This window comes from Salvelinus namaycush, chromosome 35 (genome assembly GCF_016432855.1).
Source record: "Salvelinus namaycush isolate Seneca chromosome 35, SaNama_1.0, whole genome shotgun sequence".
Taxonomy (NCBI): Eukaryota; Metazoa; Chordata; class Actinopteri; order Salmoniformes; family Salmonidae; genus Salvelinus; species Salvelinus namaycush.
The window spans coordinates 16,531,323-17,079,562 of NC_052341.1; the positions used below are offsets into that span (position 1 = coordinate 16,531,323).

Consider the following 548,240-nt stretch of genomic DNA (forward strand, 5'->3'; position numbering starts at 1 on the left):
ATATGGAAAATATACCACGGCTAAGAGCTGTGTCCAGGCACTCCCGTTGCGTCATGCGTAAGAGCAGCCCTTAGCCGTGGTATGTAGGCTATATACTGTACCACACCCCCTCGGGCCGTATTTCTTAAATTTAGGCTACACAGCTATAGAATGTTAGCTAGCAAGCTAGCTAGCTAATTACCAAAATAATTTCTGCATCCTCACATAAACGTGATGTCTGATAGCTGAATGCGTAAGTTTAGCTGAACCATAGCTATATATGAGTTATTGGGCTTACACTAGCATATTAAAGTTACATTAGAACAAACCAGGCTTAATTTGATCAATATCATGGAAGTCATTATATGAGGTAAAAGCAAATTGCGACTGAAATCGTTGATAATTCTTTGGGGAGTTGCCTCTTGCCTGGACCTCAGTGGGTTGAGATTTAAGGCTATGGCGACAAATTCAGAATGTAACAGGCTGTAACTTTACAATAAAAAACAAATCGCTTTTCAGTGCTGATTTTAACATGAAAATATTGGTGGGGCAAGTTCCATCAAAAAAGCTAATATGCATTGAAACCAATACACACACAAACGCTATAACATTTGGTTATGATCAGTTTCCTTCCCATTGTCAAATTCAGCACAGATCTACAATATTGGGACGCAGCCAAAACACCATTCTGAGTGTGTCTGCAGGCCTGTTACCAAGATGCTCCAGTTAAGAATAAAGCAACAACGTTTATAAAGTTACTCCATCGCTTCATCTTTTGCATAGTTACAGTTCCATGGGTATAACAATCTGACATCAAACATTAATAACAAGCCAAGTTGTATAGCTACCTCAAAACAGATGTTAGCCACTGCTTTTATTCACCACCAACCACAGTTGAATTTTATTTTACAGCTTGCTTTATTGTAACGGATGATCATATTTCGATGTTTAGTGGCTGGTGAGCACCGAGACGTTTTATGTCTACATTTCCTTCATAACGCTAAGTTAGAAATGTATTTGCTAGGAGATAGTCAACATATTTCCTGATAAGATCAATGACACCTACGCTCTGTGCTTTCTCTGGCTGCCCCTCCGCCACAGAAGGCACTGAGCGAGGCTGAAACAGCTGCATTCTGGAGTGGCCTTACTCAAAGAAAACTTACCAAAACAATAATATGACAGGGAGGATTCGAGTATGCTGCTTTATTAACTCAGGGTAGCGCTCGAGATATGACAAGTTCACAGTTTACATTTTAGTAATACGTGTAGCCGAGGGTATTTTTGCGAAAGTCTAGTAAGTGTGAAGACCCTCTGAGATAGGGGGTATGACAAGTGTTATCAGTTTAGAGTTTTGTACTTAGAGTTTTGAAAATATACCACTTACATCTGAAATGTTTTCCAAAGTGATTGAAAAAAAAACTGGAATCCAATAAAAGTGTCTACAGATACGTATGACAGACGTTGCAAGTGTGACACACAAAATGTATGGTCACATTTGTCTTTGTGTATTGTTTCTTTGTATTGGGGAAGAATGCTTTTACTTAAATGTCAGTCCTCCAAGGTTTCGCCACTGCGATGCATTTATACTACTGTTGGCCAGTAGGGCACAGTGAGACGTGTTCGTATCGCACTGGGACTATATGCGATCCTGCACCTGTGTGTTCTCATTATTGAGATAACCTTTGAAAGAGAAGTCACGTTCTACTGTTTCATCATTTATCCTGTGTTACAGGCCAGTAAAGTGCAAAAATACACTGAATACCACAATATAGTTTTGTAACTTGCCTGTTGAAGTGAATGTAATGGTTTGAACAACATCGTAATTGTATAACTTCGTACTCGACAGAAAACGCATGTCGAGTGTAAAATTAAATGATAGCGGTGCATTCCTTTGATCTAGAAAATAAAAATGTTAACTCCTGAACATTTTTATTTTTGAAAAAGACACTCCTGAAAATATCCTAAGGGTTTAGAGAATTTTATGTTGTAACTGTGATGTTTAAGAACTTTGTAACTGTTGTACTGTAAATGTTAGAAAAGCTGCGAGATTAGGGCTAGCTCCGGTTAGCTTTTGGCTAGCTCCGGTTATCGGTTTGCTAGCTTGTTCAGTCATTTTTCAATAATTAGCATTATTGTCACTTGCAATAGCCTCGTCTTTCTATTAGCCCTTCTTACACTGGGTGAATGTATTTTGAGCATGGGTATAAAGTAACTTCTAATGAGTTAAACCAGTCTTTAAAGGCTTTCATGTTTTAGAGTCTCCTATGGGGCTATAGTGGGCAACAGTCAACTACATAATTATAACCTAAATGTGTTTGGGGTATAAATGTAAAGAATTTTAGGATGTGAATTGGATTGGAATTTAATATTTTTGTTGTGTAAATTTATGTATTTTTGATTTGTTTATGAAATAATATGTCAGGGATTTATGAGACAAATTATTAAATACACTTAGCAAAACAAAACGTTATGTTTGGTACTTGAGAGAACCTTTAAAAGTAAAAATGTTCTGTTTCATAATTTATCCTTTTTTAAAGGCTCTATTATCTTCTGCACCAGACCTACAACTGGGACCTGTAAAACAAGGCACCCCAGCTTTGAAGATAGGGTAGCAGATGTGTTGTCATGTCATTTGGAGGGGTAAAGAAAACCCTCTATAGAGTGCACTAGTGTGCGTGTGTGCAGAGGCGTCATGCTCATAGGGGGCACAGGGGCACTTGTAATGGCCTTGACAAACTGCCATCTCTTTCAACCACCACCAACATAATTGGGTCGAGGCTTTTCAATTGTGTGAGACAGTATCCACTTGAAATCATGAAAGAAAGGCCTTAGCCTTGCCCTGTCCTACTTGAGTTCACTGTGATTGACAATTCCATGTAACAGACAATATGCCATATAACAATAATGTGTTTAGCACAACCACATTACCTGGATTGCAGTTGAGATTATATTAAAAAAATACATAGTGCACGTCATCAACGCTGTTCAAGATTCTGTGCAGATTATTATAGCCATTGTGAAGATCTCCAGACCTGCGACCTTTGCATCCATGATTACATAAGAATACATTTATAGTTACAGTAACCTCAAAATATGGCCATGGATGTTACCCATTTTAAGTTTCAATAAACACTGTTACATTTGTTTGTAAGATAGCCTTATCTTTAGGCTATTTACTGTATTACAAATGTCATATTGAATTGTGTTGGATAAATATCAACATTTAAAGGTGATGTATCTCATGCTTGGATAGTTTCGTCTGAGCCACTGGCTTAAAACCTCTTCAGGATCCGACCCTTGTTTTCAATTTTTGCCTAAAATGACATACCCAAATCTAACTGCCTGAGCTCAGGCATTGAAACAAGGATATGCATATTCTTGATACCATTTGAAAGGAAACCCTTAAGTTTGTGGAAATATGAAATGAAGGTAGGAGAACATAACACATTAGATCTGGTAAAAGAAAATACAAAAAAACCAACTGTTATGGATTTTTTTTGTACCATCATCTTTGAAATGCAAGAGAAAGGCCATAATGTATTATTCCAGCCCAGGCGCAATTTAGATTTTGGCCAAAATCAGAACTGTCTATGTCCTGGGAAATGTTATTGTTACTTACAACCTCATGCTAATCACATTAGCCTACATTAGCTCAACCGTCCTGTGGGGGAACCACCGATCCTGAAGAAGTTTTAATCCTATTCTATAACTTAAATGTTTTGTTTAGTTGGAGATGTGAATCTCCAACTTGTCAACTTGTCGACAAGGTAATAGGCTATTTACTGTATTGCAAAAGTGATATTGAATTGTGTTTGGTTGTCAGTGCAACCAAATATCAACACTTAAAAGGAGATGTATCTTTTGTGCCACTGACTTAGTCTGGATTCAAGTCTCCATCTCAACAAAAAATCTAAGTTACAGAATAAGACTAAATCAAATCAAACTTTAAATGCACTTTAACATAGATTTTTGGTTGAGATAGAGACATGAATCCAACATAAATATTATTAACTTGAAGATTACATTTGAAATAAACCAAAGCTTGAAACACTAGGCATATGGGGTGGCAGGGTAGCCTAGTGGTTAGAGCGTTGGACTAGTAACCGAAAGGATGCAAAATCAAATCCCAGAGCTGACAAGGCAGTTAACCCACTGTTCCTAGGCCGTCATTGAAAATACGAATTTGTTCTTAACTGACTTGCCTAGTTAAATAAATTATATATATATATATATAATGCATGTCATCACAAGATGCCAAGCCTCTTCCACCCTCTTGTTCACTCCACACCTGAAAAATGTAAATTGCATCTCACACCCTACACTTGTCTTTCCATCACCAAGGAAAACAACTCGCTGAGCTATAGCTTGCCCGTTCCGTAGCAAGCTGCTCTATCAGCACTGCATGATTGGAGAAGTAATTTAATGTTGAGCTAAATAAAATATATGGTTTCAGAGGTCTAAAAAGGAACGATATAAACCATTACTTCATTTTGCTGGTCGGAACAGTGGAACGGAACAAAAAATAATAATGGTTCTGTTCAGAATGTAATAATTGGAAAATAATTTCAGTTCCAACCCCTGCTAAATAGTATTATTGATAATATATGACTCTTAAATCTACCATTTGGAATGACTTCGATAACAACAGTGATTCTATTTAGTTATTAGTAGATATTTGTCACGTTGTCTAATGATTGGAGACAGGCACAGGAATAGGTAATAGGGGGTTTTATTTTCTCCAGCCAAACAAACGAGCGAGGTGTCAACCTCTAAATAATACACGGGACGAGACCCGTAAATTAAGTGCGCAATAACACGTAGCATGGAAGCCGAAAACAATAGCACAGATACTCACAGGACCAACGGACATGGTAACAATAACCGACAAGGACAATGGGGAACAGAGGGCACATATATAAACTCAGCAAAAAAAGAAATGTCCTCTCACTGTCAATTGCGTTCATTTTCAGCAAACTTAACATGTGTAAATATTTGTATGAACATTACAAGATTCAACAACTGAGACATAAACTGAACATGTTCTACAGACATGTGACCAACATAAATGGAATAATGTGTCCCTGAACAAAGGGGGGTCAAAATCAAAATTAACAGTCAGTATCTGGTGTGGCCACCAGCTGCATTAAGTACTGCAGTGCATCTCCTCCTCATGGAATGCACCAGATTTGCCAGTTCTTGCTGTGAGATGTTACCCCACTCTTCCACCAAGGCACCTGCAAGTTCCCGGGCATTTCTGGGGGGAATGGCCCTAGCCCTCACCCTCCGATCCAACAGGTCCCAGACGTGCTCAATGGGATTGAGGTCCGGGCTCTTCGCTGGCCATGGCAGAACACTGACATTCCTGTCTTGCAGGAAATCACGCACAGAACGAGCAGTATGGCTGGTGGCATTGTCATGCTGGAGGGTCATGTCAGGATGAGCCTGTAGGAAGGGTACCACATGAGGGAGGAGGATTTCTTCCCTGTAACGCACAGCGTTGAGATTGCCTGCAATGACAACAAGCTCAGTCCGATGATGCTGTGACACACCGCCCCAGACCATGACGGACCCTCCACCTCCAAATCGATCCTGCTCCAGAGTACAGGCCTCGGTGGAACGCTCATTCATTCGACGATAAACGCGAATCCGACCATCACCCCTGGTAAGACAAAACCGCGACTTGTCAGTGAAGAGCACTTTTTGGCAGTCCTGTCTGGTCCAGCGACGGTGGGTTTGTGCCCATAGGAGACGTTGTTGCCGGTGATGTCTGGTGAGGACCTGCCTTACAACAGGCCTACACGCCCTCAGTCCAGCCCCTCTCAGCCTATTGTGGAAGGTCTGAGCACTGATGGAGGGATTGTGCGTTCCTGGTGTAACTCGGGCAGTTGTTGTTGCCATCCTGTACCTGTCCCGCAGGTGTGATGTTCGGATGTACTGATCCTGTGCAGGTGTCGTTACACGTGGTCTGCCACTGCGAGGACGATCAGCTGTCCGTCCTGTCTCCCTGTAGCGCTGTCTTGGGCGTCTCACAGTACGGACATTGCAATTTATTGCCCTGGCCACATCTGCAGTCCTCATGCCTCCTTGCAGCATGCCTAAGGCACGTTCACGCCAATGAGCAGGGACCCTTGGCATCTTTCTTTTGGTGTTTTTCAGAGTGAGTAGAAAGGCCTCTTTAGTGTCCTAAGTTTTCATAACTGTGACCTTAATTGCCTACTGTCTGTAAGCTGTTAGTGTCTTCATGACCGTTCCACAGGTGCATGTTCATTAATTGTTTATGGTTCATTGAACAAGCATGGGAAATAGTGTTTAAACCCTTTACAATGAAGATCTGTGAAGTTATTTGGATTTTTACGAATTACCTTTGAAAGACAGAGTCCTGAAAAAGGGACGTTTCTTTTTTTGCTGAGTTTACAATTACTAATCAGGGGGAATGGCAACCAGGTGTGCGTAATGAGACAAGACAGTCCGGGGTTGGTGGTAATGAATCCATTTCAGTGACACCTAGAAGGCCGGTGATGTAGACCTCCGGTGCTGGTGAACGGAATGAGCAGCAGTACTGGGGGGATCCGTGACAATCTTATCATTCACGCGATAGTGCATTGTTTGTAGTCAGTTGTAAATATTAAAGCTAAGCAGGTCTGGGCATGGTTAAAATTCTGGATGGGAGACCAAATGGATGGCTGTCGATAGATCAGCTCTCTAGTAGGAGGTGCTGCCCAGCTTGTTTTTTTTCAGATAGTGGATATTGTTGAAGATCTGACGTTGTTTCAATAGGTGCAAATTCAACATATTTTATACAAGGTTTGTCTATGTTGAAAATTTGTTGCCATGATGACATAATCCTGTGGTTAAAATTTCACACTCAAAATACTTTTTCAAATCCAATCTATTTTCCATATAGATTCCATGTCACAATACGTTGGTAAATTACGTTGAAACAACGTTGATTCAACCAGTTTCTGCCCAGTGGGAAACCCCTGGTTACTGTATGATAATTAAGGCTCAGTTTAACGGACCATTGCCCCTTTTGAGATGTGACTGATCAGTCTGTAAAGGTCAGAGTGGGTTTTAAAAGTAAAATCATCTAGACATCAAAAAAAGAGAGGGAGAATGAGAGAGCGTTTATCAAATCAGCTGGTCTGCAGTCATTTGGGCTTTTGCCAATACATTTATTTTGTTGCCAAGAGCATGGTTTCTAAGAAAACGGTTATCAAATCTTCAAACGCCACTAATAATGGTGCACAGCTGTTTTGCAAAGAACATTTGATGATTAATTTATTAAGCATGAAATCTCTTTAAAAAATATATCTTTATCCCTTTTTCCCCCCCAAGCTCCCTCCCCTTTTCCTAATAAACTGTGGGGAACCTCAAATGTTGTTTGTCTTGGATGGGATGATTATATAGACTATAGGTTGTTTATTTCTAATGTGTGACGTGTGCATGTTTACTGTATAAAGGGAACAGTTGGATAGTGTCCTACACCCTTTTTAACAGCTTGCCCTAGCCTTTATGATGTCACTATGTCTACTTTATCTTAAACCTGTCCTTTGTCATGCTGTCTCAGCAGTCAGCCCAATAGAACTTCTGTAAGCTTGTTATAGTTTATCCTCCCTAGAGAAACGAGATGAGTATTCTAACATATTCACCTTTTTAAGTAGAAAAGTGTCTCAATGTGTATACACAAAGTGCTGCTGGGAAATGAAGACAAGAAAATGACATTGAGAAGAGAAAACAGACCCCCTCTGGGTTTCTTATTAAGTTGTGGCCTAGAAACCAGATGTAACCAGCCTGTCGACCCCCCCCCCCCCTTATATTCCCATTGCCCCAGTCAGAGTCAAGGCAGTGGGCCAGAACCTTTGTCTTGTTTTCCAACTTTGTGAGCCGACACAAATTGGAAAACAGGCAAGGCTGTTGAGGGAAAGGCAAATCACCTACTTTCTCCTCCTGTAACCTCATAGCTTATGGCTCTCACATCCTCAAAAAATAGGCTCTGCAACAAAACAAACAAGAGTTGAAAAAATCGGCGATCCTATTTGCATCCCATGAAAATAGTTTGCCCATGACATACATATTTTAAGATCACCATATAATGCCTCCGTAACTTGAGCAGGAATTATTTTCAATGAAAGATTATTGGAGAGAGTTGACAACGCTCACACACTGCTTGGAACTATTGTTGTAATGACCAAAAAATGCATTAAATAAGATGAATTACATTATAATACTGACTGAGACTGCTGTGTTTTGTCTTGAAAACTCTATCTGATCCTTTTACCCCATATGGCCAGCAAGTGGTTTACGATCGGTGGCCCCCATGTTCTTACTGGCTAATACTTTAAGCCACTGAGCCTCCATTAGACTGTCAGTGGGGAACTGATGACCCTGGTATTGAATGACTGATCTTGTGCTGATGAAAGGCAGGCAGGCAGGCATTGGAAAGGTTTTAATACATCATGGGACTATGTGAGTTGAATTTACAGTTTGAGCTGAATTTGACCGCAAGTGTGGGAGGAGTACATTACAACCTCCTGGAGATGCCTTGACATCAACATGTTCAGTTTGGTTTCTATATGGGTCAGTGATCAGACTTCAAGCTCAAAAGGAGCAAACCTGATACTGTGAGCCTTACCAATAGAAAATGAAGTATGAAAAACCATATTTTCGATTACTCAAGCACAGTAGTACCTTGGGTCAGTAAAACAAAATTGAAATGTCAATGCTTTCAATTAAGATATTTCCATGCAGATAAGTATGGTTGTATACGGATGCATACAGAAACAGACTACAAGCAATACCAGCTTAAAAATGTCCACATCACTGGCACATTTACTGGAAGTTGGACCTCTCAACCATGAATCTTTCCATTCTGTACCTTTGATCCCATTATTTGTCATAAGTATCATTATTTTCCATGGGCTGCACCCAGTTCCTCTCTTTTCGTGACTCTGCCCAGCACAGTGTGAGGGGAAGGGAGCTGCAGGCAGCTGTTATTTGCAATGATATTGCAATGACATAACCAGGAGAACTGCGATGGGGCCACGTTTGGGAGGCAGGGGAGAGCTGCTGGGCGCATTGGATGAAAAGATCCCTCAGGGGACACAGACATTGTCTGGAGGCTGCTGCACATGGCACTGCAGTCTTCACAGACGGATGTATTCCAACACTGCTCACAGGACCCAATCTGCTATCTGCAATGAGGTGGCTAATACAGTCATTCCACTGTTGTTTGCTATCTAATTGGGACATTTTTATCTGGTGGTGGTTTGTTGTTCATCAAAATAAAGAAAGGGGTTTTGTAGATGCCTGTTGAAACCTGAAGGAGAAATCAAACCAACATCCTGTATTTTTATGGTGTCTTGTCTTCTTTCAAGTGTCTACTGTGATGTGTCTAAATTTAATTTCACCCTCCTCTGGTTTTCTGAACATTGATCCACTATGACCTGTGGGGTGAGAAACCTGCTGGGGTGATAATTATACACAAGGATACCCTCTACTCTTTTTTTTTTTTTTTTTTTACAGATAAATGTTTGCTTTGTCACATAGCATGCGATTGACACAACAAAGGAAAGTTTACACTCCATCTTGTTGGAAAAGAGATATGCTTATCACAAGTGTGCATTAGACAGGTCTCTGTGCGAACAAACCCCTCTGTTTGTCTGCTATGTGGTGCCTTAGTAAAATGGGGTTAAACTTAGGAGAGGGAGGAAAAGTTGAAACCAAATTGTATGGTTTACTGAAACCATCAACATCTCAGTCAAAACCACTTCAGGGAATAATAAAGATGTCCATGATTATATTCTGGAATCAATTGTGCAACGGTCTGTCTGTTCGTTAAAGGGAGTTTGTAAGAACAAGGGAAACCTCACAAGTTGAATGTTCTTCATGCCACTGAATATTTGTTATTCACTGTGTATTTATTCCTATGTATTTATTGTCACTATTTCTATTTTTTATTCTATTTTTATCTTTAACTCTGCATTGTTGGAAAAGAACCCGTAAGTTAGCATTTCACTGTTAGTCTACACCTGTTGTTTTTTGAAGCATGTGACAAATAACATTTGATTTGAAAACTCTCTATGGCCCCAAGGTTGTCTCATGATCAGTCTTATCAAATTGCATTGCTAAGTCATGGTTACACTAACATCATAAAATTGAGAAATCACTAATGTTTTTGTATGAGAACAGATCAGGTCATAAAGTCACAATAGTTTCCAAAATAAAGTCACAAAATCATTTCCAAAGAAGAAAGCTTCCGTTTCATGTTAAAGAACTGAACGTTGTAAATTACAAGTCTGTTTCAGGGCATAATATCATAATTTCATAAATAGCCTACATCATCAATTTTTATATATTTTTTTATTTCACCTTCATTTAACCAGGTAGGCCAGTTGAGAACAAGTTCTCATTTACTGTCACGACTTCAACCGAAGTCGGTTCCTCTCCTTGTTCGGGCGGCGTTCGGAGGTCGGCGTCACCGGTCTTCTAGCCATCGTCGATCCACTTTTAATTTTCCATTTGTTTTGTCTTGTTTTCCTACACACCTGGTTTTCATTTCCCTCATTAATTGTTGTGTATTTAGCCCTCTGTTCCCCCCCATGTCTTTGTGTGGAATTGTTTGTTGTAGTGCTTGTGCACATGTTTACTGTTGTGTGTTGGGTTTTGTACCCATGTTTGTTATTTCTTTATGCCGTTGGTTTTGCAATTAAACTGCTCCGGCTATTACCTAGTTCTGCTCTCCTGCGTCTGACTTCCCTGCCACCAGTTACGCACCCCTTACATTTACAACTGCGACCTGGCCAAGATAAAGCAAAGCAGTGCGACAAAAACAACAACACAGAGTTACATATGGGATAAACAAATGTACAGTCAATAACACAATAGAAAAATCTATATAGTGTGTGCAAATGTAGTAAGATTAGGGAGGTAAGGCAATAAATAGGCCATAGTGGTGAAATAATTACAATTTACCATTAACACTGGAGTGATAGATGTGCAGATGATGATGTGAAAGTAGAGATACTGGGGTGAAAAAGAGCAACAACAAAAAAATAACAATATGGGGATGAGATAGTTGGGTGGGCTATTTACAGATGGGCTGTGTACAGGTGTAGTGATCAGTAAGCTACTCTGACAGCTGATACTTAACTAAGAAGCCGATTCTAGATTTTATTTTGGATTGGAGATGCTTAATGTGAATCTGGAAGGAGAGTTTACAGTCTAACCAGACACCTAGGTATTTGTAGTCCACATATTCTAAGTCAGAACCGGCCAGAGTAGTGATGCTAGTCGGGCGGGCGGGTGGGTGCGGGCAGCGATCGGTTGAAGAGCATGTATGTAGTTTTACATGCATGTGGTTTCATGTAGTTGGAGGCCACGGAAGAAGTGTTGTATGGCATTGAAGCTTGTTTGGAGGTTTGTTAACTTCTTACAGCTGAGATCGGCTGAGATCCCGTTAATGGGATCGACTTGACAACAGCCAGTGAAAGTGCAGGGCGCCAAATTCAAACAACGGAAATCTCATAATTAAAATGATTTTACACCATTTTAAAGATAAACTTGTTGTTAATCCCACCACAGTGTCCGATTTCAAAAGGGCTTTACGACGAAAGCACACCATCTGATTATGTTAGGTCAGTACCTAGTCACAGAAAAACACAGCCATTTCTTCAGCCAAAGAGAGGAGTCACAAAATGCAGAAATAGAGATAAAATTAATCACTAACCTTTGATGATCTTCATCAGATGACACTCATAGGACTTCATGTTACACAATACATGTATGTTTTGTTCGATAAAGTTCATATTTATATCCAAAAATCTTAGTTTACATTGGTGCGTTATGTTCAGTAACGTTTTGCCTCCAAAACATCCGGTGATTTTGCACTGGGAGCCACATCAATTTACAGAAATACTCATAATATACATTGAAAAAAGATACAAGTGTTATGCATGGAATTTTAGATCCACTTCCCCTTAATGCAAGCGCTGTGTCAGATTTCAAAAAAACTTTACGGAAAAAGCACACCATGCAATAATTTGAGTACGGCGCTCAGACACAAAAACAAGCCACACAGGTACCCGCCATGTTGTGGAGTCAACAGAAGTCAGAAATAGCATTATAAATATTCACTTACCTTTGATGATCTTCATCAGAATGCACTCCCAGGAATCCCAGTTCCACAATAATTGTTTGTTTTGTTCGATAAAGTCCATAATTTATGTCCAAATACCTCCTTTTTGTTTGCACGTTTAGTTCAAAAATCCAAGTTCATGCCGCGCAGGCCAGGCAAAAAGTCAAAAGATTCCATTACAGTTCGTAGAAACATGTCAAACGATGTATAGAATCAATCTTTAGGATGTTTTTAACATAAATCTTCAATAATGTTTCAACCGGAGAATTCCTTTGTCTTTAGAAACGAAAAGGAACGCAGCTACCTCTCACGGGGGAGCGCCTGAGTGAGCTCGTGGCACTCTGCCAGACCCCTGACTCAATCAGCTGTCATTCCGTCATCCTTCACAGTAGAAGCCTGAAACAAGGTTCTAAAGACTGTTGACATCTAGTGGAAGCCTTAGGAAGTGCAATATGACCCCATACACACTGTATATTAGATAGGCAAACCTACAAACCTCAGATTTCCCACTTCCGGGTTGGATTTTTTCTCAGGTTTTTGCCTGCCATATGAGTTATGTTATACTCACAGACATCATTCAAATAGTTTTAGAAACATCAGAGTGTTTTCTATCCAAATATACTAATAATATGCATATCTTAGCTTCTGGGCCTGAGTAGCAGGCAGTTTACTCTGGGCACCTTATTCATCCAAGCTACTCAATACTGCCCCCAGCCATAAGAAGTTAACACAGTGTCCAAAGAAGGGCCAGATGTATACAGAATGGTGTCGTCTGTGTAGAGGTGGATCAGAGAATCACCAGCAGCAAGAACGACATCATTGATATATACAGAGAAAAGAGTCGGCCCGAGAATTGAACCCTGTGGCACCCCCATAAAGAATGCCAGAGGTCCGGACAACAGGCCCTCCGATTTGACACACTGAACTCTATCTGAGAAGTAGTTGGTGAACCAGGCGAGTCAGTCATTTGAGAAACCAAGGCTATTGAGTCTGCCGATAAGAATGCGATGATTGACAGAGTCGAAAGCCTTGGCCAGGTCGATGAAGACGGCTGCACAGTACTGTGGCGGTTATGATATTGTTCAGGACCTTGAGTGTGGCTGAGGTGCACCCATGACCAGCTCAGAAACCAGATTGCATAGTGGAGAAGGTACGGTGGGATTCGAAATGGTCGGTGATCTGTTTGTTAATATGGATTTCAAAGGCTTTAGAAAGGCAGGGCAGGATGGATATAGGTCTGTAACAGTTTGGGTCTCAAAGAGGGATGACCGCAGCAGCTTTCCAATCTTTAGGGATCTCAGATAATTCAACAGAGAGGTTGAACAGGCTAGTAATATGGGTTGCAACAATTGCAGCAAGAGAGGGTCCAGATTGTCTAGCCCAGCTGATTTGTAGGGGTCCAGATTTTTGCAACTCTTTCAGAACATCAGCTATCTCGATTTGGGTGAAGGAGAAGCGGAGGGGGGGGGGGGCTTGGGCAAGATGCTGCTGGGGTGCAGAGCTGTTGGCCGGGGTAGGGGTAGCCAGGTGGAAAGCATGGTCAGCCGTAGAAAAATGCTTATTGAAATTCTCAATTATCTTCAATTTATCAGTGATGACAGTGTTTCCTAGCCTCAGTGCAGTGGGCAGCTAGGAGGAGGTCCTTTTATTTTCCATGGACTTTACAGTGTCCCAAAACTTTTTGGAATTAGTGCTACAGGATGCAAATTTCTGTTTGAAAAAGCTAGCCTTTGCTTTCCTAACTGACTGTATATTGGTCCCTGACGTCCCTGAAAAGGGGCTATTCGATGCTAATGCAGTTCGCCACAAGATGTTTTTGTTCTGGTCAAGGGCAGTCAGGTCTGGAGTGAACCAAGGGCTATATCTGTTCTTAGTTCTACATTTTTTGAATGGGGCATGCTTATTTAAGATGGTGAGGAAAGCACTTTTAAAGAACAACCAGGCATCCTCTACTGACGGGATGAGGTCAATATCCTTCCAGGATACCCAGGCCAGGTCGATTAGAAAGGCCTCCTCGCTGAAGTGTTTAGGGAGCGTTTGACAGTGATGAGGGGTGGTTGTTTGACCGCGGACCCAATACGGACGCAGGCAATGAGACAGTGATCGCTGAGATCCTGGTTGAAGACAGCAGAGATGTATTTAGAGGGCAAGTTGGTCAGGATGATATCTATGAGGGTGCCCATGTTTACAGATTTAGGGTTGTACCTGGTAGGTTCCTTTATAATTTGTGTGAGATTGAGGGCATCTAGGTTAGATTGTAGGACGGCCGGGGTGTCAATATGGTTTGACTATGTAATAATCTGTAGAAATGTATATTAGATGTGTTTTCATGTACCATCTGACCCCTTTTTGAACATGTTTATGTTTTAGACATTGTTTATTACATTATCATCAAGACAGTCTACACATCTTGCCCACTCTTGTGTTTGTGTGTTTTGGAGTGAGAGTCAGAGAGTGGAAAGCCTGGGACATTACATAATCTGCCAAGCACGTCCACAACAGATCTGTTAGATGTTTTTATTTCCACATACTGTATCTTATCTCCTGTATCCAACACACACACCCTGCCATGCCCTGTACTTCCACCCAACCCCTCATCCCCTCCCAGCCCAATACAGTCAGGCTGATAAGTGGGACGGACATTCCATCAACACGACTCAGGATTTGTTCTCCCAACGGATTGGAAGTTGAAAAAGCAACAGTGGTGCTCTTCAAAATATCAGCCACTCAGTCAACGCGCCATCTCTGCCTGAGGCTCTGCTCGCCAAGAAACCCAGCCTGGTCTCATAGACTAGACATAACATAGTAAATATAAATCGGGACACACAAATTGGTATGATAAGTCACGTTTTGTATGGTTACATAAAAGAGATTAAGATAAAAACAAACATAGGGGGGTTGGTAGGGGTGTATGGGTAGGCGTATAACGCGAAAGTCTAGCAACACAAAGGTTGTGAGTTCAAATCTCATCACAGATTATCTAGCATCTTAGTAACATTTCAATGACTTACTACTTTTTAGCTACTTTGCATGTTAGCTAACTCTTCCCCTTACCTTAACCCTATTTTTTTATTTATGATTTAACTAGGCAAGTCAGTTAAGAACAAATTCTTATTTACGATGACGGCCTACCCCGGCCAAACTGGGCCAATTGTGCACCACCCTTTGGGACTCCTAATCACGGCCAGATGTGATACAGCCTGGATTTGAACCAGGGACTGTAGTGACAGCACTTGTACTACAAGGCAGTGCGTTAGAATGCTGCACCACTCGGGAGCCCTAACCCCAGCCTGGTAAACATTATCCAGCTACCTAACGTTAGCCAACTAGCTAGCTAGAATTCGTAACATATCATATGTTTTGCAAAGTAGTAACATATATGATTTTGTAATTCGTAACATATGATATGAAATGGGTGATGGACATCCACAAATTAATACATACCATATCAAACGTAACATATCCTACTAAATTGAGTCTCGGATTTACATATAGAACAATACGAAATGCTCTGAGACCAGGTTGAGAAACCAGCTCCATTTGCTTGGTAAGACAAGAAACACTGGGGGGAAAGCAGAAGACAACTGAGCTTCATGAAAAAAAAGCAGCAGTTTATAAAGACAGCATTTCAACAAATGATGAGACACTTGTTCCAATGACTGATGAGTCTACTGCAAACGAGACACATATTTTATCCAATAAATGCAACAGGTGAGGCCAACAACAGACCTCCTAACAGAGGGCCATCCTCACACATTCTTGTAATTTTATTTAACTAGGCAAGTCAGTTAAGAACAAATTCTTATTTACAATGACAGCCTAGGTACAGCGGGTTAACTGCCTCGTTCATGGGCAGAACAACAGATGTTTACCTTGTCAGCTCAGGGATTCGATCTAGCAACCTTTCGGTTACTGGCATACCGCTCTAACCACTAGGCTACCTGCCACCCCATAATGGGAGGGTGGAGCCCGTAACATGTGCCACATTGGGGGCAGAGGGTGGTTAGCCATGAATGGAGGGAAATGAAGGCAGGCTGTGATGTTGTAAACCCTCTAATCTCATCATCTTCGTTGTCTACTGTTTCCATGTCATCTTTATGCTCCGTTGACTACACCAGGCTTTCCCCTAACGCTCCCTCAACGTTTCCCTCTTAAGATTCTAATTACAGCACAATGGTCCTGTTCCCCCAGCCTCACTCCCCCTAATGCTTAATGAAATCTGAAAGGTCAGTGCGTTCTGTAGTGTGACGCTCTTTAACGTGTTCGCATGGAAGTGGCGGCAAGGACTTTGTAGTTTCAACGGCAGAGCAGCACATCTGCTGTGCTTCAGGGGTAGCTTGAACACAATGGAAGCCTCTGAGCCTCTTTCCTACTCTTTACAGCAGTTATAGATTGATTTATTTGACCATTTAAAATACAATACAACCACACATGTGGATAACGCATTTACAATAATCGAGAACGACACAAAAAAGTTAGAAAACGTATTTCCATTGGGGTCCTCTTAAATAAATGATAAAAAAATGGACGAACATAGACCTAGTTGCCTAGGTCTAGGCTACACAGTAAACCTTGCCTACTAGGCATCATTTGGTTACACATAAAACACATAACAAAACAAATGACGACATTGTCATTGCCTAGAGCACTACATACAGACATAAAAATAAAACAAATCTATTGCTTGATCATTAGTCAGCTTTGACATTCTTTTTAAATTAAGTTATGGTTGGTATGGCTTTGAGTTACTGTGGTGGTTTGTTCTATTCAACAGCGCCGGTATGTAAAAAGGTGTTCTTACCAGATAGACTCTTAAATTTAAAACATGCAATATCAGAGTCTCTGGCTCTGGTGTTGTATTGGTGAACATCTCTAATATCAGTAAAATAATTAATAATTACTACTATTACTATACATTTCTGTACCTAATGAAATATTACCACTACCATGTCTATCTTTATTTCCGAAACACAATTCAACACAATTCAACACAATTGCTTTTTTGTAATTTAATCATTTTAAGCATCTTTTAACACAGGCTTAACACCTAACAAACACTTTGTACTTTTTAAAAACACTTTTAACATAGGCCAGGCCCTGTTGTTACCTCATATCCCAGCGATAATGCCTTTCATTATGCCTGGGAAGAAAACACTTTCATTTGCTCAATTTGACATTGGCTCAATTTACCCCATGGTCATTACCCCAAGGCAAACATTTTCACTATATTAGCCCACAAAGCTACTGTACAAGGATGCACTTTCATGCTAGGTTTAGGACCTCATAAAGACCGCAACTGATGTATAGAGCAATTTTAAAATGATCTACTTGGTTTAGATACAAGCATCATGAAACCTCGAGCACAAATTCATTTGACTTGGTGAAAATCCGTTTGTTGGACCCAACTTGCTTAACACTTTTACCATGTGGTTTCTTCCTTCACAGAATCCATGAAATTATGACCTCTTCCTAAATACACTGCTCAAAAAAATAAAGGGAACACTTAAACAACACAATGTAACTCCAAGTCAATCACACTTCTGTGAAATCAAACTGTCCACTTAGGAAGCAACACTGATTGACAATAAATTTCACATGCTGTTGTGCAAATGGAATAGACAAAAGGTGGACAGGCCAGTACATCAGGCAATTAGCAAGACACCCCCAATAAAGGAGTGGTTCTGCAGGTGGTGACCACAGACCACTTCTCAGTTCCTATGCTTCCTGGCTGATGTTTTGGTCACTTTTGAATGCTGGCGGTGCTTTCACTCTAGTGGTAGCATGAGACGGAGTCTACAACCCACACAAGTGGCTCAGGTAGTGCAGCTCATCCAGGATGGCACATCAATGCGAGCTGTGGCAAGAAGGTTTGCTGTGTCTGTCAGCGTAGTGTCCAGAGCATGGAGGCGCTACCAGGAGACAGGCCAGTACATCAGGAGACGTGGAGGAGGCCGTAGAAGGGCAACAACCCAGCAGCAGGACCGCTACCTCCGCCTTTGTGCAAGGAGGAGCACTGCCAGAGCCCTGCAAAATGACCTCCAGCAGGCCACAAATGTGCATGCATTGGAGCAGGTAGCGTTCTCCTGGCGGCATCCAAACCCAGATTCGGCCAGATGGTGAAGCGCGATTCATCACTCCAGAGAACGGGTTTCCACTGTTTCAGAGTCCAATGGCGGCGAGATTTACACCACTCTAGCCGACACTTGGCATTGCGCATGGTAATCTTAGGCTGCCTAGCCATAGAAACCCATTTCATAAAGCTCCCGGTGAACACATCTTGCGCTGACGTTGCTTCCAGAGGCAGTTTGGAACTCGGTAGTGTTGCAACCAAGGACCGCGCTTCAGCACTCTGCGGTTCCATTGTGTGAGCTTGTGTGGCCTACCACTTCGTGGCTGAGCCATTGTTGCTCCTAGACGTTTCCACTTCACAATAACAGCACTTACAGTTGACCGGGGCAGCTCTAGCACGGCAGGAATTTGACGAACTGACTTGTTGGAAAGGTGGCATCCATGGTATGACGGTGCCACGTTGAAAGTTACTGAGCTCTTCAGTAAGGCCATTTTACTGCCATTGTTTGTCTATGGAGATTGCATGGCTGTGTGCTCGATTTTATACACCTGTCAGCAACGGGTGTGGCTGAAACAGCCGAATCCACTAATTTGAAGGGGTGTCCACATACCTTTGTATATATAGTGTATATTACATTTGGTATGTATTGGTTTGGTATGTATTAATTCGTGGATGTCCATCACCCATTTTGCATGCTATGTTATGAATTTCAATTCGTATTTTATGTTACAAATTTGCAAAACCTATAATGTGTAACAAATTTGCCAAATCTAGGATATGTTACGAATTCTAGCTAGGTGGCTAACGTTAGCTAGGCTAGGGGTTAGGGTTTAAGGTTACATTTAGGAGTTAAGGTTATCTAAAAGGGTTAGGGGAAGGGTTAGCTGAAAGGGTTAAGGTTAGGGTAAGTAAGTTGCAAAGTAGCTAAAAAGTAGTAAGTCATTGAAAAGTTGCTAATTAGCTAAAGTTGTCCATGATAAGATTTGAACTCGCAACATTTGGGTTGATAGACGTTTGCGTTATACTCACACTTATTCACTCCGAAGTAACCATCTGATTTTTGTAACCGTACCAAACGTAACATATCATGCTAATTTAACCTCTAATTCCTCCCAAACCCGGATCCGGGAGCACCCCCATCAGTAAAAAAGCTGACTAGCATAGCCTAGCATAGCGTCACAAGTAAATACTAGCATCTAAATATCATTAAATCACAAGTCCAAGACACCAGATGAAAGATACACATCTTGTGAATCCAGCCATCATTTCTGATTTTTAAAATGTTTTACAGGGAAGACACAATATGTAAATCTATTAGCTAACCACGTTAGCAAAAGACACCACTTTTCTTACTCCACCATTTTTTTACTGCATCAGTAGCTATCACAAATTCGACCAAATAAAGATATAAATAGCCACTAACCAAGAAACAACTTCATCAGATGACAGTCTGATAATATATTTATTGTATAGCATATGTTTTGTTAGAAAAATTTGCATATTTCAGGTATAAATCATAGTTTACCATTGCAGCCACCATCACAACTCTCACCAAAGCAACTAGAATAACTACAGAGACCATCGTGTATTACCTAATTACTCATCATAAAACATTTCTTAAAAATACACAGCGTACAGCAAATGAAAGACACAGATCTTGTGAATCCAGCCAATATTTCAGATTTTCTAAGTGTTTTACAGCGAAAACACAATATAGCATTATATTAGCTTACCACAATAGCAAACCACACAACAGCATTGATTCAAGCCAAAAATAGCGATAACGTATAAACCACCAAAATATATTAATTTTTTCACTAACCTTCTCAGAATTCTTCAGATGACAGTCCTATAACATCATATTACACAATGCATATAGAGTTTGTTCGAAAATGTGCATATTTAGCGGCACAAATCGTGGTTATACAATGTGATTAGTGGCCAAAACTTCAAGCAATCTGTCCGGCGCCATCTTGGAGAGGCACCTATTCTAATCGAAAACTATTCATAAACTTGACTAATGAAAGACAAATTAGTTCTTAATGCAATCGCTGTGTTACATTTTTAAAATTAACGTTACTTCAGCATACAGCGTGCGCTAAAGCGAGACCGCACCGAAATTCATGGCGGAATTATTATTTGACATTTGTCAACATAAATACGAATTAACAACATAAAGATTGCTTACTATTTGCCGAGCTTCCATCAGAATCTTGGGCAAGGTGTCCTTTCTCCAGAACAATCGTCTTTTGGTTGAAAGATGTCCTCTTCTCATGTGGAAATAGCAGCTAACGATAGCCACCCACTGGAGAGGTGTCCAACTCGTGAAAGCACATCACAAAGAAATCCAGGAAAATCGCAATAAACTGATATAAACTGCTATAAGTTGGTTTAAATTAACTACCTTATGATGTCTTTAACAACTATAACGAATAAAAACATGACCGGAGATACAGAACTGCTAAAACGAAAGCTTTGCAGGAGGCCATTGTGATGTCCCTGCTGCGCCATGCGCCCCGTTGAAAAGAACGGTACTTCCGTTCCATGGTCTTATATAGGGCCCCAGATTGCGCAATCCACTCCATTCAAATTCTCCCCGCTTACTGACATCTAGAGGAAGGCGTATGCAGTGCATGTAGCCCGATGGCTTACATGGGGACTTATAAACTGACCTCAGAACAAGGACCTCGATTTCTGAAATCTCACTCCCTGACAGGAAATGTGCTGCAGAATGAGTTCTGTTTCACTCAGAGAAATAATTAAAACGGTTTTAGAAACTAGAGAGTGTTTTCTATCCAATAGTAATAATAATATGCATATTGTACGAGCAAGAATTGAGTACGAGGCAGTTTAATTTGGGAACAAATTTTTACAAAGTCGAAATGGCGCCCCCCTAGTGTCAAGAGGTTTTTAAGTGTCCCGGATTTACGTTTACTATGTTATGTCTAGTTTATGAGACCAGGCTGCCTCTACCTAAGTCAGGCCCTTTTCCCACTGCAGATCTCCCATTCAAAAAAGGGTCTCAATAGGGCCACCAGTGCATCAATTGACTTGTGGATCAGTAGGTTGACAGCTGCACCTGCACCATTTCGTATTCACATCTCAGATCAGGCGGCCCTTGCTTGGTCACCTTTCTTTGCGCAGTGACCAGTGTTCAACTTAATACACAGTGTCCATTGCAGGGGGCAATTTATCATGGTGTCCTTGGTCCTCAGTGCCCCAACCATCAAACATTTACCAGCCAGTGTCACCCAGCTCAAAGCCACGGCCCTCAGATGCTCAGGGTGGAAGAGAGGGTGGAAGGGGGGGGGGGGGGGGGGGTTGAGAGTTGAGGGGGTTGGTGTGGTAGACAGAGAGGGGAGGGGCCATTCCTGTTATTGTGGAACCCTCAGCTGGACTTTGTAACGGGCTCGGTCTTGCTGATAATGATGACACACAAACTAGATATTCCGTCCCCCTATCCATTCAAACACAGGGTGTGACATGACAGTGACAGGATGAAAATCTACCCAGGCTGGCGGTTTACAAAACAGCTCACATGACAACTTCCTGTCCGACCTCTTAGGATTAGCAGTGTCAGGGTTCCCATCAAGGCCCAGAATGCTCTCTGTGACCCACAGCAGACATGCCAAGTGATTCTTAGCTCTCTTTGTGTGTGTTTAGTGAACGCTGACGTGATCAAAAAGAGCTAAGTCCCACCTCCTTGCCCTCCTCCATGGGTTAGTCTCTCGCTGCTCTCTGTCCACTGCCTCCCAGGCTGTCCGTCCCCCAATATTGATGTGAGGGGGAACAATGGCAAACTCTGTGTACCATGAAGGACTGTGGAGGCATCGTCGCCTGAAAGAAGGCATTCAACTTGGGGCTTACAGAGCAGTAGGAGGGAATGTTTCTTTGTTTCTTCATTTTTTTTCTGGTAATGTAACTCTGTGCCAATTTAATAGACATACAGTAGGAATTTATTAAAATGGCCATGTACTGTACAGTACATGCATAAGTGCTAAAACGTACTGTACTCGCAGTTTGCCTGAATGAACCTCTAAGCTACAAATCTACTGGTCATCATAGCACATCTAATCCGAGTGCTTATATGTATTACATAATAAAATATATCATACATCTCATAAGGTCTATGAGGCAGATAGTGTATTATAATGGACTTTGTGACTGAGAGGTCCACAGATTACAGTGACTATGCACATCAAGTCTTATTTGCTTTTATATGTCTTGAGCATTTTCAGCAGACTCTTACCTTCTAGCTGAGTGACCTAGAGGAAAGCATTTCAGTCGTAATTCTCTCTAAATCTGGACTGGTCTGGGCTTGAGAGGGGATGTACTTCCTTGACAAGCTTGTTATCCAAATAGGTTTAAACAAAATGACACACTACTGGTTTAGAGTGATCTTGACACCAAACCATTTAAAGTCATTGTAAAATTACAATATTAATGTCCAGGCATTACAAACTGTGCTGGGCCTCAGCTCCACATCAGTTCCACAGGAGTCCTTCTTCTGTATGGTAAATACAGGTAAATACCATTAGAGTTGGCCAGTTTCCCTGTGGGAAACACAGTGGCCCAGTATATCCCAGCAGGGGTCAGCCATTTCTGCAGGCAGCTCAACTGAGAGCCATCATTGTTAATATACTGCCAGGAGTCTCAAGGTCTCCCCCAGTTTAAGTAACAAGTACTGTTTTGTTCAATGTGGTATTGAATTACCACGAGTCATCTATCTTGCATGGATGGTGTCTTTTGTCAAATCAGTCTCAACTCTTAAACATGGCCAAACAACGATCATTCTTTAGCTAGGATGTTTGGAATGTCTGTCACAATGCTGATACTGTATTGTTGACTGTCTGGTCCCTTGTGGCCATCTGTTGTTGAGAGCTGGTTGTTTTGGAGGGGCTATTTGTTTAAAGGGAGAACGTCCATTGGTGTGTTTATTTTCACACAATTATTTCAAAAAAAATTCTACAGTAACCCTAACTACAGATGGCTTACAGTATTATGGTACAGTACCCACGTCTGTGTGGTGAATGAGAGAAAATATCAAACATACTAACATATCATCTGAAGAAATTATATTATTTAGTTATATTTATACACACACACACACACACACACACACACACACACTTGCAACAATTTGAAAACATTTTACTGAGTTACAGTTCATGTAAGGAAATCAGTCATTACGTCCTAATCTATGGATTTCACATGACTTGGCGGGGGTGCAGCCATGGGGGAGCAAAGCCCAGCCAATCAGTATGAGTTTTTCCCCACAAAAGGGCTTTATTCCAGACAGAAATACTCCTCAGTTTCATCAGCTGTCTGGGTGGCTGGTCTCAGACGATCCCGCAGGTGAAGAAGCTGGATGTGGAGGTCCTGGGCTGGCGTGGTTACACATGGTCTGCAGTGGTGAGGACAGTTGGGCGCACTGCCAAATTCTCTAAAATGACATTGGAAGCGGCTTATGGTAGAGAAATGGACATTAAATTATCTGGCAACAGCTCTGGTGGACATTCCTATAGTCAGCATCCCAATTGCACACTCCCTCAACTTGAGACATCTGTTGTATTGTGTTGTGTGACAAAACTGCACATTTTAGAGTGGCCTTTTATTATCCCCAGCACAAGGTGGACCTGTGTAATGATCATGCTGTTTAATCAGCTTCTGGATATGCCACACCTGTCAGGTGGATGGATTATCTTGGCAAAGGAGAAATGCTCACTAACAGGGATGTAAACATTTTTGTGCACCAAATCTGAGAGAAATAATATTTTTGTGCATATGGAAAATGTCTTGGATCTTTGATATCAGCTCAGGAAACATGGGACCAACACTTTACATGTTGCTTTTATATTTTTTCTCAGTATATAGTTACATAAATTGGCCCACACAGGTAAAGGAACATCATTTACACCTCCATTCCCTTGCTCTGTTGCTCTTTCTCCATAGCTGGAATGTATTATCATATCCCAATTTAGATAATAGACCAAAAATAGATGTGACAAATAGGAGCATAGACATTGTCCACCGCCCAGTCATTACCATTGTCTACCATTGTCTGTGTGCTCTACCCCAAGGTCTGACCTGACATGCACACAGATGCTAGCCTCTCTAATCACTGATTCGCAGAATTTAAAAAATCCCACATTTTGGAACAACATCCTGGCTCTGAGTGTGTGATGACATTTTTAGATTCCAAGGACAGTTTATTTCCCCTCTTCCTGGTTTCTATTGTTTTCTAGTGATGCCATTGGCCCTCAGGGAGGAGCACGTTCCATGGTGTTAAGACCAGCTTACAAGTTGTAAAAGGGAAGGCCTCCGATTTGATTTTCTGAATCTACATTGGTCCATTGGTGTGTTTGGCTGGTTGAAATATGGCCGAACTGCAGCATGAAGTAGGAGTCAACATGATACATTTTCCACTAGAAATTGATAGCGTCAAACTATTTTCTGTTGCAATGAGAAAATATTTTTGTGAAAAAGAGGTCAGGAGGTAGAATGAGCAGGAGGGAAAATTATTGGTCATCAGGATGGAAAACTACTGGCTGACTGAGGTCCTGCCTGGTGGGGTCCTACGCTAAGTCCAGGGAATAAAGTCTGTTGATTGGATAATAAATAATGATTTGGCCTGGCGTTAACCAATGAGAAAACTAAAAGCCGTTGGGTCTTGTGAGCTGGCCGTTTTTACAGCCGCCCCCAAATGTGTTGAACGGATTTGCTTCAACTGTTAGGCCAGCTAATGGTCGGTAGCTTCTTGAGGAAGGGTGGGCAGCTGGATAAGCCGTGCGACGGACCTGATGTAGGTTCTGTCCTTGACTTGGATCTCCACTGTTGTCACTTTCCTGTCTGTTCCAGGGATAACTGACTTGACAGTTCCAATTTGCCAGAGCACCCTAGGAGACAATCCCGACTGCAAGGTCCTCCTTAGCCTTGTGCCACTTCTGACGGGTTTGAAGTACAGTAAGTAGATCCATGTGAAGCAGTGCTAGAAATGGTCGGCTAAACTCTGTCTGTGTCTCCATCTTTTGCGACTCAGCAGTTTGGACCCAATCGGGTTCTACCTGGAACCAAAATGTTTCTACCTGGAACCAAAAATGGTTCTTCAAAGGGTTCTCCTATGGGGACAGCCAAAGAAACCTTTAAGGTTCTAGATAGCACTTTTTTTCCTAAAACTGTAGTGAAGAGTCTTGCCGCCCCATGAGAGGAGAGTTAGAGGTGATTGGATCTGGATCCGCTATGTCGGGGGACAGATATCACCAGGGCTTGGAGTTCCAAGATTCATTCTATTTCAATTAGGACATTCCTCAGCATCTCTTTGGAGTCTTTCTGCGCGCCGAGGGGGTTTGCAGGGCAGTCTTGATGGACGTAATCTCCCTCCCCCAGCATCCTCCAAAGTGTGGCTCACTTAGTGGGTTGAAGGTGAAGCAAATCTTCTGACTGGCAAACTGTTCCTGGAGCTGTGGGTGGAGAGCTGTGAAAGCCTCCTGTAGCTCTCGCTCTCTTCCCTTGATATTTGTTCCTTTTTTTTATATATACATTGGATAAAAGTAGAAACTCAGAGCTACAAAATGGTATGTCATACACTATAGTTGAGGAACAATGGAAAAGTAATTTTGCTTTGAAAGTTGATCAACTTGTAAACTCACTTTTGAGAAAATTGCCTTTGAATATTTTGTTACTTCTATTGGAGAGCCCTTCTTTGTCTACACCCATTCAGCATCGTTCACACCCTCTTAAGCTTTAGCCCCACTCATCTCTTTACGGGTTGATCCGAATGTACTAACAACAGCAGTCTAACACCCAAGCTAACTTGCTAACTACTTCCAGACATCTAAGTGAGAAAGAGAACAGCTCACTGAACATTACTCGCCCTAGCAGAGCTGGGTAGGCGGTTATGTTATCCAGAGCGTTGGTGACTGCAACTGTGCTGTCAGATTGTCCGTTCGTAAATTCAGAGCGCACAGCGTTCAGACGGCACAGCGGACGCTCTGGCCAATGAGTTTACTGACACCCATATTCAACGGGTGTTGAGCGTTCAGAAATGCATCAGTTATTCTGCGCTCTCTAGCACACTCTGACGAGAGTGCTCTGAAATCGGAGTAGATGGTCAGACTGAATTTATGAATGCACCCGAAATGGTTACTTGCATAGTGGAGTCTTTCGCTAAGACATGTAGCTAGCTAGGTAAACAATGAACCATAATCACAACTCATGATGTTACTACCCTGCATGAATCTGCAGGTAGCTAACCAATCAGGTTCAACGTTTGCTAGCTAACATTAGGCTATAGCTAGCTAAGCAATTAGCTCTGAGATACGAATAATAAGGTGATACACGTAACGTTAGCCAATGAGCCATTCATAGCTAGGTAAACAATGAACCATAATCACAACTCATGACGTTACTACCCTGCATGAATCTGCAGGTAACTAGCCAACCAGGTCAACGTTAGCTAGCTAACATTAGGCTATAGCTAGCCAAGTAAATGGCTCTTTCTGTCAAAATTAGAAACATGTAATATCTGATAATGTAGCTAGCCAGACTATCTTACCCATATACACTATCGTTCAAAAGTTTGAGGTCACTTATAATTGTCCTTGTTTTTGAAAGAAAAGCTAATTTTTTGTCCAACATCAAAATTGATCAGAAATACAGTGTAGACATTGTTAATGTTGTAAATTACTATTATAGCTGGAAACGGCTGATTTTTAATGGAATGTCTACATATACGTACAGCAACCATCACTCCTGTGTTCCAATGGCACGTTGTGTTAGCTAATCCAAGTTTATAATTTTAAAAGGCTAATTGATCATTAGAAAACCCTTTTGCAATTATGTTAGCACATGATTGATTATAGAAGCAATAAAACTTGCTTTCTTTAGACTAGTTGAGTATCTGGAGTATCAGCATTTGTGGATTCGATTACAGGCTCAAAATGGCCAGAAACAAAGAACTTTCTTCTGAAACTCGTCAATCTATTCTTGTTCTGAGAAATTAAGGCTATTCCATGCAGGAAATTGCCAAGAAACTGAAGGACATCGGGATACAAAACTACTGTCTAACTGAGGCCCTGCCTGGTGGGGGTTCTACGCTATAAATCCCGGGAATAAAGTCTGCTGATTGGCTAATAAATCATGATTGACGTGGCCTTAACCAATCAGCAAACTAAAAGCAGTTGGTCTTGTGAATAGGAGATAATGAACTACACCAATGAAAGACCTACACCAATTTACTTGACCTCTACCTAGACTATAGAGCTAGACCAACGAGACTTGAAGTGGAACGTACTACTTTGCAGATATGAAACAAACAGACAATAATAATATCAGCCCAAAAATATAAAATTCACACTATATGCTTCAAAACCAACTTTATAAAAGGTTTTAAAAATAGTTTATATTTCACAAAAAATTCCAGACATTGATGGCAGAATAGATGGATGCAGTTCAATGCATGATTAATATAATTAATATAATTTTGGTAGTCCAAAAAAATATTCCTATCAGATTGTAAATCACAGCTGGCCTGGTACGTTGTTTGCTGCCTCCACCCATTTGGGATGCACTGTTTCAGTTTTAATGACTCAATAATTTGAACAAAAACGGACAACTGTAACTGAGGCTGGGAATGTCAATACAATCAAACTAGCAAGGGCAATGATCACAAGTCATTTATAACATGGCTAATAGCCTAGCGCACGTGTCAAGCACAAGGCCCGCGGGCCGAATAGGACACACAAGCAAGTATAAATGAGTCAACAGTTGAGTCATCTACTTTATGAAATTACAGCCTGATGCACTGGCATGGTGAATTCAACTTCAATTGCGCTGCTACTTTCATATGTCATGTTTACTGCAACTTCAATTGCTGGTTTCGTGTGCCCCGTTTACAGCGCACAGGGGAGGGAAAGTGTACAGACACATGTACAGACAATGCGACCCACAGCAACGCAGTCTTCTACGGACCAGTTTATGCAAAAGTTTATGTCTGTTGCAAAACAAGGCCAAATTGATATTGCATTGGCTAAAATGATTGCCACTGATTTCCAGCCATTTTCGATCGTTGAGGACGGAGGTTTTAGAAATTATAGCAATAGTCTAAATCCAATATACACATTTCCAAGCAGGAAAACCCTTTCAAAATCAATTATTCCACAACTGTACGAGAGCACACAGGCTTCAGTGCGGGAAGTCAGCGACAAACACACCTCAGAGAACTTGGCAGAGGAACTGTGAGAGTGGTCAGAGATTGGCAAGTAGATGGAAAAGTGGTCTGTTGTGTTAGCGACAATGCAGCTAACATAACCAAAGCCATGAAAATTTTTAAATGGACCCATCATCCATGTCTTGCCCACACAATCAACCTGATTGTAAGAGATGCTCTGAAGGTGATGAAGCCCACTGTGGACAAAGTGAAAGCAGCTGTGGAATACTTCCACAGGAGCACAGTAGGTGCTGAAAAACTAAAGTCTACACAACGCCAGATGTTGATGCCTGAGCTGAGGTCTAAACAAGACTGCACTACAAGGTGAAATTCAACATTTTATATGTTGAAGCGGTTTCTTGAGTCAAAGGATGCCATCTCTACCCTGGCCATTGTCAATGCACCTGTTGATGTTCTGATCCAAGAGGAATGGGAGGTGGTTGACGAGGTGTGCAGAGTCCTGGAACCCTTTGAGCAGGTCACTGTGGAGATCAGTGGAGAGAGGTACAGTAAGCAGTTATTACTACATCATTATTTAATCCAGTATTATATATGTATTTGAGCAGTAGATAAGAATGTAGTATCACTAGACAAAACATGAACTTGAACTTATAAGTTACTGTGACAGCCGCAAAAATGATACTCCTGTGTAAGGGTCTGCAGCGAATCACAGCCAGCCACCAGAGAGAAGCAAATGTAACCACAAGACATGTGACAGAGTTGATGGACACCCTTTGTTCATCAATGGACAGAAAGTTCCACAGAATGGAATATAATCACGTGCTATCAGAAACCGCTGCACTTGACCCCAGGTGTAAGAAGTTAGCCTTCAGTGATGCCAGAGCGATTGATGAGGCTCTTCAAAGAATAACCTCAGCAGCAGGGAGGGACAGTCCCAGCAGTCAAATGGCTCAGGCACCAGGGCAACAGGAAGAAGAGGGATCAGATGGAACAGAAGCAGCAGCAGTAGTGCCACAAACGTCTGCTGTTTTTGGATGCTGTTTGACGAGAGAGCAACTGGGGATGCAGCACGAAGGAATCCCTCAACAGATCCCATAATGGAGGTCCGGTCCTATTTGAAGGAGCCACTCCTCCAAAGATCTGCAGATCCTCTGAGCTGGTGGAAGAACAAGGCCTCTGTAAGGGCTGTCGCTCTCCTCATCCTCGGACGAGGAGAGGAGAGAAGGATCAGTGGACCAATACGCAGCATTAGGGAAATAAGCCATCTCTTTATTTATAACGACGATGGCTTATTTCCCTAATGCTGCGTATTGGTCCACTGATCCTTCTCTCCTCTCCTCGTCCGAGGATGAGGAGAGCGACAGCCCTTACAGAATCACCCACCACGCTAGGACCAAGCGGCAAGGGAAAACTCAACGGAGTAAGGGACAGGAAAAGAAGGAGCAATGGACATGGGACGATATATTGGACGGAAAGGGTTGCTACACATGGGAGGAGATCCTGGCTGGTAGGGATCGCCTCCCATGGGAACAGCTGGAGGCACTGAGGAGAGCAGAGGCTACCGGAGATTATGAGGGAACGCGTCTGGCACGGAAGCCCAAAAAGCCCGTGAGTAACACCCAAAAATTTCTTGGGGGGGGGCTAAGAGGTAGTGGGCCAAGGGCAGGTAGGAGACCTGTGCCCACTTCCCAGGCTTACCGTGGAGAGCGGGAGTACGGGCAGGCGCCGTGTTACGCAGTAGAGCGCACGGTGTCTCCTGTACGAGTGCATAGGTCAGTGCGGGTTATTCCACCTCCCCGCACTGGCAGGGCTAGATTGGGTATTGAGCCAGGTGTCATGAGGCCGGCTCAACGCGTCTGGTCTCCAGTGCGTCTCCTCGGGCCGGCATACATGGCACCTGCCTTACGCATGGTTTCCCCGGTTCGCCTACATAGGCCGGTGCGGGTTATTCCACCTCCTCGCACTGGTCGGGCGACCGGGAGCATTCAACCAGGTAAGGTTGGGCAGGCTCAATGCTCAAGAGTGCCAGTACGCCTCCATGGTCCGGTATTTCCGGCGCCACCTCCCCGCCCCAGCCTAGTACCTACAGTGTCTACACTACGCACTAGGCTACCAGTGCGTCTCCTGAGCCCTGTTCCTCCTCCACGCACTCTCTCTGTAGTGCGTGTATCCAGTTCGGTGCCTCCAGTTCCGGCACCACGCACTAAGCCTCCTGTGCGTCTCCAGAGCCCTGTACACACTGTATCTTCTCCCCCTACTAAGCCTGATGTGCTTGTCCTCAGCCCGGTGTCACCAGTGCCGGTACCTCGCATCAGTTATAGAGTGGGCTTTGAGAGTACAGTGTGCCCTGTCCCTGCTCCCCGCACTAGTAGGAAGGTGCTTATCCTTAGCCCGGTGCCTCCAGTTCCGGCACCACGCACCAGGTCTACAGTGCGCCTTATCCGGCCAGAGCCATCCGTCTCCTCAGCGCCATCTGAGCCATCCGTCTCCCCAGCGCCGTCTGAGCCATCCGTCTGCCATGAGCCTGCAAAGCCGCCCGTCTGCCATGAGCCTGCAAAGCCGCCCGTCTGCCATGAGCCTACAGAGCCGTCCGCCAGACAGGAGCCGCTAGAGCCGCCCGCCAGACAGGAGCCGCTAGAGCCGCCCGCCAGACAGGATCTGCCAGAGCCGCCAACCAGACAGGATCTGCCAGAGCCGCCAACCAGACAGGATCTGCCAGAGCCGCCAACCAGACAGGATCTGCCAGAGCCGCCAACCAGACAGGATCTGCCAGAGCCGCCAGCGAGCCATGAGCAGCCAGAGCCGCCAGCGAGCCATGAGCGTCGAGAGCCGCCAGCGAGCCATGAGCGTCGAGAGCCGTCAGCCTGCCATGAGCGTCGAGAGCCGTCAGCCTGCCATGAGCGTCGAGAGCCGTCAGCCTGCCATGAGCGTCGAGAGCCGTCAGCCTGCCATGAGCGTCGAGAGCCGTCAGCCTGCCATGAGCGTCGAGAGCCGTCAGCCTGCCATGAGCGTCGAGAGCCGTCAGCCTGCCATGAGCGTCGAGAGCCGTCAGCCTGCCATGAGCGTCGAGAGCCGTCAGCCTGCCATGAGCGTCGAGAGCCGTCAGCCAGCCATGAGCGTCGAGAGCCGTCAGCCAGCCATGAGCGTCGAGAGCCGTCAGCCAGCCATGAGCGTCAAGAGCCGTTCAGTCAGGATCTGCCTGAGTATATCAGCCGGGACCTGCCCCTTGTCCCGGTGCTGCCCCTTGTCCCGGTGCTGCCCCCTGTCCCGGTGCTGCCCCTTGTCCCGGTGCTGCCCCTTGTCCCGGTGCTGCCCCTTGTCCCGGTGCTGCCCCTTATCCCGGTGCTGGTCCTTATCCTGGTGCTGCCCCTTATCCTGGTGCTGCCCCTTATCCCGGTGCTGCCCCTTGTCCCGGTGCTGCCCCTTGTCCCGGTGCTGCCCCTTCTTCCGGTGCTGGCCGTTCTTTTAGGGGATGTTAGTTTTAGGGTGGTCATTGGGAGGGGAAGACAGAAGCGGGGAGTGACTATGGTGGTGTGGGGACAGCGTCCAGAGCCTGAGCCACCACCGTGGTCAACTGCCCACCCAGACCCTCCCCTGGACTTTGTGCTGGTGCGCCCGGCGTTCGCACCTTGAGGGGGGGGTTCTGTAACGGTCCTGACCTGTTTTATGTTGTTTTTGTATGTGTTTATGGTCAGGGCGTGTGTTTTGGGTGGGCAGTCTATGTTATCTGTTTCTATGTTGGTTTTGGTTGCCTGGTATGGCTCTTAATTAGAGGCAGGTGTTTTGCGTTCTCCTCTAATTAAGAGTCATATTTAGGTAGGGTGTTCTCACTGTTTGTTTGTGGGTGATTGTCTCCTGTGTCTGTGTTTGTTTTGCACCATACGGGACTGTGTCGTTCGTTCGTCTTTTTTTGTAGTAAGTACTTGTTCGTTCGTTCTGCGTGTGTATTGTAGTTCGTTGTTCTAAGTCTGTCTGCATCGTTTATTTGTTTTGTTAGTTTAATCAAGTATAGTTCGTTTTCGTCTTTGTCTCTTTTGGTTTTAAAATAAATACGTCATGTCATTCCAACACGCTGCACCTTGGTTTAATTCCTGCTCCTCCTCTTCGTATGAAGAGAGAGAGGAACGACGTTACAGCCTCTGTCTACCCACGGCTTATTAAAATCATGACAGGGAGACTCTGCATAGTGGCCACATCCGTTCCCTCTGAGAGGGACTTCTCGAAAACGGGACAAATAATTACTGAGAGAAGAATCCGCATCAGCCCCTCGAAAGTGAGGCAGCTTGCATTTCTGAATGCAAATCTCTCATAAAAGCAAAATATGTGTGCTGCTGGTTATAACATGGAAATAAAGAAGAGAGAGAAAAGAGGGACCAATTTAATGTTTTAAGTGGGATGCTGCAGTTTTGCACATTGTTATTTATTATGGTGCATAATTCTATTATTATGTTATTCAGATTGTATTCGTTTTGAATTGTTACATTTATATGCACTTTGTTTAAATACATTAAAACAAGTTATACTTTAAATGCACATATGTATTAGCATCCTTCTTTTTTACATTTATTTCAATTTGTGGGTTGCTGCAGTTTTGCAAATTGTTATTTATTTTTCTTTGATATGGTGCAATATTCAATTATTTATTTTACTCTTTTTATTTCACCTTTATTTAACCAGGTAGGCAAGTTGAGAACAAGTTCTCGTTTACAATTGCGACCTGACCAAGATAAAGCAAAGCAGTTCGACACATACAACAACACAGAGTTACACATGGAGTAAAACAAACATACAGTCAATAATACAGTATAAAAATAAGTATATATACAATGTGAGCAAATTAGGTGAGATAAGGGAGGTAAAGGCAAAAAAAGGCCATGGTGGCGAAGTAAATACAATATAGCAAGTAAAACACTGGAATGATAGATTTGCAGTGGAAGAATGTGCAAAGTAGAAATATAAATAATGGGGTACAAAGGAACAAAATAAATAAAGAAATACAGTAGGGGAAGAGATAGTTGTTTTGGCTAAATTATAGATGGGCTATGTACAGGTGTAGTAATCTGTGAGATGCTCTGACAGCTGGTGCTTAAAGCTAGTGAGGGAGATAAGTGTTTCCAGTTTCAGAGATTTTTAGAGTTCGTTCCAGTCATTGGCAGCAGAGAACTGGAAGGAGAGGCGGCCAAAAGAGGAATTGGCTTTGGGGGTGACCAGAGAGATATACCTGCTGGAGCGCGTGCTACTGGTGGGTGCTGCTATGGTGACCAGCGAGCTGAGATAAGGGGGGACTTTACCTAGCAGGGTCTTGTAGATGACCTGGAGCCAGTGGGTTTGGCGACGAGTATGAAGCGAGGGCCAGCCAACGAGAGCGTACAGGTCGCAGTGGTGGGTAGTATATGGGGCTTTGGTGACAAAACGGATGGCACTGTGATAGACTGCATCCAATTTATTGAGGAGGGTATTAGAGGCTATTTTGTAAAGGACATCACCGAAATCGAGGATCGGTAGGGTGGTCAGTTTACGAGGGTATGTTTGGCAGCATGAGTGAAGGATGCTTTGTTGCGAAATAGGAAGCCAATTCTAGATTTAACTTTGGATAGGAGATGTTTGATGTGAGTCTGGAAGGAGAGTTACAGTCTAACCAGACACCTATGTATTTGTAGTTGTCCACATATTCTAAGTCAGAACCGTCCAGAGTAGTGATGCTGGACGGGCGGGCAGGTGCGGGCAGCGATCGGTTAAAGAGCATGCATTTAGTTTTACTTGTTTTTAAGAGCAGTTGGAGGCCACGGAAGGAGAGTTGTATGGCATTGAAGCTCGTCTGGAGGGTTGTTAACACAGTGTCCAAAGAAGGGCCAGAAGTATACAGAATGGTGTCGTCTGCGTAGAGGTGGATCAGAGACTCACCAGCAGCAAGAGCGACATCATTGATGTATACAGAGAAGAGAGTCGGCCCAAGAATTGAACCCTGTGGCACCCCATAGAGACTGCCAGAGGCCCGGACAACAGGCCCTCCGATTTGACACACTGAACTCTATCAGAGAAGTAGTTGGTGAACCAGGCGAGGCAATCATTTGAGAAACCAAGGTAATCGAGTATGCCGATGAGGGGCCTCCCGGGTGGCGCAGTGGTCTAGGGCACTGCATCGCAGTGCTAACTGCGCCACCAGAGTCTCTGGGTTCGCGCCCAGGCTCTGTCGCAGCCGGCCGCGACCGGGAGGTCCGTGGGGCGACGCACAATTGGCATAGCGTCGTCCGGGTTAGGGAGGGTTTGGCCGGTAGGGATATCCTTGTCTCATCGCGCTCCAGCGACTCCTGTGGCGGGCCGGGCGCAGTGCGCGCTAACCAAGGGGGCCAGGTACACGGTGTTTCCTCCGACACATTGGTGCGGCTGGCTTCCGGGTTGGAGGCGCGCTGTGTTAAGAAGCAGTGCGGCTTGGTTGGGTTGTGCTTCGGAGGACGCATGGCTTTCGACCTTCGTCTCTCCCGAGCCCGTACGGGAGTTGTAGCGATGAGACAAGATAGTAATTACTAGCGATTGGATACCACGAAAATTGGGGAGAAAATGGGATAAATTTATTTAAAAAAAAGAAAAAAAAAAGAAAAGAGTATGCCGATGAGGATGTGGTGATTGACAGAGTCGAAAGCCTTGGCCAGGTCAATGAATACGGCTGCACAGTATTGTTTCTTATCGATGGCGGTTAAGATATCGTTTAGGACCTTGAGCGTGGCTGAGGTGCAACCATGACCAGCTCTGAAACCAGATTGCATAGCGGAGAAGGTGCGGTGGGTTTCGAAATGGTCGGTAATCTGTTTGTTTACTTGGCTTTCGAAGACCTTAGAAAGGCAGGGTAGGATAGATATAGGTATTTAGCAGTTTGAGTCAAGATTGTTTAGCCCGGCTGATTTGTAGGGGTCCAGATTTTGCAGCTCTTTCAGAACATCAGCTGACTGGATTTGGGAGAAGGAGAAATGGGGAAGGCTTGGGCGTGTTCCTCTGGGGGGTGCAGTGCTGTTGACCGGGGTAGGGGTAGCCAGGTGGAAAGCATGGCCAGCCGTAGAAAAATGCTTTTTGAAATTCTCAATTATAGTGGATTTATCGGTGGTGACAGAATTTCCTATCCTCAGTGCAGTGGGCAACTGGGAGGAGGTGTTCTTATTCTCCATGGACTTTACAGTGTCCCAGAACTTTTTTGAGTTTGTGTTGCAGGAAGCAAATTTCTGCTTGAAAAAGCTAGCCTTGGCTTTTCTAACTGCCTGTGTATATTGGTTTCTAACTTCCTTGAAAAGTTACAAATCACGGGGGCTGTTCGATGCTAATGCAGAACGCCGTAGGATGTTTTTGTGTTGGTTAAGGGCAGTCAGGTCTGGAGAGAACCAAAGGATATATCTGTTCCTTGTTCAAAATTTCTTGAATGTGGCATGCTTTTTTAAGATGGTGAGGAAGGCATTTAAAAAAAATAACCAGGCATCCTCTACTGATGGGATGAGGTCAATATCCTTCCAGGATACCCGGGCCAGGTCGATTAGAAAGGCCTGCTCACTGAAGTGTTTCAGGGAGCGTTTGACAGTGATGAGTGGAGGTCGTTTGACCGCTGACCCATTACGGATGCAGGCAATGAGGCAGTGATCGCTGAGATCTTGGTTGAAAACAGCAGAGGTGTATTTAGAGGGCAAGTTGGTTAGGATGATATCTATGAGGGTGGCCGTGTTTACGGCTTTGGGGTGGTACCTGGTAAATTCATTGATAATTTGTGTGAGATTGAGGGCATCAAGCTTAGATTGTAGGATGGCTGGGGTGTTAAGCATGTTCCAGTTTAGGTCACCTAGCAGCACGAGCTCTGAAGACAGATGGGGGGCAATCAGTTCACATATGGTGTCCAGAGCACATCTGGGGGCAGAGGGTGGTCTATAGCAGGCGGCAACGGTGAGAGACTTGTTTTTAGAGAGGTGGATTTTTAAAAGTAGAAGTTCAAATTGTTTGGGTACAAACCTGGATTGTAGGACAGAAATCTGCAGGCGATCTCTGCAGTAGATTGCAACACCGCCCCCTTTGGCCGTTCTATCTTGTTTGAAAATGTTGTAGTTAGGGATGGAGATTTCAGAGTTTTTGGTGGTCTTCCTAAGCCAGGATTCAGACACGGCTAGGACATCCGGGTTGGCAGAGTGTGCTAAAGCAGTGAATAAAACAAACTTAGGGAGGAGGCTTCTAATGTTAACATGCATGAAACCAAGGCTATTACGGTTACAGAAGTCATCAAAAGAGAGCGCCGTAGGAATAGGAGTGGAGCTAGGCACTGCAGGGCCTGGATTCACCTCTATATCTCCAGAGGAACAAAGGAGGAGTAGGATAAGGGTACGGCTAAAATATATGAGAATTGGTCATCTAGGACGTCCGGAACAGAGAGTAAAAGGAGCAGGTTTCTGGGGGCGATAAAATAACTTCAAGGAATAATGTACAGACAAAGGTATGGTAGGATGTGAATACAGTGGAGGTAAAACTAGGCATTGAGTGATGATGAGAGAGATATTGTCTCTAGAAACATCATTGAAACCAGGTGATGTCATCGCATGTGTGGGTGGTGAACTGAAAGGTTGGATAAGGTATAATGAGCAGGGCTAGAGGCTCTACAGTGAAATAAGCCAATAAACACTAACCAGAACAACAATGGACAAGGCATATTGACATTAAGGAGAGGCATGCTTAGCCGAGTGATCATAAGGGTCCAGTGAGTAGTGAGGTTGGTTGGGGTCACGGCGATTCAGACAGCTAGCCAGGCCATGGGTAGCAAGCTGGCAGAGGATGGATGTCTGTTTTTACCTCGTGCGTTTCCGTCGGTAGATTAGTGGGGTTCCGTGTGGTAGAGGGGACCAATCCAATTGGCAAAATAGATATAGTTATAGTGACCCAAGAAAATTGTCCGACCTATTCAGATAGCAGCCGATAAGACAGCTAACGATTAGCCGGCCGCCGATGGGTGTTCAGGTTACTTCGCGACGGAGGGGCCAGTTGGATAATTCCCTCGGGCAGATAACGTCGGTAGTCCAGTCGTGAAGGCCCGGTGGGGCTCCGCATCGGCAGTAAACGGGTCCGGATAGGTGATTGTAGCCCAGGAGTGGCTGATGGAACTCTTCAGCTGGCTAGCTCCGGAATAATTTATGTTTCCTCCGGGACCGACGTAAGCCAATAGTCACTCGGATAGCAACTAGCTAGCTGCAAGATCCAGGTGTAAATGTCCAGAGCTTGCGGTAGAAATCCGGGGATATGGAGAGAAAATAGGTCCGGTATGTTCTGGTCTGAGTCGCGTTGTACAAAACTGGCGATAGCTTTTCGAGCTAAAGGATAGCTGATGACCGCCAACCGTGGTTAGCTGAATACTAACGTTCGCCAGTGAACTGGCTAGCTTCTGGCTAGCTTCTGGATAGCTTCTGTTGTGGATTTCAGATTTGAGGTGAATAATTATTTTTTTATTTTATTGGTGAGGCGGGTTGCAGGAGAGTGTTTTGAAGTTAAAGAAAATATTAAGAAAATATGTTAATATATATACACGGCATATATTATGCTGTTCAGATTGTATTAGTTTTGAATGGTTAGATTTATATGCACTTTGTTTATATACATTAAAAAGTTATACTTGATAGGGCACTGCATCGCAGCGCTAGCTGCGCCACCAGAGTCTCTGGGTTCGCTCCCAGGCTCTGTCGCAGCCGGCCGCGACCGGGAGGTCCGTGGGGCGACGTACAATTGGGCTAGCGTCGTCCGGGTTAGGGAGGGTTTGTCCGGTAGGGATATCCTTGTCTCATAGCGCTCCAGCGACTCCTGTGGCGGGCCGGGCACAGTGCGCGCTAACCGAGGGGGCCAGGTGCACGGTGTTTCCTCCGACACATTGGTGCGGCTGGCTTCCGGGTTGGAGGCGCGCTGTGTTAAGAAGCAGTGCGGCTTGGTTGGGTTGTGCTTCGGAGGACGCATGGCTTTCGACCTTCGTCTCTCCCGAGCCCGTACGGGAGTTGTAGCGATGAGACAAGATAGTAATTACTAGCGATTGGATACCACGAAAATTGGGGAGAAAAGGGGGTAAAATTTATTTTTAAAAATAAAATAAAATAAAAAAATGTTATACTTGAAATGCAAATGTTTAATAGCATTCTTTTTCATAACAAACTAATGCATTTTTAAATACATTGTGGTTAAGGTAAGTATGATTTCATTTAATAATTTAATTAGAATTGTTTTAACACCAATCATTGTCAAACTATTGCAAACTGTTTGACTTGAAAAAATACAAAACATATTTTTTTCGAAGAGCCGTTTGGGAGCCAAAGAGCCGTCTCTTTTTTTAGTGCCAAAAATAAGGGGTTAAATACATAAGTATTCAGACCCTTTGTTATGAGACTCGAAATTGAGCTCAGGTGCATCCTGTTTCCATTGATCATCCTTGAGATGTTGCTACAACTTGATTAGAGTCCACCTGTGGTAAATTCAATTGATTGAACATGATTTGGAAAGGCACACACCTGCCTTAATTAAGTCCCTAAGAACACAGTGGCTTCCATCATTCTTAAATGGAAGAAGTCTGGAACCACCAATACTCTTCCTGGAGCTGGCCACCCGGCCAAACTGAGTAATTGGGGGAGAAGGGCCTTGGTCAGGAAGGTGACCAAAAATCAGAGGGTCACTCTGACAGAGCTCCAAAGTTCCTCTGTGGAGGTGGGAGGACCTTCTAGAAGGACAGCCTGGAGAACTTGCTTTTTGGAGTGTGGTGTCAAAAAAGCAGAGCATCTCTTTATTACGGACATACCTCTCCCCATCTTTACAATCATTGAATCTATATGTTTTGACCATGACAGTTTACAATGTAAGGTAACGCCAAGTAATTTAGTCTCCTCAACTTGTTCAAAAGCCACACCATTCATTACCAGATTCAGCTGAGGTCTAGAACTTAGGGAGTGATTTGTACCAAATACAATGCTCTTAGTTTTAGAGATGTTCAGGACCAGTTAATTACTGGCCATCCATTCCAAAACAGATTGCAACTCTTTGTTAAGGGTTTCGGTGACTTCATTAGCTGTGGTTGCTGATGTGTATATGGTTGAATCATCAGCATACATGAACACACATGCTTTGTTTAATGCCAGTGGCAGGTCATTGGTAAAAATAGAAAAGAGTAGAGGGCCTAGAGCGCTGCCCTGCGGTACACCACACTTTACATGTTTGACATTAGAGAAGTTTCCATTCAAGAAAATCCTTTGAGTTCTATTAGTCAGATAGCTCTGAATCCACAATATGTCAGAGGTTGAAAAGCCATAACACGTACGTTTTTTCAACAACAGGTTATGGTCAATAATATCAAAGGCTGCACTGAAAAGTACAGCTCCCACAATCTTTTTATGATCAATTTCTTTCAAACAATCATCAGTCATTTGTGTCAGTGCAGTACATGTTGAGTGCCCTTTTCTATAAGCATGCTGAACGTCTTGTTAATTTGTTTACAGAGAAATAGCATTGTATTTGGTCAAACACAATTTTTTCCAACAGTTTGCTAAGAGCTGGCAGCAAGCTTATTGGTCTGCTGTTAGAACCAGTAAAGGCCGCTTTACCACTCTTGGGTAACGGAATCACTTTGGCTTCCCTCCAGGCCTGAGAACAAAGATTTTCCTCTAGGCTCAGATTAAAGATATGACAGATAGGAGTGGCTATAGAGTCAGCTACCATCCTCAGTAGCTTTCCATCTAAGTTGTCAATGCCATGAGGTTTGTCATCATTGATCGATAACAATCATTTCCCCACCTCTCCCACACTAACTTCACAGAATTATTTATTTATTTAGATACTGACTGTTCACACTTGGTGGCCTGTAGCAACACCCCAAAAGAAACGGCTTTAGATGTGCCAATTGAACCTGCAACCACAACACTTCAACACTTCAATAACACTTGACATAAGATCTTCTCTAAGCATTACAGGGATACGGCTCTGAATATATACAGCAACACCTCTCCCGTAAGCATTGCTGTCTCTTCTATAGATGTTATATCCTTGTATTGCTACTGCTGTATCATCAAATTAATTATCTAAGTGAGTCTCAGAAATGGCTAATATATGAATGTTATCTGATGTTAGCGAGTTATTGATTTCATGACCTTATTTCTAAGGCTACATTTATTAATATGGGCTATTTTCATCCCTTTCCTGGGTAGCTTATCAGAGACAGACATAATACTGAATATAGTCGGAAGCCACTCCTCAGTAAAAGGCACATGACAGCCCACTTAAAGTTTGCCAAAAGGCACCTAAAGGACTCTCAAACCATGAGAAACAAGATTCTCTGGTCTGATGAAAGGGGGTAGAACTCTTTGGCCTGAATGCCAAGTGTCATGTCTGGAGGAAACCAGGCACCGCTCATCTCCTGGCCAATACCATCCCTACGGTGAAACATGGTGGTGTGGGGATTTTTTTCAGCGGCAGGGACTGGGAGACTAATCAGGATCGAGGGAAAGATGAACAGAGCAAAGTACAGTGAGATCCTTGACAAAACCTGCTCTAGAGTGCTCAGGATGTCAGACTGGGGTGAAGGTTCACATTCCAACAGGAAAACGACCTAAAGCACACAGCCAAGACAACGCAGGAGTGGCTTTGGGACAAGTCTCTGGAAGTCACCCAGCCAGAGCCCAGACTTGAACCCGATCGAACATCTCTGGAGAGATCTGAAAATAGCTGTGCTGCGACGCTCCCCATCCGACCTGACAGAGCTTGAGAGGATCTGCAGATTAAATACAGGTGTGCCAAGCTTGTAGCGTCATATCCAAGAAGACTCAAGGCTGTAATCGCTGCCAAAGGTGCTTCAACAAAGTACTGAGTAAAGGGTATGAATAATTATGTAAATGGGATAATGGGTGTCACGAATCCCGCCGAGGATGGTGCCTCTTCCTGTTCGGGCGGCGCTCGGCGGTCGTCGTCACCGGCCTACTAGCTGCCATCGATTATTTTCTTTTTGTTTCTGTTAGTTTGGGCTGATTGGGTGCACCTGTTTTGAGTTTAGTTTGGTGGGTAGGCTATTTAAGGGCAGGTAGCCCGCTGGCTTTTGTGCGGGCTTGTATTCTGTTATTTGGTGTTGGATTTGTGATGTGGATTTTATTATTTTCTCGGGACAGTTTAGTCCGGTGTTTTTGGACTCGTCTTTTCATGCGCCCGTGTGTTTAGGGCATGATCGTTTTCCCTGTCAATTGGAAAATAAATCCACTTTCTTGAAACCCTGCTCTCTGCGCTTGACTCCTCCACCCAGTACTCCTAGCAGCTCTGACAATGGGTGTAGATTGATGAGGGAAAAATCGATTTAATCAATTTTAGAATAAGGCTGTAACGTAACAAAATGTGGAAAAGTCAAGAGATCTGAATACTTTCCGAATGCACTGTATGTTCTCCTGGGTTAGTTTAGTAAGATTTGGAGTGAGGAGCTTATACCTACTGGTTGGAAACATGCAGTAATATTACCTTTTGTAAAGCCTGGTAAGGACCCTTCATCTGCTGATAGTTACAGACCAATAGCACTTTAATTAAAAAAAAATGATTTCACCTTTATTTAACCAGGTAGGCCAGTTGAGAACAAGTTCTCATTTACAACGCGGCCCACGCCTGGATTGCGTCCTACCTGACAGGTCGCTCCTACCAGGTGGCGTGGCGAGAATCTGTCTCCTCACCACGTGCTCTCACCACTGGTGTCCCCCAGGGCTCTGTTCTAGGCCCTCTCCTATTCTCGCTATACACCAAGTCACTTGGCTCTGTCATAACCTCACATGGTCTCTCCTATCATTGCTATGCAGACGACACACAATTAATCTTCTCCTTTCCCCCTTCTGATGACCAGGTGGCGAATCGCATCTCTGCATGTCTGGCAGACATATCAGTGTGGATGACGGATCACCACCTCAAGCTGAACCTCGGCAAGACGGAGCTGCTCTTCCTCCCGGGGAAGGACTGCCCGTTCCATGATCTCGCCATCACGGTTGACAACTCCATTGTGTCCTCCTCCCAGAGCGCTAAGAACCTTGGCGTGATCCTGGACAACACCCTGTCGTTCTCAAATAACATCAAGGCGGTGGCCCGTTCCTGTAGGTTCATGCTCTACAACATCCGCAGAGTACGACCCTGCCTCACACAGGAAGCGGCGCAGGTCCTAATCCAGGCACTTGTCATCTCCCGTCTGGATTACTGCAACTCGCTGTTGGCTGGGCTCCCTGCCTGTGCCATTAAACCCCTACAACTCATCCAGAACGCCGCAGCCCGTCTGGTGTTCAACCTTCCCAAGTTCTCTCACATCACCTCGCTCCTCCGCTCTCTCCACTGGCTTCCAATTGAAGCTCGCATCCGCTACAAGACCATGGTGCTTGCCTACGGAGCTGTGAGGGGAACGGCACCTCAGTACCTTCAGGCTCTGATCAGGCCCTACACCCAAACAAGGGCACTGCGTTCATCCACCTCTGGCCTGCTCGCCTCCTTACCACTGAGGAAGTACAGTTCCCGCTCAGCCAAGTCAAAACTGTTCGCCGCTCTGGCACCCCAATGGTGGAACAAACTCCCTCACGACGCCAGGACAGCGGAGTCAATCCCCACCTTCCGGAGACACCTGAAACCCCACCTCTTTAAGGAATACCTAGGATAGGATAAAGTAATCCTTCTGACCCCCCCCCCCCCCCCCCCCTTAAAAGATTTAGATGCACTATTGTAAAGTGGCTGTTCCACTGGATGTCATAAGGTGAATGCACCAATTTGTAAGTCGCTCTGGATAAGAGCGTCTGCTAAATGACTTAAATGTAAATGTAAATGTACAACTGCGACCTGGCCAAGATAAAGCAAAGCAGTGCAACAAAAACAACATAGAGTTACACATGAGACAAACAATCGTACAGTCAATAACACAATAGAAAAATCTGTATACAGTGTGTGCAAATTAAGTAAGGAGGTAAGGCAATAAATATGCCAATAGTGGGAAAGTCATTATAATTTAGCAATTTACACTGGAGTGATATATGTGCAGATGAGAATGTGCAGGTAGAAATACTGGTGTGCAAAAGAGCAGAAAAACAAAAACAAATATGGGGATGAGGTCCGTAGTTGGTTGGATGGGCTATTTACAGATGGGCTGTTTACAGCTGCAGTGATCGGTAAGCTGCTCTGACAGCTGACGCTTAAAGTTAGTGAGGGAGATTTAAGACTCCAACTTCAGTGATTTTTGGAATTCGTTCCAGTCATTGGCACCAGAGAACTGGAAGGAAAGGTGGCCAAAGGGGGTGTTGGCTTTGGGGATGACCAGTGAAATATACCTGCTGGAGCGTGTGCCACTGACCTCTAACTTGTGTAAACTGATAGAAAAGATGATAGTCAACAGATTGTCATATTTTCTGGAACAATGAGGTTTATTGAGTCAATGTCAAATTGGATTCCGTAAAGGTAGACCTTCTTTTAATTGAATTAGTAAAGGTGAGCGATGAAGTTGAAAAAACTATGTAAATGAAAGACATTGAAAAGGCATACAACATAATGTGAAGAGAAGGCCTACTGATTACGATGGAAAGACTTGGTATTGGTGGGAGATTATATAACTGAGTTTGGCCTTCTTATTTAATCGCTTTTTCGAGTAAAAATAGGATCCATTTTATCTGATCCCAATGGAGTTGTCAATGGTATTCCTTTAGGCAGTCCTATTTTGTTCAATATTATGGTTATACTGTCAGTATACTCAGTTGAGCTGTTGGCGATTGTAATTGCCCTCCAGTGGGTGGAGGACGTTCAACTTGTCAGAATTAGAATATGCTCAGATTTCCTGTCTGAATTTAATAGTTTATCATCTGGCAAATCTAAAAGGAGTGACCTACTATTGGAGGCATTAATGTTATTGTGGAGAATTGAGAGACTTGGTGTACTAGGGAGATTCTTCTGGGTCCCAGGCCGTTTGGGTGTGGAAGGGAATTAAATTGTACACCAGATAGCCAAAAAAATATAATGAATATTAATGTTCCACTGGGTTAGGTTAGGCCAAATGTAAGATCAGAGCCATTTTGATAGATGTGTGGCGGAAGAGATGGGACTCTGGGATGACAATGCAAATAGTCTTTGAGACATTTGATTAGCTGTTCAGGAGTCTTATGGCTTGGGGGTAGAAGCTGTTAAGAAGCCTTTTGGGCCTATACTTGGGGCTCCGGTACCGCTTGCCTTGCAGTAGCAGAGAAAAAAGTCTATGACTAGGGTGCCTGGAGTCTTTGGCAATTTTCAGGGCCTTCCTCTAACACCGCCTGGTATAGAGGTCCGGGATGGCAGAAAGTTTGGCCCCAGTGATGTACTGGGCCGTACGCACTACCCTCTGTAGTGCCTTGCGGTCGGAGGCCGAGCAGTTGCCATACCAGGCAATGATGCAACCAGCCAGGATGCTAACTGTTTGAGGATCCGAGGACCCATGCCAAATCTTTTCAGTCTCCTGAGGGGGATTAGGTGTTGTTGTGCCCTCTTCACCACTGTCTTGGTGTGTTTGGACCATGATAGTTTGTTGGTGATGTGGACACCAAGGAACTTGAAGCTCTCAACCTGCTCCACTACAGCCCTGTCGATGAGAATGGGACGTGCTTGATCCTCCTTTTCTTGTAGTCCACAATCATCTCCTTTGTCTTGATCACTTTGAGGGAGAGGTTTTTATCCTGGCACCTCACTGCCAGGTCTCTGACCTCCTCCCTATAGACTGTCTCATCGATGTCGGTGATCTCATCGTTGTCGGTGTTGTGTTGTCGGAAAACTTAATGATGGTGTTGGAGTCATGCTTGGCCATGCAGTCATGGGTGAACAGGGAGTACAGGAGGGGACTGAGCACGCCCTCTTGAGGGGCCCCTGTGTTGAGGATCAGCGTGGCAGATGTGTTGTTACCTCCCCTTACCTGCTGGGGGCGGCCTGTCAGGAAGTCCAGGATCCAGTTGCAGATAGAGGTGTTTATTCCCAGGGTCCTTAGCTTAGTGATGAACTTTGAGGGCACTATGGTATTGAATGCTGAGCTGTAGTCAATGAATTGCATTCTCACATAGGTGTTCCTTTTGTCCAGGTGGGAAAGGACAGTGTGGAGTCCAATAGAGATTGCATCATCCATGGATCTTTAGGGGCGGTATGCAAATTGGAGTTGGTCTAGGGTTTCTGGGATAATGGTGTTAATGTGAGCCATGACCAGCCTTTCAAAGCACTTCAGGCTACAGACGTGAGTGCTACGGGTTGGTAGTCATTTAGGCAGGTTACCTTGGTGTTCTTGGGCACAGGGACTATGGTGGTCTGATTAAAACATGTTGGTATTACAGACTCGGTCAGGGACAGTTTCAAAATATCAGTGAAGACACTTGCCAGTGGGTCAGCGCATGCTCGGAGTACACATCCTGGAAATCCACCTGGCCCTGCGGCCTTGTGAATGTTGACCTGTTTAAAGGTCTTACTCACATCGGCTACGGAGAGTGTGATCACGCAGTCGTCCGGAACAGCTGATGTTCTCGTGCATGCTTCAGTGTTGCTTGCCTCAAAGCGTTATTTAGCTCGTCTGGTAGGCTCGTGTCATTGGGCAGCTCGTGGCTGTGCTTCGTTTTGTAGTCTGTAATAGTTTGCAAGCCCTGCCACATCCGACGAGCGTCAGAGCCGGTGTAGTAGGATTCAATCTTAGTCCTGTATTGACGCTTTGCCTGTTTGATGGTTCGTCGGAGGGCATAGCGGGATTTCTTATAAGCTTCCGGGTTAGAGTCCCGCTCCTTGAAAGCGGCAGCTCTACCCTTTAGCTCACTGTGGATGTTGCCTGTAATCCATGGCTTCTGGTTGGGGTATGTACGTACAGTCACTGTGGGGACGACGTCATCGATGCACTTATTGATGAAGCCAGTGTCTGATGTGGTGTACTCCTCAATGCCATCAGAAGAATCTCTGAACCTATTCCAGTCTGTGCTAGCAAAACAGTCCTGTAGCTTAGCATCTGCTTCATCTGACCACTTCTGCATTGAGCGAGTCACTGGTACTTCCTGCTTTAGTTTTTGCTTGTAATCAAGAATCAGGAGGATAGAGTTATAGTCAGATTTTCCAAATGGAGGGCGAGGGAGAGCTTTGTTCACATCTCTGTGTGTGGTGTAAAGGTGGTCTAGAGTTTTTTTTCCTCTGGTTGCACATTTAACAAGCTGGTAGAAATTAGGTCAAACGGATTTAAATTTTCCTGCATTAAAGTCACTGGCCACTAGGAGCTTCTCCTCTGGATGAGCATTTTCTTGTTCGCTTATGGCCTTATACATCTCGTTGAGTGCCATCTTAGTGCCAGCACCAGTTCGTGGTGGTAAATAGACAGCTACGAAAAATAGCTGTTGGTAAATAATGTGGTCTACATTTTATCATGAGATACTCTACCTCAGGTGAGCAAAACCTTGAGACTTCCTTAATATTAGATTTCGTGCACCAGCTGTTATTTACAAATAGACACCCCTTGTCTTACCGGAGGCAGCTGTTCTATCTTGCCAATGGACTGAAAACCCAGCCAGCTACAGTTGAAGTCGGAAGTTCACATACACCTTAGACAAATACATTTAAATACATTAGACAAATACATTTAAATACATTAGACAAATACATTTTCACAATTCCTGATATTTAATCCGAGTAAAAAATCCCAGTCTTAGGTCAGTTAGGATCACCACTTTATTTTAAGAATGTGAAATGTCAGAATAATAGTAGAAAGAATGATTTATTTCAGCTTTTATTTCTTTCATCACATTCCCAGAAGGTCAGAAGTTTACATACACTCAATTAGTATTTGGTAGCACTGCCTTGAAATTGTTTAACTTGGGTCAAATGTTTCGGGTAGCCTTCCACAAGCTTCCCACAATAAGTTGAGTGAATTTTGGCCCATTCCTCCTGACAGAGCTGGTGTAACTGAGTCAGGTTGTAGGCCTCCTTGCTCGCACGCACTTTTCTCAGTTCTGCCGACAAATTTTCTATAGGATTGAGGTCAGGGCTTTGTGATGGCTCCAATATCTTGACTTTGTTGTCCTTAAGCCATTTTCCCCCAACTTTGGAAGTTGTCCATTTCGAAGACCCATTTGCGACCAAGCTTTAACTTCCTGACTGATGTCTTGAGATGTTGCTTCAATATATCCACATAATTTTCCTACCTCATAATGCCATCTATTTTGTGAAGCGCACCAGTCCCTCTTGCAGCAAAGCACCCCCACAACATGATGCTGCCACCCCCATGCTTCATGGTTGGGATGGTGTTCTTCGGCTTGCAAGCCTCCCCCTTTTTCCTCCAAACATAACGATGGTCATTATGGCCAAACAGTTCTATATTTGTTTCATCAGACCAGAGGACATTTCTCCAAAAAGTACGATCTTTGTCCCCATGTGCAGTTGCAAACCGTAGCTTTTTTATGGCGGTTTTGGAGCAGTGGCTTCTTCCTTGCTGAGCGGCCTTTCAGGTTATGTCGATATAGGACTCGTTTTTCTGACCCACTGGAAATATGATACAGTGAATTATAAGTGAAATAATCTGTCTGTAAACAATTGTTGCAAAAATTACTTGTGGCATGCACAAAGTGGATGTCCTAACTGACTTGCCAAAACTATAGTTTTGTGGTTGAAAAACGGTTGAAAAGTGGTTGAAAAATTCACTCCAACCTAAGTGTATGTAAACCTCCGACTTCAACTGTAGGTGGGAAAATTTGGAAATGTGGAGATAATGTAGACCAAGATTGACAACACACTCCAGCATAGTAGGTGGCGGCATGACCTTTAATGTTTGTTTGCGGACCGCCATTATGTCATAGAAGAAGAATAAGAACACTAGATCAGGACCAACTAGGTTGAAGAAAGCCTTAATTCCAGTCTGTTTCTGCTATAATGCCAAACGTTTACGGCTTGACAATGACAGCAATGGAGCACAAACAGATCTGAGACCAGGCTAGCTCTGTGTCAATATTAAAGATGATCTATTATATTGACAAGATAGTCCATTGACCGCTCTAACAATGGAAATACGTGTCCTCAAAATTGGATTGCAGGCGGGAGGCGAGTTCAGGTGGGAGGGACCATTCTAGCCAGTGAGAGGGCAGATACGCGTGTGAACAACAGGCACAACTCCAATTTGATTTTTATTTAACCTTTATTTAACTGACCGATACAATGTAGTTTTTTTACAAAGTTGCGGAAAGGCGACGTGCGTCCACGTATATCAGTGCAATTGTAACAACCTAACCATTACGAAACTTCTATTCGATCAAATAAGCAATTACATTTTTTGTTGACAAAATTCGACACTCATTGACCATACACAAAAAAACAAGCAGTAATAGCGGAAACAAGCGCACACATTTTCTTCAGAAAATTGAAGCAATGCAAAAGTACCCAGATTTGTCTATTTTATAAGTAAAAATTATATTTAAATATAACTAGACATGCAATAATAATGCAATAATATTTAACTATATTATTGATAATCGATTTTTTTTATGTTGATTGATGGAGCTTTTATTTTGAAAAAGCGTTCTACGGGAAGTGGGAGGGAAAATCCAATATTCACGGGTATTAGGGATTTTTCTTCAATTAATTTCGAAGCTACAGTGCCTCAAGAAAAACAATAGGATATTGCTAGCAAATAAAACACAACCATTGCCATGTCTGAGACATACGGTAAGAAATCTTGACTACTCAGGTCGCGTTACACAATAGATAGCCAGAGGCGATGGAGCAGGTGTATTGTAATGCCATCAAAACAAATAGCCTATGTGCTATGCTTTCATGTTTACTCGTTGTTGGGGGTATAGCTAGCTAACATTAGCTAGCTGGCTAACTTTAGTTTCGCTCGATAACTTGCATCTCCGTCAAATGTCATCATTAATTGGTTTCTTAGCTAGCTATCTAGAAAGCCATCTGAATGTCAGACAACTAGCAAAGTTAGCTATCTAAATGTCGACGCAAATGTAACGTTATGCATGAAGCAATAACATAGCTTCTGTTCTGCTAGTAGTGCGCCTGTTACTTAACGTTAGCCAGCTTTCTATCCAACTAGCCTAAGAATACGTATTCTCTAATGATTAAAATGAACTTTGTTTGTTTTTCCTCCGCTAGATTTCCTGTTCAAATTCCTAGTGATTGGGAATGCAGGAGCTGGAAAATCATGTCTTCTTCACCAGTTTATTGAGAAGAGATGTAAGTTATGTCCAATTGATTGTGCTATCATGTATTTTCTATCTAGCTATGACTTGTAGTTTATTTTAGGGACAGGCTACAATTTATGATTAACTTAACTTTGAATACATGAATAGGCATTGTTGTGATCTAGCTATGTGTTGTGGAATGATTTCATTTAAATCACAGTCAAAGACGATTCGAATCACACCATCGGAGTGGAGTTTGGCTCAAAGATAATCAACGTGGTAAACAAATATGTCAAACTCCAAATCTGGGACACTGCGGGACAAGAGAGATTCAGGTACTGTACAGTATGTGAGAGCATTTCACATACTTACTCCTACTGTGGCAGGGCATTAGACATTTTTCTCAAACCAGCTTGGACTGTTTCATGTGTGCCCATCACCAGCTGATCATTAGAGAACTTGTGCCAGATCCTTAGAACAGCAAGTAAAATGAATCATGGCCAGCCATTGTGGGGGAGTTAATAATGTGTAGCGCAGCTAAAATTCTGAAACACTACTACTGCTCCCAAGTGGTATGGCGGTCTGGGGCACTGCATCTCAGTGCTTGAGGCGTCACTACAGACACCCTGGTTCGGATCCAGGCTGTGTCACAACTGGCTGTGATTGGAAGTCCCATAGGGCGGTGCACAATTGGCCCAGCGTCATCCGGGTTTGGCGGGTGTAGGCCGTCATTGTAAATAATAATTTGTTCTTAACTGACTTGCCTAGTTAAATAAAGGTTACTGAGCACCTTGAGCATTTTGTTTTGCACTTTGACCAACTCCTTATCCAGCTTGGATGGCACTAAATGCTTTTATCTATAGCTAACTATAGATGTAGGAGATGGAGAATGTCAATTTAATAAATGTAATTAGGATGTGTAAAATGTTTATATTTATGCACTTATGTATTTTCAACTGATGTTACAATTGCTTTCCTCTCCCAGGTCTGTTACACGGAGTTACTACAGAGGCGCTGCTGGAGCCCTGCTTGTATATGACATCACCAGGTAGGCTAAATTACCTACTCATAGGTGATCAGGAGAGTTGAGGAGAAATAATCCTTGTCTTATTATGGGTGGACCTTCAAGGGGTATGTTGTTTTAATAAAACACATATGTTTCTAAAAAGACAAATGTTGAATGTAGTACGTTTCAAAGAGACCTAGATATGATATGACTCATTGGTTGCACAGTGGCTCCCGATTGACTGTTTTGGAAAACACAGCTCTAACTTTCCTAAAGCCTACTGTGATTTTAGTGAACAGAACCACCAAGTCTGATTTGTATGTCTCCACTGCTCTCCCTCTCGCTCCATTGACCTGATCATCCTCAGCCGGGAAACCTACAACGCCCTGACCAACTGGCTGACAGACGCCAGGATGCTGGCCAGCCAAAATATTGTCATCATCCTGTGTGGTAACAAGAAGGACTTGGACGCAGACCGGGAGGTCACCTTCCTGGAGGCTTCTCGCTTTGCTCAGGAAAATGGTGCGTTTAGTATGGATGATGATCCCTTTACAGCTGAATTCCAAACTGTTCCCTGTGTCAAGCGTCTCAGACTGGGAGTGCAGATCTAGGAGCAGATCCTCCAAAAACGGCGAAACTGATCATAGATCAGCACTCCCACTCTGAGAAGCTGATGTATACGGACTAGAGGTCGACCAATTAATCGGAATGGCTGATTAATTAGGGACGATTTCAAGTTTTCATAACAATCGGTAATCGGTATTTTTGGACACCGATTTGGCGATTTAAATTTTATTTATGAAAAAAAAAAAAAATACACCTTTATTTAACTAGGCAAGTCAGTTAAGAACACATTCTTATTTTCAATGACGGCCTAGGAACGGTGGGTTAACTGCCTTGTTCAGGGGCAGAACGACAGATTTTTACCTTGTCAGCTCGGGGATTCGTTTTTGCAACCTTCCAGTTACTAGTCCAACGCTCTAACCACCTGCCTTACATTGCACTCCACGAGGAGCCTGCGCGGCAGGCTGACTACCTGTTACACGAGGGCAGCAAGAAGCCAAGGTAAGTTGCTAGCTAGCATTAAATGTATCTTATAAAAAAAACAATCAATCTTAACATAATCACTAGTTAACTACACATGGTTGATGATATTACTAGTTTATCTAGCGTGTCCTGCGTTGCATATAATCGATGCGCCTACCTCGACAAACGGTGATGATTTAACAAGCGCATTTGCGAAAAAAGCACTGTCGATGCACCAATGTACCTAACCATAAACATCAACGCCTTTCTTTAAAATCAATACACAAGTATATATTTTCAAACCTGCATATTTAGTTAATATTGCCTGCTAACATGAATTTCTTATAATTAGGGAAATTGTGTCACTTCTCTTGCGTTCCGTGCAAGCAGTCAGGGTATATGCAGCAGTTTGGGCCGCCTGGCTCATTGCGAACGGTGTGAAGTCCATTTATTCCTAACAAAGGCCGTAATTAATTTGCCAGAATTGTACATAATTATGACATAACATTGAATGTTGTACAATGTAACAGCAATATTTAGACTTAGGGATGCCATCCGTTAGATAAAATACGGAACGGTTCCGTATTTCACTGAAAGAATAAACGTTTTGTTTTCGAAATGATAGTTTCCGGATTTGACCATTTTAATGACCAAAGACTCGTATTTCTGTGTTTATAATTAAGTCTATGATTTGATAGAGCAGTCTGACTGAGCGATGGTAGGCAGCAGCAGGCTCGTAAGCATTCATTCAAACAGCACTTTCGTGCCTTTGCCAGCAGCTATTGCGCTGTTTATGACTTCAAGCCTATCAACTCCCGAGATTAGGCTGGTGTAACCGATGTGAAATGGCTAGCTAGTTAGCGGGGTGCCCGCTAATAGCGTTTCAAACGTCACTCGCTCTGAGACTTGGAGTAGTTGTTCCCCTTGCTCTGCATGGGTAACGCTGCTTCGAGGGTGGCTGTTGGCAATGTGTTCCTGGTTCGAGCCCAGGTAGGAGTGAGGAGAGGGACGGAAGCTATACTGTTACACTGGCAATACTAAAGTGCCTATAAGAACATCCAATAGTCAAAGGTATATGAAATACAAATCGTATAGAGAGAAATAGTCCTATAATTCCTATAATAACTACAATCTAAAACTTCTTACCTGGGAATATTGAAGACTCATGTTAAAAGGAACCACCAGCTTTCATATGTTTTCATGTTCTGAGCAAGGAACTTAAACGTTAGCTTTTTTTACATGGCACATATTGCACTTTTACTTTCTTCTCCAACACTTTGTTTTTGCATTATTTAAACCAAATTGAACATGTTGCATTATTTATTTGAGGCTAAATTGATTTTATTGATATAATAAGTTAAAATAAGTGTTTATTCAGTATTGTTGTAATTGTCATTATTACAAATAAATAAATAAAAATTGGCTGATTAATCGGTATCGGCTTTTTTTGGTCCTCCAATAATCGGTATCGGCATTGAAAAATCATGATCGGTCGACCTCTGATACGGACCCAGACTCTACCCCCTACCCTCTGATGCAGACCTGAAATCCTAATTTCTGATTGCTGCACTACTCCACTAGAGGTCACTGTAGGACAACTCACTGGTGTGAACTATTGCCCACAAAACCGTTGCAATTCATGTCCTCCACAGCTAAATGCTGACTAATTCTATTGTGTTCAAATGTTATCAACATTGATAATAATCATTGTTATTATTGTGACCTGCTGTCTTGTCTGTTTCAGAGCTTATGTTTCTGGAGACAAGTGCTCTGACAGGGGAGAATGTAGAGGAGGCCTTTGTGCAGTGTGCCAGGAAAATCCTCAACAAGATAGAGTCAGGTATCTCTGCATTCAGTATCTTCTCACCTTAACCAACAGCAATGAAATCGTGGTTTACCAGCTGAACTCTACTGTTTCAGCTCAGGGGCTTCTCTCTCTCTCCATCTCACTCTTTTTTCTCTCTCTATTTCTCTCTCTCTGTGTTCTCTTCCAGGAGAGTTGGACCCGGAGAGGATGGGATCAGGAATCCAGTACGGAGACGCCGCGCTGCGCCAGCTGCGCTCCCCTCGTAGGGGACAGGCCGAGAGCGCCCAGGAATGTGGCTGTTAGTGAACACGCTCAGTATGCCCAGGACCAAGGTGAGACTCCTCCCCTCAGTGCTGCCTACTGCATAGGATTCTGCTCTGTGACTTACCCTTCTGTTATCACACTAGTAACTCAATTAATAGCTCTGTTTAGTGACACCCAAAATGCTCCCTCTCAAAATAGCAGGCAGAAATACAGTTGTAGATGGTGCTTTTCACATTGACATGTTATGTAAGAGGCCATTCAAAAGTCCTCTCTATTTTACAGTTGACTGTGTTGCATTGCACGGAGCAGGTAAAGCATTCATTTGTCATTTTGAGAAGCACCTCCATGAGCTTTAAAGATTCGGCCTTAATGCACCAAATGCTGAAACGTGGCTAGTTTTATCAGCAATATTGGTGTCAGGATCATCACATGCCCCCTCGGCGATGGGGGGTTCGAGCCCTGGCTGGGCCGACTATCTGTGCCCTTAACTACTTTCTTTACCCCTCTCAAATGTTGGTACTTACATATGTCCTGTCAAAACAAACAATCAGAACTAAAATAAAAGATTATCACAATGCTGATCCATGTTCTTCTCAAATGGTTTCCCTGAAGTGGTTTGTAATGATTACTTTTCTATTGCTGCAAGGTGATCACGGATGCTACTTTCACCAGTATCATCATACTGAATTAAGGGTAAAGTTAATGCCTGTGTCCCAAATGTAACTCCCTAAGTCCAGAGCTTTATTCTGTCGTACTGTATCTCCCCCTTGGGTCGGTGGGTGTGTGTGGTTGGATAGGGTCCAGGGGGCTATTTTTAGGGATCTCACAGAGAGGAAGGAGCCACCTTTGGCTATTTCTGTCCTCCAGCTCCCAACTGCCTGATGTGTCGATGATACAGAAAACCAAAGCCACCCAAAATGACTCCGCCTCTTTTGTGAGAGGGGAAGCTAAAGGGGCTCAACAGTTTGAGAATGATCGAATGACCCTGCTTAGAAGCTGTGTGGATGTGGCTCCACACAACTGTTGTCAATACAGTTTTCTATCTGGGCAGATACATTTACCTGAGATTCTGCTGACTCCTGTTGGTGCAAGGCATTAAGGGTCTCTGAAGTGCCTTATTTGGGTATTGTAGTGTTTCACAAAAAAATGCTAGGCATAAATAGAGGGGTACTATGTCTACAAAAATAAATGATCAATTAATTTGTAAATTACAGTGTTGAGTACATGCCAAATATTGCCAGCACGCAATTGTTAACAAAATGTAACTATTAACCTCACGTTCACACAGGTTTCTTAGCTAAAGGGGCTAATTTACAAGATCCCCACACATTTCTGTGTGTGTATGGTTTCAAACCTCTCTCTGTCCTTATTTTCAGGCAGGTTGGTGAAGACTTCGAGGAAAGATGAGATGTAGGGAACATGATACAGGGCTCATAATGGTGGAGCGACTCTTCTCTGACCTTTATCTTCCCAACTTCTGGATGTTCCGTCAGAGACCCACAGAGAGTCCTGGATTCCTGGCCCTACTCTGGACTGCTGAGCTTGTTCCCAGGCCCCTCAGACAAGCCCTTTAATCATCTGGGCTGTATTCATAAAGCGTCTGAGTAGGATTGCTGATATGATTTGTTTTTCCCTTTAGATAATAATGAACAAGATAACAGGGAACCCAAATCCTAGATCAGCTATAGTTTGAGATGCTATATGATAATGGGACCTGACATCTTACTTTCACCCCTGTACTTCTGCACTACGCTACCCATAGCATATTGCATTATGTACAGTGTTATCTGTATAAAGAACACTTCATATAGTCCCTCAAAGCAGTGGTTCCCAAACTGTGGGGCACGCCCCTGTCGGAAGGGGAGTTGCAGTGATGGGACAAGACTGTGACTACCAATTGGATATCACGAAAATTGGGGTGAAAAAATGTCCAGATCAACTAGCCCAAGTTTTTTTTTTAGCCAGGTTTTTTTAGCCCATTGATTTTGTTGTAATGTTTGAGTCACTCATATCACATGAACACACAAGACATGACGGAATGTGTAGAATTTCAGGAAATTAGCTTTAAAACTGTCAACAAGGGATGTGAACAGTTTCTGTCATGGACTGTGCCCATAGAAATAGACGTGGCGTGCCAGGGGGCACGTCAGTGATGGAAGGGGGGGTGGGGGGGGGGGGGCTGAATGAGTTTGGGAACCACTGCCTCAAAGCATATTTTATGGACTAAATTCTCTGAAGAATAATCTATCAATTATGACATGTCATGTTCTAGTGAGAATGATCAATCAGCACTGTCTCACGCCTGCTCGTTTCATTGACCTGTTCTTTGTGTTGTTCTTTGTTGATATTATTAGTTGTTTTTTCCCCCCTAATTGTTATGAGTCATGCTTTTTTAATTTATTCTCAATAATATAGAAGCTCTTTTTAAAATAAAGTATTCAAAATGTATGTTTGTATATTGTTCTAAGGTGATTCCTCTTTCTTGTCATCTTTATTACTTAAGTGTGTAATATCCATTTAGAATACTTGGTAACACTTCATGTTAAATTGTTGTTATACCTGTAGTAACCTTCTAATAATTATTCATAGGTGTGTAATAGTTTATTTATGGAGTTGTGTAGGTTTTGTTATTACACAGGTGGATAAGCTGGCTCACAAGCTGGCTGCACGGTGACCTACTTCCCTTTTGACACCTTGCACCAAAGTTAATATGATTGACGACAGTCATTTTTTCATAGCCACCGTGCTTCTACACCTGCATTGTTTGGGGTTTTAGGCTGGGTTTCTGTACAGCACTTTGATATATCAGCTCATGTAAGAAGGGCTATATAAATATATTTGATTTAATTCAATGACCGTTTTCCTAATGCAGATCAGTGCACTCTGGTTGTGTTTAGAAAGGCAGACCAATTCTGATATTTTTTTATTATTGGTCTTTTGACCAATCATATAGATCAGCTCTGAAAAAGATCTGATGTGATTGGTCAAAATACCAATTTGTGGGAAGAATATCAGAATTGGGCGGCCTGTGTGAAATGGCAGGCTCCAGAATGTCATTGTGTCTTTCTGCTTAGATTGACCGTTTGCTAGAGCAAGATTGCTGTGTCATATTAATATAGTTCCTGAGACCTAAAACTAATCCAGGTTCGATGCGACTGCAGAAAATACCTACAATGCCACCATTGTGTTGAGATGACTGACGGCAAACCCACTGATCCCCTCTCCTCAGGGTAGGACCCAGTTCTACAGTATTTTGAAGATTGACGTTATCCATGGGGAGAAAAGGCAATGTCAGCTACAGTTCTGAAAATGCCCATCAGTCCTCCATTATGGTACTGTATGTCCTCTTCCCTCTTGTCCCGTTTGTTACATTTGAGCGTAGTACAGTATGGCATTTATCTATTTGTGGCATTTATCTATTAATGACACGCTACAACAGATTTTATTTTTAAGAATATTTGTCGTGCTGAAGAATTGATTTGTGTATCCAGGTGAAATATGCCTTTCAATCTCATTACTATAGTAGATATTTACTGGCGTGTGTTACGACAGGTAAATCAATCAAATAAGTCAAACGATTTAGTAAAAAGTAGTTTATGAATTTTGTTAAGCCTACCACACAATGTCAAAATACTTGTACATCAAATTCCGTTTGAATGTGTAAAAGCGTAAACATTTAATCATACAAAATAGTGATATTTTTTATCAGTTGGAGCTGGATATTTGCTCCCTCCACACAAGTGTGCAATTCATGTTGACTGTGATCCACAACTCAACTCCTACAGACTTTTTTTCTAAATAATTTATACTGAACAAAAATATAAATGCAACATGTAAAGTGTTGGTCCCATGTTTCATGACCTGAAATAAATATCCCAGAAAATGTCCTTATGCTCAAAAATCTTATTTCTCAAATTTTGTGAACAAATTTAACATTTTTACATCCCTGTTCATGAGCATTTCTCATTTGCCAGATAATCCATCCACCTGACAGGTGTGGCATATCAGAAGCTGATTAAACATGATTATTACACAGGTGCACATTGTGCAGGGGATTTTAAAAAAGCCCACTCTAAAATGTGCAGTTTTGTCACGCAACACAATGCCACAGATGTCTCAAGTTTTGAGGGAGCATGCAGTTGGCTTGCTGACTGCACGAATATCCACCAGAGCTGTTGCCAGAGAATTTAATGTTAATTTTTCTACCATAAGTCTCCTCCAACGTTGTTTTAGAGAATTTGGCAGTACGTCCAACCGGCCTCACAACCGTAGACCATGTGTAACGACGCCAGCCCAGCCCAAGACCTCCACATCCGGCTTCTTCACCTGTGGGATTGTCTGACACCAGCCCCCTGGTCAGCTGATGAAACTAAGGAGTATTTCTGTATGTAATAAAGCCCTTTTGTGGGGAGAAACTCATTCTGATTGGCTTGGCCTGCCTCCCCAGTGGGTGGGCCTATGCCCTCCCAGGCCAACCCATATGTGAACTCCATAGATTAGGCATAATGAATGTACTTCACGTGACTGCTTTCCTTATATGAACTGTATCTCAGTTAAATTGTTGCATGTTGCTTTTCTATTTTTGTTCATTATAGTTTTACAATAACATACTTCACTATAGCACTGACAAGCCATTACACTGACAGGAAGATGTTCCAAAGCTTTTAATGAATAAAGGCCTTAATGTTATGACTGAAGTAAAATTCTTATTGTGCCATACTTCACAATAACAATTTGTGTACTGCAGCTTTCACATGTCAGTGAATAAATTGTTATCAGAAGCAGGTAGATTATTACAATTAATGCACACATCCCATGGCTATGATCACTGTAAGCATTGGCCCGGTTGCAGCTATTTGAAACAGAATATTGCATAAACTGTCAACAATGGTTTAAGAAGAAGTACAAGTCATCTACTACTTATTGCATCTATTTATTGCTACTTATTTAACCCTTGTGTGGTGTTTGGGTCTGTGGGACCCATTTTTAATGTTTACTGAAAGAAAAATGATACAATGATTTATTTTTTCAACCTGAGATTCATTGGCCTTGGCTCATTTTCTGTGAAGAACATGCAAAAGAACACATTTTCATTGAGTGCACACTGTGCACCCCCTACATGTTTAAATCACATATGTAGGCTCCCGAGTAGTGCAGCGGTCTAAGGCACTGCATCTCAGTGCTAGAGGTGTCACTACAGTCCCCGGTTCGAATCCAGGCTGTATCACATCTGGCCGTGATTGTGAGTCCGATAGGGCGGGGCACAATTGGCCCAGCGTCGTCCGGGTTTGGCCGGAGTAGGCCGTCATTGTAAATAAGAATTTGTTCTTAACTGACTTGCCTAGTTAAATAAATAAATGTGGTGTTCGGCTCCACTGGACCAGAGGGTAATAAAAGTGTGTGTGTGTGTGTAGGTGAAAACAAGTAAAAATTGAAAAAAAGGGTTTGCTGTGTGCTTTCACTCTGTCTTCCTCCTCCCTGGGCCTGCTGTTTCAACATAGGCAGGGAGACAGACAGGTTATTGGTGCTATCTGTCTTCCGCTTTTCTCGCACGTTTTAGTGTGTGAAACAACACCATGTCTTGCGGGAACCTGCGCAATGTTATTACAAAACATATTGATACACTGTAAAAAAATAAAAATAAATAAAATCCCACACTACGCCAGCCAGATGCAAATTTGGAGAGGGACACAACAAATAAATAGCTTTGCATGTGTAGCTCCTTACCACAATCAATCAGTATGGAAAAATAATCTCTGCTCAAAGGGCCTTAATTTTGCAGAGAGAGAAGCTAGTGTGGAAGGAGTGTCTTCCACTTTGGAGATTAATACTTTTCTTAATATGAGGATGATGTCTGTCAATTGGATGAGTCTGACAGTGAGTTGGAAGAAGAGGATGTGATTGACCCTCAGCCAGCTTGTCAGCAGCCTGCAGGTGACCTGGTCTTCTTGCCCAAGGAATGAGCCACCCCGCATGGCTGACAATATAATAAGGATGCAACCAGGGCTGATGCGGATGGTGGTTACTCATGTGCAGGACATAAAGTCTTCTTTTGAACTGTTCATCCCAGACACCATCCAGAAAATCATTCTGGACTGTACTAATTTGGAGGGAAGGTGTGTTTTTGGAGAGAGATGGAAGGAGATAGATCAAACTAATTTACACGCATACTTTGGGATTATTACAACTATTTCCTTGCTGGTGTTTTCAGATCCAATGGGGAATCCACAGAATCCCTATGGGATGCAGAAACTGGCAGAGAACTTTTCCATACAACTTTTCCGTTCCACACTATTTCCAGGAATATCCGCTTCGATAACCGAGACAACAGACCAGCTCTGCGGCAGAGAGACAAGCTAGCTACAATCAGGTCATTGTGGGACAAGTGGGTGGATCGCCTTCTCCTGTTTTACAAACCTGGGTCCAACGTTACTGTTGTAGAGCAGCTTATGCCATTTAGTGGCCACTGCCCCTTCAGGCAGTACATACTGCCTTGGAGATCAACTGGTCGATCTCCAAGGCATTCCTAGTCGATTGCCAAACATTTCTGTAAATTTGTATTCGTCTCGTGCTGTTGACGGTAGTTACACCCAATTCAGCTGTGCTCTGGGTACGCAACTGTTGCCATATTGAACCATTTCATGTGTCTGAAGATACAAACTCTACCTTCCTGGCAAATCAAGTGCACTATAAGCCTACTACTGCTGGCCAATCGCATGGCTTGGATTACCTTGTCTGCAGTCATGTAGCAGGCTTAAAAGAAAGCTACAGCAAAGTTGTTACTGTGAGATTTCAAGTAGCGGTGCATGGGTAAATCACTGGGGAAGCCTCTCCATATCACAACCTATGTGTTGTGATAATTGTGTTGTTTACTCTATAACCTGTTAATTCATATGTCTTGCGACCGTGAAATATAGACCTAAAGGCCTAGACAATAAGAAGACACAGTGGTAGAAATTTAACCACACCTTTGTTTTATCACATAACCAGATAGCAACCCCTGTCCAGTGAAGTCCACAAAGCATATTGCATCTACAGTAACACAGTTACATGATCTACAGCATGGTCAAGCAAGTTAATGTTTCCGACATTTTTGGACCACTTAACAACTATTGATTTAGAACCACAGAGAGTTAACCACAGAGAGTTAAGTCACAAAGAAAACAGGTGCTGCCTCCACTATTCCAGTATCATTTCAACTTCAACATTTCAACATCATCAAATCACCTCTGCTTAGTCTAATACAGTGACAACTAAAAGATACCAAAAACAATTTAGTCCAATCAACATAAGCTAAAAATGATCTGGCTGTCCATGATACTGATTTCTGTGTGCGTTTGTGCAAGTAGAAAAACCCTTCACTGTTGAGATCGCTCAGTTTAGCTCAACACTGATTGGCTAATTTTTATACTTTTTTTTGTCAAGGGAAGCCAGATGCTTGCTGGCTTCCCTTGCCTTCAATGCAACAGGCAGCAACAAACAATGTCATACTCGTTTGGACCAGACAGTATCAGATAGATGACCTACACGTAGAGATACAGAGGGGCGCTGTTTTGCTCGCTCGGATGCTTTCTCCTGTGAGATACGTTCAGCCTCTTGAAGGAACATTATGAAACACTGAGAGACAAAATATATATTCTTTAAAGTCATTTTTGGTCTGTTTTTGGGGAATCCTGGCTTCCCGTGGCATCCATGAATACACGCCACTGGAGATTTCAAAATGTTTAAAACCTTGAGTAGAGAGAGACTGTCAATGAATACAGCAAAGGGCTGCTGTTTTTATGACAGAGTTCATGTTGAAGTTCTTACTCAGCACTTTGTATTCAACACTTTTATAAGCCATAAAATGCGCGTTCTTCCTATTTCAACTCAGCGCTACAACAAGCACTGCAGCAGTAATGAATGAGTAGGAAAGTGTATCTATAGACTTGCGTTGTTATTATTTAGCGGCTTGGGTCTTTTTTAATATCGAGGAATATTTAACTTTAACGTGAAATCCTTACTTACAAGCCCTTAATCAACAATGCTGAGCTTTTTTTGTATGTACGTAACAAAATATTTGCTACATTTTTACATTTAATATAAAAAGTAACACAATAAAATAAAAATAACGAGGCTATATACAGGGGGTACCGGTATTAAGTCAACGTCCGCAGGTACAGGTTTAATCGAGGTAATTGAGGTAATACTGTATGTACTGTACATGTAGGTCGGGGTAAAGTGACTATGCATAGATAATTAACAGTGAGTAGCAGCAGTGTAAAAAAGGGGGTAAATGCAAATTGCCAACCCTGGAAGCCTGTGTTTCAGACATAAGGAAGTGGATGGCGGCAAATGTTTTACTTTTAAACTAGGACAAAACAAAGATGCTAGTTCTAGAAACAGAGGCCTACTGTTTGATTTCACAATTAATCTTGATGGTTGTACAGTCATCTCAAATAAATCTGTGAAGGACCTCGGCATTAGTCTGGACCCTGATCTCTCTTTTGACAAAAGTATCAAGAATATTTCAAGGTGAGCTTTTTTTCATCTTCGTAACATTGCAAAAATCTGAAACTTTTTGTCCAAAAATTGAGAAAAACTAATCCATGCTTTTTTCACTTCTAGATTAGACTACGACAATGCTCTACTCTCCGGCTACCTGGATAAAGCACCAAATAAACTTTAGTTAGTGCTAAATACGATTTCTAGAAACTTGACTAGAACCAAAAAATGTGATCATATTACTCCAGTGCTAGCCTATACTCTGGCTTCCTGTTAAGGCTCCCCTCTCTCCACTGGGAGTCTCTGCCTCTGACCCTATTTACTCACTGGGCTGAGTCACTGGCTTACTAGTGCTCTTCCATGCCGCCCCTAAGAGGGGTGCGTCACGTCGTGCCAGGCTTTTTTGCACTATACTCGACTTGAGTTGGTTGAGTCACTGACATGATCACCCTGTCCGGTCTTGCGCCCCCTCAGGCTTGTGAGGTAGAGGAGATCTTCGTTGGCTTTACTCAGCCTTGTCTCAGGGTAGTAAGTTGGTGGTCTGTTGATAACCCTCTAGTGGTGTGGGGGCTGTGCTTTGGCAAAGTGGGTGGGGTTATATCCTGCCTGGTTGGCCCTGTCCGGGGGTATCGTCAGACGGGGCCACAATGTCCCCAGCCTCCAGTATCTATGATGCAATAATCTATGTGCCGGGGGACTAGGTTCAGTCTGTCCTATGTAGTGAAATTCTCCTGTCTTATCTGGTGTCCTGTGTGAACTTAAGTGTGCTCCCACTAATTATTTCTCTCTCCCTCTCTCCCGCCTCAGGACTACCTGACCTGATGACTTCTGGCCGTCCCCAGTCCACCTGGTCGTACTGCTGCTCGTTTCAACTGTTCACCGGACATGCTACCTTGTCCTGGAACTGCTGTTTACAACTCTCCCTCTCTCGCTCTCTCTCTACCGCACCTGCTGTCTCGACCTCTGAATGCTCGGCGTTGAAAAGCCAACTGACTTTTACTCCTGAGTTGCTGACCTGTTGCACCCTCTACAACCACTGTGATTATTATTTGACCCTGCTGGTCATCTATGAACGTTTGAACATCTTGAAGAACGATCTGGCCTTAATGGCCATGTACTCTTGAAATGCTTCTACATCTGCATTGCTTGCTGTTCGGGGTTTAAAGCTGGGTTTCTTAATAAGCACTTTGTGACATCTGCTGATTTAAAAAGGGCTTTATAAATACATTTGATTGATTGAATGATTGATTGATTGATGGACCCACATTGTGGATATTCTTGCTAGCCATCTCAGCCTGCCTTTCACCCCATCCATGCATGGCAAATGGGTGCCTGTTTTCCTTGTCGGTTTCTTTGGGCTTCTGTATCTGGCTCCTCGCCCTGGGGGGCTTTCTGGACTGTTTGGCTTTAGTTTGAGCCTCTGGCTTCCTCCCTGGCTCAGAAGCAGTTAATCCTTTTCCCAGCTTCTCTTCCTCTGACTCTCCGCAGCCTCCGTCCACAGCACCCTGTACATCTAGGAAGGGATGAGGAGTACTTATGAGTTCTATAATTTTATTAGTATACCTTGTGATTTTTATATCTGCAAGTGTTGTAGAAACTGTCAACAGACAGTGAGGCCTGATCACAGACAACGACGAGACAGCCTATAGGGAGGAGGTCAGAGACCTGGCTGTGTGGTGCCAGAATAACAACCTATCCCCCAACGTAGCCAAGACTAAGGAGATGATTGTGGACTACAGGAAAAGGAGGAGCACGCCCCCATTCTCATCGACGGGGCTGTAGTGGAGCAGGTTGAGAGCTTCAAGTTCCTCGGTGTCCACATCAACAACAAACTAGAATGGTCCAAACACACCAAGACAGTTGTGAAGAGGGCACGACAAAGCCTAGTTTCCCCTCAGGAAACTAAAAAGATTTGGCATGGGTGCTGAGATCCTCAAAAGGTTCTACAGCTGCAACATCGAGAGCATCCTGACTGGTTGCATCACTGCCTGGTACGGCAATTGCTCGGCCTCTGACCGCAAGGCACTACAGAGGGTAGTGCGTACTGCCCAGTACATCACTGGGGCTAAGCTGCCTGCCATCCAGGACCTCTACACCAGGCGGTGTCAGAGGAAGGCCCTAAAAATTGTCAAAGACCCCAGCCACCCCAGTCATAGACTGTTCTCTCTACTACCGCATGGCAAGCGGTACCAGAGTTCCAAGTCTAGGACAAGAAGGCTTCTCAACAGTTTTTACCCCCAAGCCATAAGACTCCTGAACAGGTAATCAAATGGCTACTCAGACTATTTGCATTGTGTGCCCCCCCCCAACCCCTCTTTTTATGCTGCTGCTACTCTCTGTTTATCATAAATGTTGTTTGTTAACATGACAGCTCATTTTTGGGGGGATTGAGTACCCTTTAGGTTAGGCTATTTGATCAAGAAACCTGCATGATAAAGGAGTGTCCGTCTCATTACATTGTCATTATCTACGGCCTGTAGGCTACAGAAAAGGCCAGATACTCTTTCTACCATATCTTCTTATGGCTGCAATCCCATCACCGGCTGGCTTCCCGGTCAACAACTTACATCGCGACATCAAACATGTCTAACAAAACAAAAACACAGGTATTAACAAGAAAATACTAAAACATACAAAAAATATATCTAGGATTTTTTTTTTTCAACTGGCTTCCCGGTTGGATGCGCGCTGTGTTAAGAAGCAGTGCGGCTTGGTTGGGTTGTGTTTCGGAGGACGCATTGCTCTCGACCTTCATCTCTCCCGAGCCCGTACGGGAGTTGTAGCGATGAGACAATTGGATACCACGAAATTGGGGAGAAAAAGGGGGTCATTTTTGTATTTTTATTAAATAAAACATTTAAAAATTGCTTTAGGTGGAGAGGTCTCTGGAGATGCAACTTTATGTAGTTTTTCTGAAATGAGGATCTTCTGTTTCAATGGTTCTTTAGGTGGAATCTTTCTCTCACGTTCTAGTTGTTTTAAGACCAATGGCTCAACTTTATTACTTTGTACTTTGAGGATTGGACCTGCTGGATTTCGAGTCACTGTCAGTTCCAAAACCACAGACGATGTGTTTGTTCTAAAGCCTTCTTGTCAGTCTGTACTTTACCATCTCCTCATAACACTTGGCGTATGTTTCCCATTTTGGGTCCTTGTTGGACCCTAGGAAGAGTAGCTGCTGCCAGGGGAGCCGTGATAAATACAACATTTAATAGTGAATACAATGCAATAACTATAACAATTCAATTACAACGAGTGTTATGGCTAATTGGCTATAGCTTCAAATAAGGATTAATGACAAAACCAACAATTTCTCCTACACTGAAAATATAAGGGCAGAGAAGAGTTTTTTTATTCTTTATTTTTCTTTTTTTATAAACTCACATTTATTTTTAAAAAATGTGCCACTCCAACGAAAAAAATAGTAAATAGTAATGTACAGTGAGCTTTTAATAATACATTTTTATTTTAAATTCATAATACAAAAATCAACAACTTACATCGCGACATCAAACATGCCTAACAAAACAAAAACACAGGTATTAACAAGAAAATACTAAAACATACAAAAAATATATCTAGGATTTTTGCCCATTCTTCAAGGCAAAACTGCTCCAGTTCCTTCAAGATGGATGGGTTCCACTGGTGTACAGCAATCTTTAAGTCATACCACAGATTCTCAGTTGGATTGAGGTCTGGGCTTTGACTAGGCCATTCCAAGACATTTAAATGTTTCCCTTTAAACCACTCGAGTGTTGCTTTAGCAGTATGCTTAGGGTCATTGTCTTGAGGGAAGGTGAACCTCCATCCCAGTCTCAAATCTCTGGAAGACTGAAACAGGTTTCCCTCAAGAATTTCCCTGTATTTAGCGCCATCCATAATTCCTTCAATTCTGACCAGTTTCCCAGTCCCTGCCGATGAAAAACATCTCCACAGCATGATGCTGCCACCACAATGCTTCACTGTGGGGATAGGGTTTTCAGGGTGATGAGAGGTTTTGGGTTTGTGCCAGACATAGCGTTTTCCTTGATGGTCAAAAAGCTCAATTTTAGACTCATCTGACCAGAGTACCTTCTTCCATATGTTTGTGGAGTCTCCCACATGCCTTTTAGCGAACACCAAACGTGTTTGCTTATTTTTTTCTTTTAGCAATGGCTTTTTTCTGGCCACTCTTCCGTAAAGCCCAGCTCTGTGGAGTGTACGGCTTAAAGTGGTCCTATGGACAGATACTCCAATCTCCACTGTGGAGCTTTGCAGCTCCTTCAGGGTTATCTTTGGTCTCTTTGTTGCCTCTCTGATTAATGACCTCCTTGCCTGGTCTGTGAGTTTTGGTGGGCGGCCCTCTTTTGGCAGGTTTGTTGTGGTGCCATATTCTTTCAATTTTTTAATAATGGATTTAATGGTGCTCAGTGGGATGTTCAAAGTTTCTGATATTTTTTTATAACCCAACCCTGATCTGTACTTCTCCACAACTTTGTCCCTGACCTTTTGGAGAGCTCCTTGGTCTTCACGATGGCACTTGCTTGGTGGTGCCCCTTGCTTAGTGGTGTTGCAGATTCTGGGGCCTTTCAGAACAGGTATATCTATACTGAGATCAAGTGACAGATCATGTGACACTTAGATTCCACACAGGTGGACTTTATTTAACAAATTATGTGACTTCTGAAGGTAATTGGTTGCACCAGATCTTATTTATGGGCTTCATAGCAAAGGGGGTGAATACATATTCACGCACCACTTTTCCATTACATTTTTTTTTTCTTTTTAAACAAGTAATTTTTTTCACTTCCCCAATTTGGACTATTTTGTGTATGTCCATTACATGAAATCCAAATAAAAATCAATTTAAATTACAGGTTGTAAATGCAACAAAATAGGGTAAACGCCTAGGGCGATGAATACTTTTGCAAGGCACTGTACTACTGTGCGCCTCCCATAGTCTGTTCTGGACTTGTGAAGGATTGTGAAGAGACCTCTGGTCTTGTGGTGCATGGGTGTCCGTGCTGTGTGCTAGTAGTTTAAACAGACACCTCGGTGCTTTTAGCATGTCAACATGATGAAGTCAATCTCTCCCCCTCTTTGAGCCATGAGAGATTTACATGCATATTATGAATGTTAGCTCTCCATGTATATCTAAGGGCCAGCCGTTCTGCCCTGTTCTGAGCCAATTGCAATTTTCCGAGGTCTTTCTTTGTGTTACCTGACCACACGACTGAACAGTAGTCCAGGTGCGACAAAACCAGAGCCTGTAGGACCTTCCTTGTTTATAGTGTTGTTAAAAAGGCAGAGTAGTGCTTTATTATGGACAGACTTTTCCCCATCTTAGCTACTGTTGTATCATCATGTTTTGACTATGAAAGTATACAATCCAGGGTTACTCCAAGCAATGTAGTCACCTTAACTTGGTGCTCAATTTCCACATAATTTAATACAATATTTAGTTGAGGTTTAGGGTTTAGTGGATGATTTGTCCCAAATACAATGCTTTTAGTTTTTGAAATATTTAGTACGAACTTATTCATTGCCACCCATTCTGAAACTAACTGCTGCTCTTTGTTAAGTGTTGCAGTGATTTCACTCGCTGTAGTAGCTGCCTTGTATAGTGTTGAGTCATCCGCATACATAGACATACTGGCTTTACTCAAGGCCAGTGGCATCTCATTAGTAAAGTTTGAAAAAAGTAAGGGGCCTAGACAGTTGTCCTGGGGTATTCCTGATTCTACCTGGATTATGTTGGAGAGGATTCCATTAAAGAACACCCTCTGTGTTCTGTTAGACAGGTAACTCTTTATCTACATTATTGCAGGGGGTGTAAAGCCAAAACAAATATGTTTTTCCAGCAGCAGACTATGATGACAATGTCAAAGCCACATTGAAGTCTAACAAAATAGCTCCCACAATCTTTTTAGCATCAATTTCTCTCAGCCAATCATCAGTAATTTGTGTAAGTGCTGTGCTTGTTGAGTGTCCTTCTCTATAAGCGTGCTGAAAGTCTGTTGTTAATTTGTTTACAGAAAAATAGCATTGTATCTGGTCAAACACAATTTTTTCCAAAAGTTTACTAAGAGTTGGTAACAGGCTGATTGGTAGGCTCTTTGAGCCAGTAAAGGGGGCTTTACTATTCTTTTGCTTCCCTCCAAGCCTACACACTTTCTAGTTGGCTTAGATTGAAGATATGGAAAATAGGAGTGGAAATATTGTCCGCTATTATCCTCAGTAATTTTCCACTCAAGTTATCAGACCCCGGTGACTTGTCATTGTTGATAGACAACAATCTTTTTTTTACTTCTTCCACACTTCTTCCACTTCTTACGAAATTCTATATTTACAATGCTTGTCTTTCATAATTTTATCAGATATACTTGGATGTGTAATGTTGATTGATTATTAATTGATTATTAAACTGTTATGACATGAGTAATATTGTAACATGATGCTGCCATAGGCCTACTATTTAAGTGATAGCATATCATTCTCCATATTCTATTGTCAGAATACACTATCTAAGAATATTAAACGAATATGTAGCCTAATGTCTACACTGCAATGAATGCAAAATGTGCAAGAGAACCAGATTATGCATAGTGTAGCCTATATCCGATTTTATTCTGCACAGAACTAGAGAATGTGTGTCTCAAAATGTATTGCAAATTGCAGGTTTGAACATTCTAATGTCTTATACTTACAGCATATAGATTTACTGGCTCGGTTTTCACAAGCAAAACACAACAGATGGTGTTTCGTGTCTAGTAATCATAGGCTGGCTACGTTTTAGCCCCGCCCATAGTTGAGATGCACTTAAAAGTCAATTTCCTTCTAGCAGGTGTTTGAAAGGCACTTAAATATGTTGTCTTGCCCATTAACCTTCTGAATTTCACACATACACAATCCATGTCTCAATTGTCTCAAGGCTGAAAAATCCTTATTTAACCTGTCTCCCCCCCTCTTCATCTACACTGATTGAAGTTGATTTAACAGAAGACATCAATAAGGGATTATAGCTTTCACCTAGATTCACTTGGTCAGTCTATGTCATGGAAAGAGCAAGTATTCCTAATGTTTTGTACATTCAGATGGTAAATGTAAATGTTGGTTAGAATACATTAATCTGTTTGTTAAAATGTATGTCAGAAGAATGCTCCAACCCTGCTCTAACAAGGTCCTGGTGAGCAGCTACTATTACCCTAGACTCAGTGTGCAAGGTGTTTTTGCCCCTGCAATATATTCTATACAAGGCTTCTTCAGGCTGTCCTTGGAATATGAGATTGGTATCAAATGTCAAATCTGTGTTGTTGCGAAGTTTAAAGTAGACGTGAAGGAGCAAGCATGGCACATTCCAGCGAAGTCATGCCCGACAGTCACCTTTCACTCTCGCCATGCCAAATCAAGAGTCAAATCTCTTGTAGTAGACTCGACGCAAATCAGGATGCACTATAGCAATAGCATATTATAATCCTGCATTTGTGTAATTTGATGACAATCTTTGAATGCTTTGATAATTCCTTTGCATTTACTATAGCGTATTATCTCTAACATTATCCTACAGTACCATACCATATTCAGCATGGAAATCCTCAACATACCATGCATTCTAATGACCACGACTATTGGACTGAAGGCCTATTGGTTTATTGTGTGATGATCATGTTATGTGCTTTACAACATAGGCCTACATATTGCGGCATTATGATTATAAAACAGACATATATGAAAATACCAAATAATGGACTTTAATAACTTAGTATTTATGTACATTTACATTCACATGTTGAATAATAACATGTCATGTCTCGTTCTTGTTTATGCTGGTTCACATTTGCAGATTTTCTTTCCAGATAACGCATGGTTACAAAAAAAATTGTTACAAAAACAGTCCAGTGACAACATTGTGTTGTTCCTCTTGTGGATCCAGAGCAAACAGACGCAGGAGATGATACATTTAGAAGCACTTGCGGTGGACAATGCTGGGGCCTGCCTCATCGTATTCCTGCTTGGTGATCCACATAGCCTGGAAAGTGGACAGGGAAGCCAGGATGGAGCCACCGATCCAGACGGAGTATTTACGCTCAGGTGGGGCAATGATCTATAGAGAAAGAAGTTGAGTATGAGTAAGAACCATTACATATTTTTATTAAGATTTTATTGTTGACAAATAAATGTTTATTGGAAGGTATAAATACGAATAGTGTTATTGGGTTGTCATATAATTACCTTGATCTTCATGGTGCTGGGAGCCAGGGCGGTGATCTCCTTTTGCATACGGTCAGCAATACCAGGGTACATGGTGGTACCACCGGACAGGACATTGTTGGCATACAGGTCCTTACGGATGTCAATGTCGCACTTCATGATGCTGTTGTAGGCGGTCTCGTGAATACCGGCAGACTCCATACCTGTTCGGATTATAACGTATTAGAAACAGCATGTCTCTATTTTGACCAATATAATAGGCATATAAATTATCATTACTCGTTATATGATTATTACATACCAATGAATGAAGGCTGGAAGAGGGTCTCTGGGCAACGGAAACGCTCGTTACCGATGGTGATGACCTGACCATCGGGAAGCTCATAGCTCTTCTCAAGGGAGGAGGAGGAGGCGGCGGTGGCCATCTCGTTCTCGAAGTCCAGAGCCACATAGCACAGCTTCTCCTTGATGTCACGCACGATCTCACGCTCGGCTGTAATGAATAAATATTTTGCTCAGAACATGGAACAAATCATTGCAATTACGCACGTCTTGTGCGTTTTAGCGCATTTTACAGATTATGCATGGTATTTTCATGGTGAGTAAAACAAGGCAAACGAAATCTCACCGGTTGTGACGAAAGAGTAGCCACGCTCGGTGAGGATTTTCATGAGGTAGTCAGTCAGATCGCGACCAGCCAAATCCAGACGCATGATGGCGTGGGGAAGAGCATAACCCTCATAGATGGGTACGTTGTGGGTCACACCATCACCAGAGTCCAGCACAATACCTTTAACACAAACAAAAACGTAAATATTCAGTTGACATAACTCATAGTATAGACACATGGTAGGCCACACGTAGCCGACACGTTGTTTTAGGTTAATTGTTTATGAGTAAACGCTGCATTCCTTACCAGTGGTACGACCGGAGGCGTACAGAGACAGCACAGCCTGGATCGCAACATACATGGCTGGGACGTTGAATGTCTCAAACATGATCTGGGTCATCTTTTCACGGTTAGCCTTGGGGTTCAGGGGGGCCTCAGTGAGCAGAGTGGGATGCTCCTCGGGGGCCACACGCAGCTCGTTGTAGAAGGTGTGGTGCCAGATCTTCTCCATATCGTCCCAGTTAGTGATGATACCGTGCTCGATGGGGTACTTAAGAGTAAGGATACCTCTCTTGCTCTGAGCTTCATCTCCTACGTAGGAGTCCTTCTGACCCATACCGACCATGACACCCTGGAGGAAAGACGAGACTCATTGGCCTATATGGTGGCATAGCCTAATCCCAGTCAAAACATGACGTGGGAACGCATAGATAGATAATGGATAATAAAGGATTTACGGGGCAAATTGCGTAATATGGGCCTGTTGCAGGCGTCTTCGGAGTGCAGATCATACCTGGTGACGAGGGCGACCAACGATGGAGGGGAAGACAGCCCTGGGGGCGTCATCACCGGCGAACCCAGCCTTCACAAGGCCGGAGCCGTTGTCGCACACAAGAGCTGTAGTCTCGTCGTCGTCACACATCTTGAGTTCTTAATAATACACATACACAAATAACTGTCATATTTCTGCAGGGTGCACGCACACATGCCGGAGCTGTGAAACATCAGAACAACATAACGCACGATGCACACCTAAACGTTACAAAGACAAGTAGGGTGAGACACAGACATACACTATGGAGCGATTGACATTAAATATTGTGCAAACCACGGATGACAGCTTAACACACAAGCCTGGTTGAGTGAGAAAATCATTGCATTTACTCAAAAAGTTGTTGGAAGTTAATAGGCTACTATGTCGATATTATATTGAATTGAGTTTAGGCACAAGTCATTTGAGTTGAGTCTACATTTGGTTAGATTTACGCATTGATATTGTCACCTGTTGAATACCCTACTGGAAATGTTATCTTATGCATGTTACACACTCATTTGTTGTATGAGTGAAATGATCTATCCAATTATAATGCATTGTTTCTGAACTCCATGAAACCACTCTAATTTCTTTCAATAACACAATGTCAAGGGGCTGTTAAATCGTTAGGTAGACAAGCCCAGGCAATTTGGCCAGTTGTTTGTTTCAATTAAGTCTACAAACAAGGCCAAGGGTTTATCAAGTAATCTGACAGAAAGGAAAATGTGTATTTTATCTCTCTTCTACTCTTCCGCAATTTGTTTAATTTCTGTAGCCTATACAATAAATCCATGCGTAATTGGCATGCGCAATTCCTTCAGGTGAAGAGACTGTAACATCACTATCGGTGTATTTTATAATATTAATTGGCTCCGCAGATGTCAAATAAAAATAAGGGTACATCCTTTGATATCAGTCCATGAATAGTAGATCCAGTCTTTGAGGTGTGGGTTGATTCCATTTTTCTTACCTTTGGTGGTGTCTGTCTCAGATTAAGCTCAGAAGGCGAAAAGCAACTGCTGCTGGATCGAGCTATAGTGGCACTTCAAACCTTATATACTCACCGCGTTCGGCCTATTTCCCTTACCCACCATTGAGAATGTCTACGTGTTCCATTGGACATTTTCCCAGCCGTCATCCATATTAGGTTCTTCGGTGTGACGGGGAAACTTCGCAGGCAGGCTAAAGGGCTCCCCGGTTTAAAAGTGAGCAGGGCTCTCCATGTATGGGACTGTGGTCCTGATTCGAAGCCACGGTTCCAGGGCCGTATATGGAGAGCCTGTGATTTGTAAGACACCCTCGTGGCACAGCAAACTACAACTGCATACAGGATCCCCGTTGGAAAGCCCTTATCGAGGAGCGCAACTGTATAGCCATATAGGAACGACAACACGAAGGAAAGAAGGTAGTTTAAATTATTGTTCTGTCATACTACTGCAGGTTGATTACAAACATAGTAATGTTCCTTTGAGCTTGTATTTGCAATTGCACAGCCGTGTTAACAATGGATTGGTCTGTAATTTTTTGCCATTGTGCTCTGTAATCGTTGCTGCTTGGGGTCTTAGGGTTTTACTCAGTTTAGAGCCCTAGAACCCCGTGCATACCTACTGTGGGGTAGCCGTAGGTTATCCAAACAATAACAGATGCCGCATTGATTCAGGCATAGCATAGGCTACGTTTAATACAACTATTTGCATGGTGCTAATTGCATGCAAAGTTAAACATTTAGACATTTTTATTTTGTGGCGAGACCCAATAAAGATTGCATTATTATTATTAGCCTACATCATTGTGCATCCATAGACTGATCTCTTTTCTATCATCGTATGGCCAGCATCCGACAGATTCTCTGAAACAGCTGATAACAGCTAGCCTTATAGGCTATTTATTGTTGGTATTGTCACAGGCAATATTTAAAATTAGGGTTGTTTAAAAAAACATACAAGTTCCAGTTGGTCAAATACATAGAGAATGTGACTTTTTACTTCTCATATACTTTAGAGTTTTCAACACATAGTGGCCAGGTCATATGCTCACAGCAACACCCAAGTCAAATAATTTGTTGACAGAGACAACCGGAGCCCAGGGTTAACTCAGTGTTGGCATGAGGACCATGCCTCAAACGTTCAGCTGTGTATCCTGAACATATGACATAATAAGCTATCCAAGAACCTCATATACAACCTTTTAATGCTGTGTTCAAAGAAAATGAAAAGCTGCAAAGCAATTTTTTCCATTGAAATTCGCTGTAAAACACAGTTCTTCCATGAACTTGATCTTATGTATTGTACAAAATACAGTACATAAAGCATTTATTTTAGTAGGTCTACATTTGAGGCTTGTTTGGTTTGACAGGGTCTGTTGCCCAGCTGCTGCCACTCCACTGTCTGTCCCAGCAGGTGATGTCTGTGGGGTACGTGTCAGTTTGGTAGGAGGGGAGGAAGCAAGAGGGGCAACTGCTACTACTCCTCCCCCTGTCACCAAGGGAAAATAAGCAGCTTAGTCTTTCAGAAGACCACTTCAGCCTGGGCTGGAGAACCCTACACTCTTAGAACCCTTTTTGGTTCTATATATATGTTTTTTCTATACTTTGTTTCATATATTATGACACGCTTAAAGGTTATATCTATATAGAACCCAAATTAACCCTTTTCTTGAATAGCCTAGAACCTTTAGGGGTGGCATATATGAAGCAAGTAATAGAAACCTTTTAGAACCTTTTTTTCTAAGAGTGTAATAGGACAAGAATAGACTAAGGCCGGGATTCAATCCGATCGCCTCATGAGATTAGTTCAACTGTCGTACCCCATCAGAACCCAAAATATAAGCTTGTTTTACTCCAATGGTTGTAAACAATGTAACTGTAAACAAACAGCCTCAAAACATGGTTAAAACTATACTTTTGATATCATGGATGGTCAGTCCTTGCATCCATAGCTCTTTCTATGAATTTGAGTGATTACATTTCTCCAAGCCCATCCATCAGCGTTTTACCAAAACAGAGGCGGTTTGCCCACTTTGTTATTGTTTCAATTAAGGATTACAGCTTTAATGAGGTTCAGAGGCCTCTTCTAGTCACATGCATTTGACTCCTCTGTTTTCATGACAGATAGGCTACACGCCATCACTGGCGTAATGCAGTTTCTCTGGACCCCCACAAGGTCAGAGTTCGCTCTCCTCTCCCACCACCTTCCCTAAAATAAAACAAAATCTGTCAGCCAGACAGCCACTCACCAAGTTTAGACTACTGATTTGTGTCCATGGTGCTGAAATTGTGGTATGTCTATACAGCTGCCTATCAACTCGATGATAGACTTTCTGTGGTGCCAGGGAATGTAGCCTATGGCTTTGCTTTAGCTAATAGATAAATGTTGTTTATTAACAAAAAATACAACTGTCCTGTATAGCCTACCTGAACCTGCATGACATGAGCCTGTGCCCAGGTTAATGAGGTCATATTGTTGACAAACAATACCTAAAGAAAAGTAAATGAATCCTTACAACCGAATAATAATTAATAATAGATCAAAATGTATTTCTCTACATATACATACATTTCATATCAATATTCATATAATCCATGTTTTTCTCATAATAGTAGAAACAAGTGTCATTAATCACCCACGGACTGGTTCATATTTACAGTGCATTCGGAAAGTACTCAGACTCCTTCCCTTTTTCCACATTTTGTTATGTTACAGCCTTATTCTAAAATTGATAAAACAATACAAATATGCCTCAATCTACACACAATACCCCATAATGACAAAGTGAAAACAGGTTTTAGAAATTTTAGCACATAAAAATAAATAAAATATTTACATGAATATTCAGACCCTTTGCTATGAGACTCGAATTTGAGCTCAGGTGCATTCTGTTTACATTGATCATCCTTGAGATGTTTCTAAAACTTGATTGGAGTCCACCTGTGGTAAATTCAATTGATTCGGCCATGGTTTATATAAGGTCCCACAGTTGACAGTGCAAGTCAGAGCAAAAACCAAGCCATGAGGTCGAAGTAATTGTCCAGCACTCCGAGACAGGTGTCGAGGCACAGATCTGTGGAAGGATACCAAAAAATACCTGCAGCATTGAAGGTCCCCAAGAACACAGTGGCCTCCATCATTCTTAAATGGAAGAAGTTTGGAACCACCAAGACTCTTCCTAAAGCTGGCCGCCCGTCCAAACTGAGCAATCAAGGGAGAAGAGCCTTGGTCAGGGAAGTGACCAAGAACTGATGGTCACTCTGACAGAGCTCCAGAGTCCCTCTGTGGAGATGGGAGAACCTTCCAGAAGAACAACCATCTCTGCAGCACTCCACCAATCAGGCCTTTATGGTAGAGTGGCTAGATGGAAGCCACTCCTCAGTAAAAGGCACAATAAGATTGAACTCTTTGGCCTGAATGCCAAGCGTCACGTCTGGATGAAACCTGGCACCATCCTTAAGGTGAAGCATGGTAGTTGCTGCATCATGCTGTGGGGATGTTTTTCAGTGGCAGGGACTGGGAAACTAGTCATGCTCGAGGGAAAGATGAACGGAGCAAAGTACAGAGAGGTCCTTGATGAAAACCTACTCCAGAGCGCTCAGGACCTCAGACTGGGGTGAAGGTTTACCTTCCAACGGACAACGACCCTAAGCACACAGCCAAGACAACGCAGGAGTGGCTTCGGGACAAGTCTCTGAATGTCCTTGAGTTGCCCGGACTTGAACCCGATCGAACATCTCTGGAGAGACCTGAAAATGGCTGTGCAGCGGCACTCCCCATCCAACCTGACAGAGCTTGAGAGAATCTGCAGAGAAGAATGTGAGAAACTCCACAAATACAGGTGTGCCAAGCTTGTATAGTCATACCGAAGAAGACTCAAGGCTGTAATCGCTGCCAAAGGTGCTTCGACAAAGTACTGAGTAAAGGGTCTGAATAGTTATGTAAATGTATGTCATTTGCAAAAATGTCGAAAAACCAGTTTTTGCTTTGTCATTAGGGGAAAATTGATGAGGGAAAACATTTTTTTAAATACATTTTTGAATAAGGCTGTAACATAACAAAATGTGGAAAAAGTCAAGGGGTCTGAATACTTTCCGAATGCACTTTATGCATCGTATGCACGTGACCAATAAGGCCTGACCTATAGCATATCATAATCACATCAATAAGTTGGTTATAGCAAACTCCGAACACCATAACACATTTTAAAGTATAATGGATGCAGAGGATGTGACAAATTAACTCCAAATGGGGAATGTTTACTGGTTGCTCAGGGGGCAAAGGGGAAGTCCAATGTGTGGAAGACATTTGACTTAGTTGTGGAAGATTACAATATCAATTTTTTTCTGACCTTTTGGAACTGTGTAAACAACACTTAATAAATTATAACTGTACCAGAGAGTCTATTCTAACAAAAAAAAATTGAAAGCCTTTATTACCGCAAAGACTAAAAACAGCCATGGATTTGTGAATGCAATTGCTGACATGTTGCAGTAGATGTATTGTTTAGGCTAATTATTCGAGGCTCCCTTTCTTATTTCATTTTAAAACAAAAAAAGCTTAATGGCATTTCAAAACATGAATGACTTGTATGCTGTGTGATGACATGCACAAATATTAATGATTGATTTATTGACACTGTAGCCTATAGGCTATATTGAAATATAGGCCTAAATTACGGTATTAAGACAGCTAAACAGGATGCACTCTCAGGCCTACAGCTCGATGGTGGTAAAACAAGGCTACTATGCTAAGCCTACGAATGATAATGACATGACTTAGTATTATACTGATGATCATAATCATAATTGTAATAATAACAATAAGAAGGAGATCAAGAAAAAAAATTGTGTATAGGAGCAAGAGCTGAGTGGGCAGCTTATTAGGTGTGATAAACAGGTGCTTTTAGATTGCAGTATTATTATATTTCTGACTGTTTGGAACAGTGTAAATAACAATAAATAAATTAGAAGTAATACCAGAGAGCCTTTATTACAGCATAGCAAAGATTCAAAACAGCCGAAATTGTGAAATTGCATTATCCAACATGTTGCAGTTGCGAGAGGCGTAAAGCCAGTGGCGGCCCCTCATTCATGTTTTGAGCCCCACATTTTAACAAAAAATAATAATAACATATGTATTTTTTGGGGGGGGGGCTTGCCTGTTTTGCATGTTATTTTGGCATTAATACGTGTCACATATCAGTTTGCAAACAATGTAAAAAAAATATATATATCATTCAGTTAATAAAGCTGCATACACACATGGTCTCTTTTTTGTTTTCTTGAGTAAAGCAGCTCCGAAATGCAGGTGTTTCAGCCTAGCTTAGTGCTTTCTGTGGCGGTGGGGCGAGCGAGCAGAAAATAGGATCACTGCGCCTTGATTGGCTCAGTGTTCTGTCACTCATGGGGACAGTACGCTTTTGTACAGCTTTGACAGTGCCACTGATAGTAGTGGGGGCGCTTGGCTTGCACGTGCAAATTCAGCACACACAACATTCTATAATAGAATTGTGTTATTTGACGTGTCAAATTAAAAGCTTATTTAACGTGTCAAATAGTGTTATATGACGTGTATGTTTTTTGACACGCGAAGACCCAACGGCGTTCAATGTGCCTCACCCTAACAATTTGGTATATTTTCACCTCTTCATTTTGCCTACTGTTCTAACTTGGGAGTGCACATGTAGCCTATAACCTGTTTTAGAGAAATGTAATCATCGAATATTGGAAGAGCTTTCATTGTCTATATGCCCCCTTTATTTATCCTATGGTTCTGACTTGTTGTACAGGGAGTACACTGTAAGAACGGCCCATGTTCTGAATTCTGTCGCTGTACATTTTAAAAGTGCTGAACAAATAGTTATATTGACTACGTCCGTCGTCGCTCGCTCAGTAATGTCTTAATCGAAATTACGGATAGCCTCTTATCCGCTTGTCATCCCCTTATGCCATAGCTTGTACATCTCAGTTGTCAGTAGAAACCACATTTGTTTAAGCAAGTCAGCAATATCAGCTACACTACCGGTCAAATTTTTTAGAACACCTACTCATCCAAGGGTTTTTCTGTCTTTTTACTATTTTCTACATTGTAGAATAATAGTGAAGACATCAACACTATGAAATAACACATATGGAATCATGTAGTAACCCAAAAAGTGTTAAACAAATCAAAATATATTTTATATTTGAGATTCTTCTTTGTCTTGATGACAGCTTTGCACAATCTTGGCATTCTCTCAACCAGCTTCATGATCAGCCAAGACCTCAGAAAAACAATTGTAGACCTCCACAAGTCTGGTTCATCCTTGGGAGCAATTTCCAAATGCCTGAAGGTACCATGGTCATCTGTACAAACAATAGTACGCAAGTATAAACACCATGGGACCACGCAGCCGTCATACCGCTCAGAAAGGAGACACGTTCTGTCTCCTAGAGATTAACGTACTTTGGTGCGAAAAGTGCAAATCAATCCCAGAACAGCAGCAAAGGACCTTGTGAAGATGCTGGAGGAAACAGGTACAAAAGTATCTATATCCAAAGTAAAACGGGTCCTATATTGACATAACCTGAAAGGCCGCTCAGCAAGGAAGAAGCCACTGCTCCAAAACCTCCATAAAAAAAGCCAGACTACGGTTAGCAACTGCACATGGGGACAAAGATCATACTTTTTGGAGAAATGTCCTCTGGTCTGATGAAATAGAACTGTTTGGCCATAATGACTATCGTTTTGTTTGGGAAAAAGGGGGAGGCTTGCAAGCCGAAGAACACCATGCTTTGCTGCAGGAGGGACTGGTGCACTTTACAAAATAGATGGTATCATGAGGCAGGAAAATTATGTGGATATATTGAAGCAACATCTCAAGACATTAGTCAGGAAGTTAAAGCTTGGTCGCAAATGGGTCTTCCAAATGGAAAATGACCCCAAGCGTACTTCCAAAGTTGTGGCAAAATGGCTTAAGGACAACAAAGTCAAGGTATTGGAGTGGCCATCACAAAGCCCTGACCTCAATCCTGTAGAAAATTTGTGGGCAGAACTGAAAAAGCGCGTGCGAGCAAGGAGGCCTACAAACCTAACTCAGTTACACCAGCTCTGTCAGGAGGAATGGTACAAAATTCAACCAACTTATTGTGGGAAGCTTGTGGAAGGCTACCCGAAACGTTTGACCCAAGTTAAACAATTTCAAGGCAATGCTACCAAATACTAATTGAGTGTATGTAAACTTCTGACCCACTGGGAATGTGATGAAAGAAATAAAAGCTGAAATAAATCATTTTCTCTACTATTATTCTGACATTTCACATTCTTAAAATAAAGTGGTGATCCTAACTGACTTAAAACAGGGAATTTTTACTAGGATTAAATGTCAGGAATTGTGAAAAACTGAGTTTAAATGTATTTAGCTAAGGTGTATGTAAACTTCCGACTTCAACTCTCTCTATATATATATATATATATATATATATATGGATGATGTATAAAGCCAGGCACATTTAATAGTTAGGCTGTTGATTACAGACCTAACAAATTGGGGTTTCCTCTCTCAATTTTCTTCTTGGAGAATTAATGTAAGGGCTGTTCTCTCTTCTCATTCTGCTGCTGCCTCTGCCGAATTGTTCTCAACAGCAATATGCTGGTTAACTTTGCTATTATGCACATAGTAACATTTGCTAGGAAAAGGCGCCAATTCAATGACACTGAAGATTAGGCTATGTTCCAGAACCTCAAACAGCGACCGCTATAAAATATCATATAAAATAATATATTTTTTATTATTGTTGCACACCATTGTTCTTACATTATACCCATATACAATTTCAGTAGCACGTGTCCTAGAGTGATGGACTGTGCCCTCCCCACAGCCTCTGAAATGGATTAGTCCACTGAGACAGGCGCGAGTCATACTGGCGTCTTGTGCACTATGAATATGTATATTTATTTGTGACTGCTCAACTAAAGAAATCTCAGTCGATCAAAATGGGCCAGCCCTAGTAGGGAGGGATGTATTTTCAGTTTGTCTAGATTGAAATAGTCTATTATTGTGGTGTTGAGCACGTAAACCATCCCCGAAGTCAGAATGCTTTGTTAGTTGGTTGTGTGGTGCATTGGCACAGAAACCTGTTGGTGGAAAATGTGTTGCATATATTTTATACAACTATAAATATGGGATCAAAATGTAGAAAATCTGATATCCCCCAAGCTGATCATTGATCGTAGTGTAATGAAACAGGCAGGAAAAGTGAGCTCACCTGTGGTGGTCGGCAAACCCTCAACCTTCTGGCCCGTAGCCCTGTGTGGCATCAACTGTGCCACAAAGCAAAGTCAATATCAACATTTATAAACACAGGGCCACTACAGTTATTGTTATTTGTGCTAAAAAACATCATTTTTTGTTAATTATATGAGGGGGGAGGGTGTTCAATTTATTTTACAATACAAGGGGAGGGTCATGTGAAAATATTTTTAACATTGGGGTTGGGGGGTGCATTTTATTTATGACACCTTGAGTTGGACACCTTCAATTTTGATCTGTCCCGAAGCTGTAGCAAAATCTCTGTGGTGAGACGCATTCAGAAGAGTGGGGCAGAGAAATACAAATAAATAAGATTGCATTTTAACAGAAAAATGACCTAAATGAACATATTTCTTTAGTAAAAAGACAAGTCTGGCTGATAATAATTGCCATCATGGTTGAGGCAGAGGACATGATGACGACAAGCCCAAAGACAGGCCCTAGCTAGTGGTGGAAAAAGTACCCAATTGTCATACTTGAGTAAAAGTAAAGATACCTTAATAGAAAATGACTCAAGTAAAAGTGAGTCAGTAAAATACTACTTGAGTAAAAGTCTAAAAGTAATACTAAGATATCATTTACAAATGAAGCACTTGTGTTTAGTGAGTCTGCCAGATCAGAGGCAGTAGGGATAGCCAGGGATGTTCTCTTGATAACTGCGTGAATTGGACCATTTTCCTGTCCTGCTAAGCATTCAAAATGTAATGAGTACTTTTGGGTGTCAGGGAAAATGAATTTTCTTTAGAAATGTAGTGCAGTAAAAGTAAAAGTATAAATATAAATAATAAAGCAAAGTACAGATATCCCCCCCAAAATTACTTAAGTACTACTTTCAAGTATGTTTACCACTGGACCTAGCTAGCACTTCAACAACCACTAGCATTAGCCTAGCTAGCACTTCAACCAGTAGCATTACTGCCTCTGCTGCTGTCAGTGGCTCATCATCATCAGTACTACCGGCCATCACTAGCAGCAGCGCAGCATTTGCTGATGTCGAACCAGATCGAGAGCTCGGAGAGGAAGATGCAAATTCAGATTCAGAGTCTGATTCACCCCCAGCCCTTGCTGTTCCAGAGTCACAAAAAGACCAGTTTGTGGACCTACTACAGAACGTGTTTGTCAGAGGCCCCGTCTGACAAACATCTTGTCAAAAAGGGTCAAAACAGATCAGAGATATTGTATTCCCTCAAAGTAGGGACCCAGTCCCTCTGAGATTTAGTGACAACTATGAAAAATGTATGAAAAATTACACGGACATAGCTTGTGTATTCAACTTTATCTGATGCTGTTTTTTGTTTTTGTTGTCGCATTTTTGGAAAAAGAGACTCATTTGAGCAGTGACGGTTTTCGTTAGTGGAAGAATACGGGACCATTTTGAAAGCACATGAGCGTTGTACTGAGCATTTACAAAACATGGAGAGTTGGCACTATCTTGCGGAAGATTGAAAACCGGCACAACCATTAATGCAATCAACCAGACTGGCTGCAAGGTGGATTGTATCCGGACAAAGCCCGTGTGAAGAAGTGCTGCCTTGGTTGCTCTGGGTGTTGTCTACTTCAAAGGTACTAGAGGGCTGGGGTTCAAGTCCTTATTTCATCTCCTGAGTTGTTGTCACCTTTAACCTATCGGCTCTTATTTGCGTGTGTGTGTAGATAGATGGATAACTCAGTTCAGTCAAATTAGAGGGATGGAGGACTTCCAGCCAGATGGGGAGGCACTCACCCACATTGTCATGATGACCCAGAACCATTCACCAGTGAAACTGGGCTGCACAGTAAATATACAGCCTGGTATAAAAAGTTATTCTTGTTGTTCAGAAACATATTTTTCAATTGATCTGATCTCTCCCCTTCTCCATTTTCTCCCTGCCTCTTTCTCTTTCCCTCACTCTCTCCCTGCAGATTGTTTGGATGCAGGATGATGTCAGTATGTTTGTTCCTTCCAGATGAGGTCACTGCCAACATGACCCTGGTGGAGGAGAGCCTGACGGCCGAGTTTGTCCAGGGCCTCTCCATGACCCTTCAGCCTGTGAAGGTGGCCCACACACTGCCTTCCTAGAGTTCAGCTATTTCACAGACCTGCTGCCTCTGCTCGTTGACCAGCGTGAGTACTCCTTCATCCTACCTTATCCTGTATTTAAATGATTGTCTCCCTCCTCCACTCCTCCTCTACCTCTCTCTTCTCAACACTTAGGACCAATAAAACTCAAAACTATTATAAAAATAAATGTGTAAGGATGTGGACTATCTGGTCCTTCTACAGTCTTTGATGGCAGGAGTGCATCTATCTCTTATCTCTCTATTTGAGTAATTTAACAGACACTTACAGGAGCAATTAGGGTTAAGTGCCTTGCTCAAGGGCACACCGTTATATATTTTTTCACCTAGTCAGTTCAGGGATTCAACCCAAGGACCTTTCGGTTACTGGTCCAACACTTAACCGCTAGGCTACCTGCCACACTGTATCTCTCTCTATCTGTATCTCTCTCTTTATCTATCTCTCTTTATCTCTCTCTGTATCTCTCTGTATCTCTCCCTCTTTATCTCTCTCTGTATCTCTCTCTCGCTGTATCTCTCTGAATCTCTCTGTGTATATCTTGCTCTGTATCTCACAACTTTAGAGTAAAGTAAAGTAACTATAATTTGTTTTATAACGATGGAAGATAAGTGTAAGGTGTATGTAAGGGTTAAATATCAAAAGTGGAGGGAATAATCTGTTTCTAAGCTGTCAAGTACCTTCTGCTCTCTCTCTCTCTCCCTCCCTCTCTCTCTCTCTCTCTCTCCAGGTCTCTTGATTGGTTGCAGGACACACACCTGATAAAGATCACCACTCAGGCAGCAAAGCACAGCAGCCTCAATCACAAGGTGGCACACACACAGCACTTAAGAAGATCCTAAGAGGGGAGCAGCCAATAAATATCATACTATTATTACTCATATTTAATGAATTTAAAAGAGTAACAGTCTCTCTTATCCATTTTCCTGACTCCTTGTCTTCTATGTGGGGATCCAAGACCTTTACTAGTCGGGGTGGGGGAGGGTCTGTTTGCATCTGCCAAACTGTTTGCATCTGCCAGGTGTGCCTGTCCCAAAACATCCTATAGGCTACAGTTAATCTCTTTCCATAACATTTTGGAGAATTAAGGTGAATTAAGGAGTATGAGAGGCTCAATTAAAGATGTTACAGAACTGCTGTATTTGAAGCACTCCTCCCTTCTGCCCTGTTTCCCTGATGTTGCTAAGGTAACCAAGCTGTTTTTAGCATCCCTGTAACTCACTTCTACGGAGAGATGGTTTTCTAAACTAAAACTCATCAAGAACTACCTAAGAACAAAGCTTTAGGCTCTCGGTCTGATATGTGCTTTTGAACACCTGAGTATGCTCCACTCTGCACTGGCACCATCGTAGCCTTAACCACGGCATTTCTTCACCGAAATCCACTTACTTTCCATCAGTTCAATTAGGCCATTTCTTTTTCAAGGCCTGAGCAGTGGCGATTTTAGCATGAAGATTTTGGTGTGGCAAACTCCCCCCAAATGTTTTGATGCATGCTAGCAAAGCCACTACACAACACAGCACAACACTAAACAATACATTAATTGCACTATAACGGTGACAAATGGTGCCCACAAACTGTTCCCACAAACTACATAAATCTGTCCCAACAGCAGAGCTTTCTTTTCAGCACCATGGAGTGGATCCTTACACCTGGCTATGAATGGAGCCTTTTCTGGCAGCAAAACAGTTAATTCAACCTCATTTACTGCCTTTTAAAAAAACATAGCAGATATGGCTGACTTGTTTAAACAAATGTGGATTCAACTGACAATTGAGATATTTGTCAGTTGATAAGAGGCAATCCGTAATTTCGATTAAGACATTAATGAGCGAGCTAGGATGGATGTAATCAATATAACTATTTGTTCAGCACTTTTGAAATGTACAGGTACAGAAATCAGAACATGGACCATTCTTACAGTAATCTCCCTGTACACAAATCAGAACCGTAGGATAAATACTTTACTTGGCTTCTCGCGCTCTAGTGACTCCTAGTGGCAGGCCGGGTGCCGGCAGGCTGAATTCGGTTGTCAGCTGAATGGTGTTTCTTCTGACACTTTGGTGCAACTGGCTTCTGGGTTAAGCAGGCGAGTGATAAAGTGTGCGGTTTGACGGGTCAAGTTTCGGAGGATGCATGACTCAACCTTTGCTTCTCCCAAGCCCGTTGGGGAGTTGCAGCGATGAGACAAGGTCGTAATTGAAATTGGGAGAAAAAAGGGGAAAAGGGGGTCAAATACAAAAAAGACACCTGGGAATTCTGAAGAAAAAAAACAAGGTCGAATCATGACGTCAGTGATCTTCAGGTCGGAGCTCTAGAAAGAGGCATGCGTTCCCGACTTGGAATTCCGACTTGAATGACTGTTCAAAATGTATTTTCCCAGTCGGGGCTAATTTTTTCCCTGAGTTCCCAGTTGTCTTGAACTCACTGACGTCTGAGATTTCCCAGTTCCGAGTATCCAGTTGTTTTGAATGCGGCAGAAGTCATGCTGTCAATGTTTATGTCCAATGGCTGATGAGCACCGATACATTTTATCAATAATTTCTCTTCATATGACAAGGATTGAACAGGATTCGCCAGTAGATTGTTGACTTGATTCTTGAAGATGACTGCTTGTCTAGCTTGCTAGCTAAGATTTTGAAACTATGATGTTGACATGATCAGTCCAATCAAAGCTACGGTAGATATGTGATTTGATGCCAAGAAATAAGTACTTAGCTTCCTAGTACATATTGAAATGAAAAAGCTTTATGACAGACTTTTTGAAGGGTTACTGCCTTGCGGGGGCAGCGCAGGTGTCCAGTACGCAACGCCAGTGCATGTCATGGGCTCTGAACTGATCTATTTGATCACTGATAGAGGTGACAAAGGTGTATGAATAGAATGGATGAGGAAAAAATCCAAGGAATTGATTTGGATGGTCCAGATTTGTCTCGACTGAACATTTAGAATTTCATTCAGTTGATATATAACTTTTCTAAACACACAGATTGGAGAGAGAAAACAAACAATAGGTTAATAGTACCCTCTTTTGGTCATTTCGGTTACCCAGAAGTAAAATTCTCTTGCGAAAGTTAGTAATTTCCTCTTTTTTTTCTTGCTGTTTCATCTGTCCACGAGAGATTAGGTTAGAGGAAATATTTTCTGATTAGAAATATGACAGTCTGAGATAATATAAAAAACATTTTACAGTTAATGTAACTTTTCCTGCATCGTAAGGTTCTGTATTAATGAGTTTATATTTGAAAAGGAAATCACAGAATATTAATAAGATCTTTTATTTTTCACAAAGGCCTAATAATTTAGCACACAAAATCATTAAAATATCATATTTGAATACATTATTACAACATACTGATTTTACCCAGGAGCCTTCTGTAGAGGACATTTATATAGGACTTACATTGGTATGGAACATTGGTATGGCATTGGTTGAAGCTCAAAGTTAATTAAAATCTCCCTACCATTCTTGTTCTTGCTTTTCTATTGCACAAGGGTGACTACTGAATCCAAGATTAAAATGTGAGAAGTAAAATGGCACAAAACAGAGCAGTGAATGTTTCTTTGCAGTACAATCCAGGCACAGTACATCCAGTGTCACAGGTCAGTGAGAAAAATGTATTCATCAGTGTCAGATAAGAAAATAAATGTTATTTGATACTGTGAGCTTATAATGCCACATTTTAAAGATCTACATATCCCATTAGTATAAAGGATGGTGCTGAACTCTAAATCCAAATACTAAAAAGTCTGCAAGGTCTTTCAGTCATACTACCAAGATAACATGGATTTGGTCAAATTCTACCTATTGAATGTTAGATTGTTCAGAAATGTACAATTGGTACCAATGGAAGACCCAAAAGCATCTTTGAAGATTAATTTTGTGATAGTATTTTATGTAAATCAAATATCCAGCATACTATCCATCAATGAAATAATAGCCAGTGGTGAAATAGCAGAACATTTGCATGGATATGCACATCATTTTCATAACTGATCAGTGGTGGTTTGTTTGCTTTATCAACTACAATGTAAGATATTTGATTATCGTCCACATTTATGTCAATGTTGCTTGTATATCAGTGCTCTGTATGTTTGCCATTGTTTTTGAAATATGCCTACATAATTGACAATGCTAGCTTCACGTTTTGGATAACTTGGAACAAATAAATGGACACTGTGGCTAGTTAATTAGGTACACCCATCTGGTTCCGAGTCAGACACCCCTTTGCCTCCAGAACAGTCTGAATTCTTCAGGGCATGGAAACAGTGCTCAATTGTTATCAATGGACTTAACATTCCCCATCATCCTCTACTGTTGACACCAGGCAGGATGGGCCATGGACTCACGCTGCTTACGCCAAATCCTGACTCTGGCATGACACAACAGGAATCAAGATTCATCAGACCAGGCAATGTTTTTTTTTTACTTCTCAATTGTCCAGTGTTGGTGATTGCGTGCCCACTGGAGCTGCTTCTTGTTTTTAGCTGATAGGAGTGGAACCCCGTGTGCTCGTCTGCTGCAATAGCCCATTCGTGACAAGGACGGATGAGTTGTGCGTTCCAAAATGTCGTTGAGCGCCATTAGTTGCCTGTTTGTGGTCCGCCTGTAAGCTTGCACTATTCTTGCCATTCTCCATCGACCTCTCATCAACGAGCTGTTTTCGCCCACAGGACTGCTGCTGATTGGATGTTTTTTTTGTTTGTCTCACCCATCTCGGTAAACCCTAGACACGGTTGTACATGAAAAGCCCAGGAGGCTGACCGTTTCTAAGATACTGGAACCAGCATGCCTGGTAGCGACGATCAAACCATGCTCAAAGTCGCTTAGGTCAATCTTTTCACCCATTCTAACCTTCAATCGAACAATAACTGAATGCCTCGATGACCGTCCATCTGCTTTATATAGCCAGCCACGTGACTCACCATCTAAAGGCATGACCCAATTTTGTGAATGGGTTGGCGTACCTAAGAAACTTGCCACAGTGTATATTTTCTCAGTCTGGTAAGTAGTTATTTAATACAAAAGACAGCTTTTGCTTTCTTGAAAAGGCATAGTGACTCATTTATAATATTTACTTGATACAGGCCGTACTTCAAAGTTTGTGTCATTCATATTTTCTGCATATCCTAACCTCAAAGATGCAATATGCAGAACTCGCACCACCATTTCCTGGTAGCTGAAACTAATAGTTTGCCTAATTTCAGTTTGTGTGAAAAAACTAGGAAGCACAGTGTAGAGAATCATTATACCATCTAAACCACTGTGAAATATATTTTTCAGAATCGAAGATATATTTCCAGCTTTTTGAAGCTGGTGTACAAAACCGAAAGTAAAAGACGTAAAAACTAAACTTAACAGGAAGCATAGAAATAGCGCACATAACAGATTTACCCCTTCTTAGACTTGCTTTCAATGAGTGACTGATCTATAACATTTCTATGCAAATTTGGTCAGGTCACCCAAAAAGTTACATATTGCAGCTTGAATAATGATACTCAATAAATTGGGTGTCCTAAAGAAGAGAATCCAAACCTACTGGCTGTCTCAAAATGAATCCCCATCAGCGCTATGAGATGGCTCTGCAATATTAAAATCATCCATGTTCCAGTTGATATTCAAATGCTCCCTTGCAAATAGCTTAAACTGATTCACACACACCACTGACAGACTGAGGAGTGTAGCAGAGCGCAGCGTGATTAGCACGTCACCACACAGCTAAAGGCAGTTTCTCTACATTTAAGGCCCCCTCCCCCACCACAGCTCTTTTCAACGCAACGCTTGCTTTTGCCCCTCTTGAAGGAAGGCTTGTTTCTCCATCAGCTTCCTGAAGAGGCCTTGGCGGTTGCCCAGGAGCTGTGCATGCTGCCCACACTCTACCACACGCCGCTGGTCCAGTACAGCCACGGCGTCAGCGTTCTGGATGGTGGAGAGGCGGTGGGCGATGATCAGCACTGTGCGCCCATCCATGAGCCGCTCTAGAGCCTCCTGGACCAGGAACTCATTCTCTGCATCCAGGGCACTGATGAAGAGGGGGATGGAAAAGAGAGGGCAAAAGTGAATAGAGGTCCATGAGTTATAGCTCACATGTCATTGGGTTGTTTGACCCTGCTTCACCCAGCTGATTGACCTTGCTTAACTGTCCAAAATGGAGGTAGAGCGACTCATGTAAAATGTGATTAGACCATGCACAATGTCTTACCTTGTAGCCTCATCAAGTAGAAGTATCTTGGGGTTCTGAGGGAAGGGAGAGAATGCATACATTACAACATTTGCCCATTTGACTAAAACATAAAATTGTTGATGCATGTAATCGGGTGTAATTAAAATTACCTTAAGCAGAGCCCTTGCAATAGCAATTCTCTGTTTCTGACCACCTGTTGGTTAAAGCAAAACTAGTCATTACATTAAAGCTGTTAAAGAAGCGATGGTTTTAGTTATGAACAATAACTCTGTAGTCAGATCATTCCGGTTTGAGAATGCCCAGTGAAGTCCAACACCATAACAATTTCTTTTTTTTAGGAACACCTATCAACTATGTAATCACATCACAAAATCAAAGAAAATTCCTGATATGCATGCATTTGTCTCACCTGACAGTAGAACACCCTTCTCTCCCACCACAGTGTCAAAGCCTTTTGGGAAACCTCGGACAAACTCATAAGCGTTGGCGATCTGTGCAGCCTGGTGGATTTCCTGAACTGTGACCGTGCCAGAGTCGGGCGCTCCATAGGCAATGTTCTCAGCGATGGAACAGGAGAAGAGTACAGGCTCCTGCAGACCCACAGAGGGAGAATACCACAGGGTTAGACCACATGTCAAAGCACAGCTTAGCCACAACAATGGGAACATATTACCTACTAATAATAGTCATGTGACCAATTACCTGACTAACAGTTCCAATGTGACTCCTCAGCCAATAAGGATTCAAATCTCTCACATCATGCCCGTCGATAGTGATCACACCTATACAGCAAAAAAGGATCTCTAAATCAGAAGACTGTTGACGAAATGGAAGACATACAGTGACATGACGCTGCTGTAAGAGATGACCTCAGCTGTAGTCCTCACCTGCAACTGGGTCATAGAGCCTGAGCAGCAGGGAGACCAGAGTGGATTTGCCTGATCCGCTGGGCCCTACCACGGCCATGACTGAGCCAGCAGGCACAGATAGACTCAGGTCCTGGAAGATGGGGGCGTCTTTGCGGGTTGGGTAGGCAAAGGAGACATTCTGGAACTCCAGTTGACCCTTAAGCTGCTCCGGCCTCAGCACAATACCCTCTTCAGAGAAATGAGGAGGAACATGGACATGTACGTTTACATGCCAGTTTAGATGCAGAGGACTACTAGACAAGTGTGATGTAATTAAGTTTTTTTGCACAATGCTTTCTCAGTGTGGTCTAGAATGGCAGGGCTTGATGCTGACCATTGAGGGGGAACTCGGGCTTCCTGTCCAGTAGCTCCCAAAGCCGTGCCCCTGCGCCAAAGCCCTTCATCAGTTCAGAGTAGAACGAGCTCATACCTGTTCAATGAAACAGACATTTAAACAGCTGCTCAGACAGATTAGGGGATAGAGAGAATCAGTTTCTTATTAAAATGGAAATTCTAACAGTGTGATTTGTTCATTGATTAATGAGCGGGGGTTTTCCTCAGAATGCATAGGCAATGAGACAATTATATACGCCCTACCTGCAATGCTAATGCCCACCCAGAAGGCGTACATGAGGAAGGAAGAGAGCTCTCCCACAGTCATGTGTTCACTGGCCATCAATAGCCCTCCCTTATACAGCACTGACAGGATGATGATGTTGCCACTGAGTCCAGTCTAAAAGAGACTCATACAAAACCAGTTACAACCCAATGACCCCCAAAGAAACACACAGGTCATAAAAGCAGAAGCTTCCACCACAGATCGCACAACTCTGTGGTTCCAGTCTTTCAAAAGGCCAAAAGGGCTTGACTACATTTCAACTGACGTTGATTGAGAAAATGTTAACCACTCCATTTCTCTTTAGGGAACATTGGGCAACATTGAATTGTTGGATGCTCACCGCGCCAAAGAAGCCAGCCCTCAAAACGGCTTCCTGTTTGGCCAGGTGGAGAACATAGTTGGCCTTCTCCGTATACTTGGCCACCTCTGTCAGCTCCTTACCAAACGCCCGAACTGTCCTCATGTTGCTGATGCGTTCTTCTGCCAACTACAAGACAACACAGTATCAGTCTGATCAATTAGTTTCAATAAAAAAATGTATGATTAAAAGACCTGGTGTCTATGTACTCTGCTTGGAGAATAATCTACGGCGCAACACTGCTTCAGTAATGACTCATGCTGTGCAGTTAGAACGGGTCTCGTCTTACCTGTGTGGCATCAGCCAGAGAGTCCTGTGTACGTTTGGATATAGAGCGCAGGTATCTCCCATATATGACAGCTAGGCCAGCCATAGGAGGCACAATCAGCAGCACAAAAGCTGCTAAACTTGGTGACACGTAAAACTGTTGGCAGAGAGCGAGAGGGAGATGCCAGGAAATGTGAGGAGGCAATTCAGCCCAAGTCTTTTAAGCCTGCTCGGTTACCTTTTTATAAAGGGATTTTGAACCTGTAAAGCCACTAATGACCGGAGAGGATGTGTGAACATATTTATCATGAATGTATTCAACTGTACTATATTTACTATGATAAATGAGTTATGGATATTTTGCTACGGGTCATCCGTTTTAGAAATGACATCCTAGGAATATATAGTAACCAAGGAGGAAACTCAAGGAATTAACTTTATAAATTCTAAATATACTTGTTGTAACATGAAGAACTGGGGTCAAACCAGATCCTATGTAGAGGGACCAGAACAATGACAAAGAACAATGACAGTAACCGAACAATGGAACCGCTAAGGAAAGCTGTACATGAAAGGATGAAAAATCACATCTTCCTAATGTCAAACCAGTTTCACCTCTGAATACAACTTGCATTCCCATGTGACTCAAAATCTTAGAACTGATCCCAGTACAGAGTAGAATGGACTTTAACACCCTAACACACTCTTTACAAACAAATGTGTGGAGAGGGCCGTTTCTCACCATCATGCTGACCCCAGCTGTTGCCTGGGCGACAGCGCGGAGCCCGTCTGAAAGGTTGTCTGTGACGGAGCGGCCGATGAGTGCCGTGTCTGCAGATAGGCGGTTAATGAGTTCCCCGGTACGGGTCTTATCAAAGAAACCCACCTCCTGCCTCAGAATCGAGGAGAATAGGAATACACGTAGATTTCTCACAATCTGTTGCCCTGCAAGAGTGACATATTTTTGAAATGTTTGATTAGTTCCTCTGTATGGCATCAAAGTCACGGTAGTAATAACAAAAAAAATCCAGAGATGGACATCTGTTTAATATGTAAACCCACTCTGCATGCACTGAAAGCAAACGGTGACGCTCACCTGAGATTTGCATGAGGTAGACACGGGCAGCATTAGCGGCGCCCCCACAAAGGAATACCCCTGAAAGCATGATACACAGAGAGCGGAGGGAGGCACTGAAGTCCTCTGAAGAGCTGGTGTAGATGGTGTCAATTACTTGGCCCAGGAAGAAGGGCGCCGACATTGTGACAGCGCTGGAGACCATTAAGAAGCCCACAGCCGCTGAGGAGGATGGTATAGAAAACAAAATATAAGAATCAAAACAAGTGACGTTACTGTATTATTGTTTAAAAAGGGAAACTTTCATGACAACAAATAGGGCCCAAGTAAGGAATAAACTATGTAATTTGGTCAACCCTACACAGGCACAAGTTGGTGATAACATTATTTCAGTGGCACGTTGGTCATTTTTGAAGATATCCCTGTGGTGACCTTAAATGACATGGCCTACCTGACAGTCGCAAGCGCTCAGGGTGGGCAAGTTCTAAAATCCTTTTGACATCCTCAGTGGGTATCCGAGTTGGGGATTGTTTTGTTTCCGTTGACTGCAGATCTTTGCTGTCAACTTCTTGTTGTGTTGCTTGTTTTGAGTCTGTCGAAGAGCTGTAGTTGGCAAAGTTTACAGTTGTTGTCCATGAGCTCCTCAACAAATGGGGGGGTATGGTGAACTGTCTAAGTGGTACACAGGGCACAAGAGAGTTGCATCTCCTCGGGTGTAAAAGCGAAGAGCGTGCCACAGGTTCGAACCTTTTCCCACTCACCTCTCGCCCCTTTCGTTGTCCCCTGGACGTCTGGCGTTCTAACCAAAATAGTTTTTGTACACGGGAGTGAACCTCGCGCTTCAAAATATTCACGCCTGGACATTTTGACAATTGCAACAGCAACAGTCCCATTCTGCAAGACAGCTAGTGAGCGACTCAGACACATAAAAACAAGAAAAACCAACTCAAGTGCGTTGGCTTGCCAGCTACCTACCAAATGACCAAAACATAGCAAGAAAGTGCGAACGAGCATGTTACATTTCACATACGATGAGGCCAGCGAATTCCAACATAAAAACACAGTTAGGTCAACGTCCTCCTTCGTGTCCAGCCAACACTAACGACAAATGATAATGTATTTTACATTGTGGGTTCCTGGCGGTTATTCATCATTATCTGTTCGTGACAGCCACATTTAGGCGAAGTTATCTTTATCGCGCTGGGAGCGCCCTGTCACAACAATATGTCTGTCGATAGGAGTGACATGTCGACACAATCTGCAGGCGACAAGGCAGCCTAACGGTAACCGACTGTCATTAGTACACACAACTCTACGAAAATAAAAACTGCTCTGTTCAATAGAAAAGGTGACCCCCGGAAAATAACCTAGCTGTTTCTTGTTAAAGTCCCTGACGGAAATCAATGGCCGACAATATAAGAAAAACTTTGAAAGACATTGCTAAGCGAACTCGATTAATCGATGTCATCTTCCACGGAAACATATAAACTCAGCAAAAAAATAAACGTCCTCTCACTGTCAACTGCGTTTGTTTTCAGCAAACTTAACATGTGTAAATATTTGTATGAACATAACAATATTCAACAACTGAGACATAAACTGAACAAGTTCCAAATACATGTGACTAACAGAAATGAAATAATGTGTCCCTCAACAAAGAGGGAGGGGGGGTCAAAATTAACAGTCATTATCTGGTGTGGCCACCAGCTGCATTAGGTATTGCAGTGCATCTCCTCCTCATGGACTGCACCAGATTTGCCAGTTCTTGCTGTGAGATGTTACCCCACTCTTCCACCAAGGCACCGGCAAGTTCCCGGACATTTCTAGGGGTAATGGCCCTATCCCTCACCCTCCATTCCAACAGGTCCCAGACGTGCTCAATGGGATTGAGATCCGGGCTCTTCGCTGGCCATGGCAGAACACTGACATTCCTGTCTTGCAGGAAATCATGCACAGAACGAGCAGTATGGCTGGTGGCATTGTCATGCTGGAGGGTCATGTCAGGATGAGCCTGCAGGAAGGGTACCACATGAGGGAGGAGGATGTCTTCCCAATGACAACAAGCTCAGTCCGATGATGCTGTGACACACCGCCCCAGACCATGACGGACCCTCCACCTCCAAATCGATCCTGCTCCAGAGTACAAGCCTCGGTGTAACGCTCATTCCTTCAACGATAAACGCGAATCCGACCATCACCCCTGGTGAGACAAAACCGCGACTCGTCAGTGAAGAGCACTTTTTGGCAGTCCTGTCTGGTCCAGCGACGATGGGTTTGTTCCCATAGGCGACGTTGTTTCCGGTGATGTCTGGTGAGGACCTGCCTTACAACAGGCCTACAAGCCCCCAGTCCAGCTTCTCTCAGCCTATTGCAGACAGTCTGAGCACTGATGGAGGGATTGTGCGTTCCTAGTGTAACTCAGGCAGTTGTTGTTGCCATCCTGTACCTGTCCCGCAGGTGTGATGTCCGGATGTACCGATCCTGTGCAGGTGTTGTTACACGTGGTCTGCCACTGCGATCAGCTGTCCGTCCTGTCTTCCTGTAGCGCTGTCTTAGGCGTCTCACAGTACGGACATTGCAATTTATTGCCCTGGCCACATCTGCAGTCCTCATGCCTCCTTGCAGCATGCCTAAGACACATTCACGCAGGGACCCTGGGCATATTTCTTTTGGTGTTTTTCAGAGTGAGTAGAAAGGCCTCTTTAGTGTCCTAAGTTTTCATAACTGTGACATTAATTGCCTACCATCTGTAAGCTGTTAGTGTCTTAACGACTGTTCCACAGGTGCATGTTCATTCATTGTTTATGGTTCATTGAACAAGCATGGGAAACATTGTTTAAACCCTTTACAATGAAGATCTGTGAAGTTATTTGGATTTTTACGAATTATCTTTGAAAGTCCTGGAAACGGGACGCTTCTTTTTTTGCTGAGTTTATTATTAATAGTGGAAAAGTAACCAAATAATTTATATAAAATTATATAAAGTAACTTATCCATAATTTCCTGTAATATTTCTCAGTATGTTAAACTTTTAAGTGCTTTAAAAAGATGGTTAATATCTCAAATGTTTATGGACAAATGGCATAATTTGTTTTCCTGAATAACTATCAACTAAGAATAAGAATTTGTTCTTAACTGACTTGCCTAGTTAAATTAAGGTTACGTTTTAAAAAAAAAGTGAGCAATCACCAGCACTCGATTGTTTTTGTCTGGATACAGCGGAGTTCAAAGGGTAAAGGTTAAAGTTTGTCTGTGAAAACACCGGAACACGTGTTGGTGTTGAAATAGTAAGTAACATCTAACATAATTTGCTAACAAAATCGGTTTATAATTCATAATTTTATTAAAATGAGTAGTGTTTGAATTGTTCAGACATTGCCTCGTATTTTCTTAGTTAAAAGCACAGCTGAAAGACCCATGATTAGCTTAACTTGATTTAGCTTAGCCGTGCATGCTAGCCGTTGATCAAGTAGATTCACGCTTGTTCTTTCTAGCGTCTCCTTCGATTTTGTTACAACCTCATAACACACTAAATATGAATGACTTTCACTTGTATTATTTACTTCTTTCGACTTGACATGTCATTTTTGACAGATGTTAGCATTGCAGAAACAACCTTGGCGAGTTAGTAACTAAAGCTAGTACCAAATATGTGTATATCTGTAATAAAACAGTAATAGCTCATCATGTAGTCAATGCTACTTGCTATAAAACAAATCTGATTACACGTTTGTTTGACCAGTGCACTCCATGCATGGTGCATTTCACGGCAAGGTCTACCTACACCTGTTGTATATAGTGTATGTGACATACAAATGCATTTCATTTTTATTTCACAATCATGTGGATTCTTGCGGTTTCAAGTCCATTCACTAGCTTCCTCCATTATACTAAGCAGTCAGAATTTAACTTTAAGTAAACGTCTCCCTCTACTGGCCAAATAAGGTAAGTCCTTTAGTCTGAGAACTGTATTGACTCAATTTCTCCACAGGCCGGGCTTCAGATATGGCTGCCATGTACTCTGGTATTCACTTGAAGCTCAAAAACCCCAAGACACCCTGGGTGGACAAACTGAAGCTTGCCCGTTTTGCATGGATTTCATCACAGTGCTTACTTCCTAACAAAGAACAGGTAACACATCTGCCCATCATCAGATATTAGGTGAATTATACCAGCATGTTTATCCTATTGTCTCTGTAAACCTTATTTGTTTTATATTGAAGTGCTGTGTTTTATATCTCCTTACAGGTACTCTTTGATTGGATAAGTCATGCATTGACAGGCTTTTACAGTAAGAAAGTGGAGTTGCCACAGGTGGTGGTGGAAGGCTTGTGGATCTACCTGGATGATATTTTGCACAGCAAAAAGCTACACAGTGTGTTGAGCCAAGGAAAAACCATCAGCCTTCGTTTGGCAGTAGCGCAGGTAAGTTGGTCATAAGTGCCGATGATCAGTATGTAATCGCTACACTTTTAGCAGCTTAAGTTAGTTTGATGCTTTTCAAGATAAGGACATTGATGGTACAGCGTACCACCCTGCATCTCACTGCTGGCTTGCTTCTGAAGCTAAGCAGGGTTGGTCCCTGGATGGGAGACAAGATGCTGCTGGAAGTGGTGTTGGAGGGCCAGTAGGAGGCACCCTTTCCTCTGGTCTAAAATAAATATTCCAATGCCCCAGGGCAGTGATTGGGGACATTGCCCTGTGTAGGCTGCCATCTTTTGGATGGGATGTTAAATGGGTGTCCAGACTCTCTGTGGTCACTGAAGATCCCATGGCGCTTATTGAAGGAGTAGGGGTGTTAACCCCGGTGTCCTGGCTAAATTCCCAATCTGACCCTCATACCATCACGGTCACCTAATCATCCCCAACTTACAATTGGTTCATTCATCCCCCTCCTCTCCCCTGTAACTATTCCCCAGGTCATTGCTGTAAATGAATGTGTTCTCAGTCAACTTACCTGGTAAAATAATTGTAAAAAAAGTACACCTGTTTTATTGAATGTATCGATTTTTGACAGGTGATTTTTCTTTCCAGGTTATAATTGAAAGGATTCAGGAGTTTGCCTCAGGGACCTCCTCAGCGTCTGTCTCCACCGTGTTGAGCTGCTGTCAGGGCATCCTTTCCTCCTCAGTCCTCTCTGTCACATTCACCACTAAGTATGAGCTACTGGTGGAGCTGTTGGCCAAGCTGTGTGCCCTGGGCTGCTCCAAGCTCAGTCAGCAGCAAGCCACAGATCCCCTGACACCCCAGGTGTTTGAGGTCCTCCTCCTTACCCTGAGTAGCTACCTCGCGGTCCAAAAGCAGCAGCCCAACGCCAACCGCGTGTTTGCCCAAGTCACAACACACCTGCTCCAGCACCTCCTCCTACTCAGACACCTACTGACTTCCAGGGCCTGGATGGCCGAGGATGACCCTCGTGTCCGCCAGCACCTGAGTAGGGACATCCGTGGGAAAGTGGACACCATCCTGCAGTCTGCTCTCTTCCTGCCAGACCACCTCCAGGCCTATAAGGAGGAGCTCCTCTCAAAGGAGGAGCCAGGGATGAAGAAGCGAGCAGCGGGGAAAGGCCTACTCTCCCCAGTCAACTCGATACTCTCAAAGCTTTGTGCACAAGGGTACTGTGACACTGATCTCCATTTTGCGGTCAGGTCGAGTTCCCTCCCACTGCTCTTCAAGTTCTCTCTGGATGCCTACTGTAAAGGAGGAGATAATAAAGTACTCTGCTTTCACATGTTAACACAGTTAATCACTGCCTTGGATTTCACAAATGAGGTGACTCTCAAAGACCTGTTTGATGGGGAAAACTGGAGCTTAGCTCTGCTGACTTTGGAGAACCTCTTGAATTTATGCTTGACGGCAGACATTTACAATGTGGCGGCTGACAGGATAAAGTACAAGGAGGTTCAGTTGATTTTCTACAGGAAGGTGGTGAAGCTGTTGTTGAACAATGCCCAGCCCAGCATATCAGCATGGTACCGCTGTCTAAAAGCCCTGCTCAGTCTCAACCACCTGATCATAGAGCCGGACCTGGACGAGCTGCTGTCGGCAGGATGGATTGATTCCGACTGCACAGAGCCACGGGTTAGGAAGGCACGCGAGGCCCTCATCTCCTCTGTTCTCCAGATCTACGCCAAGCTGAGGCAGCTCCCCAAGCTCTTCGAGGAGCTCCTGGCTGTCATCTGCCGCCCAGCAATGGATGAGCGCCGACAGCCCGTTCTCCCAGAGGCAGTGCATAGGACGCTCAGCACATGCCTTCTGGACAACCCCACCAGCCAGAGTCTGGAAATATGCTGCCTCATTTTAGAGAACGTAACAAGCTATGTACTCCCGGATCTGGAAGGAAACGGAGACATGTCCCTGAAGTTGTTCTCCTTGAGTGTGCTCTTGTACTCTGTGTTGTTCAGCCTGAAAACTTTGGACAACAGCACACCAGTTCCTGTTGTGAGGCAAACCCAGGCTCTGATGGAGAAGATGCTCCAGGTGGTGAAGCCAGTGCTGCAGCTGGCTGAAGGCCAGGCCCCAGACGTCCCTGGGTGTCAGAAAGTCCAAGATGCAGGCCTTCTGCTAAAGTACACTTGGGTGGAGGTGGACACCCTCTTTCAGATTCACTGTACAAAATACACATCTCCAGCGGACCCAGCTAGCGTTAACATACTAGACGACATAGGTATTCTCTCTGGTGTGATGGCGACAGGTGAAGATCAGGCCTCTCCCATCGACCAGCACTGGAGCCCCATGACCCACCTCCTGCAAAAACTGCTCACTCTCCAACAAATGAAGAAAGTTATCCTAAGCAATGAGCTCTTGGCACAGACTAGAGCTTCAGATGTCCTCCGCAGAGCAGCCCAGTACATTGTGGGGAGAGGAGCCCCTCAACTCTGCCAGCAGAGTGACCAGCTATGGGACCGTCAGGTCAGTAGTGTGGATGCCAGCACGTACCCAGTGGCACATTGGTACCTCGTTACCACAAACCTACCAATGATCTTGCCATTCCTCACTGAGGACGAAGTGTGTCATATAGCTGATGTTCTCCTCAGCTCCCTACTTCAGAAGACACCAGATGACACCACTGAGAGGCTGTCTGTCTCTCTCATTTCCAAAGATCTGCTTGAGAGCCTTGTTCTTGTCGAGTTACCCACTATTTACTCTGCTGTTGTCAGATGTGTCACTCAAAGGATTGTGGGGATTCTCAGCGGCATCCCAGACATGGCCTCTGTCTGTCCTGCACTCATGAAGTTGAGTGAAGTAAGCTGTTCGACAGCTGGAGACAAAGGAAGTGCAGTAACTCAGTCAGATGGTGATGTCAGTGAATCCCATTCTGCTTTGAAGAGACTGGAGTCCATAGCCCAACACATACTGAACTCTAGTACGACCGGAGCCTCTATAACCCTATCTCAAAGTCAAGCCGATAACCTTTTAAGCTTACTTCAAGTCACCAATGCTCTTAACCCAGATGGAATGTCCTCTGAAGACTTTTCAGGGCTCTTTTTACTTTTATTCCTCATGGTCACAGACACACAGCTACATAATGATGTGAAGCCTGCCGTAACAATACATCTGCTGAATCAGCTCTTCAGTCTCATGGGGTTGCTTCTGGCAGGGAATAATTCCCATCATGTTTTAAAGATTGTGCATGGGAGTAGCCTCTTGGAGGCAGCTTTGACAGCTCTCTTTTCACACAGCAATAAGGGCCACTTTCAAACCGTGGACACCTCTGCTTGGCTGACTTTCCTAAAAACCGTCCAGGATTTCATCCAGTCCCTGATCCTATTGATAATCCACAGAAAGAGCAGTGTCCGCCTTAACCTGGAGAAATTCACCACCTACTTGGTCAATAGCGAGGTGGCCGTTATGGCTTTGTCTTCTCTCCCAGGAAACATTGAAACAGGGGGCCTGTTCGCCGTACAGATCCTGCTTGCGTCTATGAACACACTGTGCCAGGCCATGACATCCAGCCTCAGGACAACCAAGCAGCTAGCTGAGACCCTGAGTCAATTACTGGGGAAGACCACTGCTGTCATGGGCCCTGCCATCCAGGCCAGCCTGAGGGCTCAGACAGGCAGTCTACTAGGCCAGGCCTTCTCCGTGGATGTGGTGACCGGGATGTTGAGGAGCGAGCTGGCCTGTGCTTGCCCCCAAAATGAGCCTAGCGAGGGCATCACACAGGAGAGTCTAAGCCACATGGGCATGTACAGGAGCTTCAGCCAGCAGATTCTCAGAGAGCTGTGCCCATCCCAGCGCCCTATGGACTTCCTCGTCTCATCGCTTCACTTCCTCTCAGCGTACTACGCTGCTGCAGAGATTACCAAAGCCCTAGGTCAGGAGGAGCTCTTTGTGGCAATTCTGCAGAATGTCCACAAACTGCTTGCAGGTACGAGCTCTTACATTTACATTTTACATTTAAGTCATTTAGCAGACGCTCTTATCCAGAGCGACTTAAAAATTGGAAAGTTCATACATATTCATCCTGGTCCCCCCGTGGGAATGACAGCTCTCTTTTCACACAGCAATAAGGGCCACTTTCAAACCGTGGACACCTCTGCTTGGCTGACTTTCCTAAAAACCGTCCAGGATTTCATCCAGTCCCTGATCCTATTGATAATCCACAGAAAGAGCAGTGTCCGCCTTAACCTCTCTCCCCCCTCTTATTCCACAACAATGAAAGTTTTTTTTTTAATCAGACTTGGTACAGTGTATTCTGAGATGCTCACCTGTGTGTGCGTTGTGTGATTTCCTCCTGCTCATAATATCTGTAAAATAGCGCTCAAGTAAATGTCAAAGTACATTTCCTGTGACATTGCTGACAGACATTGATAACTAAAACAGACATAATTAAGAATTTGCACAGAATTACTCTTGAACACAATAATACATATTGTTATAAAAAAATATTATTCAAAAGAATTCTACATTTAGAAACCATCTCAATTTCCCGGTAATGGATAAATATAATGATAGCTTTATGGATAGATACTTGATACTTCACGCCTATTATTTAATGTTAACCATAATGCTTCTTTGTTAGCCCCATGGCTGTCAGTATCAGAGGTGAGGTCCCTGGAGGAGCCAGTAAAGGAGCTTCTGGACCAGCTGCTGGTCAGGAGTACCCCAGAACAGTTCCACCTTCTCCTGCTGCTGCTCCGAGACGGACTGGATACCTCCAAGTTCAGGAGCGGCTGTCATAGGGTAAGTGTTATATTTACTGCAAGTGTTACTGTACAAGTTGTGATATTACTAGTTACTGTAGAATTATGCTATCTGGGTTACAAGCTACTGTATTTGGTGTCCTGAATACTTAAACACTGAAGTCTGGATAACATTTCCTATATGGGCTACTAAATTGTATTTGACGCCACCTTTAAAACCTAGCCATATATTTTTCCTAATAGATACTTAAGCACAGGAATCCCTCAATTTTCACTCTTCTCAGTTCTCCTCTACAGAGATTTTCCCTAAAATGGTTATGTGGGCTTTGTTGACACACTACAAAGAGCACACTGTATTTTGCAGGAAGTCCTTTCAACTGTGACGATAACGAAGTTGCTTGCCAGCGGCCTGCTTCCAGAAACCTGCTTAAAGGCGTTCTGGCTCATTGCACCTCAGATCATATCTGCCTTAGTAGTAAGTATTCACTGTGACATTTGATGTGCTGATTTGGATAAACAAGGATTGTTTATCCAAATCAATTGATGCCACTGAAAAATATTATTTGAGCTAGAATCACTCAAAATCCAATTAGGGTGAAGATACAATGTGTCCTTCTCACTTAAAAACCTGCGTCTTTCTCACTTAAAAACCTGCGTCCATGCTTCAAGAGGGACAAAACAAAACAAATCATTGGCTTTGGCATAGACTTATCATTGACTTAAAGGGTAAATGTGTTTCCTATCTAACGTAGAAACCCCCTTTGGGCATTGCAGAGAGCACTGTAATTAGAACCACAGTCTGGCTGTCCGTTACAAAGCATGTCACGCTTCTCCTCCGCTGCACTGTCTCCTGGGTCTTGGATCTGATACTGGAGAAGAATTTATTTAGCTGGGGAAAGCCAATTTTGGGCTGCAGCAGTAAGTGTCTCTCCCTCCCTGTTACTGTCCCGTTTAATCAAGCTGAATCTGTTTTCATTTATCAATATTGCCCCTTCTCACCTCATTGCAACTCTGCAGGAATAACTAACGTTAGGTGTTACAACACAACTACAATCCCTCACTGTGTTCACAACACTTACAAACAGGAATGTTGCCTCACACCTTAATTGGTCTACAGTATATCAGTTTTTCTCTGTTCTCTCTATGGGTTACTTCGCCCTATTGCCAAATCCAAATTTAAACTTTCATTGCTTAATTGCCACATTTATTTACTTATTGTTGTCAACAACCATAGTAAAACATTGAGACAGCACATTTTGAGAACCCATACAGGATGTAGTACTTCACTCCTTGCTAGTTTCTCTCTTTCTGTCCTCCATCTTAAATCCATATTCCTCGTTATATTCATCTCTGGTTCAACTCCCACGGTCCTCTCTGCTCTCTCTCAGTTTCTAGTGAAGGAGGCTGGCAAGGAGCCAACCCTGACTGCTGCTCTGACCGTGCCGGTGTTGGACACTCTGACAACCATGCTCCGTCAGGGGGAGAGGATGCTCTCCAACCCCCACCACGTGACCATGGTGCTGGGGGCCCTGCAGTTTGTCCCCCTTGAGCACCTGACGATGGAAGTCTACCACGCTACCTTTGAGGCCATTCACGAGGCTCTGTTTGCAGTCATCCGGTATCATCCGCAGGTTAGTGGCCTGGGTTCGATAAATGTCACTTCATGCATCTTTTATGTTTTTACTTCAACCTTGGGCACACGGATGGTCAGTGGTGGATAAAGCACCCAATTGTCTTGCTTGAGAAAATAAAGATACCTTTTAAAAGAATGACTCAAGTAAAGTGAGTGCTGTTGAGGCTACTGTAGACCTTTGTCTCTCAATATGGCCTTTGCCCACTGTGTTCTTTGATATATTTTGGAGGGTGGCTTGTGCTGAATAACACTACAGCAGAGCACATTTTGCCTGGGGTTTGCATCACATTTCCCCTCTGAAGTACAACACAAGAGTCCCTGTTTTGTGCTCTTCTAATCTCTCATTGTGGATTAGTTTCATATACACAAATATGGCCTTCTGATTTGTCCCTTTCACCCAGACACCCTCAGGGTGTGAGACTGAATCATTGTCAGTGCTGGGGATTGCTCCATTTCCCTCCTTCCCCTATGCTAAAAACTCAAACCTGGCTTCTCGGTAATCGAAAGCCTGAACACTTTAAAATGTCAATGCACCGAGTGCCTGATTTGTTTAATTTGCTGTTCATGTCGGACAAAACAGCATTTCCTTTATTGTCATAAACAATGGAATGCAAGGCTTAGACGAGTAGATAGATAACACGGTTGCATGCTAAGATGCTGGCGCAGACATGTGCACTGCAGCAAAGGGAATATTAGTTTCTCTCCTGGCAAGCGAAACAGTTGGCATGCCTAGTGTTTTTAGCAACGCACATGCACCGTCCACCTGAGGATCTGTCTTTTTCAGCCATCTATTTCCTGTGCTCAAGGAGTGCAAAAATCCACTTGTCACTTTAATCGCATTTCGATTGATTGCTTTCATTTTAATCCTGTGACTTTCATATTTTTTGCTTGTTCCTGTTGTTTTTTTCCTCCCGTTAATGTTACAACCGCGGAAAGGTTTGTAATGACCTATCAAACACACTCCGGTAATGACTGAAATGGTCTTAATAGAATACATTGTCTTTCTGTTGAATCTATAAGAACGCTGAAGCTTCTCAGGGATTTAACATACCGTCTCGACACTTACACGGTACCCAAACCGGCCTCGCACATGCCATCGTGCGCAAATTGATTTTGTCCCCCCACACCAAACGCGATCAAGACACGCAGGTTGAAATAGCAAAACAAACTCTGAACCAATTATGTTAATTTGGGGACAGGTCGAAAAGCATTAAACATTTATGGCAATTTAGCTAGCTAGCTTGCAGTTGCTAGCTAATTTGTCCTATTTAGCTAGCTTGCTGTTGCTAGCTAATTTGTCCTGGGATATAAACGTTGTTGTTATTTTACCTGAAATGCACAAGGTCCTCTACTCCGACAATTAATCCATAGATAAAACGGTCAACCGGGTTATTTCTAGTCATCTCTCCTCCTTCCAGGATTTTCTTCTTTGGACTTATATGGCGATTGGCAATTAACTTTCATAAAAGGTGTATTACCACCACCGACCTCCGATCGTCTTTCAGTCACCCACGTGGGTATAACCAATGAGGAGATGGCACGTGGGTATCTACTTCTATAAACCAATGAGGAGATGAGAGAGGCAGGACTTGCAGCGCGATCACCGTCACAAATAGAACTGACTTCTATTTTAGCCTTTGACAACGCAGACGCTCATTGGCGCATGCGAGCAGTGTGGGTGCAATAATTGAATAACATGTATGTCTACATTTATTTTGCAATGCATGCGAGGCAAGCGATGTAGTTAGCATGTTAGAGTGAAAGAGAAGAAAGATCACTTTATTTTGATGGCTGTTCATTTTTTGTGGAATTTTAAAAACATACAATTGAAATTTTTACAAATTTAGATGCGCTGAAATTAAAACAACTTCCGAAAATTAACACTCGAATTATAAGGATGATCTGTTTGATCTCGCAAACAATTTAAAGTATGTTTAGATAGGTGTGATTTTTATTAGGGAGAGATCTAATTTTACTGGGGCGAGGTGTGATCCAAAATAGGGGAGGGGCAAACTTTTTATTTTGTGTAAGTTTGTGTTTTTTGGGGGGCACAGGGGATGGTAGTGCGTTTATTTTCCCTGCTTTACATTTGCTTTTCTGCTTGTATTTTCCCTATAAACAATAGCTTGACTTAATTTTGATATTACCCTAATAAAGTTTAGAAATGTTTAAGGTTTGGTATGGTGTGGCTATTATTAAGCTTTAGCTACTGCAGGCCTATTTAAAAAAAATAAAAAATAATAATATTTAACTAGGCAAGTCAGTTAACAAATTATTATTTACAATGACAGCCTACACCGGGCAAACCCGGGCGACGCTGGGACAATTGTGCGCTGCCCTATGGAACTCCCAATCACGGCCGGTTGTGATAAAGCCTGGATTCGAACTAGGGTGTCTGTAGTGACGCCTCTAGCGCTGAGATGCAGTGCCTTAGACCGCTGCGCCACTCGGGCGCTCTAACTGACTCTGACAGTTGAACTTCAGGTGAGGAAGACTACAAGAGTTACACCTATAATCTAACAATATTATGCTTATCTTTGTACAAAATATTTGGATCGAAAATCTGTACGTCTATCTGTATAGCAAACGCAGTAGCCATCTGACAAAGTTAGTTTTGATGTCTTCGCTATTATTCTACAATACAGTAAAAATAAAAACCCTTGAATGAGTAGGTCTCCAAACTTTTTTTTATTTTTATTGATAAATAAAATGAATCAATTATCCAAACTGTATAGAGGCCAAATGATGAATGGAAAGAGACATCTGTTACGAAACACCCAAAATTTTATTACCCAAAACATTCAGAGATTGCCAAGCCTTCAATACTGGGTAAGCCTACAAGGTAGGGAGGGATGTATTGTCTGTTTGTCAAGATTAGAGGTCGACCGATTAATTGGCATGGCCGATTTTCAAGTTTTCATAACAATCGGTATTTTTGGATGCCAATTATGGCCGATTACATTGCATTCCATGAGGAAACTGCGTGGCAGGCTGACCACCAGGCTGACCACACGAGTGCAGCAAGGGGCCAAGGTAAGTTGCTAGGTAGCATTAAACTTATCTTATAAAAAACACATTAAATCTTAACATAACTAGTGATTAACTACACATGGTTGATGATATTACTAGGTTAACTAGCTTGTCCTGCGTTGCATATAATCAATGCTGTGCCTGTTAATTTATCATCGAATCACAGCCTACTTCGCCAAACGGGGGATGATTTAACAAAAGCTAATTCGCGAAAAAAGCACAATCGTTGCACAAATGTACCTTACCATAAACGTCAATGCCTTTAAAATCAATACACAGAGGTATATATTTTTAACCTGCATATTTAGTTAAAATAAATTCATGTTAGGAGGCAATATTACAGTTGAAGTCGGAAGTTTACATACACTTAGGTTGGAGTGTATGTAAACACTCATTTTTCAACCACTCCACAAATTTCTTGTTAACAAACTATAGTTTTGGTATGTTGGTTAGGATATCTACTTTGTGCATGACACCAGTAACTTTTCCAACAACTGTTTACAGACAGGTTATTTCACTTATAATTCACTGTATCACAATTCCAGGGGGTCAGAAGTTTACATACACTAAGTTGACTGTGCCTTTAAACAGCTTGGAAAATTCCAGAAAATGATGTCATGCTTTAGAAGCTTCTGATAGGCAAATTTACATCATTTGAGTCAATTGGAGGTGTACCTGTGGATGTATTTCAAGGCCAACTGTCAAACTCAGTGCCTCTTTGCTTGACATGATGGGAAAATCAAAAGAAATCAGCCAAGACCTCAGAAATAGATTGTAGACCTCCACAAGTCTGGTTCATCCTTGGGAGCAATTTCCAACGCCGAAGGTACCACGTTCATCTGTACAAACAATAGTACGCATGTATAAACACCATGGGACCACGCTGTCGTCATACCGCTCAGATATTTGGTGCGAAAAGTGCAAATCAATCCCAGAACAACAGCAAAGGACCATGTGAAGATGCTGGAGGAAACAGGTACAAAAGTATCTATATCCACAGTAAAACGAGTCCTATAGCGACATAACCTGAAAGGCCGCTCAGCAAAGAAGAAGCCACTGCTCCAAAACCGCCATTAAAAAAGCCAGACTACGGTTTGCAACTGCACATGGGGACAAAGATCGTACTTTTTGGAGTAATGTCCTCTGGTCTGATGAAACAAAAATAGAACAGTTTGGCCATAATGACCATCGTTATGTTTGGAGGAAAAAGGGGGAGCCTTTTAAGCTGAAGAACACCATCCCAACCGTGAAGCACGGGGGTGGCAGCATCATGTTGTGGGGGTGCTTTGCTGCAGGAAGGACTGGTGCGCTCCACAAAATAGATGGCATTATGAGGACGGAAAATTATGTGGATATATTGAAGCAACATCTCAAGACATCAGTCAGGAAGTTAAAGCTTGGTCGCAAATGGGTCTTCCAAATGGACAATGACCCCAAGCATACTTCCAAGGTTGTGGCAAAAATGGCTCAAGAACAACAAAGTCAAGGTATTGGAGTGGCCATCACAAATCCCTGACCTCAAACCTATAGAAATTTGTGGGCAGAACTGAAAATGCGTGTGTGAGCAAGGAGGCCTATAAACCTGACTCAGTTCCACCAGCTCTGTCAGGAGGAATGGGACAAAATTCACCCAACTTATTGTGGGAAGCTTGTGGACAGCTACCCAAAATGTTTGACCCAAGTTAAACAATTTTAATGGCAATGCTACATAATACTAATTGAGTGCATGTAAACTTCTGACCCACTGGGAATGTGATAACAGAAATACAAGCTGAAATATATCATTCTCTCTATTATTATTCTGACATTTCACATTCTTAAAATAAAGTGGTGATCCTAACTGACCTAAGACAGGGAATTTTTACTAGGATTAAATGTCAGGAATTGTGAAAAACTGAGTTGCAATGTATTTGGCTATGTAAACTTCCGACTTCAACTGTGCGCATGTGTTCACACACACACACACACACACACACACACAGAGTACCATTTTGGACACCTACTCATTCAAGGGTTTTTCTTTATTTGTACTATTTTCTACATCGTGAAATAATAGTGAGGACATCAAAACTATGAAATAACACATGGAATCATGTAGTAACCAAAAAAGTGTTTTTAAAAAATCACAATTTATTTTATATTTGATATTCTTCAAAGTAGCCACCCTTTGCCTTGATGACAGCTTTGCACACTCTTGGCATTCTCTCAACCAGATTCATGAGGTAGTCACCAGGAATGCATTTCAATTATCAGGTGTGCCTTGTTAAATACATTTGTGGAATTTATTAATGTGTTTGATCCAATCAGTTGTGTCGTAACAAGATAGGGCCACCTTCTGTATACCAACCCTATTTGGTAAAAGACCAAGTCCATATTATGGCATGAACAGCTCAAATAAGTAAAGAGAAACAAGTGTCCATCATTACTTTAAGACATGAAGGTCCGTCAATACAGACATTTAAGAACTTCTAAAGTTTCTTCAAGTGCAGTCGCAAAAACCATCAAGTGATATGATGAAACTGACTCTCATGAAGACCCAGAGTTACCTCTGCTGCAGAGGATAAGTTCATTAGTTACCAGCCTCTGATGTTGCAGCCGAATTAAATGCTTCACAGAGTTCAAGTAACAGACATCTCAACATCAGCTGTTCATTGGAGACTGTGTGAATCAGGTCTTCATGGTCGAGTTGCTGCAAAGAAACCACTACTAAAGGACACCAATAAGAATGAGAGACTCGCTTGAGCCAAGAAACACGAGCAATGGACATTAGACCGGTGGAAATTTGTCCTTTGGTCTGGAGTCCAAATTTGAGGTTTTTGGTTCCAACCGCCATGTCTTTGAGACGCAGAGTAGGTGAACGTATGATCTCTGCATGTGTGGTTCCCACCGTGAAGCATGGAGGAGGGGGTGTGGGGGTGCTTTGCTGGTGACACTGTCAGTGATTTATTTAGAATTCAAGGCACACTTAACCAGCATGGATAACGCAGCATTCTGCAGCGATACGCCATCCCATTTATATATAGTGGGGAGAACAAGTATTTGCTACACTGCCGATTTTGCAGGTTTTCCTACTTACAAAGCAAGTAGAGGTCTGTAATTTTTTATCATAGGTACATTTCAACTGTGAGAGACGGAATCTAAAACAAAAATCCAGAAAATCACATTGTATGATTTTTAAGTAATTTGCATTTTATTGCATGACGACATAAGTATTTGATCACCTACCAACCAGTAAGAATTCCGGCTCTCACAGACCTGTTTTTGTTTAAGAAGCCCTCCTGTTCTCCACTCATTACCTGTATTAACTGCACCTGTTTGAACTCGTTACCTGTATAAAAGACACCTGTCCACACACTCAATCAAACAGACTCCAACCTCTCCACAATGGCCAAGACCAGAGAGCTGTGTAAGGACATCAGGGATAAAATTGTAGACCTGCACAAGGCTGGGATGGGCTACAGGACAATAGGCAAGCAGCTTGGTGAGAAGGCAACAACTGTTGGCGCAATTATTAGAAAATGGAAGAAGTTCAAGATGACGGTCAATCACCCTCGGTCTGGGGCTCCATGCAAGATCTCACCTCCGTGGGGCATCAATGATCATGAGGAAGGTGAGGGATCAGCCCAGAACTACACGGCAGGACCTGGTCAATGACCTGAAGAGAGCTGGGACCACAGTCTCAAAGAAAACCATTAGTAACACTACGCCGTCATGGATTAAAATCCTGCAGCGCACGCAAGGTCCCCCTGCTCAAGCCAGCGCATGTCCAGGCCTGTCTGAAGTTTGCCAATGACCATCTGGATGATCCAGAGGAGGAATGGGAGAAGGTCATGTGGTCTGATGAGACAAAAATTGAGCTTTTTGGTCTAAACTCCACTCGCCGTGTTTGGAGGAAGAAGAAGGATGAGTACAACCCCAAGAACACCCCAAATACAACCCCAAGTACAACCCCAAGCATAACTCCATAATCACTAGTTAACTACACATGGTTGATGATATTACTAGTTTATCTAGCTTGTCCTGCGTTGCATATAATCGATGCGGTGCCTGTTAATTTATCATCGAATCACAGCCTACTTCGCCACACGGCTGATGATTTAACGAGCGCATTCGCGAAAAAAGCATTGTAGTTGCACCAATGTGTACCTAACCATAAACATCAATGTCTTTCTTTAAAATCAATACACAAGTATATATTTTTAAACCTGCATATTTAGTTAATATTGCCTGCTAACATGAATTTCTTTTAACTAGGGAAGTTGTATCACTTCTCTTGCATTCTGTGCAAGCAGAGTCAGGGTATATACAGCAGTTTGGGCTGCCTGGCTCGTTGCGAACTGTGTGAAGACCATTTATTCCTAACAAAGACCGCAATTAATTTGCCACAATTGTACATAATTATGACATAACATTGAAGGTTGTGCAACGTAACAGCAATATTTAGACTTAGGGATGCCACCCGTTAGATAAAATACGGAACGGTTGCATATTTCACTGAAAGAATAAACGTTTTGTTTTCGAAATGATAGTTTCCGGATTTGACCTTATTAATGACCAAAGGCTCGTATTTCTGTGTGTTATTATGTTATAATTAAGTCTATGATTTGATATTTGATAGAGCTGTCTGACTGAGCGGTGGTAGGGAGCAGCAGGCTCGTAAGCATTCATTCAAACAGTACTTTCCTGCATTTGCCAGCAGCACTTCGCTGTGCATTGAGCTGTTTATGACTTCAAGCCTATCAACTCCCGAGATTAGGCTGGTGTAATGTGAAATGGCTAGCTAGTTAGGGCGCGCCCCGCTAACTCAATTGGTGACGTCACTCGCTCTGAGACCTCGAAGTAGTTGTGCCCCATGCTCTGCAAGGGCCGCGATTTTTGTGGAGCGATGGGTAACGATGCTTCGAGGGTGGCTGTTGTCGATGTGTCCCTGGTTCGAGCCCAGGTAGGGGCGAGGAGAGGGACGGAAGCTATACTCTGTTACACTGGCAATACTAAAGTGCCTATAAGAACATCCAAAAGTCAAAGGTATATGAAATACAAATGGTATAGAGAGAAATAGTCCTATAATTCCTATAATAACTACAACCTAAAACTTCTTACCTGGGAATATTGAAGACTCATGTTAAAAGGAACCACCAGCTTTCATATGTTTTCATGTTCTGAGCAAGGAACTTAAACGTTAGCTTTCTTACATGGCACATATTGCACTTTTACTTTCTTCTCCAACACTTTGTTTTTGCATTATTTAAACCAAATTGAACATGTTTCATTATTTATTTGAGGCTAAATTGATTTTATTGATGTATTATATTAAGTTAAAATAACTGTTCATTCAGTATTGTTGTAGTTGTCATTATTACAAAGAAATAAATATAAATCGGCCGATTTAATTGGTATCGGCTTTTTTTGGTCCTCCAATCGGTATCGGCGTTGAAAAATCATGATCGGTCGACCTCTAATATATAGATACATATACACTACCATTCAAAAGTTTATGGTCACTTTGAAATGTCCTTGTTTTTGAAAGAAAAGCACATTTTATTGTCCATTAAAATATCAAAATACCTAATAATGAACCCTTTTGCCCTTAGAACAGCCTTAATTCGTCATAGACTCTACAAGGGGTCAAGTGTTCCACAGGGATGCTGGGCATATGGACTCTAATGCTACCCACAGTTGTGTCAAGTTGGCTGGATGTCCCTTGGGTGGTGGACCATTCTTGATACACACGGGCAACTTTTAAGTGTGAAAAACCCAACAGCTTTGCAGTTCTTGACACAATCATACCGGAGTGCCTGGCACCTGCTACCATACCCTGTACCCTGTGGCCATTCACCCTCTGAATGGAGACGTGGGGTTGGGGAATGGGATTGGACGTTGTTTTCTTTTCTTGTTTATACTAAATACATTATTCTTACTGTTTTTGTTTTGAGTGGCAGCCTACGGGTACGATGTATAAACTTAGAATTTGAAATGAATAATGTACCTGTAACCCCCCCCCCCCCCCCCCCCCCCCCAAAGGGATAGTTGTAATTTAGAACGAAGATTGAGGATTTGTAATCGTAGGGAATCCTGCTATTGAAACTTGTTGAATTATGCAAGAGGACGTGACAACAGTAATTAATGAGGCAGTCTAGACGGCGCAGGTAAGGTAGACGGACAAGTGTTTGGTGGTTGCAACCCTGTTCCACCCCTTTGTTAATTTAATCATATATGTAAATACACTTGGTGTATTTATGCAAATGTCGCACATACTGTATTGTTTTCTTTCTTTAGTTATTTATTTATTTTTACCCCTTTTTTCTCCCCGATTTCGTGGTATCCAATTGGTGGTAGTTACAATCTTGTCTCATCGCTGCAACTCCGGTACGGACTCGGGAGAGGCGAAGGTCGAGAGCCATGCGTCCTCCGAAACACAACCCAACCAAGCCGTGCTGCTTATTGACACAATGCACATCCAATCCGGAAGCCAGCCGCACCAATGTGTCGGAGGAAACACCGTACACCTGGCGACCTGGTCAACGTGCACTGCGCCCGGCCCGACACAGGAGTCGCTAGTGCGTGATGAGACAAGGATATCCCTGCCGGCCAAGCCCTCCCTAACCCGGACGACGCTGGGCCAATTGTGCGCCGCCCCATGGGCCTCCCGGTCGCGGCCGGCTGCGACAGAGCCCGAACCCAGTATCTCTGGTGGCACAGCTACCACACTGCGCCACCCGGGAGGCACCCATTTTCTTTATTTTAACACACACACAAAAAATACCTGATACAATAAGAAAATATACAAGTGCATTTTAAGGGGAAAAAAGTAATACCTGAATTCCCACAAAAATCCCTGAACTTTCTATATTTGTCCATACCAGCAAAAAAAAGTTTTTTGTATAATTCAGTCAATATCTGGGGATTAATAAATTTTTACAAATCTTCACCCGTTGTCCAATTGTTACATTCATTAGAATTGTTTTTAACAATTTCGTTGACCGTTGCTAGTGTTTTATCATTTACCCAGGAAATCATATTGTGCATTCAGTGTCCACTGATCTACGGATTGACCCTTAGAAAGATTGTCTGGCAACTCAGGTTAATAAGAACAATTCTCACTGTACCAGAATTTGAATCCAAATTCACAATAACATGATCCTATTTGCAGGACTTTGACAACAACTATGCTGCAGGTTTTTTAGTCTCAAACCCATTCGGGCACCAGGTTATTGTAACATGATGTTAGCTGATACAAAAATTACCTATCCAGACGTTGAAAGATCTGACATGCATCAGCAACGTCTGAGCAGAGGAACACAACCAGAATCTTTCCCTGGCTTGATTCAGCCTTTTACACAAGCGCCCAAGGGAGTGACTAGCTTCCCCATTCGCCTTGACTATTATTCTCCGTCAACCTTGGATCCAGGCCAGCACCTAAGTTAGCCTGTTTCAATCTGACATTGAACATATTTTGAGGGTGGTAACCAGGGAAAATATCCCACTGCCTCCCGCTGTAGGCAATGAAGCAGTTTCTTTTCTCAGAGACAAACTTCAGAATCAATTTCTGGAAAGGGCTGTTGGTCTGTGCCAGAGGGGTGCTTAAGTGGAGGCAGATGTGCTCTGGAGAGGGGCACGTCTTTGGCGTGAACACTGGAGGGTGCATGGAAACTATTACCTCGCTGACTGATGACTCATAGGAATATCGCAGCGTCTGAGAATTGTGGGCCAGTTTTCTTTTTCTCTCTCTCTTGTTTAGAGACTGATGGCACATGATAAAATCTAAATGTCTTCCAAATGCAATGTTGTCAAAGTTGAACTTTTTGTAATGTGGCCCTATTTTGGTATGTACCCAGGTGATGCTGAAAGCGGCACCGTCTTTCCTCAACTGTTTCTACCGCCTGGTGGTCTCCATCATGCATGAGGGGAGACAGAAGGGCGAGGCCGAGAGAGGTAAGGCCATCGGTTCATGCATTCAATCATTTATTCACTCACCCATCCACCACTTCATACAGTAATCTAAGTATTCACCCATTAACTCATAACCTCAAGTGACAGGAATGACATTGGTGTTTACAGGAATTGACTAAGTGTTCTTCCAATAAATTATTTAGCAGTTTCTATTTTCCTGTTGGTTCCCATTTTAAAGAAGAGCGACCACCCATCTTCATGTGTATTAAATGTATTTTTCAGCATTTAATCATCACACCCCTTGATAAATATGACACCTCCTGTTGTTTTAAAAGTTGACATATTTAGCCTGGGTTCCTCCCAAGGGAGTCCTCTGTAGATATGTGCTGTCAGTGTCAAACGACGCCAGAATACTGTCGCCAGGCTAACCAGTCCTGTTAATCGGGCAAGAGTATTTCATGGCACTGAAGTATGTTATAGGTGAGTCGTATCATGTTATACTATGTAAGAGGTGGTCGTGCCCGCTCCACATTCCCAAGCAGACTACACATGAAACTGGGCCTATTTTAATCCGCCGACCTTACCCAGTGGGAAGAGAGAAAGGAGAAGAATGGTTTCTCCTTCAGTAATGTTACATTTCTGTTGCTGGTTGTATGCCCTGCTGGTCCCCGTGGACTGGATCAAAAACAACGTGAGGGAAATACAAAAAAAAAAAATCCCACTGAGGGTGACAGAACTGTCAAAGGAGACATGAAAAGCACAGTGCACAGCTGGAGTCCCAGCCAAGCTCGTGGATGAACACCTTGTTAAAACCCTGTAATCCTGTACTGCTAAATGCATCCCTTATGAGTTGAATCAGTGTTGAGGCGCTGTATTCAGCTAAGTGATCAGCATATTCAGGATACATTGTTTTCCTGTTTCTGAAAGGAACAACATAAGACAGCAACATGATTTCAACATCAGAGCTTACCTGACATTATTGACGAAAAGGAAATGATGACATACTCAATTATTCAACAGTAATTGTCTTCAGGTGGAGTTTATTTTTTTGATATCATAGATAACACGTTCTTAATGAGAAGACTGTTTGTGTTCGTCTTCCATAGCCAAAGGAGGCCACCACTGCAGACTTCTGGGCATACCTCCCCTGTTCCAGACAGAGGAGGAAGGGTCAAGAAGGAAAAATGGAGTGGAGCAGCTCATTCGTTTTAACTAGCATGTCAGGCTCAGCACGTCATGTAATTAGTTCCTGGCTGGCTCTGTGAAATATAGTAACCCTCACAGGATAAATTTCATGGCGACTGGGTTGTTTGGCAATACCTGCCACCCAGACAATGCCCATATTTCTCCTCTGTGGGTATAGCTATACTGTACATCCAATGAGTCACGAGAGGAAAAAAGGGATGGATAAATTGTTCCAACCGGGCCTTTGTTGTCTAATGGGCTAAACTGTTTGTTTTATGCAGACTGTGAGCATAAACATTAGTCTATACACAATTAGAATGGTTAAATGGCTCTTGTTGCTCCATATTCTGCTCTTAGCTATCATGATTGAAGTCTCAGCTTATACAAAACCCTATTCTTATTGTACTGCTCTGTCACAATCCATTCACAAAATATTAATTCTCAGCCCGCACCCTTGGGATTTGATTCAAATGCTGTGCTTTCATCAGCAATACAGCCCAAGTCTGTTTTAGGACAACAGTGCACTCTGAACACACACTGCTGCATCACTCAGTCACCATTTTGTACAAGTTGTACCACTTCTGGAGTTCTGGCTGAAATAAATGTTTAGCCTTCAGCGTTTGGTGTGGTCTAGTTTTCAAAAAGCTTTGCTCTTCTATTCCCCAGCCCCTGAGATCAATGCGGAGGTGCTTTTGAAGTGTGCTCGTCTGGTGGAACGCATGTACTCCCACATCGCCACCACAGCCGAGGGCTTCACTATCCTCTCCTCCTTCATGGTAGCACAGTACGTCAGCGAGCTACAGAAGGTAAGATCTCTGGTTTTCTCTCAAGGAAGATGGCCGTGACGTTTCGCTCACAGTTTTAAAAGGCGATTAGGCTATTTTATTATACTTTTGCAGGTTGAAAACATGAATTTTCGGCCTTAAATGGCCTCCAGATCTTCCTTCTCTCCTTTATCATCCCTCACAAGCCCTTACATCTGAAGGAAATACACTATCTGCACATTGAATACCACGATTTTAATTTGATCCATTGCTGTTTGTTATTGTGGAGTTAAACCATGCTTCGTATTGCATTTAGAGCTGCTAAGGCAAGTCCTCTGGACTTCTCAGATTTGAAGGAAAGAGAAGTCAACATTTTCATTTCCGCCATAATCTTGTCCCAACCTGTGCCAACTTGTACTCTAAAGGACTGTACTTACTGTTGACTCTGGTAGACTATTTGTCTGTCTCATTGTGATGCCGTCTGAGCATATCTGGCACTGTCTCAATGTGGAGAAACCACATTTTTTCCTAGGGTCTACGAGACTGCATTCACGTTACATGACTGCGTGCCATAGTCAGCGTTTTCCATGGAACAGGCAGAGAGAGGGAAGAAAATGTATGCCCTCTCTACTGTAAGTCGCTCTGGGTAAGAGCGTCTGCTAAATGAAATGACTAACATGTCATTTAGCAAACTCAAAGATGCATGAGGATTGATTTGTAATAGCAAACTGTTTGAGTAAGAATTAAACAAAAGATTGGTTAAAGCAATAGTTCAACGCTACCATTGTTCTTTCAAGGTTAACTAAGCCAAGAAACACACCTCAGTATGTGCCTTGGCATCTCTAAGAGGTTTTGTTGAGGCACTGTCCAGTTTCCAGCTGTCAGTACATTATGTTCCTACCAGGCTTTCAGAACTGCCGCAGCTGCATTCACAAATAAAGGTGTAAGAAAGAGGCAAAACACTGATCAGCCGTCTCACTCATCACACCAACATTATGTTTCTGAGTCCATTTTAATACCCCTTCCCCAGCCTCACTCTGTCAAATTGAAACCCTCTCCTCCCTTCTTCTCCTTTCCACTCTCCTCCACGCCCTCAAGGTTACTCTGCAACCAGACATCAAGAGCCACCTGACAGAGGGAGTTTACAGGATCCTGGACCTCTGTGTTGAGCAGGACGTTAAGTTTTTGAACAGCACCCTCCAGATGGGTGTCAGAGAGGTGTTCAACGATCTCTATGGCAGTTATACTCATTACCATAAAACCCAGCGGCAAGGAGAGGAGAAATACACAGCCTGACACTCTCCTCTACCATCTCGCTTTCCAGAAATACTTTTTCTTTATAGCAGCCAAGTTTTTTTCTTAAACAACTGTTTAAACATGTTAAAAAAAATATATATGTTTGTGTGTTGGTTTAGTAGTGGGACAAAAAAAAGGTAATTGACAACAAATTATGTCTCAAGTGTGTTTATTTGAATACCTTGTTTGGTCTTTCTTGTATTGATGGCTAATTTACTGTAACTTTAGACTATCCAATTTTCAAGATTTGATTTACAGTGCCTTCAGAAAGTATTCATACACCTTGACTTATTAAAAATTGTTACAGACTGAATTCAAAATGGATTAAAATGTTTTTTCGCTCACCAATCTACACACAATACCCCATGATGACAAAGTGAAAACATGTTTTACAAAAATAAATCAAATATCGTAAAAATAAAGTATTCCCACCCCTGAGTCAATACATATTAGAATCACCTTTGGCAGTGATTACAATTGCGAGTCTTTCTGGGTAAGTCTCTTAAGAGCTTTGCACTCCTGGATTGTACAATATTTGCACATTTATTTTTAACATTCTTCAATGACGTTGGTTGTTGATCATTGCTAGGCAGCCATTTCCAAGTCCAGCCATAGATTTTCAAGTAGATTTAAGTCAAATCTAACTAGGCCACTCAAGAACATTCAATGTTGTCTTGGTAAGCAAGTCCAGTGTATATTTGGCCTTGTGTTTTAGTTTATTGTCCAGCTGAAAGGTGAATTTGTGTCTGTTAGAAAGCCGACTGAACCAGGTTTTCCTCTAGGATTTGGCCTGTGCTTAGCTCTATTCGGTTTCTTTTTATCCAAAACCTTTCAGATGCTCCAGAGTATTGTGTGAGAAGACCAATTTTCATGGTCTGACAAACACTGCTCTAGCTCTGTCACGTTTCACCGCAGAAGTGCGACATAGGCAGATGCGGTGGATTGAAACGCATCCAACGCTAATTAGATTTCCACTGGGGCGTGGACGTCAACTTAAAAAAAACTTTTTTCAACTCCTGAATTGTTTAAGCATGGTATAAAAGGGATCTAAAAATGTTATGTTTTTTTGTTTTCATTTGGAAACATTTCTAAAAAAGGAATTCCACTTTGACGTTATGGGGTATTGTATGGGTAGACCAGTGACACAATCTCAATTCTAATCAATTTTCAATTTGGGTTGTAACAACAAAATGTGGATAAAGTCCAGGGGTGTGAATACTCTGTAGGCACGGTATGCTTTATCTGGGAACTCTGTTTCAGATGTGACGAAAAAGGATACGAGTAAATGATTACTATACCATTACAAAAGCAAATTGTGGAAATTCTGGAAATGGTTTAACCCAGCATATACAGCGTGTACAAAACATTAGGAATACCTTCCTAATATTGCGTTGCACTCCCTTCTGCCCTCAGAACAGCATCAATTTGTTGGTGTCGAAAGCATTCCACAGGGATGCTGGCCCATGTTGACGCCGATGCTTCCCACGGCTGTCAGGTTGTCTGGATGTTCTTTGGGTGGTGGACCATTCGTGACACACACAGGAAACTGTTGAGTGTGAAAAACCTTAACCCTAATTGCTCCTATAAGTTGCTCTGGATAAGTGCCTTGCTCAAGGGCACAACGACAGACTTTCACCTTGTTGGCTCGTGGATTCAAACCAGTGACCTTTCGGTTACTGGCCCAATGCTCTTAAACACTAGGCTACTTACCGCCCATACACATACACAGTTTCAATTGTCTCAGGGCTTAAAATCCTTCCTTAACCTGTCTCTTCCCTTTAATCTACACTGCTTTTGAAGTGGATTTAACAAGTGACATAAGGGATCATAGACTGACCAGGTGAAAGCTATGTCATGGAAAGAGCAGGTGTTCCTAATGTTTTCTACACTCAGTGTATAGTGGAGGGGAATGTCATTGACTTTATCACACGCATTCCTCATGAAACATTGTGACTGAAACTTTCCCTTGTGATTTGCCATACATTTGTTATTAACTACCAGATGAGAAAATCTTAGGAGAAATGTGTATTGTATTTGGGGTTGGCATTCACAGATGAATAACGAACATCTTATAATTTTATAAATAATGAGTAGTATGACAGATCTGTTTTACAGGCGAAGGTCATTATGGAACTACAGTTTTTGAACGCTATCATTTTCCAAAAGGGCTCCTCATGCGAGTGTAAATCCTTCAGTAAGACTTAATATATTCATTTTGCAAGCGTTGTTTTCCTTTTCTCTTGTCTCAATAAGTATTTGTTCCCTCACACGTGTAATATATGGGACATTTCTCGTGCGTGTGTGTTGGTGTGTTATCCACTACCAACCTTGAGTTTGAGCAGCCAGTCTTAAATGTTTCATTTTACATTTGAGTTATTAGGCAGATGCTCATATCCAGAGCGATTTACAGTTAGTGCATTCATCTTAAGATGGCTAGGTGGGACAACCGCATATCACAAGCATAGAAAGTAGACCTCCGTAGTCAGAGCTAGAAAGGGGGGGTTGAGGTGAGGAGGATTATTTAAGATACTGTTTGAAGGGGTAGGTTTTCGGAAGATTGGCAGGGAGGGACTCCGCTGTCCTAGCTTCAGGGGGAAGCTGGTTCCAGCATTGGGGTGCCAGGACAGAGAAGAGCTTGGACTGGGCTGAGCGGGTAGGTGTGGGAGGGCTAAGAGACCTGAGGTGGCAGAACGGAGTGTTCAGGTTTGGGTGTCGGGTTGGAGCATAGCCTGAAGGTAGGGAGGGGCAGTTCCTCTTGCTGTTCTGTAGCGCCATGGTCATGTAGTTTCCATTTTAATTACTCTTAAATCTCATAAACACATTGTGAAGTAATTACATGAACACGGATTGTTTTAGTCTTAGACTGTTTGTTTATTTAGCCAAAGCTTTTACTTAGCCAGGTCAGATATCTGTCAGGACTGCCATTTCTCCCTGTGGTTTTCTGCAACTGTCATGATTTACAATGCCTGAATCTACCAACTCGCCTGGCAAGGTTTCCTATAAGATTCACTGAAGCTCATTTATTTAATTAAACTGGTTATTTAATTAGAGTGAAGGGCCACTGCAATCACCCAACAGTTGGCCAAAAGTTTATATAAAACTTGCAGGCCAGTGACATCCAGGCAAAGTGGAAAGACTTCTGCTTTAAATAATGAAGTAGGGCATTTCTGGCTCCCTTACACATTCCCTCCTTACTTTGCTAAAATGAGCGTTCTGCTGGTATCTTTCCCATTCTCAGTTCTCCCAAAGTCATAACCTTGACATTGCCTCACAACACAAAGAATTTTGAACAATTACTGTCTGCCTATTCTCATAGGGTTGCTGTGTGTCATCCGGGTGCCATTTATGGGCCTAATTGTGTTAGTGAATATCCCTTATGGCCTTCAAATGACCAGAGAGGGTAAACAGACAACTTGTACCCATGGTATGGCTATATAAAATTGATGGTCATTATGTAATTCTATCATACTTCCTGTCTGGGTAGTAGACCTGGGATGGGGAGAAGGGGCACAGGGGCATGTGCCCCATCAGATTTGTCTCTGTAATGCTACTAGCCACTTAGCAATTTTATGAAGTTAGCTTTAGCTAGCCCAGATCGGTTCCCAACCTTATAACTAGCTACCAAGAAGCCATTTTAGGCTATCAATCAAGTTAGAGTAAAAAGCTATCTTAGCTGGCATGCCTGGTGGCAAGGTTGGTAGACTTTAGAAAAGCAAGCAATAACTAAATATACTGAATAGACTCACATACCTTTCAATCCTTTACCCAGATTCTAGCAGAGATGCAGAGAAACACATTTAGTTTCTTTAAAAAAAAGAACCACCAGTCAGGATAAAGACAGCTCAAGAGGTAAACTTAGATTAGCATAATGATTATGGCTCTAGATTGCAGGAGAATGTTTCAGGTGTTTAAAAAATGCGAAATTCTCCAACTTTAACAGCCCCCCAGTCATCCTCACATACGTTGTGCACCCTCAGATTTTGGGGGTGTATGACACCCCTGAGAAAGGGAGCAGTGTGTGCTGGTCCAGTGAGGGCTCAGAGCCCCTTTTCTATATTTTCTGCAGCTGCACAAACTCTGGGGGCTCTGATCTCACTGGTAGATCCCTCGAAGCAGCATGGGTGATGTGTGATTGGGTATGAGTGTGTTAGCCATAACATTTCAGATGTCAGGGGATTGGTGGGTGGAGAACAAGGGAGAAGCTTCAGGCTTATACAGCCAGGCTGGGGGAATGACATGCATCCTTATCACTGTACAGTAAAAAAGGGTTGGTACTACCACCCAACCATAGGTACTACAAATAAAGACGAGGCCTTTCTGAACAGCACACTGTCTGTGCAAGGAATGAAGTGCAGTGGTTGTTGGGGTATAGATAGTGTATTGGTGTGGTGTACAGGTACTAGTAAGGGATTGGTGGAATGTGTTTTCCTTTTAACACAAGGCATTTTGTTGTAATTATTTTTGGGCAACGGATGAGATGGAAAAATGTCAGGAAAGATTTCACAATGTGCAACTATGGCCTTTACTAAAGGTGACTCAGGTGCTTTGTATTCTAAGGAGAGGTAAGTCTTACAGAACTATGTTTAACAAAAAGCATGGTATTCAGTGAAGGCACTAACCTTCCAAGATCTTATTGCATCACTGAAAACCTGTAATTCATGTTAAACATTGAAAAGTTAAGCAGAATAGAATGGCTGCTTGTAGGATGTGAATAACTGTGAACTAACAAGTTAAATGAATTCCACTCCATAAGGTAAAGCTAAGTAAACTAATCTATCAACTAATATATAATGAGTTGATTTGATTCTGTCCAACTAACAATGTATATCAAGATTGTGTAGGGAGGTCCCAGAAGAAGCTACAATGGCTTCCATTTATGCCATGCATTTGTTATAATGATGTTTGCTCAGGGTGGGAAAGTAATGTAGAATTATGGGGCGGATTTCTGTAGAGTTATTGTATGGGGGTAACAATGTTATATAGTTATGTTAATACACCAGCCTGCCGTTGTACAGTATGTATAGCTCTGTTAAGGTCAATAAAGATCTGCATTATTGTGTTTGTCACACGTATGCTGTTGTAGGAATAGGTAATTACTTCAAAATACAGTATTCACACCCCTTGACTTTTTCCACATTTTGTTGTATTACAGCCTGAATTTAAAATGGATTCAATTGCGATTAAATTTTTTTTAAATTATCACTGACCTACACACAAAACCCCATAATATCAAAGTGGAATTATGTCATACAAATGAAAACCTGAAGTGTCTTGAGTCAATAAGTATTAAACCCCTTTATGGCGACCCTAAATAAGTAAAGATTTGCTTAAACTAGTCACATAATGGGCCTCCCGAGTGGTGCAGTGGTCTAGCTGTGCCGCTAGAGATTCTGGGTTCGAGTCCAGGCTCTGTCTCCGCGACCGGGAGACCCATGGGGCGGCGCACAATTGGCCCAGCGTCGTCCGGGTTAGGGGAGGGTTTGGCCGGCCGGGATGTCCTTGTCCCATCGCGCACTAGCGACTCCTGTGGGCTGGGCGCAGTGCACGCTGACACGTTCGCCAGATGTACTGTGTTTCCTCCGGGCAAATTGGTGCGGCTGGCTTCCGGGTTAAGTGTGCATTGTGTCAAGAAGCAGTGCGGTTGGGTTGTGTTTCGGAGGACGCACGGCTCTCGACCTTCGCCTCTCCCGAGTCCGTACGGGAGTTGCACCGATGAGACCAGACTGTAACTACCAATTAGATAGATACCACGAAATTGGGGAGGAAAAAGGGCAATTTTCTTTTTTCAACTGGTCACATAATAAGTTGCCAGTACTCTGTGTGCAATAATACTGTTTAACATGACTTTTGAATGACTACCTCTTCTCTGCTGTACCCCACAAAACAATTATCTGTAAGATCCCTCAGTTGAGAAGTGAATTTCAACCACAAAGACCAGGTAGGTTTTCCAATGCCTTGTAAAGAAGCAGACATTGAATATCCCTTTGAACATGGTGGTTATATTGTTACACTTTGGATGGTGTATCAATACACCCAGTCACTGCAAAGATACAGGCGTCCTTCCTAACTCAGTTGCCGTAGAGGGGGTACACCAAATAAAAATGTGATAAACATTTATAAAAAATGAAACAATTAAAAAAATATATTATTCACATTTTCAAACACTCCATTTATATTTTCCAACGGGGCTATACATTTGGGTGAGGTATTTTTCTTGCCTGAGTAGCCTCGTTCCACTGCCAAAAATAAAATGTGTTAAATAAAATGTAACAACACAATGTCAAATACAGGTAGCCTAGTCAAATAATTAACATCCACTCACATTAACCGTTACTCTCTCGCGGGAATTCCACTAACGGTCCGTATGTAGCCAAACGTAGCTACTGCTCATGTTGGTATCTGTACTGATGGCGCAAAAGCCATGATGGGGAGATATAGTGGAGTGGTAACGCGCGTGCAAGCAGTTGCTCCCGACGCCACTTGGGTACACTGCAGCATCCACCGAGAGGCTCTTGCTGCCAAGGGAATGCCTGACAGCTTGAAAGACGTTTTGGACACTACAGTGTAAATGGTTGACTTTGTTAAAGCAAGGCCCCTGAACTCTCGTGTATTTTCTGCACTATGCAATGATATGGGCAGCGACCATGTAACGATTTTACAACATACAGAAGTGCGCTGGTTATCAAAGGGAAAAGTATTGACACGTTTCTTTGAATTGAGAGACGAGCTTAAAGTTTTCTTTACTGACCATAATTTTCACTTGTCTGACCGCTTGCATGATGACGAGTTTCTCACACGACTGGCCTATCTGGGTGATATTATTTCTCGCCTGAATGATCTGAGTCTAGGATTACAGGGACTCTTCGCAACTATATTCAATGTGCAGGACAAAATTGAGGCTATGATTAAGAAGTTGGAGCTTTTCTCTGTCGGCATTAACAAGGACAACACACAGGTCTTTCCATCATTTGTATGATTTTTGTGTGCAAATGAACTCAAGCTTACGGACAATGTCAAATGTGCTATAGCGAAGCACCTGAGTGAGTTGGGTGCGCAATTACGCAGGTACTTTCCCGATACGGATGACACAAACAACTGGATTCGTTATCCCTTTCATGTCCTGCCTCCAGTCCACTTACCGATATCTGAATAAGAGAGCCTCATCGAAATTGCAACAAGCGGTTCTGTGAAAATTTAATTTAATCAGAAGCCACTGCCAGATATATGGATTGGGCTGCGCTCAGAGTATCCTGCCTTGGCAAATCGCGCTGTTAAGACACTGATGCCCTTTGCAACCACGTACATAATGTGAGAGGGGATTCTCGGCCCTCACTAGCATGAAAACTAAATACAGGCACAGACTGTGTGTGGAAAATGATTTAAGACTGAGACTCTCTCCAATACAACTCAACATTGCAGAGTTATGTGCATCCTTTCAAGCACACCCTTCTCATTAACCTGTGGTGAGTTATTCACAATTTTAGATGAACAAATAAGGTTTTATATGTAAGATGGTTAAATAAAGAGCAACATTTTTGATTATTATTATTATTTGTGCCCTGGTCCTATAAGAGCTCTTTGTCACTTCCCACGAGCCGGGTTGTGACAAAAACTCACACTCATTCTTGTTTAATAAATGTATCGTATAGTGTGTGTGTGGCAGACTTATTATGATGGCAAAAACCAACATTTGAGAGTGCTCTGACCCTGGTGTTAGAGGGGATACACAGCTGGAGGTTGAATGTTTGAAGGGGTACGGGACTATAAAAAGTTTGGGAACCACTGCCGTAGAGGAAGTAAACCGCTCAGGGATTTCACCATGAGGCCAATGGTGACTTTAAAAAATAATTTACCCCCATTTTCTCCCCCATTTCGTGATAGTCAATTGCGATCAAATTACGATATCTTCTCATCGCTGCAACTCCCCAACTGGCTTGGGAGAAGCGAAGGTTGAGTCATGCGTCCTCCGAAACATGACCCGCCAAACCGCGCTTTTTAACACCCGCCCGCTTAACCCGGAAGCCAGTAGCACCAACGTGTGGAGGAAACACCTTTCAACTGACAACCGAATTTAGCCTCTTGTGATTTTAGTTAAACTCATATGATTATTTGGGATAGCTGAAGTACCATTGTCTGCATTCTGGATCACCACTCGTTAATTAATCATCTCCCCTGTTCACACCATCTTGTTCCCCCCTTGAAGTAACAGCTCGACAAGCCCTCTGATGTCTGAGGAGGTACTGTAATTGAAGGGGTTCATACTGATGCTCAGAAGTCACTCTCGTCTGGACATCCCTTCAATATTTATTAACCTGTGTCTTTCCAATAGTCCTTGAAGTCTACTTGACAACTCTTGTTAAGCCCCTCTTACTTTAATGAGGGGAACCTACATTTTTCTGGCAGAACTACCATGCGGCCTCTTGTCAATGGCAATTACAGCTCTGGAACCCTGCTTGTCCTACTTGCTCTGTCTTTGGGAGTGGCTTGGGAATCCTGTGATCAGAGACTCCATCTTCTGTGTTTTAATTGGGAGTTTGGAAGTCCCGCCTAGAGATGCAGGCCTCTGTGAGTCAGTAACTCTAGTAACAGATGCCACCTCACCATAGGTGTTGATTAATTGCATGGAAAAGCTCTCTGACCCTGCATACAGCTTTGTGGTTTTACAACAAGGAACCAAAGTAGGCCTACAAAGTAACTTGCAGTATACAGTTTGCTGTCTCCATTTAATCTATCGACAAAAAAAGCCCAATTTAATAATGGAATCTATTTTGACGTGGGCTTACCTCTCACTGGTGCTCTAATGTTGATTTGTATGGAGCCTAATTGATTCATTAAGCTGTTTGTATGCGACGCTAAATTCACTGAGATCAATCAGAGGCGTGTTAAACCTTCTATTCTTCCTTTTCATAATAAGAGATGGAGAGAGATACTAATTACTAAGTTGTGTGCCCTGAGCACAAGGGAAAGGTTATTTAGAGAGATGCTTTCTCTGATGTCTGATAAATGTCATGCAAAAATAGATTTTCCTTGATACTGCTAGAATGTATTATGTATATATTTGGGCAAAAGCCTCCTATTAGAGGACAACAGGGTTGTCACGTTTGTCGTATGGAGGAAGAGAGAAGGACCAAGGCGCAGCGTGATATAAATACATTCTTCTTATTTATTTACTGAAACGAAGAACACTAAACACACTATCAAAATAACAAACGAACGCAACGCTATACAATGAATAAGTGCAGACACAGGCAACTTACACATAGACAATAACCCACGAAATACCCAACGGAATATGGCTGCCTAAATATGGTTCCCAATCAGAGACAACAATAAACAGCTGCCTCTAATTGAGAACCAATCTAGGCAACCATAGACATACAAACACCTAGACAAGTAACACCCCATAAACATACAAAACCCCTAGACAAGACAAAACACATACATCCCCCATGTCACACCCTGACCTAACCAAAATAATAAAGAAAACAAAGATAACTAAGGTCAGGGCGTGACAAGGGTGCTATAATCATTTGTATTATTTTTTATGTTAACGGAATAGCTGAATACATGTTGTAAAGCATTTAATTGGGAAAGACTCTGGCTATTAGGCAGTGTTGGGCCAAGTATTAGAGAGGAGTACAAAGAGATGTGGTGGCTGCAAAGCCTTGGTGATGAGAATATTAATTATAATTGTGTGAACTTCTATGATCAGTAGCCTAGGCTAGGATGTGATACTTTGAGAGTGAGACCACATGAATTAGGCCATTATAATTAATTATATTAGTGCCAGAGAAGGATTAATGCACAGCATTTAAGGTTTAAGACATGAAGTAGATATTACTGCAGCCTTCTCAATCATTATCATGAAATTGTGGGGAAACAAATAGATTACATACTATTCGCTAGTTACATTAGCCAAAATGCTCAATGAGCCTCTTCACTGTGGGTCAACAGTTTGTTGATATGAGAAAACTTGTGAATAAATGTTGGAAATAATACAAATAGAATCTCCAGTTACTGAACAATGCTTTGTTAATGGATTTAGTACCATCTGGCTGTGCTCAACTTACGAGAAGGACCACAGTGGAAATAAGCCTGCAGGCTTTATTATGTATCCCACATCATTTGATGTAGGCCTATTCACTGTTGGGCTGGAACAGACTTCTATGTACATTTAACGATCAAATAAAAATATAAAAACATGGGGTAACCAACAGTGGTCCAATTGGAAAGCCAGTAGGATGCTAGTTGTATTTAAAACAACAATCTGTAAGAAAGAATGACAAAATATAACTATTTTAAAATAGATTGTGTTCGTAAAATGTATACAGTATGTAAAAGCTGGAAGTCAAAGTCTAAGTGTTGTTGTTCATTAGTTTACTTCAATTATGGGAGGGGTGGTAGGGTTAGTGGAAAATAATATAGGAAAAACATATATATATATATATACACTACCGTTAAAAAGTTTGGGGTCACTAACAAATGTCCATGTTTTTGAAAGAAAAGCTATTTTTTTGTCCATTAAAATAACATCAAATTGATCAGAAATACAGTGTAGACATTGTTAATGCTGTAAATGACTATTGTAGCTGGAAACAACAGCTGATTTTTTAAATGGAATATCTACATAGGCGTACAGAGGTCCATTATCAGCAACCATCACTCCTGTGTTCCAATGGCACATTGTGTTAGCTAATCCAAGTTTATCATTTTGAAAGGCTAATTGATCATTAGAAAACCCTTTTGCAATTATGTTAGCACAGCTGAAAACTGTTGTTCTGATTAAAGAAGCAATAAAACTGGCCTTCTTTAGACTAGTTGAATATCTGCATTTGTGGGTTTGATTACAGGCTCAAAATGTCCAGAAACAAAGAACTTTCTTCTGAAACTCGTCAGTATATTCTTGCTCTGAGAAATTAAGGCTATTCCATGCGAGAAATTGCCAAGAAACTGAAGATCTCGTACAATGCTGTGTACTACTCCCTTCACAGAACAGCGCAAACTGGCTCTAACCAGAATAGAAAGAGTGGGAGGCCCCGGTGCAAAACTGAGCAAGAGGACAAGTACATTAGAGTGTCTAGTTTGAGAAACAGACGCCACACAAGTCATCAACTGGCAGCTTCATTAAATAATACCCGCAAAACACCAGTCTCAACGTCAACAGTGAAGAGGCGACTCCGGGATGATGGCCTCCTAGGCAGAGTTGCAAAGAAAAAGCCATATCTCAGACTGGCCAATAAAAAGAAAAGATTAAGATGGGTAAAAGAACACAGACACTGGACAGAGGAAGATTGGAAAAAAGTGTTATGGACAGACAAATCTAAGTTTGAGGTGTTTGGATCACAAAGAAGAACATTCGTGAGATGCAGAAAAAATGAAAAGATGCTGGAGGAGTGCTTGACGCCATCTGTCAAGCATGGTGGAGGCAATGTGATGATCTGGGGGTGCTTTGATGCTGGTAAAGTGGGAGATTTGTAAAGGGTAAAAGGGATCTTGAAGAAGGAAGACTACCACTCCATTTTGCAATGCCATGCCATACCCTGTGGACGGCACTTAATTGGAGCCAATTTCATCCTACAACAGGGCAATGACCCAAAGCACAGCTCCAAACTATGCAAGAACCATTTAGGGAAGAAGCAGTCAGCTGGTATTCTGTCTATATTGGAGTGCCCAGCACAGTCACCGGATCTCAACCCTATTGAGCTGTTCTGGGAGCAGCTTGACCGTATGGTACGTAACAAGTGCCCATCAAGCCAATCCAAATTGTGGGAGGTGCTTCAGGAAGCATGGGGTGAAATCTCTTCAGATTACCTCAACAAATTGACAACTAGAATACCAAAGGTCTGCAAGGCTGTACTTGCTGCAAATGGAGGATTCTTTGACGAAAGCAAAGTTTGAAGGACACTATTTTTTTCAATTAAAAATCATTATTTATAACCTTGTCAACGTCTTGACTATATTTGCTATTCATTTGGCAACTCATTTCATGTATGTTTTCATGGAAAACAAGGACATTTCTAAGTGACCCCAAACTTTTGAACGGTAGTATATATACATACACACATACATACATACAGTTGAAGTCGGAAGTTTACATACACTTAGGTTGGAGTCATTAAAACTAGTTTTTCAACCACTCCACAAATTTCTTGTTAACAAACTGTAGTTTTGGCAAGTCGGTTAGGACATCTACTTAAACAGGTTGGAAAATTCCAGAAAATTATGTAATGGCTTTAGAAGCTTGCTAATTGACATTATTTGAGTCAATTGGAGGTGTAACTGTGGATGTATTTCAAGGCCTACCTTCAAACTCAGTGCCTCTTTGCTTGACATCATGGGAAAATCTAAAGAAATCAGCCAAGACCTCAGAAAAAACATTGTAGACCTCCACAAGTCTGGTTCATCCTTGGGAGCAATTTACAAATGCCTGAAGGTACCACATTCATCTGTACAAACAATAGTACGCAAGTATAAACACCATGGGACCACGCAGCCGTCATACCGCTCAGGAAGGAGGCGCGTTCTGTCTCCTAGAGATGAACGTACCTTGGTGCGAAAAGTGCAAATCAATCGCAGAACAACAGCAAAGGACCATGTGAAGATGCTGGAGGAAACAGGTACAAAAGTATCTATATCCACAGTAAAACGAGTCCTATATCGACATAACCTGAAAGGCCGCTCAGCAAGGAAGAAGCCACTGCTCCAAAACTGCCATAAAAAAAGCCAGACTACGGTTTGCAACTGCACATGGGGACAAAGATCGTACTTTTTGGAGAAATGTCCTCTGGTCTGATGAAACAAAAATAGAACTGTTTAGCCATAATGACCATCGTTATGTTTGGAGGAAAAATGGGGATGCTTGCAAGCCGAAGAACACCATCCCAACCGTGAAGCACGGGGGTGGCAGCATCATGTTGTGGGGGTGCTTTGCTGCAGGAGGGACTGGTGCACTTCACAAAGTAGATGGCATCATGAGGCAGGAAAATTATGTGGATATATTGAAGCAACATCTCAAGACATCAGTCAGGAAGTTAAAGCTTGGTTGTAAATGGGTCTTCCAATTGGACAATGACCCCAAGACACTTTCAAAGTTGTGGCAAAATGGCTTAAGGACAACAAAGTCAAGGTATTGGAGTGGCCATCACAAATCCCTGACCGCAATCCTATAGAAAATTTGTGTGCATAACTGAAAAAGCGTGTGCGAGCAAGGAGGCCTACAAACCTGACTCAGTAACACCAGCTCTGTCAGGAGGAATGGGCCAAAATTCACCCAACTTATTGTGGGAAGCTTGTGGAAGGCTACCCAAAATGTTTGAGCCAAGTTAAACAATTTAAAGGCAATGCTACCAAATACTAATGTATGTAAACTTCTGACCCATTGGGAATGTGATGAAAGAAATAAAATCTGAAATAAATCCTTCTCTCTACTATTATTCTGACATTTCACATTCCTAAAATAAGTGGTGATCCTAACTGACCTAAAACAGGGAATTTTTACTAGGATTAAATGTCAGGGATTGTGAAAAACTGAATTTAAATGTATTTGGCTAAAGTGTATGTAAACTTCCGATTTCAACTGTACATACATACATACATATTTTTAAGTTGTTTGTGTGTGTATGTATGTATGTATATAAATATGTATGTGTGCTTATATACAAAGTACCAGTCAAGAATTTGGATACACCTACTCATTCCAGGGTTTTTCTTTATTTTTACTATATTCTACATTGTAGAATAATAGGGAAGACATCAAAACTATGAAATAACACATATGGAATCATGTCGTAACCAAAAAAATCACAACATATTTTATATTTGAGATTCTTCAAATAGTCACCCTTTGCCTTGATGACAGCTTTGCACACTCTTGACATTCTCTTCATGAAGCCGTCTTCATGAGGTCGTCACCTGGAATGCATTTCAATTAACAGCTGTGCCTTAAAAGTGAATTTGTGGAATTTCTTTCTTAATGCGTTGAGCCTATCAGTTCTGTTGTGACAAGGTAGGGGGGTAGAAGATAGCCCTATTTGGTAAAATACCAAGTCCATATTATGGAAAGAACAGCTCAAATAAGCAAAGAGAAACAACAGTCCATCATTACTTTAAGACATGAAGGTCAGTCAATCCAGAAAGTCGCAAAAACCATCAAGGGATATGATGAAACTGGCTCTCATGAGGACCACCACAGGAATGGAAGACCCAGAGTTACCTCTGCTGCAGAGGATAAGTTCATTGGAGTTACCAGCCTCAGACATTGCAGCCCAATTAAGTGCTTCACAGAGTTCAAGTAACAGGCACATCTCAACATCAACTGTTCAGAGGAGACTGTGTGAATCAGGCATTCATGGTCAAATTGCTGCAAAGAAACCACTACTAATGGACACCAATAAGAAGAGACTTGCTTGGGCCAAGAAACACGATCAATGGACATTAGACTGGTGGAAATTTGTCCTTTGGTCTGGAGTCCAAATTGGAGATGTTTGGTTCCAAACGCCATGTCTTTCTGAGACGCGGTGTGCGTGAACGGACGATCTCCGTATTTGTATTTCCCACCGTGAAGCATGGAGCAGGAGGTGTTATGGTGTGGGGGTGCTTTGTTGGTGACACTGTCTGTGATTTATTTATAATTCAAGGCACACGTAACCAGCATGGCAACCACAGCATTCTGCAGCGATACGCCATCCCATCTGGTTTGGGCTTAGTGGGACTATAACTTGTTTTTCAACAGGACAATGACGCAACCCCTGTCTTTGCTTTGTCACTATGGGGTATTGTGTGTAGATTAATGAGGATAAAAAAACGAATGTAATTAATTTTTGAATAAGGCTGTAACATAACAAAATGTGGAAAAAGTAAAGGGTTCTGAATACTTTCCGAAGGTACTGTATTTACCAAAAAATATATGGGGGATTGGAAATGATCTATCTGCAATCTACAATCTATCTGCAATATAAAAGCTGATCTACCCCCTAAATATATATATACAGCTCTGGAAAAAATTAAGAAATCACTGCAAAATGATCAGTTTCCCTGGTTTTACTATTTATAGGTATGTGTTTGGGTAAAATTAACATTTTTGTTTTATTCTATAAACTACTGACAACATTTTTCCCAAATAAAAATATTGTCATTTAGAGCATTTATTTGCAGAAAATGACAATTGGCAAATAAGTTCATATTCATTTTTAAACAACACAATACTAATGTTTTAACTTGGGAAGAGTTCAGAAATCAATATTTGGTGGAATAACCCTGATTTTCAATCACAGCTTTCATGCGTCTTGGCATGGCGCTCAGTGGTGAAGCTGAGGCAGGCTGTAATGTATGCAGGAGGAAGCAGTGGAGATCGAGAGGGAGGTTAGTACAGTGGTTCCTAAATGTGGGGTCCTCTGAGAAAATCTGTACTAATTTTATCAAACAAGTTAGGGACTTTAAATAAATAAATAAATATATATATATACAGCTCCACATGTCCCATCTTCCATATAGGCCTTGGCTACATCAAATGCAATTAGGCTACAGTTAAAAACAATTAATATGTTTGGTTGTCGCTGATGCTATTTGTCAGTGTGAATAATTTCTCATATTTCCCCCCTTTCAGGGGTATGACATTACAATTGTATGCCACTATAGCTAATAGGCTATGTGTTTGTAGATGACTGAGGTGCATGAACCAATAGCAGCCAAGGTGATAATGGCTGGGATAATTTTTCCATAATGGCTGCTGTTGCTGGTAGCAAGCATGACGACGAAAATGGCAGTTTATTTAAACTAGCAGTCATTCAATCTTCCCGGTGTAACAGTTGGGATAATGAGCAATTCGGAGTACAACACATTTCTCATCCCCGGATTAAGGTACATTTTCTGAGCAATATTTCGTACCGTTCCGTGGTCTCTTAATATACACAGGAATGCTGTCCGACCCTATTGCAGCTGTAAGAAAGCTGGTCAGATCTGCTGGCTACCACCTCATCGACACTGACCATGAAGGTAGGCTCCGCCTAATCTGTTACACAAACTGCTGGATCGTTTTATAATCCACTGCGACAATGTTGCAAACGCTCAAATGATACATTCTCTGATAAATCGCTACAATATTGTAAACAATGTTTATTCTGTCAAATTCGAGAATGCATGGACAAGCGTCTCAAACCCCCATCACTCCTCCTTCGATGGTGTCTCCACGGAGTGTGATTGGATTAGAGACGGTTACCCTTTCCCCTCTAACCCGGTGATGTTGGCTGTTTCCTGCTCTCACTACTCGACTGCCGAAGCTGCACTGAACACAGCTCAGATACCGGACGCTTTAATCAAAGCAAAAGCCTATCAGACAATTATTTCACATTCAAACAGACAGCAATGCGAAGGAAATCGAGGATATTACTATGCTTTGCTGTCCTCTGGGTGCTTGGCATAGCATATTATTTCTATTCAGGAACAACGTTGAGTCGAAAGGTATGTTTCCCCGACTCTTTTCTGAGCTTATTGAAAATTCATTAGAGCTCGCTAACACGAGAATTCAGTACATGTAATGGCTTCAAGATAAAAGCGAAGCATGTTGTGTAGATTTTTATCATGGCTATTTTGATAGTCTGCTAATATTATGGAACGCAAATTCCGAGTGTATACCGTTAAGAAATATATTGTTTCCATGATCAACTAGATTATTTTTATTTGCTTAATAGGAATACAGCTATTGCATGCTTTGAAGGTTGTGCTGTCTGGTAGCTAATCGTAGCGTAGTCTGATTAATCAGGCTGTAATACACAATTCATTTGTATATACAGCCTGAAACTAATGCCTACAAAATCGTGTAAATTGGACAATATACCACGTCTAGGGTCTTTTCTTAGGCAACACACAACGCAGTGTCTGGATACAGCCCTTAGCCATGGTATATTGGCCATATACTACAACCCCCTGAGGTGCATTATTGCTATTATAGACTGGTTACCAAAGTAGGTAGAGCAGTAAAAAATTTACATTTACATAATGTTCCTTACAAGCCAGAATGGCATTAGCTTCAGGCCGTATATACCAATTAATCGGACTAATCGTAGCCTATCATTTTGATGTGTGATTGAATAGCTAGGCCATTGTAACCACTTTATCAAGAGCTGTGTTTAATGCACACACCACTTCCTTAATTCAACTATGACTGCTGCAATAGTTGAAGGAAGTAGCCTATATCGGCTACATTGTAACAAAATTTGCAAACCAAGGTTTGCCATTGTTTAAAACCCCTGCTTATCTATGGTCATATGATTACAAGTGAGGAATAGGCTATTGCCTGTTGTTTATAACCTAAGTACTGTATAGCTCTCTCCCAAGCCTTTCACTCTTCTTTCTCTGTTACCGTTAATAAACAAAAATGACGAGGTCAAACATTTCACTTATTATTAAGCTGTGCATTCAGCAAATATATTAAAGTGGGTTATCATGTAACCAACCCCTGTGATAACACCTGTCCCCTTTATTGGGCCACTATTTGCTCTCCTCTTGTCAGTGTGTGCTCTGTCATTTGGCACCTTTCATTTGACATTATGATGATAGGTGGTGCAGCTAGATAAGGAACCTATTGACATTCTGATTTGATTAACAAAGACCCAGTCTCCACTAAAGGCAGTTATCAGTGAGTAGTTTCCAATTTCCCTGGCGAGTGCAAGGCAGAGGGATGCCTCAAGGCCAAATCACATCACAAGGAACTGCTCAGGAACGCCACCACTGTGCTAAGCTCCCACGTTGGACTCAAATAGGGGTGATGACAATGCTGCTGGTTTCCTGTCTGTGGGAAGGGGGCATCTGATGTCTGACTTTTGTTGTGGAGGGAGATGAGCCTGCAACAGAATTAGGGCTGGGAATTGCCAGGGACCTCACGATATTATCGCAATATTTAGGTGCCGATATACGATATGTTTTACGATTCTATATGTTTAGCGATTTTGTGATTCAATGTTCCCAACATATTGCTCACCATATGTCTGCTGCAGAGAGACTATAGAGCCATGAGAAAATTAGTTTTGATCAGTCATAGAAAAAAAATGCTGAAAACAAATTTGCTCCCGATTTTTAAAAAGAAGATGGAGGACAAGCTATGATGGAAAATTACTGCAATTTTGTTGCAGGTACAGCAAACTAGCACTATTGTCAAAACGGTACAATATATTGTCAAATAATATCCCGGTATGTACAGTGCCTTCAGAAAGTAGTCATACCTCTTGACTTATACCACATGTTGTGTTTGCCAATCTTGGTGTTCTCTGGCAAATGCCAAACGTCCTGCATGGTGTTGGGCTGTAAGCACAACCCCCACCTGTGGATGTCGGGCCCTCATACCACCCTCGTGGAGTCTGTTTCTGACCGTTTGAGCAGACACCTGCACATTTGTGGCCTGCTGGAGGTCATTTTGCAGGGCTCTGGCAGTGCTCCTCCTGCTCCTCCTTGCACAAAGGCGGAGGTAGCGGTCCTGCTGCTGGGTTGTTGCCCTCCTACGGCCTCCTCCACATCTCCTGATGTACTGGCCTGTCTCCTGGTAGCGCCTCCATGCTCTGGACACTACGCTGACAGACACAGCAAACCTTCTTGCCACAGCTCGCATTGATGTGCCATCCTGGATGAGCTGCACTACCTGAGACACTTGTGTGGGTTGTAGACTCCGTCTCATGCTACCACTAGAGTGAAAGCACCGCCAGCATTCAAAAGTGACCAAAACATCAGCCAGGAAGCATAGGAACTGAGAAGTGGTCTGTGGTCACCACCTGCAGAACCACTCCTTTATTGGGGGTGTCTTGCTAATTGCCTATAATTTCCACCTTTTGTCTATTCCATTTGCACAACAGCATGTGAAATGTATTGTCAATCAGTGTTGCTTCCTAAGTGGACAGTTTGATTGACTTGGAGTTACATTGTGTTGTTTAAGTGTTCCCTTTATTTTTTTGAGCAGTGTATATGTGTATATATATAATCTCACAAAAGTGAGTACACCCCTCACATTTTTGTAAATATTTGAGTATCTTTTCATGTGACAACACTGAAGAAATGACACTTTGCTACAATTTAAAGTAGTGAGTGTACAGCTTGTATAACAGTGTAAATTTGCTGTCCCCTCAAAATAACTCAACATACAGCCATTAATGTCTAAACCGCTGGCAACAAAAGTGAGTACACCCCTAAGTGAAAATGTCCAAATTGGGCCCAAAGTGTCAATATTTTGTGTGGCCACCATCATTTTCCAGCACTGCCTTAACCCTCTTGGGCATGGAGTTCACCAGAGCCTCACATGTTGCCACTGGAGTCCTCTTCCACTCCTCCGTGACGACATCACGGAGCTGGTGGATGTTAGAGACCTTGCACTCCTCCACCTTCCGTTTGAGGATGCCCCACAGATGCTCAATAGGGTTTAGGTCTGGAGACATGCTTGGCCAGTCCATCACCTTTACCCTCAGCTTCTTTAGCAAGGCAGTGGTCGTCTTGGAGGTGTGTTTGGGGTCGTTATCATGTTGGAATACTGCCCTGCGGCCCAGTCTCCGAAGGGAGGGGATCATGCTCTGCTTCAGTATGTCACTGTACATGTTGGCATTCATGGTTCCCTCAATGAACTGTAGCTCCCCAGTGCCGGCAGCACTCATGCAGCCCCAGACCATGACACTCCCACCACCATGCTTGACTGTAGGCAAGACACACTTGTCTTTGTACTCCTCACCTGGTTACCGCCACACACGCTTGACACCATCTGAACCAAATAAGTTTATCTTGGTCTCATCAGACCACAGGACATGGTTCCAGTAATCCATGTCCTTAGTCTGCTTGTCTTCAGCAAACTGTTTGCGGGCTTTCTTGTGCATCACCTTTAGAAGAGGCTTCCTTCTGGGACGACAGCCATGCAGACCAATTTGATGTAGTGTACGGCGTATGGTCTGAGCACTGACAGGCTGACCCCCCAACCCTTCAACCTCTGCAGCAATGCTGGCAGCACTCATATGTCTATTTCCCAAAGACAACCTCTGGATATGACGCTGAGCACGTGCACTCAACTTCTTTGGTCGACCATGGCGAGGCCTGTTCTGAGTGGAACCTGTCCAGTTAAACCGCTGTATGGCCTTGGCCACCGTGCTGCAGCTCAGTTTCAGGGTCTTGGCAATCTTCTTATAGCCCAGGCCATCTTTATGTAGAGCAACAATTCTTTTTTTCAGATCCTCAGAGAGTTCTTTGCCATGTTGAACTTCCAGTGACCAGTCAGTATGAGGGAGTGTGAGAGCGATGACACCAAATTTAACACACCTGCTCCCCATTCACACCTGAGACCTTGTAACACTAACGAGTCACATGACACCGGGGAGGGAAAATGGATAATTGGGCCCAATTTGGACATTTTCACTTAGGGGTGTACTCACTTTTGTTGCCAGCGGTTTAGACATTAATGGCTGTGTTGAGTTATTTTGAGGGGACAGCAAATGTACACTGTTATACAAGCTGTACACTCACTACTTTACATTGTAGCAAAGTGTCATTTCTTCAGTGTTGTCACATGAAAAGATATACTCAAATATTTACAAAAATGTGAGGGGTGTACTCACGTTTGTGATATATATATATATATACTTTTCACCTTTATTTAACCAGGTAGGCTAGTGGAGAAGTTCTCATTTATAACTGCAACCTGGCCAAGATAAAGCAAAGCAGTAGAACACATACAACAACGCAAAGTTACACATGGAATAAACACAATATACAGTCAATACTACAGTAGAAAAAGTCTATATACAGTGTCTGCAAATGAGGTAGGATAAGAGGTAAAGGCAATAAATAGGCCATGGTGGTGAAGTAATTACAATATACCAATTAAACACTGGAGTGATAGATGTGCAGAAGATGAATGTGCAAGTAGAGATACTGGGATGCAAAGGAGCAAGATAAATACAGTATTGGGATGAGGTAGTTGGATGGGCTATGTACAGGTGCAGTGATCTGTGAGCTGCTCTGACAGCTGGTGGTTAAAGCTAGTGAGGGAGATATGAGTCTCCAGCTTCAGTGATTTTTGCAGTTTGTTCCAGTCATTGGCAGCAGAGAACTGGAAGGAAAGGCAGCCAAAGGAGGAATTGGCTTTGGGGGTGACCAGTGAGATATACCTGCTGGAGCACGTGCTACGGGTGGGTGCTGCTATGGTGACCAGTGAGCTGAGATAAGTCGGGGCTTTACCTAGCAAAAACTTGTAGATGACCTGGAGCCAGTGGGTTTGGCGACGAGTATGAAGCGAGGGCCAGCCAACGAGAGCGTACAGGTCGCAGTGGTGGGTAGTATATAGGGCTTTGGTGACAAAACGGATGGCACTGTGATAGACTGCATCTAATTTGTTGAGTAGAGTGTTGGAGGCTATTTTGTAGATGACATCGTCGAGGATCGGTAGGATGGTCAGTTTTACGAGGGTGTGTTTGGCAGCATGAGTGAAGTATGCTTTGTTGTGAAATAGGATGCCGATTCTAGATTTAATTTTGGATTGGAGATGCTTAATGTGAGTCTGGAAGGAGAATTTACAGTCTAGCCAGACACCTAGAGTTGAAGTCGGAAGTTTACATACACCTTAGCCAACTAAATTTAAACTCAGTTTTTCATAATTCCTGACATTTAATCCTCGTAAACATTCCCTGTCTTAGGTTAGTTAGGATCACCACTTTATTTTAAGAATGTGAAATGTCAGAATAATAGTAGAGAAGGATTTATTTAAGCTTTTATTTCTTTCATCACATTCCCAGTGGGTCATATACTCAATTAGTATTTGGTAGCATTGCCTTTAAATTGTTTAACTTGGGTCAAATGTTTTGGGCAGCCTTCCACAAGCTTCCCACAATAAGTTGGGTGAATTGTGGCCCATTCCTCCTGACAGAGCTGATGTAACTGAGTCAGGTTTGTAGGCCTCCTCAATCGCACACGCTTTTTCAGTTCTTCCCACAAAGTTTCTATAGGATTGAGGTCAGGGCTTTGTGTTAGCCACTCCAATACCATGCCTTTGTTGTCCTTAAGCCATTTTGTTTAACTTTGGAATTATGCTTGGGGTCATTGTCCATTTGGAAGACCCATTTGCGACCAAACTTTAATTTGTTGCTTCAATATATCCACATAATTTTCCTGCCTCATGATGCCATCTATTTTGTGAAGTGCACCAGTCCCTCCTGCAGCAAAGCACCCCCACAACATGATGCTGCCACCCCCGTGCTTCACGGTTGGGATGGTGTTCTTCGGCTTGCAAGCCTCCCCATTTTTCCTCCAAACATAACGATGGTCATTATGGCCAAACAGTTCTATTTTTGTTTCATCAGACCAGAGGACATTTCTCCAAAAAGTACGATCTTTGTCCCCATGTGCAGTTGCAAACCGTAGTCTGGCTTTTTTAATGGCGGTTTTGGAGTGGTGGCTTCTTCCTTGCTGAACGGCCTTTCAGGTTATGTCGACATAGGACTCGTTTCACTGTGGATATAGATACTTTTGTACTGTTTCCTCCAGCATCTTCACAAGGTCCTTTGCTGTTGTTCTGGGATTGATTTGCACTTTTCACACCAAAGTACGTTCATCTCTATGAGAAAGAATGCGTCAATTTCCTGAGCAGTATGATGGCTGCGTGGTCCCATGGTGTTTATACTTGCGTACCATTGTTTGTACAGATGAACGTGGTACCTTCAGGAGTTTGGAAATTGCTCCCAAGGATGAACCAGACTTGTGGAGGTCTACAATTTTTTTTCTGAGGTCTTGGCTGATTTCTTTTGATTTTCCCATGATGTCAGTTTGACAGTTGGCCTTGAAATACATCCACAGATACACCTCCAAATGATGTAAATTTGCCTATCAGAAGCTTCTAAAGCCATGACAACATTTTCTGAAATTTTCCAAGCTGTTTAAAGGCACAGCCAACTTAGCGTATGTTAACTTCTGACCCACTAAAATTGTGATACAGTGAATTATAAGTGAAAAAATCTGTCTGTAAACAATTGTTGGAAAAGTGACTTGTGTCATGCACAAAGTAGATGTCCTAACCGACTTGCCATAACTGTAGTTTGTTAACAATACATTTGTGGAGTGGTTGAAAAATTAGTTTTAATGACTGCAACCTAAGTGTATGTCAACGTCAGACTTCAACTGTAGGTAGTTGTCTACATATTCTAAGTCAGAACCCTCCAGAGTAGTGATGCTGGACGGGCGGGCAGGTGCGGGCAGTGATCGGTTGAAGAGCATGCATTTAGTTTTACTTGCATTTAAGAGCAGTTGGAGGGCACGGAAGGAGAGTTGTATGCCATTGAAGCTCGTCTGGAGGTTAGTTAACACAGTGTCCAACGAAGGGCCAGAAGTATACAGAATTGTGTCGTCTGCGTAGAGGTAAATCAGAGAATCACCAACAGCAAGAGCGACATCATTGATGTATACAGAGAAAAGAGTCGGCCCGAGAATTGAACCCTGTTGCACCCCCATAGAGACTGCCAGAGGTCCGGACAACAGGCCCTCCGTTTTGATCTACTGAACTCTATCAGAGAAGTAGTTGGTGAACCAAGCGAGGCAATCATTTGAGAAACCAAGGCTGTTGAGTCTGCCAATAAGAATGTTGTGATTCTCAGAGTCGAAAGCCTTGGCCAGGTTGATGAATACAGCTGCACAGTATTGGCTCTTATCGATGGCGGTTATGATATCGTTTAGGACCTTGAGCATGACTGAGGTGCACCCATGACCAGCTCGGAAACCAGATTGCATAGTGGAGAAGGTACGGTGGGATTCGAAATGGTCGGTGATCTGTTTGTTAACTTGGCTTTCGAAGGCCTTAGAAAGGCAGGGTAGGATAGATATAGGTCTGTAGCAGTTTTGGTCTAGAGTGTCTCCCCCTTTTGAAGAGGGCGATGACCGCGGCAGCTTTCCAATCTTTGGGGATCTCGGACGATACGAAAGAGGTTGAAAAGGCTAGTAATAGGGGCTGCAACAATTTCGGCGGATAGTTATAGAGAGGGTTCAGATTGTCTAGCCCGGCTGATTTGTAGGGGTCCAAAATTTGCAGCTCTTTCAGAACATCAGCTGTCTGGATTTGGGTGAAGGAGAAATGGGGGAGGCTTTGGTGAGTTGCAGGGCAGTTGACCAGGGTAGGGGTAGCCAGGTGGCCAGCCGTAGAAAAATGCTTATTGAAATTCTCAATTATAGTGGATTTATCGGTGGTGACAATGTTTCTTAGCCTCAGGGCAGTGGGCAGCTGGGAGGAGGTGCTCTTATTCTCCATGGACTTTACAGTGTCCCAGAACTTTTTAAAGTTTTGCTAAAGCTGCCTTAGCTTTCCTAACTGCCTTTGTATATTGGTTCCTAACTTCCCTGAAAAGTTGCATATCACGGGGGCTATTCAATGCTAATGCAGTATGCCACATGATGTTTTTGTGCTGGTCAAGGGCAGTCAGGTCTGGAGTGAACCAAGGGCTATATCTGTTCCTTGTTCTATATTTTTTGAATGGGGCATGCTTATTTAAAATGGTGAGGAAGGCACTTTTTAAAGAATAACCAGGCATCCTCTACTGACGGTATGAGGTCAATATCCTTCCAGGATACTTTGGCCAGGTCGTATAGAAACGCCTGCTCGCTGAAGTGTTAGGGAACGTTTGACTGTGATGAGGGGTGGTCGTTTGACCGCAGACCCATTACTGATGCAGGCAATGAGGCAGTGATCGCTGAGATGTTGGTTGAAAACAGTGGAGGTGTATTTGTAGTAGAGGTCGACCGATTATGATTTTTCAACACCGATTCCGATTTATTGGAGGACCAAAAATAGCCGATACCGATTAATCGGCCGATTTTAAAAATAAAATAAATAAAAATTATTTATGTATTTGTAATAATGACAATTACAACAATACTGAATGAACACTTATTTTAACTTAATATAATACATCAATCAAATCAATTTAGCCTCAAATAAATAATGAAACATGTTCAATTTGGTTTAAATAATGCAAAAACAAAGTGTTGGAGAAGAAAGTAAAAGTGCAATATGTGCCCTGTAAAAAAAAGCTAACGTTTAAGTTCCTTGCTCAGAACATGAGAACAACTGAAAGCTGGTGGTTCCTTTTAACATGAGTCTTCAATATTCCCAGGTAAGAAGTTTTAGGTTGTTGTTATTATAGGACTATTTCTCTCTCTACCATTTGTATTTCATATACCTTTGACTATTGGATGTTCCAGTTTAGGTCACCTAACAGCACGAGCTCTGAAGATAGATGGGGGGCAATCGATTCACATATGGTGTCCAGGGCACAGCTGGGGGTAGAGGGTGGTCTATAGCAAGCGGCAACGATGAGAGACTTGTTTCTGGAAAGGTGGATTTTTAAAAGTAGAAGCTCAAACTGTATATTGTTTTTCTCACCCATCTACACACAATAACCCATAATGACAAAGTGAAACATGTTTTTAGAGATGTTTTCATATGTATTGAAATATAATGCAGACATTTCTAATTTACTTAAGTATTCAACCCCCTGAGTCAATACATGTTAGAATACATGTTAAAATCACCTTTGGCAGGGATTACAGCTGTGAGTCTTTCTGGGTAAAAGGTGCTGGATGGTCAATCCGGCATCTGTGTTGCCGTGCAGCATTTACGGTGATACAGCCTCTGCAGAAGTCTGGGACAAAATCTGGGAGGCACACAGTGATGCGGTACGGAGCTCAATTTGGCCTCTGCATGCCTCCGGAGGCTCCGCAATTGCGTCACACCCTCCATATGGAGACTCCGACCACATGTCCAGATGAAGCATAAATTGGCTTTTAGTCACACCTTGATTGTGCAATATTTGCCCATTTATTCTTTTAGAAATTCTACAAGCTTTGTCAAATTGGTTGTTGAGCATTACTAGACAATCATTTTCAGTTCTTGCCATAGATTTTAAAGTAGACTTAAGTCAACTGTAACTCGGCCACTCAGGAACATTCACTGTTTTCTTGGTAACCAACTAGTAGATTTGGCCTTGTGTTTTAGGTTATTGTCCTGCTGAAAGGTGAATTCATCTCCCAGTGTCTGGTGGAATGTGGTCTGAACCAGGTTTTCCTCTAGGATATTGCCTGTGCTTAGCTCCATTAGTTTCTTTTTTTTATCGTGTAACTCCCCAGTCCTTAATGATTACAAGTATACCCATAACATAATGCAGCCACCACTATGCTTGAAAATATGGAGAGTGGTAGTAATGTGTTGTATTGGATTTGCCCCAAACATAACACAAAAAAATGAATTGCTTTGCCACATTTCTTGCAGTATTACTGTCTTGCATCCTGTTTGGAACATGTTTTGGATATGTTTTATTTTGTACAGGCTTCCTTCTTTTCTCTTTGTCAATTAATTTAGTATTTTGGAGTAACTACAATGTTGTTTAGGAGAAAACTATCACAGCCATTAAACACTGTAACTGTTTTAAGTCACTGTTTTAAGTCACAATTTACTCATGGTGAAATCCCTAAGCAGTTTCCTTCCTCTCCAGCAACTCAAATCAAATCAAATTTTATTTGTCACATACACATGGTTAGCAGATGTTAATGCGAGTGTAGCGAAATGCTTGTGCTTCTAGTTTCGACAATGCAGTAATAACCATAAGTAATCTAACCTAACAATTCCACAACTACTACCTTATACACACAAGTGTAAAGGGATAAAGAATATGTACATAAAGATATATGAATGAGTGATGGTACAGAACGGCATAGGCAAGATGCAGTAGATGGTATAGAGTACAGTCTATACATATGAGATGAGTAATGTAGGGTATATAAACATTATATTATATTAAGTGGCATTGTTTAAAGTGGCTGGTGATACATTTTTACATAATTTCCATCAATTCCCATTATTAAAGTGGCTGGAGTTGAGTCAGTATGTTGGCAGCGGCCACTAAATGTTAGTGGTGGCTGTTTAACAGTCTGATGGCCTTGAGATAGAAGCTATTTTTCAGTCTCTCGGTCCCAGCTTTGATGCACCTGTACTGACCTCGCCTTCTGGATGATAGCGGGGTGAACAGGCAGTGGCTTGGGTGGTTGTTGTCCTTGATGATCTTTATGGCCTTCCTGTGACATCGGGTGGTGTAGATGTCCTGGAGGGCAGGTAGTTTGCCCCCGGTGATGCGTTGTGCAGACCTCACTACCCTCTGGAGAGCCTTACGGTTGTGGGCGGAGCAGTTGCCGTACCAGGCGATGATACAGCCCGACAGGATGCTCTCGATTGTGCATCTGTAGAAGTTTGTGAGTGCTTTTGGTGACAAGCCGAATTTCTTCAGCCTCCTGAGGTTGAAGAGGCGCTGCTGCGCCTTCTTCACAACGCTGTCTGTGTGGGTGGACCAATTCAGTTTGTCCGTGATAAGTACACCGAGGAACTTTCCACCTTCTCCACTACTGTCCCGTCGATGTGGATAGGGGGGTGCTCCCTCTGCTGTTTCCTGAAGTCCACGTTCATCTCCTTTGTTTTGTTGACGTTGAGTGTGAGGTTATTTTCCTGACACCACACTCCGAGGGCCCTCACCTCCTCCCTGTAGGCCGTCTCGTCGTTGTTGGTAATCAAGCCTACCACTGAAGTGTCGTCCGCAAACTTGAAGATTGAGTTGGAGGCGTGCATGGCCACGCAGTCGTGGGTGAACAGGGAGTACAGGAGAGGGCTCAGAACGCACCCTTGTGGGGCCCCAGTGTTGAGGATCAGCGGGGTGGAGTTAGGAAGGACGCCTATATCTTTGTAGTGACTGGGTGTATTGCTACACCATCCAAAGTGTAATAATGACTTCACAATGCTCAAAGGGATATTCATTGTCTGCTATTTTTATTTTTACCCGTCTACCAACAAGTGCCGTTCTTTGCGAGGCATTGGAAAACCTTCCTGGTTTTTGTGGTTGAATCTGTGTTTGTAATTTACTGCTTGACTGAGGGACCTTACAGAAAATTGTATGCGTGGGGTACAGAGATGAGGTAGTCATTTAAAAATCATGTTAAACACTATTATTGCACACAGAGTAAGTCCGTGCAACTTATTATGCGACTTGTTTAGCAAATATTTACTCCTAAACGTATTATTATTTTTTTTCTAAATATTTGGAAAAACATTATTCCACATTGTCGTTATGGGGTTTTGTGTCTAGGCCAGTGACAATATTATTTTATTTTTATAGAATCAATTTGAAATTCAGGCTGTAACACAAATGTAGACAAAGTCAACGGGTGTGAATACTTTCTGAAGGCACTGTAACTATCAGTTTTTTCCCCCTCATCACTAAACATAATACACTTTTATTGTAGTTCTATCCATATGTTAGCAATAGCCTGTCTATCTCTACAACTAGTCCATCAGCTGTAGGTCTATCTGAGGTGTCTGTCTGTGATTTGGGAAGGTGAAGATTTTGCTTTGCAGGAGAGCAGCAGTAAAAGGTGCCCACAGTAGCAGAGAGCCAAACACCCATTATGCTCCCTCCTGTCCTGTGACTCCTGCTACTGCAGACTGGATCCCTCTGCTGTTTCGGGCTGTCGACAGGCTCCTGCAGACTGGATCCCTCTGCTGTTTCGGGCTATCGACATGCTCCTGCAGACTGGATCCCTCTGCTGTTTCGGGCTATCGACATGCTCCTGCAGACTGGATCCCTCTGCTGTTTCGGGCTATCGACATGCTCCTGCAGACTGGATCCCTCTGCTGTTTCGGGCTATCGACAGGCTCCTGCAGACTGGATCCCTCTGCTGTTTCGGGCTATCGACAGGCTCCTGCAGACTGGATCCCTCTGCTGTTTCGGGCTATCGACAGGCTCCTGCAGACTGGATCCTTCTGCTGTTTCGGGCTATCGACAGGCTCCTGCAGACTGGATCCCTCTGCTGTTTCGGGCTATCGACAGGCTCCTGCAGACTGGATCCCTCTGCTGTTTCGGGCTATCGACAGGCTCCTGCAGACTGGATCCCTCTGCTGTTTCGGGCTATCGACAGGCTCCTGCAGACTGGATCCCTCTGCTGTTTCGGGCTGTCGACAGGCTCCTGCAGACTGGATCCCTCTGCTGTTTCGGGCTGTCGACAGGCTCCTGCAGACTGGATCCCTCTGCTGTTTCGGGCTATCGACAGGCTCCTGCAGACTGGATCCCTCTGCTGTTTCGGGCTATCGACAGGCTCCTGCAGACTGGATCCCTCTGCTGTTTCGGGCTATCGACATGCTCCTGCAGACTGGATCCCTCTGCTGTTTCGGGCTATCGACATGCTCCTGCAGACTGGATCCCTCTGCTGTTTTGGACTATTGAAAGTTCCCTTTACTGCTGCTCCTGTAGTACTCCAATTTTAGCTAGAATGTATTTATATCCTTATTGCACTTAAACATGTTTTCAATTGAATGAATCACATGAAGAATGCTTTTTTTCTGAGAAAGTCTGCATCTTAGTTTGAATCGTGTGATATGGAATATACAGAAGATGTTTAGGCTTCTATCTGTATGACAGCTCAAGAGGCCTCTTTAACCATTGAAATTGAATTTTATTTATTGCTCTCCACCTAGGAAATTCTAGTTTACAGACCTACATTTTACACAAACCAACAAACGTCACCCAGACATTTAAAGTTCCAAACCTACAGTTTCACTGTGAAGACGCCAGAGAGTGGCTGCCTTGAACTGAGGAAACTATACTCTGAGAGGCCTAAAATTAGGCGTATGTAGTCATGGCAGGTTTGAGATCCTCAATGTAAGCAGCCAGCTCAGATGATTAATGCTTTCCCCAACCTCCCACTTGATTGTATTGGGAGCTGCTGCGGCTTGGTGAGAATGCACTCACTGGACGTGTATGGTAACCAGATTGTCCGCTTTTATCTATTGCTCCAAAGGGTTTGATCCGATTTCCGCTCTGCAAAACAATTATTGACAAACTGATTGTTCTGCTTTTGCTCAGCGGCCAACAGTGTAGTTGCGCCCACTAGTGTAAAGAAGGGCCATGCTGTGCTTCCTCAGCTTTTTAAGTCAAAGGTCTTTTTGGAATTGATTAATTTGCAAGTATTAAGAAATGTAAATGAAGAAGTGCGTTTGAAGAAAGGGTAGAGAATTTCTCAATGTGTACGCGTACACACAGCAGCATTCTAGAATATTGGACCGTAGGCTTTCATACTTTTCTCAGCGCAGCTCATGCAATTTCTCCATCTGTCAATACATTGAAATGAAAAGAGGACTCATACCGGAGTCACGTTGGTTTGGTATGGTGGGGAGGTGCGCGTTCGAGTTGTGCATCCCTGTCCCCAGCGGATGGTGGTCTCAGAACCGCGTAGCTATGTCACAAAGTGACACTGGACTATCATATCTCAGGACTATGATTTACGCTTGACAGAGAGCATCATAACTGACCATCTTCAGGTTACATTTTTGAACAGGCTACTGGATGTTTGATTTGCTAGAGTAATTGTTGTGATGACAATGATTTTCACATTTGATTCTAATATTTCAGTGTTCCTTGTCACTTTGGCATTGAATACAGTGCATTCGGGAAAGTACTCAGACCCCTTGATTTTCCCCCACATTTTGCCACGTTACAGCCTTATTCTAAAATGGATTAAATTGTTTTTTCCCCCTCATCAATCTACACACAATACCCCATAATGCCAAAGGAAAAAAACAGGTTTTTCAATTTTTTTGCAAAAAAAATACAAAATAAAATGGAAATATAGGTCAGGCCCTATTGGTCACGTGCATACGATGCATAAAGTGCATTTGGGAAGTATTCAGACCCCTTGACTTTTTCCCACATTTTATGTTACAGCCTTATTAAAAAATGTATAATTTTTTTTTTTTCCCTCATCAATTTTCCCCTAATGACAAAGCAAAAACAGGTTTTTAGACATTTTTGCAAATGACATACATTTGCATAAGTATTCAGACCCTTTACTCAGTACTTTGTTGAAGCACCTTTGGCATCAAATACAGCCTCAAGTCTTCGTGGGTATGACGCTACAAGCTTGGCACACCTGTATTTGGGGAGGTTCTCCCATTCTTCTCTGCTCATCCTCTCAAGCTCTGTCAGGTTGGACAGGGAGCGTCGCTGCACAGCTATTTTCAGGTCTCTCCAGAGGTGTTCGATCGGGTTAAAGCCTGGGCTCTGGCTGGGACACTCAAGGACATTGAGACTTGTCCCGCAGCCACTCCTGTGTTGTCTTGGCTGTATGTTTAGGGTTTTGTCCTGTTGGAAGGTGAACCTTCGTCCCCCAGTCTGAGGTTCTAGAGCAGGTTTTCACCAAGGATCTCTCTGTACTTTGCCCCATTCATCTTTCCCTCGATCCTGACTGGTCTCCCAGTCCCTGCCGCTGAAAAACATCCCCACAGCATGATGCTGCCACTATGCTTCACCTTAGGGATGGTGCCAGAATCTTTCCAGACATGACACTTGGCATTCAGGCTCAAAGAGTTCAATCTTGGTTTCATCAAACCAGAGAATCTTGTTTCTCATGATCTGAGACATGCTTTTTGGTAAACTCCAAGTGGGCTGTCGTGCCTTTAAAAAAAAAATAAAGGCCTGATTTGTGGAGAGTTGCAGAGATGGTTGGGATTCTGGAAGGTTCTCCCATCTCCACAGAGGAACTCTGGATCTCCTTCAGAGTGACCATCAGATTCTTGGTCACCTCCCTTACCAAGGCCGTTCTCCCCCAATTGCTCAGTTTGGCCGGGCGGACAGCTCTAGGAAGAGTCTTAATGGTTCCAAACTTCTTCCATTTAAGAATGATGGATGCCACTGACTTCTTGGCGACCTTCAATGCTGCAGAAATGTTTTGGTACCCTTCCACAGATCTGTGCGTCGACATAATGCTGTCTCTTAGCTCTACGGACAATTCCTTTTGATTGATAAGGGAAAACAGTTATTTCATCAGTTTTAGAATAAGGCTGTAACCTAACAAAATGTGGAAAAAGTGAAATACAATATGACGTCCATATAACCTGGAGGAGGAAATGATTTTCCAAAAACAAACAAAAGTGGCACTGATCCAAAGATAAAGACAGTGAATATGCTCACTTACCTTACCGGGGATATGGCTGATGTTCTCTGCTGGTGCTAATGTGCTACTTTTTGCTCAATTAAGTTAAGAATTTTGATAACTAGAAGATTGATTGGAGTCTTCTTATTGTCTTCTCTTTACAGCAATAGTCATTTGTTTTCTGAATAGTTTTTCAGCGATTTGTAGTTTTAAATATTGCGATATGCCTTGCTGGGTCTTTTTTGCTGAGTTGCGACTGTCAGTGATTTACAATCATCGATTTGGTATTTGCGTTGTGCTCTGCGCAAATTGTAGGCTATGCAATTTAAAACAATCTATTTTTTTTTTTTATGAACAAATCATGCTTTCTGGTGTAGTAGCCTATTTTGAATGATTTTATTTATTTCTGTATAGACAGGAGTAAGCTAATTAGGCTATATCATTTTGGCAATTTAATTCAATTCACTTTAGGAAAAGCCTTGATGCCTATTTATTCTAACATCTTCAAATTGCTCATCAGAGTTCGGTAAGGCATCCGGTTGCATCAGAGTTGCTTGTTAAAATGAATTTCCCTAAACTAAATGTGATTGTCTTTCTGAGATCTGTGGGTGGATGCCCTAATCAGGTTACGCAACCAATGCATATGGGTCCAGTAAATTAAAATACTGCCGGTCAAATGTCTGACGCCACATTTTCCTAACGGAAACCCTGGGCAGGATATTTTTTTATTTCACCTTTATTTAACCAGGTAGGGAAGTTGAGAACAAGTTCTCATTTACAATTGCGACCTGGCCAAGATAAAGCAAAGCAGTTCGACACATACAGGCGATAGTCCCTGAGAACTCCCTCTGAAGGTAAAAAGGGCAACATTTGATGACCAAGTATTCCAACTCAGGAGAGCAGAAGCTCACAAGTTCCTGTACGTTGCCCCCATTGCACCGCTAGTTATTGTTCATGAATCAGAAACCTCCGCCTTTGTTCTTGCCAGAGAGAGCCTGCTTCCTATCCAGTTGATGAACTGTAAAACCTACTGGTTTTATATAATCCATTTGGATGTCGGAGGAAAGCAAAGTTTCAGAAAAACTGCTAACTACTTTGTTGCAGTATGAGTATGATGCGTAATCTGATGTCCCTCTGGAAGGAGATCCTCGTGCTGAGTTTATTCACTAATGATTGAACATTGGCGAGGTAGTATGCTCTGTAATGGAGGATGGGTCATCCGGCTTCTCAATCTCACAAAGACCCCTACACGTCTGCCTCTCCATCGGCATCTTCGTTTCCTTCTCTCCGGTAGGACTCCCAGGCTACCCGGCGCCATTGTTCCGCCATCTCCGGGAATTCGGGAAGGTCGGGTGGATGGTGAGTAACCAGCGATTCATATTCCAATAGTTCTACCCGGGTCTAAGAAAATTTGAGTAGAACACAAGAAAAAGTAGAAACCTGCAAAGTTTTGTAGGAGCTCGAGGCGAGGCTACCGTGTTCGTCGGCGCCATCTTGCCAGAAGATCATCTAGGACCTCAGCCAGCCGAGCCACTGCCTGTTCTCACCCTTCCATCATTCAGACGCGGGCAGTATAGGAGCATCATGGCAAAAACCATGTCTTCACCCTCCAATAGACATTTACAGTGTCACTTTTACAGTTGTAAATACATGTATATTGTTTCATTCACTTCTCTTTTTGACCTTTGGAGCTTAAGAATTTCACTGTACCCTGCAATTACATGTGCTGACTAATTTCCTGTTCTGAGAAATATACAACTTCGTAGAAATATATAACTGACCTTTTTCTATGACGTGTGACGTCCATGAATGACAAATTATGCATGTCTTTTGTGATTATGGGTATTGGGGACAGATGATTAGGCATAGTATTTTGACAAGTATCACTATGTCTCAATGGCAGTGTAAAGTACTTTGGTAAAAATACTTGAAAGTACTACTTAAGTATTTTTTTGGGATATCTGTACTTTACTATTTATATTTTCTGGCAACTTTTACTTCACTACATTCCTAAAGATTTTTTTTCTCCCCCTGATACCCAAAAGTACATTTTGAATGCTTAGCAGGACAGGAAAAGGGTCCAATTCACGCACTTATCAAGAGAATATCCGTGGTCATCCCTTCTGCCTCTGATCTGGCGGACTCACTAAACACACATTTGTAAATTATGTCTGAGTGTTGGAGTGTGCCCCTGGCTTTCCTAAAATAAAAAATTAAATGGTGCCATCTGGTTTGCTTAATTTAAATAATTTGTACTTTTACTTTGACTTTGGATACATAAGTATATTTTAGCAATTACATTTACTTTTGATACTTAAGTATATTTAAAACCAAATACTTTTAGACTTTTACTCAAGTACTATTTTACTGGGTGACTTTTACTTGAATCATTTTCTATTAAGGTATCTTTACTTTTACTCAAGTATGACAATTGGGTACCTTTTCCACCACTGCTCAATGGAGATATTTGACAAAGACAAAAGCAAGGGAGGAATACTGCTTTGAGTGGAGAAATGATTTTGGAGCTCATAGCCGTAGTCATTAGATTCATCGTCACAAATGCTTCACCACCACACGTTTCTGTCAAGTGAGCCAGAGGCTCTTTGGGCATAACCCCACTCGTCTGCGCTGCCCCTATACACAATGGCTCCATGTTCCATAGGGCCTGTCGATCTAAAGATGTACCACGGCCATGAGAAGGATTGCATTGACTCTCATAATAAAGCATTCGTAGGACATATTCATCACTGCTGATTACGTAACAGGTAATATGATAATAATAACAATATATGCCATTTAGTAGGCACTTTTATCCAAAGCAACTTAGTCATGCGTGCATACATTTTATGTGTGGGTGGTCCCGGGAATCAAACCCACTACTCTGGTGTTTACAAGTGCAAGTGCTGGTTGATTTTGTATTTGATTTATATTTTTTGTTTATATCATGTGAATGTAAAGCAAGTCCAATGTATTATGACTGTAAAGATTAGGCATGCAAGTTTAAAATATGTTCATAGTAATTTGTAAGAAATACATATCCTCAGTGCTTACTATGAGGTATTAACAAAGTATTGCAATGTTCAGTCTCTGTATAATAGAGGGCAGTAAAACAGCTTGACTTAGACTCTGGTGACCCACACATGGTTGTGATACTTGGATAAATGAGGAGATTGTCTCCCTGACAGTATTACAGTATTATCTAACAAGTGGCTCAAGCCGCTATAAGACAGTAATAGGACTCTGAAGGGACTGGCCAGGGAAGGCACCAGCAGGAATGTGTACTTTGACATGAGGATTTAACACACAGGCCACCCTCACTACTCTACTGATAAAACTGTTTTTTCCTCCTGGGCTTTCACTGCTTGTGTAGAGCTGTGTGGGGAGGGAGAGAGCGAGCCACAGCCCTAAAAAATGTCTCTCACTTTTTGTTTGTTCACACTTGACAGTGTGTGAAATACATTGAACAGTGTGCATTTTTGTTTTGTCATAACTGAGAATGAGTTTGTTACAATCTCATGTGTTTGAGGGATTGCACTTCACAGTAGAGTTTGGGATTGTGTGAAGGCCACAGGCCAGTAGTGATGAGCGGAGGACTAGCAGCTTTAACTGTAATAGAGCCTCTTTGTGCTTTTAATGACAGTGCTGCTGCCTCAGATTTGCCCTAAGACCGTGTTGCAATGTATTTGCCTTAGGCTAATCATGCATATTGAAGTTGTATAGAACATGGAAAAGGTTTGATCCTATTCCTAGCCTTCTTCAACAATGACGTGCTTTGTTTTAGTGGAAGGATGAACAATGCACTTGCCAGCCAAATTTCAGCATTAAAGTTTACATATACTCCCCAGCCCTAGTGCTGTCGCATACTTGATATTCAGATTTCAATTTGCCGTGTGTGGATGTTTCCCCTCACTGTGAATTGAAAAGAATGCACCCATTACATTCTAGCACTCGTGGGTTGCTGCTCTCACCCCTTTCCCCTGGCCATATACGCCTCTTACATTTAACATTGACATTTTAGTCATATAGCAGACTCTCTTATCCAGAGCGACTTACATTAGTACATTCATCTTAAGATAACGAGGTGAGACGACAACATATTACAATCAGAGCAAGTACATTTTCACTCAACAAAGTAGTTATCAGCAAAGTCGCTGCTTGTAGAGGTTTGGGAGGTGGTGGTGTATCAAATCAAATCAAATTTATTTATATAGCCCTTCTTACATCAGCTGATATTTCAAAGTGCTGTACAGAAACCCAGCCTAAAACCCCAAACAGCAAGCAATGCAGGTGTAGAAGCACGATGGCTAGGAAAAACTCCCTAGAAAGGCCCAAACCTAGGAAGAAACCTAGAGAGGAACCAGGCTATGAGGGGTGGCCAGTCCTCTTCTGGCTGTGCCGGGTGGAGATTATAACAGAACATGGCCAAGATGTTCATAAATGACTAGCATGGTCAAATAATAATAATCACAGTAGTTGTCGAGGGTGCAGCAAGTCAGCACCTCAGGAGTAAATGTCAGTTGGCTTTTCATAGCCGATCATTAAGAGTATCTCTACCGCTCCTGCTGTCTTTAGAGAGTTGAAAATAGCAGGTCTAGGACAGGTAGCACGTCCGGTGAACAGGTCAGGGTTCCATAGCCGCAGGCAGAACAGTTAAAACTGGAGCAGCAGCACGGCCAGGTGGACTGGGGACAGCAAGGAGTCATCATGCCAGGTAGTCCTGAGGCATGGTCCTAGGGCTCAGGTCCTCCGAGAGAGAGAAAGAAAGAGAGAATTAGAGAGAGCATACTTAAATTCACACAGGACACTGGATAAGACAGGAGAAGTACTCCAGGTATAACCAACTGACCCTAGCCCCCCGACACATAAACTACTGCAGCATAAATACTGGAGGCTGAGACAGGAGGGGTCAGGAGACACTGTGGCCCCATCCGATGATACCCCCGGACAGGGCCAAACAGGAAGGATATAACCCCACCCACTTTGCCAAAGCACAGCCCCCACACCACTAGAGGGATATCTTCAACCACCAACTTACCATCCTGAGACAAGGCCGAGTATAGCCCACAAAGATCTCCGCCACGGCACAACCCAAGGGGGGGCGCAAACCCAGACAGGATCTTTGGATGTGTGTATCTCTGGATCTACAGTACGTAGCTTACCAGATACTGAAGATCTGAGGACCAAAGTCTATTTTTATATAGCTTGAATTACTTATTACTGTCAATCTTTACGGTATCTAAGATTTTTGTTATGTATTCAGTTATTGTATGAATGGGGTTTGGAGACAATGTTGGGTTTTCTTTCCTTCCTTTACCACCCCCCCCCCCCCCCCCCCACACACACACACTCAGAAATATGCTGGTTGCCTTAGACACAACGAAGGCACTGTTTGAAGAAGATGGCCCGTTCTATGTCTTATTGAACATGTACAGGCTTGCAGACAGCCTGAGTGAAGACATGATTCTAACAGTGTTGGCTTGTTCTAGTTTTCCACAGTGGTTATCTAAGGCCATGCAAAAAAGGAACATGTGAGAACAAATCAACCGTAACAGTGTGTGGTGTGTTTTATATTGTCATCTGTGGGAATTTAGTATTAAATGATTGTTAAGGCTACTGTTTGGTAGTTCGAGTTGTTCAAATGACTCAACTATACTGAACAAAATATAAACTCATCATGCAACAATTTAAGAGTTCATAATTGGGAAATCAGTCAATTTAAATAAATTCATTAGGCCCTAATCTATGGCTGTCACATGACTGGGAATACAGATATGCATCTGTTGGTAACAGATGCTTAAAAAAAAATGGGCCTCACAATGGGCTTCAGGATCTCATCACGGTATTTCTAGGCATTCAAATTGCCATCGATTTTAAATGTGATTGTGTTCATTTGTAGCTTATGCCTGCCCATACCATAACCCCACCGCCAACATGGGGCACTCTGTTCACAACATTGACATCAATGAACCGCTCTCCCACACAACGCCATACACATGGTCTGTGGTTGTAAGGCTGGTTGCATGTACTGCCAAATTCTCTAAAACAACGTTATGGTATTATGTTATGTATTCCATGAACGTTAAATTATTTGGCAACAGCTCTGGTGGACATTATTGCAGTCAGCATGCCAATTGCACGCTCACTCAAAACTTGAGACATCTGTGGCATTGTATTGTGTGACAAAACTGCCCATTTTAGAATTACTTTTTGTTGTCCCCCAGCACAAGGTGCACCTGTGTAGTGATCATGCTGTTAAATCAGCTTCTTGATATGCCACACCTGTCAGGTGGATGGATTATCTTGGCAAAGAAGAAATGCTCACTAACAGGGATCTAAACAAATTTTTGCACAATTTGAGAGAAATAACCTTTTTGTGCGTCTGGAATATTTCTGTGATCTTTTATTTCAGCTCATGAATCATGGGACCAACACTTTACATGTTGCATTTTATATTTTTGTTCAGTGTAATTTCAAGAGCTGTAGTATCTGTTGCCTCATGTTTTTTTTCATTTGGCTTGAGTCATACCATGGCTAGATAACTTCTTTTTATGCTGATGGCGTCCTCCTTTTAATTAATATGCATACTTTACTTTTTTTTTTTTGGTGTTCGACCTAGCCAAAACACCAGATTTTACTCTCCTAACTTTTAAATATTGGAAGATTTTAGAATGAATTAGGGAAATGTTTGGTCAGAAAGTTGACTTTTTATGTAAATTATCTGTGCATGCTAGTACTTTATCCATAAAGTGGTCAACCAATGAGAGTAGGGCGCATTCGGAAACTATTCAGGCCCCTTGACTTTTTCCACATTGTGTTACATTACAGCCTTATTCTAAAATCGATTAAATACATTTTTTTCCCTCATTCTACACACAATGGCCCATAATGACAAAGCAAACCTGGTATTCAGACCCTTTGCTATGAGACTCGAAATTGAGCTCCGGTGCATCAGGTTTCCATTGATCATCCTTGATGTTTCTACAACTTGATTGGAGTCCATCTGGTAAATTCAATTGAACATGATTTGGAAAGGCATACACCTGTCTATATAAGGTCCCACAGTTGACAGTGCATGGCAGAGCAATCACCAAGCCATGAGGTCAAAGGAATTGTCCGTAGAGCTCTGAGAAAGGACCCAAGACCCTTCCTAGAGCTGGCTGCCCAGCCAAACTGAGCAATTGGGAAAAGGGGCTTGGTCAGGGAGGTGACCAAGAACCCGATGGTTACTCTGACAGATCTCCAGAGTTCCTCGGTGGAGATGGGAGAACCTTCCTGAAGGACAACCATCTCTGCAGCACTCCACCAGTCAGGCCTTTATGGTAGAGTGGCCAGACAGAAGCCACTCCTCAATAAAAGGCACAACAGTCCACTTGGAGTTTGCCAAAAGGTACCTGAAGGACTATGAGAAACAAGATTCTCTGGTCTGAGGAAACCAAGATTGAACTATTTGGCTTGAAAGCCAAACATCACGTCTGGAGGAAACCTGGCATCATGCTGTAGGGATGTTTTTCAGCGGCATGGACTGGGAGACTAGTCAGGATCGAGGGAAAGATGAATGGAGCAAAGTACAGAGAGATCATTGATGAAAACCTGCTCCAGAGCGCTCAGGACCTCAGACTGGACCATGGTTCACCTTCCAACAGGAAACTGACCCTAAGCACACAGCCAAGACAACACAGGAGTGGCTTCAGGACAAGTCTCTGAATGTCTTTGAGTGGCCCAGCCAGAGCCCGGACTTGAACCCGATGGAACATCTCTGGAGGATCTGCAGAGAAGAATGGGAGAAACTCCCCAAATACAGGTGTGCCAAGCTTGTATCGTCATACCCAAGAAGACTCGATGCTGTAATCGCTGCCAAAGATGCTTCAACAAAGTACTGAGTAAAGGGTCTGAATACTTATGTAAATGTAGTATTGAATGTATTTATTATACTTTTGCAAGCATTTCTAAAAAACATTTTTTGCATTGTCATTATGGGGTATTGTGTAATTGAGGGGAATATTTTTTTTTTTTTTAAATAAAGTAGAATAAGGCTTTGGAAAAAGTTCAGGGGTCTGAATACTTTACTAATGCACTGTAGATTCATATGGGAAGTTGAGCCAGTGGCTTGCCCACCTGGAGGCATACATTTTAGACGTCAAAGGACCTTGACAAACACAGCAGAGGATACCCTCCTCTTATTTTCTCTTGTTCTGTGTACGTTTAAACAAAATCGAATCCTTAACTTTAAGAACCCCCCCCCCAAAAAAACAATATTCAATCAGTTATCACAAAATCACCACTAACAGGTCCCGATCATCAGGGAAAACATTTAACATATAGGCCTACCTAATTCAACAATGCTGTAATGTTAGTAAGAGGGACTATACATCTTTAAAATTATTTGCCACTGATATAAAGCTCTCTGCACATCATCGTTGTTAACAGATGGATTAAAAAGCGCTGATTACAGAAATGATTGCTGTCTATGTGCAGCCATTGTCAATGGCCTAGGCCTACCTGAGTTAGGAGGTAATTTGCTAAATGAACGACTGCAAGCACCTTTTTGAGACGTGACTTGCGCCCTTGCAAAAAAAAGATTGCCGTTTTGAAACTGCAGTAAAAGTGCAGTGATTTCACCTGCCCGAAGCTGATTGTGTGGCTGTGGTAGAACTTCATTGCCCCCACGCAATAGGATTTGATGTGGATTTTTTTTTAATGGCAGTTTAAACGTTAAGAAAAATGGTCAAATTTTCACATCCATCGGTCATTAGATATTACCCTGAAAAACAGTGTCATTTAGCTAAACTTTACCATTTTTTATTTTACTCACTACGGGATGGATGAAAATTTAATTGATCATTTCAATATTTCTCAGTGTTTTAGAATTAGTTGCTTATTAGGCTATGTATCGATGTGTGCCCGATGCCGCCCCTCATCTCTAATTCTCCACTGGGCGCGCAATATCAAGTGCGCCTATAGGCTATTTAGTGTAGTCTCAATTAAATGAGCCATAGGCTACAAAGTGCATGATCGGAGAAGCAGAGAGCAAAGATATTTCTAAGATAGCTGCTGGGATGGATCTAAATAACACTGCAATGGATATTCCAACCCTGAGCCCCGGTCTGCTCTTGCTAATCATAAACTTTTTTGTGTACTGCTTAACCAATGGCTGTGCCGTGTAGGTCTACGGTGGCAGTTCAGGAGGAGAGTCGAAGGTTTTTTCCCGAAATAATTGTTGATTATGCCTAGTCCAAAAAATGCATCTTGCGTGCGAACTATAGCCTTTGTTCTGTTCAGTTTGAGAAGGAGGACCAGAGGTCAACTTTGATAGCTTGCTACTACTATAATTAATTTGATTAAAAACAATGTTTCTCGCCCATTATGTATTTATCAGAGTTATTGACCTGCCAATAAGCCCGATTTCGAGTAACTTACATTGTGTTGCTGAAACTTGAAGCAGCAGCCACGGCACAATCAATTGGAAATGGTAAGCTCATGGTGCTGCAAGTAGGCAAAATTCATTTAAACAGTCTTTATTTGAATTAGACTTTACTAGCAACAAGCGGGCTTTCTGTTGGAGCCTATTTATTCCTATTTAAGAAATAAGAGTTAGGCCTACCTGTTTCACAGACGATATTAGGCTATAGGCTGCTATATCCTTAGATTTGTCGGTCAATTCCTCCACCCACCATGCACACTCTAAATAGCCTACCTCTGTCAGTGAAGGTCTGTTATGTTAAAACCAAGACCTGAATTGAGGGGGTATGAAACAATATGCCATAGGCCTACCTTTTTTATTAAAGAAAATGTCAAAGCACAGGCCTACCCTTGTTAACTTAAGATTTGGAAGAAAATGAAAATTATCCAATTATATAAAGTGATAACAGCGCTTTGGTCTGATCCTTTATGCTAGAAACAAGCTGTAAAATACCTGGGAAAGATGTGACTCCGATGCATATGGGGATATCATTGTTTCGTTTCTTTGACATTGAGGCTGACTTTGCTTGGGAAGTAATCTAATTCTGTCACTATCAATTGATTAAGCTATTCACTTTCTTTACAATCAATGTTTAAACCCAGACAGCTTTTAGGGAAACACTGGTTGGGTTAAGCCACGGAAGAAGAGTAGCCAGCAGTTAAAGCTTACATTTTTCTGTGTTGGGAGGCCTACTCTCTCTGGGATGGAAAGGTAGGCCTAACTTTGAAAGTACCATGCTCAGATTCCTAATGACTTCTCAGATTCAATGATTTGCAAACAGGGACAGTTCTGTTGCAAACAAGACACTGATTTGCAAACAAGACACTGATTTGGCATTGGAGAAATATGATAAGATGCACACACGGCTATCTCTGTCCATTCTTAGCCTGTAACTTGTGTGGTATTAAAAAAAGATTCTGCTAATATGTACAATTACGTATAATTGCATGAACTTCTATATAAGGCTTTTTTCTCAGACCTGTAAATAAGATGATGGATTCATGCCATGCTTTACTATAAAGGAGATCTTTCCACCCCTACTCTTGTCCATGTGAACCCACAACCTTCTGGCCCGTAGCCCTGTGCGGTACAACAATTTATGCGTTGCCATGTAATGCTTATAGGACAAAGAACATATCTAAGGCTCTGGTCTGTCCAAGAAGTGAGGGTAAAGAAGTCCTATAAGAAGAAGTCCTTATATTAGGTGCTGGGATGTAAATTCCATGGGTGACATGTTGCTATTGGTTAACCAGACTAACCTGCAACTAGATCAGGAAATGCTGTAAGGCCATGCCATTCAAACACCATGATGATTAATATACATCCGACTCGTTGCTCGTAGCTCTAAGTTTTTAACAAACCCAGCTCTCAGAGACATCCATGTTTTGATATCACTGCTATATTTAGATATTACATTTAGATTTTGAGCATATGGGAAGCAAGACGGATATTAATTCAAATTAATGGGATCTTAAATTCAGTTTACAACTAACCTGATTGTGTTAGAGTAACAACTTTGGTGTTGACTGTACCTGAGTAGTACTTAAACACCTGGATTATGTACAGTTGTTATGTACTAGCAGAGATCTCTAGGAAAAACATTCTGTGACATTAGCAGTTGTTGATATACTGTAAATGATGTCACATTTGAGATTTCTCATGAAAACTTGGCTTAGCAATGAAACATGGGGGCAACTTTGAGACATCCAGAGAGAGACGACTGTCTGTAACAAGAGGAAATTACTGAGGCAAACAAATGTAAATCAGTGGATTGTTGTTACAATGTTGACATAAGTTAATTTAACAGCAAATGAAGCTGCTGTCACAGTTAATTAATGAAGATGGATGTTTAGGCTAACCAGTGTTCTAGAGGCCATGATTTGCCTGAGCAATGAAGATCACAAGCGGAAGTCATACATTTCACCCCTCTTGCTCGGTGTCCACAAGACCACAAATGCATTAAGACACAACACAAAAATATTTTTAGAATATATCTCAGGCATGTTGTCAATTAATATCACATCACCTTCCTAAAAAATTAACCCCAATATAAAGCGATGTTGTTTGCATCTGGCTTGATGGAAAACATTTGTATTTTGTTTCCCTCCGTGGCTGCAACAACACAATGAGGCAAAAGCTCTTGCCCCGTTCTTCCAAAAATATTTCTGATTTGAAACCAAGTAATTCCATTGCAGAGAAAAGGTCGAACAGCCTGTCTCTGCTTTACTTGTGCATACAAAATGAGTATTACCATAATGAGTCCCTGATCCCCATCTTATTCTATCGATGACTTTAGGCCTGACTGAACTCACTCCTAAATCAATAGGCTGGGAATTGGCAGGGACCTCGATATGAAATTAGCACGATATTTACAGTAGGTGCCGATACGATATGTATTGCGATTCTCACGATTCAATACTGATTTTATTTGATATAGTGTGCGTTTACCAGAGACGGTAATGTGAAGGACTAGATAGTGTATTTTTACCTGGAGTTTTTCCTTATTGTTTGCTACTACATTGACAACTTTTAGTCTTTATCTTTAGTTGTTTACTACACTAGCTTACTTACTCTGTTTAGCACATGGTCTCATGTGAATCCTTAAAGAGATGGTTGCGGCCAAGGCTTTAGATGGTGTGAAAGATGCTGAATTGGTGTCGACAAAGAAGAGTTCTCCAGTAGATGTACCAAAACATTCAAGGGCCATTTTCTCAAAAGTGGGGTTACAAGTTTATCCATTTTCAAAGCAAAATTGCTTTCCGTTAGTTCCTCAACTGCAGTGTATGATAAAACATTTTGTAGCTCTGAGTCTGTACTTTTATCCAAATGTAAAAAAACAATTTCAAAGGTTCGAGATGGTCGGTCACATATGTCTGCTGTAGAGGGACAAGTGAGAGACATGAGAATGAGTTTTGATCAGTCATGGAAATAAAAGTGCTGAAAACAAATTGGCGTACTGGAATTTTGGTGCAGGTACAGCCAACTAGCGCAAAAACAATATGGCGATATTGTCAAAGCGATTAGGATATATTGTCAAAAATCACTATAAAGAACCATCACTATAAAGCAGTATGGAATGGATATATACAGGCCTCAGTCTTGGGATACAGTCGTGATTGCCCTATGCTAATTTCACTGGAATCTCTGTCTCCAAAGGGGGGAAAAATACATGTATTTTTATCTGTATGATTTGGTAGGAATTTTTACCACTATCTACTGAATCAAGTAAAGATAGAAATCTTATTGATCTGATCTAAAACACCATCTTTCTCCTAGGGATTTTTGAAATTTCTATCAGATTCATGTCAGCTTTAACTTTTTTTTTAACATGAAGCCTCTATTTCATTCCAGTTTTATGGAAATACTTAATGAACACTGTTTGAATTGTTTGTTGTGAAATGAGCTTGCAGCATGAATTGGTATAGGCACCGTTTCCAGAATGACTTAAAAATGGCAACGTGAGTGTGAATGATGGCATGCAAAGAATATCAGTCGCAGCTGGCAGCAAGGGTGGTCCAGCACAGTGGACCAAGGACAATGTTCTTGGAGTAAAGGGGAGGTATTGGCAAATGAAGAGAAGGAAAATAGTGGGTTTGTTCCCATGGATCCTGATGGATTGACAGATGAGGGAGCCATCCGCCTGTCTGTGAGACCCAGGCTCTAATAAGAAAATGTTTCCTGCTCCCTGTATCTGTCACGCTTCTGAGCACTCCTACTTTTCTACTCACTCAGGCCAACCAAAATGTCTGCATTCCAATTCAAATAAGATCTTTTGAGAATGCCAAAATAAAAATGTAATCAGTACTACTGCTGGGGATATGTTAAATTCATTACACTCAGTGGTTTGCGTTGACAAGGAGGTAGGCTGAACCTCAAGCCATCAATGACTGTAGCTAAACCCTCATTGCTTTTTTCTAACTGTCAACAATTTTATAGAAGCCTCCAAATCAGATGAAACGGCGAAATTGGGCAAACCACATGACTTTGTCAAACTTTTTAACCCCCGCCCAGTAAAGGATGCACATCATGGCTACTTAGTGGAGACGTGAGCAACAGTTAATATGCTGATTCTCGTTGGCTGTACTGTGGGAAACCTTCCTGTCCCAGGCTGGAACCTCAGCCCCTCTGGAGACTGCAGCTTACGGGTTTCATTTGAGACTCTCAATACCATGGGAAAGCTCCAGGATTACAAAAAAAAAAAAATCTGAAATCAATTTTCATTGGCATCTATTTAGAGTGAAACTTAGTCTAACTTGGCTCTGTGTTTTATATATGGGGATGAATAAAAATCAAGATCTTAATTGTATCTCATGGAATTAGTACTAAATCAAGTCAATTGTATTTGTCACATGCTTCATAAACAACAGGTGTAGACTAACAGGGAAATGCTTACTTACGGGTCCTTTTCTGACAATGCAGAGTTAAAGATAATAAAAATAAGCAAATGATCAAAGCATCTGGTGTTTTCATTAAAATTCTATTGTTCATCCAAAATAGTTTTGTTTAGATTTCATTGAATCCTTTTTTGTAGTCATCCTGTGCTCGGAAGGTGTCTAATCACTGTCATGTTATGGATCTACTGTACATGCGTACAAACTTCTCAATGGAGTTTATAATCTCTGTTTAATGTTATCAACCGATCTGCCTCTTAAGTGGTGACCTTACCCATCCACAGTCCTCATCTTACTAAACTCAGTCACTCCAGTGATTTCCCCCCCCCCCTTCTACAGTCCTCACCCAACTATGCAGTCCCTCCAGTGATTTGGTCTTTGTATCCAAGATATTTTCCCTTCCACTGAAGTGCCTATTTGCATCCGCCACCACTCATTTGGATACAATCTGGTCTTTCCCAAGACTATCAGCTGGGGAGCGTCTGCTGTATTTTCAGGGCTTATCTGATGCTTGCAGCAGACGTTTCCCGGGAACGGGAGCTGGAGCCAAGCCTGCGACTTCCTCAGTGCTGCCCATGCATCATCACCTGACAACCCCTTGCCGCCCAAACGTTTCGCTATGTCATCCAGAGCGTGACCACCGCCTCCCCCGTTCCACAGACCCAACTCACCTTCACAGCCTTGGCTGCCAGCACAGAGTTCCTTGCTCCTCACATCTACACAAGCTGTTAAGAAATAATCAACAACATGCCGTTACCTTGAGAAGGTGAACAAACGTGCCTTGAGCTATGATTATGAAATACCGCCTTAAAGAAATTTTTTAAAACTGCCTACTTGATGGCTCATGACTCTGTCAGTCCCCTGTAGATTGATTGCACTGTGTCTGCTGGTTCTACCAAAATGATGTGGATATTTATTGGATTTTATCCCTAATCATCTCCTTTTGTGATCTTGGTAGAACATTGGAGGCTTTTATTCAGTGCCATTTTGGATAATGAGAGTTGGCCTTGGCCAATCTAGGCTCTTGCATTCCACAATTGAGCTCTGCTTCATGCCAATTGCCAATGGCTAGAGTTTAAAGGGGAAATTGGCCAATCTCAACCTATTACGTTGGATTGAATCCCAGAAGGTATTGAAACACCAAGGCGGGATGCTCTGCAGAGTTGAATTATGAAAACTTTACCCCTACCTTCATGTACAGATTACCTCGACTAACCTGTACACCTGCACATCGACTCGGTACCGCTGCCCCCTGTATATAGCCCCACTATTGTTATTTTATTGGGTTACTTTTTATTTTATTTTCACTTCGGTTTATTTAGTAAATATTTTATTAACCAACAATGCAGTTCAAGAAATAGAGTTAAGCAGGCCGTCATTGTAAATAAGAATTTGTTGTTAACTGACTTGCCTAGTTAAACAAATTTAAAAAGTAAGCATTTCACAGTAAGGTACCTGTTGTATTCGGCGCATGTGCCTAATATTTGATTTGTTGTTTGAAGTATCCCTTTGCTATCAACATCAGCTTGCTAGACATGTATGGATTTCTTTTCCTTTTAAGGCAATCAAGGAATGGAGTAGCCTACTAGTTACAACCTTGATTGAGGTTAGGCCTGTTCCAAAAATCCCATGCCTCTGAAAATGTCATCCTTGCTATTTGCAAGGACTTATTTATAGGAATCACTTGCACAGTTAAAGCCTTTGTACCCTGCCCTTGCTCTTCTCCATCTCCAGAATATTTTATATTTTTGAACGGTTTGGTTAGAAAGGCCTTGTGTATGAAGTAGGCTCATTGCAATTCAGGTCATCTTCCCCTCGGCACCACATTTCATATTCCCTGAGTAACCCACAGCTACACATCTGAGTGCAGAAGATTATTTGGGTTTCTGTTACATGGGTGAAGGACAACACCTTTTGGATCAGAGAGAGTGAGGAAAAGGCCAAGCCTGATTGACACACTGAGGTGGAAGGCCTCCAATTTGCCCATGTCTCTATTTAACAAAATGAACGCCCAATATAAATTCATCCTCCCGCCTGCTTCTCTTTCCTTTCAGAACCAATCCGCCCCTTCGTATCCGCGTTGGCGTGATCAGCTGACAAGGTGTCTGATTCAGTTTGGCGTAATACCGCAGTGTGTTTTAGCATGTTTTTAATTTCATGCTGATTTGCTAGTAGCTACTGACTAATAATAGCTCCAACTGTAGGATTGGAAGAATGTCTTTCATGCTCCACAGGCCCTGGCTTTAACTGCATTTAAATCATTCTGATTTAGAAGAGACAAGGAGCCCAGAAGCGGAGAAGTTGCTCCCAAGTGCAAGTCTGAAGTTAATACTGACTCTGTGCGGCTGGATGTGCAGTGACGAAGCATTTGGCTGTATCTGCAGCCATCAACAGCAAAATTAAAATGGCTTCATCAGCATTTAACCTTGCCCCGTTCCGTGTCAACCTTCACAGAGAAGGTAATTTACAATGATATCTATCATCTTTAATACTGCTGGGCATGAGCCAGGCTCTGATGGATGCTTCCTCTTATTACATCAACTGTGAGCCTGCCTGTCACTGTGAGTGGGGGAGACATGTAAAGTCATCTTAGCACATTGTTTGTGAATTATAACAGCAATGCACAGTAGTGATTTTGAACAGCCATGCAATGTGGTGGTTTAATAGGACATTGCCTAGATTTGGTTGAATATGGTTTAGGCTGCGGTCAGATAATGATATAGTTTGATAATAACAGAGAAAAAAGGAGCATATCCGACTGTCCTTTTACTAATGAAAAAAATCCTTACTGATGTGCAAAAAAGAAAATGCTTGAATATGTAGTGGGAAGTAAGATTTCATTTCTAAAGGTATCCTAGTTTGCACAAAAAACATAATAATGATTGATCAAACTAGGCTATGTCATACATAGCATTTTTGCCGAAGGCAGTTACCACAGAGAAATGGTTCTGAAATTTTGTCTGAACCATCCCCTTTTCCCCTTGCATTTCCACTTAAAGTATAGTAGTGAGTGATCCAAACCATGACATTACTCCTTTCCACCTCGTACTGTGTGAGGGCTATGAAAACAGTGTTCTTCTGAAGAAGCTGAATGCTTCCTGATGAGCAGCTACGGCTCCCAGAAAGTGTTTTATTTTCTCCAAGTATATAAAATATCTGACTCTCCCTGTCTTTAGTTTTCTATAATCAGTATTCCAAACCAATTGCTCTGTGTAGTGGACAGAAGCTCCCCCAAACGGCTCATTGTTTTAGTCCTTGGGGAAGAACACTGGCTAATGTAGATAAGAATATCCAGATTTAAAACCATCCTGTTACTAGTTGTCTTGTATTGCAAATGCTTTGATTGATTTCATAGCAGCATATTGTTATCAACAATGTGCTTACTCATTCAAATTCATAACACATTTTTGAACACAAACACATCCTTCAATGTTACCAGATGATCAGGAGCCTTTGGTTGGTTGGTTTGGTCTAGGGCTGACCCCAATTGGTCAACCGGTCGATTGTTTGGTCAATAGGCTGTTGGTCGACCAAGATTTTTTTTTAGTTGCGCTGTAGCAAATAAACATATTTTTTTATGGCACAAGAGACACCTGTCTTATTCGCGCCCATCTCAGTGAACTAATCCACTGTGGAAGCCACGGGGATGGCACAGTCCAAGAAGAATGGGAGTCTGGCTGAGATGCACATTTCTCCCCAGAATCCGCTCTCTCCCACCAATTTGTGCACATTCATTGTTTCATAACTTCATTGTGTAAATTGTTTGTGTTTGATTGTTAGTGTCTCTCAATTCCCCATTACATGTATCATCAGTAGTACATTTATTGGTAATTCTTATCATTTCTAATCTACAATGTTTGTTTGGTTACGGTCATTTCTGTTAATGCATTCAATATATTATTATTCCAGTGTTACCGTTCTCATTGTCAGAGGGGACACATTGTTTGCAGAGCGCACAACCTATGCTACATTTGTGAGAAAGATGTAGTTTATTTCATTCCGTTTATGAGTTTTGTAAATGTAGTCATTGTCTTTCGTTTGGAGCGCTCCTGTCAATGTTGTGTAAGGACATGCACCTGATTGCATTTAGAAGTACGCCTATAGGCTACCTGGCCTGTACGCAAATGTAGACATATAAATGTGCCCATTTGGGCATCTGATTGTAAGTAATGCTTCTCAAAGTAATGCTTTCGTCATCTCAAACAGCAAGCAAATAAAGTATGTTTTTACATCCAATGACAATAGTTACTGAGCTCTTTCCCTTTCGATAACCATTTGGCGTGGAAGGGAGAAATGTCATGCTCTCATCTAGTGGAAACGTCATAAAATAGGCCTACCTGATTACTTGTTATCCCTTGCGCAAACAGCCTACAACTGTGTCTGTCCTGAGCTTGCTGGAGCAGGAAACTGAGGGCCCAGAATATTTTATACAATGTTGCAAGTTTGCTAGCACAAGTTTCACTGGATCCAAGTAATAGTTGATACAATGTTTCGAGTTCGCTGCAAACAGGCCATGCATAGCCAATGTGATTTATAAGGATATTTATTTTCTACCTGCAGGCTGCAATGTTTTTATTTGTTGGCTTTAGGCTATTTCTACATAGTTGGCAATAGAAGTTACTTTTTAGGTTTGTATCATTTTCATTTGGATAGAATTTTAGATTTGGATAGAATTGATTAACCACATAATGATTTTGAGATATGAATACATTTATAAATTAAATAAATGTGCATATGAAAACAATAAACGCCAGTCTCAACGTCAACAGTGAAGAGGCGACTCTGGGATGCTGGCCTTCAAGGCAGAGTTGCAAAGAAAAAGCCATATCTCAGACTGGCCAAAAACACAGAGGAACTCTGCCTAGAAGGTCAGCATCCCGGAGTTGCCTCTTGACTGTTGCCGTTGAGACTGGTATATGAAGAATGAATGAATAGCCTTCATTTCTCAGAACAAGAATAGACTGACGAGTTTCAGAAGAAAGGTCTTTGTTTCTGGCCAATTTGAGCCTGTAATCGAACCCACGAATGCTGATGCTCCAGATACTCAACTAGTCTAAAGAAGACCAGTTATATTGCTTCTTTAATCAGAACAACAGTTTTCAGCTGTGCTAACATAATTACAAAAGGGTTTTCTAATGATCAATTAGCCTTTTTAAAATTATAAACTTGGATTAGCTAACACAATGTGCCATTGGAACACAGGAGTGATGGTTGCTGATAATGGGCCTCTGTAAGCCTATGTAGATATTCCAATAAAAATAAGCTGTTTCCAGCTACAATAGTCATTTATAGCATTAACAATGTCTACGCTGTATTTCTGATCAATGTGATGTTATTTTAATGGACAAAACATTTGCTTTTCTTTTCAAAAACAAGGACATTTCTAAGTGACCCCAACATTTTGAACGGTAGTGTATATAGTTGATTTTATGAAACACACACACAACTATGTGTTATGTATATACAGTTGAAGTCGAAGTTTACATACACTTAGCTTGTTTTTCAACCACTCCACAAATTTCTTGTTAACAAACTATAGTTTTGAAGTCGGTTAGGACATCTACTGTGTGATTGACACAAGTAATTTTTCCAACAATTGTTTACAGACAGATTATTTCACATAATTCACTGTATCACAATTCTAGTGGGTCAGAAGTTTACATACACTAAGCTGACTGTGCCTTTAAACAGCTTGGAAAATTCCAGAAAATTATGTAATGGCTTTAGAAGCTTGCTAATTGACATAATTTGAGTCAATTGGAGTTGTACCTGTGGATGTATTTCAAGGCCTACATTCACACTCAGTGCCTCTTTGCTTGACATCATAGGAAAATCAAAAGAAATCATCCAAGACCTCTGGGGGGAAAAAAATTGTAGACCTCCACAAGTTTTGTTCATCCTTGGGAGCAATTTCCAAAATCCTTAAGGTACCACGTTCATCTGTACAAACAATAGTACGTAAGTATAAACACCATGGGACCACGCAGCCGTCATACCGCTCAGGAAGGAGACACGTTCTGTCTCCTAGAGATGAACGTACTTTGGTGCGAAAAGTGCAAATAAATCCCAGAACAACAGCAAAGGACCTTGTGAAGATGCTGGAGGAAACGGGTACAAAAGTATCTATAGCCACAGTTAAACGAGTCCTATATTGACAACCTGAAAGGCCGCTCAGCAAGGAAGAAGCCACTGCTCCAAAACTGCCATTGAAAAAGCCCGACTATGGTGTGCAACTGCACATGGGGACAAAGATCATACTTTTTGGAAAAATGTCCTCTGGTCTGATGAAACAAAAATAGAACTGTTTAGCCACAATGACCATCGTTATGTTTGGAGGAAAAAGCAGGAGGCTTGCAAGCCGAAGAACATCCCAACCGTGAAGCACGGGGGTGACAGCATCATGTTGTGGGGGTGCTTTGCTGCAGGAGGGACTGGTGCACTTCACAAAATAGATGGTTTCATGAGGAAGGAGAATTATGTGGATATATTGAAGCTTGGTCGCAAATGGGTCTTCCAAATGGACAATGACCCCAAGCATACTTCCAAAGTTGTGTCAAAATGGCTTATGGACAACAAGGTCAAGGTATTGGAGTGGCCATCACAAATCCCTGACCTCAATCCTAAAGAAAATTTGTGGGCAGAACTGAAAAAGCGTGTGCGAGCAAGGAGGCCTACAAACCTGACTCAGTTACACCAGCTCTGTCAGGAGGAATGGCCCAAAATTCACCCAATTTATTGTGGGAAGCTTGTGGAAGGCTGCCCAAAACGGTTGACCCAAGTTAAACCATTTTAAAGGCAATGCTACCAAATACTAATGGAGAGTGTGTAATCTTCTGACCCACTGGGAATGTGATGAAAGAAATAAAAGCTGAAATAAATCATTCTCTCTACTATTATTCTGACATTTCACATTCTTAAAATAAAGTGGTGATCCTAACTGACCTAATAAAGGGAATTTTTACTCGGATTAATAGTTATGTGAATAACTATGTTTTAAATGTATTTGGCTGAGGTGTATGTAAATTTCCAACTTCAACTGTGTGTGTGTATGTATGTATGTATATATATGTGTATACAATGCTCAAAAAAATAAAGGGAACACTAAAATAACACATCCTAGATCTAAATGAATGAAATATTCTTATTAAATACTTTTTTCTTTACATAGTTGAATGTGCTGACAACAAAAAAATGATCAATGGAAATCAAATTTATCAACCCATGGAGGTCTGGATTTGGAGTCACACTCAAAATTAAAGTGGAAACCACACTACAGGCTGATCCAACTTTGATGTAATGTCCTTAAAACAAGTCAAAATGAGGCTCAGTAGTGTGTGTGGCCTCCACGTGCCTGTATGACCTCCCTACAACGCCTGGGCATGCTCCTGATGAGGTGGCGGATGGTCTCCTGAGGGATCTCCTCCCAGACCTGGACTAAAGCATCCGCCAACTCCTGGACAGTCGGTGGTGCAACGTGGCGTTGGTGGATGGAGCGAGACATGATGTGCTCAATTGGATTCAGGTCTGGGGAACGGGCGGGCCAGTCCATAGCATCAATGCCTTCCTCTTGCAGGAACTGCTGACACACTCCAGCCACATGAGGTCTAGCATTGTCTTGCATTAGGAGGAACCCAGGGCCAACCGCACCAGCATATGGTCTCACAAAGGGGTCTGAGGATCTCATCTCGGTACCTAATGGCAGTCAGGCTACCTCTGGCGAGCACATGGAGGGCTGTGCGGCCCCCCAAAGAAATGCCACCCCACACCATGACTGACCCACCGCCAAACCGGTCATGCTGGAGGATGTTGCAGGCAGCAGAACGTTCTCCACGCCGTCTCCAGACTCTGTCACATGTGCTCAGTGTGAACCTGCTTTCATCTGAAGAGCACAGGCCGCCAGTGGCGAATTTGCCAATCTTGGTGTTCTCTGGCAAATGCCAAACGTCCTGCACGGTGTTGGGCTGTAAGCACAACCCCCACCTGTGGATGTCGGGCCCTCATACCACCCTCATGGAGTCTGTTTCTGACCGTTTGAGCAGACACATGCACATTTGTGGCCTGCTGGAGGTCATTTTGCAGGGCTCTGGCAGTGCTCCACCTGCTCCTCCTTGCACAAAGGCGGAGGTAGCGGTCCTGCTGCTGGGTTGTTGCCCTCCTACGGCCTCCTCCACGTCTCCTGATGTACTGGCCTGTCTCCTGGTAGCGCCTCCATGCTCTGGACACTACGCTGACAGACATAGCAAACCTTCTTGCCACAGCTCGCATTGATGTGCCATCCTGGATGAGCTGCACTACCTGAGCCACTTGTGTGGGTTGTAGACTCCGTCTCATGCTACCACTAGAGTGAAAGCACCGCCAGCATTCAAAAGTGACCAAAACATCAGCCAGGAAGCATAGGAACTGAGAAGTGGTCTGTGGTCACCACCTGCAGAACCACTCCTTTATTGGGGGTGTCTTGCTAATTGCCTGATGTACTGGCCTGTCCACCTTTTGTCTATTCCATTTGCACAACAGCATGTGAAATTTATTGTCAATCAGTGTTGCTTCCTAAGTGGACAGTTTGATTTCACAGAAGTGTGATTGACTTGGAGTTACATTGTGTTGTTTAAGTGTTCCCTTTATTTTTTTGAGCAGTGTATATATGTGTGTGTCTATATGTATGGAAAAATACACGTTTTAAAATTTAGACCAATCGATTGGTCTAAATAACAGACGACTTTTGATCAACCAAGTTTTAGTTTAGTCGGGAACAGCCCTAGTTAGGTCACATGTTAACATGCTGATCAGTTCCACCATGTGATCATTCAACATAACCATGAAGCTAGTCCTCCAGAGTTGAGCTTTATACTTGGTGCCAGATGTAAGATCAGCAATTTGTTTATTTAACCTTTATTTAACTAGGCAATTAAGTCAGTTAAGAACAAATTCGTATTTACAATGACGGCCTACCCCGGCCAAACCTGGACGACGCTGGGCCAATTCTGCGCTGCCCTATGGGACTCCAATCGCGTCCGGATGTGATACAGCCTGGATTCGAACCATGGACTGTAGTGATGACTCTTGCGCTGAGATGCAGTGCCTTAGACCGCTATACCACTCGGGAGCCCAGCATGAGGGGAGGTAGACACTTAGTCTGACACAGTGTTTCTGTTGCAGTGCATTGATGGTCAATGGTTACAAATGCTTTGTCAGGCCATATTTCACTGTGAATTGATGTAATAAAATCTTTAGTTACCCTGTTGCCATATGGAAATGTGCTCTGTGTTAGCTGCTATACTTGGTGTGCCAAACTGCTGAATGTTATTTTAGTTGCTGCCAGTCTTGTGAAAAGAGGAGAATGGCGCCAGTTTGGATGGCAGTTATTTTGTGTTTTCTACCTTTAAATTTTTTTGGGGGTCATGTGTTACATCATCACTGGCAAGATTTTGCCTTTATGAACCAAAATGTCCATCTGTGCACTTTCAATTGCCCCAGCATTGAATACTCTCTCTGTAGGTTGCCTATTTTTGGTCACAAACAATTTTAAGGCTTCGTGGAGTCTTCATAAACCCTTTCATAGATTCTTCACAAATAATTTATAACAAATGTCATGCTAAAGGGTAGAAGAAATAGCGTTTGCCACATTTTGCAACAACAAGTCAGATGTAAGGACCGGTTCTAACTAACCCATTTTTTATTATGAATTTGTTAATGAAATACAGTACTCCAGCACATAGGCATTTCATCACAGTGTATAGTCGGTTAGCCATGTCACTTTACCCCCTTTTATCGAGGAGGTGCCTTGTTTGAAGCAGTATACTGAAGAGCTGGGTTTCGGGTAGCCATTAGCCTCCACAGCCATATGGCCCATGTGAGAACAGCCCAAAGGAAGTGCTCCCCAGCTGACAGAATGTAGGCTCATGTAGCAAAACCTGAAACTGGAGACCGTGCTGCACCCCACAAATGGGTTTTTGCTGCTATGGGAAGATTTTTTATAATTTTTTTTATCTATGTTTGTTTTCCAACCAAAGTTCTTTAGGAGAAGTGGTTCCACCACCACTTACATGGTATGTGGTAAACTATGATAACTGCTATTATTGTATTTTTCATTTAGATTGTGTTATGGCTATATGAAACAAAATAAGATAACAGTGAAATGCCACAAAAATAGCCGCTGTAGTCAGAGCTGATTGCTTTAAACAGATGACCTCAGAGCCTTTTAATTGCAAGAGACACTCTTTTACTTTTGACAGTGCTTTATTGTTTTATGTACTCCCTGCCTTTTTTTCACCATCTTTGTTACCTCAAGGACAGTTCAAATTATGAAAGCAGGGGGTGGAATCATGAACTAAATGGCCAAACTATTTGCTCCCTTAAAAGTTCTGCATCAGAGTTCTTGGCACAACTCTGCCTTGTCATAACATGGTTGGATTAGTCAAGATGGTGACTCCTGAGGATGGAACTGCAGGCTGTTGTCTGCTATCCACTGAATCAAGCAAGAACTTGGAATGCTTTATTATAACAGTCTGGCTGTGTGTGTGAGTTATTGATAACAACAGCTTGGGTTAGTCTAAACTGTTATCATTGAAAAGGAAAAGGTGCACCATTAAAAACCTATTGTATTTAAGCAAATATTAAATGCTGGGCTCATTCTACACTCCTGACAGGACATCTGGTGACAGGGTCATTCTTCAACCATACATCCAGTTTACCCTTTACCTAAAGTGAGCCTATGAAAAGTTTACTTGTACTTGGAGGAAGGTGGTCTGGTATACTCCATCTCCCTACCCTGCTACCCTGCCTGGGCCCAGCTGGAGCAGGTTTGCTCACTGACCTTCAGGGACTGCCTGCCTTGCCTTCCCTAGAGGAGGTGACCCTCGTGGGCTGAACTGTGAGTGTAATATTCACACTCCACTGCACATGTCTGAGTGACTCCCACACAGCCGGAGCCACTGACTGAGGCTGTCGGCTCTTTCTTCCTCCATTCCTCCTTCCATTCCTTCCTCTCTCCTTCTGTTCCCTCTGTGAGAGTCTCAGCAGAAGCTTCTAAAAGCTGTGGCGGGAGGCAGCTAAATGTCTGTCTCCTCACTTGTCACACTTCTTTTTTCTCTCCTCCCCGTGGGCAGAGCAAGAGATGGTGAGTGTGACATTGGATTAATGCACGGCTGAATTGGGCACCTGAATTACAACTGCGCGTAGTCTTTTTGAGGCTTATCTTGTGCCATCACTTCTTTCCACTGCGATCATGGCAGGAATATTAATTAGAGGGCCCTAAGGACACGGGTGTGATATTCAATTGGGCAATGATCTGTCAGCCTGCTGCATGTTCTGTCAGCCTGCGATATGGATGTTCACAATATACATGGTCAGATTTTAACACGATGTTGACCTCTCTTTGTGTACCCAAACCCATTTATGGGCCAATTTGGTTTTCCCATGTGGATGCAGTGGGTCACAGTCTGTAGGCTGAGCCTCCCAATGGGAGAAAATACTGATGATCACAATATGGATGATAAATATTTTTCAATGGATATTGAACAGCGCTACCAGTATGTCAACTTGTATCAGAAAACCATTGATTAAAGTCAATTCATGTATGTTTGTAGCTAGTTAAGTGGATGCTTTTTCAGGCTTCCAGAGCCGTTGACAATAGACACTAAATGGCAAATGTCACCACACTCTAATCTGGTCAGTCCAAATGGTTGAACATCAAAGAGCTAAGTGCCATTTCATCAGCACCATTGGCACTTATGACTCCAGCCACACATTATGTAAAGGAAGAGGAAGATTTGATCTGCTGCACAATTAGCAAGTGCCACTTTATACAGCATCGTACACAGCTGCCAGAAGGAATCGAAGATAATTAGAAGCAAAGTACAGTGGGGGGACCTACCCCTCTATCCCCCAACCTCACCATGACCTACTTTTTTTCAATGCTGACACATAAATGATTAATCTCTCTCTTTCTCTCTCGCTCTCTCTCAATCTCTCTCTGCCTCTTTCTTCAGTGTGATGTCATTGCACTATAAAACATTCATCCTACCATGTGTCTCCAGCCCTGTTGCCACCTGTCACATTGTGTCAGTGGTGAGGATTGTTCCCTTGGGGACCTTCTCTCTCTTCCGCAGGCTGGTGGTGGTAGTGATGGGGGTGATATGTTTGTACCATTCCCTGTGCGGGTTGATAAGGTAACAGAATGCCCTGGGAGAACTCTGACCTGCTGATTCAGTTCATTACTCACTGTGTGTGTTTTTGGTGGAAAATCTGCTTTTTTGCTGGATGGAAACATTGCTCAATATCAGATCATTTTGCCACCGAATCTAGTAGGGTATATTTGACATTGCTTTTTTTCAGGGCTTGGTGTTAATTTAATTGGAAGTCTTGTCAGTTCAGGAAATTAAGCAATCTCCATCCCCGAGTTTCAAAAGCATATTTTCTACAGCAAGTGAGTTTTGTGTTTTGATACTAATAAATAAGAAAATGTAACAACATTTTACCTGTAAAGGAAGGATTAGTCAGCCAGAACATGTTCTGTTGCATGTAGGCTTGTCCCAGGCTGGCTGTGTGTGTGGTTGTGGGGATGAGAGAGAAGCCAAGCTTTCCAATGACAGGCTGTCATTAAATTTCCTTGGGTTTCCTCTTGGCGGCTGTAATGACGAGGGGTCTGATTGTCCTTAGGACTCTTGTATTTCTGTCTGCAGAAAGGTTGTTTGAAATTCCAGCAGCCCAGATCCTCTGACTTGCTACGTCTCTCATTCAGGCAACTCATAGACAGGCATGGTGAAAGATCTGCTTTTACTTTTAACTTGTGCCTCGCTGAACATAACCACGTCTGTGTCGGTTGGGAAGAAGCGAGGGAACGGATGCATCGAACAATGGCCGTAATGTAAGCCTCTTGTAAATCAGCTCAGTTTTTCAGTTGGCTCTTTGTTTGCTGGAAGATTTAGATGAAATATTTGGTAATTTAGTAAGTGCCTGGCTGTGCTTCTATGGTGTTCCTAGTCAATTGTGTCTGGTAAACCTAGACATTACGTGAGCCTCCAAAGGACAGTACTCATTCTATCCTCCAAAAGGCGAGGCTCCGGCGAACGCACGGCTATTCTTGTTTCACACACATCTTCCCCCAAGTCTTGCTGCATGCAAAGCAGGGTGGTATTGATGGCTAGTTTGGGTTGCCATGTGTTTTGCCTCAGTCTTGGTTCCACTTGTACTCCCTTGACTCTGCAGTCTGGTTTCCTCACGCAGATGGGGGTCCAGGCGGCGGGCCAGCACACACAATTGCCCCATTGAGTTTCCTCCCTCCTAGTTTTGCACGCCTGCATGACATCTCACAGTTTGCTCTGCGGAGTCTTGAGTTTCAGCAGGGTGTTATGAAGTGCTACACTATGCTGTGGGCTCCCAGCTCTGCTACACCTTGATAGGGGAAGGCCAGTTACTGCACTGTCAGGGCTCCCCTATTTTATGACCCTCCATGGTGTATTTGAAACGCAGAGAAGCAATTTGAAACGCAGAGAAAAAAAAGCTACTCCTTCAAATCATTTGTAATCCCTGCCTGGCTGGGTCTGGGTGTTGTCCAGGCAGTGTGTGTCGGTGCCCTGCCGTGAGGGTAGAGCTGTAATGGTCTTCCACTGCAGGAATTCTCCTAAGATAGCCCAGGCTGCTCTCATCATCTCGCTACTGAGTATCCAAATTGCTGTGCTGCTGAGATCTCTCTTGGTCAATTTCATGCCCAACTGAACAACATATTGGAGTATTTACAATTTTACTGAATGATTGTACAACAAGGTATTTGTTTGAATTCTTGAATTGCTCAGGGTGTAACAAAGGCGTATTAGTATAGGCCTGATTGGAAATGACTTGCAATGAGAGAATTTTGCACTTCAGTTGTGATGACATAAGACCAACATTTGGCATTCGTTTTGCAGTATCACTGCGAGTCAAGCGGGGAAAAAAACGATCACTTTTGTTATCTGAAAATACACTATATATACAAAGTATGTGGACACCCCTTCAAATTAGTGGATTGGGCTATTTCAGCTACACCCGTTGCTGACAGGTGTATAAAATGGACCACACAGCCATGCAATCTCCATAGACAAACATTGGCAGTAGAATGGCCTTACTGAAGAGCTCAGTGACTTTCAATGTGGTACCGTCATAGGATGTCACCTTTCCAACAAGTCAGTTCGTCAAATTTCTGCCCTGCTAGAGCTACCCCGGTCAACTGTAAGTGCTGTTATTGTGAACGGTCAAGTCTAGGAGCAACAACGGCTCAGCCGCAAAGTGGTAGGCCACACAAGCTCAGAACGTGACTCCTGAGTCCTGTAGCGTGAAGCGCGTAAAAATTGCCAGTCCTTGTTTGCAACGCTCACTACCAAGAACCAAACTGCCTCTGGAAGCAAGGTCAGCACAGGAAATGTGCGTCAGGAGCGTAATGAAATGGGTTTCTATGGCCGAGCAGCCACACACAAGCCTAAGATCACCATGCGCAATGCCAAGAGTTGGCTGGAGTGGTGTAAAGGTCGCCGCCATTGGACTCTGTAGCAGTGGAAACATGTTCTTTGGCCAGATGGATGGGACACAATGCAGATACCCCGGTTAGCCAATGTGCGGGAGCACTGGTTGGTCGGCCCAATTGATGTAGTATGTACATGAATGTATAGTTAAAGTGACTATGCATATATGATAAAAAGAGGGGTTGGGGGGGGGGGCACACAATGCAAATAGTCCGGGTAGCCATTTTATTACCTGTTCAGGAGGCTTGGGGGTAAAAACTGTTGAGAAGCCTTTTTGTCCTAGACTTGGCACTCCGGTGAACAGTCTATGTCTGGGGTCTTTGAACATTTTTAGGGCCTTTTTCTGACACCGCCTGCTGTAGAGGTCCTGGATGGCAGGCAGCTTAGCCACAGTGATGTACTGGGCCATACGCACTACCCTCTGTAGTGCCTTGCGGTCAGAGGCCGAGCAGTTGCCGTACCAGGCAGTGACGCAACCAGTCAGGATGCTCTCGACGTTGCAGCTGTAGAAACTTTTGAGGATCTCAGGACCCATGTTAAATCTTTTTAGTTTCCTGAGGGGGAATAGGCTTTGTCATGCCCTCTTCACGACTGTCTTGGTGTGTTTGGACCATTCTAGTTTGTTGTTGATGTGGACACCAAGGAACTTGAAGCTCTCAACCTGCTCCACTACAGCCCCGTCGATGAGAAAGGGGCGTGCTCTGTCCTCCTTTTTCTGTAGTCCACAATCTCCTTAATCTTGGTTACGTTGAGGGATAGGTTGTTATTCTGGCACCACCCGGCCAGGTCTCTGACTTCCTCCCTATAGGCTGTCTCCTCGTTGTCGGTGATCAGGCCTACCACTGTTGTGTTGTCTGCAAACTTAATGATGGCGTTGGAGTCGTGCCTGGCCATGCAGTCGTGGGTGAACAGGGAGTACAGGAGGGGACTGAGCACGCACCCCTGGGGAGCTCCAGTGTTGAGGATCAGCGTGGCAGATGTGTTGCTACCTACCCTCACCACCTGGGGGCGGCCCGTCAGGAAGTCCAGGATCCAGTTGCAGAGGGAGGTGTTTAGTCCCAGGATCCTTAGCTTAGTGATGAGCTTTGAGGGTACTATGGTGTTGAACGCTGAGCTGTAGTCAATGAATAGCATTCTCACATAAGTGTTCCTTTTGTCCAGGTGGGAAAGGGCAGTGTGGAGTTTAATAGAGATTGCATCATCTGTGGAACTGTTTGGGCGGTATGCAAATTGGAATGGGTCGAGGGTTTCTGGGATAATGGTGTTGTGAGCCATTACCAACCTTTCAAAGCACTTCATGGCTACAGACGTGAGTGCTACGGGTCTGTAGTCATTTAGGCAGGTTGCCTTTGTGTTCTTGGGCACAGGGACTGTGGTGGTCTGCTTGAAACATGTTGGTGTTACAGACTTAATCAGGAACATGTTGAAAATGTCAGTGAAGACACCTGCCAGTTGGTCAGCACATGCCCGGAGCACACGTCCTGGTTATCGGTCTGGCCCCGCAGCCTTGTGTATGTTGACCTGTTTAAAGGTCTTAATCACGTCGGCTATGGAGAGAGTGATCACACAGTCGCCTGGAACAGCTGATGCTCTCATGCATGCCTCAGTGTTGCTTGCCTCGAAGCGAGCATAGAAGTGATTTAGCTCGTCTGGTAGGCTCGTGTCACTGGGCAGCTCGCGGCTGTGCTTCCCTTTGCAGTCTGTAATAGTTTGCAAGCCCTGACGAGCGTCGGAGCCGGTGTAGTACGATTCAATCTTAGCCCTGTATTGCCGCTTTGCCTGTTTGATGGTTCGTCGCAGGGCATAGCAGGATTTCTTGTAAGCTTCCGGGTCCCGCACCTTGAAAGCGGCAGCTCTACCCTTTAGCTCAGTGCAATGTTACCTGTAATCCATGGCTTCTGGTTGGGGTATGTACGTACAGTCACTGTGGGCACGACGTCCTCGATGCACTTATTGATAAAGCCAGTGACTGATGTGGTGTACTCCTCAATGCCATCGGAAGAATCCCAGAACATGTTCCAGTCTGTGATAGAAAAACAGTCCTGTAGTTTTTCTTATAGACCGAGTCACTGGTGCTTCCTGCTTTAATTTTTGCTTGTAAGCAGGAATCAGGAGGATCGAGTTGTGGTCGGATTTACCAAATGGAGGGCGAGGGAGCGATTTGTACGCGCCTCTGTGTGTGGAGTACAGGTGATCTAGAATTTTTTTTTCCTCTGGTTGCACATTTAACATGCTGATGGAAATTTTGTAGAACTGATTTAAGTTTCCCTGCATTAAAGTCTCCGGCCACTAGGAGTATCGCCTCTGAGTGAGTGGTTTCCCGTTTGCTTATTTCCTTATACAGCTGACTGAGTGCGGTCTTAGTGCCAGCATCTGTCTGTGGTGGTAAATAAACAGCCACGAAAAGTATAGCTGAAAATGTCAAAGGGGGGACCAACTCCATATTAATGGTGCAGTGAACTGTGGTGGAATTTATCCTCCCCTTTTCTATAAATCAGGTTTGAATGGGCTGTTTTTACTCCTAAAGGGTGTGAAGGATGTACCTCACCCATTAATGCGGCCATTAAACTTAACAACATCATGTTGTGTGTTAAGTGAAGATGACAGCGGACAAGGGCTGGAAGCATCGTTATTTAATTGTTTGTTTTTTTGGCTGCCATTCCAGGTTGACATTAGATTGATGTCTGCGCTTTGGCTGACGGGTGACCGCTTGACATGCACCATCAGTCCAAAGCACTGTGATTCATTTGATGTCTTTTAAAATGTCACTCTTGAGGCACAAGAGTAGCAGCCTCCATTGAGCCTGTATATGATATGATAAAAGCAGTGATGAAGCCTTAGTGGAGCCCCTACGCGCTTGCAATGTTAAAAGCATTAGTTAAATACAAGCATCTGGTACGCTCTGTGTTTTTTTCTTCCCACTAATCCTTTGAAAAAACCTGACAAAGGCTTTAATTCAGAAAGTATTGGTCAAGCTAATCAAAGGCTATAAAGAGACTAGGCTGGAAAATGCACAAGTGAAACTTCTTGGTCCATTGATCATTTGTCAGTGAGGCAAGACCATTTAACTTCAAATGCCAGGCCTTTGGTTTTGAACTGCCACTCAGTGATCTGTAGCCTTCAGTAGCAGCCCATGCATCCTGCACATCTGAAATAACCATGAGGGCAGTGGCAGAATTGCTTTCATTAGACCTGCAGAAAATGACAGGCTTTTGAGATCCGCTCAGTGGATGTTTCAGTCAAATTGGACGGTCTGTCACACTCGACGTGTAGTTTACTTAACTCAACATAGACTAAAGTTAAAAAGACTGTCTTCACACCTGACATGTCCCATGTATTGACATGCCAATAATTCTTACTGTCCATCAGTACTACCTTCCCTTTCCCTGTAAACCAACATAACACATGCAGATCTGCTGTCTCTGAGCATTAGTGAGCAGCCACTCTGCTCTAATGGCTCCAATGGGAGGAGGTAAGGAGACTGGCAGGAAGAGGGACAGAGGACTTTGTACCCACTCTAAGAAAAAGAGTTGTCCGTTTATATGGCAGCCATACAAATTTCAACAAGGTATATGACCCCACTGTTATCACAAGAGTAAAGTTAGGGTTAGTGGGGGACTGGGGATTGAGCTCTCTCCTAAATCCTGTGAGGAAAAGGAAAGAGATTTCCCCGTCAAGCTGCTGTAATCAAGCACAAAAGCAGCATTACTGGGCAGAGCTTTGAACAGGTGGACACTGCAGTCCCAGCGTGTGTGTGTGAGAGGGTGGAGTGGACCACAGAGCTGGAGAGTGGAAAGGGGTTAATACAAAGCCAAAAATCCCCAGGCTTACAGTCCGGAGACAGTTAAACAGTAATTCCCTCAGGTGTAGGTTAACTGTAAGGCGGGGACATATCTCAATTGGTACCTCTATGAAAATGCTAGGTTACGTTATTTGTGACCTACCATTTACTATCGTCAAGGTGGTGCCTTGGAAATAATGTATAGGTATACAAGCCTACTCAAGCTCGGTCATTCAACCATTTCTCTGAAGTGTAAATGTTGACTTCAACTTAGGTATTATTAGCGTGATCTGTTCTTCCATTCACATGCATAATGGAATTTTGATGTGTTGAGGTCAAGGTAGGAGAAGGAAAAGTAGACTCCTCAAAAATAATATAAAATAAAAAATGAAGTCCCAGTAGGTTTGGTATTTATGAAGAGGTTATGGGGTACTTGGCACCCTGATGTGCCGCTGATGGTGGCAGCTCTTCCTGGTTCCTTAGGCCTCCCAGCTCCTGATTTGGTTGTTAAATTAAGTGAAGTCGACCTCTCAGGCAGCTCATTTGTTACTGCTCCCAGCTCCAACTGTGTTCAAAGGCCTAAAGGGTCCTACTGAAAACGCCTTTAGTGATAAATTAGAAACAGCAGGGGACTTGAAGGAATATCTGTGTTTATTCCAAAGCAGCGGTTGTCGAAACATTGGGTGGGGTGGTAACCATAGTTACAAGACTAATCAGTGAGCTTTGTGTGGACCCTGAGGTGCAGTGTATGCTTTGGAGATTTCCCCTGAAGCATGCACTACATCTGAGATTATAGCTTTACATGAAAAATATGAAACACCAATGACGAGGCTACTTTTTACATGTTCATTTCACACTCCCTCTCTCCATCTTTAACATCTGTTTATTTTTTGCACGTGTGCATAAATAGTTTATAGTAAAAAAATAAATATCAAACTGTTATTATTACTAAATGATTAATTGAATACCTATGTATTATGAACCTAAGCATGTCATGGGTAGGCTATATAAGTATCTTAGGCTGATGCCATAGCTATGATCATAATTTTGACTAGTGTTATTTTTCTGTAACATCCAGGGAAGAGTCCTCCGTTTGAACAGGTACTTGCAGGTTGTCATAGTTCAATCCATTCTTGGTTTCTGTGATATGTCATTACCGCTATTATTGTAGTGGGGTGACAGGTAATTTACTGCTGTGGTTTTAAACAGCAATTCACTGAGGAATTGCGCTTCAGTAATCTCACTGACATGGAAGGACATGAAAGAATTGGAGGACTGATAGCCGTATTACTTTTTAAAGTACTTTTTCATCACTATACTGTTTAGCTGTTGTTATCCTTTTAAAAATATTAACATTGAAATGAATTAATAACAGTTCTTATTATGGGAATTATTAAAATAGTTCTACAGGATTAGCATACTGTAGTTTGATATTTTACTATTTTAATCCTATTCATAAAGGTGTTTCTTTTCTGTCTCTCACATGGTAACACACTGTCAGCCACTTGCCCTTCAGCAGTAATATGTCATGTTGGTGACTGACTGATGGTCAATTCAGGCAACAATAATGCTTTGAGAGACTGTTTCCCCAATGCCCCTCCAATCCATGACTCAAATAAAACACACTTAATCATCTGCAAAACATAATGGGGAGGTTTTGTCTCATGGTTTAAGGTGTTGATGGCCAATATGACACGTCAGTCCTTTTTCTAGCTTCAAGCCATGAGAGTCCACTGCTAATGCTTCCCAGAAATTAGATTTAGTGCAGACCTTCATTTTGATCATTTTGGATATTATTTAGCTACTGCACTGGATCACTTACTGCACTGGATCACTTTCTTTCATCTTCTTATTACAAGGTTCTGATCACATTACTACATTATTGGTACTAAATTAACTAGCAAGTTTAACTCATTTAACATTGATTTGTAAATCAGGTATTTGTATCTTTCCATTAAAAATTTAACATTACCTTGGGATTTTGTTGGGCTCTATGATAACATCTTGGTTTAAGAGACTTAAAAGCCTTGTTTATCTCCTCACAATAGAAAAATCAATTGTGTTAAATTCATAATCTGAGTAACAATAAAGCTTGTTTTGTCCACAGCGTATTTGTTGCACTCACTTTTCTGCCACATGTAGGTTCATTTGAAGGTCAGTGTCCTAATTCGACATCAGCCTATGTGACTGTGCATACAGCCCAGACCGCTAAAAACTATGTTCATACACTCAACTGAGATTCAACTCTATGTTTTCAGTTCTCTATGTTTTCAGTTGCATTGCTGTGAAAATTGATTAAACATGTGCCAGTACTAAGCACAACGTTTAAAAAAACTCACCCTATACTTGGCCGTGTTGGCTCAAATCTAATTTCATGAGCATAGTCGACAGTCAATAAGCTAGCTAGACATTAAATGCAATTATGTCTGGTTACAACAAGCAATACAATCCCCACAAGCAATCTCACAGTCTTGTGTTTTATGACGTAATCAGTGTGTGCCAGGTCCTGTGGGACGTAAAGTCTCTGTTGCATTCCAGAGATGAGGCCACATCATGTTGGAGCTCAAGGCAGGGAGGCTTTTGTGATGACATACAGGAATCACTGTGATTCCAGAGTTCAAGGTGAACTGACTCAGTGGGCCGTCACATGAGAACGGATCCTTCTATTACTCAAGATTATAGGCTAGTGGCTTTAGAACCCTACAAAGTAAAATCTCTCAAGAAAGAACCGTGACTGATTTTATGACCTGTCCCCCGGTGATATACTGTAACTGTATGGCAGCTTCATATTGACACTCTTTCTGTACTGTATGGGTTTGACCATGAGTGGTGGATTGTTTGTGTATGTGTGTGTCATCTGGACAAAGTCTCTGAAGGATACGGATGGTGTTTGTATTCCAGGTTGGCTCTTAAACTGTAAATGGAACAGACTGGATGCCAGGTGTTCATTTCAGAGAAAGATTGACTGCAAGAAGATTGAGTTGCTTATTCATTTGGTTCTGTCTGCCCTGAGCGAAGACTAAATTGAGGGGAGACTCTTTGTGTTTTTTTTTTTTCCATGTCTGAATGTGGTCTTGATGTGGTGACACTACACTCCTCCTGAATCCTGCTGGCCCCAGAGGCTCCTCTGTTGTTTTTCTGGTTTTGGTGTTTAAAGGGGATGGTATCGATTTCTCTCAAGGGGAAAGTCACCCTCCTCCACTGGTGCATTAGTGATAGTCTGCTAATGGACAACTCCATTTTTAACTCATGAAAAGCGAGTCTGTGGCGATGCACCGAGCACAGATCCAAACTGACAGGGAAGCAGCCTCCTACCACAGACTGTTATCACCCAGGTTAATACGAACTCCGAGAAAGTCATTACACCAGCCAACACACCAATCTGCTCCGAACAGAGCCTTAACTTCGTATGGCTGCAGGGGCAGTATTGAGTAACTTGGATAAAGGTGCCCATTTCAAACGGCCTCGTACTCAATTCTTGCTCGTACAATATGCATATTGTTATTACTATTGGATAGAAAACACTCTCTAGTTTCTAAAACCGTTTGAATTATATCTGTGAGTAAAACAGAACTCATTTTGCAGCAAACTTCCTGACAGGAAGTGGAAAATCTGAAATCGATGCTCTGTTCTAGGGCCTGCCTATAAATGGCCTTCATATATATCAGTATACATGCACTTCATACACCTTCCACTAGATGTCAACAGGGAGTGAGAGAAGAAATGGAGTGTATAACTTGATCTGGGGTCGAATAAAAGCTCTTGGCATGACGTGACCCCAATTTCCTGTTTCCTGGAACGCGCGAGAAGGGACCTGGTATTGCCTTCTGTAAAGCTGTCGTTATAGACGACTAATATCTCCGGCTTTGATTTTATTTGATACATGTGACAATATCATCGTAAAGTATGTTTTTTCAATATAGTTTTATTAGATTATTGAAATTTTTTCGGGACGTTAGGTGTGTTGCTTGTGTGTCTGCGTATGTTCAGGAAGGAGAGCTTCGCGCCACTTTGCTAGCTTTCCGTGCTAATTGACTGGAGAAGAGGACATTCTAAATCCAAACAACGATTGTTCTGGACAAAGGACCCCTTGTACAACATTCTGATGGAAGATCATCAAAAGTAGGACCCATTTTATGATGCTATTTCATATATCTGTCGAACATGTTGTACTAGTAGTTTGCGCCCAGATTTTGGGCACTCTCTCGCTATAACTAAGCTGGATGTCGTAATGAAGTTATTTTTAGAATTCTAACACGGCGATTGCATTAAGAACTAGTGTATCTATCATTTCCTATACAACATGTATTTTTTAGTAATGTTTATGAATAGTTATTTGGTCAGAATATGTGAGTGTCAGAAAAATATCCGGACGTTGTGGGAAAAAGATGCTACGTTAGCACAATGTCTAACCACTGATTTCAGCTCTAAATATGCACATTTTCGAACAAAACATAAGTGTATGTATAACCTGATGTTATAGGACTGTCATCTGATGAAGCTTATCAAGGTTAGTCAAAAATTATATATCTTTTGCTGGTTTGTTACGATCGCTAACTTTTGCAACTGGGGAAGGGCTTGTGTTTCTGGCTATTGTGGTAAGCTAATATAATGCTATATTGTGTTTTCGCTGTAAAACACTTAAAAAAATCGGCAATATTGGCTGGAATCACAAGATGCCTGTCTTTCATTTGCTGTACACTATGTATTTTTCAGAAATGTTTTATGATGAGTATTTAGGTATTTGACGTTGGTGTCTGTAATTACTCTGGCTGCTTCGGTGCTATTTCTGACGGTAGCTGTGATGGTAGCTGCAATGTAAAACTGATTTATAGCTCAAATATGCACATTTTTCGAACAAAACATAGATTTATTGAATAACATGTTATAAGACTGTCATCTGATGAAGTTGTTTGTTGGTTAGTTTGGTTGGTTGGTTCTTGGTTAGTTAGGTTGGTTTTGTGCATGCTACCTGTGCTGTGAAAAATGTCTGTCCTTTTTTGTATTTGGTGGTGAGCTAACATAAATATACGTGGTGTTTTCGCTGTAAAACATTTTAAAAATCGGACATGTTGGCTGGATTCACAAGATGTTTATCTTTCATATGCTGTATTGGACTTGTTAATGTGTGAAAGTTAAATATTTCTAAAAAATATATTTTGAATTTCGCGCCCTGCACTTGAAGTGGCTGTTGTCATATTGTGCCCGGCTTCGGGCTTGCAGCCCAAAGAAGTTAAGGAACAGAATGGAGTATAGCAGCTTCAGATTGTTTCATTACAAAAGATCCAGATTCACAAAAGGGTCAACAAAATGTCTACTATTATCATGGGTGTTGCATTTGCAAACTTCATCAAGTGAGTCTTTACAATATGGAAATTAGTGTCTCTTTTGCTATTCTAGCTCTTAATTAGGATTCACATTTTTGCTATTTTATTTGCATCCATCAAGGGTAACAATCTCTCACTTGACAGGCCAGAGCATTCTGTTTTAATTAGTACTGTATCTTCGTGTCACAGCCGCCTCCATTGTCATCCCAGCTGACATTCCCAGGTCAGGCCGGACTCTGGCGGCTCAACACAGGGCTTAAGTGGCTTTCAGGAAGAGTGAGTTTGGAAGTGAGAACATTGAGGTGGCATGTCACCATGCGGAGGAGACAGAGGATGCCTTGGCCTGATCTACTGACTGTGGCCATTACAGTAAAGCAGTTGTTCTGGACCTAATTAGAGGCTCTGTCTCTGGGCAGGAGTAAGGCAGCCATGCCTGAGCTCTTCAGTGGCTCAGTGTTAAGTGCCTGAGCCAGGTGGTATTCATTAAGCCCTCTATTTTCTCAGCACCAGGGCCCTGGGCAGAAAACTGATGGTTGTTTCTTCTCTCTCGCTCATCCAATCCAGCACTTGAAAACATTTCTAGAAGATTCGACCCTACCGTTACGCTTGTTTACACTGAGCTGCACTGGGGTCGGAACGAAATCATGATTACATTAAGACACTGTGAAGCCGGCAAAAGATATGGGTTGGAAAATGTACCTCAATGCAGGGATGGGATATGCCACTGTACTCCAAATTGTACCATTATCCACATTGATACATCAAAAAGCTTGAAATGCTTCAATTTGTCATCCTCATGCTAGCTAGCAATAGCCACTGCAGCCATTTTGGAATGTCAGTGTCAGCCAATCAGCTCCTTGGTGGTTCAACACACAGTGCCGTTCCATAATGGCTGCTGTGGCTACTGCTAACTAGCATGAGGTCGAAAGGGCAGTTTTCCGGGAAAACAGGCAGTATTTCAATCAAATCAAATCCAACTATTTGTCACATGCACCGAATACAACAAATGTAGACCTTACCGTGAAATGCTTACTTACAAGCCCTTAACCAACAGTGCAGTTAAAGTAGAGTTAAGAAAATATTTACCAAATAAACTAAAGTAAAAAATATTTACAGGGGGTACCGGTAACGACTCAGTGTGTGGGGGTATAGGTTAGTTGAGGTAATTTGTAGATAGGGGTGAAGTGACTATGCATAAATAATAAACAGTGAGTAGCAGCAGTGTACAAAACAAATTGAGGGGTCAATGTATTAGTCCAGTGGCCATTTTACTAATTGTTCAGCAGTCTCATGGCTTGGGGGTAGAAGATGTTAAGGAGCCTTTTGGTCCTCGACTTGGCGCTCCGGTACCGCTTACTGTGCGGTAGCAGAGAACACAGTATGACTTGGGTGACTGGAGTCTCTGACAATTTTATGGGCTTTCCTCTGACACCGCCTATTATATAGGTCCTGGATTGCAGGAGGCTTGGCCCCAGTGATGTACTGGGCCGTACGCACTACCCTCTGTAGCGCCTTGCGGTCGGAGGCCGAGCAGTAGCCATACCAGGCGGTGATGCCACCCGTCAGGATGCTCGATGGTGCAGCTATATAACTTTTTGAGGATCTGGGGACCCATGCCAAATCTTTTCAGTCTCCTGAGGGGGAAAAGGTGTTGTTGTGACCTCTTCACGACTGTCTTGCTGTGTTTGGACCATGATAGTTCATTGGTGATGTGGACACCAAGGAACTTAACTCTTGACCCGCTCCACTACAGCCCCGTTGATGTTAATGGGGGCCTGTTCGGCTCGCCTTTTCCTGTAGTCCACGATCAGCTCCTTTTGTCTTGCTCACATTGAGGGAGAGGTTATGGTCCTGGCACCACACTGCCAGTTCTCTGACCTCCTCCCTATAGGCTTTCTCATCGTTGTCGGTGATCAGGCCTACCACTATTTTATTGTCAGAAAACTTAATGATGGTGTTGGAGTCGTGTTTGGCCACGCAGTCTTGGATGAACAGGGAGTACAGGAGGGGACTAAGTACACACCCCTGAGGGGCCCCAGTGTTGAGGATCAGCGTGGCAGATGTGTTGTTGCCTACCCTTACCACCTGGTGGCGGCCCGTCAGGATGTCCAGGATCCAGTTGCAGAGGGAGGTGTTTAGTCCCAGGGACCTTAGCTTAGTGATGAGCTTTGAGGGTACTATGGTGTTGAACTTTGAGCTGTAGTAAATGAACAGCATTCTCACATAGGTGTTCCTTTTGTCCAGGTGGGAAAGGGCAGTGTGGAGTGTGATTGAGGTTGCGTCATCTGTTGGAGCGGTATTTGAATTGGAGTGGGTCTGGGATATCCATGAGGATGCTGTTGATGTGAGCCATGACCAGCCTTTCAAAGCACTTCATGGCCACTGACGTGAGTGCTACGGGGCGGTAATCAGTTAGGCAGGTTACCTTCGCTTCCTTGGGCACAGGGACTATGGTGGTCTGCTTGAAACATGTAGGTATTACATACTCAGTCAGGGAGAGGTTGAAAATGTCAGTGAAGACGCTTGCCCGTTGGTCCGCGCATGCTTTGAGTACACATCCTGGTAATCCATCTGGCCCCGCGGCTTTGTGTATGCTGACCTGTTTAAAGGTATTGGTCACATCGGCTACCGAGAGCGTGATCACAGTCATCCAGAACAGCTGGTTCTCTCGTGCATGCTTCAGTGTTGCTTGCCTCGAAGCGAGCATAAAAGGCATTAAGCTTGTCTGGTAGGATTGCGTCACTTGGCAGCTCGCGTCTGGGTTTCCCTTTGTTGTCCATAATAGTTTTCAAGCTCTGCCACATCCAATGAGTAGAGCCGGTGTAGTAGGATTCAGTCTTAATCCTTTATTGACGCTTTGCTTGTTTGATGGTTCGTCTGAGGGCATAGCGGGATTTCTTATAAGCGTCCCGCTCCTTGAAAGCGGCAGCTCTAGCCTTTAGCTCGATGCGGATGTTGCCTGTAATCCGTGGTTGCTGGTTGGGATATGTACATATGGACACTGTGGGGATGACGTCGTCGATGCACTTAGCCATCGGCTTCATCAATAAGGTGGTATCCTCCTCAATGCCATTGGATGAATCCCGGAACATATTCCAGTCTGTGCTAGCAAAACAGTCCTGTAGCGTAGCATCTACGTCATCTGACCACTTCCGTATTGAGCGAGTCACTGGTACTTCCCGCTTTAGCTTTTGCTTTTAAGCAAGGAATCAGGATAGAATTATGGTCAGATTTGCCAAATGGAGGGCAGGGGAGAGCTTTGTATGCATCTCTCTGTGTGGAGTAAAGGTGGTCGAGTTTTTCTTTTCTCCCTCTGGTTGCACATGTGACATGCTGGTAAAAATTTGGTAAAACTGATTTAAGTTTGCCTGCGTTAAAGTCCCCGGCCACTAGGAGCGCCACTTCTGGATTAGCATTTTCTTGTTTGTTTATGGCCTTATAGAGGTGGTTGAGTGTGGTCTTAGTGCCAGCATCAGTCTGTGGTGGTAAATAGACGGCTACGAATAATGTAGATGAGTACTCTCTTACTCCCTTGGTAGATAGTGTGGTCTACAGCTTATCGTAATATACTCTACCTCAGGCGAGCAATACCTCGAGACTTTTTGAATATTAGACATCGTGCACCAGCTGTTATTGACAAAAAGACACACCCTCACTCCTTGTTTTACGAGTTTTTAATGTCCCGTTGGTAGGATAATTGTAATCGTAGGTCCTCAATTTTATTTTCCAATGTTTGCATGTTAGCAAGTAGAACGGAAGGCAGTGGGAGTTTACTCGCTCGCTTACGGATTCTCTGAAGGCAGCCCGATCTGTACAAACAATAGTACTCAAGTATAAACTCCATGGGACCATGCAGCCATCATACCGCTCAGGAAGGAGACGTGTTTTGTCTCCTAGAGATGAACGTACTTTGGTGCGAAAAGTGCAAATCAATCCCAGAATAACAGCAAAGGACCTTGTGAAGATGCTGGAGGAAACAGGTACAAAAGTATCTATATCCGCAGTAAAACAAGTCCTAAATTGACATAACCTGAAAGACCACTCACCAAGGAAGAAGCCACTGCTCCAAAACCGCCATAAAAAGCCAGACTACGGTTTGCAACTGCACATGGGGACAAAGATCGTACTTTTTGGAGAAATGTCCTCTGGTCTGATGAAACAAAAATAGAACTGTTTGGCCATGATGACTATCATTATGTTTGGAGGAAAACGGGGGAGGCTTGCAAGCCGAAGAACACCATCTCAACCGTGAAGCACGGGGGTGGAAGCATAATGTTGTGGGGGTGCTTTGCTGCAGGAGGGACTGGTGCACTTCACAAAATAGATGGCATCATGAGGTAGGAAAATTATGTGGATATATTGAAGCAACAGCTCAAGACATCAGTCAGGAAGTTAAAGCTTGGTCACAAATGGGTCTTCCAAATGGACAATGACCCCAAGCGTACTTCCAAAGTTTTGGCAAAATGGCTTATGGACAACAAGGTCAAGGTATTGGAGTGGCCATCACAAATCCCTGACCCAAATCCTATAGAAAATTTGTGGGCAGAACTGAAAAAGCGTGTGTGAGCAAGGAGGCCTATAAACCTGACTCAGTTACACCAGCTCTGTCAGGAGGAATGGGCCAAAATTCACTCAACTTATTGTGGGAAGCTTGTGGAAGGCTACCTGACACGTTTGACCCAAGTTAAACCATTTTAAAGGCAATGCTACCAAATACTAATTGAATGTATGTAAATGTCTGACCCACTGGGAATGTGATGAAAGAAATAAAAGCTGAAATAAATCATTCTCTCTACTATTATTCTGACATTTCACATTCTTAAAATAAAGTGGTGGTCCTAACTGACCTAAGACAGGGAATTTTTTACTAGGATTAAATGTCAGGGATTGTGAAAAACTGAGTTTAAATGTATTTGGCTAAGGTGTATATAAACTTCTGACTGTAAAACGTCAGCCATCCTCTCCCGCGCCATCTTATCTTGATATATCGGTGTGGATAAAGGTAAAATTTTGAATATTTTTCCCGATCTATATCTAGCGCCAGCTCCATGGTGTCTTAATGTTACCATGATTGCATTCCGTTCCCAGTGCAGCGCAGCGTAAACAAGCGTAATGGTAGGGTCTGAATCTTCTGGCAATTGAAAAGACAGGCAAAATATGACAATTTTATCTAGGCCCACCGTTGTGACATGTGGGCCCAAGATGACTGTAAAATACTATGATTATGAATATTTGTTGGGTGGATTGTTTCACCACCTGAAAAACAAACCGTTGTGTGCTGTCCACATTTTACAATGAAAAGAAAGTACATGTTCCTGGAGACCAGTACCAGACGGAACTGAGTATATCATTGAGTGAATGTGATGCTATGAAGTGCTTTTATAATCAAATCTGAAAACAGCCCAGTGTCTCATGATTGGATGTTTTGTAAGATTCTTTGGTTGAAGGAAAGAAGACTGCTGCTGTGCTCACTAGTGTTTTTAAGCTTGTTGTCTTACAGAAGGATGATAGGAATGTTTGTCAGAACCATTGCCATTGGTGGTTAATCTATTATTGATATCCTAGCTGTAATAACATTAGTGATATCATTCCTCATGTTCCTCCAACAAAGCCATCCAATTATACACCACTATACCATTGGACTGCAAAGTTTCCAGATAACAATCTTTGAGGCTCGTCGGTATGAATGAGCCAAAAGAGACAAATTTGTGGTGTACCCAATTGGTGGCCATAAGGATGTGTGATGTTAGATCCTAGTCAGCCCAAGGCGTCCTGCTGCAAGTGCTTTGGCTAATAATCTTCAAACTGTTGGGGATGATTCAAAGACTTGCTGAGCAATCAGTGAGGGAGATAGCCTGTTGGCTAACATATGCAAGAAACAACCCAATTTTGCTCAAATGACTTTGAGTGACGTCTGATTTCGGAGGAAGTTTGATTCATTTTTCGTTAGCCTGTCCAGCGTGCACTTCAGATTACTCCACCATCTGTTTGAAATCAGCCCCAGAACTTGTCAAACTTGTCAAAAAAAAGAGAACATTAGAGAAGTGAAAGATATTCTCTGTCCTGTGAATGTCAACATTTTAGCCATGGTTATTTGCACCAAATAATTTTGCCGCCTGAGGCAGTGTTTTGGCAGAAGACAGCCTTTCGTATATGTATTTTTCTAATTGATTCATTGATTAAGCTAAGCTTGTGCTGAGCATTTCACTTGCCCATGCCAGTTGAGTCATTACTGAGGGTTAAATAAAGCTCAATGTTTTTTTACACTGTGTTTTATGAAGTTTTTTTCTGGTTAGCTAAGGTGCTGTATATAGTGTTCTGGGCAAAGCAGAAAGGTCCACGTCTAATGCCGCATTCACTAGGACACATTCATGAACATTAAGATATAAATATATTGTGTACAACAGAACATGCGTCTTGGACATCGTGTCGGTTGTATTCATCGCATTTCTATCTGCAACTTTCAGTATGTTGAACGAACCCTCCTGAACCCTATTTCAGGTGACGTGTGAAGCAGGTTTTCTTGTTTGGTTTTCCATCCATGGTGAGCTGTGGTGGTTAGGTCTAGCTGTGGTGGTTTGTCACATTCATGGCATCAGTGTCTGTCTGTCTGAGCAGTCTGGCTGACTGTGTGGCTCATGAGAAGTACATAGAGAACTTTTTAAATTAGAAAATATTAACTTAGTCTGAGGTCTGCTATTGATCTGGTGCTGTCTGATCACTTTGTATGGCTGTTTTAAGTTTGAATAAGCCTAAATGGTTGACTTCTCTCCATCACCATCTTGTAGTTTGTCAGCATCTTGAAATTACCTTTGCAAATCACTCATTGCTGTCAGTGGGTGACATAAAGACCTTTTCAGTTGTCCATTGGTAAAAGCCTGCACTTTGTGAGATGAGCTATAAGAACATTTCAAGATTCCTAGTATGTTCACAGATTTGCAGACACTTCATCTTGTGTTTTTATGCCGAAAAGTATAAATAACATAATACTACATGCTTTACATCATAGTGTTGCCTGGCTCTGACATTTCAGCATGTGCAGCACCATAGACCAGTGTGTACAAGAATACCCTCAAGATGCATACTTTGTCATTAACCTAACCGAAGTTGGCAACCGAAGATGGTGTTGGCGGTCTCTTTCAATTTATCGCCGAATAACGGGACTTCTGTGTACTGTACATGCACATGCTGTTGTGCAGTTCTGCAGCCCTGTCTAGCCAGGCAAATATAATCCATCTGAGCACAGTTGGTGTGAGGCCAGCCTTGCTCTGCCTCCTCTCTGTGGGATGTTCAGGCTGATGTTATTAGGAGGAATGTTTCTCCTCCTCCCAGCTCTAAGAGATGTGCTCACTGTTCAGTGCAGGGCTTTCAGCCATGTATCTAGAACAGCTGAGACACCATCGAAACCCACTTAAACCTTGAGGTTCCACAGCTCCTATCCTCTTAACAGAGCTGGCTTCATCTGCAGAAGTGGACATTCAGTCTTCAGTCTCTCCCCTCCCCCTAAGAGTAGCTTGGCTATGATGGCATTGGCATGCATGCACTATGTTAACTCCCTGCATACTGTATAATTCAGTGCTTGTATGTACACTACCGGTCAAAAGTTTTATAACACCTACTCATTCAAGGGTTTTTCTTTATTTTTACTATTTTCTACATTGTAGAATAATAGTGAAGACATCAAACCTATGAAATAACACATGAAAAAAAAAGTGTTAAACAAATGAAAATATACTTTATATTTGAGATTCTTCAAATAGCCACTCTTTGTCTTGATGACAGCTTTGCACACTCTTGGCATTCTCTCAACCAGCTTCACCTGGAATGCTTTACCAACAGTCTTGAAGGAGTTCCCACATATGCTGAGCACTTGTTGGCTGCTTTTCCTTCACTCTGCTGTCCGACTCATCCCAAACCATCTCAATTGGTTTGAGGTCGGGGGATTGTGGAGGCCAGGTCATCTGATGCAGCACTCTCCTTCTTGGTCAAATAGCCCTTACACAGCCTGGAGGTGTATTGGGTCATAATCCTGATGAAAAACAAATGATAGTCCCACTAAGCCCAAACCAGATGGGATGGCGTATCGCTGCAGAATGCTGTGGTAGCCATGCTGGTTAAGTGTGCCTTGAATTGTAAATATATCACAGACGGTGTCATCAGCAAAGCACCCCCACTCCAAAACAACACCACTTCCATGCTTTACGGTGGGAAATACACATGCGGAGATCACCCGTTCACCCACACTGCGTCTCACAAAGACATGGCGTTTGGAATCAAAAATCTCCAATTTGGACTCCAGACCAAAGGACAAATTTCCACTGGTCTAATGTCCATTGCGCGTGTTTCTTGGCCCAAGCAAGTCTCTTCTTATTGGTGTCCACTAGTAGTGGTTTCTTTGCAGCAATTCGACCATGAAGGCCTGATTCACACGGTCTCCTCTGAACAGTTGATGTTGAGATGTGTCTGTTACTTGAACTCTGAAGTATTTATTTGGGCTGCAATTTCTGAGGCTGGTAACTCTAAGGAGCTTATCCTCTGCAGCAGAGGTAACTTTGGGTCTTCCTTTCCTGTGGTGATCGTCATGAGAGCCAGTTTCATTATAGTGCTTGATGGCCTTCATGTCTTAAAGTAATGATGGACTGTCGTTTCTTTTTGCTTATTTGAGCTGTTCTTGCCATAATATGGACTTGGTCTTTTACCAAATAGGGCTATCTTCTTTATACCACCTCTACCTTGTCACTACACAACTGATAGGCTCAAACGCATTAAGAATGAAATAAATTCCACAAATGAACTTTTTTTTTTTAATTAACACCTGTTAATTGAATTGCATTCCAGTTGACTACCTCATGAAGCTGGTTGAGAGAATGCCAAGAGTGTGCAAGCTGTCATTAAGGCAAAGGGTGGCTATTTGAACAATCTCAAATATATATTTTTATTTGTTTAACCATTTTTTGGTTACTACAGGATTCGAAATGTGTTATTTCATAGTTTTGATGTCTTCATTATTATTCTACAATGTAGAAAATAGTCAAAAGAAATAAAAACCCTTGAATGAGTAGGTGTTCTAAAACTTTTGATCGGTAGTGTATACTTACTCTGATATGCGTACACTTGTTTTTTTTAAACAAATATGTACTTTACTCTCCGAGACACAACCCCGGGATTGACATCTGGTTTTACTTTGCAAGTGTTTTTCTCCTGTCACTGGTTGACAATGTTCTGAGGAAACTTATTTGTTTTGCCCTGGTGAACCCGGTAATGAAGGGACCAAATCCTCACTACACTTTACGACACTCCAGATCTGACTGATAATGAAAGCAAACACAGTGCAGTATCTTAGTACAGTATAACAAGGATAGTTCAGTTAAGACAAGTGCTAGGTCTTCCTACCTGTTCTATCAGCAGGGATTGTAAATATTTAAATGGTTTTAGTGTTACAGTGGCAGACTCTTCTTGAGGAATCCATCAGTGTTCTCTTAACCAATGCATTCTCTGCTTGCTTCTACAGTAGTTCAAGCTTGTCATGACCCCACATATGCCTACATAACCCTAACAGCTGTGTCTTATACGTTTCCTGATCTCTGAAGAGCACTCTAAAGATACTCTGCTACTCTCTTCCCTACCCTCTTCTACTCTCTTCCCTACTCTCTTCTACTCTCTTCCCTACTCTCTTCTACTCTCTTCCCTACCCTCTTCTACTCTCTTCCCTACCCTCTTCTACCCTCTTCTACTCTCTTCTACTCTCTTCCCTACTCTCTTCTACCCTCTTCCCTACCCTCTTCTACTCTCTTCCCTACCCTCTTCTACCCTCTTCTACTCTCTTCTACTCTCTTCCCTACCCTCTTCTACTCAAGTTCTACAGTTCCCTGTACCAACTGAAGCTGCAGCATCCTCAGAGAAGAGGGGACATTTTTGGTTGAATTTGCTTCTACCCTCTGCTCCAGCCTGCCTTCCACAAACTAGCCTGAAAGAGCCTCCAGTCTGGCTGCTGCCTGCTAATGCCCCCTGGCAGTGCATGTATGGCTCAGCGAGGGGGAACAGTTGCTGTGCGGTTATACCATGCCAACTGAGATGGATGTTCCTCTGGGCTCTCTGCATTCACACCTGCTTTCTCCCCCAATTGGCTCCCAGACCTGAAATGGCCCTGAATCACAAAGATTACATAATGGGAGTCAGGCAGGCCAAAAACTAGAATATAATTTACTGTAGTAGTCTACTACTGTCCCAGATCAGATAAATGATGTAGCAGATAGATGGTAGCATTGCTGTTCATAACAGGGAGTACATACTACAGTGTCATATGTAAAAGCAGAGCAAAGCACAGCATGGAAATGTTTTTTTTTTTTTTGTCTCTGGCCCACACACAATTCCCCATAATGTGAAAGTAGAATTATGTTTTTCAAATTTTTTACAAATGACTTAAATATGAAAAGCAAAAATTTCTTGAGTCAATAAGTATTCAACCCCTTTGTCATTGCAAGCCTAAATAAGTAAATTTAAAAGTGATTAATTACACTACGAAGATACAGGCATCCTTCCTAACCAGAGCATGTGAGCGGAGTTGAGCGGTTGGAAATCCCGTACCGCTAATAACCGCTCTGTGCTCACAGGGAAAAAACTGCCACTCCAAATTCGCTCCATTCATTAACACCCATCTAGTTTTGTGACTGACTGGACCTACCAATAGTTTAAGTATTGAAACCCAACCATATGGCTTTGAATGAAAAGTATTTGAATAAACATGAAAAGGTAATGTAAGAACGGACTTAATTTCAAATAGGCTACATGTTATATTAAACAGCATATTAACACTCTAAATAGGTCTGGAGCCAGACAGGGAGCCTAAGGAACGAAAATGAATTAGGCTATATTATTTCAATTACTTCAAGGCTATAGCCTACAAAGAAATGCATTTGCGAGTGCGACATGACAGGCTAGTAGGAACATAAAGTGCTCAGCATTTTAACAGCATTTTGTCGTATTAAATGATTGTCTATAAATGACACATATAGGCTGTGACTTATTTAGAATTAAATACAAATTTAACACAATTACTTATTAATGCCTTTTGAATTCTGCTAAGAGAATTTTGTTCTCAATGTTCATAAACTGAACTTCAATTAAACTACTGTCTGCAACCCAGAATTTGTAAGATTCTAGTTGAATGAAACAGACGGAGTCCCAGCTTACAATAGTCAGAATGTTTATTTACGAGAGCTCTAAATATCATACCATGCACATAGCCTTTTATACCTCACATTTGGTCATATAAATGCCCCTCCTCCTCTCTAACACTGTCAATGCTGTTTACAAGTTTTCTCCAACACATACATTGCTTATCATATCCTGCAACATGTTATACAATCTACTGCAAGCCCAACAGTTTCTCCCCTCCCTGGGTGGGGAGACCTCCTTCCCTGTTCACAGTTGTCACAAGTTGTCTGCCACAGTTTCTTGTCTGGTAACAGTTCCTCTTTTTTATGCACATACAATCAAGAATTCTAGTCTTATGATTCAAACACATTTTACTCCATTATACAGTGACAGAGTAGAATTCTGTTAGTTATAGTCCTATCATTACTTTAAACGTATACATTTAGTCATTATACATAAAATTCATAAAATTAATTTTTAGAAACACGAGTTTGGCCAGTCTGTGGCTTCAGGCTCATGCGATTGTGCCTGGATAGCTGGCCAGCAGCGGAAAATATCCTCTCCACATTTGCAGAGCCCCTGGGGATGCTAAACACCCTTTTGACCGCTCTTGCCAGGCTGGGCAAACATGCAGAGTGGTTTTTATTTTTTTCTATAGATAAGGTTTTTACTCAAAATAAGCCAATCAAAATGGAAACCACCGTGAATGTGGAAATATGCCAGGCCTATTGGGCCAAAATCAATTATGGCCTATTGTATAGATAATAGAATGAAAATGAACAAAACATTTAGAAGATCTGATTTTTGGTTTATAAATACTTTGCCACAATGACGCACTTATCTACCCACCTCGTTCCTTTCTTTTAGCATGTGCACGTAGTAAGTACACAACAAGCAATAGAATAGAGCTAAGCACAGGCAAAATCCGAGAGGAAAACCTGGTTCAGTCTGTTTTCCAGCTTTCCAATTGACCTTTCAGCAGAACAATAACCTAAAACACAAGGCCAAATCTACACTGGAGTTGCTTACCATGAAGACCGTATATGTTCCTGAGTTAGTTTTAAATAAAATCTGCTTGAAAATGGTTGTCTAGCAATGATCAACAACCAATTTGTAGAGATTGAAGAATTGTTTCAATAATAATGGGCAAGTATTGTACAATCCAGATGTGCAAAGCTCTTAGACTTACCAGGAAAGACTCACAGCTGTAATTACTTCCAAAGGTGATTGTAATATGAATTGACTCTGGATATTAAACATTTAGGTACATATGTGTCTTATATCAGCTGAAAGCTTAAATTCCTGTTAATCTAACTACACTGTCCGATTTACAGTAGCTATTACAGCAAAAACATGCCATGCGATTGTTTGAGGATGACGCCCCACATCAAAATATTTTTCCACCGGCACAGCTTTCATACATTCACAAATAACGATTAAATATTCACTTACTTTTTAAAAATCTTCCTCTGATTTGACATCCAAAAGGGTCCCAGCTATAACATGTAGTGTCGTTTTGTTAGATAAAATCCTCCTTTATATCCCAAAAAGTCTGTTTAGTTGGCACCATCTATTTGAGTAATCCACTCGTTCAACATGCAGAGAAAGGAATCCGAAAATCTACCCCTGAACAAGTCAAAATACGTTTCTATTAACTCCTCAGATACCCTAAAATGTAGTCAAACTATAATATTTCTTACGGAAATAAGTATGTTCAATTGGAAACCGATTTTAGCAGGTGCGCCCTGTCTTAATGGCACACACAAACACGAGTTTCCAAGACTGTGTCCCTGTACTAAAACTGATTATTTCTTATTCGTTTTTGAAGTTACAAAACTTAACTGTGCATTTATTGACACATGGGGAGCACACCCTGTGGAAGCCATAGGAATTGCATCCAGGGAGCAAATTTTCAATATGACCAACAAAACATTTCCGTTTGGTTTTTCTTTGGATTTTCTCCTACCATATCTATTGTGTTATATTCTCCTAGATTATTTTAACATTTCCACAAACTTCAAAGTGTTTTCTTTCTAATTGTACCAATTATATGGATATCCTGGCTTCAGGGCCTGAGCAACAGGCAGTTTACTTTGGGCGCATCATTCAGGTGGAAATTGAGAAAAAAGGGGCCTAGCCCTAAGAAGTCAGAGCGCATAATTATGCTCTAAAAGAAATGCATCAAATTTTTCTTAATCGCTGGTGATTCACAGGACATGAAGTACTCATTCATCTTCATCTGTCTAAATATATAGATTTTTGATAAGATATGAGAATGACTTTGATAAGTTAATATGATCAAATGCTGAGCATCTAAATGCTTTTCTTTGCCACAGCCACCTGTACATTTTGGCCTGACTGAGGGGACCAGTCGACCAGACCAGATGCTAATCGCGTTTTGTAAAGCGAGGGCTTCTGGACAGGACTTCAGTAGCTTGCTCTCTGTCCATACCATACCATCCCGCCTGTTTGTTTATTTACTGCTAATCTTGGCAAGAGGCCTTCTTGAGTTATTACCAAGCCAGCCCATGTTGTGTTACAGGCTTGCAGCACTGCAGTGTGTCACCGTTTGGCTTGGCCCATGCTCTCATTGTCAGCCCGGCCATATTTCCCAACAGTTTGTTATGGAGGCAGGCGAGAATGATCAAATGGGCTATATGCTGAGGCCAAAGCCTCCCGCAGTGTGGGGAATCTTTACTGGCTTTGTGCAGGCACACAACTCCTGTGTGTTCTAACACTGATGTAAATCCTTTTTGGCTGTTTAGTCACTGACTGTCCTTCTGCTTTTGTTTCTGCCGTGAGATCAGAACGGCAGCCACTCCTCAATCGACATTTCCTCTCCGTCGCATTCCGTTCTGTGAATCCTCACATAACTTATTGTTGTGGATCCAATGATGCACCTGGCGATGATTGGAATGTTCAAGAGCACCTGCATCAGGTTTTGTAGTCTAGACAGTTTCTATCAGTTTATCCGGATGGTAATAGGCAAGGAGACCACAACGTATTTTGTCCATTAGATTGTATCAAACATGCTGTTTTTTTTGTATATGGGTGTAATTTATACTCTGTGTTTAACCCAAAATACCACACAGAAATTATTTTTGTCTGACTCTTGAGAAGGTCTAATGCATGACTCAACATACAAGTTGTGAAGTTATTTGAATCGCTGTGAGCCCTAAGCTGAATAAAACATGTCCTCTGTCCTTCCTCTGTCTATCTGGTTTGGATAAGTAGCCTACGTTCAAAGTACTTGAATGTAAATTGAATGATGGTGAACTGTCTGTCATAGGATCACTGTACCTTTTTCTTCATCAAGATGCTTTTGACAAACTCACTTACATTTTTAAAAGCTTCTCGAAGCAGCGCAATGCTAGGTCAGGGGCATCTCGTTGCCAGAGTAACATGACGATGCAAATCATGCATTTGTAATTCCACAGTTAACCTTGAACTAATAAATCAATAACACCAACTGGGAACTAGGAAGACTAAAGTATTATTAAAGCTTTTTCTAACCATTTGCATTCAGAATTAGTCTGGGAAATGTGCTTAACATTCTCGGTTTAAACTACTCAGACATGTCATTGAGGAACACTGCTATTTATGAAACATGGGGCTGAGCATTTTCTATCTTTAGATCATCCTTTTCTGAAGAGAGCAAGAATATATTTTCCACTGAATGTAAAAAGTTACCTTGTTTCTATATTCATGTGTCTTTGTGTTTCTTTGGCAGGATGACTGGAACGCTATTGACTCATCAAATCAGGCCCAGGCCCACAGCAACGCAGATGACAAAACCCACAGTCTGGAGACACTCCCCCCAGGTAAGAGCCAGATATCCCAGCCCAGCCAGGCATCCCACAGCGCCATCCATTCTGATTAGACCTTCCATTTACACACAGGCGCAGGAGAGTCCCATTGAGAAAATCAATCGACGTGTTGTTCAAGCTACTTTGCAATAGAGCAGGGTGTCAGCTGTGGCTCTGTTTAAAACTAGTAAACTACCTTTACTGTTCATAAGGTCAGGGCTAATTATTCAAGGTGTGTGTGTGTAGAGAAATGCTATGAAAAGCATCTGAATTCATCTTGGTGTTTTTACAAGTGTCTGATCTTTGTCCCCGGGCCAATCACCCAAGTAGAAAAGCCCCTGTCGTAACAATTTGCAAGCCCATGCGCTCAACCAAACCGGGATCCAATTTAGCAGGGCTGCTTAATGCATTAAGCCTCAGGTGTAAGCATATGCTGACTTTATAGGCTTTTTCTGCATTTAAAAAAGCAGCATGCCATGTACGAAGAGATATATATAAATTGTAGTGTTTTTACCATCATAACTGTGACTGTCACATTCTTTCCTTGGCAAGGTAGTTCTGCGGGAGAGCTGTTCTGTTTAATTTATGTCATAAACATTCCATATTTTCTATATAGGTAGGGCAGGGAGAAAAATCATTCCCATCTGCTTTTGTTTCCTATATTTTATGTAGAAAATAATACCCCTATCAATATTCAATTGTGTCTTGTTTGTGGCTTATGCTATTTAGGTCACTCGGCTTAACACTCAAGTTTGAGTTAAACAAAGAATTTGCAGAAGGGTGCCCATTTTAATTAAGCTCGTTTCCAGATGGCCTAATGTACAATTAATCCTTTTTTGACTCCAAAGTATAATGGAATGTCTGTGAAAATTGCCTTTTAATTAGCCTGTTCTATCTGCTATCAAATCAAAATCAAACCAAATTCTATTTGTCACATGCGCCAAATACAACTGGTGTAAACTTTACCATGAAATGCTTCCCAACAATGCAGAGTTTAAAATAAACTAGTAACACGAGGCATAAACTAAAATACACAAGAATGGAGCTATATACAGACAGCCAGTACCAGATCAATGTGGAGAGGTATGAGGTATTTTGAGGTATACTGAACAAGAATATAAATGCAACATGTAAAGTGTTTCATGAGCTGATTAAAGGATCCCAGAAATGTTCAATGCGCACAAAAACCTTATTACTCTCAAATTCTGTGCACAAGTTTGTTAATAAAAAAATTATAATAATTATATTTAACTAGGCAAGTCAGTTAAGAACAAATTCTAATTTACAATGACAGCCTACACCGGTCAAACCCGGACGACGCTGGGCCAATTGTGTGCCGCCCTATGGGACTCCCAATCACGGCCGGTTATGATACAGCCTGGATACGAACCAGGGTGTCTGTAGTGACGCCTCAATCACGGCTTTGCAGTGCCTTAGACCGCAGCGCCACTCGGGAGCCCATCCCTGTTAGGTGGATGGATTATCTAAATGCTCACTGATGGGTGTGGCATATCCAGAAGCTGATTTAAACAGCACTATCATTACACAGGTGCACCTTATGCTGGGGACAATTAAAGGCCACTCTAAAATGTGCTGTTTTGTCACACAACACAATGCCACAGATGTCTCAAGTTTTGAGGGAACGTGCATTTGGCGTGCTGACTGCAGGAATGTGCACCAGAGCTGTTGCCAGATAATTTAAGGTTAATTTCTCAACTATAAGCTGCCTCAAATGTTGTTTTAGAGAATTTGGCAGTACATACAAAGATTATTCTTTGCTTCCAACTTTGTGGCAACAGTTTGGGGAAGGCCCTTTCCTGCTTCAGCATGACAATGCCCCCGTGGACAAAGCGAGGTCCATACAGAAATGGTTTGTCGAGATCGGTGTGGAAGAACTTGACTGGCCTGCACAGATTCTTGACCTCAACCCCATCGAACACCTTTGGGATGACTGCGAGCCAGGCCTAATCGCCCAACATCAGTGCCCGACCTCACTAATGCTCTAGTGGCTGAATGGAAGCAAGTACCTGCAGCAATGTTCCAACATCTAGTAGAACGCCTTCCCAGAAGAGGAGTGGCTGTTATAGCAGCAAAGGAGTGACCAACTCCATATTAATGCCCATGATTTTGGAATGAGATGTTCGACAAGTAGGTGTCCACATACATTATTTTTTATTGTTTTACTGCTACGGTCGAGCTGAAGAGAAAACAAGTTGTTTTTTTTGCCTCAAGGTTGTATTAAATTAATTCCGTAACGCTCTGAACTTCATTAGGTCGATGTGAAGTCTCAGCGAACTTGCTTGTTTCTTAAAATTAATTCTACATAGAGGTTTGTGATTGGGTTGTGTAACACTTTCATTTTCTGAAGTCTGTTGCTTTGTTTGTGCGTGTGTGCGTGTGTGTGTGAGCATGTCTGGATGGAAGCGTTGTGGAGGTCACAGCCTAGCGGCTCCATTCTCTTCAGAGAAGCTAATTATACTGATGACGGCTGTATCCTACTCTGCTGCAGGTCCTGTTCTCTCCCTCTTAACTTCTGTACAGAACATGCCTCATTTGGCTTTGATTGAGAATGATGCTGTGTATTCTCAGTCCCTGTAGGAATGTCTTTCTCCACTAATGGTGGTTTTAATTATTATGATGCTGCTAGCTGTTTCTCTGGCCACCACTTTGTGCTTTTGATACAGTACTGTTGTGTACAGTGTATTATGTGCTGTGAGTGAGTTTCGTCTTGGATCAAGATGAGAAGACCACTCAGTTTTAGAGTAATCAATCTTACTTATTGACAATGCTATTATATGAACTGTTTTGATATGTGAGGAATCTGCTGCACAGCACACTAGCCCACAGACACAATTAGCCTCTGTCTGCCTCTACTATGACTGCTCTGCTCAAGAAGAGCGATGGAAGTTATAAGGCTTCATTGATGGCCTGTACAGTGTATACTGTGCATTCCACATTGTTACGTTACAGCCTTATTCTAAAATGTATTAAATATTAGATTTTCTCAATCTACACACAATACCCCATAATGACAAAGTGAAAACAGGTTTGTAGAAATGTTTGCAAATGTATTAAAAATAAAAACAGATGCCTTATTTACGTAAGTATTCAGACCCTTTGCTATGAGACTAGAAATTGAGCTCCGGTGCATCCTGTTTCCATTGATCATCCGTGAGATGTTTCTACAACTTGATTGGAGTCCACCTGTGGTAATTTCAATTGATTGGACATGATTTGGAAAGGCACACACCTGTCTTTATTAAGTCCCACATTTGACAGTGCATGTCAGAGCAAAAACCAAGCCATGAGGTCAAAGGAATTGTCTTTAGAGCTCCGAGACAGGATTGTGTTGAGGCACAGATATGGGGAAGGATACCAAACCATTTATGCAGTATTGAAGGTCACCAAGAACACAGTGGCCTCCATCATTCTTAAATGGAAGAAGTTTGGAACCACCAAGGCTCTTAGAGCTGGCCGCCTGGCCAAACTGAGCAATCTGAGGAGAAGGGCCTTGGTCAGGGAGGTGAACCCGATTGTCACTCTGACAGAGCTCTAGAGTTCCTCTGTGGAGATGGTTATCCTTCTGGAAGATTCTCTTATCTCTGCAGCACTCCACCAATCAGGCCTTTATGGTAGAGTGGCCAGACGGAAGCCACTCCTCAGTAAAAGGCACATGACAGCCCGCTTGGAGTTTGCCAAAAGGCACCTAAAGGACTCTGACCATGAGAAACAACATTCTCTGTTCTGATTAAACTGAGTTTGAACTCTTTGGCCTGAATGCCAAGCGTCACGTCTGGAGGAAACCTGGCACAATCCCTAAGGTGAATCATGATAGTTGCTGCATCATGCTGTGGGGATGTTTTTCAGTGGCAGGGACTGGGAGACTAGTCAGGATTGAGGCAAAGATGAACGGAGCAAAGTACAGAGAGATCCTTGATGAAAACCTGCTCCAAAGCGCTCAGGACCTCAGACTGGGGCAAAGGTTCACCTTCCAACAGGACAACGACCCTAAGCACACAGCCAAGACAACACAGGAGTGGCTTCAGGACAAGTCTCTGAATGTCCTTGAGTGGCCCAGCCAGAGCCCGGACTTGAACCCGATCGACCATCTCTGAAGAGACCTGAAAATAGCTGTGCAGCGACGCTCCCCATCCAACCCGACAAAGCTTGAGAGTATCTGCAGAGAAGAATGGGAGAAACTCCCCAAATACAGGTGTGCCAAGCTTGTAACGTCATACCCAAGAAGACTCGAGGCTGTAATCGCTGCCAAAGGTGCTTCAACAAAGTACTGAGTGAAGGGTCTGAATACTTATGTAAATGTCATATCGTTTTTAATAAATTTGCAAACATTTCTAAAACACACATTTTTGTGGGGGGAAAAAACAGTTTATTCAATTTTAGAACAATCCTCTGACTTAATCCACATTTTGTTGTGTTGCAGCCTGAAAATGTATTACATTTAAAAAAATATATCACCCATCCACACACAATACCCAATTTTGAAATGTTTGCAAATTTATCGAAAATGAAACAAAGAAATATGCAATTTGACATCGCATTCACACCCTTGAGTTAATACATGTTAGAATCACCTCTTGCAGTGATTTACATCTGTGAGTCTTTCTGGGTAATTCTCGAAGCGCTTTGCACACCTGGATTGTACAATATTTACGCATTTATTCTTTTAAAAATTCTTCAAGCTCTGTGAAGTTGGTTGTTGATCATTGCTAGGCAGCCATTTTCAAGTCTTGCCATAGAGTTAAGCCGATTTAAGTCAAAACATGGAATGTTGTCTTGGTAAGCAACTCCAGTGTATATTGTGTTTTAGGTTAGTGTCCTGCTGAAAAGTGAATATGTCTCCCAGTGTCTGTCTTTTTCTTTTCTTTTTATTTAACCTTTATTTAACTAGGCACGTCAGTTACATTCTTATTTACAATGACGGCCTACCAAAAGGCAAAAGGCCTCCTGCGAGGACGGGGGCCTGGGATAAAAAAAAACAAAAAACAATATATAGGACAAAACACACATCACAACAAGAGAGACACAACACTACATAAAGAGAGACCTAAGGCAACAACATAAGGCAGCAGAACATGACAACACAGCAATGGTAGCTACACAACATAACAACATGGTAGCAACACAACATGGTAGCAGCACAAAAACATGGTACCAACATTATTGGGCAAAATCAACAGCACAAAGGTCAAGAAGGTGGAGACAACAATACATCACACAAAGCAGCCACAACTGTCAGTAAGAGTGTCCATGAATGAGTCTTTGAATGAAGAGCTTGAGATGTTGGAATGTCGACTGAACACCAAGTTTTCCTGTAGGATTTTGCCTGTGCTTAGCTCTATTCCATTTATATTAATAGAAAAGAAAAACTCCCTTGCCGATAACAAGCATACCCATAACATGCTACAAACGTAACTTTTTGCATTCAGGACTGTCACGCCCTGACCATAGAGAGCCCTTGGTTCTCTATGGTGTGTAGGTCAGAGCGTGACTAGGGGGGTGTTCTAGTCATTTATTTTCTATGTGGCTGGTTTGTATGGTTCCCAATTAGAGGCAGCTGGTAATCGTTGCCTCTAATTGGGGATCATATTTAGGTAGCCATTTTTCCCACCTGTGTTTGTGGGATATTATTTGTGTTTGTGCTTGTAGCACAACTGAGGTTATGTTTCGTTGCTTGTTTATAGTTCTTTTGAGAAGTTTCACTGCAAATATAGATGTGGAACTCAACACACGCTGAACCTTGGTCCCATCCTTTTTAAGAACGTGACAGAATATCCCACCAACGCAGGACCAAGCAGCGTGTAAATGAGGTAAAGGAGTTTTGGACATGGGAGGAAATCATGGGAGGATGTGAGACCCTTCCTTGGAAGGTGGAAGGACAGTGACGACGCCGGGGACCGCGGCCACAGAAACCCCAATATTTTTTTTGGGGGGGGGGCACGAGGGGTGGTCGGCGGGGCAGCGGAGAGTGCACGAGCCCGAATGGCAAACTCTGGAGGAGTTCAACGAGGGATATCGGAGAGAGGTTTTGACGAGGAGTATGCTGCAGCGCAGGCGCGCTGAAGAGCGCCTTCTCAGCCCGGTACCGGCTGTGCCGGCTCCACACACCAGGCCTTCAGTGCGCCTCCCCAGTCCGGTACGTCCTGTGCCAGCTCCCCGCACTCTCCCTGAAGTGCGTGTCACCAGTCCGGTGCCACCTGTGCTGGCTCCACGCATCAGGCCTCCAGTGCGCGCCTCCCCAGTCCCACTCCAAGGCTGGAGCCTTCCTCTGCGCCGGTGCCCACTCCAGGCACGGTGTCCAGTCCCGCTCGTAGGCCGGAGCCTTCCTCTGCGCCGGTGCCCAGTCCAGGCACGGCGTCCAACCCAGCTCCATGGCCGGAGCCTTCCTCGGCGCCGGTGTCCAACCCAGCTCCATGGCCGGATCCGTGGGCACCCTCCCCATTTGGTTTCAGGATTTGCGGCCGGAGTCCGCACATTTCGGGGGGGGGTACCGTCACGCCCTGGCCATAGAGCCCTCGGTTCTCTATGGTGTTTAGGTCAGAGCGTGACTAGGGGGGTGTTCTAGTCAATGGTTTTCTATGTGGCTGGGTTGTATGGTTCCCAATTAGAGGCAGCTGGTAATCGTTGCCTCTAATTGGGGATCATATTTAGGAAGCCCTTTCTCCCACCTGCTTTGTGGGATATTGTTTTGTGTATGTGCATGTGGCACCACTACTTTCGCATTTCGTTGTTGGTTTATTGTTTTTTGTAGTTTCACGTTGGATTAAAAATATGTGGAACTCAAATCACGCTGCGCTTTGGTCCGTCTTTCCACACGTCCGTGACAAGGACATAAAGTTAATTTCTTTGCCACATTTTTTGCAGTTTTACTTTAGTGCCTTATTGCAAACAGGATTCATGTTTTAGAACAGTTTTATTCTGTACAGGCTTCCATCTTTTCACTCTCATTTAGGTTAGTATTATGGAGTAACTACAATGTTGATCCATCCTCAGTTTTCGCCCATTACATCCATTAAACTCTGCAACTGTTTAAAAGCCACCATTGTCCTCATGGTAAAATTCCTGAGCAGTTTCCTTCCTATCCGGCAACTGAGTTAGGAAGCGCTCCTGTATCTTTGTAGTGACTGGGTGTATTGATACACCATCCAAAGTGTTATTAATAACTTTTCCATGCTTAAAGGGACATTCAGTGTCTATTTATTTTTTTACGCATCTACCAATAGGTGCCCTTCTTTGCGAGGCATTGGAAAACCACCCTGGTCTTTGTAGTTGAATCTGTGTTTCAAATTCAAAGCTCTGCTGAGGGGTACAGAGATGTGTGGGGTACGGAGATGAGGTAGTCATAAAAACACTTATTGCGCACAGTCCATGCAACTTATTATATGACTTGTTAAGCAACATTTTTAGGCTTCCCATAACAAAGGGGTTGAATACTTATTGACTCAAGACATTTCAGCTTTTAATTTCTAAAAATATAATTCCACTTTTACATTATGTGGTATTGTGTGTAGGCCAGTTACCAGTAGACATGACTCTGAGATCCTGTTCAGATTGCTATTATATATGAATAGATTCCTATTACCCAAGAGCAACTTTTTAAACATCTTTCAACCTTAGTGACATGTTTAAAAGCTTTTTGTCAAGTAAACACAGCCAAAGGAGGAATGTTGCAGCCGAGGCGAGATGGATGGATGAACTGTTGAACTTTCACATCAAAGGAAATGCAATAAAGGAGAGACAACCTGTTCTTAACTGGTATCTGAGGGCAGGATCACAGATCTGGACAGGAACCAGTTCCTAGGTCTGATAAGGTAAAGCTACTTTATAAGGGATTGTTATATACCTTATGTTTTGGAATATACTGCAGCCTATAATGGGTCTTCAGGAATGGCAGTGGGCGTGGAGGATTTGATTTCCTCTTTACAAGTCTAGTACATTATTACCACCAGACCATACAGACTTAACTGCTGTTATTAGCAAAATTAACATATGCCCTAATAACGTAATGAGGGTTATGTACGTGAAGATATTTTATGTTAAAAAAACTGATGACAAAAGAGATGTCGTGCTCGTTCTACTGCCCATCTATTTAGATCAAGCTCCAGAACATGATGACCTGAGACTGAACCATTTAATAGATTGCAACATTAATTTCATAAATAGTCATCTGTTGCTCATGTTAATCATGGAAATGACAAGGTCATCTGCTTTCCCTTTTTAAGCTTAGCTAGTTATAATGCCCCCGGCATGCAATTCACCATTACATTTCTGTGGAACAATTAGCATCAGTGACAGATTATTCTCATACCCTCCTAATTATCATGCGGAAACAGGCTGCCAGAGCTCCATGAGATGAATTGCTCATGGTCTTTTTTGTCTCCGTGCCCCCACCCTGTCTGAGAGACAATGTAATCAAATGCTCACATGTTTTAGAGGCTTCATTCATTGGGCTCCCGAGTGGCGCAACGGTCTAAGGCACTGTATCTCAGTGCTAGAGGCATCACTACAGACCCTGGTTCGATTCCAGGCTGTATCACAACCGGCCGTGATTGTAAGTGCCATAGGGTGGCGAACAATTGGCCCAGCGTTGTTAGGGTTTAGCCGGGGTGGGCCATCATTTTGAATAAGAATTTGTTCTTAACCGACTTGCCTAGTTAAATAAAGGTTAAATTTAAAAAATCACATAACAGCTGCATTAGTATTTAGCCGCATTGATATCCAGTGTGTATGTGGGGACATTTTGTTTTCATACGTTGTTGTGACAAGCATTACAATTAAATATGGATGTTTTAAAATGTATATATTTTTTTATGTGTAATAATCTGACTAGGCTTGTGTGAGTGTGCACTCCTGCGAGAGGGAGCGAAAGAGACACGGAGTTTGTAATGCAGGCTCTTATTACAGTTTGGTAATGGCTCTCAAATCATCTTTAAGCTCTGGAATGTGAAAACTAAACACGATGGTCACTTGATGAAGTGCTAGCAGCTGTTTTTTGCCCAGTAAGGGGGAAAGAGGTTAGAATATCTTAATTTACTGTGCTGTTGTCCACTGTACCAGTGTTTCCCCCAGGAGTTTTTTCAGCAGGGGTGGCAAAGGTAGCGGGAGATTATTTTTTTTTTTTGTAAAATTATTTCTGGTGACTTTTTATAAAGAGACTCCAAAATGCAAAAATGGAATTATGTTGACACCATCTGAAATATAACTGATGTGCGCCACTGCACTGTAGGGAGATGATGAGCAAGCGGTGGCTGTGCGCTCGTGGCTTTCATTCGGGCCACTGCTCACTCTGTTTGCTACAAATATAAGTTGTAACTTGTCTCACTGATCTTAAAGGGATAGTGTGAGATTTTGGCAATTGAGCTCTTTTTCAATTTACTCAGATGAACTCATGGATACCATTTTTATGTCTCTGTCTGCAGTTTGAATGAAGTTTTAAGGTAGTTTCGCAAGCCATTGCTAACTAGCGTTGGCATAATGACTGTAAATGGATCATCTGATTATTGGTAACTAGAAAAAGTGCTTAATTGCCAAAATTGCACTATCCATTTAAAAGCAAAATTACATATTTTTTGGAGTGGTGGCAACTGCTGCTAAATGAATATAGGGGAAACACTGCTGTACTGTATATTTATTTAATCTCCTGTGTCTCTACTCTGGTTTGCAGGCAAGGTGAGGTGGCAAGACTTTGACCAGGACCTATATGTCGGTGCTACGGTGGTGCGGCCGGGGCAGGATCCCTACGCTCGCAACAAGTTCAATCAGGTGGAGAGTGACAAGCTCAGGATGGACCGCGGAGTCCCTGACACCAGACACGACCAGTAAGTCTCTATTCAACCTCTGTCATGGGTGGAATTAAGTAAGGAAGAAATGGGAACAGAATGAAATAATTTTCGCAAATTCATGGCGTTTTCACTGCAGTGAGTTGTAAAGTGATTAATCAGTGAACTTCCCCATTAGTAATGTCCTATGGAGGAAAAACTGGGAACTCCTGCTGTCATCTGATTATCAGGAGGGCAAAATTAATCAAAGACAGAAGTATATAGTGTACATCTTTCTTGTTCCTCCCCCTTAACACTTAACAGAGTTTCTTCTGCTGGTGCCTCAATATAACCTAACTAAGCCTCACAAGAACACTGGACAGTCTAGCAGAGACCTTTTGGTGCAATCATCTGAAGCTCCCAATTGGCTCGCTCACTCATCTTCTTTTCGAAGACAAACTGCTCAAAGATCAAAGTAAGTGCAGGTCCTCTGGGGAAAAATACAGGCGTATAGATGGCTTATTGTGGGGGGTCCTGATGGTAGATTGATAGCGAGTTACACTTCCATTTTCTTCCTAGTTGGAGCAGTTGATGATGAATCGATGGTGCCTGTAGTTCTTTATACAACAGGGGGGTCTAATCCTGGATGCTGATTGGTTAAAACTGCATTCCAGCCGGTGTCTATTCCACAAGTTACTCAAGTCGTACAGATACGGAACTTGGGAGTCCTTCCAAATGTCCACCTGCTAAAGCTATACCCGTTGAAATGCCTATTTACTCTGTTCCGTCTCACTGCATAATCCAAAGTCTCAACAGCCCAGCCAGGCAATTTATAAACTTGAAAATATCAATAGAAAACAGGTAAAATGAAACGATGTGCTGCTAGTTTGCCTTCTTTCCAGTTTCAGTTTGAAGTGATTGTGTAAGGTTTGTTGTTGGCTAGCTCCTCTGAACAACAGTGTCCTGACGAGAGAGCACATTTTCTATGCCAGGCGAAATCGTGCATCATTAGCTTATTGTAATGGATGTATCCAAATAAATGTCACTAGACAACAGCATACACTAACGCAAATAACAGAATAACAGCTACTTTGCTCTTATTCTGGCTGCACTGTTTGACATGACTGTAAGTAGCTAGCAAGCAAGGAATAAGAACATTTACAGCCAGTATGGCAACGAAACATTTAGAACAAACGGCTGGGTCGCGTCTCTGGCAACCGGACCGAAAGATATGGACGAGCAGCTGGCTTAGGTAGCAACCCTAGATTTGTGTCGGGACTATATCTTGTGGAAGGATGAAATGGTATGAATAAATTCATCAAAATAATATTTTTATGACAATATGTCAATCATTATTTTAATATGTTGGTAACCTGTTGTATAAAAGTGATAATTCCCTCAAAGCCGGTGTTTGGAGGATATATTTGCATGGTTTGCCGGCCCTCGATTTTGTCTTGGGCCTAACAACACCCGTGGCAATATATCTTCCAAACACCAGCTTCGAGGGCATTATCACTTAATTGTGGTCCAACGATGTCAATGTCCTGCTTGATTTGTGTCTCTGGATGGGCCAGGTCAATAGAGCTTAGATAGATACTCCAGAGAGAACCTTCAGATAACAGGAATCCTACTCTGGAAGAGCTTCATCCATTATCCCTGTCAGTTTAACATATTAATCTCACTCTCGTCATCCATTTAGAGAATCACTGCTTTTTTATTTGCCCCGGGAAACCTCTGTGGCCTCTCTCTTATACCCTCGGATTTCCATAACGTTTGAATTCCGGACTTTGCAAAGCGAATTAGCATGAGATTTGTCTTCATGTGTGCAATGGATTCTTTATTTCTTTGGGAGGGTGTACATGGCCAAGTGGGTTGTTTTTTGAGTAAAATGTCTGTGACTAAGGCAGGTGCCCAGGGACTTCCCCAATAATGCAATATCATATTGAACTGGAAGCGCTCCTTACCTTTTTATCTCTGATGCCCAGTCATCTGCCACTGCTTTGGGTATTCTGATGTCGAGGCCTTTTGGCCCCGTGGGACACAGTGTCTTACAAGAGAAACTATCGAAGAGAGTGAAGGGGTGGCAAGGGGCAGGATGATCCATCAAAGTGGATACAATTTGACAAAGGACGGGTGGCAGAGCATAGAAGCCAATGTGTTGGAATGCTAATGAGAGGGAGCGGTCGGTGGCTGTAACAAAGTGTCTTTCCCTCTCTGGCATTCTCGCTGGCATTCTCTCTGGCATTTTGATCAATGTTTTCTGGAGGCCCAGGAGTTGCCCCTGCTCCACATTGGTGCCCTCATGTCAGCCCAAGGAGTGGTGCTCAAAGGTACAATTGATTATCCTGTGGCCTTCCCCCCTGTGCTCCCTGGGACCTAGAGCACTATCCCTGCCCAGATATCAGGACAGGAGGGCCAAATCCTTATGTCATGAGTAAGTCGAAGAGTTGTTGTTTTGGGCTTCAGCGGTGGATTGAAATGTCTGCTACTCCTTGTAAATGGAAACATGGTGTCTGATATAGGACTTGTGTATGTTGACTCATAAGATTACACAGATTGATTCCTGGCAGGTTTTCGTGCTATTTTTCTGATACTTTACATAGCATGGACCAAATATGACATTGGCCAGATGTAGCAGGCATTGAAGCAATGTTTATTTAGCTACAACATTTTGATTTAGCTAAAATATAACATAACATCTGATAAATATTCTCCACCGTCGATGCTCGTGGGTCATGTTGACAGCAGTGTTCTTCAGTGGCCACAAATTAATATATTGAGGTAAGCATTTCTGCCACTCTGTGAAAACACTTTCTCCCTCTGTCCCATCTGGCTGATGCAAATATAATAGTGGGTGGGCACTGGGCGGTAAACAAAACAAAAATCTCTGGAAGTCGATACATATTTATAAGTCATTGCCGTCTGCAATTAAAGCCTGATTATTCAAAAATATGATTATGGGTGTGAGTAAAATATGTATTTGTGTGTCACTCAAAGCAGTTGCCTCTAGAATCTAGACAACTGCTCATACTGTACCTGCATATGTAATTGGAATTTTGGGCAATCGTTCAGTTGACAGTAACAAATGTAAAATGGCCATTTTTAACCATCCACAGGTTTAATCATCATTTTCTCTGCATAATGAATTATTTTCCTGCTAATTTCTCATGACATTTTTGCTGGACTTGGACAAACATTCTTGTCCCCGCATGCTCTAGATTAATCAGTAGCTTGATTATGGTTGTTCCTGGAGCTGCAGGACAAATACATTCCAGTCCAAAAAATAAGTAAATTGTGCTTCTTACATTAGATTAATGTAAAATATCCAATTTATATACAGATTTTGGAATCACTAGGGAAAGCACTATAGATGACTTAAGTCACCAGTAAGTAACGGTTTGGGGAGGCCTGTGGCGTTCTTAGCTAACACAGAGTTCACCATCTCTCGTTATCGTCTGTGGGTCCCACGAGCTAAAGAGCTGGAAGTTACTCAACTCTGTCTTTGCAAAGACCTTAAAGACCCTTTAAAGTACCTAAAATATGCTCTCGAAGTTGTAGGATGTGACTATCTCATTCATGTGTAATACACTAAGCATTTAGCCACTCCACCATACTGTACATAGGTCTGTGGTTTATGACTGGGGCAGGTATGCAGGAAGTCTTGTCAGGGATGTCTGTGTCCCAGCACAGGCTTCCTATTGATCCTTCTGACAAGTCTGCCCATACTTTGTCAGGAGTTGCAGTTCAGGAACTGACGCCTGCTTCTGGCTGTGGTCAGTGCGTCTGCAGGAAAGTTCTCCAAATGGAATGCAGGGTCACTTCTACTGGCAATATTGCAGTCATCGGAAACCAGACTGAATATTACAGTCATCAGAAACCAGACTGAAATATTACAGTCATCAGGAACAAGACTGAAATATTACAGTCATCAGGAACCAGACTGAAATATTACAGTCATCAGGAACCAGACTGAAATATTACAGTCATCAGGAACCAGACTGAAATATTACAGTCATCAGGAACCAGACTGAAATATTACAGTCATCAGGAACCAGACTGAAATATTACAGTCATCAGGAACCAGACTGAAATATTACAGTCATCAGGAACCAGACTGAATATTACAGTCATCGGGAACCAGACTGAAATATTAGTCATCAGGAACCAGACTGAAATATTACAGTCATCAGGAACCAGACTGAAATATTACAGTCATCAGGAACCAGACTGAAATATTACAGTCATCAGGAACCAGACTGAATATTACAGTCATCAGGAACCAGACTGATATATTACAGTCATCAGGAACCAGACTGAAATATTACAGTCATCAGGAACCAGACTGAAATATTACAGTCATCAGGAACCAGACTGAAATATTACAGTCATCAGGAACCAGACTGAAATATTACAGTCATCGGGAACCAGACTGAAATATTACAGTCATCGGGAACCAGACTGAAATATTACAGTCATCGGGAACCAGACTGAAATATTACAGTCATCGGGAACCAGACTGAAATATTACAGTCATCGGGAACCAGACTGAAATATTACAGTCATCAGGAACCAGACTGAAATATTACAGTCATCAGGAACCAGACTGAATGTGAACATCGATATTTCAGCATTTTGTCTTCTCTCCTCTGTTGTTATGTGGATGAGTATTGCAATGAGTGCTACAACGGCACACTCCTTTGCTTTCACCCAAATGCCCTCGTTCAGCTTTCACCCTGGCCTGTTAGTCTTAAAACGGAAATGGGGAAGAATTCACAGTGATTGATTTGTTTATTCCAGAGGTACCGCATGCTGATTTAATTTCCCATGTGTCTGTAGAGAGCTGTAACTTCTAGGAGGGGATTGAATTGTATCTCTCACCTGTCAATGTGCCAGGTTCACAGTATGTGCTCCAGTGAAAATTATTTAATGCTGAGGTCTCTGTATACACAGTTGCTGGATATCAGTGCCAGGGGGTGGCACATTGATTTGTTTGCTTCACCAGCTTGGATCCTCTCACTGTGTGTGTGGGTTGAAGTATGTGGGGGTTAAATCTACGCCGGTTCACCATATATGGCTGTAGTTGTCAGTGTATTTGAATCAGGGATAGGTTTCCTCTGTAATTGACATTAAAGTAGTTTATCAATTGATATGATTCAGTGAAAATGATCTTTATTGTGCATATTGGTTTCCATGACACTCTACAGGATTAGGCCAGTGTCTTTGAAAGTTTCATGTCTTCACTGAGAATTGAGTTGCGCTCTCCCAGTGTCTGGCTGAAACTGTTGGCATGCGAGTGAAAGAGGACCATTTGGAGGACCATTTCTCAACAGAGTGCATCACGGGTACTTCCTGTTTGAGCTTCTAGTTATAGAGTCATGATCTGATTTTTCAGATGAGGGAGGACCTTGTATGGTTGCTTGTGGTCTAGGACTTTATCACCCCTAGTGGCGAAGGAGACATGTTGATGGAAGTCGGGCATTACGTGTCTTAATGACGTAGAATTAAAATCACAGACAAAAAGGAAAGCAGATGCATGGTTTCGTGCTTGTTTATAGCCTTGTATAGTTCGTCAAGTGCCAGCTTGTTGATTTTCTCGCCCTGGTATGTATGTATGTATGTATGTATGTATGTATGTATGTGTATATATATATATATATATGTATACGTGTGTGTGTATATGTGTATGTATATATATATATATATATATATGTATATGTATGTGTGTGTATATGTATGTATGTATGTGTATACGCGTGTGTGTATATATGTATATATATATATATATATATATATGTATATATATGTATATATATGTATGTATATGTATATATGTATATATATGTATATATATGTATATATATGTATATATATGTATATATATGTATGTATATATATGTATATATATATGTATATATATATATGTATATATATATGTATATATATACATATATATATATATACATATATACATACACACGTATGTAAAAATGTATATGTGTGTGTGTATATAAACACAGTTGAAGTCGAAAGTTTACATACACCTTAGCCAAATACATTTAAACTCAGTTTTTTACAATTCCTGACATTTAATCCTAGTAAAAATTCCCTTTCTTAGGTCAGTTAGGATCACCACTTTATTTTAAGAATGTGAAATGTCAGAATACTAGTAGAGAGAATGATTTATTTCAGCTTTTATTTATTTCATCACATTCCCAGTGGGTCAGTAGTTTACATACACTCAATTAGTATTTGGTAGCATTGCCTTTAAATTTTTTAACCTGAGTCAAACGTTTCGGGTAGCCTTCCACAAGCTTCCCACAATAATTTGGGTGAATTTTGGCCCAGTTCTCCTGACAGAGCTGGTGTAACTGAGTCAGGTTTGTAGGCCTCCTTTTTCGCACACACCTTTTCAGTTCTGCCCACAAGTTTTCTATAGGATTGCGGTCAGGGATTTGTGATGGCCACTCCAATACCTTGACATTGTTGTCCTTAAGCCATTTTGCCACAACTTTGGAAGTATGCTTGGGGTCATTGTCCATTTGGAAGACCCATTTGCGACCAGGCTTTAACTTCCTGACTGATGTCTTGAGATGTTGCTTCAATATGTAGACATAATTTTAATTTCTCACAATGCCATCTATTTTGTGAAGTGCACCAGTCCCTCCTGCAGCAAATCACCCCCACAACATGATGCTGCCACCTTGTGCTTCATGATTGGGATGGTGTTCTTCGGTTTGCAAGCATCCCCCTTTTTCCTCCAAATTTGTTTCATCAGACCGGAGGACATTTCTCCCAAAAGTACGATCTTTGTCCCCATGTGCAGTTGGAAACGGTAGTCTGGCTTTTTTATGGCGGTTTTGGAGCAGTGGCTTCTTCCTTGCTGAGCGGCCATTCAGGTTATGTCGATATAGGACTCATTTGCTGTAGATGAAGAGGCATACCACTCCCCCTCTCAATTTCCCTGAATCCGATGTCCTGTCCGCTCGGGGGAATGGAGAATCCATTGAGTTGGATAGCCTTCACCTTGCCAGGGCTCACCCTCTCTTGCCTCTCTTTCGCCGGCGTTTCCTCTTTGATAGCCTAAAAATTTAGTCGGTATTACACAAAGAGACCAGTGCAGAGGAGATACATGTTGTGCAAAAAAAGTAATGATAAACGCCAGAAGTATCACAAAATAGCAAAGTTGGGTCCGAGCTCACAAGATGACAGCCATACAGTACGGCGCCATCTTTCCTGTCTCTGCACTGCCTGCGGCTGTCTGCCCAGCACCATCGAACACTTAAATGAGAGATTCCGCCTCCTCTGATTCTTGTCACAACAGATGCCTTTTATTTCGGTGTCCTTTTGTTGTTGTTGACCAGCTTAAATTGCTTGGCTTCTTGAATCTTCAGACAGACCATTAACTTGGATGGCAGGAGACATGCTGGAGGCCTGCTGGAGGCCGCAGGTCTTAATTGGAATGTTTTATGTATGGTCTGTTGTCGACCCAGCGTGGACTCGGTAACGGCTGTCTGCCGTTTTGGCCACTCTCTCCAATTCTAATGAAGCGTTCTCAGTGTACACTGACGGATACATATTTAATGAGGAAGGTGAGCCAGTTGCATTATGAAGCGCTGAACGGCGTGCAAGTGAGGCCACCAAAGGACCAGGCAGGAGACTATACAAAGCAACTCATCAGCTGTGCTTGTTTTTCATTTGTGCTTGTCTTTTATATCCCCTCCCTACAGTATCTTGTTACTGACACCTCATTTTAATTACAGAGCTCAGAGGGAGCTACATTACATGCCATACATGAAGTATGAATCCTAATTGTTGTCTATGCAATGAAAAGGGAGTGCCACAGTTTTTTTTGATGGAACAGCAAGCTGGTGTCAAGGGCTTGGTTAAGGCTGGGATGGTTTACTAGACTGGTTTACATCCATTTGAAGAACAGAGAAGCAGCCTTCAGCATGGACTTTCATGCGAATGCAGTCCTAACAGTAATGTGGGTTAGGAATTTAAGTATTTATATTTGAAATACTTATTTTCTGTGTATTTTAGTATTTTCAAATTACGTGTCCAATTCACCTTCTATTTTCAAATAGCTTACTTTTTTCCAAATAAATGTCTAAGACCAACCAGACCTGGGTTCAGATGCTTGGGGTATTTTTAAATATTTGTATTTGAAAATACACTGAGTATTTTCAGTATTTGAGTATTTTTCTTGGCCCGGATGATACAGTACTTGCTGTGCTCTGTACAATGTGGACTACTCCCATAGTTGACCTCTGCTCTGGGAACTATGAGCAGCTATTTTTTGCCTGGAGTGATTCCTGCAAAGGGAGAGTCGTGTCTTGTCTTGTAACTCCTTTAGGAAGCATTGATTGACGTCAAAGCCTTACTCTTGTCCCTCCATTTCTCCATCTTCTCTCCTCTCTCCAAGGAGGCTCGTCATGGGCAGTCTCTGTGTCGATGGGTTTGACGTGGGGAACCTCTATGCTCTCACCCATACTCAAAGCCGAAGCTGCTGGTGACTGGGCTCTAGCGGATTAGCCCATCTCTGTCATATTGAAATCTTAAGGGGCTTGTCTGAGCCTCCATCGCTTAAGCAAGCAAGACTTGCTGTCGATCACATCTTCACCAAACCGTCACAAGAGTGTGTGCAAAATAGAGCCTATTTTTATATAGGATACAGATCGAATACATTCACCCAGCGTGTTGGAGCACACAACACCAGCTAATTTTAAAAATCTTGTTTAAAGGTAGATAATTGGTCCTTTTTGGCCATTGAGTGTGTTTTCAGTGCCCTAATGAATTTGCGTGTTTTCCTGTCTCCTTCAGCTGCCGGCATAAACAGTGGAAGACTGAGCTGCCTGCTTCTAGTGTGGTCATTACCTTCCACAATGAGGCCCGCTCAGCTCTGCTCCGCACCGTGGTCAGGTGAGCACACACACACTAACAGGCTAGGCCTGGAGATACTAACCCATGTCTAACACTCCCTCCCTCCCTCCCCCTCCAGTGTTCTTAAGAAGAGTCCCCCACACCTTGTCAAGGAGATTATCCTGGTGGACGATTACAGCGACAACCGTGAGTTTCTGTTTGATGAGTGGTCTTAACTCTCTCTTTTGCCCTGTGCCTCTGTCACTCTGGATCAGTACTGGCACTGGTTTAGAGGTTCCAGGCCCTTCTCTCCCCCACCACCCAGTCTGTAAACTAAAGCCCCTGTCCTGAACCATTGTCGAGCCTCCCTCCCTCTCAACTCTGGGTGACCCCCAATCCTAAGGGCACATGCCTCTTGCTTGGGCTTTGATGGCTGCGCACTCCAGACACTTTAACAGACATCACACCTATCATATGTTTTTTTTATTTCCCTCCATAGTTTTCATCAAGGTCTCATGTTGTACATTAAAGTGTTTTGAGATAGATTGAAGCTACTTTGATATTTGAGTCGTTCTAGAGTTGTCCGTCAGTGTCTGGGCCACTGCGTAAACCTTTGGTCCCGCTTTATATGAAACAGAACTGAATAAAGTCTTCATAAACCCATTATAAGGCCTATATAGATGTTTATTTGACATGTGTATATATGTATATAGATGGTTTATTTTAATAACCGTTTGTTGTCTCATGGTTCAGCTGAGGATGGAGCTTTGTTGGGGAAAATTGAGAAGATCCGGGTTCTTCGAAATGATCGACGAGAAGGTGAGTGGACAAATGGGAAAAGGAATAAAACTGTTAGTTAGAAATGAGTGGTCAGGCTTCATTCATCATAGTATTTGATGCCCATTTTTATTGACCTTGTCCAACGCTGCATGTACCCTAATCAGTGATTTGCCAGTTGTAAAAGCAGAGAGAAATGATTTGGGCTAGGAAAGGATTGAGTTTAAAACAGAGTCCTGATTGTTAGGGCAATTCTCATGAAAAGCACTGAACAGGTTTATAGGGGCCAATGGGGAGAAAATATACACTCCAGAACAATGAAGAGTTTGTAACAAGCAGAGTATATTTTTGAAAAGTGCTTTGTGTGCTGCCCAATAGAAAGAACATTGGGCCAAAAATACCTGGCTGCAGTCCTCTGTTCATTATCGCTATCTCTTCAAAACTGATTACCTCATTTACAACTCCACAATCGCACACTGCGCACTGCCCCCTTCAACCAATTAAGCATGAATTTGATTATCGAACCCGGGATCAAAGAAAGTTAATATGAGCTAGCACTTCAGCAAAGATACTAGATGACTTCAGAAGTCCATTAAAACGTACTAATTAAATACACTGAGTGTACAAAACATTAAGAACACCTTCCTAATATTGAGTTCCACCCCCCTTTTTGCCCTCAGAACAGCCTCAATTCGTCAGAGCATGGACTCTACAAGGTGTCTGGAATGCTGGCTCATGTTGACTCCAATGCTTCCCACAGTTGTGTCAAGTTGTCTGGATGTCTTTTGGGTGGTGGACCATTCTTGATACACACAGGAAACTGTTGAGCGTGAAAAACCCAGCAGAGTTGCAGTTCTTGACACAAACTGGTGTTCCTGACATCTACTACCATACCCCGTTTTAAAAGCAATCTTTTGTCTTGTCCATTAACCCCTCTGAATGGCATACATACACAATCCATGTCTCAATTGTCTCTAGGTTTAAAAATCATTCTCCTCCCCTTCTACACTGTAGAAATCATTCTCCTCCCCCATCTACACTGTATTGATCAAGTGACATCAATAAGGGGTCATAGCTTTCACCTGAATTCACCTGGTCAGACTATGTCATGGAAAGAGCAGGTGTTCCTAATGTTTTGTACACTCATTGTAGCTATCACTTTAATAATCTAACCATATTTTGGTGATATGCACATCCCAAACTTCAGAGAACCGGTGCTGGGCAATAAGTATACTTAGATAAAGAAGTTAGAGCCTCGCACACACATGAATAGCCCATTGTGTATTTGTAGATTACATCATGTTGTTGACACCTCCACAGGTCTGATGAGATCTCGGGTGAGGGGGGCCGACGCAGCCACTGCCAGTGTTCTCACCTTCCTGGACAGCCATTGCGAGTGTAACGAACACTGGCTGGAACCGCTGCTGGAGAGAGTGGCTGAGGTCAGTGTGTCTGTCCCACAGTCACAGAACACGCACACACCTGACATTTAGTGCACACACACCGGAACACATAATGTTCAGCATTGTATTGAAGCTGCAGCCACCGCTGACTATGGCCTGAGCTCAGACGCTTACCGTTATCCTGTTATTAGCATTTTATCTGCTGCTCACTGCGCTGATCTGTTGAGTTGTTGTGTTGGCAGAGAGAGGAGAGCACACCTGGAGATTTCTCAGACAGGCAGGAAGACAGACACAAAGACATGCAGACACTGGCAGGGGGCAGGTGGACAGACAGACAGACAGACACACACAATGACACACTGACAGACGGACAGGCAGGGGGGCAGCCGGACAGACAGACTGACAGATAAACACACTGACAGACATTGGTGATTGAGGGGCTAAGACGAGCACAGGTAACGATAGACACATTCAAGGTTCTTAAATGGATACACAGACAGAGGGACAGTTTGGGGTTCAGCCAGGTAGGGTAAACATGACTAGAGTTGCTAAAGAATGCAATATCGACAAGCTTTAAGAGTATTACCTACTGTACGTGTACGTGTCACTCAGTTGTGGGGAGGAGCTGCCGCACCCTCCGCTAGCAAACAAGTGCATTGCACCAGGACGTGCATCCTGTTGGGCACATGCCCAGCAAGGACAGTTCAAAAGAGACACACACACGCGCTTGCAAACAAACAGAACAACACAGCTTTTCAACCCCTCTTGAGTTTTCCATTATTTTTTTACTGCGTACACTTGGCTTCAACACTTGTTTACTGCTGTCGGGTCTGAACACAGTTTAGGAAAAACTAAGTAATATGATTTAATGAGCTCTAACTCACCGTTGGTTTGACCAATCTTCCATGGAACACTGTCACTGCTGTAGTTCTGTTGTTCCAACAAAAGACTTGGAATAGTTCTGAAATGATTCAATCCATCTGATTATGTCACTCTCAGCAAATCATCCACTTCCCTCTTGGAAATCTATTTGTGTCTGGCTGCGTTAGGCTCATATATTTAAGTACAAATTTGGGCAAATGTTTGACTCGCCGTAGATCTGTTTTGGACTAACTTTGTTATAGCTTTTATCCAGTGCCTGGATTGAAATTATGCAGTGGTTTTACTGAATATTTCAGTCCTTCAGTAATGCTGAATTCAGATCCAGTGGACAGTCTCTCAATTGGTTTGAATTGAGAGACCACCTACCTCTGTTGCCCCCATGCCCACCCCATAAAATACTTTTTGGCTTCTTTTGGTTTAAATTAACAGTTTTGGTGGCAGAGGGGCCTGGATGTTGGGAGTCTTTGTGGCCCGCCTGGAAAATAATGTAGCAAAATCTAGCGGAACACTCTGGATCTTTGTGGTCTCATCTTAATCTCTCTTTACTTCTCCCACAGGACAAAACGCGAGTTGTTTCCCCCATCATCGACGTCATCAACATGGACAACTTCCAGTACGTAGGCGCCTCGGCCGATCTCAAAGGAGGTAAATCCCACTCATCTACGCCAGCAGCTTTCCTTTCCTCTCTAGGGCAGGCTGGCCTTTAGGAAAATCACACTGCAGCTTTCCTTTCCTCTCTAGGGCAGGCTGGCCTTTAGGAAAATCACACTGCAGCTTTCCTTTCCTCTCTAGGGCAGGCTGGCCTTTAGGAAAATCACACTGCAGTTTTCCTTTCCTCTCTAGGGCAGGCTGGCCTTTAGGAAAATCACACTGCAGTTTTCCTTTCCTCTCTAGGGCAGGCTGGCCTTTAGGAAAATCACACTGCAGCTTTCCTTTCCTCTCTAGGGCAGGCTGGCCTTTAGGAAAATCACACTGCAGCTTTCCTTTCCTCTCTAGGGCAGGCTGGCCTTTAGGAAAATCACACTGCAGTTTTCCTTTCCTCTCTAGGGCAGGCTGGCCTTTAGGAAAATCACACTGCAGTTTTCCTTTCCTCTCTAGGGCAGGCTGGCCTTTAGGAAAATCACACTGCAGTTTTCCTTTCCTCTCTAGGGCAGGCTGGCCTTTAGGAAAATCACACTGCAGTTTTCCTTTCCTCTCTAGGGCAGGCTGGCCTTTAGGAAAATCACACTGCAGTTTTCCTTTCCTCTCTAGGGCAGGCTGGCCTTTAGGAAAATCACACTGCAGTTTTCCTTTCCTCTCTAGGGCAGGCTGGCCTTTAGGAAAATCACACTGCAGTTTTCCTTTCCTCTCTAGGGCAGGCTGGCCTTTAGGAAAATCACACTGCAGTTTTCCTTTCCTCTCTAGGGCAGGCTGGCCTTTAGGAAAATCACACTGCAGTTTTCCTTTCCTCTCTAGGGCAGGCTGGCCTTTAGGAAAATCACACTGCAGTTTTCCTTTCCTCTCTAGGGCAGGCTGGCCTTTAGGAAAATCACACTGCAGTTTTCCTTTCCTCTCTAGGGCAGGCTGGCCTTTAGGAAAATCACACTGCAGTTTTCCTTTCCTCTCTAGGGCAGGCTGGCCTTTAGGAAAATCACACTGCAGTTTTCCACTCGGTGCCCAATGTCACCTTCTGGCTGGCTGGCTGGCTGGCTGGCTGGCTGGCTGGCTGGCTGGCTGGCTGGCTGTGCGTGCGCATGTGTGTGAAAGCAAAGAAGAGAATAAGTACATGATAAATCTTGAAAATGGGAATGCCCTTTGGAATGGAAACTATTTGATTGATTCGTCCAAGGATATAGGCAGATAACATTAGCACGGTGTCGTTGTGTATTCTATACGGCTTATGAGAAGTGTTATGTACAGCCATAAGAAAATAGAGGGAATGCCACAGATATGTGATCTATCAGATAGGCATTGTGTGTGATATAAGTTTTAGTAGGAATACAATCACATCTGACAACCAGCACGGCTTTTTCCTGTTGTCAAAATGACTCAACTCTTATTCACTTGATATCACTTGAAACCTAATCTGTACCTGGTGTATGTTTTTCCACCTCTAGGATTTGATTGGAACCTGGTCTTCAAGTGGGACTATATGACCCTGGAGCAGAGGAGGGCGCGTCAAGGAAACCCCACTGCTCCAATCAAGTAAGCCACCCTCTGCTCTGTCTGTTCTTTCTGCTGCCCTTTCCTGCCAGCCTCACCTCTACTAATAATTCATAGCTACGCATCTGGGCCTGCTGGAGGAGATGCTGAGGCAGGCAGCATTAGATGTCAGTATCAGTGTGCAGCGTCAGAACTGAGCACTCTGGGGAATACGGGCCAATGCTCCTCAAAAAGACCCGGAGCCTTTGAGCCTCTAAGTCTCTGTCCCGTTTTGTCCCTGACATTGGCGAGTGCAGTAAACAAAGGCAGAGGTGATTGAAGATGTTCGTATCATCTTATCCAGCTTTGTCTTAAACTGTGTATGGTGATAAGGGAGAAGAGATTTGATGGGGATATTGCTGTTAAAGGATAGATTTAGTACATTGACCTATTTTCCTGCAATTCTATCACTTGTAGATCAGAAAAGAGGGCAAAAACGTTGATTTGTTCAATCAATATGAGCTCACAGAAATGATTGTTTTACTAAGTAACCCAATGTCAGATGCATTCTCTCAGTAAACATGGTTTACCAACAGAGGGCAGCATTTAATCGATATCCAAAGGCTAGAATTTGAATTTGGCCCTTAATTTCCTAAAATGCATTTTGTTCCTCTTCACTAGGTGATGGTAATTAACCCAAAGGGTGACAAGTCATTTTTCATAATTTGTTTAGTCTGAAATCTTCCACTAGAGCCATGGATTTCCCAAAAGTTAATTTAAGAGAGAACAACAGCAGACTAGTTCAAGATGCTCATTATGTTTTTCTTCCTTTTGAAAACAAAATGGCCTCTGAGCAGAAGTGGTGTATTATTCCCTCCAGACAGCCAGAGGACAGGACACCACAGCCCCTGCTGCTGCCAGGTTACAGGGCCAGGCTCTGTGCATCACATGCTGATGACATGACTGTAGGAGAGCTGAACTTGGCTTGACTTTGCTAAGTCTGTCTCACTGTTTTGTCTCATGACCCTGACGAACTGTACTTTCGGTCATACCTCTTTCTCAGGACTCCCATGATTGCCGGCGGACTCTTTGTCATGGACAAGGACTACTTTGAGTTGCTGGGGAAGTACGACATGATGATGGATGTGTGGGGCGGAGAGAATCTAGGTAATAGGACACAGAACACTAGGAACGCTTGAGCTTGTTTGACATTGTGTGCCTGGGGAATGGGAGAGGAAGTGTGCCCCACTCTACCTTTTGTTGGATTGGTTTATGATGTCCATATGTCAACCAGGAGTTGAGGAGAGATGGACTGCATCACTTCTTCTTTTTATAAGAAACAATGTGTTGATCCCAAATTGTTTGCATAGTCAATTTACACACAGCTCTGACACACACTTAATCCACAAGACATGCCACCAGGGGTCTTTTCACAGTCCACAAATCCAGAACAAATTCAAAAAAGTGTACAGTATTATATAGAGCCTTTATTGCATGGAACTTGCATGATCCATGCATGATCCATCTCCTATGCTCAAATAATCAGTAAACCCAGTTTTCTTAAACTGATAAAGCATCCTCACAACACCTCTCCCCTATTTGACCTAGATAGTTTGTGTGTATGTATTGATATGTAGGCTACGTGTACCTTTAAAAAACAAATGTATGTAGTTCTGTTCTTGTCTATTTAATGTTCTGTATTATGTCATGTTTCATGTTTTGTGTGGACCCCAGGAAGAGTAGCTGCTGCTTTTGCAACAGCTAATGGGGATCCTAATGCCAAATATTGACATTGAAGGTACCAACCGTGGGAAGTTATATCACAATGAAATGTAACTCTAAAATTTTGCCATAAACCGTTATATTAATATGTGTGTTTTGTGTTTGGACATTGCAGAGATCTCTTTCCGCGTGTGGCAGTGTGGCGGCAGTCTAGAGATCATTCCCTGCAGTCGAGTGGGACACGTCTTCAGGAAGCAGCACCCATATACCTTTCCTGGGGGCAGTGGCACCGTGTTTGCTAGGTGACTATTGATTGTCCCTGTGATGTGATTTAGACTTGGCTAAAGTCTGCCCTCTTCAGTCCAATATGTGTAAAAACCTATTCTACATACTGTCATATAACAACCAACCAGAGTGACGGTACATTAGGCTTTTGAAATTTGAGTCATAAAGAATACCCACTGTACAGGCTAACAACTGGCAATTGAGTTATACCACTAACTTTACCCTTATTTTCCCCTTAACGTTACCGTTCTCAAAGATCCAATGAAATTCAAGCTGAGGCGGCGGGGTGAATACCTGCTAGCCAAATGACATAACTTGCGGTTGTAGCCCATAGAGGGCCTGTTTCATTCCTCTGAAATTCACATCATAATACCGCTGTTCAAGTCTAGCTGAGCTGCAGTCATTAAAATAGAGGCGCAGTCAGAGCAGAAGCCTCAGCTCTGCTCTCATCTTGGCTTCACCCCTGCAGTGTCAACACTGTTCAAGTATGCATCACATCAGAGTGATTCATCAATGCGATGAGAGTGAGTGAACGTTCCTTCACTGCCAGTCTGTCACGCAGCACTGGAAACCCCACAGATTGCCAAGTCTTAGGATGTGTGCTCTTATCTCAAAATAGTTGAGGACTGTCACTCTCCTCCTGTGTTTTCTGAAGCTTGAACCGCTTCATCACTTTCTCTTGCCCTGTTCAAATTATTTTGACAGGCATCCTTCATTGAAGAAATAATAGATATGATCAAATGAATAGGTCCAAGCAGAGGTTCTATAACATTGCCTATAGTTTTTAGGCTACTGTACCATGAAATGGTCAAATCAGTGACTATTTCAAGGACTGGAAGGACCAGGAAGGCCACATTTTTGTAAGTATTCTAACATGGTGTCTGTCCGTCCACAGGAACACGAGGCGAGCAGCAGAGGTGTGGATGGACGAGTTTAAGAACTTCTACTACGCCGCTGTGCCCTCGGCCCGAAACGTGCCCTATGGCAAGTAAGTGTCCTTTAAGACACCGTTCTTCCAATGATGGCATCGCAGACTGCCCTGCTGAGCTTGTTTAGAATATCAAAATGTCCCTTTTTCTGACACCTCCAGAAGGACAAGTAGTACACCGAGTTTTAGTAGTGATCTCAGTTGCCCCCAGATGGCTGTCTGTCTCTCTGAGATGGCTGGTAATTAGATGAGTCATGGGTTTCCTCTGTGTGTCTGGCAGCATTCAGAGCAGAATGGAAATGAAGAAGAGGCTGGGCTGCCAGCCATTCAAGTGGTACCTGGAGAACGTGTACCCTGAGCTGCGGTAAGTAGAGAGACCACACCACCACAGTGGACCAGCAATATGTTGCTTTGAAAACGGACAAAGTTGAATGGAAAGACATAACTGTTGACTGTTTCCCCTACCATTATATAGGCAGGACATAGTTTGGGGGCCTTTGCTGCTTGCCACTTAGAAATTAAACTAGGGGAAAGACTGCGGTGGGTGGCATATACCCACATCTTGTGATTTGACATCCCCTTGACTTGTGCTGTGTGTCTGGCCCTTCAGGGTCCCTGACCATCAGGACATTGCCTTTGGCGCTCTGCAGCAGGGAGGTAACTGCTTAGACACGCTGGGACACTTTGCAGATGGAGTGGTGGGGGTCTACGAATGCCACAACGCTGGGGGAAATCAGGTATCATTCAGGGCTCAGGTACTGCTCAGATCCATTACACATAACCAAGCTGTGCACTGGGCTGGGTAACACAATGAGGTGGGTTTACTTTATAAATAAAACACTGCCGCAGCTTTTCAGAGGGTCACAGTGCAAATGTCAAAGAGTTGGTCAGGTACTGGACTGGACAGTAAACTAATGCTTTGATTGGGTGTCTCCGATTCATACTGATGAAATCCATTTTGATCATATACTAAGCTGGAGGAGGGGATTCTGGGAGTCCAGCCACTGTTAGTGTAAATATGTGTGATTTTCAACATACATCACATATTCACACTTGACAAAGACAAACGCTTTAAAAATGGATCTGTATAATAATTCAGGAGTACCTAAACTGTGCCAATGTAGCAAATTCACTGTGTCCCACTCTTTGTCCGCAGGAATGGGCGCTGACCAAGGACAAGTCAGTAAAGCACATGGACCTTTGTCTGACGGTGGTAGACCGCACCGCAGGCTCACAAATCAAGCTGCAGGGCTGCAGGGAAAATGACAGCAGACAGGTGAGCGAGCTGAGCACCACGGATCAGATCGATCAAAAAGTACTAGTAGTAAATGAAAGTGACTAACCGCAGTCCGGCAGTTAGCATGGTAATAGAACATTAATTTTGTTTTGCCATGGAATGTGGATTATGATGGATTGGGATGATCCCTTTGGATATGCATTGTAGATAATTCACCATAAACTCACTGTCAATTGAAACCATTAGTGATTATGGTACTCACAGTACATACAAACCTGTGACTGATTTGTCACCCTTATTTCCCCCATTTCCCAACCTCCCCCCTTCCTGTCCCCACCTCGTGTGTCTCCAGAAATGGGAGCAGATTGAGAGCAACTCTAAGTTGCGGCACGTGGGTAGCAACCTGTGCCTGGACAGCCACAGTGCACGCACTGGGGGGCTGACAGTGGAGGTGTGCAGCCCCAACCTCAACCAGCAGTGGAAGTTCACTCTCAACCTCCAACTCTAGAGAGAGACAGTATCCCCACCACTACCTCCTGCTCTTCTCCCCGGAGCCACATAGACTAGAGCCACCCAGCAACAACTACGGACAGATGGACGGACAGACGGAGGCCCCCGGAGGGGCAACAACACACAGAGGGAAGGATATGAAACTACAGACCAAGTGGGATGATGATGCTTTCCATTCAACTATATACCTCAGTGTTTCATCTTTAGTCCTGCTCTTTGGAAAGTGAATGTTATTCTTCTTAATGCAGGTGAAATGGAATTAACTTTCTGGATGTTTTAATTTTTTTTTTTACGTGTTCCTTTAAAATTTCTCTTTCCACTGAAGTTCACTGCGTTTCTGGAATGGATGCGACTTATTTTGTTGTCCTTTTTCTCTCTCAAGTAATCTATCTTTGTTGAATGTAAAAGACGTATTCCATAGAGGTTCCCTGACTAGACCGAGACGGCCCAGGAAGAAAGCTGATGGTTTTAGTATGGTTGCAGTTGGGTTTGGCCCCTTAAAAGTCCTGCTGGTAGAAGGAAAGGACTCTACGCACTGTTCCTTTCATTCACTGAAACACTTCTCTACTGATTGGTGGGCTGTTCTGACAGAGTGAACAGTAAAGAGATGGAGAGAACAAAATCAGTCTTTTTCTTCTACAATTATACAGAATTTTCATCCTGCTCCTGTCACACGTGTTGTAAAAAGGTGCGTCGTCTGATCAGAAGGGTGCTCTTCGCGGGTCTCTCATGGATACTTTTGGGGCCAGGAGTTGTCGAGGGTGTGGATGTATCGCTGCTGGGTCATCAGATTGTAGCACTTGTTGCTACGACTCTTCATTCTTTTTCCCATCACAATTGAATGGAAAACATTTAAAAAATATATATATTTCATTCATGTATTTTTTCCTTTGCAAAAGCAGTACAGTGTCCATGTTTATTGATTTATTTGTAACAGACATTTAATAATTTTTTGTTCAATTATACTGTAGAATAATCAACTAAGTTACACAGTAAATTGAACTGATATTTCTTTATACTCGTTGCTTGACTGTGCTCTTGTGAGTAAAAACGTATCTATTTACTGTACCAATTTTCTTTTCCTTCTCCCTTTTCAGTGTGCGTGTTACCATGGTAACAACCTCATACAAATGAGTAAAGAGTTTATTACAGGGTAATGTTGGAACCATCATTTCCATTCTTAGAAGTTCTATAAGTGTTCTTGAAATGTTCTCACACACAGTGTATGTATACATTGGAGTCCTTATTGTCACTATTTGTGATTTGCCATTTTAGAAAAGTATACTTCATCTGAGGTAAGCGACAAAGACAGCATTTACATGGGAGGGCCTTGTGTTGCATGTTGTACCAATACTTGAGCGTCTTTTTTTCCCTGTCCTTTTGTTTGTCTCGACATTGCACGCATGCTTTGTGAATGATGTCTTTGCCTTTTTTGATATCCATCATACTGTAAAGGGGAATGTGTTTTTGTGCGCTAGTGAACAGGTTTCTTGAAGGAGGGCAGGTCATTCGGCTATAGTTAACTGGACTCAAGGGAGAAAAGCAATAAGATGTTCTTATTTCAGTATCATTGTTGTGCATTTAGCTCGCATCTGCTTCGGGTCTATTCTGATTGGGTTATTACATTAGCTTGTGATTTATGTGGTACATTACACGTTACTGTTAGTTTCTGAGGGGCAGCAGAAACCACCGCTAATGTGATGGCCAAAGGAGCCTATAACGACTTACGAAAGCAAAGATTCATCCATTGACATGGCATTGTTTGTCTCGGTTGGGATGCCCCCAATTTTAATAGATTAATTTATTCTAGAATAGCAAATTACTAATTATTCAGTCATATTTGCTGTCTGTATTTTGTGAGCCCTCATTATATATGCATATATCCCTTTGTTCTACACCATTCTGGTCAAACTTTCGTATACATAGGGAGACTCCAACCACCATCAGTATAGAAACAAGCATCACAACGACAAAACAGATGCAACAGCTCCCATCTCTAACTTGTGTGGAGGTATTGCATTTCAAAAATGCCAAAGAGATGAGGTATCCCACAGTAAGAGATGTGGAGCAGGGGATAGAGGTAACATCCCATATTTTACCTGCAGTATCTGCAGTTCAGAGTGAGCAGGACTATGGGATCATGAGAATTGGGTGTTGTAACCTCCCATGTGAGAGAGGTTAGTAGGATTATGACAAGTTGCACATGGTATGAGCTCTGTCTGCCATCACGGCACTGTTGAAATTGTAACAATTTCAGAGATCATGTCAATTGTAACAATTCAAATGTGAAAGTTCAGATGGTTAGAGGGAGGCCTACAGTACTAAATGGGATTGCTTGTGTGAACATTGTCTACATGGTGGCAACGGTTGTTCAAGTATTGAATAAAGCCTTTTTAGTAAGACTTGTGTGAAAATGAAGTTTGCTGTTCACTTTAGGAATTACGGAGAAAAATAATCTTAGAATTACAGCCACATTTTAATTGGATGAAATGTTTACATAGCACAATGTGCCAAAGTTATTTACTTATTTGATTTGCATTGTCAATACAATTTGTGATTCAAGTTTAGGTGAGGGACGTGCATTGACTAAATGACTAAAACCAAATTAATGATCACAAGAAATTGTAATTTGGGATATTGAATACGGTTTGTTTATTTTTTGCTGTAGGAAAATTGGGTTGATTGATTCAAATCAGTGGCAAGGGAGGCAGCATGGAGGTAACATTTAAGTGTATATCTTTGTATATACAGTACGTTTGTCTATGTACATACTGTAAGCAACAGCAGTTACTAGTGAGTTGGTCTACTGTACAGCGCTTGTAATTCATTGTTTTATAGTTATGGCAAATTCAACTAAATGAGGAAAAATGATTAACTTAAATAAATGCATTTATATAAGAGGTGTGGACTTTCTTTGCTAATTAAGAGTCTTCAAGGAATGCAATGAGGAATAAAGCTTGGATTTTAATGATGGCTGTTACCAAACAACTCAAATCAGTTTTCCTGACCTGCTTGCTGTCATTGCTATGCAGTCATTCTCAGGGGAAAAGAGGTCAGTTTTGTCATGGAACAGAAATAGCCTCTAACAAAGAGATCCAGTGTCTGATTTCCAATCTGCCCATTCTGGACAGCATACTTGTTAAGTCGTGTGTGTACAAGCGCACACTCCTCTGTAGCTCTCCCGCGTGCAAAAAATAATGCCACTTAATGGATCCGTTTCGATTTCCATGCAACGGGAGCAGTATAGATCAAATGGTTGTGTGTATGGAATTAAGGTCCAGCTCCTTGCATGTACATGGCCAGTGGGAACTAAAGGGGTTGTACTTAATGTGTAATGCTCATCACATCCCAGGGTAATGTAACAGACATTAGTTGATGACTCAGCAGCCTTAAACAGACCATCTGTCACCCACTACTACCTACAGTACAGCACATTAGACATGCACCATACTCCTAGCCCACAGGGGGTGCTAGTGTGATATGCCCATATTGGTCACTATTTAGAAGGTGTATAATGTTAAGGGAGCCTTTGTAAACCTTTAAGGCCTACATAAACTCTTGACACTGGTGGTGTATAAAATCGTGAACATTTATTAGATGTGCAACATGGTGTAAACACAGAGGTGGTAAACATACGATTCACGAAGTCCGTCATCAGGGTGGTGTACTGTTAACATGAAGATCACAGAGGGAAGGTTTACAATAGGCTACATACACACTTAATGAGGAGAAATAACAAACACGCACGATACAGCAATCACTTTTCCTCCACCGATGAAAAACACAGACAGGACAAGAAGCAGTTTCTACAACATTCCCAGAGCAGTCATACATTGCAGTTTGTGTGTTGTACATAGTTTGAATTAATCCGATACGTTAGGAAGTTTGGTCCAGCTTACATGAGCTATTTACATATTATTAGTACAATGTCAAATACACCATTCTGGAACTAGATTTAATTTTACCAACTACCCTTAATATTAGTCTTGGTAACTTTTCTACTGACCATTGATTGAGCACATTTTAAATATTTCTATTTCAATATTATCTATAATTTTTTACAGTATTTTGATAGCACCTTATTGTATTTTTTTTTATTAATAGCGAATAATGAAGCCCTGAGGTCAGCAAAGTTCATTTCCTTGACTGTCTCAATCATACATCTTCAGGTCCCAACTTTAGACTTTCAATTGTCAGAGTGCACGATAGGCCTACAGAAAGGCATTTGTTGTTATTTTCTTGCTACTGTCATTACACTTTAACATCTTGTAATCTTCCACTGCGTTTTAGTATGGAAATTACTAACAAATGGTGTCCAACATTTCTAGATTACATATTAAAATGTATTTCAGCAGTCTTGATCACTAATGCAGAGTGGAGGCTGAATTGAATGAAAAACATTCACAAAATGTGTTGGCTTTTTACTAACTATAAAAGGACCCAATGGGCATTGGGCTGCCTGACTAGCCAACTTACTTGCATGCAGTCTCAGTTTGTCCATTAACAGCTACGGGTGGAGGCGGGTGCACGAGTGGTACCGTGGTATTGGCGCTCTATATGCTTTATGGGTCTGAAAACAGCAGTAAATAGGGAAAGGGGGATATCTAGTCAGTTGTACAACAATGCATTCAACTGAAATGTGTCTTCCGCATTTAACCCAACCCCTCTGAATGAGAGAGGTGGGTGGGGGCTGCCATAATTGACATCCATGTCTTCGTCGCCCGGGGAACAGTGGGTTAACTGCCTTGCTCAGGCGCAGAACGACCAATTTTTTTTTACCTTGTCAGCTCGGGGATTCGATCCAGCAACCTTTCGGTTACTGGCCCAACACTAATGGCTACCTGCCACCGAATACCAGAAGATGGCATGTGGCAATAGACTGAGTGGGCTGTCAATCAACTGACCTCATTAATTTTACAGAGCAATGGTAAATTAACATTGCCTCTCAGAAGCTAGGGAATTACAGTGACATCAGATTGACACAAAGACATTTCAGGAAATGATAAATGGCCAAAGATGATAAAAATATCTGGCCTCAGGAATTGGATATGGCTTGGCCATTGATATAGTTTATGTCTGTTGTCTTTTCTAGTAGATTGCTTTAAAAAACCAAATATTGTAAGGGTTGAACAATAAACCTAGTAATCTAATCCTGGAGTGAGAAAATAATTTCATGAACACAGATGCACTATATAGATGGTAAACTGTCATTTTTTGTTTGTTTTATCCATCTTGAATAAATTATATATATTTTTTAGATATTCTCTGCAGAAGTTGCCACATGATACTGGCATGAAATGCCTGGTAAGAAAAGGAGATGTTCTATGTAAAAGGCACTGAGAATATATCTAATACATGGCTGGGCAATAAAATAAAACTGTCATATTTTATCTTATTGTAAATTTTAGATCATACAATTTCAACCTGAGAATTTAAACTAAAGCAGTTCTGATTAAAACTGAATACAGGGGGAGGGGGATTAACAGCCCTCCATCTCTCCTGATTATAATTGGTTCATGAAATCACTCAGAGTAGCAATAACGGATCACCACACATGAGTCATCTGCTCTCTACTTGGCCATAGTGATATTAATAACATGAAATATGGCCTAATAGACATCGCTTAGTAACACTACACATACAGAACATTTTAGAGCACATCCAAGGACTTGATGACTAATTAAGATATACCGCAAACAGACAATCATTTAAAGATATTATATTTGATTTTGAAGTGTTTACTTTGAAAAGGTTGTTGACTGTATCATGCATACTTCTTGGTGTCTATCAATATAACAATTTAGAACAAAAGAGCATTGTTATTAGCATCATTAACATACTTATGGCATGTCAGAGAATCTTTCAGACAGTGATCAGAACTAGTGATCTCAAACAAACATACACAAGAACGACAATGTTAAAGGTGAAAAATCACAATCATGTGTCTTACCTAAAAGTGAAGACCCTGATAGAACTATAATCACACAAAAACAAAACAAATGTACCTCAATAGCATATGGACATCATATATTTTGGTAAATATTCATGTTTTTAGAATATAATTCCTTTTCATTGGCTTGTAGTATTCATCATCTTTGTGTACTTTTGTTGATCAGCAAATGTCCCCTTTAAATCATTCCTGCATAAATATTGTAGCACTCAGTTGCAGAAGTCTGCACTCAGACAATAATTACCCTTTCTATTAAAAATGGATTTCCTGCTTCTTCATAGAATGGTCAAGCTCTCAATAATTAGAGGAAACATAGGCGATAGCAATGAAACAGAATTAAACCTTCAGTATACTGCGACAAAACAGATTTTCACAATAGAGTATTAAAGTGTGTCATTAACTCATCTATTTTCTGGGGAAGCATTTAGTACCACCATTAATTAAAGGAATTCATCAAAGCTAGGGATATTTAGTAAACACCGTTATTGAATTGCTTTAAAGTGCAGGACCATCGAAAGTGCATGAGTAGTGCCCTAGCTAGGACAACCCTGCCTCAGTTGTACAAATCTCCCAAACACTTCACACATCAATAACACAGTCACAGTGGCAAGGAGCGGATAAGCACGATTGTATGTCATCGGCCAAGGGACAAAATAGGCCTGTGTGCGTGGACTTTGGAATTGCACACAATTGAAAGCTTTGATTTCACTTTTACACTGACATTACATTCTCTATTGGCCAAAAATACATTAATCCACGGTGACATTCACTTCACTGACTTAAAACAGCTCAACATACAGCACAGTGGGGTGCTATACTGTCCCCACACAAGAGGCAAGACCACAGCCTCACAAAGTCATTATGGCAGATTAGGAGGATCCATTCCTCTAAGCCCATTTGAAAGGAATAACATTGACAAACTTCCATGGGTCTGGTGTTTTCTTCTCTTCATCTTTTAGTGACATCATTGGAGTGAGATAATTAATGGCTGACGGTATGTAATGTTTAATTTAAACTCAACTTACATACTGTATAGATCAATGTCAGGCTTGCTTCTGGCTTGCTTCCAGGGTTTGGACGGTGGACGTGACTACAGTGTGGCCCATATGATGATATGGGCCACACTGGCATGACTCATGTGGAGAAAAGCTCTTAGCTCCCCAGCTGAGCCAGAGGCTCATCATACATGAACTGAACTGAAAACAGTCTGTGTGGTCTGTCAGGGAGTGAGGGTTTGCTGTGGACAGTTCAGAGTGTTTATCTAGAGTTGAACTGAACTGACCCCTGCAGCTCTTGATTATCCAAGACTACGCCACATGGAGACGGTAGTCATGTTGTACAGCAACTGTAGGCTTCATCCAAATGAACGTTCATGTGGTCATCATTGGCAAGAACTGGAATAATTTATCATATCATCAACCCTTCCCTTTGCGGTCTGAAAACCTGAACACAAGTCACACCATCCAGAACTTTCAATGATGTTGCAAATATACAGTGATGGACCAATTGGCTGAGAATAGGGACTGCCAGTCATATGATCTGATGACCAGTTGCATAGTTCCTATTGACTGAGATATGAAGTTACTGAGTACAGTAAGCATTACCCTGGTAAGCAGGACATTTCCCATTTCAGGTATTAAGCATCAGCAGGATGACAAGCGCTCTAGAAGGGGGATGGTAATGAAATGTAGTGCAGACTCTACTCCTCCATATTTAATTTAAACATAATGGAAGGATCCTGGGCTTATACACACACACACGTGTATGTATATATAGATACACAGTACCAGTCAAAAGTTTGGACACACCTACACATTCAAGGGTTTTTCTTTATTTTTATTATTTTCAACATTGTAGATTTATAGGGAAGACATCAAAACTATGAAATAACACATTTTGAATCATGTAGTTACCAAAAAAGTGTTAAACAAAACTAAATATATTCTTCAAAGTAGCCACACTTTGCTTTGATGACAGCTTTGAACACTCTTGGCATTCTCTCAACCAGCTTCATGAGGTAGTCACCTGGAATGCATTTCAATTAACAGGTGTGTCATGTTAAAAGTTAATTTGTGAAATGTCTTTCCTTCTTAATGCGTTTGAGCCAATCAGTTGTGTTGTGACAAGGTAGGGTTGGTATACAGAAGATAGCCTTATTTGGTAAAATACCAAGTCCATATTATGTCAAGAACACCTCAAATAAGCAAAGAGAAATGACAGTCATTCATTACTTTAAGTCATGAAGGTCAGTCAATCCGGAAAATTTCAAGAACTCTGAAAGTTTCTTCAAGTGCAGTCGTAAAAACCATCAAGAGCTATGATGAAACTGGCTCTCATGAGGACCACCACAGGAAAGGAAGACCGAGAATTACCTCTGCTGCAGAGGTCATTCGAGTTACGAGCCCAGAAATTGCAGCCCAAATAAATTCAAGTAAGACACATCTCAACATCAACTGTTCAGAGGAGACTGTGTGAATCAGGCCTTCATGGTCGATTTGTTGCAAAGAAACCACTACTAAAGGACACCAATAAGAAGAAGAGACTTGTTTGGGTCAAGAAACACGAGCAATGGATTTAGTGTTTTTGGATCCAATCGCCGTGTCTTTGTGAAACACAGAGTAGGTGAACGGATGATCTCTGCATGTGTGGTTCCCACTGTGAAGCATGGAGGAGCTGGTCTGTGATTTATTTAGAATTCAAGGCACACTTAACCAGCATGGCTACCACAGCATTCTGCAGCAATACACCATCCCATCTGGTTTGCACTTAGTGGGACTATCATTTGTTTTTCAACAGGACAATGACCCAACACACCTCCAGGCTGTGTAAGGGCTATTTGACCAAGAAGGAGAGTGATGGAGTAATGCATCAGATGACCTGGCCTCCACAATCACCTGACCTCAACCCAATTGAGATGGTTTGGGATGAGTTGGACTGCAGAGTGAAGGAGCCAACAAGTGCTCAGCATATGTGGGAACGCCTTCAAGACTGTTGAAAAAGCATTCCAGGTGAAGCTGGTTGAGAGAATGCAATGAGTATACAAAGCTGTCATCAAGGCAAAGAGTGGCTACCTTGAAGAATCTAAAATATATTTTGATTTGTTTAACACTTTTTGGGGTTAATACATGATTCCATATGTGTTATTTCATAGTTTTGATGTCTTCACTATTATTCTACAATGTAGAAAATTGTACAAATAAAGAAAAACCCTTGAATGAGTAGGTGCGTCCAAACTTTTGACTGGTACTGTAATACATACATACCTACCGACATACACATACAGTATTTCTTCTTAGTGGTTCAGGTCTATCTTGGAGAGAACACACCAGATGTTGCTCCATAGGTGGTCGAATAGAATCATAGATTTACATTACAGAGTGACATTGCTCTACATGGAAACAATGTTTAACCAGATCAAAAAAAATAAATCTGCACACTGAACAACAGTACATTATCCAACTGCGTTTTTGTCATGCAGCCTGTGACAATAACAATAGAGACATGTGTACTGTACAATGGCTCTGCTTTGTGCCTCAGTAAAGAAACTTTATTCTATAGACCGTTCCGACTCAGATATAGAGACCTGCTCTCCAAACCTGGAGGTTTGGTCCCCCAACCCATTTAACCCAGACTTGGCACTGTTAAAATCTTGTTTCATTTAAGGAATTACCTATCCCAGTGTCTACAATTGTAAAGAACAAATCTATTAGTGTTTTGGTTAGTGTGTGTTAGTGTTTTGCATGTGATGAACAGTGTGTGTTTGTGGGTACGTGTGAGACGTGTGACAGTGTGTGTACACAGTATGTGTGTGCGTATATTACAAAGATTATGTGGTCGCCTCACTGGGTAGGAGAGCAGTCGTCTAAGTCCAGCAGCTCCCTCACCAGTCTCTCTCCAAACTGCGCTCGGCTGTAGCGCTTGATCTGGTAGGCATCGGACATCTTGTACATGATATAGGCGTTGTTTATGGCGATGCTGATGGTCAGCCAGAACACCTGCTGCCACGTTTTGTTTGGCTTGTGAAAGATGAAATACCTGAAAGGAAAAAATAAAGACAGACCAACCCTGATTGGCTATATGGGATCTTGGAAATTTGGTTATTTGTGTCAGATGTTGATGTCCATCACATACAGTTATCTGACTGGACATCTGAAATTAGACAGAGTTACGACGGACAGAAGCGCAGACAGTCATGGAGACAAGATATCCTCCTAAGTGTGAGGCATTGGTTAGTGGTGAGGAGGAGCGATATTCAGCTAACGTTCCCGTTTCTGGCTCTCCAGATGTAATCTGCAGTCCTCCACGCCCACAAGTGTTGTCCTCTGAGCTACAGAACACCATCTCATTACTGTCCAAACAAATTGGAGGCAGTGAGAGGTTAGAGAGGGTGAGAAGATAAGAGCCATTCACCCTGGTGTGTGTGTGTGATGAGCCATCCCATCTATCACTCTGCTTGTCTCCTTAATTGAAGTCTTCTGTCTTTGACCAGTGTTAACGTCGCTTGGCACTGTTCTCCATTTGTGACATAGAAATCTCTGGTTGGGCCCTTGACAGTAGCCAGTCTATTGCACTGCAATGAAGTGTCACTTCCAGGAAGTCCAGATTATTAAATGTGTGTTCCACTTGATGAACTCAGATGGAATCATAATGCAGGTAGATTTACTATGGATGTATTTACTGTCCCATGCTGAAAAGGGATTACGTTTTTCATGGTATCTTCTTATAAAATGCTAATGCAACAAGTATCGGTCACACTTTACTTGGATAGTCCGGATTTTCGATCTGTAGCTGCTCTACAAATGGGCATACTATCAACAAACTGAACTAAGCAAATGCTTGCTAAGGTTACGATTAGTGTTTAGAATAAGGGTAAGGGTTAAGGTTAGAGCTAGGGTTAGTAGATAGATGCTCTAGACTACAGATGGACTATCCAAATTGTTACCTAAGTATCATTGGCATTCCAATGGATGTACAGTATGCAGCTCAAGTTCTTATCTTACCATTGCATGACAAGCTTTGAACAGAAACTTGTGCGATAACTGTGCAATTAAGAGTTCAAATCTCATTCCTTTATAGTGTATGGTTTTAAACAGGGCATCTGAGTTCCTGGTGGTGTCCCAGGTCATCTTTTTTTGCCGTCACGTTGTGCATCTCAGAAGATTGCTATATCACATCAATGTAATTCCTTCTCCAGGTGTTGTACGGTCTAATCCGACTCCGCACTCCAAAAAGAAAACCCGGAACGCCATCTCTGGCTTGAGGCTGATAAGGAATGCTATAGAGCAGGGGTGTCAAACTCATTCCACGGAGGGCCTAGTGTCTGCAGGTTTTTGGTTTTTCCTTTCAATAAAGCCCTAGACAACCAGGTGTGGGGAGTTCCTAACTAATTAGTGATGTTAATTCATCAATCAAGTACAAGGGAGGAGCGAAAACCCGCAGACACTCGGCCCCCCGTGGAATGAGTTTGACACCTGTGCTATAGAGTGATCCTCCTCAATTAATGTCTGGCTGTGACTGAATTATTAATGAAGGATTCACTTGAGTCTGACTTGCATGGTGGGGAGTGTGTGAGCACCCAGCATGGGCCCACCACAGGGGGAGTCAGGCTGACTCTCTGTTTACCAGCACAGTAGGGGGAGAGCTTAGAGCTGAAACTGCTGTCGTGTCCCAATGCAGCCTGAAATACTTTGAAATAAGCCACACAAAGCTGTAGGAACAACAGAACAGTTTGCCATATGCAAATCTTACATTTCAATACACTTGACCTACAAAAATCCAGGGGTGGAATCCCCTCATGGAGAACTACTGGGTATGCTGGCTTTAGCTCCAACCTCATTGTAACACAGCTGATTCAGCTAATCAATGTCCTCGTTAGCAGCTAGTAGAATCAGGTGTGCTAGCTAGGGTTGGAGCAAAAGCCTGCAGGAGGGTAGCTTCTCAGGAGGAGGGTTGGCCAACCTTGTCCTATGATGAACATTCATATAGGCTAACACATTTCTCCCAGGATGACAACTGATTGCAATACATCCAGTATTCACTCACTTGCTGTACTTGTCGTCATACTTGCAGATGTAACTGAGGTGTGCAGCGAAGGCCTCCACAGCCAGCGGACAGGGAATCTCACCACTTTTCCTTTTGATGATCACCCCTAGAACCCAACACATGACTCAAACAGGACTAATGGGAGTTTTTTTTTAAGTATTATGTAATCATATTTTCAGATTGCAACTCCGTGACAAATTATAATACAAAAATTTGTGGCATATCATCTTGCACATAACGGTAAAGTAAACTGGATAAAGAGTGCAGTTGTGATGCTGTAAATAACTAGACTGAATGCCTCAAAGTCTAATAATTATGGTTTCTCACAATAGCGTCAAAATAACCAATATATTGGAATACCTTGAAAATACCTTGCTCTCTAACAAGCAAAATATGACTGCACGCTTACTAGTGTAGCTAGAATAAACGCCTTGTAAAAAGTATCAACCTAATACCTAAAACAGATCATGGGTGTACCACATGAAAAATAGATGAACATGAGGAGTTACAGTGTAACTATGGAGGGAGCTGCGAGGGAACGAGTCTAGTAGTCGCCTGGATCACATTGAGCCATTAGCAGGTCGTTGATATATTTTTCTTGACTGAAACTCCATCTGTCGCTGACTCGCTTCCATTAAAATTATCCTCAGCTATCTAATGCTAATTACGCTAGATTTCACTCAGGTCCTACAGTGTAATGTTGAATGGAAATTGGAAAGTTACAGGAGGGCAAATTGAAAAAGAAACGCAAGATCAAAGAGTAAGCGCATATTCAGAAAAGTCGATGGAAAATTTTTACAGAATTTAAAAATATAAATCGGGAAGCAGACTTGATAAAGTCTAAATCTGGAATTTGGAAATATGTCAGACTCCGTCACCATTCCCTAGGCTTCAGTCTTTCACATGATTACTTCATTTCATAGCCATTTCACCAATGATACAGTGGTTTATTTATTCAAAAGGTAAAATAGTTCTCTCTGTAGCTATAATGACATGTTATGACCACCACTTACCCATCCAAACAAAATAATTAGTCTAGTCTGTATAGGATAGGAGGGACATACCGAAGGTTGGGGTGGGAGGGGGTTGTGTTTTGCTGTATTTTGGGTTCTTATATTATCTGTAGTCAGATATAATTTGTACTGGACAATGAGAACTAACAGAAAATAACCTATATCCTCTATAGCAGTGGTCACTAACCTTTTCTGAGTCAAGATAACTGAGTAAAAATGCAAGCCGAGATCTACAGCTCAGATTATTATTATTATTTTTTTTTAAACATGACTTAAAAAACATAAGCCTATACAACATTAACCAATTAAAAACAGTTCTGTAGCAATGAGGTTTGTAGAGTAGGCTAAAGGCCTAATACATTATCACTGCATATCGGCTATGCTTGAATTGCTCTGCAATGTTGTTCTTCTCAGACCATTTTGAAATTATATATTTTTTTAATTGGTATATGATCACACTTGTAATAGCTCATTTGTTGTATTACTTGTGAGGCCCGGCTGAGTGAGCATAATCATTAGTTGTTGTTTTTTACTGGACTGATGGCTTGCATCTGATGGTCAGTCTGATGGGAGGGAGCAGCGGTGAGGCTGCCTCTCACCACAGTCACCATCCCCTTGCTCTCCCTCCGCTGAGAAAAGGGGGCACAGTCTTCCAACTGATGGTGAAACTCAAGTCACACTGCATTATTCCTGCCTCATGCAACAATTTATGAGAAAGTGAAATATTCCTTGATATAAAAAAAAGCTGCAAGCCGCTAATAATAACAACGCAAGCTTATCGGAACTCTATACTCATTCATTGCAGCTGCGGTGCTGGTTGTAGCGTGAGTGGAAGAAGGGAGACCGTGCATTTTAATGCTTATAAAAGTGTTGAACAAAGTGTTGATTAAGTTGTTATTCAGCACTGTCAAACATGAACTTACTCATAAAAACAGCAGTTCTTTGCTGTATTCGTTGAGTCTCTCTCTAGTCATGGTTTTAAAAGTATAGAATTCTCAACTTTGTGAATAAAAATTTCAAATATGTTTTAGTCTATGGATCGAGGAAACTGTGCAGACGTGGTGATCTGAGCTATCTGATTGGCCAGCCGTAGGCCTATAGGTGCACTTGATTTGCTCTCTGAGCCTGTCGTGTAGGCGGAGTTCTACCTTCAGACACATGAAATGGTTCAAAATGGGAATACTTTGCCTTCCTGGCATTAGGGCTGCTAAATCAAGTGCACCTACCACCAACAGCACGACCAGTTGATCGCCAGGTTGGTGACCACTGCTCTTCTATAGGATTAATTCAGATTGTATTCAACAAGAAAAATCCTCCCAAACACTTGAAACATTCAGCACTTCTTTTAACACAGCCATGAACAGAATCCAAACCCTCAATTCCACTCATCTACTCTGGATCCTTGCTGTTTATCTATCCAGATTTAATGCATTTTCCCACCTAATTTATTTTACAAATGGGATTAAATGTGTGGGGTGAGAGCCTTTCACATGCCACGCAACAGGGATTTTCTCCCATTTCCATTATCTCTGAACATCACTCATACAGGGAGAGACAGAGTGATGAGGTGCTACATCAGGGTTTCTCAGTCTACAGGGTAGATTAAGAGTGCATTAACAACTAGGAGTTACTGTGGTCTGTTAAATCCACATCATGTCAATGGTGGGTGGTGACTCATACTGTATCAGTCAGCCCTAAAGAGCTTAATAATGATGCTCCATTTCAGAGCATTATATTGACACAGTAGGCCGACATGATCAAAATAAAGAGAAACGTTTTGCTTTAAAATTGAAGGATGTTCACTCTAAAATCTATGCCCATGATTGAATACCATTTAAACATCCCCCTGAATGCATGTTCTGAATGAAAATGTATGAAAAAGAAAACATGGGTAATATCACATCAGTCCCAAAGCAGGTCTCCTTACCTTTCTTGGTGGGTGAGTAGGCGTTGGTAAGGAAGCGGAAGTGTCCCTTGTTGTACCAGCTGATGAGGGAGGTGTTACCTCTCATCATGCTGCAGGACTGGCCCCTCTGCTGGGGGCTCTCAGGGTTCACCAGCATGGACTGGGGCAGGCCGGTGCAGTCACTCTTTCTGGTGCTCAGCAGCCCACAGCAGTAGATCTCTGGCAGAGGACAAACACTCACCTTTAGACATCTGGGACACGTTCAGGATGGTGCAACATACAGAACGTTACAGATATAAATGTAATGAATGGAGATGACATAATTCCTTACTTTAAAATGTCGGAGGCACTTTATATTTGAACGAACCACCACACTGTATAATCTGTACATGTTAGCTGACTATTTCCCCTTCTTTCTTAAAGCCCATCCTCTCCCACCACCTGCAGTAATGATAGATGGCACAGATTGCAGGTGGCCAGTATGTGTTCAGATTGAGATCAGAGGATAAAGCCTAGAGGAGGACACCAAGAGGACAGACTCGCTCTCACACTACCTCTTACTCGGCATGGGGTAAAAGAAAGACAATGGCGTTTTTAATTGAGCTGGAGCTGAACATGATTAATATCTCTATGTCAGCTGCTGCAGGGCTACGGGGCTGGTTTACTGTGGCATCACTTCCCCTCTCACCAGGCTGTTCACTTTGTTAATTAAAACAGTAGGATGAACTGGTGGTCTAGGTTTATAAAATAAACCTTGGGAAATTTACTGTACGTCATCTTTACAGTTTACTCTATGTCTCGTTGTGCAGCCTAGTGGGTGCTAGGCATGGAAGCAGCAAAATAAACAATTCACATGTTGGTTCTCAGGGTTAACTTCAATTGACGGTCTTCTTTTTCATTACTACAGTAGCAGGAGGACATGTACGGTAATTAAAAACAGCAGGGGATGAGCAGGGAGTGATGAGAAAGGAGATTACAGTACAAACTTTGGAAAACCATCACCCTGCTAGCTAGCTGCCTTACAAGGGGGATTGAAAAACTAGCTAGGTAGAATACGCCATAGACCAAGCTATGGTAAGATAAGATAGCCAGATTTCAGCGAAGACAAACACTGCAGTTAGCTACACTACATTTCCTTGACGAAGAACAACCAAGACCACAACAAAAACCATAGCCGAGAAAACAAATTGCTTTATTAAGAAACAATATGCTAAACTGAACAAAAATATGACGGCAACATGTAAAGTGTTGATCCCATGTTTCATGAGCTGAAATAAAAGATCAACATTTTTCCATACGCACAAAAAGCTTTGTCTCTCAAATTTCATGCACAAGTTTGTTTACATCCCTGTTAGCAGCATTTCTCCGTTGCCAAGATAATCCATCCACCTGACAGGTGTGACATATCAAGAAGTTGATTAAACAACATGATCATTACACAGGTGCACCTTGTGCTGGGGACAATAAAAGGCGACTAAAAATGTGCAGTTTTGTCACACAACGCCACAATTGTCTCAAGTTTTGAGGGAGCGTGCAATTGGGATGCTGACTGCAGGAATGTCCACCAGAGCTGTTGCCAGATAATATTCATTTCTCTACCATAAGCCACCTCCAACATCATTTTCGAGAATTTGGCAGGAGGTCCTCACAACAACAGACCATGTGTAAACACGCCAGCCTAGGACCTCCACATCCGGTTTCTTTACCTGCAGGATCGTTTGAGACCAGCCATCCAGACAGCTGATGAAACTGTGGGTTTGCAGAACCGAAGAATTTCTGCACAATCTGTCAGGAAACATCTCAGGGAAGCTCATCTGTGTGCTCGTCGTCCTCACCAGGGTCTTGACCTACTGAAGTTTGGCGTTGTAACCCAATTCAGTGGGAAAATCCTCACCTTCGATGGCCACTGGGACGATGGAGAAGTGTGCTCTTCACAGAAGAATCCCAGTTTTAACTGTACCGGGCAGAAGGCAGACAGCGTCTACGGCGTCTTGTGGGTGAGCGGTTTGCTGATGTCAACGTTGTGAACAGAGTGCCCCATGGTGGCTGTGGGGTTATAGTATGGACAGGCATAAGTTACGGACAACGAACAAATTGCATTTTATCGATGTCAATTTGAATGCACAGAAATACCATGACAAGCTCCTGAGGCCCATTGTCGTGTCATTCATCCACCGCCATCACCTCATGTTTCAGCATGATAATGCACGACCCCATGTCGCAAGGATCTGTACACAATTCCTGGAAGCTCAAAATGTCCCAGTTCTTCCAGGGCCTGCATACTCACCAGACATGTCACCCATTGAGCATGTTTGGGATGCTCTGGATCAACGTGTTCAGTTCCTGTCATTATCCAGCAACTACAGCCACTGAAGAGGAGTGGGACAACATTCCACAATCAACAGCCTGATCAAATCTATGCGAAGGAGATGTGTTGCACTGCATGAGGCAAATGGTGGTCACACCAGATACTGACTACTTTTCTGATCCATGCTCCTACCTTAAGGTATCTGTGACCAACATATCTATGTTCCCAGTCATGTGAAATCCATAGATTCGGGCCTAATTTATTTATTTCAATTGACTGATTTCTTGAACTGTAACTCTGTAAAATCTAATAAATTGTTGCATGTTGCGTTTATATTTTTGTTCAGTGTAGTTATGAACCGCATATAGTCAATGGTTGAACCCCAAATGCACATGTCTCAGTTCAGTTGTGCACTACAAGTAAGCAAATGCACGCTAACATCAGACAATTTACCAGGTCCGGCATACGCTCCCTTTCCTGCTTTCTTGTCATTATTATAATCAACATTTGTACTGACTGATTAAAATGGTGTCGAGTTACTTTTCAGTGTGTTCCCAGAAAATCTGAAGTCGCCATCCACAAGTAAAGTAGTTAGGGTGCTGCACACGGTGCACCCAAGTAAAACAACTTTAGAATAATTGAGGGGGTTCAATTAATCTCGCCCGGGAGCCATTGTAGGCATGTTTTGCATAGGCTAAATGTTGATTGCATTCGATTTGGAACCGGGCTGCCTCCTGGGTGTGAGCCAGGTGCCCCGCTCTTTCCGACAGTCGGCTCAAATTAAGCACGTGTAGTAGGTAAGCACGTGTAGTAATGAGTAGGATTCTGTGTTCACGTGCAAAATTGATTACTTTTGATTAAAATGCTTTATCTTCCGTCCCTCCCCACTTTCATAGCCCGGTGTACCCTGGGCCAGATTAATCGAACACCCTCTCTGCTTGCTTAAATTGTGCGCCATTGTTGCGCATTCAAAATAAAATTACATGCTTGCTAACTTAGCTACATTATTACATGAGTCGGTTTTCAGAAAATCAACTGTTTTAGACTATTATTTTTAGTTTTAGACTTGTATTTTAACCAAGTGTGAGAAACAAACATTCAATCAGTATAGAGTGAATAAACCAAATCATTTTGGAACCGACGCTTCCAGACTCCATTTAAAATGGTCTGTCTAACTACATTTTTTAAGAACAGGATTTGTCGTGTAATATTTAATTATCTGTCTATAGATCTGAAGAGTGTGGGTTTGCCTCCCGGAGGATACATTTGGACCATTCATTTGTTTATAGTTTTGACAGCCCACTCCCGCCATACACACACACACTTTCATTTATTAAGTGGCTCTTAAAAGAGCCTTTGGGTTCGTGGAGTGGCAGGCAAGTGTCAGTGAGTGTGGTGGTGTGTACTACTGCGTGCGTTTTGCTAGAACGGAGGAGACCTACTCTCAGACTCTAAAGGAAGAGGTCGTTGCCCTCATCTCTGAAATGCACATTACACGCACATTACACATTACACTACGGTACTGCCCAAGGACACAGTGCTTTATGGCAGAGTGGTGGATTGTGGGCATGCGCCTGTCAAGGAGAAATGCAAGCTGGCCCATGTAAAGCTGACAAACGACTTCAAAAAATTCAAATGGACTCAGTACACATGGTACTTCGGACAATACTTAAAATCTATGTTCTGTTCCAAATTTGTGAGTATTCCCATCTGTTTTCATATTTATACTACCCTTTATAAATGTGGGAATGTATGGTATTTTACTGGAGTTGGACAGCTGTGTACAGAATTAATGAGAACATTTGTAGCTAAAGGATTTATAGCACCTATCCAATGTCAGATATGTAAATATGTATATAATTTTTCTTAAGAGTGTTTTGTACTTTTATTTTACAGGTGTTTCACAGCAGTAGTTGTATCAGGAGTTACCAAAATTGCTCTTGAAGATCCACAGGGTTATGCATGTTTTTATTTTTTCAAGCCTAGTACCACACCTGATTCTACTACTCAGCTGTTCATCAAGACCTTAGCTGTTCACGAAGACCAAAATCAGGTGTGGTAGAACTAGGCTTGAACAAAAAAACCTGCATAAACCTGTAGCTTGTCAAGAGCAATTGTGGCCATCCCTGAATTGTATTTACATAGTTGACTATATCTGATGAATGTACATTTGGTTGTACATTTTATATTTAGTGATAACTCACTTTTGTTTACAGGTAATGTTGTACTAGGCTTTCTTCAATAAACTTTTAAAAAGGTACATTTTCATGTAAATAGTTAATTGGTATATGTTGATTATTTGTGTATTTTCCAGGAGCTTGCTCAACTGTTTTAAGAGAGATAAGGGAATAAAATCCAGTTTACTACATATTTACTTAAATGGGTTTCTGGTTTTTCACTTCCCTCCAGAAAATCAACTGTTAATATTAAATAAATACTAACAACTACATTACTTATGTTGCCATTTGTCATTATTGTTTACTTTTACTGTTGTGTTATAAAGTTGTTGAATAATCACCTTCCGGTGTAAAAAACATGGAAATTAAAACCAAAAAATAAACTTTTAAGTGAGAGGTAAGCATTGGTCTGAAGCTGGAAATTCACATGAGCACAACAATGCCTAATCCACCCATGCCCTACCAAGGTTTACCAACACACAGCTTTGACCTACTACAGTAACTATGTTGGTATTGTACTTCAAACTACAGTATGTGTAGGCAGAGTACTTAGGATTCAAACAGCCTAATTCATACTCTCTTCAGATGGACAAAGGACTTTATGGTGTCCTGCTATTAAAATTATATATATAAAATTTGGCTGTATGTATTTTTAGATATAGGCGTATTGTAAATGTGTATTATTGTTGCATCACCATCTTTATTACAAAAATAAATACAAGTACAAACATAACTTTAAGCTACATATTATTTTGACAAAAGTAATGAACTGTCCATTGATCAGCAAAGCAATTGATTGAACAGGCCCATGTTTGAAACACAAGTTGTTCTGAGCTTATGTCAATATTGAACAGGTAAGCTAACAGTTACAGAAATAAGGAATGCAGACAGCCTCTATCTATCTGAGCTACTGTGTCCAACACACCACCACCTGTTGTTATGTTAGGCAGCATACTGACCAAAAAATTATGTTATTATATAATGCACCACATTACTCAATCAAGTCTGATGGTCTTGTAAGTATAAAAGGTAGTGATGCACCGATATGAAATTTTTTGCTGATACTGATATCTGATATTTTCCTTGCCAAAAAAAACGATACCGATATTTATTTTTTGGACGCAGCTGTCCAAGAGGCATCACTACAGTCCCTGGTTCGAATCCAGCCTCCATCACATCCGGCAGTGATTGGGAGTCCCATAGGGCGGTGCACAATTGGCCCAGCGTCGTCCGGGTTTGGCCGTCATTGTAAATAAGAATTTGTTCTTAACCGACTTGCCTAGATAAATAAAAGGGGCACACACACACAAAATATTTTGTTGGCATTTACGTATGTCCCCATTACCAGTAAAACATAATCAAAACCCATTTCTTTCACTTACTTGCTGTGCTGTTTCATTGTTCATTTCTTCAGTCGTTTCATTCTCAACCAGGATTTCTATGGAACGCCGTTTGGGTCTTTGCGTGCCAAAAAAGATGCACGTCAAATAACACTATTTGACGTGTCAAATAAGCTTGTTGACAAACCAGGATCTGAATTTGACAAAAAAATTATAAAATTAAGTAATTATTACACATTGATTACACTATCACTTGTATTTCATATGTCACAACGATTCATCGATACGTATGCCATGATGCTGGTAAGTTGTCTCGCGTACGTACAGTGCTGGTCATTAAAAAAAAGCTAGCTAGCCCATGGATGCAAACAATGTTCTTCCCAAAAAAATTGCAAAACGACAATCTGTTTCAGTAGCTATAGTTAGCTAGCTATGTAGCAATCTAAAATAACCCTAATTTATAAGGCAGTTCTTATTTAATGGTGGTCGGACCCATCTATGTGAAGCTAGCCAGAATAAGGATTAGCCACAATAGTGGACTTTAAGGTTAGCCTTCAAAATAAAAGTATGTCATAATTCTACTATTTGTATTCATTTGCATCACTGTCAATGACATACTTTTATTTTGAAGGCAAACCGCAAAATCCACTATTGTGCCGAATCCTTATTGTGGCTAGCTTCACCACACATAACCCGGTCCGGTCGAGCCTCACTAGCCAGATGAAGCTAGCTGGCTGCTTATAACGTTAGCTTTGGGCAACAGGGTTAAGTAGCTGGCTAGCTATTTATTTTCATGAAGTGAAGTTCAATTTCAATAGGTGAACAACAAGTGGCAAACTAGCTAATACTTACTCACAAGGATTCCTAAATCATTGCTAAGAATAATGAAAATGACTGCAGTTTCTACTGGTCATTGTTTTCAGGCTGGTTGTATTGGTGCTAGCTAGGTTTTAAGCTAAAGCTAGCTACCCCAGAAGTTGCGGCCGAACAAATTATGCTTTATTACCAACGCGGTATTGTAAACACATCGTTCGTGGCCGGTGTTTGCAGACTTGTTTTGTACAGCTTTGACAGTGCTACTGTATCTTTTTTGACACGCAAAGACCCAAACGGCGTTCCATAGTATGTATGTCGTGAAGCTAATAGCAGTGGCGCTATTACTATTACTAACTCAACATCTGAAAAAGAGCGCACTTGGAAGTGTGTACCGGTGCTCGATCAGTCGGCGAAAGCCAACATCACCCACGACAGAGAGCGTTTGATTGTCAAGGGCAATGAATACCATTATCTTGTCTTTAATAGATTTCGCCTTTGAGCGGTCTCGCTGAATTTTTTTTACTCTTTCAAATGACTGCTCGACTTGTTTGACTGCTCGATCCACACAGCATTGTGGGCTAGGTTAGGGATGCTGTGTTGCAAGTGTAGCGCAAAATTTTACCTGGTGTCATCACGTCATGTACATACGTTATATAGGTATGCACGGCAGCTTTGACATCGTTTTTTTACATCGGCATTAAACTAGACATTGGGCCGATACCGATATTGGCATTTTTAGCTAATATCGGCCAATTCCGATATGTTTACCGATATATCGTGCATCCCTAATAAAAGCAAAGCTTGATTTCATTTAATAATTATTATTTTTTTAATCACAAAAAAGGTAGTGTAATGGGATGTCTTACTGTGGTGTGTGAAAAATCCAATACTTTACCTTGTATGAGGTAAAAATCACATTGTTGTGAAAGCACCTCCTCTAAGAGTATGGATTAGGCTGTTTGAGAAGGTTTGAATACTAAGCAACCTGCCTACACATAGTTTGAAGTACAATACCAACATAGCAACTGTAGTAGATCACAGCTGTGTGCTGGAAAACCTTGGTAGAGCATGGGTGGAATAAGCATTGTGGCGCTCCTGAATATCCTTTCTTTTTAAGCTTCAGACAAATGCCTCCTCCCCATTTAAACAGTTTTTTGTTTTTAATAGAGAGAAAGGATAGAGAGAAAGAAAGTGATGGGGAGAGAAAGAGACAGAGAGAGGGAAAGAAAGACAGACAGACTGAGATTAACATATACCCTGTTTCTCAAACTCCTGGTACAGGTTGAGGCTGGTGATGCTGGGTCCGGTGAAGATGATGCTGTTGCGGCCTGAGAGGTTCTGACACAGCTGTTTGGCCACCATACTGTGGAGCTGAGGCTTGTTCTTCAGGGTGGCCAACCCATCAGGACCCCGGCCCTCCTTTAGATGCACATAGATCTGGAAGAGAGATAGACAGTCAAAGCCACGATAATGTCATACATTGACATATAGAAATCAATACATACATTACCTCAGGAATGATCTGTGTAGCAGCTATCGTACCAAGTGTTCCAATTAGCGACCTTGATGTGGCTCCTACAATCTGAATCACTGGCCTGGCTTAGCTCCATTGATTACAATTTACATGTAAATATTACTCTGATCAGACAAATTGATTGACAGGCTAGTTATCATCACACAATGTAATTTATCATTTACAATATGAACCCTGTTGTTTAGTAATAGATGAGACATTAACAGTCGTTGTCTTGCAAATTACGTAAGAAAATACATAATAGATTAATTCTTCTTCCCACCAACTGGGACGGGCGTGCATATCCATTAATTCTCATGCCTTCCTGGGTCTGTTTGAGGCTTGGGGCAGCAGTCATTTGGTTATACACCCACCAAGAGCAGAGAGCAATTATACTAAGTGGACTGGCACTTTATTTTCCAAGCAGTGACTGGGCATTGCACTAATGGAATCCCATTGATTCACTCTATAACTTTTCACTTTTTTTCTTCTCTTCTCCCTATGGCACATTTCTGCCATAAAAGAAGGCATTTCAGAGCCAAAAGAAACCGATCGGCTTGTAAAAGCAACAGAACATTGGGTCTGGAGACTGATTGAGGCACTGGATGGTCCCATATCAGTCATCCAATCACACAGTTTGCCTGGATCTCTCAGCTGTCTGAGTGAGTGGGAAGGGTTACACTAGTCTGATTACACTAGTCCTGTCGTATTCTAGAGTCTAGACGAATGGCAGGCAGTCTTGTGTAATTCCTGGTGAGGTTGCACAGGGGGTAATTGAAGGTGCACAGTCTTTGTCACAAAGTTGGCAAAGCACTAGCTCCCGGATATAAGAGTATAAATCCAAGAGGTTACAGTACAGTCCCTCCCCTCATTTTTTCTCCACTGCTCTCACCATCTCTTTGTCTCATTTACACAAACATAACATGATACATGTACACACACACACACACACTGTACCTGACAGATGAAGCCAGTGGATGTGCATTGGCGGACCCACAGACTGAACTTCCGCTTCCTCCTCTTCCTCAGCTCTCTCTCTGTACAGGTGGTGATGAACACCGGGTCCTCATCAATCAGAGGCTCATGGAGCACCTATGGAACAGTGGGAATACACAGTTCATATTCAAAGGCGTCCATTCAGCCAAGACCAGGTATATAACCAGGGATGGCACCATGGCAGCGGTTTCTGACTGATTGTACTGTATAAGATGCATGTGTGTGGACTACAGACTAAGGCTAGGTAGCATCTTATCACAATATGTAGGATATCAAAGTGGATGGAGGACCCAGGCATGCGTTGCCACAGTGATTTCCCAACGGGACCAAGGAGACACAACGAGGCACAGGTGGTGTTTGTTTAGCCCAGAGCAGAACAGGCAAACCAATACTGTATATGCACTGCCTGCTACCTCTCTGTTAATTAACTCACACCTCCTACCACTGGGGAGCCACACAGACACACCACCTGACTGAGAAGAAGTACCTAGAATATCTGCTCGGTCTGCAGGAGAGCCAGAACTCATTAGGGAGCAGGGATTTCAGACCTGCAACAGAAGTGAGTGTGTGTATCAGATTGAGCACTGTAGATAAGGTGTGATGAGGTTGTTCCAGGTTGATTTTCACCCCTATCGATTTGTTGTGATGATACAACAGAAACACCTGGCTTCTTTACAGGGAGTCAAAGAGGTAAAAAAGATAGAGACAATGTCGACAAGAGGAGTTTGAGACATTAATTATTCAGTTGGAAACAAACAGCAACTGTTCATAGCTATCCACAGGTCTCCTGAAAATCCAGAAAATAATTCACAAAAGGATTTTAAAAATTCACAGTTATTCCTGCATGGGTGAAGTCAGTGACAGGTGAACACATTCTGTTTAAATGTGTGTTGTCTGACTTTTCCCTGCTGCCTGGCTATAGACCTGTCCTTCATAACCTTCTACTAAGTGCTCTACTGGTAAATTACAATCATCTGTTATGCTCTATTGGTCTTTGGCCTGTGGGGGCTGAATGTCTATCAAACCCATTTATCAACCCCAATGACTTCATCTCAGTGGAGGCCATGATACAGATTCCTTCTATCAGTCTTCTCTCTGTCTCTTGCTGACAGCTACTGCATTAGCTAAGATCAGTGGCAGTTTGACAACCATTACCTGAGGGAAATACACAGTGTCTGACAAGATAGCGATGGAAGCAAAAAAAGGTACACCTATTTGCCAGACCTTCTTAATTTGCTGGATCTCTAAACAGAGTTGTTTGTGTTGTCTACATTAATGAGAGAATATTTTTTTTTTACAGCTAGCTAAGCAGAATTGTTAATGCCACAAAGCTCAGCAATTTTTATTTATTTTCCAAAGAACCCCTGCTATGCCAGAGATGCACTGGAAGGCACTATCTGCTTTGACATGCACCGTTCCTTTCATTTTAAAAACTTGATTTAACACATTTCTATAAAGGCTTTTGTTATGCTTATTATACAGATGTAGGACCTTCATTTGATCACCCTTTTGCAGGAGAACTTTCCTGCAATGCTGGAAATGTAAAACATGTAGTGAATGAGGTTTAAAAAGACTTCTGAAGTTTGTAGTTTCCACTGAAATTTCAGACTAGATTTTTACCTTACAAAAAATTGAACAACCCCTACAAAAATGTCCATTAATTATAATCCACATACTAAATAACATTTCCTGTTGCTGCATTATTCATTTTCTGCTGTAGCAAACTGGCTCAAATTAAGATCCTACTGTAAATCTGTAAAAGGCAGAAGCTGAAGAAGGTAGGCTTCACAGACAGCAAAAACAGTACATGGAACATTTTGGGTAGACAATTTTTCTTCACCACAGCCAGGGAAAATGCATTCATTATTCAGACAGGACATCCACCCCTAGTCTGTGCTGATCAGAGCCCCTGGCAGAGGCAGCCCAATCAGAGACATGTTAGCAGCACATCCCACTGTGGAGCTATGGAGGGTATGTTTTACATCATACCTTTACAGCTACTGGACTAGATGGTACTGGGCAGTAAGTGTAGATAATAAGAAAGAATGTCTGGGTGAAAGTATTTGCATTGGCGAATGATAAAAAGGTTTTGTACAGTGCCTGTTGGATTGTACACACACAGAGAGAGAGAGAAAACAAGAAAACCAGAGAGAGAGAGAGAGAGAAACACCCTTATCTGAGCTGAGATACTGAGGCTGTCATCAGTGCTGTGCTGTGTCCAGACTCCAGCCTTGGGGGCCCTGACCTCTAGGCCAGAGGCTGTGGTGTGAAGGTGCATTCCCTATCCCTCAGCTCTGACTGTGTGAGTCTGCCTCATTTCCATTTAAACTCCTGGGAGTGAAGTAGAGCAGAGGGGAAGGGAAATGCCCTCTCAGAACTCCTCTCCTGTCAGCTTCGGGAGATAGCAGTGCCCTGCTTTGATCCTTCATGTCTGACAGGGAATTTACATGCAACGCACAATGCCTGATCACCAGGGAGCACGCGGAGGAAATCTGTCAGCCTCCTGTACACTGTGTATATAGCTGAGAATACACTACTTCTTGGCTGACACATTGGGCTCATCCAAGAGTTATTCTCAGATACAAGTGTTGGGGCCGGGACGATACCAGTATCGCGATACTCGTTAGTATCGTGGCAAGAATACAAAACACGAAGCAGATTTGACTTCTTTAGGAAAACTGCCCTAATGTTGGAAACAAACATCATTATGCTGTCATCCAGAGTTACATTTATTTATTTTCCAAGCTATAGCATATTTTACATACAGCAGGTTTTTAAAGAGCGAATTAAAAACTAGATATCAGTCTTGGGGATGTGGTTCGATGTGGCAGTTATTGACGTTTGTCCCCCATGGGACACCATAGGAACAAAGCCAGTATTACTTCCACAAAATACTCAGTATGAATCTAAGATACACTCTATATACACAAAAGTATGGACACTGCTTCAAATTAGTGGATTGGGCTATTTCAGCCACACCTGTTGCGGACAGGTGTATACAATGGAGCACACAGCCATGCAATCGCCATAGACAAACATTGGCAGTAGAATGGCCTTACTAAAGAGCTTACTGACTTTCAACGTGTCACTGTCATAGGATGCCACCTCTCCAACAAGTCAGTTCGTCAAATTTCTGCCCTGCTAGAGCTGCCTCGGTCAACTGTAAGTGCTGTTATTGTGAAGTGGAAAGTCTAGGAGCAACAATGGCTCAGCCGCAAAGTGGAAGGCCACACAAGCTCACAGAACAGGACCGCAGAGTACTAAAGCGCGTGGAGAGTAAAAATCATCTGTCCTTGGGTTGCAACACTCACTACCGAGTTCCAAACTGCCCCTGGAAGCAACGTCAGCACAAGAACTGTTCGTCAGGAGCTTCATGAAATAGGTTTCCATGGCCGAGCAGCTGTACACAAGCCTAAGATCACCATGCGCAATGCCAAGCGTTGGCTGGAGTGGTGTAAAGCTCGCCACCATTGGACTCTGGAGTAGTGGGGAAAAAAATTCTGGAGTGAAGAATCACGCTTCACCATCTGCCAGTCCGACAGACAAATCTGGGTTTGGCAGATGCCAGAAGAATGCTACTTGCCCCAATGCATAGTGCCAACTGTAATTTTTGGTGGAGGAGAAATAATGGCCTGGGGCTATTTTTCATGGTTCAGGATAGGCCCTTTAGTTCCAGTGAAGGGAAATCTTAACGTTACAGCATACAACGACATTCTAGACCATTCTGTGCTTCCAACTTTGTGGTAACAGTCAGCATGACAATGCCCCATGCACAAAGCGAGGTCCATACAGAAATTGTTTGTCGAAATCGGTGTGGAAGAACTTGACTGGACAGAGCTCTGACCTAAATCCCGTCGAACACCTTCGGGATGAATTAGAACGCCGACTTCAACTTCTAATCGCCCAACATCAGTGCCCAACCTCACTAATGCTTGTGGCGGAATGGAAGCGTTTTCTATCAGAGAAGTTGTTTATTGCTCTTAGTTGAGCTTTAAAAGGACCACAGAGTTTGATCTGCTTCGTGTTTTAATTTTGGCATGGAAAAAAATATTGCGATACTGGTATCACAGCCCTAACAAGTGTTATACAATTTATTAAATTTGATTGGGCATTTTCATTCCTTCTTATTTCTTTTCTAAAATGTTATATTGGTTGTCATATTGGGAAAGTCAGTTGTACAACAATGCATTCAACTGAAATGTGTCTTCCGCATTTAAAAATTGAGCACACAGAAATGCAATCTCCATAGACAAAAATTGGCAGTAGAATGGCCCTACTGAAGAGCTCAGTGACTTTCAGTGTGGCACCGTCATAGGTTGCCATCTTTTCAATAAGTCAGTTCGTCCACCTACTTTTGACCATGTAGTGTAGATTTCCAGTTATAAACTGGGTGGTTCGAGCCCAGAATGCTAGTTGGCTGACAGCTGTGGTATATTAGACCAATAAGAAGTGCCTCATCTGCAGAGTGGACATCGAGGCGCAGTTTGTCTGCCGTTGAGAGTTGATGCTGTTTTTCTAACAACTCTTTGTTGGAATTTTCTCACACACCTTCAGCAGCTGATACTCAACCATCAGTAAAAATGATGATGTTCTTGTAGAGAAATGTCAACTATGTTGTAGCAAGTAATGAAAACAAACGTCCATGGAAAATGAGAGAAAATAGCACCAGGCTCAAATCCAGTAAAGGCGATTACTGGAGGTCTTTAAGTGTGTTTTATTCTTTTTTTTTTTTAGTTGTCCCTTGTTCTTACCAACATCTCCCTCTCACGTCGCTGCTCATATTAATACACATAATTGACATCCACGTCTTCGGCACACGGGGAACAGTGGGTTAATTGCCTTGCTCAGGGGCAGAACGACTGATTTTTTTACCTTGTCAGCTCGGGGATTCAATCCAGATCCCTTTCGGTTACTGGCCCAACGCTCTAACCACTAGGCTACCTGCCACCCCGTGATTTATATTGGTTGTTATATGGGTTGTTATATGGGTTGTTAATTTGATTGTCATATTGGTTGTTATATTGGGATGTCTGTGTCAAAAAAGTAACTTAAAACTGAAGTAGAACGGAGGACAGGTATGAGAAATCCCTGCCATGGCCTGACACAGTGGCAATCACATGTAATTATTTCTGTGAGGTCAACAACATTTCAACTTCGTATCCTCCCAGCCCACTTCTTCCTCCCAGCCCACTTCTTCCTGGCACAGAAACACTGACAGGTTGTCCTCCTTTCAGAAAAGTTCACATTGCCAAGGTTCTGAAAGAGATGGTGGAATCTTCATGGGAGTTTGCAAATTTTCTCATGTCAATCAATTCAAAATGCAGCAAGGATATTCAGTGTGCATTGGCTTGTTTTGAACTTAATCTGAACCAATCCCTCTTGATTAGACAACCCAAATACACATTATTCAGCTGCTGCCAGATGTGAGATTAACATTTGAATAGAGTTTAATTAGACAGAAAACAAGTTTACTCTTCACAGAACAATGCTTTGGTAGCTGAATATTTAAGTCTGTTCTAAACTAGGACAAACATGGACACAATGTACTATTGTTCCAGGAATGTTTGTCCAAAAGACAACCTACCTATCTGAAGAACACTGTGTTGTATTTTGAGTCTGTTCTAAATGTACCCAGAGCTGGGTACACCAAGCTGTAATATCCTGTATCTGTTTGTGTTGTAAATATTTACAGTGCAGGATACTGAACTGTAATATACAATAACTGATGTGTATCATCTAAAAGGTGATCTAAAAGGTGTTATGATCTAAAATGGTTAATTTAACTCTATATAATGTAACTGTCATCTGCAGGTGTTGCAACCGGTTCAGGGAACAGAACTGAAAACTGGAAAATAACAAACCTTTTTCAAGGAACAGAATCAGAACCGGGAACGAAAGTGATTCATACTGTTCTGGAACAGAACCATTATTTTGAAAGCATGAGAACTGCTTAACCTGTTTGGGCTGCAGGGGCAGTATTGAGTAGCCAGATAAAAGGTGCCCATTTCAAACGGCCTCGTACTCAATTCTTGCTCGTACAATATGCATATTATTATTACTATTGGATAGAAAACACTCTCTAGTTTCTAAAACCGTTTGAATTATATCTGTGAGTCAAACAGAACTCATTTGGCACAAACTTCCTGACCAGGAAGTGGAAAGTCTGAAATCGAGGCTCTGTTCTACTTCCTGCCTATAAATGGGCATGATACGTATTAGTATACATGCACTTCATAGACCTTCCCCTGGATGTCAAGAGGCGGTGAGAGAAGAAATTTAGTGTTTATCTTGGTCTGAAGTGGAATACAAGCTCTTTGTATGACGTGTCCCCCATTTCCGGTTTTCTGGAGAGCGCGAGGAGGTACCTGGATTTGCCTTCTGTTTAGCTGCCGTTATAGGCGACTACTATCTCCGGCTTTGATTTTATTTGATACATGTGATCATATCATCGTAAAGTATGTTTTTTCAATATAGTTTAATCAGATTATTGAAATTTTTTCGGGAGTTTTGCCGTGTTCCGTTCTCTGACTTTGTTGACGATGGAGAGATTCGTGCCACTTGGCTAGTGTGCTTGCTAATTCAAGAGGGAAAATGGACGTTCTAAATCCAAACAACGATTGTTCTTGACAAAGGACCCCTTGTCCAACATTCTGATGGAAGATCAGCAAAAGTAAGAAACATTTTATGATGCTATTTCATATATCTGTCGTAGATGTGAACTAGTCGTCGGCGCCCAAGTTTTGGGTACTCTAGCTATACCGAAGCTGGATGTCGTAATGAAGTTATTTTTTAGAATTCTAACACGGCGATTTCATTAAGAACTAATGGATCTATCATTTCCTATACAACATGTATTTTTTAGTTATGTTTATGAATAGCTATTTGGTCAGAATATGTGTGTCAGAAAAAGTGTCAGAAAAATATCCGGACGTTGTGGGAAATAGTAGCTACGTTAGCACATTGTATAACCACTGATTTCAGCTCTAAATATGCACATTTTCGAACAAAACATAAGTGTATGTATAACCTGATGTTATAGGACTGTCATCTGATGAAGAATATCAAGGTTAGTCAAAAATTATATATCTTTTACTGGTTTGTCACGATCGCTAACTTTTACTGCTGGGAAATGGCTTGTATTTTTGGCTATTGTGGTAAGCTAATATAACGCTATATTGTGTTTTCGCTGTAAAACACTTAATAAATCGGAAATATTGGCTGGAATCACAAGATGCCTGTCTTTCATTTGCTGTACACTATGTATTTTTCAGAAATGTTTTATGATGAGTAATTAGGTATTTGACGTTGGTGTCTGTAATTATTATGGCTGCTTTCGGTGCAATTTCTGATTGTAGCTGCAATGTAAACTATGATTTATACCTGAAATATGCACATTTTTCGAACAAAACATAGATTTATTGTATAACATGTTATAAGACTGTCATCTGATGAAGTTGTTTGTTGGTTAGTTTGGTTGGTTCTTGGTTAGTTAGGTTGGCTTTGTGCATGCTACCTGTGCTGTGAAAAATGTCTGTCCTTTTTTGTATTTGGTGGTGAGCTAACATAAATATACGTGCTGTTTTCGCTGTAAAACATTTTAAAAAATCGGACATGTTGGCTGGATTCACAAGATGTGTACCTTTCATTTGCTGTATTGGACTTGTTAATGTGTGAAAGTTAAATATTTAAAAAATATATATTTTGAATTTCGCGCCCTGCACTTGAAGTGGCTGTTGTCATAAGTGTACCGACGCCGGGCTGCAGCCATAAGAAGTTAATAACATTTTATGTTCCAGGCATTTTTTTCTAGTCCCACAAAAAAACACCAACAAAACACCTATGCAAAGCCCTCCCTCTGTCACTCGGAAAAATATTCCAGTGTCTGCCTGAATGCTGAAAATCTTTGCTAGTGTGTGTGCATATTTAGGCTACATGCCCCTCCCCTACTGTACTGACGTTACAAGTGTAATTCAGAAGATAGGGAGAGATTAATTAGCTTGAGAACAATGGATTAATTTTCAATGCTAGTTAAAGATACTATAGGCCTAGTTGTGACATTTCACGTTGAATTTTTTAACTACAAAAAGTAAGATGTGTTTTTAATTATTGTGCCCCTCTGCACACACAAGCTATATAGCTAGCTAGCTCCAGCTTGTTAGCTAGCTAGCTCAAAGGACATTCAAAGTTCCTCCCTAGAAGCCGCTCCTCCTAGGTATAATTCGGTGGTCCTAATTCAGATAATGCATGTCATAACAAGATGCCCAGCGCTTCAAGCCTCCTCCTCAACCCACTCTTGCGCTCTCCCCACCCGCAACATTTCAGTCACATCTTACGCTATAGGCTACACTTGTCTGCCCATCACACATGTAAACAACTAGCTTGCCTCCTCTATCCACACTGATTGGTGAAGTAAATCAATGAGCTAACTGTAAAAAATTGTGTATTTCACAGGTTAAAAAAGGAACTATATAAATCATACCTTTTTTTGGTTCGACCGGTTCAGAACATTATTCTGCTGGTCGTAACAGTGTAACAGATCAAAAGAAATTGGGGAAAATAAATATTTTTGGTTCCAACCCCTAGTCATCTGTACTAAACGTGTCCAAAGCTAAACAGTTCACACCGCAGCCCAGCGCCATACCTGAGTCTGAGAGGGGCGGAAGGTGCTGCAGCCGAACGACTGCTGCAGTGAGTCCAGGAAGGGCTGGATCTTGTAGAGGCCATGGCTGCCGTGGCTGGAGCGGAAGGCCACGATATGGAAGTACTTGAGGATCTTCTCGAAGCGTGCCTGGCTCATCTTGAGTGCAATGCTGCGATTGCTGAAGAAGCCGCTGCTCCAGATACTGAGCACTGACTCACAGCGGTGAACGCTGGTGGAAGTCACGAAGCCCAGGAAGGCCTTCATCTCAGCCGCCGTCACATTCCGCCAGCCCTCGTCGCTGCCGAAGCGCTCCTGGTACTTCTTGGCGTACATGTTGGTCTGCGTCACCATGTTCTGGATGGCGTTGTCGGGCACAAAGAGCTGGAAGAAGTCCATGCAAGTGGCTGTGGCTGGCATTCTCTGGATAGGGCCTGGTGACAGGGAGAGAGAGACAGACAGATGATGGAGCTGCAGTCAAAGCATCACTCGCCCATTTCAAAACCTGCCTCAGATTGTTATTTTCATTTGACAGCATCAATCACACATTACTTGTAAATTGAGTCTTACTTTTAAACGACTATGATTTTTTTTTAAGTTACAGTACTTTAACAGTATGGAGCTCTTTTGTGCATAGAGTTATTTTGTACTCTAAAAAAGCAAAACGCATAGGCCTGCATATGAACCAACATTTCTTTCCAGTCTTTGTGATTTGGATTGTAGGTCACTGTCAACCCTCGGGCTGCAATCAACTTCTATTCAACATGACAGTAACCATAATGTCATCGAAACAAGAATACAGCTTTTTGGGCTTGAAGAAATGGTTCATTAATATAATATGTTACAACACTATCGTGGATGAAAACAGCCATTGTCTTGTCTCGAACATGTCAGATGAAACACAATTAATTCCTGCTTATGCAAGCCGACAGCTATAACCTTGTTTAGGTCAAGCCCACTCATCGACATTGACATACTAGTTTCCATTCATGTTAATCAAGTCAAGGCCAACTTGGTGAATGAAAATCTTACCTTCTCATTTAATATAATATAATAATAATTTAATGAAATCACAAGTCCAATACAGCAAATGAAAGATAAACATCTTGTGAATCCAGCCAACATGTCCGATTTTTAAAATGTTTTACAGCGAAAACACAACATATATTTATGTTAGCTCACCACCATATCCAAAAAAAACACAGCCATTTTTTCACAGCAAAGATAGCTTTCACAAAACCCACAAAAAGAGATAAAATTAATCACTAACCTTTGAACAACTTCATCAGATGACAGTCATATGACATCATGTTATACAATACATTTATGTTTTGTTCGATTATGTGCATATTTATAGCCACAAATCGTGGTTTTACATTGGCGCCATGTTCAGAAATGGCTCCAAAATAGCGAAAGTAATTACAGATAGCCACATGAAATACAGAAATACTCATCATAAACTTTGATGAAAGATACATGTTTAACATATAATTAAAGATACACTGGTTCTTAATGCAACCGCTGTGTTAGATTGAAAAAAATAACTTTAGTAAAAAGCACAGCATGCAATAATCTGAGACAGCGCTCAGCCATTCTCCGCCATGTTGGAGTCAACAGAAATACGAAATTACATCATAAATATTCCCTTACCTTTGATGATCTTTCATCAGAATGCAGTGCCAAGAATCCTAGTTCCACAATAAATCGTTTTTTTGTTTTATAATGTCCATTACTTCTGTCGAATTAGCAACTTTGGCTAGCATGTGTAGTTCACGTGTCCATAGAACTTTACGCTAATGAACGAAAACTTCAAAAAGTGATATTACAAATCGAATAAACTGGTCAAACTCAGTTGAGAATCAATCTTCAGGATGTTTTTCTCATATATATCCAATAACGTCCCAGACGGAGCATTTCTTCATGTCTATATAACGCATTGCAGACAAGGACATGACATTCCCAGTGTGCATGGCCAAGAATATGCCTGACCTGTCACTCCAAAGGCTCTCATTCGGTCCCACATCAGGCTAGACGCTTCATTCCACGTTCTACTGCCTGTTGACATCTAGTGGAAGGCGTATGAAGTGCATACAGATCCATAAATATAAGGCATTTGAATAGGCGATGCCTTTCACAGCGACCCATTTCAGAATTTTCACTTCCTGTTTGGAAGTTTGCCTGCCATATGAGTTCTGTTTTACTCACAGATATAATTCAAACAGTTTTAGAAACTTCAGAGTGTTTTCTATACAATAGTAATAATAATATGCATATCATATGATCTAGGACAGAGTACGAGGCCGTTTAATTTGGGCACCAATTCATCCAAAAGTGAAAATGTTGCCCCCTATCCCTATTAACTAATTTGGCAATGTGTAAGATTAAGGTAAGGCGGTCCTCCCTTAAGACTGACTTAGTCTTCCAGACAGTGAACTCTAGCATTTAGAGCCAATTAATAGAGAATAGACAGGCGTGACTCTCTTTCAATTAAAAGCTGATGATCCATAAGGTGTAATAAAATGATCAGCTGTTATTCGTGTGAGAGAGTCAGACCTATTTTTCTTGGCACACTTGTAGCAAGCACATTTACTGGAGTGAGAAAATGTCTCTAAACAGCAGTCTAAATTCAGGCCCAATTAACCACATAAGGAAGACTGTTTGGGTTAGACCATTTTTAAAAGCTATTTAGCTAAAAGGAAGATTCTCATGTCCTCTCTAATGTCCCTAAGAGATAAGGAAAATGTTGGGTCTTAAAGGGACCAAAATTAACTAGTTTAGTTTGCTGAAGTAATACAGTAGATTTTTACATTACTGCTCTTGCACTGAATGTACAGGACAGGTTGACCGTGCTACAAGTTGTTACTTTTAGGCACTTGTAGTCCTGTATAGTTTGTAACTATTGTAGCTCACCAATTCCTCAAACCCAGCCTGAGAGATACATCTAAGTAGGCTTCAGGCCAAAGGGTGTCTCACACTGCAGAAATTGTTTCAAAAGCCACTAATTTAATCCAGTAGACTTTCAAACTTGACAGCAATCCAGCATGACTGCCTTAGATACAGGGATTTCCAAAGACAGATTCATACAGGTTTCCACAAAAGCAATACAGTAAACAAAAGTCATATCAAAAATACTATGCATAATAAATATTTATGGAATAGAATTGTTTTATTCCCTTGATTAAGAATTCCATTCTGAGAAGAGTTTTCCCACATTTTCAGCACATTATGATAAATTATTTCTATCCCACACCATTAACTGATAGCATAGGATTAAGGATTTTAAGAAGTCTTCTGCTACTGAAGACATCAGTAAGAGGAGCCTCAAAAGCATTCACTAACCACTGCATATACTACTCTCCCATAATCCTGCCTTTATAGCTCATATTTAAACTAGGGTGTAAGTTATTCTGTTAGGCAACAACCACATGGGAGAGTTCCACAAAAAACATATAATGGTACATATTCTGTAAGAGATACATTTTTATTAGGATTGATTAATCATTCAGATTGAAAAGATTACTGTGTTGGCTGCGTTTACCACAAAAGTAACCCACCGGCCACACACTGGTTGAATCAACATTGTTTCCACATCCTTTCAACCAAATTACGTTGAACCAATGGAATAGAAGTTGAATTGACATCTGTGCAAAGTGGGAAGACACTGATTCTACAGCTACAGTAATGTACACACTAAATGCAGGGGGTTGGTATTCAGATTATGTAGGTTTTGAAATCAAATGTCAGTCTTTCAGGCACGGAAACAGACTTGCACCTTTTTGACATTAATCGGTCTGAAATGACTGAAAATACTGCGGTACAGTGTTTATAATAGGAACATATTGTAGATAACGTATGTCACATTCAACAAAGTCAAATGGAGCTGGATTGAATCCAAAGCCTTTCTATCATAAACATTTTACATAATATATTGTTATACATTATACTGTAATAAAATATACTGTAATTCATGGGGGGGGGGGGGATTTTACTAGGATAATGATGTAAACCAATAGGATGACATTTCAGACCCATGGACATGCTTACTAAGTACTCCCTATCCCTGTAATAGCTGTGTGATTTTCACAATGGACTAAATATCAATCATACAGACTCCATCTCTCATTTTGCCTATGAAAACTGCATGTTGTGCAGACATTTTTCAAAGGTTATATTTATGTATGTAGGAGTAATGTTCCCATATTTACTCTGTCAGCAAAGTCAAACCCACATCTCAAGCTCCACATGAACATTTTGTTTCTCTAGTTGGACCTTGCACTGGATATCCTTGTCCTCAGTGAGCACCCGCTTGCTGCATCCAAACCTTCAGTTGAGTTAACCTTACCACAGAACCACCTCATGTTCATCTTTCCTGGCCACACCAGCCCTGTGTCCTGCCTATTTGCTCATCTACTAATGGGTTTGATGCAGTCAAGCTTTTACTGCTCATTCAATATACCTGCCAGCACTACCATTTGTGTCAAAAGTCTAAAATAACTTATAGGGAAATACCTAGTCCAATGCACAACTGAACGCAATCAACCGAAATGTGTCTTCCTTGATCATTTGATGATCCAAGATGGCGTAGCAGTGAAGACGTGTTTTTGTTCGTCCTCTTGTGTACTTTTGTATTTTTCTTCTTTTTTGTATATATTTAAATTTTATTTTCACTCTTTTCCATTTTAATTCGATTATACCTTCCGGTAACCTGCCTCACCCAATGTGATACGGAATCGCTATTATTTGTAATTTTAGAACACATTCAAGAACCACCAGAAGCTAATTAGCTACAAGCTATTTAGTCATTGTTAGCCACTGCTAGCGGCTTTTACCTTCTGCACAGATACCAGCCCTGTTTTTTAGCCTGGATAATACTCGCCAATCTACCAGTATTGGACTATCTCTCCACTACAACGCCGGATTCCTGCCGTAATCCCTGGACCACCACTTCTGATCTTCACAGCTAGCTAGTGGCTAACGCCCCTGCCACAAAGCTAGCACCAGTTAGCCGTGAGCCAGGCGCATCTCCCGGCTAGCAAACTAAATTCTACAATACCTCTTTCGCCATCTGGCTTAGATCCTCTGTCGACACGGCGCCCCGCCGCACCACCACGACTGGTCTGCCGACGAATACTCCATCTGCTGTGCCTTCAACCGGCCTCCGTCGGAGTAGACGCTCCTACTAGCCCCGGGCTACTAACTTTAAACGCCGTGTCGCCCGCGTGTTAGCGTAGTGGCGACTACTCCGCGGCTTCCCTGTTCCATCTACTGCTGCCCCCTGGACACTATGATCACTTGGCTACATAGCTGATGCCTGCTGGACTGTCCATTAATTCACGGTACTCCATTCTGTTTATTTTTTTTTATCTGTCGGGCCCAGCCACGAACTCAGGCTCTGGGTGTAGTTATTCCGACCCTCTCTGCCTAGTCATCGCCATTTTACCTGCTGCTGTTGTGTTAGCTGTTAGCTGATTAGCTGTTGCTGTCTCACCTGTTGTCTTAGCTAGCTCTCCCAATCAATACCTGCGATTACTTTATGCCTCGCTGTATGTCTCTCTCAAATGTCAATATGCCTTGTATACTGTTGTTCAGGTTAGTTATCATTGTTTTAGTTTATAATGGAGCCCCTAGTTCCACTCTTCATACGTCTGACACCTCCTTTGTCCCACCTCCCACACATGCGGTGACCTCACCCATTATAACCAGCATGTCCAGAGATACAATCTCTCTTATCATCACCCGGTGCCTGCTCCTTTTATTCTTTGTCTCCAACGCTCTAGGCGACCAGTTTTGATAGCCTTTAGCCGCACCCTCATCCTACTCCTCCTCTGTTCCTCGGGTGATGTGGAGGTAAACCCAGGCCCTGCATGTCCCCAGGCACCCTCATTTGTTGACTTCTGTGATCGAAAAAGCCTTGGTTTCATGCATGTCAACATCAGAAGCCTCCTCCCTAAGTTTGTTTTACTCCATGCTTTAGCACACTCTGCCAACCCTGATGTCCTTGCCGTGTCTGAATCCTGGCTTAGGAAGGCCACCAAAAATTCTGAGATTTCCATACCCAATTATAACATTTTCCGTCAAGATAGAACTGCCAAAGGGGGAGGAGTTGCAATCTACTGCAGAGATAGCCTGCAAAGTAATGTCATACTTTCCAGGTCCATACCCAAACAGTTCGAACTTCTAATTTTAAAAATGAATCTCTAAAGAAATAAGTCTTTCACTGTTGCCGCCTGCTACCGACCCCCCTCAGCTCCCAGCTGTGCCCTGGACACCATTTGTGAATTGATCGCCCCCCATTTAGCTTCAGAGTTTGTTCTGTTAGGTGACCTAAACTGGGATATGCTTAACACCCCGGCCGTCCTACAATCTAAGCTAGATGCCCTCAATCTCACACAAATCATCAAGGAACCCACCAGGTACAACCCTAAATCTGTAAACATGGGCACTCTCATAGACATTATCCTGACCAACTTGCCCTCCAAATACACCTCTGCTGTCTTCAATCAGGATCTCAGCGATCACTGCCTCATTGCCTGTATCCGCTACGGGTCCGTGGTCAAACAACCACCCCTCATCACTGTCAAACGCTCCCTAAAACACTTCTGCGAGCAGGCCTTTCTAATTGACCTGGTCCGGGTATCCTGGAAGGATAATAACCTCATCCCGTCAGTTGAGGATGCCTGGTCATTCTTTAAAAGTAACTTCTTCACCATCTTAGATAAGCATGCCCCGTTCAAAAAATGCAGAACTAAGAACAGATATAGCCCTTGGTTCACTCCAGACCTGACTGCCCTCGACCAGCACAAAAACATCCTGTGGTGGACTGCAATAGCATCGAATAGTCCCCGCGATATGCAACTGTTCAGGGAAGTCAGGAACCAATACACGCAGTCAGTCAGGAAAGCAAAGGCTAGCTTTTTCAAGCAGAAATTTGCATCCTGTAGCTCTAACTCCAAAAAGTTCTGGGACACTGTAAAGTCCATGGAGAACAAGAGCACCTCCTACCAGCTGCCCACTGCACTGAGGCTAGGTAACACGGTCACCACCGATAAATCCATGATAATCGAAAACTTCAACAAGCATATCTCAACGGCTGGCCATGCCTTCCACCTGGCTACTCCAACCTCGGCCATCAACTCCACCCCCCCCCCCCCCCCGCAGCTACTCGCCCAAGCGTCCCCAGCTTCTCCTTTACCCAAATCCAGATAGCAGATGTTCTGAAAGAGCTGAAAAACCTGGACCCATACAAATCAGCTGGGCTTGACAATCTAGACCCTCTATTTCTGAAACTATCCGCCGCCATTGTCGCAACCCCTATTACCAGCCTGTTCAACATCTCTTTCATATCGTCTGAGATCCCCAAGGATTGGAAAGCTGCCGCGGTCATCCCCATCTTTAAAGGGGGAGACACCCTGGACCCAAACTGTTACAGACCTATATCCATCCTGCCCTGCCTATCTAAGGTCTTCGAAAGCCAAGTTAATAAACAGATCACTGACCATCTCGAATCCCACCGTACCTTCTCCGCTGTGCAATCCGGTTTCCGAGCCGGTCACGGGTGCACCTCAGCCACGCTCAAGGTACTAAATGATATCATAACCGCCATCGATAAAAGACAGTACTGTGCAGCCGTCTTCATCGACCTGGCCAAGGCTTTCGACTCTGTCAATCATCATATTCTTATCGGCAGACTCAGTAGCCTCGGTTTTTCTGATGACTGCCTTGCCTGGTTCACCAACTACTTTGCAGACAGAGTTCAGTGTGTCAAATCGGAGGGCATGTTGTCCGGTCCTCTGGCAGTCTCTATGGGGGTACCACAGGGTTCAATTCTCGGGCCGACTCTTTTCTCTGTATATATCAATGATGTTGCTCTTGCTGCGGGCGATTCCCTGATCCACCTCTACGCAGACGACACCATTCTGTATACTGGCCCTTCCTTGGACACTGTGCTATCTAACATCCTAACGAGCTTCAATGCCATACAACACTCCTTCCGTGGCCTCCAACTGCTCTTAAACGCTAGTAAAACCAAATGCATGCTTTTCAACCGTTCGCTGCCTGCACCCGCCCGCCCGACTAGCATCACCACCCTGGACGGTTCCGACCTAGAATATGTGGACATCTATAAATACCTAGGTGTCTGGCTAGACTGTAAACTCTCCTTCCAGACTCATATTAAATATCTCCAATCCAAAATCAAATCAAGATTCGGCTTTCTATTTCGCAACAAAGCCTCCTTCACTCACGCCGCCAAACTTACCCTAGTAAAACTGACTATCCTACCGATCCTCGACTTCGGCGATGTCATCTAAAAAATAGCTTCCAATACTCTACTCAGCAAACTAGATGCAGTTTATCATAATGCCATCCGTTTTGTTACTAAAACACCTTATACCACCCACCACTGCGACCTGTATGCTCTAGTCGGCTGGCCCTCGCTACATATTCGTCGCCAGACCCACTGGCTCCAGGTCATCTATAAGTCCATGCTAGGTAAAGCTCCGCCTTATCTTAGTTCACGATAACACCCACCCGTAGCACGCGCTCCAGCAGGTATATCTCACTGATCATCCCAAAAGCCAACACCTCATTTGGCCGCCTTTCCTTACAGTTCTCTGCTGCCTGTGACTGGAACAAATTGCAAAAATCGCTGAAGTTGGAGACTTTTATTTCCCTCACCAACTTTAAACATCTGCTATCTGAGCAGCTAACCGATCGCTGCAGCTGTACATAGTCCATCTGTAAACAGCCCACCCAATTTACCTACCTCACCGCCTTACTGTTTTTATTTATGTCACACCCTGGCCTTAGTATTCTTTGTTTTCTTTATTATTTTAGTTAGGTCAGGGTGTGACATGGGGAATGTTTGTGTTTTGTCTCGTCTTGGGTGGTTATATGGTAAAGGGGGTGTTGGGTTTAGTGTATGGGGTTGTGTATAGTGAATGTGTCTAGGTATGTCTATGGTTGCCTGAGTGGTTCTCAATCAGAGACAGCTGTCTTTCATTTGTCTCTGATTGGGAGCCATATTTAAGGCAGCCATAGGCATTATGCGTTTGTGGGTAATTGTCTATGTCTAAACGTTAGTAGCTTGTGTGTGCACTTTCGTTTTGTAGCTTCACGGTCGTTTGTTGTTTTGTATAGTTTGTAAAAGTGTTTCGTTTCGTGTTCATCTTCGTTATAAATAAAAGGGAAGATGTATTCATATCACGCTGCGACTTGGTCCACTCTTTCACCAGAAGACTATCGTGACAATTTATTTACTTTTCTGCTCTTTTGCACACCAGTATCTCTACTTGCACATGATCATCTGATGATTTATCACTCCAGTGTTAATCTGCTAAATTGTAATTATTCGCTCCTATGGCCTATTTATTGCCTACCTCCTCATGCATTTTGCACACAATGTATATAGACTCATTTTCCCCCCCTACTGTGTTATTGACTTGTTTATTGTTTACTACATGTGTAACTCTGTATTGTTGTCTGTTCACACTGCTATGCTTTATCTTGGCCACGTCGTGACAGTGGCACAATGCACCCCCAGACCACCATTTAGCGAGAGGGGGCATTTATTTGCAAGTCACATCTGGTCTCAGTGACAGAGCTTTCAAACAGAGCAATGATGAAGACAGGACCCTCAACCTACACTTGTTGTGTGATACATTCATAATAGAGGTCGACCGATTAAATCGGAATGGCCGATTAATTAGGGCCGATTTCAAGTTTTCATAACAATCGGAAATCGGTATTTTTGGATGCCGTTTTTTTTTTTTTTACACCTTTATTTAACTGGGCAAGTCAGTTAAGAACACATTCTTATTTTCAATGACGGCCTAGGAACGGTGGGTTAACTGCCTTGTTCAGGGGCAGAACGACAGATTTTTACCTTATCAGCTCGGGGATTCAATATATATAATCTTGCAACCTTACGGTTAACTAGTCCAACGCTCTAACCACCTGCCTCACGAGGAGCCTGCCTGTTACGCGAATGCAGTAAGAAGCCAAGGTAAGTTGCTAGCTAGCATTAAACTTATCTTATAAAAAACAATCAATCAATCATAATCACTAGTTATAACTACACGTGGTTGATGATATTACTAGTTTATCTAGCGTGTCCTACGTTGCATATAATCGATACGGTGTAATGATAATGATATATAATGATACTTGATATAATGATATAATGATACTTTCCGGATTCGACCATATTAATGACCTAAGGCTCGTATTTCTGTGTGTTATTATGTTATAATTAAGTCTATGATTTGATAGAGCAGTCTGACTGAGCGGTGGTAGGCACCAGCAGGCTCGTAAGCATTCATTCAAACAGCACTTTCGTGCGTTTTGCCAGCAGCTCTTCGCAATGCTTCAAGCATTGCGCTGTTTATGACTTCAAGCCTATCAACTCCCGAGATTAGGGAGATTAGGCTGGTGTAACCGATGTGAAATGGCTAGCTAGTTAGCGGGGTGCGCGCTAATAGCGTTTCAAAAGTCAGTCGCTCTGAGACTTGGAGTAGTTGTTCCCCTTGCTCTGCATGGGTAACGCTGCTTCGAGGGTGGCTGTTGTCAATGTGTTCCTGGTTCGAGCCCAGGTAGGAGCGAGGAGAGGGATGGAAGCTATACTGTTACAATGGCAATACTAAAGTGCCTATAAGATCATCCAAAAGTCAAAGGTATATGAAATATAAATCGTATAGAGAGAAATAGTCCTATAATTCCTATAATAACTACAACCTAAAACTTCTTACCTAGGAATATTGAAGACTCATGTTAAAAGGAACCACCAGCTTTCATATGTTCACATGTTCTGAGCAAGGAACTTAAACGTTAGCTTTCTTACATGGCACATATTGCACTTTTACTTAATTCTCCAACACTTTGTTTTTGCATTCTTTAAACCAAATTGAACATGTTTCATTATTTATTTGAGGCTAAATTGATTTTATTGATGTATTATATTAAGTTAAAATAAGTGTTCATTCAGTATTGTTATAACTGTCATTATTACAAATCAAATTTAAAAAATTTAAAAATCGGCTTTTTTGGTCCTCCAATAATCAGTATCGGCGTTGAAAAATCATAATCGGTCGACCTCTAATCCATAATGCTATTTTTTACTTCTATATGACTGATAATCATCTGTAATACATTGACAATTTTACAGGACATTTGTAAGGATAAGAATATTACATATTTGGTTAGGTTGTTGCTGGTACTAGTATGCTTTACCCCTTTAAGCATGACATGCAACTGCTCAGTATTCCTTTACAATGGCAGCTGGTCCAAAATATGCATTGGCATACTACAATGCCTTAGTTGGCAAATACATGTGGCCGAACTGGCAAAGATGTTGCACAATGTTATTTGTGTCTGGAGAGACCGGAGAGAGAGGCAGAGAGTGCTCCAACATGTGTTCTGTGCCAATATTGTCTTTAATTCACTTAGGCTCCTCTGCAACTTGTCCTCTATGCCCATTTCCATTTCCTGGGCTACATAATTGGGAGGAGCAGCATGTCTGTCTGCTCACTGTTAACTAATTGTCCTGTTTCTCCACCACATTCCCAGACTGCCACTTCACTGTTTGTAAGATTCTGACCAATCATATAAGCCACAATTCTCTAAGCAATTCATCCACATTGTGTCATGATCCTTTATTAAAGGAAACTTGGGCTTTTTCTCTCTCACTCTCTGGGCCTGCTGTTCAACCAGGACCTACAATCATAGGCTACTCATTAGATGGACACGCATGCTCACGAGAAAGAGAAAACACACACACACACACACACACACACACACACACACACACACACACACACACAATGGAGATAATGACCTTAACCTATTAATTCAAGCTAGGCTTTATTCTTGAAATTACATACCATATGTGTCGTTGTAGGGGGCCACCGTGATATCTTGCAGTGTGTCGCTCCATCCATCCTTCTCTGCTTGGGTCTTTGAGATAGAGCCGGGTGGACCTCCGTTTTGACAATTCCCAGTCTCAACTGCCCTTTGATCATCCCCGGCCTCCAAGCAACAGTTATCCGAATTCGAGTCACCCGAAGTGCTGTAAAAGGGATTGTCGCTACTGTCATCTCCCGATTCCCCAAAAACATCATCTGAAATCTGCAAGCTTTCGTAGCGTGAGCGGGCCGCCTCCAGGACAGTCAGCGCCTTCATTCCACATTCCGCCATCGCTGGTCGATGCACTTGGTAGCTTACCACACCGCACAATATTCGGCATGCAACTATACTGGGGAAAAACCCGTGCCACACACACACCTACCCACCCACGGGAGATGACAGCCCACTCCCCACTGTGCGCGTTTGATAATTCTACTAGGCCTACTGCAGACTTGACTTGTGATGCGATAACTTCGACTCTCCCCTTTCTTCAAAGCATCGACCGGAGGGGAGCTGTCCTCATCAAGGCTACTGAAGTTCCCCTCCGCGCTGCGTACAGAGACCGAAATTATCAATATTTATCACTCTCTGCGCATCCTGGTTGGGCCAGCTATTTCGTTGGTGGCTCCTACTGTGTAGAGACCTCAATAAATACGCGGCATCTACATGTCAGCTGACCTGGTTGCTCTCCTGTACTGGCCAATAGCGTTGTTATCTCACTGCAACGTCAAATCTTATGGTATTAAAGCAGAATTGTGTTCTGATGCGGTTAGAACATGCATATACCCTATAAATAGATTTTTGCTTATGATACGAATATAAAATACATATATGATTAATGCATTCGTTTATTCAATGACATTGCAATTATAGGAACTATTTAAAGTAATTTTTGAAAATGTTTAATGATATCCTGTGAAAAGGAGAGCAACAGCAGGTCAGGATTTGTATGATAAAATCTGTTTCTAAGACCACCATGCTTAGAATAAAACAAACAACGTTCCCCTTGGCGCCCTGTGGGGGTGCAATAGATGGGGTCGCCCCAGTCATCTTACTTGTTGGTATGGTACCAAAGATTTTTATAACTAACCCAAGATAGAAAATGAATCATAGTGTGCAGAACACGCAAGGAGGTTGACAGAGCCAAGCACGAGCTAGCGACAACCTATTGGCGCGTACTACAATGTATTTGCATATTTCCGTTAGGGAACGCCTACTCTTTGAAGTGCGCGTGTGCAATAACTCAATTCGCCCTTGCACTCCTAAACTACTCATTTTTTTTAAACTTTGGCACAGGGTAAAGTCTACAAAACGTAGCCCACTCTGTAATAGATACTGGTTTTGGAAAAATAAAACTGCATTGAGATCAAATGTTTCATAGATGAGAAAAATCTTCTCCCACTGCTAGCCAATGGACTTCCTCTCATCACCATATTTGGTAGTGAGTGGAAACACCAACCGGATGCTTCACATTGTACATCCGGTGAAATATCTGTCTCATTGTTCTATCGTTGAGGTACACTGCCATGTTTGCGGAAGTATAATTTCAGTATTTTTCCCTCTTCTCGTTCTTCAGAAATTATTTAGCAACTTTTTTTAACTTTATATTATAACTACATGTCCCGCCTTTATCGATTTCAAGGATAGTACGAAAGAAAAATGAATCTGCCAAAGGGGCCGGATTCTCTCTGTTTCGACAAGGACGTGTTTATGAAGGTAGTTAGCTAACAGTAGCTAAGATCATGTCACTTTTCCAAGCTAACGTGACCTAGTATTGCCATAGGTTAGCTAGCAGTGATCAGCCAAACTGGCTTCATTCCATGTTATCACATCTTGAAAAGACACGAATTATATACGCCTAAATTTGTCTCCTCGTATTTAGCTATCTACCTTCTTCATCAAACTGTTAATGCCCGATTAGAAATGGCAAGCAGCTAGCAAGTTAGTTTCTGCTGGACAGATTTTGCATAAGCATTGGCTAGCTAACGTTAACTACATGATCAATCATGATACATGTTTTCTTCTTCATCTTCTGTTGCATTCAGGATGACTTCGACGTAGATCAGTTTGTTGCTGATTGCAGAAAGCATGTCCAGCTGGAGGAGATGCGCGAGGACCTTGAGATGTATTACAAACTGCTCAAAACAGCCATGGTGGAGCTCATCAATAAAGACTATGCAGACTTTGTCAACCTCTCCACCAATCTGGTAGGTTCCTACGGCTGTCACGTCCAAGATGCTGCAGTGTCCCCCACCCATATGTGGCATTAATGAACGTTACAACCATGCATTTGTAGCCAAATAACAAGATGGCAATCCTATTTTACAACAATGTCACTTGAAAGAAACTGGGAGCATCAGCGGAATCTGCTCAATATGGATGTAGCAATCTAAATGGGTGTGATGATGAGATGCCTGTTTGTTCTTCCAAACAGTTGCTCCAGCTAAGATCAGGACTTAAATGTCAATTAGGCCTAATAGCTACAGTAGTAGTTAGAGAATAATGGGCATACTTGATGTATCATCTATTTAGGTTGGAATGGACAAAGCCCTGAACCAGCTATCAGTGCCACTGGGTCAGTTGCAGGAAGAGGTACTGGTATGTGCTCTGTTTGACTCTTTTTTTCATATTATGATACATTGATTTCACCTTCATTGCTGTTGACTTGGTCACACGCTTTGTCCTATTTATGTATCTTTCTCCCTTTTATTTTTTTCAGAGCTTGAGAACATCAGTAAGTGAGGTGATCCAAGCCATTGACAACCAGCTATCAAAGCAAGATGACTTGCAAAACAAAAAGGTTTGTTAACCTGGATTTATACACTACATGACCAAAAGTACGCGTTTGACCTCTAGGTTTTATGGGTATTATGACTCATAACGTGGCACTCTCAAGGTTATACACTACAGGACACAAAGTATATGGACACCTGCTTGTCGAACATCTCATTCCAAAATCATGGGCATTCATATGTTTTTGGTCCCCCCTTTGCTGCTATAACAGCCTCCACTCTTCTGGGAAGGCGTTCCATTAGATGTTGGAACATTGCTGCAGGCACTTGCTTCCATTCAGCCACAAGCATTATTGAGTTCGGGCACTGATGTTGGGCGATTAGGCCTGGCTCGCAGTCGGCGTTCCAATTCATCTGAAAAGTGTTCAGTGGGTTTGAGGTCAAGGCACTGTGCAGGCCAGTCATGTTCTTCCACACCGATCTCGACAAACCATTATTATATTTTTGTTGTTGTATTTTACCCCCTTTTCCTCCCCAACTTTGATCTTGTCTCATCGCTGCAACTCCCCAACGGGCTCGGGAGGCAAAGGTCGAGTCATGTGTCCTCCGAAACATGACCCGCCAAACCGCGCGCCTTAACACCCGCCCATTTAACCCGGAAGCCAGTGTCGGAGGAAACACCGTTCACCAGACTACCGAGGTCAGCTTGCAAGCGCCGGGCCTGCCACAAGGAGTCGCTAGTGCGCGATGAGCCAAGTAAAGCCCCCCTGGCCAGACCATCCCCTAACCCAGACAACACTGGGACAATTGTGTACCGCCCTATGGAACTCCCGATCACGGCTAGTTGTGATACAGCCCGGGATCGAACTCAAGTCTGTAGTGACCCTTCTAGAACTGCGATATAGTGCCTTAAACTGCTGCGCCACTCGGGAGGCTTCAACAAACTATTTCTGTATGGACTTCGCTTTGTGTTTCCTGCTGAAACAGGAAAGGGCCTTCCCCAAACGGTTTCCACAAAGTTGGAAGCACAGAATCGTCTAGAATGTCATTGTATGCTGTAGAGTTAAGATTTCCCTTCACTGGAACTAAGGGGCCTAGCCCGAACCATACAAAATCAGACTGCCAGATGGTGAAGCGTGATTCATCACTCTAGAGAGCGCATTTCCAATGGTGGCGAGCTTTACACCACTTCAGCCGACGCTTGACATTGCACATGGTGATCTTAGGCATGTGTGCGGCTGCTCGGCCATAGAAACCCATTTCATGAAGCTCCCGACGAACAGTTATTGTGCTGACGTCGCTTCCAGAGGCAGTTTGAAACTCGTTAGTGAGTGTTGCAACCGAGGACAGACGATTTTTATGCTTCAGCACTTGGCGGTTCCGTTCTGTGAGCTTGTGTGGCCTACCACTTCGCGGCTGAGCCGTTGTTGCTCCTACATGTTTCAACTTCACAACAACAGCACTTACAGTTGACCGGGGCAGCTCTAGTAGGGCAGAAATTTGACGAACTGACTTGTTGGAAAGGTGGCATCCTATGACAGTGCCACTTTGAAAGTCACTGAGCTTTTCAGTAAGGCCATTCTACTGCCAATGATTGTCTATGGATATTGCATGGCTGTGTGCTCGATTTTATACCCCTGTCAGCAACGGGTGTGGTTGAAATAGCTGAATCCACTCATTTGAATGGGTGTCCACATACTTTTTATTAAATATAGTGTATGTCTACCATTTCAGACATTTGGGTTTCTGAAAAATACAGTACATTTGTATGTGTGTAGCTGGATGCTAGATATGAGTCTGTTTAAACTGTCATGTTTCTCATTTTTTGTTCCCCTATACAAGATGTGTGTCACAAGACTCATCCAAGTTGTTCGATCAGTAGAGAAGATTGAAAAAATCCTACATTCTCAGAACTCAAAAGACTCAACATCTCTTGAGATAAGCAGGTATGTAAAAAAATGATTGCATCAGCTTTTTGCTGATATGACATTATAGTCTCTCTACCATACGGATGCATCTAAGTTAATGATGAGGCAAGGTCACAGAAAGAAGCCATTACCCCATTTTTTAAAAGTGATTCTCCAGGGACGCATGGCTCTCGACCTTTGCCTCTCCCGAGTCTGTACAGGAGTTGACGCGATGGGACAAGACTGTAACTACCAATTGGATATCATGAAATTGGGGAGAAAAAGGCGTAAAAAGTACAAAAAAATGTGATGCTCCGGGAACTTTTGTGTAATTTAAACCAGTAGTCTTGAAAGTGGTGCTCACTAGCCAAAACGGGTCTCCATTTTTTGTGTGCTACTTCATTCAATTGTGTATAGATTATTTGGACGAATCAGGATTGGGCAAAGGCGGTGCGTAAACTGGTGCAGTGATTTTCAAGCCTGTGTACGGATGATAAACGTTTCCATTAGATTCCACAGCCACAAAGTCAAATTGGCTATATCGTAAAAATGAATGAATACCAAAATGTGCTTTTTGGCCATGAGAAACGCGGGCTAAATTAGTGTAAGGGAGGGGTTTGGCCGAAAGTTTTTCCATTGGCGAGGGAGGAGACTCACAATTATTAACTGCATTTCCTCCAGAAGTAAAAAAAAAAAAAAATTGCTAACTTTTCCCAGATAATTTTACCTTTGTGTAACCGATATTCAATTGTGTACTATGTCATCCACTTCGTGTGATATGTTTACATCCTTCTTTTTTGGGCAATTCTTATGATATGTTACGTATCCAATTCGTACAATATATGCTTAAGATCCCGGACTGAAACTTTAAATTTGACCTTGCTTTTAATATTTTCTGAGAATATGGCATCCAGCCAGCATTTCAGGGCCTACCCCTATCCCTGTAGCTATGTCAGCTATATTCTTCATGTTATGTACTCTATATATTGGTGTATGTTTCAGTTTCTAAGTTTGCTGTTTCTTTTGCTTTGTAGTCCTCTCTTAGCTGGTCAGATTCTGGAGCGGATTGCCACAGAGTTCAATCAGTTGCAGTTCCATGCTGTCCAAAGCAAGGGCATGCCCCTGCTGGACAAAGTCAGGCCTGTAAGTCAAGTCGTATTATTCAACACTGACAGCACCATTGCATTTCTGGGGTTGATTTTCAGTACACAAACTAGATTAAGGTTAATGGTTGAAAATGACCTTGCCTGCCCATTGTAAAGATTCCTTTACTTACACTGTGTCTGTGTACGATCTGTGTTGTAGCGTATTTCCGGCATCACGTCCATGCTACAGCAGTCTTTGGAGGGGCTCCTTATACAGGGCCTCCAGACCTCCAATGTGGATATTGTGCGTCACTGCCTACGCACTTACGCCACCATCGACAAGACTAGGGACGCAGAGGCTCTGGTGGGACAAGTCCTGGTCAAGCCCTACATGGATGAGGTGAGGTTGTGTGGGAGTGGAAGCGTCAGGATTAGGTCCTGTATGCTCAATTGGTAGTGCATGGTGCTTGCAACGCCAGGAATGTGAGTTCGATTCCCAGGACCACCCATATGTATGCACGCATGACTGTAAGTCGCTTTGATTAAAAGCGTCTGCTAAATAGCATATAAAGAAGAGTGTGTAGGGCTGGTGTCCCAGTCCTACTCCTGGACTAACAATCATGATTTTTAATTGCTTTTAAATCCAGGCGTAAACTTAATCTGGTTTCTGGGACACTCTCTTAGTGTCTAGCTCACCAATATATTTACGAAATGATGCGGAAATGGACAATTCAAGAACTTAATGTACTGTGTTCTTCTTCAGAGATGAAGTCTATGCTTCCTCTACATAAACAGTACTTCACTTGACTATTTTGTTGTCAACAGGTCATCGTTGAACAGCTGGTCAAGTCCACCCCCAATGGACTTCAAATAATGTACACCAAGCTCTTAGAGTTTGTGCCGCATCACTGTAGACTGCTGCGCGAGGTGACTGGAATGGCCATTTCAAGGTACCCGCCATAGCTGAGCTGGAAGTCAATGTTCTGAAGGCATTTCTCCCAACAGATATAAGAAAGTATATGGTAGAATGGCCATAAGGCGCTACAGAGGGTAGTGCGTACAGCCAAGTACATCACTGGGGCCAAGCTTCCTGCCATCCAGGACCTATATACTAGGCGGTGTCAGAGGAAGGCCCAAAAAATTCTCCTAGACTCCAGTCACCCAAGTCATTAACTGTTTTCTCTGCTACCGCACCGGCAAGCGGTACCGGAGCGCCAAGCCTAGGTCCAAAAGGCTCCTTAACAGCTTCTACCTCAAAGCCATAAGACTGCTGAACAATTAATCAAACGGCCACCCTGACTATTTGCATTTACTTTTGTTTATTTAGTAAATATTTTCTTAACTCTATTTTAGTAAGACTGTATTGTTGGTTAATAAGGGCTTGTAAGTAAGCATTTCAAGGCGCGTGTGACAAATACAATTTGATTTGAGTTACATTCATAACCTATGAATTTCTTATTTGTTCTTTCTCATGTCTTTGCTTTCTGCTGTCTGTCCAGTGAAAAGGCAGACATAGTGCCTGGATACGACTTCTTGGTGAACTCCGTTTGGCCTGAAATCATCAAAGGTATCGAGGAGAGAATCCCCTCTCTCTTCAACGCGGGCAACCCTGACACCTTTTATGAGGTACGTACTGTAACGACCCAATCTCATTCTTCTGGCATCAAAGTAGTCCTATGGCATCATTACTGTCATATAAAACCATTAGAAGCCAGTGTCTTTGGCAGTGTTCAACAGAGCTTGGAAATACAATGGAAATAGTAATGGAAACACTGACCCTGACAAGTCCTACTCTCTACTAGTAGGAGAGGGCGACCAGATTCTCATTCGGTTCATGTCTGTATCTATTTTGCAGAGGTACACAATCAGCATGGACTTTGTGAGGAAGTTTGATAGGCAGTGTGGCTCCCAAGCCAGTGTGAGGAGACTGAGAGCTCACGCCTCCTATCAGAGCTTCCACAACAAGTGGAACCTACCTGTCTACTTCCAGCTCCGGTGAGTAGCTGCATGCTCCATGACCTTTGACTTCTGTGCATCCTGTACTGACCTTCTGTGCTTGATTTTGCACCATTTAATTGTCACCTACCCTGCTGATGTCCAGTCATCCGTTTTACTTCCTGGATATTGTGCTGATATCATGTTACGCATAGAGATAAGAAGAGGACAGTTACGGGTCATAAGTAACTGTGTCCAACACAAGGCTCCCGATGAATACTCCCTCTAAGGAAATATTGATCCTCTATAGAGTCAATGTGAAGGTTGTTGAACTCTCTGTGCTTGCAGTGTTTGTCAACCAGCATCTGCACATTTTACAATGGAAAGTCTGTCATGCTGCACATGCTTAAAATTGTGTGCTTTCAATTCCATCACAGCTGCATGTTGTGTAATGGCTGTTGCTATCTGTTTTACAGTCAAGATTGTTTTGAGAATGTGCTATGCTATTTATCTTATTGTAAAGAATAATCATCATCTTCTTTTGCAATGCCATTTCTACAAAAATGGAGATTGGAAAAATCCTTTTAGAACTGTTTTGCTCAAAAACAGCAAGCTAGCTTATACGTGTTTAACAGCGATGCATTAACATTTACATTTACATTTAAGTCATTTAGCAGACGCTCTTATCCAGAGCGACTTACAAGTACATACATTCATACTTTTTTGTACTGGCCCCCCGTGGGAATCGAACCCACAACCCTGGCGTTGCAAGCGCCATGCTCTACCAACTGAGCCACACGGGACATTAACTTGTTGTTCCCGATCTCTGTCACAGGTACAAGGAAATTGCTGCATGTTTAGAGAATGCTATTGCTGATGGGTTAGAGGCAGCACCAGGTTAGTAGCTATACTCAACTTTAATGTATGAATGGATAAGTTATATTTCATGAATCATTACCACAAAAGGCAATATTACATGCTGGCTTGTATTACCTGCTCCCTACACACTCTCCCCCCCTTACATACTCTATTCCTCAGCGGGCAGCTGCTACCACCTGCTGGTGTCCCAGGTGCTGTGGAACAGCTTGGTCAGGTGCTGGGTGGAAAAGGTCTACCTGCCCCCGCTGTCTCACCGCTTCTGGAAGCTCACCCTGCAGCTCATCTCACGCTATTCCAAGTTCCTCACTGAGGTACAGCCTCCAACATGGCAACCCAACTTTCCTCCAACATGGCAACCCAACCTTTCCACTACAATATTAATGCTAGTGTACATAGTGTCTATAGATTCAGTGATACCTCTATTAATCTAGTGTTCAACGTAGCCTGCAGCATATGTCAGTATTCCAGTGTTTTAAAGTAGCAGGAATGAAAATGTGAATACTATGAAAGGAAATGCTGGTCCTATTAAGTTGTCATGATTGGTGTTTCTGGACCCTGTCTCCTAGATGCTGACTAAATCTCCCTCCACGGAGGTCAGTAAAGACCCTGTGAGGCCCCTTCCCAGCTCCGCCTCCTCCACATCCAGTCGCACCTCTCAGGATGATGGGGGCAGTGAGAGTGGCAGCCCAGCAACCCTATCTACCAAACAGCTGGTTTTTATAGCCTCCGATGTGGACAAACTACAGGACCAGGTAGTGATATGGATCAATCATGACCAAGATCCTGCAAAATAAGCCAATGAAGTTTTGTACTGTATTTAAAAAATAAAAAATAAATCACCATTTAACCAGGTAGGCTAGTTGAGAACAAGTTCTCATTTGCAACTGCGACCTGGCCAAGATAAAGCAAAGCAGTTCGACTTGTACAACAACACAGAGTTACACATGGAATAAACAAACATACAGTCAATAATACAGTATAAAAAGTCTATATACAGCATGTGCAAATGAGGTAGAATAAGGGAGGTAAGGCAATAAATAGGCCATGGTGGCGAAGTAATTACAATATAGCAATTAAACACTGGAATGGTAAAATGTGCAAGTAGAGATACTGTGGTGCAAAGGAGCAAGATAAATAAATAAATACAGTATGGGGAAGGAGTAGTTGGATGGGCTATTTACAGATGGGCTATGTACAGGTGCAGTGATCTGTGAGCTGCTCTGACAGCTGGTACTTAAAGCTAGTGAGGGAGATATGGGTTTCCAGCTTCAGTGATTTTTGCAGTTCGTTCCAGTCATTGGCAGCAGAGAACTGGAAGGAATGGCGGCCAAAGGAAGAATTGGCTTTGGGGGTGACCAGTGAGATATACCTGCTGGAGCGCGTGCTACGGGTGGGTGCTGCTATGGTGACCAGTGAGCTGAGATAAGGCGGGGCTTTACCTAGCAGAGACTTGTAGATGACCTGGAGCCAGTGGATTTGGCGACGAGTTTTAAGCGAGGGCCAGCCAACGAGAGCGTACAGGGCGCAGTGGTGGGTTGTATATGGGGCTTTGGTGACAAAACGGATGGCACTGTGATAGACTTCATCCAATTTGTTGAGTAGAGTGTTGGAGGCTATTTTGTAAATGACATCGTCGAGGATCGGTAGGATGGTCAGTTTTACGAGGTCAGTTTTACCTTCCAAGAAGACAAAAATAATTTACACATTTAATAGATGTGGTTTTTAATTTTAAGAATGACTTTTAGTGGTAGGCAACATTACATAGATATGCAATTGCATTAACCTTGTTATTTTTTCATCATTAGTTTTCTTTACCATTAAACATTTGCCTTTCTCACAGATTCCGGAACTTTCTAAGATGATTATGCAGAAACTGGAGGTCATTGGGTACAAAAACATTGTAATTGTTGGAGGTATGTCGTCATCATTATGCTTGAAAGATGAAATGCACAAACTGATACCTTGTTCCAGACAGTGTTCAATCATGATACTGATTCCATCAGCTGTTACTGTTCTCTTACTGCAAGTCAGTTGATATAGTGCCTTTTGATTGCCTTTTTGACAAGTGTCCTTCCATGCCCTGTGTTCTCTCCCCAGAGGCCCTAGAAGACTCCAAAGCCTCCCTGTCTGGCTGCATTCCCACCCTGAACAGCAAGATGACTCAGCATTTAACTGAGAGGTGCTTTCGCTTCCTGAAGAGTGCCTCTGAGGTCCCCCGACTATACCGCAGGACCAACAAAGTGAGAAGGCCTGCCCCTCAGGCGTCATCCTCCCAAGACAATGGAGCAGTGCTCCCATTAGGCTTCAACGTTACTGAGATGATTAGAGAACATCTGCTGTATAGTACCAAAATATTGAAAAGTGCACCACAGTCACAGCAGTCACAAGCTTGAAAATATGTGCCTGTTCTTCATCTCCTGTATAGGAAGTTCCCTTCAGAGCTTCTGCCTACATGGACAACGCCCTGCGGCCGCTGCACCAGCTCCTGAGCGACTCCAAAGAGATGGTGAAGGCCTCCATCGCCCAGGACTGGCTACGGGTCGTACTCAATGACTGCACTCACAGGTAGGGGGACTCTGCTGTCTGTTCGAATTCCTGTATAGGCAAGTACAGTATACTGTAAGAGATGGCTAGAGACCACTTCATGAATGGGAAAATTAGATCCTGTGAAGATAATTCTAGTCCACGTATACAGCTTTCAATTTGAATGCATGCCATAGTTTTTAGTCCTGGTAACGTGTTATAATAATATTTAATAAAATTAGGTTGACTCTCTAGGGCCAATGCAGTGAGTCACAATGTTTTGTCCTAAGAATGGCACCACACAAGGACACAAACTAACAATTGAATTGAATTCAAGGACAGTCAACCTCACAAACTTAAGTAGCTTTTTGGTCTGCTCCACCAAGCACAAAATACTAATTTTCCATCTTGACATTGGGCAGATATTTTGAAACCATATCAGATGTTTTGAGTTCCGTAAAAAAAATGGAGGAAAGTTTAAAGAGACTGAAGCAAGCGAGGAAAACGGCAACCACCAACACGATAGGTACCACTGGAGGCCCCACAGATGACAGCAAGATCCGCCTGCAGCTGGCCTTGGATGTGGAGTACCTGGGAGAGCAGGTAGGGTTCACCCTGTTAGATAACCCAAACTTATCTTGTAGTTGTCCTTTGACTATGTTATAGAAAGACAGTATGTTTAACTCAAACAATGGGAAGGAAGGAAGGCAGGTCAGGAAAATCCCCAGAATGATTGTTGTGATGGTAAGCCTCTAATACCACAAAGACTCCAGCCACCCTAGTCGTAGACTGTTCTCTCTCCTACCGCACGGCAAGGGGTACCGGAGCGCCAAGTCTAGGTCCAAGAGGCTTCTAAGCAGCTTCTACCCCCAAGCCATAAGACTCCTGAACATCTAATCAAATGGCTACCCAGACTATTTGAATTGCCTCCCCCTCTTTTACGCTGCTGCTACTCTGTTATCTATGCATAGTCACTTTAATAACTCTACCTACATGTACATATTCAATCAAATTGTATTTGTTACATGCGCCGAATACAACAGGTGTAGACTTTTTTTTTTTTTTTTTTTTAGAATAAGAAATTAAAGTAACAAATAATTAAAGAGCAGCAGTAAAATAACAATAGCGAGGCTATATACAGGGGGTACCGGTACAAAGTCAATGTGCAGGGGCACCGGTTAGTCAAGGTAATTGAGGTAATATGTACATGTAGGTAGAGTTATTAAAGTGACTATGCATAGATAACAGAGAGTAGCAGCAGTGTAAAAGAGGGGGGTATGCAAATAGTCTGGGTAGACATTTGATTAGATGTTCAGGAGTCTTATGGCTTGGGGATAATATTACCTCGGCTAAGCGGTGCCCCCGCACATTGACTCTGTACCGGTACCCCCTGTATATAGCCTCTCTATTGTTATTTTACTGCTGCTTTTTAATTATTTCTTACTTTTATTTCTTACTTTTCTTTGGGTATTTTTCTTAAAACTGTATTATTGGGTAAGGGCTTGTAAGTAAGCATTTCACTGTAAGGTTGTATTCAGCGTATGTGACGAATAAAATTTGATTTGATGTTTGTTTCCCATGACAGATTCAGAAGATGGGTCTGCAACCTGCCGACATCACCATGTTCTCAACACTAAATGACTTGGTACAAGGAGCACAGGACGTGACTCCATCAGAGCAGGCTGTACCATAATCCTGCACCGATATGAATGTATCTGTATGATCGTAGTTAGAAGGAAGAAAGCACAATGAGGGACTGGGTCTTATTTATTTTGAACGCTAATCATATGAAAGATGTTATTGAAATCAAGAGAACTTCAACATTTTAATTTTAAATAGTAATTCAGTATTTCTTACTGGCCCCCTGACTGTTCATAACAGCAAATGTGTAATGTAATGGGGTCAAAGGGGGTTAACCCTGACCCTCTATGCCTGCCTGAGAATTCACTGTACGTTCAATAATGCCATCATACAAAAGAGATACTGGCAAAAAGTAGACCAGGGCAGCTTCTTGGTCTACTTTTTTAGTGAAGGATAAAGGTATTGTACATTGTGAACAGAGTTGGTGAAGGATGAGATTGTACATTTTTAAATAGGGTGAATCAAAGTTGTAATAACCTTGGTAATAAAAGCTTTCGATCTTTGTATGTTGTTGTGTAAATGTGATTCAAGTTCAGCTGTTATGAGGGGTGACCTAATAAGGCATATCATAAAGCTCAGTGACATTCAGTTCATTTGCGAGACAGGGATCAGCCTTCATTATTTACGGTCTGGTTTTGCGAAGAGGTTTGTCATTATTAGCCCCATGTTATCTAAACCTTTTAAGTCTCAGGAGAAATACTCACTAGCTGTTCCCTTTTTTGTAAAGGATTTTTCAAGACAAATGGACATTTCAACAATGTAGAGAAACAATGTTTTATTCATGCAATCACAAATCGCAACAAAACAAACTCTTAGCATAATAGAATATACAAATTCAGACCTTTCAATAATCCTATCAACCATGTCTACCTTTATCATAGCAAACAGTAAGTACATTGCTGTAATTCTACAATGTATATTAGACACAAAGATCTGCATAATGTTAGATATAGGTGTCAGGAAGGCCCTAAAAATTGTCAAAAGACTCCAGCCATCCTAGTCATAGACTGTTCTCTCTGCTACCACACGGCAAGCGGTACCGGAGTGCCAAGTCTAGGTCCAAGAGGCTTCTAAACAGCTTCTGCCCCCAAGCCATAAGACTCCTGAACAGCTAATCAAATCTGGCTACCCAGACTATTTGCACCCCCCCTCCCCCATGCTGCTGCTACTCTCTGTTATTATCTGTGCATAGTCACTTTAATAACTCTACCTACATGTACATAATTACCTCAGTTACCTCGACACCGGTGTCCCCTGCAAATTGACTCTGTACCGGTACCCCCTGTATATAGCCTCGCTATTGTTATTTACTGCTGCTCTTTAATTACTTGTTATTCTTATCTCTTACTTTTTTAGGGATTTTCTTAAAACTGCATTGTTGGTTAAGGGCTGGTAAGTAAGCATTTCACTGTAAGGTCTACACCTTACACCTGTGGTATTCGGCGCATGTGACAAATACAATTTGATTTGATTTGAATGTGCTCTATGTGAATACATTACAGCGTAATATTGTGTTTTTTCACAAACATGATACATGATGTATACATAAATTCTTAACTCCTGGAATAAATTATCATACTAGTAAGGGAACATGCAATATTGCATTGATCTGTCAGTACAAACCCACAAGTTTGCTGATCCAGGAGGCTTTCATGTGCATTCTTCTGCAGTTGGTCACAGATTTGTTATGTTGATGTAGAAGCCCTAAAGAGTCGGGTTTCTTATTTTTCCCAGCATGAGAATGGCATTGGAGTTTCCCTCTACAATAGCGAAGAAGAAGGGCCTGTTGACAGTGAATTTGAGGGGAACCCCTTCATCTTGGGTCTTGTCTTGACTCTCAGCACCACCTTCAGACATCTCAAACATGACTTTGTTGAACACCTGGAAGAGATGCACTACTACAATGAGCTCCAAGTCACCATTAGATTCCAAAAAATTATTGCAAAAGACTATAGGAGTACTAGAGTACCAACAGTTTCTTCCCCCATTCTCTCTTTTGTCTATTTGCATTCACCACACATAGTAGGCTGCGATTTGTAAAGGTACTGTTTAGTTTAGTATCTGCTCCCTATCACAGGTTTATGTAAACATATTTTTGTTGTTCCTATACCACTAAGGGGAAATCTAGATCTTACCTTATCAACACTGAACGGCTTCTTACTGCTGAGTCTCCCAAACTCAGCATCTGAACCCAGCAGGCTTTTCTCAATCTCAGCTGCCATGTCAAAGAGCAATGACCTTAGGTCAGTCAAGGCTGTCATGGAGAACTTGGGCAGAGACAGTTCCAGGAACCTACAGGGAAAACAGACCAGTTTACACAGTGCTTATTTCTGTCCCTATTCCTGATAGCTGCTACAGTACATGTTCCATTAAAGCTGGAATCCTTATTTGCCTCATCCTTTTTTGGACTTATAAATTAATGATATCTTTATACCCATTGATTCTTGAAGAATATAACTTATAAATGCCTCATGAGCTTAGTTCAACTGTCATACCCCATCAGAATCCAAAATATAAGCTTGTTTTACTCCATTGTTTGCAAACAATGTAATTGTAAACAAACACTGTATGGCCTCAAAACTTGGTTAAAATTATAATGTTGATATAATGGATGGCCAGTCCTTGCATCCATAGGCTCTGTCTTTGAATTTGAGAGTGGTTACATTTTTCCAGGCCCATACTTCTGCTTTTTACCAAAACACAGGTGGGGTGACGGCTTTGTTATTGTTTCAATTAAGGATTCTACTTTTAAGATAGCTTACTATTGATTGATTGATTTGTCTTTCCACAAATCTTTGTGGCGCAAAGTGTGAAGTGGTGTCAGTTGTCTGTAACGGTTGTCCTCCTCCTCTTCGGACGAAGAGGAGGAGTAGGGATTGGACCAAAACGCAGCGTTGTTATACGACATGATATTTATTAAACAAGACGAAAACTAAACACACTTGAGAATTTACTAAATAATAAACGAAGTCAACAGACCTGAACAAACGAACTTACATATACACGAAGAACGCATGAACAGGTACAGACTAGACTACACAAATGAACGAACAAACGAAACAGTCCCGTGTGGTGCACAGACACAGACACGGAAGACAATCACCCACAAACAGTGTGAACAGCCTACCTTTATATGGTTCTCAATCAGAGGAAACGTCAAACACCTGTCCCTGATTGAGAACCATATAAGGCTAATTACCAATGACCTAAACATAGAAACACAAAACATAGAATGCCCACCCAAACTCACGCCCTGACCAACTAAACACATACAAAAATAACAGAAAACAGGTCAGGAACGTGACAGAACCCCCCCCTCAAGGTGCGAACTCCGGGCGCACCCCTAAAACTCAAGGGGAGGGTCTGGGTGGGCATCTGTCCGCGGTGGCGGCTCCGGCGCAGGACGAGGACACCACTCCACCATAGTCTTTGTCCCCCTCCTTAGCGTCCTCCGAGTGGCGATCCTCGCCCCCAACCCTGGTCTAGGAACCTTCACACCGGTCCCCCCTAGATAACTCAGGACATAGAGGTAGCTCCGGACAGAGTGGCAGCTCCGGACTGGCGGAAGGCAGCTCATGACTGGCGGAAGGCAGCTCATGACTGGCGGAAGGCAGCTCATGACTGGCGGAAGGCAGCTCATGACTGGCGGAAGGCTCTGGCAGCTCATGACTGGCGGAAGGCTCTGGCTGATCCTGTCTGGCGGAAGGCTCTGGCTGATCCTGTCTGGTGGAAGGCTCTGGCTGATCCTGTCTGGCGGAAGGCTCTGGCTGATCCTGTCTGGCGGAAGGCTCTGGCTGATCCTGTCTGGCGGAAGGCTCTGGCTGATCCTGTCTGGCGGAAGGCTCTGGCTGATCCTGTCTGGCGGAAGGCTCTGGCTGATCCTGTCTGGCGGAAGGCTCTGGCTGATCCTGTCTGGCGGAAGGCTCTGGCTGATCCTGTCTGGCGGAAGGCTCTGGCGGCTCCTGTCTGGCGGAAGGCTCTGGCGGCTCCTGTCTGGCGGAAGGCTCTGGCGGCTCCTGTCTGGCGGAAGGCTCTGGCGGCTCCTGTCTGGCGGAAGGCTCTGGCGGCTCCTGTCTGGCGGCTCCTGTCTGGCGGCTCCTGTCTGGCGGAAGGCTCTGGCTGATCCTGTCTGGCGGAAGGCTCTGGCGGCTCCTGTCTGGCGGAAGGCTCTGGCGGCTCCTGTCTGGCGGAAGGCTCTGGCGGCTCCTGTCTGGCGGAAGGCTCTGGCGGCTCCTGTCTGGCGGACGGCTCTGAAGGCTCATGGCAGACGGGCGGCTTTGAAGGCTCAGTACAGACGGGCAGTTCATGCGGCGCTGGGCAGACGGACAGGTCAGACGGCGTTGGGCAGACGGGCAGTTCAGGCGCCGTTGGGCAGACGGGCAGTTCAGGCGCCGCTGGGCAGACGGGCAGTTCAGGCGCCGCTGGGCAGACGGGCAGTTCAGGCGCCGCTGGGCAGACGGCAGACTCTGGCCGGCTGAGACGCACTGTAGGCCTGGTGCGTGGTGCCGGAACTGGAGGTACCGGGCTAAGGACACGCACCTTCAGGCTAGTGCGGGGAACAACAACAGGGCACACTGGACTCTCAAGGCGTACTATAGGCCTGGTGCGTGGTACCGGCACTGGTGGTACCGGGCTGAGGGCACGCACATCAGGGCGAGTACGGGGAGAAGGAACAGTGCGTACAGGGCTCTGGAGACGCACAGGAGGCTTGGTGCGTGGTGTAGGCACTGGTGGTACTGGGCTGGAGACACGCACCATAGGGCTAGTGCGTGGAGGAGGAACAGGGCTCTGGAGACGCACAGGAAACCTGGTGCGTGGTGTAGGCACTGGTGGTACTGGCCTGGAGCGGGGAGGTGGCGCCGGAAATACCGGACCGTGCAGGCGTACTGGCTCCCTTGAGCACTGAGCCTGCCCAACCTTACCTGGTTGTATGCTCCCCGTCGCCCGACCAGTGCGGGGAGGTGGAATAACCCGCACCGGGCTATGTAGGCGAACCGGGGACACCATGCGCAAGGCTGGTGCCATGTAAGCCGGCCCGAGGAGACGCACTGGTGGCCAGATGTGTAGAGCCGGCTTCATGGCACTTGGCTCAATGCTCAATCTGGCCCGGCCGATACGAGGAGCTGGTATGTACCGCACCGGGCTATGCACACGTACAGGAGACACCATGCGCTCTACTGCGTAACACGGTGTCTGCCCGTACTCTCGCTCTCCACGGTAAGTACAGGGAGTAGGCGCAGGTCTCCTACCTGACTTCGCCACTCTCCCTTTTAGCCCTGGGTCGATCGCCCACCTGTCGATCTCCTCCCACGTAGTGTAGCCCAGATCCTTCTCCTGCTTCCGAGCTAGCTCCTCAAAACGCCGCCTCTCTGCTTTCGCTGCCTCCAGCTCAGCTTTGGGGCGGCGATATTCTCCTGGTTGAGCCCAGGGTCCCTTTCCGTCCAATATTTCCTCCCAAGTCCACGAGTCCTGGTTTTTTGGCCACTGTTGCTGGTTCCTCTCACGCTGCTTGATCCTTGTTTGGTGGGTGATTCTGTAACGGTTGTCCTCCTCCTCTTCGTCCGAAGAGGAGGAGTAGGGATTGGACCAAAGCGCAGCGTTGTTATACGACATGATATTTATTAAACAAGACGAAAACTAAACACACTTGAGAATTTACTAAATAATAAACGAAGTCAACAGACCTGAACAAACGAACTTACATATACACGAAGAACGCATGAACAGGTACAGACTAGACTACACAAATGAACGAACAAACGAAACAGTCCCGTGTGGTGCACAGACACGGAAGACAATCACCCACAAACAAACAGTGTGAACAGCCTACCTTTATATGGTTCTCAATCAGAGGAAACGTCAAACACCTGTCCCTGATTGAGAACCATATAAGGCTAATTACCAATGACCTAAACATAGAAACACAAAACATAGAATGCCCACCCAAACTCACGCCCTGACCAACTAAACACATACAAAAATAACAGAAAACAGGTCAGGAACGTGACATTGTCAAAAAATAGATATTCTCCTCGGGACAGAAATATATTGAGCTCCAATATTTCAGTAATAGTTATCAATGTTTTATCAATGCACATAATACAGCACTTGTAGGTGTCATCATAGGTAACATAAATCTGTCAGAAACATTGCAAGATGTAGCTCAGATATTTTCTGACATACCCCTCCTTCAGATGCCTGTGCCAGCCAGAGATGATGTCTGACTGTAGTCGAGACTCCATGTCATGAAGGCTGCTCCCCTCGTGAGGCAGCACCACCAGCATGTAGGCCCGTTTGCTCAGAGATAGTTTCACCACGGTGCACTTCCTGTCCTTATCATTCAGGTACTTGTAGGTGCCTGTGTGGGTCATGAGAGGGACCATGACAGTTGTTGTCGCATCAACCTTGAACTCCTGCATGGTAGTTTTCTCTGTCTGGAACGCCTTCCTCCAGTTGCCTGAAAAAGGGAAAAATAGCTTGTTTGTTGTTTATGATGTGGATTTTGTAGAATTGTTTTTGTCTGCTGCTGCAATATTTTGACACTGCTATTGTACTGTATGTGTTTTTTGGCTTGTGTGAAAACTATGAGTGCTTACCTTTGAAATGGACAGAGCTGACAAACAGTAGATCTGTGGTTGAGCTAAGGTCCTTGAACAGGCTCATGATTTTCCTGTCTGATGTCTTCTGGATGAAGTTGTTGACCTGGGTCTCAGCTTCCTGGGGTTGGGAGAAATCCACTGCTCTGATGTACGAGGCATCAGAGAAGTCCTGGGTGCCTTGGACAAAGTCCTTCGAGAGGTCAGCGCCCTTGCGAGCAAAGGCCCACACACGAGTGTTGATCTCATCCTTGGGCCCATCCACCAGGGAATTGATGTCCTGCAGAGTGCGAAGAACATTGTGGCCGTCCACTAGGGAGACACAGTCGTCTCTGTCCGTGTCCCTGTTCAGGCCCAGCAGCTGCTGGTAAGGGATGGCTGTTTTTTTGGAGGCCCCCAGGTACAAGGTGACCAGAGAGCCAAAGGTGTTCATGGGCGAGAGCAAGGTGTTGGAGTCCTTTTGCTTGCTGCTCAGAGCCTTGTACATCCGGAGGCCCAGAGAGTTGAGCAGCTCTGCCAGTACAGCAGTGCGCTGAGTGACGTTCTGTTTCAGTCTGTCAGTGCTTGAGAAGTCTCGAGTGTCAGGCACCACACTGTCATTGTTAATGGGGGTCAAAGGGACAGTCTCCAGTGGTTTGGTCACTTCGGTTTTGATGGTCTCACAGCTGACGTTCTCAGAGGCAAAGAGGTTAAACGGGTGGACATATACACGGTTCGCTAGGCCTACTGAGAGGCAGGAGAGCAGAAGGAGAGGGCAAAATATATGACGCATGTTCCGCCTTTTTGGACAGAAATTTCCTTTGAATTTTTCTGTGAAGAGATAGAAAAGGGTCATAGGGTTAATTCTGTCAGTGCCTGTTACTATTTCAAGCCATGGCTTTGTTATCAATGTTTACCATCTCAAATCATGATTGGCTGCCTGGAACATTGAGCTGAGGTCACTTGTCTAGAACACCCCCCCCGCAGGTCAGAACACCAGATAGCATATGAACACGTCATAAGCCATTAAAAACATGTTTAGAAGGACAGGAAATTAGCTTTAAAATTGCACCATTTTCTCTCAGCCTCATGACAAAATGTTTAGAATAGCAGGAAATTAGCTCTAAACAGAAACATTTTCTATTAGCCTCATGGCAAAATGTTTAGAATAGCAGGAAATTAGCTCTAAACAGAAAAAAATTCTCTCAGCCTCATGGCAAATAGTTTAGAATAGCTGGAAATTAGCTCTAAACAGAAAAATGTTCTCTCAGCCTCATGGCAAAATGTTTAGAATAGCAGGAAATTAGCTCTAAACAGAAACATTTTCTCTTAGCCTCATGGCAAAATGCGGGCTTGCTTTGACCTTGCGGGGGTCTAAGCGTAGGGCAGCGAAACTGCACTACGCCACTGGCTGAGGTCTGTCTGTCAAGGATTGATTTATTTTTACTTTATCTGTCCTTTTCTTTTTGGATAGTGAATGGGATGCTGGCTCGCCTTCAGCTGCAGAGGTCAGTGGGTTAGAGGTTAGGCCATAGCAAGTACATAGGGAACTGACCATAAAGAAAAACAGCTTAGCCACTATCCAAACATACGTCCAACCCTAAATTCTGATTATATAGATCTGCTAAGTAATATCTAGGCATAGACAACTCTTACATCCCAGTAAGCAAAATTACATTGAAAATATATTTATTGTAGGTTCTGAATGAAAGGTGGAAATACATAAGAATATTTTCCGTGCGTTGAAAATATGTATTTTCCAGACATTGAAAGGAAATTTTCTGGACGTTGAAAATATGTATTTTCCGGCCGTTGAGTTCAGGTTCATTTTCGGTTCCGATCAAAGTTGAAAATACGTATTTTCCAGACGTTGAAATCAGGTTCATTTTCGGTTCTAAATGAAAGTTGAAAATAAATAATTTACAGACTGGATTCTATGGCCAAATTTTAACTACACATACATTCTCAATAAGTAAGCATTATATCACAATAATATTTGTTCTATCCATGTAACATTCAACTGAAGATTTGCTCCCATCTATCACATGCATTTACGTTACATTTTCTAAAGCTTTTAAAACTGGTGGCAATGATGTTCAACATAGTCCAACCTATAGAGTAAACCAACAGACCACTTCAACTACAATAACACTCTCAGTAACGGTTACAGAAATATATTTTTTATTTCTATGACTGTGATATGTTGTTGTTTATCTACCTGTTGTTTATCTAGAGCACAGTAGAGTACAGTACAGTACAGTACAGTTAAATTCAGTAGAGTACAGCACAGTTTAGTTCAGTAGAGTACATTAGAGTAAAATAGGGTACAATATAGTACATTATACTGCTCTATACTCTACTGTGCTGAACTATACTTTACTGTACTGTACTCTACTGTGCTCTACTGTATTGTACTGCACTCTACTGTACTGTAGTATGCTCTACTTTTATTTACTGTACTGTACTCTGCTGTGCTGTACTGTGCAGTTCTGTAATGTACTCTGCTGTGCTCTACTGTACTGTACTGTGCTGTCCAAACTTGTGAAACATAGACGTCTATGTTTGGTCCAAATATAGGCCGGTCCGGACCGGCCTTGATTTCAACATCCACCAACGTCTGGTCTGGACCGGCCTATATTTGGGCTAAACATAGATGTCTATAATCGGTCAAATTTGATCCGGTCCGGACGTGAACAAATCAGAACCAAACATAGACGTCTAAGTTTGGGCCAAATTAAGTCTGGTACGGACTGGACCAAACAAAAGACGTCGGCGTCAGTCCATGCTAAGTGGGATAGGCCTACTTATCCATAAATACCACTTTTTTCAAATGATCACACCACTCCATATTGTTACTTAAACATAGCCAATGAAATGTACTTTATTCTTTGTGTTGGATGACTACCAAATGATGAGAGTTCTGGAAGTACAGAACAAACACAAGAGCCTCCTCTTTCTGGGAATACATGGCCTGGATTAATGATTAGGTTTACAGTAAGCAAAGATATTGGGTCATTAAAAAAAAAAACTGCTGAAATTCTCTTTTTCGTACACTATGTTTGAATGCTTCCCTTCTCCGTCCCTTTTCTTTAACAAGGTACACAATACGTTTCCAACAAATACAGTATTGTATGGTAAAACCCAGAAGTGTTGCTAGAGTAAATATCCTTGTTTTAATTTAAAACTTGAAGACATTCCCTATCTTGATAAACAGGTCAATATTTTTTACATAGATTTTTAAGACAAATCCTATTCCCTCTCTCATGTCTCCTGAATCACAACTTTTTGACACACTATAAACTCAAATACTGTACTTCTGTACAAGTACATTGAAAGTAAATTGAGAAAGCTTTGCCTTACCTTGTGATGGCTTGCTATTGCTGTAGCCTAACTGAGGTCAGCAGTGGACTTGCTGTCTGTCTTAAAAAACGAATAGCTCTGAACCCCTGAGTTACTCATTAACCAGACCATTGCGTCACTGAGTATTCTGTGATGTTCCAGAGTGGCTTTTGTACTTGCTGATAAATAAATTGGTCAGAGCAGAAGACCACCCTGTTGTCCTTGTGCCCAATGTATTTACTCTGAACATGATGCAAGCAGTGGTTTGTGGGATTAACTGACTTTCACAAGAGGAAACCAGGAAATTGTGTCAGACAGGTTTTCCATCTCTTGGGTTGGAATCACAAAGTGTGTAAGAAAAATACAATGTGTTTGTGTATGTTTGTGGGAGGGTGAGTGTTATTGATAAATTCCACAAGTTTTTGGTGCATTGCAGCAAACCTTTATAGGAAAAGGTCAACATTATAGTTTGGCTGCACCCTCTGAACATCTGTTGTTCTTACATCACACAATATGATAACACTTTGTTGTCAGCGCCCTAAATAAGGTTTATATCACACATTTTATTTATAGATATAATAAATGATAATGTCAGTTTATGTCAACCACTACATGGTATGCATTACTTGTAAAGAATGTGTTACGTACAATGAGTATACCAAACATTAGTAACACTTTTGCCCTCAGAACAGCCTCAACTCATCAGGGCATGGACTCTACAAGGTGTCGAAAGCGTTCCACAGGGATGCTGGCCCATGTTGACTCCAATGCTTCCCACAGTTATGTCAAGTTGGCTGGATGTCCTTTCGGTGGTGGACCATTTTTGATACACACGGGAAACTGTTCAGCGTGAAAAACCCAGCACCCCGTTCAAAGGCACTTAAATGTTTTATCTTGCCCAATGGTGGATTATGCTAATCGTTTATGGTGGATTATGTTTTTGTCTTTATCATTCATCTAGATATTATTACTCTGAACATGCATTTACATAAATATTCACACCCCTGAGTCAATACTTTGTAGAATCACTTTTAGGGATTACAGCTTCATGGGTAAGTCTCTAAGAGCTTTCTACACCTGGATTGTGCAACATTTGCCCATTATTCTTTTCAAAATTCTTCAAGCTCTACCAAATTGGTTCTGATCATTGCTAGACAACCATTTTCAGGTTTTGCCATAGATTGTCAAGTAGATTAAGGTCAATAACCTAAAACACAAGGCCACTCAGGAACATTCACTGTCTTCTTGGTAAGCAACTCCAGTGTAGATTTGGCCTTGTGTTTTAGGTTATTGTCCTGCTGAAAGGTGAATTCATCTCCCAGTGTCTGGTGGAAGGCAGATTGAACCATGTTTCCCAAGATTTTTTCCCAGGATTTTGCCTGTTCTAAGCTCTATTCTGTTTCTTTTATCCCCCCCAAAAATTGCTGATGACAAGCATACCCTTAACGTGATACAGACACCACCATGCTTGAAGATATGAAGAGTGGAACTTAATGATGTTTTGTGTTGGACTTGCCCCAAACAAAACGTTTTGTATTCAGTACATAAAGTTAATTTCTTTACCACATTTTTTGTACTTTTACTTTATTGCCTTGTTGCAAACAGGATGCGTGTTTTGGAATATTTTTATTCTGTACAGGCTTCCTTCTTTTCACTCTGTCAATAAGGTTAGTATTGTGGAGAAACTACAATGTTGTTGATCCATCCTCAGTTTTCTCCTATCACAGCCATTAAACTCTGTAACTGTTTTAAAGTCACCATTGGCCTCATAGTGAAATCCCTGAGCGGTTTCCTTCCTCTTCGGCAACTGAGTTAGGAAGGACGCCTGTATCTTTGTACTGACTGGGTGTATTGATCAAATAAAATAACATTTTATTGGTCACATACACATGTTTAGCAGATGTTAATGCGAGTGTAGCGAAATTGTTGTGCTTCTAGTTCCGACAGTGCAGTAATATCTAACTGATAAGTAATCTAACAATTCCACAACAACTACCTAGTACACACAAATCTAAAGGGATGGAATAAGAATATGTACATATAAATATATGGATGAGCGATGACCGAGCAGCATAGGCAAGATGCAATAGATGGTATAAGATACAGTATATACATATGAGATGAGTAATGTAAGATATGTAAACATTATGAAAGTGGCATTATTTAAAGTGACTAGTTATCCATTTATTAAAGTGGCCATTGATTTGAGTCTGTATGTAGTCAGTCTGATGGCCTTGAGATAGAAGCTATTTTTCAGTCTCTCAGTCCCAGCTTTGATGCACCTGTACTGACCTCGCCTTCTGGATGGTAGCGGGGTGAACAGGCAGTGGCTTTGGTGGTTGTTGTCCGTGATGATCTGTTTGGCCTTCCTGTGACATCGGGTGCTGTAGGTGTCCTGGAGGGCAGGTAGTTTGACCCCGGTGATGCGTTGTGCTGACCGCACCACCCTCTGGAGAGCCTTGCAGTTGTATTTATATTTATTGCTTTTAAATCTTTTTAATGAATTTTATCTTATTAACACTTTGTTCTAGCTAGCTATTTGTGTAGGTAGCTATAAAGTAAACACAATGATAGCCCACCCATTTGGGAGCCAGGCTGACCCACTGAGGAGCCAGGCCCAGCCCATCATAAAGTGGTTTTCTACACAAAAGCACTTTATTACAGACAGAAATACTCCTCAGCACCCCCCCCCCCCCCCTCCCCCCCCCCCCCCCTACGTGGTCTGCAGTTGTGAGGCAGGAAAGGACGTACTGCCAAATTCTCTAAAATGACGTTGGAGGCGGCTTGTGGTAGAGAAATTAACATTCAATTCTCTGGACATTCCTGCAATCAGCATGGCAATTGCATGCTCCCTCAAAACTTGAGACATCTGTGGCATTGTGTTGATTGACAAAACTGCACATTTTAGAGTGGCCTTTTATTTTCCCCAGCACAAGGTTTAATCAGCTTCTTGATATGCCACACCTGTCAGGTGAATGGATTATGTTGACAAAGGACGAAATGCTCACTAACAGCGATGTTAAAAACAATCTGCACAAAATTTGAGATAAATAACATTTGTATCCGTATGGAATATTTATTTTATTTCAGCTCATGAAAAAAGGGACTAGCACTTTACATGTTGTCTTTATATTTTTGTTCAGTGTAGTTTTGCTTGCTGAAATTGAAGTAATTATTTATTTTAGTCAAATGAAAAAGATAGAGTTTAATGAACAACACTGAAATGGGTTACAAGGTTGTACCACAGATGAAAGGGGAGTTAGTTAAAAGTATCTTTGGAAGAAATTGAATGGCAGGTCTTGACCTGCAGAGAATTTATATTTATTCCTACAACAGTTTTTGAATATATTAGGCTACACATCTCCCTTATCAAATGAGGATATACAGTCATTTTTGATTGTGGGTTTATTATTATATTTCAAAAGAACATTTTAAAAGGCCTCTGATGCTCCCCATTATAATTTCAGTCACAAACTTAACTGTTCAACACACCTCCATTTGTATTTTTTTTCTAATATAGGCCTAGATGTAAAAAGTCCAACAATTTACCATTTGTTGTTTGCTGATTAACACTCTATCATGAATGAATTATAATTTACCTCATGTTTTTCAATGAATTGATGTAGTTGATGTCATGAACTGACAATGACAAAGACAGCATCATGAGATCATGTTGCCATGAGAGAAGTTGCTGAGGCCCCTTCCCTAGAAAGACCCTTACACTGAACTAAGTGGCCCAATGCTGCAGTGGTTTCCTGTTGTCATTTCTGCAGTGCACAGACCTTTAGTGACATAATACATCTAGTCTTTATGGAGCTGTGTTCCTCTGAGGCTCTGGTGAGAATGGGCTGTTAATCGTCAGAGTAACAGCCGTGTTACTTATTCCAGCACAGAGTATTATGTTTGTTTTCTATTATTTCTCTTTTTTTCTCTGCATTGTTGGGAAGGGCCCGTAAGCAAGCATTTCACTGTTAGTCGACTACACCTGTTGTTTACGAAGCATGTGACAATTTGATTTAATTTGAGATGGTTAGGGAAGACAGACTTTATTTGTGAGATATTCCATAACGTTCAGAAGAGCAGTATGAACACCATATCTGTTTTATTTCTTGATTTAACCCACACAGGTGTGACAATGTTTATATATTTCACAAGACCATTGATGTGGTCATAATGTTCTCACACAGTACGTGCGTACAATGTCAAGGCTTTTGCCAATATGGTAATAGGATCTACATCATTTTGTTTCAAGTTATTTTTATCAACAGGAGAAGGCAATATCACCCCCAATAGCAACCCCTACAAAAATGGCCATTAATTATAATCCACATAATAATTTATATTTCCTGTTTCTGCAGGATTATTTTCCTGCTGTAGCAGACTGGCTAACATTTTGATCCTATACCTGTAGAGTAACAGCAGGAAATGCTGGATGTTGTCTGGGAGATGTGGTAGTTTCTGAAAAAGCCACAAGAGGGGGAAAAGCTCCTTCTGTTTGAGTTAACTGCCTGTGTCTGTTGTATCTGAAATGTATCTCAAACAGTGGAGGCTGCTGAGGGGAGGATGGCTCATAATAATGGCCAGAATGGAGTGGATGGAATGGTATCAAACACGTCATGTGTTTGATACCATTCCATTCCAGACATTATTATGAGTCTTCCTCCCCTTAGCAGCCTCCACTGATCTCAAGCCAACATGTCGGCAGGCAGCCTAGCGGTTAAGAGCATTGGGCCAGTAACTGAAAGGTCACTGGTTAGAATCCCAGAGTTGACTAGGTGAAAATCTGCTGATGTACCCTTGAGTAAGGCACTTAACCCTAATTGCTCATGTTAGTCGCTCTGGATAAGAGTGTCTACTAAATGACAAAAATATATTTGTATAATTTATTCAATAAGAATGATTCATCTAACACTGTTGTGGTCTTCTTATACACATAATAGTACAAGGCCACACATCACCACAATACATGTCTACTTAGAAATAATAGACTGTTCCTCCTTACACTCAATTAGTCATGTAATTAGTCATGTAATTACACGGTCAGGAAGGCAGGAGGTGTAGCACGCTGTGCACATTGTGCCCTTTTTGTACAATACTCCCAAAATAGACATTTAGTTTAAATTTTACACCCCAAATGACTACGCATCAGACTTTCTGTGCCCTTTGCTACTGCCTATGTTTTACACAATACAGCTTTTTATGTTGTGGTAGTACTTGTGTTTTCAACATATCCAGCATTGCATTCAATCATAGCTAGGTCATTAACAATGTACATTATGTCATGTAAAAGATGCTCAGACTACATTCTGTGAGAATTTGTACTGTAGCAGGCACCTTGGTTTCTCAACAGGACTAACTGGTGTGGTAATATAGTATCAATGAACATCAAAACATGCTATGTTTGTGTGTTAATTACTACATGGTTACAGCTGGATTAGTTAGGGGGAAATTATTTTCTAGGAAAGTACAACCCTTTACTAGGACCTGTAATAACTGCAGGCGGTGCTGGATTGAAACCGCAGAGTGGAGCGAAGGGAAGTGAGCTTCGTTCTCTTAAAGCAATCAGTCCCTAACCTGGGATGACTTGGAAAGTGCCAGAAAGGAACTGAAAGTGAAAGAGGGTAATCTAAGCAGTTAGTCCCAAAAAATGGATTTAGAACATTATAAGCTATATACAGTATCTCTATGCAGGCAGCTGTGTGGGTACACAGATGGCTGCCTCTAACTAAGATAATTTCAGAGTGATTCGGGTGATGTGCTCAATTAATTGTCTCTAGCTGACTGGGACTATTTCAACACAGCTGAACACCATCCCAAAGTTCTCCTCCCCTGAAATGATCTTCCCTCAGCTGTTGATCATATCCGCTCATGGATTGGAGAACCTGGTTGATCCTGGTCTAATTTAATTTAATTTTTTAAAATAAATTTTACCCCCTTTTCTCCCCAATTTTCGTGGTATCCAATCGCTAGTAATTACTATCTTGTCTCATCGCTACAACTCCCGTACGGGCTCGGGAGAGACGAAGGTCGAACGCCATGCGTCCTCCGAAGCACAACCCAACCAAGCCGCACTGCTTCTTAACACAGCGCGCCTCCAACCCGGAAGCCAGCCGCACCAATGTGTCGGAGGAAACACCGCGCACCTGGCCCCCTCGGTTAGCGCGCACTGCGCCCGGCCCGCCACAGGAGTTGCTGGAGTGCGATGAGACAAGGATATCCCTACCGGCCAAACCCTCCCTAACCCGGACGACGCTAGGCCAATTGTGCGTCGCCCCACGGACCTCCCGGTCGCGGCCGGCTGCGACAGAGCCTGGGCGCGAACCCAGAGACTCTGGGTGGCGCAGTGGTCTAGGGCACTGCATCGCAGCGCTAGCTGCGCCACCCGGGAGGCCCTGGTCTAATTTGAGAGCAGATATTTATGTCCAGATCAAGTTTTTCCACTACATTCCTGTTTTATTGTCATTGTTTTCGAGTCATATCCTCATCTTGAGTTGTGACCGACACGCATAGAGTGAAGCTTCTGGGATAAAGTAGGACAAGTATTTTCACCCAACTCATTGAAGTTACAACTTCAATATCTCTTTGTGAAGTGGTTTACAGTTGTGCCAGAGAGTCACTGTTAGACAACTTATCGGAGTTCAATCTGTTTTCAAGGGCCTGCCATTGTGAAGTGTTCAGTCTGCTGGCATAACGTTACAGTAAATTAGTCTTCTTGAGCCTGTCCCTCAGGCAGCGACATGAACAGACATCTATTCCTGGCTTTACCCCCACTAGCCTGTGGGGGAGGCAGGGAAAATGTCTCGAACATCTTCCTTGCTCAAGTTTCCAAGTGTAAAGAGCTCTCTTGAATGCAAAATTGTGGCCCTGTGAGACGGCGATGCCATGTCACAGGGCCACAAAGTGTGCGTGGGTGTCATCATTAAACACACAAAGGGTAGATTTGTAAGCTGGGTCTTATTAACATGTTTTAGGATAAGACACAGATGCAGACACAGAAGGCAGACCGTTCGAATCTCAGTTGTTTATTACAAAACAGGGGGCAGGCAAATGGCAGGTCCAGGGCAGGCAGAGGTCGGTAATCCAAGACAATGTCAATAAGGGACAGAATGGCAGGCAGGCTCAGGGTCAGGGCAAGCAGAATGGTCAGAACCAGGAGGACTAGAAAACAGAAACTAGAGATACTGGAAAATGGGAGAACACGCTGGTAAGACTTGACAAGACGAACTGGCAACAGACCAACAGAAAACCGCAGGTATAAGTACACAGGGGATAATGGGGGAAACAGGAGACAAAGGGCTGTGAGACAGAGGTTTGATCCTAGACACATGAAAAGTGGGATGTATACGGAGGGTGCAGGGGCAACAGAAGACGAACAGCAGAGGGGCTAAGAATATTAGAGATGGGGAAAGGGCCGATAAAACTGGGGGAAAGTTCACAGGACTCAACCCGGAGGGGCAGATCCCGAGTGGACAGCCATACTCTCTGCCCGAGACGATAGCGGGGAGCGGGGGTCCGGTGGCGGACCGGGCTCTCTGACAGGTAAGACGACAGCGGCGGATGAACATCTGGGCCAAGGATATGCTGACCTCTTCCTCTTGCTCAGGGAAGAGCGGGGGCTGATATCCCATGGAACACTCGAAAAGTGAGAGACCAGTGGCCGAGCAGGGAAGAGTGTTGTGGGCGTATTCCACCCACACAAGTTGCTGGCTCCAGGTGGTGGGGTTGGCGGAGACGAGGCAACGAAGAGCCGTCTCCAGGTCCTGATTGGCTTGCTCCAACTGGCCGTTGGACTGGGGGTGAAAACCGGTGGACAGGCTCGCCATCGACCCAATAACGGTGTAGAACGCCTTCCAGAACCGGGACGAGAACTAAGGACCACGATCGGAGACCATGTCCACCAGAAGTCCATAGAAGACGTGCTGCACCATGAGCTGGGCTGTCTCCTTGGCTGGAGGGTAACTTGGGAAGGGGAATGAAATGGGCGGCTTTGAAAAACCTATCCACCACCATAAAGATAGTGGTGTTGCCATCTGATGGAGGGAGACCAGTGACAAAGTCCAGGGATATATGAGACCAGGCTCATTCTGAGCACACTTCCTAATGGAAGCCAGGATGGCAAGCAAGTCTAGAGGAATGAGCCCATTCCAGGACAGGGCAACGGGCAGAGTCCGGAACAAACATCCGGTTAGCCCCCCCCCCCCCCCCCCCCCCCCCTCCCTGGGAACGCTGCGCCTCACGGACCTGGTTCTCAATACCCCAGATGAATGCAGCTGCTAGAAAAGAGGTGGGGAGGATGGTGTAGCAGTGGGGCTATAGATGCATGAGAGCGCATGCCACTCCGACGTCCCATGCGTCGAGAATCCACCACGAACTGACGGGATGGATCTAGATGGATTAAGATGGGAGCTGTAGTGAACCGATGCTTGAGGTCTGAGAACACCCGGTCAGTGGAGACCACGTGAACTAGACCTTGGGAGAGGTGAGTGCTGAAAGGGGGGAAGCCAGGATGCTGTAACCCCAGATGAAACAGCGGTAGAAATTAGCAAACCTCAGGAAGGGAGGAGGACATGTTCTTGAGCTGAGCGGGTAAAGACATAGATGTCATCGAGGTAGACGAACACAAACCGGTTCAACATGTCACAGGGAACATCGTTTATCAGGACCTGGAACACTGCAGGAGCGTTCGTCAGTTCGAATGGCATCACAAGGTATTCGTAGTGCCCGCTAGCCGTGTTAAAGGTTGTCTTCCACTTGTCTCCTTCCCGTTTCCGCACCAGATGGTAGGCGTTCCTAAGGTCCAACTTAGAGAAGATAGTAGCCCCCTGGAGAGGCTCGAAAGCCGAGGCAATGAGTGGTAATGGGTAACAGTTCACTAACTATGATGTCATTAAGACCCCGGTAGTCGATACATGGGCGCAAGGTTCTGTCCTTCTTCTCCACAAAGAAGGACCCTGCGCCGGAAGGGGAGGCAGAAGGACGGATACACCTGCAGCCAGGGAGTCCTCAATTTACCTTTCCGTCGCCTTGGTCTCTGGATCCAACAGGGAATAAAGCTACCCCCGAGCTGGTGTAGTGCCCGGGAGAAGGTCAATAACGCAGTCATAGGGCTGATGCGGAGGGAGCGATGTGGAACGGGCCTTGTTGAAAACTTCCAGGAGGTCCTGGTACTCAGCGGGAACGGCAGAAAGGTTTGAGGCTTTTCCAAAGCCCACAGGAAGACGTCCCGGTGCAGACTGACTTCAGGCAATGAGCGTGGCAGAACGGGCTCCAACCCTTGATAGAACCAACAGTCCAGTCAATAAGGGGACTGTGCCTCTGGAGCCATGAAAACCCCAAAACCACAGGAACCTAAGGAGATTTGATGAGCAGAAATTTCATTGACTAACTGTGGTTACCTGACACTCGCAGTTTGATAGGAACCATATTGTAGGTGACTCTGCCAATAGAGCACCCATCTAGCGCTCTGATGTCCATGGGAATGGAGAGGGGTTGAGTGGGGGTTCCCAGCTCTGACACCAGGGTAATGTCCATAAAACTCTCGTCGGCCCCAGAGTCTATGAGTACCCAGAGAGATTTTGACCGGTCATCCCCGCAGGCATGGAGAGGGGTACGAGGGGTACGAGCACAGGGAGATTGGAAATTCGCTATATGGCCCACCAGTGTACTCGTACCTACTGATGAGCCTGGTCTTTTAATGAACAGGTAGAACCACAATACAGACAGCTCTTGGTGTTCAGTTTGCGTAAACGTTTGCAGGAGACAATCTAGCTCTGCCAAGTTGCATAGGCTCCAGAGGAGGCGAGTCGGCAGACCTCGTGATTCCCGGGTGAACTCGGATTCCCATGGTAATGTAGACACTGGGAACTTCCGGGATTCCTCAGAGGCGAGGTGGGATCCTTGGACGAGTGAGTGTGACTGGGAACAGACGTCCTCTCCCTCCTACATTCCCGTAACCGCCCATCGATTCATATGGTCAAGGCGATGAGAGAGTCAAGATCCATGGGCAGCTCCCAGGCTGCGAGCTCGTCTTTAACCTCCTCCGATAATACATGAAGGAATGTGTCGAACAGGGATTCCGGGTTCCAGGCACTCTCGGCGGCCAACATGCGAAAAATCAAATGCATAGTCTGCCACACTACGGGAGTCTTGACGTAGTAAGAGTAGCTTCCCAGCAGCCTCTGTCCCGGACAATGGAGAATATAACACCTTTTTTATCTCCGCCATGAACTCCCCCAGACTAAAGCACACGGTGCTCCCACACTGCTCCCACAGTGCCTTAGCCTAGGCGAGAGTCCTCCCGGGCATCAGTGTTATAAGTTACGCTATCTTCGAGCGGGCCTAGGGAACAGAAGAGGGCTGCAGCTCGAAGATGAGGGAGCACTCGGAGAGAAATGCCAGATAGGTTCCTGAATCTCCAGCGTAGCACTCTGGAGGAGGTAAGCAGTGTTCTCGGGAAGCCGGGGTGGGCTGGGGATAGTTACTGAGAGGCTGGGAGGTTACTGTTGTGGCTGGCTGCCTAATAGACAATCCGCGGAATTGCTCTAGCAATGTATTGAAAGTGCGGTCATGGCTTTCTGCCAGGGTCTGAAATCCTTCCATAAGATTTTGAAGTAACTCCTAGTGTCTTCCAATGTTGGCTCCTTGGGAGGAGACAGAGTTGTGGAACTGGTCCGAGTCTGCTGTGTCAGTCATAGCCCGTTTGTACTAACACGACTCAGGATGAGACCCAGATGCAGACACAGGAGGCAGACAGTTCGGATCTCAGATGTTTATTACAAAACAGGGGGCAGGCAAATGTCAGGTCTAGGGCAGGCAGAGGTCGGTATTCCAAGACAGCGTCAATAAGAGATAGAACGGCAGGCAGGCTCAGGTCCAGGGCAGTCAGAGGTCGGTAATCCAAGACAGCGTCAAACAGAGACAGAACGGCAGGCAGGCTCAGGGTCAGGGCAGGCAGAATGGTCAGAACCTGGGGGACTAGAAAACAGAAACTAGAGATGCTGGAAAACGGGAGAACACGCTGGTAAGACTTGACAAGATAAGACGAACTAGCAGCAGATCAACAGAAAACGCAGATATAGTAAGTACACAGGGGAAAATGGGGGGAGTTGGGAGACACCTGGTGGGGAGTGGAGAAAGCCTTATGTTTTTCAATTGCTTATAAAAGGTTTATTTAGTTTTGCTGTCTTTACAGATATAATAATGACTCATCCTCATGGGTCAAGTTACAAAATAGTTCTGAATATCTGCATCTATGCTGCTGCCACATATCATACTTTGTTCCATGACCATGGTTTATAAGTTCCGACAGTGTGACTTAAAGTTATACAACAACCTGACTGTGCCACGTCAGTGGCTCACTGTGTTAATCATTGCTTAAAGAGCCTCGAATACAAAGTTGTTTCCGCTGTCACTGTCAAAAATACGTACAGGACTGCCATACAATTTCCTCCCACATGAGCTGACCCAATTGTCAAACAGTAACTCAGCTCAGTTAATGTCATACTTTAGGTCATTTGTTTCTGGAAGACCAACAGGACATGGAGGATATTGCCACCATGTTGCAATGATGTAACTTGTAATAATGCTGTTCACACAATAATGATTAAATACATTCAATTACCTTTTGTTGAAACACTGCTGGAAATTTAACATGGACTTTGACATTGAGAATATGCAGCTATTTCAGTAATACGGTTCAGTTGTAGCACCATTAGGGATGGGAGTATTAGCAGGGCACAAGTTGGCACCTTGTTGGGGTTTATTTTCAGTGTGTATAATTTACACAATGTCCTAAATTAGGCATCAAGCTGGTCAGGGGCAATAAAGGGCATCAAGCTGATCAGGGGCAATAAAGGGCATCAAGCTGGTCAGGGGCAATAAAGGGCATCAAGCTGGTCAGGGGCAGTAAAGGGCATCAAGCTGGTCAGGGGCAATAAAGGGCATCAAGCTGGTCAGGGGCAATAAAGGGCCAAGGACTTGGAAACTCTTTGAAGCCTTTGAGGCCTCTTCTCATGTCAACCCTGGCTTTAATGTCTGGCTTTAATGAAGGTTGCAGAGTTCCCTGGGGCGTCAGGTAGCCTAGTGGTTAGAGCGTTAGACTTGTAACTTAAAGGTTGCAAAATCGAATCCCCGAGCTGACAAGGTAAAAATCTGTCGTTCTGCCCCTGAACAAGGCAGTTAACCCACCGTTCCTAGGCCGTCATTGAAAATAAGAATTTGTTCTTAACTGACTTGCCAAGTTAAATAAAGGTAAAATTTTAATAAAAAAAAAACATGGTTCTTCAGCTATTACATTACCAGGTGTTGGTTCCTGGGAGACAAGACAGGTTGTGAGTGGAATACATAAGTGGCAGTACTTGCAGTCGTTATCTTGTCAAGTATGACTCATTCCTTTTAGAACAATGTCCAATTTTAGCACTGAGCGTCAAAAAAAAATCTGAGATTTTTCACACAGTGGAGATTGGATCCCTCAAACCCACTTGTTCACCGACTTCAACCATCAAGCATCCTCACATAACTTTCCTATTTTTTCTCTGATGATTGTGATGGGTATTGACACATGGAGTCTGGGGTGCAGAGATCATCTAAAAATGTAGGTGAATAGCAGGAATGGAATTAGTCTGGCTTTAATGAAGGTTGCAGAGCTCCCTCCCATCCTCCCCCTTTCTCTCTCCTTCCCTCTATATTTCTCTCTTCCCGTGGCCTCAGGCTGCAGCTAAAAGCCCCAGTGGACAGGAAGGTTCCAGACTGGCTCAATCAGGCCCTACTAATGGAGGTAATGGTTGTTGTGTCATCCCCCTGTGCTCCCTGGGCTGCTTCATGGTCAGGTCCACTGCAGAGAGGCAGGCAGCGAGGAACGAATGTCAGAGAGCTATCTCCCTGCACAAGAGAGAGAGAGAGAGACATCTCCCTGCACGAGAGAGAGAGAGAGAGAGAGAGAGAGAGAGAGAGAGAGAGAGAGAGAGAGAGAGAGAGAGAGAGAGAGAGAGAGCCATCTCCCTGCACGAGAGAGAGAGAGAGAGAGAGAGAGAGAGAGAGAGAGAGAGAGAGAGAGAGAGAGAGAGAGAGAGAGAGAGAGCCATCTCCCTGCACGAGAAAGAGAGAGAGAGAGAAATCTCCCTGCACGAGAGAGAGCGAGAGAGACGAGGAAAAGAAAGGATCTGCTTACAAGGGTGATCGCTTTCTCCTCTTCCAGTCATGGAACATGCTCGTGAGTGCCCTTTACTCTGTCTCTGTGTGTGTGTCTATGTTATTGTGTCTATTTGAGTGTGTCTGTGGGTGTGAGAGAGTTTCTTGTCTTTGTGCTTGTTGTCAAAGTTACTGTGTGTGTGTACTGTACAGTAGTTGATAGTAGGAGCTCTCTAATGTTCTCTGTTGGCAAAATTGCCCCTGGACTGTGCATGTAGAGAGTCACCTAGAGCCAGCTGTGATTGCTAAGTACCCTACTGTGCAAGCCTATTGAAAAGGACCTTTATGAGTTTCCCTCTGTGTATTCAGATCAGCTGTTCAGGGAACACAGCCAGGCAAATAGACCCTTGCCTGTAATGTGATGGTTGTTGGTTGTTGGTTTACAGTTGTTTAAATTACTTCGTTTTTGCCTAAATTGTTTCAAAACCTGGTTTGTGTTGTAGTTATTTGATTAAATAACGACAAAACAGACAGCCTTATCACTTTGAGAGATTACATTTAATAATATTACATGTATCATCATCACATAACTTATCATATAGTCATATCTAGTGACAGGGTATGATGACTTAGTCTTTAGTAGTGCATTACGGTCAGTCTATATTTAGTTGATGTCATTTTATATGTTTAATTACGTTTGCCACACTGTGAATGTCATAACATTTAGCCGAGTCTATTAACTCATGCCATAACTCCTGTTCAAATACAACTTGTATTGGAGAAAGTGGACTGACAAGGAGGACTAAGTACATAGATTGCCCACACAGAAATATATCAACTGCCACTATGATAATACTACAGTAGTAACAAACAATGATGTAATGTATACAAAGATGCGATACAAAGCCATTCTGCATGACTTTGTGTGTGTCTGTTATAGCTTTGTATATTTCTTTACCCATGATTTCATATGGTCCAGGTGGATTCTTAACAGTAGATTGTGCTCTTCAATATTTGTCTTACAATGCAAAACATAATATGTATTCTGTATCATACGAGGCAGGTTGTCCACATTTGCATCGCCTCAGACCACAGTGAATCAGCAATGTCATCTTAATGTAGAAAACCCCAATGCTTGACAAGGCTAAAGTCATTTAAAGTGATTGATAGGATCTGCTTACTCCTTTGTTTATTTCACAAAACTCAACAAAGAGTGAAAACTGATTTCTCAACTTCCCTGTGCCATTACTAATGCTGAAAGTTAGTTTATTCTGTCACAATCAACCATACCCCAAAATAGATGTACTCCATGGTGGGAAATGTTGTACTATTTCCATTGGTTAATGATTGAATGCATTCTGACAAATGTTTGACTATTTTGTCTCGTTTCATGTTGTACTTTCAATTGAACTTTTAATTGAAAGAACTTTAGTATAGTGTGACAGCGTACGCCCTTGAAGCAACAGACCAGTCTTGGTCCAAACAACAGGACTCATTGTGGCAGTGTAACGGTTCAATCTTGGAAAGGGACCAAAGTAACTGTAATAATGGTAAAAATTAATGACACTAAGCATCAATAACCTTAGCAGCATGAAACGTCTGAACAAAGACAATTGGATTCTAATTGAGGAAGATCAGATTTCTCATTTGCTACAGGTAGTGGTGGTGATTTTTCAATAAACAAACAGTCCTACATTGTTTATTTTTTTTGTGAATGAGCAATGGGTGTGTAGACCTCTCTCTCTGGCTGAGACTGTTGTTGCTCTCCTCTCTCTCATAGTGAACCTGTACGTGATCATTAAGCCCCAATTTCTCTGCACTGTGAAATATAATGCTCTCAATTCTCTCTGCAATGAGCTATTATTAACCAGCCTAGATTTCAAAATAAGAGCCATCCAGACCAGGGGAAATAATCTACTTACTGACAGGATGCCATGTATTGATTTGTATATCTACAACATTTAGGTGTAGGAAGTGAAGTGGGCCCGTAATGATAGATTCATGCCATCCAAACAAAGTAACAAAGTAACTGGTATCAGTTTCAATAATAGTTTGCTTGTAGAGAAGATCAAATCTAATCATGCTGTGTATAAAGTAGATCATTCTGATATGTCAATGTTAGTTTTTATACCGGTATATACAGTATTTGTATGTAATCACTTTTGATTTGTGTATGTGCTGAAAGGTTGAGGTTGCAGCATACTTTGAATCAAACTATGGTGCAAATTGCACATGCAAAACATAGTTACCATCCTGTCTCTACCATTGGAAGTATGAGTACGTGCTTGCCATTTTCATTTTTGTCTTTTAACTGTTGCCAGCTATGGAATGGAATGCCGAAATGGTATAACTTAATTCCTTTCTTAAAAACATCTATAACAGCCAATATTAGCTGGGTCCATCACATAAATTCACTTCAATGTGTACTGTACTGCCGCCGGTAATCTGAATGCACTCACTGACACTTAGCTCTGTGTGATTAGACTATAAGCAATTTGACAAACTCAACGACCATCCAATTATTTCCCAGTGCTTGATAGCGAAACTAGGCCTTTGCTTTTTGGATCTAATAGCAATTACCTGTATGGGCAAACGGTCCTGTCTGCTCCACTCAATCCTTCATGCAGAACAGGTCATATAGTATGGGACCTAACTCGATTCAGAGCACTGAATGTATCAAATTTGTTATGACATAGTTAGAAATGTTCACCATGGTTTTGCTGTCATTTTAGACAGATAGAGCCTAGGTTATATAAAAGATAGTTTACAACACTTTGGAACACATTCCCTTTGGTACCACATTTGAGGTTAATAAATAAATAATCTAAAGGAGGAAGAACTAAAAAGCACCACTTAAACAATAATTACCTTGTATTTTTTCTGAGATTGCTGCTTAATAATGTATGACTCTTTCTCTTTTTCCTCCACATGTCGGTGAGCTGTGTGCCCATTGAGCTATTTTCTCAGACATCCTGTTACAGTGCAGTTCCTTTTTTATCCTTGAGTGAGTGAGGTAGACTGTAACAATACAAAGACATACAGTCAGTATCCATTATGCTATTTCACTTCCTACTGCTGGGCCTTCTTCATAATGAATAATTATGATAATGCTGAGCAGAAATTGGTACTAGAATAGCAAAGTAATTAGGCCATACATAATTACTTGTCAAGTATTGAAACAATATAAATGTTGTACTATTTTTAACTTAGTATTTACCCAGTGATTTGTAAAAGTAGGCTGTCCCAACATACCTATCAATACATTCAGGAACTGAATAAGTAGTGGGGCTGGCTGGGGAATAAGTGTATTAGCACTGATAGATTCATGGGGCTGTATTTGGGTTCTTGTGGAGAGGTTGATAAGTAAAGAATATACTCTTGGCCAATCAAAAATCAATTCCCTTTCATATGCACTTAGACTGCACATTGGTTATAGTCCTCAGGGATTTCCTTCCTATGCCACTGCAGGCTTTCATCTCTAGAGCAATGTTTGGTAACACTTTACTTAAAGCTGACTAGTATTGCTTTAGTACAAATGTTGGATCTTTATTTGACCAGTAGTGTCACAGCAAAATAATTCTGCAGCAACAGGATTTGAACGTTTAGTCCATAATGTTACTTGATCGGTGGTTTGGCTATTAGCTGGCCAAAATGACGCTACATGAAAATTGCAATACTGTTAATATAACTGTGTGTTAGTATCAGTGCGAGTTTTCAGAGAATATATGTAAATCACAAAGCTCATCTGAATTTCCTGCTGTGTAGAAAAATTCTCAGCAACAAGAGTGATCAAATGAAGATCCTACACCTGTAATTATTATAAGCATATATATATTTATTTGATTTGATTTATTTAACCTTTATTTAACGAGGCAAGCCAGTTAAGAACAAATTCTTATTTTACAATGACTGCATACCCCGGCCAAACCCTCCCCTAACCCAGACGACGCTGGGCCAATTGAGCGCCCCCTATGGGTTCGTAACAGTAAATTGTGTTCTTCAATCTGTGTTTTACAATGCAAAACACAATTTGTATGTTGTATCATACGAGGCAGGTTGTCCACATTTGCATAGCGTCAGACCACAATGAATCAGCAGTGTTATAGTGATGTAGAAATATATGAGGCGTGATTGTGTTCAATATTATAAGGCTAATGTTATTTTTCTCCATGTACTGTGGAACATTTTGGTAACACTTTTCTTAGGTCTGATTTTGATTTATGGTATAGTTTCAATAAATCCTTGTATACAGAACATTGTTTATTAAACAGTAGATGGCAGGCTTGCACCTAAACCAAACAGTCTCTGCAAAGGCCAATTAATTTTTACAGCCTCTTTTCAGTAGGCTACTCTGTATATCAACTCACCATAGACCCTATTGTGTACATACATTCTGGCCATTAATCATGATTCAAATTTTCCTACATGTCAACACTACCTGGTCCTTTAATTGAGCTTCTATATATAGTAGTTTGCACATTTCACTTTATCTACACTCACAGTTTCCCTATTTGTACAATGCCAATGCTCTTACTTAAGGTATAAGTTGTAGTCAGTGTGTGTGTCAGTGCTGGACTGTTTAGTATATCCATGTTTTGGTATGTGAAGGTATTTTATCTCCTGCTAACACACGTCATGCAGCCAAGGTGTCAGCTGAGCCCCTGCAGAGCACTCTATGACATAAGAATCGCATTGCCCACGGGCTGTCGAAAGCTGGAGTTCACTCCAACACACGGGTTGAGCCTCTTGCCTCGAAAGGAAATAGAGTCAGCCATCTTGGTGTATTTTTAAATGGTGTGAGTGCGATCAGGGCTGGTGATCTCATAGCATTTAGGGCCAAAGTAACAGCATATGCTTATTGTACAGCGCTGGCTTTGCCAATTCCAAATGATCGTGCTGTAACATTAGGAGATACACTATGGACTAGGAGGGAGGTGGGAGAACGAGGAGATAGATTATGATAAGTTCACCATGTAGCTGCCTATGAGACAATGCTCAGAGAGGGTCTGGAGGCAGGAGAGGGCTGGTTTCCGTCAGCTCTTGGCAGGAATTGGAGAGCCTTCCTGAGTGGTCCCCACCCACTGGCAATACAGCTCACTCAGGGCTTTTTTCTTCTTCTCAGGAAACCATAGCCTACAGCTAAAGAGGAACTGTTTGGATGGCTGTTACACTCTAAGAAAGTTGTGGGAAAAAGAAAAGAAAAATATATATAATAAAGTTGTGCAGGTAGTAGCCTAGGCAGCCGATAGTGGCCGCTAGATCTCTAAGATTGATGTTCATTCCCGGTAATACACTCCTGTCCCCTGTGAACCGGCTAGTACATAAAGCATCCTCCATTCAGGCTGAAAAGGCATAATTTTCCTGCTCAACTACCTTTAATGGCGGACCGTCTGAAAAAAAAACTGGGAAAATATGTGTACTGTCTTAATAAAACATAATTTTCCACCACAATTTTCAGATTTTCCGACAATTTAAGATGATTTATGTAGATCTAAGCTTTCCATTGGCCAAATACATTAATAAACAAACTTTCTATTCAGTTTTCAAAGACCTATTTTAAAATTTGTGCTGAGTTCATATTTATTTTAAACTAGCTAAGTAAAAAAAACAAAAAAAACACCATGATTATAGTGATTTTAAAGATAAAAAAAATAAAAGTTATATTGTCACATGCGACAAATACAACAGGTGTAGACTTTACTGAGGAATGCTTACTTACCTAAGAAAAGATTAGCAAAAAAAGGAAATCTTAACACAATAAAATAACAATAACGAGGCTACAGTATATACAAGGAGTAACGGTATCGAGTCAATGTGCAGGGGTACGAGGTAGTTGAGGTAATTGATGTAATGTGTACATGTAGGCAGGGGTAAAAGTCACTAGGCAATGAGGATAGATAATAAACAGAGTAGCAGCGTATGTGAAGAGTGTGAAAGTGTGTGAGTGGTGTCGATATGCATGTGTGTGTGTGTATTGTGTGTGTGAGTGTATGTAGTTTGTGAGTGTGTGTATGTGTGTGTGTGTTGAAGTGTCAGTGTAGTATATGTGAGTGTGTGGGTAGAGTCCAGTGAGTGTGCATAGAGCCAGTGCAAGAATATCAGTGCAAAACAAATCAAATATGAAATGGGGTCAATGCAAATAGTCCGGGTAGCCATTTGATTAACTGTTCAGCAGTCCTATGGCTTGGTGGTAGAAGCTGTTCAGGAGCCTTTTGGTCCCAGATGTGGTGCTCCGTTACCACTTGCCGTCTGGTAGCAGAGAGAACAGTCTATGACGGGTGGCTGGAGTCATTGAAATTTTTTAGGGCATTCCTCTGACACCGCCTGGTATAGAGGTCCTGGATGGCATGGAGCTCAGCCCCAGTGATGTACTGGGCTGTACGCACTACCCTCTGTAGCGCCTTGCGGTCGGACGCCAAGCAGTTGCCATACCAAGCGATGATGTAGCCAGTCAAGATGCTCTCAATGGTGCAGCTGTATAACTTTTTGAGGATCTGATGGCCCGTGCCAAACCTTTTCAGCCTCCTGAGAGGGAAGAGGCATTGTCGTCCTCTCTTCACGACTGTATTGGTGTGTTTGGAACATGATAAGTCTGTAGTAATGTGGACACTGAGGAACTTGACCCGCTCTCAACCCGCTCTACTACAGCGCTCCACTACAGCCCTGTCGATGTGAATGGGGGTGTGCTCGGCCCTCTGTTCCCTGTAGTCCACGATCAGCTCCTTTGTCTTGCTGGCGTTGAGGGAGAGGCTGTTGTCCTGGCACCAAACTGCCAGGTCTCTGACCTCCTCCCTGTAGACTGTCTCATCGTCGTCAGTATTTTTGGTTGAAGTTTAATTGAACAGTATAAAACAATCAGAATGGAGAAAGACCCATTGAAATCACTTAGACACAACTACCCAAAGAAAATGTAGAACGTGTATTATTCAAAAACATCAAATAACATCAAATACCACCTTACCTTAAAAAAAAAATTCAATTATGTGATATTATATTTTGCCCATATCGCCAGTCTGTGCTAGCTAAACAGTCCTGTATCTTAGATCGTTTGCTTGTTATGCAATCCTCAAACTGCCATCAGTTTGAAGATCTGAACACTGGAATTGTATTATGGTGTCACTGTGTGGTTGAAAAATATCTATACTGTGTTGATTAAATGACATCCAACTATTTACATCTGTTATAGGCACCGAGGTGGTTGTAGGCTATTGGAGCGGAATAGCAGAGATTGTGGCTATAATGACGAGATGCTCGTGTCTCCACCCTAACAACGGGAGTCGTTGTTCACAAAGGCGGAAGTAGGGCAGGAGGACGCCAGATCAGGTGTGAACATTATAGCCAATGAGAGGGCAGAGTCGCGTGTTAACAATGGACACAACTCTGATATCAAATATGTGTTCAAAGTTGCTGGAATGCCACGTGCGTCCACTTATATGAGTACACTTGTAACAACCTAAGCATTACGAAAGTTATATTCGATCAAATAAATCTCACGTAGCAAATTTGCAATGTATATATTGTTTAACCAAATTCGACACTCTCATTGGCCTCCATACACAAAGTCCTCACTTCGTGGAATTATTTTCGTGGACAGATTTTGGGCGGAGTAAACCCTCTCGCTTCGCCTCTTCCTCTCTGGCAGTAGAGAATTCCTCCCCTCGACCTCTGACGGGTAGTATCCTAATCTGCATAAAGAAATGACAGGCATGCTTGAGCTGAATCGGAGGGAGGTTAAACAGTGGTTTTCAGGCCCAGCGAAGTTTTTTTTCAAGAGTTTTAACCCAACAATTGCCCTGAAGTAGGTCAAATTAACTTTAGGATTTGGCGATGATTTTATTGTGAAAGTTCATCAGGGACCGCGTGATTGTTGGTTTGGCGGTCCATTGAAGACAGAATGGGCCAGACGTCTGTCTCCACCTTGTCTCAAAATGCGAGTGGTGAGTCTGCTTTCCTCATTCACGCGCATACAGATAAATCTTATTGTTCAGGAAGTCGATAATGTCTGACAATTTTAACTCGTCTTACTTTTCTAACTTTACCCTTTTGAAATGCACCTATTCAACAAGTTTGAGTTGGTTTGCTTGAAAATATCGGTCTTATTTTCCTTTTACTCCAATTTGATCGTGCATATGCATCTACATCATTGCAACTGATTTTGAATGCATAAAGAAAGTCGTAGAATAATTTACTTGCATTAGGCGATAGTAACATTTACTTTGACAAGAATCGGATACATTGTACCACTAACGGTTACGTTATGCTCATCAGTCATGGAACTAATGAGTCAACAACGACTCATCTTCGAAACCAGTTTTCAATACCCAAACTACATCACAATGCAGTTTGCAAGAAGAAAGACATGCAAAACAGATAATTTGTGCAATAGTGAACGGTTATTGCATAATAAAGAATCCAGGACCAAACTGCTCTGGCTCTCCTTTTGACCGGTTTGAGTACTATGAACTACATATTCAATGGGAGAGATACTGATCAGCACATCTGTTGTCTTTTCAAAAGAGAGCAGGGGAATGTAGGTTTGGTGAATTATCATACACACAATGAGTAACGAAACCTCGACTAAAACCAGTGGTGTAAAGTACTTAAGTAAAAATACTTTAAAGTAAGTTGTTTTTTGTACTTTACTATTTCTTTGCCTACTTTTACTTCACTACATTCCTAAGGAAAATAATGTACTTTTTACTCCATACATTTTCCCTGACACCCTAAAGTACTTGTTACATTTTGACAGAGAAATTGTCAAATTCACACACTTATCAAAAGGTCATCCCTACTGCCTCTGATCTGGCGGACTCACTAAACACAAATGCTTCGTTTGTAAATTATGTCTGAGTGTTGTGCCCCTGGCTATCCGTCAATAAAAAAGTATAACAAATAGTGCCATCTGGTTTGCTTAATATAAGGAATTTGAAATGGTTTATACTTTTACTTTTGATATTTAAATTCATTTTAGCAATTCCATTTACTTTTGATACTTAAGTATATTTAAAACAAAATACTTTTAGGCTTTTACTCAAGTAGTATTTTACTAGGTGACTGTCACTTGTACTTGAGTCATTTTCTATTAAGGTATCTTTACTTTTACTCAAGAATGACATTTTAGTACTTTTCCCACAACTGACTGAGACCAGTGGGATAACACAGTAAGTAGTCTTGCAGACGACATGGGTTCAATACCCGGTTGGTCACACATGCTCGAGCAAACTGACATTACTGTATTGATGTCAAAGTTACAGTAATATGTGGGTGGTTTAGAAAGTTGCGGTCCTCCTTTTATCCCTCAGTAGAATAGTAGCCTAGGCTATGCAGTGTCGCCCGACAATGCACTTTAATTCATGCCTATCCATGTGGTAGCCTCTGTTTATAAAACAGGCAGTTGTAATGGCTTTATAGTCCTGATACCTGACAAAGATTTAAGACATCATTTTGGTTATTCAAGCTCTAAATGTCAGCTACCATAGGCGGCGGTTCCTAAAGTAAATTGGAAAACATTTTCCAAATTTATATACAGTGGATTCGCAAAGTATTCAGACCCCTTTTCTTTTTCCTCATTTGTTTTACAGCCTTATTCTAAAATTGATTAAATCAAGATTTTTCCTCCTCAATCTACACACAATACCCCATAATGACAAAGCAAAAACAGGTTTTTAGATTTTTTTGTGCAAATTTATTAAACATAAACAGATACCTTATTTACACAAGTATTCAGACCCTTTGCTTTGAGACTTTCAAAATTGAGCTCAGGTACGTTCTGTTTCCATTGATCATCCTTGAGATGTTTTTTCAACTTGATTGGAGTCCACCTGTGGTAAATTCAATTGATTGGACATGATTTGGAAAGGCACACTCCTGTCTATAAGGTCCCACAGTTGACAGTGCATGTCAGAGCAAAAACCAAGCCATGAGGTCAACGGAATTGTCCGTAGAGAACGTATCGAGAAAGTATTGTGTCAAGGCACAGATCTGGGGAAGGGCACCAAAAAATGTCTGCAGCATTGAAGATCCCTAAGAACACAGTGGCCTCCATCCTTCTTAAATGAAAGAAGTTTGGAGTTTGCCACCCGACCAAACTGAGCAATCGGGGGAGAAGGGCCTCGGTCAGGGAGGTGACCAAGAACCCGATGGTCACTCTGAAGGAGCTCCAGAGTTCCTCTGTGGAGATGGGAGAATCTTCCAGAAGGACAACCATCTCTGCAGCACTCCACCAATCAGTCCTTTTTGGTAGAGTGGCCATACGGAAGCCACTCCTCAGTAAAAGGCACATGACTGCCTGCTTGGAGTTTGCCAAAAGGCACCTAAAGGACTCTCTGACCATGAGAAACAAGATTCTCTGGTCTGATGAAACCAAGATTGAACTCTTTGGCCTGAATGCCAAGTTTCACGTCTGGAGGAAACCTGGCACCATCCCTATGGTGAAGCGTGGTGGCAGCATAATGCTGTGGGGATGTTTTTCAGCGGCAGGGACTGGGAGACTAGTCAGAATCGAGGGAAAGATGAACGGAGCAAAGTACAGAGAGCTCCTTGATGAAAACCTGCTCCAGAGCGCTCAAGACCTCAGACCTGGGCCAAGGTTCACCTTCCAACAGGACAACACAGGAGTGGCTTCGGGACAAGTCTCTGAATGTCCTTGCGTGGCCCAGCCAGAGCCCGGAACTGAACCCAATAGAACATCTCTGGAGAGACCTGAAAATAGCTGTGCAGCAACGCTCCCCATCCAACCTGGCGGAGCTTGAGAGGATGTGCAGAGAAGAATAGGTGAAGCTCCCCAAATATAGGTGTGCCAAGCTCGTAGCATCATATCCAGGAGGACTTGCGGCTGTAATCACTGCCAATGGTGCTTCAACAAAGTACTGAGTAAAGGGTCTGAATGCTTATGTAAATGTGATATTTTTATTTTTAATACATTTGCAAAGATTATTAAAAACCTGTTTTGGTATTATGTGTAGATTGAGGAACACAAATTAATGTAATCCTTTTTAAGGCTGTAAAGTAACAAAATGTGGAAAAAGTGACGGGGTCTGAATACTTTCCAAATGCCTCAGAGGATCATTAACTTCTTAATTGTTTTGCTGTGGATTGTTTCAAATCACAGGCGAGTAGTCCTCAATTATGGCAGCACTCATGGCAATAGACTTAGCTGATTGTTGAGTTGTGCCTGTCAGTGAAAAGCATCAAAAATATGTGTGAAGATGATGTGTCTTGAGTATAATTTGAAATGTTGAGACAAGAAAGGGAGGTTTTGGTGGCGAAGATATAGGCTCATCGCTCTCCAGAATGCACTCAGCTCTCCAGAATGTGCTCAGCTGTCTCCTGCCAATTCATGCACATTAATTGTTTCATTGTGTGAATTGTTTGCCCTTTGTTTATTTGTATCAAGTCCTCATTACATATATCACCAGTAGTAGGCTGTATCACATCTGGCCATGATTGGGAGTCCCATAGGGCGGCGCACAATTGTCCCAGCGTCGTCCGGGTTTGGCCGGGGTAGGCCATCATTGAATAAGAATTTGTTCTTAACTGACTTGCCTAGTTAAATAAAGGTAAAATAAAATATATATATTTTTTAATATATATATATATATGTAATAAAAATAGTAAATTTACAGTTAGTCTCTGTCATTTGGTTACATTCATTTCTCTTAATGCATGGGTTAATTACAGTCATTCTCTGAATGGAAACATTGTTTGCATAGTTCAAAAGTTTGGTTTATTTCATACCATGATTTATGAGGTTTGTCCATTTTTTTATTGTCTTGTTTGGAGCGCTCCATGTGAGCAATGAGCATGTGTCTGGTTGTTTCTCTATCCTGTTAATGTTGATGTAGTGCGCGCGCCTGATCGCGCATAAAGTAGGCTACCTGGCCTGCAGCGCGCAAATGTAGGAAAGTACATTTGGGGATCTGATTTCTGACCACCACTAATAATACACTGAGCTTCTGTTCTTTTTGTTACCATGTGACAATGATTTTGAGAAATTAAATGTGAATATGAAAATCATAACTGCCACGTAGAAATGGTAGGATACATTCTTAGCTTACCCAAAAGTTAAACTCACGTGCTGCCTGTCAGCTACCCAAGTTTATCATGCATTGCATTATCTTGAAAAATGCTGTTTGTATTTTCTTCTTTGCCATGATCATATCAGAAATTGAAGAATAGGCCTACAAACTTGAAATCGCTAATTATCATGACAATTTAGTCCACTTTGTGAAACTCCCGGACAGCAGTAGTGAGTAGCCTAATTTCATTCCATAGGCTGTTGTCCATTTGACCTGTCCTGTTTTTAGAATATGGTGTGTTTGCTAACATGATAGTTCATATTCACATTTATTTGATAGGGCGCCATTTAGGCTATTTGATCGGAAACATACATGATGTAAAAAGTGTCTCTCTCATGACATTTTTATAAATGTGGTTGCCCTGTGGGCTACAGAAAAGGCCACAGAGGCTATATACTCTATCTACTGTATAGGCTACATGATTTGACATTGGTGAAGTATTGGTGAAGCGCCACAGCATTGCGTCTCCAACAGCACCATGGAGAGGCGTGCTGTGCATGGACAAGATACATATTTTGCACCCCTGCCTTTGGCAAAGTGCACTGCTTATCATGGGGAGGCATCGGCGTTCAAATTAATAGCCCAAATGCCACTGGGTGAGAAGTTTTCATTGTTTTGAGGCAGAGTTATGTGTTGGAGGTGCGTCTTGATCAGTTTAGCTCGGAAAATGCCGCCCTCGTCAATCTGCAGCTCTAGGCGTCTGCCTAATCCTGTCTGATGGGCGGGCCTGCCCTGCTGTCGGCACAGGGTGGAGCAGGGATGCATCTTCTGTAGCATACTAACCACAATGCTTACTTAATAATAACATTACTCACAAGTAAATGCATGCCTGACATTTCAAGGCCTAAAGAACCTAATAGTGCAGCCACATAACCCAAGGTGTTATGGTTGAGTTTACCTTGCAAGGTATGTATTCTCTTTAACAACATTGTTCTCTCCATGTTCTTTTTCCTCCTATAAGCAATCATAGCCCATCATTTTCACTGTTCATAATAAAACATTTCAGCTTTTTGCATGTTTGGTCGGTTACACTAAATTTGAAAAAAATCTTGAATGTCAAATAGCTTGGGATCTTAAAATACCTTGATGTTTAAGTGCATAAGCCCTCCCCAGTGACTGTATAAACCCTCCCCGGTGGCTTCAGCTGAGGAAACCTCTCCCTATTTCCCCTTGACCAAATATTTTTCTGGTTGCCGGTGGCACATAAAGCAAGACAATGGGAAAAACATCTGGTGAGCAAACAGCATGTCTGATTGAATTTAAAGCACACAGATGGATGTGAAGCATTTTAATGCTTTTTGATTTGGTGTGTAGTTCCATCGTATGTCATTTGGCTACTCAAAGTTCTATTTTAGGCACAAACGGTATTGATGTTTTTGGTTATGACATGTCTTTCCAATGATGTCATCATCCGTTCAGTACGAGTCACACAGCTTGAAATAAAGCTCCATGGCAGCCTGGAGTTTGCAAAAAGTGTTTACCAAACAATATGTAAGTCCCTCAATAATCACATAGGAGCAGACATGCAATGTGCTTTGGCCCTCCTACGCAGCATTGTGGAAGACCAGGTTGAGACTGAGCACTTTGAACCATTTTGCTGCTGTGTTGATAATGTCCTTTCATTACTTCAGGGGGAAAAAATCATTTTTTTTGCAAGGAGCTTCATTTGTTTGAGTAAATGTTTCTCTTGGATAGTGACGACTAGATGTCTGTATTCTTCCCTTTGTGTTCTCCATTTGTGATGTTTCTTTTGTCTGATTCAGTTCTACTTCCTGTCTCACTAGACACCTCGCAAACAATAATTATCAACCTGACTGAGACATGCTAGACCTTTTATAGGTCTTATAGGCCTTTTCTTTTCTCTGAAATGGCTTGAATGTTATGTCATTACAGCCGAAGCTGATATAAACCTACTGATTACATTTAAGTAATCTTAGATGGATTCTGTATAGTCCCAGTCATACATTTGTCTATGGCTGCGTTTAAACAGGCAGGCCAATTCCAATATTTTTTTGTGTAAATTCAGCGATAGCCCTATTTGGATGGGTATGTTTTACTGGGGGAGCTCAGGTAATGTAATTATGTGTACGACCACAAATCACCACATCTGTAATTTTAGTCCCGTCCAAATCTACCATGTCAGTAATTTTTACTTGGCAGAAAGGTTAATACCCCAACCCTAAAAACCTATTGTTTTTCGGCAAACTCCAAAGTCCTCTGATAATACGTATCCCTTGCGAATCGTCATCCCTGTGTTGGGCTCCCGAGTGGCGCAGCGGTTTAAGGCACTGTATCTCAGTGCTAAAGGCGTCACTACAGACACCCTGGTTCAAATCCAGGCTGTATCACAACCGGCCGTGATTGGGAGTCCCATAGGTCCAGCGTTGGCCGGTGTAGGCCGTCATTCTAAATAAGAATTTGTTCTTAACTGACTTGCCTAGTTAAATAAAAAATGAAACTTTTTTTTGACGGATATTAGAGTTTAATAGGTGCTTCAACCAGTTCGGGTAAGAACAAATTTATGCTTAAAACAAAGTGCTATGCACGTAGCCGACAGATTAATGATCTGTTTTGTCACATATCAATTTTCCTAGTGCCATACTTCTCTTGTAAAAGATGAAGTGGACGATATTGTGCCAATGAATTGATAAATTGCTAAATCCGTCAGGTAATTAAATGTCTGCATAGGTTACAGTTCATAGTTCTTATTGGTATGCATTATTATTTAGACTTCCTCCGAACTGAAGACCATCAGGCCAATATTAGGCTGTCCCTAGACATTTGAAATATTCACGTCTAGAAGAGCCTCCGGGTTTCCGTCATAGCGGAAAAAATATAATTACAGGGGCAGTTTGGTGAAACTAATCCCGTCCGGACATGACCTTCTATAGTAATACTAGTCCTGTGGGAATATGGCTTATATACCAATTTATGACTGGGACTGTACAGAAGTGGCATTTTCTGTCCTTCATTTTGTTATGGCTCCAAGTCATTCTCCTTGACTCTGAAGGGAGGCATTGTTGGAGCTGAGGACTAACTTTATTTGTGTCCCTAAACCATTTTCTCCCTTGTCAAGCAGCTGTTTGAATTATTATTGTCATGCAGTACTTTGTTTGATACTGTCTGTGAGTTATACCTCCACCCAAACATGAAAGCTGCTGCCTGGACTATACCAGAGATCAACACTAATTTAATTTTAGGCTTTGTATACTCTATGTGTTAGGAGATCCACATTGACAACAAATCCTGAATGTTTTTTTCCCCTAGCAGATTGTCATTCTGCTGTATGTGGCCTAGATTTTTCTGCTGTCAGTACAATCTCAATCATTGTCTGTTTTGTTTGGTTTGACACAGTCAATTAATTCACAAGATAATCAAATACATTTGAGAAGGACTACTGTTCCCTCTGTCAATGAAATTTGCTTGTCTAAGAACAGAAGAAAGTTGTCAGTAGCCCCATTTTAAAAGTTGGTGCTGTAAATTTCAATGTCTCTCAATTGATTTGAAATATAGAGCTATGTCCCAAATTAGTTCTCCAAAATAGTCAACCTCTCTAACTCTCTCCACTGAGCAGCAACAAGTGAAGCCATTGTCCATTCGCTCCCAGGCAGTTCTAGTCTTTTTATTGAAGTCTAATGGTGATAATTGTGAGCTTTACAGATTTCTGTCATTAACCACACAAAGGACCTACTGTAACAGTCCCATTGTTCTTATTTGATATCAATCTGGGAATGAAACCATGGGATCGGAAGTTTGGAGTGCACCCCACCTCTTTCATATTTGTTTGTAATCTTAGCTTGATTGAGACTAAATGTGATTATTGTAGAAAATAAATGTGTCCTTCAATAGGCTTACCCCAAAAAGTTTGTGGTTGTTTGTTTCAAACTTTCAGTTTTTCTTTGGTAGCTGTTTGGGATATAGATAACTATCTATCAATCACCCTACTAGGGAGCCAGGCCCAGCCAATCAGAATGAGCTTTTCCCCACAAAAGAGCTTTATTACAGACAGAAATACACTTCTGGTGTGGTTACACGTGGTCTGTGGTTGTGAGGCCAGTTGAACGTACTGCCAAATTCTCTAAAACGATGTTGGAAGCAGCTTATGGTAGAGAAATTAACATTCAATTATCTGGCAACAACTCTGGTGGAAATTCCTGCAGTCCACATGCCAATTGCACATTCCCTCAACTTGAGACATCTGTGGCATTGTGTTGTGTGACAAAACTGCACATTTTAAAGTGGCTTTTTATTGTCCCCAGCATAAGGTATCTTGATATTCCACACCTGTCAGGTGGATGGATTATCTTGGCAAATGAGAAATGCTCACTAAAAGGGATATAAACAAATTTGTGCACAACATTTGAGAGAAATAAGCTTTTTGTGCATAAGAAACATTTCTGTGAATATGACATTCACTGTAAATTCCTTGTCAGAATTGAAGAGCAAAGTCTGAAGGGAAGGTATTTACTGATCTGCTGTAGTTGTGTATGACATGTTCTAGCAGTATTCAATGCTCATCACCTCAGGCCTTTTCAAAATTCAATGTCAGGCAAGACATTATCCCTGCCGGTCTGGTCATTCATGTTAATAATCACGAGTCATCATGGTTGTAAACAAAATATATTATAATAATTGCGCCAATGTTTGGTAACTGCCATTTGCAATGAGAGAGTTATCAGTTTTATATGGGTAGAATGTTTGAACTTGGAACTGGCGCTCTGCTGAAAGGATGAATGGTAGTACATATTGGAAATGATATGTCGACCGTGTAAACACAATTCGGGCTATAAACCTGCCTGATGGCTTGAAAAAGTACTTTTCATTGTAATTGCATAAGATATGATTCCCCTTAGAATGATGGACAATTGTCATTCTCTAATCAAAACCCAACCCTCGAACAGTGTCACATAAGCTAGCTAGACAAAAACAAGATTAGCTGAAATGGAGGTGTTAGCTCAAGCTGCTGGAAATCACACTTGCCTCATACTGTGCTTCTCTTCACACTGAAGCACTTGCAATGTACACTGAATGTACAAAACATTAGGAACAGCCTCAATTCGTCAGGGCATGGACTCTACAAGGTGTCAAGCATTCCACAGGGATGCTGGCCCATGTGGACTCCAATGCTTCCCACAGTTGTTTCAAGTTGGCTGGATGTGGTGGACCATTCTTGATACACACGGGAAAGTTGAACGTGAGAAACCCAGCCGCGTTGCAGTTCTTGACACACTCGAACCGGTACGCCTGGCACCTAATACCATACCCCGTTCAAAGGCACTTAAATCTTTTGTCTTGCCCATTCACCCTCTGAGTGACAAATACACAATCAATGTCTAAAGGCTTAAAATCCTTCTTTAACCTGTCTCCTCCCCTTAATTTACACTGAAGTGGATTTAACAGGTGACATCAATAAGGGATCATGGCTTTGACCTCTTCACCTGATCAGTCTGTCATGGAAAGAGCAGGTGTTCCTAATGTTTTCTACACTCTGTGTATAAACACTGGCTGTGACACATTTGATTATTCTCTAGGACCGGTGCCTGGGGTAAAACTCTCACAGTTAAAGCGGCGCATTAGCTTATTACCTGTTGTTTGTTTACTCAATGTCGTGCAGACATGATACAATTCAGACCAATCAAAAACATCTGTCTTTGATTCTACTGGGTTCTACTCTATAGACGAGTGTGAATATAGGTTGTGTGTGACAGTGAATAGTGATTTGACATAGGCTAGGTAACTTTCTTTTGAATCAGAATGCAGTTGAGTGACGGAGAGAACAAGGATGGTCTGATTAATTCAAATGCCATTATCATTTTGCTTTTCTTTTCCTCGTGACAGTTCCTTACTTCCTTTCCTTTTTCAAATTAGGTCAAGCTAAAGTCATAAAGAAAGACACACGGTCACATTTTACAGCCTAGGAATCCTAAAACAACCAAGGACTCAAGATCACTGGATCTTGGGGGAGTGTCCTTGGCAGGGAATGTGGGTGTGCTCCTTTGACTGGTGTGGAGGAGTGCATACTGCGTAGTCTCCATGTCTGACTCCTCATATAACATAGAATTGCTAATGAAATCCATCATAAGGTGTATGACACACGGTTCCTGGTTGTTAGTGATACGATACCCCTTGTCTGTCGTAATCTTATGGTATTTGGAGAGCCACACCTAAGGTATTGAGGTAGGTAATGTTAACCTATATGGCCTTTTTGACACCTCCAGCAATTGACCTTTGAACTACCTTCCGGCTTCCGCTTTTGAATCCTTGAGAAAAATATACATATAGGCTCATCCTTGTGCCCTGCAGTGAACAGCAAATCTAAAAAGGAAGTGTTGAGTATACTGGAGATGTTGGTGTGCTTTTGTACTACAGTGCTATTACTCAAAGGGAAAATCTGTAGTTGCTACATATACTACCGTTCAAATGTTTGGGGTCACTTAGAAATGTCCTTGTTTTCCATGAAAACATACATGAAATTAGTTGCAAAATGAATAGGAAATATAGTCAAGATGTTGACAAGGTAATAAATAATGATTTTTTTATTGAAATAATAATTGTGTTCTTCAAACTTTGTTTTCGTCAAAGAATCCTCAATTTGCAGCAATTACAGCCTTGCAGACCTTTGGCATTGTAGTTGTCAATTTGTTGAGGTAATCTGAAGAGATTTCACCCCATGCTTTCTGAAGCCCCTCCCACAAGTTGGATTGGCTTGATGGGCACTTCTTACGTACCATATGGCCAAGCTGCTCCCATAACAGCTCAATAGGTTTGAGATCTGGTGACTGAGCTGGCCACTCCATTATAGACAGGATACCAGCTGACTGCTTCTTCCCTAAATAGTTATTACATAGTTTGGAGCTGTGCTTTGGGTCATTGTCCTGTTGTAGGAGGAAATTGGCTCCAATTAAGCACCGTCCACAGGGTATGGCATGGCGTTGCAAAATGGAGTGATAGCCTTCCTTCTTCAAGATCCCTTTTACCCTGTACAAATCTCCCACTTTTTACCACCACAGCACTCCCAGACCATCACATTTCCTCCACCATGCTTGACAGATGTTATCAAGCACTCCTCCAGCATCTTTACATTTTTCTGCGTCTCACGAATGTTCTTCTTTGTGATCCGAACACCTCAAACTTAGATTTGTCTGTCCATAACACTTTTTTCCTCTGTCCAGTGTCTGTGTTCTTTTGCCCATCTTAATCTTTTCTTCTTATTGGCCAGTCTGAGATGTCTTTTTCTTTGCAACTCTGTTTAGAAGGCCAGCATCCCGGAGTTGCCTCTTCACTGTTGACGTTGAGACTGGTGTTTTGCGGGTATTATTTAATGAAGCTGCCAGTTGAGGACTTGTGCGGCGTCTGTTTCTCAAACTAGACACTCTAATGTACTTGTCCACTTGCTCAGTTGTGCACCGGGGCCTCCCGGTGCTTTTATTTTAAAAAACAAGGACATTTCTAAGTGACCCCAAAGTTTTGAATGATAATGTACATTTTTGGAGTTAAGTTAATGATATGTACCCATTTGATTCTAGAAGAATATAACTTATAAATGTCTCATGAGCTTAGTTCAACTGTCATACCCCATCAGAACTCAACATATAACCTTGTTTTAATCCAATGTTTGGAAGCAAAGTACACTGAACAAAAATATAAACTCAACATGTCAAGTGTCATGAGTTGAAATTTAAAAAATCCCAGAAATGTTCCATATGCACAAAAAGCTTATTTAGATATGCCAACCCTGTCAGGTGGATGGATTATTAAGAATCCGATTAAACAACATTACCAGTGGTGTAAAGTACTTAAGTAAAAATACATTTTCCCTGACACAAAAAAGTACTCATAACATTTTGAATGCAATTCACGCACTTATCAAGAGAACATCCCTGGTCATCTCTATTGCTTCTGATCTGACGGACTCACTAAACACACATGCTTCGTATGTAAATTATAACTGAGTGTTGGAGTGTGCCCTAGCTATCAGTAAATGAAAAATAAATTGTGCTGTCTGGTTTGCTTAATGTGAAGATTTTTATACTTAAGTATATTTAAAATCAAATACTTTTAGACTTTTACTCAAGTAGTATTTTACTGGATGACTTCCACTTTTACTTAATTCCGTTTCTATTATTTTACTCAGGTATGACAATTGGGTACTTTTCCCACTACTGATCATTACACAGGTGCACCTTGTGCTGGGGACAATAAAAAGCTACTTTAAAATATGCCGTTATGTCACACAACACAATGCCACAGATGTCCCAAGTTGAGGGAGCGTGCAATTGGCATGCTGACTGCAGGAATGTCCACCAGAGCTCTTGCTAGAAAATTGAATGTTAATTTCTCTACCATATGGATAAATATGGTAGAGGATAAATAAGAGGATAAATAAGGCATCTTTGTGAATAACAGAGGCCATTATATGTCTCACTCCATGCCCTTTCAAATGAATAAAGCAGTCTCTCAATATCAGTCAGAATTACTAGTGGAACACAAAAAAAATTAAGTCAAACAAAAAGTAAAAAGTTTTGAAAGAAACAGCCTCCAACATCGTTTTAGAGAATTTGGCAGTTTGTCCAACCGGGCTCACAACTGCAGACCATGTGTAACCATGCCAGCCCAGGACCTCCATATCAGGCTTCTTCACCTGTGGAATCACGTGAGGTGGGGTGCTGAGGAGTATTTCTGTCTGTAATGAAGCCCTTTTGTGGGAAATACACATTTTGATTGGTTGGGCCTGGCTCCTCAGTCGGTGGGCTTGGCTGCCAAGTGGGTGGGCCTATGCCCTCCCATGGCTGCACCACAGCCCAGTCTTGTGAAATCCATAGATTAGGGCCCAATTTATTTATTTCAATTGACTGTTTTCCTTTTATGAACTGTAACTCAGTAATATCTTTGAAATTGTTGCATTTATATTTTTGTACAGTAGGAATGTAAACAAACACTATATAGCCTCAAAACATGGATAAAACTATGGTTTTGATATCATGGATGGTCAGTCCTTGCATCCATAGCTGTATGAATTTGAGTGGTTACATTTCTCCAGACCCATCTTTTTGCCTTTTACTGAAACGGGCGGGGAGTTGTTGTTTCAACTAAGGATTGCTGCTTTTAAGAGGGTCTTCACATTTACTAGACTTTTTGCAAAAATACCGTCGGCTACACATATCGGTCCAGTCAAAAGTTTGGACACACCTACACATTCCAGGGTTTTTCTTTATTTTTACTATTTTCTACATTGTAGAATAATAGTGAAGACATCAAAACTATGAAATAACACATATGGAATCATGTAGTAACCAAAAAAGTGTTAAACAAATCAAAATATAGGGCCTCCCGAGTGGCGCAGTGGTCTAAGGCCGGGCGCTGTGCCACTAGAGCTTCTTGGTTCGAGTCCAGGCTCGCGACAGGGAGACCCATGGGGCGGCGCACAATTTGCCCAGCATCGTCCGGGTTAGGGGAGGGTTTTGCCCGGCATGGATGTCCTTGCCCCATCGCGCACTAGCATCTACCGTGTCGGGCCGGGCGTAGTGCACGCTGACACAGTCGCCAGGTGTACGGTGTTATGGTCACATTGGTGTGGCTGGCTTCCGGGTTAAGTGGGCATTGTGTCAAGAAGCAGTGCGGCTTGGTTGTGTTGTGTTTCGGAGGACACACGGCACTCGACCTTCGCCTCTCCCAAGTCCGTACGGGAGTTGCAGCGATGAGACTAAAGTGCAACTACCAATTGGATACCACAAAAAAGAAAAAAATACAAATGTAAATATTATTTCAGATTCTTCAAAGTAGCCACCCTTTGCCTTGACAGCTTTGTACACTCTTGGCACTCTTTGTACACTCTTCACTCAACCAGCTTCATCAGGTAGTTACCTGCAATGCATTTCAATTAACAGGTGTGCCTTAAAAGTTAATTTGTGGAATTTCTTTCCTTCTTAATGGTTTGAGCCAATCAGTTGTGTCGTGACAAGGTAAGGGTGGTATACAGAAGATAGCCCTATTTGGTAAAAGACCAAGTCCATTTTATGGCAAGAAAAGCTCAAATAAGCAAAGAGAAACGACAGTCCATCGTTACTTTAAGACATAAAGGTCAGTCAATCTGGAAAATGTCAACAACTTTTAGTTTCTTCAAGTGCAGTCACAAAAACCATCAAGTTCTACTGGCTGTCATGAGGACCGCCACAGGAATAGATAGCCTTATTTGGTAAAAGAAGTCCATATTGTGGCAAGAACAGCCTTGCCAGCCCAATTTTGAATATAAACCAAATTTGATTACATTCACATTTTCTCCTGACACACAAATGGACTATAAATACATTACCAATTAGTTACCCTGACCAAATGGACAGCGCACATAGGCTGTATGCAGCTGCTCTTATTAGCAGCCTAGAGTTGATCAGACAAAGATTTTCCCATTTTTATCCCATACAGCATGTCAGATCTCTAATGTTAAGGTGTAGCCTAGGCTGCTGTAACATTTATGTAACATTTATGTAATGAGATTTTGCTTGTCTGTCCCGGAGTAATTTGAATTCAATAATATCAAAAAAATGCTCAACTATCACTTTTCAATCTCTATCCAATAATGTAAATCTCTATCCAATAAAACCAACTCAGCAAGCCTCTCAACACACAGAACCCCCCCATAATGGTCTGCGGCACAACCCCAATACAACACACTAGGTTAATTATCTGATCATAACCCTATGATTGGATGGACAACATGTCAGTTCCTACTGCAAAAGCTTTGATTGGTTAGAGGTCGTCCTCCAGAGGTGGTCAAAATTACCATGTAGGACTATGGAAGGGAGTGAGGACTACGAGCCTCCTAGGTTTTGTATTGAAGTCAATGTACCTAGAAGAGGACAGAAGCTAGCTGTCCTCTGGCTACACCAGAGAGTGCTGTTGAAGTTACTATGGACCTTCATTGCAAAACAGTGTGTTTTAATAAATTATTTGGTGACATATGAATATATTTAGTATAGTTTTATCTAAAAAGTATAACTGTAGTGTTTAACTATTTTTATGAAATTTCACTGAGGAGGATGGTCCACCCCTTCCTCCTCTGAGGAGCCTCCACTCCAAATATTTTCCTGTTTTATTGTTTGTTTTTTTACATTAAATTGTAGTAACAGCCTGTTACATTCTGAAGTTGTCGCCGTAGCTTTACATTTCAATAGTGTTTTTTGCTTGACAGCACTGGGCCTCCATCGAGAGAAGCAGCTCCCAAGGGAATTATCAATGTTTTCAGTCGCGATTTTGCTTTACCTCATATTATTACTTACATGATATTTATAAAATTAAGCCTGGCGTGTTCTAAGGTAACTTTAATACAGGAGCTTTTAGGCTTACACTAGCTACTATCTAGCTATGGTTCAGCTAAACGTCAGCATTCAGCTATAGCCAGCACGTTTATGTGAGGATGCAGAATTGTTTGTTTTTGTTTAGCTAGCTAGCGTTACATAGCTGTGTTGCCTATATTATAATATGAATGACATTGTATGATAACGGTACGGTACTTTTATTAGTTTGGGAGGGGTATACATTCATTGTTATATGCTAACATTACTTGATTATGATGAATGTTGTTAATGTTAGTTAGCTAGAGAGCAGGATTTGTTTTTTTTGTCAGCTAATTTAAAGTTGCAATAACTTTTTGGGCGACCCAACCAAATTCACATTGAAATGTGAGTTATAGATCTGTCATTCTCATTAAAAACATGTCTAAGAAGTGGTCGATTTGTTCTACAGTTGAAGTCGGAAGTTTAAATACACTTAGGTTGGAGTCATTAAATCTTGTTTTTCAACCACTCCACACATTTCTTGTTAACAAACTATAGTTTTGGCAAGTCGGTTAGGACATCTATATTGTGCATGACACAAGTAATTTTTCCAACAATTGTTTACAGACAGATTATTTCACTTATAATTCACTGTATCACAATTCCAGTGGGTCAGAAGTTTACATCCACTTAGTTGATTGTGCCTTTAAACAGCTTGGAAAATTCCAGAAAATTATGTCATGGCTTTAGAAGCTTCTGATAGGCTAATTGACATCATTTGAGTCAATTGGAGGTGTACCTGTGGATGTATTTCAAGGCCTACCTTCAAGCTCAGTGCCTCTTTGCTTGACATGATGGGAAAATCAAATGAAATCAGCCAAGACCTCAGAAAAAAAATTGTAGACCTCCACAAGTCTGGTTCATCCTTGGGAGCAATTCCCAAACGCCTGAAGGTACCACGTTCATCTCTACAAACAATAGCACGCAAGTATAAACACCATGGGACTACGCAGCTGTCATACCGCTCAGGAAGGAGACGCGTTCTGTCTCCTAGAGATGAACGTACTTTGGTGCGAAAAGTGCAAATCAATCCCAGAACAACAGCAAAGGACCTTGTGAAGATGCTGGAGGAAACGGGTACAAAAGTATCAATATCCACAGTGAAACGAGTCCTATATCGACATAACCTGAAAGGCCGCTCAGCATGGAAGAAGCCACTTCTCCAAAACCGCCATAAAAAAGCCAGACTACGGTTTGCAACTGCACATGGGTACAAATATCATACTTTTTGGAGAAATGTCCTCTGTTCTGCTGAAACATAAATAGAACTGTTTGGCCATAATGACCATCGTTATGTTTGGAGGAAAAAAGGGGAAGCTTGCAAGCCGAAGAACACCATCCCAACCGTGAAGCACGGGGGTGGCAGCATGATGTTGTGGGGTGTTACGCACGCCTCTAAGAAGAGGGAACGCAACACCCTCCCCGTGAGTTGAGTTGTAGCAGGGTGTTGCGTTCCCTCTTCATAGAGGCGTGCATAACATAATGGGGGCTCATCCGGGATCTTTATCACATAATTGGTGTCAATGAGTTTCTTTTCCACAAGATATGGTCCAGAAAAACATGTTAACAGATGAGCTAGGGATTGGCAACAAAACTAAAACTTGATCCCCTGGTGCAAAAGAACGGCCAACAGCCTTTTTGTCATAATGGAACTACATGCGTTTTTGAGAAGAGGAGAGAGACTTTTGGGCTAATGCACATGCGGCGTGCAGTCTCTCCCGCATCTTACTGACATCTAACACATTTTTAGTGGCGCTACTGGGTGTAGGAGATAAGATATGCTCCTTCAAAACTTTCAGCGGACCCCGTGGGGTGTGTCCAAACACAAGGTCAGCAGGGCTGAACCCTAAGGACTCTTGTATCATTTCCCTAGTAGCAAATAGGACAAAGGGCACCCCCTCATCCCAATCGGTACTGGTATCCATGCAATACTTGCGTAGCATTATCTTCAGTGTCTGATGCCAGCGTTCGAGAGCCCCTTGACTCTCTGGATGATACGGACTGGAGCCCTGATGGGAAATACACAGCGTCTTTAACACATTTGAAAACAGTTTGGACATAAAGTTGGATCCCTGATCAGTTTGGATTACTTTAGGGAGTCCAAACGTAGAGAAGAACTTCACTAGTGCCTTCACCACAGTCTTAGCCGTTATAGTACGGAGAGGAATAGCCTCTGGGTATCGAGTAGCACTGCACATTATTGTTAGTAGGAACTGGTTACCTGACCTGGTTTTCGGCAATAGACCTACACAATCGATTATCACTCTTTCAAACGGTTCCCCCACCACAGGAATCGGGCAGAGCGGCGCTCGAGGAACTGTTTGATTCGCTTTCCCAGTGAGTTGACATGCGTGACATGTTTTACAAAATTGGACCACCTCAGACTTCAAACCTGGCCAGAAATTTTTTTGAAGGACTCGGTTAAGTCTTTGTGATCCCCAAATGTCCAGACCACGCCTGGTCATGGGCAAGTGACAGCACCTGCTGTCGAAATGGTGTAGGAACAACCACTTGACACACTTCACCCCAGTCATTAACGGTGTCATGAGCTGCCCATTTCCGCATCAAAACTCCTGCTTCCATAAAGTAGGCGGTCGCTCTAGTTTTAGCTTCCTCAATGGAAATTATCGAAGCAGAACACTTGCGAAGACTGGTGTATCCTTTTTGACATTCAATCACCTTCTCCGGGGTGACAGACAAAAGCACGTCATGTAATTGGGGCGCAATTTCGCTTTCCCCTGCCTTAGTTTTTACAGGAATAAAAACTGTTGGCTGTGCAGAAGGAATACTCGGTGCATTGTCTTCTACCTCAACATTCTCAAAAATGGAACTAGCCAAATCCACCACATCTTCAAGCTTGCGATATTGTGCCCTCGTTAACACACAAGCTGGAAAAACATGTGGAAATGCTTGAACCAATTTATCATCTGTAGTTATGATTTCTGGGTTGTCTACTACCTCTAACACAGGAGTGACGTTACCACCAGCAATATCATTCCCTAGTAGCAATGTGACTCCTTTTACTGGCAGTGTAGACACCAACACGGAAACGTCCTGATACCAAGTCTGACACTAAGTGGACCCAGTGTAGTGGTACAGGTACGTTTTTTTGTCTCTATACCCTGTAATATGACATGCAAGCCACAATACGTTTCAAGAGACCAGGGTAAAGCATCAGTAACAATTACTGACTGCGCCGCCCCGGTGTCTCGTAAGATTTGAATAGGCTTTTGATCAGCTTCTTCTCCAGTTAAGGAAACACAACCGGCAGAGATAATTGGAGCGTAGACAGGATCCGGTTTCTCAAATGCTGAATCAATAACTCGGGCCAACGGACGAGACAAAGACTTGACTAAACCCACACTTTTAATTTTTGGGGACGGTGACAGGGACTGTTTCGGTTTATTTTTCAAAACCGGGCAGTCCGCAATCACGTGACCCTTTTGGTGACAGGAAAAACATTCACGGATTTCATGAAAAGGCTTAGGATTGTCAGAGGAAAAGCGACCTGAATGAGGCACTGATGACGTAAGCAGTCTACCTTCAAAACGAGGTGCACCAAAGACAGTCTTGTGTGTCAAAGCGTAGTCATCTGCCAACACTGCTGCCTGGGCCAAAGTCACCATTCTGTCCATTTTAAATGAACTACAATTCTATCAGGGAGGTTGCTTTTGAAATCATCCAACAGCATCAACTCTCGAATATCAGCAAAGGTATTAGCTTTACTGGCTGAACACCATCGATTAAACAGAGACTCTTTGTCCCTAGCAAACTCAACAAACATACGGTGAGATGTTTTTTTGTGGTTCCTGAAGCGCTGTCTATAAGCTTCAGCCACCAACTCATAAGCCCGTAACACGGTAGTTTTAACTGTATCGTAGTATAAACTGTCTTCCAGGGAGAGAGCAGCTACTACTTCCTGGGCTTTCCCAGACAATTTACATTGTAACAGGAGCGGCCAAACCTCGAGTGGCCAATGCAGCGCAGCGGCCACACGCTCAAACGCAGAGAAATAGGCATCAACTTCCGACTCTCGGAATGGAGGGACTGAAGCTATATTTTTACTTACATCAAAGTGGGCTTGATGATAAGCAGCTTGTGGAGTCGCACTGGAGCCAGCGTCTAGCTCCAGTTGTCGGATCCTCACCTCCTTGTCGGCTTCTATTTTCCTAATTTCAAGATCAAAATTCATCTCTCTTTATCTTTTTGCTTCATTTCTAAACGGGCCAGCCTCACCTTCAGCCTAGCAGTCCCGCCTGAACGACCTGAAGCAGAAGATAAAGGATTGAATCGAGGCAATGTAAAGGGGGAACCCCTTCCTCCGACTTGGCATCTCTCCTCGCAATGAGAGAATTCGTTCTTTCACTAAACCCTCCCTGACTAGCACCAAAAGCTCAGCCTTTAGGGCTTTCTCAGGGATAACAAATCCATAATGGTCAGCTATAGCTAAAAGGTCTACTTTCCAAAACCTCACCAAACTATCAACAGAGGGCGCTTCAAAAAACGTGGATGGCTGAGGCAGCCATCTTGTACAATGCAGTCCACTGAACACACAAACTAAACAAGTCATCCAAACTCACAACCTACCATCACACCTCAATCACTAATCACAGAGAGCTCAGTGCAGCAGGGTCCGGTGGGTTTAATGAAATCCTGGATGAGCCCCCATTATGTTACGCACGCCTCTATGAAGAGGGAACGCAACACCCTGCTACAACTCAACTCTCCGTAAAGTGAAAGAGGTATGGGACTGTAGGTGCGAGTAAGGATGACAAAAGGCAGAGAATTTACCATTTACTAGGAATTTATTCCTTCACACGGTAATATGGGGAAAAGGGGCTGGACGGAACCAAAGCAAAGAAAGTAAATATCAAAGCCCCCTCCTACCTTTCCTGCCTACCCACTACTTACCTAACTTAGCACCACCTGGTGCGCTAACCAAAATACAGGGGGTGGTCCGCCCAGGTCTTTCCTAGTGTTCCTAGACAGTGAATATACTACGGGTATATGTATGCCCGCGGGCCTCTTGCCTAAGCACTCCCTAGGTGCCTTCCCCTTCCCCCCTGGGAACAAATGAAACAGAATAACACAAACAATTTCAATAATCAAAACACTGCATCCTATTGACACACAACAGACATAACCAATCAGCTCTCTCACTCAACCAATACAGGACACACTAATCATCTCCCTCTGAGAACAACCAACACAGTATATCACCCTCAGCCTCCTCTCTCAGCCATCAGCCTCCTCTCTCAGCCATCAGCCTCCTCTCTCAGCCATCAGCCTCCTCTCTCAGCCATCATCTCTCAGCATATTACAATCAATCTCCCCTCTGAGCAACAGAACACTGGCTTATATAGCTTCAGAAGGAATCTAATTGAAGACAGCTGCGTCCTGACGAGGGGGCGGGGTCAGCTCTCCAATCATCAATTCGGGGCCTACCAATCAGCTGCTTGGGGAGAATTTCGGTAAGCCATTTCCTGAAACACACACTCAAATACACAAACAAATGGGTCTTCCAAATGGACGACGACCCCAAGCATACTTCCAAAGTTGTGGCAAAATGGCGTAAGGACAACAAAGTCAAGGTATTGGAGTGGCCATCACAAAGTCCTGACCTCAGTCCTATAGAAAATTTGTGGGCAGAACTGAAAAAGCGTGTGCGAGCAAGGAGGCCTACTAACCTGAATCAGTTACACCAGGAGGAATGGGCCAAAATTCACCCAACTTATTGTGGGAAGTTTGTGGAAGGCTACCCAAAACATTTGACCCAAGTTAAACAATTTAAAGGCAATGCTACCAAATACTAATTGAGTGTATGTAAACATCTGAACCACTGGGAATGTGATGAAAAATGAAAGCTGAAATAAATCATTCTCTCTACTATTATTCTGACATTTCACATTCTTAAAATAGATCCTAACTGACCTAAGACAGGGAATTTTACTAGGATTAAATGTCAGGAATTGTGAAAAACTGAGTTTAAATGTATTTGTCTAAGGTGTATATAAACTTCAGACTTCAACTGTATGTGCGTTATTTCTATGCTTCCCGTTAAGTTTTGCTTTTGCGTCTTTTAATTTCAGAGTTGTACACCAGTTGAAAATACAATATTTTTGGTTATAGAAAAGATATTTCACACCGGTTTAGATGGTACAATGATTCTCTATACTATATTTGCTTGTTTTGTCACAAACTGAAATTAGGTGAACTATTAGAATGTTAGCAACCAGGAAATGGCGTAGCGGATGTTAAAATAAACCCTTTAATTGTCTGCACATGCTTGTGGATTGTTGCTTTATTCAAGAGTGTAATATGGTTTGGTTGAATTATTAACTATTGTGATATGTTTTAGAAGAAAAGTTACTTGGATTGTTAAATAGTTTGCTTACTGGCTAGTGGCCACCATGATATGTACGGTCAAGTTGAGCTGCGTACCAAGAATGTCATGTTGCAAGCCACAACGAAAGGTAAGGCAATTATGTAATGTGAATTGAAAAGTGGAAATCTATTTGGCCCCTCCGCTCCTTAGACTCTCCTCCATCTCTCGTAGTTGAAATAGGGCCTAAATCTTTGACACTTCCTATGTTTCTCAAGCACATTATTTTTACACTGTCTTGGGAACCTCCCATGTGTTGCTCTTGTGTTCCCCTTTTGTTTGGACAGGCCTCACTTCACTTCCCCTCCATCAGACAGAGACCCGTGATTTCAAATACAGTTGTGCTGCTTATTTACAGCTACCTGGACATTAAATGAAACAGAGCTTGAATTGTTCTTGAGATGGTTAGGGATTCTATCCCACCATGTCTTTCTTTAATTCAATTTTAATAAATCATCCTTGGGTATTAAGTGTTTTTTTCCTGAACAAGGATGTGCTCCTTCAGCAATCAAAACAAACATCAAACATACTATAATAATAATAAATTGCATTTGTAGAGCGCTTTTCATCTACAGACATAAATCACAAAGCTCCTTAAATTGAGAGCTACCATTAAATGGAAAAAAATGTGAATTAAAGGGATAAAAAAACTTTAAGCAAGAAATGTAAAGATCGCAAGCAGCCTAGTATTATACAAGATACATACATTTAATAAAGGAGGCGACAAGGACAAAATAATAACTTGAAACAAATGTATAAGGCTGACAACAGATACCACAACAATCACATTAAGCGAAATCCAGTTTGAAGAAGTATTTCTTTAGCTAGGACATCAAGGCAGTGGTGGTCTGGGGCATGCGGAGGTGGGGGGGAGCTCATTCCAGAGCCGGGGGTCGAGACAGCAGAATGCTCAGTGACCCATTGTTTTTAGGTGTGTCTTTGGGACTGCAAGGAGTCATTGATAATTTGACCGGCGTGAACGTGAAGACTGTTTGGGGCTGAACAGTTCACTGAGGTATTGGGGACCAGAGGAATTGGGGGTTATGAAGAAGAGGGAGTCTGGGGTTATGTTTGTGTTCTAGTGGAATTGGATGTTGCGTTTCCTGATTAGGAAAGGAATGGGGCCTATGACAGAGCCTTGGGGGACGCCACAGTTAATCGTTGAGGCGATGATTCCACTTCTTAATCTTTTCAAATAAGTAGGTGGAGAATCTTCCACCGTCCTCTGTGGTAGCAATGTTTTATGTATGGATGGATGGATGGATGGATGGATGGATGGTGCGGAGAAAACATTCAGCAGCCATGGAAGTGAGGCATGAGGAAACACCACACCTCTTTTTTCCCCCCTCCAGCCTTAGCATTCCAGCCTGTTCCCATTCCCCTGGCTCCTTACTTTCAAACAGGAAAGGAAAGGATTAGGGAAGGACATGAATCTGGTTGCTAAGGCCAAGTACAGCAACAAATGAATCACTGTGAAACAGGGCTGCACATGGGTTATCAAAAGGTTTTATCTGCTATTTTGCTTTGCTATGGAGATTATGATTTGTTTTGCAAAGAAGAGATATTATTAAATGCAACAAAGTTGGGATAATTGTTGACAAAGTGATTGACCTAGAAAATCTAATTAAAGTCATGTGAAAGTACATGTTTATTTCTGACACATACTGAAGTGAATTCACCATTGTGCAATATCCACTATCTCATTTTGTGTTTAATAATTCTTAAAGCATAGTGTTGCAAATGGAGGGTCAATTACTGGTAACTTTCAAAGTTTACCAGTAAACTACCGGAATTTCGAAAACATTCAGGATTTTATGGAATTTTGATAACATATCAAGTATATTTATTTATTTTACTATGTCAATATGTTTTTGTAAATGTTTTGATGCCAAACTGGTGGCAGTTGTGAAAAAAGTGTATTAGTTGGAAGAGTTGCAGAGTTAATTGAAAATTATGCCATTGTTGATGAGATGTTTCTTCATTAATTAGGCTCTTTTCCCTTGAACCTTTGGTCTATTTACTAGAAACTCATGGACAATATGTACACGGATATAAGGATTAATAAATATGTATTTGTAATTCAAATATATTACCAAAGTTACCATAGATTACCTGTTAATTACCAAAATTATAGAAAGTTACGATAACTTAGTAAATTACCGGTAGTTTTGCAACCCTATGTTCCACATAAGAATGAAAGTAAGTTTTCTGATCAGGTGTGTCCTTGTGTGATTTCCCCACAGTTGATGGACTGGAAAAAGCATCTCTGTCCAACTGTGATGTTGTGGTGGGCAGCACCCAGACTCCTCCACTGAAGCAGAAGGGGAAGCTCTCCACTATAGGGAAGATCTTCAAACCCTGGAAATGGCGCAAGAAGAAAACCAGTGACAAGTTTCAGGACCTATCCAAAGGTACGTCTGAAGTAGCCTGGTCACATAATGTTTTATTATGCTGTTTTTTTATGTAGCCAACTATTCCTTTGTTGCCATGCCATATGTTTTCATGCTAACATGAAACTTGTTCTATTCGCTATCCCCTGAAATGACCCCCCCCCCCCCCCCCCCCACAAAGCCATTCGTTTGTATCTTGCATGACGCTGAAATGCCTGGCAAGCTACATAGTGTGAATACCCTAACTAATGTAAATCTTGTGATATTGACAATTTACATTTATGTAAAGATCTCAAGCGATAGAATATAGGCTGGCTAGGAGCAGGTTTGAAATGAATTTGGTGCTGCCAAATAATAGAAGTGTGATCATGGGTTTAATTTCTCAAGCATCCTCCACTGTCTGTACTATGTAACACAGAACTAAATTAAGTGATATCTGATCATCATATGCAGTCATGTTGAGCTCTTCATGTCATTCTAGACCTGGCTTCAAATAATTTTAGTTTTCTTTCAAATACTTTCACCATTTGATGGAGCCTGTCTGGGTGGGGTTTACATTGTTGGTTCTAACCCATTTGTTCCATTGTGCCAGGCAAGCTCAATCAAGTGCAGCTATTTGAAAGAAAACCAATACTATTTGAACCCAGGTCTGTTGGCTGGTAATGGAAAGGACTTCTCAGGTTCGACTCTTGGTGTGATAATTGTTTTTAGAACACAAATGCTCTCCATTAGCTGTGTTATAGTGGAAGTGTTTTTCTGGCAGCATCCCGTTTGAACAAAAGCAGCTTTTTGTGCTCTTGCATGGCTAAAGTGTTGGATGGCTGTATCTGGGCCGCCAATAGTCAGCAGTGTATCCCCAGTCTATGCCAGCCTATCGAAATATCTGTCACATGCAAGGTGGTATAAAATGTGTGAAACTTTATGCTTCCAAGTCAGTCACTTTTTCTATGGAAAACTAGAAGAACTAGGCCTAAATTTAAAGTTGTAAGCAGATTACATTATCTGAAGGCTTGAGAATACTCCTCTGGTGTGGACTGAAGAATGGTCATACCTAGGACTGTTGCGGTGACCGTATTACCGCCACACCGGCAGCCGTGAGTCATGACCGCAGTAAAATTCCACTTGACCGTTGAGTCACGGTAATCTCCTTTTATGCACTCTGGATATGCGTTGGTAGTACCCAACTCACTAATGACCGTCAGGTCGCTAATGGCCTGGTACTCAGCACTCTATTGTCCCTCAAACCACTCTGACATCAATGCAAATGGCATTAAAAATCACATCAAACACTTATCATCAAAACAGTATCATGCTTTTAAAACTCCACTGTGATCGATCAATTTGAAGAAAGAAGTTCAACAACAGGTTGAAACTGAGTGGAAAACATGGTCGTTGTGAATATCGTTTCAAAGCCTAATATAACTAAATCGACAGCACTTTCTAAGGGGATGATTAATTCAAAACACCCAAAATAGCCTAGTAATAGGGCATTTAAAAAATATTTTCATAATTAATAGACTGACATTACCCCTAGCTACAGAATATCTCACCACTGTGCGTTTCCCTCTCTCTCCTTTCTCGAGCGTGCAGAGAGGGGGGCTGTCAATAGTTTAATGAAATGTTTTCTTGCGAAAAAAAGTTACTATCAATATTCCCTAACAGATTTTACTTTGTTTCCCAAATGAAGCTGCAGGAACAGGGTTGGACAGCCCGTGGCATACAGAGTTTTGGCGGAATATAACCTGTCGCACAGCGAGATGCTGCATGCTCCTCAAACAGTGGAGTGAAATAGGTGTTACTATGAGCCCAATGTGAAAGCAGAGTTTTGATGGTTGCCACTAAAAAGAGGAGGATCCCAGCTGCTACTATATTTAGTTTTCAGCTGCTCATATTAAGCACATGCTCCACTATAATACCAGAGTAGCCTACCCTGCATGATTGAAAAACAAGCTACCGGATAGCGGCCTCCATTCTCCATTCGAGTGCATGTGGATGACATGTCTTTTTTCCCCTACACCTGTTCTTGCCCATTTTATAATGGGCCATTCTAAATCGAAACAACTTTGACATATTAGTAAAGACAAGATAACATTCAGAATAGTCTGATGGGTGAAATATGGTCACGTGATGAGAGAAGAGTGTGTGCAGCCTGAGGCAAGGAACAGAGAGCGCAAGTTTTTTTTGTGGCCTATAGTTGCACCATGCAGTCCCATATACATTCTAAGGTTTGTATCATTCACAACTAAAGTTGCCAAATAACTCTATATTTAGCATATAGGACCTGTTTCAAATGATCACTTTTACGCTCAACATAGCCACTCCATATGCTCACTCACTCCAAAATGGGAAAATATATATTTTCTATTTTATCCAGCTAAGTTCAATTATATTCTTCTTACTATAAAATCAAATAATATAAAATAATGGCACAGGATTTATAAGCAATATCTTGTCTGCTAAATGAACAAGCCTACAGCCTATGGTATGGCGCATAGCCAGATAACATACAGTATTCTTTTCATATTCTTTTCTTCTGAAATACATTTTCTTCATATCATGTTTCTTTAGACCTTCCTAAAATGGATTTATTCTACTCTTTAAAATGTAGATGTTCCAAAGACGCACATCAGTGGCTTGTAGGCCTATGCGTGGAGGCCTTGGAGATGCTAAACGTGTTTTTATGTTAATTAAAAGGTAAATTACTGCGAGACTGGCAGTCATTTGCATGACAATAACCATCTGATAAAATGTCAAGACCTCCACAGCCCTAGTCATACAAGGTATTGTATTAGTCCTATGCAGTTTACTCCTTTTATCTCACCTTGGACAGCCTCTAGTTAGTACCAATCCATTCTCTTGAACACAATCTCACCTAAAGGCTCATGTAACACTTCACTGTGAGATTGTCATGCAAGTACTATTAATGATGTGATCAGCGATCACTGCCTCATTGCCTGCGTCCGTAATGGGTCTGCGGTCAAACGAACTGGGACATGCTTAACACCCCGGCCATCCTACAATCTAGGCTTGATGCCCTCAATCTCACACAAATGATCAATGAACCTACCAGGTACCACCCCAAATCCGTGAACACGGGCACCCTCATTAGATATCATCCTAACCAACCTGCCCTCCAAATACACCTCTGCTGTCTTCAACCAGGATCTCAGCGATCACTGCCTCATTGCCTGCGTCCGTAATGGGTCTGCGGTCAAACGACCACCCCTCATCACTGTCAAACGCTCCCTAAAACACTTTAGCGAGCAGGCCTTTTTTTTTTTTTTACCCCCTTTTCTCCCCAATTTCGTGGTATCCAATTGTTAGTAATTACTATCTTGTCTCATCGCTACAGGCCTTTCTAATCGACCTGGCCTGGGTATCCTGGAAGGATATTGACCTCATTCCGACAGTAGAGGATGCCTGGTTATTCTTTAAAAGTGCTTTCCTCACCATCTTAAATAAGCATGCCCTATTCAAAAAATGTAGAACCAGGAAAAAGATATAGCCCTTGGTTCACTCCAGACCTGACTGCCCTTGACCAGCACAAAAACATCCTGTGGCGTACTGCATTGGCATCGAATAGCCCCCGCGATATGCAACTTTTCGGGGAAGTTAGGAACCAATATACACAGGCATTTAGGAAAGCAAAGGCTAGCTTTTTTCAAAAAGAAATTTGCATCCTGTAGCACAAACTCCAAAAAGTTCTGGGACACTGTAAAGTCCATGGAGAATAAGAGCACCTCCTCCCAGCTGCCTACTGCACTGAGGCTAGGAAACACTGTCACCACCGATAAATCCATGATAATTGAGAATTTCAAGATTTTTCTTTTTTACGGCTGGCCATGCTTTCCACCTGGCTACCCCTAACCCGGTCAACAGCCCTGCACCCCCCACAGCAACTTGACAAAGCCTCCCCCATTTCTCTTTCACTCAAATCCAGATAGCTGATGTTCTGAACGATCTGCAAAATCTGGACCCCTACAAATCAGCCGGGCTAGACAATCTGGACCCTCTCTTCCTAAAATTATCCGCCAAAATTGTTGCAACCTCTATTACTAGCCTGTTCAACCTCTTTCGTATCGTCCGAGATCCCCAAAGATTGGAAAGCTGCCGCGATCATCCCCCTCTTCAAAGGGGGAGACACTCTAGACCAAAACTGCTACAGACCTATATCTATCCTACCCTGCCTTTCTAAGGTCTTCGAAAGCCAAATTAACAAATAGATCACTGACAATTTCGAATCCCACCATACCTTCTCCGCTATGCAATCTGGTTTCCGAGCTGGTCATGGGTGCACCTCAGCCATGCTCAAGGTCCAAAACGAAATCATAACCGCCATCGACAAAAGCCAATACTGTGCAGCTGTATTCATCGACCTGGCCAAGGCTTTCGAGTCTGTCAATCACCACATTCATATCAGCAGACTCAACAGCCTTGGTTTCTCAAATGACTGCATCGCCTGGTTCACCAACGACTTCTCAGACAGAGTTCAGTGTGTCAAATCGGAGGGTCTGTTGTCCGGACCTCTGGCATTCTCTATGGGGGTGCCACAGGGTTCAATTCTCGCGCCGACTCTTTTCTCTGTATACATCAATGATGTCTCTCTTGCTGCTGGTGATTCTCTGATCCACCTCTACGCAGACGAAACCATTCTGTATACTTCTGGCCCCTCTTTGGACACTGTGTTAACTAACCTCCAGACTAGCTTCAATGCCATACAACTCTCCTTCCGTGGCCTCCAACTGCTCTTAAATACAAGTCAAACTAAATGCATGCTCTTCAACCGATCGCTGCCCACACCTGCCCGCCCGCCCAGCATCAATACTCTGGACGGTTCTGACTTAGAATATATGGACAACTACAAATACCTAGGTGTCTGGTAAGACTGTAAACTCTCCTTCCAGACTCAAATTAAGCATCTCCATTCCAAAATTAAATCTAGAATCGGCTTCCTATTTCGCAACAAAGCATCCTTCACTCATGCTGCCAAACATACCTTCGTAAAACTGACTATCCTACCGATCCTTGACTTCGGCGATGTCGTTTACAAAATAGCCTCCAACACTCAGCAAATTGGATGCAGTCTATCACAGTGCCATCCGTTTTGTTACCAAAGCCCCATATAATACCAACCACTGCAAACTGTATGCTCTCGTTGGCTGGCCCTCGCTTCATATTCGTCGCCAAACCCACTGGCTCCAGGTCATCTATAAGTCTTTGCAAGGTAAAGCCCCGCCTTATCTCAGCTCACTGGTCACCATAGCAGCACCCACCCGTAGCACGCGCTCCAGCAGGTATATCTCACTGTTCACCCCCAAAGCCAATTCCTTCTTTGGCCGCCTTTCCTTCCAGTTCTCTGCTGCCAATGACTAGAACGAACTGCAAAAATCACAGAAGCTGGAGACTCATATCTCCCTCAGTAGCTTTAAGCACCAGCTGTCAGAGCAGCTCACAGATCACTGCACCTGTACATATCCCATCTGTAAATAGCCCATTCAACTACCTCATCCCCCATACTGTTATTTATTTTGCTCCTTTGCAACCCAGTATCTCTACTTGCACACTCACCTTCTGCACATCTATCACTCCAGTGTTTAATTGCTATATTGTAATTATTTTGACACTATGGCCTATTTATTGCTTTACCTCCCTTATCCTACCTCATTTGCACACACTGTATATAGACTTTTTCTATTGTATTATTGACTGCATGTTTGTTTATTCCATGTGTAACTCTGTGTTGTTGCTTGTGTCGCACTGCTTTGATTTATCTTGGCTAGGTCGCGGTTGTAAATGAGAACTTGTTCTCAACTAGCCTACCTGGTTAGTAAAGGTGAAATAAAAAAATAAAAAAACATGATAGAGAATCGGAGTTCCATAAAGCCTTCGAGGGATCATAATTTACATATTTAATGGGCTTACTTTCCCGACTGCATCATGGAACCATTTCCCTACGCTGTTCGTCTTTCACATGGCCTGTTGTAATTGATTCCTCTGTGTAATTGTTTCTGTACTTTTATTTAATCCCTAACTTAATGTGTGTGGTGGGGGGGGTACAGTGGGTAATATCCTCCCATGTCATTGCAAAAGGCATAGAATTAATGACTGCATCTGGTCAATGATTAACAACTCTGCCATGCTCATCTCCATAGTTCTGGAGAGGAAAATCTCCACGAGGCAAAGTCGAGAGGAGCTGATAAGACGAGGCGTTCTCATTCCCGATCAAGGTGAGTTATGGTGGGAAAATGTATGAAATCTAACAGTGTGCTTGCTGAGCGTTCCATTTGTTTATTATAGTAGAAGTCCCGCCCCACACCGCCCCAAATATATTGAGTAGAAGTCCCGCCCCAAACCCCCGTTTTCCTCTACGTCATCAGGGAGTGGAATACTCCCTGATGTTAGCTGTTGCTACGATGGGGAAGAAACCCAAACTGCAGTTCCATCTAAGTTGTTTGTGTCCTCCTGGTACACTGTACGTAAGTCCCCTCCCACGCATTGTTAAACGCCAATGTAACATTACCTCAAATCTGCGTCAAGGAAGACAAATGTAATTTTGTTCTTAGGGGAGCTAATCTAATGGTAAATGTCTCGAGACGGAAGCCTCCTTTCTTCTTACATTCCTTGTGTGTACTGTATAATTAATGGATGTAGTAAAATAGCTGTCAGTTAAATGTCAGCTAAAATGTACCCCATTCGCACCCCCTGCTAACTCTTAAATGTTTCATTTGCACCAGAGGAGCCAGTGAACTCTGAGAATCTAAATGGCCATGCAACGCCTAGTGTGGGGTCTGATGAGGTCAAAGTTGACATGGAGTCTCTGCAAACACCTTTGGAGGAGAAGACAGAAGGGTCGGAGAATGCTGAGGACAAAGCAGGTATACTGGAATGCTTTTAACATGTTTGTCTGCAAGCAGGCCAAAGCTAAATGAAATGGCATGGTCTAAATCCATTCGGTGAGCTCCAATTGAATAATGTGTCCACTAGCGCTTCCTATTTTGGCTTTGACCTCCAAGCAGGAGTCTGCAATAAACCATCCACTAATGGTCAATATCACCCTTTTAGACCTGCAGGAGTATTGCCATCTGAAGCTTTTTAAGTGTTGTGGGGGTTCCTCAATTCAATTTTTCAAATCCCATATCCATTAACACGTCTCCATTGCTGTTGATCTTTTAGCAGTAGCCCCTGACCGATAGGCATAATGTTGCACACTCCAGCAGAATGTATCCAGATACACCTATGTTAAATCCCCTTGACAGTCAGATAGGGAAACGAAAGAGCAGAAATCCCCTATTCTTAAGCCCTGCAGACAAAAGGAGGCTGTCACTTCTGCAATGATCAAAGGCCCTCAGTACTCTACTGAGCATAACAATGTGGGCCTCTATTGAACCACTGGAGCCAGAGCTCTGGCCTCTTCAGATCAATAGTAAGCCAATCTACTGCTGGGGTGGCAGGTAGCCTAGTGGTTAGAGCGTTGGGACCGTAACCGAAAGGTTGCTAGATCGAATCCCCAAGCTGACAAGGTAAAAATCTTTCATTCTGCCCCTGAACAAGGCAGTTAACCCACTGTTCCTAGGCCGTCATAGTAAATAAGAATTTGTTTTTAACTGACTTGCCTAGTTAAATAAAATAAATAAATAATACTGCTGCCCACTTAATACTGCTGACCAAAGACAAATTGGGATGACTAGCTAGATCTCTCTCCAACAACATATTCAGAGTGGTTCAGCTGGTCAGGAAGACCCGCACTGGTCTCAGTTCATTATGGAGCCATTTTGCACCCTGTCAGGGCAGATACCCAGACAATGCCTCATCTAAAGTGCCCGGGCACTGAGGGCTCTGCCTGGCAATAATCTGTTGCTTTATTGAAGGAGCTTGGTCGTGATAGCTCAGATGAGAAGAATGTAAAGAGAAATGATCCTACTCTATAAGATACACTTTATTAGTCCATACTAGATGGACATTTGTCCTCTGCTTTTTTCCCCCAACCCTTCCGAGATAGATAGATGGATACTGTACTGTGTATATAGTACCAGTACCATTCAAAAGTTTGGACACACCCACTCATTAAAGGGTTTTTCTTTATTTGTACTATTTTCTACATTGTAGAATAATAGTGAAGACATCAAAACTATGAAATAACACATATGGAATCATGTAATAACCAAAAAAGGTTTAAACAAATCAAAAGATATTTGAGATTCTTCAAAGTAGCCACCCTTTGCCTTGATGACAGATTTGCACACTCTTGGCATTCTCTTAACCAGCTTAAACTGGAATTCTTTCCCAACAGTCTTGAAGGAGTTCCCACATATGCTGAGCACTTGTTGGTTGTTTTTCCTTCACTCTGCGGTCCAACTCATCCCAACCCATCTCAATTGGGTTGAGGTCGGGTGATTGTGGAGGCCAGGTCATCTGATTCAGCACTCCATCACTCTCCTTCATGGTCATATAGCCCTTACACAGCCTGTAAGTGTGTTGGGTCATTTTCCTGTTGAAAAACAAATGATAGTTCCACAAAGCTCAAACCAGATGGGATGGTGTATTGCTGCAGAATGCTGTGGTAGCCCTGCTGGTTAAGTGTGTCTTGAAATTCTAAATAAATCACTGACTGTTTCACCAGCAAAGCACCATCACAACACCTTCACGGTGGGAAACCACACATGCGGAGATCATCCGCTCACCTACTCTGCGTCTCACAAAGACACGGCGGTTGTTACCAAAAATCTCAAATTCGGACTCATCAGACCAAAGGACAGATTTACACCGGTCTAATGTCCATTGTTCATGTTTCTTGGCCCAAGCAAATCTCTTCTTCTTATTGGTGTCCTTTAGTAGTAGTTACTTTGCAGCAATTCGACCATGAAGGCCTGATTCACACAGTGTCCTCTGAACAGTTGATGTTGAGATGTGTCTGTAACTTGAACTCTGTGAAGCATTTATTTGGGCTGCAATTTCTGAGGCTGGTAACTCTAATGAACTTATCCTCTGCTGCAAAAGTAACTCTGGGTCTTCCTTTCCTGTGGCGGTCCTCATGAGAGCCAGTTTCATCATAGCACTTGATGGTTTTTGCGACTGCACTTGAAGAAACTTTAAAAGTTATTGACATTTTCCAGATTGACTGACCTTCATGTCTTAAAGTAACGATGGACTGTCATTTCTCTTTGCTTATTTGAGCTGTTCTTGCCATAATATGGACTTTGTCTTTTACCAAATAGGGCTGTCTTCTGTATACCGCCGTTACCTTGTCACAACACATCTGATTGGCTGAAACGCATTAAGGAAAGAAATTCCATAAAATAACTTTTAAGAAGGCACACCTGTTAATTTAAATGTATTCCAGGTAACTACCTCATGAAGCTGGTTGAGTGAATGCCAAGAGTGTGCAAAGCTGTCGTCAAGGCAAAGGGTGGCTACTTTGAAGAAAATATATTTTGATTTGTTTAACTTCTTTCTTTTTATTTATTAATTTTTTACTTAACTTTTTTGGTAACTACATGATTCCATACGTGTTATTTCATAGTTTTGATGTCTTCACTATTATTCTACAATGTAGAAAATATTAAGAATAAAGAAAAACCCTGGAATGAGTAGGGGTGTCCAAACTTTTGACTGGTACTGTATATATTTTATACAGTGGGGCAAAAAAGTATTTAGTCAGCCACCAATTGTGCAAGTTCTCCCACTTAAAAAGATGAGAGAGGCCTGTAATTTTCATCATAGGTACACTTCAACTATGACAGACAAAATGAGAAAAGAAAATCCAGAAAATCACATTGTAGGATTTTTAATGAATTTATTTGCAAATTATGGTGGAAAATAATAAATAAATCCCACTTTTTAAGTGGGAGAACTTGCACAATTGGTGGCTGACTAAATACTTTTTTGCCCCACTGTATATACAGTTGAAGTCGGAAGTTTACATACACTTAAATTGGAGTCATTAAATCCTGTTTTTCAACCACTCCACAAATTTCTTGTTAAACTATAGTTTTGGCAAGTCAGTTAGGACATCTACTTTGTGCATGACACAAGTAATTTTTCCAACAATTGTTTACAGACAGATTATTTCACTTATAATTCACTGTATCACAATTCCAGTGGGTCAGAAGTTTACGTCCACTAAGTTGACTGTGCCTTTAAACAGCTTAGAAAATTCCAGAAAATGATGTCATGGCTTTAGAAGCTTCTGATAGGCTAATTGACATAATTTGAGTCAATTGTAGGTGTATCTGTGGATGTATTTCAAGGCCTACCTTCAAACTCAGTGCCTCTTTGCTTGACATCATGGGAAAATCAAAAGAAATCAGCCAAGACCTCAGAAAAAAAACTGTAGACCTCCACAAGTCGGGTTCATCCTTGGGAGCAATTTGCCATGAAACTGAAATTGCTATGAAACTGAAGATCTCGTACAACCCTGTGTACTACTCCCTTCACAAAACAGCGCAAACTGTCTCTAACCAGAATAGAAAGAGGAGTGTAAGGCCCCGGTGCACAACTGAGCAAGAGGACAAGTACATTAGAGTGTCTAGTTTGAGAAACAGACACCTCACAAGTCCTCAACTGGCAGCTTCATTAAATAGTACCCACAAAACACCAGTCTCAACATCAACAGTGAAGAGGGGACTCTGGGATGCTCTGATCCACCTCTTTGATCCACCTCTATGCAGACAACACCATTCTGTATACTTCTGGCCCTTCTTTGGACACTGTGTTAATTAACTAACCTCCAGACGAACTTCAATGCCATACAACTTTCCTTCCGTGGCCTCCAATTGCTCTTAAATGCAGGTATAACTAAATGCATGCTCTTCAACCGATCACTGCCCACACCTGCCTGCCCGCCCAGCATCACTACTCTGGACGGTTCTGACTTAGAATATGTGGACAACTACAAATACCTAGGTGTCTGGTAAGACTGTAAACTCTCCTTCCAGACTCACATTAAGCATCTCCATTCCAAAATTAAATCTAGAATCAGCTTCCTATTTTGCAACAAAGCATCCTTCACTCATGCTTCCAAACACACCCTTGTAAAACTGACTATCCTACCGATCCTTGACTTCGGTGATGTCATTTACAAAATAGCCTCCAACACTACTCAGCAAATTGGATGCAGTCTATCACAGTGCCATCTGTTTTGTCACCAAAGCCCCATATACTACCAACCACTGCGAACTGTATGCTCTCGTTGGCTGGCCCTCGCTTCATATTTGTTTCCAAACCCACTGGCTCCAGGTCATCTATAAATCTTTGCTAGGTAAAGCCCCGCCTTATCTCAGCTCACTGGTTACCATAGCACCACCTACCCGTAGCGCGCGCTCCAGCATGTATATTTCACTGGTCACCCCCAAAGCCATTTCCTCTTTTGGCCGCCTTTCCTTCCAGTTCTCTGCTGCCAATGACTGGAACGAACTGCAAAAATCACTGAAGCTGGAGACTCATATCTCCCTCAGTAGCTTTAAGCACCAGCTGTCAGAGCAGCTCACAGATCACTGCACCTGTACATAGCCCATCTGTGAATAGCCCATCCAACTACCTCATCCCCATACTGTTATCTATTTCATTTATTTTTGCTCCTTTGCACCCCAGTATCTCTACTTGCACACTCACCTTCTGCACATCTATCACTCCAGTGTTTAATTGCTATATTGTAATTATTTTGCCACTATGGCCTATTTATTGCCTTACCTCCGGTATCCTACCTCATTTGCACACACTGTATATAGACTTTTTCTATTGTATTATTGACTGCATGTTTGTTTATTCCACGTGTAACTCTGTGTTGTTGCTTGTGTCGCACTGCTTTGATTTATCTTGGCTAGGTCGCGGTTGTAAATGAGAACTTGTTCTCAACTAGCCTACCTGGTTAAATAAAGGTGAAATAAAATAAATAAAAATACAAACATACATACCTTGTATCATACAGGGCGCAACGAGTTTTAATCAGTCATGGAAATAAAAGTGATGAAAAAAGAGTGCTAAAAAGAAGATGGAGAACAAGATACTGGAGTTTTGGTGCCGGTGCAGCCAACTAGTGCTATATTGTCAAAACAATACGATATATCATCTAAAATAATATCCCGATATGTAAATGTATTAACAAACAAACAAAAAGATTCTCCCATCACTATAATACACATTAGGTTGGAGGTCATGTCTGTTAGACTTCGCTTCCTACCTTAGATATGCACATGATGGAGCCACTTTCCGTTCCCGACTTTTACGAGTATTAGCTAGACAAATCTTTCTACATGGTCCCACCCTTGTGTTTGTCTCTCCCTGACTCCCTCCCTCTGGGTTTGGTAAATTACAGGAGAGATTGCTCTGCTCCCCCCTCTACCTCTCTTAGTAAGGAATGAAATCAAAGCTACTCCAAAAGGAAACCAGGCCAGAACGCGGGAGGCTAAAAAACATCCCACCACCGCCCCTCCCAAATCAGCTGGTGGGGCTACAGCAGGGCGCAGGGACGGGACCGCTGGTGTTAAAAAGCTGCCCAAAAGCACAGGCAAGCAAGCTTCCGCTCTGCCACCCAAACAAAACCCTCGAAACAATTACATTGGGAACGGTGAGTATCAGTGGCACTGGTTGGTTGGGAGAGAACCCTGTTGGCATGGATAATGTACCCGTCTTCGCATGTGGAAGGCCTCCCACCGTCCATCAGTCCATCCCTCCTTGTTCCCCTTCAGGATTGAATGGTAGGGTAAGTTAGTCTCGTGTGGCTCAGTTGGTAGAGCATGGCGCTTGCAACGCCAGGGTTGTGGGTTCGTTTCCCACGGGGGACCAGTACAAAAAAAAAAAAAGTATGAATGTATGTACTTGTAAGTCGCTCTGGATAAGAGCGTCTGCTAAATGACTTAAATGTAAATGTAGTGTCCATGCTAGAAGGCTAGGGATTTACAGTAGTTGAAAGTTTAATTGTTCTTGTTGTGAAACAGGAAGTGAGGAGAGTGTGTACAGAGAGTTGCTTGCAGAGACTTCTCCATTTTCAGACAGCATAGCACTACAATAAGATACGCTGTGTACTGTGTCCCATCTTTGTTCCCCTGCCTGCCTGCCTGCCTCCGAGGGTTTCTGAAAACCCTTGCTTTTTTTTGTCTTTGGTGCATGATTATCTGGTTCATGGATTGTTTGGTTTCCCAGGGCGATGTGGCCATGTCTGTGTGTGTGCCAGCGTCCGTGCATGTGACTTGTTTGACCCCACTGGAGTAAACTGCACTACCCAGGGACAATTGTGTTGATTGTAATGGGCATGCCTAACTTGGTATTTTATGAGTTTCTTAGAAGAAATGCCAGATTTTGGGCTCTTGATATTTCTGTTTCTGTTTAATATCCATTGTTATCCTCTGCCTATAATAATTTTGAGTGCACATTGTTCTCTTGTTGAGTGTCAGTAGTTTATTTGGTTTTGAATAGCTTTTGTATATCTGCCAAATGGCTTATCCACATTACGACCCCTTTCACAGCCACTAATAATATTTGACTCTTAGACCCTGGCCATGACCCCACTCTATGAAGGTGTCTCAGGGAGAGTTGGGATATGCAAAAAAATGAATGCTTATAATACACACTTGTACATGTGTGAAATAGGACAAATATAAGCACCAACCAAATAATAATAATTATTTTACTCTTCTTATTCTGTCACATGACCCCCAACATTCTATAGAAGTAATATGTGTTTTTTGTCAGGGACAATGCATCATTGATTGTTAATGTGTCAGACTTAGACAAAAGGCTCATGATCATCTGTAGTGCCTGGGCAGGCCATTTGACATGAAGGCACTAACAAAAGCGCATAAAACGCTACAGGACATCAGACAGTTTTTGCCGTTGTGTTTAACATAAATCTAATGAAGTTTCCTCTCCTCTCAGCCAAATCCTCTCATCCTAAGAAAACTGGAGGCACATCCAAGAGCACGGCCCAGTCCTCATCCTCCTCATCGTCCACACCGCATACCACAAAGACCTCCAAGGACAGGCCTGCCAACCCAACTGGGACAGAGAAGACAAACAAGCGCGTCCTCCAACTAGTAACTGACCCTTCCAGCTTCTCTGGAGCTCCCAAGGCCTCCCCAGAGACAGACAGCCTTTCTGGGGAGAGACGGGTCCCGGGCCCTGGGGATGGGCATGGGAACCAGGGGTGCAAGGAGGAGCCCTCTTCTGGCCCAGAGGGCAGGCCTGCTGCTCAGGATGACTCCTCTCTGACTGGAATGGATAAAGACAATGCCTTAGGAGCCAGTCCTCAGGACCCTGGAGAAAAGGCCCCTCTGGTCAACAACGCCACTGAGGACACTTTCTTCACCGAGTCTCATAGCGAGAGCTCCATGGAGGAAGCCCTGGGGACTGGGGAAGATGGAGGTGGTGACCGTGGGCAACAGTCGGGGGACGCAGACCATGAGTTAGAGAAACGTCAGTGGTATGTATCGATACTGCAACACAGATCTATAGGCTTCTAATGCAGAAAAACCCTATGGGAAGACCTGGGTCAAACACACTTTAAAGTATTTAAGATATGTGAGGTACACTTGATGTAGCTTGAATTCTGCACTTTTGGGACTGTTCCATTGAACCAGGCCAATTAAATCAAGTATTTGAAAATAGTTGAGTTATATATTTGACCCAGGTTGGAATTAAACGTCTCCTCCAAACTGAAGAAAATAAAATGTCGTCTTACATCATAATTGCTGTCATGAAACTTTAGAATGAAATCTGGTGGTATTGTTGGGAAAGCTCTTTAACGCAATCATGATTCCCAAAATAGTACAGTATGCTTTAGAAAACTCCATTGAATGCATGGTGTAATTCTTACTGCATGTGTAGTGTAAATCGATTTGAAAAGTTTCAACTGTATTACATGATGTGGCAATGTTGTTCGTCATCCTCAGTGTTTTGCAGCTTGAGATGGTTAGCATTGGGAGTCACACAGTACTGCAGAAAATGGCACAGCAGTGTGAAAAGCTATCCTGTGTGGGAACATAATTATGATAGGTTTTGCTTTACTGGATTATTTCCCACTGGTATTGCACTTGGTCATGTGTTCAACAGTAAGGTCATCACAAAGGTCAAAGTCTATAAATGTACAAAACTCTACCTTATAGTCACTACCACTCACAGTATGCATTCTAAAAGCTGTTGTTCTTAGTTTTCAACCTTCACATTTTACTATGTGCTGTATTCTTAGATGGCTCCTCATTGCCGAAGTACTGTTCTGATGATGAACGGCACCACAGCTTGAGTTCAAAGCCCAGAAAATGCTGTAAATATTTTAGCAGCATCAGCAGCCTTGTTTACCATTTACCGCTACCTGGATTCAGTATTGTCATAATTCATAATGGCTGCTGTGTAATAGGGAGTAACCTATTTCAGCCCTCTATTTAAACATTTGGTGGTGTGGCAAATGGTTGTCTCTCTCTCTCTCTCACACACACACACACGTCTGAGTCAGCATAGATGTCATAAATGGCTTTCATAGCCCTGAGCTGAACTGGTTTAACTTGAATTGGGACAGTAAGTCACAGAGCTCTGTCTGTGTTATAGGCCTTAAACCATTTGGAAAGATGATAGTTTACATGACTTGCATGATACCAGATTCATGAGGAAAAGACTGTTGGGAAAGTAAAGGCCTGTTTTCACCAACGTTTTTGGTCTATATACCCTTCATTAGAGTTTGTATATCGACATTTTCCATTATGCAACAAGGAAAACAATGGACATGATAAATAAATCAGAAGACAAGATAAATCAATCAGGTAAGAATGGTTTATCAGGGTTTTGATGATGTGACTCCAGGCCTACCAATGGGATTGGAGAGAAGAAGCTCCACAGTGTTAACCTGCAGAGCCCAGAGGTTACAGTCATCCCAGACAGCATTACGGAGTCTGACTACCAGTCCACAGTCAGCGACTCCGACTCAGATGGGCCCATCCTCTACCGAGACGAAGACGAGGATGAGGAGGACGAGTATACCACAAGTAAGGAATCCGTCACAGATATAGAAGCTTAAAGCTCATTGTAGTCAGCATGTGTTAAATGTCTGTCTGTCCAGCCTTTGCAACAAATTAGTCCGTAGCCACTCGTGCACTAGAAACAAGGACTAGAAACAAAAACAAAATAAAAGGACTACAAACAAGGACTAGAAACAAAAACAAAATAAAAGGACTACAAACAAGGACTAGAAACAAAAACAAAATAAAAGGACTACAAACAAGGACTAGAAACAATGAAAACAACCTTGATAACAATCTCACTTATTGTGTTTCCACACTCTTTATTGGTGGTTTTATATGTACTACTTGACTTATATTTTATATTTACTGCACAGCACACATTCCTATAAAGCCGTACTCTTGTCCTCTAACTCAGCCCATTTTAAGACTCTCTGGGGGCAGCTGCATGGCGTAGGCTGGAGGAAGGGACTAGCTAGATTTTCATGATTATTATTGGTTTTGTAGGCTCCCTAGCCAGTAAGATCCGCCGCAGGGACACCCTGGCCATCAAACTGGGCAACCGGCCCAGCAAGAGAGAGCTGGAGGAGAAGAACATCCTGCCTCGCACCTCTGAGACCGAGAGGCAGGAACTCCGGCAACAGATTCACTCCAAGCTAGTGAGGTACAGAGTACACCAATGGAGTCATGCGCACACACACACACACACACACACACACACACACGCATTGTGTGTATTTAAGATTGTATTTAATCTGAAATAACTGTTCTGGTGTGAAATTTCCGAAAACTTGGTAGCACTAAAATCCTCTTTCATCCAAGGGACTTAAGATGATCTTAGTGCTACAAAGCTTTTGGGGAACTCACCCCTGTTCCCAAATCACTGAGGCATTGTCTCGTTTCATTCTCCCTCTGTCCCTCACAGACGACTTAGTCAGAGGCCCAGCACTGAGGAACTGGAGCAGAGGAACATTCTGAAACGTGAGTGACGACAGACATATGCCACCACAAACAGACAGCACCACATTGGCCCCAGTCAGACAACCCCTTAGTACTGTACAAGACATTTCCCCCACACAAGGTCTGTTTGTCTTCTGGCTTTGGTCATGTGTGTTTTTCAGATTATATACTGAACAAAAATATAAACGTAACAGTCAAATCTCTGAAATTGTTACTTGAGTTACAGTTCATATAAGGAAATCAGTCAATTTAAATAAAAAAAATTAGGCCCTAATCTATGGATTTCACGACTTGGAATACAGATATACATCTGTTGGTCACCGATACCTTTAAAAAAACAGATAGGGGCGTGGATCAGAAAACTAGTCAGTATCTGGTGTGAGCATAATTTGCCTCATGCAGTGCGAAACATCTCCTTCGCATAGTTGATCAGGCTGTTGATTGTGGGCTGTGGAATGTTGTCCCACTCCTCTTCAATGGCTGTGCGAAGTTTCTGGATATTGGCGGGATCTGGAACACGCTGTCGTACACGTCGATCCAGAGCATCCCAAACGTGCTCAATGGATGACATGTCTGGTGAGTATGCAGGCCATGGAAGAACTGGGACATTTTCAGCTTCCAGGAATTGTGTACAGATCCTTGTGACATGGGGCCGTGGATTATAATGCTGAAACATGAGGTGATGGTGGCGGATGAATGGCACGACAATGGACCTCCAGGATCTCGTCACGGTATCTCTGTGCATTCAAATTTCCATCGATTTTAAAATGTAATTGTGTTTGTTGTCCATAGTTTATGCCTACCCATACCATAACCCCACCGCCACCACGGGCCACTTTTTTTACAACGTTGACATTAGCAAACCACTCGCCCACAAGAAGCCATACACGTGGTCTGCGGTTCTCTACAACAATGTTGGAGGCAGCTTATGGTAGAGAAATTAACATTCAATTATCTGGCAACAGCTCTGGTGGACATTCCTGCAGTCAGCATGCAAATTGCACACTCCCTCAAAACTTGAGACATCTGTGGCATTGTGTAGTGTGACAAATATGCATATTTTAGAGTGGCCTTTTATTGTCCCCAGCACAAGGTGCACCGGTGTCATGATCATGCTGTTTAATCAGATTCTTGATATGCCACACCTGTCAGGGGGATGGATTATCTTGGCAAAGACCAACACTTTATATGTTGCGTTTATTTTTGTTCAGTGTTGATAGTTCAGTTCCACATGACCTAAAGAGCTGATGACTTTATCCCATTCAGTCAAAGGTTGATGCTAGACCAGTTACGATTTCATAAGGATACGGTGTATGTGAATAAATTAGCCCTGCTGGAATCCAAGACAAAGGTGAAGTTGTTCTCCTGGCTTGGACAGCTGTGCATCAAGGTCTAATGGTGCATTGATGTGGGGGGAGGCCAGTTATCGACTGATGGCTCATCTACTTGCCCAGTTTATTGGTTAGTAAATCAATTTTGTGAAACACATTACGCCAGATTGAGCATGACCAGTGAAGAATTAACATTTCTAAGAGAATAACATCTTGAGCTCTTATCGTGCCAGACAATGTTTTACATTTTTGGGTCAGAGAAGGTCAGGATAAAAGTCAATAGGAATGTGTTATTTATGTTTACCTGGTCATTCTCTCTATCTCCTAGAAGTTAACTTTGTTCTAAGCAAATCAAACTTAATCTAAAGTGCATCGGAACACACTTTACAAAAAAAAAGGACTACCATTTGATCAACAGGCTTAAAACATGTTCCTGTAATACAGTCAATGCTCACGTGGAGACTTCCTGTCTATTAAACAGGAAGCAGTGAAAGAAGGGGCCATTTTGTTGTTGTAATCTTGCTGGGGTGTTACTGCATTATTTATGAGATCGTTGTGGTGGAATCATAATGCATGAGGCTAAGAGGGAGAGGGCAGTTAACTGACTGTTGCCTTATTGAAAGCAGATGGCAAAGGTTGCACGCCTCCCAGGGACTCTATGCACATCTGTCACACACTCAACAACTACCTGTTGAAGAATATAACACAGGTCTACATTGTGCTCTGGTTTAAAGAGTTGACTATATATGGTTAAGAAAATACGACTCCAAATCAAAGTTTGTCAGATGTTTTCAGACCTCAAAAGCAGACTGTTGAGATAAGTCCATGTTTCAGGCCATCTGTTTTTGTAGATGCAGCCATATGGCATGTTCCAAAATCAATGGGAAAGATGAGCACTGTATCATTTCCAGACTTTCTATTAACCACATTGCTTAATTAATAATCACTATAATGGGCAGTGAAGTACCACCTTAGCCTACTTACAACTTATTTTTAATTTCACTGCAGAGACGAATGAAGCTGATAAACATGAAGCCATACAAGAGATTAAAAGAAGACTCTCCCGAAAGGTACTGTCATTTATACTTTATTTAGGCACACCAATATTAGGCTTGCTGAATGTCTGCATCTCATTAGACATAAAATTAATGTAATGACTCGTGTTGATACAGTGCATTCGAAAAGTATTCAGGCCCCTTGATTTTTTCCACATTTTGTTACGTTACAGCCTTATTCTAAAATGTATTAAATAGGTTTTTTTTGCTCCTCATCAATCTACATACAATACCCCATAATAACAAAGACAACGTTTGACATTTTTGCACATGAATAAATAAATAAAATAATAATAATGAAATGTCACATTTACAAAAGTATTCAGACCCTTTACTCAGTACTTTTTTGAAGCACCTTTGGCAGCGATTACAGCCTCGAGTCTTCATGGGTATGACGCTACAAGCTTGGCGCAACCTGAATTTGGGGAGTTTCTCCCATTCTTCACTGCAGATCCTCTCAAGCTCTGTCAGGTTGGATGGGGAGTGTCGCTGCACAGCTATTTTCAGGTCTCTCCAGAGATGTTCGGGCTCTGGCTGAGCCACTCAAGGACATTCAGAGACTTGTCCTGAAGCTACTCCTGTGTTGTCTTGGCTGTGTGCTTAGGGTCGTTGTCCTGTTGGAAGGTGAACCTTGGCCCATGTCTGAGGTCCTGAGCGCTCTGGAGCAGGTTTTCATCAAGGGTCTCTCTGTACTTTGCTCGGTTAATCTTTCCATCTATCCTGACTAGTCTCCCAGTCCCTGACGCTGAAAAACATCCACACAGCATGATGCTGCCACCACCATGCTTCACCGTAGGGATGGTGCCAGGTTTCGTCCAGACATGACGCTTGGCATTCAGGCCAAAGAGTTAAATCTTGGTTTCATCAAACCAGAGAATCTTACATTTACATTACATTTAAGTCATTTAGCAGACGCTCTTATCCAGAGCGACTTACATTTAACCTTTTTTTATTTTTTATTTAACTAGGCAAGTCAGTTAAGAACAAACTCTTATTTTTTTTTTTCAATGACGGCCTAGGAACAGTGGGTTAACTGCCTTGTTCAGGGGCAGAACGACAGATTTGTACCTTGTCAGCTCGGGGATTTGAACTTGCAACCTTTCGGTTACTAGCCCAATGCTCTAACCACTAGGCTACCCTGCCGCCCCGTCTTGTTTCTCATGGTCTGAGAGTCTTTAGGTGACTTTTGGCAAACTCCAAGCGGGCAGTCATGCACTTTTTACTGAGGAGTGGCTTCCGTCTGGCCACACTACCATAAAGGCCTGATTGGTAGAGTGCTGCAGAGATGGTTGTCCTTCTAGAAGATTCTCTAATCTTCACAGAGGAACTCCGGAGCCATGTCAGAATGACCATTGGGTTCTTGGTCAACTCCCTTCTCCCCCGATTGTTCAGTTTGGCCGGGTGGCCAGCTCTAGGAAGAGTCTTGGTGGTGGCAAACTTCTTCCATTTAAGAATTATGGACGCCACTGTGTTCTTGGGGACCCAATTGTTTTGGTACCCTTCCCCAGATCTGTGCCTCGACACAATCCTGTCTCGGAGCTCTACGGACAATTCCTTCGACCTCATGGCTTGGTTTTTGCTCTGACATGAACTGTCAACTGTGGGACCTTTTATATACAGTTGAAGTCGGAAGTTTACATATACATTTAAACTCAGTTTTTCACAATTCCTGACATTTAATCCTAGTAAAAATTCCCTGTCTTAGGTCAGTTAGGATCACCACTTTATTTTAGGAATGTGAAAATGTCAGAATAATAGTAGAGAGAATGATTTATGTCAGCTTTTATTTCTTTCATCACATTCCCAGTGGGTCAAAAGTTTACATACACTCAATTAGTATTTGGTAGCATTGCCTTTTAACTTGTTTAACTTGGGTCAAACTTTTCGGGTAGCCTTCCACAAGCTTCCCACAATAAGTTGGGTGAATTTTGGCCCATTCCTCCTGACAGAGCTGGTGGAACTGAGTCAGGTTTGTAGGCCTCCTTGCTCGCACACGCTTTTTCAGTTTTGCCCACAAATTTTCTATAGGATTGAGGTCAGGGTTTTGTGATGGCCACTCCAATACCTTGACTTTGTTGTCCTTAAGCCATTTTGCCATAACTTTGGAAGTATGCTTGGGGTTGTCCATTCTCCATTTGGAAGACCCATTTGCGACCAAGCTTTAACTTCCTGACTGATGTCTTGAGATGTTGCTTCAATATATCCACATAATTTTCCTGCCTCATGATGCAATCTATTTTGTGAAATGCACCTGTCCCTCCTGCAGCAAAGCACCCCCACAACATGATGCTGCCACCCCTGTGCTTCAAGGTTGAGATGGTGTTCTCCAAACATAACAATGGTCATTATGGCCAAATAGTTATATTTTTGTTTCATCAGACCGGAGGACATTTCTCCAAAAAGTACAATCTTTGTCCCCATGTGCAGTTGCAAACCGTAGTCTGGCTTTTTTATGTCGGTTTTGGAGCAGTGGCTTCTTCCTTGCTGAGCGGCCTTTCAGGTTATGTCGATATAGGACTCTTTCACTGTGGATATAGATACTTTTGTACCTGTTTCCTCCAGCATCTTCACAGGGTCCTTTGCTGTTATTCTGGGATTGATTTGCACTTTTCACACCAAAGTACGTTCATCTCTAGGAGACAGAACGCGCCTCCTTCCTGAGCGGTATGATGGCTGCGTGTTCCCATGGTGTTTATACTTGCGTACTATTGTTTGTACAGATGAACGTGGTACCTTCAGGCGTTTGGAAATTGCTCCCAAGGATGAACCAGACTTGTGGAGGTCCACAGTTTTTTTTCTGAGGTTTTGGCTGATTTCTTTTGATTTTCCCATGATGTCAAGCAAAGAGGCACTGCGTTTGAAGGTAGGCCTTGAAATACATCCACAGGTACACCTCCATTTGACTCAAATGATGTCAATTAGCCTATCAGAAGCTTCTAAAGCCATGACATCATTTTCTGGAATTTTACAAGCTGTTTAAAGGCACAGTCAACTTAGTGTATGTAAACTTCTGACCCACTGGAATTGTGATACAGTGAATTATAAGTGAAATAATCTGTCTGTAAACAATTGTTGGAAAAATTACTTGTGTCATGTACAAAGTAGATGTTCTAACCGACTTGCCAAAACTATAGTTTGTTAGAGTGGTTGGAGTGGTTGAAGTGGAGTGGTTGAAAACGAGTTTTAATGACTCCAACCTAAGTGTATGTAAACTTCCAACTTCAACTGTTGACAGGTGTGTGCCTTTCCAAATCATGTCCAATCAATTGAATTTACCACATCTCAAGAATGATCAATGGAAACAGGATGCACCTGAGCTCAATTTCGAGTCGTAGGGCAAAGGGTCTGAATACTTTTGTATGTAAGGTATTTCTGTTTATTCGTTTTTATAAATGTGCAAACATTTCTAAAAACCTGTTTTCACTTTGTCATTATAAGGTATTGTGTGTAGATTGGGGGGGGGGGGGGGGATGATTTAATCAATTGTAGAACAAGGCTGTAATGTAACAAATTTTGGAAAAAGTCAATGAGTCTGAATACTTTCCGAATGCACTGTATATTTGGTACACAGATCCATCTGGTGGACACAGCTGGAACTGATATAACTGGAACCAAACACGTCAAACTCATGTAGACTGAATATATGGACTGAACTCAATATAATGAATTACCAAACAATGTCTTGATTTCTGAATTACCAAACACATTTCTAACTCATTTGTTCCTTGTTAATTAGTTGACTTTTTTTTGTTTTTTGACGATGTAAAATTCAGCAATCGTATGACTCAGTTGCCACAGTGCATACTGTAGGGCATTCCAACTCTGTGTGAGCAGCATGCCTCAAAGTGTAGCATCAGGCTGCTTTGAAATTCCTCAGATTGCTCGCCCCCAGTGGTGGTAGGGAGGGAAGAGGGGATTGGGAAGAGGGGATTGGCCAGGGTTAGGCCAACGAGGCTTGACCTCAGCTATATTGAGAACCGGAGTCTAGTTCCAAACTGTGCTCCCGTATGGCACCGTGGAAGCAGTTAAACTTTCCCCACAACTCTCTACCCATCTTCTCCCGGGCCCCAAATGTTTTATCTACAAGTCCCAATTTACAGTTGTCAATCACTGGTTACTTGTGTGTGTGTGTGTGTGTGTGTGTGTGTAGCTGAGTGTGAGGCCCACAGTAGCAGAGCTGGTGGCTCGGCGGATTCTGCGCTTCAATGAGTATGTGGAGTGCACAGATGCTAAGGACTATGACCGCCGTGCAGACAAACCCTGGACCAGGCTCACTCCAGCTGACAAAGTGGGTCCCAGACTCCTACTGTATAATGTTATTGCAAGAGAACCTAAAATACATGACATTCATAATGTGATTAAATACTTGGAATAAGACAGGTTATAAAAAGGTGTAATTAAAAAACGTTTTGTTAGAATTTCATTCCTCATGCATACCACATACTGGCCAGCAACTGAACCATACTCTAAATACATTATTCACAAATAATAATAATGATTTATCATTTAAAGCTGCAATATGTAACTTTTTGGGTAACCTGACCAAATTCACATAGAAATGTGAGTTATAGATATGTCATTCTCATTGAAAGTGATGTTGAATGTGTGCTATTTCTGTTTTTTTGATTTTGCACCTTTTACTTTCAGTTTTGTACACTAGCTTCAAACAGCTGAAAATACAATATTTTGGGTTATTGAAAATATATTTCACAGGGGTCTAGATTGTACAATGATTCTCTACACTATGCATTTCTTGTTTTGTCACAAACTGAAGTTAGGCAAATTATTCTAATTTTAGCAACCAGGAAATGGCGGAGCGATTTCTGCATATTGCATCTTTAATCTTCAGTTATATGAAACATGTTTACCTGTCTGAAAGTATTGATGTTCTGACTTTTTTTTTTTTTTTTTTTAGTTCTTCTTTGTAGATGAAGACTTTGATCTTGAATGTTTATATTCCCTCAGGCTGCTATCCGTAAAGAACTGAATGAGTTCAAAAGCAAAGAGATGGAAGTTCATGAAGAGAGCAAGCAATTCACCAGGTAATGGCAACTTTGACCTTATTGACCCCCAGCCATTATACTACATTATGTTATGAGTCATACAAGATAATAAACTGCTGTTTTGATTTAGTACTAGTATGCAGTTTACTATAATAGGTAGACTGCCGCTCTGAACCAACAGCATCTGTTTTCCCTGTGCCTTGGCAGGTTCCATCGGCCCTGAGGTGTCTATTTCTCCAGTGGGGGTCCTGGTCAGCTGCCGGCCCTGCCTGAGGGCTCTTTCTTCCCGCTGCCCTGTGTCCCGCTGTGGGCTTCCCCGAAGCCTGGAGCCTAGATGCCCCTAGGCACAGACACATGGACAATGTCCCCTGGGGCAAACCGGTCTCCAGCTATAGAGATCAATGACATTGGGCCACACCTGGTTACACAGACCAGACTGAGCTTTAGTGTTGTGTGGAAAGATACAGAGAGAGAGAGTGGCCAATATCCATCCAGAGAATGTGAATGGGCCGAGCCCATGCCCATTCACAGTCTTTACACACCATGAAGAAAAAAAACTGTTGCACTTTGTAACACAGCGCTGATTGAATTACCCACATACTGTACCTGTTGGCTTCCCCTAATGCCCCCTAACAAGCTTTGACCAAGTCCCTGTGGAAGGGAAATGGTTTTGCAACTATGGCGATGTTGTAGGTTAGGCAAGTCCAGCCAAGGGTAACGGTAATCAAATCAATACAGCATAAACGGTGCAATTAAATGCTTACTTGCGAGCTTCCTCAACAGTGCAATGAAAAATATAAACAAATCAAAAAGTTAAACACATAGTCATAAGCTTAACGTAATGTAAGTGCATGGAAAGTAGTGTTTAAGAAAGAATGGTCACTTTTACTGCCATGTGGTTTTGATGGTGGAAATGAAGGTGATTTAGGTTTTGTTTTAAGGGGTGATTGTTCATGCTGATCTTAAAGTGGCTGGGACTACATGAATTGTGCCTAGATACTAAGCATTATGTATCATTACTATATGTGTCATGCTTTTTGGAACTGTAAGTTACCATTATTGAGCATATCTTTATGGGGACAGAGCAGAGGGGACCCTTTTGATTGGTGTAGGCAATTCTTTGCAAATTCCCCTCTATCTGCAAGTCAACCAGTGAGTTTCCAAATTTAGAGCACGTTCAGACAAAATTGGTCTGCTTTTGATTGGTTGAGCTGTTCGTAATGGATGGTCTGTGTAGTTTGAAAGGATGTGGTAAATGTTAGCATTTTACAGACCCAGATAAATCCATCAGGAGCTTTTTTCCTGATCATAAAATGTCTTCTGTAAAGCATTTCTTTGACATATCTGTGATCAGGTGCACCAATCCATCAGAATTTATATTCATTTCAGACTGCTAAGGGCAGGTGTAGAATATGGGAGGAGAACCACCGTATTCATGTCCATTTCTTTCTCGTTCTATAGATTTTTTGTAAAAAAATGTATATCTGATGCATGATCACAACATTACTGCCAATTACCTGATAGATTTTTACATTGATGTGATGAACAGGACAATTTTCATAGTTTCTTTTTAAACCCACCCCAATCTCGATTGATGGCGCTATGTGCTGTTCATATGTGAGTACTGTATCTTTGAATTATGTCATGTACATAATAGTAATGTATATGCAGTTATTGTCACTCCCATATTTATCATGCATATAGGTCTATATGTGCATCATATGCCTCTAAATGTCTTTATTTTTCAGTTGTTGATCACATTACTGTAGATACCATTTATGCGAAACATCAACGGTGTATGCTCAGGAGGAAGATGCCATAACCCTTCAGTATTAGCTACATAGACTGAAAGTGACCCCATGGCCACTGAATTGGTGTCACATGTTGACTTAGACATCCATTAGGATGTCATGTATATTGATGAAAATACACACTGTATGTCTCACCGTCATTGTGTATTGGTTTGTATGAGATACCTTTTTTTCGTACTGCTTCTGTGATCATTGTGCACAATGGTTTTAAAGTGGCCAGGATCCAAATGTTGTAGAAGTGTGTTTGTGTTGAAAATCATCTGTGCAGTGGAAAGTAATGTGTCTGCCTGGCCTGAGCCCACCGTGCAGTCAACTGTGAAGCCATTGAGTGGGTCAATTAAAAGCTGAGCAGGAGGGGGTGCACTCGGTCTCAGTGGCATATTGTCTTTCTATCTGGTCCTTGGCCATTGATCCCAGTTGAGAAGGGATAGTCCAAAGCACCTCTGTGGATCTAGGCAGCATCAAGTGCCAAAAGTAAAATGTTCAGTCTCTTAGAAGGGTCAAACTTACAGGCAGGACTGCACACTTGACCAAAGACTACACATCTCAAGTAATATTCTTTGTCATATTTTGAAGCAGTGTATCTCTGTGCTGTAAATATATGTAGCTAATATGTGTGTGGAAGATACTTTATGTGAATGTCTATTGAAGTGGAATGGGTTACTTTAGAGCCGTTTGTTTGACACCTGCTAAACTCACATTTTATGCAAACACACAGATGGTTTAAAAGTTGCTTAAATGTCTTAACATTTTACTAGAAGTAAGACAGATGCAGCATGTCAATTTGTATCACTTTCCATTGGGTTACATCAACACAACTCACATGGATGGGGGTTTATTGGTTTCAGTTTGTAGGTTAATGCAGGAGTTGCAGTCAAACCGACATTGCTTGTCAGTGGAGGCTGCTGAGGGGAGAACGGCTCATAATAATGGCAGGAACGGAGGGAATGGAATGGCATCAAACACCTAGAAACCATGTTTTTGATGTACTTGATACCATTCCCGATTCCGCTCCCATCATTACCTTGTGGTGCCACCAACCTCCTACTTACATTTGTGCACATTTTTGTGATATTGGCCATTGGTTTCACAGGCTCAGCAATATGACATGATATCATACGGTACACAGCGAGGCGACTTCCTGTTTACAGCCATGAACAACAATGGAGTGTGTGAGCTTGTTTTGCACAGCCGGGGGAAGCCGAACCATGTAACCAAAGGTAGAGTTTGCTGTTGTAATCAATTGCTGTAGAGTCGGGGTTAGGGTTAGGGTCTCAGACAGCACCATGACACTGTTCCATTTGTCTCTGATTCAAATGGCTATTAACGTTTGTTAATCTGAAGTGCTAACTCCGCCCACCCGGGCAACAGCCAAGGGACCGGGCCTTGCAAAACAAGCTCGCTCGATTATAAATCTGCCAAAATTGCTTCTATTGGCTGTTTCCAAATTGTGCCCTCCTTTGCGGCATGCCTACACTGGGAAGAGCCAATAGTAGTAATAGTAATACATGGGATTTATATAGCGCTTTCCAATGGTAGAAACTAAAACAATGCCAGACTAACAACAGGAAGAAACATGAAACAAAGAGAAGGGGGTAGGGCTTGAAGGTAGGAAAATAATGGGGCGGCTAAGGTAGATTGATCAGTCACTAGCCCTGTTTATACCTGGTGCTAACATGTGTCCTTTGTCCTAATCTTGTCCACATTCTGATTGTGCCCGTATATTTAGACAGGTGTAGACAATTTAAAATACTTATTGTGTTCAGATCTTATAAGTGTAAACTGAAATGATCAGCACAATATCTGGATGAAGGACACATGTAAGAACTAGGTATAAACAGGGCTAGTGATGAGTATATTTTGGGGATCTCGTCCTTTGAAAAAGGAGTGGCAGACTTGGCAGATTCGTTATTGACATCTTTAAGCAGGAAGTTGCCTAGTTATTAAAGGTTAAATAAAAAAAATATAGAAAGTTGCCCCGCTGTGTGGGATGATGTCATACTGATGAGTACACTGTAATCAATGGAGCAGTCTAGCCAGTAAGGGACATAACATATTGTACACCCTCACCTTGAAATATTGAAACTCAAAACAGCGTAGCCTTCTATCATCAGAGGCGCCAGGCCTGTAATAGAAGATTTAAATAATATTTACAGTGTTTTTCTCAAGTCTTGTTTACTCCCCTTCTCCTGAAATGTCCACAGTTTGTTCAGGTGGCGATCAAGTGAAATGAAATATATCAAAAAATGGTGTCCTGGCTTGATAATTTGATGTATTGTAAGAATTATTTCACAACTATAGAAAGTTTTAATTTACCTCCTAGACCTAAACTATGCATTGACCTTGACGTTTCGTGGTCATTTAACGCTCTTCTAATCATATCTGGAACACAGTGTAGCTACTATTATAACTCATAATTATATATCACAGACCTAGGGTTGCAAAATTCTGGTAATTTTCCCAAAAATCTCAGGTTTTACAGAAATCCTGGTTGGAATATTCCAGATTTTCTGGTATACAGTCCACATACGTTGACTAATAGTTATACAAATGCAATGCGTCCCACTCTCATTGAAGTTGATAATGCCAGGCGTTACATCCATGTTTCAATTGTCTCCAAGGGTTAAGAATCCTTCTTAGGGGGTGCTATTTGCACTTTGTAATAATTTCGTTCCCAAATTAAACTGCCTCGTACTCAATTATTGCTCGTACAATATGCATATTATTACTATTGGATAGAAAACACTCTCTAGTTTCTAAAACCGTTTGAATTATTTCTCTGAGTGAAACAGAACTCATTCTGCAGCACATTTCCTGTCAGGAAGTGAGATTTCTGAAATCGAGGTCCCTGTTCTAGGGTCAGTTTATAAGTCCCCATGTAAGCTATGGGGCTACATGCACTGCATACGCCTTCCTCTAGATGTCAGTAAGCGGTGAGAATTTGAATGGAGTGGATTGCACCATCTGGGGCGCTATAAAAGCTCATGGAACGGAAGTACCGTTCTTTTCAACGGGGCGCCTGGCGCAAGAGGGACATCACAATGGTGTCCTGAAAAGCTTTCGTTTTAGCAGTTCTATATCTCCGGTCATGTTTTTATTCGTTATAGGTGTTAAAGACATCATAAGGTAGTTAATTTAAACCGACTTATAGCAGTTTATATCAGTTTATTGCGATTTTCTGGGATTTCTTTGTGACGCGCTATCAGGAGTTGGACACCTTTCCGGCACATAGCTAGCGTTAGCTGCTATTTCTACAGGAGAAGGGGACATCTTTCAACCAAAAGACGATTGTTCTGGAGAAAGGACACCTTGCCCAAGATTCTGATGGAAGCTCAGCAAATAGTAAGCAGTCTTTATGCTGTTAATTCGTATTTATGTTGACAAATGTCAAATAATAATTCCGCCATGAATTTCGGTGCGGTCTCGCTTTAGCGCACGCTGTATTGCGCAGTAACGTTAATTTTAAAAATCTAACACAGCGGTTGCATTAAGAACTAATGTATCTTTCATTTGCTGTCAAACCTGTATTTTTTTAGTCAAGTTTATGATTACTTATCGATTAGAATAGGTGCCTCTCCAAGATGGCGCCGGACAGATTGCTTGAAGTTTTGGCCACTAATCACATTGTATAACCACGATTTGTGCCGCTAAATATGCACATTTTCGAACAAACCCTATATGCATTGTGTAATATGATGTTATAGGACTGTCATCTGATGAAGAATATCAAGGTTAGTCAAAAATTATATATCTTTTGCCTGTTTGTTACGATCGCTAACCTTTGCTGCTGGTAAATGGTGTTGTGTTTCTGGCTATTGTGGTAAGCTAATATAATGCTATATTGTGTTTTCGCTGTAAAACACTTAGAAAATCTGAAATATTGGCTGGTTTCACAAGATCTGTGTCTTTCATTTGCTGTACGCTGTGTATTTTTAAGAAATGTTTTATGATGAGTAATTAGGTAATACACGATGGTCTCTGTAGTTATTCTAGTTGCTTTGGTGAGAGTTGTGATGGTGGCTGCAATGGTAAACTATGATTTATACCTGAAATATGCACATTTTTCTAACAAAACATATGCTATACAATAAATATGTTATCAGACTGTCATCTGATGAAGTTGTTTCTTGGTTAGTGGCTATTTATATCTTTATTTGGTCGAATTTGTGATAGCTACTGATGCAGTAAAAAAATGGTGGAGTAAAAAAAGTGGTGTCTTTTGCTAACGTGGTTAGCTAATAGATTTACATATTGTGTCTTCCCTGTAAAACATTTTAAAAATCAGAAATGATGGCTGGATTCACAAGATGTGTATCTTTCATCTGGTGTCTTGGACTTGTGATTTAATGATATTTAGATGCTAGTATTTACTTGTGACGCTATGCTAGGCTATGCTAGTCAGCTTTTTTACTGATGGGGGTGCTCCCGGATCCGGGTTTGGGAGGAACTAGAAGTTAACCTGTCTCCTCCCCTTCATCTACACTGATTGAATTGGATTTAACAAGTTACATCAATAAGGGATCATAGCTTTCACCTGGTCAGTCTATGTCATGGAAAGAGCAGGTGTTCCTAATGTTTTGGACAATCAGTGTACACACCAATGTATGACAAATCCCTCAGGACTGCCATGAAAATAATTTCTGTGCTTTCCCATTATCAAGTGACCTTTTAATTAAATGAACGACTGCAATGAAGTGAAATGAATCAAATGGAAAAATACATAATTTAAGGAGAAATTAAAATCAGTCGATACAAATCCAACTTGAATATTAATAGATGTTGTTGGTAGCAATGTAATTTCAGACCAGGATAGCTGAACCTATTGTAAGGGTTGTGATATACTGCTCTGAACAGGTTGCAAATGGCTTTCACGATAAATCAAGTATTGTTCCCCTAAATACCACTATACAAGTTTAAGTTACTGTATTGTGGCAGGTAAATGCTTTTTAAAGGTTGCTAAATGAACCACATGTCCTCTTTGTGCTCCTCGCAGACTGCATGTCACTTTAATTAGTCACAGACTGCTACCAAAGTACATTAAAGGATAAATTGATAACCCAATTTTTCACAGCTCATCTGCCATACCAGCCTGCCAGCTATCTGTAGAGGCTTCGGCGGCATGTGTGTAATGAAAGTGACTCTGTGAACGGGTTAAGGGAAGCGGCTCATCCTAGCTAAGGCTCTGTCTAAATGATGATACGTTCGCTCAATCTGCCCTCAGTCTGTCTTGTAGATGTCATGCACCTGGAAAATGTGATTTCACTAGTAGGATGACTTTCCCCATCTGGTACACTGCCTAGGTTTGTATTCCATCGTGATCTATAGATAATTCACAAAAGGCAGTGTTCAATCCGTTTTTCTCCCAGATGGATGTTCCTCTTTGTGAACCTGGGATTTACCCATTTGAATGTTTTCTATTACTTCCTAATGAGTTTAGAGAACAGAGAGCTACAGTGAGATTAAAGTGCTTCTTGTGTCGCTCTGAATCCACAATGTGGCAGAGGTTGAAAAGCCATAACACATAACGTTTTCTCAACAAGTTATTGTCAATAATATCAAAGGCTGCACTGAAATCAAACAGTACAGCTCCCTAAATCTTCTTATCAATTTCTTTCAAGCAATCATCGGTCATTTATGTCATTGAGGAACATAAGCATGCTGAAAGTCTGTTCATTTATTTACAGAGAAATAGCATTGTATTTGTTCAACAACAACAAAAAGTCAACAGTTTGCTAAGAGCTGGCAGCAAGCTGATAGGGTCTGCTGTTAGAACCAGTAAAGGCAGCTTCTTGGGTAGCGGAATGACTTTGGCTTCTCTCCAGCCCTGAGGACAAAGACTTTCCTCTTGGCTCAGATTAAAGATAATTATGACAGATAGGAGTGGCTATAGTGTCAGCTACCATCCACAGTAGCTTTCCATCTAAGTTGTCAATGCCAATAGGTTCGTCATTATTGATCGATAAATAATTTTTCCACCTCTCCCAAACTAACTTTACATAATTCTAACTTGCAATGCTTTTCCACAGTATTAGTAAAAATGTGATCAATACATGTGCAAGATCTTGTTCCTGTAATGTTTGTAAACACCCTGGTAGGTTGATTATTAACCTGAACCAGATTTCAGGCACTTGATTACAGGCAGGTTGATGAAGACGAGTCAATATTCAGGTCCCCAAAAAAGTAGACCTCTGGGTTTACATCACATACACTATCAAGCATTTCACACATATTATTTAGATACTGACTTATCACTTGGTGCCTATAGCAACACCCCAAAAGAAAAGGCTTTAGATGTGCCAAGTGAACCTGCAACCACAACACTTCAATAACACTTGACATAAGATCTTCTTTAAGCATTACAGGGATATGGTCTGAATATATACAGCAACACCTCCCCCATACAGATTCCCATTTATTCTATAGATTGTATAACCTTGTATTGCTACTGCTGTATCATCATATGAAAGAAATTGCTAATATATGAATGTTATCTGATGTTAGCAAATTACTGATTTCATTAATCTTATTTCTAAGGCTACATATATTAATATGGGCTATTTTCAGCCCTTTCCTGTGTAGTGTATCAGAGATAGACATATGGAAAAGATCAAACAAAGCAAGAAAAAAAGATATACATTCAGCAGTCCATAATCAGTTAGTGTGTGTAAGTGTGTGTGTGTGTGTGCGCGCTGCGGGGTTGAACCAACGAACCCATAGGCTTGGCTCTCATCCCTTCCAGGCTTTTGGGAGGGAGGGTGGAAAATGAGCCTGTCATAGCGGATGTAAGCAATGTCCCAACTCTTTCACCCAATATGGATGAAAATACCTTCACATTAAAGCTGACAGTCTACACTTTAACCTCATAGTCATTGTATCTTTTCAAATCCAAAGTGCTGGAGTACAGAGCCAAAACAACAAAAAATGTGTCACGGTCCCAATACTTTTTTAGCTCACTGTATCTAAAGAAATATATGAAAGTAAATATCTGAGCCAGCACAATACGGCTCAGATGTGGTTTGAATGGTTAAATGAATGAATACATTGCACAGAAGTTCATGACACAATGCATTCAATCCATTTAAACAGACAATTAATTGACAATGTCAACATAAGACCCAGCAGTATAATTACAGACACCATGATGTTACCTTTTGTGACCTGGAGACAAGACACAGGCAAATCACTCAGGGTTATATCTGAGTCATCACTGTGAATTAGTGTAAATGAATGCTTCCATTCTGTGGGCGTTAACTACAGATTAATATGTAGAAGAATACACACACATCTTTACTCAATTGAAAAGTATATTTCCTGTTACATCTATGAACATCCACTCTGTGCATCACTATGAGTCCAGGTCCAAGGGTCATAAATTAAATAAGATTGTATTAATATATTATTATTATTATTATACACTCCCCTCCATATGTATTTGGACAGTGAAGACATTTTTTTTTTTAAATAAAATAATATATATATATATATATATATATATATATGGCTCTATACAGTACTCCATTTTAGATTTGATAGATTTCATATTAGGCAACAGTATAGAATGTCAGCTGTTATTTGAGGGTATTTTCATGTTTTTTGTATTTGTATTTTATTCTGGATCCCCATTAGCTGCCACAAGGCACCAGCTACTTTTCCTTGGGTCTATAAACAATTACATACTCTAAAACAATACATAACACAACACATTATTACACTACTATATTACTACTCTACCATAACACATCTACAATACAAAATCAATAATACAGCAAAATAAAAAATAAAAATTGTGTGTGTAGATTGCAGGTGTTAGCATGTGTTTGCAAAGCTGTGTGTGTGTGCATGTCTCTTCACAGTCTGCGCTGTTCCATAACGTGTAGTTTTATCTTTTTTTAAATTCGATTTTACTGCTTGACTGAGTTACTTGATGTGGAATAGAGCTCCATCTAGTCATCATTTAGAAATGAAAGCACTTTATGTATCTAGTCCCACCCTTTAAAGAACTCATAAGTATTTGGACAAATTCACTTAGTGTAGTCCCACATTCCTTGCACACAATGACTACAGGCTTGTGACTATACAAACGAGTTGGTCACACAAGCTTAATGTAGTCATTGTGTATAAGGAATTATGACTTCTTCAACTGGGGGGGACAACTAGATACATAAAGTACTTTCATTTCTAAACGGTATTAAAATACCCTTAAAAAAGGTGACATCCTGTACTGTCACCTCATATGAAACATGGATCTCAAATCCAAAATACTGGAGTATAGAGCCACATTTTGAATTTTAGCATCACTGTTCAAATACATATGGGGGTGATGTATTTGCAATTCCATTACTTGATACAGTACATTCGGAAGGTATTCAGACCCATTGACTTTTTCTACATTTGGTTACATTACAGCCTTATTCTAAAATGTATTACATATGTTTTTGCCCCTCATTAATCTACACACAATAACCCATAATGACAAAGCAAAAACGGTTTAGAATTTTTGCAAAACAAATATTAAAAAATGTACTGAAATATGACATTAACATAAATGTTCAGACCCTTTACTCAGTACTTTGTTGAAGCACCTTTGGCTGTGATTACAGCCTTGAGTTTTCTTGGGTATGAAGCTACAAGCTTGGCACACCTGTATTTGGGGAGTTTCTCCCATTCCTTTCTGCAGATCCTCTCAAGCTCTGTCAGGTTGGAGGGGTGCATATCTGCACAGCTATTTTCAGGTCTCTCCAGAGATGTTTGATCAGGTTCAAGCCCAGGCTCTGGCTGGGCCACTCAAGCACATTCAGAGACTTGTTCCGAAGCCACTCCTGTGTTGTCTTGGCTGTGTAATTAGGGTTGTTGTCCTGTTGGAAGGTGTCTGAGGTCCTGAGCAGGTTTTAATCAAGGAACTCTGGGGGGGAAAAACGAGCTCTGACTGGGAAAATATGTTTTGAATGGTCATCCAACTCGGAAACTCTGCCTCTTTCTAGAGCTCCAACCTGAAGATAACTGACATTATGATCAACCTTGTTTTTTTGCCCAAGTTCCCAGTTGTCTTGAATGGACCATAAATCCAGAGAATACCAGACTTTTATGACAAAGTTTGCTGACAAAATGTGCCCACAAGGACTGCCGCGCCACCTTCCTGTTCAAGTGAGCACAGCACAACAAAGTGAGTCCAAAAATGTATTGTATATTGCTGTATAAATTACGTAATATGCCAGGGAGATATGTATACTGTAGCTAAGAAAGTAATACTAAGTTTATGTAGTTGTAGTAAGCTGTTAGTAGCCCATGTGCCTCACCCTAATAATTTGGTCCCTTTCCCCCTCATAATTTAGCCTACGGTTCTGACTTGGTGTAGAGGGAAAAAACTGTAGGAACGGCCCATGTTCTGAATTCTGTCGCAGTACATTTCAAAAGTGCTGAACAAATAGTTATATTGACTACGTCCGTCCTAGATCGCTCATTAATGTCTTAATCGAAATAACGGATTTTCTCATCCACTCGTCATCCACTTATGCCATAGTTTGTACATCTCAATTGTCAGTAGAAACCACATATGTTTAAGCAAATCAGCCATGTTTTTTTTAAAGGCAGTAAATAAGGTTGAATAAACTGTTTCGCTCCCAGACATGGCTCCGCTGATAGCCAGGTGTAGCAGTGGTAAGGATTTACTCCATGGTGCTGGAAAGAAAACGTTGCTGTTAGGACAGCTTTATGTAGGCCCTAACAGTTTGTCGGCACCGTTTGTCACCATTATAGTGCATTTAATGTATTGTTTAGTGTTGTGTGTCACGTTCTGACCTTAGTTTCTTTTTTATGTCTTTGTGTTAGGTTGGTCAGGGCGTGAGTTGGGGTGGGCAGTCTGTTCTTTTTTCTAGGTTGTTTGTTTTCTATGTGTTTGGCCTGGCGTGGTTCCCAATCAGAGGCAGCTGTTTATCGTTGTCCCTGATTGGGAGCCATATTTAGGTAGCCTGTTTTCCATTGTGTGTTGTGGGTGGTTGTTTCCGTTTCAGTGTTTTCACCATTCGTGACTGTTTTGGTTTTCATTTTGATTCTCTTGTTCTTTTTGTATTCATTCTATTAAAAGATATTATGGATACGTACCACGCTGCACATTGGTCCGATATTTCCTACTCCTCTTCAGAAGAAGAGGACGAAAGCCGTTACATTGTGGCTTTGGTGGCATGCATAAAAAAAATGTGGGGGAGTTTGCCTCACCAAGATTTACATGCTAAAATCACCACTGTTCTGGATATAATGACAAATGGCATTGCCTAGTGGCCTTCTTCGTAATATGATCTGGTAATGAAACATGACAAATACATTTCGGTTCCCATGTTACACTGCAAAGGGGTTTGTAGTAGCCAAATTTAATTTGAAGTTCAGAAATTCAAGTACTGGAATAGGCCTACCTTGAAATTCAGACATTTCCTCAATTTGGTGCTTGAAAAGTCCTTGTAATTATTCTAGCCAATGTCTAAGTTCTCCTGCTCCCTTATAATTATCCGTAATTTCATTTTTGATCCGTTTTTGTGAGATGTGGCCACTCGCTTGTTTCCCACCGCTTCAATTGACTGGTGTTGTTGCGCTAATCTGTTGTGGTCAAACCACGTGCGGTTATTACGCTGAACGACAGTCAGGTCAGACCCTGGTGAGGATGACGAGCACACAGAGGAGCTTCCCTTACATGGTTTCTGAAAGTTTGTATAGTCCTATGTTGTTGTAAGTGGAGTTACAGGCCAATTTGCATTTTCCTCTAAGTACATGTGAAACTGCATAAAAATCAATTTTATTTTTGTTTAAAAAACATCACATCCACAATGTCACACATTGGCCCCATTATTTATAGGAAGACCCATAGAGACCTAGATATTACAGGTAACAATGACTTTCAATACAGGACTAAGATTGAATCGTGCTACACCGACTCCGACGCTTGCAAACTATTACAGGCTACAAAGGGAAGCACAGCCGCGAGCTTCCCAGTGACACGAGATAAATAAATTCTATGCTTGCTTTGAGGCAAGCAACACTGAAGCATGCGTAAGAGCATCAGCTGTTCCGGACGACTGTGTGATCACGCTCTCCGTCGCAGATGTCAGTAAGACCTTTAAACAGGTCAACATGCACAAGGCTACAGGGCCAAAGGTCAACATACACAAGGCTACAGGGCCAAACGGATTACCAGGATGTGTACTCCGAGCATGTGCTGACCAACTGGCAAGGGTCTTTACTGACATTTTCAACCTGTCCCTGATTGAGTCTGTAATACCAACATGTTTCAATCAGACCACCAAGAACACTAAGGTAACCTGCCTAAATGACTACCGACCCATAGCACTCACGTCTGTAGCCATGAAGTGCTTTGAAAGGCTGGTCATGGCTCACATCAACACCATTATCCCAGAATCCCTAGACCCACTCCAATTTAAATACCGCCCCAAAAGATCCACAGATGATGCCATCTCTATTGCACTCCACACTGCCCTTTCCCACCTGGACAAAGGGAACACCTATGTAAGAATGCTATTAATTAAAGTGCCATCAAAGCTCATCACTAAGCTAAGAACCCTGCGACTAAACAACTCCCTCTGCAACTGGATCCTGGACTTCCTGGTGGTAAGGGTAGGTAACAACATCTGATCTTCAACACAGGGGCCCCATCAGGTGTGCGTGTTCAGTCCCCTCCTGTACTCCCTGTTCACTCATGACTGCATGGCCTGGCACAACTCCATCATTAAGTTTGCCTACCACAACAGTGGTAGGCATGATTACCGACAACAAAGAGACAGCCTATAGGGGAGGTCGTCAAAGACCTGGCCGTGTGGTGCCAGGTTAACAACCTCTACCTCAACATGATCAAGACAGAGATGATGATTGTGGACAACAAGAAAAGGAGGACTGAGCACGCCCCCATTCTCATCGATGGGGTTGTAGTGGAGCAGGTAGAGAGCTGCAAGTTCCTTGGTGTCCACATCACCAAACTTTCATGGTCCAAACACACCAAGACAGTTGTGAAGAGGGCACGACAAAGCCTATTCCCCCTCAGGAGACTGAAAAGATTTGGCATGGGTCCTCAGATCATCAAAAAGTTCTACAGCTGCACCATCGAGAGCATCCTGACTGGTTGCATCACTTCCTGGTATAACAACTGCTCGGCCTCCGACCGCAAGGCACTACAGAGGGTAGTGCGTACGGCCTAGTACATCACTAGGGCCAAGCTTCCTGCCATTCAGGACCTCTATACTAGGCGGTGTCAGAGGAAGGCCCTAAGCCACCCTAGTCATAGACTGTTCTCTCTGCTAACTCACGCCAACCTGTACCAGAGGCTACAAGTCTAGGTCCAAAATGCTTCTTAACAGCTTCTACCACCAAGCCATAAGACTCCTGAACAGCTAATCAAATGGCTACCCAGACTATTTGCATTGTCCACCCCACACCTTTACGCTGCTGCCACTATGTTTATTATCGATGCATTGCCACTTTAACTCTACCTAGAGTACATATTAACTCAATTACCTCGACTAACCAGTACCCACTGTATATAGCCTCGCTACTGTTATTTTACTGCTGCTCTTTAATTTTTTTACTTCTTAAAACTGCATTGTTGGTTAAGGGCTTGTAAGTAAGCATTTTGTTGTATTCGGCACATGTGACAAATACAACTTTATTTGATTTATTGAAGAATAGTTTATAGTGATATCGCATGATCTTGCTTCCACTATTTACTTTGCTTTATTGCATACATCTTTCCAAGCTTGGGAAAATGAAAACATGAACAATAATCAAATCTGGCCATGGGACAGTGGGAGAGAAAATTATGCAGCTTCCCAATTTCCTCAGCCCTGACACAGCAGAAATAGCATTGCCACATCCATGATTCAAACTGTGGGGACAGCCGGTGAGGATTTACCCCGGCTAGGTGATGTTCCTGCCAATTGACTGACTGACTCACGCACACGCGGACACGCACACACTTCACAGGAGACTTCCCCAGCAGTGTGGGCACAATGACGTAATCTCTCGCTCACTCTCTATTCAACGTTGAATCATCATGTCCTCTCTTCCGCTCACATAATGAAATGTTTTTCTACTTCTGTCATAGGCACAAGTAGTCAAAGTAATGGTTCTGTATGGGCGTTTGAATGATAAGGCTTATTGTGTGTGGGTGGACAAGATAATGGGGTGCATCTTTTCAATCAGAACCAAGGCCAACATAACCATTACAGGGCCAGTTCAATGGACAATAGCTGAAATGGAACACTCAAGAATAAACAGGGTGAATTTTCTACATTGTGACCACGGCTTACATAGAGAAACTAAGACAAATTGTCCCCCGTGTAGGCCTATACAATACTGAAGCCAAACCACTGGCATCTTGTGTGTAAGTAGGACTGTATAAATCTGGGCCATGTACCTCCATATGTTCCCCTCAAACTGAGAGCACAGTAAACAGGGTGTATTTTTTAAATAATGTATACATGTTTTGTTTTTGCTCAATCTGATTGCATGGGCTTGTGTCCACCCATGCCTATGTCCCTGGAGGAAATGGTTGTACAAATTCAACTGGGTCTGGTCCACAGAATTACTGACTCCACCCCCAGGTACCTACCTATCTAATTATTATATTAGAGATGTTCACCTGTCTAATACCAGTGCCAGAGACTCTGATATTGTTTCAAACTCCTTCCTGTATACCCGCTCAGTGGAGGGGAACACAACCACAACTCAAAGCAATAAAGCATTATTTTAAAAAGAATATCAAAAACTGGCTGATGACTGAACCATAGGCTCATGGCAGCTCAGTAACAAGTCTGACTTTCGTAGGACCACTTTTGTCTGTGATTATATAATTATTCAACCACGCACTTTAAGACACCTGCCTTAATCTTGCCAAAAGGAACACAGTGGAAGTAACTCATTGACTTTTTCTTATGCTTGACAGCATTTAAAAAAAAAAATGCATGTCCTGTCTGTATATGTACTTTTTCAAATTGCAAATAAACTCAAATAATCCCATCTCCTCATGCCAGGCAAGATAAATAATGCGCACCTCAAGTATTGACGTATTCCACCCAGGTCTGCACTCATCACTATCCAGTTCTGGGAATTCATTTAATCAATCATTAAGAGTAAATGTTTAGATAACTGTTGAAGTGATTGACAACAAGCTCTTATAGGGGTGCAATATACAGAACATTTTACAATTATCATTCTCAATGCTCACTGGCATTTGTAATGACAAGATGGCAGTCGGGCAAGTGGACAATTCTTTGAAAACATAACACCTGACCACAACCACTTCTTTTCAATGTTTATTTTCAAGGCAAATATCAAATGGGTGGGGGAAAAAGGAAAACTGATGCATTGTTTGTCAACATTGCTTCCATTTCATGCATCTCAAACATGACTTCTTATCAACACGATGGATAGCCAAACAGTAAAAACGACATTTTCTACATCCTGCCAGTTGAACTCCTTAGACTAAGCATCGTCAGGTTTGTCCGAAGGTGGGCCACAGGGCTGCAGCATCTTCTCCATGAGATTGAAGCGCACGCGGGCTTTGCTCTCGTTCTCAGCAACAGAGAAGTAATTCAGCAGGTCAAAGTGACCCATATATGAACAGTACGAGTCCCGATGTTGGTTCACCAACCATTCCCACTTGCTGGTGTCCGCATGGCCTGTTCCAATGTATTTAGATTGAAGATGCTCCAACTGGCTGTGAATGTTGTAGCGGTCTGTCATCTTCAGGCAAAAGTCTACACATGGAAGGAAAATAATTTCAGTGCATGTAGCTATTAGTTGGCCAATGTTACCTGGCAATTGCTGGTGTACTGACCTTTTAGCAATAGCTTGCTGATTAGGTCGGGAAATATTCATAAAGTGCATTGTATAGCCAGAATGTTGAATAAACTGTCATTTGAACATACTCCGCCGTTGTCCATCTGGCATTATGTCGTTGGAAATGTAACACAAAATATCCACAGGAAAGTATTATTAAACTTTTACTGCCATTGTGATTTATATCACCTGACATGCATGCAGAAAAAAAACATGTAAACCCCTGCATGGGCTCTACTAGTACGCATACATTACATGCATTTCGCCTACATTGTGGGGGTGTAATGGATGTCACGCTGCTTGCTTAGAGTACAGCTTCCTCCTTAGTTGGCTCACATCAAACTCGGACCCAGGAACTCTGCCTTGATAGCACACGTGACCACCCTCCAGAAGCTTCTTACAAGTCCCGCACCCGAAAAGCTAGCTATTCCGCAGAGCAAGTGGATACACTTCAAGCTGTGCTATCTGACGACACTTTATGGGGTTCACACATCCCCATGTGCTAAATGCACATGTGATCAACAAACCGTCAGAGCCACGCACAGACACACGTTTTGAAGTCGATGTAATAACTTTCCTGTGGATATTGTCTGAAATTTCCAACGGCATAATAAGGACAACTAAGCAAGATAGTTACGAACATTTCAATGGAAGAGGCAAACCTAATCACCAAGCTACTGCTATTAGCTAGGTCACGAAGCCGGCAAACCTGGCAATAGGTTTACAGACCAAAGCAGGATTAGTGAGGCTGAACAACTAGAAATAACTAACGTTAACTAATAATTTTCTGGGTCATTACGAAATATCAACTTATGTGTTTTTGGTTGTTTAGTCAAAGAGAATGCCCATTTCAAGATTAGTTAACGTTATATTACAAAAATATATAAGTTTTTTCTGAACATTTAGGGAAGTTAGTTAGCTTGTTAAGTCATTGAGACTGCTTTTGCATTAACATTAGGCTGGACAATAGAACGAGCCAAAATTTACCTAAGGCTGAAAAACGGCAAAAGAACGTTGGCTAAAATGGAACACTAGCGCGAGCCCATAGCAAATGCAAGGAATGGAACGTTCGCAGAGCCTGTTTTGAAGAGAGTGATGCTTATAATTTTATTTCGCCTAAATGGCACAAATGTAAAAACAGCTCGTGTAGAAAGTAAACATCCGCACTTCGATGGTGTCAACTGCTTGTGTCTGCCTAATGAGAAAGTAGGGAAAAAATGAAAACTGACTATTTCTGGTCTAGTGATCGATGACAACCGAGCTCGCTGCCCAGACTTACATAATTAGAAAGAGATTCGAGATTAAAATGGCGTCTGACTTGAAAACAATCCAAATATACACATTGCGAGATATTTGGCGAATTAGACAGACATGCCTATATTTCCCCTATAGGAAACAATGGGACGACCTCGAGAGTTGGTCATTTTTTGTTGTTTACATTTGAACTATAAACGTGAGCGGTCTCATTGCCAACAATAGCGAATCAGGCATTGTGACGTAGAACACTAAACTGGGAATAGAACGTTCGGAAGGCGAGTTGGTGCTCAATGTAACTAATAGGAGGGTGAAAATGCTCTAAAATAAGGACTGCTTTTTCGTGATTACTTCAAAACGACGGCAAGCAGCTGGGAAATAATGGTCATATTATGAAACTGGGCTCCACGGCGGATGCAATGAAATCGTTATCAGAAAAAAAAGTAACATACCCCTAGAAATCCTGGTTGCTAACTAGCCGCTAGTAGTGCTAGCAAGCTAGGCCTAGAACCGATAGGATCACATTGCCACATGATTTCACGTTGTGCCGTTTAAACACTGGTGACTTTTTATCACAACGATTAGTGAGTAACAAGTAGGTAACACTAACAAATGTTAAAGTATTAGCTGAAATTAAACTGAGGCCTATTGTTTAAGCTCCGGCGAGTGAAGCTAGCTAATGTTAGCTAGCTAAGCATTATTCCAAGTTAGCAAGCTTTTTTGAAAATAACACAATCTCTTTAGTTTCTGTATTCAGTATGATTATAATCTGCTATAACGTTTCTTACTCAAAATCAAGACCTTTGTTCAAATGTGTACGACGACGTTGATTATTTCAGGTCAGCGTCATTCGCCGAGGAAACGGAAAGGTATCGGAACGTCCGGTATGTGTAACATAGAATAATGTCTGGTGGGAAACAAAGCATATAATGTCTGGTGGGAAACAAACATTCATTACCACCATTTATTTGTACTAACGTGATCATTATTGTTTCGAAATCAATCCAATTGAGTGTATTGCATAACAATCATACATATTGTAATGGTGTAATAATGGTACAGTTGTAATATATAATATAATATCTAATCACATACAATTCTAGATATTACAAAAACGATTTTTACAACGTCCTTGTGAATGTGAACCAAGATCTTATCTAATTGAACAGGGGGTATCCATAAGTAGTATTGATTTGTGCTGGTCTGTATTTAATCCTAATTCATATTTCATCAAGTGCAAAGTTCTCCCATTTCTGGTCCATCTAATTGTCCACTGTCCGTAAAGTCTCTGAGTCCTAACTGTTACAAGCCAAGAGAGGAAGGTCAATTGGGCGCTAATCTACTGTAAACTGTGTGAACCTAATGCGAAAATGGTATGCCGCCATAGCCACCTATATGTAATTAATATTGATGCAAAAAGCTCCAACGTTGATATTTATGAGGATAACTCATCTGACAGAGGGAACTGTTTGTTCAATAGTTATCACAGTAACATAAGGTTTACCTTTCAGAAGGCTGGTGTGATTAAATTATATATATATTTTTTTATGTGGGGATAGATCAGCTTTAATATTGCAGATAGATTGCAGCTTCCATCAATGTAATTGTCTGCATCATTTCCAATCATCCATATATATTTAAAAATATATATTTTCCATTATTATTTTCCCCTAACCCTACCATCCTTCCCCTAATTGCAGTAAACTAATGGACTACAACACTTATGCTTCTACTTCCAGCTTATACATACTATATACTTTTTACGAACACAGTATATTTTACAATATTTATATTTTGTTTGTTTTTAGTCCCATCCTTCAGCTCCACTCAACCGCTCCCATCTATCTCTGAACACCTTCCAGTTTTGATTTATATTTCCCATATATTTTTTAAACTGTGCTGTGATGTTTCACAAAATTTTTTGAACCTTTATATTCTCATAGATTCTACATATTGTAAATAAAAAATAAACATGTTTGCTAAGAGAATTATTATATTATTGATCGATTGACTATGACGTTTTAAATCACCCAGCAGTGCTATTTGCAGAGTGGGACATAACTGGTCTGGGGGTCATCACATTTTTGTGGGCATCTAAAGCAGATTTCCTGCATTTCTACACAATCTAATATGACCAATGGCCCTTCTAGCCATCTCTATTTAGAACAACAAAAGTAAGCAAAAATGCCCAGTCATTAAGCTAGGTAAGAGATTATTAAATATGTTTAAGTGATTGGTAAGACTGAACTAGATCCATGATAATTCAATAATCAATAGTGTTGAACCTTTAACCAATAGCCTAATAAATGAACAACTCTTACAAATAAAATACAAAGACAACTTTTGATTGTCTCTAAGACATTCTCTATATCAAATTTCAGCCATACCGCCCAGCCAACCCGAGCCGCCTACACGCCTGAACCCCACCAGTCTAGTCAATAACTCAACTCTCCCCAAAACAACTTCCTTTTTTTTTGTTATGTCTCAAGGGAAAGGTTTGGAAAACAAAAGTTGAATGAAAACACACATACACCTACACATTAACACACAGAAACAGTACACCCTCCAAATAATTCATATCATAGGCAAAATAGTACTGTAGAGCTTTTTTTACTTGCACACAAAATAGCTGGGTCACCCTGTCCTGCCCCTAGGGGTCCACGGCCCTGTAGCACCCCACTCAGCTTTAGGATCTTAGTGAAACATTCATTATTGCTTTCAGGTGTGTCAGGCCAAGGCCAGAGTGACAACAGTACAGCAGACCCCCAGGGCTGAGCAGCCCAGCAGATAGGGATTGCCTAAATCTCCCCTGACGTGGGCATGTTTTCAATACAGACTCCTTTTGTCGTTCAGTATTCCATATAAGGCATCCAGACCTTATGAAAGTTGCACAGTATACCCTTAATCTTAAAACAAATCTAGTGATACTGTACATAACTTGACATTTCTTCCATAAATTGTGGGAGGATAACCAACCTTCCAATGAATGGCAATGCATTTATTAGCCACTAGAAATGCTAGGTTACACAGTTTCTTCTGATAACAGTCTCCAGTATCAACATTTCCAAGGAAACAAAAACAGGGAGGAAGAATCTGTAGATATGCTGAGATAAAAGAACATACACTGCCAGAATTCAGCCAACCTTCACAAGAGCACAACATATGCAAATATGTCCCCTTTTGTGCTTTAAACATGCAGCAGAATAATAACATTTAATAACACATCATCAATAGCATCTCCCAGGTCTTCCTCACATTTTTGTTTTACAATTTTTCATTGGGAAAAGCCTCTATCAACCCTTGATAACGTTTAGAAATCAACTTTGGAGGTTTGTCAGACTGCCTTAAAATAGCATTGTCCAGTGTTTGCTGGATAGAGAGAAAAAGTGTTGTCTCTGCAAAAATTCACCTCACCTCTGTCACGGACTGGTCTTCCCTGGCTGCCTGACTCTGCTGAGACCTCCTGTCACCCCTCTCACCTAAAATGAGGCATGACAAAGAATTTCCTTGGTGTACATTTATACATTATTTTATCCAAGAATATAATCAATGGTTCAATAATTGAAATGAACATTACTCCCAGATCCTAGACTGTAGCTTTAAGCTACTTTCCTGTAGCTACTATAGGTCTACCCATCAATTCAAGATGGAACTTTGGATCATTCACTGAATACACTGCAAAATTCCCTCTGTAGACTGGTCTTCCCTGGCTGTCTGACCCTACTGGAACCTCTGTCACCATCTGATCCTGCTAAGAAAAGGTGAGCATAGTGTTGTGTACTGACTGCACTAGAGGGCTGCATTCCTGCAGGATGCCTGCGGGACCGGCGGGTCTGACAGAGATCATTGCGACGCGGTCTGCATTTTTCATTCTGCAGGTGGGAGTGGGCGGTCAGAGAGACGACTTTGGGATGAAAATATTTTTGTTGTCCCACATGTTATTTTGAAAGGGTCCTCTTTCTGCGTTAACCTACATATTGTATTAAAAACACATATTTTTCTGCATTATTCACACACTCAGAATTTGCTACTTCAACTTCAGTAGCCTACCTCTCCTAGTTGGGCGTGAGAGTTCAAGTGTTGACTGATATAGCCTAGTAATACAATGTAAGGGCAATGTGAGAATCTCTGGTAATTTAACCTATTTCTTAAGTTATTTTTGCACATTTGATATTGCTTATAGGGCACAAAATTGCTAGGACCATGGCTGGCAAGTGAGCTGTGTCACATATGCCTAAAATAACATTGCGGGACTGCGGTTGAGTTTGGCACCAGTTCTTGCAGTGGCAGGTGGGAGTGAAGTAATCGGTCCCACAGACCTCTACTGTGCACCATGACAGGGAAGCTGTTTATTACTGTGTAAGTGGGGTGGCAGGTAGTCTAGTGGTTAGAGCGCTGGGCCAGTAACCAAAAGATTGGTGGATCAAATCCTCAAGCTGACAAGTTAAAAATCTGTTGTTCTGCCCCTGAACAAGGCAGTTAACCCACTGTTCCTAGGCCATCATTGTAAATAAGAATTTGTTCTTAACTGACTTGCCTAGTGAAATGTAGAGAATTAGCTAGGTAAGCTGACAGATCAATAACGCTACGTTGACTAATACAACTCACATTGCACTGATAAAATATCAATCTTGAATTGTTTGGCCAATGGTTTAATTGAGGCAAAAATAATAGCTAATGAAAGCCAACTTTTGGCCAGCTCTCTCTCCAACGGTACATCAACTGGCGAAAGCTTGCCAATTTCATTTACTTCTGAAACGTGACAGAACAAAGGTTACAAAACATTTCCATAGAAACAACTACTGTTAGATAGTAATATTAGCCACCTCATATCGCCATCTGACAGATAACTAGAGGCTAGAGCTAACCTGGCTGTGGTAGCTACTCACTAGCATAGCTTATTCACCTCAGTCGATAGGGGATGAAACATTAGCTAACGTTACATGTCAGTTACAATACTAGCTCAACACTGCGAATAAACATTAGTTTAGTTTTTTTCTATTAAGTTAAACAGAAGTTACTTTGCCAGCTACATCAGTCAACTAAAGAGTAGCCAGTTTTTGTTCTGCTTCCTTTTACAACTCGGTGAAAAAGTGTACACAAACACACTGAACTATGCTCATCTCTCCCATGCTGGTCCAGCCAGCCTTCCAGAAGCTTTGCCTTCACACAGCCTGTGAGCACGCTCTGTGGTGTCCGTGTGGTCCTAAATAAATAAACACTCCAAACAGCCTACCCGACCGCTCGGAGGTGTCCGCATGGTCCTAAAACACACCATTGCCTCGTTTTGTATCACATTCCAATGATAAAAATGCAATGTCCCCCCCATCCCCAGTGAAAGTTACGCCCCTGGTTTAGAGCACAGTTACATGATCAATTACTGTAGTCGTACAACCTTAGCACAATTATATAAACATCACATAAATGCATTGAATGCCATGAAAGTCCTTCATTTTCACTTTGCTTATCTGAAAATAGACTATCCAATTAAAATGAGAGAGAGGGGCCTGTGTTGCTCATTCAATGTGTTTCTTTTCTAAGTGCTTATGTTTTCTGCAGTGTCACAGTGTGCAGTTTTGAGATGGACTGTGTTGCCATAGTAATGAAATATAGGAGGCTTAGAGCAAGACAATGCTAGGTTGAAAATAACAAGGTTAGAAATACTAGAAATAATTACGGAACTGTTACCTACATTTTCTCAGATTGGTTGAGGTATGTTCCTCAAACAAGGTGGTTTCTTCAGCTTTAAAACTTTGTAACTATCAAATTGAGGTAATGGACTGTCAGTCAATGGATCCATAGGCTCCATCGAATTTGGAACTGGTTACATTTCTCCGTCCCCATCCCTCAGCATTATAACAAGCCAGGTGGCTATACTGATTGGCTTGAGGTTTACCATGAATGAAATCCAACAAAGAACAGAATAGGTTGATGCAAGCCAAATCCTGGGTGGTTACTTCCAGCCTCCAGACATCAATGGACAGACAAACAAACTGAAGCCTGTCATCTGACACATTCTTTGAGGAACCAAAAGGGATTATTACCCTTTTCACAGATCTTCAGAATAAACACTTAATTCATAAAGGCTGAGAAAATCCTATTTCAACCACATGCAACCATTTTTATTTTCTTCTCTTTTCTTTGAGCCACTACAACAGCTTGATAGTCAACTGAATTGATTACTCATATCACCTACCACACAGCTCCCAACTCCACAGAGTCTATCTTCTCCCCGTCACACAGGCATTGGCATCCTAATGAAATAAGAGGTTATCAATAGAGCCCACCTCTTTGATACTGTTAAAATCTGACAGAGTTCGTATTCTGGGATAAGGTCTGAAGCAGACCATGTCATATTAATGGAAGAGCAAGCGTAACAACCTTCATTATCATTCAACTCGACAAGGCTATTCAGACTGACAAGTGACAATCAATCCAATCCAAAATTTCCAACATTAGAAAAATCTATTTAGGCCTAATTCATCCTCTTCCTCTAGTCTGAGTTACACTCTGTGTGTGAATGTATTCTTCATGTAAACTGTCATCATGGTGTAAATTGTAAATAAATATACCTCTTATAAATAGTCATAGCCAGAGCCATACATAGCCCTGGTCATAACCATGCATTGATTTCCCTAACGATGGATCTGAATATTTTCTTAATCCAAACACAAAAGCTGACTCCTATTTAATTTCCCTTAGGTATACACTGCAGAACAGCATGTCTGAAACAATAGAGGGACTAAAAAAAGAGAGAGAGGGACTGGTGAACAGTATACACGGGGCATGAAATATTTGATTTCAAAGTATCAAATTATAGCCCATCTAAAGCCGGTGGAGGTCCCCTGTCTGGTAATAAAAAGCCTGGCAATAACTGAAAACAGCTGCTGCTTTCTGGGCATCATTTTGTTTCCAGGCTAGCTCTTCTGTAAGTAAGGGAAGAGGACAGACTGACATCAGACACTGTTCTAGGCTATCTAGGACCTAAAAGCTTTCTTCGGCTGTCCCCATAAGAGAACCCTTATTGGTTCCAGGTAGAACACCTTTGGTGTTCCATGTAGAACCCATTCCACAGAGGGTTCTACCTGGAACCAAAAAGCGTTCTCCAATGTGTTCTCCAGCTGTACTCTGTATTGTTCATTCTTACAAAACTGTCTCAAATTGTACACTTTACATTTTAGCAGATGCTCTTATCCAGAGCAACTTACAGTGGTGAGTGCATACATTTTCATACTAGTCCTCCATGGCAATCGAACCCACAACCCTGGTATTGCAAGCACCATGCTCTACCACTGAGCCACACAGGACCATTACACACTTGTATTCCAAGATGGCATAGCAGTCAGACGTCCTTTGTCCTCGTCTTGTCGTGTCCCGTGTATATATATATTTACATATTTTCTTCGCATATCTTTTTATATATTTTTTTCTAAAAACTCAACTTCAAAACACTCTCCTGCAACCCGCCTCACCAATTAGGGGGAAAAAAGTATTTTTCACCTCAAATCTGAAATCCACAACAGAAACTAGCCAGAAGTTAGCCAGTTGGCGGTCATCAGCTATCCTTTAGCTCGAAAAGCTATCGCCAGTTTTGTACAACTCGACTCAGTCCAGAGCATACCTACTTTCTTTCCATATCCCCGGATTTCTACCGCAAGCTCTGGACATTTACACCTGGATCTTGCAGCTAGCTAGCTGCTATCCGAGTGACTATTGGCTAATGTCGGTCCCGGAGAAAACATAAATTATTCCGGAGCTAGCCAGCTGAAGAGTTCCATCAGCCACTCCTGGGCTACAATCACCTATCCGGACCCGTTTTACTGCCGATGCGGAGCCCCACCGGGCCTTCACGACTGGACTACCGACGTTATCTGCCCGAGGGAGTTATCCAACTGGCCCCTCCGTCGCGACGTAACCTGAATGCCCATCTGCGGCCCGCTAATCGTTAGCTGTCTTATCGGCTGCTATCTGAATAGGTCTATCGGACAATTTTCTTGGGCCACTATAATATAACTATTTTGCCAATTGGATTGGTCCCCTCTACCACAAGGAACCCCACTAATCTACTGACGGAAAAGCACGAGGTGGCTAAAAACAGACCTCCATCTTCTGCCAGCTTGCTACCCATGGCCCGGCTAGCTGTCTGAATCGCCGTGACCCCAACCAACCTCACTACTCACTGGACCCTTATGATCACTCGGCTAAGCATGCCTCTCCTTAATGTCAATATGCATTGTCCATTGCTGTTCTGGTTAGTGTTTATTGGCTTATTTCACTGTAGAGCCTCTAGCCCTGCTCATTATACCTTATCCAACCTTTCAGTTCCACCACCCACACATGCGATGACATCACCTGGTTTCAATGATGTTTCTAGAGACAATATCTCTCTCATCATCACTCAATGCCTAGGTTTACTTCCACTGTACTCACATCCTACCATACATTTGTCTGTACATTATACCTTGAAGCTATTTTATCGCCCCCAGAAACCTGCTCCTTTTACTCTCTGTTCCAGATGTCCTAGACGACCAATTCTCATAGCTTTTAGCCGTACCCTTATCCTACTCCTCCTCTGTTCCACTGGTGATGTAGAGGTGAATCCAGGCCCTAAAGTGCCTAGCTCCACTCCTATTCCCCAGGCGCTCTCTTCTGATGACTTCTGTAACCATAATAACCTTGGTTTCATGCATGTTAACATTAGAAGCCTCCTACCAAAGTTTGTTTTATTCACTGCTTTAGCACACTCTGACAACCCGGATGTCCTAGCCGTGTCTGAATCCTGGCTTAGGAAGACCACCAAAAACTCTGAAATCTCCATCCCTAACTACAACATTTTCAGACAAGATAGAATGGCCAAAGGGGGCGGTGTTGCAATCTACTGCAGAGATAGCCTGCAGAGTTCTGTCCTACTATCCAGGTCTGTACCCAAACAATTTGAACTTCTACTTTTAAAAATCCACCTCTCAAAAAACAAGTCTCTCACCGTTGCCGCCTGCTATAGACCACCCTCTGCCCCCAGCTGTGTTCTGGACACCATATGTGAACTGATTGCCCCCCAACTATCTTCTGAGCTTGTGCTGCTAGGTGACCTAAACTGGGACATGCTTAACACCCCAGCCATCCTACAATCTAAGCTTGATACCCTCAAACTCACACAAATTATCAATGAACCTACCAGGCACCACCCCAAAGCCGTAAACACGGGCACCATCATAGATATCATCCTAACCAACTTGCCCTCTAAATACACCTCTGCTGTTTTCAACCAAGATCTCAGCGATCACTGCCTCGTTGCCTGCGTCCATAATGGGTCAGCGGTCAAATGACCTCCACTCATCACTGTCAAACGCTCCCTGAAACACTTCAGCGAGCAGGCCTTTCTAATCGACCTGGCCCGGGTATCCTGGAAGGATATTTACCTCATCCCATCAGTAGAGGATGCTGGTTATTTTTTTATATGCCTTCCTCACCATCTTAAATAAGCATGCCCCATTCAAGAAATTTAGAACAAGGAACAGATATAGCCCGTGGTTCTCTCCAGACCTGACTGCCCGTAACCAACACAAAAACATCCTACGGCGTTCTGCATTAGCATCGAACAGCCCCCGTGATTTGTAACTTTTCAGGGAAGTTAGAAACCAATATACACAGGCAGTTAGAAAAGCCAAGGCTAGCTTTTTCAAGCAGAAATTTGCTTCCTGCAACACAAACTCAAAAAAGTTCTGGGACACTGTAAAGCACCTCCTCCATGGAGAGCACCTCCAATAAGAGCACCTCCTCCCAGCTGCCTACTGCACTGAGGATAGGAAACTCTGTCACCACTGATAAATCCACTATAATTGAGAATTTCAATAAGCATTTTTCTACGGCTGGCCATGCTTTCCACCTGTCTACCCCTACCCCTACCCCTACAGCACTGCACCCCCCACAGCAACTCGCTCAAGCCTTCCCCATTTCTCCTTCTCCCAAATCTAGTCAGCTGATGTTCTGAAAGAGCTGCAAAATCTGGACGCCTACAAATCAGCCGGGCTAGACAATCTGGACCCTTTCTTTCTAAAATCATCTGCCGAAATTGTTGCAACCCCTATTACTAGCCTGTTCAACCTCTCTTTCGTGTCATCTGAGATTCCCAAAGATTGGAAAGCAGCTGCGGTCATCCCCCTCTTCAAAGGGGGAGACACTCTAGAACAAACTGCTACAGACCTATATCTATCCTACTCTGCCTTTCTAGGGTCTTCGAAAGCCAAGTCAACAAACAGATTACCGACCATTTCGAAATCCCACCGCACCTTCTCCGCTATGCAATCTGGTTTCAGATCTGGTCGTGGGTGCACCTCAGCCACGCTCAAGGTCCTAAACGATATCTTAACCGCCATCGATAAGAAACAATACTGTGCAGCCGTATTCATTGACCTGGCCAATGCTTTCGACTCTGTCAATCACCACATCCTCATCGACAGACTCAATATCCTTGGTTTCTCAAATGATAGCCTCGCCTGGTTCACCAACTACTTCTCTGATAGAGTTCAGTGTGTCAAATCTGAGGGCCTGTTGTCCGGGCCTCTGGCAGTCTCTATGGGGGTGCCACAGGGTTCAATTCTTGGGCCGACTCTCTTCTCTGTATACATCAATGATGTCACTCTTGCTGCTGGTGATTCTCTGATCCACCTCTACGCAGACGACACCATTCTGTATACTTCTGGCTCTTCTTTGGACACTGTGTTAACAACCCTCCAGACGAGCTTCAATGCCATACAACTCTCCTTCCGTGGCCTCCAACTGCTCTTAAATACAAGTAAAACTAAATGCATGCTCTTCAACCGATCGCTGCCTGCACCTGCCCGCCCGTCCAGCATCACTACTCTGGACGGTTCTGACTTAGAATATGTGGACAACTACAAATACCTAGGTGTCTGGTTAGACTGTAAACTCTCCTTCCAGACTCACATCAAACATCTTCAATCCAAAGTTAAATCTAGAATTGGCTTCCTATTTCGCAACACAGCATCCTTCACTCATGCTGCCAAACATACCCTCGTAAAACTGACCATCCTACCGATCCTCGATTTCGGCGATGTCCTTTACAAAATAGCCTCCAATACCCTACTCAATAAATTGGATGCAGTCTATCACAGTGCCATCCGCTTTGTCACCAAAGCCCCATATACTACCCACCGCTGCGACTTGTACGCTCTCGTTGGCTGGCCCTCACTTCATACTCGTCGCCAAACCCACTGGCTCCAGGTCATCTACAAGACCCTGCTAGGTAAAGTCCCCCCTTATCTCAGCTCGCTGGTCACCATAGCAGCACCCACCTGTAGCACGCTCTCCAGCAGGTATATCTCTCTGGTCACCCCCAAAGCCAATTCCTCCTTTGGCTTCCTCTCCTTCCAGGTATCTGCTGCCAATGACTGGAACGAACTACAAACATCTCTGAAACTGGAAACACTTATCTCCCTCACCAGCTTTAATAACCAGCTGTCAGAGCAGCTCACAGATTACTGCAGCTTTACATATCCCATCTATAATTTAGCCCAAACAACTACCTCTTCCCCATACTGTATTTATTTATTTTGCTCCTTTGCACCCCATTATTTCTATTTCTACTTTGCACATTCTTCCACTGCAAATCTACCATTCCAGTGTTTTACTTGCCATATTGTATTTACCTCGCCACCGTGGCCTTTTTTTGCCTTTACCTCCCTTATCTCACCTCATTTGCTCACATTGTATATAGACTTATTTTTCTACTGTATTATTGACTGTATGTTTGTTTTACTCCATGTGTAACTCTGTGTTGTTGTATGTGTCGAACTGCTTTGCTTTATCTTGGCCAGGTCGCAATTGTAAATGAGAACTTGTTCTCAACTTCCCTACCTGGTTAAATAATGGTGAACTAAATAAATAAATAAAGCATGCATGACACATTGGCTTGTTGGCTGTAACACACCTGTTGATACCAAATGTGATACCAAGTCACAATGTCAAATGCTTTGACAGCTTTGACATGATAAGTGGATTGGATGGGGAAAACGTATTGGTCATTCATGTGAGATCTAAAGTGTTTGATGCAGAACATCTCAACCAAAACCTTTTTTTGCTGCATTATAGTGAGGGAAGGTGTGCAGGCTACACGTGGATTAGATATTGTGATAAAGGTAAGATTAATAATTATTACAGTGCTTGATAGATAATGGTATATTTGAGTACTTATAAAAAACAATCATGATACATACAAATTCTGAATGTAATTATATATTTTTTAAACAACGGTTTGATGATTAACAAAAATGTCAAATTTAGTATCATGCATATTTTTAATTTTGTAATGAAAATGTGAGTACTTTGATATAATGTATACGTAGATATTTTGAGTAAAAATCATACTCAGTTTCCAATTTACAATAATCATTTAAAAAGTACACACCATACAATGTTCACCGTGGTAACATTAAAAGCATCCACTGTTTTAAGACAAATCTGTAATTTTGTCAAAACGCTTGTGATTACAGAATTGTTCATACAGAAAAATAATGCAACTTTTACAATACAAAGTTACATATTAGACCAGGGATCATCAACTAGATTCATCCATGGGCCGGTTTCTTGTTGAGCGGATGGTCAGGGGGCCGGAACATAATTACAAATAATTTGTAAACTGCAAATTGACCGCAAGAAACCCAAACAGATATCATATTTAACTAAATAAAATCATTTCAAACTTTGCTTACATTTGTGACTCACCACCGGGATTCGGTCTTATGTAACAACATTTGAAATGTTTTTTTTTACATTGGATAAAAGTAGAGACTCGGAGCTACAAAATGGTATATCATACACAGCATTTTTGAGGAACAATGGGAGAGTAATTCTGCTTTGAAATTGATACACTTGTAAACTCACTTTTGAGAAAAGGGCCTTTGAAAGTTTTGGTACCTACTGGAGAACTCTGCTTTGTCTACACCCATTAAGCGTTGGGTCTACACCCTCTTAAGCCAGCGTCACCCATCTCTTTAAGGATTCACATGTGAGGTCATGTGCTAAACAGTGAGTAGTGTAGTAAAGATAAAGACTAAAAGTGGTAGTAGCCTACAATAATGAACAATTCCAGGTAAACATAGTGTCCAGATAAAAAATGTATAAATATGAGACACTTACCCAGACACACTTGTCTAAATTGATGGGTCATGTGAAAGAAATGCTATAGCCCCCAGCCACATCCAGTGTACTAAATTGTCATATTTGAGTAAAGCATGAATCATTTCAAATTCCTTATATTAAACCAGACGGCACTATTTTTTTCATTGACGGATAGCCAGGGGCACACTCCAACACTCAGACTTTACAAACGAAGCATTTGTGTTTAATGAGTCTGCCAGATCAGATGCAGTAGGGATGTCCTCTTGATAAGTGTGTGAATTGGACAATTTTCCTGTCAAAATGTAACAAGTACTTTTGGGTGTCAGGGAAAATGTATGGAGTAAAAAGTACATTATTTTATTTTGAATGTAGTAAAGTAAAAGTAAAAGTTGGCAAAAATATAAATACTAAAGTAATGTACAGATAGCCCCAAAAAATAGTTAGGTCGTACTTTAAAGTATTTTTACATAAGTACTTTTGACCTCTGACCAAATGTCTTCACACCAGTACATTAGCATACTTTCTATACTGTTACACATGCACATATCACATAGTATTCCATACATAAGTTAAGGCCATGCAACCTGAGTTGAAACCTGAGTGAGGTGCACATGTACAGTACATAAACAGATGCATGCGCCATATATTCATGTGGATGCGCCATATATTTATGTGGTGGACACTTGATACGGTCACATGATATTGTTGTGGTATGTCACAAAATCATGTTACGACCACACATATCAATATAAATTTTATATATCAATATTTTGCTAAGTCTTACTAAGTGGATGGGTCTCTACAAAAGGTGTAAACGGAACAGCCAAATGGTCACCTGCATAGTAGCAATATCAGAAATAGATAGTGTCAAAATAAAATAATATACACTATGTACAAGAACAATATCAATAACAATATCAGTGATAGACGAGGTAGTTATATGCATACAATCAGGTGTAAAGTGGCTGAGCAGCAGGATAAAACATTTTTTTGTAGCAGCAACATATGGCATGTGTGTTAGGAGAGAGTCATGTGAATAGAGGGACTACAGATAGTGCTGATGACTGGTCCTTCCAAACCACGCATGAACAAGGGAATCTGTATTCGGAGAGCCTGTTTCTGTCCTGCCCTTGACTTTGGTGCAGGGCATGTGATGTCCATAGCCTCTTCGTCACAAAACTCCCAGATCTTCTCAAAAAGATGTTTGTCTAGCTGTGTCCAGTCCAGGTGGTGCTTGTACAGGCAGACCATCTATGGGAGGAAGGATGTCAGCGTTGCTCAGCAGCTGAAACCTGATCCCGACAGACCGACTGCTCCTTGGCGACAACAACACCAGGCTCCAGAGCATCGAAGCTGTAAAACAGGGAATAACAACAACAAAACATCAGAAGACATTACAACCCTGCACAACATCAATTCACCTCCCAAGTTTAGATAAGAAGAATAACCTTATGCAATACAATGAAAATGATTTTCACCTGAAGTGCTGGTACTGCTTGATCTGTGGCAGCGGCCTGAAGTACGGAGTCAGGTGTCGTTGCCAGCCATAGCTTTCCACCATCACCGCACCATCCTCCAGTCCAACCAGCTGTGGGATGTTGACCCCTGTCACAGTGGTGTCCTTCACAACACCAGCAATCTCAAACAAAGTGTTCACTCTGGTCTTCATGAAGCGCTGCTTGATGAGGCCAAAGCACCAGTCGGGGGTCAACTTGGTGTGGCCTGTGATCAGGAAGTGCGTCGGATGTGTGAGAAAAACTCAGAGGTGTCAGAGCTTGGACTGTCGTTCCTGCATCTACGCAATTTAAACCCATCTTAACTCTTAGGATAGTAAATAAAGTATTGTTATTGAACTTCATTCCCATGATAATGCCCAGAAATAAAGATTGCCATTTTCAACCGATAGAAAGGATTGTGTAATTGACTATATAAATATAAACTTCATTCTATGAGAACCCCATGCATAAACACTATGAAATGCAGTCCATTACCCTGAAATGTGTTGAATTTTCATTCCATAAGTCATTTGAGCTTGAGAATAGCAAATACAATCCCATTATGATCATCTACATCATTCAGATTGTTTTTCCATGAGAAAATGTTTCATTAATTTCAAGTGCCACATCAGCAGTCTTCACCTGGGATTTGAAATTGTCTCACTTCTTCTCATTTCCAACACTCTTTATTCTCTTCTAATTAGGTTTTCAGAATAGATAACAGCAAATTATATTTCAGTCAGGGTTGTTTGGAAAAATCAAGCTGATTACACTGTTTAGATTATTTACTAAACGGTGGCCCTGATTAGGAAAATGGACTGTGTCATATATTATGGAACACACATTATTCACAAATCCACATCATTATGCATATATATCAATGTATTAATTTCCTTAAATAGAATCGAATATAAAGAGGCGATAAGCAAGTTCATGTGAAATCTCAAGTGGGGGTCCAAAGGATGCAGGGTAAACTAGTTGTCACTTATAATTGATGGTTGTTCTGATATTTACTCTAAAGACACAAAATCAAATGTGTGCTCTTTGTGCATTGGGACATGTTTGATCCAATAATAAGATAAGTGTCAATTTTAACATATCAAGGCAGTGTTTAACAATTGCAACAGGCATTTAGCCAAGACTTGTTCAATGGGAACCACAAAGTCACAAAGTCAATAAAATGAGCCGTCAAATTAAGTTTAATGTAATTTCCATAAAAGCTGTACTTTTTAATTGGTGGAACTGCCACGTCCTTTTGGGATAATACAACAAGAAAGATCATTGCACGCACGACAGAAAATCTGAATATGTACTACAATTATTTTTACCACGCTGCAGGAAGCTCCTCTTATACGTACGTTTCACCTCCGTTTCAACACATCCCTTCATTTGTCTCAAAGTCAGCACAATGTAGACCAAACTCATTCGGGAAATGCATAATACACACATAAATGAAGAAGCAGTGGAGGAAGTCCAAAAATTTGTTCACCTATTGGCAACAAGGTCACACATTTGTGATGGCGCCGACAGAGATGGTCGCCTCGCTTCAAGTCCTTAGGAAACTATGCAGTATTTTGTTTTTTTATGTATTATTCCTTACATTGTTATCCCAGGAAATATTGACTCTTATTACAAACAGCCGGGAAGAACTATTGGATATAAGAGCGACGTCAACTTAACAACATTACGAGCAGGAATACAACTTTCCCGAAGCGGATTCTCTGTTTGGACCACTACCGAGGACAATGGATCTAATCCCAGAAGCTGACCCAAAACAACGGCGCCGCAGAAGGGGCAGACGGAGCGGCCAGTCAACAAGGTAGATGAAATTCGAGCAAGGGTTGCCTTCCAGAGAGACATCAGAGATTGTAACATTCTCTGTTTCACGGAAACATGGCTCTCTCGGGATATGTTGTCAGAATCGTTCAGCCACCGGGCTTCTCCATGCATCGCGCCGACAGAGATAACTTCACTAGGGTAGGGGGCAGCATTCGGAATTTTGGATGAAAAGCGTGCCCACATTAAACTGCCTGCTACTCAGGCCCAGAAGCTAGGATATGCATATAATTAGTAGATTTGGATAGAAAACACTCTGAAGTTTTCAAAACTGTTAAAATAATGTCTGTGAGTATAACAGAACTGATATGGCGAGGAAAAACCGAGGAAAATCCAACCAGGAAGTACTAATGTTTTTCCATTGAAAGCCTATCCACCATACAAAGACTTAGGACCCAGTTCACGATATCTATGGCTTCCTCTACATGTGGCCAGTGTTAGGCATTGTTTCAGGCGTTTACTCTGAAAAATGATGGAGATACAGCACTTTCAATGAGAGGCCAGTGGACATTTCCAGCCATGAGTCCTGCACGTGATCGGAACTTTCTTGTTTCTCCTTTTCTATTGACAAAGCTTTTGTCCGGTTGAAATATTATTGATTATTTATGACAAAAACAACCTGAGAATTGATTTTAAACATCGTTTGACATGTTTCTACTAACTTTTATAGTACTTTTTTGATTTTTCGTCTTGACGTTGAAAGCGCGCATTGTGCCTTTGGATTTCTGAACTAAACGCACCAACAAAACGGAGGTTTGAAGAGAAAGGGCAGGGGTGTATGCTTCATGATTAATGACTCATGGTGTAATCATAACAACATACAGGAACTTCCTTCTGACCTAAAATTCCTTACAATCAAATGCCGGCCATATTACCTCCCAAGAGAATTCTCGTCAGTTATCGTCAGAGCTGTGTACATTCCCCCTCGAGCAGACACCAAGACGGCCCTCAAGAAAGTTCACTGGACTCTATGTAAACTGGAAACCATACATCCTGAGGCTACATTTATTGTAGCTAGGTATTTTAACAAAGCAAATTTGAGAACAAGGTTACCTAAATTCTATCAGCATATTGATTGCACTATGCGTGGGGGTAATACACTCGATCACTGCTACTCTAACTTCCGCGATGCATACAAAGACCCCCGCCCTCCCTTCGGCAAATCCGACCACGAAGCCATCTTGCTCCTACCGTCTTATAGGCAGAAACTCAAACAGGATGTACCAGTGACTAGAACCATTCAACGCTGGTCTGACCAATTGGAATCCACGCTTCAAGAATGTTTTGATCACGCGGACTGGGATATGTTCCGGTCAGCCTCAGAGAACAACATCGATCTATACGCTGACTCGGTGAGTGAGTTCATAAAGAAGTGCATTGGAGATGTTGTACCCACTGTGACTATTAAAATCTGCCCTAACCAGAAACCTTGGATGTATGGCGGCATTCGCGCAAAACTGAAAGCGCGAACCACCACATTTATCCATGGAAAGAGGTCTGGGAATATGGCTGAATATAAAGAGTGTAGTTATTCCCTCCGCAAGGCAATCAAACAAGAGAAGTGCCAGTGCAGGGACAAAGTGGAGTCGCAATTCAATGGCTCAGACACGAGACGTATGTAGCAGGGTCTACAGGAAATCACGGACTACAAAAAGAAAACTAGCCACGTCATGGACACCGACGCTATGCTTCCAGACAAACTAAACACCTTCTTTGCCCGCTTTGAGGATAATACAGAGCCACTGTCGCGGCCCGCTAACAAAGACTGCGCCCCCCATCTCCTTCTCCGTGGCCGACGTGAGTAAAACATTTAAACGTGTTAACCCTCGCAAGGCTGCTGGCCCAGACGACATCCCTAGCCGCATCCTCAGAGCGTGCGCAGACCAGCTCGCTGGTGTGTTTACGGACATATTCAATCGCTCCGTATCCCAATCTGCTGTCCCCACATGCTTCAAGATGGCCACCATTGTTCCTGTACCCAAGAAGGCAAAGATAACTGAACTAAATGACTACCGCCCCATAGCACTCACTTCTGTCATCATGAAGTGCTTTGAGACTAGTCAAGGATCATATCACCTCCACCTTACCGGCCACCCTAGACCCACTTCAGTTTGCATACCGCCCTTACAGGTCCACAAACGATGCAATCGCCATCACACTGCACACTGCCCTATCCCATCTTGACAAGAGGAATACCTATGTAAGAAGGCTGTTCATTGACTACAGCTCAGCATTCAACACCATAGTACAATCCAAGCTCATTATCAAGCTGGAGGCCCTGGGTCTCAACCCTACCCTGTGCAATTGGGTCCTGGACTTTCTGAAGGGCCGCCCACAGGTGGTGAAGGTAGGAAACAACATCTCCACTTTGCTGACCCGCAACACTGGGTGCGTGCTCAGCCTCCTCCTGTACTCCCTGTTCACCCACGACTGCGTGGCCATGCACGCCTCCAACTCAATCAAGTTTGCAGACGGCACAACAGTAGTGGGCTTAATTACCAACAACGACGAGACAGCCTACAGGGAGAAGGTGAAGGCACTCGGAGTGTGGTGTCAGGAGAACAACCTCTCAATCAACATCAACAAAACAAAGGAGATGATCGTGGACTTAAGGAAACAGCAGAGAGAGCAGCCCCCTATCCACATCGAAGGGACAGTAGTGAAGGTGGAAAGTTTTAAGTTAAGTTCCTCGGCGTACACATCAAACTGATATGGTCCAACCACACAGACAGTGTGGTGAAGAAGGCGCAACAGTGCCTCTTCAACCTCAGAAGGCTGAAGAAATTTGGCTTGTCACCCAAACTTTACAGATGCACAATCGAGGGCATCCGGCCAGCCTGGTAAAGCAACTGCACTGCCCTCAACCGCAAGGCTCTCCAGAGGATGGTGCGGTCTGCACTATGCATCACAGGGGGAAAACTACCTGCCCTCCATGACCCCTACAGCACCTGATGTCACAGGAAGGCCAAAAAGATCATCAAGGACAACCACCCGAGCCACTGCCTGTTCACACAGCTACCATCCAGAAGGCGAGATCAGTACAGGTGCATCACAGCTGGGACCGAGAGACTGAAAAACCGCTTCTTGCTCAAGGCCATCAGACTGTTAAACAGCCATCACAAGCACAGAAAGGCCTCTGCCTACATAGACTCAAATCAATGGCCACTTTAATAAATGGATCACTAGTCACTTTAAATAATGTCACTTTAATGTTTACATATCTCACATTACTCATATCACATGTATATACTGTATTTTATTCCATCTATTGCACCTTATACTTATGTTCATATTCTCAAATATTTACTAGTTAGATATTACTGCGCTGTCGGAACTAGAAGCACAAGCATTTCACTACACTTGCATTAACATTTGCTAACCATGTTTATGTGACCAACAAAATTATATATTAAAGAGATCTTCTAAATGGCTCTGAATGTTGGAAAGTAACCAGACTGTCTACTAAACTAAACGGCATGACGAATGTTTGCTTAAGATAAAAGGCATTTTCTGGACACATACAATCTCAAATGAAGAACTACACCAAAAGAAAAAACAGCAGCACAGTAACCCAAACAATGAAAAGACAAAGGCTGGGATTCAATCAAAGGCACATTGTAAAAAATGCACTGCATTTTACTTTTAAAGGCAATTTACACTTGAGCCTACTATAAGGGCACAAGGCGAGACCAAGATGCAGACACAGGAGGCATATGGATAAAGTCTTTGTAGTTTATTTATAATCCAAAAAGAGTAGGCAAGAGAATGGTCGTGGACAGGCACAAGGTCAAACCCAGTTCTGAGTCCAAGAGGTAAAGAGTGGCAGACAGGCTCGATGTCAGGGCAGGCAGAAGGGTCTGGCAGGCAAAGTCCAGAAGAAAAACAGGCAAGGGTCAAAACCGGGAAGACTAGAAAAAGAGAATAGAAAACAGGAGCATGGAAAAACCCGCTGGTTGACTTGAAAACATACAAGTTGAACTGGCACAGAGAGACAGGAAACACTGGGATAAATACACTGGGGAAAATAAGCGACACGAGGAGGTGGAGACAATCACAAGAACAGGTGAAACAGATCAGGGCGTGACACCAACATCCCCAGCATTTACCGTGAATGCAATATCTGAGAATGTCAGTGTCACGCCCTGACCTTAGTGAGCCTTTTTATTTCTCTATTTGGTTAGGTCGGGGTGTGACTTGGGTGGGCATTCTAGTTTTTCTATTTCTTTGTTGGCCGGGTATGGTTCCCAATCAGAGGCAGCTGTCTATCGTTGTCTCTGATTGGGGATCATACTTAGACAGCCTTTTTTCCACCTTTAGTTTGTGGGATCTTTTTTTTGTGTAGTGCCTGTGAGCACTCCAGTCGTTACGTCTCGTTTGCTGTTTATTGTTTTGTTGGTGAGTTTCAAATAAATAAACAGGTGGAACTCTATGCACGCAGCGCCTTGGTCCGCTCATTTCAACGAACGTGACAGAAGATCCCACCTCAACTGGACCAAGCAGCGTGCCCGGGAGGAGATGGCATCCTGGTCTTTGGAGGAGGTTGAGGAGAGAATAGCCTGGACTTGGGAGGAAGTATTGGAGAGATATGAAAGCCTGCCGGGGAAGCAGGCGGGAAACAGCGAAGGAGCATCAACGACGACTCCGGGGGTCGCAACCACAACGCAAGCACAAGAGGCAGCCCCCCCCAATTTTGGGGGGAGGCACACGGGGTGGTTGGCGGAGCCAGGTTTCAGACCAGAGCCAACTCCCCGCACTCGCTTTAAGGAGCGTGTGACCATTCAGGCACCATAGTATGCGGTGATAGGCACTGTGTCTCCAGTGCGCCTTCACAGCCCAGTGCGTCATGTGCCAGCGCCCTGCACTTGCCGGGCTAAAGTGAGCATCCAGCCAGGACGGGTTGTGCCAGCTCTACGCTCCAGACCCCCAGTGCGCCTCCATGGCCCAGTATATCCTGTGCCAGCTCCACGCACCTGGCTTCCAGTGCGTCTCCCCAGCCCGGTAAGACCTGTGTCAGCTCCACGCACCCGGCTCCCAGTGCGTCTCCCCAGCCTGGTGCACCCTGTGCCAGCTCCATGCACCAGGCCTCCAGTGCGTCTCCCCAGCCCGGTACGACCTGTGCCTGCTCCACGCACCCAGCCTCCAGTGATGATCCATGGCACAAAGCCTCCAGTGATGATCCATGGCACGAAGCCTCCAGTGATCAAATCAAATCAAATGTATTTATATAGCCCTTCTTACATCAGCTTATATCTCAAAGTGCTGTACAGAAACCCAGCCTAAAACCCCAAACAGCAAGCAATGCAGGTGTAGAAGCAGTGATGATCCATGGCCCGAAGCCTCCAGTGATGATCCATGGCACGAAGCCTCCAGTGATGATCCATGGCCCGAAGCCTTCAGTGGTGATCCATGGCCCGAAGCCTCCAGTGATGATCCATGGCCCGAAGCTTCCAGTGATGATCCATGGCCCGAAGCCTCCAGCGACGATCCAAGGTCCGGAGTCTCCAGCGACGGTCTGCAGTCCAGAGTTTCCAGCGACGGTCTGCAGTCCAGAGTCTCCAGCGACGGTCTGCAGTCCAGAGCCTCCAGCGACGGTCTGCAGTCCAGAGCCTCCAACGACGGTCGGCGGTCCAGAGCCTCCAGCGGCGGTCGGAGGTCCAGAGCCTCCAGCGGCGGTCGGAGGTCCAGAGCCTCCAGCGACGGTCTGCGGTCCAGAGCCTCCAGCGACGGTTGGCGGTCCAGAGCCTCCAGCGACGGTCTGCGGTCTAGAGCCTTCAGCGACAGTCTGCGGTCTAGAGCCTCCAGCGGGGGTTCCCAGTTCAGAGCCTCCTGCGAGGGTTTCCAGTGCGGAGCCTCCAGTGACGATCTACGTTCCGGAGTCCTCGACGAAGATCTACGGTCCGGAGTCCCCGGCGACGATCTACGGTCCGGAGTCCCCGGCGACGATCTACGGTCCGGAGTCCCCGGCGACGATCTACGGTCCGGAGCCTCCGGCGACGATCCACGGTCCGGAGCCTCCGGCGACGATCCACGGTCCGGAGCCTCCGGCGACGATCCACGGTCCGGTTCCTCCGGCGACGATCTACGGTCCGGTTCCTCCGGCGACGATCTACGGTCCGGTTCCTCCGGTGACGATCTACGGCCCGGTTCCTCCGGCGACGATCTACGGTCCGGTTCCTCCGGCGACGATCCACGGTCCGGAGCCTCCGGCGATGATCCACGGTCCGGTTCCACGGAAGCGGAGGGATCAGCGAGCGGAGCGGGGTCTACGTCCCGAACCGGTGCCGCCACCGAGGCTAGATGCCCACCTGGACCCTCCCCCATGGAGTTACTGTCACGCCCTGACCTTAGTGAGACTTTTTATTTCTCTATTTGTTTAGGTCGGGGTGTGATTTGGGTGGGCAGTCTAGTTTTTCTATTTCTTTGTTGGCCGGGTATGGTTCCCAATCAGAGGCAGCTGTCTATCGTTGTCTCTGATTGGGGATCATACTTAGACAGCCTTTTTTCCACCTTTAGTTTGTGGGATCTTGTTTTTGTGTAGTGCCTGTGAGCACTCCAGTCTTTACGTCTCGTTTGCTGTTTATTGTTTTTGTTGGTGAGTTTCAAATAAATAAACATGTGGAACTCTATGCACGCTGCGCCTTGGTCCGCTCATTTCAACGAACGTGACAGTCAGGGAAATTGCCTTGTCGATAGTGCATTGCACTTGGATTGAATCCTGGCCGAATATTGAACTAGCTGGGGCATGCATGCCAAAATAAATTTTACTATTTGAAGATAATACATTTTTTGTCTGCTATGTTTGCAGTTTGAGCATGGAGTTATGCATTGTACATAAGCCATGGATGTAAACACAGAACTGGATGTCTTGCGCTTTAAGCATAACATTGTCTGCTAATGCACAGTCTGTGTCTGATGGATGTTTCTGAGGTGTTTAGGTTGATGTCATCAGTGAAAAAGCACAGGAAGAGCCAGGAGCAGGGTGTTTTGTATTGCACATTCTGGAACACAAAATCACTGTCTATAACAAGACCATAAAACACAGCTGGGGTGGATTGTTGATCATGTCTACCTCCGGTGTGAAGGGTAGGTCTCTCAGACAAAAAAGTATGATTACCTACTAGTTTGAAGGAGAGAAACTGAAAAGATAGCTCCTAATGTAATGAAAAATAATACAGAGGGCACCTATATGAATCTCCCAAATTATACAAAAAGCCATTCCAACATGCTCTCAACAGTTTTCATTACTCCCATATATCAACTTGAATGGAAACTGAAGGGAAGTTCAGAAGCACTATCAGTAATCACGAGTGGGTGACTGACAGCAATGGTTGGAGTTCACTTCTTCATACTGTATCTGTCACAGACAGGCCATTGACTGGACCATATTGAATGAAACTCAAGACCACGTATCACGTGAAAAGTAAAGGGAAATTTAATATGGTTTGTTACTTGGCACTTAGTCTGAAAATAAGAAACAAATTATGGTACGGGTGTGGCAATGGATCCTCACGGAGACACCCTCTCACATGTTCTCCCAGAACCCAGGCCCCACCCCATAGCACCCAAATGCCCTTCCCCTCTGCCACCTGTGATCAGAGATAGAGGGAGGAGAGAGAGGGAACAAAGAAAACAAAATTATAGTACAACAAAATGACATCACATACAACTACTTAAGAATAATGGATCAAGGTGTAATGATGAAAGTATGCATATAACTAAGTTGAGGAAGTATGGATTATGACACTGGCCAGTATAATAAAGGATAAACACATAAACATTCATGTATCCACTCAGGCACCCCGTGAAGGCCTCCCTTCACATTTCCCACCCCATCAGCCATCTCAGAGCCTGGGTGACAAGATAAATATTCGGACACTATGTCTGCTCATTCAAGGGGTAGGTCACATCTGAGAAGTCTGGAACAAAATGGTGGTACTAGCCAATGAGCCCCAGGAAGGACTTCACAGCAGCCCGTGTGCTAGAACTGTTTTTGCATAGCTGCTACTTGGCCACTTGAGGGCCCATTTCCTCTGGGCCAATGCGGAAGCCCAAATACAGGACATCTTCTCTGGTAACAGCATACTTGGTTCCATTCACATTGAGCCCCTCCTTCTTCTCCCCTGACAGATGGTTGATGTCTGGCTTAGTCTCCTCGCTGTCCTCACACGGAAAACACCCTTCAGCAGCCTCCACGTCCTCCACTTTCCTTACCAAAGCCATTGTCTTCTTCCTCTCCTTCCTCTTCTTTAGAAGGTTCACATGAAAGATCTTCCCTGCTCCGTCATACCTATCTCATATGTGACAGGCCCGGTCTTCCGGACCACATCAACCACTTGGCCAACAGTTTGTGCTCTGAGGAGGGCAGCAGCAGTAGCACCTTCTGGCCACGTATGTACTCCCTCTGTACTCCCTCTGCTGTGGTGGTCATACCAGCACTTTTGAGCCTTCTGAGCCTCAGTCATGTTCTTTTTCCCCAGCACAGTGTAGTGGGAGAGCCTGTCCCTCATCTGCAGCACATGAGAAACATTTCTGTCATACAAGAGTTCAAATGGGGAGAATCCTGGGGATGCATGTGGTACGCAAACAGCAGGTAGGGGAGCCACGTGTCCCAGTCCTTCCCAGACTCATTGACAAATCTTTGGAGCATCCGCTTGAGGGTCTGGTTAAAGCGTACCACTAACCCATCTGTTTCTGGATGATAAGGAGTACTGCGTATGGACTTTATGCCTAAAACCTTGTACAGCAAAGTAGCCACAAAATTGCTGCCCTGATATGTAATTATTTCTCTAGGTAGACCTACATGTGTGATGAAATGACCTAGAGCCTTCGCTACCTGCTTAGCTTTGATGTTCCTCAGAGAAAAAGCTTCAAGGTAAAGTGTGACATAATCACATATAACTAGTATGTACTTGTGCATTGAGCTGCTTGTTACTAAAGACCCCACAATATCCATGGCAATGAGTGAAAATGGCTCCTCATATACTGGCAGCGGACACAAAGGCCCTCTCTCTAAAACCCTGAGAAGAGCTGTAGCCTAAACTGGACATGACTGGCAGAAATCTGCAACATCCTGTGTTATCCGGGGCCAATAAAACTCTTCTCTCTACCTAGATGACCAGCCATAAGCATACTATGGCCCATAACACTGGCCCTGCATTGCACTGGCAACACCAACTGGTTGCCCTCCTCAACTACTCTGTACAACTTCTCATCAACAACTTTAAATGGAGGGCAACCAGTTGATGTTGCCAGTGCAATGCAGGGCTAGTGTTATGGAGTTGATTTCAATTTAAATCAATTTCCCTAATACCTATAGGACCCCATCTATAAAGTATAATGGTAGGGGAAACACTGTGCTGAGTTCCTTTGGTAGAGTTAGAGTTAGAAAGAGGTATTTAATTGTCAGTCCACAATAATACAATAATACAAAATAAAGATAAAAAAATAAAACTCAATTTGAATGGTCCACAATGGGTTTTGAGACCCTATAAACAATAAAACATGGTACAGGTGTCATCTATAATACATTACATAATCTATACACGTCTGCATCATTTAAATATTTTTTTTAAGGACAATAACCACTACCGTGTTAAACTTCTGAAGAATATTAAAATGGAAAGTGGGCAATTTAGACTGACATCTTTATTTTTCCAGCGTTTTAAAACTGAAGAGTTTTGTCAAAGGGACAATACGTTATTCAGTTGGAAATGTCAAACTGTCAAAGAAATGTTCTGACAAAAATCATCATCACAAAAGCCACTGTTAATGAGAAAGCAGTAATGAGTTTGATTAAAAACAGGGTTTTATTCTGTAGCGTGAATTTCTTTTGCCCCAAACAAAGCTAAGTACAGGTGTAGGATCTTAATTTGATCACCATGTTGTTGCAGGAAATGTCGTATACTTGTAGTATGTTAAAGGTTTAAAAAGGTTTCTAAAGTTTTAATTTCCACTTTTAAATGTCAGACTTCATTAACCCTAACTAAAAATGTATAACAAAATGATTATCCATTAATTAGAATTCACACAATAATTTACATTTTCCATTGCTGCTGTCACGTTCCTGACCTGTTTTCTGTTAGTTTTGTATGTGTTAGTTGGTCAGGACGTGAGTTTGGGTGGGCAGTCTATGTTTTCTGTTTCTATGTTGGTTTAAAGGGTGACCTAATATGGCTCTCAATTAGAGGCAGGTGTTTTTCATTTCCTCTGATTGAGAGTCATATTAAGGTAGGTGTTTTCACACTGTTTGTTTGTGGGTGGTTGTCTTCCGTGTCTGTGTTTGTTGCACCATACGGGACTGTTTCGTTCGTTCATCGTTTTATGTAGTCATTTTTCCTGTTGTGCGTTCTTAGTGTTTTTGTAAGTTCGTATGTTCAGGTTTGTCTACATTAGTTTTGTTATTTTGTTTATTATCAAGTAAGTTCGTGTTTTCGTCTTTTCTTTAAATAAATCATGTCAACTCAAGAAGCTGCATTTTGGTTCAATCCCTGCTCATCCTCTTCGGATGAAGAGGAGGAGGAACGCCGTTACAGAACCACCCACCAATCCAGAACCAAGCAGCGCAAGTTTGAGCAGCGGCCAAGAAATCAGGACTCATGGACTTGGGAGGAAGTATTGGAGGGAAAAGGACACTGGGCTCACATTGGGGAATATCGCCGCGCTCGTGAGGAGATGGAGGCAGCGAGAGCCCAAGAGCGGTGGTATGAGGAGGCAGCAAGGAGACGTGGCTGGAAGCCCGAGAAGAGACCCCAAAAATTTCTTGGGGGGGGGGGCTAAGAGGTAGTGGGCCGAGGGCAGGTAGGAGACCTGCGCCCACTTCCCAGGCTAACCGTGGAGAGCGGGAGTACGGGCAGACACCGTGTTACGCAGTAGAGCGCACGGTGTCTCCTGTACGTGTTCATAGCCCGGTGCGGGTTATTCCACCTCCCCGCACTGGTAGGGCTAGATTGGGCATTGAGCCAGGTGCCATGATGCCGGCTCAACGCGTCTGGTCTCCAGTGCGTCTCCTCGGGCCGGCTTACATGGCACCAGCCTTACGCATGGTGTCCCCGGTTCGCCTACATAGCCCGGTGCGGGTTATTCCACCTCCCCGCACTGGTCGGGCGACGGGGAGCATTCAACCAGGTAAGGTTGGGCAGGCTCAATGCTCAAGGGAGCCAGTACGCTTGCACGGTCCGGTATTACCGGCGCTACCTCCCCGCCCCAGCCCAGTACCACCAGTGCCTACATCACGCACCAGGCTTCCAGTGCGTTTTCAGAGCCCTGTTCCTCCTCCACGCACTCTTCCTATGGTGCGTGTCTCCAGCCCAGTGCCTCCAGTTCCGGCACCACGCACTAAGCCACCTGTGCGTCTCCAGAGCCCTGTACACACTGTTCCTTCTCCCCGTACTCGTCCTGATGTGCGTGCCCTCAGCCCGGTGCCACCAGTGCCGGTACCACGCACCAGGCAAATAGTACGCTTTGAGAGTCCAGTGTGCCCTGTCCCTGCTCCCTGCACTAGGCTTGAAGTGCGTGTCTCCAGTCCGGTGCCTCCAGTTCCGGCACCACGCACCAGGCCTACAGTGCGTCTCAGCCGGCCAGAGTCTGCCGTCTGCCCAACGGCGCCTGAACTGTCCGTCTGCCAAGCGCCGCATGAACTGCCCGTCTGTATTGAGCCTTCAAAGCCGCCCGTCTGCCATGAGCCTGCAAAGCCGCCCGTCTGCCATGAGCCTACAGAGCCTTCCGCCAGACTGGAGCCGCTAGAGCCTTCCGCCAGACTGGAGCCGCTAGAGCCTTCCGCCAGACAGGAGCCGCTAGAGCCTTCCGCCAGACAGGAGCAGCCAAAGCCTTCCGCCAGACAGGATCAGTCTGAGCCATCCGTCTCCGCAGCGCCATCTGAGCCATCCGTCTCCTCAGCGCCATCTGAGCCATCCGTCTCCCCAGCGCCGTCTGAGCCATCCGTCTGTCCCGAGCCATTAGAGCCGCCCGTCTGTCCCGAGCCGTCAGAGCCATTCGTCAGTCAGGATCTGCCAGAGCCGCCAACCAGACAGGATCTGCCAGAGCCGCCAACCAGACAGGATCTGCCAGAGCCGCCAACCAGACAGGATCTGCCAGAGCCGCCAACCAGACAGGATCTGCCAGAGCCGTCAGCGAGCCATGAGCGTCCAGAGCCGTCAGCCAGCCATGAGCTGTCCCTCAGTCCAGAGCTGCCATGTATCCAGAACTGCCCCTCAGTCCAGAGCTGTCTCTCTGTCCGGAGCTGCCCTTCAGTCCGGAGTTGCCCCTCTATCCTGAGCTACCTCTCTATCCTGAGCTACCTCTCTATCCTGAACTACCTATCTGTCCTGAGCTACCTTGTCCCGGAGCTGTCCCTTATTTTGATGTTACCCGGTATATTAGGTGGGTGGAGTAAGAGGGTGGTCATTCTGAGGGAGAGACGTAAGCTGGGATTGACTATGGTGGGGTGGGGACCTCGCCCAGAGCCTGAGCCACCACCGTGGTCAGATGCCCACCCTGACCCTCCCCTAGACTTTGTGCTGGTGCGCCCGGAGTTCGCACCTTAAGGGGGGGGGTTATGTCACGTTCCTGACCTGTTTTCTGTTAGTTTTGTATGTGTTAGTTGGTCAGGACGTGAGTTTGGGTGGGCAGTCTATGTTTTCTGTTTCTATGTTGGTTTAAAGGGTGACCTAATATGGCTCTCAATTAGAGGCAGGTGTTTTTCATTTCCTCTGATTGAGAGTCATATTAAGGTAGGTGTTTTCACACTGTTTGTTTGTGGGTGGTTGTCTTCCGTGTCTGTGTTTGTTGCACCATACGGGACTGTTTCGTTCGTTCATCGTTTTATGTAGTCATTTTTCCTGTTGTGCGTTCTTAGTGTTTTTGTAAGTTCGTATGTTCAGGTTTGTCTACATTAGTTTTGTTATTTTGTTTATTATCAAGTAAGTTCGTGTTTTCGTCTTTTCTTTAAATAAATCATGTCAACTCAAGAAGCTGCATTTTGGTTCAATCCCTGCTCCTCCTCTTCGGATGAAGAGGAGGAGGAACGCCGTTACAGCTGCAGGATTATTTACCTGCTGTGAGAAACAGGTTAAATAAGGACCCACATCTGTACATTTTTTTTGTACATATGTGAGTCATGAATTAATTGACAAAGCTACTTTCAATCAAACTGTGAATAAATATTACTCTTCAGGAGCAGGGTTATTCTTTTCTTCATTTTACAGTACCTCCAGGAAAGACGATCCTACGGGAAGAAGGCAATGGTGGAAATTAAATTGTTCATTGCTGATGACCTTTCAAGACCAATATTATTATCTCCCTTAATAATGAGAGTCTTGTCCTTGAGGCAGAACTTAGCGATTTCCTCTAGGTGGGCCAGCTGCAAAGTTAAAATTGGCTATATTTAAAAAATGTATGAAAACCAAAATGATATTTTTGGTCTTAATTTAATGTTAGGGTTAGGCATTAGGGTTAGCAGTGTGGTTAAGGTTAGGGTTAGGTTTAAAATCAGATTTTATGACTTTGTGGCTGAGCAAGCTAGTGACCACTCTGCAGAGCTGCCTCCAAAACAAAATTCATGACGAGAAACACTAATCTTCTAAGAAAGATCGAAGGTCATTGAGGGGCATTGCCCTGGAAACCAAATGTGTAAGGAATCACACAGCATGCTACATCCTGTCAATAGATCTCAGGAGTTAATCATAAGGAGAGCCAACATATTGAGCGTAACACAATGTGTCATAAACTGCCTGTTGGGGATCCATAGGAGGCTGAGTTACAGTGGACATCAATTCTGTGCATGTTATTTCCTGACTATTAACAATTTTTTTCTGCCCATTTAACTGATTCTGTTTGGCTTAGAGTACTGAGTACTAATCAAACACGTTTCTAAAACCGTAGTTATCCCCACAGGACCTCCAGCACATGGCGAGTAATCTTTGAAGTGGCTTATGAAACCTACTAACATCATGAAACAAGAAAGGAGAGATTTTATTACTAAAGGGTTGTTGAATGATGTTGAGTGATCGATCAGGGAACACTTAGAGAAAAAGAAAGCTAATGTTTTTATTTATTTATTATGTATCCCTTAGCTCAGAACCCTCCTTTATATAATAAATGAATTGGACCTGCTGTATTAGGCAACCTGTTGATAAAAGGACAATTTAAATTATACATCTTTATTAATCAATATCATTTTGTTTGGGCATAGAGGGAAATTGCAGCCTGAATTGATTTACCTATCTCGTCATGCATTTCACACTGTACAAAATTATGATAAATACTAGCATTAGCCTGACGACAATAGCCCACCTTCTTGTTAATCAATTAACATATGGCTATGAAGGGTATATGACCACCTTGAATGCATTGTTTGTGACCCAAAAATGTAAGTGTTAACAGCAATTAAGGGAATAGATCAGACGTGATGTTTTATTGTACTGTAAGATAGGAAACACGCTCTGCTCTTGCTGGTAGGCTGACTGGGGGAAGGGATGGTCGGAGAGAACGCCTGTCTCCATGACACGAGGTCTCCATGACAACAAAAAGCACTGCACTATTTTCTCTGTGGTTTCCTGCAGTTCTTCTGCCAACTATTTTCCACATGAGCGTGCAGATATCATTCTTTGGGTGACTCAACATGTCATTTGTTTTTGCTTGTGAGAGTTCCTTGTAAGCACTGATCTGGTGGAAGCTTGTGGGTGGGTCAGGTGTCGTTGCTAATGGCATGAACGTTATCCACCATGTAGGTGCTGACACCCAGCAAAGACAAAGAAAGGTTAAAAAGGTCTTTACGGTTACTAGAGTTATTATTTTAAGTTGGTCTGCATTTTAGGAAGGAATCCTAATTTGAGATAATTATTGTTAACTTGATTTCGCATATATCATGCATTCATGTCAATGCAAGATTTGCAGAAGTTATGCATGCCAATCTCAAGCTACTTGTCTTAAAAACATATATTTTAATCATAATTCCAATCAGTTAACAACCCAGTGCTCACTGGGGTAAATGGAGGACTTTGTGAGTGTATTCTGAATTTCCCAAGGGAGTTGACTCTCTTGAGGTTGTGCTTACAGTAGCTGACATGCCTCACGGTCATAGTGAAGCGTGGCAATGTGCTTTTCAGCATTGGTGGTATGATCCAAGTCTTCATAAACATGGCCGGATTACCGACTGGTTTGGGTTCCTCTACTCTTTTGTCTGCTTGAGGCTACAATAACATTGATTTTCCTGGGGAAGCTGTGAAGCCGCAGGGAAGCTGTGAAGCAAGCTGTAGCCTATTGCATGATTGTGTTTATGAGTCTGTTATTAAAGAATGAAACAATGTGTATGTTTACTGCTTTTCATTAAATCACGTATGGCTCTAATATAGTATGGCTCTAATAGAGTGCCTTCAGAATGTATTCATATCTCCTGACTTATTTCACATTTTGTTGTGTTATAGCCTGAATTCAAAATGGATTACATATTTATTTATTTATTTTATTTATTTAACCTTTATTTAACCAGGAAGGGCTCATTGAGATTTAAAATCTCTTTTTCAAGAGCGTCCTGGCCAAGATAGGCAGCACCAAGTCATTACAAAAAATTACAGACAGACAACATGAAAAACTACAAGTAATCTAGTAAAAACCATTCATGAATTCACAAGAGTATAACAATATCAAAAACAGCAAATTAAAAACATTGACAGGTCAGGGAATCAGCCTCAAAATCCTTCATCAGTGATTTAAAAACACCAATCGGGACAAGTTCTTCCAGTTTAAAATTATTTTGTAAGGTGTTCCAAGACGATGGCGCAGAGTACATAAAAGACCTTTTACCAAATTCAGTTCGGACATTTGGAACAGTTAGCAGGATAAAGTCCAGTGAACGAAGAGAGTACCCACCACATTTCTGAACAATAAAAATGCCCAAATAAAAAGGTAGTAAACCCAAAATGGCTTTGTAAATAAAAGTATACCAGTGACTGAGCCTACGAGTGACTAGAGAAGGCCAGCCAACCCTGGTATACAAAGTGCAGTGGTGCGTAAGGGTTTTGCAGTTTAAAATAAATCTCAAAGTGCCATGGTAAAGAGTGTCAATTGATCTCAAACACTGAGCGGAAGCATTCATATATAAAATATCCCCATAGTCTAGTAAAGGCATAAATGTAGCTGATACTAGCCTCCTTCTGGCTTCAAAAGAAAAACAGGCCTTATTCCTAAAATAAAATCCCAATTTCAGCTTCAATTTTTTTGTAAGTTGTTGAATATGCAATTTAAAAGAGAGGCCGTCATCAATTAGAATTCCAAGATATTTGTATGAGGTTACAACCTCAATCTCCTTGCCCTGACAGGTAGTAACAGGTGAAAGGTTCAGAGGTCTATTTCTTGCATTAGAAAACACCATTAGTTTAGTTTTGTCAGTATTGAGGATAAGCTTCAATTGACACAAGGTATGTTGAACAGTATAAAAAGCAGTTTGCAAGTTCTGGAAAGCTTTTGTAAGAGATGAGGCACAACAGTAAATAAAAGTATCATCAGCATAAAAATGAAGTTGTGCATTTTGGACATTTCTGTCTAAATCATTTATATAAATAGTGAATAAGAGAGGACCAAGTACAGAGCCCTGGGGCACACCATTCAGGACAGACAATTTAACAGACATAAGCCCATCAAATTGAGTGCACTGAGTTCTATCAGACAGATAGTTAGCAAACCATGCAACTGCATGCTCCGAAAGACCTACACTCAACAATCTCTGCCTCAGTATAGCATGATCAACTGTATCAAAAGCCTTAGAGAGATCAATAAAAAGTGAGACACAGTGCTGTTTTTTGTCAAGGGCTTCAGTGATATCATTTAAAACCTTCATGGCTGCTGTAATTGTGCTATGCTTCTTCCTGAAGCCCGATTGGTACATTGATAAAATAGAGTTAGTAAATAAAAACTCTTTTAGCTGTTCACTTACAAGGGTTTCAAGTATTTTCACCAGGGGTGACAGCTTTGAGATTGGCCTATAATTATTTAAAAGAGTTGGATCTCCCCCTTTTAAAAGTGGTAGGACAAATGCTGATTTCCAGATCTTTGGAATTTCATTACATTCCAGGGTTAGATTGAACAGATATGTAAGTGGTTCAGCTATGAAATCAGCTGCCAGATTTAAAAAGCAGGGATCCAAAACATCAGGACCTGCAGGCTTTCTTTGATCTAAGGATTTCAGGGCTTTATGTACCACCTGCACTGAGAATGGCAGAAAGCTAAAAGTTTGACCAGCTCTCACTGGTTCATCCACACAGGGTTGTACAGAGACAGAGGACACTGGTTCATCCACACAGGGTTGTACAGAGACAGAGGGCACTGAATCAAACAGCCTACCAGATGATACAAAGTGCTCATTGAAACAATTCAGCATTTCAGTTTTGTCATATATAGCAACAGAGTCCTTCAAAACACATGACGGTAATTCATTAACATTACTGTTACCAGACATAGACTTAATAGCATTCCAAAACTTTCTAGGGTCATTCAGGTTATCAGTGGTAACAGACATAAAATATTCAGACTTGGCCTTCCTGAGAAGAAAAGAACACTTGTTTCTTAACTGCCTAAAAATAAGCCAATCAGCATCAGAACAAGATTTCTTTGCTTTAGCCCAGGCTAGATTACGGTCGTGAATAATACAAGACAGCTCAGAAGAAAACCATGGATTATCCCGCCCTTTAACCCTGAACCTGCGGAATGGTGCATGTTTGTTTACTATTTGGAAAAACCCATCATGAAAGAATTTCCAGGCAGTTTCCACATCAGGGATAAGCTCAATCTTGCTCCAGTCAAAATAAAACAAATCATGAAAGAAAGCCTGCTCATTAAAACACTTCAAATTTCTCTTACGAATAAAACGTGGATTTGTCTTTGGAACCTTAGTATTTCTAACAGCAACAACAGCACAATGGTCACTTAAATCATTACAAAAAACACCAACCGCAGAATATTTATGTGGAACATTTGTCAATATCAAATCAATCAGGGTAGATTTATCTGGGCATTTAAGATTTGGGCGAGTGGGTGAATTAATCAACTGGGTAAGATTCATAGAATTACAAAACATTTTTAAATCATCAGACACCGGCTTTAACCAACACCAGTTGAGATCACCAATCAAGATCATTTCACTGTAAAGAAGTTTAGACATAAGGTGCGTCAAAGAAGAAAACGCATCACCAAGAGCAGAGGGGGGTCTATAACAGCCAATCACAGTTATAGAGAGGCCCTTTGAAACCTCAATATTCAAAGCAAGAAATTCCAACTGTTTACAAATAGTTTCAGACTTTGCCACACTTACATGGAATTTAGATTTTACATATATATATATTTTTCTATCACCAGTCTATGCACAATACCCCATAATAACAAAGAGAAAACATGTTTTTAGATTATTTCATAAATGTATTGAAAATGAAATACAGAAATATCTCATTTACATACACTACATGACCAAAAGTATGTGGATACCTGCTCGTCGAACATCTCATTCCAAAATCATGGGCATTAACATGGAGTTGTTCCCCACTTTGCTGCTATAACAGCCTCCACTCTTGTGGGAAGTCTTTCCATTAGCTGTTGGAACATTGCAGTGGGGACTTGCTTCCATTCAGCCACAAGACCATTAGTGAGGTTGGGCACAGAGGTTGGGTGATTAGGCCTGGTTTGCAATCGGCGTTCCAATTCATCCCAAAGGTGTTCGATTGGGTTGAGGTCAGGCCTCTGTGCAGTCCAGTCAAGTTCTTCTACACCGATCTCTACAACTATTTCTGTATGGACCTCGCTTTGTGCACAGGACATTGTCAGGCTGAAACAGAAAAGGGTCTTCTTCTACAAACTGTTTCCACAAAATTGGAAGCATAGAATCATCTAGAATGTTATTGCATGCTGTAGCGTTAAGATTTCCCTTCACTGGAACTAACGGGCTTAGCCCGAATCATGAAAAACACCCCCAGACCATTATTCCTCCTCCACCAAACTTTGCAGTTGGCACTATGCATTGAGGCAGGTACCATTCTCCTGGCACCGTCCAAACCCAGATTCCTCAGTTGGACTGCCAGATGGTGAAACATGATTCATCAATCCAGAGAACGTGTTTCCACTGCTCCAGAGTCCAATGGCGGCGAGCTTTAGATTCTCAAAACGATTTAAGTAAAAACTGTAACTACGCCACTCAGGATCATTCACTGGTAAGTAACTCCAATGTAGATTTCACCTTGTGTTTTAGGTTATTGTCCTGCTGATAGGTGACTTTGTCTCCCAGTGTCTGTTGGAAAGCAGGTTCTCCACTAGGATTTTGCGTTTCCTGTGCTTATAGCTGTACTCCGTTTCTTTTAATCCTAAAAAACTCCCTAGTTCTTGCCAATGACAAACATACCCATAACATGATGCAGCCACCACCATGCTTTAAAATATGAAAAGTGGTACTAAGTTATATGTTGTGTTGGAATTTCCCCAAATATAACCCTTTGTATAAAAAGTTAAGCAGTTTGTTATTACTTTAGTGCCTTTTTGCAAACAGGATTCATGTTTTGTAATATTTGTATTCTGTATAGGCTTCCTTCTTTTCACTCTGTCAGTTAGGTTAGTATTGTGGAGTAACAACAATGTTGTTAATCCATCCTCAGTTTTCTCCTATCACAGCCATTAATAAACTCTGTAACGGTTTTAAAGTCACCATTGGCCTCATGGTGTAATGCTTGAGCAGTTTCCTTCCTCTCCGGCAACTGAGTTAGGAAGGACACCTGTATCTTTATAGTGACTGGGTGTATTGTTACACCATCCAAAGTGTAATAATAACTTCACCATACTAACGGGGATATTCATTGTCTGCTATTTTTATTTTTACCCGTCTACCAATAAGTGTCCTTCTTTGCGGTGCATTGAAAACCTCCCTAGTCTTTGTGGTTGAATCTGTGTTTGAAATTCACTGCTCGACTGAGGGACCTTGCAGATAATTGTATGTGTGGGGTACAGAGATGAGGTAGTCATTCAAAAATCATATTAAACACAATTATTGCACACAGAGTGAGTCCATGCAACTTATGTGACTTGCTAAGCCCATTTTTACTTATTTAGGCTTGCCATAACAAAGGGGCTGAAAAGGGTTGAAAGGGGTTGAATGCTTTTTAACACATTTCAGCTTTTTTTTTTTTTTTTGTGTAAACATTTCTAAAAACATAATTCCACTTTGACATTATGGGGTATTGTGTGTAGGCCAGTGACACAAAATCTAAATGTAATAAATATTATATTCAGGCTGGAACACAACAAAATGTGAAAAAAGTAAAGGGGTGTGAATATTTTCTTAAGGCACTGTAAAATCGTTCATATGGTTATATAAAGGCTGAAGGCTAAAAACAGCCTATACTATATATAGGCACATATGTAGTTTCTAAAATGTATTTTTTCTCCAAATAGAGACAGGCAAGCCGTATGCACCATGGTCCACAACTTGGTCAGTTTATTCCTGGGTCTCCAGGCTTCTCTCCTTCAATCATTCATCATCACCTTTCGGATCCGAATCCGATCATTGTCCAAGATATGGTTGTGTTCTCCAGATAAATTGGATACCCTTACAAAAAAGTGTAAAGGAATTGTGCAGGTGTCCCTGATGCTCCTGCAGGACTCATGCAGGAGTATGACTTGTCCTGCAGAAATGTTGAAAATCCTGCACCAAACCCTGCAGGATTTTGATATTCATACAGGACATTGCAATTTCAAGTTAACTACAGGATTTGTAATATAGTATGTTGTGACAACAGAGAAAATAGACTTTTGAAATATGGTATCAGACATGTCAACTCAGCAGATGAGAAATGTAATAAATTACAATGTCCACATGCAATAAATATATTGTAGGCTATTTTTATTTGTTAGATACCAACACAATTGATAATGATTTCAGTAGGCTCACAGTCAATGTAATAATGCATTTATATGTCATGCTGCCAGTTTAAGAAACGCCTTCATTCATACATACTCTAAATATATACAAAATACAAATAAAACGTTGTATACAGTTAAGTTAAGTGGTTCAACCCTTTCTCAGTCTACTTCCCATTTGTTGGGCTGTAAACAGATGCAGTTCCCTTGTACACCTGAGATGTCTTTCAGGTAAACACAGGTGGTACAGATGTCTGTGCCTTTGATTAATTGAACCTCATTTGAAATGCTATTCTTTTTAAGAATCCCAGAAGCAATGCCTCCTGTCTCGAGGTCTCTTACTGTGCATCTTGCTGTCATCACTGGGTCTACTTCACTGCCAACGTCAACAAAAGACCTGACCATCCCTACTGACCCATGTTGGGTGACCAATACATAGTTTGCTTGTTTTGATAAGGTACTTGCTGTTTTGGAATGAATGTGATTCCCATTAACGATCACTCTATGGTGAAATGTACATGGTTCTTTGTAAGTAACGTCTGACTCTCCGAGGAGAAAGCCTCCCTTGATGTGGGGTTCCGTGCAACAGGATACCCTAGTAAAAATACTCTTCTTTTTTACACATTTGTTGGCGAGATTGTAGCCCCTTAACATTTCTTCTACAAACCTTTTGCTAGCTTGGTTTGATTCTGTGCTGTATCTAATAGTGAGTAGTCTCGGGATGTCTTGGTAGATGGTGAACATTTTCACTATTTATCCTGGTACCAGTTGTACCCATGTTCACCTTGAGCGCCATGGAAGAGTTTACCTAGTCTCCCATTACTACTTTCAAAGATGAATGCACTTTGATCCCACAAAGGTCCCCAGTTTTGGACAGATGTAGGTGCATGTAAAGGTATGTGGACATTGTAGCTGATATGACATTTCCCATACAATTGTTCAAACCTAATAACACATTCTCGAAAGAACATCTCAGCCATGGCAATGTTATGAGAGGTAACTGTGTCTTTCAGTAGACAATAGGTACCCTGCACCAGTAGCAGTAAATGGTGTAAGTACTGCCTGAGTAAAATCCCATTTAAACAGAGAGGCTATAGAGCAGCAAGAAGTGTCAGAACTCTGTGGCTTTCCTAATATTTGAGTAAATGAATTGAGCGTGGTGGTCTTGTCACATTTACAGGTGGTTTCAAGCAATATTTTGTTTTTGTGCTCTATTTCGCTTCCAATGTACCAGGACTCAGGGTGATATTTGGACTCAAACCACAGTGTAGTCATTTGCCGACATATGCGAAGCAAGATGCTGTGCATGTAATCAAAAGCAAACCCTGCAATCATGTTTAAAACAGTGAGGAACATTAAAGGAGATGGGCCCTTAACACCATGTATAATGTTCCCTGACTCTACCACCAAGGCAACCTCTCTGCGGTTTTAGTGTCTGTGCGTGGCTCTGGCTCACTCTCAAGCGGATACACTCTAGTGAACCCATTACCTTTTTCTGCCACTTCTCCTTTGTGATAGCACCAGTTGTACCCATGTTCACCATTGAATTGTTTGATATTCTGTACTTTGCGGCGAGCAGGGGAATCACAAATACATAGTCAACTGTACACACGCACATTTGTGGGTGTCCCTCTCAACTGGCATGTCAAGCTCTCACCCTCAAGTGAAACAAACTCATCCACAAAGGGCTGAAGGAAATAATTAATTTCTGGACTCTGGCCGAACCACAGCCCCACAAGAATGATGTGCTTCGCTCTTAGGTTCGGGAGAAGTTCGTTAACTGTGACTTGTAGGGGCCAGATGTGAAAGGGAGAGGACATGAATATTGTAACTCCATCCACATTCTATGAGTGAAAGGTTAATTAAATCAGTGTCCTTAAGGGCATCTATTGACTTGCATAGTGCACCATCATAGATGTCATCTATACTATCTGGGCTGCTCTTGGACCTACAATACTTATATTCTAATGCGTCACAGAATTTGGGGTCTGATAACTTTTCCTCTAGTTGCTTTTTGACTGACAATTTCATGAACACTGATCCACTCTTGACAAGAGATGGCACATCCCCAGGGAGGCAACCACATGATGAGCAATGATCTGGCACTTCACTGCCAAATATAAATACTGGCATGTTGGACAAATATACTGCATTTCAAAAGTGTCATTACAGTCAAAATACTTAATAAACCTGTAGAGACTGTTGGAAACGCTGTGTGTCCCCTCTGGACAATGGAGATTTATAATGTCCAATAAATCACTAAGAGCTATCTTGGTGGTTGTATGTCTTAGAGCAGAGTATTGAGAGCAGAGACTCATCTTCAGTTATTTTTGCATTTGGATAGATTTGGCCTTTTCTCCCCCCTCCTTGTCCTCCAACTTGATTTATGATGTCCCTGCCTTGTCCATCTGTGTTTTCCCCACCTGCGTTGTCTCCTTGTAAACACAACAGATACCCTGGTCAGAAGGAGGCTTACAGCCGTAGTGTTAAAATGAAGTAAGGCAGATCACTAAGAAACAGACAGTGGAACAGAAAGTAGACAAATGCAGGAGGAGAATAATGAAACAGAGGAGAAGACAGCCAACAAAAACTGTTGACTACTTGAACCTCTCAGTCATCAACCTGTACTTTGGTATTGTTCCCATGTATTGAGTCTACCCTGTAGTCTTGTGGTAAGAGTTTCTGTTTTGAAGTCAGAAGGTTGAGTGTTTGATCCTGGCCAAGACATACCAAGTTTTACAAAAATGTGACCGTATGAGTCTCTGTTAGGCACTCAGTATTAAATATATTGCACAGTGGATATTTTAAACACTATACCCAAATATCTGACCTGTTGAGGAACTACATTCCCATTTTACCTAATGGATACATTCCCATTTTACCCAAGTGATCATTGCAGTTACTTTTCACCACAAAGTTTGAGAGTTCAATTCCCTACTGTTTAATAGTGTCAGTCTACATTCTAAGTTCATGCAATTTCAATTGCTATGTTGTTTACCTGAATGGACGGATGCTGGCGGTCTGGGGTCCCGTGGCGATCGACGCCGTTCTTGGACGTGGTGTCCTATGGGGAGTAGCCATGTATGTCAGGTGACAGTTGCAACTGTCAGTAACATTTCAGAAAGAAGTGAGTGTGTAGCACTGCTATGCTGTTTTACCTGAGTGGAATACTCGTAGCCACGGCTTATAAGCCATTTTCCTCTTCCAATCTAAGGAGGGTAGATGAGGAAAAGGGAAGTTATGCCTTCAACATTTTTTTAAACATGTTTAATAGTATATCATTACATAGGCAAATCATTACCCATGTGACTGAGTTGACAGCCTATTAGTAATAATGCATATATGAACTTAATAATGATGTTTAACAACAATCAAGTATTTTTCTGTTCCTAGTACGACCCCTTTCATTGAGTTGTATTTATGATAGTAAGTACTGTCATGACGTTGGCCTGGGGGTAGGTTTATGACAGTCATAAATACCTCTTTCCCCCCTCCCCCGTTCCTCTTCCCTACTGATGTGACATTAGAAAGCCCCTTTGGTTAACATAGAGATTCTGGGAACATCAGAAGTTGGGGGGAAATGAACTATATTCTGGTAATCCGACCAACTGAACATATGCGGTGGTACTTAAGGTATATTATGTCAGTTCGGTTGCCCTCTGACACATTCTCATCAATGATAGAATGACATAAACTCTACTGTGGAAAGTCTAAACATCAGAGGTATCTGATTCACATGGAACTGTTGTTTAATTGAAATGTTTGAATATGAAATTATTTGTGAAGAGATGAAATGTAATTTTAGCTTCCAAATGAGAGATTTGGGTTTTCATAAGTTTGGGCCTCTGCTCAACCAGGGGCCCGCCCCTGTGAAGAGACATGGGTTACAAACTTTTCAGACACACCCCTCTCCCTCCACTATATAAAGCCATTGACAAAAATATAACCTTCTGTTCCGAGGATATGAGGATGACGATCCCATGTCAGAATGGTTCAGATAATAACTACACAACTAAGCCAACATCAGCATGAACTTTGGTTGTGAATGGTATGAACTTTGAACTCGTATTCACTACAGAAGTGATACCTCCTAGCCGTTGAGTTAGCAACAGCTGCAGCTGCTACAAACGCAGGTTAGGAAGGACAGTCAGAGTATCCCGTCTACTACCGGTTTGGCAACACGGTCTTCCATCTACCACCAACCTACTGAAGCGCAGCTCAGAGTAAATATTTATTGCATTTTCCTTTTCCAAATGGGCGGTAATTTAGAATGCATAAGATACTGTATTTACGATAGCACAGCTTCGCCTCTGTTCCAGTCTCCCGCTCTTTCACCAAAACCCAGCCCCCTTTCCTTTGTGTAACAAGCTGTCATATCTATTCCGCCCGCTAGGGACGTTTTCCTTTATGACGGCAATTTGTAATCAAGTTATGATTTAATTGTGTATGTGTGATTCTGTGTGATTAGTTAGGTATTTAGTAAATAAATAATTAAACCCAATTTTGTATTGCTGATTCAACTTGTTAGCCAGGATTCTTGCAGATAACCAAGGATTTACAACTTTCAGATGAGACTGAATAAGATGACGATTAATGTTGACTGCTATGGATGTAAAATATTACTAAATCTTTAAGAGTTTATTCGGAAGATAACAGCTCTATAAATAGTATTTAGTGGTGTCCCTCTCTAGTTAATTACATTTACATGATTAGTTCAATCAGGTAATATTAATTACGGAGAAATTATTTTATAGAATAGTATGTCATAGCAATTAATCTGGCATAGCCAAAGACACGACAGTACTATTCTGGTAAGTACGACCTAACTGTTAGTTGTTAAGTAACACACACACACACACACACACACACACACACACACACACACACACACACACACACACACACACACACACACACACACACACACACACACACACACACACACACACACACACACACACACACACACACACACACACAGTTTCTGCTGTTGCATCCTGTGAACTCTTCCCCTCTCATCTCTCTCCTGTTCTCCCCAGTTAAGATAGGGCCTATAAACAACAGTGAGACTGACTACCAAAGAAGGCAGCACTGGACAGCTATTTAGGCGAAGGTAACACCACACAGTTTCAGCCTCTTATTTCTCCCTTTAAAATGGAGCCTACAACACAAGCATACACAGATGTTTTTGGTGTACCAGCCATATTAAAACCAACTATCACCAAGTTTTGTCACGTCTGCTCCCGCTCCCCCTCTCTATCATTACGCACACCTGTCACCATCGTTACGCGCATCAGCGCTTCATTGGACTCACCTGGACTCATCACGTTATTAATTACCTCCCCTATATCTGTCACTTCCTCAGTTTCTTTGCCGAGTCAGCATTAATGTCGTTATGTGTTCCTTGTCCAGACGCTGTTCGTGTTTTGTTTCTTGTCTGTTTATTCCTTAAATATTCACTCCCTTTACTTGCTTCTTGTCTCCCAGCGTCTGTCATTACAAGTTTACCATTGCAGACATCCGTTTCCCTTCACACCAATACACATAAGCTGTTCATGTGATGTGACCATATTTATTCAATTTCATTTTTTTATCTCCTAGGAATCCTCTTTTATGCAGTGCTGGTGGAATGGGCAATCAAACATGTCAGCTGTTGCTTCATTGGATAATAACATTTCCATGCAATCTTATATCTTGTGCAATCTGTCCATATTTTTGAAAGAATGTGGATTGTTCTACATGAAATTCTCTGAAGGATGAGGAAGGAATCTAGCAGGTTGTGCTACAGGAAAATGGCCCTTGAATATGGGATATTATGCAGGATATATATTCTGCAGGATTCCTGCAGGATTGTTTTCCTGAAGGACTACCTGCATGGTTCCTACAGGACCCTGCAGGAATTGTCCTACAGGAAAGTTGCCCCAGAAATCTTGTGGGATATCCTGCAGTTCTTCCTATTTCCTATACGGACACAACAGACCGCAAATAAGGGAAAGAGAAAGGGGGGATACCTAGTCAGTTGTACAACTGCATGCCTTCAACTGAAATGGGTCTAAAGGAATCCTGCAGAATATATATCATGCAGGATTCCTTTAGAATTTTTTTGTGCAGGATTCCTGTAGGACTTTTTTTGTAAGGGGATAACCCCATCAGTGAGGGCTTTGCGACCTCTGCATTTGAAAGCATCATATTCGGTGCACTTCCAGAAGGACTTATTTGCGGTCTGTTGTTCCTGTCTGTAGGTGTGGTCTTCATGCGCCAGGATTTAAAAAAAACTTCTTATGGCTGCGATCCCGTTAACGGGATCGATATGACAACAGCCAGTGAAAGTGCAGGGCGCCAAATTCAAACAACAGAAATCTCATAATTAAAATTCCTCAAACATACAAGTATCTTATACCATTTTAAAGGTAATCTTGTTGTTAATCCCACCACAGTGTACGATTTCAAAAAGGCTTTACAGCGAAAGCACCACAAACGATTATGTTAGGTCACCGCCAAATCACAGAAAAACACAGCCATTTTTCCAGCCAAAGACAGGAGTCACAAAAAGCAGAAATAGAGATAAAATGAATCACTAACCTTTGATGATCTTCATCAGATGACACTCATAGGACTTCATGTTACACAATACATGTATGTTTTGTTCGGTAAAGTTCATATTTATATAAAAAAATCTCAGTATACATTGGCGCGTTATGTTCAGTAGTTCCAAAACATCCGGTGATTTTAGAGAGCCACATCAATTTCCAGAAATACTCATAATAAACGTTGATCAAAGATACAAGTGTTATACATGGAATTTTAGATCCACTTCTCCTTAATGCAACCGCTGTGTCAGATTTCAAAAAAGCTTTACGGAAAAAGCAAACCATGCAATAATCTGAAGTCGGCACTCAGAGCCCAATCAAGACAAAAAGATATCCGCCATATTGTGCAGTCAACAGAAGTCAGAAATAACATTATAAATATTGACTTACCTTTGATGATCTTCATCAGAATGCACTCCCAGGAATCCCAGTTCCACAATAAATGCTTGATTTGTTCGATAATGTCCATCATTTATGTCCAAATAGCTACTTTTGTTAGCCCGTTTGGGAAACAAATCAAAACTCACGAAGCGCATTCACTAGTTGCAGACGAAATGTCAAAAAGTTCCGTTACAGTCCGTAGAAACATGTCAAACGATGTATAGAATCAATCTTTTGGATGTTTTTAACATAAATCTTCAATAGAATTCCTTTGTCTTCAGAAAAAGCTAATGGAACGGGAGCTACCTCTCATGTGAATGCGCGTGACCAGCTCCTGGCACTCTGCCAGACCTCTGACTCAATCCCCTCTCATTCAGCCCCCCTTTACAGTAGAAGCCTCAAACAAGTTTCTAAAGACGGTTGACATCTAGTGGAAGCCTTAGGAAGTGCAACATGACCAATATCCCACTGTATCTTCAATAGGGGCTGAGTTGAAAATCGACCAACCTCAGATTTCCCACCTCCTGGTTGGATTTTTTCTCAGGTTTTTGCCTGCCATAGGAGTTCTGTTATACTCACAGACATCATTCAAACAGTTTTAGAAACTTCAGAGTGTTTTCTATCCAAATATACTAATAATATGCATATATTAGCAACTGGGACTGAGGCGCAGGCAGTTTACTCTGGGCCCCTCTGGGCACCTTATTCATCCAAGCTACTCAATACTGCCCCCAGCACAGAGAGGATAAATTAGGGTTCCATTGCAGCTTGTTCCGACCTTCTCTATGAATAATGAATGCTGAGGGTAGCAGTGCAAGATCTTTTTAAGCAGAATATTTAGATTATTACATATGAACGACTTGCAATTTGATTGCTGGACAATCAAAGCCACCCATCCAACCCATTTATTCAGATCCGGGAGTTCAAAGAGGATAGTTTCAAAAGTAATGAATTGGACCTAGTTATTGTCCATTAGCAGCATACATTTGCATTCATTCTCTTAAATACTGTATCTTAAAACAGCCTATAGTCTTCTTGTGCAATGTATAGCTTACTGTACTGTTTGTCTGTCTGGACTGTGTGCCTGTCTTGGTGACAATCTTAAGTTAATAAAATACTCAAATAGATTTCTTTAGTTTGTGTGCCTATTATTATTTTACATCTAAATATGTATTCCTAAAACTAGAACAGTCTTTTGGGCATCATGGAAATGTAACATTTTAATACATTATAATAACATTTTACATGTCCAAAATCATGTGACATAAAACACTTCCTTGTATTAATGGCAGTGTTGTTTGTCTTCCAATATAATAAGCATGTATCTGTGAAATTAGACATTGAACTTGAACCCTGTATCAACAATCATCAGCTGATTCAGATTTTTTTTTCTCTGAATGACAGTGAAGTGATCAGCAGTTGTGATATATAGCACGCAAAGTTTTTCTAAAATGTTTTAATGTTTCATATGTTACGAAAAGGATAGTCCAAACTATACAGGCAACAAACGTGGGCTTATAGCATTTTAAAAGCAGGTTCAAAAGCTAAAAATATTTATTTTCTTGTCATTTATTCTATTCTGTCCTTACCAGGCAGGGTAGGGTAGCACTTTACAACATTCCAATGTTATATTATTTTTATTGAAAATGGGAACAATGGGAAGAGATAGACAAATACGGGTTTCGAAACAAAATGGACTACATTCTCATTCATATTATCAAGACGATGTGAGTATCAAAATGGTTTAAAAAGATGCCCTTGCCTTAGAAACCGTTTACTGCAGTGGGCTAAATCAGGGTCACACAGAGTGATTCTTGGTCTTAAACAAATCAATTTTTAAACAAAAGTATACACCTCACACACATGATTATGGGCTTAAAAAAATGGAGACACCTGTACCATGTCAGATATTGTCACGGTCGTCGTAAAGAGGAGACCAAGGCGCAGCGTGATAAGAGTACATAACTCTTTTAATGAACGAAGAATACTTAACAAACTAAGAAAACAACAAAACGAACCGTGACGCAAATATGTCTAGTGCAAAACAGGCAACTAAACATAGAATAACAACCCACAACACCAAAATGGAAAATGGCAACCTAAATAGGATCCCCAATCAGAGACAACGATAAACAGCTGCCTCTGATTGGGAACCAATTCAGGCCACCATAGACCTACATATACCTAGACATACAAAAAAAACATAGATATACAAAAACCCTAGACAGGGCCAAAACACCTTGACAATACAAAAACTAAACTAACCACCCTTGTCACACCCTGACCTAACCAAAATAATAAAGAAAACAAAGATAACTAAGGTCAGGGCGTGACAGATATAGAGTTGAAATGTATTCAATATTGAGGTTGCATTCCAATATTACATGTTATATACATGACAGAAGACTGAAATATAACAAAACTGTTTGACATAGAAACACCTGATTTTCGTTGAGGTAATAAATGATCTTTATTAACTTCTACTTGCACAGCGGTTGTTATACAATGAGAATAGTAGCCAAGCTGCCAACAAAATGTCGGGAGAAATCTTGGGAGAGGCACCTAATCTAATCATTAACTAATCATAAACTTGACAAAAAAATACAGGTTGGACAGCAAATGAAAGATACATTAGTTCTTAATGCAACCGCTGTGTTAGATTTTTTAAATTAACGTTACTACGACATACAGCTGTAACGGTCGTCTTGTGGTGAATGAGCGGACCAAGGCGCAGCGGGTTGTGAAGACATAATGAATATTTATTAACAGAACGACGAAACACGAAAACTCTTAAACAAACTATAAAACAAATAAACGACGTAGACTGACCTAAAACATGAGAACTTACAAATACACGAAGAACGCACGAACAGGTACAGACTACAAACAAACGCTACAGTCCCGTGTGGTACGAACATACATACAGACACGGAAGACATTCACCCAACAAACAAACAGTGTGACACAGCCTACCTATATATGATTCTCAATCAGAGGAAATGAATAACACCTGTCCCTGATTGAGAACCATATAAGGCTAACAGACAATGAACCTAAACATAGAAACACATAACATAGAATGCCCACCCCAACTCACGCCCTGACCAACTAAACACATACAAAAACAAGAGAAAACAGGTCAGGAACGTGACAACAGCGTGCGTTAAAGTGAGACCGCACCGAAATTAATGGCGGAATAGGAGTTTTACATTTTTCAACAGAACAACGAATTAACATCATAAATAGTTCTTACTTTTTGATGAGCTTTCATCAGAATCTTGGGCAAGTTGTCCTTTGTCCAGAAGAATCGTTGCTCGGTTGTAGATTGTCGCCTTCAACTTTGGAATTAGCAGTAAACATTAGCCATGTGGCGAAGACGAGCCCAACTCACTATAACGCAGCACAAAGAAAATTCCGAAAATCGCAATATACTGATATAAAATGATATAACTCGGTTTAAAATAACTACATTATGACGTTCTTAACACCTATATCGAATAAAATCAGAGCCGGATATATCTAAGGCCTATAACGGGAGCTTTCCAGAACGCCATCCTGAGGTCTGTCTTGCGTCATGGCGAATGTTGAAAAGAGTGCACCCCCGGTTCCAAGAGCCCTTATATGGCCTCAGATCTGCCTAGCAACTCCATTCCAATTCTCACTATTTGCTGACATCTAGGGGAAGGCGTATGCAGTGCATGTCGACCAATAGAAGACATGCAAATTAATAAACTGACCCTAGAACAGCCTGCCTGATTTCAGATTTCTCACTTCCTCACAGGAAGTTTGCTCCAACTTGAGTTCTGTTTTACTCACAGATATAATTCAAACGGTTTTAGAAACTAGAGAGTGTTTTCTATCCAATAGTAATAATAATATGCATATTGTACGAGCAAGAATTGAGTACGAGGCAGTTTAATTTGGGAACGAAATTTTTACAAAGTGAAAACAGCACCCCCTATTGAGAAAAGGTTTTAATGAGGAAATTAAGAAAAATATTGATAACAGTCCCCCCTTGAGGCCAAAGGGGGTGCTTTTGGACATTGACTGCAGGAAAGGGCTACAGTTGAAGCTAGGCCTGTAGTATAATAGCTTATACAGTCAACTCAAATATGGTACTCTGTTCTTTTGAAATAGCCAACCATTTCTGGATCATAACGATTCTAAATGAAACAACATAGGCCAAATTGACATAGTCCTATTTTAAATTGACTTATTACACGTTTTATTTAAACATTGGATTCTGTGGTCCAAATGTCAAAATCCTTTTAGTTTTTCAGGTGTTTTCTGTTGGTAGGCCTAGCCATGTCTCTCCTCACTTGGAAAGCCTGCTCATTGATGTCAATATGAAGGCTGATAATTGTGACTTGATTGAATTGGAATGATTGGAATGATGTGAATAATGATAATGATGATGATGGTTACTTTGTGCCTCTAAAATCTCAAATCACAATGTTTCCATTTTATAGTCATGTGACAGAGTGTTTTTTAATTGAAACGTCCAAATGTCTGCCTTTTTCCGCATGATAATGATATTCTGCCCATACGAACACATGTACATATGAACACATTTATTTCAGGTCATATAAAGAACAGCTATGCATGATTTAATGAAAAGCAGCAAACAGACACAACATTGTTTCACATTCTTTAATAAAAGATTCAAGGAAATTCAACGTATCTCGACGACGTTGAGTGCGCGAGGGGGTCTGTGCACTGCATAGCACCTTCCACAAAAAGTTTCTCGACAAAAAGAGACATACGCCTGGGGCCCAGAACCCACTGTGGTAACTGTGTATGTGACTAATAAACTTTGATTTGAGGAAAACAGTTGGACTCTCAACTGATGGTTGGGAGTTTGAACTGAAGAATACCTAAGGTGCAATCTCGAAAATCTGTATTTTAATTTTTAATTTAGTTGTGCTAATTCTGTGGTCAGCAATAATAAAATAATAAAAAATTAGAAAGCTCAGCAGCTGACTGTTCACTGACAGTTTGTTTCATGAACAGTGCCTTGATATTATTTTGGCGGCAAGAGGGGAGGCCCCCAACAAATCTTGCTTAGGACCCGCAAAAGGCTAGACATGGCATAAACCATGGAAACATTTCTAGAATAGCAGGAAGTAAGCTTTTAGCTTCTCCACCACCATGAGGGTGCCCCAAAATGTTTTTGCCCAGGGCCCATGATGTGGTTAGTCCGGCCATGTTCATAAGTGAATTACAAACTCCACTGAAGTGTACTTGCCTTGGGGTCAATGCAACCTGGATCTCTCATGCTAAAGACGTTTCTGTGTGAAAAATGCAATTTCATTTTCCAGCGTTGTCTCTGTCGTTTACTGTAATGTAGTCCTTTCTTAAAAAACAGGGCTTGCAAACAAGTGAGAGAGAAGAATCTGATGGAGTGGTGTATGTGAAGGTTGTGTCTTAAGACAATGGAAAAGCATCATCATTGGCTGTCAGAGGATGGTTGGGGTCATGTCAGTGGGGAACACCTTACCAAAAGTTGTGCTGTGGATGACGAACATCTGTATTCTTACTGAACAAGTTCAGGTGGTAGTACGTCTGAATAAGACTGAACTCGACCCAGGACTCTTAGACTACTGTATGTCATCAGCAGAGATCAGTTGGTCATCATCTCCTCTTATTGATCAAAGAATAAATGAAGCAGGCGAATGCTTATGTACTACTAATCCTATTACAAACACCCCCGGCTGAGGAAGACATTTCTGAGTAACAGCATTGATTTACGGTTGACTTTGAGCATCTTTCAATCCCAGTGTGGGATTTTGGCTGGTGAATCGAGATGCTCCAATAATTCAAGGCTTTAGGCTCTCAACTGCTTCGGTATAATATCAAGGACATTAGTGAAGCTGTTTAATAAAAAATAAATATAAAAAGTAACATGTTACCATGTAAAGCTATCAGCAGTCTCATGGCCAATCCATCCTCTCAATGTCTATATGCAGGCCAGTCTGCTGCTCAGTCTCACAAGGGCAGATCAAGGGCTCCTCTTGCAATACATTTATCTTGAGCCATTACCCTAGTGAATTATTCTTCTGTGAAAGGGTATAGGCCAGGGTATGGCCTACACCAAGTCCTTCTTGAGTGGTGAGGTCTGACTGTACCTGTGACCCTAATACCTACAGTTGAAGTCGGAAGTTTACATACACCTTAGCCAAATACATTTAAACTCAGTTTTTCACAATTCTTGACATTATATCCTAGTAAAAATTCCCTGTCTTAGGTCAGTTAGGATCACCACTTTATTTTAAGAAATTGAAATGTCAGAATAATAGTAGAGAGAAGGATTTATTTCAGCTTTCATTTCTTTCATCACATTCCCAGTGGGTCAGAAGTTTACATACACTCAATTAGTATTTGGTAGCATTGCCTTTAAATTGTTTAACTTGGGTCAAACGTGTCGGGTAGCCTTCTACAAGCATCCCACAATAATTTGGGAGAATTTTGGCCGATTCCTCCTGACAGAGCTGGTGTAACTGAGTTAGGTTTTTTAGGCCTCCTTGCTCGCACACGCTTTTTCAGTGCTGCCCACACATTTTATATAGGACTGAGGTCAAGGCTTTGTGATGGACACTCCAATACCTTGACTTTGTCCCTAAGCCATTTCCCCACAACTTTGGAAGTATGCTTGGGGTCATTGTCCATTTGGAAGACCCATTTGTGACCAAGCTTTAACTTTCTGACTGATGTCTTGAGATGTTCAATATATCCATATAATTTTCACTCTCATGATGCCATCTATTTTGTGAAGTGCACCAGTCCCTCCTGCAGCAAAGCATCCCAACAACATGATGCTGCCAACCCCGTGCTTCACGGTTGGGATGGTGTTCTTCGGCTTGCAAGCCTTCTCCTTTTTCTTCCAAACATAATGATGGTCATTATGGCAAAACAGTTATATTATTGTTTCATCAGACCAGAGGACATTTCTCAAAAAGTACGATCTTTGTCCCCATGTGCAGTTGCAAACCGTAGTCTGGCTTTTTTATGGCGGTTTTGGAGCAGTGGCTTTTACCTTGCTGAGCGGCCTTTCAGGTTATGTTGATATAGGACTCGTTTAACTGTGGATATAGATACCTTTGTACCTGTTCCCTCCAGCATCTTCACAAGGTCCTTTGCTGTTGTTCTGGGATTGATTTGCACTTTTCGCATCAAAGTACGTTCATCTCTAGGAGACAGAATGCGTCTCCTTCCTGAGCGGTATGATGGCTGCGTGGTCCCATGGTGTTTATAGTACAGATGAACGTGGTACCTTCAGGCGTTTGGAAATTGCTCCCAAGGATGAACCAGACTTGTGGAGGTCTACAATTGGCTGATTTCTTTAGATTTTCCCATGATGTCAAGCAAAGAGGCACTGAGTTTGAAGGTAGGCCTTGAAATACATCCACAGGTACACCTCCAATTGACTCAAATAGTGTCAATTAGCCTATCAGAAGCTTCTAAAGCCATGACATAATTTTCTGGAATTTTCCAAGCTGTTTAAAGTCAGTCAACTTAGTGTATGTAAACTTCTGACCCACTGGAATTGTGATACAGTGAATTATAAGTGAAGAAATCTGTCCGTAAACAATTGTTGGAAAATGTATTGTGCCATGCTCAAAGTAGATGTCCTAACCGACTTGCCAAATCTATAGTTTGTTTACAAGAAATTTGTGGAGTTTTAATGACTCCAACCTAAGTGTATGTAAACTTCTGACTTCAACTGTATTTACTAACATACAGCCAGGTTCAGTGTAATAACAATGTAAGTATACTGTAGTAGCAGGCTACAGTTGTTGCGAAATAACAGTACTTTTTGACATACATTTTGGGGGTGGGGCATATGCTCCTTAAAATATCTCTCTATGTTCTCAAAGTAAAGTGTTTATGAGAGTTAAATACCAATACTGACAAATGATGTCAAACTTCTATGTAGCCAATTGCTTCCTACTGTGCCACATCAATGGTTTATTTGACAGCTAATGTTATGATGGTGACTCCACATGGGTCTGGAAATCCGTTGCATTATAGCCGAATCCAAATCCGTTAGTTTCGGATCGCCCATCTCACGTTTTTCTTGGAATTTTGATGGCATGTAATTGTTTGACTGACATGTGATTGCAATAAAATGCTCTCTTTTGCAGCAGTCCGTTGTGACTAGGCTAAATGAAATTACACACGGTACACACGGAAATTACACACTGATAGCCTATTAAAAAAATTTGCAATATGATATTGTAATTTTTAAGAATGGCCTTCAGCATATAGTTGTAATATATTCCCTAATGAATTACACAGGCTGAATAATGTAGCCATTTACAGATCAATATCATGACTTACGTGCTCCTAACTCACGGTGCCATTCCTTCACATGCTCTCTTTAGAATAATTATTGAAAGTGTTGCCATATTAGTCTATCAACAACCTGTTTCTTTACATTTACAGCATAATGTTCTACATTATCTAAAAGGCAACAGGTTCCTCTTGGTATCCCCTTTTATGGCGGGTTACTGTCAGTTGATTTTCCTATTAGCCTATCATGGAATTTACAAAGACTAACCTAACGGTAGGCTAGGCCACTAACCATCAGGACCATCAGGACACTTGTCTGGGAGCTGTAGGTTATAACAACCTGGGACTTGTTCTCAACTGGCCTACCTGGTTAAATAAAGGTGAAATATATACACTGCTCAAAAAAATTAAGGGAACAGTAAAATAACACATCCTAGATCTGAATGAATGATATATTCTTATTAAATACTTGTTTCTTTACATAGTTGAATGTGCTGACAACAAAATCACACAAAAATTATCAATGGAAATCAAATTTATCAACCCATGGAGGTCTGGATTTGAAGTCACACTCAAAATTAAAGTGGAAAACCACACTACAGGCTGATCCAACTTTGATGTAATGTCCTTAAAACAAGTCAAAATGAGGCTCAGTAGTGTGTGTGGCCTCCACGTGCCTGTATGACTGGGCATGCTCCTGATGAAGTGGCGGATGGTCTCCTGAGGGATCTCCTCCCAGACCTGGACTAAAGCATCCGCCAACTCCTGGACAGTCTGTGGTGCAACGTGGCGTTGGTGGATGGAGCGAGACATGATGTCCCAGATGTGCTCAATTGGATTCAGGTCTGGGGAACGGGCGGGCCAGTCCATAGCATCAATGCCTTCCTCTTGCAGGAACTGCTGACACACTCCAGCCACATGAGGTCTGGCATTGTCTTGCATTAGGAGGAACCCAGGGCCAACCGCACCAGCATATGGTCTCACAAGGGGTCTGAGGATCTCATCTCGGTACCTAATGGCAGTCAGGCTACCTCTGGCGAGCACATGGAGGCCCCCCAAAGAAATGCCACCCCACACCATGACTGACCCACCGCCAAACCGGTCATGCTGGAGTATGTTGCAGGCTGCAGAACGTTCTCCACGGCGTCTCCAGACTCTGTCACATGTGCTCAGTGTGAACCTGCTTTCATCTGTGAAGAGCACAGGGCGCCAGTGGCGAATTTGCCAATCTTGGTGTTCTCTGGCAAATGCCAAACGTCCTGCACGGTGTTGGGCTGTGAGCACAACCCCCACCTGTGGACGTCGGGCCCTCATACCACCCTCATGGAGTCTGTTTCTGACCGTTTGAGCAGACACATGCACATTTGTGGCTTGCTGGAGGTCATTTTGCAGGGCTCTGGCAGTGCTCCTCCTGCTCCGCCTTGCACAAAGGCGGAGGTAGCGGTCCTGCTGCTGGGTTGTTGCCCTCCTACGGCCTCCTCCACATCTCCTGATGTACTGGCCTGTCTCCTGGTAGCGCCTCCATGCTCTGGACACTACGCTGACAGACACAGCAAACCTTCTTGCCACAGCTCGCATTGATGTGCCATCCTGGATGAGCTGCACTACCTGAGCCACTTGTGTGGGTTGTAGACTCCGTCTCATGCTACCACTAGAGTGAAAGCACCGCCAGCATTCAAAAGTGAACAAAATATCAGCCAGGAAGCATAGGAACTGAGAAGTGGTCTGTGGTCACCATCTGCAGAACCACTCCTTTATTGGGGGTGTCTTGCTAATTGCCTATAATTTCCACCTGTTGTCTATTCCATTTGCACAACAGCATGTGAAATTTATTGTCAATCAGTGTTGCTTCCTAAGTGGACAGTTTGATTTCACAGAAGTGTGATTGACTTGGAGTTACATTGTGTTGTTTAAGTGTTCCCTTTATTTTTTTGAGCAGTATATATATTTTTAACATCCCTTGCAAACTTAACATGGCTTAGTGATTCTGTCTTTCATAATTTACAGAACTGTTGTCTGTATGCCTCTGGGACCAACTCGTATAACCGGAGGATAACAGTTTTAACAGTGTCATAATCTGAACTCTGGTCAAGATATAAAAGCAGGATACACTTTCGGAGCTTTTCCCACAAGAACACAGTGACCAAATGTCTCGCGGACATTTTAGGGATGTGGCAATCTGCTCAAACAGAGTGAAATATACAGTACATCCACCACCTTTTCATTTAAAGGCGGTATAAGCCGGCTGTTCCAAGATCAAACTCTTTTGAGGGTGCAGGATGGTCTGACTTGATTCGGAGTACTTCCGGATCTATCTCCCTTTGTCGCGCTTCCAGCTCCGTCTCTTTTAATCGAATGGCATGTGCACATTCTTCTTGTTCTTGTTCTAGTCTAGCTGTTATCTTTCTTATTATTGTTGCTGGGCTGCACGCTCATCTTGTCTTTCCCTGTGCTCCAACTCTAATTTCTGTTGCTCCCATTTTGCCTTTAGTTCTACCCTTCGCAGTTGCACCTCTATGGGGTGTACTCAACCACCCATAGGACCCTTTTCATCATCCTCCTTCTCCGGAAGGATTTCCTCCGCCACCTAAGCAGTATAGGCTAACTCTTTGACTACTGCTTTTGAATCAGCATGTGCATCTTTGATGTCATAATGCTTTGCAATGACGAGCAGAATTGCCTTCGTACATTTATCTAGAATCTGCCATGTAGGCTTTTCCACAAATGCTTTCAACTTAAAGTCCATGGCTTTTTTTTATTAGCCTGTGTTTTTATGCAACTTTCTAAATTACTTAACAATCTTATCACCTCTGAGGGTGGATGTCAGTGACAGAAACTATACCACAAAAGTGTATTTTGAACACTCAAATATCTGGGCACAGCAGCTTCAGAGTAGGTGACTAGAGCGACTACCATACTCATGGGAAACAAGATTCCGGACGAGCCCCCCATTTTGTTACATTCCCCAGCAAGAGAACCAGAAATTGTCACTCAAACCAGAAGGGGTTTTAGGAGGTGTTCTGAAAGACACTCATGGGGTGTCCACTGAAAGTTGGCCAGCCCAGGTGAAACACCTTCTCACTAACGAGATGACAAACCAACACATACTGATTAATGAGGTGACACCAATCCGTGTGCCCCACATGCTAACGTGCTAACGTCCAACCTCGAAATATAAATGGAAAACCCTGTAACATTATCTTACCTGATAATGACACACATGGCAAGCACATTCCCCACCAGACCAAGCACACACACGATAGAGTGAAGAGTCATGAGTATAATCGTGATGATCACTGGTGTCGAGTCTTTGGCTGGGTTATCGCTAAGATTCCGACAAAATACACTATTGTTCATCATGGGTACATTTGAGAAATCACCTGTTGCATGAAGCTGTCCGGCTGAGGCGCTCAAGACAGGAATGATTTTCTCACCTTGCAGGCTGCGCGGTGTGAGTTTGAAGGTGTTTTTGTCTCGCACTAAGTACCCTTATGCACGAGTTATGGGACCTGGATGAAACCAGCCTTGTCTCATAGACTAGACATAACATAGTAAGCGTAAATCCGGGACACTCAAATTAGTATGTTATGTTACCTTTGGTATGGTTACATAAGACAGGTTACTTAAATGACACCGGAGGGGTGGCTGTCATTTTACGGGCTCCAAACCAATTGTGCTATTTAGTTTTTTTTTCTCGCATTCGTAACTTATTTTGTACATAGTGTTGATGCTACTGTCTCTTATGACCAAAAAGAGCTTCTGGATATCAGAACAGTGATTACTCATCTCGAACTGGACAAAGATTTGTTTTAATGAGTCTGATGCGAAGGACATAATGCTGCTCCCAGACAAGGTCCAAATCTTTGTCATTCACATGAAGAAAAGAAGGAAATACAGCGGGCGCAGATCAGTGTACCTTGTGAGAATTCGTCTGCGAGTGAGTAACCCGCCTCTACCATCTGTTCTATTGGGCAATGTGCAATATCTGGATAATAAACTGGATGAGCTCCGTTCGAGACTATCCTACCAACAGGACATATAAAAATGTAATATCTTATGTTGGCTAAACGACGACACGGATAATATACAGTTGGCTGGGTTTTCCGTGCATCAGCAGGACAAAACAGCTACGTCCGGTAAGACGAGGAGTGGGGGAAATGAAAAGGAACGCAGCTCGCTCTCACGGCCGCGCGCCTAACTTAGCGCATTGCATTCTGCCAGACCCCTTAGTCAAACAGCTCTTATTCGCTCCCCCTTCACAGTAGAAGCCTGAAACAAGGTTATAAAGACTGTTGACATCTAGTGGAAGCCTTAGTAAGTGCAATATGACCCCATAGACATTGTATATTCGAAAGGCAATGACTTGAAAAACTACAAACCTCAGATTTCCCACTTCCTGGTTGGATTTCTCTCAGGTTTTTACCTGCCATATGAGTTCTGTTATACTCACAGACATCATTCAAACAGTTTTAGAAACTTCAGAGTGTTTTCTATCCAAATCTACTAATACTATGCATATATTAGCTTCTGGGCCTGAGTAGCAGGCAGTTTACTCTGAGCATGCTTTTCATCCGAACGTGAAAATGCTGCCCCCTATCCCAAACAGGTTATTAAGGTAGCCTCAAGGTATTGCTCGCCTGAGGTAGAGTACCTCATAATAAGCTGTAGACCACACTATCTACGAAGAGAGTTTTCCTCTATCATTTTCATAGCCGTCGATTTACCACCACAAACCGACGCTGGCACTAAGAACGCAAACAAGAAATTGCTCATCCAGAAGCGGCGCTACTAGTGGCCGGGGACTTTAATGCAGGCGAACTTAAATCAATTTTACCTAATTTCTACCAGCATTTCACATGTGCAACCAGCTTCTTGGCATTGGCATTGAGGAGTACACCACATCAGTCACTGGCTTTATCAATAATTGCATCAAGGACGTCGTTCCCACAGTGACTGTACGTACATACCCCAACCAGAAGCCATGGATTACAGGCAACATTCGCACTGAGCTAAAGGGTAGAGGTGCCGCTTTCAAGGTGCGGGACTCTTATAAGCTTATATGAAATCCTGCTATGCCCTCCGACGATCCATCAAACAGACAAAGCGCCAATACAGGACTAAGATTGAATCGTACTACACCGGCTACGACGCTCGTTGGATGTGGCAGGGCCTGCAAACTATTACAGACTACAAAGGGAAGCACAGCCGCGAGCTGCCGAGTGACATGAGCCTACCAGAAGAGCTAAATTACTTCTATGCTCGTTTCGAGATAAGCAACACTGAGGCATGCACGAGAGCATCAGCTGTTCCGGACGACTGTGTGATCACGCTCTCCGTAGCCGACGTGAGTAAGACTTTTAAACAGGTCAACATACACAAAGCCGCTGGGCCAGACGGATTACCAGGAGGTGTGCTCCGGGCATGTGCTGACCAACTGGCAGGTGTCTTCACTGACATTTTCAACATGCCCCTGATTGAGTCTGTAATACCAACATCTTTCAAGCAGACCACCATAGTCCCTGTGCCCAAGAACACTAAGGTAACCTGCCTAAATGACTACCGACCTGTAGCACTCACGTCCGTAGCCATGAAGTGCTTTGAAAGGCTGGTAATGGCTCACATTAACACCATTATCCCATAAACCCTAGACCCACTCCAATTTGCATACCGCTCAAACAGATCCACAGATGAAGCAATCTCTATTGCACTCCACAGTGCCCTTTCACACCTGGACAAAAGGAACACCTACGTGAGAATGCTATTCGTTGACTACAGCTCAGGGTTCAACACCATAGTGCCCTCAAAGCTCATCACTTAGCTAAGGATCCTGGGACTAAACACCTCCCTCTGCAAATGGATCCTGGACTTCCTGATGGGCCGCCCCCAGGTGGTGAGGGTAGGTAGCAACTAGGGCTGGGCGATAAATCAATATCAATAATTAGAGGTAATTACTTCCCTCAATAACGATATAAAAACGTTTAGATTCATTTTCGATAATGTCGATATAGAATAATTAGGTACAGCAGTCCATTTTACCTCTGTGACGCAGCAGGAACGTGCGGAGAAGTGACAATATGCACGTGGAGAGGTATACGCCCACTAAAAACCACTTAGCACCTCGAGTGATGGAGTAGCCACTATTAACCACGAAAAATGAGTGATGTAGGTGAAAACAGTGGCAGTGATAGCCATGGAGAAGGAGCAACTTCCAATGAAGAAATTATTGATAAAAAGGGTTAAACTGTTTCAGTAATTTGGAAGTGGTTTGGTTTTTTGAAGTCCGACAAAGAGCAGAGCAATGTTCAGTACAAATTGTGGCTACGACAGGTGGCTACGAAGTCTGGTAATACAACAAACCTTTTTCAACATCTGAAGCAAAATCACTTCTTTGGAACATGCAGGAAGTTTGAGTTTGTGCCACGGTATTGATAAACGTCCATCAAGCACCAGCCAATCTAGGGATGTTTGCCCGAAGCAGTCAAAACTGACAGCGTTTATGCCCTACAAGCAAACATCGAAAAGACAAAGACATCACAAATGCTATTATGCATTGCATTGCTAAGGACATGCTACCAATTAGCACAGTCGAAAAGGAAGGTTTCAAGAGGCGTATCAATTTAATTGATCACAGATACGTGCTCCCTGGCCGCGAACATGGAACAATTTTCCTTCAAGTATAATTTTATGTGTAGCTCACATAATAAAAAAAAAGTTACCTTTATTTAACTAGGCAAGTCAGTTAAGAACAACTTCTTATTTACAATGACGGCCTATCGGGGAACAGTGGGTTAACTGCCTTGTTCAGGGGTAGAACGACAGATTTTTACCTTGTTAGCTCAGGGATTCGATCTAGCAACCTTTCAGTTACTGGCCCAATGCTCTAACCACGGTTTGTTCAGGTATTCTTGAGTTTGAAGCAGATATTCACCTTTTAAACATTATTTGATTAATATCGTGATAATTATTCGATAATTATGATAATAGTTCGCTACACCCGCAATAATGTCTGCTAAACACGTGTATGTGACCAATAAAATGTGATTTGATTTGAAGCACACAGCCAAGACAACGTAGGAGTGGCTTCGGGACAAATCTCTGAATGTCCTTGAGTGACCCAGCCAGAGCCCGGACTTGAACCCGATCGAACATCTGTGGAGAGACTGTGGAGAGAAAATAGCTGTGCAGCAATGCTCCCCATCCAACCTGACAGAGTTTAAGAGGATCTGCAGAGAAGAATGTGGGAAATTCCCCAAATACATGTTTACCAAGCTTGTAGCGTCATACCCAAAAAAACACAAGGCTGTAATCGCTGCCAAAGGTGCATCATGAGTAAAAGATCTGAATACATATGTAAATGTGATATTTCAGTTTTTTATTGTTTTTCCTTTTCATTATGGGGTATTGTGTGTAGATTGATGAGGGAAAAAACAATTTAATCACTTTTTTTAAGGCTGTAACGTAACAAAATGTGGAAAAATTCATAAACATGACATGAATCTATTGAAAGCCATGAATTCTTATCTGAAAATAGACTTTCCAATTACAATGAGAGAGAGGCTGTGTTGCTCATTCAATGTGTTTTTTGGGTAAGTGGTCATGTTTTTGGGATTCTCACAGTGTGCAGTTTTGTGATGGGGCTGTGTTGCCATAGTAATGAAATATATGAAGCTGAGAGCAAGACAAATAATGTCAGAACTCCCGCCCCATTACATTTCACTCTGTTGTATTTGCACAGACTAAGAGTTTCTTCGTCTCCAAGGGCACATGGAAGCAAAGGATGCATGTGTTGATTTTTGGAGAAACCTGACAACTTGTATTCATATACAGTATGCTCACACACTTCCGAGAAGAGATTTCAAGCCATTTGGGTCAATATTAGCCTACCCTGGTTGTCAGAATAAAATATTCTTAACATATTTCACAGTTTTATAGTTTTGTTTTATGCAAATGTATTTTATACTTGCAATAAAGACTAAATGATGTATACTTAATTGATAGAAATTGATGCAATTGGCAAGAAACAGTCATGTGGTCTTTATCAGAGGCAAACAGGTTCCTTGGCAACAACTAGAATGCTTAATATAGTGCATCTCTAACATAGTGCCGTTCTTCCAAGCTACTCCGTAACACAAGTATCTCTGGCTAAGTGCAGGACTAAATGCTGGACTAAGTGTGTGTGTGTGCATGCGTGTGTGTGCGAGCGAGTGTTGTGTGTGTGCATGAGTGAGTGTTGTGTCCCAAAACCACCACCAAGCCTACTAAAACTGCTGCTTCATCAGACAGAGAAAAGGCTAGATCTCTTACCATTCAGTTGCTTGTATTGTCCCAGAATCTTCAAAAAATAGTAATCATTGCCACCCACTGGCATAGGTAAAACAATAAAAACAAATGACCATGAATTATGAATGTGCTATCATGTCGTGTCTGCACTGCTGCAGTGGTTGAGCGATGTTCCTAAAACAAGGTGGTTTCTTCAGCCGGCAGGCATGGAGCCAGTAAGAGGGATATTATTGCAGTACCCTGCTATGACATACTGCTGCCTGTGACTTACTCCTTGTTCAGCAGGTCCTCCATTTCAGCAGCGAAACAATGTACTGGATAATGAGATAGGTACATATTCTGGACAGTTTTTTCCCAGGAATAAATGTTTGTTATTTGATGTTATTTAACTGTTTTACCCATCTCATATGAATATACTGTATTCCAGTCAAAGCTCATCCTATATAACTACTGCTGCACACACCTTTTCTATTCATATACTGTCTATAACGTCTATACAAACCATGATATACATATACATTTATATTCCTGACTCTGACATTGCTCGTTCTAATATTTCTATATTTAAAAAAAAAAAATTGTGTGGGGGGGTATGTGCGTGTATTGTTTAAAATTGTTAGGTATTACTGCACTGTTGGGGCTAGGAACATAAGCATTTTGCTACACAAGCGATAACATCTGTAGAATATGTGTATGTGACCAATAAAATGAAGATAAGGCAGGGATCTAGCACAGAATTCCATCCAGGACCTTGTTATTTTCAACCTAGAAATAATGCCGGAACTATTACCTACCTTTTCTCAGAGTGATTGAGCAATGTTGGTCAAACAAGATGGTTTCTTCAGCCAGCTGGCACGTTGCCCCTTGGCTTCTTTAAAGGTACAATCTGCAATACTGCTGTTCAATGGTCATTGGAATTAGGCTAGTCATACTGTATACCCATTGATCCTTGAAGAATTTAACAAAAAAATGCGTTAGAACATTTGTCTTACCCCATTATAACACAAAATATAAAGCCGCTTTTCTCCACAGTTATTTGTTGTCTTTTGGGGATTTATTTAGAATACAGCTTTAAAACTTTGTAACTATCAAATTGATGTCATGGACTGTCAGTCAATGCATCCATAGGATCCATCAAATTTGGAAGTGGTTACATTTCTCAATCGCCATCCTTCAGCTTTATAACAAGCCAGGTGGCTATACTAATTGGCATGAGGTTTTCCATGAACGAAATCCAACAAAGAACAGAATAGGTTGATGTGAGCCAAAACCTGGATGGTTACTTCCAGCCTCCAGACATCAATGGACAGACAAACAAACTGAAGCCTGTTGTCTGACACATTCTTTGAGGAACCAAAGGGATTACACTACTCACAAATCTTCAGAATAAACACTTAATTCATAAAGGCTGAGAAAATCCTATTTCAATCACTTGCAACCATTTTTAATTTCTTCTCTTTTCTTTGAGCCACTACAACAGCTTGATAGTCAACTGAAATGATCACTCATATCACCTACCACACAGCTCCCAACTCCACAGAGTCTATCTTCTCCCCGTCACACAGGCATTGGCATCCTAATGAAATAGGAGCCCACCTCTTTGATTCTGTTAAAACTTGACAGAGTTGGTATTCTGGGATAAGGTCTGCAGCAGACCATGTCATATTAATGAAAGGGCAAGCGTAACAACCTTCATTATCATTCAACTCGACAAGGCTATTCAGACTGACAAGTGACAACTAATAGAATCCAATATTTAGGCCTAATTCAGTCACTTCCTCTAGTCTGATGGCATTACACTCCTGTGTAATAATGTATTGGTAAACTGCCATGGTGGTGTATTTGTAAATTGGAAATTGTGAATACATATACCTCTCATAAATAGTCATAACCATGCATTATTCAGATTATCAGATTTCATTTGCTAACTTTTTATGGCCATTACAAACGTCTAAGGAATGCATGGCAAATCAATTAGCACTGCAAATGACTGTAAAGAAATGCATTGATTTTACTTTAACGATGGATCTATATCTTTTCTTAATCCAAACACAAAAGCTGACTCAAATTTAATTTCCCTTAGGTAACACTGCAGAGAACAGTGTACAATGGGCATGAAATATTTGATTTCAAAGTATTACAGAATCAAATTATAGCCCCTCTACAGCCGGTGGTCCCAAGTCGGGTAATAAACAGCCTGGCAATAACTGAAAACAGCTGCTGCTTTCCGGGGCTCATTTTGTTCCCAGGCTAGCTCTCCTGTAATGGAAGAGAAGAGGAGAGACTGACATCACACACAATGCTATACTCTGAATCAATAATTCTTACCTTCTTACCATGCTTACCATGCTTCTTACCATGCTGTCTCAAATTGTGGCCTTTACACATAAAATGTGCATGACACATTGGCCTGTTGATACCGAATGTGATGCCAAGTCACAATGTCAAATGGTTTTACAACTTTGACATGACAAGTGGATCAGATGGGGAAAACTGATTTTTCAGTCATATGAAATCTAAAGTGCTTGATGCAGTGCATCTCAACCAAAACCTTTTTTGCTACATTACAGAGAGAGAAGGTGTGGAGGTCTATTGAACATTTGTTGGATAAAATGGTAGCAACAAATAGGCTACACATAGATTCAATATTGTGGTAACGGTAATATTCATTACAGTGTTTGATAGATAATGGTTTATTTGACTACTTACAAAAACATTCAAAATTCAGAATTGAAGTATATTTAGAAAAACAACATTTGCTGATTAACAACTTTATGTAAAATGTAGTATCATGCATATTTATCATTTTAGATATTTGAGTGAAAATCACATACGCAGTTTCAAATTTACAACAATCATTTAGAAAGTACAATGTTCACCATGGTAACAATAAAAGCATCCACTGTTATAAGACAAATCAGAGATTTTGTCAAATACAAAGTCACATGTACATGTTAGTCTATGGTACAGTATATTGTCTTATCCCTGAAAAGATACACAGGCATAATGATACCATCATATACAACTTGAAAATAATACCATAATATACAGCTGACAAAGTCTGACGGCATCCCTATCTACACATACTTTCTAAAATCATTGAACGGACTGACATATATTTATATATTATAAAAAAATATATATATCAAGCAAGTACAAGCAAGTTCCAACCTGGGTCCAAATGCTATTTAAGGGATTTAAATTACTTTCACATACATTTCAAAGTAAACATTTATTGTTTTTTCAAATAGAAGTAGTTGATTCAGTCCCATTATTTAAAAATACTGAAATACACAAAAAATATACTGTACAAAAATATAAACGCGACATGCAACAATTTTAAAGATTTGGCTGAGTTACAGTTCATATAATGAAATCAGGAAATTTAAATAAATAAATTAGGCCATAACCTATGGATTTCACATGACTGGGAATACAAATATGCATCTGTTGGTCACAGTTACCTTTAAAAATAAGGTAGGGGCATGGATCAGAAAACCAGTCAGTATCTGTTGTGACCATGATTTGCCTCATGCAGCGTGACATATCTCCTTCGCATAGACTTGATCAGGCTGTTGATTGTGGCCTGTGGATTGTTGTCCCACTCCTCTTCAAATCAAATCAAATTGTATTGGTCACATACACGTGTTTAGCAGATGCTATTGCGGGTGTAGCGAAATGCTTGTGTTTCAAATGGCTGTGCGAAGTTTCTGGATATTGGAGTGAACTGGAACACGCTGTCCTACAAGTTGATCCAGAACATCCCAAACATGCTCAATGAGTGACATGACTGGTGAGTATGCAGGTCATGGAAGAACTGGGACATTTTCAGCTTCCGGGTATTGCGATATGGGGCTGTGCATTATCATGCTGAAACATGAGGTGATGGCGACGGATGAATGGCACGACAATGGGCCTCATTGTCTCGTCACGGTATCTCTTTGCATTAAAATTTCCATCAATAAAATGTAATTGTGTTAGTTGTCTGTAGCTTATGCCTGCCCATACCATAACCTCACCGCCACCATGGGGCACTTTTTTCACAAAGTTGACATCAGCAAACTGCTCGCCCACACGACACCATACATGTGGTCTGCGGTTCTCAGGCCGGTTGGACCTACTGCCAAATTCTCTAAAATGAAGTTGGAGGCGGCTTATGGTAGAGAAATGAATATTAAATTCTCTGGCAACAGCTTTGGTGGACATTCCTGCAGGCAGCATGCCAATTGCAAACTCCCTCAAAACTTGAGACATCTGTGGCATTGTGGTGTTTGACAAAATTGCAAATTTTAGAGTGGCCTTTTATTTTCCCCAGCACAAGGTGCACCTGTGTACTGATCATGCTATTTTAGCTTCTTGATATGCCGCACCTGTCAGGTGGATGGATCATCTTGGCAAAGGAGAAATGCTCACTAACAGGGATGTAAACACATTTTTGCACAACATTTTAGAGAAATAAGTTTTTTGTGCATATGGAACATTTCTGGGATCACCACTTTACGTGTTGCGTTTATATTTTTATTCAGTGTACTGTAAGTATTTAAAATAAAAATACTTAAAGAGATTCTCCAGTACTTTTCTATACTTTTTAGCCAGTACTTCTGAAAGTAGCGCTCACGAGCCAAAATATTTTTCCGGAAAATTCCGCACTATGTCACATATGTGCAAATATGTGCACGACGTCATTGCTGTTTTCCTCTGCTCTGCTGTGGGTGAATCACATGCATCTTGCTAGCTGTCACTCATATGGTGAGGGGTTGAAGCTCATTGGCTGAAACTTGAAATGCTAGGGGGCTGGCCCACGCGGGTGAAAATGTAGGGAACAAGGCGAAGCACAGCTTTCAGAAAATAGCCCCTTTCAAACTAAGGATTTCGTGGCTAACTGACGTAAAACAGTACTTCTGCTCATAGATTATGGATTATGCATTTATGAACTACACATTTGCAAATCCAGCCCAAACTGAGAGGTTTAAAAAAATAGTAGTCACCAAAGTTCTGGAGCATGTCTTTAATTAAGCATGTATTTGAACCCAGGTCTGCCACAACCCAATGGTTAGGACTTTATCTCTGTAAACTTGCAAGCACTGTAATATATCCGTTTTAAATATCAATAAATATTTCAGTTACTTGACGTTGATAAAGCAGCATTATCATGTTGATGGAACATTTTGCAGGTGAGCAAGTTGTCTGCCAAGCCCTGTTAAAAATGACAAACAGTATTCAATACAATATCTGATAATAACTAAATGTTATCTTTTTTTTTTTTTTTATCACTCTCAGTTTGGATATTTTGCAGGGCTACATTAAAGGCAATTCACATACACATACAATACATAACAATTTAGCACAGATCATATAGTATATAAAAGCAGCTATACACAGCTTTAAAGCTGCAGTCTGTGATTGGTAGGCTACATCCATTTTCTGACTTTTAAATTAATGATATATAGCCATTGACTCTTGAAACAAACAATAATGTAATTGTAAACAAACAATGTACAACTTCAAAACATGGCCAATTTATAATTTTCAGTAAGTTCAGTATGCCAGTCTAAAAGGATAGCCTACTGTATACATAACAGCTGATGTTGGTTCATTTCAGTGTTCAGCCCAAAGTTCAACATTTTAATAATGCTACCTGACAGAAAGCCTTACGCTGAGCGCTATTCTACATTCAAATATTTGTCAGCCTTGCCAGAAAGAGGCGACAGTAACATTGATGCTCATGCCACGTTGCATTTCAGCATCTTGGCGCATTACGTGTCAGAGCTTTGTGTCAGAGCACCGTGGTTACCTGGGTGACTTCCGAGCTCATGTCGTCGTTGGGCTGGCAGCGCGAGTCTAACGACAACATCTCCATACCTAGTCATACCTGTTGATTGGACCTCTCCACCGTGTTGGCGCTGGAGTGCTGCTCGCGCTGGTGCTGGTGGTGGTGGTGGTGGCGGGTACGAGAGGAATTCTGCAGCTCCAGCATCGAAGGATTCAAGGGGATGCAGAACTCGCGGAAGCAGCGTTTGAAGTTCTCATCCAGGAAGGCGTAGAGGACCGGATTCAGGCAGCTGTTGGTGTAGCCCAGCGCGATGCAGAAGTGCCAGGTGACGGACTGCAGCAGGGAGTTGGGGATGTTGATAAGGGCTTTGATGATAACGTAGATGTGGATGGGCGTCCAGCAGATGATGAAGACGGCCACCACCACCAGGACCATACGGGTGATGCGGCGCAGGTTGCGGTCCTTCTCCTTGGAGCCGGACAACATGCGCACGCTCTTCAGGCGCAAGATCATTAGCCCATAGCACACGGTGATGATGAGGACGGGGATGATGAAGGCAAAGATGAAGACGCAGATCTTCAGAAGATTCTCCCAGTACCAGGATGGGTGGGGGAAGATCAAAGTGCAGTCGATGATTCCTGAAAATGTGAAGATTGAGTACAAGACACAGTTGAACGAATGTAGCATATGAGGAAAGCAAACGCTTCACAGGAGTATTTTTCACAGGTAGATAAAACTACAGTATATAGGCCCCAAAGCATTGCTCAAATGATAACCATAAAAGTCAGTTGTTTTCATTTGTTAAACAAGCTTGTGCTGACTGCTTGTATTCCTCAGGCTGACATCAGATATATTTTCATCGTGAGACTGCAAATAACACTATCTATTCTCCTCTAACCAATAACAAGAGCTAAGACGATTTTGACAGGCACTTGAAAACCTAATTCAGGAATCACGCATCACCAATTTTGGTGACAAGTTTCTATCCCACTACTACTACTGCAATTATGCACAAACTTTCTGAAGATTATACATGGTGGTAGCTGCTAGTCTATGGCCATATATGCCATCTTTAAAGCATAATATTGATGAATAGATTTGGAGGCCTACATTAAGGCCAATTAGGGATGAACGCTTGCAAAACATAATTTAATGAGTTTGTGTCACATGACCTAAATAAAGGATCTGAAAGTGTTCTTATTATATGATAATAAAAACATGCTTCATAGCTAACGTGGCACTCTATTTCCCTCTATGACAGACCCAGACCATGCGTAGAACAGCAAAGTGCTTAAATTCCGTTGGCTTTCCGTTCACTTCACAGAAATAACTATCAAACATAATTGTTACTCTCGCTGCTGTGGTATGCTCACGAACATTACGGATAGGATATCTATAATTGAGGATAAAAGAAAAACAGCATGGGGAAACGTACTGTCGTACTTGCCATTATCGGTTACAGTAGTTAAGGCGGTGAACATGACAGGCAGACCGATGGCAGAGGACAGGATCCAGTTGCACACGTTGACAATCTTCGCGTTACGGGGCGTGCGGAAGTCTAAGGCCTTGACGGGGTGGCACACTGCAATGTAACGGTCAATACTCATTGTAGTCAAGGTGAAGATACTGGTGAACATGTTGTAGTAGTCGATGGATATCACTATCTTGCACAGCACGTCTCCAAACGGCCAGGTCCCCATCAGGAAGTTGACACTCTGGAAGGGCAGCGTACTGGTGGCTAGTGCATCAGCCAAGGCCAGGTTGAAGATGTAGATATTTGTGGCGGTCTTCATTTTAGTGTATCTGGAAAGACAACATACAAAAATAAAAATTAAGAGACCAAATTGTGCTTATCAGAAAACAAATAATCTGGACAGCAACTCGTCTATCGGAAAACCATTTAAAGGTAGACTCAGAAATATCTTTGGTTCACTCTGCCGTTCATGGCAACGTCTTACCACTGTGTCTCAGTTTCTCAGTCAAGTCATGCCTACCAGAACAGGATTACAAAATATTGCAATGGATTTATAAGGAATTGATATTAGAAACATACAGATGGATGGTGTATTGACACACATACACAACTGTCAATTCATTATAATCCAATTTCTCTTTACGGAGAGTTACTTACTAGGCTTATACTATTGCATTGCATGTCATGGGAGATTATAAAAATGTACACAAGCAGCTAGACAGATTCTGAGACTCTATATGTGCAACACCAGGGTTGTGGGTTCGATTCCCACGGGGTACCAGTGCTAAAAAAAGTATGAAAATGTATGCACTCACTACTGTTAAATTGCTCTGGATTAGAGCATCTGCTAAATGACTCAAATGTAATACAACAGTTGCACATGTCTGTTAAAGTACTCAAATAATGTTAAATAAACAGATTATCATGGAAACGTCATTTAGTGGTCTGTTGAAACATTCTTTCCCTTAGAGAAAAGCCACATGATAGTTCTACATGTGAAATCAGAACACTTCACAGGTAATGACCTGCAAACAAGAATCTTTACAATACACACCCTGCTTTTAACATAGAGCATTTCCTACTTACATATTTGACACACAAGAATACATTATGTATGTTTATACAGTCATTATTATTTAACATGTCATTATCTAGGATTTGAACTCACAAACTCTTGGTTCTTGGTTCCAATATCCTGCTACGCCACCATGTCTGTGTTAATAACTGATTTGACCTGCATTCCAACACTTTGCACTTCAAAATAAATCTCAGCCTTGTTAAAACTACACTCATGAAAAAACAATTACATTTGTCATAGTGATTCAGGAGTAACATTAAAACAGAATAATATTCCTCACCAACATTAGACAACTATACAGAAAACCCTCAAATTGCTGAAGTAAATTAAATGAATGATAAGAGAAGAGTCAGAATAACTGATACCACTGCAGATGGTACACATTTGCTAAGTACAGATACAGTATGTATTATAGGTAATGAATGCTCAGGTGCCTGCAGCAGACTTTGTGGCGCAGCAGAAAGATCAGTTTACCTTTAATCCAGAGATTGTGAGTTCATATACCAGATGGGAAACATTTCAAGAACACTTTTTCACATGTGAAGTGTTCCAAAAACACATTTTCACACGTTTCACATTATAGGTAGCCTATTTAAGACAATCGAGAGTGCCCATCCCTGCCGTACAATAAACATTCTGCATAATGGCACAGCGTTTCATAAACTGTGGGAAAGTTGATATGTTGATATGCTTCAGTTTGCTGCCATATGACTGGTTTCACATTTGTTTCCAGCGATTATAAGGTAAAATAGATAAAAAATAATTGTTGGTTATATTTACAATTCCCTTATCCAAATGGATTACTAATTTACCTACAGTAGCTTTTGTCAAGTTCTAAAATACAGTGCATGGAGAATGGTGTTATTTATATCCCCAAAAAACGAAGTAGATGTTTTTTCCACTTGGAACCGGTAGGTTCGCTCAACCTTATTCATGGTTTTCTCGCTCGTAAAAGAGGTGGAATTATTAGGGAATTAAGTCAAGGTTAGAATATGGCGTATCTGTAGACACACCTCCACCACACCTTCATTTATTCAAGCTCCACCCCAGAACGAATAGCGGGTGAATAGTACGCTATTTTCATGCTTAAATTCAAGGTCAGAATACCCATAGAGAGAATAGTGCAGGAAAAGGGAATTTCGTTCCATTTACGCTCGCTTAACTCGGATCAGAATCAGCCCAATGTACACAGAAATTCCCAGTTTTATTTTAATTATTTTCAAGACCGGAAAATTAGGAATTGGAATTTAGTTTAAGCCAAACTTGCAATCTTGTGATAGGCTGCTGCTGTTACAGTATGCTGCCAATCAGCAAGTGATATGCATGTTGTCAACAGAAGAGTCAGTAAAGGCACAGTACGTTACTGGCAAGATTGCTATTGGCAGCAAGTGTCCTGTAGGTTACTGGCAACATTTTGCCAGTAAGTCATTATGACTTTTACAATAACTTGCTGACAATTACTTTCCAGTTGTGAACTGACAAATTCACAAGTTGCCATTAAGTTACTGGCAAATGCACAATAACCTCTTCACAGTGAAGCTCATTACTGACACATTATCTTACAAAGTTTGCAGAACAGTCAACGTTAAAGGAGACGCTCTACTTTTATCGGCATAACCGTCAAACACTTCCACAAATACACACATATTTGACCAAGTCCCCAACTATGCTAACGAGCCCCACCTGTACATTGCCCCCCCACCTATATTTCAAACCGGAGTGATGATCGTGCCTTATATTCAAAATATTGGGTAGAAAAATGTCCCATTATACCTACAAGGTAGCAATCTGTACCATGGAGTTCATATGTGTACCTGTGAAGTGTAACTTTGACGTTTTTGTACCCCAGGTAACAACACTGTAGTGTACCCTAACCATACCCATATTTTTTTCAGTGTGTTAATATACAGTATGTTCCAAGCAATTAGTATGAGCCTGGTGGCACTGCAGAAACATTGATGCACTCTCAACCAAGACATGGCAAGTTCAAATTCCCAAATAATGTATACTCTACGTCAGGACTCTTCAACCCTGTTCCTGGAGAGCTACACTCCTGTAGGTTTTCACTCCCACCCCAGTTATAACTAACCTGGGCCCAGTTTCCCGAAGTGATGGAACTTACGCTTACAAGTGTTCTGCTTAATGCATCTTTCCTACAACAGCAGAAGATGTAACATGTGTTTCCCAAAACAAGTGTCCTGAGAGAGAACGGTCACTAAGTGCGTCGTTGGAGCGTGTATCGATACTGATAGGAAAGGGAGTGCTGCTCTCGGATCAGCTTTCTCCATTCAAATCTTTCCTTAATATTATAATTATTTCACAACACTGACGACGGATCAACTCCTATAGAGATGTTACCACCTACTGCTGAAAATATTGAGTGATCTTATTTTAATGCTTACCTGATAAAACTGCACTAAAAATCGCCGATTTGGCACACCATTGCGCACAATGCAATTTAAATAAGAATACATCATGAAATATATTGACACAAATTACAGACAGTAGCCTACAAGTAGCAAAATAGAACTCAATTTAACATTAAATGCCTATAGCCTACTGTATTTATATTTGCAGTCATCTCGTTTTTTTATACGTTGCTTGTTTGTATCAATTGTGCAAAGACATTACACCTTTGTATGTATGTGTAGTCAACTTTATTCTGAAGTTTTCGGCAGTCACAGAGAGACAGATAAACCATGTCATTTTATATTTAGTGGAGATCTTCTGAGCGTTTTCAAGCGCAACGTTAGCAAAGATGGTTTTGGGAAACAGCTCCGAGATTTAATGATACTCCTACGCAGGTTCTAACAATGAACTTAGCTTTAAGATGCTTTTGGGAAACCGGGCCCAGATTCCGTTTATCAATCTTCCAAATATTAGAATCAGGTGCGCTAGATTAGGGTTGGACTGAAAACCTACAGGATGGTAGCTCTCCAGGAACAGAATTGGAGCGCCCTGCTCTACGTCAATTGTCCTTGAGCATTTCTAGTTTTACGTTGATGTTACGTGATAATTGGACAATTATTTACTTGATTCTGGGAAGCTTTTAGCAAAGAGGAGAAATGTTTTCTTGACAATAAGTCTGTGGCCATATCTCTTTCATGCTCACAGATCTGGTGGTGTAGCTGCACTGCAAGAGGACATTTCATGTTTCTATCGAGGTTATGACTTCAAATTCCATTGAAAGCTGAGTCACAATTGTGGTCACAGTACAAGGTTTTGCAGTAATTTAAATAAGAATACAGCAGCATACTGTCATTTTCTAGAAAGCAAAGTGCAAAAATGTAGTCTAGCCAATATCCGTTATGTCCACAGACCTGGTGGTGCAGCAGGAACTTCAGATAGCTAGCAACTTTGAGGTTGTGAGTTTAAATCCCAAGTAAGGTTGTGTCCCAAGTAATCAGCATACTGTCCAATAACACCTGAATTTAGCTGTAAAAATACAGCAACTACAATAGTTGTAGATTTATTGTATTTTCAGCAAGTAGGAAAAAAACTCCAGGGGACCATGACACAATGTTCTAAAAACGCCCTTGGGGACGTCCCTGGAACAAACCGGGAGCTACGAAAAAATCTGCAGGGGACCATGACTGTTGCAATTGAATTAATGTAAATTATGCCTTTCAAAGTAAAATATTCTAAATTACATTTGATACTTAGGCTTTCCAAATTTCACCAAACAGTCAAACAGATCAAGAGATATAAACATGTGCCTGCTATAGCGCCACCGTGTGATCGATATTAATTTTCTTGCATATGATAAATCTTGACAGTGTTTATAACATGTGTACCAAATGTTGTTACAATACCGATATCCTTGACTGATTTATATCCATTTATGTACCATACCACGCCCACGGAATGTTTATTGATCCATAGCGGCCATGTTGTTTAAGATACTAGTCTGGGCAAAAATTGTGTTGAGACCTTTGTCCATAGTTGCCACATATCAAGTTTTGTGCAGATTGGTAATTCAGTGTCAGAAGAGTAGCACTTTAAGTGTTTTTCAAAAAATGCATCATGGCCGACATTATGGGTCCCTGAGGCAAATGTGTTCCTTATGAGGAGAAGGACCTATGTACCAAATTTCATGACTTTTAGTCAAACGGGGTAAGGAGCATGCCCTTTCAAAGTAAGCATTTTCAATCTCTTGTTTTAGCGCCACCATTTGGCAAATCAGTTTTAATTTTATAAATGCCAGATCTCTAATGCAAGACGCATCATTTACCCACATTTAGGCAAAATCGATCCAGTTCTGTCTGAAATATCGCATTTGACTAACGCACGAATGCACTAACGTACTAGAGGCTTTCACTGGTCCAAAAAGTTGGATCCGTTCCGAAATGGACATGGGGCTTTACCATCCGGACCCGATATGCATCAATATTTTTTTAAATATAGAGACCCGTCCCAAATGGACCCGAGGTCAACTAGACCAGTTCCGTATAGACCTGGCCGGATCCAGACCTGAGCCGAGTGAGGGAAGCAGCAGAAACTTCATTTTGTAAGCTACTTTATTAACCAGAGCTGATACAGCGCGAGGGAGAGGAGATAGATAGAGAGAGGTGATGCTCTAGCAGGGGCCGTGCTGTGTGACTAGGCTACTGTGAGTGTGAGCGAGTGACACAGGAACAGGGAGGAGGGAGGGAGAGATGAGAGACGGCAACCAAGCAAGCCGACTTCCACTAAAGTAGACTAATAGCTGCCATACTGTAGCTAGGTTACTTATCATCCAATATGATTACTTAGTACCTGTCTTGACTGCATCAACTCGGGCAATGGTAGTTAAGATAGCTAGCTAAGGGCCTCCCGAATAACGCAGTGGTCTATGGCTGTGCCACTAGAGATCCTGGTTCGAGTCCAGGCTCTGTCGCAGCTGGGCCGCGACCGGGAGACCCATGGGGCGGCGCACAATTGGCCCAGCATTGTCCGGGTTAGGGGAGGGTTTGGCCGGCAGGGATGTTCTTGTCCCATTGCGCACTAGCAACTCCTGTGGCAGGCCGGGCGCAATGCACGCTGACACGGTCGCCAGGTTACAGTCACGCCCTGACCGTAGATTGCTTTGTATGTTTCTATTTTTTGTTTGGTCAGGGTGTGATGTGGGTGGGTATTCTATGGTGTATGTCTAGGTGTTTTATTTCTATGTTTAGGCCTGGTATGGTTCCCAATCAGAGGCAGCTATCAATCGTTGTCTCTGATTGAGAACCATACTTAGGTAGCCGGTTTTCCCACTTTTGTTTGTGGGTGGTTGTTTTCTGTGTCTGTGGTTTCACCATACAGAACTGTTTTGATTTTAATTTCTGTCATTCACTTTGTTATTTTGTATTTTTCGTGTTCTGATATAATAAATTATCATGGACACTTACAACGCTGCATTTTGGTCCGATCCTTCATATTCCTCTCAGACGAGGACGACAATCGTTACAGAACCACCCACCAAAAAAGGACCAAGCAGCGTGGTAAGGAGGAGCAGCGCGATCTGGAGAAATGTACATGGGAGGAGATATTGGACGGCAAGGGACCCTGGGCACAGGCTGGGGAATATCGAGAGGCAGCCCCCAATTTTTTTGGGGGGGGGGGGCACACAGGGAGATTGGCGGAGTCAGGCGATAAACCTGAGCCAACTCCCCATGCTTACCGAAAGCAGCGCAGTACTGGTCAGGCACCGTGTTATGCGGTGAAGCGCACGGTGTCGCCAGTACGCGCTCATAGCCCGGAGCGCTATAGGCCAGCCCCCCGCAAGTGCCATGCGAGAGTGGGCATCCAGCCAGGGCGGATTGTGCCAGCTCAGCGTGTTTGGTCTCCGGTACGCCGTTTCGGCCCTGGGTATCCTGCGCCGGCTCTGTGGTGCTGTGTCTCCGGGGCGCTGGGAGGGTGCAGTTCGCCCTATGCCTGCGCTCCGCCCGTGCCGGGCGAATGTGGGCATTGAGCCTAAGGGAGAGGTGCGAGTGGTATGCACCAGATCTCCAGTGCTCCCCCACAGCCCGGTTCAACCTGTGCCTGCACTCTGGAGGGTCCGGGCTAAAGTGGTCATCCAGCCTGGAGGAGTGGTGCCAAGGCTGCGCACCAGAGCTCCAGTGCTCCCCCACAGCCCGGTCCATCCGGTGCCTCCTCCACGCACCAGGCCTCCTGTAGGTCTCCCCAGCCTGGTGGGCCCTGTGGCAGCGCCACGCACCAGGCTGTCTCTCCGTCTCCTCCCTCCAGGTTCTCTCACCAGTCCGGAGCTGCCAGAGCCGCCCTCCTGTCCGGAGCTGCCAGAGCCGCCCTCCTGTCCGGAGCTGCCAGAGCCGCCCTCCTGTCCGGAGCTGCCAGAGCCGCCCTCCTGTCCGGAGCTGCCAGAGCCGCCCTCCTGTCCGGAGCTGCCAGAGCCGCCCGTCAGTCCGGAGCTGCCAGAGCCGCCAGTCAGTCCGGAGCTGCCAGATCCGCCCGTCAGTCCAGAGGCGCCAGAGCCGCCCGTCAGTCCAGAGGCGCCACTCACTCCAGACTCGACCATCAGTTCAGTGGCGTCCTCTAGTCCGGGGTCGGCGGTGAGGGTTCCCTCTCCAGGGGCATTACGAAAGTGGGTCGAGCCAGAAGTGGAGCGGGGTCCACGTCCCTCACCAGAACCGCCACCGCGGAGTAATGCCCACCCAGACCCTCCCCTATAGGTTCAGGTTTTGCGTCCAGAGTCCGCACCTTTGGGGGGGGGGGGGGGGGGGGGTACTGTCACGCCCTGACCGTAGATTGCTTTGTATGTTTCTATTTTTTGTTTGGGCAGGGTGTGATGTGGGTGGGTATTCTATGTTGTATGTCTAGGTGTTTTATTTCTATGTTTAGGCCTGGTATGGTTCCCAATCAGAGGCAGCTATCAATCGTTGTCTCTGATTGAGAACCATACTTAGGTAGCCGGTTTTCCCACTTTTGTTTGTGGGTGGTTGTTTTCTGTGTCTGTGGTTTCACCATACAGAACTGTTTCGATTTTCATTTCTGTCATTCACTTTGTTATTTTGTATTTTTCGTGTTCTGATATAATAAATTATCATGGACACTTACAATGCTGCATTTTGGTCCGATCCTTCATATTACTCATCAGACGAGGACGACAATCGTTACAGTTATGGTGTTTCCTCTGACACATTGGTGCGGCTGGCTTCCGGATTAAGCGGCATTGTGGCAAGAAGCAGTGCGGCTTGGCTGGGTTGTGTTTTGGAGGATGCACGGCTCTCGACCTTCGCCTCTCCCGAGTCCGGGAGTTGCAGCGATGGGACAAGACTAACTATCAATTGGATGAAATTGGGTAGAAAAAGAGGTAAAAAAAAAAAGGATAGCTAGCTAGCTAACTAGGCTAATTGAGGCTGCACACACTTTCTCGTCCTACACAGTTACAAACTACAACTCAATTCAGAATATAAAGTAGCAGCCTACCTTTAACTTTTAATTACATCCTTTTCATTTCATCTTCCATTGAGTAGATATCTCCCAACTTTTGCCCCAAACGAAGGCTCTATGACTGTAGCCTATTGCTGTTTTGATGACTTATGATTGGCCAACCACAACAATAAGCTACACGCACCACTCTCGTGAAAAGCAAAGAACGGCAGCATAAATTATACCATTTCTCTCTCTCTCTTGCTCTCTCTCTCTTTCTCTCTCTACTGCAGAAGTCGCATTTCGATCTGCATTGGTCTTTCCAGACAAGTCAGAAAAAATTACACTTAAAGGTAATTTACACTTGAGCTGACATCCGCAGGGTTTACAGTGGGACATGTATGCCAAAATAAATTAAACTATTTTACTTTAAAAGATAACTCCTTTTATGTCAGCTATGTTTGCAGTTTGAGCATGGAGTAATGCATTGTACATAAGCCATGGATGTAAACACGGAGCTGGATGCCTTGACCTTTAAGCATAACATTGTCTGCTAATGCACAGTCTGTGTCTGATGGATGTTTCTGAGGTGTTTAGGTTGATGTCATCAGTGAAAAAGCACAGGAAGAGCCAGGAGCAGGGTGTTTTGTATTGCACATTCTGGAACACAAAATCACTGTCTATAACAAGACCATAAAACACAGCTGGGGTGAATTGCTGATCATGTCTGTCTTCTCTGTGAAGCTTGAGTCTCCCTGACAAAAAAATTATGATTACCTAACAGTTCCAGTGAGATAAACTGAAAAGATGGCTCCCAATATAAGGGAAAATAATATAGGGCAGCAGCTAGTATTCCTGGGGTATAAACATATTGAGGCACTTACATCACACAAAAAAACTAAAAAAATCAAACAGCACATCATATAACTTTATTACGCCACTACATATCTACAATATAAAATATATAATACCACCATACAACAATATTACAATGTGAAAGGGAAAGGAGGATACCTAGTCAGTTGCACTCAACCAAAATGTGTCTCCTGCATTGTGTGTGTGTGCCTGTGTGTGTCTCGTCACAGTCATCTTTGTTCCATAAGGTGTAGTTTTATCTGTTTTTTAAATCAGATTTTACTGCATGCATGAGTTACTTGATGTGGAATAGAGTTCCATGTAATCATGGCTCTGTGTAGTACTGTTTGTTTACCAGAGTCTGTTCTGGACTCGGGGACTGTGAAGAGACCCCTTGTGGCATGTCTTGTGGGGTATGCATGGGTGTCTGAGCTGTGTTCTAGTCGTTTGAATAGACAGCTCGGTGCTTTCAACATGTCAATACCTCTCACAAAGACAAGTAGTCATTCAGCCAATCTATCCTCTACATTGAGCCAGGAGAGATTGACATGCATGTCATTGATGTTAGCTCTCCATGTATATTTAAGGGCCAGTTGTGCTGCTCTGTTCCTCTTTGTGGCACTTGACCATATGCCTGGGCAGTAGTCCAGGTGCGACAAAACTCGGGCCTGTAGGAGTTTTTTTGTTGATATCAATGTCAAGAAAGAAGAGTAGAGCTTTATTATCCGATCTCAGCTACTGTTGCATCAATATGTTTTGACCATAACATCCAGAGTTACTCCAAGCAGTTTAGTCTCCTCAACTTGCTCAATTTCCACATTATTCATTACAAGATTTAGTTGAGGATTTAGGGTTTAAAATCAAATCAAATTTTATTGGTCACATACACATGTTTAGCAGGTTTCTTCCAAATACAAGTGTGTACTGTATGACAAAGTCATAGACCGTTTCATCAACAGGAAAGAGAGGAGGATGGCATTGGCGTTTCTCTACAAGTAGGGTGAGTCAACATGTTTTTTTCTACTTGCACGAACACACACACACACACACACACACACACACAGAGAAATCAAAACCATGGACAGCCACATATTTAGCTTACGTTGATTGGACTACATTGTTTTTGTTATCTTTTAGTTGTCACTGTAAAAGACTATGTATAGATGATTTGATGATGTTGAAATGTTGAAGTTGAAATGGTTCTAGAATAGTGGAGGCAGCTCCTGTTTTCTCTCTGTAGAACCACTCTCTGTGGTTCTAAATCAATAGTTGTTTAGTCGCCCCAAAATGTCCAAAACATTAACTTGCTTGACCATGCGGTAGGTCATGTAAGTGTTTGTAACATGCAATAAACTTTGTGGACTCTACCAGACAGATGTTGCTCTCAGGTTTTGTGATGAAACAAAGGTGTGGTTGAATTTATTCTGCCACTGTCTTCTTATTGTCTCTGCCTTAGGCCTACCTATCATGGTCGCAAATGAACTGACAGGTTATTATCCCAACACATAGGTTGTAATATGGCTTTTTTCCAGGCTTTTCCTCCCCAGTGATTTTACCCACGCACCACTACTGGCAACTTACAGGAGCAATTCGGGTTAAGTGCCTTGTACAAAGGCACAACAACAGTTTTTAACCTAGTTGGCTCAGGGATTCAAACTAGCGACCTTTCAGTTACTGGCCCAACATTCTTAACCGATGGACTACCTGCCGTCCAGTAGGGGAGTGTGTAGGAGGGAGTAAAGGGAAGGAGGCCTCCTCCATCAGCGCTGTCTATAGTTAGCGGAGACTAGTTCACTATGAAAGAGGGAGCACAGTCATCAAAGCATCTGATAAAGACAGACAGTAGCTTAACACTAAAACACTTCAGCTGCCTCATGGCAGCTGCCTCTGGAATTACTGAGTGTGATGGTCCGCTTGGCTGGCAGACATGATCACAAAGGTGGCAGTTACCTCGAATCAAATAGAGCAGATATCCCTGCGCAGCCGGCTGTCTTTTCTGATTCCTCAGCGCCAGCAGAGGATGTCTAGTGGAACAAATTCGCAAATACTTTGGGATGTTCACCACTGACACAAGGCTTTTGTGCATGGCGTGTTGTAAGGCCTAATGCACATGCATAGTGACAGTTGACATAGAGTAGGCGTAAACATGCCTTTTCACGGACAGCTCCATCCTCAGAGCCACACTAGTACAATTTATGTTGTCACTGTGAAAACATCTAGATTGTGTTTATAGGCAATAAATATACACAGCAACTCACTATGGCATCGTAAGCCTGTATACAAAACATTTGAGGATTTTAGGAAATTAATGACATGAATGGTAACCTAGTATAACCGCAGAAACAGAGCAGCAGAGTAGCCTATAGCAATGAAGGCTTGTTGCTAAGGAACAACCAGAACATGTCCTCTGACTTTGTGATTATCTTCTCCTGATACATCATTCCATTACATTCAGGCCGAGACAGTGTTTCTCCAAGATTGTTTTTCAACATGGCCCTCTTTACTCATTTCAATTGAAATCAATTTCCCAAATGCCTATAGGACCACACCTATATAATGGTACAGGAAACACTTGAGTTGAGTTCCTTTGGTACAAACAAGTTAAACTTCTAATGAATATTAAAATGTAAAGTGGGCAATGTATACTCTGACGTCTTTCCTTTATCCAGCATTTTAAAACAGAAAATCTTTGTCAAAAGGACAATACGTTATTCAGTTGGAAATGTCAAACAGTCAAAGACATGTTCTGTCAAAAAACATCATCACTAAAGCCACTGTTAATATAGGAGCCAAAGAAAGCAGTAATGAGTCTGATTATAAACAATTTTTTTTCTGTAGTGTGACATGTTTTGCTCCATCTCCTACACTGAATTATAATCCTTTGAGTGGCAGATAGAACAAAGACAAGAGTATATAATGAGTGGAGGCAAAAAAATATCTACATGACTAATGCATTCATTGACAAAGCTACTATCAATCATACTGTGAATAAATGTTTACTGTTCAGGAACAGGCCTATTCTTTTTTTCTTTTTTTAATTTTTTTTTTAAAATAAATTTTATCCCATTTTCTCCCCAATTTTCGTGGTATCCAATCGCTAGTAATTACTATCTTGTCTCATCGCTACAACTCCCGTACGGGCTCGGGAGAGACGAAGGTCGAAAGCCATGCGTCCTCCGAAGCACAACCCAACCAAGCCGCAATGCTTCTTAACACAGCGCGCCTCCAACCCGGAAGCCAGCCGCACCAATGTGTCGGAGGAAACACCGTGTACCTGGCCCCCTTGGTTAGCGCGCACTGCGCCCGGCCCGCCACAGGAGTCGCTGGAGCGCGATGAGACAAGGATATCCCTACCGGCCAAACCCTCCCTAACCCGGACGACGCTATGCCAATTGTGCGTCGCCCCACGGACCTCCCGGTCGCGGCCGGCTGCGACAGAGCCTGGGCGCGAACCCAGAGACTCTGGTGGCGCAGTTAGCATTGCGATGCAGTGCCCTAGACCACTGTGCCACCCGGGAGGCCCTCGGAACAGGCCTATTCTTGTCCTCATCTTACCTTGAAGAAAGACATTCCTATGGGAGGGAGGCAATGGTGGACATAAAATTGTTCACCACTGATGACCTTTCAAGACCAGTGCTTGACTTGGGCAGGAGCTCACCGGAGCTGAGTACTGACACCTCAAATTGTCTACTGCTTGATCTCCTGTTCCGCTTCTAGAATATTATCTCAAAAGGATTATGAAGCTCCTGCACCTAAATACAAATGGCACCCAAAATGAGTAATGGTACCTATTTCAGATCAAGTCAAGCACTGTTCAAGACCAATATTATTAATCTCCCTTAATAAAGATGGAAAGTCATTGAGTATGAGAATAAGGGCAGTGCCCAGGAAACCAAATGTGTAAGGAATCACACAGCATGCTACATCCTGTCAATAGATCTCAGGAGTTAATCATAAGGAGAGCCAACATATCGAGTGTAACACAATGTATCATAAACTGCCTGTTGGGGATCCATAGGAGGCTGAGTTACAATGGACATCAATCATATGCATGTTATTTCCTGGAGTTTGAGAGGATGGAACTACTAAACTCTTAGAAAAAAGCATTCCAAAAGGGTTCTTTGGCTGTCCCCATTGGAGAACAGTTTTGGTTCCATGTAGAACCCTCTGTGGAAAGGGTTCTACATGGAACTAAAAAGGGTTCTACCTGGAACCAAAAGGCTTCTACCTGGAACCAAACAGGGTTCTTCAATGGGTTCTCATATAGGGACAGCCGAAGAACCCTTGTTGGTTCTAGATATAACTTTTTTTCTAGGATTGTAGTATTAACCTGTATTTTCTGCCCATTGAAATTATTCTGTTTGGCTTAGAGTACTGTGTTGAGCCTATTCAAACACGTTTCTAAAACCGTAGTTATCCCCACAGGACCTCCAGCACATGGCGAGTAATCTTTGAAGTGGCTTATGAAACCTACTAACATCATGAAACAAGAAAGGAGAGATTTTATTACTAAAGGGTTGTTGAATGATGTTGAGTGATCGATCAGGGAACACTTAGAGAAAAAGAAAGCTAATGTTTTTATTTATTTATTATGTATCCCTTAGCTCAGAACCCTCCTTTATATAATAAATGAATTGGACCTGCTGTATTAGGCAGCCTGTGATAAGAGGACAAATAAAATGATAAATATTTATTAATCAATATAATTTTGTTTGTGCATAGAGGGAAATTGTACCCTGAATCAATTTCCTTATCTCACCGAGCTTTGCACATTGTACAAAATTATGATAAAAAACAAGCACTAGCCTGACACTAGCCACCTTTTTGTTAATCAATGAACAAACATATGGCCATGAAGGGTACAGGTCCATCTTGAATGCATTGTTTGTGACCCAAAAATGTAAGTGTTAACAGCAATTACGGGAATGGATCAGACGTGATGATTTATTGTACTGTAAGATAGGAAACACGCTCTGCTCTTGCAGGTAGGCTGACTGGGGGAAGGGATGGTCGGAGAGAACGCATGGGTGTCTCCATGACAACAAACAGCACTATTTCCCCTGCGGTTTCCTGCAGTTCTAGAATTGATTTATCACATGAGCGTGCAGATATCATTCTGTGGGTGACACAACTTGTCATTTGTCTGTGCTTGTGAGAGTTCCTGGATGTAAGCACTGATCTGGTGGAAGCTTGTGGGTGGGTCAGGTGTCGTTGCTAATGGCATGAACGTTATCCACCATGTAGGTGCTGACACTCAGCAAAGACCAAGAAAGGTTAAAAAGGTATATTCATTTAAGATAGTTTGGGTTGGTCTGCACTTAGGAAGGATCCAGTTTTGAGATGGGAATGATTAGCTTGATTTTGCGTAAATCATGCATTGATGTCAATGCAAGATTTGCACGAGTTATGAGCAAAGCTAATGCTAATGAATTACTTAAAAATCATACAATGTGATTTTCTGGATTCTTGTTTTAGATTCCGTCTCTCGCAGTTGAAGTGTACCTATGATAAAAATTACAGACCTCTACATGCTTTGTAAGTAGGAAAACCTGTAAAATCGGCAGTGTATCAAATACTTGTTCTCCCCACTGTATATTCTATTTTAATATATCTGGAAGATGGAGTGACAGTTTATGTTTGTGACCATGGTGATTCCAATATTGTTTGTCAAAAGTAGAAAACTTCACAGACTAAGAGTGGTCCTGTCGCACTACATGTAATGAGGACATGAATAAGGGGTCCTTATGGTATAGCTGATTCATTTAGGATTTTAGACCAATCTGACAGAGTAAATCAAATCTCTGAACACAACTTTTAGGAATCAAATGTAAATTAATAATATTTTGTATGTGAAAGTATTTATAAAATTCCCCAAACAAATATTTTATTTTATAAAATGCCCCTAAATGTAAACGTTAAGCTCAAATAATGCAACAAAATAAAAAATGTCAACTATAAAAATAAGGTTTCAATGCCAGACAAAGGATTGTCCCGACTTTCAAGAATACCTGAGCTAATTTCCTGCTATTCTACACATTTTGCCATGAGGCTGTGAGAAGCTGAGACACCGTGTCTCAATCTTGGCACTCCGCCACCATTGTAAAAAATATTTTGGAAGCTATAGAAATGCATTTATTAATGTAACCTTAATGCAAACTTTTAAATTATATTTTGTGAGCTAAACATAAAAAAAGCCCAAATATTGTTTTTAATGTATAATTTTGAGAGATTACTAACGTTACTGTCCCCACTACAACAAAACAATACTTAAATACATGTAATTCAAACATTTAATTGAAATACTGTAAAATTCCATTAATTCCTATGGAGGACTGCTCCTACTGGTAAGTGCCAATATGGCCGACCGGTGGCTTCAAAGCAATCCAGGGTTAATATACATCATTGACTACACCAGTGCATTGGGTTAGATGGAGGACTTTGTGAGTGTATTCTGAATTCCCCAAGGGAGTTGACTCTCGCGGTTGTGCTTACAGTAGCTTACATGACTCAGGGTCATAGTGAAGCAGTGAAGAGTGGCAATATGGGGGGAAAACCATACCGAAACTTGTATTGTGGATAACGAATATCTGTATTCTTATTGAACAAGTTCAGGTACGTCTGAATAAGACTGAACTCGACCCAGGACTCTTAGACTACTGTATGTCATCAGCAGAGATCAGTTGGTCATCACATCCTCTTATTCATCAAAGAATAAATGAAGCAGGCGAATGCTGATGTACTACTAATCCTACTACAAACACCCCCGGCTGAGGAAGACATTTCTGAGTAACATCGTTGATTTACGGTTGACCTTGACCTTTTGGGATTGTGGCTGGGGAATGGCGATGCTCCAATGATTCAAGGCTTTGTTGTGTTTCTGACATTTTCCATCCCTCTCTAGCTCAGGCCGTTATCCCCACCTGCTTCAAGATGTCAACTATCATCCCCTGCCCAAGAAAGGGAAAGTAACTGAACTGAATGACTACTGACCCGTAGCACTCACTTCCGTCATCATGAAGTACTTTGAAAGGCTAGTCAAAGACTACATCACCTTCTCCCTCCCTGACACACTCGACCCTCGCCAATTTGCCTACTGCCCCAACAGATCCAAGGACGACGCAATCGCCATTGCCTTGCACACTGCTCTCACCCACCTGGACAATAGGGATGCATATGTGAGGATGCTCTTCATCGACTACAGCTCTGCCTTCAATACCATAGTGCTCTCTAAGCTCACCACAAAACTCACAGCCCTGGGACTGAACTCCTTCCTATGCAACTGGGTCCTGGACTTCCTGATGGGCCGCCCCCAGGTAGTGAAGGTAGGCAACATTACCTCCTCCATACTGATCCTCAACATGGGGGCCCCACAAAGGTGCATCCCCAGTCCCCTGCTGTACTCCCTGTATACCTACGACTACATGGCCTCACACAGTTCCAACTTCATCATCAAGTTCGCTGACGTCACGACAGTAGTAGGCCTGATTACCAACAACGACAAGACGGCCTACCGGGAGAAGGTAGACACTGGTGCCAGGTAACCAACCTCTCCCTCAACATCAGCAAAACAAAGGAGCTAATTGTTGATTTCAGGACGAACCAGCTGAGCACGCCCCCATACTCACCAACGGGGCCGCCGTGAAGACGGTCAAAAATGTAAAGTTTAGGCCTCCCGAGTGGCGCAGTGGTCTAAGGCACCGCTGTGCCACTAGAGATCCTGGTTCAAGTCCAGGATTTGGCCGGCAGGGATGTCCTTGTCCCATCGCACTCTAGCGACTCCTGTGGCGGACCGGGCGCAATGCAAGCTGACACGGTCGCCAGGTGTACAGTGTTTCCTCCGACACATTGGTGCGGTTGGCTTCCGAGGTTAAGCGGGCATTGTGTCAAGAAGCAGTGCGGCTCGGCTGGGTTGTGTTTCGGAGGACGCACGGCTCTCAACCTTTGGCTCTCACGAGTCCAAACGGACTGACTGACTGATGAGACAACACTGTAACTACCAATTGGATACCATGAAATTGGGGTGAAAAAAAAAAAAAAAGTCAAGTTCCTCGGCATACACATCTCCGAGGAGCTGAAATGGTCAAACCACATAAACACGTGGTGAATAAGGCACAACAGCGACTTTTTAACCTCAAGAGGCTGAATAAATTTGGCCTGTCCCAGAGGGCCCTCACAGTGTTCAACAGGAGCACCATCGAGAGAACACTAGTCAGCTACCTGCTTCCCACCCCTTCCTGCCTAATCCCCCCCTGGACTTGGCTGGATGTCCTTTGGGTGGTGGACCATTCTTGATACACAAGCGAAACAGTTGAGCGTGAAAAACCAAGCATCTTTGCAGTTCTTGACACACTCAAACCGATGCCGCCTGGCACTTACTACCATACCCTGTTGTTAATTGGATTTATATGTTTAAATTAATGATTCGAATACTCTACCCTGAAACCATATAATTGTATGAAATTGATTAGAATCATAAAGTTATAATTAATGATGTGTGTAGTTTTAGTCAGTAAAACAATATGTCTCTACAGTATCTTAAACACAGACTGTCTGAGCAAAATTCGGTGCCGACCTTGGCTAGGGGCCACAGAGATTTGGTCTCACGGCCTCCCCAATCTTGGGGGAGGACGGGGAGTGCTTCTCACGGTCTCTGTAATCTATGTCGGCTGGGTAGGGAGACAGTATGTGCGCAGGATACCTACTGTTTGTGTGGAAGTATGTGCGTAAGAAGCCAGTATAAAATGAATGGTTTTGTACAACTAACCAGCGCTCTCGTGAATAAACATTTTGACTATCATAGCTGGGGCCTGTTTCATTCGACCAGTATCTTACAAATTCTGGGTTGCAGACTGAGTAGTTAATTGATTTGGGTTATGAACATTGAGAACATAATTCTCGTGACACCCGTTGAAAGGAACTTAAATATTTTGTCTTGCCCATTCACTCTTGGCATTCTCTCAATCAGCTTCACCTGGAATGCTTTTCCGACAGCCTTGAAGGAGTTCCCACATATGCTGAGCACTTGTTGGCTGCTTTTCCTTCAATCTGCAGTCCAACTCATCTCGATTGGGTTGAGGTTGGGTAATTGTGGAGGCCAGGTCATCTGATGCAGCACTCCATCACTCTCCTTCTTGGTCAAATAGCCCTTACACAGCCTGCAGGTGTGTTGTGTCATTGTCCTTTTGAAAACAAATTATAGTCCCACTAAGCGCAAACCAGATGGGATGGCTTATCACTGCAGAATGCTTTGGTAGCCATGCTGGTTAAGTGTGCCTTGAATTCTAAATAAATTACTGACAGTGTCACCAGCAAAGCACGCCCACACCATCACACCTCCTCCTCAATGCTTCACGGTGGGAACCACACATGCAGAGACCATCTGTTCACCTACTCTGCATCTCACAAAGACACGGCGGTTGGAACCCAAAATCTCAAATGTGGATTCATCAGACCAAAGGACAGATTTTCACTGGTCTAATGTCCATTGCTCGTGTTTCTTGGCCCAAGCAAGTCTCTTCTTCTTATTGGTGTCCTTTATTAGTGGTTTATTTGCAGCAATTCGACCATGTAGGCCTGATTGACCCAGTCTCCTCTGAACAGTTGATGTTGAGATGTGTTTGTTACTTGAACTCTGTGAGGAGATTTGGGCTGCAATTTCAGAGGCTGTTAACTATAAAGAACTTATCCTCTGCAGCAGAGATAACTCTGGGTCTTCCATTCGTGTGGCGGTCATCATGAGAGCCAGTTTAATCATAGTGGTTGATGGTTTTTACGACTGCACTTGAAGAAACTTTCAAAGTTCTTGACATTTTCCGCATTGACTGACCTTCATGTATTAAAGTAATGATGGACTGTCATTTCTCGTTGCTTATTTGAGCTGTCCTTGCCATAATATGGACTTGGTCTTTTACCAAATAGGGCTATCTTCTGTATACCTTCCCTACCTTGTCACAACACAACTGATTGGCTGAAACGCATTAAGAAGGAAAGAAATTCCACAAATTAACTTTTAACAAGGCACACCTGTTAATTGAAATGCATTCCAGGTAACTACCTCATGAATCTCAAATATAAATATATTTTACTTTGTTTAACACTTTTTTGGTTACTACATGATTCCATATATGTTATTTCATAGATGTTATTTCATAGTTTTGATGTCTTCACTATTATTCTACAATGTAGAAAATCATAAAAATAAAGAAAATCCCTTGAATGAGTAGGTGTGTCCAAACTTTTGACTGGTACTGTATATATTATTATTGTTTTTTTATTGTTTCATTCACACCTGAACTGTTGGAGCTCGGAGCTTAAGTATTTCACTGTACACTGCAACTACATCTGCGATACTATGCATGTGACTAAATAAAAACCTGATCTAATCTAATAATATGAATGATGTTAGTGAAGCTGTTTAATTAAAAACACATATCTGTCTAATAATGTGTGCTAACAGATGCGTCATGAGCTGCCACCATTCAACACACCTGTGACTGAATAATGGCATGTCTGTATAGCAAGTGGTGTGATGATATCAAAGTAACATGTTACTATGTCAATCGGAAAACTATCAGCAGTCTCATGGCCAATCCATCCTCTCAATGTCTCCATGCAGGCCAGACTGCTGCTCAGTCTCATAAGGGCAGATCACAGGCTACACATGCACTACATTTCTAATGAGCCATTACCCTAGTGAATTATTCTTCTGTGAAAGGGTATAGGCCAGGGTATTGCCTACACCAAGTCCTTCTAGTGGGAAAAGTCCTTCTTGAGCGGTGAGGTCCCACCATACAATAGTGACCCTAATAGCAATTTACTGACATATAGACAGGTTCAGTGTAATAACAGTGTAAGTACACATTGTTACATTGCACTTACAACTAACTGTAAGGCCTGCTACTACACTGTGTTTTGCTAAAAATATTATTGCAAAATAAAAGTCTTTGTAATTGTTCTGGACAATTTGACATGCATTTTGTTTTTTTGGGGGGGGGGGTATGCTCCTCAAAATATATCTTTACATGTTTTCAAAGTAAAGTGTTTATGAGAGTTAAGTACCAATAATAACAAATTATGTCAAAATCATATGTAGCCAATGTCCGCCAATCAATGGTCCCACATCAATGGTTTCTATGACAGTTAATATTATTATGGTGACTCCACCGGGGTCTGGAAATCCATTGCGTTATAGCCGAGTCCAAACGCGTTCATTTCTGACCGTTCGAGGCACTGCAGTTGTCTGTGGTTGCAATAAAATGCTATCTTTAACAGCAGTCAGTTGTGACTAGGCTATATAAAATTACACATGGTGCAATACTCTGATAGCCTATTGACAAAATGTGTGCAATACATTTGTTTTATGGTGGCCTTCAGCACATACTGTAGTTGCAATGAATTCCCTTTAATTACAGGCTGAATAATGTAGCCATTTACTGGTCAATATCATGATTTACGTGCGCCTAACTCCCGGTGGAATTCTTTCACGTGCTCTGTTCAGAATAATTATTGAGCATGGTGCCATATTCGTCTATCAACAACCTGTTTCTTTCAATTTACCACAGAATATGGTTCCTCATGGTATCCCCTTTTATGGCGGGTTACTGTCAGTTAATTTTTCTATTAAACTATGAAATGTACACATACTACTAATCTAACCTAGAATCCGATTTACCATGCATCAGAACAATAGTGTCAGGGCAGTGTAGGTTATAAAACCTGGGATTAGTTGTTGATATCTTACCTGATAATGACATACATGACGAGCACGTTTCCCACCAGACCAAGCACACACACAATAGAGTAAAGAGTCGTGATTATAATCGCGATGATCACTGGTGTCGAATCTTTGGCCAGGTTGTCTGTTCTCTCACATTTGGCATCCAAACTTATGTTATCGCTGAAGTTCCGACAAAAAACACTATTGTTCATCATGGCCAAATTTGAGAAATGGTACGGATTGTTCGACGTGTTGCCACCGCTTTCCATGGTCAGCTGAAGCTGTCCCGGCTGAAGCGCTCAGGACAAGAAATCTCGCAACGATTCTCTCTCGTTCAAGGCTGCACGGTGTGAGTTAAGGCGTTTTTGTGTCACACCAAGTACCCTTACGCACGAGTTATGGGACGTGGATGAAACATAAATGCATATTACCAGTTCCCCCTATTGCGTTTTCTCAATTTATCAAGCAAAATGACGTCACTCCATGAACCAACCCCGAGGCACTGGCGTTAGAATGCGGTAATTGCCTATAGCGAAGCATTAGCCTTTAGAATTATTTAACAATATTGCGCTACAGTAGACTGCATACATTTTCAAACTCAGCCCTTACGAAAAAATATTTCAATCAGAGTGCAGTATAACTGCAGTACACAGCAGTATAACTGTAGTTAGAGTGCAATATAACTGCAATATGCGCAAATACTGATCCAAAATAACACAGTCTTTTTTACTTCAGTAATTTTGCAGTGTAACTGCAGTTAGAGTGCAGTATACGAACTGCAGTACACTGCAGTTATTCTGCAGTGCACTCATTAAGCACTCATTAAGATCAGGTGTGGCCAACACACCTGAACACACTTAACAAGATAGAGAATAGAGTTTTGTTGATTCTGAGAACGGAATGTATATGTTTTTAAATAACGTTCTTAGAATGTTCTTTGAACATTACTAATGTTTTCTTGTGTAATATTCTGAGACCATGACTTTAAATAGAACCATGAGGAAACCTGTAGAAAAGTTTTGGGAAGGTTGTATGCAAAGTTAACATAGGGCAACCACTCTCTCACCAAGCTCTAAGAAACATATGGTTCTCAGAACGTTATGTGCTAGCTTGGTAAGCTACCAATATCAGAAAGATATAGCCTACAAAGATGTGGGGGTAGTAGTAGTGGTGGGGGGGATGATGAGGGCAGTTTGAGGTATTCTTATAGTCAATGTTTTGTGTTGCATTTTAATTGCATTATAAGTGAAAGAGGTCTGATCCCCACAGTTCTATAATCCAATAGTCATTGATTTTAATCATGATAATGCAACCATGTGTTACACTACTATTTCTGGGAAAAGTTAAGTGGATCACATTTATTTGTTAAATGTATTGAAGGCCGAGTAACTTTGGTACAGAACAAAGCAGCTTGGAAAGGGGATCCCTAGTCAGTTGCACAACTGAACGTGTTCAACAAAAAAATGTGTCTTCTGCATTTAACCCAACCCCCACCTTACTTTAGGGCAGAACAGCAAATTTTTCCATCTTGCCAACTCAGGAATTCGATCATGTAACTTTCCAGTTACTGTTCCAACGCTCTAACCGCTAGGCTACCTGCCATCCCAAGAGACACCTAAGATATTTTAAGTTACGACAATTGTTACAGTGAGTCCTATTTTTGAGTCATTTGCAAACATAGCAAGGCAGCAACACATGACAACACAGCATGGTAGCAACACAACATGACAACATGTTAGCAACACAACATGGCAGCAGCACAACATGGTAGCAGCATAAAACATGGTATAAACATTATTGAGCACAGACATCATCACAAATGGCAAGAAGTAAGAGACATATCTAGAGGAAAAAGAAACGCACACCTATTTAGGCTAGGTGCTGGCCAGCGGAGCGGAAAACCCAAAAATAAAGGAGAGCTGCACACTCGAAGAGCTCAGATGCAAAAATGTAATGTCCAACGTTTTGACAGGCAAGCTGTCTTCATCACGGTATAATCACAAACACTGCAGGGTGACTTGTTTATATAGTGTCAAAAGACATACACACAGGTGTCTGTAATCATGGCCAAGTATGGCCTAATATCATTGGTTAATTCTCAAATATTAAAATGACATTCAAAGAACAACATACAAAAAACAAATGGATAGCATACGATCATAGATTCAATTTTGACTACATAAGCCTACAAACAATTACAATGGCAAAGTCACAATAATCACAAGAATGGCTTCAGATCAAAGTCTACGTTGAGACCGAAGGGAGCAAGTGTCTTTAAATTAAAGATCCAGGCAGCCTCTCGTTTTAACAATAAATTATTGAGGTAAGAGACAACAATACATCACGCAAAGCAGCCACAACTGTCAGTAAGAGTGTCCATTATTGAGTCTTTGAATGAAGAGATAAAACTGTCCAATTTGAGTGTTTGTTGCAGCTCGTTCCAGTCGCTAGCTGCAGCGAACTGAAAAGACGAGCGACCCAGGGATGTGTGTGCTTTGGGGACTTTTAACAGAATGTGACTGGCAGAACGGGTGTTGTATGTGGAGGATGAGGACTGCAGTAGATATCTCAGATAGGGGGGAGTGAGGCCTAAGAGGGTTTTATAAGCATCAACCAGTGGGTCTTGCGACTGGTATACAGAGATGACCAGTTTACAGAGGAGTATAGAGTGCACTGATGTGTCCTATAAGGAGCATTGGTGGCAAATCTGATTGCCAAATGCTAAAGAACATCTAGGCGCTCGAGAGCACCCTTGTAACGTCTGCTTCCAACTCACACTCTCAAACACATAGATCCCCTGAACGCAGCTCACTCTCCAGATCCCAATCACCTGAATTCTGATCACCTGTTCACACACCTGTATGTAATTTATGGTCACACACTATTTAGTTCAGGTCCTTGCACCCCATCATTGTGAGCAATTGTTTGTTTTGTGACACACTTTTATTCTGAGCTTTGTTTTTCCGTAATTTAATCGTCCTGTGTATGATAGTTTTTGCCTGCCGCACTAATGTAGGTCACCATAGCAGCACCTACCTGTAGCACGCGCTCCAGCAGGTATATCTCTCTGGTCACCCCCAAAACCAATTCTTCCTTTGGCCGCATCTCCTTCCAGTTCTCTGCTGCCAATGACTGGAACGAACTACAAAAATCTCTGAAATTGGAAACACTTATCTCCCTCACTAGCTTTAAGCACCAGCTGTCAGAGCAGCTCATAGATTACTGCACCTGTACATAGCCCATCTATAATTTAGCCCAAACAACTACCTCTTTACCTACTGTATTCATTTATTTATTTTTGCTCCTTTGCACCCCATTATTTCTATCTCTACTTTGCACTTTCTTCCACTGCAAACCAACCATTCCAGTGTTTTTTTTTTACTTGCTATATTGTATTTACTTCGCCACCATGGCCTTTTTATATTTTTATTTATTTTTATATATATTTTGTTTGCCTTCACCTCCCTTATCTCACCTCACTTGCTCACATTGTATATAGACTTATTTTTCACTGTATTATTGACTGTATGTTTGTTCTACTCCATGTGTAACTATGTGTTGTTGTATGTATCGAACTGCTTTGCTTTATCTTGGCCAGGTCGCAATTGTAAATGAGAACGTGTTCTCAATTTGCCTACCTGGTTAAATAAAGGTGAAATAAAAAAATAAAATAAAATAAAAAATGACGCCTTTTGCCTATACCCTGCCTGTACATTAGCCTATCTGATTTCCCAAGTACTTGTATGAGGTGACTACCTCAAGCTCTAAACCCTCAGAGGTAGTAATCACACCTGTGGGGAGAGGGGCATTCTTCTTATCAAACCACATTACCTTTGTCTTGAAGGTGTTCAGAACAAGGTTAAGGGCAGAGAAAGCTTGTTGAACACTAAGAAAGCTTTGTTGTTGAGTGTTTAACACAAAATCCGGGGAGGGGCCAGCTGAGTATAAGACTGTATCATCTGCATGTAAATGGATGAGAGAGCTTCCTACTGCTTGAGCTATGTTGTTGATGTAAATTGAGAAGAGGTGGGGCCTAGGATCGAGCCTTGGGGTACTCCCTTGGTGACAGGCAGTGGCTAAGACAGCAGATGTTCTGACTTTATACACTGCACTCTTTGAGAGAGGTAGTTAGCAAACCAGGCCAAAGACCCCTCAGAGAAACCAATACTCCTTAGTCGGCCCACAAGAATGGAATTGTCTATCGTATCAAAAGATTTGGCCAAGTCAATAAAAATAGGAGCACAACATTGCTTAGAATCAAGGGCAATGGTGACATCACTGAGGACCTTTAAGGTTATAGTGACACATCCATAACCTGAGCGGAAACCAGATTGTATACCAGAGAGAATACTATAGACATCAAGAAAGCCAGTCAGTTGATTATTGACAACTTTTTCCAACACTTTTGATAAACAGAGCAAACTAGAAATAGACCTATAACAGTTAGGATCAGCTTGATCTCCCACTTTAAATAAAGGATGAACTGTGGCTGCCTTCCAGAGAGGAGAGACAGGTTAAAAAGGTCAGAGATAGGCTTGACGATGATATGGGCAGCAACCTTAAAGAAGAAAGGGTCTAAACCATCTGACCCAGATGTTTTTTGGGGGTCAAGTTTAAGGAGCTCCTTTAGCACCTTGGACTCAGTGACCGCCTGCAGGGAGAAACTTTGTAGTGGGGCAGGGGAAAAAGAGGAAGGAGCATCGGGGCTAGTCACATTAGAAGGGGTGGGAGATGAGGAAATGTTGGACGGGCAAGGAGGCATGGCTGAGTCAAATAGGAATCCTGACTTAATGAAGTGGTGATTAAAGAGCTCAGCTATGTCCTTCTTGTCAGTAACAACCACATCATCAACATTACGGGACATGGGTGGGAGGAGGGTTTATTCTCCAGGTCTTTAACCGTTTTATAGAACTTTTTGGGGTTAGCCACACAGAGAGAGAACTGCTCCTTCAAGTAACTAACTTTTGCCTTCCGGATAGCCTGAGTGCACTTATTTCTCATTTGCCTGATCGAACGCCAGTCAGCCTGAGTATGCATGTGCCGAGCCTTGGTCAGGAGGTTTAAGCATGTCCCAGTTTAGGTCACCTAGCAGGACAAATTCAGACTTAGTGTAAGGGGTCATGAGAGAGCTTAGGGCAGGTAAGGTACAGATGGTGCTGATGGAGGACTATAGCACCCAGCAACAGTCAGCAAAGAGTTATTTGAAAGCTTAATGCTTAAAACCAGCAAATTAAATTGTTTGGGGACAGGTGGAGGCAACCAAGCACTGCAGGCAATCCTTGGTAAAGATTGCCACTCCCCCACATTTGAAAGATCTGTCTTGCCGAAAAAGGTTAGAACCTGAAAGGTTAACATCAGTATTCAAAACACTCTTTCTTAAACCACATCTCCGTAATGACCAACACATCTGGATTGGAGCTGTGAACCCACACTTTCAATTGATCCATTTTAGGTAATAAGCTTCTAGTGTTAACGTGCAGAAACCCAGGCTTTTACGAGAGCAGAAATCAGTGAAGCAGATATCAAAGCACAAGTCAGAATTGGGGCTAGCAACAGTAGATGGGCCAGGATGTACATGCACATTTCCAGATATCATCAGCAGTAACACAATCAAGGCATGGCAGAGGACAGGGAGAGCTCTGCAGTGCTTATTTATGACATTTGAATGTGCATTAGATGGCAACAAGATCATATTGTACATCAATTTTATCAGGTACATGTTAGGTACTGTACTGTAAAGGGCAGATTTTTGTCCCATATTATATTACTATCTGATTAAGGTTATACATTGTGTGGAATTCAGGCAAGTAGCTGGCATCTTATAGTTAACAGATATTTTGGTTCTGGACTATTGACTTATTCCTGTTATGGGAAGAACAAATTCTTATTTCCAATTACGGTCTGGCAAAGGATGTGGTCGGATAGCCGTAGTCTAGCGGTGAAGAGTGTTGGGCCAGTAACCAAAAGATTGCTGGTTCACATCCCCAAGGTGGAAAAATCTGATGTTCTGGCCTTGAGGAAAGCAGTAAACTCCCTGGGTGCTGTAGATGTTGATTCAGAGGGGTTGGGTTGAATGCATTCAACTGTGCAACTGACTAGGTATTCCCTTTCCCCATACTGTCTAAAGAGATTGTGTTGTAAGTATGACTAGTGTTTGAGGTGAATAAAGAGGTACTTTCTGTAACATTACTGTGCAGACCAGGATTCGAGTTTTATTGTGTATACTTTAGCTGCATTTGATTGAGCTTGCCTGGTGCAATGGAACCAAAGCTGGATCTTCACAACAAGAGGGCTCAATCTGTCCGACCTGGGTTCAAATAGTACATATTTCAAAAACGTTGAAAAGGTTTGATGAAGCCAGCCAGGAGTGCTAAATGGGCGGGAAATGTACTTTTGGGACTAAATCTTTGCACCAGAAAAGCTTCATCAAACACTGAAGGTATATGAAATAAAATGTATTCTATTTAAACGCAGGTCTGTCAAACAGAGCCCTCTTGTAGTGAAGATCCATTGAAATTGTAATTACTGTATCTCTTATGGAGATGTACTTTTAGGAGCTTCAAAAACATGCCTCAAGCATCAGCTTGGAACTGTGGTCTCCCTTAACAACATAGACCATAATGATCTCTTGACATTTCAACTATCTTCTAGTAATACATTCTTATTATTTGCTGTTTGATGTTTGATATATCTGAGACATCAAAAGGAGACTATTGTCCATTTTCTTTTCAGATCATGGAAATTTGTTTTTTCTTTTAACATTTACATTTTATATTTTGTTAATTTATCAGACACTCTCATCCAGAGCGACTTACAGTCAGTGCATTCATCAAAGGTAGGTGAGATAATCACATACTGTATCACAATGGCTTTTAAACCCAACTCCTTGAAAAACACACACAACCTGAGCAGTTGAAAGCCAAGGTTAATTTTATTTCTTTATTGGATTTTTTCTCTTCAGCTCAGTGGACAGCAATCAAGCTATATTAGGGACTTTTCCCCAAAAATATACAGTTCAAACATTGTAATAGAAAAAAGAAAATTTAATGAAACTGTAAACAAGTGCCTTGCTCAAGGTAGATGGCATCTAAGATACAATTGCCATCAAAACACTCCCCACCAGATTTTCCCTTCGGACTTGGGATCTCTATCCTCTAGGCTAAATACACTGTAAAACCATGAAATGTGACAAGTTTATAACCTACACGTCAGTGTTTAAAACTTAAACATTAGGCATTTAGATTTGCCAATATGTGGTCTCATCTTAAACACAGGCATTTAAAATGCAAGATTAAACATGACAGTCAATTTGTCCAGTCAGATTCCAACCAGGAGAACACGTATATCTCCTAAGTATTCTGATTTTAAACACTAGTGCTTACTTTCATTTCATCCTGTTTAGTGTGCATTTAGTCGTTAGAAATGTATGTGACTTTCCATACCTTTTATTCAGATCAGTGTTAGGAATGTCTGTCACCTTACCTACATTTCAGCACAACTGAACAGGACATTTGATTCAATAAATTGTTTCAATCGCGTTGTTGTTCCTCGACTGTGTTGAGTTAATTTCATTAACTCTCTGAGTGAAAAATATGTGGGAGGGCCTCATTATCATATTTCCCAGCATGTTTTGTTGCAAGTTGATTTTTAGAACGGTTTGTTTTACTATATATTTTCTTATGCACATTGATTGATTAATAGATCTTATACTATACAAAGATAAATAACGTACATTTTTCTAAACTAATTCAATCTGTAAGTGGTTGACTTATTTCACCCGTTACTGAGATGGTTGTTTTAGTTTTGATCTATTATGACAGGTAGTCTTGTTTGTTACACCCTTCACCATAGCGGTCATTCTGGGTGCAGGTTGTGGATGATAAAATGTTAAAATTATTGGATATCCTCTCCCTGGATGGATTTCAATAGGAATTACTAATCACTTCTCAAAACAGTGTATTGTGACTTGCAGGTTTGGTGTGGCTCATGAGACAGGATTTTCCAACCACAATGTCGAGCAGGGCCGGCCCGCCCATAAAGCAGAATTATGCGGCAGATTGGTGAGGGCAGCATGAGCTAAACTGACCTAGATGCACCTCCATCAACAAGTGAAACAGCACATAATTCTGCAATGGGCAGAATTTCTCTCAACCAGTGGTATATAGGCTTTTTAGGTGAGCACTGATGCCGTCCTGTGATAAGCAGTGACCACTTTGTCAAAGGCAGGGGCTCAAAATCTTTCACCATATTCCCAATGCGCCTCTCCGGGGTGTTGTTGGAGATGCATCACTACGGCGCTCCACCAAAGTAAGAAAATAATAATCCAACATAAATCATGTAGCAAATATAGCCGATGGTAGAAGAAATAGACTATGTGGCCTTTTCTGTAGTCTACAGGCTGGAGATAAAATATATGACAACGTAATGAGATGGACACTTTTAACATCATGCACGTTTCTCCGATTAAATAGCCTTACCTAAATGGCGCCCAATCAAATAAGAAAATGCGCTGACATATTAACAAACACCATACACTAAAAACATGACAGTTCAAGGTAAAATGGACAATATGGAATGGACAATCCCTGGATTCGGCACTCTTGCGGCCCGGGTTCGATTCCCGGTCAGGGAACTACTCTTGGACTCACGAGTGGAGCAGCATTCTAAGGGACTGCATCTCAGGGCACGAGGTGTCACTACTGTTCACATCTGGCTGTGATTGGAAGTCCCATAGGGCGGTGCACAATTGGCACAGCGTCGTCCGGGTTTGGCCAGGGTAGGCTATCATTGTAAATAAGAATTTGTTCTTAGCTGACTTGCCTAGTTAAATAAAGGTTAAATAAAAATCAGGTTACTTACAACGGTTGTCTAGAAGTTTCACCCCGTGGACTAAATTGTCATGGTCATTGGTTTGTATCTGTACATTTTTGATGAGCTGATCGTTGCGAAAAAGAAAATCCTTCTGCATTTCCCACTGTGTAAACAAATTGATTCTCATTGCACATAGGCTCATATTGGTAAGCTGATATTCAGTGCTTAAATAGCCAAATTGTGACAGGAATCAAGACTAATAAAGCTAATATAACTGCCTGTTTTACAAACAGATCAAGTCAAGAAACCACATGGATGGGCATTCATAAAATTTGATTGCAGGCTGAAACTGTAGGCTATATCCCAGTAAGTACGGACTGACACCAACATATTTTTTTCCTTTCGGCCATCTCATTTTGATGTAGTCCGGACCGGCCTTGATTTCCACGTCCAAGGACGTAGATTTTTTGGTAGGAGCTGGACCAAATCTGAACCAATCATAGACATCTATGTTTGGTTCAGATTTGGTCCGGTCTGGACCAGCCTTGATTTGGTCCAAACATAGATGTCTATAAATGATGTATTTTCAACTTTCATTCCAAACCGAAAATGAACCTGATGTCTTGAAAATACATATTTTTCAATATCCGGAAAATACATATTTTAAATGTTCCGAATTCAGAAACTAAAATGAACCTAACTTCAACATCTGGAAAAAAATATAAATAAATAACGTATTTCTTCTTACTGGGACTATTCTATTTTTGCAGAGAACAAGAGGAGGGCAGAAATATTGGGGGGGGGGCCTAGGGTGGCAGAAAGGCCAGAACCTGGTCTGATGTCAGGAATAACTAGGCCAAAACTAAAGCCCTTATGAAATGTACACTAAAAAAATATATAAACGCAACATGCAACAATTTCAAAGATTTTACTGTGTTACAGTTCATATAAGTCAATCGAAATAAATAAATTAGGCCCTAATCTATGGATTTTACATGACTGTTAGTCACAGATACCTTTAAAAACTGGTAGGGGCGTGGATCAGAAAACCAGTCAGTATCTGGTGTAACCACCATTTGCCTCATGCAGCGCCACACATCTCATTTTCATAAGGTTGATAAGGTTGTTGATTGTGACCTTTGGAATGTTGTCCCACTCCTCTTCAGTGGCTGTGTGAAGTTGCTGGATATTTGTGGGAACTGGAGCACCCTGTCGTACACGTCAATCCATAGCATCCCAAACATGCTCAATGGATGACATGTCTGGTGAGTATGCAGGGAATGGAAGAACTGGGACATTTTCAGCTTCCAGGAATTGTGTACAGATCTTCCCACTGAAGTCGGTTACGATGCAGAACTGCAGTCAAGTCAAGACCCTGGTGAGGATGACGAACACGCAGATTAACTTCACTGAGACAATTTCTGACAGTTTGTGCAGAAATTATTTGGTTGTGCAAACCCCCAGCTTCATCAGCTGTCCGGGTGGTTGGTATCAGATGATCCCACAGGTGAAGATGCCAGATGTGGAGGTCCTGGGCTGGTGCGGTTACACATGGTCTTCAGTTGTGAGACCAGTTGGACGTACTGCCAAATTCTCCAAAACGATGTTGGAGGCGGCTTATGGTAGAGAAATGAACATGCAACAGCTCTGGTGGACATTCCTGCAGTCAGCATGCCAATTACACATGCCCTCAAAACTTAAAACATCTGTCATAATTGGTTGTGTGACAAAACTGGACATTTTAGAGTGGCCTTTTATTGTCCCCATCACGAGGTGATATGCCACACCTGTCAGGTGGATGGATTATCTTGGCAAAGGAGAAATGCTCATTAACAGGGATGGAAACAAATTTGTGCACAACATTTGAGAGAAATACATTTTTTGTGAGTATGGAAAATATACGAAATCTTTTATTTCAGTTCATGAAACATGGGACCAACACTTTACATGTTGCGTTTAAATTTTTGTTCAGTTTATATGTGTGGTCATGAAGGGTTTACTTTTAATTTAAAGGCATTCACTTACACTTACGCAGTCACTTGGTGAAGGCTTCAGGAATGTAAATAATTGAATGCAACAACCATGTCTCTGTCACTAATAAACATAGTCATGGTTGTGTATATCTCACATTTACTTGAAAGGCTTGCTGGGAAATATGCAAATATGGCTTTACACCCTACAGTGTTAAAACAACACTCTCAGTGTTTAGTGTTTGAAACCTAAACGCCTTAAACTAGGGCTGGGGAATTGATAAGGATCTCACAATACGATATTATCGCAACACTTTGGTGCCGATGGGATATGTACTGCGATTCTCATGATTCTATATGTATTTCGATTCAATACTGGGATTTTATTGCGATTCGATGTTCCAAACATATTACTCACCATATGTCTGCTGCGGAGGGACAAGAGATTTTTTAAAATCAGTCATGGAAATAAAAGTGTGGAAAACAAATTGGCTCCCTATTTAAAAAGAAGATGGAAGGAAAAATACTGGAGCTTTGGTGCAGTTACTGCCAACTAACGCAAATATAATATTGCAATATTGTCAAAACAATACGATATATCGTCAAAAACAATATCCCGATATGTAACTATTGATTTTTTCCATCATTAGAATAAATGTGTTCATGTGTTTAAAAAGTGTTAGTGAATAAACATGTTCTGGTGTTTACAATCTAAAAACTGACGTCTTTTCATTGAAATTCAAAATGCCTTGACACATTTGAAATGTGTAACAAAAGTATTTACGTGTTCAGATCCTAAACACTTGGTTTTACAGTTTATATACTTAAATTGAAACCATTTCAATTCCCAATTGTTACTCTCGTATATGCTACCTTGGTTATCAGCTATTCTGTACTGTACTTATAAATATATAGAATGTAGGCCTAATACATTACTTAAAATCTGAAGCAAAATATGCACTTAACATTTCCAGTTAGACAACCATAAGAGACTCCTGACCAGGCTATAGTTCATGTGGTGTAATTGAAATGAATGTCAATTACAGATATTATTCTGTGACGTGTTATCTCTAACATGTTCCTCAGTTATTAGGCCTGCAGGCAGAGGACTTGGACTGTTACCAGGCAACAGTTGGAAGGGTCCATACCTGCAATAATGCTCATGTGTTCTGCCTTTGTCAATCAAAGCTAATTATTTTAAATGCAGTGTTTTACTCCCTCTGTGCAATGACAAAACAGAGCAGATTCACAGCAGTACCCATTTTGTGTGGTGGTACAATCATGGGTCATTCATTGCATGAATGACATTAACGGGTTGTTGGAGCTCCACGCACTGTAGCCCTTTGTTTGCCATCCTGTGAGTTGTTGACTATAACTCTACATCTTATGAGCTCACTCTGCATACCAGCTGTTGGCATAGAGAGGCTTGGTGAAGTAGCTAGTCATCCATAAATCAAAGTCTTACAGATCTCCTTACAAACCATGCAACATGGTACTGTGGCCCTAACCATTAAAAGTCAGTCATCTTTTTCTCACCTGATCTGCAGTACTTCAAACACAACTTTGCTGTTGCCTTTGTTGTTGCTTTTGTCAAAAAAATGCTAAAAAGTCAATTAAAATAGAATTAGACATGTTAATGCATTCAATAGTTCATTTTTTATATGCACTGATTGTATGAGGAGGTGTCTTGAGACAAAGAAAGTGTAAAAGTCTGTAACAGAGACGCTGTGACTCGAGAAGCAGGTGAACCTTTTAATAAAAATATGAACCGAGACACCATACCAGCGGCATTTACCCATGAACACAGGAACAATACTGACTGAGGAAGCAACCCAAGGGAGTTAAAGATATAGGGGAGGTAATGAGGAAGGTAATGGAGTCCAGGTGCGTATCATGATGATCTGCAGGTGCGCGTAATGATGGATGCCAGGTGTGTGTAATGATGGACCCCAGGACCGGTAGTTAGTATACCGGCGACGTCGAATGGAGGGGAGGAGCGGGAGTAGACGTGACAAAGTCTAATGGGTCCTAGTCAACCATGAATAATAGAATGTGTGCTCATGAAACATAGTGTCTTTTGTTGTTGACACCCACCCAGTTTCATCTTCTCTCCACAATTCTTTTGAACTTTTTAATACTAGATATTCAGCACACATACTTTGAACAAAGCTATTAGGGTTCTTATGTTATTCTCATTACAGTATTATATACTGAGCTGTTATGTCTGAACATTTAAAGTAAATTAAATCTATTTTCAAGGTCCACAAATTAAATGATCACTTTGCCCAAGTTATAGAAAAAGCTATCTTAAAAAGTTGGTCTTCAACCATGTAGACAAGATTTACAATCTATCTGTGATTACTTCTTGATTATTCACCAATTGGGACACTACAGTTTTAACCTGTCTAGGACTGGGGTGCCGCTAGCGGCACTCCCCCCCCACCCCCACTGAAAAACCAGTGCCGCGAAATTCAAAAAAAATATATTTTTTAAATATTTTACTTTCACACATTAAAGTCCAATACAGCTAATGAAAGACACAGATCTTGTGAATCCAGCCAACATGTCCGATTTTTAAAATGTTTTACAGGGAAGACACAATATGTAAAGATGTAAATCTATTAGCTAAAAACACATTAGCATAATCCACCATCTTTTATTTGTCCACCAACACCAGTAGCTATCACCAATTCGGCTAAACTAAGATATTTATAGCCCCTAACCAAGAAAAAAACTCATCAGATGACAGTCTGATAACATATTTATGGTATGGGATAGGTTTTGTTAGAAAAATGTGCATATTTCAGGTAGCTGGCATAGTTTACAATTGCACCCACCGTCACAAATGGACTAGAATAATTACAATGAGCAACGTGTTTACCTAACTACTAATCATCAAACATTTCGTAAAAATACACAGCATACACTAATCGAAAGACACAGATCCTGTGAATACAGACAATATTTCAGATTTTCTAAGTGTCTTACAGCGAAAACACAATAAATCGTTATATTAGCATAGCACATAGCACATAGCAGCCCAGCATTGATTCTAGCCAAAGAGAGCGATAACGTAAACATCGCCAAAATATATTATTTTTTTCACTAACCTTCTCAGAATTCTTCAGATGACACCCCTGTAACATCACATTACAACATACATATACAGTTTGTTCGAAAATGTGCATATTTAGCCACCAAAATCATGGTTACACAATGACAAAAGTAGCCCAGCTGGTGAGAAAATGTTGGTGCGCCATATTAGACAGTGATCTACTCTTATACATAAATACTCATAAACGTGACTAAAAAATATAGGGTGGACAGCGATTGATAGACAATTTAATTCTTAATACAATCGCGGAATTACATTTTTTAAATTATCCTTACTTTTCAATACAGTTTGCGCCAAGCGAAGCTACGTCAAAAAACATGGCGTCCTAAGCCACTAACATTTTTCGACAGAAACACGATTTATCATAATAAAAATGTCCTACTTTGAGCTGTTCTTCCATCAGTATCTTGGGCAAAGGATCCTTTCTTGGGTCTAATCGTCTTTTGGTGGAAAGCTGTCCTCTTGCCATGTGGAAATGCCAACTGCGTTCGGGATGAACTGGAAGCGTGCCCAGAGATTCACAGCGTCTCAGAAATAAATGTCCCAAAATCGCACTAAACGGATATAAATTGCTATAAAACGCTTTAAATTAACTACCTTATGATGTTTTTAACTCCTATAACGAGTCTTAACATGACCGGAGAAAGATTACTCCCAACACTAATGCTTGGAACAGGTGCGGGTCGGTGTCCTCCACCCGCATGACGCACCAAGAAAAGAGTTGCTAGCTACAGGGTTTTTTAATTTATAGTGCCTGTGAACGCGCAATCGACCCCATTCAAATCGTCATCACGTAAAGGCATCCAGGGGAAGACGTAAGCAGTGTCCGTATACTCATAGCAATAATAGTGGCCTTTTAACTGACTCCAGATCAGGGGCCAACATTTCTGAAATCTGACTCCATGTCAGGGAAATTGCTGTAGAATGGGTTCTGTTCCACTTAGAGACAAAATTTCAACTCCTATAGAAACTATAGACTGTTTTCTATCCAATAATAATAATAATATGCATATTGTACGATCAAGAATTTTGTGGGAAGCCGTTTCAAAAATTACACGATTAGCATAAATAGTGACAACAGCGCCCCTAGCCTTAACAGGTTTAAACTACAATGGATGATAGCTACTGTTTGTCGGTCTGCTGTGTTATAGCTTTACCATGCATCACACAACCCCTTTGGTAATATTCTGCCCTGGGTTCTCATTATTACCACTGTCATTGATTTCACAGGTTAAGTTCAGCAGGAGCAGCAGTCCTGGATACGTGTTAGTGCTAACAGACTTTCCATGTTTACGGTTCACAGAAAACACAGCACAATGCCCTCGTTGCCACATTGATCCGCTCACCTGCTTTTAAAACCCTTTGAGGTGAATGCATTTTGTAATTGGTTGGATGACCAATTAGATGCTAAATTAATTCTGGTGCCATTTCTTTAGTTTCCCCTGTGAACGTGACAAGAGTGACAGAGCTCATATAACAGCTTGACATTCTTCCATTCCACATTGCTCCAAACAATCTGCAGACTATGTTCTGAGTTTGCTCATCTTGGACATACGCCTTTCCGTTGAAGTAAATATTTAGCTCTCAAACACACTCAATTACACAAAAGAAAGGCTGGCGTAGTGACTAGATTATTTTTCATGTTCAGTGTCTAAATACTGTCAAACATTTCAGACAACAGACTAACAGACCTGCAATGACCTTGCATAAAATCTCCTGAACTTCCTTGTTTTTAAACTCTATTCTTGCTCTATTTTAACCAACTAAATGGTGCTGCAAAAGTTTTGTTGCTATTTTTATTGCTGGATTCATATGCTGTCATGCTTCCCCACCTACAGTATAATATTGGACAGTAATGGGAACCAGCACTTCAGAACGCTTCCTTTACATGTAGGATACTGTATAGTATAACCATAGGTCAGTATGTATAGGACACTGCCTTGGTGCAGTGGTAGACAAATTGAAGTGTTTTTCCCTAGCGGGTGCATCAGTCTTCAGTGCTCTCTTTTGTCATTGCTGTGCTGCCTGGTTGAAAATATTCAATCCAGAGCTCATCTAAAACAGACAGACCAGGGAAAGAGGACGCTGCACTTCAGAGTGTTCGATGTGCAGAAGAGACTTCACACTCTGCACTGCTTAGAGAAACAATCATTTTGATCTAATGGATGGTCAGTCCTTCCATCCATAGCCGTGTCGATGAATTTGAGTGCGGTTACATTTCTTCAACCCAATGCCTCAGTGTTTACCAAAACAGTGGTGGGATGGTCGCTTTGCTGTTGTTTGACCTGCATATTGCCCTTTTAATGATAGATGGTTATTACAGTATTGACATTATGCATTCATGACTTGCACAACGGCTAAATGCGTCTTAGTCTGATTATTTCAATCTTTAGTTCAATGTCATATGAATTAATCTCATGCCTTTGAGATACCGCTTGATCCCAGAGAAGAGGATATTAATTAAAATTAAGTTTTGGGATTATTATTCATTATTTAAGATTACAGTAATACAGAGAGTTAAGTTATTCAGCAACACAGAATGAAATCTGTAGGCAATATTATGGACAGTAACCACAGCACAGATCCAAATCAAAGGGAACTGGCAACCTAATCTGGCCAACTGTACCAATTAGATTACGTGGATTGGGTCCCTGATCAGCCTGCCAGCCTTAGACTAAACTCACATATGTAATTTTTCCTATCACAACAATCAGATGAGTGATGATAGTGTTGTTCTGGTTGGCCGTTGTAAAACATTGTTCACCCTGCTCAGAAGCAATTTATGAACGATGAGTTCTTGTTTATTTCTTACATTTAGCTACAGTATATATCACGAAAATAGCAAGTTATTATTTAATTTTTTAAGTTAGCTATATATCACAAAACCATATGAATGGAAAGTGTGTGTGTGTTTTGGGGGGGGGGGGGGGGGGGGACTTCCAGTAATGGCACAGTGATTAGAGTAATGAAGATGGAGGATATTTGTAACTCAAGTAATGAACACATGGCACGCATGCACACACACACTCACACAAATACAACGTCACTCATTGATATGTGTCATTGGAGTCTGTTAGATTCTGAGTTGAACAGATTTACAGAAAATCCATGCAAATGCAACCAATTTTTTTACAGCGCTAACAAAAAATTAAGTCTTTGTCAGTTTAAGGCCATGTCTGCAGAAGGTAAAAGGGGTGATGTGGCAAGGCAAGCAGGTTGTTAGCTTTTGACAGTTAAAACATTTTTTTGTCCAAGGTTGTTCTACATCATGAAGCAACAACCATGCACATGTTTTAGTTTTGGTTTCAAAATGTGTTATTTCTGTTTCATTAACCTGTACCTAACCCATACCTTGACCATAACCACACAGGGTATATTATCTAACCTTAACCCTACACGGTTCTTGCATCCTTGAAGTCCTAATTTTGTTGAGTGAATGTGATTATTTTTACAAGGCATGTCTCCCATAAAGAATGTTACATTTCTACATTTAAAAAAAAGAATATCGTCAAGAGCTTGTGAGATCAAGCTGCTCTCAGAGGATTCTGCTGTTGTAAAGCAGAGAGCACGACATTTCTAATTTATATTTCTTTGTGTCTTTTTTTATACTGATAATTAGACTACAGTAGTTGTGTAATACTTGGATTCAGCCTCTGGGATTTTTCTGTGTTGCACTATTGGATTTGAAATGAATGGTTAAATAAAAACCCAAGGCTCCATCTTGAGTATTTAGCATGGATTCTGAAATTTAAATGAAAGAGGAAATCAGAAAAAAAGTGATGATGCACTAATCAGTCACGCTCTCATTTCTCCAGTGACACAGCGAGGCCTCAAGCAAGAAGCCCTTTTCAAGGCCAATGAGAGAAATGGGAGAGACACTTAAATACACCATCAAGATCACCTTGGGTGCGTTTGACTTGCTACTTGTTGCAACTGCATGTACAGAATATCACATTGTCCTCAAATGGTGAGCCCTTTAACAGTCTTTGAGGTATGTTTACCAAAATAAAGTGACTGGGCGACTGTTTTGTTGTTGTTTGAATTACAGACTGCAGCGTTAAGATTATAAAGTGCGACCCTTTAGAATTCAGGATAGTTTCACTAATAAGCATTTTCATTCGAGCAAAGTTTGCCCCTAATATTTCAGTTGGGAATAACAAACAAAGCGAATGGAACAGTCTATTACTCCTCATTAAAAATATCAGCACTTGCACTTCCCAATTAAAAGGCCTGCACTGTGTTTTTCTTTCTCAGCACTGAATAATCTGAATACATTTGGGGGAAGCCATAGTCTGTTGAACAAGAAGGATAAAAGGGGGAAAAGTGTAGAATTACACACCATAACAATATTTGGGCCTCTCCAGTGTTCCCTCCTAGGCTTCTAGATTCGGACTTAGTATAATGCACCCACCCTTAGCAGCATTGGTAGAAAGCGGGTGTTTCCGGTTTTCAAGGATACAGTATTTTCAACCTAACTTCCCTTTCCCCTGAAAAACGGATGTGTGGACTCAGCCCAGGCTTCTTTTACGCCTGCTACGTTAGGTTAAGTATAATGTAATGATACAGGGATCCAATCACATCTACCATGCTGTACGGCCCATTTTTTTGGCAAATGGGATTATATACATGGAAATTAGCCTCCCCATCAATTACACATTGCTCAGCAATTTAAGAGCCCCCAGGTTCGTCTGGTTTTATCACCATGGAAACACTGCAGTTCATTGCACTCATGTAAATACATTTGAAATGTAAATAAGATGAGTATAATAAAGCGTTTCATGCTTTCTAGGAAGCATCCTTATGAAGACAAATGCATGTAATGGGTAGCAGATGGTCTAGTAGTAACTTTACAATAGGTCTCCTGCACACACTTCAACAGATGGGGCACTCAATTAGACAGTCTGACTGGTGAAGTTGTCCCTTGTAAACTGTCAAACTGTCAATTTGTGAGGGAACCTATAACTTTGAAGAGGAGACTTGAGATTGAGGATGGAGCATCTTGATCTATCCACCAGGGGGAGACAATTAAGACCTGTCCTGATGTCCTCAGAAAGCTGACTATGGTCTCACTCATTGAATCTCAATGAGTAATCGTTTTTCCTTGACAGAGAAACACCAGCCAATGAAACATCCCCTACCGTTGAGCACTTGGGCAAGGCACTTAACCCCAAAACATGCTCTCCATTCAGCGGCGCTACACTGCCGCTTTACCGTGTGTGTGTGTGTGTGTGTGTGTGCAGGATTCTCAGAAAGACATTGTTATGAGTTCGATCAGTATTCTATTCCATGGGTCCATTCAAGTTTGACATTTTTTAATATACCCACATGGCAGTAAGACACTGAAATACATAGGTATGGACTAACATCAATAAATACAAAATTACATAACAATTACACACAACTTAGATGAGAAGACTCAGAGTATTATGGGGGATTTCTTGTATCTCTCAGTGCTGGCATGTCGAACAGAGGAGGTGGGTGCTGCGGTTGGTCTTGGAAGTCGGACTTGTGTATATAATATTGTTACTATTCTATGAGGACATGTTCATCTGTATGGTTGGACTCCCAGTGAGGCATAGATTAGGTAAGAGTTTGAGCAAACCATGGAAATGCCGTAGGGGATAGATCCAGAATTTCCTCAGCCCATTATTGCCGCCTAAATCATCTGTGTACCGGAGGGTGCTTCCTGAACTCTTCCCCCCCATAATCACAGCCACACCCATCACCCACTTGAGTGGACTACCCCGTCTGGCAGTCATGGCCCACATGGCAGTGCTGTCTTGGACTCTTAACCCCCTTAGCATCACCACAACACAATGTACACCATGTCTCAGGGCTGCTGCGCCTTCACCCGTAGGGCACCTCAAAATGCTCAAGGCCAGTTCGGACATGCTGGGTCTTCATAGAGAACAATAGGGGAAAGCTCCATCTTCAGCCCTGCCACTCCCAGGACTACCAGACTACATAGGTCATCCTGTAGGGAAACAAATGTCAAAAGCAAACAAACTACTCTACTCCACAACTGCCCAGTCAGTGGCCCAGATCCTGCCGACTACGCCAAAAGGTGGAAAAGTGACAGGTTCTTTTGGATTTGAGTTGAGCAGGCAGAGTGAAGTAGAAACCAAGGACCAGTTTCAGCATTTAATAAATAATAGGGAATGGTTTACAAGTTCACCTTTATAGCAGTGGCCATTCTCACTGGCCCAGGAACATTCACAAACCATGCAACAAACAATCAAAGTAACAAAATGGCACAGGAGGCGGTGCAGCCCAGGAGGTAAGCATCCATCTTGTTACCCTCCTCAAACTAACGAGAATCTATTTCCCCCATACTCCCGGAAACCACCTTACCTCTGGACTGCATCACCTCCCGTGAGCAGCCGCCCCTCAAACAGAAAGAAACAGGGGTTTTATATACTGTAGGTCAGGAAACATATTAACCAATGAGATTGCTTTGAGAGTTAGCGAGGCAATCAGTCACACCTGCGGCAGTACCCTATTCCCTATATAGTGTATACATTTTTTCCAGTGCCCTGTCAAAAGTAGTGCCCTACATAGGGAATAGGGTGCCATTTGGAATGCAGTGTATTTTATGGAAGGTTACCGTCTGACTTTACCAAGGGAGTAGCAGCATCATAAGAAACGTTCTGTTGACTGAATCTAGCATTGTGAAAAAATATAATTTCTGAGCCATTTCTCTAAGTTCGTTTGCCTGGCTACACATCCACATCGCTCCAGCCAAACGCCACGCCCACGAACGTTTCTTTTCAACCGTGAGTCTGGATTTGACTCCCTCCCCGACGACTTCTGGAATGCGAACACATTCCGACCGTTCTGATTGGTCCCAGAAACTGATGGGCTGGGGAAGAGCCAGCCTACATGATGACGTTATCAACTTTGATACTTTGATTGGTTAGATTTGTTAGACAATCCAATTGCTGATACATTTGTTTTGTACAATGCCCCTCGTTTTAACGTCACAAAAACAACTATGATGGCAAATTCAGACTGAATGTATGTAGCGATGAATAGAGCAGCGGAATTAAATTCAGGTTGGGTCATCAGGCAATAGATTTGTAGCATTCAGATACATAATGTCAATTCTGCTATCATCAATGGTGTAAAGTACTTAAGTAAAAATACTTTAAAGTACTACTTAAGTTGTTTTTTGTGGTATCTGTACTTTACTATTTATATTTTTGCTAAACTTTACTTTTACTTCCCAATATTCCTAAAGAAAATAATGTACTTTTTACTCCTTACATTTTCCCTGATACCCAAAAAGTATTCGCAAAATGGTCTAATTCTGTCACGTCTACTCCCGCTCCTCCCCTCCGGCGTTTGACACTGGTCCTGGGATCCATCATTATGCACACCTGGTATCAATCATTGCGCTCCTGCATGTCATCATCAGACACACCTGGACTCCATTACCCCACTTATTACCTCCCCTATATCTGGCACTCCCTTAGGTTCTTTCCCCAGTCAGTATTGCTACTCGTGTTGGTTATATTGTTTGATGCTCCGTTTATTATTAAACTCACCACCTGCACTTGCTTTCTGCCTCCCAGCGTATACGTTACAAATTCACACACTTATCAAGAGAACATCCCTGGTCATCCCTACTGCCTCTGATCAAATCAAATGTATTTATATAGCCCTTCTTACATCAGCTGATATATCAAAGTGCTGTACAGAAACCCAGCCTAAAACCCCAAACAGCAAGCAATGCAGGTGTAGAAGCACGGTGGCTAGGACAAACTCCCTAGAAAGGCCAAAACCTAGGAAGAAACCTAGAGAGGAACTAGGCTATGAGGGGTGGCCAGTCCTCTTCTGGCTGTGCCGGGTGGAGATTATAACAGAACATGGCCAAGATGTTCAAATTAGAGGTCGACCGATTATGATTTTTCAACGCCGATACCGTTACCGATTATTGGAGGACCAAAAAAAGCCGATACCTATTAATCGGACGATTTTTTTAAATTTATTTGTGATAATGACAATTACAACAATACTGAATGAACACTTATTTTAACTTAATATAATACATCAATAAAATCTATTTAGCCTCAAATGAATAATGAAACATGTTCAATTTGGTTTAAATAATGCAAAAACAAAGTGTTGAAGAAGAAAGTAAAAGTGCAATATGTGCCATGTAAAAAAGCTAACGTTTAAGTTCCTTGCTCAGAACATGAGAACATATGAAAGCTGGTGGTTCCTTTTAACATGAGTCTTCAATATTCCCAGATAAGAAGTTTTGGCTTGTAGTTATTATAGGAATTATAGGACTATTTCTCTCTATCGATTTGTATTTCATATACCTTTGACTATTGGATGTTCTTATAGGCACTTTAGTATTGCCAGTGTAACAGAGTATAGCTTCCGTCCCTCTCCTCGCCCCTACCTGGGCTCGAACCAGGGACACATCGACAACAGCCACCCTCGAAGCATCGTTACCCATCGCTCCACAAAAGCCGCGGCCCTTGCAGAGCAAGGGGAACAACTACTCCAAGTCTCAGAGCGAGTGACGTCACCGATTGAAACGTTATTAGTGCGCACCCCGCTAACTAGCTAGCCATTTCACATCGGTTACACCAGCCTAATCTCGGGAGTTGATAGGCTTGAAGTCATAAACAGCTCAATGCTTGAAGCATTGCAAAGAGCTGCTGGCAAAACGCACGAAAGTGCTGTTTGAATGAATGCGTACGAGCCTGCTGCAGCCTACCATCGCTCAGTCAGACTGCTCTATCAAATCATAGACTTAATTATAACATAATAACACACAGAAATACGAGCCTTTGGTCATTAATATGGTCGAATCCGGAAACTATCATTTCGAAAACAAAACGTTTATTCTTTCAGTGAAATACGGAACCGTTCCGTATTTTAGCTAACGCGTGGCATCCCTAAGTCTCAATATTGCTGTTACATTGTACAACCTTCAATGTTATGTCATAATTATGTACAATTCTGGCAAATTAATTACGGTCTTTGTTAGGAATAAATGGACTTCACACAGTTCGCAACGAGCCAGGCGGCCCAAACTGCTGCATATACCCTGACTGCTTGCACGGAACGCAAGAGAAGTGACACAATTTCCCTAATTATAAGGAATTCATGTTAGCAGGCAATATTAACTAAATATGCAGGTTTCAAAATATATACTTGTGTATTGATTTTAAAGAAAGGCATTGATATTTATGTTTAGGTTTGGTGCAACGACAGTGCTAAATCATCACCCGTTTGGCAAAGTAGGCTGTGATTCGATGAGAAATTAACAGGCACCGCATCGATTATATGCTACGCAGGACACGCTAGATAAACTAGTAATATCATCAACCATGTGTAGTTAACTAGTGATTATGTGAAGATTGTTGTTTTTTATAAGTTTAATGCTAGCTAGCAACTTACCTTGGCTTCTTGCTGCCCTCACGTAACAGGTAGTCAGCCTGCCACGCAGGCTCCTCGTGGAGTGCAATGTAAGGCAGGTGGTTAGAGCGTTGGACTAGTAACCGGAAGGTTGCAAAAACAAATCCCCAGCTGACAAGGTAAAAATCTGTCGTTCTGCCCCTGAACAAGGCAGTTAACCCTAGGCCGTCATTTTTTATTTTTTTTACCCCCTTTTTTCTCCCCAATCTCGTGGTATCCAATTGTTAGTAATCACTATCTTGTCTCATCGCTACAACTCCCGTACGGGCTCGGGAAAGACGAAGGTCGAAAGCCATGCGTCCTCCGAAACACAACCAACCAAGCCGCACTGCTTCTTAACACAGCGCACCTCCAACCCGGAAGCCAGCCGCACCAATGTGTCGGAGGAAACACCGTGCACCTGGCTACCAGGCTAGCGCGCACTGCGCCCGGCCCGCCACAGGAGTCGCTGGTGCGCGATGAGACAAGGATATCCCTACCGGCCAAACCCTCCCTAACCCAGACGACGCTAGGCCAATTGTGCGTCGCCCCACGGACCTCCCGGTCGCGGCTGGCTGCGACAGAGCCTGGGCGCGAACCCAGTCTCTGGTGGCACAGCTAGCGCTGCGACGCAGTGCTCTAGACCACTGCGCCACCCGGGAGGCAAGAATGTGTTCTTAACTGACTTGCCTAGTTAAATAAAGGTGTAATTTAAAAAAATATATATATATTTTTTTTTTTTAAACGGCCAAATCTGTGTCCAAAAATACCAATTCCCGATTGTTATGAAAACTTGAAATCGGCCCTAATTAATCGGCCATTCCGATTAATCAGTCGACCTCTAGTTCAAATGTTGATAAATGACCAGCATGGTCAAATAATAATAATCACAGTAGTTGTCGAGGGTGCAACAAGTCAGCACCTCAGGAGTAAATGTCAGTTGGCTTTTCATAGCCGATCATTGAGAGTATCTCTACCGCTCCTGCTGTCTCTAGAGAGTTGAAAACAGATAGCACGTCCGGTGAACAGGTCAGGGTTCCATAGCCGCAGGCAGAACAGTTGAAACTGGAGCAGCAGCACGGCCAGGTGGACTGGGGACAGCAAGGAGTGATCAAGCCAGGTAGTCCTGAGGCATGGTCCTAGGGCTCAGGTCCTCCGAGAGAGAGAGAAATAAAGAGAGAATTAGAGAGAGCATACTTAAATTCACACAGGACACCGGATAAGACAGGAGAAATACTCCAGATATAACAGACTGACCCTAGCCCCCCGACACAATCTACTGCAGCATAAATACTGGAGGCTGAGACGGGAGGGGTCAGGATATAACACCACCCAATTTGCCAAAGCACAGCCCCCACACCACTAGAGGGATATCTTCAACCACCAATTTACCATCCTGAGACAAGGCCGAGTATAGCCCACAAAGATCTCCGCCACGGCACAACCCAAGGGGGGGCGCCAACCCAGACAGGAAGACCACATCAGCGACTCAACCCACTCAAGTGACGCGCCCCTCCTAGGGACGGCATGGAAGAGCACCACTAAGCCAGTGACTCAGCCCCTGTAATAGGGTTAGAGGCAGAGAATCCCAGTGGAGAGAGGGGAACCGGCCAGGCAGAGACAGCAAGGGCGGTTCGTTGCTCCAGAGCCTTTCCGTTCACCTTCACACTCCTGGGCCAGACTACACTCAATCATATGACCTATTGAATAGATGAGTCTTCAGTAAAGACTTAAAGGTTGAGACCGAGTCTGCGTCTCTCACATGGGTAGGCAGACCATTCCATAAAAATGGAGCTCTATAGGAGAAAGCCCTGCCTCCAGCTGTTTGCTTAGAAATTCTAGGGACAATTAGGAGGCCTGCGTCTTGTGACCGTAGCGAACGTGTAGGTATGTACGGCAGGACCAAATCGGAAAGATAGGTAGGAGCAAGCCCATGTAATGCTTTGTAGGTCAGCAGTAAAACCTTGAAATCAGCCCTTGCCTTAACAGGATGCCAGTGTAGGGAGGCTAGCACTGGAGTAATATGATCAAAAAAATTGGTTCTAGTCAGGATTCTAGCAGACGTATTTAGCACTAACTGAAGTTTATTTAGTGCTTTATCCGGGTAGCCGGAAAGTAGAGCATTGCAGTAGTCCAGTCCTTCTCAAATAGTGGGGCGTGCCTTTTCAGGGATGAAAAGAAAGGCGGAGAGAGACGGAGATAATGAAACAAACGTAAGTCTCCCGAAAGCTAAGACGAGGAAATATGACGAAGCGTATGTAGCGCTTGGCTTCACTGTGATTACGGTGGGAGACGAGGAAAGACCGGTATGTTTACTGTGTCTAAAAATGTTGGCAGCGGACAGCATGAAGCCAAATAAATGAAGGCGTCACTTAAAGACATTACACCCCAATCACGCTGATAAGCCGCTTGAGTTTTTTCAGCGAAAACGTGCCGAACATTGCCAACAATCGTCCCGCTTTGTGAATGCTACTTCAGTAAACCAGCGAGCACTGTTAGCATCATATAAGGTGGCGTACCAAATTGCTCAGTGCAAAAAAAAACACTCCATAGCAGAGGAGCTGATACTGCCTGCAGCATTAGACATGGTCTCTGTCATGCTGGATGACGCAAGTGCTGCAAAAATAAAAACTATCCCTCTGTCCAATGACACTGTCGCCAGACGTATAAATGACATTGCTAACGATCTTAAAGAACAGCTGGTAGATAAACTCAAAGACAAACGTTTTGCCTTACAGTTTGATGAAGCAACTGACAGCAACAAAGACTGTTTGTTTATTGCTTATGTACGTTTTGACATGACAAACTCCCTGTGTGAGGATCTACTTTTTTGTAAATATGTCAGAGACAGAGCCACAGCTGAAGAGCTATTCAAAATGCTGGACTGCTTCCTGACTGAGAATGGGCTAAAGTGGGAGAACTGCATTGGTGTTTGCAGTGATGGTGCACAGACCATGGCAGGGATGAGAAAAGGACTTCGGGCACTCCTCAAGAAGGCCTCACCTAATGCTGAGTGGACACACTGTGTTATACACAGAGAAGCACTGGCATCAAGGCACCTTTCCTCTGAATTAAGTGAGGTTATGACTGACATTGTAGGTGTAGTCAATTTTATAAAGACCACTAAAAACAAGAGTCTTCTCTGCTATCTGTGAGGAGATGGGAGCTGAACATCAAGCTGTGCTGTTTCACAGTGAAGCAAGGTCGCTGTCACGAGGAAAAGTCTTGTCCTGAGTTTTTGAGCTCAGAGAGCAGATAAGAATGTTTTCGGAGCAGGAGCACAAGTATGACCTCGCAGAGAAATTTTGTGATGAGAACTTCCTGGCAAAACTGGCCTACCTGAGTGACATATTTGGAAAGCTAAATGAACTAAATCTACAGCTTCAAGGGAAAGATAAACACCTCCCTCAGGTCACAGACAAGATCAGCTCTTTCATTCGAAAGCTTGCAATGTGGGGCAGGCGACTTGATGAAGGAAATACTGATTCATTCGAGAACCTGCATGAATTTGTTGACACTACTGACTATGATGCCACCTCAGTGATTCCATATACACTGCTCAAGAAAATAAAGGGAACACTTAAACAACACAATGTAACTCCAAGTCAATCACACTTCTGTGAAATCAAACTGTCCACTTAGGAAGCAACACTGATTGACAATAAATTTCACATGCTGTTGTGCAAATGGAATAGACAAAAGGTGGAAATTATAGGCAATTAGCAAGACACCCCCAAAAAAGGAGTGATTCTGCAGGTGGTGACCACAGACCACTTCTCAGTTCCTATGCTTCCTGGCTGATGTTTTGGTCACTTTTGAATGCTGGCGGTGCTCTCACTCTAGTGGTAGCATGAGACGGAGTCTACAACCCACACAAGTGGCTCAGGTAGTGCAGTTCATCCAGGATGGCACATCAATGCGAGCTGTGGCAAAAAGGTTTGCTGTGTCTGTCAGCGTAGTGTCCAGAGCATGGAGGCGCTACCAGGAGACAGGCCAGTACATCAGGAGACGTGGAGGAGGCCGTAGGAGGGCAACAACCCAGCAGCAGGACCGCTACCTCCGCCTTTGTGCAAGGAGGTGCACTGCCAGCGCCCTGCAAAATGACCTCCAGCAGGCCACAAATGTGCATGTGTCTGCTCAAACGGTCAGAAACAGACTCCATGAGGGTGGTATGAGGGCCCGACGTCCACAGGTGGGGGTTGTGCTTACAGCCCAACACCGTGCAGGACGTTTGGCATTTGCCAGAGAACACCAAGATTGGCAAATTCGCCACTGGCGCCCTGTGCTCTTCACAGATGAAAGCAGGTTCACACTGAGCACATGAGCACATGTGACAGACGTGACAGAGTCTGGAGACGCCGTGGAGAACGTTCTGCTGCCTGCAACATCCTCCAGCATGACCGGTTTGGCGATGGGTCAGTCATGGTGTGAGGTGGCATTTCTTTGTGGGGCCGCACAGCCCTCCATGTGCTCGCCAGAGGTAGCCTGACTGCCATTAGGTACCGAGATGAGATCCTCAGACCCCTTGTGAGACCATATGCTGACACATGCACATTTGTGGCCTGCTGGAGGTCATTTTGCAGGGCGCTGGCAGTGCACCTCCTTGCACAAAGGCGGAGGTAGCGGTCCTGCTGCTGGGTTGTTGCCCTCCTACGGCCTCCTCCACGTCTCCTGATGTACTGGCCTGTCTCCTGGTAGCGCCTCCATGCTCTGGACACTACGCTGACAGACACAGCAAACCTTTTTGCCACAGCTCGCATTGATGTGCCATCCTGGATGAACTGCACTACCTGAGCCACTTGTGTGGGTTGTAGACTCCGTCTCATGCTACCACTAGAGTGAGAGCACCGCCAGCATTCAAAAGTGACCAAAACATCAGCCAGGAAGCATAGGAACTGAGAAGTGGTCTGTGGTCACCACCTGCAGAATCACTCCTTTTTTGGGGGTGTCTTGCTAATTGCCTATAATTTCCACCTTTTGTCTATTCCATTTGCACAACAGCATGTGAAATTTATTGTCAATCAGTGTTGCTTCCTAAGTGGACAGTTTGATTTCACAGAAGTGTGATTGACTTGGAGTTACATTGTGTTGTTTAAGTGTTCCCTTTATTTTTTTGAGCAGTGTATTAAGGAGCATATGTCATCACTGATGGGATTCTTTAAAAAGTACTTCCCTGAAAACAGTTCCCAATATGACTGGGTGAGAGATCCTTTCAATGCACCAGCTCCAACTGGTTTCAGCTCTGCAGAGGAGGACCAGTTCATTGATATGACGTCTGATTCCACATTGAGACTGAGGTTCACATCACAGACACTGAGTGAATTCTGGCTGAGTGTAGAGAGGCAGTATCCACTCTTAGGGCAGAGGGCCATGGGTATTCTTCTTCCTTTTGCAACATCTTATCTTTGTGAGACTGGCTTCTCTGCTGTTGCTGCACTGAAGACCAAGTACAGGTCCCAGCTAAACATTGAGCAGGAGCTGAGAGTTGCAGTATCATGCTTCAAACCCCGCTTCGAAAAGCTGTGCTCTGCAAAACGTGCTCATTGTAGCCATTAATCCTGACTTCCTCATTTTGATTTTAAAAAATCAGCACAAATTGTTTTATTCATTTTTGTTTTATAGGTCAAAGTGTTTCATATATTGTGCTCCTGAGTTAATGTTGCTGATCAATTTGAATTTATAATTATTTATTGATTATATTAAATTTTATTTTTCAGTATCAAATGGTAAAAAAACGTTTACAGTTTAAATAAGGATTGAATTTTTTTTTAAATTTCAGGCAAATTGATGCACTTTAAGTCTTTTCTGTTACAGACTAAAAAACAGTGTTAATAAAGTTATTCTTTGTTGTAAGTTGATCTATATTTCTTTCTTTTTTGTTTTTTTGTTTTCTTTAATGTTAATAAGGATACAATGTTATGCAGAGGTGTACTTATAACAATTTTATAGACAAATGATACTATTTACAGTCGCGGCGGAGAATTGGGGGGCGCGAAATGTTTACTTCTTCCTAGGGGGGTTGTAACAGAAAATAATTGAGAAGCACTCCAGTAGTCTAACCAAGGAGTAACAAAAGCATGGATGAATTTTTCTGCATCATTTTTGGACAAAGTTTCTGATTTTTGCAATGTTACGTAGATGGAAAAAAAGCTGTCCTTGAAACAGTCTTGATATGTTCGTCAAAAGAGAGGTCCAGAGTAACGCCGAGGTCCTTCACAGTTTTATTTGAGACGACTGTACAACCATCAAGATTAATTGTCAAATTCAACAGAAGATCTCTTTGTTTCTTGGGACCTAGAACAAGCATCTCTGTTTTGTCCGAGTTTAAAAGTAGAAAGTTTGCAGCCATCCACTTCCTTATGTCTGAAACACAGGCTTCTAGCGAGGGCAATTTTGGGACTTCACCATGTTTCATTGAAATGTACAGCTGTGAGTCATCCACATAGCAGTGAAAGTTAACATTATGTTTTCGAATGACATCCCCAAGAGGTAAAATATATAGTGAAAATAATAGTGATCCTTAAACGGAACCTTGAGGAACACCGAAATTTACAGTTGATTTGTTAGAGGACAAACCATTCACAGAGACAAATTGATATCTTTCCGACAGATAAGATCTGAACTAGGCCAGTCCGTGTAGCCCAATTTGGGTTTCCAATCTCTCCAAAAGAATGTGGTGATCGATGGTATCAAAAGCAGCACTAAGGTCTAGGAGCACGAGAACAAATGCAGAGCCTCGGTCTGACGCCATTAAAAGGTAATTTACCACCTTCACAAGTGCAGTCTCAGTGCTATGATGGGGTCTAAAGCCAGACTGAAGCATTTCGTATACATTGTTTGTCTTCAGGAAGGCAGTGAGTTGCTGCGCAACAGCTTTTTCAAAAATTTTAGAGAGGAATGGAAGATTCGATATAGGCCGATGGTTTTTTATATTTTCTGGGTCAAGGTCTGGCTTTTTCAAGAGAGGCTTTATTACTGCCACTTTTAGGGAGTTTGGTACACATCCAGTGGATAGAGAGACGTTTCTTATGTTCAACATAGGAGGGCCAAGCACAGGAAGCAGCTCTTTCAGGAGTTTAGTTGGAATAGGGTCCAGTATGCAGCTTGAAGGTTTAGAGGCCATGATTATTTTCATCATTGTGTCAAGAGATATAGTACTAAAACACTTGAGTGTCTCCATTGATCCTAGGTCCTTGCAGAGTTGTGCAGACTCAGGACAACTGAGCTTTGGAGGTATACGCAGATTTAACCTTTTCTCAATAGGGGGGCGCCATTTCGACTTTGTAAAAATTAGTTCCCAAATTAAACTGCCTCGTACTCAATTCTTGCTCGTACAATATGCATATTATTATTACTATTGGATAGAAAACACTCTCTAGTTTCTAAAACCGTTTGAATTATATCTGTGAGTAAAACAGAACTCATATTGCAGCAAACTTCCTGTCAGGAACTGAAAAATCTCAAATCGGGCACTCTGTTCCAGGGTCAGTTTATAAATTTGCATGTAATCTATGGGTCGACATGCACTGCATACGCCTTCCCCTAGATGTCAGTAAGCAGTGAGAATTGGAATGGGGTCTCTGGGTAGTTCTGAGGCCGTATAAAAGCTCTTGGAACCGGGTGTGCAGTCTTTTCAACGTTCGCCATGACGCATGACAGACCTCAGGATTGCATTCTGAAAAGCTCTCGTTATAGGCTTTAGATATATCCGGCTCTGATTTTATTCGATATAGGTGTTAAAAACATCATAATGTAGTTATTTTAAACCGAGTTATATCAGTTTATATCAGTATATTGCGATTTTCGGTATTTCATTTGTGCTGCGTTATAGTGAGTTGGACACGTCTTCGTCACATGGCTAATGTTTGCTGCTAATTCCAAAGTTGAAGACGACAATCTACAACCGAGCAACGATTCTTCTGGACAAAGGACAACTTGCACAAGATTCTGATGGAAGCTCATCAAATAGTAAGAACTATTTATGATGTTAATTCGTTGTTCTGTTGAAAAATGTTAAACTACTATTCCGCCATTAATTTCGGTGCGGTCTCGCTTTAACGCACGCTGTATGTCGTAGTAACGTTAATTTTAAAAATCTAACACAGCGGTTGCATTAAGAACTAATGTATCTTTCATTTGCTGTCCAACCTGTATTTTTTAGTCAAGTTTATGATTAGTTATTGATTAGATTAGGTGCCTCTCCCAAGATTTCTCCCGACATTTTGTTTGCAGCTTGGCTACTATTCTCATTGTATAACCACGATTTGTGCCGCTAAATATGCACATTTTCGAACAAACAATATATGTATTGTGTAATATAATGTTATAGGACAGTCATCTGATGAAGTTTTGAGAAGGTTAGTGAAAAATGTAATATCTTTTGCTGGTTTATTCGCTATCGCTAACGTGCATGAATCAATGCTGCTGTGTGGTTGGCTATTGTAGTAAGCTAATATAATGCTAAATTGTGTTTTCGCTGTAAAACACTTAAAAAATCTGAAATATTGGCTGGATTCACAAGATCTTTGTCTTTCATTTGCTGTACACTGTGTATTTTTCATAAATGTTTTATGATGAGTATTTAGGTAATTCACGTTGCTCTCTGTAGTTATTCTAGTTGCTTTGGTGAGAGTTGTGATGGTGGCTGCAATGTAAAACTATGATTTATACCTGAAATATGCAAATTTTTTGAACAAAACATATGCTATACAATAAATATGTTATCAGACTGTCATCTGATGAAGTTGTTTCTTGGTTAGTGACTATTTATATCTTTATTTGGTCGAATTTGTGATAGCTACCTATGCAGTAAAAAAATAGAAATACATATTGTGTCTTCCCTGTAAAACATTTTAAAAATCAGAAATGATGGCTGGATTCACAAGATGTGTATCTTTCATCTGGTGTCTTGGACTTGTGATTTCATGATATTTAGATGCTAGTATTTACTTGTGGTGCTATGCTAGGCTATGCTAGTCAGCTTTTTTACTGATGAGGGTGCTCCCGGATCCGGGATGAGTACCAAGTAAAAGTTAAAGAGGAGTCCGTAATTTGCTTTCTAATGATCATGATCTTTTCCTCAAAGAAGTTCATGAATTTATTACTGCTGAAGTGAAAGCCATCCTCTCTTGGGGAATGCTGCTTTTTAGTTAGCTTTGCGACAGTATCAAAAAGACATTTCGGATTGTTCTTATTTTCCTCAATTAAGTTTGAAAAATAGGATGATCGAGCAGCAGTGAGGGCTCTTCGATACTGCACGGTACTGTCTTTCCAAGCTAGTCGGAAGACTTCCAGTTTGGTGTGGCGCCATTTCTGTTCCAATTTTCTGGAAGCTTGCTTCAGAGCTCGGGGTGCAACTGCATCTAGGGTATTGCGCAAGGTTAAATTGAGTTCCTCAGTTAGGTGGTTAACTGATTTTTGTCCTCTGACGTCCTTGGGTAGGCAGAGGGAGTCTGGAAGGGCATCAAGGAATCTTTGGGTTGTCTGAGAATTTATAGCACGACTTTTGATGCTCCTTGGTTGGGGTCTGAGCAGATTATTTGTTTTGCGATTGCAAACGTAATAAAATGGTGGTCCGATAGTCCAGGGTTGTGAGGAAAAACATTAAGATACACAACATTTATTCCATGGGACAAAACTAGGTCCAGAATATGACTGTGGCAGTGAGTAGGTCCAGAGACATGTTGGACAAAATGTCGATGATGGCTCCGAAGGGGATGATGGCTCCGAAAGCCTTTTGGAGTGGGTCTGTGGACTTTTCCATGTGAATATTAAAGTCACAAAAAATGTGAATATTATCTGCTATGACTACAAGGTCCGATAGGAATTCAGGGAACTCAGTGAGGAACGCTGTATATGGCCCAGGAGGCCTGTAAACAGTAGCTATAAAAAGTCTGGTGGACTCACTAAACACAAATGCTTTGTTTGTAAATTATGTATGAGTGTTGTAGTGTGCCCCTGGATATCCGTCAAATTAAAAATTGTGCCGTCTGGTAAGGAATTTGAAATGGTTTATACTTTTACTTTGACTTTTGATACTTAAGTACATTTTAGCAATTCCATTTACTTTTGATACTTAAGTATCAACCAAAACCAAATCCTTTTAGACTTTTACTCAAGTAGTATTTTACTGGGTGACTCACTTTTACTTGAGTCATTTTCTATTAAAACCTCTACCGAATCACCCTCCCGGATCCGGGATCCTTCTCATCAGAAACGCTGACTAGCATAGCCTAGCCTAGCGCCACAGGGAATATCATATAATATAATTTCATGAAATCACAAGTCCAATACAGCAAATGAAAGATAAACATCTTGTGAATCCAGCCAACATGTCCGATTTTTAAAATGTTTTACAGCGAAAACACAACATATATTTATGTTAGCTCACCACAATAGCGCAACACACAACACCATTTTTTCACCGCAAAGATAGCTTTCACAAAACCCACAAATAGAGATAAAAATAATCACTAACCTTTGAACAACTTCATCAGATGACAGTTTTATAACATCATGTTATACAATACATTTATGTTTTGTTCGAAAATGTGCATATTTATAGCTACAAATCCTGGTTTTACATTGGTGCCATGATCATAAATGGCACCAAAACAGCCAGAATAATTACAGAGAGCAACGTGAAATACATAAATACTCATCATAAAACATTTATGAAAAATACATGTTGTACAGCAAATGAAAGATAAACATCTTGTGAATCCAGCCAAAATGTCTGATTTTTAAAATGTTTTACAGCGAAAACACAACATATATTTATGTTAGCTCACCACAATAGCCCAAAACACAACGCCATTTTTTCACCGCAAAGATAGCTTTCACAAAACCCACAAATAGAGATAAAAATAATCACTAACCTTTGAACAACTTCATCAGATGACAGTCTTATAACATCATGTTATACAATACATTTATGTTTTGTTTGAAAATGTGCATATTTATAGCTACAAATCCTGGTTTTACATTGTGAACATGTAAAAAATGCTCCAAATTGTCCGGAGAAATTTTGGAGAGTCACGTAATCTAACAGAAAAACTCATCATAAACTTTGCTGAAAAATACATGTTGGACATATAATTAAAGATACACTGGTTCTTAATGCAACCGCTGCGTTAGATTTAAAAAAATAACTTTAGTAAAAAGCACAGCATACAATAATCTGAGACAGCGCTCAGCCATTCTCCGCCATGTTGGAGTCAACATATTCAACAAAAATACGAAATAACATCATAAATATTCTCTTACCTTTGATGAACTTTCATCAGAATGCAGTACCAGGAGGCCTAGTTCCACAATAAATCGTTGTTTTGTTTTAGAATGTCCATTTCTTCTGTCGAATTAGCAACTTTGGCTAGCATAATGGTGCTCACGTGTCCATGAAAGTTTGGCGCATGGAACGAAAAATTCCAAAAGTCATAATAAAAGTCGAATAAACTGGTCAAACTCAGTTGAAAATCCATCTTTAGGATGTTTTTCTCATATGTATCCAATAACGTCCCAGACGGAGCATTTCTTCGTGTCTACCTAACGCATTGCAGAAAATGATATGGTGCTCCCAGGTGCGAAGCAAAATACTGCCAATATGGCTGACCTGTCACTCCAAAAGCTCTCATTCGGTCCCACATCAGGCTAGACACCTCATTCAACGTTCTACTGCCTGTTGACATCTAGTGGAAGGCATATGAAGTGCATACATATCCATAAATACAAGGCAATTGAATAGGAGCAGCCCTTCACAGAGACCCATTTCAGAATTTTCACTTCCTATTTGGAAGTTTGCCTGCCAAATGAGTTCTGTTTTACTCACAGATATAATTCAAACAGTTTTAGAAATTTCAGAGTGTTTTCTATCCAATAGTAATAATAATATGCATATCATATGATCTAGAACAGAGTACGAGGCCATTTAATTTGGGCACTATTTTTTCCCAAAGTGGAAATGGCGCCCCCTATTAAGAAGAAGTTTTAAGCTATCTTTACCTTAACCTTAACCTTTACCTTTACCTTTAGCACTTTTTCCTCCACTGGCTGTCATAGTCCTTCAGATGCAGTTCTGTGTTTGCCAACATGATTGATGAGGAATTTATACAATAATTTGATAGAAGCTAAGATAATAGTGCTACCTACTTCTGAGAAATGCTAGAGGACTAATCTCGGCAACAGAGATGTACAGTATCTACCTATGAGTGATTACAGAGGACCGACAACAGAGCATTTGTAGAAGCATTTGCATTTATACATCTTCTTGTAGTATACCTATATGTATTTAGACTAGAGAATATATAGTTAGTTCATCCCTATTTCTAGAAGTATGTAAATTAATCATGGTCCACTCATTTCATGTGAAGGATTTTAGGAATTTAAATAGAAACCAAACTGAATAATATCCAATGTTCGCTGTGACTAAGTAAAAACAAGTTACTGAAGAGTTCTCTCCCCCATTAGAGCTGTCAGGCCTGTAATTGTGCCTTGATAAACACCCATTTCCTAAATTCCCAGGAGAAGGACAATCTCATCTGCCGTAATAGACTATACTATCAGCTCAATTAGTGTCTATTGGACATATCCACAAGTGACTTTCCAGAAGCCCGCTTTCCAGGAAGCTATTATTACTGACTCATAGACCTACTCAAACATTCCATTAATTCCATGTTCAAGTAAGGCTTAGCTTTTTCCAGTCATCGCTGTTATTCTCACTTGTATGCACTTTCCTTTTGCATTATTCTTATGTTTTTTTGTATTTGTGTGTGTTCTTTGAAGATGAATTAACATTTATTTAATGGGCAATGTACCACTGTTTTTGATTGAAGCCAAGGTTAATTAATGGTATAAATGGAACTGAGACTCTATAGGTGTGATTGATTAGACCAGTGGAGCCTAATAACCCAACAGTGATTTCCTCTGGGAGCTGATGCAGTGTTTCTATAGCTTCTTGTGCAAGGAACACACTTTAATAGAGCTGAATCGATCCCGTCTAATCTGTTGGGAAGACAGGATACGGTGGTGGGCAATATTTAACTTGAACAAAATGTTCCAAAAAAATTCCATTTAAAAGGCAGCAGCATTCTTGATTCCAGAAGTATTATGGGATGCAATAAAGGCACACACGTGTCTAACATTGGACTGCAGTACCCAATTTGACCAATGTCCAATTTTAAACACACTTTGGTTATTAATTATTTAAATGAAGAATGTATGATGGAAATAAAGAAGTACTCAGTTTGTCGTGTTAATTGTTTCATCATGAACAGTTTCTGGGTTAGAGAAGGTTAATTGGTGAATGTGAGACAGGTAATGTTATGTAAACTCCAATCCCAGCAGATGTATTACATAATACTAGCACATACAGTCCACTCTTAATACACTCACATGAACACTAACACTGTTAATGTGAGTGTATTAAGAGTGTACTGTATGTGCCAGTATTATGTAATACATCTGCTGGGATTGGAGTTTCCATAACATTACCTGTGTCATATACAGCCAGTGTTAAGTAGCAGTAAATGTAAATTAGACACTGAGGGGAGCAATTTTCTCTACTGAGGGATGTTATGGTTTTTAATCCTTGCTTGTTTTGTGTAATGTAATTATGTAGAGCTCTCTTAATGAGTGTTTGCTGTACTTTCGCTATTGGTCATTTCAATTACCTATTAAATCCAGTTGGTAATTACATATTGTGATAATGCTGATCCAGTGATCCAGCAAGGTCCGAGCAAGGGCCCCCCCTTTTTGCCATGGGGCAGAGAGAAAAATGTGTAGTTTTATAGCTAATCTCATGCTATTTTTTTTAAATTCCCCCACAAAGACCAAAGTATCAGCTATCACAGCATTTAAAGAGACAACCTAAATGTATTTTTCTTCATAAAATACAACTAACTGGATTTATGTGAACTTCAGACACCATAAAAGGCATTTTATTTGTGCAAAATATAGAAAATTATTCATTTGAAAATCCCTAATAAAAACATCAATTCTATCAGATCTTTCAGCACTCTGGCGGAGTTGATGTTAGACACAAATATGACGGAGTTGATGTTTTACAAAGTTGACAAAAATTGCATTTTTCTTCTTCATTCAAGTGTTATACACAGTAGCAATCTAGATTTTCCTAAATTGCTTTATAACTCTAAACCCTAATTAAATGTAACATATTTGAACCAAAATGTATATTCTATTGTAATCTATCAGGCAGATGGATTTGGCAGTTAATGGTTGTAACTGTGACCATACCATGGTGGTTCCAATATTGTTTGTTTAAATCTATCAAAAGTATAGAACTTTACAGACCATGAGTGGTTTTGTTGCACTACATGCAATGAAGACATGAATAGGGGGTCCTGTCACGCCCTGACCTTAGAGATCCTTTTTATGTCTCTATTTTGTTTTGGTCAGGTTGTGATTTGGGTGGGCATTCTATGTTCTGTAATTCTATGTTTTGTATTTCTTTGTTTCTGGCCGAGTGTGGTTCCCAATCAGAGGCAGCTGTCTATCGTTGTCTCTGATTGGGGATCATACTTAGGCTGCCCTTTTCCCTCTTTCTGTGTGGGATCTTGTTCTTTGTTTGTGTGCAGGGAGTTTGCACATCGAAGCTGTTCGGGCGTTGTATTCTTTATTGTTTTGTCCTGTTTTAGTTTCACTTCGTGATTAAATTATGTGGAACTCTAGGAACGCTGCGCCTTGGTCTCTTCCTTCCGACGACACCCGTTACAGGTCCTTATGGTATAACTGACCCTACTCATTCCTGATTAATTTAGGATTTTAGACAAATCTGACGGAGTTGACCAACTTTCCGGACATCTTTTAGAAATCACTGTTTTGAGATACATTTTCATTAAATGTCACGGCCGTCGTCTAGGTGGAAATGACCGGACCATTTTATTTTATTTAGAATGTCGCCAACAAAACAAGAAACAAAGAAACGACCGTGAAGCTTACTAGGGCTATAGTGCCACTAACAAAGTCAACTACCCACAAACACCAAAGGAAAAAAGGCTGCCTAAGTATGATTCCCAATCAGAGACAACGATAGACAGCTGTCCCTGATTGAGAACCATACCCGGCCGAAACATAGAAATACAAAACATAGAAATAAAGAAACTAGAATGCCCCCCCTAGTCACATTAAAGATTATTTTCCAGTTATCCATAATTGCCTGTTTTTAGAATTTTATACACTGTTTTGGAGCGTTTGAAATTGGGATCTTTTACTCCAGACGGGCATTTCTAAGCATAGAGCCGAAATGGAAATACACAATATTGAAAGTATTTAGAAAATTCCCAAAACAAGTCTTTTCCTGATAAAATTATTTAGCAAGTGGCTATGATTATGGCCAAACCAGAGTGGGTCTGGCCTCCTGGGAGCATACACCATGTCAGTCCACTGACAGCTAATTTCAACAGGTTTCTCACAAACTTAGAAAAAAAGGTTCCTTAAAGAACCAAAAAGGTTATATCGCTTGCTTCATATATGGAACCCCTAAAAGTTCTATACAGAACCATTTCATAGGGTTCTTTGAACACACCCTGAGAGTCTATGCTTTTATTAAACAAATGATTTCCTCTTGCTTCTAGCTGGCATTTAGTTTGCAACAGCACATGTTTCTATTAACCTTGCTTTTGCCACTCAGACCTCGGCAACAATGTTGCAAACTATGAATTCCATCTCCCCCTCTGCCAGAGCTAATGGTGTCAGACATCAGCTAGCCATTTTTCTGACCAAGCGAAATAATACAGCAGAATCGTTAATATGAATATAAATGTCAATGCAAAACAGCTAAAACAAATGAAAACAGAGCTATTCAGCTGTCATTTCAGAATTTGATGTGAACGGCTTAGCTTTTGTTATCTGTTGTCTAAAATCCCCTTTACACTCGGGGGTAGGGACATCATCCTCAAGGTTGTTTGCCTTCACTGAGTATACAGCATACACCTTTACTTTATCCACATTTTGTTGTGTTACAGCCTGAATTTAATATTTATAACATTTAGATTTTGTGTCACACTGATCTACACACAATACCCCATAATGTCAAAGTGGAATTTTGTTTGTCTGTATTCAACTCCTTTGTTATGGCAAGCCTAAAGTTCAGGAGCACAAATGTCCTTAACAAATCGCATAATAACTTGCATTGACTCATTCTGTGTTCAGTAATAGTGGTTAACAGGATTTTTGAATGACTACCCCATCTCTATACATCACATACAATTATCTGTAAGGTATCTTAATCAAATAGTAAATTTCAAGTCCAGATTCAAACACAAAGTCCAGGGAGGTTTTTCAATGCCTCGCAAAGAAGGGCACCGATTGGTAGATGCTGAATATCCCTTTTGAGCATGGTGAAGTTATTAATTAGGCTTTGGATAGTGTATCAATACACCAGTCACTGGCAAGACTTGAAAATGGCTGTCTAGCAATGATCATTAATCAACTTGACAGAGCTTGAAGATTTTTTTTTCAAGAATAATGGGCAAGTATTGTACAATCCAGGTGTGCAAAGCTCTTAGAGACTTACCCCAAAAGACTCACAGCTGTAATCACACCCAAAGGTGCTTCTACAAAGTATTGACACAAGGGTGTGAATACTTATGTAAATGAGATATATCTGTATTTAATTTTTTTATAAATTCAGGCTGTAACACAACAAAATGTGGAATAAGTCAAGGGGTATGAATACTTTCTGAAGGTACTGTATATATAAAAATTTTCAGTAAAGGGTTCTTTAATCTCGTCCAAAGAATCATAAGGTTCTATATACCCCAAATAACCCTTTTTTCTAATAGTGCATGGCTTTTCAATAGTGCATGGCTTTTTGCCCTTTCTCTCTCTCTTCCGAAAGGGATTCCAAATGCCAGATTGTTTTCTAGTTTTTGTGAAAGCATGGGTGCCTTGAGGTGAGAAGTGAGGTTTTGTTTTTGTTGGGGGATTTTCTTTTCTAATTTGAAGCTTATTCTGCATTTCCCCTGATTGCTAAGAACAATGGCTTTGGAATGCATCTGTATGGTTTTAATTTATTTCCTTGAATGAGGAAGAGAATGACTGCCCAGACCTGATATCCACAAGCAAATGATGAGGATCAATGACTAAGGACAAATCTTTTGTTTACACAAGGACATTTAAAAGTGAGTTAATTGAGTTGCCATAGAGGGACAGTATATTATAAAGGCAATGCATTTGATTGCTTTGGTTTTGTTGTAACCTTTAAACAAATAGATTTTTTAACATCTCTGTTCACATTTGGGAAGGGCCAATAGTGTCAGATTAGGCAGATTGAACTACTTTATGCCAATTTCTGTAAGTAGGAAGCTGCCCTGCTTTGGTTCAAGATGTCATATTGCAGTTCATCTTTCATGTCATTAATACCTTTCATGCCGTATCTTTGTCCATAGGCTGTGGATGTCAAAATAGATTCAGTACCATAGTGTGTGACAGACATCTCATCAGCATTTTGCTCACACCCCGATACTTTATATTTTTATTGAGTCAATTTATCTTAGCATTGGCATTTCCTGAGGAGCCATTAAACATAATATTTTGCCTCTGTTTTTCGGCGATATCTGTATTCCGTATGAAATGTCAAGTGGATAAGAGAGAGGGATGATTTCATCTGGGGGATTCTGAGCCTATCATTATGTTTGAAAGCATGAAACTGCAAGCAAACCTTGTTATCCTTGGACACTGAACAAGATTCTAGGCCTTCATTTTAATCGCTACCCTCTATAAATCAGCTAAGCCTGCTCCCTTGCTGTGTGAATTGACTACAGCATATTTAGAGGTGGAAATCAAATCAAAGGTATAGCCTATTGGTAACTATTCAATTTGCCCTGGATCAAACATTCCATTCAGTTACAAGGGTATGAATCCTATTCAAGACAGGCTCTGTAGTGTGTGAAACTAAAGATGTGATAGTTCATGTCAAGCTGTTAAACATTTACTCACTTTGTTGCATCCACAATACATTACATAATAATGTAATATTTGATAATGAAAAAAAACTGAATCGAGCTAAGCACAGGCAAAATCCTAGAGGAAAACCTGTTTCAGTCTGCTTTCCAACAGACACTTGGAGACCAATTCACCTTTCAGCAGGATAATAACATAAAACACAAGGCCAAATATATACTGGTGTTGCTTACCAAGACAACATTGAATGTTCCTGATTGGCAAAGTTCCAGTTTTGACTTCAAAATCTATGGCAAGACTTGAAAATGGTTGTCTAGAAATGATCATCAACCCACTTGACAGAGCTTGAAGAATTCTAAAAAGAATAATGTGCAAATATTGTACAATATAATTAATGCTCCAAATAGATCACATAACTGGTAAGTACTCTCAATTAAAGAGGAATAAAGTATGGATATGTTTGAAGTCTATAAACAAAGAATATTAAGTAAGCTTAGTAAACGAAAACATAAGTCACCTTCATTGCCTTTAACAATGCAATTAGCAAGCAGCATTTTAATTATCTTTCAACTCTCTAAAGAAATATAAGATACCTCTGATTTCTAAGTAAGCAAATTAACGCATTTTGCTGTGGCTATTCCTTCATGAACATCTCACATTAATTTCAGTCTGATGAAGCTGTCACCTTGACGACGCTGGCACCTAAGGCCCACTCATTACCATATAAACAGCTCCACAAAACCTAATTGTTGATCCATTATAGCACTAAATGGATTTTATTGAAATCAAACTTTTATTTCCCTAAAGCTTCACTTGAAATATCCAAATGCACTCCGCTGTACACACCAACATCCCTGTACTTTGCAATACTTTCACAAATGTACAATGCAGCACAGCAAATGTCCCCAGGGATTATTTTTCACCTTGAGGAAATAGGATAATGTGTTCAAAGAAAGAAATTAAAATAATAATGGTTTTCCCCAAAAAAATGTCATATTGTCTTACTTGCTGCTTCATGTTGATTAAAGTGACAGCACATTATGGATTATGCATTGCACAAATGGCAATCTGAGATTGCTACAATTTTTTTACTTTTTAATTTATGATATACACCTATTTATTCTTGAAGAATATAACTTATAAATGCCTCATGAGCTTAGTTCAACTGTCAGAATCCAAAACAATAGCTTGTTTTACTCCATTGTTTGCAAACAACGTAATTTTACTGTACAGCCTCAAACATGGTTAAAACTATAATTTTGATACAGTATCATAAATGGCTAGTCCTTACATCCATACCTCTGCCTATGAATTTGAGAGTGGTTACATTTCTCCAGCCCCAACCCTCAGCTGTTTACTAAAACAGTGGCGAGATGTACGCTCTGTTAATGTGTGAACTTCAGATTGCCTGACATTAACGATGGTCCCTCCCTGATCTGAACACTTTTTTGTGATTCTGCATGAGAGCATCCTGACAAGGACATTCAAGGACATTCAAAGTCACTTGTGACATCATCCCCTCAGTCCATCATCTTTAACAATTTTCAATGACTCAGACTCACTGAAGGAAAGTTTTGTTCTTTGAATTTACTTGTGTAATTTCAATACTTTCTTTCAGCGATTCTTTCTCTTAGAGCAGCATAATAATTCCGCAGCATTGGGGAGAGTAATACATTTTTTCTGAATACAATGATTAAAAAGGAAAAATAGCTGCTTGCAAACTAAGTAAATGCTGAATATCGCATAACTAAAAAACTATTCTGAATTTTTATTCTCTTTAATTACAAGTTTCTGTTTTGACTAAAGAAGAAAAGTAAGCTCCATTATTAATCTTTCTACATTTTTTGTTTACTGAGTGGTGGCCTGTGTTTTAATGCCAGCCAGTCCATAGATTACCTTTTTCAAATAGCATCTATAACAAGTCATCATAACCTTATAGTTTTTTCTAATTCGAGGGCACCAGTACTTTGTTAGGCAGTAGCTGGCATTGCAAGAAGCCTCTGGAGTGACGAGGTGTCTGCTGTGATTAGTTGAGATTTCACAACACAGTGGACCGCTCCCATCCCTTGACCCCTCACCCACCCCTACAGCACCGGTTAGATGTCAATGTGGCATCGATATGAGTCAGAAACATTTATTCTAGTATCAAAATTGACTACAAAGTGTAAATAGTACAATTTCGGTCATGCAGTCAGTCTTCTCCAAAACTGAGTTGTGTGAGACTTGTGGTTGTGACTGCATCACAACATAAATGAAGGTTGGGTGTGTTTCAATCCTGCCCACATGCCCACAGCTGGCAACATGCAAGTAAATATCAATTCAGAGTGCAGCTACATGCAACACAATTGTAATTCCTGTGGTAAATTTGGGTTGACTTTGAATATCCCTTTGGGGCTAGTTAGGGACCATTGGCAAATTACACAATGTACATGGGACAATATGTTAAAATTCCAATAGCTCTAAATTTAAATTACTTAAAAACCTCAAACCAACTATGACTTGTAGAAATTCATATATTGAAAGCATTTAATGAGAAAACTTAAAGGTGTGCAACATGAACATATTGTCTCATTTACATGTATTTATTAACGGTCCCTAACTAGCCCCAGAGATAGGCAATCTAAAGTCAAAGTCAGGTCGCACACCAGCCAGCTGAAGCTAATTGGCTAAATAATTTGGCTAACTCTTCCCACCTACAAACACACACACAAGACACCCACATCAAACCACACCCTGAAACCAACTCACATTTGAATTTACTCATAGCTGCTAGCATTTCTTAATTTCTTACCTTATTTACATTAGTATTCAGACCTTTTGATATGAGTCTCGAAATTGAGCTCAGATGCATCCTGTTTCCATTGATCATCCTTGAGATGTTTTTACAACTTGATTGGAGTCCACCTGAGGTATATTCAATTGTTTGGACATGATTTGGAAAGGCACACACCTGTCTATATAAGGTCCAACAGCAGACAGTGCATGTCAGAGCAAAACCAAGCCATGAGGTCGAAGGAATTGTCCGTAGAGCTCCGAGACAGGATTGTCTCGAGGCACAGATCTGGGGAACTGTACCAAAAAATGTCTGCAGCATTGAAGGTCACCAAGAACACAGTGGCCTCCATCATTTTTAAATGGAAGAAGTTTGGAACCACTAAGACTCTTCCTAGAGCAGGCCGCCTGGCTAAACTGAGAAATCGGGGGAGAAGGGCCTTGGTCAGGGAGGTGACCAAGAACTCGATGGTTACTCTGACAGAGCTCTAGAGTTCCTCTGTGGTGATGGGAGAACCTTCCAGAAGGACAACCATCTCTGCAGCACTCCACCAATCAGGCCTTTATGGTAGAGTGGCCAGGCGGAAGCCATTCCTCAGTAAAAGGCACATGACTGCCTGCTTTAACAATTTTTAGGGCCTTCCTCTTACACTGCCTGGTATAGAGATCCTGGATGGCAGGGAGCCCAGCCCCAGTGATGTGCTGGGGCGTGGCCTACGCACTAACCTCTCTAGCCCCTTACGGTTGGATGCTAAGCAGCTGCCATACCAAGCGGTGATGCAGCCAGTAAAGATGCTCTCAATGGTGTAGCTGTAGAACTTTTTGAAGATCTGAGGGCCTCTGACAAATCTTTTCAGTCTCCTGAGTGGGAAGGGGAGTTGTCGTGCCCTCTTCCCAACTGTGTTGGTGTGTTTGAACCATGATAGGTCCTTAGTGATGTGGGCACCGAAGAACTTAAAGCTCTTGACCCGCTCCATTACAGCCCTATCAATGTGAATGGGGTGTGCTCTGCCCTCCGTTTTCTGTGGTCCACAATCAGTTCCTTTGTCTTATTGACGTTGAGGGAAAGGTTGTTGTCCTAGCACCACACTGCCAGGTCTCTGACCTCTTCCCTATAGGCTGTTTGCCACCGTCGTGTCGTTGGCAAACTTAATAATGGTGTTGGAGTCGTGCACGGCCACACAGTCGTGGGTGAACATGGAGTACTGAAGGGAACTAAGAATGGACCCCTGAGGGACTCCCGTGTTGAGGATCAGCATGTCGGATGTGTTGTTGCCTACCCTCAACACCTGGGGGCAGCCCGTCAGGAAGTCCAGGATCCAGTTGCAGAGGGAGGTGTTCAGCCCCAGGGTCCTTAGCTTAGTGATGAGCTTGGAGGGCACTATGGTGTTGAACGCTGAGCTGTAGTCAATAAACAGCATTCTCAAGTAGGTGTTCCTTTTGTCCAGGGGGAAAGGGCAGTGTGGAGTGCAATAGAGATTGCGTCGTCTGTGGATCTGTTGGGGCGGTATACAAATTGGAGTTGGTCCAGGGTGTCTGGAATGATGGTGTTGATGTGAGCCATGACCAGCCTTTCAAAGCATTTCATGGCTACAGATGTGAGTGCTACGGGGCGATAGTCATTTAGACATTCTTGAGCACAGGGACTATGGTGGTCTGCTTGAAAAATGTAGGTATTACAGACTGGGTCAGGGAGAGGTTGAAAATGTCAGTGAAAACACGTACCAGCTGGTCAGCACATGCTCTGAGTATGCATCCTGGTAATCCATATGGCCCTGCGGCCTTGAGAATGTTAACCTGTTTAAAGGTCTTACTCACATCTTCTACGGAGAGCGGGATCACACAGTTGTCCAGAACACCTGGTGCTCTCATGTATGGTTCAGTGTTGTTAGCCTCGAAGCGAGCATAGAAGGCATTTAGCTCTTCTGGTAGGCTTGCATTACTGGGCAGCTCGCGGCTGGGTTTTCCTTTGTAATCTGTGATAGTTTGCAAGCCCTGACACATCTGACGAGCGTCAGAGCCAGTGTAGTAGGATTCTATCTTAGTCCTGTATTGATGCTTTGCCTGTTTGATGGTTCGTTGTGCATAGCGGGATTTCTTATAAGCGTCCTGATTAGTGTCCCACTCCTTGAAAGCGGCAGCTCCAGCCTTTAACTCAGTGACAATGTTGCCTGTAATCCATGGCTTCTGGTTGGGATAGGTACGTACAGTCACTGTGGGGACGATATCGTTGATGCACTTATTAATGAAGCCGGTGACTGATGTGGTAAACTCCTCAATGCCATCCGATGAATCCCGGAACATATTCCATTCTGTTCTAGCGAAACAGTCCTGTAGCTTAGCATCCGCTTCATCGGACCACTTCCGTATTCAGCGCATCACGGGTACTTCCTGTTTGAGTTTTTGCTTGTAAGCAGGAATCAGGAGGATAGAGTTATAGTCAGATATGCCAAATGGAAACCGACCAGTCATTTAAACCTGTATCTCCTCTGCACCACAAAACTGTGTTAGGAGATAAAGCCTAGCTTGTGGAGCTAGTAATGTAGGTCTTCAGTTCTCAGACAAGGTTACTCATCATGCAAGCGTGATTCCAATCCGACTTCGTTACACTTCACTCTCCTTTGACCTTGTGGTCATTTGACCCATTCCAGTCACGGCACAAAACTTTTTTAAAGCCAGGTTGAACCCCGGTCTCCTGAGCACCTGCTCGTGTGATGAAGCAAGGTTACTTATCACGCAGGCGTTGTTCCAAACCACCTTCGTGGCTTATGGTTCTTGTCTCATTAAAAGGTCATTTCAGGCTACTCCATCAAAGGTCATTTCAGGCCAGTCCAATCAATCAAATCCATTTAATTATGACAATCAGAAACATCATGCATCGATCCTAGGGTATCGATTTATTAGTTAGTTACAAAATAGAATTAGGAATTATAATACTATTAATTTAATAGGATCTGTATGAGCAGTGGTGGAAAAAGTACCCAATTGTCATACTTGAGTAAAAGTAAAGAAACCTTAATAGAAAATAACTCAAGTAAAAGTGAGAAAAGTCTAAAAGTATTTGGTTTTAAATATACTTAAGTATTAAAAGTAAAAGTATGAATAATAAAACATTCCTTATATTAAGCAAACCAGACGGCACAATTTTAATGTTTTTTTATATTTACGGATAGCCAGGGGCACACTGCAAACACTCAGACATAATTTACAAATGAAGCGTTTGTGTTTAGTGAGTCTGCCAGATCAGAGGCAGTAGCGATGACCAGGGTTGTTCTCTTGATAAGTCTGTGAATTGGACCATTTTCTGTCATACTAAGCATTCAAAATGTAACGAGTACTTTTGGGTGTCAGGGAAAATGTATGGAGTAAAAAGTACATTATTTTCTTTAGGAATGTAGTGAAGTAAAAGTAAAAGTAGTCAAAAATATAAAGAGTAAAGTACAGATACCCCAAAAATCGACTTACAGTTGAAGTCGGAAGTTTACATACACTTAAGTTGGAGTCATTAAAACTCGTTTTTCAACCACTCCACAAATTTCTTGTTAACAAACTATAGTTTTGGCAAGTTGGTTAGGACATCTACTTTGTGCATGACACAAGTCATTTTTCCAACAGTTGTTTACAGATAGATTATTTCACTTATAATTCACTGTATCACAATTCCAGTGGGTCAGAAGTTTACGTACGCTAAGTTGACTGTGCCTTTAAACAGCTTGGAAAATTCCAGAAAATTATGTCATGGCTTTAGAAACTTCTGATAGGCTAATTGACATCATTTGATTCAAATGGAGGTGTACCTGTGGATGTATTTCAAGGCCTACCTTCAATCTCAGTGTCTCTGCTTGACATCATGAGAAAATCAAAAGAAATCATTAAAAAAAATATTTGACCTCCACAAGTCTGGTTCATCCTTGGGAGCAATTTCCAAATGCCTGAAGGTACCACGTTCATCTGTACAAACAATAGTACGCAAGCATAAACACCATGGGACCACGCAGCCGTCATACCGCTCAGGAAGGAGACACGTTCTGTCTCCTAGAGATGAACATTTGGTGCGAATAGTGCAGATCAATCCCAGAACAACAGCAAAGGACCTTGTGAAGATGCTGGAGGAAACAGGTACAAAGGTATCTATATCCACAGTAAAATGAGTCCTATATAGACGTAACCTGAAAGGCCACTCAGCAAGGAAGAAGCCACTGCTCCTAAACCGCCATAAAAAAGCCAGACTACGGTTTGCAACTGCACATGGGGACAAAGTTCATACTTTTGGAGAAATGTCCTCTGGTCTGATGAAACAAAAATATAATTGTTTGGCCATAATGACCATCGTTACATTTGAAGGAAAAAGGGGGAGGCTTGCAAGCCAAAGAACACCATCCCAACCGTGAAGCACGGGGTGGCAGTATCATTATGTGGGGGTGCTTTGCTGCAGGAAAGACTGGTGCACTTCACAAAATAGATGGCATCATGAGAAGGAAAATTATGTGGATATATTGAAGCAACATCTCAAGACATCAGTCAGGAAGTTAAAGCTTGGTCGCAAATGGGTCTTCCAAATGGACAATGACCCCAAGCAAACTTCCAAAGTTGTGGCAAAATGGCTTAAGGACAACAAAGTCAAGGTATTGGAGAGGCCATCACAAAGCCCTGACCTCAATCCTATAGAACATTTGTGGGCAGAACTGAAAAAGTGTGCGAGCAAGGAGGCCTACAAACCTGACTCAGTTACACCAGCTCTGTCAGGAGGAATGGTCCAAAATTCACCCAACTTATTGTGGGAAGCGTGTGAAAGGCTACTCGGAACGTTTGACCCAAGTTAAACAATTTAAAGGCAATGTTACCAAATACTAATTGAGTGTATGTAAACTTCTGACCCACTGGGAATGTGATGAAAGAAATAAAAGCTGAAATAAATCATTCTCTCTACTATTATTCTGACATTTCACATTCTTAAAATGAAGTGATGATCCTAACCGACCTAAGACTGGGATTTTTACAAGGATTACATGTCAGGAATTGTGAAAAACTGAGTTTAAATGTATTTGGCTAAGGTGTATGTAATCTTCCGACTTCAATTGTAAGTAGTACTTTAAAGTATTTTTACACCACTGTCTATGAGTTACACCAAAGATGGTGGATAAATGAAGATATTTCACTCAGGCATTTACCATTGAAATAAAATTGTCAGTTCCGGTCTACTTCACGGGGTGGGTTTCCCATAGACACCAATGCAATAGCAGCTGGGTCTGGTCTTCTTAGTTCATTGACTTTCATTGAATCGGAAAAAACAGGGAGTGGGGACTCGCTTCCTCTTCATTCTCTGGTTACACTAGACAATGTTTTTGTTGTGAAGGTTTATGTCTTCACCCCAACCTCTGGCAACATCCCTCTCTTGCCACTCACCAGACCAGTTCCCACTCTGCTCATAAGCAGCAGTTTTCACTCCAGCATTCCTTATCCTGTTGGTGAATGCATGGGGCGGCTATTCTGTTTTTCCTTTCCATGTTGTGCGTTACTGACAAAGTGAATACCTTTATTTGTTGGAGAATATGTGGCCAGAGGTTAGGGGTGAGGACACAACAGCCACCTTTTTGAAAGGGTCATTGACTTGGGGGTCTTGGCTGATCTAGAACGGTCTAGAATGAGTTTGACTTCCCTCTGGGCAAAATCTGTTTGAATCAACGTTGTTTCCACGCCATTTCAACCCAATTATTAAATGAGATGACTAGTGATGGGGTAAAAATTGATACAGTTACATATCGGGATATTATTTAGGAAGACATGTCGAATAGTTTTGACAATATCGCAAAATTATTTTTGCACTAGTTGGCTGTACCTGCACCAAAACTCCAGTATTTTTCCTTCATAGCTTTTTCTCCATCTTCTTTTTAAATAGAGCCAATTTGTTATTTTCACTTTTATTTCCGTCCCTCTGCAGCATGGAATTGCAATAAAATTACAGTATCGAATCGCAATACACTTACTGTAGAATCATGATCATCGCAATGCATATCATAGTATCGTAATAATATCATATCATGATGTCCCTAACAATTCCCAGCCCTAGTGATGACGTTGAATCAACGTGGAAAATGTATTGTATTTGAAAAAAAGAGCCGGGCGGAGAAGTCTGGCAGGTTATAGGATATAGCACTTGTGCTGGATCTACAGATGAAATGTTTGATTTAGCTGAACAATACAAGCTCATCATGGGAGCCACACAGGAGTTCAGTTTAACCTTGATAGCCCATGATTTTCAGGAGCCCAACCAGTGTTTGAACACGGAAGACGAAGTCATCAAATGCGTGGCTATATCCTGACCTGATAGGTGGAAGGTCCATTGCCTTGATCTCCTTGAAGGTAGGGATCGGCATGAGTACACGAGTACTCGATTCAAGGTTCCATTGCTAATAATTGAATACAAGTACTCAAAATTCGTCCTCTCTGGTTAGCTGTGGGAATGTTGGACCCTCTGTTGTTCTGTATGGTCTTCTGCCTAGTAGGGTGGTTGGATTGGATACACCACATGCTGGGGGCACTACAGGCTGAGGATAGGCTGGAGGAGGAGCCTGGGGCAGAGGCTGGATTGGAGGAAACTAGATTGGAGGAATGAGGTGGCAGAGGCAGAGGTAATTGATAGATGGAAGGCTGCGGCTACAGCCCCAGCATGGTGGCCCACTGCTGGTTGTTCCGGTAGTGCCCAAGGTTGATCAGGTGTAGCTAGTGCCAACACTGGGAGGTGTGAAGTAGTGTTTTGGACTGGAATATTATATTATTATATGGATGTTAAAAATTACATTGTTATTGTCGAGAAGCAGATGTCTGTCGGTCTTTAATATTAATGTCCCAACCTTTACAGTAAATATCAAAGCCGACTAAACCTTATATTGTTGTAGTTTATTAATTTTCATGCTGAATCAGTCTTAAACATATTACTTTCTATGATCTGATTATGTCAAATACAGTAGATGACAAGACAAGAAAGCATTCAGAGCTTACGTTAGACATATTTTGAAGGTAACGATGCACATTATTGCTGGGTCATGTTGGGCCTTGGATCATATTGTGTCTACACCCAAGTAAACACATCATGTAGGTCAAGTGATCATCTTATAAAAGAGAGAGATAGAATGTTTTTTTACTGTTGTTTTAACATTGCACAAGTCAGCAACATGCTGTGAAAAATATAGAAGGGTTTCAAAGTGGAGTGTCTGTAAGAGCACTACCCACTGGGCACATCTCGTCATTTCAACGTGGGTAATTTGTTAATATTTGGTCGTGACGTTGATCAATGAGATTACAACCTATTGTCACCCACTCAAAAAGACAGCCAAAAGTTAGTTGAATTTATAATGTGTCATCACTATGCTTTCAACCATCTAAAAGCACAACCAAATTCCAATGGAAAAACAATGTCTGTTGTTTGGTTGTTGTCACCTAACGTAAATGTCTATCACTGCGCACTCAACTATTTAAAAGCACAGACAAGTTCAAACAGGAATACAAACAGTCAGATATTTTGTTTATTTATACCACAGATTAATATGTTATCACTGTGCTTCATCTAACAGCAGAACCAAATGACCTGGTTTGCAGTTGAGATAACATTAAAAGTACATGGTGCAAGTGATCAACGCCGTTCAAGATTCTGCAATTGTGAAGATCTCAACAGAACTGCAACAACCTATGCACGCTTTATATGATTACATAAGAAGAAATGTATAGTTACAGTAACCTATTTACTGTATTACAAAGGTCATGTTGAATTGTGTTTGGTTGACAGCATAACCAAATATCAACATTTAAAGGAGATGTATCTACTGCTTGTATAGTTCCATCTGAGCCACTGGCTTAATCCCATTCTTTAATTTAGATTTTTGCTTGAGTTGGAGACATGAATCCAACATATACAGTGGCATTAAAAAGTATGTGAACCCTTTGGAATTACAATGATTTCTGCATAAATTGGTCAGCAAATTTTATCTGATCTTCATCTAAATCACAACAACAGACAAACATAGTGTGCTTAAACTAATAACACACAAATTATTGTATTTTTATTGTCTATATTGAATACATAATTTAAACATTGACAGTGTAGGTTGGAAAAAGTATGTGAACCCCTAGGCTAGTGACGTCTCCAAAAGCTAATTGGAGTCAGCTAACCTGGAGTCCAATCAATGAGATGAGATTGGAGATGTTGGTTAGAGCTGCCTTGCCCTATAAAAAACACTCACAAAATGTGGGTTTGCTATTCACAAGAAGCATTACCTGATGTGAAAAATGCCTCGAACAAAATACATCTCAGAAGACCTAAGATTAAGAATTGTTGACTTGCATAAAGCTGGAAAGGGTTACAAAAGTATCTCTAAAAGCCTTGATGTTCATCAGTTCACGGTAAGACAAATTGTCTATAAATGGAGAAAGTTCAGCACTGTTGCTACTCTCCCTAGGAGTGGCCGTCCTGCAAAGATGACTGCAAGAGCACTGATGAGGTTAAGAAGAATCCTAGTGTCAGCTAAAGACTTACAGAAATCTCTGGAACATGGTAACATCTCTGTTGATGAGTCTATGATACGTAAAACACTAAACAAGAATGGTGTTCATTTGAGGACACCACGGAGAAGCCACTGCTGTCCAAAAAAAAACATTGCTGCATGTCTGAAATTTACAAAAGTGCACCTGGATGTTCCGATGGACAGATGAAACTACAGTTGAGTTGTTTGGAAGGAACACACAACACTATGTATGGAGAAAAAAAGGCACAGCACACCAACATCAAAACCTCATCCCAACTGTAAAGTATGGTGGAGGGAGCATCATGGTTTGGGGCTGCTTTGCTGCCTCAGGGCCTGGACAGCTTGCTATCATCAACGGAAAAATGAACTCCCAAGTTTATCAAGACATTTTGCAGGATAATGTTAGGCTATCTGTCCGCCAATTGAAGCTCAACAGAAGTTGGTTGATGCAACAGGACAATGACCCAAAACACATAAGTAAATCAACAACAGAATGGCTTCAACAGAAGAAAATACGCCTTCTGGAGTGGCCCAGTCAGAGTCCTGACCTCAACCCGATTGAGATGCTGTGGCATGACCTCAAGAGAGCAGTTCACACCAGACATCCCAAGAATATTGCTGAACTGAAATAGTTTTGTAAAGAGGAATGGTCCAGAATTCCTCCTGACCATTGTGCAGGTCTGATCCGCAACTACAGAAAACGTTTGGTTGAGGTTATTGCTGCCAAAGGAGGGTCAACCAGTTATTAAATCCAAGGGTTCACATACTTTTCCCACCCTGCACTGTGAATGTTTACATGGTGTGTTCAATAAAGACATGAAAACATATAATTGTTTGTGTGTTATTAGTTTAAGCCGACTGTGTTTGTCTATTGTTGTGACCTAGATGAAGATCAGATCAAATTCTATGACAAATTTATGTAGAAATACAGGTATTTCCAAAGGGTTCACATACTTTTTCTTGCCACTGTAATTTGTTAACTTGCCAATAAGTTAATAGGCTATTTATTGTATTTCAAAAGTGATAATGAATTGTGTTTGGTTGTCAACACAACCAAATATCAACATGTAGAGGGGGATTTAGTTTAAGCTTGGATGGTTCCACCTGTGCTACTGACTTAGTCTGGCTTTAATTCCAGTTTTGCTACAAATTAATAATTGAAATCTAAGTTAAAGAATATGACTAAATCAAATCAAACTTTAATAGCACTTTAATTAAAGTGTTTTTATTTAGTCCTATTCTCTAACTTAGATTTTTGGTTGAGATGGAGATGTGAATCCAACATATCAATTAGTAATTTGTAGACAAACTGGAATTAAAGCCAGACTAAGTCAGTGGCACAGATTGAACTACCCAAGACATCCTCACTGCTGGGTGTCAATCTGGGGTAGGATATCAGTAAGAGTCCATTCAGTGATAAAGCTCTCAGCTGCTTTGCTCAGAAGAGAGGTTAGTGAGATAGGCCTTCACTGATGGAGGGTGACTTGGTTTTAGGTAAGTGGACCACTATAGTTTCTTTCCATCCAGCAGGAACGATGTCCTCTTGTAGTGGTAAATTAAGAATGTCAGCCAGTGGTCTGTGCTCAGCTCATATGCAAACTCCTTATTAGTCTGCCTGGGATTTCATCTGGGCCCGCTGCCTTATGGGTTTTCACCTTCTGTAGCTTTCTGTAGACTTCCCAGGCTTGGACTGTTGGAGCAGGGCATGCTGGTAAAAAGGAGGGCAGCAGAGCTGGGTGGTAGGGACTGTGCTACTTTTGATAGTGCTTTGATCATTTCATTTGCTGTACCATGTCTATCGTCTGGTCTAAGACCCTCTTTGTGGAAGGTTGCCTCAGTTTGGGAGAGGTTGGCTAATTCTTTGATGTTCTTATGCCACTGGGCATAATGAAACAACATTCACTGTTACTTAACCCCTGTATTGATTAGCCTACATTAGGCCTTATAAATGTATTCTATAATATGGTAATGCCTCTATAATTTACTCTTCGAGTTGTACAAAATAAATAGGCTATACTTTTAATGAGTCACTACTAACACATTATACAGTAACACCATGAATTTTCAGAATATAATTTATATTGCCCTCCATTTAACAATAGGCATGATTTATTTACCCATTGTAGTCATCGGAATTAGAAGGCAACATGGTTTTGATGCCTCCCAGTGGAGGATTAGAGCAAACATTTGTTGCACTTCCCATCTCTCACAAGGTGAAACGGCAATGTCCACTGGATTTTGTCTAGAAGGGATACAGCTTTTGTCAAAATATGTTTTGTAGCAGGTTAGGAGAACTTACGCAGCAGGTTAGGATAATTAACTTAACAGGTTAGGAAAATTAAATTATGGTTAGGAAAAGGGTTAGGGTTAGCAAAAATAAAATTAAAAAAGGCAATTTTTACCATCAATTTGACAAAAGCTGTATCCCATCTAGACATGACCTGTCCACTGGCACTGAAGCCCTCATACCAAGATAGTAGACTACAACAGCAACCACAATTAGTAAAGTGTGATGGAGGGGCTTGAAAGCACACAGGGCTCTTTTATATCTCCGGTGAGAACAAACTCTCATTCCCATTTATGTTGGATATTTGTCAGGGTACTTTTATGGTGCAATGCTATTTTTCTTGTTGACCTAAATATGAGAAAATATCATTACTTTTTCTATAAAAAATCACTCATATTATTTAATTTGTGTTAAAAGTCTGCATCCATTTTATGATAAGATTGTTTAAGGTAATGTTGGAGCTTTAATATGTTCTAGAATAATTAGCTGGTGATACAAAATGCCTATTCCTATTGCAATTTAATATCCAAATGATTACAAACAAAAGATAAAAATAAATAAAAAAACATTCTGTTAAAGATAGGAATACTTCATATTTTGTTAGAGCCAAACAATTGTTAATTTCGGTTCAGAGAAATATTGTATACATTCCATATGCAAACACATGTTTTAGTTTCAGATGCTTGAGCAACAACTAGCTGGTGCTTAGATTGACATAAGTATCAAACCAATGGTGTAAGCAGGAATTGTAAAAACTTGGGTAAGAATGAAATTAGCAATTGTATTTCAGACTACATTAAGGTGTGCCAAGGAGAATCCCAAAAAATGTAATAACCAACAAATTACAGCAAATATGTGACATTAGAATTAAAGCCTATGCAGCATTACAAAGACACTGGGAAACTTACAGTAAATGTTTCAATATTACTTCTCCATCTTTGAAAAATCAATGTAAGCAACTCACTTTCCCGCACCCTGCCTGGCCAGCGTTGAGCTGACAGTGACAGCAGCACGCATGCGCAGTATATCAACTGTTTCGGTGTCGGTGCTGAAGTTGGGCGGATGGAAGAAAAACACCGCTGATGGAGATTATACGGCAGGATGTATCTTTACTGTGCGATCTAACAAGCATCAACATAAAACACATATAAAGTAACCACTATAGACGACTGACAACCAGAATTAAAAGGGTAAGATGATGGATATTCTTATGTTAAATGTCCCACGAGCTAGCACTAGCCATGCTAGTCTCAGTAGCTAGCTGCCGCCTCTTCGCAGCACAGAACATGAGAACGGTCTGACCGTGGCTAGCTAGTTATACAGAAAGTGGGTGTTATTCGTAGTTTTGTTGATGCGACAATAAGGCAGTATCGTATCTTTGTAGTGGTTTTGCATTATCATTTGGTGTTTTGCCATGCGGAATCAGGTTGTCTTTGCAGCTGACGTTACCTGCAATGATTTAGCTAGCTAGCTAGTTCAGATTCTTCGAATCACAGCTGCAATACAGTGAGAGACCATGCAAAACACCCAAGGATGAGCAGCAGGCAACGACCGCTATGTTGCGAATGCTTTAGGAAGTTATGACAAGCATGCATATGCTTTAACATGTATTTAGTTCTAAAATGTACGATTGTACTACAGTTCATTAGCTAACTATTATTTCTTCATGCATTTAATTAAGCAGCGAGTCAGTTTATTTGTTATTAACGAACATGGGGTTGTCACAAGTTACCATAGCCACAAAGTCCACATTTGCTCCTGGTTTAGGTTTATCGTAAAAATTCATTGAAACAAATATTTTATTTTTGTCTTAATTTAAGGTTAGGGATAAGGTTAGAAGTGTGGTTAAGGTTAAAGGGATACTTCGGGATTTTGGCAATGATGCCCTTGTCTACTTCCCCAGAGTCAGATGAAATCGTGGATACAATTTTTGTCTGTGTCCAGTATGAAGGAAGTTAAGAGGTCGTTATGCTAGCAGATAGCCATAGATTTCATTATGCGCTGATTCTTGTTAGCAATTGCGCTAGTACTAGTTAGCAGCTTCATTCAAATCGCATGCAGAGACATAAAAATGGTATCCACAAGTTCATCTCACTAGGGAGGTAGGTAAGTGCATCATTGGTTAGGGTTGAACCAGAATCTGTACTTACAGGAGGCGAAATTTCGTTCCATAGGAAGTGGGGGCAATTTCACAATGGTGTGTGATTGCAGCCGTAGTTCGGGGCGTTCCTGTATCTGCAGGAACATCCCATTGGTGCACGTGATCTTCATGCTTGTGTTACACTTGATATTATGGATTTCCTCTGATTGTCTCTGCAATTCAAATGTGGTCAAAAGGGAAATATAAATATTTTCTGTGCTTTTCATAGGCGAAAGACATTGTCTACCGGTGTCCTAGCTAGCTACCTACCTGTGTCGCCCCCGCCTGGTGTGTACCGGAGTCCTAGCTAGCTAACTAGCTACCTGCCCTCACAGTCGTTAACAGAACTGCGGGGGAAAAGTGCCGGACAGGCGGTGGGCGAAGTACATTGTCTACCGGTGTGCTAGCTAGCTACCTATCCTGCCTCCCACCTACTGTGTACTGGAGTCCTAGCTAGCTAGCAAACAAGTTGCACACTGTCCTACGCTCCCACCTTCCAAACACCTGCCCTCGCCATCGTTAACAGAACTGCGGGAAAGCAGTGCCTGACAGGCAAGGGCAAAGGACACTGTCTACCGTTGGTCTAGCTATCGTTAGCTAGCTAGCTACCTATCCCGCCTGCTGTGTACTGGAGTCCTACCTGCCCTTGCCGTCGTTCACAGAACTGTGGGAAAACAGTGCCTGACAGGTGGGGGCGAGGTACTCTTGTCTACCGGTGGCCTAGCTAGCTACCGTTGTCGCCCCCTACTCCAGGCTGTATCACATCCGGCAATGATTGGGAGTCCAATTGGCGCACAATTGGCCCAGCGTTGTCCGGGTTTGTCTGGGGTAGGTCATCGTTGTATACAATAATTTGTTCATAACTGACTTGCCTAGTTAAATAAAGGTTAAATAAAAATAAATAAAATCAACATTTTGTCTCATCTGATATTTTAGTTAAAAGACTCAGGTAAAAAAAATGAAATTAAATTTAGCAATATATCACATTACATCTTACTAATACATTTTAAGTAATTATGGCAAAAATATTTTGTCTGCTGGTAGATTTTTGTCATCTACCTACCATAGGTAGGACCAAAAAGTTAATTTTAGGCCCTGCTCTGAGCCCTTACCAAAATACAAAACATGGCGGACAATTTCTCTTGCCTCGGATCTGAAACCAATAGTAACCCCCAACTTCAATGACAGTTAACATAAAACAAAAATACGAATTTGACATTCCCGCGCCCCAATGACATTGGCGCAGAGGAGGGCTTGCTAGCTAGCTACAGTCGCTTCGGTTTGATTCATATCAGCCGTTTTCTTATAAAACAGCTCAGCTAGCGAACTGCAAATTCGCAACGCTAGCTAGCTATTGTTAGCTAGACTCGGGAGCTCATGGGGCCATAGACATAGGCTTCAGGAGCCAGTGGGTTAGATATGATTCCACCATGGGCAACAACAACTGGCTACTAGTTTTCAGCCAAATGTTCAACTCCTAGCTAGTTTATCCAGTAACCACCGCATTTAGAAGGATAGCTACAGACTGAAATGTAGCTGGCTAGCTAGCATGCTGGCTTACACTGGCCATGCAGTAGCCAAATAGCTAGCTAATCGTAGATGCCAAAAGACACAGATATCTAGCCTTGGGAGCTCATGGGCACACAGGCTACATTAGCCAACTGGTTAGACATGATTACACCACGGGCAACAATAACTGGCGACTGGTTTGTTTTCAGATAAATATTTTCAACTCTTCCAACATAGTTTATCCAAAGACCACCGCATTTAGGAGGATAGCTAATTACTGAAATGTAGCATGCTAGATTTTTACATTTACATTTTTTGTAAGTTACTAGACTTCCAAGAGCAATTAGGGTTAAGTTCCTTGCTCATGGGCAAAGAAAGATTTTTCACCTAGTCTGCTTGGGGATTTGATCCAGGCAATAGCTACTAACTAATCGTATACGCATAACCCAAATGTATCAAAGAATAGTTAAACTTGCTCATATCAAGCGACACATACCAGACCATTTGTGGTAAGGTAAAAAATAATAATTAGTGGGCTCGTTTTTCAGACAATGAAACTAAAATAGATTGGTAGCTAGCTGGTGAGGCTTTCATTTATTTCCCAATTAATCTGGTGATCAAGCTGAAGCTGGGTTTCCCAAGTCGTTCGGTCAGTGCTAACTGCTCATGCCGGGGCACGAGCTAGCTAAACAGACGGCTCTGTAAAGCATCTTTGTGATGTCACACACTCAAGAGGGCTCAACCAATCACCCAATGGGTTATATCTCGAGACTCAAGAAATTGGAGAAGGGTGTAATTGCGGCTCACAATTCAGGGCGTTCCTGCATGTGGGCATTCCTGCATCTGCAGGAACCCTTCTTTATAATTCTATTGGTCAATTTTTAAGCTAAGACTCCAGTACACAGGCGGGAGGCAGGGACACTCCAGTACAGTGGGTGGCAGTCATGCACCATAATGTTGGGTGCCAACCTCCGATAAACCCCACAGAATAATAATAATAATTTTTTATTTAACCTTTATTTAAATAGGCAAGCCAGTTAAGAACAAATTCTTATTTACAATGACGGCCTACCAGAAGGCAAAAGACCTCCTGCGGGTAGGCCGTCATTTTAAATAAGAACTTGTTCTTAACTGACTTGACTAGTTAAATAAAGGTTATATATAAAAATAAAAACCCAGTCAAACCCTAACCCGGATGACACTGGGCCAATTGTGTGCCGCGCTATGGGACTCTCAATCACGGCCGGTTGTGATACAGCCTGGTATCGAACCAGGGTCTGTAGTGGCGCCTCTAGCACTGAGATGAAGCGCCTTAGACCGCTGTGCTACTCGGGAGCCCAAAAACAGCTGCCACTTTAAGGACGGGAAGTTACCCTGGTAACGGAGCTACTCAATTCCTGTCATGTGTGTCTGTGTGTGTGAGATTTTGGATCTGAGTAGTAGTAGACAGCATCTCTTCGCTATCATTTGAAGCAGCAAACTCAAACGAACAACAGACCTTGTGAACAAAACAAACCAAGAAACACGAGGACAAAGTCTCACTTTGTAGACTTTTGAGTAAATGTGACTAATTTCAGGAAAATAGGCGTATGTCGCGCGTCACTACTTTACAGAAGAGGCATTTGAACGTAAACAAGTATTTTAAACCTATTGTTTTTGTGTTTATACTTTTTCATAACGACAACGACAAGTTTGATGTCGGACAACAATAGAATGTTCATGATGTCACTGCAACAGCTGTCTACAAACATTACATTTACATTTTAGTCATTTAGCAGACGCTCTTATCCAGAGCGACTTACAGTAGAGTGCATACATTTTTATTACATTTTACATACTGAGACAAGGATATCCCTACCGGCCAAACCCTCCCTAACCCGGACGACGCTATGCCAATTGTGCGTCGCCCCACGGACCTCCCGGTTGCGTCCGGCTGCGACAGAGCCTGGGCGCGAACCCAGCCCAGCCTGGGCGCGAACCCAGAGACTCTGGTGGCGCAGCTAGCACTGCGATGCAGTGCCCTAGACCACTGCGCCACCCGGGAGGCTCTGGATAACGTCTACACGTACGTCTACGTCTATAGTACGTCTACATGTCGGTAGACGTACTATAAACCAGCCTTTAGTCTTGAGATCTGTTGTTGTTTAGGACACTCCTGTACTCAGTCTGTATAGCACATGGCCTCACATGTGAAGAAATGGGTGGGGCTAAGGCTTAAGAGGGTCTGAATGATGCTGAATGGGTGTAGACAAAGAAGAGCTCTCCAGTAGGTGTACCAAAAATATTCAAGAGACATTTTCTCATAAGTGGGGTTACAAGTTTATCAACTTTCAAAGCAGAATTGCTTTCCCATTGTTTGTCAACTGTAGTGTATGATAAACCATCTCTACTTTTATCCAATGTAAAAAAAAAACACAATTTCAAATTTTGCTACAAAAGACCGAATCAGTTACAAATGAGTCAAACTTTTATGCCTGTGCGCAGCACCTCCAAAAATGACTATCAGCACAATGCACAAAGCTCCCTAGCCAGGCAGTTGTTCCTGTGTAAGGTGGGTGGGTTATAGATTCAAATTTCTTTGTGCGATTAGCAGCTATGAAACAAAACAGCAGAAATACTTTGAAAACAGCTAGTGCAGCATTGCTCTGCTATAAATCACAACTTGCACAATGTGCTCATACTTGACTTTTTACTCTTTTTTTATTTGTAAATGTGGCTGTAATACTTGCACTGTAGAACCCTGCAAATTGACCACCCGCCTACGTGGCTGGTGAAATAGACATTCTTACCTGCCAATACCTAAATCTACCTGCATTTGGTGGGTGGCGGATGTTCATTTTATGCCCTGGCTCAGAGTGACAAATCACCCAACTGATATTAATGACTGCCTCCGTGTATCCTACAAAAGGAAATTTCACTTACAGGAGACGCTGATATGGCGAATCCCCTTAAGCCATTCTTATTGGGACAGGCAATGTAACATCCATAACGTTTTTATTTTTTAAACATGCCCCTTACATAGGATTGTCAGATTTGACATTACTGTTGATGTTATTTGTTTTGAGGCTGTTCTGCTCAGTGCTCCAGATCGTACAAGTTTGGAAAATGGACAATGAGAGGTTGTTGGCGAAGTCTAGAGATCTGTGATGATGAAAGATCTATAGATTTATGATGTTGTATGATACCGTTGTAATCATTGACCATCAAAACATAGCCTAGATGTAGACATCACCTTTTCCGTTGATATCATGTTTGTTTCAGCAGATAGTAAGGAAAATTAATTGTCTGTTTATGGTGGAATAGAAAAATGTCCAGCAGAAGTTTTTTGCGATGGCTCCATAGCTGAAAATGTTTGGGCCCCAAACTTTGCAATTATTCCAAGTTTCATGCTTTTATAAAAACGTTTTTCACACATCGCCTGGACTAGTAGGCCTAACTGCCAGCCTATCACTCATATGGTAATGTTAGCTCTAATTCAAACTGTGATTTTTACTTTTAGATGTTGCTAGTCATTTGTTTCAATAAAGAATTGCAGAGCACCCCAAAACCTCAGCTCTTGATCTACTCAGAATACATTGCTGAATCGGGATGGGGCAGAGGTAAACATTGTGCTTCTTTGTCATATTTTCAGAGTCTGTCTGAACAAAGCGTTAGGGTTGCGTTGCGTGACCATTAACTCTGAGGTTATACAGAAAATGTTAGATTATTGAAACTCCTACGTCCTCCCCGAAACGTATTCCCGCCCTTGGGCCCGTGTGAATACAGCCTATTTGAAAGAAAATTGGTGACACCATGTTAGCCAAGAGCTAGAGACCGTCCATGGGTTTCTCAAATTAGTATTTTGTAACTGCTCTAGATTGCAGGAAATGCAATTACAGGTGTTAAAAAAACGCAAAAGTCTCAGTGTCCCTCCAGGCTAATAACTGAGGGCCTAATTGGTGGAACTTTAAAACTGTTCTGTATGTAGCCTATGTGGCTGTGCTTTAATTTAAGCATTAAATGTACTTGTGGGTCGTTCTATATTAATTCAATCACTTTTTGACCACACCCCTTGAGGAGTACCTGAGGAGGTAGTGTAGCATCAGCCAGTTGAAAACCAGCTAATCAATTCCTGTTACTTATGTCACCCCTGAAAACGCCCTACAGTCAGTCATACTTCATGTTGCATGCGCTTTGGTTGTTTGGCCACTTAGGGTACATTTAGGTGAGCCTCGGTTTCAAGGTGAAGCGTTCATCAATTCTTGGCTTAAAGCGATAGTTCGGGATTCTGGCAATGAGTCAGATGAAATTGTGGATACTATTTTTATGTATCTGCTTCCAGTATGAAGGAAGTTAAAAAGTAGTTTCACGAGCCAATGCTAACTAGCGTTAGCGCAGTGACTGGAAGTTGCGCTAATGCTAGATAGCGACTTCTTTCAAACTGCACGCAGAGACATAAAAATCCACAAGTTCATCTAACTCTGGGGAAGTAGATAAAGGGCCTCATTGTCAAAATCCCAAACTATCCCTTTAGGTGGATGTGTACAGGAATAGCTATTTGAACGTTAAGCCTGTAGGCTAGGCCTAGTAGGCTATATTTGAATTTGGTAGTCAATCAGGGCCATTCTATGGGATGTGCTCTCCATTTTCCAGATTTTAAGCAATGTTCATAGTAGCCTAACTAAAGACTGACTTACAGTAACTTTGAATTATTTATGGGTTAGCATATTATTGACATTAGTAAATCATACCAGATGTGAAAAAAAAATGTCTGTCCATATTTCTAGATTGAGTTCTTAAGGGTGTGAGGGGTCGCCCCTCTTTAAGCAATGAGCACACCTTCACCATTGGCTAAGCTAAATGGTTGAACTGGCTAACTAAGCGGACCCACACAATGAATGGTTGGAAATGTGGTTGAACACTCAATTAGGCTAGCCACCACAACTTTAAAAAGTTGCTGCTACATCTCACTTATGGAAGATTCTCGTTGTTTAACACTGACTGACTAAGCTACCGTAAATCATTCAATTACAATGGAAGAAGGAGACGTAAGGAGACATTTAGTGATTTGACCATTGGCGACTGGTTTGAATGCTCAAACTTCGCAATAACAAATTGGAAGATGGAAGCTGTCGCTAGCCATAGATAGACCACCACCAACTCGCTGTATAGAAAGCAATGATGTGAATCCTCTGTTGGCTGTGGAGAGTTCCTGGGGATGTGAATCCTCTGTTGGGACTGCGGAGAGTTCCTGGGGATGTGAATCCTCTGTTGGGACTGCGGAGAGGTCCTGGGGATGTGAATCCTCTGTTGGGACTGCGGAGAGGTCCTGGGGATGTGAATCCTCTGTTGGGACTGCGGAGAGGTCGTGGGGATGTGAATCCTCTGTTGGGATTGCGGAGAGGTCCTGGGGATGTGAATCCTCTGTTGGGACTGCAGAGAGGTCCTGGGGATGTGAATCCTCTGTTGGGACTGCGGAGAGGTCGTGGGGACGTGAATCCTCTGTTGGGACTGCGGAGAGGTCGTGGGGATGTGAATCCTCTGTTGGGACTGCGGAGAGGTCGTGGGGATGTGAATCCTCTGTTGGGACTGCGGAGTGGTCCTGGGGATGTGAATCGTCTGTTGGGACTGCGGAGAGGTCCTGGGGATGTGAATCGTCTGTTGGGACTGCGGAGAGGTCGTGGGGATGTGAATCCTCTGTTGGGACTGCGGAGAGGTCGTGGGGATGTGAATCCTCTGTTGGGACTGCGGAGAGGTCGTGGGGATGTGAATTGTCTGTTGGGACTGCGGAGAGTTCCTGGGGATGTGAATCCTCTGTTGGGACTGCGGAGAGGTCCTGGGGATGTGAATCCTCTGTTGGGATTGCGGAGAGGTCCTGGGGATGTGAATCCTCTGTTGGGACTGCGGAGAGGTCCTGGGGATGTGAATCCTCTGTTGGGACTGCGGAGAGGTCCTGGGGATATGAATCCTCTGTTGGGACTGCGGAGAGGTCGTGGGGATGTGAATCGTCTGTTGGGACTGCGGAGAGGTCCTGGGGATGTGAATCCTCTGTTGGGACTGCGGAGAGGTCCTGGGGATGTGAATCCTCTGTTGGGACTGCGGAGAGGTCCTGAGGATGTGCAGCAGCTTGTTTCTGTATTGTCATTGTTAGCAGAGCCTTTACTTCGGCTACCATTTAGGGTTTTATCTTCCTTCTTTTTTTTTTTTCTTCTTCTTTTTTTTTTTTAAAGGAGTGGGGCAGTCCCACTCTTCACGTAGGTCTATTTTTTGTTTATTGAATATTAAAGAACTAGCGAGGAAGGATAGAGGAGAGGGTTGCTGAAATAGCCAGATTCTAAAGTTTTAAGTTCCTCGGCGTACACATCACAGACAAACTGAAATGGTCCACTCACACAGACAGTGTGGTGAAGACGCCTCTTCAACTGCAGGAGGCTGAAGAAATTTGGCTTGGCACCCAAATCCCTGACAAACTTTTACAGATGCACAATCGAGAGCATCCTGTTGGGTTGTATCACAGCCTGGTACGGCAACTGCATCGCCCTCAACCGCAAGTCTCCAGAGGGTGGTGCGGTCTGCACAACGCATCACCAGGGGCAAACTACCTGCCCTCCATGACACCTACAGCACCCGATGTCACAGGAATGACAAAAAAGATCATCAAGGACATCAACCACCTGAGCCACAGCCTGTTCACACCGCTACCATCCAGAAGGCGAGGTCAGTACAGGTGCATCAAAGCTGGGACCGAGAGACTGAAAAACAGCTTCTATCTCAAGGCCATCAGACTGCTAAACAGCAATCACTAACTCAGAGAGGCTGCTGCCTACTTTGAGATCCAATCACTGGCCACTTTAATAAATGGATCACTAGTCACTTCATACAATGCACTCTAAATAATGCCACTTTAATAATGTTTACATGTCTTACATTACTCATATCACGTGTATATACTGTATTTTATACCATGTACTGCACCTTGGCTATGCCGCTCGGCCATCACTCATCCATATACGTACATGTACATACTCTCATTCACCCCTTTTGATTTGTGTGTATTATGTAGTTGTTGGGGAATTGTTAGATTACTTGTTAGATATTACTGCACTGTCGGAACTAGAAGCACAAGCATTTCGCTACAATCGCATTAACATCTGCTAACCATGTGTATGTGACAAGTAAGATTTGATTTGATTTTAAACCCATGCTGCTGTGGTATAGGCTATGTATTCTGGAGGCAGCGGCCCAGACCACTAAACTTCCCTAGGCTACTAGGCCCTGTTTCCTGACCAAGCTAATTTTGACTTGTGAGTATATGTAATAATGTCTTTATTGTGGACCTCCTGAGCCTCTGACACAGATCTCGGCTAGGCAGGGTAGTGTACAGTGGCCCTCCCCAGGCCATGTTAGAAACCAGATGAGGAAGTGTCTCTGTTTGTAGTTGTCAAGGAGATGACAATCTAGACCTCTGCCGTCATGTGCTTGCAGTAGTTTTGCAGTTGTACATACTGTAGGCCCATGCTATAGCTAGTTTAAAAGCCTAAAACTGTAGAACACAAACTCACGTGATATACTGTCCATAACAGTCACTTTTGAAAACTGTTGGGATATATCCTACATTATGCACAGTGGTAAGAGACAGACTTAGATTTTTGATGGACTTTACTATTTTGTTTTATATAATAGGCTACTCCAAATCACCAAAAAGAGGTGAAAAGTAAGCCTAATTTAGGGGTGTCAAACTACATTCCTGGAGGGCCGTGTGTCTGCTTGTTTTGTTGTTCCCTTTCAATTAGTTTCCAATTAAGACCTAAACAACCTGGTGAGGGAAGTTCCTAATTAATCAATGACCTTAATTATTCAAGTACAGGGGAGGAGCGAAAACCCGTAGACACACGGTCCTCCAGGATGTTTTTTTGACACCCCTGGCCTAATGCTTTAGTGGCACAAGATCAAAGGTTAATATAAACCCACTGTCTGTACAATATTACAATGCACTGTATTTCTCTTTTGTGTTTTTCAGATGGTATATTTTTGCTCCCCTTGCGATCAACACTGCAAATGATCCACCCACTGAGTCCCTGAACTCTGCTGAGACCCAGGCGGAAACCGTTGTCCTCCTTATCCCTCCTCACTTCCTGGCCCTCCGTCAGGGATGGTGAGAACAACAATACTACCCTGTAGACACACCCTAGTGCTTTACTTCTGAACCCACCCAAGTTCAACCAACCACTTACCTCAACGCCATGATTCACCTGCCTGGTCTGTCTGTGGAAGCAACTGACTAATTTTTATGGTAGGTTACTTAGGACAGATTTCCAATACCTTATAGTAGTGAATGTGACTGTTAAGTTTCATTAAGTTTTATCCGTACATCATTGAAAGAAATTCAGTATGTTACGACCGTAAAACTTAAATTAATAGCCCAGGCGTTTATTTGCTTAAATCACTTAACACAGCAGGCGCTTGCTTATTAGAGACAGCCTTCTACAGTGCCTTCAGAAAGTATTCATACCCCTTGACTTACTCCACATTTCGTTGTGTTACAGCCTGAATTCAAAATTGATTAAATATATATTTTTTCTTACCCATCTATACACAATACCCCATAATGACAAAGTGAAAATATGTTTTTAGAAATTGTAACAAATTTATTGAATTTGAAAAACAGAAATATGTCATTTACATAAGTATTCACACCCCTGAGTCAATACTTTGTAGAAGCAGCGATTACAGATGTGAGTCTTTCTGGGTAAGTCTCAAAGAGCTTTCCATACCTGGATTTTGCAACATTTGCCCATTATCCTTTTAAAAATTCTTCAAGCTCTGTCAAATCATTGCTTGACAACCATTTTCAGGTCTTGCCATAGATTTTCAAGTAGAGTTAAGACAAAACTGTAACTCGGCAGCTCAGGAACATTAACTGGTAGTTAATTCAAAAAATCATGTTAAACACTGTTATTGCACACAGAGTGAGTCCATGCAATTTATTATGCGACTTGTTAAGCACATTTTTACTCCTGAACTTATTTAGACTTGCCATAACAAAGGAGTTGAATACTTACTTGACTCAAGACATTTCAGCTTTTAATTTTTTTAATTAATTTGTAAGAATTTCGAAAAACATAATTCTACTTTGACATTATGGGGTGTTGTGTGTAGGCCAGTGACAAAGAAATCTACATTTAATCTATTTTAAATTCAGGCTGTAACACAACAAAATGTGGAAAACGTCTAGGGGTGTGAATACTTTCTGAAGGCACTGTATTTGAGCCAAGTGTCTCTTTCCTTAATGCACACAGCGTTTGCTAATTTGCATAGTTCATTGTTTCTAATTTGCGTAGTTCATTGTTTAATTCCAGCATTCACTTCCAGCATTTTAATACATTTCCTCATTTCCTGCACTCATGTGTTATCATTTACGCACGGTGTCATGTTTCTTTTGTCTTAGTATGTCTCTATAAAAAAATATAAGCAACTTTTCCTTGACAGAATAATTATTCACCACTTTGACTAGAGGTCGATTGGTAGGTTTCTAGGGGTCTACTCCCGAAGTTGTTAACTGGCAAGCAAAAAAACAGTCATCTAGCATTTCTCAGCTGTTAGCAGCCAATGGCTAGCAGTTTCTTACTGGCGATTAAAATCGGATGATTGCCATAATTCTGTCTAGTCGTTACTGAATTATTTAATGTAACAAATCAAACATTAAACCTTGTAAACAATTCATGGTAATACATGTGAACCTCGTAAACAATTCATTTAGACCATGCGTTTATTTGAAATGTGCGTTCATTTGCTGAAATGTGTACCGTTGCCAGGCTATTTATAGGGACAGGCGGCAATTTCAGACTAGGCGTTTAATACCTTTTTTGCACTATTGGTTAGAGCCTGTAAGTAAGCATTTCACTGTCAGGCACCTGATGTATTCGGCGCACGTGACAAATAAACTTTGATTTGATTGAAGTTTTACAGTATTTGAATTCTCTGAATTCTCTTCAGCTGTACGCATCAGACAGACGTAGACTAATTTATTCTGACAGTCACAGCATAAATGTAGTAGATCTAATTTAAGGCTTTTCTATCTGGGTGGAGACTGGAGAGTGGCAGGCGGATGAGGATCCTCTTGTGCAGTGGGCCGTAACCCTTGCTCTGCATCACTGGCTGCTGCGTTAGAACGGCTAGGACCATGAGCTGTTAGTATTGAATAGATTAGCCTTACATTTAAAGAGAGTCATATTTGCCATTGAACAAAATTATGTGTGCCTCTGCTGTATTTTGTGCCACAGCAAGATCAAAGGACAGTACATTTCCCAAATGGCTAATATAATAGAATTTCTCCTCACTGTAGTTCGACAATAGAATTAAAATAAGAAATTAATCCTGGCCAAAATGATGGCGATGCAGAATGAAAATTAGGTTCTTTGGCTAAGCCTATATTTGTCTTTCCATATGAAGGGATCCTTTATTTGCATTTCTTTTCAGTGGCTTGGACGTGTCCCCAGCTAGAACAAAGGTGTTTGTCACTGTATTTTGCATCAATGTGCATGTTTTCCACCGGTGGAAGGTGAATAACCGATGGCTGCTCAAGTGGCCAACTCAGGATTTGCATGTTTGGTTTATTGGTCCATATATGATCCCTATCATGGATGTCAAAGTGAAGGCCACAGAGAGAGAGAGACAACATTCTCACTGTTCATTGTTAGTGTCCATAAATACGGAGCAAAAGTTGAATGATGACTTTGCAGGTAAGACAATCCTTTATTTAATAGCTTTGGGATTCAAGAGCAAAGTTTAAAAGTAGTGAAATGAAGTAGAATCACAGGAGAGATCAAATCAGAGCAGAGAAGACATTTATTTTTTAAGGTTAGCCAACATGTACCATCTACAGTCCTTGGGGCCCGTGTTCCACACCCAGATTGTGCAGAATGTTCTTTATTAACCTGTCATAATTATTATAATTATATTAATAATTATCTGTTCTTTGGGATTGATTGAAACAAGCATTATTGTACCATTCATTACCAGGATGTTAATAAACGTGGTGATAGTAACCATTCTCTGAAATAAGTACCAGAAAGAATCCAATGTTAGCACATATTTTCAAAATTGCGCCTCTTATTTCCTAGGGATGTTCCCAATAGGCAATTTTTTTGTTTTTTCGGGGGTAGATAGATTGTAGCTCACATCAATGTAATTGTCCTCATCATTTCCAATCCCCCAAATATTTTTGGCTAAAAGAAAAATATATACTGTACCAGTCAAAAGTTTGGACACACCTACTCATTCAAGGGTTTTTCTTTATCTTTACTATTTTCTACATTGTAGAGTAATGGTGAACACATCAAAACGATGAAATAATGCAATCATGTAGTAACCAACCAAATGTTAAACAAATCAAAATATATTTTATATTTGAGATTCTTCAAAGTAGCCACCCTTTGCCTTGATGACAGCTTTGCACACTCTTGGCATTCTCTCAACCAGCTTCACCTGGATTGCTTTTCCTCACTCTCCAGTCCAACTCATCCCAAACCATCTCAATTGGGTTGAGGTTAGGTGATTGAGGAGTCCAGGTCATCTGATGCAGCACTCCATCACTGTCCTTCTTGGTCAAATAGCCCTTACACAGCCTGGAGGTGTGTTTTGGATCATTGTCCTTTTGAAAAACAAATGATAGTCCCACTAAGCGCAAACCAGGTGGTATGGCGTATCGCTGCAGAATGCTGTGGTTGCCATGCTGGTTAAGTGTGCCTTAAATTCTAAATAAATCACTGACGGTGTCACCAGCAAAGCACCATCACACACCCTCCTCCATGCTTCACGGTGGGAACCACACATGTGGAGATCATCCGTTCACCTACTCTGCGTCTCACAAAGACACGGCGGTTGGAACCAAAAATCTCAAATTCGGACTCATCAGAGCAAAGGACAGATTTCCACCGGTTTAATGTCCATTGCTTGTGTTTCTTGGCCCAAGCAAGTCTCTTCTTGTTATTGGTGTTCTTTAGTAGTGGTTTCTTTGCAGCAATTCGAGCATGAAGGCCTGATTGACGCAGTCTCCTCTGAACAGTTGATGTTGAGATGTGTCTGTTACTTGAACTCTGTGAAGCATTTATTTGGGCTGCAATTTATGAGTCTGGTAACTCTAATGAACTTATCCTCTGCAGCAAAGGTAACTCTGGGTCTTCCTTTCCTGTGTCGGTTCTCATGAGAGCCAGTTTCATCATAGCGCTTGATGGTTTTTGCGACTGCACTTGAAGAAACTTTAAAAGTTCTTGAAATTTTCCGCATTGACTGACCTTCATGCTTTAAAGTAACGATGGATTGCTGTTTTTTTTGCTTATTTGATATTTTCTTGCCATAGTATGGACTTGGTATTTTACCAAATAGGGCTATCTTCTATATACCACCCCTACCTTGTCACTACACAACTGATTGGCTCAAACACGTTAAGAAGGAAATAAATTTCACAAACAAATTTTTAACAAGGTACACCTGTTAATTGAAATGCATTCCAGGTGACTACCTCATGAAGCTGGTTGAGAGAATGCCAAGAGAGTGCAAAGCTGTCATCAAGGCAACGGGTGGCTACTTTAAAGAATCTCAAATATAAAATACATTTTGCTTTGTTTAACACTTTTTTTGGTTACTACATCTTTATTTTTGTATTTATTTTACCTTTATTTAACTAGGCAAATCAGTTAAGAACAAATTCATATTTTCATTGACGGCCTAGGAACAGTGGGTTAACTGCCTTGTTCAGGGGCAGAACGACAGATTTTTACCTTGTCAGCTCGAGGATTTGATCTTGCAACCTTTCGGATACTAGTCCAACGCTCTAACCACTAAGCTACCTGCCGCCCCGATGATTCCATATGTGTTATTTCATAGTTTTGATGTCTTCACTATTATTCTACAATGTAGAAAATAGTAAAAAAAAAATAAGAAAAACCCTTGAATGAGTGTCCAAACTTTTGACTGCTACTTTACATACATATACATACGTATATTATATATACACTACTGTTCAAAAGTTTGGGGTCACTTAGAAATTTCCTAGCTTTTGAAAGAAAAGCACATTTTCTGTCCATTAAAATAACATAAAATTGGTCAGAAATACAGTATAGACATTGTTAATGTTGTAAATGACTATTAGCTGGAAACGGCTGATTTTATTTATAATTGAATATCTACATAGGCCTACAGAGGCCCATTATCAGCAACCATCACTCCTTTGTTCCAATGGCACGTTGTGTTAGCTAATCCAAGTTTATTGTTTTAAAAGGCTAATTGATCATTAGAAAACCCTTTTGCAATTATGTTAGCACAGCTGAAAACTGTTGTTCTGATTAAAGAAGTAATAAAACTGGCCTTCTTTGGACTAGTTGAGTATCTGGAGCATCAGCATTTGTGGGTTCGATTACAGGCTCAAAATTGCCAGAAACAAGGAACTTTCTTCTGAAACTCGTCAGTCTATTCTTGTTCTGAGAAATAGCCAAGAACGTGAAGATCTGGTACAATGCTGGGTACTACTCCCTCCACAGAACAGTGCAAACTGTCTAACCAGAATAGAAAGAGGAGTGGGAGGCCCCGGTGCACAACTGAGCAAGAGAACAAGTACATTAGAGTGTCTAGTTTGAGAAACGTACACCTTACAAGTCCTCAACTGGCAACTTCATTAAATAGTACCCGCAAAATACCAGTCTCAACGTCAACAGTGAAGAGGCGACTCCGGGATGCTGGCCTTCTTGGCAGAGTTGCAAAGAAAAACCCATATCTCAGACTGGCCAATAAAAATAAAAGATTAAGATGGGCAAAAGAACACAGACACTGGACAGAGGAACTCTGCCTAGAAGGCCAGCATCTCGGATGCCAGCATCCCGGATGCCAGCATCCCAGCATCTGTACTGTTTCCTTTGTTAAAATGGACTCTTTTGACCTAAATTGCTTTTGTTTTAGAGATGAGTCCTGAATTGCATGGCCTCTAAAGGCACATTTAAAAGTGTCCCGTACAGGAAGGGGATCTGCTGTACCTATGTTATGTTAGAAAAAGTCAGTTATAAATTATTCTGTCCTAGTTAAAAACAAGTTATCATCCAAAAGGCTTTGATTAAATTTCCAATATCCTCGCCCACGTGGAAATGCTGTAAGAGTAATGTATATGCCAATTATCTGATTGTCCGACCGCATTCTGTCCCCTATCAACACTTTTTAAACTTTTGGTGCCAGAGAGAATGACATAAGAAAGTAGTCAAGACGACTAGTTTGATTGAGCCTCCACCATGTATATCTCACTAGGTCAGGATATTTAAGCCTTCATATGTCCACTAGTTCCAATATATCCATGACATTCGGGATTTCCTTAAGTGGATGAAGGTGATATCCTTTACGGTCCATAGAGGTATTTAAAACTGTATTATAATCTCCCACCATAATAATAGTTTTGTATTGCTTGTAGGGTTGATCAATTGGGGCGGCAGGGTAGCCTAGTGGTTAGAGCGTTGGACTAGTTGGACTAGTAACCGAAAGGTTGCAAGTTCCAATCCCCGAACTGACAAGGTACAAATCTGCCATTCTGCCCCTGAACAGGCAGTTAACCCACTGTTCCTAGGCCGTCATTGAAAATAAGAATTTGTTCTTAACTGACTTGCCTAGTTAAATAAAGGTAAAATATATATATATTATATATATTTTCAAAGAAGCGTGGATCATCATTATTTGAACCGTATAGGTTAATGAGCCATATCTGTTTATGGTCCAATAACATATTTAAAATCTACCTTGTTTGGACAATTTGCACATTCTGATCAAAATGACTGTTAATTAATATCCTCACCCCTTTTTGAATTTCTTTGCACATAGGAGAAATCTATTTTGCCCCCCCCAGTCCTTTTCCCACACAACTTCATCTAAAATTGTTGAATGAGTTTCCTGTAAACAATAGATATTGTATTCCTTCTCTTTTAGCCAGGTAAATGCTGATCGTCTTTTCTCATTATCTGCTAAGCCATTACAATTTTAACTGGCTATCATATTTTTATTGATTGATTGAATGTGCTTCATTGTCTAAGGCTTGATTGTACTGGAGTGTTCATTCACTCAATAAAGATTTGCCATATGTCAGTGTCCACTGCCTAAAGTAGGTTAATGCCTTTGTATCCTACTTTTATTGGGTTTCACAATGGTGGTATTGCACACAGCTATTGCACTGCAACCTTTAGGCTAGCTTATGTCCACTTGTTTACTCCCCTTCACACATATAGGCCTAGTAGGCTATAGACAGGCCCTTGGTTTGTGCTCCTTGTCATAGGGGACCAACATAATATGTTTCTTTGCTCGGTCACATGCCTTTACACCTGGATGTAGTTACAATGATATTCAGTTGAAGTCATTAAAACTCATTTTTCAACCACTACACAAATGTCATGTTAACAAACTATAGTTTTGGCAAGTCGATTAGGACATCTACTTTGTGCATGACACAAGTAATTTCTCCAACAATTTTTTTCAGACAGATTATTTAACTTCCAAAGTTGTAGCAAAATGGCTTAAGGACAACAAAGTCAAGGTATTGGAGTGGCCATCACAAAGCCCTGACCTCAATCCTATATCACAATTCCAGTGGGTCAGAAGTTTACGTACGCTAAGTTGACTGTGCCTTTAAACAGC

The 548,240-nt window shown here is 42.1% G+C and overlaps 11 protein-coding genes and 1 long non-coding RNA gene across 21 annotated transcripts; 6 read left to right on the top strand and 6 right to left on the bottom strand.

The window, feature by feature from the left end:
* The first annotated feature begins 48,894 nt into the window (after positions 1-48,894).
* On the top strand, positions 48,895-56,055 carry LOC120029790 (ras-related protein Rab-4A). Of its 2 annotated transcripts, none has more exons than XM_038975062.1 (8): positions 48,895-49,029; positions 49,468-49,548; positions 49,717-49,831; positions 50,482-50,544; positions 50,870-51,024; positions 53,273-53,368; positions 53,523-53,667; positions 54,976-56,055. In XM_038975062.1, the coding sequence occupies exons 1-7, from the start codon at positions 49,014-49,016 to the stop codon at positions 53,636-53,638; spliced, it is 642 nt and encodes a 213-aa protein (XP_038830990.1). In that variant the 5' UTR covers positions 48,895-49,013; the 3' UTR covers positions 53,639-53,667; positions 54,976-56,055. The 2 variants fall into 2 exon arrangements, with proteins under 2 accessions (XP_038830990.1, XP_038830991.1); XM_038975063.1 differs by having other exon boundaries at positions 54,980-56,055.
* Positions 56,056-69,696: 13,641 nt separating this feature from the next.
* On the bottom strand, positions 69,697-72,726 carry LOC120029579 (actin, alpha skeletal muscle 2-like). The gene is made up of 7 exons (XM_038974854.1): positions 72,668-72,726; positions 71,677-71,813; positions 71,190-71,514; positions 70,902-71,063; positions 70,575-70,766; positions 70,295-70,476; positions 69,697-70,166 (listed from the first exon to the last, which is right to left on the bottom strand). The coding sequence occupies exons 2-7, from the start codon at positions 71,803-71,805 to the stop codon at positions 70,023-70,025; spliced, it is 1,134 nt and encodes a 377-aa protein (XP_038830782.1). The 5' UTR covers positions 71,806-71,813; positions 72,668-72,726; the 3' UTR covers positions 69,697-70,022.
* Positions 72,727-82,894: 10,168 nt separating this feature from the next.
* Positions 82,895-84,170, top strand: LOC120029581. Its single transcript, XR_005473592.1, has 2 exons — positions 82,895-83,080; positions 83,763-84,170. It is a non-coding gene; the product is annotated as an uncharacterized LOC120029581 (long non-coding RNA).
* A 2,116-nt stretch (positions 84,171-86,286) lies between these two features.
* Positions 86,287-93,839, bottom strand: LOC120029570 (ATP-binding cassette sub-family B member 10, mitochondrial-like). 2 transcript variants are annotated; one of them, XM_038974840.1, is made up of 14 exons: positions 93,206-93,297; positions 92,896-93,047; positions 92,466-92,666; positions 92,112-92,314; positions 91,392-91,526; positions 91,085-91,231; positions 90,723-90,858; positions 90,460-90,555; positions 90,105-90,314; positions 89,920-89,999; positions 89,627-89,807; positions 89,367-89,410; positions 89,236-89,270; positions 86,287-89,055 (listed from the first exon to the last, which is right to left on the bottom strand). In XM_038974840.1, exons 3-14 carry the CDS (start codon positions 92,647-92,649, stop codon positions 88,803-88,805), a joined length of 1,704 nt encoding a protein of 567 aa, XP_038830768.1. In that variant the 5' UTR covers positions 92,650-92,666; positions 92,896-93,047; positions 93,206-93,297; the 3' UTR covers positions 86,287-88,802. The 2 variants fall into 2 exon arrangements, with proteins under 2 accessions (XP_038830768.1, XP_038830767.1); XM_038974839.1 differs by having other exon boundaries at positions 92,896-93,839.
* Positions 93,840-95,696: 1,857 nt separating this feature from the next.
* LOC120030019 (unhealthy ribosome biogenesis protein 2 homolog) lies at positions 95,697-117,660 on the top strand. Of its 3 annotated transcripts, XM_038975335.1 has the most exons (10): positions 95,697-95,731; positions 96,436-96,575; positions 96,693-96,869; positions 97,479-100,815; positions 101,470-101,630; positions 101,955-102,065; positions 102,979-103,221; positions 114,089-114,185; positions 115,995-116,134; positions 117,191-117,660. In XM_038975335.1, the coding sequence occupies exons 2-10, from the start codon at positions 96,450-96,452 to the stop codon at positions 117,386-117,388; spliced, it is 4,590 nt and encodes a 1,529-aa protein (XP_038831263.1). In that variant the 5' UTR covers positions 95,697-95,731; positions 96,436-96,449; the 3' UTR covers positions 117,389-117,660. The 3 variants fall into 3 exon arrangements, with proteins under 3 accessions (XP_038831263.1, XP_038831264.1, XP_038831265.1); XM_038975336.1 differs by lacking the exons at positions 102,979-103,221; positions 114,089-114,185; positions 115,995-116,134; positions 117,191-117,660 and adding an exon at positions 102,365-102,502; XM_038975337.1 differs by lacking the exons at positions 101,470-101,630; positions 101,955-102,065; positions 102,979-103,221; ... (1 more) ...; positions 115,995-116,134; positions 117,191-117,660 and adding an exon at positions 100,952-101,459.
* A 16,004-nt stretch (positions 117,661-133,664) lies between these two features.
* On the top strand, positions 133,665-233,166 carry galnt2 (UDP-N-acetyl-alpha-D-galactosamine:polypeptide N-acetylgalactosaminyltransferase 2). Its single transcript, XM_038974818.1, has 16 exons — positions 133,665-133,846; positions 201,698-201,788; positions 211,456-211,609; positions 220,370-220,468; positions 220,548-220,615; positions 221,162-221,227; positions 222,506-222,627; positions 224,028-224,115; positions 225,567-225,654; positions 226,655-226,758; positions 227,489-227,615; positions 228,494-228,586; positions 228,807-228,890; positions 229,137-229,263; positions 229,683-229,802; positions 230,116-233,166. Exons 1-16 carry the CDS (start codon positions 133,751-133,753, stop codon positions 230,269-230,271), a joined length of 1,683 nt encoding a protein of 560 aa, XP_038830746.1. The 5' UTR covers positions 133,665-133,750; the 3' UTR covers positions 230,272-233,166.
* Positions 233,167-239,548: 6,382 nt separating this feature from the next.
* LOC120029802 (piggyBac transposable element-derived protein 5-like) lies at positions 239,549-275,445 on the bottom strand. Its single transcript, XM_038975075.1, has 7 exons — positions 274,849-275,445; positions 262,976-263,406; positions 254,296-254,430; positions 253,082-253,262; positions 245,206-245,403; positions 242,266-242,371; positions 239,549-240,258 (listed from the first exon to the last, which is right to left on the bottom strand). The coding sequence occupies exons 1-7, from the start codon at positions 275,159-275,161 to the stop codon at positions 240,063-240,065; spliced, it is 1,560 nt and encodes a 519-aa protein (XP_038831003.1). The 5' UTR covers positions 275,162-275,445; the 3' UTR covers positions 239,549-240,062.
* Positions 275,446-276,374: 929 nt separating this feature from the next.
* Positions 276,375-288,078, top strand: LOC120029336 (conserved oligomeric Golgi complex subunit 2-like). Of its 2 annotated transcripts, none has more exons than XM_038974570.1 (18): positions 276,375-276,586; positions 276,916-277,077; positions 277,403-277,468; positions 277,590-277,670; positions 279,445-279,548; positions 280,544-280,652; positions 280,815-280,994; positions 281,420-281,544; positions 282,094-282,220; positions 282,450-282,589; positions 283,365-283,426; positions 283,568-283,719; positions 283,975-284,160; positions 285,249-285,321; positions 285,506-285,648; positions 285,834-285,973; positions 286,354-286,534; positions 287,517-288,078. In XM_038974570.1, exons 1-18 carry the CDS (start codon positions 276,530-276,532, stop codon positions 287,622-287,624), a joined length of 2,196 nt encoding a protein of 731 aa, XP_038830498.1. In that variant the 5' UTR covers positions 276,375-276,529; the 3' UTR covers positions 287,625-288,078. The 2 variants fall into 2 exon arrangements, with proteins under 2 accessions (XP_038830498.1, XP_038830499.1); XM_038974571.1 differs by having other exon boundaries at positions 277,403-277,462.
* A 1,015-nt stretch (positions 288,079-289,093) lies between these two features.
* agt (angiotensinogen) lies at positions 289,094-297,639 on the bottom strand. Its single transcript, XM_038974563.1, has 5 exons — positions 297,508-297,639; positions 294,169-294,978; positions 293,756-294,029; positions 289,708-289,864; positions 289,094-289,453 (listed from the first exon to the last, which is right to left on the bottom strand). Exons 2-5 carry the CDS (start codon positions 294,938-294,940, stop codon positions 289,277-289,279), a joined length of 1,380 nt encoding a protein of 459 aa, XP_038830491.1. The 5' UTR covers positions 294,941-294,978; positions 297,508-297,639; the 3' UTR covers positions 289,094-289,276.
* A 12,928-nt stretch (positions 297,640-310,567) lies between these two features.
* On the top strand, positions 310,568-369,818 carry phactr2 (phosphatase and actin regulator 2). 2 transcript variants are annotated; one of them, XM_038975269.1, is made up of 12 exons: positions 310,568-310,696; positions 342,650-342,817; positions 348,949-349,023; positions 349,531-349,671; positions 356,669-357,212; positions 358,586-358,767; positions 359,248-359,404; positions 359,666-359,721; positions 362,040-362,101; positions 366,237-366,374; positions 367,052-367,128; positions 367,297-369,818. In XM_038975269.1, exons 1-12 carry the CDS (start codon positions 310,684-310,686, stop codon positions 367,310-367,312), a joined length of 1,629 nt encoding a protein of 542 aa, XP_038831197.1. In that variant the 5' UTR covers positions 310,568-310,683; the 3' UTR covers positions 367,313-369,818. The 2 variants fall into 2 exon arrangements, with proteins under 2 accessions (XP_038831197.1, XP_038831196.1); XM_038975268.1 differs by lacking the exon at positions 310,568-310,696 and adding an exon at positions 318,315-318,551.
* Positions 369,819-383,199: 13,381 nt separating this feature from the next.
* LOC120029858 (splicing factor 3B subunit 5) lies at positions 383,200-385,902 on the bottom strand. Of its 3 annotated transcripts, none has more exons than XM_038975164.1 (2): positions 385,794-385,902; positions 383,200-383,656 (listed from the first exon to the last, which is right to left on the bottom strand). In XM_038975164.1, the coding sequence occupies exon 2, from the start codon at positions 383,640-383,642 to the stop codon at positions 383,382-383,384; it is 261 nt and encodes an 86-aa protein (XP_038831092.1). In that variant the 5' UTR covers positions 383,643-383,656; positions 385,794-385,902; the 3' UTR covers positions 383,200-383,381. The 3 variants fall into 3 exon arrangements, with proteins under 3 accessions (XP_038831092.1, XP_038831094.1, XP_038831093.1); XM_038975166.1 differs by having other exon boundaries at positions 385,781-385,853; XM_038975165.1 differs by lacking the exon at positions 385,794-385,902 and adding an exon at positions 384,726-385,335.
* A 65,857-nt stretch (positions 385,903-451,759) lies between these two features.
* On the bottom strand, positions 451,760-474,408 carry LOC120029911 (delta-type opioid receptor-like). Of its 2 annotated transcripts, none has more exons than XM_038975221.1 (3): positions 474,164-474,408; positions 453,114-453,469; positions 451,760-452,304 (listed from the first exon to the last, which is right to left on the bottom strand). In XM_038975221.1, exons 1-3 carry the CDS (start codon positions 474,406-474,408, stop codon positions 451,760-451,762), a joined length of 1,146 nt encoding a protein of 381 aa, XP_038831149.1. The 2 variants fall into 2 exon arrangements, with proteins under 2 accessions (XP_038831149.1, XP_038831148.1); XM_038975220.1 differs by having other exon boundaries at positions 453,102-453,469.
* Positions 474,409-548,240: the final 73,832 nt, after the last annotated feature.

What these genes read in the sequence shown, in the direction of transcription:
- LOC120029790 (XM_038975062.1), top strand. An exon ending in CCAGTTTATTGAGAAGAGAT is followed by an intron (nt 49,549 to 49,716) that starts GTAAGTTATGTC and finishes TTTAAATCACAG; the next exon opens with TCAAAGACGATTCGAATCAC. An exon ending in TCGCTTTGCTCAGGAAAATG is followed by an intron (nt 51,025 to 53,272) that starts GTGCGTTTAGTA and finishes TGTCTGTTTCAG; the next exon opens with AGCTTATGTTTCTGGAGACA.
- phactr2 (XM_038975268.1), top strand. Translation starts at nt 318,509, where the DNA reads ATGGGCCAGACGTCTGTCTCCACCTTGTCTCAAAATGCGAGTG. An exon ending in GGAGGACGAGTATACCACAA is followed by an intron (nt 358,768 to 359,247) that starts GTAAGGAATCCG and finishes TTGGTTTTGTAG; the next exon opens with GCTCCCTAGCCAGTAAGATC. An exon ending in AAAGAAGACTCTCCCGAAAG is followed by an intron (nt 362,102 to 366,236) that starts GTACTGTCATTT and finishes GTGTGTGTGTAG; the next exon opens with CTGAGTGTGAGGCCCACAGT.
- galnt2 (XM_038974818.1), top strand. Translation starts at nt 133,751, where the DNA reads ATGCGAAGGAAATCGAGGATATTACTATGCTTTGCTGTCCTCTGGGTG. An exon ending in GAACAACGTTGAGTCGAAAG is followed by an intron (nt 133,847 to 201,697) that starts GTATGTTTCCCC and finishes TTTCTTTGGCAG; the next exon opens with GATGACTGGAACGCTATTGA. An exon ending in AACGTGTACCCTGAGCTGCG is followed by an intron (nt 228,891 to 229,136) that starts GTAAGTAGAGAG and finishes CTGGCCCTTCAG; the next exon opens with GGTCCCTGACCATCAGGACA.
- LOC120029911 (XM_038975220.1), bottom strand. Translation starts at nt 474,408, where the DNA reads ATGGAAAGCGGTGGCAACACGTCGAACAATCCGTACCATTTCTCAAAT. An exon ending in GTCATGTATGTCATTATCAG is followed by an intron (nt 453,470 to 474,163) that starts GTAAGATATCAA and finishes TTGTCTTTCCAG; the next exon opens with ATACACTAAAATGAAGACCG. An exon ending in CGATAATGGCAAGTACGACA is followed by an intron (nt 452,305 to 453,101) that starts GTACGTTTCCCC and finishes TCACATTTTCAG; the next exon opens with GAATCATCGACTGCACTTTG.
- LOC120029858 (XM_038975164.1), bottom strand. Translation starts at nt 383,642, where the DNA reads ATGACAGACCGCTACAACATTCACAGCCAGTTGGAGCATCTTCAATCT.
- LOC120029336 (XM_038974570.1), top strand. Translation starts at nt 276,530, where the DNA reads ATGAATCTGCCAAAGGGGCCGGATTCTCTCTGTTTCGACAAGGACGTG. An exon ending in AGTTGCAGGAAGAGGTACTG is followed by an intron (nt 277,469 to 277,589) that starts GTATGTGCTCTG and finishes TATTTTTTTCAG; the next exon opens with AGCTTGAGAACATCAGTAAG. An exon ending in ATTCCAAGTTCCTCACTGAG is followed by an intron (nt 283,720 to 283,974) that starts GTACAGCCTCCA and finishes CCTGTCTCCTAG; the next exon opens with ATGCTGACTAAATCTCCCTC.
- LOC120029579 (XM_038974854.1), bottom strand. Translation starts at nt 71,805, where the DNA reads ATGTGTGACGACGACGAGACTACAGCTCTTGTGTGCGACAACGGCTCC. An exon ending in TTGGTCGCCCTCGTCACCAG is followed by an intron (nt 71,515 to 71,676) that starts GTATGATCTGCA and finishes TCTTTCCTCCAG; the next exon opens with GGTGTCATGGTCGGTATGGG. An exon ending in CGCCTCCGGTCGTACCACTG is followed by an intron (nt 71,064 to 71,189) that starts GTAAGGAATGCA and finishes TTTGTGTTAAAG; the next exon opens with GTATTGTGCTGGACTCTGGT.
- LOC120030019 (XM_038975335.1), top strand. Translation starts at nt 96,450, where the DNA reads ATGGCTGCCATGTACTCTGGTATTCACTTGAAGCTCAAAAACCCCAAG. An exon ending in TGTCCACAAACTGCTTGCAG is followed by an intron (nt 100,816 to 101,469) that starts GTACGAGCTCTT and finishes CTTCTTTGTTAG; the next exon opens with CCCCATGGCTGTCAGTATCA. An exon ending in TCATCCGGTATCATCCGCAG is followed by an intron (nt 103,222 to 114,088) that starts GTTAGTGGCCTG and finishes GTATGTACCCAG; the next exon opens with GTGATGCTGAAAGCGGCACC.
- LOC120029570 (XM_038974839.1), bottom strand. Translation starts at nt 93,337, where the DNA reads ATGGGACTGTTGCTGTTGCAATTGTCAAAATGTCCAGGCGTGAATATT. An exon ending in CAGCTGGGGTCAGCATGATG is followed by an intron (nt 91,527 to 92,111) that starts GTGAGAAACGGC and finishes CTCTGCCAACAG; the next exon opens with TTTTACGTGTCACCAAGTTT. An exon ending in CTACTTGATGAGGCTACAAG is followed by an intron (nt 89,056 to 89,235) that starts GTAAGACATTGT and finishes CCTCTTCATCAG; the next exon opens with TGCCCTGGATGCAGAGAATG.
- agt (XM_038974563.1), bottom strand. Translation starts at nt 294,940, where the DNA reads ATGCGTCATATATTTTGCCCTCTCCTTCTGCTCTCCTGCCTCTCAGTA. An exon ending in CACAGGCATCTGAAGGAGGG is followed by an intron (nt 289,865 to 293,755) that starts GTATGTCAGAAA and finishes TTTTCCCTGTAG; the next exon opens with GTTCCTGGAACTGTCTCTGC. An exon ending in AGCCGTTCAGTGTTGATAAG is followed by an intron (nt 289,454 to 289,707) that starts GTAAGATCTAGA and finishes CATCTCTTCCAG; the next exon opens with GTGTTCAACAAAGTCATGTT.
- LOC120029802 (XM_038975075.1), bottom strand. Translation starts at nt 275,161, where the DNA reads ATGGCGGAATGTGGAATGAAGGCGCTGACTGTCCTGGAGGCGGCCCGC. An exon ending in TCCGCCCCTCTCAGACTCAG is followed by an intron (nt 254,431 to 262,975) that starts GTATGGCGCTGG and finishes ACTGTTCCATAG; the next exon opens with GTGCTCCATGAGCCTCTGAT. An exon ending in TATGACGACAAGTACAGCAA is followed by an intron (nt 240,259 to 242,265) that starts GTGAGTGAATAC and finishes TTTTCCTTTCAG; the next exon opens with GTATTTCATCTTTCACAAGC.